This window comes from Hypanus sabinus, chromosome 7, assembly GCF_030144855.1.
Source record: "Hypanus sabinus isolate sHypSab1 chromosome 7, sHypSab1.hap1, whole genome shotgun sequence".
Taxonomy (NCBI): Eukaryota; Metazoa; Chordata; class Chondrichthyes; order Myliobatiformes; family Dasyatidae; genus Hypanus; species Hypanus sabinus.
The window spans coordinates 123,953,528-124,530,243 of NC_082712.1; the positions used below are offsets into that span (position 1 = coordinate 123,953,528).

The window sequence follows — 576,716 nt, forward strand, 5'->3', positions numbered from 1 at the left end:
GGGCTGGAGACTACCCAGACAGTATATGAGATGTTGTTCCCTCAACCAAAGTTTGGCCTCATCATGGCAGTAGAGGAGGCCATGTATGGAATATCTGAATGGGAATGAGAGGGAGAGTTGAAGTGAGTGGCAAACCTTCTTTAGTCCTGACAAAGGATCTTGACCCAAAATGTTGACTGCTTCTTTCAACAGATGCTGCCTGACCTGCTGAGTTCATCCAGCTTTTTTGTCTGTCTTGATGTGTTGGCAGTTTCTTCAGGGATGAATAAACCACGGGGAATAGAGGAGCACAGGTGCAAAACCTGCACATTACCCTTTAGTTCTTCTGTCACTTCTCCTGAAGTTATTTAAATCCATGACCTGCAGTGGGATTTTGATTTTAAACTGATTTACATTTTTTTGTCTGATTAGGGATATTCGTGGAGACAAATTGGAACTATGGGGGAAAGGGAGGGGACAGAACTAAGGGCGATCCCCATAGTTCCAATTTCCCATCATCCCTGCCTTATCTGGTTCCAATATCTACTAACTTTCTGTCCCTTCTCCCCACTGGGTCCATCTGTCCATCGGCCCTCCCCATCATCTGGGTCTATAGTATTTAGTAAGTTAAGCAAACTGGCTGGTCTCTACCAAAGTGAAGCTGAACATCAGTTGGAAATACCCCTATTCTAGAGGATCCATATGGGCCTGATGCCCTGCCACAGTCAGAAGCTGAGATGATATGCACTGTAAACAATGTCTTGCTGGAGTCCGAATTCTGAAAATTCATCTCCACTGGTGGAACAGTTGGTGCTTGTGAGCTCCTGAGTTCAAGATTGATTAGATCTTCAAATATAGGGCAGTTGTCCAGGGAGTTGAACAGTATCCCAAGTCAGAACAGGGCAAAGCTGTAAACCTGATCCCGCAATGTCACCTGAGGTTATCGAGCTCCAAGCACTAGACTGAAGGGTAGGTGAGAAAAAATGTTTTTATTCAGCAAGTTTTTGGAATCTAGTCGGTAACTGAAAAGGAAATGAATGACATGAAAATAGAGGAGAAGGCACAGTTGTAGTCTATAGACTATATATGCCTTGGCATCGATTTGGCACAGACATTACATAAACCTCCTACATTGCCTCCACTTGTCTCCCAGTTTGTGGTGGTCCACTTTTAACTGGTACATTCTTAAAATTCTATTGAGTGCAGTACCCATTTAGCCCTCACCTGGTTTCAATTCTCACCTGCCAGCTTGTACCCGCCCCCCTCCCAACTTCGTATTCTGGCTTCTTTGACCTTCTTTTCCAGTCCTGATGAAATGTTCGCAGCCCAAAATGTTGACGGTTTATTCCTCTCCATAGATGCTACCTGACCTGCAGAGTTCCTCCAGCATCTTGAGTGTGTTGCTCTGAATCTACAGAATGTATTATGTTTCTGTATGGTACTATTCCTTGCAGTGCACAACAGTGTACTAATAATGCTATTCCTCTTTTCACTAAGTACAAGTTATTCTTCTCCCCGTCTCTTCCTGTTCACCAGCAACCTAACAACACAGACTGTTGGTACACTTCATTCATTCTCCTGTGTACGAGCTCACAGTTGCCACTACTTCCCCACCATTTGGTGCTCTAATTGCCGTCTGCCCCGTTATCAGTGACTCGTTCAGCTTTGCTGTCCCTCAGAATGCACTTTGCATGTGATGGATTCCATACAGGATATGTGTAATTGTAAGATGCAAATATTTGATGACTTAAAAATCACAGTTCAATGACAGGGAAGCAATTGTTCAGCAAATTTACACACAATGGTAAAAGTAGTTATGGCAAGTTTTGCATTTGGATTGCATCCTGGAATACAGGGTGACCTTGAGAGCTGAGTAATTTAATAAACTGGAATTGTAATGATAACAGATTATGTTTGGAAAATTATATTTGTGTTATGCTTGGCAACTCCAAAACATAAAACTAATAGAAAGGAAAACAAAGGTGCTGGGAATGTGAGTCTAACTTTGTTTTTCACCTTAGCAAGCCATGCACGTATGACATGGTGGCATGATATCGCATGCCATTTATATGCCATTACATATAACCAAAATTAATTATTTAAACAAAGAATGCTAAATCAAACTATATAGTTACAATATTAGTCAAATACACAGCACTCCTTCCTCCCTGCTTAGTTGTGAATTCCAACTTAATTTTGAATGCATCTCAACTTATATACGTATATACAGTATACTATAGAATACAAATACTGTATAGACCTGTACAGTATTAATAATGGCTTGGGTCAACTGTCTTGTAAAGAAACTGCCCAGAAAAAGGCAATGGCAATGGTAGAAAAATTTGCCAAGAAAAATCATGGACAGACCATGATTACCTGTGTCATGTGACACAGCACATAATGAACGAACAGACTGTTTCGATCTTAGCAGCATAGAACATTTTTTAATGCCCCATTCGGGCCTAAAGATTTAATTGCTGTGGGGGCTTTCTTACCCTTGTGGGATAATGTCTTCTCTAGAGGAGCCTTCAACTTGTCTCAACTGTTTGTCCTGCAAACCTTCTGAGATTGGGTTTGAGGAGATCCAAGCATGGGTATGAGGAATAACCCAGGAACAGCTTAGCTGGTGAGTTGTTGGCTGTGGAGTGTACAGTATTGCGATACACAAGGAGGAAAATGGCGAGCTTCTGATTCAGTGTCAGCGTACTGTGTTCTGATGACGTTGCTTGCAGTGTGTTCTTTAGACTCTGGACAAACCTTTCTGCCAAGCCATTTGTAGCTGGGTGGTACAGAGCAGATGTAATATATCATGTTCCATTCATTTTCAGGAATGACGGAAACTGTTCCACAACAAACTGCGGTCCATTGTCACTGACTAAATGTTCTTAAACACCAGTGCCTGAGAAGAGGCATCAACACTGTGCAGGACTGTAGTGGAGGCTATTGGGAACACTCCTGTCCACTTCGCAGCTGCATCCACTACTACCACAAAGTACGTGCCCATATTGGCAAATTCCACATGAATCCTCTGGAGAGGGATGGGCTCCGCCGGGTTTCAGGTGCCCGAAACACACCATACGATGAGCAATCACCAAAAGGATCAGAGGAGAGAGCTTGTCATGATGGCGCCCCGACAACTCCAGGAGTGCGCGCGCACACACACACACACACACACACGCGCACACACACACACACACACACACACACATGCACACACACACACACACACGCACACGCACACACACTCACACACTGACACAATAAGGACTGCAACAGTGACACATCCTCTGGCCTTGGGGCATCCACCTTTGCCTGAATTTTCTCAGCACACTTGTGTAATCTTTGTGCTTTGTGAGCACAGTAAGTGATGTTTGGTTTAAAGGATTTATACTTCTATCTCCATTTGTAGGTAAGCTCAGCTAAGGTCACTTTGCTGAAGCGTTTTCCTCCATAAAGGTTTGCAAAGATAACCTCTGTCTTGTACAGAGGGTATTGACCTACTTTCAGTACTGGGTTGATGGTGACCTTAAAGCCACCACGGACCCTGACTATTCTTCTTGGCCTCTGGGACCACTGGCTTTGCCCATGGGCTCCACTCAACATTGGAAAGAATTCCTTCAGCCTCCATGTGGTCTAGCTCACTGGCTACTTTATCATGGATGGTATGAGGAACTGGACAGGTGTGAATTTTCCATTGCCATCCCTGAACACTGTTGTGGCACCATCCTGTATCGTTCTCAATTTGCTTTCAGCTGACTCTTTTGTAGGGGGTGTGGCATGAAAATGGAGGGTGGGTCTCCAATCAAGTTGCAGTTGTCTCAACCAATGTGGCTGGTTCACTGTTTCAAATGTCATTCCCAAATTAGTTATCTTTTCCCCAGTCTAAGTTCTTAGATGGAAATCTCCAGGCTTCAATTCGTTATCTTTGAAATGCCATTTAAACTCATTTTGTGGAATGACTGAAGCAGTCGAGCCACTGTCCAATTCTATTTTAATTAATGTGCCATTCACTTCTGGTGTAAGCTATATTGCTGGTCTATTGTTAATTTTCACATTTTAAATCTCAAGGCTGCGCAGTCCTGCGTCACTCATCATTATTGGCTTTTTTTATCAACAGCACGGAGATTAATGCTCCTTTTGAAACTGCAAATTAATGTTCTATCTTTATCTCTTTCCTGAACAGTCAATTTATTTTTGACTGCATGACATGCTCTTTGTATGTGTCCTCCTTGGTTGCATTTTCTGCAAGTTTCGCCTTTAAATCTGCTTTGGTCTGGTGCATGCAAGCCTCTGCCACAACAGAAACACAATTTGCTCAGCCATTCTGGTTTCTGTTTAGATGTTGCAATTTTATTCATGTTTACTTTCATTCTTGACTGCAACTCAATTGCGTGTTTGTGTGCTATTTCATTTGCTCTTTTAAATGCGAGTTGTGCTTCAGTTAAAATCTGTTTCTGAATGGTTTCCTGTAAGATTCCACAAACTAAACAATGTCTCAGTGCATCATTAAGCTCATTGCTCAGACAATGCTCAATCTCTTCAAATCAGCTGAAATGGACTCACCTCCTTTTTGATTCTGCTTATGAAACATAAAGCATTCGACAGTCAACAATGGTTCCAGTTCTAAATGTTCCTGCATTACTCTCACGATATCAGCTAAACTCATTTAATCTGGTTTGAAGTTTATTCATTTTCTACCTTTCTTAACACAACCATGATCTTTTCTGAAGAAACCATGTGCTTTGTTTTTTTTTAACTCAAGTGTCTCACTGTGCTTGAACAAGTAAGAAGTTGACTCAGGTTCATTTAAAACTTCCTCATTGCCACTCTTAAGTTTTGTAACTCCAAAGAGTAAAACTAATTGCAAGAAAAAGACAGGAGCCCAGGAGAATAGATTTTAGTTGCATTTTATCTTTAAGTGAGGTACGGTGTGTGATGACTGAGAGAAATGATTCTTAAGGAGTCCATTTAGAATGTGCTGACACAGAAAGAACGTGCAAAGCAACTTGCAGGGCAACGTATAAACCAATTTGCAAAATCAGGATGAAACAATAGCTTGCTGATTAAAGAAGCGATACAGGTAACGGGAAGACATGCTTAACGGTTGAACAATAACGGTGTTAATGCGCTGAGGCTGATAAGTGGGCCAAAGGGTAGTCACATTTGTAATTTTGTAATGAGATTAAGGAAGAATGTCTGCACCTCACATGGGTGCAACTCACAAAGTCGTAAACAACTAGGGTATAAAAAAACTGTGCAAAGTGTAATTCGGCACTCAATCTAGCAGGAGCTGGTTGGGTCCGACTCTGCAGACTCGAAAAATAAAGTTTACCGTTCTGCAAATTGCTGAGACTCAGTGTGTTTCTGACAACGTGGGGGCTCGTCCGGGATCCACACTCCGGCCGCGGTGGACACGAGGAAGGACATCGGAGACGGTGCACCCCGCCGAGTTTGGCGGTCCCTGACTCCTTGCTCGTCGCTCCAGCGCGGCTTGAGCGAGTGATATCCGGACAGCGCAGAGCGGTAAACGGGGAGAAGGGGACAGTACCTGGTACTGGAAGTCCCCAGGACGCACCGGGTAAGTGCCTACTATTATAGTAGAAAGGTGCGGGAATAAGTAAGGACGGAGAAGACCGGGATCGCTACCCGGGTGTCCTCCTGATTAAGTAAGAGCGGAATAAGATGGGAGGGGGTGGCTCTAAAAAGAAAGAGGAAATGGAGAGACCGGGACCATACCCGGGGGTTCCTCCTGATAGCCCCCTCGGTAGAATGTTTGAGAATTGGGGATGTGGAAGACTAAAAGGGAAACAAAAGAAAAAAATGATACAGTACTGTTTAATTTGGTCGAAACAGCCGATAGAAAAACCTGCGGTCTGGTGGCCGCGGCTTGGGTCTGAGGAGGATTGGGTACGACAAGCCTTAAACATTTACGTTAATTCAAAACCAAATGTAAAACCGGAAGAAATTGCTTATGCTTTTTGTTGGGCTCCCTGGCCAGGAGTAACAACAAAGAGTTTTAAATTGGGCATTAAAGGGGAGCGGAAGTGAGACCCACTCGATCATTTACCCCCTCCCTATGTCCAGCCTTCTGCGCCCCTTGCGGGAGCAGAGGGAGGACGTGAAGAAAGTGAAAAGAGAGGGATGTTAGGGAAAAAGCAAAGGCAAGGATCGAAACAAGGAGTGTGACAGGAGCAGATAAGAAAAAGAAAGACGAATTAAAAAAGGAAGAGGTACAGCTGTGTCCCCTTCGAGAGGTTCCAATGGGAGGAGCACGAGGAGGAACAGGATTTGTAAACGTCCCTCTGACAAGTACCGAAGTACGAGGATTTAAGAAAGATATGAAAACTTTATTAGAAGATCCAATGGGACTGGCAGAACAGTTGGATCAATTCTTAGGACCTAATGTTTACACTTGGGAAGAAATGCATGCGATTATGGGAACGCTATTTTCTGCACAAGAGAGGCAAATGATACGACAAGCTGCAATATCAATTTGGGGAAGGGAACAGCCGAATGAGTTACCGGGGGACCGGAAATTTCCAGTAAACGACCCACAGTGGGACAAACAAGCAGAAGAGAGAAGACGGCAATATCCCATTGCCATGGAAGGGAGGAGGGGATTACAACCTGTAATTGAGACATTAGTATCAGATGGACTCTTGGAAGAATGTATGTCACCCTTTAACACCCCCATCCTACCGGTCCGAAAGCCCGACGGCACGTATCGAATGGTTCAAGATCTGAGAGGCTTAAATGCGGTAGTCCAAACACGATACCCGGTAGTGCCTAACCCTATACATTAATGAGCAAAATACCTCCTGAACATGAATGGTTCAGTGTGATAGATCTAAAAGATGCCTTTTGGAGTTGCCCGTTGGAGGAAGGTAGCCGAGATATGTTCGCATTTGAATGGGAAAATCCCTTCACTGGGCGGAAGAAGCAACTCCGGTGGACCGTCTTGCCCCAAGGGTTCACGGAGTCCCCAAACCTATTCGAACAGGTACTGGAGCAAGTATTGGCTGGATTCCATTGTACCGAAAAGAACCAACTATTACAGTATGTCGATGACCTACTACTATCGGGACCAGCAGAGAAGGTAGTGCGAGACGATACTATAAGACTCCTGAATTACCTAGGAGAAAAAGGATTGCGGGTGTCCAAGAAGAAACTGCAATTTGTCGAGAAGGAAATAACATATCTCGGACACAGAGTCAGTAAAGGGCACCGCCAAATAACCCCAGAAAGAATAGCGGGAATAACTAAAAATACCGCTTCCCAGGACAAAGAAGGAAATAAGACAATTTCTGGGCTTAGTGGGCTATTGCCGGATTTGGATAGAGAATTATACCCCCCTGGTGAAGTTTATGTACGACAAATTGGCAAAGGAAGACCGGGGAATAATCAGCTGGACCGAAGAAGAAGAACAGAAGTTCAGGAAAATAAAAGGGCAACTAATTCGGGCCCCGGTATTAACACTGCCAGCACTGGAAAAGCCCTTTCAGCTGTATGCAACAAACAATGAAGGAACTGCGTTAGGAGTACTAACCCAAGAAAAAGGAAAGCGGCAACCTGTGGCCTTTTTATCAAAAATGTTAGACCCGGTATCCCGGGGATGGCCGACGTGCATACAAGCCGTAGCGGCAGCAGCCGTACTAGTAGAAGAAGCACGGAAATTAACCTTTGGGGGAAGAATGACGGTGTATACCCAGCACTCCGTTAGCACCCTCTTAGCCCAAAAAGCTCAGCGGTGGTTGACGGACTCTCGCATACTGAAATACGAAACCATTCTGATGGTCGGGGATGATGTAAGCTTTGAAAGGAACAATAGTTGTAACCCGGCACAGTTCTTATACGGGGAATCAACAGGGGAGCCCGACAAACATCAGAAGGCGAGTGGAAGACCCCCGACGGACGGCAAGTACTGAATAAGGAAGTAACTCGTCATATACTGCAACAACTACACCAACAAAGCCATTGGGGAGTGCAAGCTATGTGCGACACTATCCTAAGGGACTATGTTTGTAAAGGGATATTCACACTAGCTCAACAGGAGGTGTGGGGCTGTTACCTGCCAAAAGGTAAACAAGAAAATGATGCGTGCCACCCATAAGGGGGGACAAACACTAGCCGTCCGACCGTCCCATCGGATCCAAATAGACTTTACGGAACTACCACAAGTTCAGAGATGGAAGTACCTGTTAGTAATTGTGGATCACTTCACTCGGTGGGTGAAAGCATTCCCAACCACTAAAGCGGACGCCCCTACAGTGGCACGGATCCTATTAGAAAATATAGTCCCGAGATATGGAATAATGGGGTCTATTGATTCAGATAGGGGAACACACTTTGCCTCAAAAACACACCAGCTAATCTGTGACGCCTTAGGAATCCAGTGGAAGCTGCACACCCCCTGGCACCCTCAGAGCTCAGGAAGAGTTGAGAGGATGAACAGTACTTTGAAGACGCAATTGACAAAACTAATGATGGAAACCAAGCTACCCTGGACCAAGTGTCTACCCCTGGCCCTACTAAGAATCCGCACGGCTCCTCGAAAAGATACAGGAGTATCCCCTTATGAAATGTTGTTTGGCCTTCCATATTGGAACAAGGTGGAGGGCTATCCTTCCCTGCAAGGGGGAGATGTCTTTGTAAGGGACTATTTACAGGCACTATCTCGTTCTTTTGCAGAATTGCGCAGGAAGGGGTTACTCGCACAAACCCCACCTCTGGACTTCGCACTCCACCGAACTCAGCCCGGTGACTGGGTCCTGATTAAGACTTGGAAGCCAGAGAAGTTACAGCCGCAGTGGGAAGGCCCATTCCAGGTGTTACTGACCACCGAAGCCGCAGTAAGGACAAAAGAAAAAGGGTGGACCCACGCCGCGAGAATCAAGGGACCCGTAAAGCCCGAAGAAGGTGCAGAATGGACTTGTGTCCAGGGAGAAGACCCGATGGTGCTAAAGCTCAAAAGACGGACAGAATGAACTTTGGGACTGTAATGTATATACTGCTATTGTTGAGAAGCGCTGAAGGGGGATGTGATAAGTGCAGGACGACGGTAAGGGTGGGCATGACGGTTTTTCCAGGGTCCTTTGTATCACACTCGCATGTAAACGAGAAATGTTATGACTACAACAAAAAGGAGGAGTATGTGGAAAGTTTAATCTAACCAACTGCTGCTTAAAGATAGATGACAACGGAAAGGTGGTTCAAAAAATATCAGATAAAATAAGGAAACTGGCCCACGTGCCGGTACAGACCTGGAAGCCGCTGGGGTATTGGGACTGGCTGGACGGATGGTTGAAAGGAGGCTGGTGGCGAACCGCTTTAGGGGTTATAGGAGGGGGATTGATGGTCCTCCTTCTGCTACCATGTCTGATCCCCTGCTTGCGGGAGCTAGTAGCTCGGGTGGCAAGACAAGTCATGCAACCAGGGGCCCCAGCTGATCCTGTTCAGGTACTCCTACAAAGGGAAATAGAGCTAGAGGAAGAAGCCTATGTAAACCCGTGGCAAAAGCCCAACTGATAGCACATTCTAAAAAGAAAAAGGGTGGATTGAGAGAAATGATTCTTAAGGAGTCCATTTAGAATGTGCTGACACAGAAAGAACGTGCAAAGCAACTTGCAGGGCAACGTATAAACCAATTTGCAAAATCAGGATGAAACAATAGCTTGCTGATTAAAGAAGCGATACAGGTAACGGGAAGACATGCTTAACGGTTGAACAATAACGGTGTTAATGCGCTGAGGCTGATAAGTGGGCCAAAGGGTAGTCACATTTGTAATTTTGTAATGAGATTAAGGAAGAATGTCTGCACCTCACATGGGTGCAACTCACAAAGTCGTAAACAACTAGGGTATAAAAAAACTGTGCAAAGTGTAATTCGGCACTCAATCTAGCAGGAGCTGGTTGGGTCCGACTCTGCAGACTCGAAAAATAAAGTTTACCGTTCTGCAAATTGCTGAGACTCAGTGTGTTTCTGACAATGACGTATGTCAGTCACATACTATTACACGTAATGCATCATTTATATACCTATATTTATTGAGACTCAGCTTGGGATAGGCTCTTCTGGCCTTTTGAACCATGCCTCCCAGCAATCCCCTGATTTAATCCCAGCCTAATCATAGGACAACTTACAATGACCAATTAATCTTACCAACTGGTACATCTTTGGAGTGTGGGAGGAAAACAGAGCACCTGGAGGAAACACACATGTCATGGAGAGACATGACATGTCTCTTACAGGCAGTAAGAGACTGCCTTACAGTCTCCTTACAGGCAGTGGTGAGAATTGAACCTGGGTCACCCATAAGACTAATCGAAAGGAAAACAAAAGAACTGGGAATACAAGTCTAACATAATTTTTTTTTACTTTAGTAAAGCATGCACATATCACATGGAGGCGTGATGACATATGCCATTGACTATTATATAATCCATAATGTATTATTTAAACAAAAATGCTTAATCAAACAATATATTTACAATAATACTCAAATACTTAAACAGTTTGCAGAGTACTATTTCATCTAGAGCTCTCTGTTCCAAGTTCACTGAAGTTATATGGTCCCTTTAATTAACCTCAGACCAGACAAATTGAAACTCTCATTTTTGATCAAATGATCCCAGTTAGTACACAGTTTTGAGTCTTTCTTAAGTCATTGCCTGGTCTGCTCACAATCTCCAATGTTTTACTCAACATTTGATACCCAAATTCCTCTCCTTCCACTGATAATGGTCGACCCATTGAGTTTCTTCAGCAGATTGTTTGTTGCTCCCGAGGAGGGATGGTACTTGGCAGAGATAAATGTGATGGTTGTGTCTCAGCACACACCAGGAAGTTAAAGAGAAAGTTAATGGGACAAAGTGTAGTTTCCAAGCAAAAGGGCTAACAAAAACACCAAATGCTGTAGTATAGCATTGCCCATGTGAACTGTAGCTGACCAATGTTAAGGCAGATTATGCCATTGCCATCCACTGTATTAAAACTGATCAGTTATTCTGTTTCCAGCTAACGTCCCATCAATCAGAACTACAATACAAAAACTCTTTACTTTTCTGTCTTCACATCTTCCCAGTCTTTAATTTTCTCTTCCTAATGGAAGGATTTACAGGGCCAATGGGAATTGGGCAGTTAAGTGGGACTGGGATTACATGGAGAATGCACAAAGCACTAGCCAAAAGTCTCCTTCCTTGCTATGACTAGACCAGGGGTCGGCAACCTGCGGCTCCAGAGCCGCATGCGCCTCTTTCATCTCTGTGCTGCGGCTCCCCGTGGTTTGTTAGTTTTTGAAATGTAATTCAAAATTTGAAGATTATGGTGATCTTGTACAATCTAAATAAAATGTTGTGGAGACCCCATTTCCTGGCACATCCGAACCGGCTCACAATTAGCCACCGTTCCGGCTAAGGGAGATAGCCTATGGGGGTTTGTGAGTACGTGTCTTTTGGAGCATCCGCGTCCACGGGGACGGGTTGAGGGAGGCTTTAAAGCAAGGCTGTTTAGTTCGAATGAAGTTATATTTGACTGCAGTGTCGTTATTTTAGTGCTGCGTGTAGCACACTGCTACAACGTGTTTTTTTATCGCTATTAATATACATCACCACTGCCAATGCCTGACACCCACCAGTGCGCGCTTTCTTTTAATTCTTCGATCCAAGGTAGGCTAACTATGGAGTAACCTTCAACCCAACGTCTTTTTTTTGGAGTTCAAAATGTTTCTGTTGCATGCAGAAATGTAATCTCGTTTTCTCTGCAGGAGTTCATCGATTTCATAAATGCAACACATTATAGTTTGTTTATACATAGCATAAAGGCAAAAAAAACCCGTTGTATGCAGTGTTATTTCATTTTAAATATCAAACGGGTTTTGTGGCTCCCAGTGTTTTCTTTTCTGTGGGAAATGGGTCCATATTGGCTCTTTCAGTAGTAAACGTTGCCGACCCCTGAACTAGACTGTGACAACTTCCCCATTTAAGGCAGAACCATGTCATAGTGGCTATTCTGCATTCTGGGCTCCACCCTCCCTGTATGGTGCCAGCTTTTAATCTACTCCAAGGTCAATGTAACATCTTCAGGAGCAGTGCTCCAAGAAAGCCCTCACCATCTGGGACAAACCCTCTTTGAATTCGGAGCCTAAAAATCTACACTCAACTTCTTAAGAGCAGTTTCTATCCCTCTACCATCAGATTTTTTGATGGCCTGTGAATCCATGAACCTTGTTATTTATCATTTGCACTATTTATTTGTTTTGTGACTTACAGTAATATTTATGTGTTGCTCTGCCCTGCTGCTGCAAATTTCACAACATACTGTATGTCAGTGATTGTGATTCTGAAGTGGATCAATACACTCGAACCAACATGGAGAGCACCCTCATGTTCCTCATCCTCCTCACCCTCACTATAACAATGGGTAATCTGGACATGCCCTCAACTCTTCTAATCAGGATATCCCTCCTCATCTGATATAATTAATAAACAGTGTTGGATTTAGGTATTCCCAATTGGATAGGTGTGAAGGCTTTTTCTTGAACTACTGTATTCTTAAGTCATTAGCTTCTAATGGACTGCAATGACAAGGAAAAGGGTGGTGGTTGTACCACCAAAGGTCATGGAGGTATTGCTCACTTTTCTCCGTTGTACGATTACTACCAAGCTCACTGGGTTCCCTGTATGTAAATTCAGGAAGAGTAACACAGAGCGTTGCCACAGATACGGCACAAGCTCATTAATAGCAGTAGATCGCTTGCATAATGGTGATGCACATGACCCTATTAATATCATCTTCTAGTCACTGCAATTATCACATATGCATTATGAAAGAACAAAAAACATTCTAGTTTAAACAACATGCACAGACAGTCAAAAAGTGCCTCCAGAATCAAAATTATCTGAGATAACATAAGGTTGGGCCGAGATTGTTGTGAGTGCACAAGTAAAGGCATCTGATTCTTGTTTCTAACAACAGAGAATACTCAAACTATTTTACAGGAAATGGTTATAGTACTATATAGAGCTATATTATATATATAATATAAAGAGTTTAAGCTATATATATAGAGCTATATTACTCTATGGTTCTCTGATCTAAAGCATAATTCTGGTTGCAGTTCAGGTCATAGAATCATAGAGCACTGAACTAGGCCCCTCAGCCCAATATAATGTCTCAACTCATGTACACAGTGCTCGGAGTGATGAAGGCCAGCATGCCAAATGCCTTCTTTACCACCCTGTCTGCCCATGATGCCATTTTCAGGAAATGATGTATTTGTATTCACAGGTCCCTCTGTCCCTAGGGCTCTAGTAAGTATGATCACCAGGGTCAAGTATGATGTTTTCCTAAGGGGTTGTCCATTGGTGGGTCCTCAGGCAGTTGTAGAGGTTAATCCGGGATCCAAAATATTCTGGTTCTAGTGGCTGTGCTAGATTTTTCAGTCTCTCCTTTCAAAGCTGCCGTTTGTTCTCTCTGGTACAGCGGAGGTCACAAGAAATCGGAGCAGGAGTAGGCCATCTGGCCCGTCGTGCCTGCTCCGCTATTCAATAAGATCATGGCTGATCTGGTCATGGGCTCATCTCCATTTACCTGCCTTTTCCCCATAATTCCCCTGCTATGCAAAAATCTATCAACCTTGTCTTAAACATATCTACTGAGGTAGCCTCCACTGCTTCATTGGGCAGAGAATTCCATAGATTCACCACTCTCTGGGAAAAACAGTTCCTCCTCATCTCCGTCCTAAATCTACTCCCCTGAATTTTGAGGCTATGTCCCCTAGTTCTAGACTCACCTATCAGTGGAAACAACTTTCCTGCCTCTATCTTATCTATCCCTTTCATAATTTTATACTTTTCTATAAGATCTCATCTCATTCTTCTGAATTCCAGCAAGTACAGTCCCAGGTGACTCAATCGCTCCTCATAGTCTAACTGCCTCATGTCTGGAATCAACGTGACCAACCTCCTCTGCACTGCCTCCAAAGCCAGTCGTTCTCATGTAGTGCAGTCCCATCTTGAACAGAATTCCTCCAAGTGTATCTATTGAGTGCAAAGTCTTCCCAGCTTTAAGATGTAATGTTCAATTTCTTCACGCTGATTTTGAGGTTACCTTTGAAGGGTTTCTTTAGCTCACCAGGGGCTCACTGACCTTCCTTCAGCTGGGAGTAAACAATCTGTTTAGTGAGACATGAGTTAGGCATTGTTGTGGTTTTTCGTGCCTCACAAATGACTAGGAGACGCAGAAGATTCTTCAAGAAGGGTTAAACTTTAATTTGCAAATCAAAGCTGAGACAGTCATTGAGCTAGTCGCTGATTGCCCACCGATCCTCGGACACAGCATTTTTTATAGCAAAATCCTGGTCCAGTATCACACGTACGTCCCATTGACTTAATCATGTTCCAATCCACATCTCCCAGCTGTCTCTCACTAACACACCATCTTCTACATTCTTAAGATTTCATTCTCCTACTAAATTGGGTGCATGCATAGCAAATAGCAAGTTCAAACTACATAATCTACATCAAGGCTGACTACATAGTTTTGGTTACACAGCAAACAAGTTCAAAGCAAAACATCTCTTTGCTACCTCTCATTCTCTCATTACCACACCATTGTCTTCTACATTCAATTGGATACATGCATAGCAAATAGCAAACTTCAAAACTGACTACATCTCTTAGCTACCTCTCATTAACATATATTAACACACCATTGTCTTCTACATTCCTAGCATTTCATCTTGGGTACATGCATAGCAGATAATAAACTCAAAACTGAGCAATGTTCTAATCTACATTTCTTTAGCTACCTCTCATTAACATACTATTGTCTTCTACATTCCTAAGACTTCATTCTACTAAATTGGGTACATGCATAGCAGACAGACTAGTTACACAGCAAACGATACAAGTTTTATACTCCATAATATTTTTATACTCCAATAGCATCCAAATGATGTGACCTATCCATCAGAGTTGGTGTTGCTTTATCATGGTGGAGATGTTGTTCATGTTGGCTTCTTCCAATCCGCTGGTGTTAGTGTGTCTGTCCTTTCAGCTGATCCTCAAAATCTTTCTTAAGGATCTTTTGTGTTATTATTGTGGAGCTTTCAAGTGCCTACTGTGGGTGGTCCTTAATTCAACTCCACGCAGTAATGTACAAAGAATCATGAAGATGAGAAAGTCTGCAGATGCTGGGACATTCCCCCATGTCTTCTCTCACAGGTCTCTGGAGAATTTGGTTAGTAACTTCGGGTTCAGCAGCCATGTTACAGTTAAGATGTTCTTAAACGTGCTCTAACCATCGAACATTGATATTCTTCTGATCCTTTACCAAGTTCTTCCCATCCTTTGAATAGGTTGGGTTTAATCCAAAGTAACTTGGATCATAGACTGCTTTGGCTGCGCTGAAGAAGACTCGTATGTCGCCAGAGTCTTCCAGTCTCTGAATTCTTCAATATCCCAGTGTTCTTCAATATCCTCTGGATATTTCCATTGAAGGTTTTCTCCAAATGCGACCTGAGGTGCTGTTGAGGGGCAGTGTCAAGCAGGCTCTCAAGTTTTAGTCTTGGCCTGGTCTGCTTCTTATGAATTCTCCTCATTCTCATGAGTCTGATGGAGAAGGATGAGCAGCTTATGCAATGACCTGTCCAGCATCTGTCCATCTTATGCAATGACCTGTCCATCTGTGACGATCATGGCCCTTGTGATAGTTACATCATGGTGGTCCCGAGCTCAGACAATGACATAGCCATTGAGAGGCCACTCTTTAGATCTGGGTTGGAATTGTTTTTCTAGTGAAAGAGTGTTCGTGATGATAAGATTGTGCTCAGCCTATAGGGTGAGACATAGTACTCCATTTGAGTTGATGTTGCCAGTGCCTTCCTTTCCAATGGTGTCCTTTCAAAGGTTGAAGTCCTGACCAGCCCTGGCATTGAAGTTCCTTAAGAGAATTATCTTATCCTCGTAGGGGATGCTCGACAGTGTCATGTCTCGGCAAATGTAGAAGGCCTCTTTCTCATATTCGTGAGAGACCAGAGTTGGTGCAAAAGCACTCAGGACTGTTGTTAGATGATTACTGTAAGCAACATATTGATTGTCATGAGTCGTTCACGAATCCCCATGGGAAGTTCAGAGAGTTGACGGACAAGCTGATTTGTTATTGCAGACCTGGCAGCATGAATCTCATCAGCTGCCTTATCTTTCCAGAAGAACACGTAAACATCATTCTCCTCCTTCAGCTGCCCTTTGTCTACAAGATGGATTTCAGAAAGAACACCTAGGCCAAACCAGAATCTCCTCAGTTCCCTGGCGGTGGTCATCGTTCTATCACTATCACTATAGTGGTCAATCACTAGCTGGACTATTTATCAGAGTGCACACATTCCAGGCTCCAAAGGTTGTGTTTCTTTGTTTCTGCCACATATTACTGGATGAAGTACTCCAGTCAGGAGGTTTTGAGGCAGCTATTTTTAGGGCACGTTTTCCAGCCATTTCCTGAGTATTGCTGGTGTTGCATGGGGAGGGGGGGAGCTTTAAACTAGATCTGTAGAGGGGTGGAAGCCAGAATGTCAGTGCAAATAATGGAGTGACTGTAGAGAAAGATGTTTGTAGGGAAAGACAGGAATTGAAAGGTTGATCATGGTGAGAATACTGTTCTGAGTTGCATCTATTTCAATGCAAGGAGTATTGCAGGTAAGACGGCTGATCTTAAAGCATGGCTCACAGCAGGATAATAAAGTGTAGAAATACATCAAATACCAATTCTATTAATACAACAAATCTAAAATTTTTTTTAAAAAATTAAGAAGTATGGGGAGAAGGCAGTGGAGTGGGGGTGACTGGAAGAATTAGACCAGTCCATGATTGAATGGCGAGTTAGACTCGATGGGCTGAATGGCCTACTTCTGCTCCTATATCTTTATGGTCTTGTAGATGAACATGTGGATATGACACTGTAGCCATTAGGGACACAGTTGCAGGAGGGGCAAGACTTGCAACTCAGTATTCCAGGGTTCCATTGTTTTAGTCATGATAGAGTGGGAGGGATGGCATTGCTAATCAACGAAATTGTCACTGCCACACTCAGACAGGACAGACTCAAGGGTTTGACAGCTGAGGCTATATGGGTGGAACTGGGGAATAAGTAAGGGATGACTACATCAATGGAATTATATTATAGGCCCCACATTTGGATTTAGAGAAGCATATTTGTAAAGAGAAGGCAGGCATTTGCAAGAAAAATGAGGTTGTGAAAGCAGGTTTTTCCACATATTGACTGGAACTCCCGTACACTAAAAGGGCTGTATGGGATAGAGGTTGTCAAATGTGTTCAGGAAAGTTTCCATAACAAATATATAGAGGTCCCGGTTAGAGAGAGAGGATACTGGATTGCCTGTTAAGGAACGTGACAGGGCAGGTGACAGAAGTGCGTGTAAGGGAACACTTCAGATCTAGTGATCATAATTCAATTAGTTTTAAGGTAATTATGGAGAAGAGTAGATCTGGCCCTCAGATTGAGAGTCTAAATTGGAGATAGGCCAATCTTGATGGCATCAGAAAGGATCTGGCAAATGTGGATTGGAGCAGGTTGTTTTTTAACAAAGATGCGCTTGGAAGTGGGAGGCCATTAAAAGTGAAATTTTGAGAGTACGGAGTTTGAATGTTCCTCTCAGAATAAAAGGCAAGGCTAACAGGTATATGAGGCCCTGGTTAAGAAGAAGAGGTGTATAGTAGGTATAGGCAAGTAGGAACAAATGAGGTACCTGAAGAGTATAACAAATGCAAGACAACACTTAAGAGGGAAATCAACAGGGCTAAAGGAAGGCAAGAAGTTACCTGGACAAACAAGGTGACGGAAAATCCCAAGGGCTTCTACTGAATATATTAAAAAGTTTAGCAAGGGACAGTATTGGTCCTCTTGAAAATCAGTGTGGTTATCTATGCACAGAAAGGAAAGGTGGTGGATGCTGTCTTTGACAAGGTCCTGCATAGGAGACTAGTTGAGAAGATTCAGGTGCTTGGCATTCAGGATGAGGTAGTAAATTAGATTTCACATTAACTTCACAAGCAAGAGAAAATCTGCAGATGCTGGAAATCAAAGTAATAAACAAAAGACTCAGCAGGCCAGGCAGCATCTATGGAAAAAGAGTAAACAGTCGGCGTTTCAGGCCGAGAGCCTTCATCTGGACTGATGAAGGGTTTTGTCCCGAAACATCGACCGTTCATCCTTTTCCATAGATGCTGCTTGGCCTGTAGGGTTCCTCGACATTAGTTTTGTGGGAGAAGCCAGAGAGTGGTGGTAGATAGTTGCCCTCCTGACTGGAAGCCTGTGACTCGTGGTGAGCTGCATTGATCAGTGCTGGGTCCAACCTTGTTTGTCATTTATATTAACAATTTGTATGATAATGTGGTAACTAGCTAAGCAAATTTGCAGATGACACCATAATTAGGGGCTCAGTGGTAGCAAGGAAGCTATCAAAGATTGTAGCAGGATTTAGACCAGATGAAAAAATGTGTTCAAAAATGGCAGATGGAACTTAATGTAGAAGAATTTGTCACAAAGGAGAGTTGTCCTTTCTCATTGCCTGGTATGGGAACTCAATTGCAGGACTCTGGTGCAGGTAGCCCAGCACATCTGTGGATGTGAACTTGCCAATATTCAGGATATTTACAGTGACAGGTGCGTAAAAAGGGCTCAAAGGATCATTGGGGGCCCAAGTCACCCCAACCACAAACTGTTCCAGCTCCTACCATCTGAGAAACGTAAAAGCCTGGACCAACAGACTCCAGAACAGCTTCTTCCACCAGGCCATCAGACTGATTAATTCATGCTGACACAGTTGTATTTCTGTTTTAATGACTGTCCTGTTGTACATACTATTTATTATAAATTACTATAAACTGCATATAGCACATTCAGGTAGAGACGTAACATAAAGATTTTTACTCCTCATGTATGTGAAGGATGTAAGGAATCAAGTCAATTCAATTCTGACAGGGGAGGGGGACTGAAAGGTGAATCTGGTGGTGAAATCCTGTTGGAAAGGGAGGGAACTGTGAGGGGTCACTGTATGAACGTAGAGATAGGTGCAGTGGAAGGTCAGGATAGGGGGCACTATCCTTGCTCTGGGTGAGGAGGCACTGGTAAGAACAGAAGGGCAGGAAATGGAACAGACTGAATACACAGAATCATGGTGGCGCCAAAGGCAAGTTTTATCCAGCACAGGACTGCCCTCTGCTGGTTATTTCAAGATTTTCCAGACACTGACACTAATTAGCATTGAAATGTAAACTAATGTTAGTTCTTCTCTGTGCTGCATTACTTTAATTTTAAAGTAAAAAACAAAATTTGGGACATTTACTGAGAGTACCTGGTCCACAATTCTCCTTTCAAATCCTCTTTACCAATGTATTGAACACACAACTTTGATCAAATATCTGTCAAAGACGGGCACCATTCTGGCTATCCCATGTTCTCATAGCTACCATCAGTGAAGCCTGAAGTCCTACACCACAAGATACAAGAACTGCTACTGTCCTTTGATCATTTGGTTCTTGGCATCCCTAATCACCACTTCAGTATAGCCACGCATGCAAAAGTTTGGGCACCCCACTCAAAATTTCTGTTACTGTGAATAGTTAAGGGAGTAGAAGATGAACTGATCTCCAGAAGTCATAAAGTTAAAGATGAAACATTCTTTTCAGCATTTAAAGCAAGATTAGTGTATTATTTTTGTTGTGTACAATTTTATAGAGTGGAAAAAAAGGAAAGGAGCACCACGCAAAAGTTTGGGCAAACCCAAGAGAGTTGAGCTCTCGGGTAACTTTTACCAAGGTCTCAGACCTTAATTAGCTTGTTAGGGCTGTGGCTTGTTCACAGTCATCGTTAGGAAAGGCCAGGTGATGCAAATTTCAAAGCTTTATGAATACCCTGACTCCTCAAACCTTGTCCCAACAATCAGCAGCCATGGGCTCCTCTAAGCAGCTGCCTAGCACTCTGAAAATTAAAATAAATGATGTCCACAAAGCAGAAGGCTATAAGAAGATAACAAAGTGTTTTCAGGTAGCCCTTTCCTCAGTTTGTAATGTCATTATGAAATGGCAGTTAACAGGAACAGTGAAGGTCAAGTCGAGGTCTGGAAGACCAAGAAAACTTTCCAAGAGAACTGCTCGTAGGATTGCTAGAAAGACAAATCAAAACCCCCGTTTGACTGCAAAAGACCTTCAGGAAGATTTAGCAGACTCTAGAGTGGTGATGCACTGTTCTACTGTGCAGTGACACCTGCACAAATATGACCTTCATGGAAGAGTTTTCAGAAGAAAACCTTTCCTGCATCCTCATTACAAAATTAGGTGACAGAAATTTGCAAAGGAACATCTAAACAAGCCTGATGCATTTTGGAAACAAGTCCTGTGGACTGATGAAGATAAAGTAGAACTTTTTAGCCACAAAGAGCAAAGGTTTATTTGGAGAAAAGAAGGGTGCAGAATTTCATGAAAAGAACACCTCTCCAACTGTTAAGCATGGGGGTGGATCGATCATGCTTTGAGCATGTGTAGCAGCCAGTGGCAACATTTCACTGGTAGAGGGAAGAATGGAATCAATTAAGTACCAGCAAATTCTGGAAGCAAACATCACACCGTCTGTAAAAAAGCTGAAGATGGAAAGAGGATGGGTTCTACAACAGGATCCTAAACACACCTCAAAATCCCCAATGGACTACCTCAAGAGGCGCATGCTGAAGGTTTTGCCATGGCCCTCACAGTCACCTGACCTAAACATCATCGAAAATCTGTGGATAGACCTCAAAAGAGCAGTGCATGCAAGACGGCCCAAGAATCTCACAGAACTAGAAGGCTTTTGTAAGGAAGAATGGGCAAAAATCCCCCAGCAAAAATTGAAAGACTCTTAGCTGGCTACAGAAAGCATTTACAAGCTGTGGTACTTGCCAAAGGGGATGTTACTAAGTACTGACTTTTGCTTCGGGCCCTTTTCCTTTTTTGTTATTTTGAAATGGTAAAAGATGGAAATTAAAAAGTAATCTTGCTTAAAATATTAAAGAAATGTGTCATCTTTAAATTCATGCCTTTTGGAAATCAGGTCATCTTTTATTCGCTTAGCTATTCACAGTAACAGAAATTTTGACCGGGGTGTCCAAACTTTTGCATGCACTGTAAATATACATTTTTGTATTAATTGTGTTCTTTCTAGAAAAAAATTGTGTATGATTTATGTATAATTTATGTTTTCTTGTGCATGTTCTGTATCTGCTGTTATGTGGCTGTGATGCAGCTGCAGGTAAGATTTTCATGGCACCTGTATTTATGATAATAAACTTGTCTTAGACTTTGATCTTGGAAAACACATGAGACACCACTTCTGGGATTCCAGTGCAAATGGCCTGTGCTATCCAGGACCATGGTACTGAAGCATATTTTTGTAACACTTGCAAAGCTTGTTTTGCTGAGCTTTCACACTGTGGTACATCGAAGTGCAAAGTTACCTTATTATCAAGGTACATATATGTCACCACTTACAACCCTGCTACTCATTTTCCTGTAGGAAAATGAAACAAAGAAACAAAATAGAATCGATGAAAAACTGCAGAACATGACTGACAAACAACCAATGTGCAAATACAAAAGGGAAAAAACAAATTAATAATAATAAGTAAATAAATAATAAATATGAAGGATATGAATTGCCGAGTCCTTGAAAGAGAGTCCATAGAGTGTGGAATCAATTCAGTATTGGGGTGAGTGAAATTATCCCATCTGGTTCAAAAGCCTAATGTTTGAGGGGTAATAACTGTTCCTGAATCTCATGGTGTGGGACCTGAGGCTCCTATACCTCCTTCCTGATGGCAGCAGTAAGAACAGAGCCCGGGCTGGTTGGTGGGGTCCTTGACGATAGATGCTGCTTTCCTGTAATAGCGCTCCTTGTAAATGTGCTCAGTTGTGGGGAGGGCTTTATCTGTGATGGACTGGGCTGTATCCTCTACTTCTTGCAGGCTTTTTTCTTTCATTGGTGTTTCCTTACCAGGCCATGATACAACCAGTAAGGATATTCTCTACCGCGCATCTCTAGAAGTTTGTTAAAGTTTTAGACGACATGCCAAATCTTTGCAAACTTTTGAGGAAGTAGAGGAACTGCCATGCCTTCTTTGTAATGGCACTTGTCTATGTTGGATATGGCACGAGAACTCCAACCGCCAAAATCACCTATAGCTTTTTAATTAATGTACTTACCAAGCTCTCATTTGGGCCCCCACCATATTCCAGCATCCAAGTAACAAATCCCAGCCCAGTTTGCAAACCAAGACTAACTCCCTCCCCGCTTCCCTCACCACTCAACTGCATATGCTTCTTTCACAACTATCATTGTTCCCTTTGCAAACAAACCTCAGTCACCTTCTCAACCTGGCCTGGCCTAATCACATCTCAGTGTTTCTGCACTGGATTCTGGCCCTCTTTCCCATTACTTCACTGTCATCATCCATCCCCATTTCTGTTTTTGGAACCAGGGCTGACCTTACAAGATGACGCAGTGTGTGAATAAAGGGTTTTTCATCAGGCAAACTGTGTTATCATGGTGCCCTGTGCCAGCAGAAGGCCCTTCAGTATATTTTGGGCAAGTCTCACAGCCCTGCTAATAGCAACACACAGCACGAAGAAAGAATCATCATGCACTCCTAGCTACCACATTAACCCATTTGGTTTCTCCCAATCAGATATTTATTTTGTTCTAGCTATCCTATCCACAAAATGTCGGAGGAGCTCAGCAGGCCTGGCAGCATCTTTGAAAAAGAGTAAACAGTTGACATTTCAGGCTGCAGATGCTGCCTGGCCTGCTGAGTTCCTCCAGCATTTTGTGTGTGTTGCTTGGATTTCCAGAGTCTGCAGATTTTCCCTTGTCAAACTTGCTTTCTCTCCCCCTGTTCTGGCAAACAGTCTCTGGGCAAATGTTAACCCCATTTCTCTCTCCACAGATGCCACCTGACCTGCTGTATTTTTCTGGTGTTTTCTGTTCTCGTTCCAGATTTCCAGCATCTGCAGTTTCTAGTTTACTCCAACGGGTTAAAACATAAAAAACAGGTGCAATTGCTGGACAAGTATATTTTCTTTTTCACATAACCTCTAGGGATAATCTTATTCACCAACTGAACCAGATGAAGATTTCTTTGTCACAAACATTATCTTAAAATGTAGTTGAAGCTGCTGTGAAAACAAATGTAGTTACATTTACGATAATTAGCAAAAAAAACATGCTCAGATCTTACCTGATGAGAAAGTATTTTCAAGGGTTATTTTATTGACTGTCTTCAAAAGAGTGATTTTAAGGAGGTGAATGGAAGTTATGATTTGGTATGTTCCCAATAATCACAATTCCCATGTGGCAGGGGGACGTCAATGTCACATGCATGTCTGTGATTTCTAGGTACTGAGTTCAACGTAGTGTGATCAGCAAATGGGAGGCCAAGGCCCTCAGAATAAACTTATCGAAGACAAAAATAAATTCATTATTGACTATCTGTTAGTCCATTCAACTATTTTATTTTACGTCCGTGTTTACTAATTAATATTTTATAGTGATGAATCTCTGGAAAGGAAAACACCTGTGGCCTCTCTAGCTGCAGTAACCTACAAGCCCCTCAGAATAAAGTAATTCAAAACTTCAATGCCAAAAGGAGTCTTTCAAGGCAGTCTTGACAGGCTTTTTTCTGCGGGAACCTCCTGAAAAAGAAATCACTTTCTTCAGCAGGCAAAATAAAACATAAGATAGGTATAAACGAGGAGAGGCAAACAAAAGTTGAAACCGTGATGACATAGGGAAGTTTGTTAGATCACCGAGCAACTCATGAAGTTCTGCTTTGCATATTTCAATCAGCATTAAAGTGCATTCAAAATTCAAGATGAAAGCTTTGATTACAAGACAGCCATAGGTGCATATATAAAACAAGCTGCATCCAGAGCTGTGGATCAGCACCGTGCAGATCTCCCTATCTCAGCTGCCGTACACAGAAACCCACGGGACCAAGATGGAAAAGAGGAACCAGATCTCATAGTTTTTGCCTCCTGCTCATCCACTTGCCTTCTCTGTGATTATTGACACGTTACCTCAGCAGAGAAAGGTACAAGAATCATGAAGTGACAAAAAGCAGGAGACCTCTAAATAAGTAAATGAAAAATAAGTAAAAATTGAGACTATTGGAAACATCTTCACAGAAACTTTCCTTTCCAAAACACCATCATTATTGTCAAGTTCAAGCTTATTGTTACAGGCATACGTATCCAGGGTATAAACACCATAGAAAGCAACCTATTGGAACTGCAGCAGCATAGTACATTACAAACACGACTAACATACTGTAAATGTCTGCTTAAGCCTTTGAGGAGGGTTTAAACTAACGTGGTAGGGGGATGGGAGTGATAGAGCAGAGAATGGGGCAGCTGGTCGACAAGTAGATGCAGCACATAGTGAGACTGGGAGGAAGGGCAATGCAAAACTGCAGGCAATGGGATGGGTTGAAATAAGTCCTTAAACTAAAGATTCAGGGGTGGTGGATTCAACAGTTTGGAAAAGTGACGCTAAAGTAAAAGGGTAGGAGAGTGCAGAGGAGTTTATGACCATTGCTAGAATAAATAAAAAGGCAAAAAGTTTAGACATAATACCCTAAGATATAGGAGCATTATTAGGCCTTTTGGTCCACCAAGTCTGCTTGGCCATTCCACCATGGCTGATTTATTATCCCTGTCAACCCCATTCTCCTGCTTTATTCCCATAACATTAGATGCCCTGAATAATAAAATAACTACCAACCACTGGCTAAAGAAATTCCTCCTCATCTCAGTTCTAGAAGGACACCCCTCTATCCTGAAACTGCATCTTCTGGTCTTAGGCACTTCTATCATAGGAAACATCCTCTCCACATCCACTTTATCAAGGCTGATCCCCTTTCGATAGGCTTCAATGAGGTCACCCCTCATTCCTCTTAGTGCTAGTGAATTCAGGCCCAGAGCCATTGAGTTTACAGTACTGGGTATTGTAGCAGTACTGGGTATTGCACCGTTATTGTATGAGTGCTGGGTATTGTACCGGTATTGGAGCAGTACTGGGTATTGTACCAGTATTGCACCAGTACTGGGTATCGTACCGTTATTGCACCAGTACTGGGTATCGTACCATTATTGTACCAGTACTGGGTATCGTACCAGTATTGTACCAGTACTGGGTATTGTACCGGTATTGTAGCAGTGCTGGGTATTGTACCAGTACTGGGTATCGTACCATTACTGGGTATTTTACCAGTACTGGGTATTGTACCAGTACTGGGTATCGTACCATTACTGGGTATTTTACCAGTACTGGGTATTGTACCAGTATTGTAGCAGTGCTGGGTATTGTACCAGTACTGGGTATCGTACCATTACTGGGTATTTTACCAGTACTGGGTATTGTACCAGTACTGGGTATCGTACCATTACTGGGTATTTTACCAGTACTGGGTATCGTACCAGTACTGGGTATCGTACCGTTATTGCACCAGTACTGGGTATCGTACCATTATTGTACCAGTACTGGGTATCGTACCGGTATTGTACCAGTACTGGGTATCGTACCGGTATTGTACCAGTACTGGGTATCGTACCGGTATTGTACCATTACTGGGTATTGTACCAGTACTGGGTATTGTACCAGTACTGGGTATTGTACCGGTATTGTACCATTACTGGGTATTGTACCAGTACTGCATATCATACCATTACTGGGTAATGTACCGGTATTGTAGCAGTGCTGGGTATTGTACCAGTACTGGGTATCGTACCATTACTGGGTATTTTACTAGTACTGGGTATTGTACCAGTACTAGTAAAATACTAGTAAAATACCCAGTAATGGGTATTGTACCAGTACTGGGTATCGTACCATTACTGGGTATTTTACCAGTACTGGGTATTGTACCAGTACTGGGTATCGTACCGGTATTGTACCAGTACTGGGTATCGTACCGGTATTGTACCAGTACTGGGTATCGTACCGGTATTGTACCATTACTGGGTATTGTACCAGTACTGGGTATCATACCATTACTGGATATTTTACCAGTACTGGGTATTGTACCAGTACTGGATATTGTACCGGTATTGTAGCAGTGCTGGGTATTGTACCGGTATTTTACCAGTACTGGGTATTGTACCAGTACTGGGTATCGTACCATTACTGGGTATTTTACCAGAACTGGGTATTGTACCAGTACTGGGTATCGTACCATTACTGGGTATCGTACCATTACTGGGTATTGTAGCAGTACTGGGCATTGCATTTTATATGTAGCTTAGTTGGGAGTTCTCAAGAGACATACTGGTCTGAAGGTTGGATCATCACGTTTGCAACTTTCGAGGGGTGGGATATCCTGTGGGGTGTGTGGCTTATTCCGATTGTTGAAAGTCAGTTTATCATAACTGGTTAATTTCGAAACTGCAGCTGCTTTTCCCGTTGATTAGCTGCCTTGTGTCCAATTTCAAATATCCTGGGTACGTAGAGAGAACGTGTGGGAGGTTCTTTCTCTGTTCCTTTGTTTAGGACAAGCGGTGCATATAACCATTGGGAATGTTTGCTCTCCGTGCTCTTTTAACTCAGTATGTTTATTGAACGTACATATGTCTGTTCAGTATTCAGCATTATCGTTTCTGTAAATTGTTGAACGTGTATGTGTGGTTGAATTTTTACTGTTTGTAAATGAATGATTAATATACTTATTTGCAGTCAGTGTTTTCTGTCCTGTTTGCCCAACCCATGACCCTGATTCATCATTATAACTCCTCACTGTAAGAAACTTCCTCTCCAGATCCACTCCATCTGTGCCTTTCACTATTTGGGCTTTACTGAGATCCCCTCTCATTCTTCTAAACCAGCGAGTACAGGCCCTAAGCCGGCAAACACTCCTCATATGTTCACTCTTTCAGTCCCGGAATCATTCTTCCGAACCTTTGGATCCTCTCCAAGGCCAATCTCTTAGATAAGGGGCTCAGAACTGCTCACGAAACTCCATTGTGTTCGGACCAAAAGCTTATAAAACCTCAGCATTACATCTTTGTTTTTACATTCTAGTCCTCCGGAAAGGGATAGGAATTTAACTTCCAGTAACAAGTAAACAAAATTGTAAGGGTGATGAATAGAGAACTGATAGTGTTACATTTGAATGCATGGAGTAGACAGAATAAGGTGGATGATCTTGTAGCACAGTTAGAAATTGGCAGGTATGACATTGTGGGCATCACTGAATCGTGGCTGAAAGAAGATCACAGTTGGGAGCTTAACACCCAAGGATACACTTTGTATTGAAAGAATGAGTTTATAGGCAGAAGTGGTGGGGTGACTCTGCTGGTAAAAAACAAAATCAAATCCTCAACATAAACATGACAAAGTCTGCAGATGCTGGAAATCCAAAGCAGCATACACAAATGCTGGAGGAACTCAGCAGGTCAGGCTGCACCTATGAAAATGAGTAAACAGTTGACATTTTGGGCCAAGACCCTTCTTCAGGACTGAGAAGGGAGAAGGAAGATGCCAGATTAAAAAGGTGAAAGGAAGAGAAAGAGGATAGCTGGAAGGAGATAGGTGAAGCTAGCTTCAAAGGTGAAGCTTGAAAGGTCAAGGGCTGGAGAAGAAAGAATCAGATAGGAGAGGAGAGTGGACTGTCAAGTTGTTTTTCAGAGGTGACATAGATTCAGAAGATGGAGAATCCTTGTGGGTAAAGTTAAGAAACTTCAAGAGTCCAAAGACCTGGATGGGAGTTAAATATAAACTTCTGAACAGTAGCCAAAATTTGGGATACAAATGACAGTGGGAGAAGGAAAAAGATGTAAAAACAGCAATGTTGTAATAGTCATGGGAGATTTCAATATGCAGGTAGGTTGGGAAAGGAGTTTGGTGCTGGACATCAATAGAAGGAACTTGTAGCAAGTTTAGGCCTTTGGTTTGGCTCTTTAGAGTAGCTTGTGGTTGAACCTACTTGGGAAAAGGCAATTCTGCATTGGATGTTGACTAATGAAACCGATTTGATTGCATAGCTTAATGTAATAGGCCCTATAGGAGGCAGTGATCAGAGTATGATAGAATTCGCTCTGCAGTAAGAGAGAAGGAGAAGCTGAAGACAGCTATATCAGTATTACAGTGGAAGAAAGGAAACTATGGAGGCATGAGAGAGGAGCTGACCAAAGTTAATTGGAAGAAGACACTAAGAGGGATGACAAGAGAACAACAACGGCTGGATTGTCTGAGAGCCATTCGGAAAGCCCAAGATAGCTTTATCCCTAAGAAGAAGTATCTAAAAGGGAGGATGAGGTAACTGTGCCTGACAAGGAAAATCAAAGACTGAAGGCTAAAGAGAGTGCACACAATATAGCAAAGACCAGTGGGGAGTTAGAGGACTGGGAAGCTTTGTATTGTACTGCTGCTGCAAGTTAACAAATTTCATGATACCTACCGGTGATAATAAACCTGATACTGATTCTGAACTTCTTAAAAACAACAGAAAACAACCGGAAAAAGCAATAAGGAAAGAAAAGATGAAATGTGAAAGTAAATTAGCCAATAAAATAAAAAAAATACCATTTTTATTCCTTAGGTATACTGTATAACGGATAAGAGAAGAGAGAGTGGATATTGGACCACTGGAAAATAATGCTGCAGTGGGGACAAAGTAATGGTGGATGAACTCTGTATGTATTGTGCATTAGTCTTTACTGTGAAAGGCGCCAGCAGCAGGCAAGAAATTCAAGTGTCAGGGAGAAAAAGTGAGTGTAGTTGTTATTACAAAGAAGCTTGGGAAGCTGAAAAGTCTGAAGGTAGACAAGTTACCCGGAATCACTAGATTCTAGGATGTTTCCAGAAGAATGGAACATTGCAAATGTCACTCTCCTCTTTCAGAAAGGAAAGAGACAAAAGAAAGGATATTATAGGCCAGTTAACGTGACTTCAGTGGTTGGGAAGTCATTGGAGTCCATTAAGATGAGGTTTCAGGGTATTTGGAGGTACTGATAAGATAGGCCAAAGTCAACATGGTTTCCTTTGGGGAAGTTTTTCCTGACTAATCTGTTGGAATTCTTTGAAGAAATTACAGGCAAGATAGACAAAGGAGAGTCAGTGGATGCTGTTTACTTGGACTTTCAGAAGGACTTTGACAAGGTGCTGCACATGAGGCTGCTAAACAAGATAAGAGCCCATGGTATTACAGGAGAGATAGTAGAATGGATAAAAGATTGGCTGATGGCAGGAGAGCAAGAGTGGAATAAAGGGGGTCTTTGCTGGTTGGTTGCTTGTGACTAGTGGTGTTCTACTGTGGTCAGTGTAGGGACCACTTCTTCTCACATAATGTGACAATGACGGATGATGGAATTGATGGCTTTGTGGCCAATTTTGCAGATGATACAAAGATAGTGGAGGGGCAGGCAGTGTTGAGGAAGCAGGGAGTCTGCATAAGGACTTGGACAGATTAGACAAATGGATGAAGAAGTGAAAGACAGAACATACTGTAAGTGTATGGTTGTGTAACTTGGTAGAAGGAATAAAGGCATAGTCTGTTTTTTAAACAAGGAGAACATTCAAAAATCAGAGGTACAAAGAGATTTGTGAGCCCTTGTGTAGGATTCCCTAAAGGTTAAATTGCAGGTTGAGTCAGTGTTACGGAAGGCAAATGCAAATGTTCACATTCATTTTGAGAGGACTAGAATATAAAAGCAAGGATCTAACTCCGATATTTTATAAAGCATTGGTCAAACAGTACTTGGAGTATCATGAGCACTTTTGGGCCCCTTTCCTAAGGAAGCATGGTCCCGAGAATGAAAGGATTAACACATGGAGGAGTGTCTGATGACTCTGGGACTGTATTTGCCAGAGCTTAGAAGAATGGGGGGGGGGGAGGGGGGGTTCTCTTTGAAACTTATTGAATGTTTGAATGTTGTAAGGCTTAGTGGAGAGGATATTTCCTGTAGTGGGGAGTCTAGGACCAGAGGATATAGCCTCAGAATACAAGGACATCCCTTTGAAGCAGAGATGAGAAGAATTTTTTTAAAATCAGATGGTGGTGTATCTGTGGAATTCTTTGATGCAGACAGTTGTGGCAGCCAAATCATTGGGTATGTTTAAAACTGAGATTGATAGGTTTCATGCCAGTGTGTGATGCTCTCCACTTTACATCTGTAGAAGTTTAACAAGGTCTTCAATGACATGCCAAGGTTCCTTATATTTCTAAGGAAGTAGAGACGTTGGTGCACGTAATGATTGCATCTACATGCTGGGCCAAGAATAGATCCTCTGAGATGTTGACACCCAGCAATTTGAAACTGCTCACCATCTCCACTGCAGACCTCTGCTAGTTTGACTGACTTTTCACCATCCTAATGTCCACAATCATTCCTTGGTTTGGCTGACAATGAGCTCAAGATTGCTGTAACAACACTCATCTAGCTGACCTACCTCACTCCTATATGCCTTTTCATCATTTTCCAGCATTCTGCCGATAATTTGTGAAACATTAATTAGCAAATTACCTGCAGCTTATCCTGGTGTTAAGTGATTTATGATATTGAAAGTTAGTGGCTCCCACAGATACTGCCCCCAAGAGCAAACTCACGTAATACCAAATCTTAACTCAAACTAGAAATACATGACTCCTTTGTCCAATCATCCTCTATGTGACACCCAGGTCAAATCATTATTCCCCACGAATCTTCCTCCCGGGCTTGTCCCTCCACCTCCTCCCTCAACGCCATTCAGAACTCCAAGCAGTCCTTCCAGGTGAGGCAACACTTCACCTGCAAATCTGTTCATGTCATCCACTGTATCTAGTGTAGCCTCCTCCAAACTGATGAGCTCCAATGTAAGTTGAGAGTTCACTTAATCAAACACCTCCACTCTGTCCACCACAAAAGGCAGAATTTCCCAGTGGCCACTCACTTTAATTTGATTTCCCATTCCCTTGTCAGTCTATGGCCTCCTCTAGGGTCACAAAGTGGCCACTCTCAGGCTGTAGAAGCAACGTCTCATATTCTGTCTGTGTCTATCCTGATAGCATGAACAACAAATTCTAAAACTTCCACCAATTTCTCCCCCTCCCCTTCTCTCTTTTGCCATTAACCATTTTAGCTTCACTCTTACCCCTCCTCCTCCTCACCTACCCATCACTTCTCTCTGGTGCCCCTCCTCCTTACCTTTCTCCCATGACACACTATTCTCTCCTATCAGATTCCTTCTTCTTTAGCCCTTTATCTCTTCCACCTATTACATCCCAGCTTATTACCTCATTCCCCTCCCCACTCATCCAACTTCCTCCTCACCTACCTCTTGGCAGCTTCTGGTCCTCCCACACCTACTTATTCTGGCTTTATCCCTCTTCCTTTGCAGTCCTGATGAAGGGTATTGGCTCAAAATGTCAACTGTTTATTACTCTTCATAAAGGCTGCCTGACCTGCTGAGTTCTTCCAGCATTTTGTGTGTTGATCATGAAATTTTATTAATGTGTTGTGGCCGAGACTGAATCAGACGCATCTGTATTACATATGGAACAGGCTTGAGAAGCTAATTGGCCTGTGCATATTTTGGTTTAACATAATTTGATGTAACACTCTGAACCAGGCTGTTTGAAACCCTGATATCCTAATCCCAAGCATAGCTAATCATTTCGCATCTTCTTACTTACCTATTTGGAGGCTGTCAGCATCATCTTCACCTCTTGGCCTGTCTGCAGCTGAAACCTTCATCTGGGTCTTTGTCACCTCAAAGCTCTATGAACCTCAGGTAATCTTACCTCTGTCCTTCACATATTTACTAATTCAATGCCTATCCTAGTCCTGCTCAAATTTAAGATGCACATTTTACTTTTTTTAAGCACTTAATCTTTCATTATCTGTACTCACCCCCAGTCCTACCCTAAATTAACAACGCTCTCCCTTCTTCCCGCAGTAGCTTGTGTAACACCCTGGGAAAGGTTTCACTGCTAACGTAATGGTCTTTCTGTAGAAGCAGTGTTTGGGTTATGGTTAGAGATAACGGGGGCTTTGGAATGTGAGCCGTCCAATCAGTGGAACGGGTTTTTGTGTTGTATACCTGACACCAGTGTGAGCTGGGGTCTTTTGTATGGAGGGGGGAGAAGAGAGAAGGCACCGGTGAGAACCAGTCGTAGGATTTGACCCGGTGGGGGACCGTGATTCGATGGCACAAGGTGCTGGGTCTACTGAGGTTCGGTGAATATGACTTCTAGAAGAGTTGAACTGTTAAACATTTGACTGTTTAATTATAATGGGGACTGTTTGCTTTTTAAATTTTTTTTCTTTACTAAACCTTTAGTTAAGAATCATAAGTAGAAATCTTTCAATTGTATGCAGTGTGCTGCCTGTTATTTCTTGGCACCAATTTATAACAGGTTAGCAAATTACTCCACATCCACAGAAACCGGAGTTTGGTGTGTGAGAGCCGTCTCAATCTCACGGGGTTTGGTAGGGCCAGAGTGTGTCTTCCCTAGGCTTACAGGGCCCAAGCAAACTGGGGTAGGGGGAAGAGGGGGGGAGATCACTTGTTATGTTGTTAGTCATCAAGGTCCAATGCTATAGGATTCACTTCTTATGGCCAGTTGCTGGAAGATCTCATCCTTCCCACTTCTGTATTAAAATCTTAGATTTGTTGAAATGTCAGCTCATGTGGCGATCGTGGTCCCTCCATTACCATGATCACTCCCAGCAAGTTTTTCAACTAAGTGGTCTGCCATTGCCTTCTTCCGGGCAGAGTCTTTACAAGATGGGGGAGCCCAGCCATTATCAACACCCTTCAGAGATTGCCTGGCTGGCTTCAGTGGTTGCATGACCACGATAAGCACCATCTGCTCCCAAGGCTTCTCATGACCCTTATTGGGGGGGGGGGTAGAAAACTTAGGTCCCTATTTCTGAACATCATTCTTCGGTACACCGCCATCCTTTATTTTAACTACAAGGCTTTTGTGAAGTACACTGGAATACAAGGATAAAGGATTAGCTTTATTTGTCACATGTACATTGAAACATATAGTGAAATGTGTCATTTGTGTCCACGACCAACAGAGTCTGATGTGCTGGGGGCAGCCCGCAAGTGTCACCATGGTTCTGGTGCCAATATACCATGCCCACAACCCATACATCTTTGGAATCGATGAGGAAACTGGAGCTCATTGAGGAAACCCACAAAGAGAGAACTAAAAATCTCCTTGCAGACAGTGGCACAATTAAACTTGGGTTGCTGGCTTTTCCAAAATATCCATTAATCAGTTATTCCTACTATTTGTTGTTCTTTTTGCCTATTTTACTGATCGCAGTTTGCCTCTCTTTGAAGTATTTAGTATTCAGGCATGAGTTTTTCTAACAGCCTCTTCAAACACCATGTCCCAGGTTTTGAGCTAGAACTGTCGCATTTTGACTGTGATTCTCCCATAAAGATAAAGACTAAACCATGAGACAAACAGGCAAGGTTGTAAACTGATATGGGAGGCTTTAGACAGCCCTGAAAAGTGACAAAGAAAATTCATCCTCCCCTAGATTAAAATATGCAAAATTCAGGTGCACCTGTTAACATTCTGACGCATCAATTTAAAAAAAACTAACAGATCACAGAGGATGTTGGAATAAGTTCACAGAAGCCAATAAATGCAATATTTTTATTAATTAACTCATAAGTTAAAAGACTGAGTATTACAATACAGCAGTGCAAGAACAATGAGAAGTGTTAGTTTAGATTCAGAGCTATGCCATGTTCAAAAATCAATGCATATACAAGAGAAGTTAAACTCCCCCTGACGGCCTTGTAGATAAGTGCAGCTGCCAAGTGATAGAATGGCCTACAGGCCATCACTCTGCTTTTAAATCCTATTCTCTCAACCAGAGAGAAATTTTCAAACTCAGGGCTGATATTCGAGGGGAGAGTTTAAAATAAAGTCACCTGGAATTCTTGCTTTCAATTACTACCTTGGTTTATTTGATAGTGATAAGACATGAGTGTTTGGAAGTGTATGGGCGGGTGGGCGGGATCAGAAATGGATTTTACTTGGGCCCATGGCTTCAGAGGACCAAAGCCGTTTATGACAATACATATTGTAGAAACGCAACCTTATCCACCATAAGCCAAGTACCTTTATAAAAAGGAAGGAACAAGTTGGTAAGTGATGTCCATTAGGATTATTTTCTGCTTCCTAACATGGTGGTAATCTGCAAGATAAGTCTCACAATGGCTGACAGGTTCTAACATGCTTGAAACCCTACATATGTGATACCTTACACAATTGGCTACAAAAGCAGTGCTGTTAATTACTTACATGTAATCCGTAAACAAAGAGCAAACTAACCATAAGAAATTGTGGCTTAAAACGAGATAAAACCAGAAGGGAAAAGGTCTGCTTCTCTTTGGGACTGCAGACCCAAACATAGTAAGTTCTAAAATGCATTACTTTTACCTACCTCAGTCAAGACATTACAAAGGAATTTTCTCAAAGCAAGTCATCCCCATCAATTATTATATTATGACACCATCGTTTGCTTCTTAAGCAGTTTCTGGCAACTGACAAACAAGCTTTCATTTTATATAGCAATTCCCAGTTTCAGGAATCCCAATTAAAATGTGCATTGCACATCAAAGAACTTTGAAGCACCGTCAGTAATTTCTGGTGTTGAGCGCCGTGACGAACAATTTGCGCTTGTCAAGGTCCCAAACACAGCAATGAGATAACGACCACATGGCCTCTAGTGTTGTTGTTCATGGGACAAATTTTTGCTAGAATACAATCCTTCTCCATAAAAATTACTATAACCAACCACAAAGAGTTCAGCTTTCTTCCACAATCTTCTCACTGCAGCTTTTTGTTTCATGGTCAATGAATGTTTCATCATTTGTTTCATAACCTCTCACTTGGCTACTGTTATTTCTGCCAAAGAATGAATGGTCTAGCACTCTTAAACAGCTTCTTTTTACATTGCGAACTTTACCAATACTTTCAATAACTGAATGCAGAAGACAGAAGTGAAAATCCGGTGCATATCGACTGCACTGCATGCCTCACACCAATAACTGGTTAAAAAATTTCTACTTCATAAATCATCAGAAAACCTGTTCAACATGCATTATCAAATGAGCAGGAGCTTTCTCCCATTAAACTTTGGACTGGCCAGCCATCTTCATCTGGCTCTATCACTAGCCTTAAATCTTCACCACTGACAACCTTCTCCCTAGCCAAACCAAATACAGTCTTGTCATCCAACTTCATCCAATGCTCTTCCCAAACCCTTTGCAGTTCACCTACACTCCACGTGCTGCCTGCTTACAGAATTCCTCATTCGTAACCTTGTTTCCCTGGACTTCACTGTTCCAATGCTCTCCTGGTTTACACCCTGCATAAATTTGAACACATCCAAAACATTATCCCTATTCTAACATGCACAGTCCATTCACCTATCATTTTTCTGTTCACCCACTTACATGCTCTCGTTATCCTGCAATAGCTGAGTTTTAAAATTCTCATCTTCATTCAAATCTCGCTCTTGCTTTGGCTATCTTATCTCTCCTAGTGCTATAGCCCTTTGAAGTCAATATTCCTCCTATTTTGGCATCGTGCACATCTCCATTTCAGTGCAAGCCTCTGACACTGCAACTAAAATGTACACATTTGACCAAGATCTGTTCACATCTCTTTGTGATTCAATATTAAATAATGGTTGATAATTGCTCCTGGCAAGTGGTTTGGAATGTTCTATGATTTTAAAGTCACTATATAAGTGCAAGTTGTTACAGATGTCATAACTAGAAAAGGGTGTATTACCCTTAATATAGGATCATCTTTTGATCCTAACCATGTGGCTTAAACTAAGTGGTGTTGTCAGATAGTCTTGTTGATTGAGGTTAACAATTCCCTTGCAAACCAATTCAGTTTTTCCATTCAGATGGAACCAGGTTCCAGAGTCATTTGCAAATGCAATGGGCCTTGAACTTGCAAAGAGAGATTGGAGGTGGTGGGGATGGGTGGCAGAGAAAGGGTCTGGCAAACTGCATGGAGTCCAAGAAAGGAGGCCAATCTTGTTGGGAACATGGGCAAATCACCTCTCTGATCCTGCATAAGGCAGACCTGGTGTGGGATTGGAGTTACTAGGCTTGCGTTAGGGGAAGAGACAAAAGGGGAAGGTAGTTTTCCCACCTTCCTCTCCCACCCCATTTACTTGGCTTTATATTTTAGATCATTTCAATTATTTTCATTTTTCTTTACTTACTGCTTTACTATTGAATCAATGACACCTTTCACAAATCACACTTTTCTCCCCAAAACATGCTGCGACTTTCCAGGCCTGGGATTTCAGTGCTATCCCATCCAAGGCCCAAACACGGTATGAGCCTTGCCATCTAAGCAAGCATCCGGGGGCCATTGAAATCAGTTTCTCACACCCAACCCAAATCAGAGTGGATTATGAAAATCTGGCTGATTAATCTAGGTAATATTGAGTTATTTAAATGGTGTATTAGAACTGGGGGCAGAGGACAGAAAAAAACATGACTTTAGCTCTCTGAACTACAAGGACTTGTCATTACCAATTTCTTTCACTTTAAAGAGATGGCAAGTCCTCAAGAAACTATGCAACAGTTTTGTCTCCACTGACGCAAGTGTAAGTTAGTAGTGCAGAAAACATACCCTTAACGAATCTTCCCCTAACTTTCATTCCATGGAAAAATCAAATGAGTATAAAAGTATAAATGGGATCTACACAGCCACAGGGTGAAGGACAATCTAATCCCACATACAGAGTGTGTAAAGCAAATCATCATAATGTAGATAAGTTCTTGAACGTATTATAGAAACAGGCCTAGTAGACTCATCTATTTTTCACAGACCAGTGCTTCCACCCCACCAAAGCCTCGCCAATCTATTATCTCATTCCCGTCTTTCCTTTTGCCTTTTCAAATGCCTATTCATTTCAATACATTAACATAAATATTATTTCCATCACTGTCCTGGCATTTCTGCATAGAACAATTTCTTTTACTAACTGCTAACTTGTGTGTTGTTGCCCATTCCCTGGATAAAAGTACTTCCCCTGTTTATTTGACTAAGTCCTACCATTATTTTGATCATTTCTCTATAGATATAAACTCAGTTAACCTAATCACCCAGCTTTTCCCAGTATTTCTGTGGAATTTCCAGGATGAGTTTGTGTGAGAATATGGAGATGTTCAAAATAAAATCATACTAAATGCTACACTCTTCATGCATTATGGAGCTAAACTCAGCATTACAAATTTAAAAACAGTGTCTCTTCATGGAGAAACACTCTTAGCAAGTGCACTTGGTATTATATATTTATTATCCAGAGTTATTCCTTACACAAAGATACAGAACCACTTACAATTGTATAGCAAATTAAGCTTTGGAAAACAGTAAATAACTTTGTTTAAGCAGTCTGATCTCAGTGAAAATCTTTGTCACTGCATGGTGATTTTGTATCAGTCTATAGATGACAAAATTGAATGCAATTATGAATCAAAATTTACAGTACAAATTATTGTTTGCCATAACAGCAAAATGAAAATGAAAATTTTTGAGGTTTATATTTTTTTCAGTCAGGTAATTGGCAGAACAAGAATGTATCTTCAGATAATCTTACAAACCAATATGACACAGATGGCTAGGATTCATAATGTTCTCTGACTCCTGCCTGAAGTTTTAACTTTTAATCAGCCTACTACGAACACATTTGAATGTCAGAAAATCACCCACCACAGACTCCTTCGGTAGGCTTACACTAACTATGGTCACATGTTATTTTCTACCAGGGTTTTGCAATCAAGCAAGTTGAAATGTTAAACTTTAAAGAGGTGGTAAAAGGAATTAGACTGTTTGGTGATAATTAATTCTGACATAGAGATATTATACACATGGATAAAACAGAGCCGAGGACCAAAGGGACCAATTTGTGGCAACCATCAATTTAACTAGACAGGAAATACATTTGCAGTACTGTACTTCAAATAACCTCAGGAAGGCAAAAGAAGTCAAGCTTTCGACATGCAATTCCTATCCAGTGAAGCTCCTCTGAAATTCACCTGTGGGAATTTCAATTATATTGTCTTCCATTTGATTTCATTCATTCACATGTAGTTTCCCATGAAGTGCCAATGAATTGTAGAGTCCTAGTGAACCCTTTGCTTCCAACATAACTCTGCTTAATCTTTCCCAAATTACAATCCCTCTTATTCGCTCTGCACCTCAATATATAATCTATAATTGGAACTTTAAATACTAACTTCAAAAATAATACAATCTTAGTTAAATAAGTACAATTTGTTTAAATAACAAATCAACCCTCTTTTCAGAAAAATAAAATTGTCCATAACTTTGTGGAATCTTTATCTTTTAGAATGAAGGCTATGTACATCCTATACAATATTCTCAAAATTAATTTCAGCATCACATAATTAACCTCTTGAAATTCTAATAATAATGAGTACACAGGTACAGTATTTTACTTCATAATATTTACAAGGTATTATATCTATTTTCCACCATGGCAGGTATGTCTTCGTTGCTTGAATTGCTAAGTGTTCTACTCTTCAGTATAATGTTTTTCAGGAGACATCAAAGTCCATGCTAGTAATATTGCAAGTTCATTGCCATTCAGACACAATCCAAAATGGGACTCCCAGATTCACCTTGATTACGTCACCGAGCTTGTACAATCAGATTTGGCTGTACTTTTATCTTCTGACACAATTAGTTTAAAGGTTCAAAGAACAATTGAAAATGGTAGCGGGGAGAAACTTAAGGCTACTCTGTCACAGCTCCACAGAGGAAAGGGCTCGACAACAAGCCACTTGTCAACTCCCTCAGTAATGTATTGAAAAAGACCTAAAGCAGAAAGGAAAACAATGAAGGGTAGCTACATTACATATTATGTAACTGTCCATCACTTTCTTGTTCAACTTATCCAATAAACCTAAAAGGAATGTTAATAACTGTATTAGGATATTAATTGACACTGGATTCTCTATAGCTCTAGATGGAAAACAACTGTAAACTATCTAGCAATTCATCCCTTGTCAATATGTTATTTTGGTCCTGAAACTCCACTAACTTCAAAGGTGTTAAATTTCAGAGGCTACAACTGACCGCTACTGGCCAGGGATGAATTTGTAGTCAATAGTGCCTCAAATAAGAATTAACAATAACAAATTTTATAGTATGCTTAAAAGACACCTCTAGGCTCTCTGCACTTTGTACACAAAGATGAGTAGAAAATGGTAGAATAGCTTATCAGAAGGGAGCTGACTGGAATGCTGTCTCCCTAAAACTGCCCATGGAGTTACAATGGTCAATGGTAATAGATGTGTTAAAGTTCTAAAGAAACAACATCACAAGACAGAAATTAATCTCAGGTGGCAACACAAAATCCACACTGGCTATTGCACCCATTAATCAAGGCCAACAAATGTCCAAGCTCTGAATAACAGTCAGTTCTAACTATATTGCCATTTTACTCATGACTGCCCAACTGACAACACACTCAATTCTCAAGTAAACTTCCAAGAAATGCCATTTTTTTAAAACCTTGCACCTACCTCAATACCCTAAACTATCTGTTAATCAAACAATGAGTAGGTAGCCTCTAGTTTGTCTTGGCTGTCTGGAAGCAGAAGGGAAATTCTTATATTGATTTCGACTGTTAATGTAGCTTTTATATTACAAGTAATGAGTTATATGATTCCTCAAGCATGGAAATTCAAAGGTTATGTCCCAAAAAGCTAAAGGACATAGATAATATTGGGGAGTCTTAAAATGTCAAAATTGCAGATTCAAAACAAAATAACCTTAAAAATAAACTGTAATTTGATATATTAATTGAGTGATCAAAGTATATTACAACAAATCTTATCGAAACAACTTTTAAATATAAACAGCTAAACTTTTTTTGAAACAACAAAATTTTTAACACCAAATACATTCAGCAGGTTAAAAAATAGCAAGACTTTAAACAAAAGAATAGCATTTTAAATACTCTGCAGGAGTAATTCCAAATAAAACGTACAAAAAGAAGTAGCGTAAAATTGCATTGATCTGGCACAGAAGGGTTGCACTGATCCTGTGTGTTCAATGATGAGGTATGAAAATGATTACGTAATTTCCAGTAGCAACTTCAGTAGAAAGTAAGAATTTTGTAAATATAGCACCTCCATCTAGAGATTTTTTAAAAATGAGACTAAGTTTTCTTTGGGGTTTCACTGTTGATTTCTGCAGTTTGCGAACTATCTATTCCATTTGGAGATTCAATTCATCAGCTCCATTACTTCGACTGAGTCCACATCAAAATTTAGTTTTACCAAACTAAGTTCTTAGCTAAATACTTAAAAGTGAAGCTTGGTAAAATTTCAATTCATATTTCAAAAGAATTACATTAAATGAAAAGTATCACAGTGCAGATATTGCACTACTGAACTGGATATCCCAGTTGCATCGCAGCAAACAGATTAACATTCTGCAGAAAGAGTTTACTGAAAATAACTTGTTCAACTCGAAGTTGCTTGATTAGTGGCTTGGCTTCATGAGTGGTTCGTGCAATTCCACAGATTTTCAAACGGACTATTTCCATTGACACAGAAGAAGAATGTACGAGATGTGTGTGTAAAGCTTGCTGATAACATGACACTTAAAGGAAGACGTGCTCTATGTGGAAGTGTGCCCTTTCTAATAGTCAAATTTGGTTCATGAGGTTGGTTTCATTAGTAAACCATGATCAAGATCCTGCTGGGAGAAGGACCCCAGAGGTTTCCAATTCATAAGGGGCATGCTGGGCCACAGGTGGCGTTGGTACTGTTCACATTTCACAATGAGATCCATCACTGAAGTATTGCTTCGGATCCACTGCCGGACAGAGTTGGTGGAAGGCGACGGCAGGACGAAAAGACTCTGGGTCCTTTGTAGCCTCATATTATACTGCAGCCTGAAATGAAGGGAAGTGAAGTGGGCAAGATGAGAAGTCAGGCACTTAAAAAGTAAAAAAAAAATCATTAAAACATATGTTAGTACAGGAGCATGAGAAGCTGACCTTATCCCAGTCCCATTGTTGACCTGATGTACAGCTCCCCACACAACTCTCTTGTGAAACACACCATTCATCTCAAATGATGATATAGCCAATAACAACTTGGGGAAAAGAAGGGTTGTTCCTTCTGATGTCATATAATTGACTTAACAATAACCTTGAATTTGAACGTGGATGATCAGCTGCCAAGTTCATGTTCCATCACTGACAACGTCACAGTCAGCAGTGGCAGAGAGAATATTTACTTAACCCTCATACATATTAGGTAAGCAAAATGGACCTGAAAAGTGCCCAGTGTCCGAACTGATGCAAACCAGGGTAGCAGCTCGGTGAACTACAACTGACCTCAGCTCCCTGCAAGCAGCAGAGAATGAAAAGGGGTGACACACATCACCCCTTCTTAATTAAAGGTCTGCAGAGTACAGGAGCAGTCTCCATCACTGTACACACAAGCATGATGCAAAAGCACAGACGAAGTTGGTCATCATGGTGGAGGCCACAGCTCAAAAACATCTTTCACCTGAAAATATTTTTGGGCTGCAGAAGAATGAGGGGAAGATTTGAAGCCAGGAATTGTCTTTACATAACAGAAGGACAGTGAAGCAGCGATTGATTTTGATGGGGGGCTTCAAAATCTAGACCTCAACCATGTAAATGGCCAACCTGTCAGCTGCTTAAAAAAACAGAATCTGTTCCCTCGATGTATGAGTGACTGAGATGCAGTCTGTATGGGGAATGAAGTGGACAAGAGAGAATAATGGGAGTTTGCATGAGGATTTACTGTCAGAAATGGAAAGTGCCGTTGAATAAAGTGGTAAATGCCGAAAAAGTGAATAGTCCCCCCCCCCCACACATGTTCATAGTGCATATCAAAGTGAGGTACATGGGGGTCTGTTTCAGGACATCCTTAGAGACTGGGTGAGCAACTGGGACTGGTATAGTGAAATAAAAGGAAGTGAGATAATTGAAAGGCAGAAAGTGGCAGCTTTAAAACAAGGATTATCACTGCTAGAATGCAAGGTTGTCTATCCCAGTCTCAAACAAGAAGCCCACCTCAGTACTGCAAATGAAAATGTACAGCTTTACAGGGAGAGTTTTGAATATTTACTGCTGCAGCAAACATTACAAATTTATGTTCTGGTCAGTCATCAGTACCTTGTGGAAAGCTGTTGTCCTAGTTTCACCTTGGCATTTGTGATGAAGTACCACAACACACTAGCAATCTGATCTTTCATCCAGTCAATGTCTTCTGGGAGATCGGGCAACCACTCCAGGATTCTATCAAAGGTAGAGACTAGATAAATGAAATTCCTCCAGACACATCTTCAGTACTATAAATAATGACACAGTGGGTCAAAAATAAATGAGCAAACTGACTGAATTATTCTTTGACTTCACATCATGTGATAAACTTATTGATTCAAGCACTTCTTTGTAAAGTACACATCCCTGGAATGCTATGGACAGCTGACACTGCCCCCATCCAGTTTATTTATTAATTCAAACCCAGAAAAATAATTAAGGCTGTTACAATAATCAATCACTTTCATCAGGAAAAGATGCAGAATACAGGAGCAAAACAAGAGCAAGCTTGGGGTCTAAGTCCAAATTTCAAAATAAGATGATTACAACTTCTGTTACTCACACAAAATGCTGGAGGAACTCAGCAGATCAGGCAGCATCTATGGAAGAAGAGTAAACAGTCCACGTTTCAGGCTGCGTCCTGATGAAGGGTCTCAGCCCAAAACATCAACTATTTACTTTTTTCCTTAGATGCTGCCTGGCCTGCTAAATTCTTCCAGCATTTTTTGTGTGTGTGTTGCTTGGATTTCCAGCATCTGCAGATTGTCTTGTGTTTGTGGTACAGCTTCTGATAAGAGGTTTAGAGTGTTTTAAAGCTGCCAACCTTTGCCTTTCAACCTTAGGGTCACCTCAACTCATTTCCTTTTATCTCTCACTATTCCAGCCCCACTTGCACACCCACTCTCTATGCATGCCCCAGAAAAGACCCCCATCCATTTCAATTTGATTTGCATCATCAACAGCTCCCCACCACCTTTTCTGCATTTACCAACTTATTCAACTGCACCTTCACTTCCATTTCTGATGCTAAATTCTCACGAAAACTCCCAAATTCATGCTTCAACCTTTGGTATCGACCCCAGGATTTGCCAATCATTGAACTTTGAACTCCAGGCCTCAAACTCCAGTCTTATACGGGCTTTCAACCCCGAGACTCACTGATCTGGACCTGGCCTGGACTCAGATTTACAGACATGGGGCCTTAAACTTCCAGACACATCAACATCATGTCTTGACTTCTGGGCTTGCTGACTTTGGTCTTCGACCCTTGATACTGACCCCCAGGTTTGCATGGACGTTCGACTCCAGCACTCACCAACCTGGGGGATGGTCACAGGCCTTCCTGCCTCTTGCCTGCATGAATTTCTGATCCTGGGGCTTGCCAAACTGGGCGGTGGGTGGGGGAAGAGACCCAGACCTGGGGGGCTGGGGGAGGGAGTCACGTGCCATCGTCCACGGGGCTCACTGACCTTCGTCTGTGCAACCGACACAATATCCGTCCACCAGCATCTTTGGCCTCCTCCAACCTGGACACTGGCTTCAGCCCCAACTCTTCACTTACTGCCCCAAACCTCTAACTCCCCACGTCCACGTTCCTATCCCTCACCCATAACTGTCCCCTAGCTCCCCACGCCATCCCAAAACCGTCCCTACAAACCTAAAAAACTGAGTGTGAGCCACAACCCAAAGACTATGGCCAAACACCATCTTGACTTGTACTTAGTAAAATAATAGTACTGAAAATAACTTAAACAACATCAATAAAATTATTGATGTATTCAGACACCACCTCTCTGACAGTGGTGTCTGAAAAGAGGATGCTGTCCAAGTTGCATGCCATCTTCGACAATGTTTCCCATCCACTCCATAATGTACTGGTTAGGCACAGGAGTACATTCAGCCAGAGACTCATTCCACTGAGATGCAACACTGAGCGTCATAGGAAGTCATTCCTGCCTGTGGCCATCAAACTTTACAACTCCTCCCTCGGAGTGTCAGACACCCTGAGCCAATAGGCTGGTCCTGGACTTATTTCCACTTGGAATAATTCACTTATTTTTATTTATTTATGGGTTAATGTTGCTATATTTCTACACTATTCTTGGTTTGTGTGACTGTAACGAAACCCAATTTCCCTCGGGATCAATAAAGTATGTCTGTCTGTCTGTCTTATCTTAGTGACAATATTAACTTTTAGCATCAACTCTGCTATTAATAATTATGCATTTTCACTGCCATCTCTCTTCTTTAAGTTAGATAGGGACTCTTGCTGTGCACAAGACAAGATTTGTTGGGACTATTTTCTCAGTAAACTCAGTATCAATTATTCAGATGTTGCTCCACCTAGCGGATTAGTTCAGAACAGCTAAAAAAAATCCATGATTAATTTCAAAGCAACAACTCAAAAGTGCAGGAGGAACTCAGCAGGTCAGGCAGCACCTATGGAAATGAATAGGCAGTTAACGTTTCATGCTGAGACCCTTCTTCAGGTAAAAATAAATCTTCCTCCCCTTCTTCTGTTCTGTTCCCCACTCTGCCCTCTTTCCTCTTCTCACCTGCCTATCACTTCCCCCTGGGTCCACTCCTCCTTCCCTTTCACCTATGGTCCACTCTCCTCTCTGGTCAGATTCCTTCTTCTCCAGCCCTGGATCATTCCCACCTACCTGGCTTCATCTATCACCATCTAGCTAGTCTCTCTCCTCTCCCCACCGTTTCATTCTAGCATCTTTCCCTTCCCAGTCCCAAAGGAGGGTCTCGGCCTTCCTTAGATGCTGCCTGAACTGCTGAGTTCCTCCAGCATTTTGTATGTATGTGTGTGTGTGTTGCTTTAGGTGTCCAGCAGATAATTATCTGCAACCTGACCAGAGATACAGCCTTCATGGGCATGCCGAACAGAAATTCAAACATACCTTACGGTGAATGAAACTGCGGATTCCAGGGGCAAAGTATACGGCACCATCATGGCAGAAACCAAACGGACTGGCAGCATGTTTGAAAAGACGGTGTGCAAACCTCGTTTCTCAGCACAGGCTTCAATTAGTGCTGTGCAAAACAGAGTTAGAGGAAAATCAGTCAGCTTGCAATCTGAACAGATCTTCAACAATGCTCGCAAACACAGATCAAATCAACTTTGGGTGGAGAGGAGAGTTAGTGATGTACTGACAAGAGAAGACACTGGGATATGGAAGGATTTCCATGGATGTTGCTCTGTAAAATCTGAAACTAGCTTCAAGTCCCTACTTGTGGTGGGAATGCACATTTAGAACATGGAACAAGATCATTCCGGTTTCAGAATTTGTGAGTGAACTAAATTTGATTGTTTTCTATTTATCACCCTGGAAATACATAGAACAATTCCACCACATTTCCAGAATCCTGGGTTAGATGGAGATCCTAGTGACCTTTAAGGCTGGAAAAGGGAAATGAGTTCTTCTGAAGCTAATGGTGACACTGTGGTTCAGAAGTCAGTGCTGTTGCCTCACAACCACAGTGACCGGTTGTTGGCCCTTACCCTTGGCTTTTATGTGCGTGGAGTTTCCCCCTTGTGGGCTCCCCCCGCTGCCTAGGGGCTCTAGTTTCCACCCTATCCCAAAGATGTACAAGTAGGTTCATAGACTGCTGTAAATTAGCCGTTTGTGTAGGTACCCATCAAGGGGACAACCTTCCTCACCATCGAGGCCATCTTCAAGGAGGCCGACCCTCAAGAGGGTGGAATCAATCATTAAGGTCACTGACCACCCAGGACTTGCCTTCCTCCCATTAATATCATTCAGGAGCTTGAAGACCCACACACAATGTCTTAAGAATGGCTTCCGCCTTTCTGCTTTCAGATTTTTGAACTGTTTATGAACCGATGAATGCTACCTCATTATTCGTACTTGTTTTTTTAAGTTACAGTAATTTTTATGCCTTGCATTTTACTGCTGCCACAAAACAACATATTTCACAACAGAAGTTAGTGATAATAAACCTGATTCTGACGTGGCAAAATAATCAGAAATAGCAGAAGGCCAAGGTATATCATTTAGAAGAACAAATCTTCCATTGTGCAGGTGGCATTTCTTACCCTAAGCTTTCTCTGTAAAGCGAGACAGTGCCCGGGAAGTCTCAGCTCTGAAATATTTGTGTCAACATGCCATAACTTAAAGAAGCACGCACTCAACAATCGTACATCACTTCTATACGATCACAATCTGGCCCAGACTGGTGCACTGGGAAGGTTAGAGCCTTCAAAATATAAAACTGAGTTGCACTGACAATTGTGATGTCATCATCTTATGGTGGAACTTGATTTGATAAATTTGATCCATTTATGTTGAGTTCAAAGAATCAGCAGTTTTGGAAAGTATTAAGAGATTTATAATTATCTTTAAGAAATATTTAAATATACAGTACAGCATTCCCTGACAACCAGTGAAAAGAACCTTCCCATAGGGTATGTCACCAGAGTCTGGAGAAAGTTTCCATAGATGTACGACAGACAGCAGTCTGACTGGTTGAATCACCACCGGGTGTGGAAGTGCACCATCAAGTGCACCAACCTCCCCACCAGCACGGTGATCCTCAAAAGGCAGTGCCTCAGAAAGGCAGAATCCATCACTAAGGACCTTCACCACCCAGGACATTCCCTCTTCTTATTACTACCATCAGAGAGGAGGTACAGGAGCCTGAAGAAACACACTTAATATTTTAGGGGCAGCTTCTTCCCCTCCACAATTAGGTTTCTGAACAATGAACCCATGGACACTACTCCACTAATTTTGCTCTCCTTTTGCAGTACTTATCTATTCATTATTATAATTTACTCAACAAAGGCATTTACTCCACGAACATTCTGACCACATCTAACCTCAGCTGGATACTCAAGGAGCACTCCCCCCAACCTGCTTTGCTATTCAATCCAGCCACACTGACTCGTACTAACCTTGGTGAAGCCGTGGTGACAAGTGCTCCAGAATCTGGTCATTGTTCTTACTGCAACAACCTCGTACTACCATTTGATTTCCCTCTGCTGTTTCCATTGCTGCTTCTTCATCGAAGTCTTCATCATCAGCGAATGTGTCGCACTGATTCGGAGCAGACAGAGAAGGACTGCACAAAGGCTGCGGCCTGTTTAACAAACCTGTAAAACAAAGGCAAGTAATGAATACTTTTAGAAAAGAAATCTCCCCATACCAATGATTTGAGAACAACAAACATAATATATCCAAGCCTTGTAATGATACAAAGTTTAATGGCAGTGTATGCTGTAACAAGAATGCCAAGGAGCTGCAGTGGGGGATATAGCCAGCATAAACAAATGGGCAGCATCACCACATATCGGATAGATGGTCAAACAGAAAAATGCAAGGTAGAGAAAGTAAAAAAGTTGAGCATTCCTTGCATATCAATAGGTTGACTGGTGTTTGTGCTTAAAGAAAACTTATGAATGTTTTAAAGCAAAAAAGACCGTTAAATAAATAATTGGAAAGGAAAATTGTACTTCAGCCTTCACGACAAGCACAATGATATTTTGCATCATTTACAGAGAGTCCTGGCGTGACCATATCAAGAGTACTGATACGAATCACTCACTAAGTAAGGCCAAAACTTGCAATATGGAGAGTACAGCAAGGGTTAACCAAATTGATACTTGGGATAGAGGGTCAGATTATGGAGGGGAGATGATTACTCCCTGATAAATAACTAAGCAGAATAGAATTATACTTTGTAGTCGGCAGGAGGCATGAGCGACAGTGAGCCCTTAGGTACAGTTAATCGATGACACCAGAGATCAAGGCATAGAACTTGGGGTCTCAGTCATCAGACATTCTGACATTCAAGGCCTAGTGTTCAAGGTCCCAGTCATCAGACAGTCCAGCACCCAAGGCCTACTTTTCGAGGTCCCAATCATCAGACAGTCCGGCATTCAAGGGCTAGTGTTCGAGGTCCCAGTCATCAGACAGTCCGGCATTCAAGGGCTAGTGTTCAAGGTCCCAGTCATCAGACAGTCCAGCACCCAAGGCCTACTTTTCGAGGTCCCAGTCATCAGACAGTCCGGCATTCAAGGGCTAGTGTTCGAGGTCCCAGTCATCTGATAGCTCAGAGTTGAGGACGGGAGTTCAGGGTCCTTACTTGTCATCAGTGCTGAGTCCTGGGCTTGATACCGATGATTAAAGCCTAAAGGTCAATCAGGAGTCTGGAAGTCAAGGCTGGATGGCCAAAGCCCCGAGCCCACTGGGAACATCTATTTGTTTTGTAACTCCAAAACATAAAAAACTAATTAAAAGTAAAATAAGAGGGCTGGGAATGAGAGAATAACTGTTTTTACTTTAACTGAGACAGGGGCATATTACATGGTGGTGTGATGACATGTGAAATCCCCATACTTCATACATATAATAATAACAAATTATTTAAACACAAAGAATGCTTAATCAAACAATTTATTTACAGTATTATTCAAATATTACTATAATATTAAATGCACAATATTCCTCCAACTTAATATAGAACGCATCTCAATTTATATATACTATATATACAGTATATTATATAATTCAGCTACTATATAGACATCAACAACTTAACAAAGTTTAAACTGTCCCATTCAGGCCTAAATCGCAGTGGAGGATTTTCCTCTTGTGGAATAATGTCTTTCCTGACAAGGGCGATATCACTGCTTGGCAGGTGAGACGGCTGAGAAACACCTCACGTTTGGGGGCCTCCTCCATGGTGATTGTAGAACTGCAGGAAATGGTTCCAACAGCTCTGGTTACCTTTCTTCCCTAACAATTGACTCTGTTCTCCTCAACTGATTGATGTGTTGTCTATATTTGATATTAGATGTGCTCTCCACTCTGCAGGAGAGTGGTCCAATTCTGTCCCTAATCTTTCCAAGTGCCCACTTTTGATCACGCCTGTGGTCCCTCGCCAGGACTGCTTGTCCAGGAGTGAAACATCAAGCCTCCAGTTCATCCTGCATACTCCTACTGAGAAGGTTCGAGGAGATTCAAGTCTGAACGCTAGGGACAACTGAGGAACTGCACAGCTGGTGAGTTGTTGGTTGTGGAGCGTGCTGCATTGCGAGAGGCACAGAGGAAATTGGTGAGCTTTTGATTCAGCTTCAGTGTAGCGTTCTGCTGACAATGCTTGAAGAGGATTCTTTAGACTCTGGACAAATTTTTCCATCAAGCCATTTGTTGCAGGGTGGTATGGTTATGGATGTAATATGTCTTATTCCATTCATTTTCAGGAGTGATGGAAACTATTCCACAACAAACTACGGTCCATTGTTACTGACTAAATGTTCTTGAACACCAGTCACTGAGAAGTGGCATCTCAGCACATCGACAATGCACAAGACTGTAGTGGAGACCTGTGGCAACACTTCTGTAGCTGCATCACTACTACCAAGAAATCTGTGCCCATTAATGGTTTGGCAAAACCCACATGAATCCTGTGCCAGGACATTCCCAGGGATAAAGAACTGCTTTCCTTGTCATCTTCTGGACATGTTGGCATCCTGAATGGAGCATGGCAAGCTGCTCCATCTGCTGATCTACCCCAGGCCACCAGACAAAGCTTCGAGCCAACGCTTTTATTTTGACCGGCAAGCAGCTTCTCCAACAATTTAGTTCTCAGCAAGGATGATACAACAACTCTCAATCCCCACATGAGGTCACCCCCGTCAAGGGCAAGTTCACCCCGGCGCTGGTAAAAATGGGGAACTGAGATTTCTGCTGCACGTTCTCTTGTGTATTTAATATTTCAGTAATCTTATAAATATGTCGTTGATGAAGCAATCTTATTCGTTTAAATAATTCACTGCAGGTTATATGTAAATGTACATGAATTGCATATTCATGATGCTACCACATGATATGTACGTGCCTTACAAAGTAAAACACATTATAAAGACTTCCCTTCTTTTGCTTCCATTTTTGGAACCTAGAGCATTCTGTAATCAACAATGATGTTGGTTCTAAGTATTCCTCAATCATTTTCACAATATCAGCAAAGATATTTCGCCTGGTTTGGTTGGAGAAGTTAAACTTCAAAGTTAACTGTACACCTTTAAATCCAATGTACTCAGCAAAACTGGTGCTTGTTTCTCAATAGCTATTTCATTTGCTTTAAGATATGCTCAACCTGCCCCATTTATAATCTTCATGTTATAGTGTCTTTAAATACTATTCACACTCCTTGGAAGTTTCCCTGTTTCATTGTTTTACAGCATTGAATCACAGTGGATTTTATTTGGCTTTTTTGACACTGATCAACAGAGAAAGACTCGTGTCAAAGTGAAAACACATCTCTACAAAGTTATCTAAATTAATTACAAATATAAAACACAAAAATAGATTGCAAAAGTATTCACCCCTTCAAGTCAGTATTTAATAGATGCACCTTTGGCAGCAATTACAGGTGCAATCTGTGTGGATAGGTCTCTATCAGCTTTGCACATCCAGACACTGCAATTTTTCCCCATTCTTCTTTACAAACTACTCAAGCTCTGTCAGGTTGCATGGGGATCGTGAACGAACAGCCCTTTTCAAGTCCAGCCACAAATTTTCAATTGGATTGAGGTCTGGACTCTGACTTGGCCACTCCAGGACATTAACTCTGTTGTTTTTAAGCCATTCCTGTGTAGCTTTGCTTTATGCTTGAGGCCACTGTCTTGCTGGAAAACAAATCTTCTCCCAAGTCGCAGTTCTCTTGCAGACTGCATCAGGTTTCCTCCAGGATTTCTCTGTATTTTGCTGCTTTCATTTTTCCCTCTACCTTCACAAGCCTTCCAGGGCCTGCTGCAGTGAAGCATCCCCAAAGCATAATGCACAGTAGGGATAGTGTATTTTCCTTGATGTGCGATGTTTGGCTTATGCCAAACATTGCGTTTAGTTAGATGGCCAAAAAACTCAATTTTGCTATCATCACACCACAGAGCCTTCTTCCAGCTGACTTCAGAGTTTCCCACATGCCTTCTGGCAAACACTAGCTGAGATCTCATGTGAGTTCTTTTTCCAACAGATGCTTTCTCTTTGCCACTCTCTCATAAAGCTGTGACTGCTGAAGCACCCGGGCAACAGTTGTTGTATGCAGAGTCTCTCCCAACTCAGCCACTGAAGCTTGTAACTCCTCCAGAGTCGCCATTGGTCTCTTGGTGGCCTCCCTCACTAGTCCCTTTCTTGCACAGTCACTCAGTTTTTGCGGACTGCCTGCTCTAGGCAGATCCACAGTTGTGCCTTATTCTTTCCATTTCGTGATGAATGACTTAACTGTACTCCAAGGGATAATCAGTGACTTGGAAATTTTCTTGTATCCATCTCCTGAACTGTGCTTTTCAATAACCTTTTTACTGAGTTGCTTGGAGTGTTCTTTTGTCTTCATGATGAAGTTAGAACTCGCAGTTAGAACTTCGAGATATAGGTGTATTTTTATTACACTCAATTGAAACACTTTTGACTGCACACGATGTCAATTTAAATAATTATGTGACTTCTAAAACTAATTGGCTGCACCAGTGATAATTTGGTGTGTCCTGTTAAAGGGGGTAAGTACTTAGGCAATCAATTATTTTGTGTTTTATATCTGTAATTAATTTAGATCACTTTGTAGGGATCTGACTTCACTTTGACATGAAGAATCTTTTTTCTGATCAGTGTCAAAAAAGCTTTAATAGGCACTGTATTTATTGTGTAATCAAATGTGTCAATCATTTTAATGTGGCCAGCTATTTCTACTCTCTTTTTTATGATTTATTGGCACCCAGTATTCACTCTATATGAACCCATGAATTTGGTCTTTTTCTGCCTTTTTCTAAAAAAAACCTTAGATGTCTTATCCTGAAAAAGCACATGCAGTATGTTTTTTTTTAAAACTTGACCATCTCTCCCTGTGTTTTTTTAGTTCAAACATCTTACAGTGCTTCAACAGGTAGGTAGTCATCTCTGGTTCATTTTAAACTTCCTCATGGTTACTGTTATGTTTTGTAATTCTAAAACAAAGCGTATTGATAGGGAAGCCAGCTGGTGGTATTGAGGCATCCGCACCAGACTTCAGGGCCAATGGTCCCGGGTTCTAATTTGACCGGCTCCCTGCACGCTTTCCGCCTGTGTTGGGTTGAGCATCGAGCTAGCAACTCTGCCTCATAAAAAAACAGACAAAAATGCTAAAGTAACCGCAAGGTTGTGCCACAGAATGCAGAAAGGAACAACCTATTGAAAAAGGAAAGAACCAGGATGCCATTCGCTTACTTCGTACATAATAAATTATATAAACAACAAATAATGTTTAATCAAACAATATACTTATAATATTACTCAAATATTTCTGGTATATTAAATACACAAAGTCTGTGAATCCACAAATCCCACTTGAGACCTGAGACAGCCTGTCCTGAGGTTAGAACCATAGAACATTACAGCACTGAAACAGGCCTTTTGGCCCTTCTTGGCTGTGCTGAATGAGGCCATTTAATTTGTGCTGTTGTGGGACTGTGAACCATTGAAAGGAAAAAATCTAATGGGAGATTTAGTGTTGGATAGGATACAGGAAACATCAAAATACAAAATTCTTCAATGGATACAGGATGGAAGAGCATTGTCATAACTAGAAGCAAAGATGTGCAACATTATGGAAGTCAGTGTAGGTGATTTAGACCAATTATTTAACACATGTTCAAATTGAAAACTAATCACTTTGTAACTCATTTAGAGAGACAAGGGCATTATCTTAATTGTTTAGAAATAAACAAGGATGGTATTTTTATCTTGATCCAGAGAGATTTGAATTGAATCAATAGTAGTTTGCAGAATTAATCTAATTAAGATTGGCTTCATGGCAAAACAACGAATTGCACAACTAATGTCAGTGATAGTAAACCTGATTCTGATTCTAATAGTCAACATAATGGAGTGATGTTGCTAAGCGCTTCCACAAGGTAGTAAAATAATACACCTAGAAGCAAGCACTTGGACAAGAAGAGTGAAAATACACAAACAATAAATATTAACATGCAAGATCTGCTTATTTCAGTGAAGAAGCATAAACCATCACCCTTCTTCCATTCCTGAAAAAAATCCACAGCTTAAATATGTGCAGTTGACCAGGTACAAGAGTTCGTACAGACATCATCAATGCCACAAAGATGTTGATCCAATAAGAAGCAGGTTAAGAAAGCAGAAGTTCTTGCCAACACCCATCCCTTCCCTTCCAACACAAGGTGAATTTTTCTATATTCAGTGATAAGCCAAACAAGAAACAATTCCAAATATCTTTCAAGAACAAGATGAAATTGGATCACTGCACAGTAAAGGTGCAGCACAGGAACATGGTACACTTTATAGTACCAGCAACCTGGGTCCAGTTCCCACTGTTGCCTGTAAGGAGTTTGTACGTTCTTCCCATAACCAGGTGGGTTTCCTCTGGGTGCTCTGGTTTCTTCCCATTACAAAGATACACTGGTTGGAAGGTTAATTGGTCATTGTAAATAGTCCCATGATTAGGCTAGGGTTAAATCAGGGGATTGCTGGGCAGCATGGCTCAAAGAGCCTATTCCATGATGTATCTCAATAATTAAAATTAAATAATTAAGTAATATGGGGAGAACTTTCAGGCAAATTTAGGATAATGATCTATTGCCATTCTGGCCATCAGGTAATTTGTAGGAGCACGTTTTATTCACTCTGTACTTCACATTATGATGTGTTTTTGGTCACTCCTAGTTTTTGGTTACTACCCTGTGCGATTTTGATTGGGGTGATATGCAGGTAACGAATGACACAGCAATAGATTGAACTGAGATGATGTGAATATGCCTGGACTCCTGCTGTTTTATATTCTGCATTTTTCTTGTTTCTTGCGCAATGTATTGTGTTTTTTTTACACGTGGGAGGGTTGATGTTTTTCTCTGAACCGGTTCCATAGTTTTCTTTGCTTTGTGGCTGTCTGTGGGAAGACAAATCTCATGGGTGTACACTGCACACATACTTCGATAATGAATGTACTCTGAATCTTTGATTTTCAAAGTTCATCAGTTAATAACTGCATGTCATCAGAAAGGGAAAAAAAAGCAAAGACTGATAGCGCCTGTACTTGAAGATGACAAATCCTTTTATCAAATAACAAGAGTTTGTGACCAAACACATGTTAAATTACCCATATTTTATAGCCATCCCAATGAATTATGCATGGAGTGAAAAAGATGTTGAAAAGTTCTTTCTGGACAAAGCTCTCTGTTTCTTTCTGGACACCACACCCATCCAGTTCCCCGCCACCACGCTCCTCTGGCAGAACTTGTCCTCACTGTCAATAACTTCTCCTTCAGCTCCTCCTACTTCCTTCAAACAAAAGGTTTTCCCATGAGTACTCACATGGGTCCCAGCTACGCCTGCCTTTATGTTGGCTACATGGAGCAGTCTATGTTCCAAGGCTACACTGGTGTCACACCCCAACTTTTCCTAGCTACATTGACAACCACACCCACGCAGAGCTCATCGACTTCATCAACTTTGCCTCCAACTTCAACCCTGCCCTCAAATTTACCTGGTACATTTCCGACACCTCCCTCCCCTTTCTCCATCTCTGTCTGTCTCTGGAGACTGCTTATCGACTGATATCTTTTATAAACCCACAGACTCACAGCTAACCAGACTATACCTCTTCCCACTCTGTTACTTGTAAAAAGTGCCATACCCTTCTCTCAATTCCTCCATCTTCATTGCATCTGCTCTCAGGATGAGGCTTTTCATTCTAGAACAAAGGAGATGCCCTCCTTCGAAGAAAGGGCTTCCCTTCCTCCACCATCAATGCTGCCCTTACCCACATCTCTTCCATTTCGCATACGTCTGTGCTCATCCCATCCTCCCACCACCCTACCAGGGACAGGGTTCCTCTTGTCTTCATCTACCACCCCACTAGCCTCCATGTCCAGCACATAGTACTCCATAACTTCCACCATCTCCAACGGGATCCCACTACATCTTCCCCCCCAACCCCCACACTTTCTGCAGGGATCATTCCCTATGCGACTCTCTTGTCCACTCATCCCTCCCTACTTATCTCCCTCCTACACTTACCTTTGCAAGCGGAACAAGTGCTACACCTGTCCCTACACCTCTTCCCTCACTACCATTCAGAGTCCCAAACAGTCCTTCTAGGTGAAGTGACACTTCACCTGTGAGTGTGTTGGGGTCATTTACTGTTCCTGGTGTGGCCTCCTGTCTGTTGGGGAGATCCCTTCATTGAGCACCTAACCACTGTCAGCCAGAAAAAAGACGGGATCTCCCAGCAACCAAACATTTTATTTCTACTTCTCATTCCCATTCCAACATGCCAGTCCATGGCCTCCTTACCACCTTTTTGAGGCCACACTCAGGTTTGGGGAACAACACATTATATTCCATCTAGGTAGCCTCCAACCTGATGGCAGAACATTGATTCCTCAAACTTCCTGTAGTGCTCCCCACACCCCACCCCCTTCACCATTCCTAATTTCCATTTCCCTCTCACCTTAACTTCTTACCTGCCCACTGCCTCCCTCTTCCATGGTCTTCTGTCCTCTCCCATCAGATTCTCTCTTCTCGAGTCCTTCATTTCTTTCACCAATCTACTTCATCCCTCCCCCTCCCAGTTTCACCTATCACCTTGTGTCTTCCTCCCCAACCCTCACCTTCTTATTCTGACTCCATCTCTTTTTCCTCCCTCCTGATGAAGGGTTGACTGCTTACTCTTTTCCATAGATGCTGCCTGGCCTGCTGAGTTCCTCCAGCATTCTGTGTGTGTTGCTGTTCTATGGTCTCTTTAAAAGGGAGTTCATGTCTTCAATTGGTTCATTTTCATTAAAGATTTGCTCCTGTTCTGTTGAGCCATATGATTCATAACATTTACACCTACTTCTAAAAATTAAATGCAGTTTTACAGTATACTACTGTAATGGATTTTTAAAAAAACACAGGAAACATAATTGGACACATTATAATTAGAAATCAATGGTTCATGCTCACCATTCCTCTTGAGGAAGTCAAGGGCATCACTGTATCCTTGCTTGCACATATCCCACATCACCTGTCATATTAAAATATTTAATCATTTATAGCCAGACTAGGCAACTTAATTACCACTTTTTACATTGATCTCTACACAATTGTATGAATATTCAAAAAGCATATTATGAAATGTACATCAGACATACCAGCCAAAAACTAGTCAATTTACCTTACAATTTTATATTGTAAATCCTAAATATACAGAAAGTAGAGGAAGCAATGTCACAAAGAAACTCTGTCCATCTTAGTCCAAGTTTACTATCATGGTTAGATTTTGTTCAGAAACTAAATGAACTGCCTTTGGGAATCAAGGCTCTTTGATGACAGATAAGTGAGCCGTGTCTCCAGGCAACAGGCAACCCATCAGTTTTATGGCTGCAGAAACTACCTATGGAACCATATCACTCCAATAATCCTTTTACAATTAGCCAAACTTTACAGACTTTACTTTGGCTTTCTAAAAGAAAATTATGAGGACTGGGTGTCCTGGCAAGGATACCATTTATTACCCATTTTCAACAGCCTTCAAGTTCCTTTTTGTACCTTGTGTTACATTGGGCGGTTTGTCTTTGGCCAATTCTATAGCATTTGACTATTTTTACAAGGCCGAGTTGCTAGCTCAAGGTTCAACCCAGCACAGATGGAAAGCACACGAGGATACAACTGATTTAGAACACAAGATCACTGCACCGCCAGCCAGCATAACAAAAAAGTAGTAGTGGGCAATTTTCTTGCATCGCTGTGAAGGTAAGCACTAAAGTTATAGAGATTCTGTGCCAAAAGCGATAACTGCAAGAAAGCTAGTGCACAAGTTGATGGGGAACCTGTAGTTGCCATGTTTCCAAGACCCTGATAACATGATTTCTGTTCTCTTTATATTCTGTTTCAATTGGGGAGACTGCTCTTGTAACATTTCAAATGGCCAACATCTCAGATTCTTTACAATTTTTCTATTATTGCCCTTTTATACTTAAGTGCGAGGTTCCTGTTGGTCTGTGTTGTTTGCCTAGGTCATAGGTGTCAAACTCAAGACCCACAGGCCATATCCAGCCCGGCGTACAATTATATCCGGCCCATGAGATCATTTTAGATAGATCTATTATTTTAATTATTAATGGCCCGGCGATATGAAGCCTATGATTGTAAGTTAATACAAATCATAAAAATAATGCTTGCTCAGCAGTCTTCTTCATAAGAAACAGAATTTGTGAAGTGAAACACTTTGTAGTTATAGCAGAGACTGAGACACATGAGAACAGGCTGAAAAAACGGAGGCAATGAAAGCTGCGTTCGCACACGCCCGACTGATCCGGCCCGCACGAAGCTGCATTTTGCCCAATCCGGCCCGTGACCTAAAATGAGTTTGACACCCCTGGCCTAGGTCATGTAGCTTTAATGAGACATAATCCTATATATCTACACTGATCTCCTGTTCATCCCGGACTTTCTTTATGAAGAGATACCGCGAATCTACAGCAGCATTTTTAATTAAGTCACGGTATCGGTTTGAAGCACACTGCACTGCGCAAAAGCACTGCCAGTGATCTCCATCTTCCATCATTCTTACCTCTGGGTCAGGAGGAAATAAAGCCTTGGAAAGACGGTACATGTTCTGCAGGTTGAACTGGATGCTAGTATTTGTTATTCTCAACTCGTGCATATTGCTGGAGCAATCCCGAGGACAGATGTCACTCTCACCGGCAAAGGGAGACACTGTAATTGTGTTTTTGAGTTCATACTGAGGTAAGTTATCTGTAATTCCTCCATCAACATATCTCTGAGAATAAAAACACAATTAAAATTGCAATGAAACAGTAAACATCAGTAAAATAATTATTGGTAATTGGTTTATTATTGTCACATGTACCTAGATACCATGTGTAAAGCTTTGCCTGCATTCCATTCCAACAGAACGTGCATCCAAACACCAAGTTACCAGGAAATCTTCCACGCCCTTGATACAATAAGCCAAACTATAGTGATCAATACAGACACCTTCTTTGTTCGAAACTAACTAAAGTCCAAATGAAGTTTAGGAATTAGTGTTCAGAGCAACTGCAAGGAATTATAGCTCAATCTTTACTTCTGGCCACTGCTCTTGAATGCCAACTTTAAGATTATTCACTTCTGTTCACACATGGAGAAGGGTTGGAGAACGAGACTGAGAGATAGGGCCAACCCTAATCTCACTGAATGGAGCAGCACACTTGTCCTTTATGTGCTAATGTTGTTTTAATTACCACTACATCAATGCTATTAATGAAAACTGTGGATTCCTGATTACACTGATTTGTTCAATAATTTAAGCAGGTTTAACAGTAAGTGAGCAAAGGAAACAAATTCTCGTAACTTTACTGCTCATCCCTGGAGAAAATAAGTCATTGTGTGTTAGATACCTGAAGTAAACTTCACATATTTCTTTATAACATCTAAGGACAGTAAAGAGAGAATAGACTGCCCTGCTGTTCAACACAATAAGCAGACCCAGACTAGAAGATTCATTCGGGATGTTGCCTGTATTGGGGGAATTCAGTTACGGAGTGAGATTAGATAGGCTGACCTTGTTTTCCCTGGAGTGAAGGTGGCTGAGAGGTGACCAGGTAGTAGTTAGTTATGAAGGGCATAGACAGAGTAGATTATCCAAATCATTTTCCCCCATGGTATGGGTATCAAAAACCAGCAGCATGGGTTTAAAGTGAAAGAAAGGAGTACTTAAGTGTATCAAAGGGTTTAATTTTTTTTGCGGCACAGAGAATAGAGCTTTACAGAATGGAATCAGCCCTAATGGTGCATGCTGACCAAGATCCTCATCTAAGATAGTCCACATTTAGCCCACACCCCTCTGAACATTTCATATCCATGCGCCTGTCCAATCATCTTCTAAATATTGTTAAAGTACCTGGACGATTGATATATGAAATTTCTCTCAAGAGGTAGTGGAATCAGATAGAATTACTACCTTTAAAAGAGATTTAGACAGATTTTAAACAGTCAACGCACAGAAGGATACAATCCTAATGCAAAAGGGATTCATATAGATGGGCAAGCATTTTATCATGGATACGGGGAGCCAAAGGGGCCACTTCTGTGTTGCGCCATTCAATGTCTCTCCTGCACCTGTGCCATATAGCATTCACTTCCTCAATCTTTCCAAAACTGATACAGCTCTCATTTTTCAGGTGAAGGGGCTCTCTTTTAAAAAAAGACTGCACACATCTTGTACCTAAATTACATGAAAAAGCCTGTAAATAGCAATGGTTAATTTTTACCATTTTCTGTTAAAATGTTCACTCACAGTGCAAGACAGGAGCACAGCAGCCAAGCTAACTGGTAACACAATGTCATCATGAGCTCTTGTGTATACAAATTGATACAATGCTGATGATTTGCAAAAATGACAGTTATTCATGAACTCTTAAAACAGCAAAATCCTAAAATATCACTGTGATACTCATATTTTGTGCTCAATTGGAGCAACTTGAGGCAAGCGATGAGAATTCTATCCATAAACAGCAGAACATTTGAAAGGCAGAGCAAAAAACGTCATGTTTATTTGATTTTGGCCTCAAAAGGCTTGAGGCAGAGCAAAAAACGTCATGTTTATTTGATTTTGATCTTTTCAGGTATGTACGATTCCCTGAACTGAAGCTACATGCCCAGCTGTGACTCAGGAGTCATAAGCTGTGTGCCTTTTTTTCAACTTTATAACAGCAAAGTCTATGGTTAATGATTGAAGGGCTTGTGTTTTATTGTGGCTGAAGTTCAGTTTCGTGCCAAACCAAGCAATAAACCCCATCACTTCCTTGCAAATTTTCAAATAACATCCAAAAGTCCACAGAGGACCTAAAATTCCAGTTAACTGTCATCATTGTAGTACATGACTAGCAGGGTAGTAGATATTTAGCTTGGTCCTGTGAAATGCTGAAATCTTGCAATGTTATTTCAGTTTAGTGAATGGATCAATAAAGAACAAACAGGTTCTTAGCAAGTTAGACTGGATTAAACATTTTTCCTCTTTCATAGAACACTACTGCACCGTACAGGCCCTTTGGCCTACAGTACTTTGCTGACTTTTAACCTACTCTGAGATCAATCTAATGCTTCCCTCCGCGTAGTACCCCATTTTTCTTAATCCATGCACCTATCTAAGAGTCCCTAATGTCCCTAATGTACCTGCCTCTACCACCATCCCTTGTAGTTCCACACTATGTTCATCAGTATCTATGCAAAAAAACTAGCTCTGACATCACTGCTTCCTCCATAACTTTCTTCAATCATCTCTTGTATTAGCCATTTCCACCCCTGGAGGAAGGCACCTGGCGCCCACGGTCGGTGTACACTTCTATCAAGAAACCTCTCATCCTCCTTCAGTCCAAAGAAAAATGTTCTAGCTCGCTCAACCTATCCCCATCCAGTAAGGCATGTTCTCTAATCCAGACAGAATTCTGTACCCTCTATAAAGCTTCCACATCCTTCCGATAATGAGGCAACCAGAACGGAACACAATACTTCAAGAGTAGTCTGACCAGAGCTTTATAGAGCTGTAACATTAATTTGCCACTCTTGAATTCAATCCCCTAACTGATACATCTTATTAACCACCCTATACACCACCTATGGACATGGACCCCCAAGATCCCACTGTTCTTCCACACTGCTGGGAATTTTGCCCTTAACCTTGTATTTTGCCTTCAAGTTCAACCTTCCAAAGTGTATCAGGTCACACTTTTCCAGATCAAACTCCACCTGCCACTTCTCAGCCCAGCTTTGCAGCCCATTAATGTCCCATTGTAACTTACAACACCCTTTGCAACACAAGAACAGAGAAAGGCAGGAGCAGGTTTAGCCCACAGAGTCAATCTCACACTTTACAAGGATCATCTTCAATTAACTGGAAGAGTATCCTACAACCTGTGATGTCATCCTTTCATAATGCCACAAATAAGGAGGACAGGACTATAATGTATCCATTTTTGCCAATGGTAAGAAGCTGGTCATGAAAGTGAACTGTAGACAGGGAATGCAAAAAGAATTGGCAAGGAGATGGAGTAAAATGTGAAGTTATTCATTTTGGTCAGGAATCCAGTCAGAATGCTGAGGGAAATGAAGAGCTGATAACTGAAGCATTGTACATTAATATGCAGGTTCAGCTTAGACAATTAGGAAGCCATGTATCCTTTTGGTCAATGATGACAACTGAAGAAAAATTAAATCCTTTTGCAACTGTACAAGGCTTTGGTGAAGTTATACTGAAAACAACTTGTATAGCTTTGATATCCATCTACACTTGCTTGGAGCTGGTCCAATGCTTACCAGATTGACTCCTGGAGGAAAGGAGTTATCCAGTGAGAATGAACAGATTCTTCTTCATTTACTGAAATGCCAACATCATTTCCCATCCCAGTGTCTATTAGACTCTGGTGAAGAACTACCTGGTTAAACTGCAGCAGGATTTCTACAATACTCCCACAATGCTCTTATGCAGGGAACTACAGATAGATATAAACAATATCAGAATGAGATATGGTACATTTCCAAGTCAATATGTTGAGTGACTTGGGAGTGAAACCACAAGACAATTAAGCTCCTGTGTGTGTGTGCTGCCCTTCTTGACGGTACCTGTCAAAAGATGAGGGATTGGTATCAACTGCAATGTATCTTGTAGAATGTACTAACTGTAGCTAAAAATGCCAACACAGAAGGAAGGAAAAATGTGTAGAATAGTGGATATGATGCTAATCAAGTGGGTTGCTTTAACCTGAATGCTGTTGGAGTTGTACTCACGCAAGCAGAGCAAATTCCATTCCACTTCAGACTTTTGTTCCTAGGTGGTGCAATGGTTTAGGAGTGTCTGGGGTGAGCTACACACCACAGGGTACCAGCCTCTGACCTGCAATCTTAATTTCTGACCTTATGATGGACGCAAGGACAGCTAAACATACAAGCGCCTACAACATTGTCCTGAGAAACCCCTGTTGTCCATGGCCTGAGAGGATTCATCTCCAGCTAGCATAACCATTCTCTTAGTGTGAGGTACGCTTGTACAATTTCACTCCCCATGATGCATTCAGCCTACATACTAAACTTAGTCATTGCTCCCCATGGCAACTCTGACCTCACATTATTGCAGATATTCCCTTTATCCATCCCTTCCTCATCTTCTCTGCAGCAATTTTCTCTTTTCCAATTCTGATGAAGAGTCTTTGACCTGAGACATTATTCCTGTTTCCCTTTCCAAAGATGCTGTCTGACCTGCTGAAAATTTCTAACATTTTCTGTTGTTATTTCAGACTTTCAGCATCTGCAGTTTTCCCTATTGTAATTTACTGTGTAATCATGTACAAATTGTCAATAACAGTATGTCCACACCTTCCATCACAGTGCTGTTCACTAACAGCAACAGATGGAACCGTTAACAATCAGACGGGACTTGCCCTACATTTTCAAACTACACATATCTAGATAATTGAACATTGTCAAGACAGATTCCACTGTTGTGAGGACATTCATAAAGGATGGGCCCCAACACTCACTGCAGATTAAAGGATGAAATTGGAACTAAGTTAAATATTCAGCACTCCAAGAGAGACAGACAGAGCATCTAAGTAACTGTTTCCTGTAGCTGGGGTCTGGAATGTAGAATTGGTGAGATTAACAGATGTTGGGACAGCAGGGGAATTGAAATGCAGCAGGAAACTGCATGGTATAGAGGAAATGTAATGAGCTTTTCTATTTTTGCTGCTGCGAAGACCTTGCTGATTGCCACTGCAGGCTTGAGGTGAGTTGCATCATCTGAAGAAGCACTAAAGTTATGCCAGCCATGTCAGAAAAATGAAGATGTCTGGGTAAATATAAACATTTGCTTGGCTCTGCACTGAACTGAGACCGAGGCTGTGGCCTGCTCCAGGATTCATGTCAATGGACTGAGTTTTGTTCTGAATACCATTTGCATACTCTTATTGTTTGCACGATTTGTTTTTTCCCTCTCTGTGTATTGGGTGTTTGACCGTCTTTTTTTCTTAAATGAGCCCTTTTGGGTTTCTCTGTTTTCTGGCTGCCTGTAAGGAGACGAATCTCAAGGTTGTATATGTATATATAGTTTGATAATAAATGAACTTTGAACTCTGAAATATGAGGAATAGTCTCATGGACATTAGAGACATTATCAAAGGAAACCTCCAGTTAGTATGTATGGTGCAAATATAAATATTCCTAAAGTAGAGCTGGCTAAAAGGCAACTCGTCCTTCAAATATTTCACAATTATGAGTACCTCAGCACTGAGCTTGCAAACTTCCCTTTTCTACACTACACAATTAACTGACAGACCTACAGTATTTCAGTAAATGGAAAACAAAGGACTGCAGAATATCATCTCACAGTCAGGAAATGGTGGCAGCAAATTGGGCATTATGCTGGAAATTCAGTGTATTTATTTCAAACTTAAGAAATTCAACACATTTACTTTAAACTTAAAAAGCTGGTGCTGGTAAACTTGGCCATGAAGCTGTTGGACTAAAATAGTTTGGAACTTTAGCTGTTAATCTAGAAACATTACAATATTTCTTTTCCTGTTACCAATATATCCTTCTTTACCCACCCACATCCAGATGTCTGATTTGCTCTGAATTTTCATTGGTTGATTATGTGCACCATGCGCCGATCTTAGTTTGACTGTTCTTGTAGAACAAGTATTCAAATGAGGATATAACATCCATGTTAAGAAGCAAGTTATTTCTACGTGTTGGCGTGTGGCCAAGTTGTTAAGGTGTTGGTCTAGTGATCTGAAGGTCGCTATTTCGAGCCTCAGCTGAGGAGCATGTTGTATCCTTGAGCAAGGCATTAACCACACATTGCTCTGCGATGACTCCGGTGCCAAGCTGTATCAGCCTAGTGCCCTTCCCATTGGTGGCGTGGAGTGGGGAGATTTGCAGCATGGGCAACTGCCACACAACCTTGCCTAGGCCTCAGTCAACTTCAAAATCAATGGACAGCCAAAGAAGATGAAGAAGATTTCTATGTAATTATGTAAACAAATATTTTGAATTTTGGATGTTATTTTGTACAATACCGTCCTATTAATCAGAGATTATGTACATTACAGCTATTTGTACAGACATACCCACAAGTCAGTCATTTTACATCATATATGATATTTGATATAATTACGGAGAATAAACTGGTATTGCAACTCCACCTATGCCTCTCTTTAGAAAATGCCTGTATGTATCTCTGCAACACTATCCAGTTACTGACAATTCTTTGACTTGCAGGACAGCATAGTTGTATTGCTAGTAGAGCTGCTGCCCCAAAATACAGGCACTCGGGCACAATCCTGACCTTAAGCAGAGTTTGCATGTTCTCCTGTGATCATACGATCAAATCCCAACCATGTGTAGGTTGGTAGTTAATGAGTAGGTGAATGGTAAAACATAGGGGGTGGGAGTCGATGAGAATGTGGAAAGAACAAAGAAAAATGTGGAACTAGTGTAAATGGATAGTTGATGGTTAACCGTGAATCAAATGGGCCAAGGGGCTTTTTCCCCATGTGGAATGACCTTCTGCCTCAACAGTGATTGTTAACAAGTTACTCCATTGTCGGCAGAGTAACAGCATAGTAATGTTACAAGACGAGTGTAAAGGGATCCCAGTGGAGCCCAGTCCAGTCTTGAGGCATCCAATTCCACTTGGTAACTAGATAAAGTTAGGATGTCAAAACTCCAGCCTCTGAACATCCCCAACAGTCATGGAGGCACTTGGGGCACAGTCCCCAAGGGCCAAAGTTGGGGCCACATGGCTGTTAGATGCTGGGTAACATCATGCATGAAGCAGGGAGTTGTGGTGTCAGATCCCACTCCAGAGATTTGAACACATCGATTGGAAGGAGAATTCAGTGCTGTACTTCCTCAGTCAGAAGTGACAGTCTTTGCTCAAGGTTCTAATTCAAGGCCCTGATTTTGTTGCTGGGATGAACTCAGCAGGTCAGAGAGCATCTAGGGAGGGAAATAAACAGTCAACGCTTCAGGCCAACACATTTCATCAGGACCAGAATGGAAGGGGGCAGAAGTAGTAATAATAAGGTAGGGGATGGGGGAGGAGTACAAGCTGGTAGGTGATAGGTCAAACCAGGTGATGGGGATGATGGGTGGGTGGGGGAGTTATATTCCAAAGATAAGTGAGCAGGTCATTAGTTTTCTCTCAATGAGCGTCACAAAAAAACAAGATATCTGCTCATTACTTCACTGCCTGTTTCTGACAGATACTGTGCAGAGTTGCTGCCACTGTTTCTATACTGGAAAGCATTTCAAAGGCCATGAACTGCTGAAATTGTGAAAAGCCTGACACAAATGCAGGCTTCTCTAAACTAGTTAATACCTTGACATAAGACAGCTTCAGTTTCTACATTTAATTTTCCACGTAGCTTCAACTACCTTGATAGCATATTAATCAGGAGAGGATAACCCACTGCTCATTGTCACAAGGCAAGGATGAAAATTTACCATTATGTAGATGAAGTAAAGCAACCTTTTACTGTATATACAACAAATCATTTGCACAGTAGGGGTAATTTATCCTGATGCTTTGATTAATACAGGCTGGGTTATTGGAGCTGGCAATAGTTCTGACAGCAAGAATTCACCACTAGAGTGGCTAAAATTACATGTCATTTTGTTTCCAAACTTTTGGTTTACTTGCAATTCATTTGTCACCAGGTACAATTCCTTCCGCGATAAATGAATCCGTAAACAGGTATTTCATTTTCTCTTTATTTGAAATTAAAATACTCGGTTAAATTTCTGCACTGCAGCAACCTGCTGATCCTCTTATTAAGAGTTCAGATCAATTTTGTGCAGCATTATTTGCTGATCTCAGTTAATCTTTTTGGGGAGAATTGTTAACCAGAGACAAGAGGGAAAATAAAACAATGGGATCTAATTTACTGTACAATATTCTCTCGTGCTTTCTGATCAACAGTCCAAAGATTAATGGAAGCCAGACAGATGGAGAAGCCAGCCAGACACATACATGTGTTGGGGGGGGGGTGGGGGGGGGGAAGAAAATATTAAGATAGACCTGAAATTTTGAGAAGAGCCTCCCTTGCTAATAAGTTTCAGAAATCACAATGCACAAAAATATCACTGTGTATTGAGTGGAAAAACACATTTCATGATCTCTGCACCCTCCAAAGTCCAAAGTGCTTAACAGCCAATTTTCTCCCCATTGCTTTTGTAATCAAATCTGATAACAAGAATGTAAAGACCCAAAATGATAATGAGATAAAGAAATGAATAATTGAAATTCAAGGAAGCAAAGTCCACTTGCAGTCACTGCTAAAATGTGTACTTAATACTACTGATCAAAGGCAGAGTTTTATATAATAGTTACACAATTGATATTATTGCTCACACCAATGGATACTTTCCTTTGTTTCACAGTGTTTTCTATTCTTTTGCATGGTGATCTTTCTTCTTTGAACTGCTGATCCCCTAGGACGTTGGTCAACATTAAAATCTTAGAATAAACACATGTTGCTGCTATAAAGGTTCATGTACCCGAAGCACATTGACAAGTGCTAGCAAGTGACCTGTACCTAATGAGTCTTATTCTGACTAGCGGTTTCAAATGAAAAATAGAACTAATGCTACTAACATGTTCACCCATACTGAAGAGTATTTATCAGGGAGATTTCCAATGTGATATAATGAAGATGTAGGGGACAAACTGGAGAAATAGACATTAGGACAGAAGGAGACATGGTACCCTATGAAAAAAATATTGCTTTCTGCAAGCAAGGCTGACCATGATAAAAAAAAGACAACAAATAGCACCATAATACAAGTCTGTTGTTCACTTAAGAACATAGCCAGGCAAATACCCTCTTTCTCAATGTCAACAACACAACGGGGATGGTTACTGACTTGGAGAGAACTTGCACTACTTGCAGCCTCTTTATGTTGATGCACAGAAATGTCAAACTCCTGGGAGTGCACATCTTCTCCTGAGCCCAGAACACATCCTACACATCCAGGAAAGCTCACCAACCCCTCTATGTTGAGGCAGCTGAAGAGAATTGAGACTCCGCATATCTATACTCATATACAGTCCTACAGCTGCAGAGCAGAGCACATCCTAACATGCTGCATCGCCACACTGCAATGGGCAGGAAGGCTCTACAACAGGTTGCCAAAACTACACATCACCAACCTATCCAGCATCAGGGACATGCATACAGAAAGGTGCCAGAAAAGGACCAGTAACACAATGAAGGATCCTATCCGCGCTGCTCGTGAACTGTTTGTCTCATTCCCATTGGAGAGGGGGGTACGTAGCATCCACTGCGGAACCACCAGACTCAGTTACTTCCCCCAGGCAGCAAGGCTGATTACCACCTTCCCCCACCCTTCCATGCCCCTCATCGCCACTACCTTTATCATTTCCTGTCAGAGTGATTTAATGTACAGACACTCCTGTGCCTAGCGTTGCTTTGTAGGCATATAATCAACCAATGTATATGAGCTATCTTATGATTTTATATTTATTTTGTGCTTTATTGTTTTCTCTTTGTGCTACGTCGAATCCAGAGTAACAATTATTTTGATCTCCTTTACACTTGTGTACTGCAAGTGACATTGAACGAGATTGAATGTGGAATGGAGAAGTCTGAGCTTTGAGTAGCAAGTAGTTTTGTTCAGTAACATTCCTGTGCAGTACTCTGTGGCAATTTGTTTCACTGAAAGAAACAAGTTGTTGACCATGTTGAAATGGTTTACCCAATTTGACCACAAGACATACGAGCAGAATTAGGCCATTTGGCCTATCGAATCTGCTCTGCCATTTCATCACGGCTGATCCATTTCCCTCTCAGCCCCAATCTCCTGCCTTCTCCCTGTATCCCTTCATGCCCTGACCAATCAAGAATCGATCAAACTCTGCCTTAAATATACCCAATGACTTGGCTTCCACAAGTTATTCATATGCACTCTCTTAGATTAGTGTATTTAAATACACATTTTAAGCAACATGTATTTTACGCATACACTGGATTTCAATTTCATTGCAGCAAGTACAGCTTTGATTGCTTTGCAAAGATCGCACACAGAGTACAGGCACAGGGGAAAACTTGGCAAATACTGCCAGGTTTCAAAGTTGGAACGAGATGCAAAGTTGGTCATCGGTGGATTTACTGAGAAAGTACTTTCGAAGAATCAATGCACAGTTATATAGCATTTTGCTTTTAGCTTGTTGTTTGTTTGGTAATGAAAAATAAAGCAATCTTCCACTCCAGTTCAAATCAAGGGTCAACAAGGTTCATTTCATGCCTGTTGAATGCCTGATTACTCCCAAAATACTGCAACCATGGGCAAGTAAATGGAGTGAAGGGGACTTGGCAAGAGAATCTCAACAAGATGGGCGATTGAAGATGTCATTTCTAAGATCAGTGGTCCCCAATCACCGGGGCGCAGACCGGTACCAGGCCACAAAGCATGTGCTACCAGGTCGCGAGGAAACGATATGAGTCAACTGCACCTTTCCTCATTCCCTGTAATGCCCACTGTTGAACTTGAACACACGTGAGGTCATCAGTCGGTCATTAACCTACAACTACACAATGAGTGAAAAAACAAACGTCGCTTGAAAGTTTCTTTGGAAGAGGTGGTAGGGATATAAAAGGCCTAACGATGATGATAACGCACAGACAGCTGAGCTGGAGACTGCAAAAAAAAAAGAATGCTTCCTTCAACAGAAAATACGATGAGTCATACATAAAATATGGCTTTAATGCGACCGGTGACTCACACGCTCCAAGCCCCCTGTGTGTGATATGTGGAGACAAGCTGTAATGAGGCAGTGAAGCCCTCAAAACTGCTTTGGCACCTTGAGTCCAAGCACCCTGAACTTAAAGACAAACCCGCTGATTTTTGTGAGCGAATAAAACGTGAGCAAGCAGAACAGAAGCAAGTGCTGAGAGCCACCACCTCAACAAATGTTGCTGCTCCGAGAGCATCGTACTTAGTGGCTAGCCGTATTGCTAAGGCTAAGAAGCCTTTCACTGTTGGTGAAGAATTGATTCTGCCTGCTGCCAAGGACATGTGTCATGAACTGTTGGGAGAAGCTGCAGCTAAGAAGATGGCCCAGGTTTCTCTTTCAGCTACCACAGTTTCAAGGAGAATCAATGACATAGAGGAGGACATCGAAGCACAGCTGTTGGAACGCAGTAACGAGTCACCATGTGACAAGGAGTGGATAGCAAAACTCACTTATCTCTGTGACATCTTCAATTTGCTCAATCATCTCAATTTGTCACTTCAGGGGAGAATGACAACTGTCTTCAAGTTGGCAGATAAAGTGTCTGCTTTCAAGGCCAAACTGGAACTGTGGGGATGGGGAGTCAACAGGGGCATATTTGACATGTTCCCAACATTAGCTGGGATTTTGGGAGAGCCTGAGGCTGCACCATCCTTCTCACAGCTGGTGCGCAATCACCTATCTTTGTTGTCGACAGAATTTGAGCGTTACTTCCCAACCGCAAATGACCCAAGACGTGCAAAGGAATGGGCCCATGACCCATTTGTGAATGTTCCTGGTGAATCATCCATGTCAGCGCAGGAAGAATATCAACTCCTTGAGTTTGCAAATGACAGTGGGCTGAAAAGTATGTTTGACATAACATCTCTGCCGGCATTCTGGATCAAAGTCAAGGCTGAATATCCTCAGATAGCCATGAAAGCACTTAAAATGGTGCTTCCATTTCCAACATCATATCTCTGCGAAGTGGAGTTTTCTGCAATGAATGCAATGAAAACTAAATTGCGGAATAGACTGGACATAAGGAACCCCCTTTGAGTATTGCTTTCTCCCATCACCCCTCGATGGGACCGTCTTGTTGCAAGGAGACAAGCCAAGGGCTTCCACTGATTCAGTGATACTGGTGTATTGCAATGACTTTATATGTTCATACCAGGAAAATATGCGCTTTGTGTTTAATATCCAAATGTTACTTAAAATGTTATGATGCTATTGACTTATAAGTGACGTATAATTGAGTGATCACCATATTCATGTGAGAAAAATACACGATGTGTGTTTAATATTAAATTTGTTGGATAAACCCTTTAGAAATGAAATTGAGTGTATTAGCCACTTATAAGTGACTTACAGTTGACTTATCACCTATATTCCTGTTGCGATTAACAACGCCCCTCTGCCCCCCGCCCCCATCACCCGGTCCACATGAATATTGTCAATATTAAACCGGTCCGCGGTGCAAAAAAGGTTGGGCACCCCTGTCCAAAAACCATGAACTTGAACTGGGGGTGTCAGTAATGGGAACCAAAAGGAACACTATGCAACTGGTGGTTCTTCACATTTTTCTGTTAGGGCATATAGCAAATATTAATTTCACCAGCAACCAATCTTCAGATTTGAATGTGAATTGCAGATTGAATTTAAAACACAGCTAAGAACAATTAGACCTCAGATGCCTGCACGTATATGAATGTGGCCTACTCAGAGGAGAGTAACATTTACTTTGAGTGCGAAGGAAGAAGTGTTTGAAAACTATAGTTAATTCAAAGGAAGCTTTGTAGATACATTGTAACTATAGAATTGCCCTCATATTACCTTTGATCTTTAGCATATAAAATGTCATGTAATATCGGGTCAGGCAGGCACCTTCTTCGAAGAGTGTCTCAAAATCGTGTCTGTTGCTCATTTTTGCTGAGTAAAACATTTCTATATCCACTAGCCTCAGTACCTCTCAGTTCACTTTTTTTTTCAGATTACAACAATTGCAGCAGCTGGAACAAAATTATCATTTATAAAATGAAAATATGAAGCTACCCTAAAAAGTCCAGGCAGCTTTAAACTTTAGTCCCACAATCACTCTGGTAACGAAAGACTTTTCTTTTTGGGTAGTAGGGGAATGGGCATGGCTCCCTAAATTCCAGTCAACCACCTGCTGATCCAGCAGGCAAATCCTGTACAACACTGAACCCGCTTTAGAGGGGATGTCTGGTCTGGTAGGAGCTTCCATACTGAAAATGTAAACCAAAACTACAATTTTTGCACCATATTTTTCAGTGGTTTCTCTTGACTAATGTATCATCTTGGGCATTAAGGGAAAAGTTACTGGAGAGGAGCAGTAAGTGTACCAGTGTATCTGAGCCATAGCTCCTAGTCTTTCCTGAGAGACAGGGTCTCCAAGAATGAGACTATGAACAGGGCAGGAAGCAGAGGCATAGCTAGGCCCAAGCTTCCCACAAACCTCTTTGTATGATGGCTGATGTCCTCTGCAACAAGCTAATGCTAAGGACAGCCAGTGTCCATAGGGTCGCAGTGGCCATATAGAGTGTTGAGCAAAAGCCCTGAAAAGGGAGAAGCCTACCTAGAAACTAAAATAAAACAAGTGGTATTCAAATATAAAGTTTTAGTTACTTGTTGATGACAGGTCACAACATTACTGATATATTGTGGGATCTTAAGGTCTGGATGATAAAGGCAGCCCATAGTAAGTCTGCTTTTATTAGATGAGGCAGTGAATTCAACGGTTGGGAAGTTAAGTTGAAGCTTTATAAAACAGGTAAGGCTGTATCTGAAGTATTGAATTCATTACAAGTTGCCCCATCAGAGGAAGGGCATTGAAGCTTTGGAGAGGATGCAGAACAGGTTTTGCAGGATGCTGCCTGGATTAGAGAGCATGTGCTATAAAGAGAGATCAGACATCTTGGGCTGCATGCTTTGGAACAACAGAGGATAAGGATTAACCTGACAGGAGTTTACAGATTTTGAGACGCATAGATAGGTAGCCAGCATCTTTGTCCCAGGGTCAAAATGTTCAAAAGTAAAGGATACAACTTTAAGCTGAGAGAAGGCAAGGTCAAAGAGGAAGTGGTGGGACTGGTTCCACCAACCCTGATACAGAGCAGGGGGTGTGTATAATGTGTTGCTAGAGGTGGTGGGAGAAGCATTGAAGCGGCTCCTGGATAGAGATATGAATGTTCAGAGAATGGATGGATATAGACATTGTGTAGGCAGAAGGGGTTAGTTTAGTTAGGCATTTGATTACTAGTTTAAATAGTTAGACACAACACTGCAGTTCATGGAAGTATTGGGTGACACTCTACTTTAGGATGTCCCACTGCGAAGCAATTGCAGGGTGTGAGAAGGACGATGTGTGGGGGCTAATGGAGAGGTGAATGACCCATGTCTAACAGCTGGCAAGCCAAGGATGTTCTACAGCTGAACCAGATACAAAGGGCCAATTGACTACATGTTATCCTCTCAGAATAATCAAAGGAATGTGGAAGAAACAGTGTGCTCCCAATGGCTTGATAGCAGTGAAGCCTATGCTGGTGCATTCATCGTTGGAAGATCTGTCCTAGAAGATCAAATAAAGCACGCTCAGACTAGTCATTAATGACAATAGCCTTCTTCTTCCCGAAAAGGATAAATGACTATTTTAATCATATGAATGACAGATACATGTTAAAGGTGATCTTCAGAAGACTTGGTTCCACTTTGGATGCATCCAAATTTGTATGAATTTTGAGAAGAGATTTCCTCAGTTTCTGTTAAAACTATGCATAATGTCATAGCTGCATAATGTCAGCTATAAACATTTTTTAAAGTCTAAAGTTTACTTTAAAAATATGAACAGCAAGCTGATGTAGTTAATGCAGCTGAAAATGGGTTAATCACTGGTCTCTAAGCCATCATCTACAAGAACCTAATGACCAGATGGAACTATTAGAGAATATAGTCATAATTTTAAACTAAAACTTATTCATAATCATTTATGACATACCCATTAGTATCTTTGAACCCAATTAAAGATTAAGCTTAAGAAGCTGTATTATGAAGTGTAAATAAGTGCATTTATCAGTCTCACCATGGTGATTAATACACTCTAGGAAAACAGCCAACTTTGTGGGCAGGACCCGCTGACAGCACAGAAGGTCATGGAAACTCAACTTGCACTGAATCTATTTTCAGCCAAAAATGACATTATCTTTCATAATGATCTAGTTGATTTATTTGGTAAATCACATAGAAACAAAAATGTTAGCATTTCCTTTTTAAAAAAACTACCAGATCCCATTAATGCAGTGCATGGAATCAGGAGCCTAAACACGAGGAAACCTGCAGATGCTGGAAATTCAAGCAACACACACAAAATGCTGGTGGAACGCAGCAGGCTAGGCAGCGTCTATCGGGAGAAGTACAGTCGGCATCTCGGTCCAAAACGTCGACTGTACTTCTTCCTATAGATGCTGCCTGGCCTGCTGCATTCCACCAGCATTTTGTGTGTGAATCAGGAGCCTAGACAACTTTGAGTACTTTGACAAGGATTTTGTTGAAGACACCAAGTAACTGATCTATACGAAGCTAGGATCAATCGCCAGTCTGCTGCAAGCTGACTGACCTCAAGCAGAATATCAGAGTTAGTCACAGGATGTCTAAATTAGGAAAGGATTGCATTTGAAGGAACGTATGCTCATTAGTTAACAACAGGATTGGGATGCTTTCTGTGACTTGAAGAATCACTCTAGGTTTTCATAAAGATGAACATTTGAAAGATCCCTTGTATGTACACTAAAGAATAATGGAAAGAGCAAATTGCTTGCAGAGCAAGATGGGGGAAAAAGAAGACAGACGGAAAAGAGGGAATTTTTAAAGAAATGAAACTTCGTATAACGGTGATCATTCAAAATGTCCATTATCTGGAAAATGGAGGCAAACAAACCCCAACAAGGTTTGGATTTTCTGTAACTTGACAGTTGCCTCTCAAAGTCCAACCCTACATCCCCCATCGTGAGAGATGGAAACAGGTAAGTCTGGCCATCAGGGCTCTGGTGAAGTTGTATAGGCCAATGCCTATCCAGTGGGTACAATAGATTACAGAAACATTGATGAACTCCAACTATACTCTCAACTTTGTACAATGGAAATGGGAGGTCATCAATGGCCTATGCTCCACAGGGAGCTAAGGACCCAAGAAGATAGTTTTGACATTTGGAAATATTACTCATGCTCTCAATCATAGTACAGATAAAATTCTTTTCAAATCTCCGGACACAGTTCAACTTACCACGCCTTGCAATGTTGGTGGTATTAGTCCACAGTACACAGGAATAAATGTACTGCATATGCAGGCCTGCAAATAAAAAAGATATTTCTCATGAGCCATCAACAATATAACTTATGACTAAAATGTAACAATAACGAGCTCTTACTGGAAATCACCCCGATTGGAAATTGAGGGAAAATGATAACATGGGTGTATCTTCAGCAGTACAGAGTCCAGGCCATAAATTGTTCCTTTTCATTAAGGGAACCAGGTTTTTGAGAGAAAAATTACAAGTGTTGGGGTCTGATTGTTTGGACTGGAATTGATTTGTCTTGGCCACTATTTGCAATTATACAATTGATTTTTGAGGAAATCATATTGAAGAATATGCAATAGACTTTGCTCTGTTATTTTCCCCCAATTATCACCCATTTATTACTATGACAGTATTTTTACAAACAGATAGTGCTACAACCCATGAAAAACTCTATTCATACACATTCTCCATCTACAGGGTGTTCCCCAGATTACAAGCCCCTCACTCATGTGCAGCCTGATGACTGGCAATATGGATTTGCCCACTGTTGCAGGGGTGTAGGCACCTTCCACTGTGTGAGAGTTCAGTTCTCTGCCATCTTTCTGACTTTTTTTTTCCAACTGATCGGATAAAAAATAGTTCACAAGAACAGAACCCTGCTATACCTCACATCTTAAGCACATTAAACTTGAAGTAACCCAGAAATATTGAAAACACTCAATAGTTCAGGCAATGTTTGTGGAAAAAAAAGTAGAGTAAATATGTCAGGCCAAAAATCCTTCATTGCTTCTTTCTCCTTCCACAGATGATGCCTTGCCCAAGTATTTCCCACACTTACTGATTTAATTTAAGATTTCCAGTGTCTGCAGGATTTTTAGATTGTTTTCTTAAGAAAGGTACAAAGTTGCACCACAATATTACATATTCTAATACCAAGCACATCAGGATAGCTGATCAGTTTTTCTTTTTCAAATAACTGAAACTCTGACATACTTTACATTAAACTTAAATTATTAATTGATTTCCAAGAGCATCATTAGAGTACAGAAATCTTCGATACATATGATTTTATGTAATGTACTTATTAATAGATCGTTTAAGATTTTTTTTGAAAGAACAGAAAGTTTTAGGGGTATCTTTAGTAAAATGTCTCCCTCAAATAATATATATTTTTTCTTTATTTACTAACATTTGTGGTGTTTCATAGAATGCAAAATGCTTGCTGTAATGTCTGTTCTGTGTTTTACAATGGATTCCAGCATGCCTTATGGTTATGGCTTGCTACAATCATCCACGGTAACAATTAGAAAACCCCATGACTGCATGACATAATACAAAACATTCTTAGCACATAAACAGATTAAGAAACCACAATTATTACATTGCAAAAGAAAATGTTATTTAGCGATTGGGTGGAAATCTGGTACGGTAATTGCAATGCATTTGACCACAAGACCCAACTAGAGATTGCAAGGACTGCTGAGAACGTCATCTTGGGTCTCACTTCCACCCATCGGAGATATATATCAGGAGTGCTGCATATGCAGAACCCTTAGCATTGTCAAAGATCCCTCTCATCCATACCACAATCTCTTTGACCCCCTACCATCAGGTAGGAGGTACTGTAGCATTAAGGCCAGAGCTCTTAGAATGGAAAACAGCTTCTTCCCCAAGTTTGAGTCTACTGAACTCCCTGTCACCAGCCAGGTCTCATCACGTATGAAGAACAAGTGTTATACTGTTTACTTTTTAACCTTGTATCATAAATGCACCTTGTGGTAAATGTCAATCTTCTGGACTATATTTTATTATTTGTTAACTTATTTGTGGTGATACCACTTTCTGTTTTGTGTGCGAGTTCCATGTATTCTGTTGTGAACCTTGGTTCAGAAGAACGTTGTTCCATTTGGCTTTGTACATGTACACAGCTAAAAGACAATGAACTTGAGCTGGAAATCAGCCAAGTTTGTCTTGTGAGTTGTAAAAGCACAATTCCACAATTCCAAGTAGTGGCCAAAACAACAGATCAATTTCAGGCCAGACTTAAAATGACTTCAACCCATTGAAGATGCTGCCCTTGTTTGTATCTGTTTTTCATTTTTAAAAAATTCCCCATCCCCAATAAAGAATCATGATTATCAATACAAATCACAAATAGCAAAAATAATTTGCCATTCATATGAATCAATGGGATTTCCAAAGGTGAGGTTCCCAGTGATTTGAAACTTTCACATTCAACTCGACACTGCAGAAGAAAAACAACCAAATAATTTTAATTTACCTGCACAAGCTCCTCTTTATTGTTGAACTCGGTCACCAATACATTCTCTCCATCAGACACACGGGTCAAAGAAATGCCCAGTCGGCCTGTTGCTAGCTGATGCGCATTGTCTGGAAGCCCCCGGTAAAGTCGGCTACGGATAATCTTCACCATGTTAAAGGAAGGATGCAGTGGGCCCAGAAATCTCTTGCGTGCTTCCTTAGCAACATCAATAATATTTGCACCAGCTTCTCCTGTGGAACAAAACATTAAATGTTTAAGAAGTATAAATGTTACCAAATACCATTTAAGTACTCTTATACCTCTTGTCTATTTTTACAACCAATCTGAATAGGTCAGTGGTCACCAAAAGAGACATCAGCGTCTTTGCAAGGGAAACAATTCAGCAGCACAGAAACCTTGCTGCTGTGCAGATATTGAACAAGTCACAAGCCAAGCCGGAAAGGCCTTCATGCAAAACCCATCAGTAAACATGCATCATCGGTCCTCAAAGGCTGTGGCCTGCTCCATACTCCAAGTCTGAGGGCTCCACAGTTTACTCGACTCTGTACCAAACTGAGGCTGAGGCCTGATCTGCCTGCTCCAGGCTTTGTGTCTGTGGACTCACTTTTGTTCTGCCTACTTGTTACAGTTATTGTTTGCACAACTTGCTTTTTCCTTTCTGTACATTGCGCGTTTGACCTTCTTTTAAATGGGTTCTTTTGGGTTTCTTTGATTTGTGGCTGCCTGCAAGGAGATGAATCTCAAGGCTGTATCGTGTATACATGTGGAATATCCCAGTTCACATCTTCATTGCTATGCTATGGGTTTTGCTCTGTAAGAGCAGCCTGTTCTGCTTTCAGCCTGTTCGGGTTATTGTTGAAGTTAAGGGATGCTGCAGAATGTGTGTCACTAATTAGGGTAGTGGAACTTGGAGGTTTTGTGAGGGACACCAAGATCGGTTTCAGTTTTTTTTGGTTCAGCAGGAGATGGAGAAAGACACTGGAGAGAACCAGTTGTAGGATTCGACCCGGTGGGGGACCGTGATTCGATGGAGCCAGGTGCCGGGGTCTACTGAGGGTCGTCCAATATGTGTGACTTTTGGAAGAGTTGAGCTCCAACTTGTACACATTTGACTGTTTAATTATAATGGGCCCTTCTTGTCTTTTTTCTTTCTTTTCTTTACCAACCAACTAACCTTTTAGTTAAGATTCATAAATATAATTATTTTAATTGTACGCAGTGTACTGCCTGTTATTTCTTGGCACTGAGTTGTAACAGGGTTGCAAATTACACAGTATCCACACGAACTGGGGATTGGGGTGGGAGAGCCGTCTCGTTCTCACGGGTTTGGTGGGACTGGAGTGTGTATTCCCTAGAATTACACAGCCAAGGAAACCAGTGGGACTTCACATGCTTTGATAATAAATGTACTTTGAACTCTGAAAATACAAGGATTTCTCTGAAAGGTAGCTTTTCTTCAGTGTCTTCATAAAACTATATATAAAACCACATACATTTTACTCAAATTCAAAGTTTTGCCCCCAAATCAGTTTGTCTGGAGAATGCAACAATACCTTTGTGATCAATCCCAAGGCAAGACTGAGAAGAAACCAGGATACCAACTGCATGGAGAAGGGGCACATGAGTTGAAGCTAGATAAATAGTTCAACCTATACAAATCTACACTTCAGTTAGAATTATGGAGAGGTACAGAATTCATACAAACTCTTTACCTCATCAAGTCTGCACTGACCAATGATTATTAATTCTACCTTACCCTAACCCTATTTTATTGCCCCACATTAACATCAACTAACCCCAGATTCTACCACTCACCAGCACTTGCAGCAGACAACTAACCTACACCCTGGACATTTTGGATATGAGAGAAAACCAGAACACCTGGACAAGACTCAGGTGGTTAAAGGGAGAACTGCAAACAGCCCCTGATGTCAGATTGAACCCCATGCATTACAGTTCGGCTAGCTGTGCCACTGTGCTGCTCTAGGGATTCGTTCTTGAGACAGTTGCTAGTTGGTAACCAAATGAAGTCTGACAAGCTTCAGCATGAATAAGGAAAATGTTGCTAGAAACAAACAAGATAACTTAAACAGGAAAATTGCAAGTTTGATAATGAGCCAATTCTTTTTTGTTAATCATTCTTTGCTCTCCAGTTTCAAACTAGATGCACATTTCATTTCTTCCCCAATTGGGTTGGATTGGATTCATCTAATAACAAAAACAAAATCATCAGTGGAACATTTTGCTATATACCTATAATTGAACTAATTAGTTTCTCACCACAGGCTCTTTTAAAGTACATTTGTCTCCAGAATTGTCAGTTACCTATTGCAGAATGATGAATATTTCAATATTGATGCTGACTAGGCAAATTAACTGCATAGGAAACACACCTCTAAAAGAACCACAACTGCATCATAGGGTTTGGAGGCTTGTGTGCCTCAATGACCCAGAGAGCTGTGTTGGCTGCAGTCAAGGCTTTATGCTTTAGCTCTTGGTAGGGTCACTCATGCCAAACAGGTCAAAGGGTAGAGGCCAGACTAAAAGTGGTCCACCAGTCCTACAGGTTCAGACGGTTCAGCTCAGGGCTAACAACTCTGACTGGTGAGAAAAATTGTTATGGAAACAGCAATGAAGGATCCTTCCAAATCTGAGTGCAACGATATTCCCGAATCTCCACCCAGAACTTGCAAGATTGGCAGCAGTGAAAACCGAGCTACTGACACAACGAAGGAAGCCCTGAACACTGTCAGAGACGTAGGACCTCTATTGCTGCCCTAAACACCAGCAGTGTAACAAGCAGCAAGTACAGAAGACAGAAGAGGCAGTCAGGCGCAACAAACATACTGCTGGAGGTATTCAATGGGTCGAGCAGCATTTGTTAGGAAAAAGGAACTGTGGTTGTTTTGGGTTGAAACCCTGCACAGCCCATTGCTTTTTGGGCATAAGATATACAAAGAAAAAAGTAAAATGAAGAGGTATTTACCCATCAAATTTTCTATTCCTTCCAAAGTTTTTTTTTGTCTCTGGTCTACCATACATCCTTCTAGGACTATGAAGTAGCAGAAGTTACTTTTCCCCTGTATCTTTGACTCTTGGAAGGTAGGAACTCAACTATTAATCTTAACAATCTCTCATCTACTTTGGACAAGAGTCAAAACTCCCATTCCCTCTTCTGGCAAGTCTGATAGAAACTATCCAGGTGCCTAATTAAAGGCAAATGTATTCTATCCCTTTGCAGTGCCGTTTATTTGCATTTTAATACAAAACAGGAGTCACGGCAGAAAAATGTAGCCAATGTATTCGGACTTGATAGCTATCAGGAACAAGACAGGGCAAGTGGCAGAAGTGTGTGTGTAGAGGAACATTTTGGATCTAGTCTTCCTAATTCAATTAGTTTCAAGATAATTATGGTGAAGGATATAACTGGTTCTCAGGTTAAATTCCAAATCGGATCAAAGGAGCAGGCAGGTGTGGATTGGGATAGATTGTCAAAGGGATGTGCAAGTGGGAGGCCTTCAAAAGTGAAATTTTGAGAGCAGCACTTGTATGTTCCTATTAGGGTTAAAGGCCAGGCCAATAGCTTTAAGGGGGCTTTGTTTTCTAGGGGTACTGAGCCCTGGTTAAGTAGAAGGTGGTGCTTAGAAAGGAACAAATGGGGCATGAGGAAAAGAAATGCAAAAGAACAGTTAAAGGGGACATCAGGAGGGCTAAAATAAGGCATGAGGTTGCTCTGGCAGAGAAGGGGAAGCAGAATCCCATGGTTTTCTACTGATACTTTAAGATCAAAAGGATGGCAAGAGGCAGAATTGGTCCACTTGATGAGCAGCTTGGTCATCTATGCATGAAGATGAAAGAGACGGAGGAGATCATAAACAGAATTTTTTAATCTTTATTTACACAGGAGACAGACACAGAGTCTATAAAACTGAAGCAAAACAGTAGTGAGTTCATGAGCAGTATACCAATTACAGAAGAGGAGATTCCATGCTGGCTGTAGGCAAATTAGAATGGATAAATCTGCAGCAGGGAGCTGACAGCACGTCCCCTTGGACCTTGTGGGAGGTTAGTACAGGAGTTGCATTGTCCCTGGAAGAGATATTTAAAACATCCTTAGCCATGGGTGAGTTGCAAGAGGACTGGATGAAAGCTAATGTTTCATCATTCAAGAAAGGCTCTAAGACAGGGCTTCCCAAACTGTTTTATGCTGTGGAGCCTGACTATTAACCAAGGAGTCTGCAGACACCAGGCTGGGAACCACTGGTGTAAGATTTTTTAAACTGACAGAATTATAAGCAGGTGTACCAGATATCAGCAGAGGGCAAGTTATTGGAAGGTATTCTAAGGGATGGATATACAGTACAGGTAATTGGATAGACAGGGACTATTTAGGGATAGTCAGCATGGCTTTGTGTGTGGTAGGCTGTATCTAGCCAATCTTACAGAGTCTTTCAAGGAGGTTACCAGGAAAGTTGATGAAGGAAAGGCAGTGGACTTTACAAGGCCTTTGACAAAGTCCCACGTGGGAGGCTTGTCTAGAAGTTGCTTGGCATTCAGGGTGAGACAGTATATTGGATTCAACATTAGCTTTGTGGGAGAAGCAGAAGTGTGGTTCTGTGAGAAGCAGAAGATGGACGCCCTCTGACTGAAGTCCTGTGACTAGTGGTGTACTGCAGGGGCCGATGCTGGGTCTGTTGTTGATCATCCATAATAATGAATTAGATGATAATCTGGTGAACTGGATCAGCAAATATGCAGATAAAACTAAGACTGGGCACAAAGTAGACAGCAAAGAAGGTTATCAAAGACTGCAGTGGAATCAGGACCAAGCAGAAAAAGGGGTTGAAAAATAACAGGTGGAATTTAATGCAGGCAGTGTGAGGTTTTGTGCTTTGCGAGGACAACCGGTATAAGACATAGAGTAAACGGTAGGACACTGAAGAGTGCACTGGAACAAAGGGATCTAGAAATACAGTTACATAATTCCTTGAAAATGGCATCACTGGTAGACCAGGTTGTAAAGAGAACTTTTGGCACATTGACCTTCATAAATTAGAATACTGAGCACAGAAGCTGCAAGATTATGTTGAAGTTGTACTGTATAACATGCTGGTGAGACCGAATTTAAAGTATTGTGTCCAGTTCTGGTTATCTACCTACAGGAGAGAGACCAATAAGATTTAAAGAGTACAGCGACAGTTTACAAGGTTGTTCTTGGGATTTGAACATTTGAATGATAGGAAAAGATTCATTAAGTTAGGACTTTATTCCCCAGAGTGTAGGAAGATAAGTGGAGATTTGATAGAGGTATACAAAATTATGTGAGGTATACATAGGGTAAATGTAAGTTGGTTTTTTGCACTGAGGTTGGATGAGACTAGAACTAGAGGTCATAGGTTAGGGGAGAGAGATGAAATATTTTAAAGGAACCCGCAGGGAAACTTCACTCAGATTGAAGTATGAGAGTGCGACAAGCTTCCAGCAGAAGTAGTGTATGTAGGGTTTGTTTGTAAAATTTAAGTAAAGGTCGGTTGAGTACATGGTTGGGAGGGGTATGGAGGGCTAGGGTGCAGATGCATGTCAATGGGGCAAGGCGGAAATACAGTTCAGCATGAACTAGATGGGCCAAAGGGGCAGCTTCTGTACTGCAATAGTCCAAGACTCTTAGTACAATTTTAAAAATAATCAACAGAAATGGTCACCTAGTGATAAATAAAATCATCTTTATCATTCAAGAAGTGAACTAGCTCGATTTTATGGAGTTGCTCATGCTCAATGACTTTTCACGCAGTTGACTCTTGCTGGTGTTTGTCTCGACTACCAATTCCTGCTTGTGCACAGAATTCCACAGCTACCCGACACAATGCCTCACTCAGTCCTGGTTTAGAGTCAGACTCCATATTAAATTACAGAAACAGTAGACGTCCACAATTAACACTGCCTTTATTTACGCTTTTAAATGAAACCCTGGCCAAGATTTGCTGGCACATTTCGAGCACTGTGCTTCAATTTCCAGGCTTCTGCTGCCAAATTTTATTTGATAGATGGCCAGCATGCAGCACATACAGTTACATCAGATTACAGTGAACAACAATTGCATACTAACAAACAAATCCAGTGGGAACCCACGGCCCTCAGCCTTGGCAAGGTTAGAAGTACTGAACTCAAGCATCTTCCCACTCACATTAGCTCTCCAACAGATGACCATTTCTGCAATATTACCAGCACTCCTCTCTCTTTCTCACTGTTTATCATGATAAGTATCATGAATCCGGAAGTGACAAAAGAAGGAAAAGCAAGATTGTACATAGCAAAAACATGCAGTGTCAATGAGCTTAATATGACTGCATTCTTTTGCCTGATGCAGTCACTATGGCAAAACAGAAATGAATGGGATTGTAGACAGTCAGTAAATGTGTTTAAGAAATGCTGGTACTTTATTCCTGTGCGGTCTTTCCCTAAGCAGCAGACTCGAATACAGAAGCTCACTGAGGCATAGTCAGCAAATGCAGCACAAAGCACCTTCATTCAAAGGAATCTTTAGCCGTGCATCTGAAAAAACTCAGAAAACATTTTTAAAGCAAACATGAGGAAATCTGCAGATGCTGGAAATTCAAGCAACAGACACAAAATGCTGGTGGAATGCAGTGGGCCAGGCAGCATCTATAGCGAGAAGCACTGCATTTTCGCCAGCATTTTGTGTGTTACAAATATTTTTAAACACCAAATTATGAACCATGGGTGTGCCAATAAGCTGACACCATCATGTAAAATATATGCGATTGATTTAATTTTATTTTATTGAGATACAACGTGGAGTAGGCCTTTCCAGACCTTTGAGCCGTTCCACCCAACAATCTCCCGATTTAACACTAGCCTAATCACAATTATGACCAATAAAGTTATCAATCCGTATGTCTTTGGACTGGAGGAGGAAACAGGAACACCATGTTGTCATGGGGAGAATGTACAAACTCCTTACAGGCAGTGACAGGGACTGAACCTGGATCACTGGTACTGTAAAGTATTGTGCTAACCACTGCATCACCCATGAAGTAATTATTAGAAGGTTTGGGTTTCCGGCTGGTTACAGCTTCATAAACTTGTCAGAACAGGCATGACCCTGGGAACTTTATGTGAGAATCAAATGTCTACTGACCAAATCTTAAGGCCATAAGATAAAGGAGTAGATTTAGGCCATTTGGCCTATTTGGTCTGCTCCACCATTTCATCATGGCTGATCCAATTTTTGTCTCAGCCCCAGTCTCCTGCCTTCAATCTTCAGGAACTTAAAACTTGCATAAGAAATAAAATTGAAGTTATTTCATTACCAGTGACTTTTGGCTTACTACACCAAAGTTTCTATGACAACAAGGCTTAGGCTACTAAAATGTTACATCTGGTCAATCTTGCTGTATGCTTCTGAAACATGGACTACAACACCAAAACTCCAAAGAAACGCAGAAGCAACAGAAATGTGGTTTCTTAGAAGAATGCTGAAAATATCATAGAGATAGTGTAACTAATGAGACAGTACTCCAACGTGCCCATACAAAACGATCTTCAATAAGAACATTAAATGAGAGGAAAGTTAATTTCTTGGACCATGTCATCAAAAAGGGAGAAATAGAATGTCTTACATTACAAAGCCGTATGCCTGGGAGACACAGAAGAGGAAGGCAAAAAAGAAAATATATGGACATGAAAGAACTAACAAATTTAAGTGTGCGAGATAACATTGGCGCTGCGAGGGATCGTTCGATGTGGAGAGCTGTGATCGCCCAAGTGTGTAATGCGCAAGGCACATGAAGAAGAAGAACAAGAAGACACCAAGGAATTAGGTTAAAAAGCAACAAGGCAGTTTAAATAAAAATCCTGAGTTTATAGGGTGGCACAATAACATAAGAGTTAGTGCCACTTTCCATGTCTCCAAGGACTTGACTTTGTGCAAAGTTTGCGTGATCTCTCTGTGACAGGCTGTTTTCTATTAGGTGCACTTCTCTCCCACATCCCAAAGACACGCTGGTAGGGCAACTGTCAAATACAAAGTACTCCTCAGTTTAGATTTATCGCAAAAAAACAGTGAAAAGGGGAGTTGATGGACATTTTAGAGAGTAAGTTGCAGGGAGACAGGGGAATAAGAACAGAGGAAATGCTATCAGTGGGAACCAAAAAGAACTCGATGAGCTGAATGCCATTTTCTGTCTCACTATAAGATGAGCAATTTTATTGCATTGCTGAGCTGATATTTATACCAACATTGCACTTTTTAAAAATAAACTTTGCTTTACAGTTTTCTTTTTAAATCGGAACAGACTGCAATACATTTCAGTCCAGGGATGGGAAATCTGGAAAAACTTTCCACACATTATTTTTCTTCCTTAATTGTTGCAGCTCCTTTTGCACGTTTATACAACATCAGCACATGCTTCAATAAGACATTTTGCACTTTAATCTAGAGGATTTCATAAAAATTAAGTCTATAACCTTTAAAATTGTTAAAAGCTAAATTCTGAATACATCTTAATGAACGTCATGAAACTGCTGTTATTCTGATCCCAAGGTCCCTTTCATATACCCTACTAAGTAAATAGTTTTCTATAATAGTAGGAATTAAGTTATAGCCAACCTCAGACGTTTTAGTTACATACTTTTTAGCCATCAACTAATTTGGTTTGATGCAGCAAAATCTGTGAATATTCTTCATAATATTACTTTCAGAAATTAGAGTTCCATTTTTAAAGAAGCAGACACCACAACAGCGTGGTTCCCTCTAAGCCACACAGTAACTGAAATGCTCCTCTGCACACAGCCTTCGTTGCCACGCAGGTGGAAAAAAGACAGACCAGAAAAAAGTTTTTACGAAACGTGAAAGTTTTTTGTTGTACTGTATTTCATCATACCTTTCAATTAGCAAATAAAATCAAAAGTATGTGTTTTTGTTTCAATTTTCAGTCTAAATATTCAGTGTTTGCATATTACAAACAAAACCATTTAAAGTGCTACACAGTTTTCAGGCGGTGTAAAAATTCCCGGCTCAGGGAATGGTTGGTCTGCTCAGCTGTGAAATGAAATTAGAGGGAACACTATAACAGGTTGCTTCACAGCTTTTCTGTACTTGCCCATGGGAAACGCTGTCTCACTCTGCCCTGCAGAGCTGATGTTTGGTTGGAATGACAATAAAGTTTTTGAATCTTGAAAAACACAAAACTATACCACAGTTGAGACTTCTTCTTCAATTTAATTTCAACGAACAATCCGCATTTAAAATAGAATCAGAACTGCAATGGTCAAAAAGTAGCTCATACGGCTTATGCCACATTTCCCATACTAATTTCTTTTTAGTCAAAATCAAAGCAGAATTAATTGTTACTGTAAACATCCATTGAGAGGTGAGCATTTCAGATTTAGATCCTTCAAATCTGAAGTAACAGTTTCAGACCATTAGTAATTTAGTTTGCAATGGAATGTGTTTTAAAAATGCATTGTGATATTGATCAAAGATGGAATTTAACTTAATAGGTAAACTCTTAGGAGTACAATATTTTTTAACTTACCACTTAAGACTATGGGAGGAAACCAGAGCACCCGGAGGAAACCCATGAGCTCACGGGGAGAATGTACAAACTCCTTACAGGCAGTGGCAGGAACTGAACACGGGTCACTAGCACTGTAAAGTGCTGCGCTAACCACTACAATATGCTGAATGCAACAGAGGCTAATATCCATGGAGCTTCTTTCAAAATTGTGCAGTAGTCCCTCACACCCCCCCTCCATATAACCAGATGATGATACAGCCAATTAGAAAGCTCACAACGGTACATCTGTAGAAACTTGCGAGTGCCTTTGGAAACATACAAAATCTCCTTAAACACCTAATGAAATATCGCTGCTGTCGTGCCTTCTTTGTAGCTGCATCAATATATTGGGTCCAAGATAGATCCTCAGAGATGTTGACACCCAGGAACTTGACATTGCTCACTCTCTCCGCTCCTGAGGACTGGTGTGTGTTCCCTCGCCTTATCCTTAAGGGGAGCTTTATTAAAATTATGAAGAATTTGATAGAGTAAATAGGGAAAATTAGTGCCCCACTAGCAGGGAGACCATTACCAGTGTTACGAATGATGAACAACTCTGATGGGCAGAAGGGTGCAGAGTCGCCAATGCCCCCCCCCCCCCCACCTTTTGGAGAATCGCAAATCGCTACTATTTCAATGCTGTTATCAAGGAAGTAAGAGTGACAAAAGGGACTCTGCCAGTGAAGTTGTTATTGATAACAGCTCATGAAAGTTAATGAGAGAGAGGCACAGCTAAGGTGGAATGTCTCCTCCTAACAAAAAAGGAACGGAACCATTGATTACTGCTATTGTCTTTTGGAGAAGGATTGTGTACTTGGTACTGTTCTATTCATTGAAACCCCTCAGGGGGCAACCAGAGTGGGCTGGTTTGATGGGTTACATCACCCTAACCTGATTGACACCTGAGACCCCGTGAGTGGAGATAAAAGTAAGGTCTGGGGTAACACCCCTCAGACGCACCAGGAGAAACTCTAGTGAGCATCAGAACCCCCACGAGACAGGGTGGGAGACCGGAGACCGAATGAAGGGTCAGCAAATTTTAACTCACAGTGTTTTGTAGCAAGACCGGTGGGGGCTTGTGTGTGTGTCCACCCTTGCCTGGGTGACGAGTCCACCACGGAAGAACGGTCTAGCTAAAGGATGGAGGGGTCATAAGTGAATGGACACAACAACAACGCATCAACGGATCAAGATCGTAAAGGAAGGTTGGCAAGATAATAGCTGTTATTGTTCGCACGTTCTCTCTCTCTCTCTCTCTCTCTCTCTCTCTCTCTTCAACAATTGCAACACATTGACAAACAACTACCGCAGCCTGCATGAACTGAACTGAACTTTATATTTCCATCTGACAATTCATTATCCCCTAGACAACGATAGAGCTTGTTTCATTAGTGATTATTATTATACCCGCACTTTTAGGTTTAGTATTGCTAACGTATATTCTCTGTATATTCACATTGATATTATTTTGTATATTTTTGCTTATAAATATTGTTGAAAATAGTATCACCAGACTCCAACGGACACTTCTATCTTTGCTGGTAAGACACCCAGTTACGGGGTTCGTAACACCAGAGATGATAAAGGAGAAGAAATAGGACAAAAGGAAAAATTTTACTTTCAAACAGGGTTACCTAGAACTAATTGTCTGGTGGAAAAAATTCAAAAGCAACATTTAAATGGAAATTGGATAAATTAGGGAGTGAGACAGGTGTTTTTGTAGGGGAACACTTCGCATCTACTGATCATAAAGCCATTAGTTTCATGGTAATTATGGAAAAGGATGGGTCGCAAGTGGTGGATGTGATTTTGATTTCAATGTTCAAAAAGACTTTGGATAGGTACATGGATGGGAGGCATATGGACTGCAATGGTCCAACAGCAGGTCGATGGGACCAGGCTGTTAAATGGTTTGGCATGGACTGGATGGGCCAAAGGGCCTGTTTCTGTGTTGTAGTTTTCTATGACTCTAAATCACTGGGAGAATGATATTTGGAAATAGACAAAGGAAACCAATTGGGCAGAATGTTCAAAGCACTAAAATCCACAAGTCAAATACTGTTGTCCTTTGCTATCTAACTATTTCAAGTGGATCTTGCAGGAGTAAGATTACAACCAGAGTCTGGCGAGTCAAACATTATTTGAAGAAATGGAGTTAATGAGGAAAAATATACAGCTTCAAGAACAGAACCAAGCTGATGCAAATGTTTTTGATGTTTTTGCCTGCAAGGTACAATGACCTATCTTTAAAGGATTATATTCTTAAGTCTCCAGTAATAATGTACAGGGCAAAGGCAACAGACTAACAAACAATGTATGTCTTCACTTCCTTTAACATGTGATCGTAAAACTATTTCTTCATTTCCTACAAATTCTGCTCAGCTATTATTAACTTTATATTGTTTTCCTTACACGTCTGCTTTTTTTTCCATATTACTGTCAGGATGCTCCCTCAGTTCTCTTAAAAGCCAAAGAGGAAGGCTGAAAGATTGTTGAAACAATTTTAAAATAAGACGTTACAAAAATTGAAAAATTAAACTAGATACTGTCTTCCACAAAATCTTTAACTTTAGTGATTGTTCAGAGCGTGTGTTTTCAAGGAAGTTACTTAAACTTCCCAAAGCAAATGTACGAGGATGGAGTGCACTCATTCTAACGTTGCTAGTTTTGAACTTATGCTGGTGTTATAAACTTTACTGATGTTAAGCACAATTTCTAATAGGAAGTAACAGTGCTGTTCTCAAAGCATTGCATTTTCTATCAAAATATCCTGTTTTGAGAGGTTCTATTGCAGTTAGGATTGAGCAATTAATAGGGACTTGGCTGTAGAAAATCTATGTTCTTGCAGATAAAGAGGTTCAGCTACCTTCTAGGTACTGGGATTGGAGACTTCAAGGTTGAATGAGAATAAAGTGAGAGATAGCATACAGTATTTTGGTGTGGAATGTCCCAGCCTGAAAGAGATCAAAAATCACTGTAACAGTTTATAAAGATAGCTTAGATAGAAAACTGAAAAGATGTGGCCAGATGTTTCACTTGCTATAAGGTAGGAGGAGGGAACATAGAACAGAATGCCTGCATATGACTGTAAATACGTGAGCTCATGCAAGCAGGTTTGCAGTTTTGATGGATCCTGGCAAAAAATATGCATGAAGTTATTAAAAAAAAACAATTTAAAATGGGCAGTGAATGGTTTTGGACAGCATTCATTCACACTGCAATAAGGTATAATTGATCGCAAGGCCATAAGACATAGACCATTCAGCCCATCAAGCCTGCTCTGCCATTCCATCACGCCTGATTTATTATTCCTATAAACCCTATTTGCCTGCCGTATCCCATTGCCTTTGATGGCCTTACTAATCAAGAATCTATCAACTTCCGCTTTAAATATACATAAAGACTTGGCCTCCACAGCTGCCTGTGGCAAAGAATTCCACAGATTCACCACTCTCTGGCTAAATAAATTCTTTAAGGAGGGAGATGTCCTTCTACTGAGGCTGTGCCCTACGATCCTAGACTCCCCCACTACTGGAAACATACTCTTCTCCACATCCACTCTATCCTGGTGATTCAATAAACAACAGGTTTCAATGAGATTTCCCCCCCCCCCCACCGACCCCCCCCCCCACTCTTCAAAATTCCAGTGAGTACAGCCCGGGCCACCAAATGCTCCTCATACGTTAATACTTTCATTCCCGGAATCATTCTCATGAACCTCCTCTGTACTCTACTTCCTCAAAACTACCTGCCCCTCCATCTATCTTCACATATCCACAAATATTGGGCACAAAGCCATTAATTCTGTCATCCAAATCATTGACATATAACATGAAAAGAAGCAGGCTCAATGCCGACCCCTGCAGAACACCACCTGTCACCAGCAGCCCACCAGAACAGGCCCCCTTTATTCCCACTGTTTGCCTCCTGCCATCAATCAACCATCTATTCATACTAGTAACTTTTCTGTGATGCCATGGGCTCTTATCTAGTCTAGCAGCCTCATGTGTGGTACCGTGTCTATGGCCTTCTGAAAATCCAAGTGTGGTGAACTACATACTACGTCTGGACATGCCTCCTGCTGACTGCTCCTGTGGCTCCTCCCACAGACCCCGGTATAAAGGCGATCAAGGCCTAAGCCCGGCCTCTCAGTCTCCAGGATGTAGTATGGTGGTCACTCACTGCTTGTTCCTTCTTCCAGTCAATAAAAGCCGATATCTCGCCTTTACATCTCAGAGTGAGTTATTGATGGTGCATCACCAAGTAAACAACATCTACCAACTCTGCTTTGTCTGCATGCTATATCCTCAAAAAATTGCAACAGATTTGTCAGGCAAGATTTCTCATGCTGGCATTGGCCTACTTTAATCATGTGCCTCCAAGTACCCCGAAACTTTGTCCTTAAGAATGGACTAACATCTTTCCAACCACTGAAGTCAGGCTAACTGGCCTATAATATACTTTTTTGTCGCCCACCTTTCTTAACGAGGAGAGTAACATTTGCAATTTTCCAGTCCTTTGAAACAACTCCAGGATCTTGTGGTTCTTGAAAGATCACCACAATCTCTTCAGTTACCTCTTTCAGAACCCTGGACTGTAGTCCATCTGATCCAGGTGACTTGTCTACCTTCAGACTTTACAGCTTCTCAAACACTTTCTCCTTAGCAATAGCAACTACACTCACTTCTGCCCCCAATTCTCTTGAATTTCTGGCATACTGCTGGTGTCCTCCACAATGAAGACTGATGCAAAATAGTTTGTCCACTATTTCTCCCCTGCTCCCATTTCTACTACTCCAGCATCACTTTCTGGTGTTCCGATATCCACTCTCACCTCTTAATATTTTATAAAAACTTTGGTATCCTCTTTTATAGTGCTGGCTAACTTACCTTCATATTTCATCTTCTCCCCTCACTGCTTTTTGGACGTCTTTTGGTTTTTAAAAGTTTCCCAGTCCTCTAACTTTCCAATAATTTATGCTGTATTATATATCCTTTCTTTTGTTTTTGTGCCGTCTTTGCCTTCCTTTCTCACAATTGCCTTATTCTTCATCTTTTGGATGTATCTATCCTGTGCCTTCTGAATCTCTCTCAGAAACTCCAGCCATGCTGTTCTGCCATCATCCATACTAGAGAGCCCTTCCAATCAATTTTGGCGAGCTCCTCTCCCATGCCTCTGTAATTCCCTTTACTCAACTCTAATACTCATACATCTCTCTCTCTCCCCCCTTCTCCCTCCCTCTCATGAAACTTTCACAGTTAAATAGATCACATTTCATCCATGGTATTCTATGATCATTTGAATCTTGCCCAGAAACTTGGGAGATGGTGAGGGTGAAGGGACAGGACAGAGAAAAAGATGATAGGCAAGATAGAAATGAATGGAAAGAATGTTTTGTTTCTTTTCTCCCCCTCCAGAAAGATGTTGTCATGTAGGACAGAAACCAAAGTGCTAACAGAGAACTGAAACTGGTAAGCACAATTCTAACATCAGAACTTCTGTTCATCAGTCTACAAAATATCCTGTGGATTTTTAGGAAGTAGCATACTGTCTGTGGTCTACCTTAGGCCTTCTCCCAAAGAGTCTGTGCTTTTGTAAAGCTTGCTGTTCTGTGAGTCACTAGGGCCCTCCCTTGTCAGATTTCATCTGCCTTTCCCATGTTCATGCTGCGAATTCAGTGTTACTCCTTGCTCTCCGAGTGTTTCCCGGAGTATAACTAATGTTAAACACAAGAGATTCTGCAGATGCTGGAGATGCTGAGTAATACCACAAAATGCAGTATTGTGTTTACTCCAGGGAATTAACAGTCGACATTTCAGGGCAAGACTCTTCACCAGCTCTGTCTAACAAATAACTGCTCTGCCTGAAGGAGGAAGACTTCAAGTGAGGAAGTTAGTTGCAAGACCTGTGGAAAAATACCACTTTTTTTTCCCTGCCCAGCTGCCTACGTTGGTAAAATTAAAATAAACCCCTATCAGAGGAAATTAAGGTACAGATCCACCAATCCAGAAACAGCTCCACACTTTTAAATGCATCAGATCTGATCCATGCTTCAGTATGATCAGCTGAATTTCACCTAGTAAATTGGTGAATGGCACTGAGGCTTGAGAAGCCGGCTGACAACAGCCGAGGACAGCATGTTAAATGCTTTTTACTAAAAGTCCATAGTTAGAGTTCAAAGTAAATTTATTATCAAAGTACACATCTGTCACCATATACAACCCTGAGATTCATTTTCTTGCAGGCATCCACCTTCATTGAGACTATACCAAGCCACTGGAAAGATGCTGTAAAGCATTCCCTAACTTTGAAGTACAATCTTATTTTTAACTCTTTATGAAAGAAATATATAGGCATGGATGAAGAATGAACTTGCATAATTTTCTTTAGTTTGTACTGTGGGATTCCTTACATTCACCCAAAAAGCAGCTTTTTTTACTTTATCTGTAAAATAATCTCAAGCATTTCCATACTGCCATGATGGAGGATCAACATAGGTTGTATGTTCAATTACTGCAGCGAAAGTTTCAAATCTGGGAGAATGCCACCACTGTTCCAAGTTGACATATGGGCTACAGGCGGAACGCAAGGTGTTTGCTCTTTGACGTTCTGTTGGTACAAAATGAGTGGGCAGAGACACCAAAGTTAAACTTAATTTGCACTTTATGTATCACACTGCTGACTCTGGGAAACGAGCAAACAATGATAAAAGAATCTGCAACCCTCTGCAACATTGCACAAATGGCTCCAGCATGCTCGCTGATTTCTCATTACTTTCGTGCCTGGTGTTTAACAACATTTTCAGTAGGCAGTTTGGAGCTCCTGCAAACAGCAGCTTCAGAAGTGCTAAAATGGCTCGCATCAACCAGTCACATCTCAACAAGCGTAAATCCTGGCACGCAATTGCATGTGAATATATTGTTCATGTACTTTATTAAAAATCCTCCCACATTGTGAGCATTATTTTCTTTACCCGTCACTCATCTCAAACATGCAAAGAGCACGTTGCAAAACTGAACAATGACATCATAAGATACAGCAAGCCAGCAGCACATTCTGTTCTGCACTGTCCTTGGCTGTACCTACTGAGTGGCAAAAAAGTCAATAGGTGTCAATGTTGGGGTAGTGTTTAGTAATGGGCAGAGGTTGTATAAACTTCAGTTTGTGCTCATGTAAACACACTACCGTTCATTAACTTCATCCCAGCTCCTGAACTTAGTGGGGCAACCTTCAATGTAGTGCACATGTGAGCAAGTTTCTACGCTGCCCATCTCAGTCAAGTGGCTGACATATATCATCTCTAAGATCATCTATTCCCAATGGCCAATTGAATATCAGACCTTTGGAACCACTCAGCTCTTTCAGTGCCTATAACACATCCTTACCCAGTCTGGCTCTGCAATAAGGTTGACTCTTACTAAAAATGACTGGCAGACTACTTTCTTCAGAGCAATTAAAGATTGATTGATCTTCTACACATGGGTCTGTCAATAATCATTTGTTCCCAAGATACAAGTCAAAGCTTTAAATTATTTGTGTAACTCCCTTCCTCTCAGTCCCTTGGATTCAAAGGATAGATTAGTTTCAGACTATTCATTCCATGCAGGAGATAAAGATGGAACTGGGAAGTGGTTTGGAAATACTGAACATGTGATAATACAAATTGTCAACTCATTCCAGAAATGTGCATGGGTCATGCTCAACTCAAAGACCTATCCTGAAAAACACAAAAGCTGATGTGAGCTTGTTCTATCATGTGTTCAGTCCTTTTCAATCACAAAGCTCATTCCCAGTGTTCCTGCTGTTGAAAATACATTTGTTTTTGCAGAACAGTCATACCCACTTGACCCAATTTTTTTGCATTATCTAAAATAGATTTGACAGCATAATTTTTAATGTGGTAACCCACAAGTGCGAAGCTCCAACAACCTGACTTAAAGGGATACAAATATATTTTACAAGCCCTGAACTTACTACAAAGCAGGGAATGTCCTCAGCAATTTTCAACAAGAGGGGATACCCACACTCACTTGCCCATCATTGAGATGTTCCAAGAACCAAGGATCTCACTTTAAGGATCCTATCTCATTAGATCATGTTTTCATTGTTTATTACTATTTATTTATATTTGCATTTGCACATATTTGCACAATTGTCTTCTGCACTCTGGTTGATCTTTCGTTGATCCTGCTATAGTTTCTATTCTACAGACTTGCTGAGTGTGCTCACAGAAAAAAGAAACTCAGGGTCGTATATGGTGACATACATGTGCTTTGACAATAAACTTACTTTGAACTTTGAAATGTTAGATGCACTAAGTGCAAAACAATGAGATGGAGGTGGGTCAAAATTACAAAATACATTTTAAATTTTGAGTACTTTCCAGCATCGCTGGGATTTACTGCCCATGCACGAATGCCCCCAAACTGAGGAGGGAGATAAGGGACAGCACTGTTGCTGCATCTGCTGTCGTGCCTAAGCTAGCAGATTCCCTTCCCCAAGTGAACCAGATGGGATTTTCTGCCAAACATTTCTTTTTCAACTTTCAGATTTATTTAATTACTTGAACTTAATTCTTGTAGTGCTTTAGTGGATTTCAGTCCATTTGTTTTGGATTAGTAGCCCTGAACTCTGGTTGCTGAAGCACCACTTTGGTCTACTTTGCACTACTCAATCTCACCTCAGAAAGCAACTAATCAAGCCACTGAATACTTCCTGCTTGCAGATTTATGGCATTCCCCCACTCAGGTCTGCCTTTTATTTATAGCCCAATGTTACAATACAATTCAGTGTTCACATTTCCTTTAGACAATGTAATAGATCACAACCTCAGAAGGATGGATTCTTCCTTGCAGACATCCCCAATGTAACCATCACCAGGAATCCCCCTTAATAAAGCTGGACTTTGGCACTTGAAATCTAAATTCATATGGTCTTGACCAAGGACCCTCCCATCAATATCAGCCTATTACAAGTTCAATAATCTGGGCTGGGGCTTCAGTGAATTTCCAATGGTTTTTGATAAAAAGCTCAGCAGAAAAGAGAAGATAACTCTGTTATTATAAACACAAAAAAGTCCGTAGATGCTGGAAATCCAAAGCAACAATGCTGGAGGAACTCTGCAGGTCAGGAAGCATCTACGAAAATGAATAGACAGTCGATGTTTTGGGCCAAGACCCTTCTTCAGGACTGTGAAGGAAGGAGGAAGATGCCACAATAAAAAGGTGTGGGGAAGTGAAGGAGGTTGTCTGGAAGGTGATAGGTGAAGCCATGTAAAGGGCTGCAGAAGAAGGAATTTGATAGGAGAGGAGAGTGGACCACAGGAGAAAGGGAAGGAGGAGGGGCTCTGGGGGAAGTAATCTGCAGGCTAGAAGAGGTAAAAGGCTCTTTCCATAGTATTCCCAACAATTTTGAATTTTAACACTGAGGGAGTGCGGGACTTTTACTGATGCAGCTTCTCAGCATGGGCAAGGTTTCTTCATCTCCGCATACAAGGTAGGACATCCCACAACACCACTCAATCAAGAGAAAAAGAGTTCTCCAGATGTCACATTTCTCTGAATATAACAGTGACTGCTCTTCATAAAGTATTCCTTTAGTGGCTAAGCATTTTGTGACATCATTAGGATACAGATGGCTTTATGAAGCATCTCTTTCTATTGTGGAGAATGGCTAAAATACTGCACAAGGCAGCTTCTTTATTAAACTCTTCGCAAACTGATGAAAATGCGAGGTGAATTCAGTGGCCACTTTATTAGGTACAAGTGCTTGTTTATGCAAATATATAATCAGCCAAACGTGTGCAGCACTCAATACAAAAAAGCACGCAGTCAAGTTGCTGCTCAGACCAAACATCAGACTGTGGAAGAAATGCAATCTAAGTGACTTGGACTGTGGAATGGCTTTTGGTTTGAGTTTCTCAGAAACTGCTGGATCTCCTGGAGTTTTTCACACACAACACTCTAGAGGTTACAGAAAACAGTGCAAAAACCAAAACAAAATGCATCCAGTGAGAGGCAGTTCTGTGGGTGAAAACGTGTTGTTGATGAGAGAGGTCAAAGGAAAAGGGCCAGACAGGTTTAAACTGACAGGAAGGAGATGGTAATTCAAATAACCACGCATTGCAAAAGTCGTGTGTGTTACATGTCGAACCTTGAAGTGGACGGGCTACAGCAGAAGACCACAAGCATACACTCAGTGGCCATTTTAATAGGTATAGGTATAGGTATAGGTATAATAGGTATATAGGTATAATAGGTATAGGTATAGGTATAGGTATAATAGGTATATAGGTATAATAGGTATAGGTATAGGTATAGGTATAATAGGTATATAGGTATAATAGGTATAGGTATAGGTATAATAGGTATATAGGTATAATAGGTATAGGTATAGGTATAGGTATAGGTATAATAGGTATATAGGTATAATAGGTATAGGTATAGGTATAGGTATAATAGGTATATAGGTATAATAGGTATAGGTATAGGTATAATAGGTATATAGGTATATAGGTATAATAGGTATAGGTATAGGTATAGGTATAATAGGTATATAGGTATAATAGGTATAGGTATAGGTATAGGTATAATAGGTATATAGGTATAATAGGTATAGGTATAGGTATAATAGGTATAGGTATAGGTATAGGTATAATAGGTATATAGGTATAATAGGTATAGGTATAGGTATAGGTATAATAGGTATATAGGTATAATAGGTATAGGTATAGGTATAATAGGTATATAGGTATAATAGGTATAGGTATAGGTATAGGTATAGGTATAATAGGTATATAGGTATAATAGGTATAGGTATAGGTATAGGTATAATAGGTATATAGGTATAATAGGTATAGGTATAGGTATAGGTATAATAGGTATATAGGTATAATAGGTATAGGTATAGGTATAATAGGTATATAGGTATAATAGGTATAGGTATAGGTATAGGTATAATAGGTATATAGGTATAATAGGTATAGGTATAGGTTTAGCTCATAAAGTGGCTGCTGAGTGCAATGTTTACTCATCCACCAGTTCAAATAATCTTAAGGCTGTCAACCCTCCTCTTCAAAGAGAAACAAAACATATTTATTTACTAAGTCCAGACCCCTACGTCTGCCATAGTTCTGTGGTCCAACAACAATATTAAATTGTGCAACAAAAAGAGGAAGGCTCTGGAAAGATTCTGCAGTTGAGGGAGCATGTGTGGAGAGAGAAAACGGAGTCAAAGGTTCAGGGTGACGCCAGATTATTTCTGCATTTCTCTTCACAGATGTCGCCTAACACATTGGGTGCTCCAAGCTCACTCTGTTTCTATTTCAAATTTTTGGTATCTGCAGATACCAGAAATCTGAAATAAAACCAGAGTAAGCTGTTAGCAGACTGAAAATTTCCTCATGCACGTCGCGGTTGTGATCAAATAAAATTTAGCACAAAGCCACAGAAAGAGGCATTGAGATACAGCCAAGGAGAGCAAGGGAAGGGAAGGACAGCAGGAGCATAGACTGTGTGCTCCCAGTCCCTAAAATAAACATGTAAATACATACAACCCCAGATCAGGCAGTCTTCAGCCTCCAGATTCTCACGGACTCGTACTTGCAGACACTGGGCTTCCACCTCCCCACTGGATGTCCCAAAGATCGGTAGGCTCAGGTTGCCTGAGGATTTATGGGGCAATATTGGACCAAGTCATTAACCAGCCTTGAGCAAACCAGACTTTGCTCGTCTTGCCCCAAATATGAAGCACTATTTACATTTTACCACATTAAAAAAAATCTAAATAAATACACAGTATTGCCACAGAACAGAAAGTTGCCTTCTTGTGATTGAATTACATGATGGTTTTTCAAATTCCCATTAAAACAGGACTTTTATTCAGCTGAGATTATATCCACATAAGGCCGTGGCACAAAGTTTAAGCCTGCAAAACAAATCTGTAGGATGTATACATTCCCTAGATTATAAAGACAAAATTAAACAGTTTGTTGTTGAATCTCTGATAGTGTACTTTAGAAGTGACAATAGTCATAGAGCAAAAAATACTGCAGATGCAGGTAATTATTTTTGATTAAAGTATACAATGCTGGGGATATTAAGTACAGTATATAGGACAGCATTGATGAACAGAGCTAATGTTGTAGGTTAATGGCGTTTCACCTACAGCTGGGTCTAAAGTTGCAGAGAAGGGCAGGAATGAAACAAAGGGAACATCTTTGATAGCATGCAATTCTCTTACTCTGTCTTCTGCACTGTTCCAACGTAACTCACTGCAAGCTTGAAAGAAGAACAGCCCCTCAAGTCACAGTGCAGCCAATACAATTCAACAACAGTTTCAGTAAACCAGTCTTTCTTGTCAATCCTGGCCAGCTCTGACGCAAGATCATCCACATGCAACTTTAATTCAGTTCATTTTCTTCCCTCCCCCCTCCCCCCAGAAACTGCATCATCTGCCGAGTAGTTCCAGCATCCTCTTTCATTTCAGATTTCCAACATTCTCACAATTGCAGTATTGCTCATTTCCCTGGACCATCCTCACTCTCCTCTCCAGGGCAAATCAGCTTTGATTATCCGACATGCACCAGTTAACCAGCTCTCTTGAGTGACACCAACAGTATTTATGTCACCTGGATATCCCATATTCCCTTCTCACTAGCTCTTCTCATTACCTGCAACAGGAGCACATTTCCACTGTATGCTCTAATTGAAGATCACAACCTGAAGTACTCACTCTTTATTTCTCTCCCAGACTTGCTTCACCTTCAGCATTTTCTCTTTGATTTTACACTTCAATAGCATCGCATTGAGTATGGAACAACACAGAACATTCTGGAGAACACTATATACATGAAATTCTCCTTTAAAACTACACAGGAGAATGCTACATCATCATCATCAACCTCAATCTCCAGCTAGTGAAGGATTTTTAAGGAGCGGTGTGTGTCATTGAGGACAGCCCATCTTCAAACCGCACAGGACTTGCCCTCTTCTCACTGCTAACATCAGGATGGAGGTACAGGAGCCTGACGGCTCACATTCAGCCATTCAGAAACAGCTTCTATCTCTCTGCCATCCAATTTCTAAATGGCCATTGAACCCATGAACACTACCTCACTACTTATATAATATTTTTTTGGCACTACTTACTTTACCTTAACTATTTAATATACACAAATATTTACCGTAATTCAGGCCTTTTTATATTTATCATGCATTGTATTGTATTGCTGCCACAAAGATAACAAATTTCATGACATATGCCAGTGATATTAAACCTGAGAATACGTACACAACGCTGGAAGAACTCAGCAGGCCAGGCAGCATCCGTGAGAAAAGAGTAGCCAACGTTTCAAGCCAAGACCCTTCATCAGGAAAGGGGGGGGGGGGAAAGAGAGGACCCAGTAATAGAGATAGGAGAGGGGGTAGGGCCTAGAGGCGCCAGGTGGAAAACCAATCAGAGGAAAGATAAAGGGGGGGGGGAGGGAATAAGCATGAAAGAACTGTAGATAAAGAAGCAGAAAGTTGAAAGGGGCGAGAGGCAGAGAGGGACCTGGGATAGGGGAAGGGGGAGGGGAGGGAATTACCGGAAATTGGAGAATTCAATGTTCATACCACCAGGCTGGAGGCTACCCAGATAGTAGATGAGGTGTTGCTCCTCCAACCTGAGTTTGGCCTCAACATGGCAGTAAAGGAGGGCATGTATGGACATATCTAGATGGGAATGAGAGGCAGAGTTGAAGTGGGTGGCAACCAGGAGGTCCTGTCTATTGTGATGGTATTGTATGGTATGGTATCCTGTCTATTGCGTAGGTGCTCAACTAAGCTGTCCCCCAATCTGTATCGGGTCTCACCGATGTAGAGGAGGCTGTACCGGGAGCACTGGATGCAATAGACACTGAAATATTAAACCTGATTCTGACTGATGACTAAAGATTTGTTAATAAAGATCCATACTCCTGAACTCTCCTCCCTCCCTCATCTTACTTTCCCAACAGCTGCCCTTCTACCTCCACTACACTATCCTTGACCAGCCCGACGGCCTCCACTCACCCCAACATGGCACAGGAAGTGAAGTGAGGCCTTTGTACACACTAGTGCACTGAATCCAACATTATGGGACTTGAGTGCAACAGAGTGTAGCTGTGAAATGCCCTCTCACAAAATGCAATGTTTTTTTTTGAAATCTATTTTTTTCAAGAGAGCAATAGAATCATGTGAATAGAAGTCACCTCACATGGTTTATTAATGGATTGTCAAAGTTTGCTACCTCTATAAAAGGAACCAATGAAATATATTTTAATTGGGTGATAAGACCAAGGATAATAAAGGAACTCCACTAATTTGTTTAGGCAGGAAGCTATATAGTTATTCTTTCCCCCAATCTTAAAACTTAAGTTTATTTTACTGGATTTGACTCATTTCAGTATTTTTGCAACAGATTCTATTCCTCAGAATATTCAATTGCCAAATGTCCAACGAACGTGATTATCAACCATTCTGGTAGCTGGCAAAGCAATACAATTTGTACCGAGAACATTGTTGATACTTTCAGAGAATTAGGGTCAGTTCCTGAAAAGAATGGCTTTGAAAATTGTTTTGGCAATGAACTAAAGCAGTTTTTTTGGATAGCAATGTTATCTGCGTATGCACACCAATTTCTAGTTACCTCACACAAAACAAAATGATTCAGATCCGCAACTATTTAATCAGTAAACAGACCACTCAGAGCGGTCAACCTTTACTAACTGAGCAGGAATTATATTTCATCTTTCTTTACTCAATTAGATAATAACTAATGAATCAAAATGTTCAGTGCCCCTTGGATAGGTTGAGTAGGGGGTGAACAAAAACAAACTTGTAACAAACACAGTTCCATGCTGCTTTCTAATGAACAATTTGATGAATATTGTCAAGTTTTAAATGGTCAATAAAGTGCTTCTGTTCAGAAGCTCCTATGGGTCAGTCCTGTACTACAAACATCTGACTTAAGGACACCCCTACTTATGAATGAATTCCGAGAGTTTAAAAAAATTCATAAGTACAAAGTACATATCTACATTCATTCCTCACTCTCCCCCTCTTACCGAAACCACCCCCCAACTGTCCATTCTACTGATTGGTCTTTCTTATCTGTTTTATGTGCCTTTGATGCCATCCATTGCAATACCAGTTACCACATGGAATGATTTTTATCTACCCCACTGACAGATAAAACCAACTTGTGAACGTCTGTAAAAATGGAATGTGCTCATTACCCGTCTAGACCTGTATGATTCTATAAAAGTGCTGTGAATGTAAAAATCAGCTTAGATGTTGAGCTGCAATATTGTACCCATTTGCAAGAATCTTAGCATCCATTTGGAAATTTGATTCCCAATTTTCCCCACAGGATTTTCACCCTTCCTATGACCTTTGTCATGGCTTAAAAAGTCTCCTAATGACATCAACTGTAGAATTTGTCTCCAATGTGATTATGAATGTCACTTATCTGGCAAAACAACTGTTGTTATTTACTTTTAGAAAAACTAGTTTTTATACTATTTTTTTCTTTGTAGGGCCAACACACAAGACGCATCCTTTGCACTGAGATCTGTAACATTCAAACAACGTGGAGCACTACATGCCATATCGGGACTGCTTTGTACAGGGAGATAGGGTTATGGTCTTTTGCAGGTTTTCACAAGAGTGTGCATGAGAGAGACAGCGAGACAGACTGCAAGGGGAGGGGGAGAGCGAGACACAAAGAGAAAGAACAAGACAGACACAGCAAAAGAAGGGTAGCTAGACAGACAGCGAAAGAGAGAAACAGCAAGGGAGAAGGGATGGGACAGAGGAAGGTAAAAGTGTGGGGAGAGGGAAGTAGAGGGAGAGAAGCTATGCAGGTAAGAGAAAGAGCAACTGAAAGATAAAAGAAAGCATGTGATTGAATAAGTAGCAATACATAATGTGAATACAGGCCGATAGAACATTAAACAAATTAAGAAGAGGAGATTAACCCAGCCAAATGGTCAATACCTGACAACACCCTAAGTCAGGGGTCGGCAACGTTTACCACTGAAAGAGCCAATATGGACCCATTTCCCACAGAAAAGAAAACACTGGGAGCCACAAAATGAAATAACACTGCATACAACGGGTTTTTTTTTGCCTTTATGCTATGTATAAACAAACTATAATGTGTTGCATTTATGAAATTGATGAACTCCTGCAGAGAAAATGAAATTACATTTCTGCATGCAACAAAAACATTTTGAACTCCGAAAAAAAAGACGTTGGGTTGAAGGTTACTCCATAGTTAGCCTACCTTGGATCGAAGAATTAAAAGAAAGCGCGCACTGGCGGGTGTCAGGCATTGGCAGTGGTGATGTATATTAATAGCGATAAAAAAACACATTGTAGCGGTGTGCTACATGCAGCGCTAAAATAACGACACTGCAGTCAAAGGTAACTTTATTCGAACTAAACAGCCTTGCTTTAAAGCCTCCCTCAACCCGTCCCCGTGGGCGCGGATGCTCCAAAAGACACGTACTCACAAACCCCCGTAGGCTATCTCCCTTAGCTGGAACGGTGGCTAATTGTGAGCTGGTTCGGATGTGCCAGGAAACGGTGTCTCCGCAAAGTTTTCAGATTGTACAAGATCACCATAATCTTCAAATTTCGAATTACATTTCAAAAGCTAACAAACCACGGGGAGCCGCATCACAGAGATCAAAGAGCCGCATGTGGCTCTGGAGCCGCAGGTTGCCGACCTCTGCCCTAAGTCAAACTTCCCATTATAGTGCCAGTCATACCAAAACTCATTAAAGAAAGGACAGCCTCAGGACAGAGGTGCAAAGAGGCGATAGGAAATAACGATGTATTATTATAGGAAAAAAATCATTTTAGAGAAACTACATTATCTAAAGTAAATAAAAGTGAAATGAATTATTGATCTGGCCAACAATATATTTGTACAACAGATACTGCTGCTGAGCAGGATTTCAATGCAATGTATGCAAAATGCTGGAGGAACTCAGCACGTCAGGCAGCTTCTATGGAAGTGAATAAACCATCAATGTTTTGGGCTGAGACCATTCATCAGGATTGGAAAGGAAGGGGGAAGAGGGCATAATAAAAAGTTTGGGGTGGGGTAAGAGGGTAAGCTGGAAGGTGATAGGTGAAGCCAGATAGGATAGGTAAAGGGCTGGAGAAGGAATATGATAGGAGGGGAGAATGGACTGGGGAAGAAAGAGGGGCACCAGGAGGAGTTGATAAGCAGGTGAGAAGATGAAGAATGAGGCCAGAGTGTGGAGTAGGAGTAAGGAGGAGAGGAAAAGAAAAAAATATTACTGGAAGGAGAAGTCAATGTTCGTGCCATCAGGTTGGAAACTACCTAGATGGAATACCAAAATGGCCTCATCTTGACAAAAGATGAGGCCATAGCCTGATATGTTGGAATGGGAATGGGGATAGGAAGCAAAATGGTTGGTCACTGGGAAATTCCACTTTTGGCAGATGGAGTGGAGGTACTCAATGGAGTGGTCTCACAATTTATGTCGGGTTTCACCAATGTAGAGGAGGCCGCATCAGAAGCACCAGATACAATAGACAAGCCCAACAAAGTCATAAGTGAAGTGTTGCCTCATCTGGAAAGACCATCTGGGGCTCTTAATGGAAGTGAGGGAGGAGGTGAAAGGGCAGGTGTATTCATTTCTGTCGCTTGCATGGACATATGTCAGGAAGGAGATAACTGGGGAAGGACAAATGGGCATGGGAATTATAGAGGGAATGATCCCTGGAGAAAGCAGAGAGTGGGGGCTGGGAAGGTAAAGATACCTTTGGTGGTAGGATTCTACTGAAGATGATGGAAGGTGTGCAGACTGATATGTTGGATATGGAAGCTTATGGGGTGGTAGGTGAGGACAAAAAGAACTCCACCTACGTTAAGACTGTGGCTAGATGGGTGAAGCATGAATGTCCGGTAAATGGAGGCAATGTGGGTGAGGACAGCATCAATGGTAAAGGAATGGAAATCCTGTTCTTTGAAGACAGTGGACATCTTTGATGTCCTGCAAAGGAATGCCTTATTGTGGGAACAGACATGGTGGAGATAAAGGAACCGAGAAGAGGGTGTAGCATTCTTACAGGGGACAGGGTGGAAAAAGGTATAGCCAGGAGAAACTGAGGAAGGAGACCAAATGAATTTAAGGCAGAGTGGAAGTTGGAGGCAAAGTTGATGAAATTGATGAGCTTAACATGGGTGCATGAAGTAGTATTAATGCAATTGTCAATGTAACAAAGGAAGAGTTGGAGATCATTACCAGGGAAGGCTTTGAACTTGGATTATTCTACATAGCTGGGATCCATGGCTACTACTTGAGCTTGGAAAAAGTGTGAGGAGCTGAAGGAGAAATTGTTGAGGTTGAAGACCATTTCCGCCAGACAAAGGAGGGTGGTAGTGGAGCAGAACTGGTTGGGTCTTTCATTGAGAAAAACGGGGAGGGCCTTTGGGTCTTTTCGATAGGGGATAGAAAACTGTATTGGGACTGAACATCCATGGTGAAAACGAGGCAGTCAGTACCGGGGAATTGAAAATTGATGAGGACATCGAGAGCATATGAAGTGCCTTGGATGCAAGTGGGAAGGGAATCAACCAAGGGGGATAGAATGGGGTTGAGGTGTAGGAACACTAGTTCAGTGGGGCAGGAGCAAGCTGAGACTACGGGCCTACCTGGACAGTCAGGTTTGTGGATCGGGTAGGAGGTAGAAACAAGCAGTGCAAGACAAGGGGAATATGAGGTTGATGGCAGTGGATAGAAGATCTCTGTTGATGAAGTTGGGAAAGTGCAGTAGACAAGACCTGATGGCTCAGAATGGGGTCCTTTTCGAGGGGCAAGTAAGAGGTGTTTGAGATTTGCCACTTGGAGTCAGCAAAGTAGAGGTCAGCCTACCAGATGACAAGAGCACTGCCATTGTCTGCATGTTTGATGCCAAGGTTGGGATTGGTACAGAGAGAGTAGAGGGAAATCTGTTCAGAGAAGGTAAGGTTTGAGGAGGAGTGCTGAAGTCAAGCCAGTTGGTGTATCATTGCCAATTTTAAAAAAGATAAAAGATCAGGAGCAGGCATAGAACAAGAGCAGGGTGGTCCAAGAAGAGGAGGCAGCTTAGAGATAGGAGAAGTGGTCACCAGTACAGGTTGCTGATTTCTTGCTGAAGAGGTGGGCTTGGAGACAGAAGTGACTGAAGAAGGATGGGGTGGGGGGGTGCAGAGATCACTGAAATGCAGACAAATGGGGATAAAGGCAAGGCTCTTGCATCAGAGAGAGGAGTGTCAGAGGAAATGGTGAAAGCACAGCAGGGATTAAAGCTAGGATCAGATGGGGGAGGAGAGTTGGTGGAGTCAGAGGAGGTGGGGTCTCGGTTGAGGTGTTCAGGGAAGGGAGGGTGGGATAAAGATAGAGGCTTGGAGGACTCAATAGGTTATGGGGGTGGCTGAGAAACCTGGGGTTGGAGAGTGGTAGTGGGGGCAGGGGAGCCCAGGCACCCAACGGCAGTGAGGAAGGCCTCAGCCTGGAGCTGGTAGCAGCCGGGGTCAGGCTGGAGCCAGGGCTAGAGGCTACTTAATTCCTGGTCTGAAGTCATCTGGGGTTGCTGGAACCAGAATTGGCGATGGTGGGACCCATGGTCTGAAGCTGCCCAGAGTTGGAACTTAAGTTGGCAATGGCAATATCCATGGTCTGGAGGCATCCATTTGACAGGATCTGGCAAATGGCTGTCTATAACCGATGTATGCTGGGGTTACAATCCAATTTGTGAATCATGATAGGATAGGCAGTGTTTTAAGTGGTGTTGGTGGAAACATTAAAAAATGAACTAATATTCCAGTAAAACTAATAATCCCATCTACAATTGTTCAGAAATCTCAATAGTTCAGCATCTGACTTATCATGTACTAATTCCTGTGCTCCCTTTAACACAATGGGGCCCCATTTCCTGCACTGGAGTCCCATTTTGGTGCTTTCTGTGCACAGTGGCACCGCAGTTCTCATATTCACCCTAACACAACCGAGTGCCTAGCTCTGGACTCCTTTGGAAACTCACCTGGTGCTGTTCACTGCATTCCCTAGCAATGCACTTCATTCACTGGACATTTATGATCTACTTTGTAACATCTTAAAACAGTGAATTAATTGAAGAAACATTTAACAGACCAGAGAAGTCCTGACTGTTCCACATTAACAAAGTTCTACAGATTGGCAAAACAATGTCAAATATTTTTGAATGCAGGCAAAATGGAATGGATTAGGACAAAAAGAACCATAAAAGTCAAGAAGATTTCTAGTGGAGAACCTTAGGACAGTAGTTCCACTGCACCGTACACCTGGTTAGACTACACCTACAGCACAGGCCTGGAAAGAGTGCAATTATAAGCAAAGATCACTCAAACTTGTATGATACTCCAAGTTATAAGAAAGGCAACACAGTGACTATACATCATTAGGAGTTTGAAGAGATTTGGTATGTCAACAAATACACTCAAAACCTTCTATAGATGTACTGTGGAGAGCATTCTGACAGGCTGCATCACTGTCTGGTATGGGGGGGGGGGAGAGGGGAGGCTACTGCACAGGACCGAAAGAAGCTGCAGAGGTCATAAATTTAGTTGGGTCCATCTTGGGTACCAGCCTACAAAGTACCCAGCACACCTTCAAGGAGTGGTGTCTCAGAAAGGCAGCATCAATTAATTATTAAGGCCCTCCAGCATCCAGGGCACACCATTTTCTTACTGTTACCATAAGCTAGGAGGTACAGAAGCCTGACGGCTCACATTCAGCCACTCAGGAACAGTTTCTTCCCCTCTGCCATCTGACTCCTAAGTGGACATTGAACTCATGAACACTACCTCACTTTTTAAAAAATATATATTGCTTCTGTTTTTGCACGATTTTTAATCTATTCAATATTCATATACTGTAATTGATATACTCATTCAATTTTTTTAAACTTGTTTCTATTATTTTGTATTGCATCGCACTCCTTCTGCTAAGTTAACAAATTTCTGGACACATGCCAGTGATAATAAACCTGATTCTGATACTGCCTGGACTTTAGAAAATTAAGGATCACTTTATTCAGACTTCCAAGATATTAAATGAGGCTGATAGGGTGGGTACAGAGAGCCTAAATTGATTAGGATTAGAAATCTTAAATGAAGGTTCAAATTTAAAAATCAGAACCTGATGCACCATCAATAACTCACACTGAGACGTAAGGCGAGATATCGGCTTTTATTGACTGGAAGAAGGAACCAGGAGTGAGTGTCCATCATACTATGTCCTGGAGACTGAGGCCGAGCGTCAGGCCTCAGATCGCCTTTATACAGGGGCCTGTGGGAGGAGCCACAGGAGCAGTCAGCAGGGGGCGTGTCCAGACAGGCACATAGTTCACCACAGAACCAGATCTTTCAGATCTGAAGAGAACAAAGTAACAGAATTCTGAAACTCTTCTACAATTGAAAACTAACTTTGAATTTGAGGAAAGTGGTTAGTATGTGGATTTAAATCAAAAATGAGCTGAAATCTCAATAAAGTGTGAAACCTGCTGTAGGGGCTCCAGAGCTATTAAAATATTCTCAAATCAGTTCACAATTTTCAGATTGAGAGGTTTTAATGAGAGCACAATTTTTAATTGTATCTTGCCAATTTAGGTTAAACCTGTAAAGACAAACATTCATGGCATATCTTAATTTAGTCTAAGACAAAACGGTAGTGCATCAGGTTACTTTCTAATGAAGTGCTCTTGAAAGAAAGCAGCACTTTGGTTCTAGAAATATCGGAATTGGAACAGGCTCCAGAAGCTGGTACAGACTTGGCTGCCCAGTGTCTCAATATCATCCCTCCCCTCTTTGATCCATTACCCTGGTTCCCTTCCTTATTTTTTATTATTAACAACATCCAAAGCTTAAGATGGAAAGTCAGTAATTTCCACTGCACAAAAATATATTTCCTGATTTTACTTCTGAAAGTGCCCATTCTAGATTTTTTCACCAATAAAGACAGTTTTACTTTAATCTTAACCATGAAAGGGTGTGGTTCAAAGATCTAAATGAGATCACCTTCCAACTCAATTCAGGATAGTGTTTGAGCAAATTATTCTTCTAATTAAATCCATTTAATTTTGTATGATTATGAATCTGCATCCGGCCTCTTTTTTTAAGTTTGATATCATTCCTTGTGATGTGGTGCCAAACATGAGGGTGACCAAGGCTTAAAGCAACAGTAACGTCCTTGATTTTGTTATTCCAGCTCCCAAGGTCGGTTACGGCTGATGACGTTATGACAAAATATTTGTATATTCACATAAGACAAGATATCTAAAACGATGAAGGAGTACAGACACTGCTATCACTTTATTTTCACAATGAGGTAACTATCCATTATTCCTGGCTTACGTGAACTTGAACAAGTCCATAGCAAGTTATCAACTTAAATATTTTCTTTCCCTCAGCTGACGCAATATTGTAACATCCCACATTTTTCACAACAGCTTTATTCTGTATCATGAAAACACAACTTCTCAGTTTTCCATTGGCATGCTCCACCTGACACTCTAACACTAGGAGATTTATGGCGTCTGAAAAGGTATATAAATTTCATGGTGCACAGGGGAATAACATACATCTTAATCATGGGCTCATTCCTGCAAAATACCAAAGTGCAGGAGGGTTGGGGTGCAATGTGATAGAAAGCTGGACTCCAAGTACCTAAAGTCCATTCCTTCGCCTGATTTGTTGAAATATGGGCCTGCGACTTGGTGGCCAGAAGATACGATGAAGGAAAGTCTCTGAAAAAGAACCTTTGGTGAGATCACTGAGATGTGGTTTCCTGGGGGGGGGGGGGGGGGGTTGGCAAAAATTAGAGGGATGGGGAATATAGCAGAGGACCAGGAAGAGAAAATTAATAATTCATAACTGGGGGAACTTCGGGGAATGAAGGCAGAACAGTTGTGAGGGTTGAAAATTTCTCTTGATCTGTCTGAGAAGGGTTCACAGTGTGAGATTTCATGGAATGGGACCTACTGAAGCAGTTCTATTTCAAGTAATGATAAAGCAGTCACATATTTGCAAATGTAAAGCAAAATCATCCGAATCTGTGTTGTATGACAATGAACAGCACTGGGAACTTTCAGGTTTCTCTCTGTTAGCTTGTAGAACAAAAAGGCAGGAAGGAAATTCAACTTCCTTATACAGTTCTTTTAAAATTAAAATTGAATAAAGGAATAAAAAACATTGCAAAATCACTGCATGATCCATTTTCCAGGCCCCTATACTTTAATTAGACTATCATTTTATATCATGCAGGTATAAAGTATAAAATGTAGACAGAGGACAAGGCCACTTCATCCCTCTAGCTTGTTCCACCATTCAATTGAATCATGGCTGGTTCAACATTCCTTGTCCATTGTCTTACGCTTTTCTCATAATGTTTGATTCCCTTACTGAGTAGAAATCTAGCTCAATTTTACATGTACCCAAACCCTTCTCCAACAACTCTGTGGCAAGGAATTCAAAGCATGTACAATGACCTGAGGGAAGAAATGCTCCCTATCTTAAAAGGGCACTCCTTATTTCCGGAGTAAACATCCCTTCAACATTAATTTTGTCTGGTCACCCAAGGTATTGTTCTTCTGAACTCTAGTGAGTCCCAATCTAGTTAACTTTTCCTCATAGGGAAAACTGATTAATACATGGGATCATCTCGGTGAACCTTCTCTGAACTTCCTCCAATGAAATAATAATTTTCTTTAATTAGGTTGACTGAAATTGTCCACAGTACTCTCAATGTGATTTTGCTGATGTCTTCTACCATTGTTATAAGTTTATTATACTCTATTCCCCCTTGAAATAATAAGCAATATTTATTATTTCAAATAACAAGTAATATTTACCGTAAATCTAGCTAGTGTAAATTTCCTTCATTCCTCTAAATCAACAGTTAGTATTGTAAACCCAGCCCTAGTTCGACTGATATCCCACCATTCACAGATTGCAAACCTGAAAGAGATAGGCCCATCCCCCACCCTCTGCTTCCTACTTGCTAGTCAATCATTTATTGATATCAATATGGTCTCTTCAACATGGTGGGCTCTTGTGATTTTAGCAATTTATTTACAACGTATGAAGAGTGAGCAGAGGCAAGACACAAATCAGCCACTGAAAAACAGAATAACCAAACGAGCTGCACGTTCACCAACACAAATGCGCAATTCAACCAGTCTAAGGAAGCATGTGATGATCCTGAAACTTAGCTAGAGGAGATCATTCACTGGACTATAGCCTGCTTATATGTTACTAGTTGTGTAAATAGATGATCTAATGCTCAGGGTAAGCTAACAGACACGGGAAGTAGTAGTTCAGTCTGGCCCCTTGGATGAGGAAACAACCCAAGACACTACCTGGGGCTAAGATTTTATATATATATATATATATATATATATATATAGACACAGGGTAAACCAAACTGTTTTTCTAAGTATAAATAGAAAATGTTGGAAACTCATCAGCCGGTTAGACAGTACTTTTGCTGAGAGAAACAGTTAATGCTTTAAGGCAACAGCTAAAAAGGGATTGAACAAGTACAACGGCAGGAAAGGTGGAGGAGACATGAGAACATAAAGGTAAAATCTGCAATAGGGCGGAGGACAAGAAATGTTAAATGATTCACAGCCCCGGATAGCTTCATGTAGAAATTTCCAGCATGTTCATTAATTTGTTTAGGCATTACTTTTAAGTCATTTGAATAAAATGCATTATCAAGAAAGAATGTATGAAATTTAACTATTTTTGCCTTCTCATGGGATATGTGGAATATTTTAAATTTCCCTCACACAGGTCTGTTTCCATGAACATACAATGGTCCTGAAGTACTGCTTCCTGTCCTTACTCAAAAATATATCACCCCTGCTTCTGCATGTCATGTGACCTTGTTTTGGCTTCCTTTCCTTAACTTCCCCACCTCCATTTCAAGCAAGGATAGCTATGAATATTTAAGCCCATTGATCTGCAAGACTATATTTCTTCCTGTAAAGTTTTCTTTGGTGTCACTGTCTCAACTACATTGATTCTGATGGCACATTCCACTTCCCTGCAAAGATTATCCCTCACTGTGATAGGCAAGGCTCTGACTCCAGATTCTAATAATTTCTTCCAGGCACTCAAATTACTTTGTAATTAAATGTTTCTTCCAATTTAGTATTTCCATTATTTACAATCAGACTTTTTATACTAGGGATTTGGAATTTCAAATATAGATTGAGTCACTACTGCATGAATTACTTGCATTGAAAAAACCTATAGATAAGCAAACATTTCTCAAAGCCTATCACTTTAATTCTCATTTCTTCCCCAGTTCTGACCTCATGTTCTATGAAATCCCCTTGAGTTCCAAGAAAGTTGAACACTATCTCCAGAAACAAGTGATCACTGATTCAGCGATCTGCAGTCTTCCAGATCCTCTAGTGAGTAAAAATAACTAGATTACAACACCCACCCATTTTATCAGATAGTTATTCTTGGCATTAATACTGTTTGTTTATTGAGAAACAGCTCAGAGGAGGCTTTTCAGACCCTTTGAGCCATGCCGCCCAGCAATTCCGATTTAATCCTAGCCTCATCACGGGACAGTTTACAATGACCAATTAACCTACCAACTGGCATGCCTTTGGACTCTGGGAGGAAACCCGAGCACCCAGAGGAAACCCACATGATCACAGGGACAAGCTCATTGCAGGCAGTAGCAAGTATTGAACCTGGGTCGCTGGTACCGTAAAAGTGGTGTGCTAATCACTACACCACCATGCTGCTCCTTTATTGTTGTAATTTTTTATTGTAATTTGTTATTCCATTAGGCACAGTGAAGCAACATTTCATTCTGACAACACACAGTTGCAGCAACCTGGCTTCAATATCAAACCCCAGGGCTATCTGGCTAGAACTTGCATATCCTGTCTCACTCTGTGGGGCTTCCATCATGTCATAAATGATTGCTCATGGCCATTGTTGAAGTGGGCAGAGTAAAGTGGTGAACTGAGTGTGGTGAACTACATATACCTGTCTGGACATGCCACCCCCCCCCCCCACCCCGCTGACTGCTCCTGTGGCCCCTCCCACTGACTATGGCTCCTCCCACAGACCCCCGTATAAAGGTGATTGGAGCCTGAGCCCAGCCTCAGTCTCCAGGATGTAGTCTGGTGGTCAACTACTGCTTGTTCTTTCTTCCAGTCAATAAAAGCCATTATCTCACCTTCATGTCTCAGAGAGAGTTATTGATGGTGCATCAATGAGGTGTGCTTCTGAGAGAAGAGGTGGAGGCCAAGGTCCCAGAGACCATTGTGGATCAGCCACTGTGCGAGTGGGCCAGAGAAGGAATCTAAGATCTGAGCAACGTTCCCTCTAAGATGCGCACAAGTGCATTCACACACGTTTTGCTACTGGCATACTAAAGAAACAGCGCGAAAAAGGTTGGCATGTTAACTATATTTCATGATCACACACAATCACATTTCTTTTTCCAGTTTCTGACATGGACTGTGTTGACAATGTGGAATTTGTGATAATTTGTCTGCAGATTTTAGAACTGGCTAATTTATACCGTCTGCATTGAAAAACTTCTTGATGCACCATGTTGAATTCCAAAGAAACAAAGGGTGTGAATTGCAAAAGAACTGCTCGTTCATTTAAAGCAGAATAGCTTAATGAAACAGTAGAGATTGCTACACCAAAACCTCACAAGGTCAGGAACATGCAGCTACAAGAAATATTATGTACAATACAGAAACTGGTGTAACCTGCATTTATTGCTGAAGAACTTGCAACAGGGAAGAAAGTGGAGTGATATTTTGAAACTTGACTTTTTAAAGCATCATTTAGCAAGCAAATCACATATGGGCAAAGGCTCCAGGGAGAAAATTCTTCAATATCTGCTAAAGGTCTGCTACACATTTTGTGCAGATGAATGGGAGCAAAAATGATCAAACTGAGAGAAGATCAAAGATCTTATTGACAGTGTTTTGCCAGCTGTTAAAATGAATACGTTTATATATAAAATTCAGATCGCACATGTTGTCACTGGGCAAAAAACTGCCCAGCACAAGATTTTTGTGCACATTGGTCACTATAAACTGGAGAGAACTTTGGTTCTGGGACTTTGGCTCGGGAGGCTTCAGTAAGGCGGCACAGGTGAGAAGCAGGTAAGAATAGGCAAGGTTTTTTGTATGTAGTAGTATTAACTAAAAAGGTACCTATTTAAACAAATTAAATGAAATAGGGGTGCAGGATCGATAGCTGCATGATATGGGAGTTGGACTCCACTGTGGTTCCTGGTGACCACAACTACAGCAAGACCTGGTTGCTGGAGGAATTCAGGCTCAAGGTTAATGACCTGGAATCTGAGGTTGAAATAAGCGATGCATTAGGAAAGAGCCTCCTGTGTTTCAGCAGGCTGTCACTTCCATCAGACTGACTACTTCAAATTTGATCTGAGGCCAGGTATGACTCCAAGTGAGGCAGGTAGGGGGATCCAATAGGTGGTGTAAGACGAGCATCAGCCCCTGAACTTGCCCAATATTCCCGAGATTGTTGCTCCGTGTAAGGATGAGAGTGGGTGCTGTAGGAAGGATGCGCAACCGAACTGCGGCACATTGTGGGGGGGTGGGAGAGAGAAGATTTGTAGTGGTAATTTGGGATAGTAGAGTCAGGGGAATCTACAATTCTCTTCCACAATGGATCAAGAATCCCAAAGGCTGTGTTGTCTGTCTGATGCCTTCTGAGGAATTTGGAGTGAGAAGACCTAGTCATTGTGGATATTTAAAGCTGAGGTTGAAAGGTTCTTGATTAGTAAGGGTATCAAGGGTTATGGGGAGAATTCAGGAGAATGGGCTTGAGAGGGGGAAAAATCAGACATGATTGAATGGTGGAGCAAACGATGGGCTGAATGCCTAATTCTGCTCCTATGTTTTATGATCTTGTACAGCATGGAAACCTAAAATACATCCCCAGTTCTACCATAGGAACAGAACACTACAGTCCACCCCTTGCTCCACTATTATTGTTTTTGAGCAAATGTACTATTCTGCAGTTTTCCCTCTCCTCTCTGTTACATAAATTATGTACAATTCATATGTTGTGTTTCCTGAACTTGTCAATCTGCACAAGGATTTTTTTGTACATTCAGCTCACGGTATTGTGCACACAGCAATAGACACAACTTGACTTGAACCAGTCATTGGCCCACAATATCTGTGACCCATCTCCATTGATCCCGTCTCCCAGCACTTGCCCATAGTCTTCTATCTCTGGGCAATTTCCACCCACATCTGCTAGCAGACTTACTGTAAATTGCCTGGAGTCTTGGTGGGAGGCGAGGGAATGTTGCGGGCAGGTGATCATGTCACAGAGAATAGGTTAGCTAGGGGCCACTAGGTGGGGGATTGTGACTAAAGGGAATGTTTTTACTAACCAATGGGATGCAGTTCCAAAATCTGATATTATGATTTGTTTCCTTTTGCACCAGCATTACATTCAATTTGTACTGACAACACACTCAAAATGCGGGAGGAACTCGCCAGGCCAGGTAGCACCGTTGGAAAGGAGTGAACAGTCGACGTTTCGGGCCAAGACCCTTCATCAGGACTGGTGTACTGTACCTCTCCCAGTCACTTCCATGACTGGGATTCTCTCTCCGCCGCCTGCAGACTCCTGATGAAGGATCTCGTCCCAAAACGTCGACCCTTTTCCGTAGCCTGCTGCGTTCCTGCAGCATTTTGTGTGTTGCTCGGGTTTCCAGCATCTGCAGATTTTCCCGTGTTTGCAATCTATCCTGACTTCTCTTGGCCAGCATTTGCATCCCTGCCCTCAAGACAACGTCACTGGCATCACCCCTCGCCTCTCCATCTGGTCAAAACCTTCAGGTGCTGCACCTGCTTGTAAAATATCTTTCCGCCAGATGAAATATTTTCTTTCCTCTCTCCTACAATCCCCAGACACTTCCCGTGCGTAAAATGTGCACCTCCAACAGACGACTGCGCCCAAGGTACCTCGCTGATAGTTGGGGAGTTCTGGGACGGGTGAAAGGATGAGATTAGAGGCGAGAGAGACTCCTGTCCCGGGAACAGGGCGTCTCTGATTTCGTTTCTTACCCAGGCAGGCTCTGCTGACCAAGGCAGTGGCTGTCAGCGCGCCGGCCGATGCCCCGTAGATGTTGCTGGCGTTGTGCACCAGCTGCGGGGCGTGCTCGCACAGGCAGCTGGCCACTCCGATATGGTAGATGCCCAGAAACCCGCAGCCGGCGAACGAAATGCTCCAGGACGAGTCCTCGGGCCGCAGCATCTCCTCCGCGGGATCAACTTCAAACGACGTCCTCCAGCAAACGTACTCGGAGCCGGCTTCTGACTGCCTCCGGCTGCCGCGCTCACATCTTCCGCAAAGCTGCCGCACCGACGCCTCCGAGCACCCTACTCCTGCCCGGCTCCGGGGCGCTCCAGGATTTCTCGCTTCCTCCCTCCACCCCAGCCAATTAGCTTCGCGACCCACCATGAATGACCCTTAAGTTAGCCAATCACCGAGCTCCCAGCCCAGCACGTCACACAGCTGTCAATCGCTGCCCGTGAAACGTCAGCCTTGTTTTTATATGTAGATTATGATCATACACGGAAGGTGCTGCCACTAATTACAGTATACAGTACAATGTGCAAGGATATAGGGAATGATGGCAATATCCCTGACACGTATTTATACATTTTCTTTATTTTCAGATTTCCAGCATGTGCAATATTATATTGTTGTCATTCTGATTCTCAAAGTTTAAAACAGCAGAATACGCCCATGGGGAAGATATTTTAAACTCAACGCAGAAACAAACCGATTTATTTAGCCTTTTAACATAGAAAAGCTTCTCAAAATATCTCAGCAGGACCTATCATGCTCCTGGAACTCGGCAGGTCGAAAGCATTGTCCGAGTGTGAGAAGTTAGGGAGGGGAATTATACGTTTCCCCCCACAGATGCTGCTCGGTTCGCTGTGTTCCTGTTTGTTGCTCCAGGTTCCAGCGTCCTGCAGTCTCTGCCTCCAGCTATTATAACGAAACTGGATACCAAACATACACAAGGTCGCCTTTGTAGAAGAGGTAGGCAGCGGGCTCATGTGTAGACAACGGCAGGGATTGCATGGTGAACGGAAAAGACAATATTCGCTACCAGAGTTTCAGCGGCAATGCTAACTGCCCAGTGCGGGGTTAAGGGCTCTTCTCGGAGTGGGACAGAAGGGCGCCACGGTAACTTAGCAGTTAGCGCAACGCTATTACAGCCCGCAGTGTCGGAGTTCAGAGTTCAATTCCGGCATTCTCTTTTTAGCAAACTTGAGCATTCCTTCCTGTGTGTCCTCCCAGAGTCCAAAGATGTGCCGGTTATTGGTTAGTTAGCCACTGTAAGTTGTCCTGTCGGTGGGTTGCTGGGCGAGAATAACTGTGTTGCTGAGAGAATCCTGGGTGTTATCGGCACATAGGTAGAATCGGGTACTGTGTTTTTGGGCTGATCGTACACAAAAGACAAAAGTCCGGGGGGGGGGGGGGTGGAACAAAACATTAAGATGTTGTCACAGAAAAAAAGATGTTGGCTACATCATTTTAGATAAAGAAACAGACGCAAGAGATTACTCAGACACTGGAAATCTTGATAATTACATACAAAGTGCTAGAGGAACTCAGAAAGTCAGGCAACATCTATGAAGAGGAATAATATGAAGACCGAAAGAACGGGGCAAAAGCTAGGATAAGCATGTGCGGGGGGCGGGGGGGGAGAGCGCAAAGGGTACAAGCTAGTTAGTGATAGGTGACTGCAGGTGCGGGGAAGCTGGGTGGCAATTGATATGAAAAGTTGGGAGGTGATATGTGGAAGAGTTAAAGGGCTGAAGAAGAAAAAGGAATCTGATAGGAGAGGTCAGTGGAATAAAAGGAGGGAGGTCATGGAGGCAGGTAAGAAGTGAGCCCAGTCTCACCTGCAAGAGGATGTTCAATGATATTCACGGCTGGAGAGAGGCTGCGAGGAAGAGGAATGAATATGTCATAATCACCTGGATATCATTTTTGATTTTGCTGTGATGCAAGCTGGTTAGAATTGAATTGACTTTATTATTTACATCCTTCATATACATGACGAGCAAAAATCTTTACATCTTTGTCTAAATGTGCAATTTATAGTAATTTATAATAAATAGTATGTACAACAGGACAGTCAATATAACATAGAAAAACAGTTGTATCAGCATGAATTAATCAATCTGATGGCCTGGCAGAAGAAGCTGTCCTGGGGCCTGTTGGCCCTGGCTTTTATGCTGCGGTACCGTTTCCGGGATGGCAGCAGCTGGAACAGTTTGTGGTTGCAGTGACTCAGGTTCCCAATGATCCTTCGGGGCCCTTTTTACACACCTGTGTTTGTAAATGTCCTGAACAGTAGGAAGTTCACATCTACAGACGTGCTAGGCTGTCCGCACCCCTCTCTGTAGAGTTGTGTGATTGAAGGAGGTACAGTTCCCATACCAGGCAGTGATGCAGCCAGTCAGGATGCTCTCAATTGTGCCCCCATAGAAAGTTCTTAGGATTTGGGGGCCCAGACCAATCTTCTTCAGTGAAAGAGGTGCCTTTTTCACCACACAGCCGGTATGTACAGACCACGTGAGATCCTCGGTGATGCTTATGCCGAGGAACTTAAAGCTGTTCCCCCTCTCAACCCTAGATCCATTGATGTCAATAGTGGCTAGCCTGTCTCCATTCTTCCCTAGTCCACAACCAGCTCCTTTGTTTTTGTGACATTGAGGGAGAGGTTGTTATCTTGACAACCGCTGAGTCAGGGTGATGACTTCTTCTCTGTAGGCTGCCTCATTATTATTTGAGATTAGGCCAATCAGTGTAGTATCGTCAGCAAATTTAATTAGGAGATTGGAGCTGTGGGTTGCGACACAGTCATGGGTGTACAGAGAGTAAAGGAGGGGGCTTAGTACACAGCCCTGAGAGAATGATTCTTTCCAGAAATTAATGCTAAAACTATGGATTTTAACCTTACAGAGTCTGACAATATTCCTGCTCTTTACCTGCCCCAGCAATTAGCTCACCAGCTAGGCAAACTATTGAGACCCAATGGAATACTTGACAGCAATCTGATATTGGTTTATTCTGCGATGTACCAGCCAGGCTAAAAGTGTTCAGTCATTCATAGGCACACTTCGTCATCTCATAATTTAAGTATCCATTAAGGATTAACTCAGAGTGAGCCTTCTATGACCAGGAATGTGCTATTGCACAATTTTCACTTTGTAGTTTAGTTATCTTTGGGATTAATGCTACTGGGTAATCTGAATTATTTTCCAGGGATGGCATGTGACCGCATTTTTTCATGTTTTATGCCAATAATTTGTATGATGGAATAAGTGGGTTCCTGACCAAGTTTGCAGACAATATGAAGATAAGTGGAGAGGCCAACAGTACTGAGGAAGCAGTGAGTCTGCAGAAGGACTTGAACAGAGAGGGAGATGGGAAAAATAAATAGCAGATGGGTAAAAGTGTACGGTCATGCACTTTGATAGAAGGCATGAAGCTGTAGACTTTTGTCTGAACAGAATTGAATTTGGGTGATGGAATTGATGGCCTTGTGGCCAAGATCAGTACAGATAGTGTTGAGGAAGCAGGGAGTGGGCAGAAGAACTTTGACAGATTGGGAGAATAGGTAAATTAGTGGCAGATGGAATATAATGTAGGGAAATGTATGGTCATGCACTTTTTAGTAGACGGAATAAAGGCATAGACTGTTTTCTAAATGGAGAGAAGAGCCAGAAATTAAAGTGCAAAAGGACTAGGATTCCCTAAAAATTAACTTGTAGGTTGATTCGGTGGTAAGGAAGGCAAATGCAATGTTAGCATTCATTTTGAGAGAACTAGTATATAAAAGCCAGATGTAATGCTGAAGTTATAAATAGTTTATAGAGCTGCAATATTGCCTTGTAGCTCTTGAACCTAATCTTCTGACTAAACAAAAGCCATCACACCATATCAACTTACACAGTTATTATAAGGGACCTCTGGTGTGGACCACGAGATCCCTCTGTTCCTCCATAATAAAAACCATTAACCCTGTATTTTGACTTCAAATATGACCTTCCAAAGTGAATCACTTCACACCTTTCTGGGTTGAACTCCATCTGCCACTTCTCAGCCCATCTCTGCATCCTGTCAATGTCCCATTGTAACCTACAACAGCCCTCCACTCTATCCACAACTTGGTAGGTATTTGGAATGTGACTCCTTACCCATAAATGTGTTAGATACTTAACTGTTCTGAAAAGCCATTCAGTTCAGAAGGTAATTGAGAATAGATGGTAAATATGAGCCTTACTACTGATATTAACACGCAAAAAATAAATATTTAAAAAATATTAAAAATGTGGAAGTTGAGACAAATAAAAGCAGGGTTTAAAGATTTTTTTAAAAAGATTAGCTTTATTTAGCATTTACATTGAAACATCGACATACACAGTGAAATTTGATTACATCAAATACAATCAGCGAGGATTGTGCTGGGGGCTGCCCACAAGTGTCACCACATTTCAGGTGCCAACATAGCATGCCCACAACTTACTAACCCTCACCCTAACAGTTTCTGGAAAGTGAGAGAAACCTACGCAGCCATAGGGAGAATGACCAAACTCATTACAGATAGTGGCAGGAATTCAGCCCCAATCGGTGATCACTGGTGCTGTAATCTCTGTAAGTGTTTTGAGAGGCTGGTGATGAAACATATCAGCTCCTGCATGAGAGTCAACTTGGATCTGCTCCAATTGGCCTACTGGAGCAATATGTCCATGACAGATGGTGTTCACTCAATCCTGGAACATCCGGACAGCAAACATGCGCGTACATCAGGGTGCTCTTTACCATTTACAACTTAGCATTCAACACCATCATCCCCCTCAAACCTAATGAATAAGCTCCAAGTCTTTGGCCTCAACAACTCTTTGTGCAATTGGATCCTGAATTTCATCACTTATAAACCCCAGTCAGTTCAGATTGGCAAAATCTCCTCCATGATCTCCATCAGCACAGATGCACCACAAGGATGTCTGCTTAGCCCCTGGTTCCACTTGCTTCACACTTATGACTACGTGGCTAAGCACAGCTCCAACACCATATGCGAGTTTGCTGATGGCACCACTATTGTGGGCTGAAACAAAGGCGAGGATGAATCAGCATACAGGAGGGAGACTGAAAATTTGGCTGAGTAGCGTCATAACAAAAACCTCTCACTCAATGTCAGCAAGACCAAGGAGAGGTCTATTGACTTCAGGAGAGGGAAACCAGAGGTTCATAAGCCAGATCTCAACTGAGGATCAGAGATAGAGAGAGTTAGCAACTTTAATTTCCTGGGTGTTACAATTTCAGAGGATCTGTCCTGGACCCAATGTTGGCGTGTGGCCAAGTGGTTAAGGTATTCGTCTAGTGATCTGAAGGTCGCTAGTTCGAGCCTTGGCTGAGGTTGCGTGTGTGTCCTTGAGCAAGCCACTTAACCACACATTGCTCTGTAATGACACTGGCGGTGCCAAGCTGTATGGGTCCTAACGCCCTTCCCTTGGACAACATCGTTGGCGTGGAGAGGGGAGGTGGGCAACTGCCGGTTTTCCATACAACCTTGCCCAGGCTTGCGCCCTGGAAACTTTCCAAGGCGCAAATCCATGGTCTATCAGAGGCCTACACACACACACCTGGACCCAGCACATAAGTGCAAGTGTGAAGAAAACACGGCAGCAGCTCTACTTCCTTATGAGTCTGCAGAGATCTGGCATGACATCTGAAACTTTGACAAATCTCTATACAAAAGGGGATAACTACACTCACAAAGGCCACCCAATGAGGTGTTCCCACAACCAATGATCTCACTTTAAGGACTCTATCTTGTTATTTATTGCTATTTATTTATATTTGCATTTGCAATTTGCACAGTTTGTTCTGCACTCTGATTGATCTTTGATTCTTTTACAGTTACTATTCTATATTGAGTATGCCCACAGGAAGATGAATCTCAGGATTGTACATGCTGACATATATGTACTTTAATAATAAAATTTACTTTGAACTTTTATTGAATTTTGTAAAGCAACTGCGCTAACCACTACAATAAGGTGTACTTTATCAGAATGGTGAGCAAGTTCAGCCTTTATAATAACCTGATAGTTATTAACAATATGGGAAGACCCTATCCGTTAATGTATGACAAATCATCTATCTTTGGAATGGTGAAGAATCTAAGCATGATAGCCTGCAATCTGTATCGATCACCTTGATGTGGAGGCCTTCCAACTACAGCTATTTTTCATTATCAGGAATCAATAACCAATTTTTCAATTAGATCTGATATGATGTACTTTGTAGACTCACCCAGGCTGCACAAGGAATTGTCGCTGCAGCTTGGAGTCCTTTTTCTGCATTTTATAGAAGTTTGTGTGCAAGATGAAGTGGTGCAATCATGTCCCAAGCACATAATATTCCTAATTGACATGTTAGTGGAGAGCTGCATAATCAATGTTTCCATCTTTAGATCACAGGAGCATGAAGACCCACACCCAACACTTCAGGAACAGCTGCTTCTCTTCCACATTCAGACTTCAGACCAGTCAAGGAACCAATAAACCCAATCTCAATATTCCTCTATTTATTTATTTTTTATTGTAACTTAATTTTTTTATGTCTTACATTGCGCTGTTGCAGCTAAACAGCAAATTTTACAACATACACTCAGTGGCCACTTTATTAGGTATACCTGCTTGTTAAAGCAAATATCTGATCAGTTGAGCAAGTGGCAGCAACTCAATGCACAAAAGCATGCTGACATGGTCAAAGGGTTCAGTTGTTATTCAGACGAAACATGACAACGTGGAAGAAATGTGATCTGAGTGACTTTGACCATGGACTGATTGTGGGTACCAGACAGAGCAGTTTAGTAGCTCAAAAACTGCGGATTTCCTGGGATTTGCACACACAAGTCTCTAGAATATACAGAGAATGGGGCAAAAAACACACACAAAAAAAAACAGATGACCGGCAGTTCTGTGGGCGAAAATGCTTTGTCAATGAGAGAGTTTGAGGAGAATGGTCTGATTGGTTCAGGCAACAGTAACTCAGATAACTACATTTTATGACAGTGGTGTGCAGATGAGCATCTCTGCACACACAATATGCGTCTCAGCAGCAGTGGCCAGTTTATTAGGTATGTCAGTGATAATAAACCAGATTCTGATGTAAAACTGATAGCATTTGCAGCATTTTTTAAAAAGCATTTTTCTGGTGAAGTATGAACTTGATCATTCAACTAATATATTTTAATGAATCATCTCATCAGTATTTGACTTAAGAGATATAAAGTACAAAACTATTAGATGCTTTTTTGTCACTCTATGTTTCAAAGAACACCATTCAGTGCATCAAAATGCAGGACCACATAGATCTCTCTTCATTATTTCTGGTGATCGAATGCTATGCACAGCATAAATTTACCTTGACATAAACTCTTCATCTTTTCCAACAAAGTTCAACTGTCACTTTATGAGGGCTCATCTTTCACTTGATACTTTCCCTCGAAGACTCTGCTTAGTCCACACACTTCTGCTGTCAGTTTGTCTGCTGCATCTTGTGCATGTAATCACTTGCCAACTGTCGAGCACTAATTCTGGCAGCAACTCAGATCTGACACACCCCGGTGACTAGCGGGGTGCCTCAGGGTTTCTGTTTTGGGCCCAATGTTGTTTGTAATATACATAAATGATCTGGATGATGGGGTGGTAAATTGGATCAGTAAGTATGCCGATGATACTAAGGTAGGAGGTGTTGTGGATAATGAGGTGGGTTTTCAAAGCTTGCAGGGAGATTTATGCCGGTTAGAAGAATGGGCTGAACGTTAGCAGATGGAGTTTAATGCTGAGAAGTGTGAGGTTCTACATTTTGGCAGGAATAATCCAAATAGAACATACAGGGTAAATGGTAGGGCATCGAGAAATGCAGAGGAACAGAGAGATCGAGGAATAACAGTGCATAGTTCCCTGAAGGTGGAGTCTCATGTAGATAGGGTGGTGAAGAAGGCTTTTGGAACGCTGGCCTTTATAAATCAAAGCATTGAGTACAGAAGTTGGGATGTAATGTTAAAATTGTACAAGACATTGGTAAGGCCAAATTTGGAATATTGCGTGCAGTTCTGGTCACCAAATTATAGGAAAGATATCAATAAATTAGAAAGAGTGCAGAGACGATTTACTAGGATGTTACCTGGGTTTCAGCACTTAAGTTACAGAGAAAGGTTGAACAAGTTAGGTCTCTATTCATTGGAGCGTAGAAGGTTGAGGGGGGATTTGATCGAGGTATTTAAAATTTTGAGAGGGATAGACAGAGTTGACGTGAATAGGCTGTTTCCATTGAGAGTAGGGGAGATTCAAACGAGAGGACATGATTTGAGAGTTAGGGGGCAGAAGTTTAAGGGAAACACAAGGTGGTATTTCTTTATTCAGAGAGTGATAGCTGTGTGGGATGAGCTTCCTGTAGAAGTAGTAGAGGCCAGTTCAGTTGTGTCATTTAAGGTAAAATTGGATAGGTATACGGACAGGAAAGGAGTGGAGGATTATGGGCTGAGTGCGGGTCAGTGGGACTAGGTGAGATTAAGAGTCGGCATGGACTAGGAGGGCCGAGATGTCCTGTTTCCGTGCTGTGATTGTTATATGGTTATAATACCTGAGATTCTCAGCCCTTTATGGCAGAGAAACTTGAATTAATCACATGGAATATTGGAACAAAATTAAGTCATTCTTCTCCTCTGGCCTGCTCTGTTGTAATTTGAGATCTTTGCTGACAACACAATTCCTCTGCCAATTCCATATTCATGCTGTTCAACTTGCTTACAATAATTTAGTGGGTGAGAGTTTCATAGTAGGCCATCCCTCACATGAGGAAGTGTTTCCAAACTCCTCTCCTGAGTGACCTTTCTCTAATTTTAATGAAGCATCCTCTTACCTTAGATTTCCTAAGAGCAGAAAATGATACCTACTTCTTTAGAAATGCCTTATGAACACTAATATATGTGATTTCTTGAGACCCCTGGGAACACATTAGTGTATACACACCGTGCTACTTTAATAGCTGTGGTACGCAAAGAAGTACAAAATATTCCACATGTGGCTTTGTATTGTGGTAGCAACAATTGCATCCCATTAATATTAATAAAGTTATGAAGACTAATATTTCATTATTTTGCAGCATTTTTGTACAACATTTTAGTGATTTAAGTATAAAGATCCTTAATTTTCTTTGAACTTCCACAGTACCTAGTTTCCCCCAATTTATGGAATGGTAGGTCAGAAGAGAACTCAGCTGGAATTCAAACAAACTACAAAACTATTAACATCTTCGTAATTGCAGTGTACTGGAAACAAAACAAATATTGCAATAGAGTGATTTGTACCATACTTAAGTCTACCTACCTGCTGACTGTTATGAACAATTTTTAATGAGAAATTGATTGAAGAATAAGCAATTATCAATGAGAACTCCCATTTGATTAGAAATGCATCATAGTGTGGCGACTCATTTCCTAGCGTATCCGAACCGACTCACAATTAGATAGCCTACGGGGGTTTGCGAGCACAGAGCTTTGGAGCCTCTTCGCCATGGGGGGTCGGTTGACAGAGGCTTAAAAGTGAGGCTGAAGTTTTCGAATAAAGTTTTTTCCTTCGACTGCAGTTACCGACTCCGTGTCGTAATTTTAGCGCTGCGTGTAGCACACCGCTACAATAGAATCTTTTACATCATTTGATCTGAAATATGGCACCTCGGTAATGAAACACTTCGTTTCTGAAGCAGAAAGGCAGAAGTCATTTTGAATTCAAATCTTATGATATAAAGTCGATCATGCACCAGGAGCTGTGCAGGCAAGCAGTGGGGATTGATCCCCAAAGCTTAGGTCTGAATTTTGAGGAAAGCTGCAAGTGTCATGACTTTTGGGGAAGGACACACATCTGAGATGAATTTATTAAGGAATATGAAATTGTAAATTTGTGGCAAATTCAGTATACTTCAGTTTAAACAGTGAGGTGGAAGAGCACAAATCCACACTAGCAAATGTTAAGATTCAGACTGCTATCAGAAAGTTGTTTCTCCACTCAAAGAGTAATCAACTTTTAGACTGCTGTTGGAGACACAAATCCTGCACGTTCAAAATGACATCTGCAATTTCACAGATTTCAGTTTGTTTTTTGACTCGGGGGTAAAAAAAATATTTATTATTATTAAGATTATAGCAATATTTGATCTGTTAAAACCAGGAAATTAATCTACTAACATGGCATAAGAAGTGTGACAGATGAAGGCAAAACAAATCTGGACAAGACAGGTAAGTTCCTGGGCTAGTAAAAGGAAGAATAGGAGCTATTTTTATTAAATATAAGTACTAATGCAGAGAAAGAGGCCCTTTGGCCTCCCAAAGTGCAACACATCACTCTTGTCTGCAACATACTCTGTTATTTTTCCAGCTAGTTCCAATCTCGGTACAAACTTTCATAGCTTCTTCATTGACCACTATAATCTGAGTGTCACCTGTAAATTTGCTGATACAGTTTGCCACATTATCATCTAAATCCTTAACATAGACGAAAAACAGCAATGGACCCAGCACCAATCCCTGCACTACACCACTAGTCACAGGCCTCCAGTCAGAGACAACCACCTACTACCTCTAAGCCAATACTAATTCCAGTTTTCTACTTTATTCTGAATGCTGAGCAGCTGAACCTTCTGGAACAGCCTCAAATGTGGGACTTAGTCAAAGGCTTTGCTAAAGTCACACAGGCAAAATCTACTATGTTTTCCTTCATCAATCTAGCAACCTCCTTTAAAAACTACAAGATTGGTGAGATGTGATCTACCATGCATAGATCCCTAATCAGGTCCTGTCTATCCAAATACTTATGTCCTATCCCTTAGAATACTTTCCAATAATGTATCTACTGCTTATGTTCATCTCATCGACCTGTAATTTCCTGGCTTATTTTTACAACCTTTCTTGAAACAGGGAGTATTAGCTATCCTCCAGTCCTGCAACTTCTACACGATTCCCCCCAAGGTCCAATGGGACACCTTGTCAAACCCTAGGGATTATCCATCCTAATTTGTCCCAAGCTAGCACTTTATATTCCATTACACAGATATAGTCCGTGACCTCATTACTCTTACTATAGTACTGTAGACTGTGTTTATTTTCAAGAAAATATAGATACAAAAATAAAAATCATTTTAAGATGCCCTCCCATCTTTCAGTTCCATGAAGACCATCCTAATTGTGTCCTTTGCTCTCATTATGCTCTTAAATATAGCTATAGAAACCCTTGAGATTCTTTCACATTGTCTGCCACAGCAATCTCACATCCACATTTAGCCCTCCGATTGCTCTTTTAAATGTCCCCTTGCATTTCTTGTATGCAGAGTTCAAAGTAAATTTATTATCAAAGCACATACATGTCACCATATACAACTCTGAAATTCGTTTTCTTGTGGGTATATTCAGTAAATCCAAGAATCACAATAGAATGAAAGACAACATCCAACAGGGCAGACAAACAGCCCACGTGCAAGACAACAAATGCAAATACAAAACAAGAGCAATAAATAGAGAGCATGAGATGAAGCATCCTTGGGAACTGTTCAGTGATAGGGCAAGTGAAGTTATCAACACCGGTTCAAGAGCCTGACGGTTGAGGCGGTAATAATTGCTCTTGGTGAGAGTTCTCAGGCTCCTGTACCTTCTTCCTCATGGCAGCAGCAAGACAGCATGACCTTGATGGTGGGGGTTTCTTATGATGGATGCTGCTTTCTCGCAACAGCACTCCACACAGATGTGCTCGGTGGTGGGGAGGGTTGTATCAACTTCTTTTTGTAGGCATTTCCATTCAAGGGCATTGGTGTTTTCATACCAGTCCATGATGCAACCAGTCAGTACTCCACCACACATCTATTGAGGTTTTTCCAAGTTTTATATCTCATGCTTAATCTTCACAAACTATTAAGTAGGCACACTGCTGTGCTTTCTTCGATACAAGTATGTGCAATTTCATAGGACAGATCCTCTGAAATTAACATTGAGGAATTTGAAGTCACTGACCTTCTCCACACCTGATCCCTGATGGAGAATGGATCATGGAGCTCTTTCCTCCTCCAGAGGTCAATAATCAGCTCCTTGATCTTGCTAACATTAAGTAAGAGGTTGTTGTTATGGCACCACTCAGCCAGATTTTCAATCTCCCTCCTTTAGCTAATTCCTCACCACTTTTGATTCCACCAGTGGTGTCAGCAAGCTTGCCTATATCTGAATGCACCTCCTACTTTATGAGGCCCTCAACATCCCTTGATAACCAAACTTTCCTAAACCAGTTCGCCTTGCCCTTTCACTTGAACAAATAGATTCTGCATTCTCAATATTTTCACTTTCAAAATCCTCCCATTTATCAAACACCTCTGCCAGAATGATACCATCAAAACTGGCCTTTCCTCGATTTAGATTCTCATCTAAAGGATCAGTCCCATCCTCCGTAACACATAGAATCCAAATTTCCTTATACAATTTGTGTTGTTTGCAATTTTTTTTTTGGAAAGGGAAGCTGGTACAATAGTTTCGTTGAGGGACTGAAGATGACAAACAGCCAAATGGAAAATATTCAATGACAAATGGCTATTCATCTCCAAGTATATTAAAAGAGATCTTATGGTTATCACTAAAAGATTTGGAATAGAAATTAAAGGGTCATTACAATTATTAGCATTTCATTTGAAAGTTAATAGTGTAAAATCATATCCAGTTTCAAATCTTTTATGGGTACAGTGGTAAGTCCTATTGCCACTTCTCAATTTAATATATCTCAAATTCATTCGTGCCTCCTCTCCCATTTGCACAAGGATTGCCTCTCTTGCACCCCCTTTTTAAGGTGAGGATTTCCATCAGTAAGTTCCTAGAATATTCTGAACCATTTCCTGATCCAATTGCCATTCATGAATTTTAAGTTAAGTCTTTCAAAACAGTAGATAAACAATCCTGGCAACCAATATGGTTAGACTTACCTTTTGTATCTCATTCGATAAAAAAAACACTGCTTGATCTTCTGAAAATATTAATATATTAAGTTATACAAAAATGCTGCAAATCATCAGCTAATCAGGCAGCATCTGGAGGACTACGTTAACATTACAGGTAATAGAGCCAGTTGTTTACCTTTCCTACATTCTATTCTAGCCCAAGTTGCACATTTACTGCTGATGACACCAGCAGTAGTAGTTTAGCATTCAGGAGTAAACAATATCAGAATTGCAGCCATAAGCAAATTATGAATAACTTAGACCTGCATATCAATCACTGCTGGACTCAACCCGACAGTTGAAAGCCAACCGATATGCATTTTTTCTGCAGATTTTGTTCCATAAAATGAATATTACACAAGATTGTGAGTTGATTCTTACTGGATTACTGCTTAGTCAGCCCCAAGCTGGTGTTCATGGCAAAACATATGTTGCCCTCTACATATTCAGCTGGCAATATTAGTCAGTATTTCAAGTTTAAAGAACTTGAGCTGCAGTACAAATCATCTAATGAGAGATAAGCACTAAAGGCTGTGAACAAACATTATAATTCAAAACTGTTGCTTAATTACAAACCAGTTTGTTAAGTCTAAATCACAAGCACTGGCTTAATCAGAATGTTTCCTGAATAGCTATAACACCATCTTGTGACAAGCATGTGTGTGACTGTTTTAACTATTGCACAAATAGGCCCACACACGTTGAAGCATTGTTTTACTGTTGGTCAGATAGCTAACTCACATCCATTCTGCAGATAAGTTGCTCAAATGTTCAACCCCCCCCCCCTTCTCCAGCTCTGTATCACTTTCGCCAATCACCTTTCCAGCTCTTAGCTGTATTTCACCAGCTTTTTGTGTGTTTTAATTTCCAGCATCTGCAGATTTCCTCGTCTTTGCGCTTTACAGAGGTGACCAGCTTTAGAGATACTGCTAACATTGATAAAAGTCCCAGTGTCTGCCCTTTTAACACCTGGTGGCCTGTTCTATCTTTCATATTTAGTTGATGAAATATTAATTTCAGCTGTAACCTTAGATTTAATCTTACCACTAAAGTATGTGAAGTTACCATTACTAAGATAAGGTTATTGGGAAACTGGAAGGTCTGATGTCACCTGGACTAGATGTTGTTCACATCAGGGTTCTGAAAGGAGACCTGAAGAGAATGTGTTGGCATTAGTAATAATCTTTAATGCATCACTAGATACTGGAATGGTTCCGGAAGACTGGAAAATTGCAAATGTCACTCCGCCCTTCAAGGAGGGAGAGGCAAAAGAAACTGTAGGTCAGTTAATCTGGGAAAATGTCAGGTCGTTAAAGTCAATTATTAAAGATGAGGTCTCAGGCACTGTTCCAAGGTAAAATCTTGCCTGAAAAATCTGTTGGAATTCTTTGAAATAACAAGCAGGATAGGCAAAGGAGAATCAGTTTATGCTGTGTACTTGGATTTTCACACCTTTAGACAAAGTGCCACACATAAGGCTGCTTAACAAGCTAATGTTATTACAATAAAGATTTTAGCATGGACAAAGTAATGGCTAATTGGTAGTAGACAAAGTGGGAACAAAGGGAGCTTTTTCTGGTTGGCTGCCAGTAGCTAGTGGTGTTCCACAGGGGTCTGAATTGGGACTGCTTCTTTTTATGTTGTGTCATTGAAGGGGAAACTGGCAGAGCAAACGCGATAGGCCAAAGGCCTAATTCTGCTCCCATATATCATGGTGCAGTTTTCGCAAAATGCATGGAAGTTGCGGACCGGCTTTAAATACAAAAACTGTTATTCTTATGTTTGACATTCACACATCACAAACACAAAATATTATAACTGTTTATTTTAAGCCAGCTTTCAATTTAATCAAAGAGACCAAAGCCCATGTCATCATCTGATTCTTCAGACTCTTCCTTCTTCTCCTCTTTCTTCTCTTCAACTGAAAATAAAAAAAAAGTCACAACCAAAACCCTCAATTCTCAAGACTAAATTCTCTAAAATAACAAAAAATATTTGGGAACTAATCACAAGAACACCAACATTGAGTTGAGAGCATCATGTATGTACTAGTTTACAGTTTCCAGTTTACAATTTTTAGATTTCTAGCCAAACATCGATTTCTTAGCAGTAACACTGAACAGATAGGTCAGGAACAGATTTGTTTTATGAATTTGAAGGAATGATGCAGTTCTTTTGTCTACACTATAAGAATGTACATTCTCACAATAAATTGCACATCCTTTGACACTGGCAATCTGGGGGGAAAAAAATCAACTGATGTGGCTGCACATCCCAGCACCAAAAACCAGCTACATAAAATGTTATAGGATTTAACAGTAAGATGTACCCTAATGTCTCATTTTAGAACAAAAACTGTCAATAGTTCTCTGACCATACCCACAAGTTTATAAACCAGATCAATCAATGCCCTTTTATAAGCTTTTTTCCCCAGTGCAACTATGTATATAGTTGGTCAGATTTGCCTCCATTGCTGTAAATTACAATTTTATACTAATTTACATTTTCCACTCATCCCCTCAAGGCAAACAAATCACTTACCAGCAGCAGCTGCAGCTGGTGCAGCAGCACTTGTGGCACTAACAGCAACGGCACCTCCACTTGGGACACTTGCAAGCTTGGCATTGCCTAAACAAGACAAGTTGTCAACTCAGTTCTCATTTACTTTACTTTATTGTCACCAAGAAATTGATACTAGAGTGTACAATCATCGCAGTGATTTACTCACCACCAACCCAAGGGAAGGTCAATTTGGCCTCATTTAGCCAGTTCAACAATTCAAAAGTAAAGCCCGCATAAACCTGCACCCAAAATCCACCAGGTAAAACTGTTTCTCCACATGCAGCAGATTGCTTGGGGTTCCAGTCTTCTGCACAAATTAATTACATGGCCACCTGACAATCAAGAACCTACAAACTTCGAGTAACTTCTATCCCCATACAATTCCAGAATGAGCCTCAGCATCTCATACTAATAAAAATTTATACACAACTGAATATTCAGGGAATGAGGCACAGAAGTCAGATAAAGAAATTTTTACCAGCAATCTCAATCACACTAATCTGTGAACACTTGCCTCAGGGCAGGGTGATGGCTTTTTCTGGCAAGTATGAAACAAGGCCTTATTTCAATACCATCTACAGCAAGTGATACAACACTGCAGTAATGGAGGCAAAAATCAGCAGGAATCTCTTCTCCCTTCTTGGGTAAATAGAAGAGATCCTATGAGACAGACACCTCAGTGATCTAGCCAACATTCTTTCCCCACCTCCAATTACCAAAAGAAAACTCAGCCATCCTTCTTTAAGATTCTAGTCATCTGAGCAACTTCTTGCATTAGAATAGTATATTTATAAGAATCACTTCAGCTAAATGAGCTTTGGAAGTGAAAGGCACCCTAGATGGTTCCTTACAAATTGACAGTGGCAAAATGGCCAACCATAGCCACAGGTTAAATTTAAAATAAACATTAACCGCCTAAACTTCTAGACATAACCACTAACATACACGGAACCCACCCACCCAAGCAGAAAAACAAATTTAAAGCTCAAGTAGTTTTCAATAAACCACTGCCTTTATTGCACCATTGAAAACTTAGTTAAGATCTAATCCAATACAAGACACATTGCTAGACAATGATGCTCCTGGAATACTTTCATGGGATATTTGCTGCACACACTAGAAAACAGACGGGGTCTTGGTTTAACATCTTTTCAAAACATGTGTCCTCAACAATTTGGTACTACACTAGAATTCCTAACTAGATTGTGGCCTAGTCAAGGGTTTAAGTCCATCCTGTAGCTTGGAACCAATGGTTGCTAAATAAACCACTAGTTTTCCCACCTAAATTCTCAATTGAACTACCCATCACCACTGCAGCACAAACTAATCCAAAATTAATTTTCCACATAAAATAACCAGATTTACCAGCATCTTAACCAAGACCCCTGATGCTATACAAGTACAGTTTAAAGCCTGAACAACATTCCAACCTTTTATTGACAGTAACAAAGCAGCCTGAGATACACACACACAGAAAACGCTAGAGGAACTCATGGAAGAAATAGGGGGAGCATCAGTGGGAGGGAATGGGTGGACAAGGAGTTACGGCTGATTTATACTTGTGCATACGGACTACGCCAAAATGCTAGTTGGCGGTGGGGTTTCTATGCCACTGTGTTGAGTTTCTTCATGAGAGACGTGGTGGAGGAAATGCATTTCAAACATTTTCGCATGTTGGCCGGTAGATTTGATTATTTACTTTATATCAGTGTACACACAGCCTACAGACATGGAGGAGAAGCAACTGGAAATGCGATGCTACCAAGCAGACCAATCACATTTGTTGCAGCCTGCGTCGTCTTGACGCGAGTAACTTTTCTGGAGGTGCACGTCACCCTACGGGGTAGATACAACGCTCAAGTATAAATCTACCTTTATAGTGAGGGGAAGGGGTAAAGAGGATGGGGAATGGTGAAAGTGGGGGGGCACTGCCAGAAGTTGGGTTGGAGGCTACCCAGACAGAACACAAAGTGCTGTTGCTCCAACCAGAATGTGGTGTCATCATGACAGTAGAGGCAGCCATGAATTGACATGTCAGAATGGGAAGTGAAATTAAAATTGGTGGCCACTGGGAGATCCCACTTCTTCTGGAGCACAGAGCATAAGATACTCTGCACTTGTTCTGCCACACTTGCCCCTACACCTCCTCCCCCACTACCAGAGTCCCAGTCCTTCCAGATGAGTTGACACTTCACCACGAGTCTGTTGGAGTCATATACTGCATCCAGTGTGGCCTCCTGTATATTGGTGAGACCCAATCTAGGTTGGTAGACCACACTGCAAAGCACCTACACTCCGACCACCAGAAGAAGCAGGATCACCCAGTAGCCACGCATTTTAATACCACTTCCCATTCAGTAATCGTGGCCTCCTCTGTTGTGGTGAGGCCACACTCAGATTGGAGGAACTTTGTAATCCACCTGGGCAACCTCCAACCTGAAGAATATCTATTTCTCAAATTTCGTGTAATGCACCACCCCATTCTCTCACTTTATCCCCTTGCCTACCAATCTCCTCCCTCTGGTGCTCCCCCTTTTGCTTTCTTTAATGGCGTTCTGCTCTCTCCCAGTCTCCCTTCTCCAGCCCCGTATCTCTTTCATCAATCAACTTCCCAGCTCAGCACTTCATCACCCTCATTCACATATCACCTCACATTTCTCTCACCCCTACCCTGCTCAGTCCTGCCCAAAAATGCTCACTGTGCTTTTCTTCCCCCCCCCCCCCCAATAGATGCTAAATGGCCTGCTAAGATTCTCCATCATTTTGTGTGTTGCCTGGATGTCCAGTATCTGCATCTTTTCTCCTGTTTCAGTGATCTTGACAAGGCGATTCAGAATTGGTTTGCCCACAGAAGGCAGAGGGTGGCAGTAGATGGAGCACATGCCTGCAGTGACTAGTTGCATTCCTAATGATCTGTTCTGGAACCTCTACTCTTGGAATGACTTGCAAGAGGGCAGTAGTCTGTTGATGGCACTCTGTTGGTGCTGTGGGTAAGATCCCGTTGTATGTTACAACACGACATTAATAGGATGTAGAGCTGCCATGAGTCACAGATGGAGAAGTGTAAAGTGATTCACTTCACATGGTTGAAACTGAAGGCAAAAATACAGGATTAATAGCAGCATTAACAGTATGGAGGAACAGAAATCTCAGTTTCAATGTCCATAGATCCCCCGGTTGCAGTGTAGATTGACAGGGTTGGCCTTCATTAGTTAGGCGAGATTGAGTTCAAAAGCCACAGAGCAATGCTGCTCTATAAAGCTCTGGTCAGACCTCAATAGGATTATTGTTTTCAGTTTTGGACACCTCATACAAAGGATGTGAAAGTTTGAGGGTGTAGAGGAGATTTTCCAAGATGCTATCTGCATTGGAGAGTAGGTCTTACAAGGAAAGGCTGAGCAAGCTAGACCTTTTCTCTTCAGAAAAGAGATAATTTTATAGGGTAGTACAAGATCATTCTGTTCCAAATCTTTGGAACTCTTCCATGATGGTGGAAGCAGAAACTTTGAATAAGTAGATATTGTATATTCAAAGAACAAAGCGAAAAGTTGCTGCTGGAATAAAAAGCAATGGCTACAATACCAGGCCTATGACTTTAGAAAAAAAATAATAAACAAGGTGACTCACCAGCACTGATGACATCATCTACATTCTTGCCTTTCAGTTCATTGATCACCTGAAATTAATTTTAAAGTGTTAATTCAGTTAACGGAAATTCAGTAATACCAATGCTCTTCTATGCACAAACAATACCTTGTCCAATCGCTCATCATCAGCTTCAATTCCAACACTATCAAGAATCTTCTTGATATCCTTTGAAGATGGGGCTTCATTTCCACCCAATACAGCGAGGAGGTAAGCTGCAATGTAACGCATCCTAAAAGACAAGCACAAAATAAATTATCAGAAGTGCACCCATGTCAACATATACAAGCTTGAGTTATTTTCTTGTTGTCAATCACAGTAAATACAAGCAACACCAAAAAAATCAATGATAAACCTCAACCAATTGGACAAACAACCAATGTTTGTCAACAATAAACCATGCAAACAAAGAGGAAACAATAGATAATATACATCCAGTACACAACCCATATGTAGTGGGAACAGTTCAGTGATGAGGTGAAGTTATCCCTTCTGGTTCAAGATCCTGATGATTGAGGGCTAATAACTATTCCTGAGGTTCTTGGACCTTCTTCCTGATAGGAGCCACGAGAAGAGCATGGCCTGGACAGTGGGGGGAAAGGGCCCATTGATGGACGTTGCTTTCCTGCGACAGGACCCCCTGTAGATCCACTCAATGGTGGGGAGGGCTACACCCATGGACTGGGCCATAGCCACTATTTTCTATAGGCTTTTCCATTCAAGGTCATTGCTGTTTCCATACCAGGCTGTGATGCAACCAGTCATTATACTCTCCACTGCACATAAATATAAGCTTGTCGAAGTATTAGGTAACATGTTGAACCTTTGCAAACTAAGCAGAGATGCTGCATGTGTTCTTTGTAATTGCACTTAACCAGACCCAGGAAAAGCTGTCTGAAATGCTAACACCGAGGAATTAAAAGTCATTGACCTTCTCCACCTCTGATGTGCACCTCCTGAAGTCAATAACCATCTCTGTGGTCTAGCTGACATTGAGAAGCTGTTGTGGCATCACTCAGCCAGATTTTCAATCTCTGCTGATTTGTCACCACCTTTGATTCAGCCAACAACAGTGGTGTTAGTAAAGTTAAATATGGCTTGGAACTGTGCTTAGCTTCAGTCATAAGTATAGACAGAGTCTAGGAGGGGGCTAAACACGCTAGGCTTGTGGTGCATGGAGACTGTAGAAGGAGCAAGGTGTTAGAATGAAGTTGTGCTACGAAAGCCAAAAATACACAAAATCTTCAGATGACATAACCCAGATTAGATAGCGTGAAAAACCTTGAACTTTTGCCTAGTAGATACCTGCACCTAGACAATATCCCTCCCATTCATGTACCCATCCAAGGTTCCAAAAGAAAAATGAACATCCCATTAACCATTTCTTGTATGAAGCTTTGTATCTGGACTACTCAGGCTGATTGGTAATTACAAACTCCCTGCCTTACACTGGTAGTGCAAGATCTCATTTACACTGGGTTTTCATTGCTACACTCTCAATATTGACAGTATTTGACATTTCCCCAGTCAAGCAGCCCAGAACCAGGATTCACTGATTCAAGGGGTCCGCTGTTTAGTGACATTTCTTCACCCCAGGTTAGCAAATCTTTGAGATTCACTAAGCAGAAAGATTGGAGACTATCACAATGTTTGTTAAAGGAATAATGGATATGGTTACTGTGGTGAAGAGGTATATAAAGATCAATAATGTTAATCAGTGCTAGCAAAATGGCCTAATGTGCTTCTATTATCCAAGCACATTACTTAAACTCACTATCCTCCAGAGTATAACATTAATTGTAACTTGGGTCGAATGCCATCCAATGGCAAATATTATACAAAATGGTTACAATCCATCCAGTAAAAGAAGTTTCTCTCCCATTTTAAAGCTTGAATGGCGGTGGAAACAATGTGTTTTGAAGTTTTGTATGTTTACAAAGTATTTCAGCAGACATGGTGAGCTTCCACCCAAGCCTTTCAAAAATCAAGTCAAAGCAAAAAAAAATCTGTCAAAATCTCAGTCAGGCACCTATACAACAGAAACGCAAATCATCCTCTGTGCTCCGCTGCTACCCAAAACAGCAAATTTGTTTAGAGAAATGCAGCGATTACACATTTTGCAAAACTAATAGAATGAAATTTTTGTATATATTATATATATATCTGATTTAGTGAGCTACCTGGAGAAAAGTACAATTTTCCCAAGTATGAGATAAAGCTCTTTAGAGTTGCCTGTCACCTCAAATATAAGGATTTTGAAGCCACAATCATATGAAAAGGTCCTGTGTAAAGAGACAAAGCTTTGCTTTGGGAACATTTGGAATTATCTGTCACAAGGAACCACAGTGGGTCAGATATCCACAAGACTAGCAGTCTTAAAAGCTTAATAGCAAAAAAATTAAAAACAATATTAACCGAGGAAAAAACTACCTAGTCATCCGTTAACATTTTGTTATAATCTTCAGATCCACCATTTAAAAAAAGGGTAGTAGAAGGGACAACGGATAGTGTTGGGGACAAAAAACCACGACAAGGGAAAAGCCCACCACCGGCTCAGGTCAGGCCGACGCCGGGAGGACTAGCGAGGTGAGGTTGAAGGAGCCGCGACCGAGAACGCTGGTGTAGGGGGTGGCCGGAGCTCTGCCTGCCGGCCCGGAGTTACCGTCCCATCACCGAATGTCAACGCACATCCTCGGGCCTGAGTAACAGTCAGGCCCCGAGCCAGCCGCACGTGGGAGCGGTGAAGGCAGGTAGAGGCTGCGCCCCGTCCCCCACTCAATGCCGCCCGTCAATTCAGTGACTAGCAGCGGGAAGAAGGGCGCTCCTTCCTGCCAAGAGCCGAATCCCGACTCGGCCGGCATCGTCCTTACCCCCCCCCCCCCCTCCCCACACCAATGTGTCCGGGGCCCGCCGCTCCTTCAGCAGCCAAGCCCCAGTTAGGCCTCAGCTTTGCCCCCTCTTCAAAACCTCGACCTCCCCTGCGACACGGAGCGTGTGCAGCCTTCGGGTGTACGTCGGCGTCCGGGAGAAGCGGCATCGCAGCCGAGAGCAAGCGCGGCTGCCGGCGGGGACAACTTACTTGGAAGGATAGGGGAAGCGCTCGCCTTTCCTCCGGCACACGCAGGGCGCTAAAAGAAAGAGCCTCGTCCTGGTTCACCCACATAAGGAGCATGCGTCGGCAGCTCGCCATGCTATTGGGCAGTCGGAGCCGGCCTTTGGCCAACCCCACCGCCGCCTGAGTAATCCTCTACGTGATTGGTTAGAAGTTTTTGAACGGCGTTTGGGGTCGTTTGATGTCTAAGAGTTGGTGCTGTTGTCGGACAGAAGGTATGTAACAGAATGTTCCACTGCATAATGAAGCCACCACCAGGTAAGACTCTGAACATCTTTCACGGCGTTGTATGTCTTTGAATCATATTAATTGCTAAGAACGTTACCTGTTGAATCCTACAGCTTCAGTGCTCAGCCGCAGCTGATAAAGTCAAAGTCGAGTTTATTGTCACACACACAAGTTATATGTATTCACAGTTGCAATGAAACACGTATTTGCAGCAGCATCACGGCAACATAGCATTGGATTTGGCTTTCACAAGAAAAACCTAAACATTAAATTATATTCGTTTTTTATATGAAAGGGCGCGATTACATCAATGTGATTGCTATATTGAGGTAGTGATGAGGGTTCTGCAGGTTGGTTCAAGAAACAAGAGGTAAGTAGTTGTTCTTAAACCTGACACAAAGAAATAATGTAATGCCAATGAATTAATTAAATAATAAACCACAATTCCCCCTCCCCATACCCAACCCAAGAATCCACATTCTTTTACAACTTTGTAGTGACAAGTTTATTTTACAAATTAAAAATCCTGATGGCCTTATAGAGTTCATTCTTTAGGAGACAAATATTGAGAATTAATTAATAATTAATCCAGTGGTCTACTAAGTGAAAAGCACAAGGAGCTGTAGATGATGGAAGTAAAATTGAATAGATGACGCACACCAGGTCGGACAGGAACTGTGGAAAGTGAGTCTTTCATTGTGAATATTTTAATTTAACACATTGAGGATTTCACAGATCATACAACTAGACACCGCATAAAATGAGAAAAATCTTCAGAGGCTGTCCCTCAGTGTCAAGGGTACATCACTAGCGTTCTGAGGGTTCTAAGGTGACCAATCAGTCCATCTGCAGATCTTGCACAGGTGGAGCTTGGTGGGTGGATTGGACCTGTGCTCAGCCTCCATGTGTTGCTGATGAACGTACTCAAATTGCTTTTAGCTAATTTTATGCTTCTCAGCCAATATAGGCATTCGTAAGCCTGGAACTCCCACCGACTAGAGTGAATCTGATGTCTGTTCTCAAAAATCACTTCTATGACAAAGTTTCTAGAAAGGTTTACTGTATATTCTCATACATTGCTTGCTGTGTTAAAGTTTAATTTGGGCCACTAATGTTAACTGTGCAGGTAACATGGATTGACATTAAAACTACTTGAACATGGACAAAAATAAAAACACAAAATGCTGGCAGAACTCAGCAGGCCAGACAGCATCTATAGGAGGAGGTAGTGATGATGTTTCGGGCTGAAACCCTTCATCAGGGGTGAAGTAACATGGGATGGTCAAGGGGGGAATAAGAAGTGGGGGGAGGGATAAAGTAGAAAGCTAGGAAGTGATAGGTTGGAGGGAAGTGGGCTGGGGGAAGGTGGAGAATTATGGGAAATAAAAGAGAAAGAAAGGTAGGGTTGGGGGGAAGCCTACACCGGTATCTGTCCTCCTCTTTTCTTGTGTTATATCGACGACTGCATTGGCACTGCTTCCTGCACGCATGCTGAGCTCGTTGACTTCATTAACTTTGCCTCCAACTTTCACCCCGCCCTCAAATTTACCTGGTCCATTTCCGACACCTCCCTCCCCTTTCTAGATCTTTCTGTTTCTATCTCTGGAGACTCCCGATTTGAACATGGACAAATTCTTGATGTTAGGGATATTGGTTTATCTATCCTTGCTCGGGAAGGATTTTACAGAGGCTACATTTCTGAGTTGTGAGATGTTGACTGCAGGTTTCCATATGTCTGATGTGTATATGAGTGTGGTGGATCACTATGGAGTTCTAGACCATGAATCTAAGTTTGACGTTTTGTCCTTCAGACACACCTAAGGGTTTGTTGGCACGTTGAAGGCAGTGGTGGATTTCATCACCAGTGTCTGGCCTTTCTGAAATATGGGAAGTCATCTACTTCGTTCAAGATCCCTTCACAGATGTTAACTATCAGGGTGAGAACATGTCAGCGAAAGAGGTTTTTTAGCATCAGAATCAGGCTTGTGTGAAATTTGTTGTTTTGCCACAGTACTACAGTGCAATATGTTAAGAAATTACTATCAATTACAGAATAAATATTGAAAAGGTATAATGCAAGAAGAGAGCAAAATGATGTAATGTATATGGTTCCAGAAATGTGATGGTGGAAGGGAAGAGGCTGGTCTTCAGACACTGAGTGTACGTTGTGCTCCTCCTCAGACTCGTGTACCTACCTCCTCCTTGGTAATGAGAAAAGGGCATGTCTGGGATAGAGAGGGTCTGTAATGTTGGATGCCTGGGAATTTCTAACACTGATGAATTTGTGCATGTATGTTCCAATAACATTTGCAGAGCGAATGTTTATTGTAAGTACAGTGAAATAAAAATGTCTATGTGTGTGTCAGTTTACGTGTCCAATACGTTCTGAAATTACTTTATAAGCCCGGACGGAAATTCCTCTGCCCAAAAAAAAAATTATCACAGTCTTTGTTTAAATGATAGTTTTCTATTCGAAGAATGCTAGAAGTTATTTGCAAAGCCGGTGGAGCGGAAAGTTAAGCTTGATCTATAGCGTTACCATCTATCTGTCAGCTTGGACTGGGAAGACCCCGGAAGGTGTAGGACAGGTTAGGCGGTTCACGACTGAAGCATTTTTGTAAGTTGGGAGCTAAATTTAGTCATAAAATATATACACAAAAAGTTAAAACAGTGCAGAACTTTCTTTACGTTCATAATTTTGTCCGTCTATAGTGTTATCAGGTCCATACATTAGTAGTATGAGCACATCCCGTGTCGAAGGCACCTTTGTGTTCTCTTTGAAAGATACACTCTTAACAGAGAGAGAGGCGTCTGTCAGTGTTTGTGTATGTGACTTGAACAGGAAATGCAGAAGTGGTCGGGTCAACAGTGAGAACCAATTAGCTGTTTGCAATGGCGAGGGAGAGAGACTTCAATAGCAAAGGTTTTGAAGTAAGAAATCCTTAGCACCCTAACATCACAATTCCGGAAAGTTATAACATCCTGTCCTCGGAACATAGCAACTCGGATCGCGTCGTGAGGCGGGGAGAATCTTCCCCACGGCGTTTTTTAGTAAAACTGGGCAAGAGAACGCTTGAAATCCAACGTCTCTTTAAACTCGTGGAAAACTTTTTGTTCAATTCGCGCTGTGTCGCCCGTTCTTCCGGCGCGTTTCGATATGTCAGTTTCATTTTGGTGCTGTGCCGGTATGTGTGATCGGGAACAGTTCTTTAGCTACTCTGTTTTTCTTTCCACGGGCCATAGTTTTTGTGAGGATATCGATCACAGATGCTGAACGGCGACTGTTTTATGTTTTAATTTTGTATCAATCCATTATCAGGGCAGGTCGATAGAATATGAACCTCACAGTCTCGTGACACTTCCTGGACAAGAGCTTTGTCTGGAGTTAATTTGAAGGAATTTTATCCACAGTTTATTTGCTTTGTAAAATGAATGTTTTAGCTTCGTAGAATGTGATGACGTGTCGCAGTAATTTGTATTGAAATAACTCCTTTACTAAACCGGAAAAAATCTGCAGATGCTGGAAATCCCAAGAGACACACACACACACACACACACACACACACAAAATGCTGGAGGAACTCAGCAGGTCAGGCAGCGTCTGTGGAAAAGAGTAAACTGTTGACATTTCAGGCCGAGACCCCACTTCTGGGCTGGAAGGGGGAAGATGCTGGAATGAAAGGCTGGGAGGAAAAGGAAGGGGAATAGCTCGAAGGTGACAGGTGAACCCAGGTGGGTGGGAAAGGGCTGAGGAATCTGTTCAGAGAGGAGGGTGGACCAATGGAGAAAAGAAAGGAAGAGGGAACCCGGAGGGAAGTATGAGGCAGGTGAGAAGAAGTGTGGGTAATAGAGGAAGGATGGGATTTGTTTACCAAAAAGAAAAATCGATATTCCATCAGGTTGGAGGCTACTGAGACTGAATATAAGGTGTTGCTCTTTATATTCATTGTGACACAAGAGGAGACCATGGACTGACATGTTAGAATGGGAATGGGAATCAGAATTGAAACTTTAAGCCTCCAGGAAGCCCCGCTTGTGACAGTTGAAGTGGAGGTGCTCGACAAAGTGGCCCCCCTCCCCCAGTTTAATTCAGGGAGTTTCTCGAAAATAAAACAATGCATCGTCAGTGAAATAACAACATCAGCATCTGAGGAGCGTCATTGAAAGAAGATTGAGGATGCGAAGGGCAGGTGGTGAATGGAGGAAGTGCAGGAGGTTTAGTGGCAACTTTGAGCTGTGCACGTTCTTCGCCCTGTCAATACCATCAGCTCCCAACACCTTATCCCAGAGTTAAGAACAGAATGTGGGGAGGGGTTATTAGAGACAGAGTGCCAGTGAAGATCTGCTCATTTGGGATTCCGTCCTTGTTGGGAGTGCCCACTGCAAGCCATGGATCCAAACTGGCCACCTCCCCTGACCAGCAAGAGGATGAAGTGGCCACATCCCTGCTGAGATGACGTTCACGTGTAAGTAGGTCGTATCCATACTGAAGTTTTAAAACTTAGTAGTTCAGTCCTTCAGTCACAAATCCACTTGTTGGAAGAGGAGACGTCAACAGTGCTCTAATTGTGATCAGCCTCACGAAAGGAGACAAGTTTGATTGTCATAACTACATAGCATTCAACCTGCTGCCTAACGTAAAGACGAGCATCACCAGTATAAACACCTCCTCTAGTGGTCAAAGAATTGCTCCGCGATCCAAAAAGTGAATTCCATCTGTAGAGAAGATTGTGCCCATGATCTTCACCACACAACAAAATGCAGGGAATTGCTCCAATCACCGCACATGGAATGTTTTGCCCTCACTCAAGTCTCTGATGGCAACAATTGAGAGGCACTGCGAGCGATCATACTAAACGCAGGTGCCCACACAAGGTATTTACTTCATGATAGTATGTAAGGCATAATTCAAACTTGTGTATCTACAATAGAGTCGATCGTGGTGAAGACCAATGCCAAGCAAGAGTGCAACACTTTTTTTTTGCCAAGATTTTATGCTTCACCTCCACTAATGGAACTAATAAGAAACTCTTCAGCCTAAGAGACTACACTCCAGAATCAAAGTCACAAAATTTCAACAGCTGAGTAAAATTATGCAGGTGATGTAGGTTGTGGACTACAGGAGGGGTGGAGACAGGCTAACCCCTATGACATCAATGGATCTATAAGTTCCTCAGCATAAACATCACCGAGAATCTTACGTGGTCTGTACATACTGGCTGTGTGGTGAAAAAGCGGAGCAGCACCTCTTTCACCTCAGATGGTTGAGGAAGTTTGGAATGACTCCCCAAATCCTAAGGACTTCCTGTAGGGGCACAATTGAGAGCATCCTGACTAGCTGCATCACTGCCTGGTATGGGAACTGTACTTCCCTTAATTGCAGGACTCTGCAGAGAGTGTTGAGGACAGCCCAGCGCATCTATAGATGTGAACTTCTCACTATCTGGGACATTTTCAAAGACAGGTGTGTAAAAAGGGCCCGAAGGATCATTGGGGACCTTTATCACCCCAACCTCAAACTGTTCCAGCTGGCACCATCCGGGAAGCGGTACCGCAGCATAAAAGCCAGGACTAACAGGCTCCAGGACAGCTTCTTCCACCAGGCCATCAGGCTGATTAAATCATGCTGATACAATTATATCTCTTATGCTATATTGACTGTCGTGTTGTACATACTATTTTTTACAAAGTACCATAAATTGCACATTTAGACGGAGCCATAACGTAAAGATTTTTACTCCTCATGTTTGTGAAAGATGTAAGAAATAAAGTCAATTCAATACATTTGTGCATGGCTGAGTGCTGAGACCTAAGCCTTTACGGATTAACCTGATCCGTAAAGCATACTAGAAGATGGCCTTGCACTCAACATCTGCAAGACAAGGTCCTTTGCCACCCTGCCCTCCCTGCACAGCACTTGCCCTCTGTCAATAAACGCTTGTGCCGAGACTGCAAGAAAGAAGACTACTTCCCATATTTTGTGAGGCACTCCCTAACAAAGGCAGATACCAATGATGAAATTGAACACCACCTTGCTTTTAGCATTAGAGGAGGAAGATATTTGAAAATCAAGACCTTGGGCCTGATAAAAAAAACCCACAAGCAGTAGTGAGCCCTGCTTTCTTAATGCTTTGGAAGCCTCCACTGCCTGAAGCAGATATCTGAAGGCAATTGAAAGATACTACCATTGTTGTCACTGCAAAATTTGCCATATTCACTCGAAAGATCAGCAAATCAGTGCCAGTATCTTCCACCAGGTCACTATCCTAATCTTGCACAATCAGATTCTTTAGGTAGGCCGTGCCAGAATCCCAAAACAGACAACCTATTCGGAGATCTTTCATGGAAGATTACCAGGCAGAGTGAGGAAATTATTCAAGGATGCGCCATCCTCAATGACTCCTGGAAATCTCTTGCTTTTGGCTGCGAAAAGTGGAGAAGGAAGCAGTTGAGATAGTATTGAGAACCTTGAGTTTGTGCAGATGACCAACATAAATGCACCACTCTTCACATTCACCAGGAGACCCCTTCTGCCCATCTTTGTAAGAGTGCTGTTCCCACGTTAGCCTGAGCAGTTACCTCACAGCACCCATGAAGTGAACCAGAGGGGCTGCCTAAGAATAAAAGGATTAAAAACTCATTTGCTCCTGTCATCAATGTAAGGTTGGGAAAGTAATGCGGCATTTTGCCATTAACCCATATATCCTCGTGACCTCAATAACCAGTACAAAAAATTTAAGATCATAACCAAGATTTATTTCAGTCAATATAAACTGATACTGATTCCACTCTTAGTCACATCTCCTGCTCTGCACCAACCTGTTGTTTCCTCAAGGCGCCATTCTTCTGCTCTGTAGGCCGAGGCAAAGGCATCGGCATATAGGAGGGAGATTGAAAATCTGGCTGAGCAGTGCTGTGAGAACTGAATGTCAGCAACACCAAGGAGCTGATTATTAACTTCAGGAGGAGAAAACCAGAAGTCCATTAACCAGTCCTCATCAGGTGACTGGAGGTGGAGAGGGTCAAATTCCTCAATGTTATCACTTTAAGGGACCTGTCCTGGGCCCAGCAATTACAAAGAAGGCAGGGCAGCGCCTCTACTTCCTCAGGAATTTGCAAAGATTCAGCATGACATCTAAAACTTTGACAAACTTCTATAGGTGTGTGGCGAAGAGTATATTGACTGGCTGCAACAATTCCCTTTGACGGGGAATCCGACAAAAGGTTGTGGATATGGCCCAGTCCATCAAGGGGAAAGCCCTCCCCACCATTGAGCACATCTACACAAAGCGTTGTCTCAGGAAAGCAGCATCCGTCATTATGGACCCCCACCACCCACGTCATGCTCTCTGCTGCCTTCAGGAAGATCAAAATTAGGTTTAATATCACCTAATATGGTGTGAAATGTGTTGTCTTTGCAGCAGCAGTAAAACGTAATTCATAATAATAGAAAAAAAACTTACAAAAAAGGTACAAGAGCCTCAGGACCCACACCACCAGGTTCAGGTACCATTTTAGTCCTCAAACATCACACTGTTTAACAAAGGGAGCTAACTTCACCTAACTTCATTTGCCCAATCATTAAAATGTACCTACAACCTATGGACTCACTTTCAAGGACTCTTCAACTCATGTTCGATATTTTTTGCTTATCTATTCATTATTATTATTTTTTTCCTTCTGTATTTGCAGTTTGTTGTCCTTTACACACTGATCGACACACAAGTTGGTCTGGTCTTTAGTTGAATCTATTATGGTTATTGGATTTATTGAGAATGTCCACAAGAAAATGCAATATTACGCTGTGGGTCAATGCCTTTAGTTTTTAGTGGAGGTTCATACTCACCATAATTCTGTTGGAGCAGACAGACATAAAATGAACTATTTAGCGAACATGTTTATTAACTTATGACTTTTCTTTCTTTATCAATTATCTGTAGTGCAGCCTATTCTTAAGGGAGGATCACTGTGCAAAGCACCGAATGTCTGAAGGCGTGTTGAAACATGCTCCTTGCACAGCTGAGCAATGGTAGAAGATGGCGAAATTATTGCTTGGGGAGGCAGACAAAGACAGCACTGCAGAAGTGTACTTGGCACACAACAGACTGAACTTAGATGTATTTCCAAATGGCACCAGAAAATTTTTGGTGCTATGCAATACTCACAGGAAGGAGTTACAACAGGTTGAGTTTCTACGGCTAAACTGCAATGAAGAGGAGATCGGTCCATCACTCGCATTCATCCCTGAACTAAGGAGGCTGAAATCACTTGTGCTTAAAGGTATTGCAACTGGGTTTACTTGTGAGGTCAATTAATACTTTGATTTCCCTTTTCATCATTATTATTTTGTATTTGCATTTCATTTTCTGAATATAAATGAGTTTGGCTATAGAGTATTTCTCTAATACTTACATTTCTAAATTATTATAATTTGGGTATTTTTATTTTTTATGTGATTCTGAACAATCAGTGGTGTGTATACTACATGTTTTCAATTATTGCAAAGTAATACGTTATTTATATTATATAGAGCATTATGCAAGTCTGCACGTATGGGTGAGTGACTTTTGCTGTTAGGATGTATGTGTACTGCTATAAGTCTGTTTATCTCTATGGATATAATTATATTTTGGTAATTCCTGGACAATAAAATAGTGCGATCCACCTGGATATTTACATCCGTTGAAATATTGATATTTGTTAAATGTAATCACCAGGTGGTCACCTTAGGGATGAATATGGCGTGTGTCAGCATGGTCTGTTGTCGACTTTGCCTGTGAACTTTGGACATTTCCAGCACTTGAACCATTTGGATCTGAGTTTCAACCGCTTCATCTCTTTGCCTGAATGCCTGACGGAACTGAAGGAACTCACTGTGCTTCTGCTAAGCCACAACCAGCTGGCTGCACTGCCCAACAGCATTGGGAAGCTGGTGAAACTCTCTTTTCTCTCCCTGATGAAAAATCAGCTGAGGATGTTGCCTGGAAGCATCGGTGAACTTGTAGCACTTAAGAGAGCAGACCTATCTGAGAATAAACTGGAACAGCTTCCTGACGAGGTCGGAAAATTGAGCAGCTGTACTTGGATAGACTTTTCAGGGAATCGATTAAAAACTCTGCCATCCACACTCGGTGAGTCTCGTTACCTGCGTATAGATTTAACTTGAGTTTAGGATTGTCTCATTGCTGTAAGATCATTAAGAACATTATGGGTTAAGGATCTGTGAAAATGTTGAGTTAAAAATGAGCTAAAATGTTTGAATTAAATTTTTATTACAGACTACTATATTTGTAATGCCAATACTAATACACATTTGGTATATGTAACATTTTCATAGACAAGTTAGTGTTAGACAAATCAATGCTTTGAGCAGATCATTTATGGTTAGAAGGAGCACCTAAACAACAGGTTAGAAGCTTCGTTAATACTTTTCGTGTTCTGCATTTTGAGTTATTTTTGGTTTGCTTTAATTTTTTAAGAATTTGGTACAAGATCAGATAAGTTTAGATGTTGATGTATTGTGATAACAATAAATTTTTTAAAAAGCATTTATATGTGATGCAAGTCTTGATTTGCCTGCTTGCAGCAAACATGGCGTCCCTTGGGGAATTACATCTACACAGCAATCAACTCGTAACGGTTCCAGCTGAGCTTGCTAACCTCCCCAACTTGTCAAGACTTGATCTGCAAAACAATTGCCTACGCTCTGTGCCCCCTGAGATCCTGAACTTCCCCTTTGTGCATTTGAAGGGCAATCCGATAGGGGAGGCAGAAGACCCTGAAGAACAAGGTATTGCATCGATAGACTGTAGTTTATTTCACTGGCTGCAACAAAAGCATGCTCTAGAAACGTTGTTGCATGTCCATAAACTGAGAAAAGCTTGGCAATGTCCCTTTTGGGCTAAGAGACATTCTGTAATGTGAAATTTGCAGCCCTTGTTCCTGTCAACATTAAGTTGCTTCCCCTCAGAAATTTATTGGAATTAATGTTTGCAGACGTTGCCCTGAAACCACTTGGTGTTTCTCCCTTATAGCCCATCTTCACCCCTTGGTTTGTGGTTTAGTTCTGAGAGGGGGGAAGTGCCACATGCTCATCTAAGACAGTGGGCTCCCTGTCCTTTTGCCCTTTGCTCTGAACATCAAGACCAATGGTCATGTTCGTAAGATGTGTTAGCACAACAGAAACCAGGGTTCAGAGCAGCAACTCTTCCACTCACCATGTTTACAAGTCACTGCTTTAAAATTCAAATTATTGAAAGGAATTCTGATTCTTTGTAAGCATGCACTCATTTCTCCACCTCACCAGTGTCTGATTTTTTTTCTCCTTGACACTGCTAAGTTCTGGGTAAATGTTTTGGGAGCACATTCACTGTATTAAGAATACAACCATTCGCTCTCCCCCGGTCAATGTACAGTACATGGGAATAGATCACATCTTATATTTCTTTTCCACCTACACCCCTTCATGCACCCCTTCATAACTATCTGCTTCTGCTCCACACATCCTCAATCAAGCTGACTGTGATTGGGAACCAAATAAGTAGTAGGCCATTGATCTGCAAGTCCTATTATTGATCCGATAATTAGTAGTGTCTGGTATTTTAAGGTTCAAAGTTCAAACTTAATATCAGAGAAATGTATACAATATACATCCTGAAATGCTTTTTCTTCGCAAACATCCACGAAAACAGAGAAGTGTCTCAAAGAGTGAAGGACAGTTAAACGTGAGAACCCGAAGTTCCCTCCCCGGCTTCCCCCTCCTGCACATAAGCGGCGGCGAGCAACAATCCCCCCTCCCCCCACTGGCAAAACAAAAGCGCACAGACTACCGAGCACAAGCGTGTGCTATGTGATAACAAAAACAGAGACCAAAGTTACCCCGAGGGCTTCGCATTTCATCCAAAATTTGACAACCCACAGGTTCTCTCTCTCCCTGGCAAGGGAGAGGGAGGTGTCCCCCATTTTTACAGCGAGCGGGAGACATAACAAAAACCAGCTGGTTTACGATGTTAAAAGTCTGTTTGTCGCTTTTATCAAGCTCTGTGTCTGAAGGTTGCAAAGACCTTGGGTCTTCGGGCCCACAGTGAAAGATTTTCCAGCCTTCCCGGTGACACATGAGTCTCCTCCCGTGACGTCAACCCTCGATCCGCCCGTTTCCAGAGCCCTGAGATCTTAGGCTTCCGAACACAATCAAGACTCTCAGGCCAAACCCTTGGCATGTCGAATAGCAGCCAGTCATGGAACCCCGAGAACTGGTCCCATTCCCGCAAAGAACCGAAGCCTGCATGTAACTCCAGGGTCTTCAAAAGATCCCGGAAAGGGAAAAATAGAGATATTAAAGGTAGAAATAGAGCTGCTTCTGAAGATGCAAGCAAAGGAGTCGTCGTAAGGTGCCATCATCCCTCCTAAGCTTTTCATTTTCATCTCAATAGGGAATTCTAAAGCTAACATCTATCGTTAATGCCTCAAGCAAGCAGCTAGAATTAGATTTGCAAGTGAAACGTACAAACGTTAGTACAGTAGCCCCTATCCACTTCACCACCTTTTAAGAATACAATTTTATCATCAGATCTTAATCCAGGACTGTTAATGACCCCTTGTTTATCACGTATCAATCTTTCTCTGCCTTAAAAATTTTTTCATTAATTCTAATTCCACTGCCCTTTGAAGAAGAGCTCCAAAAACTCATGACTCTCAGAGAAATAAATCATAATATCGCTCTTAAATTTGGAATCCCTTTTAGAACGCCCTAGTTCTAGATTATCCCACTAGAAGAAACATACCCTTCATGCTTTCAAAATTCTTCAAGGTCTAATATGATTCAGTAAAGTTCCCCTGGATTTTCTAATCTTCAACAAATGTGAGCTGAACCTACCCAGTTATTGCTCATAAGACAGTCTGACCATTCTAGATATCAGTTTGGCAAACTTTCTCTGAACTGCTTGCAATGCATTTCTGATATAAGGAAACAGTATTGTATTACAGAAGTGGTTTCACTGTTGTGCTATAAAAAGTATTCACCCCTTTTGGAAGTTTTCATGTTTTATTGTTTTACACCATTGAGTCACAGTGGATTAAATTTGGCATTTTTTAACACTAATCAACAGAAAAGTCTCTTTGTGTCAAAGTGAAAACAAATTTCTACAAATTGATCTAAATTTATTGCAGTTGTTAAACACAGAATAATTGAAAGCATAATTACTTACCCCCTTCAAGTAGGTATTTAGTAGATGCACTTCTGTCGGCAGTTACAGCCCTGAGTCTGTGTAGATGGGTTTCTATCAGCTTTGCATATCTGGACTGCAATATTTCCCCATTCTTCTTTACAAAACTGCTTATGCTCTGTCAGATTGCATAGAGATCGTGAGTGAACAGCCCTTTTCAAGGCCAGCCACAAATTCTCAATTGGATTTAGGTCTGGACTCTGATTTGGCCACTCCAGGATGTTAACTTTGTTGTTTTTAACCATTCCTGCGTAGCTTTGGCTTTATGCTTGGGGTCATTGTCTTGCTGGAAAACAAATCTTCTCCCAAGTTGCAGTTCTCTTGCAGACCGCATCAGTTTTCCTCCAGGGTTTCCGTGTATCTTGCTGCATTCATTTTACCCTGTACCTTCACAAGCCTTCCAGGGCCTGCTGCAGTGAAGCATCCCACATAACGTAATGCAACCGTCACCGTACGTCACAGTAGGGATGGTGTGTTTTTGATGAGGTACAGTGTTTGGTTTGTGCCAAACAGTATTTAGTTTGATGGCTAAAAGCTCAATTTTAGTTTCATCATGCCGTAGAACCTTCTTCCAGCTGACCTCAGAGTCTCCCACATTTCTTCTGGCAAACTAGCCGAGATTTCATGTGAGCTTTTTTCAACAGTGACTTTCTCTTTGCCACTCTTCCACAAAACTGTGACAGGTGAAGCACTCGGGCAATAGTTGTATGCACAGTCTCTCCCACCTCAGCACTGAAGCTGGTAATTTCACCAGAGATGTCATAGTGGTGGCCTTCTCCACTCGTCCCTTCCTACACGGTCACTCAGTTTTTGAGTATTGCCTCTATGCAGATTTACAGCTGTGCCATATTCTTTCCATTTCTTGATGATTGACTTAACTGTTCTCCAAGGGATATTCAATGATTTGGAAATTTCCTAGTATCCATCTCCTGACTGGTGCTTTTCAAAAACCTTCTCATGGAGTTGCTTGGAGTGTTCTTTTGTCTTCATGGTGTAGTTTTTGCCAGGATACTGACTCGCCCGCAGTTGGACTTTCCAGATACAGGTGTATTTTTACTACAATCAATTGAAACACCTTGACTGCACACGACAATCTCAATTTAATTAATTATGTGACTTCTAAAACCAATTGGCAGCACCAGTGATGATTTGGTGTGTCATATTATAGGGGCTGAATACTTATGCAATCAATTAGTTTGTGTTTTGTATCTGTTATTAATTTAGATCACCTTGTAGAGATCTGTTTTCAATTTGACAAGAAAGGATTTTTTTCTGTTGATCAGTGCCAAAAAAAGCCAAATTAAATCCACTGTGATTCAATATTGTAAAACAATAAAGCATGAAAACTTCCGGGGGGGGGGGGGAATACTTTTTGTAGGCATGGTATCTGAAGCATACTTTCATATTTAATTCCCATTACAATAAAATGAGTATTCAACTTGAGCAGGGTGCTGGAAGCCAACCCATCCTGTCCTTGCTTTCAGCAGAATCGAAGAGATTTGTTGCATTTATCTATTCAGGGAACAGCTAACGTTAATGCATAAAGCATTGATCCTGGGGTCTTGTGTTCAGACTGGTTTAATTCCACACTGGGGATTTTTCTCCAACCAAGTCAATGAGGTACCCCCTGCTACTCCAAATATTGTTGCAGTTGTCTCCTTGTTAGTTACAGCCCGGTATGCCACTGGTGTAGGTCCTCCATCTCTGTCATCGGCCATCTTTGGCAGCTTTGGGCCTGTACTCATGGAATTTAGAAGAATGTGAGAGATCTCATTGAAACCTATCAAATGTTGAAAGCACTAGATAGGGTGGATGTGGAGAGGTTGTTTCCTATGATAGGGTATCCAGAACTAAAGGGCGCAGCCTCAGAATTAAGTGCGACCTTTTAGAACAGAGGTAAGGAGGAATTTTTTTAGCCAGAGAGCAGTGAATCTCTGGAATGCTCTGCCACAGACTGCGGTGAAGGCCAACTCTGTTGGTATATTTAAGGTGGAAGTTGATAGTTTCCTGATCAGTCAGGGCATCAAAGGATATGGTGAGAACACAGGTGAGTGGGGTTGAGTTGGACCTGGGATCAGCCATGATGGAATGGTGGAGTAGACCCGATGGCCTAAATATACTCTACTGTGCCCCATATATGGTTCATATTTAATGTACACATTGTGTCAATCTATTTGAGATCTTAAATTTTGCACCAGTTCTTGGCAGGGAGACCTTTTTGATTAAGACTAGCACAGTAATTCCATAGGAAAAATGAGCAACCAGCCATTTGTGGAAAAAGTTTAAAAACATAGAAAACCTACAGCACAATACAGGCCCTTTGGCCCACAATGCTGTCGAACATGTCCTTACCTTAGAAGTTACCATAGTTCTCTATTTTTCTAAGCTCCATGTATCTATCTAAAAGTCTCTTAAAAGACCCTATCATATCCGCCTCCACCACTGTTGCCGGCAGCCCATTCCACGCACTCACCACTCTCTCCATAAAAAGACTTACCCCAGACATCCCCTCTGTACCTACTTCCAAGTACAAACGTACTTTAAAACTTTGCCCTCTCATATTAGCCATTTCAGCCCTGGGAAAAAGCCTCTGACTATCCACATAATCAATGCCTCTCATCATCTTATACACCTCTATCAGGTCACATCTCATCCTCCATCGCTCTAAGAAGAAAAGGCCAAGTTCACTGAACCTATTCTCATAAGGCATGCTCTCCAATCTAGACAACATCCTTGTAAATCTCCTCTGCACCCTTTCTATAGTTTTCACATCTTTCCTTTAGTGAGGTGACCAGAACTGAGCACAGTACTCCAAGTGGGGTCTGGCCAGGGTCCTATATAGCTGCAACATTACCTCTCGGCTCTTGAACTCAATCCCACGATTGATGAAGGCCAATGCACTGTATGCCTTCTTAACCACAGAGTCAACCTGCACAGCAGCTTTGAGTATCCTATGGACTCGGACCCAAAGATCCCTCTGATCCTTTATACTGCCAAGAGTCTTAACATTAGTACTATATTCTACCATCATATTTGACCTACCAAAATGAACCACCTCACTCTTATCTGGGTTGAACTCCATCTCCCACTTCTCAGCCCAGTTTTGCATCCTATCAATGTCCCACTGTAACCTCTGTCAGCCCTCCACACTAACCACAACACCCCCAACCTTTGTGTCATGAAATTTACTAACCCATCACTCCACTTCCTCATCCAGGTCATTTATAAAAATCACAAAGGGAAGGGGCCCCAGAACAGATCCCTGAAGCACATCACTGGTCACCGACCTCCATATGGAATATGACCCGTCTACAACCACTCTTTGCCTTCTGTGGGCATGCCAATTTTGCATCCACAAAGCAAGGTCCCCTTGGATCCCATGCCTCCTCACTTTCTCAATAAGCCTTGCAGGGGATACCTTATCAAATGCCTTGCTGAAATCCATATACACTACATCTACTGCTCTAACATCATCAATGTGTTTAGTCACATCCTCAAAAAATTCAATCAGGCTAGTAAGGCACGGCCTGCCTTTTACAAAGCCATGCTGATTATTCCTAATCATATTATGTCTGTCCAAACATTCATTAATCCTACCTCTCAGGATCTTCTCCATCAACTTACCAACCATTGAAGTAAGACTCGCTGGTCTATAATTTCCTTGGTTATCTCTACTCCCTTTCTTGAATAATGGAACAACATCCACAACCCTCCGATCCTACAGAACCTCCCCTGTCTCCATTGATGATTCAAAGGTCATTGCCAGAGGCTCAGCAATCTCCTCCCTCACCTCCCGCAGTAGCCTGGGGTATATTTTGACCGTTCTCGGTAACTTATCCAACTTGATGCTTTCCAAAAGCTCCAACACATATTCTTTCTTAGGCTACATCCACACTAGACTGGATAATTTTGAAAACGCCGGTTTTGCATAAAAACGATAGACATCCACACCAAGCGTTTTTGAAAATACCTCCGTCCACATTAAAGCGGGTATTTGGGCGAATCACCTCCTAATGGGCATGTGCAGGACACATCTACAGTAAACAAACAACATGTTTACTGTTGAATCTCGCTGTGAAAGTGCGGGTTTGTGCAGTTACAGACTAGACATACTTAAAAGGAAATTGCCAAACGATGGACAGCTGTTGGCTCTCGCGCAGGAGGACTTAAAACTAAAAAAAAATACTGGAGCTTATGGAGGCAACCGACAGGGAGTTCACGGACTATATGACCCGGCTGACAACGAACATTGAAAAACTGACTAACTCTGTTGCATTAATAAAGCTCCTTGTTACATGTGTAAAACATGTCTGCATCAATATTATCTTGTATTTCCATAATGTTACATTAGGCTGTCATACATCTATTGTCAGAGAAGTACTTGCATAAATAGGTAAACCACCTTCATACGAGCAAGGACAAAAAAACAGGGCAAAGTGAATATACTTATTTATTCAGTAAGTTATGGGTGAAAGTATTTGGTGAGTACATTTCTAACTCTTCTGGCTTCAGTTTCGTTACCATCTGTTCTGAACTTGTTAGGTTACATTCAAGAAAACAATGAAATGCCACGCTGTTGCCACAATCTGTTCCAGCACGTCATGACAGCGTTTCTAGAAATCTCTGGTTACCGTATCTACACTACTCTGCCCAATCGGCGATTTCAAATTTACACACTCTAGACGGCGTTTTAGAAAAGCTCCGTTTTTGGGGAGGAAAACGCCGTTTCAGTGTGGACGGAGGGTCAAATCGAAGAGAAAAAGCTTCGGTTATGGATTTATCCGGTCTAGTGTGGATGTAGCCTCAGTCTGCAGTTTCTTCTCAGCTAATACCATAACCAGAGATCTTTGTCACATTTTACACAAATTACATATTTGTGTACAGTTATTACATATTAACACCTCAATTCTTTAACAGTTAACCAAATTTCTCATCGCACCTTATGATTGCAGGCTTAGAATTATTCACAGATAAAATATTGAAAAATGTGTTTGATTCTGTACTACCCTAAAGGAGGACTGATGCTAAAGTAGCTTTGATATGACTTGCTCTTTATTTTATTCTTGTGCAAAGGCAGTTTGTTTGTGAGATGTTGGAAAATGCAGTTCAAAGGGTGCTCAAGACACTAAATTATTATGAGTGCTCCGTAGAATTATTCAAATAAATTGTTAGTGTAAATGGAGTGATATCAGCGTCCTCTCCCAGAGTTGACATTCCCAGCAGTGAAGCCCTAATTACAGTCAATCAATGGGAATATTGTTCAGATATCTCACACTTTATTCTCAAAATGTGCATTGTACTCCAAGCTCTGTCATAGGAAAAAATTATTATCAGGTGAAAGTATTTCAAGGATGTTCTCAAAGCCTCCTTGAAACAAATTAACATCTTCAACATGTTGGAATCTCTGGTCTGTGGCTACTCAAAATGGAGAACAACACACACAAAATGCTGGTGGAACACAGCAGGCCAGGCAGCATCTATAGGGAGAAGCGCTGACGACGTTTCGGGCCGAGACCCTTCGTCAGGACTAACCGAAAGGAAAGATAGTAAGAGATTTGAAAGTAGTTGGGGGAGGGGGAAATGCGAAATGATACAAGAAGACCGGAGGGGGTGGGATGAAGTTAGGAGCTGAAAAGGTGATTCTCCAATCATTTCGCACTTCCCCCTCCCCCCACTACTGTCAAATATTTTACTATCTTTCTTTTCAGTTAGTCCTGACGAAGGGTCTTGGCCTGAAACGTCCACAGTGCTTCTCCTTATAGATGCTGCCTGGCCTGCTGTGTTCCACCAGCATTTTGTGTGTGTTGTTTGAATTTCCAGCATCTGCAGATTTCCTCGTGTTTGCTGAAAATGGAGAAGGAGCCTTCAGGATGGCACTGAGAACCCAGTGTTCCTTTGGAGTATTATGCTCAATAATGCACTGTGTAATGATTTGATTTATATGAACTACATGCAAGACAAGCTTTCACTGAACCTTAGTACATGTGACAATAATAAAGCAATTCCCATTCCAAACAGAGCAACCCCCCCATACTCCCGTCCATTTCCCCAGTCAAGTCCCCCCTGGCCTCTCTGTGGCAGAGTCTGACATTTCCAGGTTGACCTTTGAACTCAGAGAAGTGGAGCGGAAGCAAGTCATACTTGACTCTATGGGATTCCTGAAGAAGTTCTCAGCGCTCTGCTTTGTTTGTTTTATGGTACTGAATTAAATGTGCCACGAGAGGGCAATACATTCTGCTTTTCTCTTTCCAGCTACTCTTGAGGGTTGCAGAGTGAATGAGGAATTGTGGTTTCTTCACAGTTCTCCAAAACGTACTGCAATACTTGTGTGGGTCCGAGGGAGTCACACCAGTGCAATGAAGAAATGATTAAAGAATACTACAGCTAGGAAAATTCCCAAAAGAAATTATAGTTATAATTCCAAGGCAACAGGACACAGTATTCCATCTTCCATAAATGATTTAGGTTTGCTTTTCTCTGTGGGCAATGGCACAGGAGCTTAACTTTTAAAAATGTTGGACATTTGCTTAGTACAACTGGGGTAACAAGAAAAAATCAATTTTAGTATTTACCTCACTAAAGTGTTAAAAATTCGATTTTTGTGTTTGTGTGTTAATTTACTACTTCCATCAGTTGATGTTTTCCCTCCATTAGCCAGCATGAAGCTGAGTACCATAACAGGTGAAGTTGTAATTTTTAGGGTCAAGTGGTTCACATATTTCTCCGCAAGCCCTTCATCATTTTGTTTCATTTGTGTAATGGGACAGTTCTAGTACTGAAGTGGGAAATTATTTTCCGGGACTGTTCTTATGCAGCGTCCATTATTTGCTGGCAGTTTTTGAAGAGGTCTTGAAATCATTCAGTGATAATTAATATGAATAAGTTGGTAATATTTCATTTAATATTCCATTTGTTTTCTCATTTTACACAGACCAGGACAAACCAAAAGAAATCGCTATCCGATACCTTCCATCTAATGCAGAGAGGTACTGTTCAGTTATTGGCTGATTAAATTAGCCATTTCATTTAGATGCACTGTGGAAGCTAAATGTACTATTCTGATATGTTCCAGCTTCACTGTTACTGCTGAGGGTTGCAATGTTGCTTTGCCCTGTGGGATTGAAATCAATTTCCCACCTGATGCTGTTTCTTTGGTGACCGTGATCTCTTGCAATGTCATAGCCCCGGACCCTCAGCAGGTGAAACTCGAGCATCATGACTTCTTACTGAGCCCTGTTCTGGAGCTACTTCCTCATGGTATACAATTTAAAAAGGTACAAACTCTTCATCTAAATACGTATGTTGGAATTTTTCCTGGAATTGCTTGTAGTAGGGTGGTCAGTGCTTTTTAATATGCATGAATTATTCTGAAGTGAATCATTTTGAAACTACTAGGTCTAATTTGTATTAGCACAGTAGGTTCCAGTTAATTAGGCCATCGGTTAATCGAGGCAGCCACTTATTTAGGACAACTCTTAAAAACAAAAACTACTCGAGAAAATAGTTGGGATTCCCTTGGTTTATTTGGGACACTATGCTGTTTAATTAGGGCAGGAGGCAGTTGCCAAATAGTTTCCAACGAGCATCAGTCACATGTACTTATGTGGCCATTAGACACTACATCGTACTTAGAGTAAACTGTTTTACTTGCGTGTGTTCCTGTTCAAAAAGTGATTTTTGTCACTGATATTTGGCAAGAAATAAGTAGTAAGGCAATTTGGAATTGTTTTGCTTACTGTGGTTCTAAGCATTCAGGATTGGAGATTCCAGAAATGGCTAGGAGTGAAAATGAAAGAAAGTTCCCTACTTCAACTAGTTAAGAATTACGAAGAATTTAAAGGTATCGATAATCTTCTTGAATGTTTCAATAAACATGAAGATTTGGAAGATGCAATTGTCTAAAGCATTGAATGACACCAGTTCATTATCTGCACTAGGAGTCTACATTGATTTTGTTCATTTACAGTAAATCAAAGTAACATGGTAACATACAGCAGATGAATTCCTCCCATCTATAACATTAGGAACTAGTATGCAGTTTTATGGTACTGTAGAGATATAGGTAGTGCTCCAATATTTTCTGTATTTCATTTAAATACACAAATTTTACTCAATTAAACAGTTTGGCTTTTTTATAGTTTTTTAACAATTCCATGAACCTTCTGCTAATTAGGACAGCTGCATAATTGGGCCAAAATGTACTGGTCCCAAAGTGCCCCAATTAACTGGAATCTACTGTATAGCCTCAGATAATTGTTGTAGTGAGGGATGTTAGTAGATAGCAAAATGTTTGTAAATTTGTTTTAGAGGTTTAGCAATGGTGAATTGCATACAGCTAGGCACTACAGATTGAGAGAGGAATTTCCCTTTTTTCCTAATCAGATATTATGAACCGAATGTCTGATTTGTGTCGAGTCTGTAATGTGGGAGCAGTTGGTTGACTTTTGGGTTTTAATGGTAAACTGTAATCCAGACCACATCAATTGTACATACACATAACTTTATAAGGCAAGTTATTGTTCAGTGCCTGATGTAAGGCATAGAAGAATTATAACGTTAATGCACACAAATAAGATTAGTATGGATGAGCAAAAGGTTGACGTGGATTTGTTGGGTACAAGGGCCCATTTCTTTGTCATAGGACTCTATTACTGTGACAAATTTCCCTTTGTACAGGAAGTGGTTATTTGGATGCCATATATTTCTTCTCGTTCTGGCCACAAAAGAGAAGTTGTGATGCGAACATTCAATGGAAGCTGGAATAATTTGGAGACCAAGGTTTCTAAGGTACCGGGTAATTAGTCATGCTCATAATTATAAAAGTGTATTTAACGTTGGAAGATCTTTCGATTGATCAATTCTTCAAATAGTAAATGTTAGAGGTGTACTTTTTAGTATTACTCACTTTATATGTTGCTGTTAATTATGTGTATAACATCTTTGTTAGACTTGGGAGCAAATCAAATTATGCCAGCCAAGGCATTTGTGTTGAAAAATTTTGGTTAAAATAGAAATGTGGAGGTGATTGGCTTATCTTTCATTTATTTTCATCAACGGGTATGACCAGCATTTCTTGGCCATTTCTAATACCGCATGAGGAGGACTGGTGGCGCGCCTTTTTGAACTAATGCAAAACTTTTAGTGGAACAAGTGCCACAGAGCTCGAGGGGAGGGAGTTCCTGGAATGTTTATAACATCAGAGGAAGGATGATTTAATCCAAAATCATGACGGTGTGTAATTAAGAGGGGAACTTGAAGCTGGTGGTTTTTCTATGCACCTACTGCCTTTATCTGTCCCGGTGATAGAGATTGTGGGTTTGGGAGGTGCTTTTGGAGTAGCCTGGGCAAGTAACTTTACCTCGTTTTGTAGGTGGTGCACCCTGCAGCGGCTGTGTGCCAGTGTTAAAGAATATTTCAGATGGTGGATGGGTGCCAATCAAGTAGGCTGCTGTGTCCTGATGTGCAAGCTTCTCGAGAGTTGTTAGCACTGTGCTCGTCTGCTGTGGCCATGTTGTGAAAGTACACCCTCCACAAGGGGGCAGCATTGTCCCCAAGCCACTCTTGATATGAAGTTGCTGTCTGAAACAGCGAATGAACCGTTCTTTCCTCCACCAGGAGTCGTGGAGCAGGTCAGAGTTTGTCCAAGAGCCGATTGATTGATTGACCAACTCCCCTGTAAAATCACAAGCCTTGCAGATGTCTTTGCTTGAGTTGCTTCGTAACTTCTGCATTAGTGTAAGCTGACAAGGTAGAAGTGCTGTGAATCCCCTCTCCTCGGTTAACACAACGCTACTAAGATGTATTAGTGTGTACGCTTAAGATTGGGGTGAGATTTTGTGCATGTTTTGTGGAGAGCCTGGTGTGTCCATGTTCTGTGCATGAAATCCTTTCTCATTGTGCAGGTCAAGTGCATGGCTTATAGACAGCAGACAGAAGCTGAGTCAACAAAATAGCAAAAAAGTGTGGTGGCCCTGTCCTGTTTTGGCTAGGTTTTACTGTTACATACATGCATGACGAAATTAGTGCTGTAGGTTTTATAAATACTATATGATCATTGGAGCTTTAATGGGAAATAACCTTTAAAGGACAAAAGCTATCACGCAACATGAGAATTGCTTAAGAATTACTGTACATCACATACTAGTGTTCTAGGTTTAAGGCATTAAATATGTTATTAAACTATATATTACCTCTTACCAGTTTAAATATTGATTTACTCCACTAGGTTTTTAAGACTAATTAGCATTAATGAACAAACACACACTGCTGGAAGAACTCACGTCAAGCTCTGTGCTGTATACATCAAAAAGTAAATTGAATGAATGTCTATACTCACAATCATGCAAAGGACCAAATGATCAGGAGTGTTGCTGCTGTTTAGCCAACATCTGCACCGCCCTCCAATGTCTTCTCACTGTTACTCTGTTTAATACTTGGAAAAAAAAGTCACCTTTTCAGCTTATTCTCATGAAGATGAAATAAAATGTAGGCTCTGAATTGCCTTTTACTCATATCTTACCTGACTAGACTACTCGTTAAAACAAGATCACAGAATTCGATATATATAATGGGCAGTATGGTCCTTTTCAGTCGTGCAGTGTTCAAATTTACATTTTGAAACCAGTTATGAAGTTGTTCAATATTCTTAAAACCTTTGCTAGTTACAAAATTTCAGATGCAGCAGCGTGAATACAGATGCATAAATTCCAGATGAGTGAATTTACTGTAGTAGAGTGGAGGGCCATCAAGTGCTTCCAGCATCATTATTGATAGAAAAATATAAAGGAATCATATAAAGTATATTATATTCTTTCCAATGGCTGATTATATTGATCAGACATACAGATGACATTAGATCAATTAGCTGAATACATTAATGATTTCCTTAATGAAGCAGGTCTCCTCCACGATTACAGTTGCAAGTGACTTGGACAGATCTCTTTTGCAAGTAGATTAATCGTCGTAATGTGTGGCATTTAATTTGAAAGAAGTTTGTGTGCTGCATGCTATTTTGGGTCCTTGTGGTATTAGCTTAATTCATGTTTTGCTCTACAGTATGTTTTACGAGCTCTGTCATCTGCACAGTACAATTGGCCGTCATTCTCAGGGACTGCACACATTCTTCCACTGTTTGAACATGATCTTACTTGAAGTTTGCTCTGGTTTATTCTGGTAATTGTACATTAGGGTTGTATAGTGTGTTGTTTGCGGACTCTACTGAGCTACTTACATTTGTCTCTATCATTTGGATGATGTCACAGAATTCTTTAATAGTAGTCATGGTGATGGAGTTCCTATGGTTACAACAGAGTTCCCTAGTGCCAGGAGAAAGCACATGAGGAATATTTTCCTACTGGATGTAGAATTAACTCTACTTTCCAACACAAGATTAAGATCCATTATCTTCCATTGTGCTCTGATGTTTTTTTTCAAAACCATTGGCAGCAGTACTTAGAGAAAACATCATCATTCCTGCCACTAGTAAAATCAAATTAAACATTTTCTTTTCCAATTTCCATAGCTAATTGCAACAGAGACAGCAGCAACACCAACGCATTTAAGTAGCATTTCATTTGCAACAGCGCAGCAGTTAAGGAGCAATGGAATTGGTATAAGTAGGGAGTGGATTATCAGTATAGATATGGTAGCCTGAAGGCACCCTTTTCTAAATGGTATGCCTCTGGGACTGAAGTAGGGAAGAAGTCTTTGTACAGCTACTATATTTAATTTTGAGGATTTTTTTTGTTGAATATATCGCAAAGGCCAGAATTTTTCAGTATAGAAACAGTTTATGGATTAAAATTTGTTAATTTGCATTGACCAGAACTGTACCAGGCCAAATTTGGAGTATCGTGTACAGTTCTGGTCACCGAATTATAGGAAAGATGTCAACAAAATAGAGAGAGTACAGAGGAGATATACTAGAATGTTACCTGGGTTTCAGCACCTAAGTTACAGGGAAAGGTTGAACAAGTTAGGTCTTTATTCTTTGGAGCGTAGAAGATTGAGGGGGGACTTGATAGAGGTATTTAAAATTATGAGGGGGACAGATAGAGTTGATGTGGATAGGCTTTTTCCATTGAGAGTAGGGGAGATTCAAACAAGAGGACATGAGTTGAGAGTTGGGGGGCAACCGTTTAAGGGTAACACGAGGGGGAATTTCTTTACTCAGAGAGTGGTAGCTGTATGGAACGAGCTTCCGTTAGAAGTGGCAGAGGCAGGTTCGGTATTGTCATTTAAAGTAAAATTGGATAGGTATATGGACAGGAAAGGAATGGAGGGTTATGGGCTGAGTGCAGGCCAGTGGGACTAGGTGAGAGTAAGCGTTCGGCATGGACTTGAAGGGCCAAGATGGCTTGTTTCCGTGCTGTAATTGTTATATGGTTAAAATTAGCATACTTCCAGCTACGATTTAACAATGTATTCTTTTTTAAAACTACCTTTTTCTATGCAGTCACGACGTATGGCCAGTTGCAGTGTGCTCCATTTCTCCTGGTTCATCGTTATTTCACGACTGAAGGAGAATAAGTGCGCTGTCCCAACTGAAGGAACCCGACTGTTCTCGTCTGTGGATCCTAATATCAAGGTGATCTTTCCACCCGGGGCAGTGAATGAGACTCGCACTGTGAAAATGCAGGTTTGTGCTATGTGTTTCATCTGGAGCACTAAGAATGTGACTGTGTCTGACTCAGCTCCATCCTCCAGTAAAGGGAATGGCTTCCTCTAAAATTGTACTTTTCCCCCAATTTGTTTTCTTTTTGTTTGCCTTGATGCTTCTAACATTGCCTTGAATTCAAACGTAGGTGTTCCCTGTTACTGTAGAGGAGTTACATGAGCTCACAGATGGTCAGCACTCTCTTGCAAGCCCTCTGCTCTGCTTGTCACAAAACTCAACGGATGACTTTCTGAAACCAGTTACGATTCAGCTTCCATTGCCCTCTGGGATCTCAGGTCAGTGTTCTGAAACGCTGGTGAATGTTAGTTGGTAGTTTCAAATCTTAGTGATGAAATTTTAAAGTGAATGCTGGAACGGAGACAGTTGGGATGTTTCTATCAAAACTTTGGTGGCAGAAATACACAATGAAAAGGCTGTTGATAAATTACTTAGCAATTTTCATTTATGAAGTCAAGGGATCCATAAAACCATGGCACAAAACCGAAGAATAAATCCACTTGAATAATTCTGGACACCTTGATTTAAGATGGAAATCAGTGCTTTGGAGAGAGTGCAAAGAGCATTCACCAGGACTGTTGTTAAATGGAGAAGCCATAGCTGCTCACTTTGGAGCAGAGGAATGCCAGATTTGTAAGATGTAGTCACACTCGTACTACTTTGTTAGAATCGTGCTATTTGCTCGGTTTGGATTGTATCCATTTTGAGTTGTCGTAACTTTAAGGATGATCAGTGTGTCAAAGATCTGTCGATTTATAGTATTTCTGATACCTGATTATGTTGCAGGTTCTGCGATTGCTGTTCCACTGAGGCATGACAAGTTTAACAATCTTGCCATTACTACATCAGACACCAAGTCATTTGGACATTAAATATGTATATTTCACTGAAGTTCACCATTAACATAACATTTCCAATTGCCTAATTATGGACTAATCAGTCTCCTGTTTTATGCATGCCTTCTTTGTCAAGTCGGAAAAAAATTTAGGCTTGGGTGCATAAAACATTTTCAGTATGGTCACTAGGATGGCTGCTGCAGTTATCAAAAATGTTACTCCCAGTACAGACAGTTCACCACTAAGTCAGAGTATTCGAGAACTATGCTATACATCTCACTGTTCTCTCCTAGCAGGACTGTTTGTAGACCCTGATAATTAAAATGAATGAGAGGTCATTTATGTTTGCTGGTCCTTCATTTAAGAAACATTTTCACAAGTACAGTGCTTTAGATGCTACCTAAAATGATACTTAGTATTTATTTCCTCATTTATTCTTCCAATTATGATTTCTTCTCTCTCTCCCCCCCCCCCCAACTCATCATCCTCTAGCTAAGAGGACGTGCCCACGGCTGAGAATAGAGTGTGAGGACTTTTGCACATCTGTCCTACCTGAGTAATAAGGAATTCAAAACTAGTGTCATTTTTAACTACATTTTTTGAATCCTTCACTGTTTATGTTCTGTAGCCTATTTAGAATCAGTAATGATAGTCACTTTTTAAAAGAAAAAGTATTAAAACTAATCTTGTAATTCTTCAACAAAATCATTGACCAAGGTTTTACTCTGGACCGTTCCAAAGTTCATTTACTTCACGGAGATCCGGAGGTTCAGGACTGGGTGGACATTACAAATCAGGTGGTGCTGGAATTCACTCACCTTTACGCCATTTTTGAAGTTCACCATTTTTCGTGGTAAGACGTGTAAAGAACGCCATTTGCAGTATCTGTTATTAACCATGCATCGCTTGGAAAGCCGGATAAAGTGTTCCCATAAATGAACCACGTAGAGCTGCAGAGCAGTGGAATACAGAAACAGGCCTCTTACCCTACTATACCCATACAATGCTTCTTGAGTTATTGCACTGGTAGTTGTACAAGTGTTTTTTGTTAGGGAGCTTGCAGTTTTGTCCCAGCAGTAATAGGGAAAGCCTTATATTTCTGAGTCTGGTTGGAATGTAACATGCAGGAATTGTAGATGGTGGAATTCCCAAAATGAGGTTTTGCTTGTCCTTCCAACACCCAGCTAAATCCATCAATAGAAACTGCTGGAGTGTAATGTGTTAAAATAGCCCTCTGGCTTCTGGAGGCTTTGAAACATGCAAGCGTAGAAATGTTGATAGAGGCTTTAGCTAAACATCCTGATGCATTTTCTGTGCATTTGCATTCAAAATGAGTAATTGCTGAGGAGCCTAGGCTGGAAGTAGTTTGGGCATAAAACCCATTCTTTTTACATGCAAGCATGGTAATTTGTTTAAACCAAGATTTCAGTTATGTAATTACATTAAAATACCATTGCTGCTCGAATTGTAATTGAGATGAATGACTGATTCTGAAATAACAGTTTAGTGCATAAACTAGATCTTGACTTAAATGAGGGACTTTAGCATTCTCTAGTGAAAACATTTCAAATAGCAACCTTGGGCGGGGCTGTAAAAATAAACCATTATTTCTTCCAGGAGGTTCAATGATCGTAAAACGGGTGCTTGACTTTTGGGATTTTCCTGCTTTTCACTGGAGAGATGATATTCTATATTTTCTTATATTTCTGTGGTTGCCTCATAATATTGTATTTCAAAAGTAATTAATTTTGTCCTAGAGTCAAAGAGCCTTACAGCATCAGAGGCATCTTTGGCCCAACTCTGCATGATCTTGTGTTATCACATTTCTGCTTAAATTGATTATTTACTTCTTATACTTCATGCCCTAACCTTCTGAATCTCCACTTCGTTCAGGAAAGTTTACAACCTTCCCTTTATTCTGCATCTTAATAATTGCAGTAGATGATCCTCTTCCTTTTGAAAAATGATTTATCCCATACACATTGTATCCTGAGCTCCTGTTTCAGGGTACACCCACTGTCATGGACTACCAGCATAAACACCAGCTAATGTTGTACACATATATTCATATGTACAACGTGCTACAAATGTTTTCATTTTCACAGGTACTGTCCATTCAAATGTTTTCTCATATAATATTCTTCTGCATTAAATTGATACATGTGGTATATTTACATCACATACATAAAATATGTTTTAATGTTATCATTTCAAATATATAAATCCACATTATTCCTGCTACTCCCTGTCATTCATGGGCCTCCAAAGAAGAAAAAGCTGAGTTTAGGAACTTCTAGACTTAAGTATTTAAATAAGATTGACACTTTAACCCAGCCCACTGGAAACCAGAATGGCAATGGAAAAAGAGAGGGGGGGAAGTCATAGAGTTGATGAAAAGTACAGATACTGACCATTCGGCCCACCTAGTCCATGCCAAGCTATTTAAACTCCCATCAACCTGCACTGGAAACGTAGCCCTCCATGGCCCCTACCATCCATGTACTATACCTATCCAAACTTCTCTTAAACTTTAAAACAGAGCTTGCATGCACCACTTGTGTTGGCAGCTCATTATTCATTCTCACAACCCTCTGAGTAAAGAAGTTTCACCTCATGTTCCCCTTAACTTTTTCACTTTTCACCCTTAACCCATGACCTCTAGTTGTGTTCCCAGCCAACCTCAGTGGAAAAAAGCCTGTTTGCATTTACCATATCTATACCCCTCATAATTTTGTATATCTCTATCAAATCTCCTTTCAATCTTCTATGTTCCAAGGACTAAAGTTCTAATCTTTCCTTATAACTCAGCTCCTCCAGACCTGGCAACGTTTTTGTATATTTTCTCTGCATTCTTTCAACCTTATTTACATCTTTCCTGTAGGTAGGTGACCAAAATTGCAGCAAATTAGGCCTCACCAATGTCTTGTACAACTTCAACATACATCCCATCTCCTGCATTCAAAAATTATGAAGGCCAATATACCAAAAACTTTTTTTATAACCCTGTCTACCTGTGACACCACTTTCAATGAGTTATGTTCCTGTATTCCCAGGTCCCTCTGTTCTACTGCATTCCTCGGTGCCCTACCATTCACTTGAAGACCAACCCATATGGAAGTGGGCCTATGGAAGTGCAGCACCTTGCACTTTTCTACATTAAGTTGTATCTGCCCTTTTTCAGACCATTTTTCCAGCTGGTCCAGGTTCTGCTGCAAGCCATGATGGTCTTCCTCGCTGTCCACTATACCTCCAATCTTGGTGTCATCTGCAAATTTGCTGATCCAGCTAAGCACATTATCATCCAGATCATTGAAATAAATGACGAACAACAATGGACCCCACTCCAGTAGGCACCAATGTCTACTACCTCATCTTGAATGCCAAGTGCTTGAACTTTCTTGACCAACCTCCCATGCAGGACCTCAACAAATGCCTTGCTGAAGACAACGTACACTGCCTTGCCTTCATCAACCTTCCTGGTAACTTCCTCGAAATACTCTATAAGATTGGTTGGGCACAACCTACCGTGCACAAAGCCATGCTGACTAACCCTAGTCAATCCTTGTCCATCCAAATACTATTATATCCGGTCCCTTAGAATACCTTCCGATAACTTTCGCACTACTGATGTCAGGCTCACCGGCCTATAATTTCCTGGTTTATTTTTAGAGCCTTTCTCAAACATTAGCTATCCTCCAGCACTCCGGCACCTCACCTGTCAGGATGATTTAAATATCTCTGCTAGGGATCTCAAAGGAAACTGAAATCACCCTTTCTGAGAAATTACTGGAAGTTAGAGAAATCAGTGCTCACACCAGCAGGTTAGAGTCTATGCAGAAGGAGTAGCTCACACCTGAGTTTGTCCTCGTTATGGCAGTAGAGGAGGCCATGCACAGATATGTCAGAATGGGAAGTCAAAGTGAAAGGGGTAGCAACTAAGAGATCCTGACTTTTACTGTGTACAGAGACAAATCAGTCGCCCCTCCCCCTTTTATTTCTTTTTCCATTCCCCATTCTGGTTACCTTCTTATTCCTTCTCCTCACCTGCCCGACGTCACCCCCTGGTTACCATCTTCCTTCCCTTTCTTCCATGGTCCACTGTTGTCCCCTATTAGATTCCTTCCACATCAGCCACCTCTTTCACCTTTCTCCTACCAGCTTCTTGCTTCATTTCCCCTCACCCACACACCCACCTTCCCTTCACCTGGACTCATCTATCACCAGCCAGTCTGTCCACCTGCTCCTCCCCTTACCTTGTTATTCTGGTTTCTGCCCCCTTCCTTTCCAGTTCTGATGGAGGTTCTTGGCCCAAAATGTCATCTGTCTGTTCCCCTCCAAGTGACCCTTCCACCATGCAATAATTATAGGGTCTAAATGATTGTTACTGGCACCTTATGCTTTTCTGCACAATGAGAATTTTCTACTGGGACGGCTTATAGAAGACTGGCTCGTACTTCTGCACAGCACCTCCAATGTGACCTTTCCAGGGCAGAAAATTCTCACGTGCATTTATTCGCAGGGTATCAATCCACAGCATGTCAGACATTGCACCATACCTGAAGACAACACTTGACTGGAGCAGCATAGTTGAAAATGTGGAAGATATTCTAAACTTATGGCATTTATGTACAAGTGGCAGGTAGGATGGTCCATCAAACTTCACGCACCCTCATGGTAGTTAGAGTATTGTGACAAATCTTTCCACCATTGAGAACATAAGTGTAGATAGGAGGCCGTCCAGTCATTTGAGCCTGTCAAAGTCACAACTAATCTTTTTCCAATAGTATCCCATGATTCATTAATGTTCAGAAAGCTATCTGTTTTGAATAATCTTAATGACTGAACATCTACAGCCCTTGGGGGAGAAAATTCAAATTAATTAATCTCTTCCTTCCCATCAGCCATCCATCCTCCACCCCCTGCAGCCCAAAACACTGTCATGGGAGGAGAAATCCACGGTTCAGGTGGCAGAAACCCCAGCCAATAAGTAAGATAATTCCTTGGGAAATTACTCTCTGGAACTGTCAGGCAAACAAGATCAGCCTAGCAGATCAGATCAAACAAAATTGCCATGTGGCTCTCCTCTGTCTAGATGAATAGTTTCCACTTAATACTTCACATTAAATATTCAGACACCCACTACCAGTATGTATCTTCCTTGTTCAAACTTTTAATAACAGGATGTTCAGCGTACTTGGCAATCTATTTTCAGCCTGCTTCGATGTTCAATAAATTTGTGGCTACATTTTCCCTCAGTGCTACATTCCTCTACTGTTCCGAGTCTCTATGTTCCCACAATGTCTAAAAATCCCTTGGATTTCTTCCTTGAATATCCTCAAAGATCAAAGTAAATTTATTGTCAATGCCATCATATACTACCTTAAGATTTGTTGCCTTGCAGGCATTTATACAGGGAAAAAAATACAATAGAATTTTCCAAGAAATATACATAGATAAAGATTGACAAAGATCAAGGTACAGAAAGAAGACAAACTGTGAATAAAAATACTACTGAGAACATGAATGAAAAGAGTTGCTGTAGATCATAGTTTAGAGTAGTGGTGAGTGAAGTTATCCACTATGGTTCAGGAGTCTAAAAGTTGTAGGGTAAAAACTGTTCCTGAACCTGCTGGTGTGGAACCCAAGGCTTCTTCAGTAGAGAATTCCAAAGAATCTCAACTTTTTGGGTGAATAAAAAATACCTTCTCATTTCTGGCCTGAATGGCTGACCCCTTATTTTGAGACTGTGGCTCCTGATTGTTGATTCCCCAACCAGGAAAAATATTATCCCTGTGTCTGTCTAGTTGACCCCCATAAGGAGTTTGTTCATTTCAAATGACATCAACTTATATTCTTCTAAGTTTATGAGAATACAGTCCATGGCCACTTGATCTCCTCTTGTATGACAAATCTGCAGTCCAATGAGCAGGAAGGAGTATATTCTATAGGGTGGGAGATTAAAATTACACAGATGCACAAATATGCAAATGAAAAAATATGTGGTCGTGGGCTTGGTGAAGTGAGCGTTTGGTTATTTTTGCCACTTGGGTTTGTAACAGTCTCCATTTCACACATCCTCTTTCCAAATATCTTCTCCCTTTTCTATCCCCTAAGCTATTGAAAGTTGCAAATGTGGCTCTGGAGATTCACACCAATATGATGAACTGGCTGTTTTCTGTTTGCATTAATCAGGTACTGGCTGTGGTACACAACTAAAACGTATGTTGGTGGAATCGCTAAAAATGTGTATGAACGCCTGAGAAGGTGGCAGGTCAGTTTTCTGGCACTGCAAAGAAAGAGGGATCCAGAGCAAGTTCTGCTCCAGTGCCTTCCCAAACACAAGGTAGTTCTTACTAAATGAGAAAAGGCTTGCATGTATCAGTTCCTTCATGTCCTTAAGATAGTTCCAAATAACTTGCAGTCTCTAGTATCACTAACTTAATGTGGAAAATGCACCACTTTAAGGTTCCACTGACATCAGTGTGAGAATGACTTGATAGAATGTTTTTAATGAAGTTGAACTTAGAATAAATTATTGTCACATGTATTAAGATACATGTCAGTCTCTCTCTTTCTGCCGATGCTGTCAGAGGATGGTGCCAGAGTAAAGTTTAATCAACATGGTTTGTAGATTGGACTCTGATTCACATTCTGTTTTCTGGTCTCTTTTTTTGTTACTACCTTTTGGGCGATTTTTGAATCGAGGCAGCCTGCAGATAATGAACACTGAGCTGAACTGAAATCTGCCTTTTGATTTTGTGTTTTATATTCCGTGCTTTAGGTAATTTTTTTTTTGCTGCCGTTTGCACGATTTGTTTTTTCTTGCTCGTGGGGGAGGGGGTTTTGATGTTTTTCTTTGAAATGGTTCCATGGTTATTCTTTGCTTCGTGGCTGTCTGTGGGAAGACGAATCTCAGGATTGTATACTGCACACATACTTTGATAATGAATGTACTTTGAATACAGTGTTGCTTCTCTGCCATCCAGATCATTCCGTACATGAGAGAGTACGAAAGGAAAGCATCAGAATCAGAATCCGGTTTATTATCACCGGCATGTGACATGAAATTTGTTAACTTAGCAGCAGCAGCTCAATGCAATACATAATATAGAAGAAATTAAAATAAATAAAGATAAAATAATAAATAATCGATTACAGTGTATGTATATGGAATAAATTAAACATTGTGCAAAAATTGGAGATAATATATATTAAAAAGTGAGGTAGTATGCAGACTGTAGTGATAGATTTACTGAGAAAATCCAAATCAGGTTTAATATCACTGGCATACGTCATAAAATCTGTTAAATATATGGCAGGAGGTCAATGAAATACATGATAGATAAATATAGAGGAAAACATTGAGTTACAATGTCTGTTAAATAGTTGAATTAAAATAAATAGTGGGAATAAAACAGAAATAAAGAAGTAGTGAGGAAGTACCATCGGCCCTCCTTAACCGCGAGGAATTGGTTCCAGGACCCCTCATGGATACCAGAATTCGCGGATGCTCAAGTCCCTTATGCAACCTCTCTATCTGGTGGACCTTAGGACCCAGCAGAATCCCAGACCTTATTTAACATGTCTCAATGCGCTGGACATTAGGACCCGGCGCCAGAGCTCTGAATGCACAGTGTTTCTGTTCACGAAAATAATCACGATCATGATTGAAAATAAAATGGAAATAATAAAGAGATTGGAAAGAGGTGAAACGCCATCAGTCATTGGAAAAGCATTAGGCTACAGTCAGTAAACGATCGGAACAATTTTAAAGGATAAAGTGAGAAAGGCTCTGTCCCGATGAAAGCTACAATTATTACTAAGCAACGCAGTGGTTTAATTATTGGGTTTTGGGGTTTTGCATTTTTGATTGTCACATCAACCCGGAACGGTGGAGAGTGCACTCGGGAGCGGTGTGTCCGGAGTCCGAGAATTTCTGTTCCTGAGCCCGGCGCTGAAACATATGTTCTTAAGTGTTTTATATGCATAGAAAGGTAAAATATATACTATATACTAAGACAAACGTTTGACTAACTGACGCTAATGTACCTGTTCCGACTTACTTAGTAAGAGAACTTCCAATTTTTTTCAATCCCGATCTACAATAACCCACACACATCCTCCCGTATACTTTAAATCATCTCTAGATTACTTATAATACCTAATACAATGTAACTGCTATGTAAAATAGTTGTTATACTGCATTGCTTAGGGAATAATGACAAGAAAAAAAAGTCTCTATATGCTCGAACAACAAGTGCTGGAAGAGCACTTCCGGGTTGAATTCGCGCATCCGGAATCCAAGGATGAGGGCCGACTGTATTCATGCCTGTTTAGAAATCATAAGGCAGAGGGGAAGAAGCTGTTCCTAAATCACTGCATGCATGCCTTCAGGCTTCTGTACCTCCTTCTTGATGGTGCCAGTGTGAAGTGGGCATGTTCTGGATGGTGGGGATCCTCAATAATGGACATCGCCTTCCTCGGGCACCACTTCTTAAAGATGTCTTGAATACCCATGATGGAGCTGACCAACTTTGCATGTTTCTGCAACTTACTTCAATCTTTTGCAGTCTCCCCTCCGTACCAGAGCACGAAACAACCAGTCAGAATGCTCTCCACAGCACATTTCTGTAAGAACTACCTCCTGGGACACCAGTGACTATCAGGAAGAGTCTGGTTGACAGCCTGGAAAGACAGCAAACCGGGGCAGGTGGATTAGCAGCCCTAACCGCAGCTCCTGTAAAGGAGTACCCAAGCAGGCTATGGATCAAAGAATGGAAAGACACCCCCAGGGAAGCCCGAGAGGAGGGGGCAGAAGAGCTTCCCAGCTGGACAGATACAAGGCTACCAACACAGTGCAATGGACAAACAAAAACTGGTGTGCAGTTCATCTGTGGCATAATTTCTAAGAACCAGAGAGGCCTGAGAATCCACTAGTCAAGGATGAGGTGTGAAGAGCAACAGAGAGCACCACAATGCCCAGGTTCCCAACCTGGGGAGACAGAGGAGGAGCAGGGTCAGGACGCACCCTGCAGTACCCAGAGCCTCCGCCTGGTGCAAGCTGTGCATCCCAACATCACATCTCATACCTTGCAGATCAGATGGCCCAAAGCCTGCCAGACAGCAGTGGCAAAGATTTGATGAGGACATAGATCTAGTGTTGGAAACAGTGGCCAAAGGTGGTGTGGAGAGGAGATTGCAGATAATAACAACAGTGATCATAACTGGCAGCAGAAAGATTTGGTACCAAGGAAGACAAGCAGGCCAAACAGCCATATGTTAAAAACAACAGAGCCACCAAAATCCACAAACATCTGGAAAGAACTCGGGACTCAAGCAACCACATAAATTGGCAAATCATCTTCGAAGCACCTTCAGTAACCTGGACAGAGAAGTTGAAATGGGGGACTGTGATGCCCTCATCGCCCCCACAGAACCAACAGAGGCTTTCGGCCTTCGAGAGCCTCTCTTCAAGGAGGTTCAGCAAGGAGTCAAGAAAGCCGGAGCTGGCTCAGCACCTGGTCCGAGTGGCACCACCTACAACATCTACAAACGCTGCCCCCGGCTTCTCTGGCGGCTGTGGAGAATCCTCAGGGTCATCTGGAAGAGAGGCAAAGTGCCCAAGCAATGGAAGTATGCAGATGGAGTGTGGATTCCAAAAGAAGAGAACTCCGAGAACATCAGCCAGTCTAGGATAATATCCTTGCCGAGTGTTGAAGGGAAGACCTTCTTCAGCGTAGTGGCAAAACGCATAACAGAATACTTCCTGAGGGACAATTACATCAACACCTCCATGCAGAAGGGTGGTGTTCCAAGGGTACCAGGCTGCTTGGAGCACACTGGAGACATCACACAGCTCCTGAGAGAGGCCAGAGAGAGTAAGGGTGACCTAGTGGTTTTGTAGTTGGATTTGTTCAATGTCTGTGGATCAATCCCCCACAAGGTTATTGAAAATGTTCTGAAGAGGCACCATGTTCCTGACGGAATCAGAGGCCTCCTTATGGACTACAACGAGTTCCACCTGAGAGTCTCAACAGGGCCAATAACATCAGACTGGTGCAGCCTGAAGATTGATATCATCATGGGTTGCACCATCTCAGTCATCCTTTTCGCCCTGGCAATGGACATGCTGGTAAAATCTGCAGAGGCAGAGTGTCGAGGCCTGAAATCAAGATCTGGGATCCGCCAAACACCAATACGAGTCTTCATGGATGATCTGACTATCACTACGGAGTCAGTGCCTGGTGCTAGGTGGAATTTTAAGGGACTGGAAAGGTTGGTGAAGTGGGCAAGGATGTCCTTTAAGCCTGCAAAATCAAGATCTGTTGTGCTGAAGAAGGGGAGAGTACAGGAGAAGTTTTGCTTCTCTACTGAGTACATTTCAATTCCTACCATCACAGAGAACCCTGTTAAAAGTCTTGGGAAGATGCAGCACTCAGAGATAAGGTGGCAATGAGAAACACCTGTGGGGAGTTTGAACAATGGTTGCAAGAGGTTGACAGGACTGGCCTTCCAGGGCGGTTTAAGGCATGGATTTACCAGCACAGTATACTACCAAGAATCCTCTAGCCACTGCTTCTCTGTGAGTTTCCAATTTCCACTGTTGCTGAAGTAGAGAGGGTAGTCAGCCGCTTCCTGCGGAGATGGCTGGGTTTACCAAGGAACAGCAGCAGCATCGCTCTATACGGGAATAACTACAAACTGAGGCTCCCCCTGAAATCCATCGAGGAGGAGTTCAAGGTTTCTTGAGCAAGAAAGCTGCTACAGTCCGGGAGTCGTCAGATCCAGAGGTTCCCGGAGCAAGAGTGGCAGTGAGAATTGGAAGAAAGTGGAGAGTAGAGGCTGCAGTGAAAGAAGGTGAGGCGCGACTGCGCCACGAAGTGCTGGTGGGGGCAGTCGCCAAGGAAAGAGTTGGACTTGGAAGCCTTGAAGTCCCCCATTTTGACAAAGTACAAGGGAAAGAGTGACGAGGACTGGTCCAGAATGAACTAAGGGCAGTTGTGGAGGAGGAGAGGACCAGGAGAGCAGTGGCAATGAAACAGCAAGGACCAAATGGGAGCAGGTGATCGAGCAAAAGATCACGTGGAACAATCTCTGGAAGGTGGATCCACACCGCATCAAGTTCGTTATCCAGGCTGTTTATGACGTCCCTCCTAGACCATCAAACCTGCACTGCTGGAGCCTTGCGGAATGACCAGCTTGCCCCCTCTGTGAGAAAACCGGTACATTAGAGCATATTCTGAGCTGCTGCCCTCGGGCTCTTGCCGATGGCTGTTATCAGTGGCGGCATGACCAGGTCCTCTGGACAACTACTGAGACAATCTGCAGCACCCTCAGCATCTGCCAGAAAACAAGTCGGTCAAGAATACCATCTTCTTTGTCAAAGAGGGGGAAAGACTGACAGAATACCAGAAAGCAACCGGGTTGCTCTTCACTGCACAGGACTGGAAGCTAAAAGCAGATCTGGGAAAACAGCTGCAGTTTCCTCCCCACATCACAGAGACTACGTCGTGGCCCAACATTGTGTTGTGGTCCAACTCATCGAAGCACGTTCTTATGCTTCAGCTTACTGTGCCATGAGGAGAACACATGGAGGAGGCCTCTGAGCAGAAAAGAGCCAAGTATGAAGATCTGAAGAATAACTGCCAAAGAAGAGTCTGGAGAACAAAGTGTTGGCCTGTGGAGGTTGGGTGTCATGGCTCTGCAGGCCATTCGCTCTGCAAAGTATACACTGCACTTGGAATCACGGGAGAGTGAAGGAGGAGAGCCATTTCCACCACCACAGATGCAGCAGAGAAAGCGTCAAGATGGCTCTGGACAAAGGGCAGATCTTTGGGTTGCTGCCAGGGCACAGCCGGGGTCTGATCAACCCCAGTCAGGTTGCCTGGGCGAGGGTGTACGATGTTGAAAGACCCAAAACACCTGACAATCCCAGGTAACATCACTGATGATGTGCCCCAGCTTAGCATCATGCAGGTGTTTCTGTAAGAACTATTAAATAGTTAAATTAAAATAAGTAGTGGGAATAAAACAGAAATAAAGAAGTAGTGAGGTAGTATTCATGTCTATTTAGAAATCAGAAGGCAGAGGGGAAGAAGCTGTTCCTAAATCACTGCATGCATGCCTTCAGGCTTCTGTACCTCCTTCTCGATGGTAACAGTGTGAAGCGGGCATGTTCTGGGTGGTGGGGATCCTCAATGATAGACACCGCCTTCCTCAGGCACCACTTCTTAAAGATGTCTTGAATACCCAAGATGGAGCTGACTAATTTTACATATTTCTGCAACTTACTTCAATCTTGTGCAGTCTCCCTTCCATACCAGACCATGATGCAACCTGTCAGAATGCCCTCCACAGCACATTTGTAGAAGTTTTCTTGTGTTTTAGTTGACAAACCAAATCTCCTCAAACTCCCAATGAAATTTGGCCTCTGTCTTGCCTTCTTTATAGCTGCATCAAGATGTTGCGTTGAGGTAAGATCCTCAGAGATCGGCAGCGATGGTGGACAAATAAAGTCCACAGGCTACGACAGGATAGATTGAGAGATCAAGACTCCGTCTTTATAGTCTGTGTCATAATAGGTGAGTCCTCTTGAAACTTTCATTGTCTTCCCTAAACATGAATTTTTATTACACAGGTTGAGTCTGTCTGCAAGAATTTAGAGAAGAGGTATTGGGGGCCTGAGCCATCTGAGATTGTGGAAATGTTTGAAGGAGAACAGTTTTTTGCTGGATTTGAAAAAGGGATTGAAATTGTTTCAGGTAAGGCCAAATCATGGAATACTGGTTAATCTATGGATGTTTAAACATGATGTTTCTTTGCTAATGGGAGTTTCCTTTAGAATTGGCAGTTGTTTTCCATTAGCAGGGACAGATTTTAGAAACATAGAAAATAGGTGCAGGAGTAGGCCATTTGGCCCTTCAAGCCTGCACCGCCATTCAGTATGATCATGGCTGATCATCCAACTCAGAACCCTGTACCTGCTTTCTCTCCATACCCCCTGATCCCTTTAGTCACAAGGGCCATATCTAACTTCCTCTTAAATATAGCCAATGAACCGGCCTCAACTGTTTCCTGTGGCAGAGAATTCCACAGATTCACCACTCTCTGTGTGAAGAAGTTTTTCCTCATCTCGGTCCTAAAAGGCTTCCCCTTTATCCTTAAACTGTGACCCCCTCGTTCTGGATTTCCCCAACATCAGAAACAATTTTCCTGCATCTAGCTTGTCCAATCCCTTTAGAATTTTATATGTTTCAATAAGATCTCCCCCCTCAATCTTCTAAATTCCAGTTTTTCCAGTTCCAATTTTCATTTTGAACTCCTATTTATTGAAATTATTCATTGTCAAATGCAAAGTAATCTTCAAGCAGAGGAAATATTTCATCATTCATTATTCATTATATTCATTCCCCTTCTAAATCAGAGGAACAGGTGGAATAATTATTGAAAACAATACATCTTCTGTTGTTTTACACCACATGCTGATCACACAGATTACATAATCACAAATAGGAGATCCCGAACTTAAAATATTTATTCCATATCTAATGCATCTTAGGACAAATCATAATTTTTAAATGTTGACAGATTTTTAAAATATAACATAAGTTACAATAGGTCAAAGTTCCTGAAATGATTTAACATTTTTCAGGTTGTGTTTACAGCACATTTCTTATTTGTTAGAGAAGAATCTTGTGCTTTAGGTCACTATAATATTGCGCAATTTTTATTTTTTTAAAAATCAAAATACTCAAGTTTGAGTTCTTAATATCGTTATATGGATTATATCAGAGTTCATAAAACCACAATAGATCTTTTTTTCTCCTTTTATAATCTGCATCATTGTAAGTTCTAATTTTGGGTTCCTTGATAATCCGCTTTATGTCTCCTACTGTGGTTTGCAGTCATCTATTACAGGACCAGAAAGGGTAATTTTGAAATCATTGTCCTGGATTTTGTATTGATTGCCAAAGGGATAATCTCATCACTGACCTTGACTCCAGTCACAAAGATTAACTGGGTTCTGTGACATGGATTTCTCCTTTTCCACTGTGACATGAAATTGCGGAGCATCTGTCACACAGAAAATATACAGTACTATTTGATCTATTTGATCCGTTGTGTTTGCATCAGATGGAATATTGTGAACTGTTTTGGGGATCAGAGAGGGTCCAGAGGAGGTTCATGAGAATGATTCTAGGAATGAAAGGGTTAACATCTGATGACTGTGGGCATTTACTCACAGGAGTTTAGAAGAATGAGGGGGGATCTCATTGAAACCTATTGAATACTGAAAGGCCTAAATGGAATGGATGTGGAGAGGATGTTTCCTGTAGCGGGGGAGTCTAGGACCAGAGGGCATTGAGGGACATTGAGAATTGAGGGACATCCATTTAGAAGAGCAATGAGGAATTTCCAGAGCCAAAGGGTGTTGAATGGCAAAGCAGACTTGATGGGCCAAAAGGCCTAATTCTGCTCCTGCATTTTATGGTCTTAGCCAGCAACACTGATGTCATGAAATTGAGTTGTCAATAGGCCTGAAAGCAAGAAGTGAAGAACATTGATTTTTATACGGTAATTACCAGAAACTTTTTATGAAAAGCTAAATTAAGATTGAGTAACACATGCATGTTTAAGGTAAAAATTGAAACTTCATAAAGAAATTTTATAAAGTACAACCCTAGAAAATGTACCGCACTGTAGGAGGCCATGTGGTCCTTCATTCTTGCATCAGATGGAAATGAACTCCCCAATCCATTTCCAGTAGGTTCCACCTGCTGGTCATGGCTCTACAAATATCAAAGTACTTTGTAAGTATGGTTGATATTTCTGTCTCTACCACCCTTTCAGACAGTACATTTCAAATGATTACCAAATTCTGTCTTTCTTATCTCCATCTAATCCCTCCACTAGTTACTTGAAATTTCTTCCCCATGGTTTTTCACCCTTACTCGAAAGGCAATTGGGCTTTTCTCTTTACCTGGGTTCCTCACAATTTTATACAAATGTATTAAGTTTTGACAATTCCAGAGAAAGAGATCCTGGCTGTCCAATCTTTCATCATTGTTTAAATTCTCCATTCCTGCCAACGTATTTGTAAATCTCCTCCACACCCCATCGGGTGCAATCAAATGGAGTTTTCAAATGCCAAATTACATCTACCCACCCCTGAAAATATTTTTTTCAGGGTTACAGCGGCTATTCTACAATTATGCAGTTGTGCATTTCAATGAAACCTCAGTCAGCAATTCATAACATTTTCAATGGTTTTATATTGAAAATGGTACAGGAAAAAAAATCAAAGTTCACACTACACTACTGATTCTGCATTGACTGCATTCGCCCAATTCGAAATAGCATGCCCTGTGGAGGAGGGTTTATCCCAACAGCAACTTCTAAAGTTCCACATTTAACTGGCTTGTGCAGATGCCTGAAATTGCTTGGTGTCAACCATTGTCAGATTCATTGTAGTTCATTTGCAAGTTTGGGCTCTGAGAATCTGACATGTGACTCTTTGTAACTTATATCGGTAGCAGAATGATTGAGGTTTCTAGACCAGCAGCAGGAGGTCTGAATCCTGTTCCACACTTGTAAGTTTGAATCCCACCATGGTAGCTGGGAAATTTAAGTTCAAGTAATTATTTAAAGCTGGTCTTGGTAGTAGCATCCACAAACCCACTGAATGATCTTGAAAGCAGTTAGGTCCTCAGGGAAGGAAGTCCCCTCTCTTTATATTCTCAGGCCTTTACATGACTCCAGATCCACCAATATGACTGACTCACAACTCACTCCTTGGTTCAGGAGCAATGATGATTGGATGTGATTGTTGGTGGTATCCAGGTCCCACAAATTAAGAAAAGAGGAAATGGGAGAATATTGAGAGGCGTGCAACAGATAGAACTGTCCACACATCCTTAAATTCAGTTACCAAAGTGGTCAAGAAAGCATATGGAATGGATTCTTGTGCTAGCCAAAGTAGTACATGGATGAGCAAATTTTTTCTACAAGAACTGTATAAGCACTGTCGTTTGGGTACAACGTACTGTTGTGGTCATCACATTACTGGAAAGGATGCAGAGGCAGATGTCAGGGTTGAACAATTTTAGCAGGGAGTAAAGATTGGATAATGTGGGTTTTGTTTATGAATAAAGGAGACTGAGAAGAGACCTAAATATGATGGAAAACAAAGTAAGTAGAAAGGACATATTCCTCTTGGGAGAGGGGTTGCTAACAAGATGGCCTTGATTTAAAGTAATTGGTAGCAGGATTAACCCAGAGGATAGTAGAAGTTGGGAGCTCACGGTCTGAAAGAGTCGTGGGGGCAGAAACTACCAGCACATTTAAGCGTCACTTGAAGACCTGCAGGGCTATAGATCGAACACTGCAAGGTAGTATTCTGCATTATTTCTTTTCATCTGCGGTGCCTGGGTGAAGAGATCTTCTGTTCTGGTGTGTGAACCAGCATCCAACATTGGTCAGGTTGCTCACAACATTTCTGGGTTTGTACTTCAGCAGGTCCTGTTAGGAAGAAAGAGTTGTGGGTACAGTGGTTCCAAGGGGTGGAAGTATATTTAAACATTGTAAAATAGTCTTGTTGGTTGTTCTATGACTGACAATTTAGCCAATTGTTTATTGCCCTCAATTAAAATTAACTGAGTACCATGACATACAAAATACTTGATGTCTGGCACATAAACCGTGAGGGTCAACTTCAGGAATTAATTTCTCAGAATATACACTTTAGCTTTGAGGCTCCTCTTATGACCATCTGACGACCCATATCATAATTATTCATGATCATGGTGTTCTTTTCTATAGTGTGACATTAAACCTTATATTGCCTAATTCAAATAACTACATAAATAATTCAGTGCTGACCATATTGTGTTACACCATTTCCATGCTGGTGTTTTTGCTGTACAGAGAATAGGATGACTAAGATACTTTAATTAGTCTGTTGATCAAAAGGAATTTTGTAGTCACGCAATCATGACTGAGGCTAGTAGTCAGGTGTGATGTAAAGGAAAATGTGTTATAACAATCATCAGTAATTGCTTGTATTAATCTTTTTGATCATTAAGTCATACTTCTCATGGGCCCTTTAAGCCAATCGGGGTTCCCAAACTTTTTTACACCATGGAGTCTTACCATTAACCAGGGTGTCTGTGGACCCCAGCTTGGGAACCCCTGAATACTAATCCTATTTACCAACACTCTGTGGTTAAGAAGGCATACGGTACATTGGCCTTCATCATTCGCAGGATTGAGTTTAGGAGCCGAGAGGTAATGTTGCAGCTTTATAGGACCCTGGTCAGACCCCACTTGGAGTACTGTGCTCAGTTCTGGTCGCCTCATTACAGGAAGGATGTGGAAGCCATAGAAAGGGTGCAGAGGAGATTTACAAGGATGCTGTCTGGATTGGGGAGCATGCCTTATGAGAATAGGTTGGGTGAACTCGGCCTTTTCTCCTTGGAGCGACGGAGGATGAGAGGTGACCTGATAAGGTGATGAGAGGCATTGATCATGTAGATAGAGGCTTTTTCCCAGGGCTGAAATGGCTAGCACGAGAGGGCATAGTTTTAAGGTGCTTGGAAGTAGGTACAGAGGAGATGTCAGCGGTAAGTTTTTTTACACAGAGAGTGATGAGTGCGTGGAATGGGCTGCCGGTGATGGTGGTGGAGGCGGAAATGATAGGGTCCTTTAAGAGACTCCTGGATAGGTAGGTGGACCTTAGAAAAATAGAGGGCTATGGATAACCCTAGGTAATGTCTAAGGTAAGTACGTGTTCAGCACAGCTTTGTGGGCTGAAGGGCCTGTATTGTGCTGTAGGCTTTCTGTGTTTCTAACACATAGTCTGAAACATTGGTGATTCAAGTGCTTGTCTAGCTCCATCATGGGCATTGGCCTCCGTAGTAAACAGGACATCTTTAAGGAGCGATGCCTCAGAAAGGTGGCGTCCGTCATTAAGGAATCCCCATCACACTGGTCGTGTCTTACCCTCTTTGCTGCCATCAGGAAGAGGTACAGAAGCCTGAAGACACTCACTCAACAATTCAGGTACAACTTCTTCCCCTCTGCCATCAGATTTCTGAATGGACATTGAACCCATTGAACCTCAGTACTTTTTTATTTATATTTTTTGCCTAATTATTTAATTTATCTATTTTATATACACATATATATTTACTATGATTCATGTTTTTTCCTATTATTATATATTGCATTGTACTGTTGCAGCAAAGCCAACAAATTTTACGACATATGCTGGTAATATTAAACTGATACTGATTCTGAAGTACTTATTAAAGGTTCTGGGAGTACTCAACTCCCTTACCCACTGAGGCCCAACATTCCAGGTTCCAGGTGAAAAAAAATTCCCCTCTAAAGGTTATTGTACTCACCTTAAGTCTATGCATGCTAGTTTTAGATGCCATTGCCAAGGAGTAAGTTTCCTACTATCTGTGGTTTCCATGCCCACATTAATCTTGTATAACTCTATCAGGCCCTCTGCTCTATGAAAAGCCAATCCAGCTTTATCAGCCTACTGATAATTCAAATGCTCTATCCAAGGCAACCTCTTGATGAATCTGCTCTGTACCTTCTGCAGTGTAATCATGGCCTTCCTATAATGTTCTAGAATTAGACACAAAGTTCTAGCTGTGGCCTAAGCAACATTTTATAATGTCACCACTCTTATTATCATGAGCATCAAATATAAATATCCTGATTGCCTTTGTCACCTCCTTATTGAGCTGTCACATTCAGTGAAGCTTGAACTCTTTTCCTCAATACTTCCTAAGGTGCTGCTATGTGTTGTGTGTGCACTGCTTTTATTAGTTCTTCTAAGGTTTTTCATTTCACACTTACCAGAATGAAGTTTCATCTGCCTTTGATTTTGCTGACTTTTACCAGCTGATACGTATCATCCTGTAATCTATGATCATCCTTGCTATGAATAACAAACCTTTCATCAGCTCATTAAGTTTCACTTTGTTTTCAGACCGGCCAGATTGTGTAGGTGGGAGAATCAGTTTCACCTTTTATTCGCATCTGAAGAACATTAAAGAGGTTTATATCTCAACTCTAGCAGACAGGAAAACACAAGATGTGAAAGGACAGGTGAGTGATGCTCCTTCCATTTTAGTGATTGCAAATGTACATTGTTAAGTATTATAACTTCAAAATATTAAATTAATTCAAAGGAAACACGGCCGTTCAAGAAATACTGGTGTAGTATACTATATAATACAACTACTGTATACAGACATCCACAGCATAGTAAATTTTAGATTCTCCCATTTAGGTGGAAAGATTTAATATCTGTGAAGGCTTTCTTACTCTTGTGGGATAATGTCTTTATTGACAAGGGTGATCACTCTTGGCAGCTGAGACCTGCGGCTGTGAAAGCAATCTTGGGTTCTGGGGCCTCCTCCCTGCTGGTTGTAGGACTGGACTCTTGAGACAGGAGGAAGTTACACTGACAGCTCTGGATACCTTTCTCTCCCTGGATCTACTTCAATCACTTCCTTTTTCTTTCTCACATTCCTTCGTCCTTTTTCTTCTTCTCATTTGTGGATCTTGATCTTGGGATGGTGCATTTAATTCACTGGACTATTATTTTATTTTCCCTTTGTGATCTGATCTTTCCTCTTGATTTCCACATACACAACATCATCTGATGTTTTTGTATCTCCATTGACTCCTCTCTTTTTGGCTTCTGGTAGATTCTGGTTCTTAATACTCACAAAAGCCGATTGCTTTCAACTTCCCTGAAGTTCCTTGAGCTTCTTTCCAGCCTAAAACTATGCCACATTTTGCAAATAACTGCCTGATAAGATATCAGAGGCTTTCTCAGATATGTTACCGACAGAAACTGGTGTATTTGGACCACTGCTTTCATCACTTCCACACTTCCTTTGTGCGGCCTGGTCCTTCCTTGGTCCAATAGGATTTCCAATCAGAGGCACAGAGGTTCGTACTAACACTTGTTTGTCACCTGTTGAACGGCAATTCGTGGTTTACGGAATGGAGACAGTTGTGGCATCATTAGTTCCTGTGCTTAACTCGCTTTCAGTTGACTTTATTTTAGGGGATATTGAATGCAATTGGTGGATGGATCTCCACTCAAGTCTCAGCCAATCACAGCCCCACAATGCTGTTCCTTCTGATTTTACCGTATACAAGCTCGATGTGGCTTGTTGGTTGTTGTATTTCACAGTTACGAATGCCATTCCCACTGTAGTTACCTTTTCTTCAGTGTAAGTCCTTAGTTGGATATCTGCAGGCTTCAGTTTGATATCTTTTGAAATGCCATTCAAACTCATTTTACAGAATGACTGAAGCAGCTGAACCAGTGTCCAATTCCATATCAATTAATTTGCCATTCACTTCCAGCATAAGTCATATTGCTTGTCTATTGCTAATTTTCACAGGTAAATCACAAGATTGCACAATCCTGTGTCATTCTCACCATTATCAGATTTTTCATCAACAGTGCGCAGATCAGTTCTCTTTTTGAAACATCATATTTTAAAAACCATTATTTTTGGGAGAGTTTCACACCAGAAAAAAAGTGCTGGGGAGAAAGACCCTCAATGAAATGAGTGAATTCCCTAGGGATCTTAAAAAATCTTGCTTTGATCTGTATAGCCCGTTAGTTTGGAGCTGTCTAAATGAATGTCTAGCCCAAAATCTTTAGAGCTACCAATTCCCTTCCTAGTCCCATCAGGATCCTGGGATGCCCTCCCATTTGTGGATACCCATCAAATGATGCTTCAAGCACTTCTTTCTGAACTATTTTTTCTTACCTCAGCTAAACACAGCTATTTTATTTGAACACAATTTCTTTCATCTTGTTTTAATCAGTATAACATTACTTCTTCTCAAAGCCCATTTTTGTGAAGCCTCAAGCTAAATAAAACATCTATTAAGTTTTTGTCTGCTTTTTTCCCTCATGAGTCACCTCTCATTTCAAAGAATTTTTATTCCTCTCATATTTTCTCATACTGCTCATATTTTAACTGATTTAGGAAAAAAATGTACTTTTTAACTCTTTGTAGGGGAGAGGAGATCATCATATTCCTTACATATATAATATCTGGAAATTGGTTTCATAACATCCAACTGTCTTTTTTTATGTGAACATAAAAGCACTTTAATTTGGGTTAAATCACATTAGCTATTAAGTTGTTTAACAATAGTGCTTACAGGAGAATGTGCAGGGTGCAATGGAGAGCCTGCAGCGGTATAACCATTCATATCTGGCAGGAGGTCGTCGGGGATTCCACTGTGTCCAATTCATTCAGAATCTCTGGTGTTTATGTGGCATGTGTCGTATACCTAGTGATGTCTCAAGTCATGTACTGCCAGTTTCTTTCTGACCAAAGTTGGAGCTTTAGGGTCTGCAGACTGCCGAAGCACATGCCAAAACACAAAGAGAATGTGTTTTTGCAAAATTAGCTACTGACATTTTCATGGGTGCCTCACATTGAAGTTACCAATGAACTCCATGATGTTTAAGGCAAGGCAGAGTCTGCAGCAAAGCCAGCGGCTGGAGGACCTTCTGCTCTTCCTCAAAGACCTTGAATCTTCATCGGTTGTTTCTCTTAAAGGTTTAGACAGACAGATGAAAACTTCCTCTGCTGGTGGTGTTCACAGTTTAGGGGACACTTTATATAGGTGACAAGCTATCACCGTGGTTAGTACAACACTTCACAGTACCGGTGGCCCGGGTTCAATTCCTGCTGCTGCCTGTAATCAGTTTGTCCAGGTTTCCTCCGGGTGCTCTGGTTTCCTCCCACAGTTACCGAAGACGTACTGGTTGGTAGGTTAATTGGTCATTGTAAATTGTCTCATGGTGAGCTTAGGATTGAATCGGAGGGGTTGCTGGACCAGCAGGGCCTATTCCATGCTGGATGTCAATAAAAAAAAACAGACATTTAACAAAAAAACAGATATTTAAAAAAAGATTTAACAGTATTTTCCATGATGAGAAGGTGCTTCTGTTGTTGGTTCCTATTGAAGCAGAGGGAATTCAGACCTGTTCACTCTCTGGCTCCAACTCCAGTCTCACGGTTATAATGAGACTGACATGTAGCAGTACATAAAATTTTAGATGGCTACTTCTTTATAAGTCTCAGGCAGTTTAGCCATTCCTAATAGTGCACACCACCAGTAGATACTGTGAAAATATTTTTATCTTCAGAGTTGTGAAAAAGATGAGGAAAGAGATCAAACTTATTTTTGGCTTTGGCTTGCACTATTCTGGTGTGTGTGTGTGTGTAGGTGTAGGTGTGAGAGATGTATGATGTGTGTGCATGGGTGGGAGAGACACTTGTTTATACGATAGGAATATGGATTGGTAAGTCAATTTCAGTCCTATAGAAATGTTTTTCGTAGTGGTTCCTGATTATTCCAGATTTTGATTATTATGCATTTCTGCCCTGCAAACTAACACTTAACTGCTCACTGCCACAGAGAGGTTTTTATTTTGCCACTTTCTTCATGATTGTTCTTAACATTTTAAAACTGTTAAACCATCCATGGGCAATGAGACATGAATGTAAAATGGTTTGGCTTCATTTGAAGTCTCAGTCTCATTTTGTTCATTTTTTTCTCTACTATCAGAAACAGTTTAAAAATGAAAGAGCGTTAATTGACCTCATGACAGTTATCAATCATTGAGTAAAATAGTAAGTGATTGGCAAAGTCCCTTGTCATTAAATAGTTCACATTTCCCCTTTGGTTTACTGATCTTCAATTGAAATAGCAGATAGGTCATTAACTCTTGGCCTTTGCTCAGGGCAGAGTTGTTAGGGCATAAACTAGGAGGATGAGCCTTCATTGCTGAGAACTATCTTACTCACACCTGTAGACACAGGCAGATTGCCCGTTGATAATGCTTAACACCAAGTTCAGCATAGCTTCATTGCAACAAGAACTGCAGATCACGGGTGCATACTACATTACTGATCTTTATTCTAGGTTTCCTTTTACAGAGGGTCCTTGCCAGAAAATGTACCTGAGGAGGCTGCTAAGAAAAGAAAAGGCCCGGATTCGATGTGGCTGGCCACTTTGCCAATCAAATTGCCAGTAAGCCACTCCTATTTTGTTGAATGTGTTCTTTTCCTCTTCAAACAATTGAAGCAAAATTAGATATTGCCTCATTCGTACATGCATTTTAATTACATAATGTGTTTGAGGAAGGCAGCTGATTGTCTAACCGCTCTGGAATTACTGTGAAGTTCAGTTGGTCATTCTTGTTCAGGCTGACAATGTAAGGTTTGCCAAATGTGGTGTGATCAGTGTTGCTGATTTGTGAGGTGGCTGAGAGTATAATTAGCATAACCTGGACTGTACACAATTTTGTTCAAGCAGTTATATACATGTCTAGAATTCTAATTACATAGCACTTTACTTTTGGTCAATTTCACATACTGTATATCCAAATGATATTTTTCCAGAGTGAAATGCAGATATGATGGTCATTGACCCAATTCATAGAATGCCAGAAATTCCACTGGCCACTTCTTGGAATGAACTGTTTTCTGTGTTGGACTAGCATATGATGATGTCATTTCCTGTGCAGCAATCAGAGTGTGCCTAAAGGAAGTCAGTCCATGAGATCCTGAAATAATCATGTCTTTGGGTCAATCCAATTTAGTTTTGGTAGCTCTGCTTTCTTGAAGCTCTGCAATTTAAAGAGAGCAGTCATGAGTAGGTTCCATCGTGCACTGGGAACCTGTCACAAGGAGATAACTAACTTACAAACCCAAATTAGTTCCTCCCAACAGAGTTCCCAAGGTCCCAACAACCCTCCATCACTGCTGTTCACAGTCCTCTTAATGATCTACCCCAATACCACACAACCAGTTAATATAGGTCGCAGCACCGCCAATCATTGACAGCCAAACCCTACTCCACTGCCCCTCCCAGCCCAATTCATTTTCAGTTTCCAAAGCCTTACTCTTTGTCATTGCTCTCTGGAACCACAGAATTTTCAAATGAGTGTTGCATGACTAAAAGCCCTTCTCAGTGATGGATGAATATGCTACTTTAAGTTAATTTCTCTGCCATGGTAATGGTAAAACGGCTCTTTCTGTTAATGTTGCATGTTGAGGATGGCATGTGATGGTGAAGCACCTCCTCATCGCTGCACCAAAGTGCTAACCAATCTACATCTTGGATTCTGCCATGGAGAGTGGCATGGTATTATCCTAATTCTGTCAACTGTTCACAGCAATCTTTTTGCCCAGGGTCCTTTTCCTTGAAATTAACACTTTCTTGTTAATGGCTGGTTTACTTTTTTTTAGAGACAAAGATCGAAGCATCAAAATGAGTTGAGAACTTATCCACCATTAAACCTAGGTGATGAAGGTGAGACTATATTCCTTCCAAGTTTTTTTTTTTCAATTTTGTGCTTTGTATTTCGTAATGGAACCATGTTCTGGACTTCTGTTTCCAATGTTAGTCAGCACCAGGAATTACCAGAACAAGGAATTTTGCTTAAAACTTTAAAAAAAGGCTTTAATATGGCTAAAAGTTGGGTTCTGATATTTCTCATTCTCTTCCACGCTAACATCCTAATCTCGATGGTGATGATAAGTGTCGCCTGTGGATGTTTCCCCTTCAGTGGGCATATAGGTATTTTCTTTTGAACAGAATCCGGCATTGAAATTCTATTGGGTTATGCACTAATTTATAAGTAATTCAATTGGGAGGTGAAATTAAGGATGAATTACATGCAGTGCATTGCAAAGTCCATGATTATCCCCCCTAGCCTTTGTGTCTGTGTCATCCAATTTGCAAAAAAAAAGGAAATTCACAGTCTGCTGGGATGCTATAGCATGGCTTTATTCAGGGCTTCAATGTCCATTTCATTTCGATCGATTTGAAGTGAAAATTTGTCCATTGGGGCACTCTCCATTTAAACCCCAAGCAATCGTCCAGAAAGGGCAACTCCAAAACCTCCACATTCCAACCTGTTCCCCCTTACTCCCCACTTATCTTCATTGCCCGAACCCACGAGTTTTTTGAAAGCCCTGATCCAGATCCACAATCCAACCGCATTTCTTTGTCATTGTACGACAGATTGGGGATAACCACAGGACTATAAAACATAGGAGCACTATTAGGCCATTCATCCATCAAGTCTGCTCTGCCATTCCATCACAACTGATTTATTTTCCATCTCAACCCCGTTCTCTTGCCTTCTCCCCGTAACCTTTGATTCCCTGACTAATCAAGAACCTGTCAACCTCCATTTTAAATATACCCTATGGCTTGGCTTCCACAATCGCCTGTGGCAATCAATTCCACAGGCTCACTGCCCTCTGGCTAAAGGAACTCCTTCACATCACTCTTTTAATTAGATGACCCTTTCTTTTTTAAACCATCAATTTTGGATAAGGCTTTTTTAACATGGAAAATTAAGGGAATAAAAACTTTTTTAGATTTGTTTTTACAAGACTGTTTAATGTCTTTTTCACAGTTAATGGATAAATATGATTTCTTTTATACATATTTTTTCAGGTATTTACAGGTTAGGAATTTTTTACGTGATTTTTTTATCGAATTACCCCTTGGCCTGCTCTTTAAATTTGGCTTATGTTATTTTTCAGTTTAAACCTTTTCAAAAACGATTAATAGCTATCATTTATAAACAGTTAATGAATGCTCGCATGTCGCCTAATGATAGGGTTCAACGTACCTGGGAAGTAGAACTTCAACATTTACTTTCAGATAATCAGTGGAGTAAAATTTATTATTTAGTCAATAATTCATCTATCTGCGCACACCATACCTTAATTCAGTTTAAGATAGTACACAGGGCCCATATGTCCAAAGATAAATTGGGGCATATTTTTCCTAATATATGCCCTATTTGTGACAGATGTAACGCAGAAGTGGCTACTCTAACTCATGTTTTGGTCATGTGTAAGTTTAAATAATTTTTGGAGGGATGTGTTTGGAGTATTATCTGAAGTTATAGATATGGATGTTCAACCTAATCCACTTACAGCAATTTTTGGGATTATTCCAGAGGAAGCAAGCAAAGTGTCTGCTTCCACCCAATTTTTTCAACTTTACTGGCTCGAAGAGCTATTTTGCTGCACTGGAAAGAATCTAACCTGCCCACAGTTTTCTATTGGCTCTCCTCCATTATGTCATGTCTGAGCTTGGAGAAAACTAGAAGCCGGACATTTGATACATCTTTTAATTTTGAACAAGTCTGGTGACCCTTTATTCAATATTTTCACATTATTTAATTTATTTTTACTTATTTATTTTTTTATTCTCTTTGGGGAAAATCGTTGTCCTTGAAGGTTCGGAGTTGACTGGAAGGATGTGGGGTTTTTTTTCTCTCTTTTTTTCTAATTTTATCCTCAATTGGACTGCCCAATCTTTCTTTTTCTTTCCTTTTTTTTCTCTTTCTCTTTTTTTGTTTCAGTTTAGTTAGTGGGTTTTTTTTTCCTTATCAATAAAATTTCCAATTTTTTTTATGATTGCTATGAGGAGTTGTTTTTTTTTACCATTGTATATATAACAGCATAATATTTTACCTATTTGAATTTGACATTATATACTTTCTGTTTTTACTATTGCTGTTTGTATGTCTTTTATATTATCTACTTGTTAAACTCCTCTTCCAATTTGTGTATTCTTTATTTGGAAATCAATAAACAAGATTGAAAAATGGAATGAAAAATGACCCTCTATTTGCAGGCTGTGCACGCTGGTTGTAGATTTTCCCACTATAGAAAATATCCTCTCCTCATCACTCTGACTAGGCCTTTTGATATTTGATAGGTTTCAATGAGATTCCCTTTCATTCTAATAAACTGCAGTGGGTACAGGCCCAGAGCCATCAAACGCTCCTCATACGTTAACCCTTTCATTCCTGGAATCATTCTCATGAACCTCCTTCAGACCCTCTCCAAATCCAGCATACCTTTTCATAGATACGATTTCCAAACTCCAAGTGTGGTCTGACCAAAGCTTTACAGAGCCTCGGCTTTATATTCTAGCCCTCTCAAAATGAATAATAGCATTGCATTTGCCTTCCTTACCAGCGACTCATCCTGCAAGCTAACCTTAAGGGAATCCTGCACATGGACTCCCAAGTCACTCTGCACCTTTGAATTTCCTCCCCATTTAGAAAATAGTCTAGGTCTTTATTGCTTCTATTAAAATGCATGTTCATACAATTCCCTGCACTATATTCCATTTGGCACTTCTTTACCCATTCTCCTAATCTGACTAAGACTCCCTGATTCCCCAAAAGTACCTGCTCCTTCACCTATCTTCATATCATCTGCAAGACAACACATAAGAAAACCATCAATACTGTCATACAAATCATTGACATATAACATGAAAAGAAGCAGTCCCAATACCGACCCCTGCGGAATACAACTATTCACCAGCAGCCAACAAGAACAGGCCCCCTTTATTCCCACTCTTTGCCTCCTGCCAGCAGCCAATCTTCTATCAATGCTAGTACCTTTCCTGTAATACCATGAGTTGTAGAATCATAGAAATCTACAATACAGAAGCAGCTTGTCTTGTCCATGCCAAACCATTTAAAGCTGCATGGACAAAATTGACCTGCACCCAACCCAAAGCTCTCAATACCCCTCCCAACCATGCACCTATCCAAACATCATAAATGTTGAAATTGCATCCATCACTTGCACTGGCAGCTCATTCCACACAGACATGACCCTCTGAGTGAAGATGGCTCCCCTCATGTACCCCTTAAACATTTCATCTTTCACCCTTAACCCATGGCCTCTAGTTGTAGTCTCACCCAACCTCAGGGTAAATGCAAGCAAGTTTTTTCCACTATCTATATCCCTCATAATTTTGTATACCTCTATCAAATGTCCCCTCAATCTTCTACGTTCTAGAGAATAAAATTCGATCCTATTCAGTCTTGCCTTATAACTCGGGCCCTGCAGTCCTAATAACATCCTTGTAAATTTTTTCTGTACTCTTTCAACCTTATTTACATCCTTCCTGTAAGTAGCTGACCAAATCTGCACATAATACTTCAATTAGGCCTCACCAATGTCTTATACAACTTCAATATAACATCCCATCTCCTGTGCTTTGATCTGTGAAAGGGACTTGTCAAATGCCTTGCTAAAGTCCATGTAGACAATAGCCACTGCCTTGCATTCATCAACTTTCCTGGTAATGTCCTCAAAAAACTCTATACGATTGTTTAGACACGACCTACCACACACAAAGCGATGTTGACTGTCCCTAATCAATCACTGTCCATCCAAGTACTCATTTATCCAGTCCCTTAGAATACCTTCCATAACTTTCCCACTACTGATGTCAGGCTTACCGCCTTATAATTTCCTGGCTTATTCTTAGAGCCTACCTTAAACGGCAGAACAACATTAGCTATGCTCCAATCCTCTGGTATCTCACCACTCACTAAGGATGATATAAGTATCTCTGCCAGGGCCAATGCAATTTCTACACTCAACCACAGGGTATAGTGTAGTGATCCCCCACCTCAGCCATAGTCAAAGGCAAGATCGACCCCCAGATCGATTAGTTACACGCATGCGCACCAGGGCAGAAGAGACCGGAAGTAAAACCCCACAACCCGAAAGTAGAAATAATGTATAAACACCAGGGGTACCCACCCATTTTTGCACCACGGACCGGTTTAATATTGACAATATTCTTGCCGACGGGGGGTGGGGGGGTAGGGGTGTTAAACACGACAGGAGTACAGCGATATTCGAAGCAGGTACCTTATGTCCAGTCTATTCCACAATTTAGTTTACATGGCTCTCAGCACTTAGCTTCTGTCCCGCTTGCTTACGTTTATTCTGCTCAAAAAATTCAGCGGGTTTGTCTTTAAGTGCGGGATGCTTGGACTCAGGGTACCGAAGCAGTTTTGAGGGCTTCATTGCCTCATTAGACAGCCAGTGCAGCTGGCAGTGGGTGGGGTGAGAGGACAAGGTCAGGGCCGGAGGTCCCTGCTGGAGCCGCGGCGGTCGCAGTCCAGAGAGAGCTACCGAGCGAGGAGAGCGACAGGGTGCCCGCCCGCCCCCCTTGTAGGGTCTATCGGCCGACAAAAGTTTGTTTTAGTAGATCGCGGCATGGCAGCTGCTCTGATACTTACGGAACCCTGAGCCCGAATTAGGTCGTCTGCGAGTATTTTAGCACCGGGTTCCCCACGAACACTCGGTGTGGTGAACAGGTTTAGAGGCTGCGCCCATCTGTCCGCACTTTGGGCCGATAGCAATGGCACTTCCCACTGGCTGCACTCCGGGCCAGTAGCATTGGTGGTTCCCGCCAGCCGCCAGAGGCAAACCAGTGATCCCCGGCGCAAGGGTGACACTGCGTTTAGGCGACCGATGGCCTCGCGTGCGTTCAATTTCGACAGTGGTCGTGACAGGGAATGGGGAAAGGTGCAGCTGACTCATATTGTTTCCTTGCGGCCCGGTGGTTGGGGACCACTGAATTACACTGTGTAAACACAAAGTACACTGCAGATGCTGTGGTCAAATCAACACGTACAGACAAGCTGGATGAACTCAGCAGTCAAACAGGTTGACTGCTCCTTTCAGCGGATGCTGCCTGACCTGCTGAGTTCATCCAGCTTTTGTACGTGTTGAATTACACTGTGTAGTGCGGGGAGCTACACGCATGCGCACTGGGCAGAAAGAACGGAACTAAAACCCCGCAACCCGGAAACAGTCTCTCAACAGTATTTGTGTATTTTTTCTTCTTTTTTTTTTCGGGATCTACTGGGGAAGTCTCAACGATCGATGGGTTGGCGACCACTAGTATAAGGGAACACCTTGTCAAGCCCTGAGGATTTGTTCACCCTAATTTGCCTCAAGACCGCAAACACCTTCTCCTCTGTAATCTGTATAGGGTCTGAGACCTCACTGCTGCTTTGCCTCACTTCTATAAACCCTGTGCAAAAAATACATTTAAGGTCTCCCCAATCTCTTTTGGCTCCCTGCCTAGACTACCAAGGACAAAGAACAGCCTGTCCCAATCCACACATGCAGATCCTTCCTGATACCATCAAAATTGGCCTTTGTCCAATTCAGAGGCTCAATCCGAGGACCAGATGTATCCTTTAACATAGTGCGGCACCTTGTCAGAGGCCTTCTGAATATCTGAAAATCCAAGTAAACAACATTTCCTTTGTTTATCCTGCTTGTTATTTCCTCAAAGAATTCTAAAAGATTTGTCAGGAAGATTTCCCCTTGTATGTCTCCAAGAATCCCGAAACCTCATCCTTTATGATAGACTCCAACATCTTCCCATCTATAGACTAACTGGCATATAATTTCCTTTCTTCTGCCTTCCCTCTTTCTTAAAGAGTGGAGTAACACTTGTCATTTTTCAGTGCTCTGGAACAATTCCAGAAAGTAGTGATTCTTGAAAGATTATTACTAATGCCTCAAATCTCCTCATCTCCCTCTTTCAGAACCCTGAAATGGAGTCCATCTCATCCAGGTGACTTATCTAAATGAAGCACATTAATGTGGCAGACATGCTGCAGAAAGCCTGTTCTGCTGTGCACGGTATACTTTGCATTGGTATACCCTCAGAAAAGAAATGCTTTCTCATTTTCTCTTTCTCCCTCTCCCTCTCTTCCACACACTCTCACTCTCCCTCTCTTCCACTCTCACTCTTCCACACTCACTCTCCCTCTCCCCACACCCTCTCCCTCTCTTCCACACACTCTCACTCTCCCTCTCCCAAACAATCTCTCTATCCCTCTCTCCCACACACTCACTCTCCCTCTCCCAAACAATCTCTCTATCCCTCTCTCCCACACACTCTCCCTCTCCCTCTCCCACACACTCTCCCTCTCCCTCTCCCCCACACACTCTCTAACCCTCTCTCCCACACACTCTCCCTCTCCCACACTTTCTCTCATCCCCCTCCTTATTTTCTCCTCCTTCTCTTTCTCCCTCACTCTCCCCCTCCACCCCCCCCCCCTTATGTGGAAGGAACAAAGTGAGTATAAACAATGATCCAAATCCATTTTAATCAACAGTAAATACAAGCATTGGCAAATAGCCCTGAAGAATCTAAATGTGTGGGACTATTTAAATAACCGGCAGTTCATAGATTTTTAACACTGATGGTAAAAGCCAAAGATAGACCAGTCATGTCAAGAATGCAGTTGTCATGTATTGCTTTGGTGGATTATACGTCAGTGTCAGGTCATGATCTCGTGAGACATGATTTAAACAAATATAATTTCTCCTTACTGCTTGGGTCTCACTGTTTATTAATAACCACAATATGCTTATTCTGGAGTTGAATATTTTCTAACTAAAACTGAATTTGCAGATCATCATCAATTTCCATATTAATTTAGACATGGGGATTGATGACTGTATATTGCCCTAGTGTTTGTTAAGTGTAGGAATCTTGGGGTCTGGGTGGTTAATGAGGATCTAGGGAGAATAAATTGAGCTCACTGTGGAATCATATTAGAAGTGTGTTTGATGGTTAGTCTGGACTCAATGGTTCAAACGGTCTCATTTTGTTCTGTGGGACTCGAGCTCCCTGTCTGTATACTGGTGTTCTTCATGATTTTGGAGATTATAATTCCATTGAGTAAATGCACAAAGGGAAAATTGCAAAAGCTTCACCCCAAATAATCTTAATCATGCATGATTAATGGGATCAATGGCTGGACGATCAACAATTGAATGGACAGGTTGAAGAGTGTTTATTTTAATGTTTAGTGAGGAACTTAGAGCATGGATCTGTACGTGCTATGGCCATATCAGAGGCTTGGGTTGAGAAAAAGGACAGGGATATTTCCTTAATTTTCCAAAATGTCTTTGTTTTAAGAGAAGGAGTTAAAAAGGAGGAGGGAAGCTGCATGTTGGGCAACTAATCAGGGACAATATCACAGTTGTACTCAGAAGGAACATAATGGAGGACTCATCCATTGAGTCTATACAGGTAGAACTCTAAACTCAAATCACTCTGATTGGATTCTACTACAGACTCACCCCCAAAAGCCACCAGAATCTTGAGGGACAGATAGGCAGGAAAATAAAGGAAGGTGCAAAGACAACAGAGTTGTTGCAGTGAGAGATTTTAACTTTTGTAATATAGTCACGGATCTCCTTAGTGCAAGAGAACAGAATTTGTGAGGTGCATTAGAAAGGGTTCTTAAATCAATTTGTGGATAATCCAAAAAAAAGGAGGGTCCACACTTGACCTAGTGTTGGTTGATGTGACTGATCCTTCAGTGGGAGAACAGCTAAAATCAAACAGGTCTCTTGAGGATTATAACAGATCAAGAAAAGAGCCCAAGAAAGGAATTAAGAGAGCCGGAAGAGGTTATGAAAAGTCCTTGGCAAATAGGATTAAAGAGAATGCCAAGGCATTACATACATACATTAAGAGCAGGGCCTCCCAAAAGTTCAAAGTTCAAGTAAATTTAATATCGAAGTACATGTACGTCATATGATTTATTTTCTTGTGGGCCTACACAATAAATACAATTAGTTCAATAAATCCTGCCCCCAACAGGATGGACGAACAACCAATGTACAAAAGCCAACAGACTGCAAACAGAGAAAGAAATAATAATAAGCCACCATATCGAGAATATGAGATGAAGAGTCCTTGAAAGTGAGTCCACTCATTGTGGGAACAGCTTAGTGATGGGATGAGTGAGGTGGTCCAGGCGCCTGATGGTTGAGAGGTAATAACTGTTTCTGAACCTGGTGGAATGGGCCCTGAGATAATGTTACAAATCAATATCATGAAATAACAGACAATGCACCATATGCAATTAAACAATTTAGCTTTATTATTCTTAATTTGACTAAGGGGTTAGTAACATAAAACAAAAAGAAAAGGGCCCATTTTAATGAAACAGTCTAGTGTGCACAAGTTGGAGCTCACGGTTTCTCTTCTGCTGGTCCTTCATCGATTTCCCCGGGCTTCGTCGACTCCCGGCCCCAGTCCAAATCCAGCCTTTCGGGTGTCCACGACCTCACTGTTCTGTCATCTTCTCTCCCCATCTTCCGTCGAACAAAAGACCCAGATCACCTCAGTCGCAGGCACACAACACGAAAACACACTCCCTTCAATGGACATCTCACATTCCAAACCCCCCGTTATCTCTAGTCATAACCCAAACACTGCTTCTACAGAAAGACCATTACGTTAGCAGTGAAACCTTTCCCAGGGTCTTACACAGCTTTATAAAATTCTGGTTCAGCCACGTCAACGGTATTGCATTTAATTCTGTGACCCCATTATAGGAAGGATGCCAAGGCTTTAGAGAGAGTGCAGTTACCAGGATGTTGCCTGAATTAGAAGGCATGTGGTCTAAGGAAGGGTTGGGCAAACCTGGGTTGTTTTCTCTTAAGTAACAGACTGAGGGTAGATCTGATCGAGGTTTATAAGATTATAAAAGGCTTAGATAGTGTCAACAGCCAGCATCTTTCTCCCTGTGTTGAAATGTCTCATACCATAATGTCTCATTAAAGCCAGGACCAATAAGCTCTGGGACAGCTTCTTCCACCAGGTCATCAAACTGATTAATTCACATTGACACAATTGTATTTCTAAGCTATGTTGACTTCTGTTATATATCTTACTGTATACACTATTCAGAAGGAGGCGCAATGTAAAGATTTTTACTCCTCACAAATGTGAAGGATATAAAAAATAAAGTCAGCTCAATTCAATACCAGACAGCATGTATTTCAAGTGAGGAAGTAAGTTCAAAAAAAATGTGCAGGGCAAGTTTTTTAACATAGGATATGGTAGGTGCATGGAATGCAGTGCCATGGGTAGCAGTAGAGGGAAATATGATAGAGGCATTCTTGAAGCTCTTGAATGTGCAGGAATGCAAGGGACAGAAGGGATTAGTTTAGTTGGGCATTTGGTTACCGATTTAATTTGGCATAGCATTGTGGGCCAAAGTGTCTGTACTTGCGCTGTACTCTTCTACTTTCTAGTCTCTGGAGAGAATTATAAAGCTACGTCATGCAGTTGGAAAAAGGAATTATTCACTCCTGGGACTAGATCTTGATCTGGAAAGTAACCTTGAAGGCTGATTAGAGGTTCACATTGATAGGTCTCCTGGCTGTACCATATTTTTGTGCGTTTTAAGAAAGCAGAAGGTCTTGTCTATTAGGAGCAGTTGATGGTAGTTTGAGATGCGTGGTCGATTGCTCTGTGAAAGCCGTCACTGTTGTTTTTGAACTACCAGCACAATGCTCTATTACTGATGTTGCTGTCTATCCACAGAGACAGATGCTGAAGTAACTATGCTGTATCAATGCCTGTATTTGACCTGGTGCATTGAAAAATGTCGATTTACTGTTTGATGGCATAGAGTCAACCTGTTCAGTCTAGAAAATTACACAAATGTGTTTGAACTGTACTTTCTGTTATTGGCTCTGAGTTAGAATGGTGAGGAAAAATACTGCAGATTTGAAAGATCAGATAGATTTTGTAATACAAATTTATGAGTGGTAATAAGATTTTTGTTTTCTCATGGCAAGGTGTCTGAAACTAGCAGTGTAACATAAAAGGGTCAGAGGGGATTTAAGAAGGATTTTGTTTTTATCGGGAGGATGGTTGGAATCTGGAAAGTGCTCCCTGAAGGGATGGTGGAAGCAAGTACACTCAGAACGTTTAGATATCTGGACAGATAGTTGTACAGGCTACTGAGTAAGTGCTGGTAAATGGGTAATTGATGATTAGCATAGATATGGTGGTTCAAACCACCCTGGGCTGTTTAAAGATGATTCTGTGAGTTCATATGTACACACAAACACAACCTTCTTCTTGATTTGTTGCAATTCTAAATAATTTCTTATTTTATTGGATAGAAACGGGCTACCTGACTGAAGCTAATCTTCTGAGTATTGCTAGAAGAATTGGGCCAGAATGGCAGAATATTGGAATAAATCTTGGTTTACCTTACAAAGAATTGGAAAGAATAGCATACAACAACAGGTGAGGGAGATGTTTACCGTAGATATTTAATCTACCAGTACATCTTTGGAGTGAAACTGAAGTACTCAGTGGAAATCCACAGAGTCTTGGAATGAACATGTAAATTCAATGCAGATGTGATGCGGTCAGGATCAAACTCAAGTCCCTTGAGCACATTCAACTCTACCAAGACATCAGCTTGCCCGCCATACATTCAAGGATGACCTTAATCCAGAAATTTTGTGGAAACTACAGTCATTGTTTTTGCCATGGTATTTTGAAACTATTGATGGTACTTTGACCAAGTCAATGAATATATTTTTATCATGAAGATATTTTTGTAATTAAGATGATCTTTTGAAAGGTGATTTATTTCAAATGTCCAAAGTTTCATTTTATTATCAATGTGGTATGCAGAATACAACTCTGAGATTTGTCTTCTCCAGATAGCCATAAGATACAGAAAACCATAGAAGTAGTTGAAAGAATGACATCAATACCCCCCTGCACAAAAAGAAAAGAAACAAAAACTCAGTAACTCTAAACCCCACCAAGCTCTCTCACACAGAAACTAACTGATCGCCCACATGGTGAAACAACAACAAGAGGGCAGTGACTCGAATCAGTGGCCCCTCTGAGGGAGGCGACTCAAACCCAGCAGCCTCTCTGAGAACCCCTCACCCTGCTCCGCATTTGCCTCGATGTTTCAATCTTCCTCAATGCTTTAGTCGGCGAGAAGTGTAGTCGATCATGGCCCCTCGCCTCGTCTGTGAGCTTCTCTTCATGGTAGCTCTTGCTCACATTTCTCTCCTGGAGTTTTCTCATGGACAGCAGAGTGCTAGCTCACTCGTTCAAACTACGGACTGTAAGTCCCAGGCTCCAGCAGTTTCAAAAACAAAATTCAGATAAAGAGAATAAGTAGGAGTTATTTCCTCCATTTGCTACATTTAGCTTTTTTTTTTGTTCAAGTTAGTAGGAGGCAAAATAAGTTGGCATATTTATTAAGTCACAAGTCTTCTAGAAAGGGTTACACTTCCCCTTCTGCTGTTAATCGTCAGTCCATCTAAATTACTTGGGGCAGTGCCCTTGCTATCTGAACCAACAGCAAAGGGAGCATAAAAGTGGCTAAAAAGTCATCTGTTCCTTAGTTAACTTGAGTTACTGTCCTCCGCCCTCCAGCATCCCTCTCCCCACATGCACAGCACTCAGTGGGAGAAGCTGGGTCTGAAAAATTATGGGGAAGCAAGCCAATGTGCTTTGCTTATATAGTCCAGACAAAGTTAATACATCATCTTTCTTAGACATTGCTTGTAAAGGAAATGTTATTTAAACCATTTCTATGTTCTAAACCAGTGCTTGTCTTGACTTTCCAAAACATGACCTAATTTCCTGTAGGGACAACCTGGATAAGCAAATCCTGGAAATGCTCTTCACTTGGGCACGTTGCAATGCAAATGTCTCAGGCTGCATCCGTCATCTCGTTCAAGCAATGAAGGAGAGCGATCGTGAAGATATTGCTGAGGAAATAGATAGTATTATTGAACTTGGCAAGAAGAAATACCGTGAGTCTATTCATCGAGTTGGACTGAGTCAAGAAGGCAGCAACAAAGATTCAACCATAGCAACGGTGTAAGTCTGAAGGCACAGAACCCGCAGAGAAAATGCACTTGAATCTTCCGTGATATTACTTGAGGATAGATGGGAAGTTTTCCATTCCTATTAGAACTTTATTAGACTTTTAATTCTGCTGACTGTTGGCGTCAAGGGGCACAGTGAATTCTGAGCAGTACTGCTGAAGAATTGATGGTCTTGTGCGCTTCTGGGCAAGAATCACAGATTCCCTGTGTTTGTGTTTTATACAAATATAGAGAAGACTGAATACAAATTTTGAAGCAATGTGCAATTTTCAATACTATTGCAGTTAATGTTCAATGCCTTTTTATTTGACTGTGTTACAAAGAGAAGCAAACTTTCAATACTTCTCAACTTCTGCAGTTATTGGTGGAATGTTCTGTTCCATCACAAACTGTTCACTTCTCTCTGCACCAGTATTTTACTGCTCTTTGGCCTGCTAATCAACTCCTTTCTTGATCCCCATGCAGATTTATTCAGAAAAATTGATTGTTGTCCCACATCAACATGTAAATCTTTTCCTTATGAGTTTCCAATCTTTTCCAATGTTGCTGAGCTCCAGTAGATAGGCAAATGGTCTGGAATTCTGGCAGATTGGGTTGCTATATGCCATTGCTTATGGCAGTAGGAAACTAGGAAGAAAACTTAGCAACACTAGACCGTGTTCGTCTGTCTGTTGGACAAGATGTGTTCATTCTTCCATACTAACATATATACTGTTTGGATCAGCTTTGCACCCCAGTACTTAGCAGGGCCATGTCACATAACTAAATAAGTAGTTTAATGAGCTGATTTTGCTTTGTTAGATTTTTTTAAACAGTTAGTTTGCATTTCCAATGCAGTGTTAGCCTCCACATCTGCTTGCACATGGGAATTTTTTTTCAACCTTTGTGCCCTTGCTAAGGAGGATTGACAACTGGCCTTTCTCATTGTACATAAGCTTACCCACCAATATAAAAGCTTACTACAAACAACCAAATGATTCTGTGAAAGCTATAACTGTCTGCATCCGGTGGAAAAAATTAAATCAGGAACAAATCTTCTTCAAGACAAGTATGTATTCACTTAAAAGTTACACTAATAGATGCTAATGTGGAGTTTTTCTTTCCAGTAGATGGTAGTATGCAGTCATCGTCATTCTGAATAGATGCAGCATGGTCAGAAACATTCGTAAATTCTAATTTTCTGTGGTATAATTTACAGTGTTGCAAAAGCAAAATACCATTAAGGCCAAAAATCTGAAATAGCAACAGAAAATGCTTTAATATTCACCTAAATCAGGCAGCATCTGTGGTGAGAGAATTAAGGTTCATGACCAAAGCCACAAAAAGTAAGGGAAAAAATCAATTCTAAGTAAAGGGGGAAGAGGACGAATGAACAATAGGAGAGGTTTATGATGAAATGTAAAGCAGAGGCGCTTAAATGATAGAATGGATGCCGGTGCAAGGCATAAACCAAGAATTGAGTCTAGTGGAGGTGTAACTGTTTGGAGCAGAACTCAGGATTGTAGCTGTTGAGCCAGTATTCCTTCCTTCATAGTTAACAGAGCCTTTGTTTCTGTCAGTTCAGCCTTTCACAGAAGTGCCTTCATCCTTTCCTCCCTTCCTGCATTTCAGAGGTTTACCTTGACCAACTTCACTAACCCCCACATTCAACAAATTGTTTTCTGCCTTTCCTGATTCCTTCAGCATAATGCCAGTTCCTAAGATGGCTTCCCATGGTTTCTAATTACTACAGGTCCATTCCATTTTTGATACCTGGTTCCGTTCGCAATCATCAGCAACTCACCTCCCCTTCCCACGGCATCTTCTCATGCTAGCATAAAATGCAATACTTGTGCTTTATTCTCACCCCTGCCCTCCAGGTCTTCAAACACTTGCCAGGTGAAATGTCAACATACTTGTGCGATTTATAATTGAATACCTGCTGATCAGAATGCCTTATCTAGACAAGTTAGATTAAGGTGGAAAACTTCTATTTAGTCCACTGACATGACTTCTGTCTTACAATGGCCAATCCACTCTTGTTCCAACTGGCAATTACTGTTACTGATCATTTTTAAAAATGTAGGTGCTGTAAACTTGAAATGCAGAAAACGTAAGCAAATTAGCTTGCATTTATGAAAAAAAGTTAAAATTACATCAGTAATATCAGAGTTGAAGTAGTTTTCAACTGAAATATTCTTTATCCCCAGTTGTATTTCTGATATTGATGTATTTGATCTGCTACATGGTTCCATTCAATTGCAGCATGATTTCAAGGAGAGAATTTCATAAACTGCCACCTCTTTTACTGCGGAGATTAACAATTTCAGAGAAGGATCCTACTGTTCCCTCCGCTGCTTTCTGTACCACAGTCTTCTGCCTTGCTCCATTATTTCTTTTGTTCTTAACCCATTCTGTCTTTTCACTTTATCAGTGACATTTTTTTGCCTCTCTATCTTTCTTTCCTCGCTGTGACTTAAGGCTAGCTCATCTCTATGTTCTTTTCAGTGGTTAGCAGTGGAAAGGGTGAGCAGCTTCAAGTTCCTGAGTGTCAACATCTCAGAGAATCTGCCCTGAGTCCAACACATCAACACAATCACAAACAAGGCATGCCATGGGTCTACTTTGTTAGGAGTTTGAAGAGATTTAGTACATCATCAAAGACTTTCTATAGATGTACGTGAACTAGTTGCATCACAGCCTGGTACGAAACCTCCAGTGCACAAGTGGCTGCAGAGAGTTGTAAACAGACACACTTCCCCCCCACCACTGAGATCATGTTCACGAGGTGCTGCCTCAAGAAGGTATCGTCCATCATTAAGCACCTTCACCATCTGGGACAGTGCCTCTTCTGGTTACTACCTTCAGGGGTCTGATTTAAGAACAGTTTCTTCCCTTCCACTATCAGAGAGCCTGTGAACACTACCTCATTATTCCTCTTTTATTGCACTTTTTTTTTGGTAATCATGTCTCAGCATCTCAGCTGCCAAAAAAATAACAAATTCCATGTCATACGTCAGTGATAATAAACCTGACTCTGAATCAATTTTGATGTGAAAAATTAAGATTGTTTTCTCTCTACGGACACTTCCTGATGATTACATTTTACCAGTCTGTGGTATTTACAGTAATTCAAAAAGCAAACTACCTTAATTCTGCTGGGTTGAAACAATGTAAGCTTGGTTTTTAAATGAATCTCCTCTTTTATTTTTGTGTATAAAACTGGGTGCTTGAGTATAGCATCTTAAAATAACTTTTGCACATATCCTTTAAAGACTGCACTAAGCATAAGCATAATTTGTGAATGTATTTCCTTTTAAATCTAGCAACAATTTTATGTTTATTTATTTTAAATTGTACAATGAACGACTTAGTGTATAGACATGAATTAATGTATCCTAAAATGAATTGCAATTAGAATATTGTGTTTTGTTTTAAAATAATGAATATTGATGCTTTATCCTTTCAAGAAATATTGTGTCATTCCCACTCCCCCAAGTTCACAGTTAAATATTGAACTTGCCCCATAACACATTCCTCCCACCTTTACTAGTTTAAAAAGTATCTAGCGTCTTGTATGCACTCACATTATTAAACCAAATTCAATTCCCCAGTGAAAGAGCACCAAGAGTTAACTCTAAATGACAGTGTGAAATACAGATAATTGAGTATGGAAGGACTTGCTGGGATCAGCTCAAGATGTCCCCTGCAACTGTATTCTCTGGGGATTATTATTCTGCCTCCATGTCAAGTCCTAATGCTTGAATGTCTGGTGTGTTCAGTTAACGTTTGTCTAGATGGCGTAAATAATGGAATTTACTACAGCAGGCATACCTGATTTGTACAATCCAATAGCAATCTGTTAAAGAAATTTGGATATAGAAATTAATCTACATCTTAAAGATTGCTCTTCAATTTAAATATTTATTGGAAGTTGCATTATTAATATGTTCTGAGCATGAGTTTGAGATGTAAAATCTTGAGATAAAATTGTTTCACAATTAAAGGGTGAAATTGTACAGAATGTGTTCATGACTTCTGTTGTTTTGGTGTGTTTCGTTGTCATAATTGTAGAGCACTATAGCACAGGACAGGCCCTATGGCACATCTGGTCCATGTTGGTCAGGTTCTCTGCCTGGTCCCATCTACCTGCAACAGAACCATAGCCCTCCATACTTCTCATCCATGTACCTATCCAATCTTCTTTTAAAGGTTACCATTCAACCGGTATCTACCATTTCTGCTGGCAGCTCATTCCACACTCCTGTCACATTCTGAGTGAAGCAGATCCCCCTTAAAATGTTTCACTTTTCCCCCAAAACCTCTGAGCTCTCATTCTGAGGGGAACATGCCTGCACCTGACATCAACAGTTGATTGCTGATTTTGGTACTAGTATATCACCAATAGACACAGCACAACAAAGACCTCCTGCAATCAAAAGTCCACAGGATGGAAACATTGCCTCAGATTATGGATAAAAAAATGATTGAGTGCACAGCAATGCTCCTGAGGTCACTGGCGTACATGAACAGCCTCTCAAGCCTCCATTTTTTTTATTAGCACAGCTTGCACTAAACCACAGTACCCAAATAAAATCCATTACTAACGTACTTCTTCACCCAAACACAGTGAAGCGTAAACAACATTGGCCCATCAATCATGCATTTTCCTGTTGCATGTCTTCCACCTGGTTTTGCCAGTCTGCTGCTTCTCCAAAGATGAAGTCCCTATGTCCATAAGAGAGCTGCTAGAAAACCATTAACCACCTTGACGAGTTTCGAACAGCAACAAAGATCAGGGACATCATATTGGCAGCAATTACCCTTGCATGGCAGACAGCTCGGTTTCCATCGTCGCGCTTGGACATGGGCTGTTTTCCAAAGGTATTGTAATGAAAAGCGAAAGACCTAACATGAGATGCTGTGTTCAAAACAAAGAATGCTGAGACATTGGACAATGCCTGAGGAGAAGAGAACAGAACTAATCTTTCAAGTGGATAACCTCACATTTTCCATGATAAATTCCGTTTCCCTTGTTCTTGTCCACTGCCTTAGCTTGTCCATTACCTCACCCACCCCCAAAACCTCTTTAGTTCTTGTCTGTACTTGAATTCCTACTTAATTTTGGTTGGTACAAGGTGAAACGATTGAGATTATTCACTCATGGTTACCCATTTGCATGTTTTTCAATATTTCAATTAATATATTTCAACATAATCATAGTCTAGTTTCTTAATCTCCACTCTCTAGTAATTATTAACCATTCCTTTCATTCTTTCTTCTCTGGGAACTTGGTTAAAGCCTGTAATATTACTGTTTTTTTCCACTTTGAATGTCTCTATAAACAAACCTGGTCAGATCAGCTATCTGCTAAAAAAAACTGTTCTGTTTTTATTCAAACTTCACAAACTGCGTAAAATTATACCTCTTGACTGGTAAACAACAGAGAGAAAATATTAACTTTTATCACATTTCTTCATTACCTGCAAACCACGTCATTGCCCTTAATTCTTAACATTGTGAAATAGCATTTGTTTTCCCATACACTACAAGCTGTTCAGGGACACACAATATCGCATGAAAAGCACAGAGGTATTTAGAGCCAGTAGTTCAGTGGCCAAATTTCACGTTCTGCGGAGAAGAATGTCTTACCTCTCTGTAATTTGAGGACATACTCAACTCAAGGCAAACTACTCACTTTATTCCCATGACTGTGGCTAGGTACAGCTCCAATGACACATTTAAGTGTGCTGAAAACACCACGGTTTGTTGAATCAAAGGTGGTGATGAATCAGCAAATGGGAGAGTGGCTGAAAATCTGGCTGAATGGTGCCACAACAACCACCTCCCACGCAGTGTCAGCAAAACCAAAGAGTTGATTATTGACTGGAGGAGGAAGGCACCTGATGTCCTCATTAGGGAACTGGAGGTGGAGAGGGTCTTTAAATTCCTTGGTCTTATCATATCAGAGGATCTGTCCGGGGCCCAATATGTAAATGCCAGGACAACTTACATTGAAGGCATGACTGTGACACTACTTTCTAAGAAGCTTGCACAGACCCAACATTTCATATAAAACTTTGGCAAACTTCTGTTGATGCACAGTGGAGAGTGTCCTGACTGGTTGCATCACAGCCTGCTTTGGAAACTCCAATGCCCTGGAATGTAAAAGTCTATAAAAAAGTGGCGATAAAACCCAGTCCACCACAGGAAATGCCCTCCTCACTATTGAGTGCATTTATAAGGAGTGCTGCCACAAGAAAGCAGTATCCATCATCAAGCATCCAGGTTTTGTTCTCTTTTTGCTGCTACAATCGGGAAAGAGATGCAGGACCATCAGCTCCCTCACCACTAGGTTATTATCCCTCAATCATTAGGTTCCTGAACCAGCAGCGATAACTTCACTCACCTCAAGGATGTGTTTCACTTCAATCCAAGGGGGACCAATATCCTGGCAGGGAGGTTTGCTAGGGCTATTGGCGGGGATTGAACTAGAAATGCTGGGGGTGGGAACCAAACTGAAGAGAGGGAGGAAGGGGTGGTTGGCTGCCAAATCAAGAAAGTTTGTCGACAGTGTGAGACAGTGTGATAGGCAAGTGATAGAGAAAGGATACGCTCAGACTTACTTAATTAAGACTTAATCAGACTTACCTATTTTAATGCAAAGAGTATTATGAACACAGTGGATGAGCTTAGAGTGTGGATCAGCACTTGGAGCTATGATGCTGTGGCCATTACAGAGACTTGGATGGCTCAGGGACTGGAATGGTTACTTAGAGTGCCAGGCTTTAGATGTTTCAGAGAGGCAAAAGAGGTGGGGCGTGTGGCACTATTGATCAGAGATAGATTCACAGCTGCAGAAAAGGAGGAAGTCATGGAGGAATTGTCTACAAAGTCTCTCTGGGTGGATGTTAGGAACAGGAAGGGGGTCAGTAACTCTTCTAGGTGCTTTTTATAGACCACCGAATAGTAACGGGGACATCGAGGAACAGATAGGGAGACTGATTCTGGAAAGGGTTATCATGGTGGGAGATTTAAATTTCCCAAATATTGATTGGCATTTACCTGGAGTGAGGGGTTTAGATGGGGTGGAGTTTGTTATGTGTTCAGGAAGGTTTCTTGACACAATATGTAGATAAGCCTACAAGAGGAGAGGCTGTACTTGATCTGGTATTGGGAAACGAACCCGGACAGGAATCACAATTCTATCTCTTTTACCATAGCAATGGAGAGGGGTAGGAACAGATAAGTTAGGAAAGTGTTTAATTGGAGTAAGGGGAAATAAGAATCTATCAGGCAGGAACTTGGAAGCATAAATTGGGAGCAGATGTTCTCAGGGAAATGTACAGCAGAAATGTGGATATTTGCATGGAGTTCTACATAGGAATGTTCCAATGAGACAGGGAAAGGATGGTAAGGTACAGAAACCATGATATACAAAGGCTGTTGAAAATCTAGTCAAGAAAAAAAGTTTACGGAAGATTCAAATAAAGGTAATGATAGAGATCTAGAAAATTATAGAGCTAGCAGGAAGGAGCTTAAGAATGAAATTGGGAGAGCCTGAATGGGCCATGAGAAGGCCCTGGTGAGCAGAATTAAGGAAAACCCCAAGGCATTTTATCAGTATGTTAAGAGCAAGAGGGTAAGACGTGAGATAATAGGACCAATCAAGTATGACAGTGGAAGTGTGTATGGAACTGGAGAAGATAGCGGAAGTACTTAATGAATACTTTGCTTCAGTATTCACTATGGAAAAGGACCTTGGTGATTGTAGGGATGACTTACAGCGTTCTGAAAAGCTTGAACGTATAGATATTAAGAAAGAGGATGTGATGAAGCTTTTGGAAAGCATCAAGTTGGATAAGTCACCGGGACTGGATGAGATATACCTCAGACTACAGTGGGAGGTGAGGGAGGAGATTACTGAGCCTCTGGCAATGATCTTTGCATCATCAATGGGGCAGGAGAGGTTAAAGAGGATTGGAGGGTTGCAGATGTTGTTTCTTTATTCCAGAAAGAGGGTAGTGATAGCCTAGGAAATCATAGACCAGGGTGTTTTACTTCAGTGTTTGGTAAGTTGATGGAGAAGATCCTGAGAGGTATGATTTATGAACATTTGGAGAAGCATAATATGATTAGGAATAGTCAGCATGGCTTTGTGAAAGGCAGGTCGTGCCTTACGAGCCTGATTGAAGTTTTTGAGGATGTGACTAAACACATTGATGAAGGAAGAGCAGTAGATGTAATGTATATAGATTTCAGCAAGGCATTTGATAAGGTACTCCCATGCAAGGCTTATTGAGAAAGTAAGGAGGCATGGGATCCAAGGGGACATTGCTTTGTGGATCCACAACTGGCTTGCCCACAGAAGGCAAAGAGTGGTTGTAGATGGGTCATGTTCTGCATGGAGTTCAAGCACCAGTGGGGTGCCTCAGGGATCTGTTCTGGGACCCCCTTTTCTTCATGATTTTTATAAATGATCTGGATGAGGAAGTGGAGGGGTAGGTTAGTAAATTTGCTGATGACATAAATGTTGGGAGTGTTGTGGATAGTGTGGTGGGCTGTCAGAGATTACAGAGGGATGTCAATAGGAAGCAAAACTGGGCTGAGAAGTGGTAGATGGAGTTCAACCCAGGTAAGTGTGCGGTGGTTCAAATTTTGGTGGGTCAAATATGGTGGCAGAGTATAGTATTAATAGTAAGGGTCTTGGCAATGTGGAGGATTGGAGGGATCTTGAGGTCAAGTCCATAGGAAACTCAAAGCTGCTGCACAGGTTGACTCTGCAGTTAAGAAGGCGTACGGTGCATTGGCCTTCATCAATCATAGGATTGAGTTTAAGAGCTGAGAGGTAATGTTACCGCTATATAGGACCTTGGTCAGACCCTACTTGGAGTACTGTGCTCAATTCTGGTCGCTTCACTACAGGAAGGATGTGGAAACCATAAAAAGGGTGCAGAGAAGATTTACAAGGATGTTGTCTGGACTGGGGAGCATGCCTTATGAGAACAGGTTGAGTGAACTTGACCTTTTCTCCTTGGAGTGATGGAGGATGAAAGGTGACCTGATAGAGGTGCTTAAGATGATGAGAGGCATTGATCATGTGGATAGTCAGAGGCTTTTTTCCCCAGGGCTGAAGTGGCTAACAGGAGAGGGCAATTTTAAGGTGCTTAGAAGAAGGGGTGCAGAGGGGATGTCAGGGGTAAGTTTTTTTACGCATAGAGTGGTGAGTGCATGGAATGGGCTGTCAGCAACAGTGGTGGAGGTGGATATGATAGGGTCTTTTAAAAGACTCCTGGATAGGTATATGGAACTTAGAAAAATGGCTATGGGTAACCCTAGGAGTTTCTAAAGTAAGTACATGTTCGGCACAGTATTATGGGCCGAAGGGCCTGTATTGTGCTGTAGGTATTCTATGTTCTATATTTCAACTCTAAACAGATTCCACAACCTACAGACTCACTTTCAGACTGACTCTGCAACACAATATTATTTACCTACTTATTTATATTATTATTTTTACTTGCACAGTTTGCCTTCTTTTGCCCGTTGTTTGTTGGCCTTTGTGTGTATAGTTTGATTTTATTGTATTTCTATGTTCTACTGTGAATGCCTGCAAGAAACTGAAACTCAAAGTAGTATTTGGTGACATATAGAGAATGTTTTGACAATAAATTTACTTCAAACTTAAAACCTCACTAAACAAGGTAGCACAGCTTGAAATTCAGACCGGCTTCAGAGCTATACTGAAGTGGTACTGCGTGAGCTGATGAAACAGAGAACACTTAGTGACTTTTAGCTGTAGGTCAAATAGATTACCAGCTTTGAAACCCATTTTAAATCCTTCCTGCTACAGTATCTAAAAGGTGATCAATACACTGTGGCCTTCAGCTCTTTTTAAACATATGGTTATTCCCCAATTATATCTCTTTATGTAAACATAATTTCAAATGTCATGATATAATTTCAAAATTGGCTGCCCAGTCTTAAATATAATAACTGCCATCTTAAATGTTTTTCATTGTTTTTATATTGTGGTTTTAAATGCTCCAGGCAACTAACTGCAGAAAAAAAAGATGTGTTTATCATTGGCACCGGTGATATTTGTAAGTCAGGAGGGTACGGGACTTGGAAGGGCATCTGCAGTTGGTAGTGCTCCCCTGCACCTGCTGCCCTTGTCTTTTTTTGATGGTAGAGGTCACGCGTTTAACCTTAGGAAGGAAGGTTGTTGTTGAAACTACTTATCCGTGGCTTAACAGCCTAATGCCCAAAGGAATTCCTGCAACGATGCCCTTGCTCTTGGATGGAGCACCAGTCTTCAGTGCTGCAGCTGGGATGCTAAGCCCCGTATCCAGTGTTCCCATTGGAATTTGGTGGTAGGGTTATAGAAATACATAAACCCCTCAGCCCCTCATGCCTACTTAGAATACAATGTGATCAAGACTGATTATCCATTTCAATACCACATTCCAACACTCATCATATTCCTCCGTGCCTTTGCATCGAGAAAGGTCTCTGTTTCCTTCTTAAATATTTTACATAATTTGGACTGTGGAGACTTCCATAAATTCGCCTGATCTCCAGTTGTCTTAGACCTTCTTGCCACTGGGCCCAAACCTCACTCTCTCAGTTCCATATGCTAGTTGGTGTGAATGTGAAAGGAATTCAAAGAATTCACATTTGTGCAGACTTCACTCCACTCAAAAGTGGGGTTGAAGCAAGAAGCAGCAGCAGTCCTAAAGACCGACAAAAATGAAAGTACATGCATAATACAAAGTTATTTTAAATTTTCAGAATTTTGCTTAGAAGAACACCATTTGGATATCTATCAGACCTACCCAGTTTTCACCCAACTAACAGGGTGTCTAGGGAGGGGTAGCACCTCTGGTGGGTGGCCTGCGTGTCCTTTTTCAGGACAGCTTGTCCACCTTTGGTCCCCACCTGGCACTCAGCTCTCACCTGTGGCTCCAAGTAGCTGTAGCACACGCAGCAGCCACACCCCAGTAAACCATCTCGGCAGACGGACCAAACCAGGTGAGGGTAGCCGATGGGTCTTTGACCCTCGGTGAGGTAGCGGATCTGCCTATCCCAGCGTGTGAAGTCTGGCTGTAGTAGATTGAGCGGAGGAGACCGATTAATGGTCCAACGGTCAAGAAGGCAGACCCAACAGGCATTCTAAGATCATGATAAGAGACTCAGACGTCCTGGCATCCACTGCAAGAGGGGGTGATCTCTTTAAGCTCACCCGGCAGAAGGCAAAGGCAAACCACTGCTGTAACCTGCCGAGTTCATGATTTCCCAAAATGTCAGAGCGGCGTGGAGGGAAATTGTCCACCAACTGGAATTTCCAGATGTGACCTAAAGTGAGGGAGCAAACAGGAATCACCTGTCACTTGTTTACAACTCCTTACCTGCCGCCTATTTATTAGTTTTTTTTTTATACATTTTACAAATTAAAAAAACCCAAATCAAAATGAGGAACATTAGTACAGTACAAAATTAAGCACACAATAACAATATGATACAAAGAAAGAGAATTTTTTAAAAAAGCACCTAAATTGAAGACAAGTAAACTTAGTATCCTCCCCAAGCCCCACAACACAAAAAAAACTCCAGACTAACCACAACACAATATAGAGAATATAAATCAGGACAATCAAACTCCCAGACTGTGAATACACTTAGCAACAGAGGATAATAATGCCTACTACCAGAAAAAAAAGGGAGCTGAAAGCAAGGGACCGAAAGGGAAAAACCCTAGTCAAGAGGAAGGTTATGAAAGTACTCGATAAAAGGTCCCCAGACCTTATGGAACTTTAGATCCGAATTAAGAACTGAATAATGAATTTTTTCGAGGTCCAAGCAGGCCATAATGTCGTTAAGCCGTTGAGCATGAGTGGGCGGGGCAACATCTCTCCATCTAAGGAGGATCAAGCATCTAGCCAGGAGAGAGGCAAAGGATAATATTTGGCATTTGGTCGGACTCAGACGTAAATCTGTCTCGCCCCAGAAACCGAACAAAGCAATTAAGGGATTTGGTTCTAGATGCTAATTCAGAATATACGATAACGTAGTGAAGACATCTTTCCAAAATTTCTCCAAGCTAGGACAGAACCAGTACATATGAATGAGACAGGCCTCGCCCCTCTTGCATTTATCACAAAGCGGACTAATGTTAGGGTAGAATCGAGATAGTTCAGATTTAGACATATGGGCTCTATGAACAATCTTAAACTGTAAAAGGCAATGGCGAGCACAAAGAGAGGTTGAGTTAACCAATTTGAGAATCGAGTCCCAGCTCTCATCAGATAAGGAGGTATTTAAATCCTGCTCCCATGCCATTTTAATTTTATCCACAGGGGCCCGTCGTAAGGCTGCTAATTTATCTCGAATAATTGATATTAAACCTTTACCTAGTGGATTAATGGAAAGAAATAAGTCCATAGCATTTTTTGCAGGCATTTCAGGAAAGTTAGGAGTTAGAGGAGCAATAAAGTGTCTAATTTGGAGATACCTAAAAAAATGAGCATTGGGCAGATTGAACTGAGCTGCTGAAAAGAAGCGAAGCGATTATCAATGAAAAGATCTTCAAAATGTCTAATGCCCTTCCTATACCAAACATGGAATGTTGAATTGTACGTAGTAGGTAAAAAAAGGTGATTATGTACGACAGGGCTGGGAACGGAAAAACCATGGAAACCATAGCATTTCCTAAACTGAGCCCATATACGCAAAGTGAGTCTAACAAGAGGATTAACTATTAATCTGAACAGACTACTAGGGAGTGCAGAGCCAAGAAGTGCAGAGATAGATAATTCTTTAGTGGAGCTCAACTCCATTGCCATCCAATTAGGGCACTCGGGTTGGCCATGGAAGAAAGACCAAAAGGTAGCACAACGTATATTAGCTGCCCAATAATATAAACGAAAGTTAGGTAAAGCCATGCCACCCTCTTTTTTAGATTTTTGGAGATGGATTTTATTAATTCTAGAGTGCTTATTCTTCCACAGATATGACAAAATAATATAATCTAAGGAATCAAAAAAAGATTTAGGAATAAAAATTGGGATAGATTGAAATAAGTATAAAAATTTGGGGAGAACAAACATTTTAACAACATTAATACGACCTACCAAAGACATAGATAGAGGTGACCATTGTACCAGACTCTGTTTTATAATATATGAAAGATTGGCAAAGTTTTCACGAAAGAGATCTTTAAACCTCCTTGTGACTGTAATTCCAAGATAAGTAAATTGATTATGGACTACTTTAAAAGGGAGATCACGAAATGTTAATTCTTGTGCTTCTTTATTAATTGGGAAAAGTTCACTCTTATGTAAATTAAGTTTATAGCCAGAGATCTGGCTAAACTGGTCAAGAAGTGAAAACACTGGAGGTAAGGATGTAGACGGATTTGAGAGAAAGAGAAACTTTATGCTCAACACCCCCTCTCCAAATCCCGGTAAATTCAGGACAATTTCGAAATGCTATCGCCAAAGGTTCTGTAGCCAAATCAAAGAGAAAGGGACTTAAGGGGCATCCCTGATGGGTGCAACGTTAGAGATTAAATACCTGGGATTTCTGAAAATTAGTTAAAACAGAAGCAGTAGGACACAGGTACAGCAATTTGATCCAAGAGATGGAACTTTGACCTGCAGCCTATTTAAATCCAGCTCAAATCCACAGCCCTTTGTTTACTCATCGAACCAGCTGGACTCAACCAGTTGCTCTTAGCCTTTAGTTTTCCTGTTGCCTGTCTCTTGTTTTGTGTCTGCTTGTTGATTGTTGTTGTTGGGCAAACACTAACCTGGGCTGCAGCTAACTAAAACAATAAGACCCCATTTGCCAAGTTATTAAAGTTACCACTCACCATTGAATCGTCTCTGCTGCTTTGCTTTCCAGTCAAACCGCATCTACATTTTCTGACAGGATGAGTGAACCAGTGATTCACCCAGTAGAATGTGCTTGCCTAAGGCAACTCATCCGATGGCATGAACACAAATCCAGAAGCAGCAGGAAACCACTGACCATATGCTTGCCACCCTCAGCCTCAGTTCAGCAAGCCTGCCTCCTTCCTTGGACCCCTGGAGGGCCTGAGGGCTTCGATGGAACCCCAAACCGATGCTGCAACATCCTGCCCCAGTGTGCCTTGCATTTTGAGCCCCAGCCTTCTCCACAATTATGGTCCAAGATTGCTTCCATCACCTATTTTCACTGGGCAAGCTCTGACCTGGGACAACAAGATCCCATTTGCAACAAATGAGATTTCACTGCTGAGATTCAACAGTTTGGGAGGTGGAAGAGGGACAGCAGATCCGATACTTTACCTGCATCAAGGCTTACACTCAGTGCTGTATTACACCATGAAATTCAGGACCCTTGCAGTGGAGCCCATTACCAACATGGCCTTTCAGAATGCTTGGAAGACAAGGTACCTACCCAGGAAATGCCCACCGTCCTTGAAAGCATCATCACTCTACCCTCCATACTTAAGGAATAACTCTCCAGATCACCAGCTAGACTCCCAGTTCCATTCCCAGAACCTTTTCAGGCTGCAGGACCATCTTTGGCAATGGCTGCAGAATCTAGGGAGTTAGGGAGAACTCCCTAATGCCTCAAGAGTGAGTGTTGGTGGAGAAACAACCTGTGCACTATTACAGAGCAGCTGACTGCCAACTCATCTAATGCCCTGTGTCTGGGAAATGGCACCATCAGGCTTTCTATTTGATAACTTCTCCCCCAGCCCCTCATTCAAGCACCATGGTCTGACTCACTCTCTCTGTCCTCCTCCAAACCTTGAATGCTCTACATGCACAGGAGGTGCTGGTGGATTCTGACGCAGCAGGCAACCTTCCCTGTAGTGACAACTGTAAACTCAACAAAATCACTATCAGGAACTGTTACCCTCTCCCCTTGAGTTTAGCTTATTCAAAACACTCTGTAGTTCCCAGGACCCAGTTCTTCACCTAACTGGATCTATGGAGCATATACCATGGAACACATTCCCCCACCCCTCCCACATCTGCTGGGGGACGAGTGGAAGGCATTATTTATAACATCCACTGGGTACTACGAATACCTGGTGACGTCATTCAGACATTCCAACCGTCCAGTTGTTTTCCAAACATTCATTAATGAATTCCTCCAAGACATGCTACAGAGATACATACTCATCTACCTCGATGACATCCTGATCTTCTCCAAGGATCCCCAAGACCACATCTGTCACGACCCTTCAGTCCTTCAGCATCTCCTTGAAAACCAACTGTACCGCAAGTTAGAAAAATGCCAGTTCCATGCTCAAGTCATTTTCTTCCTGGGTTACGTCCTTTCCGTAAGACATAGGAGCAGAATTAGGTCATCTGGCCCATCGAGTCTGCTCTGCCATTCAATCATGGCTGATTTTTTTTATCTCCTCCTCAAAGGCAGCTCTCGGCCTTCTCCCCGTAACCTTTGATGCCATGTCCAAACAAGAACCTATTAATCTGTGCTTTAAATACACCCGATGATCTGGCCTCCACAACTGCATGTGGCAATAATTTCCACAAATTCAGCATCCATTGACTAAAGAAATTTCTCCACATCTCTGTTTTGAAAAGGTGTCCCTCTATCCTGAGGCTGTGCCCTCTTGTCCCAGACACTCCCGCCATGAGAAACATCCTTTCCACATCTACTCTGTTGAGGCCCTTCAACATTCGAAAGGTTTCAATGAGACCGCCCCTCATCTTCTGAATTCCAGCGCGTACAGGCCCTGTGCCATCAAATGTTCCTTGTATGATAACCCTTTCATTCCTAGAATCATCCTTGTGAACCTCCTCTGGACCCTCTCCAATGCCAGCACATCTTTTCAAGGATGAGGGGCCCAAAACCATGCCTAATATAGCCCCAGCATCACATCCTTGCTCTTATATTCTATACCTCTTGAAATGAATGCTAACATGGCATTTGCCTTGCTCACCACTGATTCAACCTGCAAGTTAACCTTCAGGGTGTTCTGCACAAGGACTCCCAAGTCCCTCCGCATCTCAGATTCCTGGATTTTCTCGCCATTTAGAAAATAGTCCACACATTTATTTCTACTACCGAAGTTCATGATCATGCATTTTCCAACATTTGCCACTTTCTTGCCCATTCTCCTAACCTGTCTAATTCCTTCTGCATCCTATCTGTTTCCTCAATACTACCTGCCCCTCCACCAATCTTTGTATCATCTGCAAACTTGACCACAAAGCCATCTATTCCATCATCTAAATCATTTATATACAGCATAAAAAGAAGTGGTCCCAATACTGACCCCTGCATCACACTACTAGTCACTGGCAGCCAACCAGAAAAGGATCCTTTTATTCCCACTTGCTGCCTCCTACCAATCAGTCAATGCTCTAACCATGTTAGTAACTTTCCTCTAATCCCATGAGCTTTTAACTTGGTAAGCAGCCTCATGTGTGGCACCTTGTCAAAGGCCTTCTGAAAGTCCAAATATACAACATCCACTGCATCCCCTTTATCTATCCTACTTGTAATCTCCTCAAAGAATTCCAACAGGTTTGTCATGCAAGATATTCCCTTAAGAAAACCATGCTTACTTTATCCTATCTTGTCCTGTGTCACCAAGTACTCCATAACCTCATCTTTAACAATTGACTCCAATATCTTCCCAACAACTGAAGTCAGGCTAACTAGTCTATAATTTCCTTTCTGCTGCCTTCCTCTTTTCTTAAAGTGGAGTGACATTTGTAATTTTCCAGTCCTCTGGCACCATGTGAGAGTCCAATGATTTTTGAAAGATCATTACTTCCAATGCCTCCACAACCTCTACTGCCACCTCTTTCAGAACCCTCGGGTGCATTTCCTCGGGTCCAGGTGGCTTATAGAACCATAGAACATTACAGCACAGAAAAAGGCCTTTTGGCCCTTCTTGGCTGTGCTGAACCATTTTTCTGCCTAGTCCCACTGACCTGCACATGGACTATATCCCTCCATACACCTCTCATCCATGCATCTGTCCAAGTTTTTCTTAAATGTTGAAAGTGAGCCCGCATTTACCACTTCATCTGGCAGTTCATTCCACACTCCCACCACTCTCTGTGTGAAGAAGCACCCCCCCCCCATGTTCCCTTTAAACTTTTCCCTCTTCACCCATGTCCTCTTCCATAGCCTCAGTGGAAAAAGCCTGCTTGCATTCACTCTATCTATACCCATCATAATTTTATATACCTCTATCAAATTTCCCCTCATTCTTCTACGCTCCAGGGAGTAAAGTCCTAACCTATTCAACCTTTCTCTGTAACTCTGTTTCTCAAGTCCCAACAACATCTTTGTAAACCTCCTCTGCACTCTTTCAACCTTATTAATATCCTTCCTGTAATTTGGTGACTGTACCTTTATGCCTTTCAGCCTTTTGAGCACCTTCTCTCTTATAACAGTAACTACATCCACTTCTCTTGCTTCACACACTACAACATCAGGCATACTGCTGGTGTCTTCCACAGTGAAGACTAATGCAAAATACTCATTTAGTTCATCAGCTATCTCCTTGTCCTCGTTATTATTTCTCCTGCCTCGTTTTCTAGCGGTCCTACATCCACTCTTATTTCTCTTTTATTTTTAACATACTTGAAAAAACTTATACTATCCACTTTTATATTATTTGCTAGTTTGCTTTCATATTTCATCTTTTCCCTTCTAATGATTTTTAGTTGCTCTCTGTAGGTTTTTAAAAGCTTCCCAATCCTCTATCTTCCCACTAATTTTTGCTTTGTTGTATGTCCTTTCTTTTGCTTTTACAATTGCTTTGACTTACCTTGTCAGCCATGGTTTTGCTATTTTACCATTTGAGTATTTCTTCATTATTGGAATACACACATCCTGTACCTTCCTCATTCTTCCCAGAAACACACACCATTGCTGCTCTGCTGTCATCCCTGCCAGCAGCTCCTTCCAATTTACTTTGGCCAACTCCTCTCTCATACCACTGTAATTTCCCTCACTCACTGAAAACACTGCTACATCAGACTTTACTTTTTTCCTATCAAATTTCAATTTAAACACAATCATATTGTAATCACTGGTTCGTAAGGGTTCTTTTACTTTAAGCTCCCTAATCACCTCCGGTTAATTACATAACACCCAATCCAGTATAGTTGATCCGCTAGAAGGCTCAATGACAAACTGCTCCAAAAAGCCGTTTCTTGGGCATTCAACAAACCAACTCTCTTGAGATCCATTACCAATCTGATTTTCCTAATCAACCTGCATATTAAAATCTCCCATGACTACCATAGCATTGACCTTTTGACTCACCTTTTCTATTTCCTGGTGTATTATGTGGTCCACCTCCCTGCCACCGTTAGGAGGCCTGTATGTAACTGCCATCAATGTCCTTTTACCCTTGCAGTTTCTTAATTCAACCCACAAGGATTCAGATCTTCCCATCCTATGTCACATCTTTCTACTGATTTGATGCCATTCTTTACCAGTAGAGCCACACCACCCCTTCCTTCCTATCTCTCCAATATAACGTGTAACACTGGACATGCAGCTCCCAACTAGAACCATCCTTCAGCCACAATTCAGTGATGGCCACAACATCATACCTGGCAATCTGTAGTATTGCAACAAGATCATCCACCTTATTTCTTATACTATGCGTACTTAGATACAAAATCTTGAGCACCGTATTTGCTATCCTTTCTGATTCTGTATCCCTAATGATTTGATACACAGCCTGTTGGCTGCAACAATGTCCCATCATCTGCCTGCCCTTCCTGACAATCTGACTGCACGTTATCTACTTTTTTACCATCCGTCCTTTCCTGAGTTCCTTCACTCCAGTTCACACCCCCCCTGCCAAGTTAGTTTAAACCCTCCCCAACATCTCGAACAAACCTGCGCACGAGAATATTGGTCCCCCTCGGGTTCAGGTGCAACCCGTCACTTTTGAACAGGTCATACCTCCCCTAGAAGAGATCCCAATTATCCAAGAACCAGCTTCTCAGCCGCACATTTATCTGTAAAATCATCATGTTTCTACCCTCACTGGCGCATGGCACAGGCAGAAATTACTACCTGGGAGGTCCTGCTTTTCAACTTTCTGCCTAGCTCTCGAAATTCTCCTTTCAGGACCTTGTTGCTTTTCCTTCCTATGTCATTGGTACCAATATGTACCAAGACATTCAGCTGCTCCCCGCCCCCCCCCCTCCAAAATATTGTGGACATGATCTGAGATATCCCTGACTCTGGCACCTGGGAGGCAATATACTATTCAGGTATCCCGTTCACGTCCACAGAATCTCCTGTCAAGTTACTATCTCCTTACTATCAAGTCCCCAGTCACTACCACTCCCTTCTCTCTCTTTCCCATCTGCACCACGGACCCATGCTCAGTGCCTGTACCCCGGTTGCCGTGGCATTCACCCAGGAGGTCATCCCCCACAAAAGTATTCAAAGCAGTATACTTGTTTATTCAGCCCAAAGCATAACCACAGACCCAGAGAAAATGCCCGCTGTCACTGAACGGTCCCAACCACACTCTTTCAAACAGCTACCATCAATCTGTCTGAAACTACAGCTAAATCACTTACTCCTCTCACCTCCCTCATCAAGTCACCTATGTTGTATATTTAATATTTGGGTAATATTGTAAATATATTGTTTGAGTAAGCATTCTTTGTTATTTGAATAAATAATAATGGACTATACTGTATATAAAGTATGTGAATGTCATATGTCATGAAGCTGCCATGTTGTACGTGAACATGCATCTCCCGGTTCCATGTTTCTCCTTCAATTAGTTTTTATGTTCTGGAGTTACAAAACATAACAGTGGTGACGAGGAAGTTCTAAATGAACCTGAGATGCCTATGTACCTGTTAAAGCACAGCTAGACAGTCCAGTTAATAACACGGCAGATAAGGGACGAATTCACGGGTTCATAAACAGGGAGTACCAGGAGATAATAATAAATTTTTAAAAAGCAGAAATGGCTGGCGACATTTTAAAAATCGAATGGCTGACGATAAACAAGTGCTAGTTTTGCTGAGTGCAGTAGGTGGAAGAGCATGCAGTTCGCTTAAAGTTTGACAGCTCCAACCAAACTAACCGAAATGTGGTTTGCTGATAACCTGGAGTAATTCAAGAATGTTTAGAACTGAAACTACTGTTGATTGCAGAATGCTTTATTTTTCATAAACAGAATCAAAAGGAAGAAGAGTCGGTTTCAGCATGTGGCTGAATAAGCAAGTACTTCGTCAGTTCATTGATAGGCTACTGATGCTCTGTGAGATTGTTTAGTTTGTGGAATCTTACAAGAAAATATTCAAAAATAGCTCCAAACTGAGCACAACTTCCATTTAAAAGACCAGTTGAAATCACTGCATCGATGGAAACAGCAGATAGAGATGCAATTGAATTGCAGTTAGGAATTAAAGTGAGCATAAACAAAGTTGTAGTGTCTTCCTGGACCAATAAATTGTGTTACCATTGTGGCAGGGGCTCACATAGAAAAATAGAAAACCTAAAGCACTATCAGGCCCTTTGGCCCACAATGCTGTGCGGAACATGCACTTACTTTAGAAATTACCTGAAGTTACCCATAGCCCTCTGATTTTCTAAGCTCCATGTACCAGAACAACGCAGATTTAGATGAGAAACTTGCAGAACATGCAACAAGGTAGTACACATACAAAGATCAAACAGCTTGCCATTCACTGTTCGGGATGACAATATGTCCAGAACTGTCAAAACCACTTCCTGCAGTCCCTGAGTCAATTCCTACAACTACCATGGAGAAGGCCCCAGAACCTGACATTGTTTCACAGGGACAAATCTCACCTGCCAAGTAGAGTGATCCCTACCCTCCATCAGTGAAAGGCATTATCCCACAGGAGTAGGAAATCTTCTACAGCGATTAATTCTTTAGGCCTGAATGGGACCATGTTTTGGATGCCTATATAGTAGTTGTATACTGTGTATACGTGTGTGTTTTATTGTTACCAAACATAAGAACCTACCTCACATATAACCAGGTCTATTGCCAAGGACCATGCTTTCGAGGAGATCAAGAGACACTTCACCACCGCTCCCATTCTCCACCATCTGAACCCTTCCGGACCTTTCGTGGTAGAGGTGGACACATCTGACATAGACACTGGGGCCATTCCCTCCCAGAGTGGATCGAATGGGATGACACACTCTTCTGCTGCCTCCTCCTGTGAGTTTGACTCCACTCGCCCTGAAATGGTCCTTGGAGAAATGGAGACAATGGCTGCTGGGAAACACTGAACACTTCCTGATCTGGATTGACTTCCAAAACTTTATTCCATTCAGCAGACTTGCCAACTCAGGCTTGCTGGGTCCTCTTCTTTATGAAATTCAACTTCATCTCCTACCAACCGGCTCCAAGAACATTATGGCTAGAAGTCCTGTCACAACACTTTGACCCAGCTGAAACAGACCATCATTCTATCCTCCCAGGTCCTTGCCCTGATCATCTGGGACATTGTGAACCAGATCTACCAGGCCCTACAGCATGAGCCTGCTCTGGCTGAGACATGTTGGCAGCTGTACACTCTGAGGTACTCTAGGGGCCATTGCTTGTCCCTCTCCAGCCATCCAGGCACATGTCGGACGCTGGATATTCTGCGACGCTGTTTCTGGTGGCCCACCAGGATTGCAGTTGTATGTCAATTCACCGTAGCCTGTCCTCAATGTGCCTATCCTTCAACCAATGGCCCTCTGGTCTCCTGCAGCCTCCACCAGTCTCTCGATGCCCCTGGTCCCTCATCACCATGTATTTCATCACAGGTTTGCCACCTCCTAATGAGGTCACGGCAATCATAACAATTGTGGGCCGATTCTCCAAGGCAGCCCACTTCATTGCTCTCCCCAAACTTCTGCAGCCACTGAGTCTGCAGACCTGGTTCTCCAACATGTAGTTGGCCTCCACGGCATCCCTCAGGACACTGTGTCAACAATTCATCTCCTACTTCTGGCAAACCTTTTGTTCCCACCTCTGCACTTCAGTGAGTTTGTTGTCTGGCTATCATCCACAGAACAACGGGCAGTCAGAAAGAGCCAATCAGCAAGTGAAGTTTCTGCGATGCCTCGCTGCCTCTAACCCATCCACGTGGGAGAAGTATCTGCTTTGGGCTGAACTGTCCTCCAATTTACACACCTCCTCTACAATGAGTATATCACCCTTTTAACTGCTTCCAGACTATCAACCCTCATTGTTCCCCATGGAGGAACCAATGGTGGAGGACCACCCTGGTTTGCCACCACCAGAAAGCTTGGAAGATGGCACACCTACTGCCACTAGGTCAAACACTAGCGGTGCCTAGCCAAACTACTCCGGCCGGGGGAATGTGTCTGGCTGTCCACCCAAGATCTGCCCCTGTGCACTTTCTCCCGCAAGCTCTCACCCCGGTTTATTGGTCCCTTCAAGATTACCCATGGCATCAGCCCAGTCACACCATCTCCCATTGCCACCTACCTTTCCACGTGTCCTGTCTCAAGCCCATGGACCACGTCCATGGACCACGTGGACTCTGCACGTCCAGAACCTAGGATTGTGAAAAGTGATCCAATGTACACCTTGGTGGCCAGTTAATGGATTCACATCATCATAGGCTGGGTGTGCAGTATCTAGTTGACTGGGAAAGGTACTGCCTGGAGGATTGGTTTTGGGTGCCGTCGAGTTCAATGGACCCATCCAGATTTCTCTGGGCCATCAGATGCTGGCCATAGGTGGGGGGTGGGGTTCTGTCAGGTGTGCACAGGGAGGTACCGCTCGGTTTCCACCCAGACAACAGGTATCACCTGCCACGCATTTCCAACTCATCACCTGCGACCTATAAAAACTCAGCTCGCATCCACAGACATTGTTCATTCATCGAACCAGCTGGATTCAACTAGATGCTTTCCCAGTCTTTACTTACTTTGTTGTCTTTAGCTTTTTCTGTTCTCTCTTGTTTTGTGGTCCCTCGAGGATTGTTATTTTGCAGTTTATTATTAAAGTTATCAATCATTATTAAATAGTCTCTGCTGCTCTGCTTTTGGGTCAAGCCTCTTCTACGTTTCCTGATGATATCAGTCAACACTCAAACAATTGAGATAATATTTAATAAAATTTTAGACAACTGCATCCTCAGGAAGTTAATAGACATCAGGGACTTGTTCATCTTTGTTTGAAAGATTATCTTGACAATTACAGTTATTTTGCATATTTGTCTCAAGTAATGGACAACTTTTCATTTTTGTAAATAAAAATATTTCACCAAAACCAAAGACATATTTTTTGTACGAAATGAGTACAGTTTACCTGGCTGTATTAATATTCCTTTACATATGCTTACTCTGTATAATTCTTCAAAGTTCAGAGTAAATTTAATGTCGATGTCCAAGAGCCTGATGGTTGAAGAGTAGTACCTGTTCCTGAACCTGATGGTGTGGGGCTTGAGGCTCCTGTACCTCCTGCCTGGTGGCAGCAGTGAGAAGAAGACATGGTCTGGATGGTAGGGTTCCTTGACGATGGATGGTGCTTTCCCGCGACAATGGTCCTTGTAGATAAGCTCAGTGATAGGGAAGGTTTTTCCCATGAAGACCTGGGTTGTATCAACTACTTTTTTGGAGGCTTTTCCATTTAACTGCTTTGGTGTTTCCATACCAGGCTGTGAAGCAACCAGGCAGTATACACTCCACTGAACATCTGTTGAAGTTTGTCAAAGTTCTAAATGACATGCTGAATCTTCACAAAGTGGAGGTGCTGCCGTGCTCTCTTTGTAATGGCATATAAGTACTGAACTGAGAACAAATACTCTGAAATGATAATGCTGAGGAATTTAAAGTGTCTGATCCTCTTCACCTCTGATCTCTGACAATGACTGTCACTTGGGCCTCAGTTTTCTTCCTCCTGAAGTCAATAATCAGCTCTTTCGTTTTACTGACATTGAGTGAGAGGTTGTTGTTGTGGCACCATTCAGCCAGGTTTTCAATCCCCCTTCTATCTGCTGACTTGTCACCACACTTGATTCAGCCAACAACACTGGTATCATCAGCAAACTTAAATATGGCATTGGAGCTGTGCTTAGCCACACAATTGTAGGCATAAAGTGAGTACAGTAGGGGGCTATGCACACAGCCTTGTGGTGTACCTGTGCTGATGGAGTTTGTGCAGGAGATGATGTTGCCTATCTGAACTGACTGCAGTCTGCAAGAGAGGAAATCAAATATCCATTTGCACAAGGACATATTGAGGTCTAGGTCTTGCAGCTTATTGATTAGTTTTGTGGGGATGACAGGATTGAATGCTGAGCTGTGGTCAATGAAGAGCACCCTGATGTTCGCACCTTCACTATCCAGATGCTCCAGGGTTGAGTGAAGAGCCAAAGAAATGACATCTGCTATTGACCTGTTGTGATGGTAGGCAAATCAGAGAAGATCCAAATGGCTCATCGAGCAGGAGTTGACGTGTTTCATCACCAACCTCTCAAAGCAATTCATCACAGTTAATGTAATGTTACTGGGCAACAGTCATTGAGGGAGGTTATCACTTTCTTCTTGGGCACCCGTATAATTGAAGCCTGCTTGAAGCAAATGTGTACCTCAGACTGCCGAAGCGAGCAGTGAAAGATAGCAATGCACATTCCAGCCAGATGATTAATACAGGTCTTCATTGTTCAGCTAGGTACCCCATCTTGGCCAGAAGCTTTCGGTGGATTCACCTTCCTGTAGGATGTGGTCACATCGGTCTCAGAGACTGAAATCACAGGGTCGTTGGGTGACTGTGGGAGTACCTGAAGTTATCTGCCAAAGCCAGCATAAAAGGCATTGAGCTCATCTGAGAGCAAAACCTTGTTGTCATATATGTAGGAAGCAATAGCATTCAAGCCCTGACAGAGCTATTGAGAAAATTCTGTGATTCCAGTTTGTTTGGAATTGCCACTACGCACATGAGATGGCTTTCTGAAGGTCATACTTGAACCTCTTGTATTTTACATGGTTGCCAGACCTGAACTCCAGTGACCTTGCCCTTAGCATATTGCAGACATCTTGGTTCATTCAAGGCTTCTGACTGGGGAAGACTCCAAATGATTTTGTTGGGGACACACTCATCCACAACTGATTTTATAATGTCCATGACAACTGAGGTGTATTTGTTCAGATCCTTTGATGAGTCCATGAACATGGCCCAGTCCACTGACACAAAGCAGACCCGAATCTGTTCTTCTTCATCTAGTGACCACCATTCATTGTCCTTATTTCTGGAGCCTCGCTCGTTGGCCTCTCCATCCATGCAGGTAGGAAGGAGGACAGGCTGATGATCAGATTTTCCTAAATGCTGTGCAGGGATAGAATGGTAGGCATTCCTGATTGTAGTGTAGTAGTGGTCAAGTGTGTTTTGATTTTTGATAATTGACCTGGCAAACAAGAATTTTTGAGGGAAAATTATTTCACATTACCTGCACCTAAAGAAGGGAAAGACAATCTTGAATTGGCTGGCTTAATTTTCAGATTATGCCCTCTTGTTCTCAGTTCTCAAGTTTTGAAAAAAGTGGATGCACTTGCCTCTTGAGAGTACAGTAAAAAAAGTACATGGGTGTTTTATAATAAAAAGAACTAGTTTTAATCTGGGTTTTATAATTAGAGTGGAGAATGTTGGTTGTGGGTCAGTTAACAAGCAAATATTTCTGAAGTGGGTTGTGGCAAAAAATACATGGAAACTATGCAGGATTCTGCCACCAAGGAACCAGTTTCTCAGTACTAACTCCAATAATTCTCTTAATCATTTTAAGCAACTCTATAAGATCATCTACAAAACCTTTAAAACTGGCAATGCAAAGCACTTAATATGCTACCCATTGAGCTCTACTCATTACTGCCAGGAGGGAGGAGCTCAAGAGCCTGAAGACCCACACACAGAGCTTCTTTCCGTCATCAGGTTTCTGAATGATCTTTGAACCCACAGACACTACTTTGCTATTGCCTCGCTTGCACTTTGTTTATTCATTTACTTGTAACATTTAGTAATTTTTCTATCTTACATTGTATTGCAACTACAAAACAGCAAGTTTCATGACATGTCAGTAATAATAAACCTGACCAGGATTCATAAGCTCTGGTGTCACTTCTGGTGACGCAGTGCTATAAAATTTCCATTTTTAATATACCCACACTGAGGCGAATTATCCCCAACTGAAACAATACTGCAAAATGCACTTATAAAAATATAATTCTCTATTTATTCTAAGATAAAGTAATTACAAAATATAAATAATACATAAACATTGGCAGCAAATAAGGAAAATTATTTGTCTAACAATTGTAATGTAGTGAGCAATGTAGAAATAAAAAGTGAAACCTCACATAAATAATGAGTATTTAATGGGAGATTTTAACTTTCATATAGACTGAGTGAAAAAGAACAGCTCACATAATAACATAAATAAGTTTATACACAAAGTTTTGGAAGACAGCAAGGAACAGGTTATACAAAATGTTGTGACTAGTAATGAATCAGGTTAGCTAGCTGATTATAAGAATACAAATCTTGAACTGTGACCATGACTTTACAGAAGTATGTGCTGAGATACTTAGGCAATTTTACAGAGACAGAAAGAGGTTTAACGTTTCAGGTTAATTACTCTTTATTGGACATTTTGAGATGTGACAGGCAGATGTGGAGAGAACGAACAGACTATGAATGAATACATGGAGGCCAAAGTTGTCCAGGTGTCACAACTGATTTTGATGCTGTCTGAGAGAGGAATTTGTCTGAAGGAGTGTTATTAAATCCCAGACCTGAAGACCTCATTGTTGGAGGATATCCTCAGGGCAATTCCTTCAGCTGCTTCATCATTAACTGCCCTTCCTTCTGTCATAGTTTTAGGAATGGTGATGTTCACAGATGATTCCATCCACAACCACTTCACCAAATTAAGCAGTCCATACCTGCGTGCTGTTAGACAAAGAAAACATTCAGGCATCTGCTGACAAGTAATATTCATGTGGCTAAGCAAGAGTAACTGGAACCACTTTCAATAGCACTGCCATTGCAGAATGTGCTGCCATCAATTTCTAGGAGATACAAAGAGACTGGTAGTTCCCGCCTCTCTTGTTCCAAATGCCTGAATTTGGAACAAAAAATAAAATTGAGGAACTCAGTAGATCAGGCAGCATCAATGGAGGGAAAGGAATAGAGTCATAGAGAACTACAGCACAGAAACAAGCCCTTTGGCCCATCTAGTCCATACTGAAACCATTTAAACTGGCGACTCCCATCATCCTGCACCAGGACCATAGCCCTCCATATCCGTGCTATCCATGTACCTATCCAAGCTTCTCTTAAACATTGAAATCAACCTTGCATGCACCAATTGTGCTGGCAGCTCATTCCAAACTCTTACGGCCCTCTGTGTGAATAAGTTTCCCCTCATGTTCCCCTTAAACTCCCATCTACTGTACTCAATACTTTGGATTTATAAAGCTGATTGATTTCTTTACAACCCTATCTATCTGTGACACCACCCTCAATGAAGTATGGACTTGTATTCCCAGATCCCTTTCTTCTACCACACTGATCAATGCCCTACCTACCCTGGTTGGTCCTACTGAAGTGCAAAACCTTACACTTGTCGGCATTAAATTCCATTTGCCATTTTTCCAGCTGATGCAGATCCCTCTGCAGGCCATGGTAGCCTTTCTCACTGTCCACTACACCCCCAATCTTGGTGTCAGCTACGAATTTGCTGATCAGGTTAACCACATTATCATCCAGATCATTGATATAGACGGCAAACAACAAAGGACCCAGCGCTGATCCCTGCAGCACACCACCAGTCACAGGCCTCCAGTCAGAGAGGCAAATCTCTAATACAACTCTCTGGCTTCTCCCATAAAGTCAACGTCTAATCCAATTTACTTCATCTTGAACGCCAAACGACTGAACCTTCTTGACTAGCCTCCCATACGGGACCTTGTCCATCACCTTACTAAAGTCCATGTAGCCAACATCCCCTGACTTGCCTTCATCCACTTTCCTGGTAACTTCCTGGAATGATTGACATTTTGGTTTGAAATCCTGCTTCACTTTCCTGTGGTGACCATTCACTAGATACTGAATCAGTCATGCCACAGAACTACTAGGGCTACCATTAGTAAATCAGAGGATGGGTATCCTGTGTGAGTGACTCACCTCTTAATAGCTTAAGCCTTTCCAACCTACACATCAGAAGTCAGAAATGTAACTTAATTTGCCTGAATGAATGCAGTACCAATAAATCATGAAGGTCAACACTATGCAGGACAAGCGCTGGATTGGTACCCCACCCACCACTCTAATTATTAATTCCCTCTACCGCTAGCACGCAGTGGCTGAAATCCATACCATTTACAAAAGGTGTTGCAGTTCCTCAAGCAGGCAACGCCTATATCATCTCCCAAACCCACAAATTTTGCTTCCAGGAAGGAGGAAGTTAGCAGATGCATGAGACCATTGTTGCCTGTATGCTGCCCTCTAAGTCGTCCACCACCCTGACCTAGAAATATATCAACAGTTTGATGGATCTAAGTCCTGAAGCTCCCTCCCCAGCAGCACTGCGGGAATACCTTAACCGGAAAGACTGCAGCGGCTCGAGTTCAGTTAAGGACAGGCAGTCCATGCTTAAATTAATGACTTAATTCATTCAAAATTTCATTCATTCTGAAAATCCTGAAAATAGGTTTTAAAGAAGTGGTAAATGATTGAGGCAAACAAGAATCAGTAATACTGGAACAGTGAAGTGCAAAACACAAGAGATGTTAGAAATCTGAAACAAATGAGAACGTTGAAAACATCCTTTTGATCAGGTAGCCACTATTGAGAGAGCAAATGTTGCGTATGGATGATGGCTCATCAGTAATGACCAGTTCTGTCAACAAACAGGAAAGACTGATTATCTGAAATTATGGAATGCACTATTAAGCCTCAATGTAGGAAATATAAGTATAAAGACAGAAGGTGAAGTGCTGTTGTTCATATGACTTCATTAGATCAATGTGGAATGCCAAAGAGATAGAAGCCAGAGTGGGAGTTGCATAGGGGATAAGGCAACAGGTGACAGGAAGCTCAGGGTTACCTTTAAGGTGTCAATGGAGGTGTTCGACAAAGCAGCTCCTCAGTTTGTCCATGAGAGGTCCAATGGTGGGACATAGGGTCTGGTCTGTGTCAAGACTTCGGCTTCAGTCAGGAGTTATGAACTCCCACCTAATTTTATAACTCAAACAGTAGATTCAAGCCTCTCTCTCATAGTGCAAATAGTATCATCCCCCAAGAATTACATTTGTCAAATAACTTCAAAGCATCTTACAGACAACAAATTACTTCTGAAGAGAGGTTCCTGTTCCACTTGACACTTTTTAGACCATAAGACCATTAGATAAGAGCAGAATTAGGCCCTTTGGCCCATTGAGTCTGCTCCACCATTTCATCATGGCTGATCCAATTTTCCTTTCAGCCCAAACTCCTGCCTTCTCCCCGTATCCCTGCATGCCCTGACCAATCAAGAATCTATCATCCTCTGCCTTAAACATACATAAAGACTTGGGCCCACATAGCTGCCTGCAGCAAATAATTCTACAGATTCCTTACTCTCTGGCTGAAGGAATTCATCCTCACCGCCATTCTAAAAGGATGTCTCTCTATTCTGAGGCTGTGTCCTCTGGTCTTAAACTCTCCACCCACAAGAAACATCCTCTCACACCTACTCTATCAATACCTTTCACCACTTGACAGGTTTCAATGAGTTCACCCCTCATTCTTCTGAATTCCTGAAATACAGACCCAGAACCAACGAACACTCTTTATATGACAAGCCACTCTATCTTGCAATCAGTTTTGTGAACTCTCCCCAGTTTCAGTATATCCTTTCTAAGTCAAAGGGCCCAAAACTGCTCACAATAGTCCATGTGAGTCCTCAGGAGAGCTTTATAAAGTCTCAACATTACATCCTTGCTTTTAATAGTCTGGTCCTCTTGAAATTGCCTTTCTCACCACAGACCCAACCTGCAAATTTAGGGAATCATGCACAAGGACTCCCAGGTCCTCTTGCACCTCAGTTTCTTGTATTTTCCTTCCATTTAGAAACTAGTCAACTCTTTCACCAAAGTGCAAAATCATACACTTCCTGACACTATTCCATCTGCCATTTCTTTGCCCATTCTCCTAATATGTCCAAGTCCTTCTGCAGCCTATATGCTTCCTTGAAACTACTTTACCCTCCCCCTATCTTCATATCATCTGCATACTTTGCAACAAAGCCATCAATTCCATCACCCAAATCATTGACATATAAAGTAACACAAATTGGTCCCAACGCCTGTGGAACACTACTAGTCACTGGCAGCCAACTAGAAAAGGCTCCCTTTAATCTCACTCATTGCCTCCTGCCAATCAACTACTGCTTTATCCATCCTAGAATCTTTCCCGTAATGCCACGGGATTATAGCTTGTTAAGCAGCCTCATGTCAAAGGCGTGAAAATCCAAGTACACAACATCATTTGTCTAATCTGCTTGTTATTATTTCAAAGAATTCCAACAGATCTGTAAGGCAAGATTTTCCCTGGAGGAAACCATGTTGACAATGGCCGACTTTATCACGTGCCTGAGACCTCATCTTTAATAATTGACTCTTAACATTTTCCCAATCACTGAGGTCAGACTAACTAGACTATAGTTTCCTTTCTTCTGTTTCTCTCCCTTCTTGAAGAATGGAATGACGTTTGCAATTTTCCAGTCTTCCAGAACCACTCCAGAACCTAGTGATTCTTGAAAGGTCATTACTAATGACTCCACAATCTCTTCAGCCACTTCTCCCAGAACCCTGGGGTGTACACCATCTAGTCCAGGTGACTTATCTATCTTCGGACCTTTCAGTTTCCCAAAACCTTCTGTCCAGTTATGGTAACCTCACCCACTTCATGAGCCCTGACACTCAGAACTTCCACCATACTGCTGAGGCCTTCCACAATGGGATTGTAGGTATCAATGCAACAAGAAAATAAATGCTGCAACAAAATTAAACTACGTCAATACGACGAGCCAAACCAATGGGTGGCTAATTTAAGAGAATTAGCAAGACTTTAATTTAGAATGATAATAAAGGGCATGCACTTCAGAATAGATTCATGGAAAACTTGAACTCCATTTGGATGGAGGAACTGAGTTAACCTCACCAGTTTCTGCACTTTAAAAAAAGGTATCCACACATAACTTTGTGTTCAGCTGGGATTCACACGCCTTTGTTAGATAAAAATGTATCCACTTTTTACTAATTTCAGTAACTATTCACAAAATGTTACATTATGCCCAGAAGGCATACTGGCTTTCTTTGTCATTTATCGCCGTTATAATAGGGATGCAATCAGTAACAGGACTTATGATACAATAACTTTTCGAACTTCTACAATTGTTTTGTCCAAGGTGAATTGATGCAGAGATAGCCAATGGTGCAAGGCGCAGCAGGAGTATCTTAATAAGGAATATTTTCAACCTGTTCTGGGGTTGGATGATAACGAATAAAACTGGCTCTTGGACATGAAGCAGATAAACATGATCTGAAATTTCCAAGCACGATTTAATACATTGCCCAAATTATCCCTGATCCAGTACAAGGAACATTTTCCTGACCATTTCGCTCCCATCCGGCGTCGGAACGGCGGGGCACGTCGCTCGCTTTAGTCTTACAGTGCAAGGATGAGCCTTGAAAATCTGATTTAAAGAGGAGCGAATTCCTGCCCCCTACCTGGTATCGTCTCGTTTGCTCGCCCGTGAGGCGCGCGTTCCTCTTGCACCCCCCCCCCCCTCCGCGCACTCGCACGCCTTCCGCCGTGGGGTGGGGGGAGAGGGAGCGCGCTCCGACCGGACTCAGCAACCCGGCCACGGCCACCTCATCCCTACCAACCTCCGAGCGCGCACACGGCGCACCAGAACCCGCCACCCACTTCCCCACCGGCAGCAGCGCCTTACGCGCGCGCTCCCGCCTACTCGTGCGTGTGCGCGGACGCGGACGTCGCAAACAGCCATAGTAGTCGTGTGTGTGTGTGTGTGTGTGTGTACGAGAGAGAGGGAGGGAGGGAGGGATATACAGTACTGTATATGATTCTTGCCGGAGAGGTGGGGTGAGACTCGGCGAGGGAGCGAGGTGAGGTAAGGAGGCAACTAGCGCGCCGCAGTGGTTCATAACATCATCGTGTCCGAATGAAATTAGGGTAATAGGAACGGGCTTTTTCGTTGTCGTTCTTGCACCTTGCATTCACCTAGCGGTTTTATTAATCCAGTTACATTTGCAAAGGAAGTGAAGAGCGGCACAATTGGAACGGCGAGGCTTTATGGATTTAAGTAATCAGTAACTTAACTCTTCGTGTTAGACCTGGTGTTGCAATGCGGAGTGTATCTACTGTAAACGTGCACTTTCTTCGCATGATTTCAGTGTAACGTTTAATCCAACAGAATACACATCGCCACTTCCCATCGGCTCATTCCTGAAAAGGGATTTTTTTTTGCTAATTTGCAAAACTGAAGGGAGAGTGAGTGAGTGTGTCGGTGTGTATTATTACACAGCAAACGTGTCAATCTGTTGAAGCTCCGTTTTCCCCCTTGTAGTCTGCAGCCGTTGAATTTTTCAAGTAATACAAACCGAGTTGGTAATGAATGACTGGAGCATTGCAATGGCTGCCCTAAACTGTACTGAAGGGGGAAAACACGGGGGGAAAAGTGCGCCTGGTTTATGTTAGGAGCACGGCTGTATAAGAGATTACGCCGCGTAAAGCATTACGGCTCTTAATTTCGATTTAGATTTCAGTTTGGCAGGCATCTTTTTAGAGCCGCCTTCCTCTCTCCTCCTCATCCCCAAATGAATGTCTAATGATATTAGGAGCCACGTTTATACAGTCCCGTGGCTTTGGTGGATAAAGGGAATGTGGGTATGGAATTGAAGGGGAGCAGGGGGCGTTTGTGAAAGTTCCTGTTGTAGGTTGAAAATGTCCTATTTTGATGGTTGAAAATGTCCTATTTTTGCGATAATAGGAATCCGACGATGATGAAATAAAATAGGATGGCGAAAAATCACTTTTTCTTGCAGATCTTTAAATTTTGTTCAACTCGGTATATGGAACGGTAAGTTCAGCGAAGGCTTTCAAATGAAAGTTGATAAACTGGATTTCTCCTTTGTGCTTGGAACTTGTATGTTGGGGTGCTAGACGCGTTGAATAGCATAGCTTTAGTGAAGGTAATCTTGTGGGAGAGGTTTGTAACTTAAAGGTCTTAAAAATAAATGGTTAAGGTGATATCTGGGCTGTATGATTAAGACATGTTTCTGATTCATGACAGATGGGAAATTTCAAATAATTAAATTAGGAGATTATATTAAAAGTAAGTGTTAGTAAAATCAATTACGAAACTTCTTGAATGATGCAGAAACACTTTTGTGGTTTGGCCTGTGCCATATTCTAACTTCTCCAATGTGATTGACTCTTAATTGCATACTCAGTTAACATCTGTACTAATTTAATTTTTACTCCACAGATTTACATGTTGTAAGCATTATGAGCAAGAGCATCATTTAATGATCATTGCTAATTGCCCCTGAGAATGTGGTGGTGCTTCTCTTTCATCCTTATGAATGTCCTCCAATTGCTGTACAGTAGAGTTCCATTGTTCCAAACGGTGGTTCCCAAAGTGGACGATATCACCTTCTTCAGGGATGGTGGGAATTTGTAAGGAGAGGGCGATAAAGATAAAGGGGGCGGCTGAGGGATTGCAGACTTAGTTTGAGAAATGAATTACAGATTCTAAGCATTTGGTCCTCAGAGTCTTGTAATTGATTACAATGATTGCATAATCACCTCATCACTGTCCTGTTAGACTTTGCTTTTCAACATGCTTTGAGCAATGTGACACTTCTGTGTAAGGCATATCATGAGAAGTCTGGACTGAAGAAATAATGTTATTTCTGGGCACAGTACACATATTACTGCTGTTCACTACTATATTAGCTAGTGCAATTTCCACACTCTAATCACACAGTGATGCAATTCCTGTGAATTAGAGTACAGTATGGCATTCAATAGGGTAAAGTTCAGAATCTGCCCTTTTGAATGGTCTAAACTGCATTTGAATGCTCCTTGAACATTTGAAGAGAATACACTCTGGTAAAGCAAACAAGAACTTGGTTTATTTTCGGTCACTTCATGAAAACTTTCAAAACCGGGAAACACTTCAAAGCATGTTTCTCAGCACTTCACAACAAAACAGTGGTGTTTTTCGTGCTTCATACATTTCACTGTCAAATCTGGAAAACCCCATTAAATCGGAGAGGAATTGATTTTGCTGGGAGTCTGGAAGTTCTGGAAGACAGTGCTGTAGGAAGACAAATAGATGACAGGTTTGAGAATGTGGATGACACATCGAACAACAGAATTTGCTCCGCAGTTGGATGAGTCATTTTTACTGGGCAAAAATGACTCCTTGCTTCTTAGTTATGTTCACTTCATAAAACATGAAAGCACAGTTCATGAGTTGTTATTTGCAAGGAGACTAGAAACATATATGGGTAGAGCGGGTCAGTATTTTGTGCTGTTGAGCAATTATTTTAAAGAGAAGTAGATTCGCCTCACCAACATTCTTGCTTGTTTAACAGATGGGGGCAACATCAATGACAGGACATCACTGTGGGGTTATTACTTTCTTGAAAAAAGCTGTACCTAACATACTTACCATTCACAGACAGCATCTTGTCACAAAAAAAACAAGTGACTGGCTGCACAAATCATTTAATGCCATTATCACAATGGTGAATAAAATAAGGCCCATGCTCTCAGTTTTTGACTGTTTCAAGAGCTTTGTATTGAGAATGATGTACAGTTTGAATACATGCTATTGCACACACAAGTCAGATGGCTCGCAAAAGAAACTACCTGAGATGCTTCCATTCACTTTTTGAAACTGTGATAAAATTCTTTGGAGACTTGAATGCTTCATTCAGTAATCAACTCAAGAATATTAGGTATGATAATAATTATTTATCATTATCATTCACAAAGTTTAATGAAATGAATCTTCAATTGCAAAGAAATTATGTGAATCTTATCAAAGTCAAATCAGTCATCTCCACATTTCTGTCCAAGTTAGCCCTGTTTAAGAGCAATGTTGCCATCATGATCTTTTCCAATTTCCGAGTCTCCCTGAGATGGAAGAGAAAGAAAGAACACCAAAGTTCAAAGTAAATTTATTATCAAACTACATGTATATCACCATATACAACTGAGGTTCAGTTTCTTGCAGGCAGACTCAATAAGTCATATAACCATAATAGGATCAATGAAAAAGTGCACTGAGTGGACAACCAGTGTGCAAAAGACAACAAACTGCAAACACGAAAAGAAGGAAATAATAATAATAATAATAAATAAATAAGCAATATGTATCAAAACCATGAGATGAAGAGTCCTTGAAAGTGAGACCATAGGTTGTGGGAACATTTCAGTGATGGGGAAAGTGAGGTTGAGTATACCGTCCCCTCTGGTTAAAGAACTTGGTGGTTGAGGAGTAATAACATTCCTGAACCTGATGGTGTGAGTCCTCTGGCTCTTGTACCACCATCCTCATGTCAGCAGCATGACTTGGCTGGTGGGGTGAGAGGGCCACTGCTGATGATGGATACTGCTTTCCCATGACAACGCTGCATGTAGAAGTGCTCAATGATGTGGAGGGCTTTACCCGTGATGGACTGGGCTGTATGCAGGATTTTCTATTTAAGGGCATTGGCGTTTCCATACCAGGCTGTGATGCAGCCTATCAATATACTCTTCACCACACTTGTATAGAAGTTTGTTACACCATGCTGAATAGTTGGACGAATGTATGTTCTGTAATTGTTGAAGAAAATTGTTTTTACTGTAATTAAATAAAGAACTAATTTTATTTTTAAGTTTAAATAAATTTGAATATTTTTGCAATTATTTGTCGCTGCTTTAAATTTGCAGTTACTATTTTATTTCACTGTGCATCACAAATCAATTTTTTATAGTTTTTATGTAATGGCCAGCAAGGTACTGGGGATGTGGTCTGAGAGCCAAGAGGGCAGTAATTTCTTGTTCTGTTGTGAGGTTGGCAGTGCTGTCAAATCTTGCTGGATTGTTATGGTGCATCTTGTAGATGGTTTAAACTGGTAGTATGTCAATGGTAGATGGGGTGAATGTTTACCGCAGTGGATAGAGTGAAATATACCAGCTGCACTCAATGCTCAACTATTCAGGAACAGTTTCTTCCCCTCTGCCAACTGATTTTTGAATGGACGTTGAAGCCATGAACATTACCTCACTACTTTTTAAATTGTTTTTGCACTACTTATTTAACTATTTAATAGGTAAATACTTACTGTAATTCACTTTTTTTTTTCTATTATTGCATTCTACTTCTGACAACAAATTTCACGACATATGCCAGTGATATTCAGCCTAATTCCGATTTGTCCTGGGTGGTGTTGAGCAGTCTGACTATTGCTGGGGCTGTACTCTTCAAGATAAGTGGAGATTGGTCAAATACTGTTGGTTAAATAGGTGGTGAAATACTGTTAGGAAACATGGAGTTGTGTCACTTGCTGTAGGACATCTAGGGTAGTGCTGCTTGTGTAGTCACAGGGGCAGAAACTCAGTTGCATAATGTTTTATTTCTGAATTATGCAACTGAAAATCAATTTCACTCTTCCATTGTGAAGCCGGAAAATAACCATTTTCAGAGTTGCTTTGCGTCCCTTTGAAAATCCAGTGGGCCATTTTCCAACCTGAGTCATGATTTCCACGTCAGAGATGTACCAGATGATGTCAATGCCTGTGAAATGCCAGGACAACTTGGTGTTAACCAGTGCTGGTCTGCGAACTCAGCCAGCTAGATATATTGCATACTTCATTCTGTGGGTCTTGGGGGAGAAAAGAACAATGAACTGACCCCAAATCCCACAGTCTGCTGCCCCCTCACCACTTTGAAAACGCCAGTTCTGATTTTAGTTTATTTTTTCCCCCTCAGCCCTTGTGGTGCTGTCATTTCTAATTGATTTCCATTTGAATGTGGACTGTTCCCCAGTTCTGAGATTTGTAAATAAAGTTCTATAACGTCAACATTTAAATGGCATTTAGACTGGCACACAAACAGGCAGAGAACTGAGGTATATTGACCAAATACAGGCAGATGAGATGAGTTTAAATTGACATCATGGTTGGCACTGAGATTGTAAGCTGAAGGGCTGTTTCTGTGCTAAACTGTTCTGCTCTATGTTCAGTCATGTACAGTACATTGATTACACAGCTTTAAATAGATGTTGAAAAATGCTGCAAGTGCAATTCTGCCATTATATGGAGCTGATGTTTATAATTTAAAAAGAAAGTAAAACAAGAAACCACGTAAAAATGTCATTCTCTTATCCAAGAAAGTGTAAAATAAAGGATAAGGCCAATATTAGCGAATATCAGGAATCTTTCCAGTTTTTCTCAGCTGCTTGATAGTAGTTTTATACATCATAATGTAACCAGTCCAAGTGCCATAATTAAATAAAGAAAGCTCGCATTTTACTTTTTGAAACTATTTGATTTTGAGTGTGACATTGAATTCACTCTTCATCATGGTATTATATCCTTTATTGCTTCTGACAACGACAAAAAAGCGTTAACTGCCTAAGAGGAATTTTTACATATTCATAATCTAATCTAAGGGTTCAAAATCCATATTAACCCATGAGGGCAAAGTTTCAAGTATTTTACAACTGCTAGGGAGCCCATCTAAAGTTCGAGCTCAAGTTACTGATTTTGTGGTAGTTATTACTACTTGGTTTTCTCTCCTCCTTTCTGAAGGTAATCATCTTATGGGATCTACACAACCAAACTGGTTTCATGTTCTGCATTCTCTCCGTTCCCACTAACGCCCCTCAGCGGAATTCATGTCACTTCTCCACCTTAACTGAGGCAGCTCATGATCTACTTCATCTGAAATCAACACCAATGAGGAATTTTGGTCATTATAGCTTGGTCCTCAGATTACTTACCATGTGTGCTAGTGCATTTGACCATTTAGACTTCAGAGCTTATTTCTGATTGCTGAGAAATTATTGATACATTTCAGTACTTTGAGGTGCCTGCAGCAGGTAATGCAAGTCTCAGAATTATATAAAAGTGCAGGGATCAGCACTACTTGGAATACCATGAGTCCTGATTTTCTAGTGGCCTTTTCCTGAGTTGACCAAGACTGTGCATTGAAGGTTATGACGCAATTCACCAATGTCTACTTTCTTCAAGACGTGACTCCTGAGGAATGGGACTAGGTCTCTGCTTTCTAAAGACTCGCTTTGAATCTTTAATACCTTTTAATATAGGTCGATCAGGTGGTGCTGATTGCTAGAAGATCTTTGCTTGACTGATGTCATGTGCATACACCAACCTCATGCATGCTTCTGGTGAACAAGCAGGTGATGCTTGAGAGGTGGGCCGCTGAGCATGTGACAATGCAGGTATTGCCTACAGACTGCTAATGTTTCAGTGTTCTGGAGGGGTTTCTCCTTAGTCCTGGTTCCGTTCTTGCAGAAGTGTGGTGCTGAGGTGCAGGACTGGGGTGGGAAAGGTCCAGAGAAGTGAATAATCAATGATGCAGTGTTCAACATGTCATCACTGAGTTTAGCACTGAAGTAGACCCATCATTTTGAATCAGGGCTTTCGTGCCGTTATGGAACAAGCATAAAATGAAAATGAATTCCTATGGGTAGTGGAATTTGAGAAGGCTGTTCCACAATTCCTCCTGCTTGATGGGATTGAAAGTTTTGCTGAGATTTAAATTGAAAGTCCGTCTATAATGGGTGAAATATTTTTCTTGCTGTTTCACATGTTGAAGATCCTATCTTCTATACAGGTGTGCCCCCCCCCCCCCTTTACAAAGGTAGAGTGTTCCTATGAAACCTTTCTTTAGCCAAAATGGCATAAAGCAAAGAACCATTAACTTATATGGGAAAAATTTTTGTAAAAGCGAAAATCCTCTTTGTTATGCGAAAACAGGTTACTAATGTAGGTCTTTTGTACAAATGAAGTGGTGTAAAGCAAACATTCGTAAAGTGGGGTCTCCTGTACCTCCTAAATGGGCAGAATCTACACCATGTTTCAGGAAGCAATTCTTCAGCCACTAGGAGTAAGCTGTTGAGAAGAGCCCAGGTGATGATTTTCTCTTGTGGTAGGTAGAGCAGGGAAGGCATTCACACCTGCTTCCTTTCTTAGGTGGTCCTACTATTGTGTTCTGAGGTCCCTCTTCTTCCTGAGCATGGACAGTGAGTCTGTGCATTTGTGACTGATGCTCTTCACCCATGCTAACATTCCCTCATTGAGACTCCAATGCAATTGATAAGCCTTGCTGAGCAGGCTATGCCATTCACATACTTGTACACCCTTTGCTAGACTTTGACACTGGAAGGGATGGAGGAATGATGTGTGGGGAAGTGCTAAAAGCTTCCTTGAAGAGGTGCAATGGCTTAACTGACTCACAAAGATGTTTGGGCCTTAACCACACAAAGTGAAGGCAGAGCCTTCAGGATAGTGCTGAGAACCTGGAGTCCTTGTTTCGAGAGTACACAGAAATCCCACGTAAGCAACAGAAGAATAGACCATCTCTCCATCCACTTTCACCATCAGCTGTATCCTGTGCCATCCCTGGAGGAGCTTTTTGTTCCCATTTTACCTTCATTTTCATTCATTTATTATGTGCTGTGGGCAATCGTGTTCTTGACCATAATTGTTCTGGGCAAATTTTTTCTACAGAAGTGCTGGACAGTGTCTTTTGAGGATAGATGACTCCAGCCATTATTGATACTCTACAGAGATTACCTGCCTGGCGACTGGTCGCATAACCAGCACTTGTGATATGCTCCTCTGACCATCCACCACCTGTTTCCATGGCTTAACGAGATCCTGATCAGGAGGCTGAGCAGGTGCTACACCTTGCCCAAGTGTGACCTCCAGCCAAGGAGGAAGGAGTGCCCTGCATCTCCTTTGGCAGACATGTATCTCTACTCTGCCACCCATTGCCTAAATTTAGCTACCTCAAGATCCAAAACCACAGAGTGGAAGTTCCTATCCCAGGGACAGATTAGGAAATGAAGATGATTTATTATATTGCATTGTATGTTGCTGAAATGGACTTTATTCTCGTGTGCTGCTTTTAGATTTCAGTATGTTCTATGGCAACCAGCATTGGAAGATGAAGGGCATTGGCCTGAAATGCTGACTGTTCATTTCCATGAATGCCACCTGACCTGCTGAGTTCCCCCGGTTTTTATTTCTATTTTTGCACTACTTACTTAAGTTAACTATATAGCTATACTTTTTTCCTATTATTATGTATTGCATTGAACTGGTGCTGCAAAGACAACAAATTTCATGACATCTGCTGGTGATGTTAAACCTGATTCACTCTGTGTGTGTGTGTGTGTGTGTGTGTGTGTGTGTGTGTGTGTGTGTGTGTGTGTGTGTGTTGGTGTGTGTGTGTGTGTGTGTGTTGGTGTGTTGCTCGGCAATGGAAAATGCAAGCTTTGTCAAATGTGACAATCCGTTCCATGTTATCACTTGATAATCTACCTTTAATTGCCGTATAATATGGATTTTATGAATGAGGCAATGTAATTGACTTCAGTGTGAGTTCAATGTGTTGTTATCACTGCAATGATATCAGATTTAAATGTGCTTTGAATCAGAATCTTCATATTGCTGGGTAATCATTTTATAAACTGGCCTTTGATTCATCACAGTACACTTTGTACTGATAAAATTTCCCTTTGTTCAGCTACTCAAAACATTCATTCAATTTTCACCCAAATTTTTAAAATCCATGGAAATTCTCTGCAGTGAATCACTGATATCATTAAATATTCCTGCATTGTGTGGGTTCAGTGAGAGGTGACTGTAGAAGAAGCGGAAATTTGTTTAGCTGTTTTGCATAGAATAAATGGAGCAGTCAAATTTGATCTCAGCCTTAAAGTATTAAGGTCAGAGATGTAACGTTTAGATGCTTGTTAATGTTGTTAGCATGGAGAAACATCTTGGAGAACACATGAACAAGATTTGCACAAGTCACAACTGTGCATTTGTTGTAGATGTTTTGGTGGCTTTAAGCTTCTCTTCATAGTTAAAGATGATAAATGTAGAATTGAATAAACATTGATCAGAAGAGACTGTTGCTTTCCCCATTTTGCATTAGTTTTTGCTAGAGGAAGATGTTCCACAGCTGAGCAAAATTGCAATCAGAAAAGGATTTGAATGGGGGAAAGGATCACAGAGTATTGTCTACATTTAGTACTTTGAGCTCTGTTTACGATTATATAGATCCATTCCTCAGATCTATTTGGTGTGCTTGCAGTGACCAGGGTCTCTGGCACTGAGTCTGGTGCTGTGGCTCAGAGAAGAGAGGTGCAGAGTGGTGACAGGAAATTCCACGTCTATCCTGTAGTCCCAATAGGGGCACTCGAAAGACATGTTGCCTCCCACCTACCAAGATCAGAGATGTCTCTAATCAATTCCACAGCATTCTAGAGGGTGAGCAGACAGAGGTCTTGGTACATATTGGGCACCAATGACATAGATAGGAAAGGGGAGGAGGTCCTGAAGAGAGATTTTAGGGAGCTAGGTAGAAAAAGGAAAAACATAACCACCAGGATAGTAATCTCTGGATTGCTGCCCTTGCCATGCACAGTGAGGGTAAGAATAGGGTAATTTGGCAGGTGAATGTGTGGCTGAGGAATTAGTGTAGTAAACAAGAGTTAAGATTTATGGATCATTGTGGATCTCTTCTGGGGAAGTTGTGACCAGTACATGAAGGACAGATTTCACCTGAACCCGTGGGGGATTAATATCCTTGTGGGAAGGTTTACTGGAGTTGTTCGGGAGGGTTTAAACTAATTTGGTAGGGGTTGGGAGTGATAGTGCTGAGGATGAGGTAGTTGGTTTATAAATAGAGGCAATGTGTTGGGAGACTGTTAGCCAGGAGAGGCTGATGATAGGGTGAAATTGCAGTCAACAAGATGAGCTGCAGTGTAAAAGGTGGACAAAATTGAAAAGGGTGAATACAGGACACAAGATGTTATATTTGAATGCATGCAGTATATGGAATGAAGTGAATTAACTTGTAGCACAGCTACATATTAGTAATGTATGATATTGTAGGCATCACTGAATCATGGCTTAATGAAGATTATAGCTGGAAGCTTATCGTTCAATAATATATTTTGTATTGAAAGGACAGGCAGAGAGGGTGCCATGACTCTTGGTATAAAATGAAATCAAGTCATTCGAATGGGGTGATGTTGGATCGTAAGGTGCTAAATTGTTGTGGGTAGAGCTAAGGAACTGCAAGGATAAAATCTCCCTGATGGGAGTTATATATAGATCCCCAAATAGTAGTAAAAATATAGCCTACAAATTACTACAGGAAATAGAAAATATTTGTCAAAAGGGTAATAATGTTATGATAGTTGTGGGGGACTTCAATATGCAGATAGATCAGGAAAATCATGTTGCTGGATCCCAAGAGAGTTGAATTTCTAAAATACCTATTAGGATGGCTTTTTAGACCAGTTAATGGTTGAGCCTACTAGGGAATCTGCTATACCGGATTGGGTGTTTTGCAAGGAATTGGAATTCACTAAAGAGCTTAGGGTAAAGGAACCCTTTTGGGAAAGTGATTGTAATATGATTGAATTCACCCTGCAATTTGTGGAGAAGAAGCTAAAGTTAAATGTATCAGTATTACATTGGAGTAAAGGGAACTACAGAGGCATGAGAGAGGAGCTGGTCAAAATTGATTGGAAAGGAACACTAGCCAGAATGACAGCAGGGCAGAAATGGCTGGAACTTTCGGGAGCAATTCAGAAGACGAAGTATATATACATACCAAAGAGGAAGAAGTATTCTAAAGGCAGTATAACATAAACGTGGCTGACAAGAAAAGCCAAAGGGATGGCATATAATGTTGCAAAAAATCAGTGGGAAGTTAGAGGATTGGGAAGCTTTTTTTTAAAAAAAACACAACGGGCAACTAAAAAAGTCATAAAGAGGGGGGTAAAGATGGGATACAAAGGTAAGCTAGCCAGTAATATCGAAGAGGATACCAAAGGTTTCTTCAGAAATATAATGTTTAAAAGAGAGGCAAGAGTAGATATTAGACTGCTGGACAATTATACTGGAGGGGTAGTAATAGGGAATAAGGAAATGGCAAACAAACTGAATAAGTATTTGAAATTGCTCTTCACCATGCAAGACACTTTTAGTATGCCAGAAACTTGAGTGTTGGGAGACAGAAGTTGTGTGAAGTTGGCAAGACTAGGGAGAAGCTTCTTGGGAAACTGAAAGGTCTGAAGGTAGATAGGTCACCTGGACCAGATGGTGTACACACCAGGGTTCTGAAGGAACTGGCTGAGGAGATTGTAGAGGCATTAGTAGTGATCTTTCAAGAATCATTTGATTTTGGAATGGTACCGGAAAGTTGCAAATGTCATTCTACTCTTCAAGGAGGGAGAGAGGCAGAAGAAAGGAAATTCGAGGCTAGTTAGGCTGACCTCAGTGGTTGGGAAGATGTTGGAGTCGATTATTAAGGTCGAGGTCTCAGTGTACTTGGAGGCACATGAGAAGAAGGCTGTAGTCAGCATGGATTCCCCAAGAGAAAATGTTGCCTGACACATGGAATACTGTGTTCATTTCTGGTCACCTCAGTATAGGAAGGATGTGGATACTATAGAAAGAGTGCAAAGGAGATTTACAAGGGTGTTGCCTGGAATGTAGAGTGTGCCTTAGGGGAATAGCTTGAGAGAATGGCCTTTTCTTGGAGTGACGGAGGATGTGAGGTGACCTGGGAGAGGTTTATAAAATGATGAGAGACATTGAAAGTGTGGTTAGCCTGAGGCTTTTTCCCAGTGCTGAAATGGCTAACACGAGGGGCATAGTTTCAAGGTGCTTGGAAGTAGGTACAGGGGGAATGTCAGAGGTAGGTTTTTCACACAGGGAATGATGGGTGTGTGGAATATACAGTGATAGAAGTGGATACAATAGGGTCTTTTATGAGACTCTTAGATAGGTACATGGAGCTTAGCAAGATAGAGGGCTACGCAGTAGGGAAATTCTCAGCAGTTTCTAGGGTAGGTTACATGGTTGGCACAACATTGTGGGCTGAAGGGCCTGTAATGTGCTGTAGATTTCTACGTTCAAAATCTGTTGGAATTCTTTGAAGAAATAACAAGCAGGATAGACAAATGTGAATTGGTGGATATGTACTTGTACTTTCAGAAGGCCTTTGACAAGGTGCAATACATGAGGCTGCTTAACAAGTTAAGAGCCCATGGAATTGCAGGAAAGATACTAGCATGGATAAAGCAGTGACTGGCAGGAGGCAATTAGTGGCAATAAAAGGAGCCTTTTCTGGTTGGCTGCCAGTGACTAGTGGTGGGGGTCTGTGTTGGGGCCAATTCTTTTTACGTTATATGTCGATGATTTTGATGATGGAATTGATGGCTTTGTTGCAAAGTTTGCAGATGATGAGAAGATAGGTGGAGGGCCAGGTAGTTTCAAGGAAGTAGAGAAGCTACAGAAGGGTTTGGCAGATAAGAGAATGTGCAAAGAAGTAGTTGACGGAATACAGTGTTGGGAAGTGTATGGTCGTGCACTTTGGTAGTGAAAAATAAAAGCAAGGACTATTTGCAAAATATTTACGGTAAAGTTCAGAAAGAGAAAGCAATGGAATAAAAAGATGGAGGCAATTTTGGGTTCTGTGAAGCAATGGGAACACACCTGCTCAGTGCATTACCAAAGTACCAATTTTTGAGTTTAACCAAGGTCTTCCTGAAGGCAGTACAGTATAATTTTCTTTCCGAAGGAAAGCAGGTGCATCTCTTGCTTTGTCATCACAGCAAACTAACAGATAGAACTGGGGTAAGACCAGAGGTGTCATGAAAGAGTGTTTCTTCTGAAGTACTCTGTACTGCTTTGTTACCAGAATAAATTAGTAGTTTGGGATTGAGTGAGCACACCAATTTGGCAACGCGAGAACATCTGAAAACGCTGGAAATCCAAGGCAACGCGCACAAAATGCTGGAGGAGCTCAGCAGGGGGTCTTGGCCTTTTATTCACTTGGCATTTTATTCACTTCCATAGATACTTCCTGACATGCTGAGTTCCTCCAGCATTTTGTGTGTGACACCAATTTGGAAGCAGTTTACGATTCATTTATTGGTGGCAAATGAAAAGCTAGGTTCAAATTGAAGCTTTGTTTACATTTTTGTGCCTGGTGTTTACTCTCGAACAGATCTTCTAGTAATTAGTAGTGAAAAATAAACCAGGAAAGATGGGCTATCATCAAAGGAGTAAATTAAGAATTATAACCCTTTCAGTGTAAGGTTAGAATCTGAGCTAAATCTGAATAATAATTTCTTTCTTATCTGACTGACCTTGGGTGCAAATAGAATATCATGCCCTCTGTTCATCAATTCCGTAATAAATGCTAACTGTGCGTTTCATACTGATGGAGAGGATATGGTACTGGGTCGGCTTGACACGCCTGTACCCAGCCCAGGCAATAAAACATACTTAAACAGAGGAGATTCCGCAGATGCTGGAAATCTTGAGCAGTGCACAAAAAATGCTGGTGGATTTCAGCAAGCCGGGTAGAATCTGTGGAAGTGAATAAATAGTTGACAATTTGGGACAAGGCGATAGGTTCCTCATTAGTAAGTGTATCAAAGGTTGGAAGAACGGGGGTGAGTGGGGAAAATGAATCATCTGTAATCGAATGGTAAAGCAGACTTGAAGGGCTTAATGGCCGAATTCTGTTCTTATGTCTTATGGGTAGACAATCTCCTTTGAGTCCGGGTGCACATCTTGTCCTCTTTCCCCACCCCCCAGCTTTCTGTAGGTATCATTCTCTCTGTGGCTGCCTTGACCATTCATTCCTCCCCACTGATCTCCCTCCAGGCCCTTATTTCTGCCAGTGGGACAAGCGCTCATCCTGCTCCTTCACTTCCTCCCTCACTACCAATCAAGACCTGCTCCTGCCACATCCATTGATGCAATATTTTCCTCTTTTGAAGGCATTGCCCTTTGAAGTGATTTTGCAGAGAGTCAGGTGCCCTCTGCTGACTCAGCAAACTGGGATTAATAACTCCCAGTGGCATGCATTAATGTGTTGGTGATTTACATGAATGGTGTCTGTGGAAACAGAGCCCTGCCCTTTAGTAAACCATTTTTAGAATGGGTTGCAGTAAATCAGTATAATAGTTCAGAAATTTCAGATCCTTGAGAATCTTGCCACACTTCTCTCCAGTGTTTATCAGACTAAGATTCAGATAAAACTTGTGCTATAATAAGACATAATATGTCATTAAATATAGATTTCTAGTAAAACCAGTGTTGCTCTCTGTTCATGATAGAGATTTCCAAATGTTGCTGTGTTCCACTTAGAGAGTCTGTTTCATTATTTGGTCATTCTCCTGTCACCTATCCTGAATCAATTATTCTAATAAACATTGATTTTAAAACTCTGATTTTATGATTGCACCAACTGTCCAACTTTATCATTCTCTTTTCCTTCACTGCCACCCAATTTGAACAGTTCAGTTCAATCATACGTGATTACAGCCAAACCAGACAACGTGACTCCGGGGCCAAGGTGCAAGACACAGTACCAACAGTCACATAGCACAAAGCACATTGAACTGAATTGACTTTACTTCTTGCATCCTTCATATACATGAGGAGTAAAAGTCTTTATGTTACGTCTCCGTCTAAATGTGCAATCATAGTAACTTATAATAAATAGAACAGTCAGTGTAACATAGAAGTACACTCAAATCAGCGTGAGTTCATCAGCCTGATGGCCTGGTGGAAGAAGCTGTCCCGGAGCCTGTTGGTTCTGGCTTTTATGCTGCAGTGTCGTTTTCCAGATGGTAGCAGCTGAAATAGTTTGTGGTTGGGGTGACTCAGGTCCCCAATGATCCTACTGGCCCTTTTTACACACCTGTCTTTGTGAATGTCCAGAATCTTGGGAAGTTCACAACTACAGATGTGCTGGACAGTCTGCACCACTCTCTGCAGAGTTCTGTGATTGAGGGAAGTACAGTTCCCATACTAGCCAGTCAGGATGCTCTCTATTGTGCCCCTGTAGAAAGTTCTTAGGATTTGGGGGCCCATACCAAACTTCCTCAACTGTCTGAGGTGAAAGAGGCACTGTTGTGCCTTTTTCACCACACAGCTGGTGTGTACAGACCACGTGAGGTCCTTGGTGATGTGTATGCTGAGGAACTTAAAGAAGTTCACCCTCTCAACCCAAAATCCATTGATGTCAATAAGGGTTAGCCCCTCTCCATTCCTCCTGTAATCCACAACCAACTCCTTTATTTTTATGACAATGAGGGAGAGGTTGTTTTCTTGACACCACTGTGCCAGAGAGATGACTTCTTCCCTGTAGGCCACTTCATTGTTTGAGATTAGGCCAATCAGTGTAGTGTTGTCAGCAAATTTATTTAGCAGATTGGAGCTGTGGGTGGCGATACAGTCATGATATACAGGGAGTAAAGGAGGGGACTCAGTACACAGCCCTGAGGGGCTCCTGTATTGAGAGTCAGAGAGTTGGAGGTGAGGGAGCCCACTCTTACAACCTGCTGGCGAACTGACAGGAAGTCCAAGATCCAGTGGCACAAGGCAGGGTGAAGGCCGAGGTCTCTGAGCTTCCTGTCGAGCCTGGAGGGAATTATGGTGTTGAATGCTGAGCTGTCGTCCAAGAACAGCATTCTCATAAGCATCCTTCTTCTCCAGATGTGTGAGGACAGTGTGTAGAGCAGTGGCTGTTGCGTCGTCTGTCGATCGGTTGTGTCGGTAACTGAATTGTAGGGGATTCAGTGTGGGTGGTAGCAAGCTGCAGATGTAGTACTTGACCAGCTCTTCAAAGCATTTGCTTATTATTGAGGTGAGTGCGACAGGACCCCAGCCGTTCAGACATGTTACCTTGGTCTTTTTTGGTACAGGGACAATGGTGGATAATTTGAAGCAGGAGGGCACTCTACACTGGGAGAGGGAGAGGTTAAAAATTAGCACGTACAAGACAGCAAGCGCATAAAGCTATCAGTAAGATACAGCCATGCAAAAGAAAATAGTCCAGTCCAGAACCATGAATGCAGCAGAAATCTGTAGTTGATCACAATACAGTTTGTCTTCTGCCAAGCGAACACTGGGGGCCAGCTCCGACTCCAGCCTGAATGCTGGCCACACTGCTCCCAGTGGTGTGCAGCCTCTCTCCTGGTGGTTGTAAACAGTCGACACCACTGCTTGTGGCCTGATCCTTGCACATACAAGGCTTGGGAACAAGTTAGAAGCAAGCCTGTCAGGGATGGCTAAAACCATTTCTATTTCTGGGGCTAATCAGTCTTGAGTTCTTCACATGCACATTGTCCAGCAGGATTCACTGACCGAGAAGGTTGTCTGACTTGCTCCTCCACCCTGTCTCTCCATTCACTTACTTCAGGTTTCCTGGTGTGGATAATTTGTACATAAGAAGTGAGCTGAGGCATGAAGGGGTTTAAGAGCTGTTATTACATTCTGCAGAAATTTCTTCTGTAAGTACATAAGCACCTTGTTAATTAGCTACATTCTATATCTGCACTACAAGATAAACTGCATAGTAAGGTGTTTTTCTTAATAATATCAACAATCAGATATTCTCTGATCACCATTGCAAGTCAATAAATTTCCTGGGCTTATTATTAGAGTTGCAGATGCAGAGTATTTTATAATTTGCATTCATCTTCCTAACAATGTGCAGTGCTGTAATCTTTCATTTTGATACAGAGCTATTTCTGTAGTCTGCAGGCGGATAAAGGTTTTAATCCTTGCTGTTCGACTGCTTAAAATGCTTGATGTCCCATACAAAAGGAAAGTTAACAAAAAGTGATATTTATTTTGAGTATAAAAGGTAAGATTACTTGAGTTATTGCAAATGGATTTTTCTTCATCATTACTGAGTGAGCTGATATTTGTGCAATGGGAAAATTCTGAGAAGAGCGTTCCTTCACTTGGCTAGCGATGCTCTAATATGGTAGTGGTCGTGTTACTCTGTGAGTGCTGATTTTCCAGTGAGCTGTTAAACCAAGGCTCTTTCTGTCAGGTGGGTGCAGAAGATCCCACACCACTGTTTTGCGGAAGAGCAGGGAAGATATCCTTGTGCCCAAGCCAGTCCTTATCATTTGATCAGTATCACAACAGAAATGGTAACTTGGCTGTAAGTAAATCATCGTGAGTGGGAGATTGCTGTGTGCGACTTGGCTGTAGCGTTTCTTCCATTACAATTGTAAAATTTTCATTGACGTGGAGAATGTTGGGATGTTGTAAAAGGAGGATGCAACCTGCTGTATAAATGCAGTGCGGACACAAGTCTCCTTTACTCTTGCTCCCATTAAACTGAATGATCTTGTAGTTTATCTGATAAAGGAAGGAACAGTGAGGTATAGCCCTCAGAGGAGGAAATTAATTTTCTACTTAACACCCTTTTGGTCCTGGGCTGTACAAGTGTAGAGGGCAGATACTCTCCCGTGTTTTTTTCCACTATCTTCTCCCCGGTGAGGACTTGAAACATTTCCCTCTTTCATAACTTTAATACTGGCTTTACCCAGAAGAGGCTTCCACTTCTGTGACATGTTAGTGTAAATTTAAATGATGCTGTTTTTTTTTCCTTCTATTGTAGTAATGGTTCCTGTTTGAATCATCCTGTCCCACTAAGGGAATTTATTTTTTGCAGGTTCAAATTATGCAGGAACAATGATGGTCCTGACCAGAATGGAAGCTGAAACAGGATATCCTTGGTTGTTCATTAAGCACCTGAGTCCTCATGACCTAATGACTGCTTAGTAGCACTGTGGGATTTTCAACAACAAGACAGGATATTTTTGAGAACATCTGTGACATTGAGGATACATGTGAAGCTGGCTTCCAGTATCATTCTTAAGATAGGGTAAAGTTAAAACTCTGTCCTGAATAAATTGAGATCTATGCAGAACATAGTATTTTTGATTCCTACTTGCTGATTTTATCTAAACAATATTGAAAGAAGAGCTACTTCCCATGGGCAGCTGTTCACAGTGACTTGCCTTATCCTGTTCTGAGGTGGCTGCAGAATCTTTTTGTGGTGTAGGGTAATGTACTGGTTGACAGGTGGCACATACTGTTCATAACAGAAGTTGCTCGATATGATTTACACTTACTGAGTTGTATTCACTTTAGGAGATGGTGTCTGACATAATGACGTTAGTGTAAGGCGACTGTTTTTGGTTTGTTCAGGATGGAAGTAAAGGGCTGTGGTTTTTGTCAAGCACATAAAATGACTCTAGCCTGTTTTCTTCACAAAATCCTGCGGTGGTGACCTCAAAGCTCTCGGACAATTCCCGAGTTACTCAATGGCATGTTGACCAACAGAGTTGCATCAAAGCTTGCATGCAGAGTTTTGGGAGCAGCATGTTACTGCGTGGTTTGCACTGTGAGAAATCATGGTGTTCAATATCAAATTTTACTACGTTGTACCATCGTGAAGTAGTTCAAGGCAGCCAGAGTGGTGAGTCTATTGGAAGACCAGCCTGAACATAAGAAATATGTCACTCTGCATGCTCACCAATTACAGACTTCTGGACTCTGAGTCTGAGTGCACCAAACAGTTGCTGTCTTTGCCCGACCTGTGTGATGCTAGGCCTTCAGAGCTAATTGACCAAGTGCCATCTCTCCTAGGAAATCACCCTTCTTGTTTTATTTTGAAAGAACTCTTTATGCAACATATGCCTGATCAAATTCACACAGCCCTCGCTAATACACTCATGAAGCACTTGCTAAAATGGCTGATATTCTACACACAGCCAGGTAGATTACTCTACACTATCCCTAACGCATCATTTCCTTCCCTTGGCATCAGAGGCTCCAGCAGACTCCTGCCCACAGCTTCAAACCAGACAATAGCTGATTCCGTTTTTATAATGTATGCTTCAGCATGAACACTGAGAGGGGTCAACTGCCATGCAGCTTTAATAGTACCAGGACATTGGGGCATCACAGTGGGCTCCTGCTGCTGGGGTTGTCTGTTGTTCACTACGGACACCCTCTCAGGGTGACGCTTCCTGTGTGACATGGGCGCTCAGGTGAGTGTGCTGCCAGCATCGCCTAACGACTATGAGGCAGAGAGTGATGGACCCTTACTGGAGGCCACCAACAGCAGCAGAATCCAGACTTACGGGAAACAATGCATGATGCTCTGCTAGAGTGAATGACACTACACGTGGGACTTTATCTTAACTGAAGTTGCTCGACCACTGCTTGGCATGGATTTCCTGTGTGCCAAAGGACTATTGGTAGATCTTAAAAACTGCCGACTTGTGGACACAAAGGACTTGGGCCATTACCCTGTACCCCCATTAACTTCCATACAATGACTCTGTCTGATCACCATAGGTAATCTACTCACTTAATGGGTGAATTCCCACACCTTACCAAGCTCACATTTTTCACACAAGATGCTGGGAGGAACACAGCAGGTCAGGCAGCGTTTATGGAAAAGGGTAACCAGTCAACGTTTCAGGCCAAGACCCTCCAGCGTTTTGTGTGTGTTGCTTGGATTATGCAGCGCCTGTGGATTTTTGCGTGTTTGCATCGCCTTTTCCACTACAGTCACAAAGCATGGGGTTGAGCAGCACGTCACCACAGCTGGCTCGCTGGTCCATGCCCGTGCATGTAGGATTTGCTGACGTGGAAATGCCTGGCATTGCACACAGGTGAACTAGCCCCTGGGCTTCAGCCCTCCACGTGGTCCCTATGCCTGATGGTAGTTGCCGTCCAAGAGGCAGTTACCACTGCCATAACGAGGCCACCACCCCGATCATTGCCCAGTCGCATTTATTCAAGACTTTTCGGCACTTTTAGCCTGAAGGATAACTTTTACTGAAGTTGCAAACATGAGGAAATCTGCAGATGCTGGAAAGTCAAGCAACACACACAAAATGCTGGTGGAACACAGCAGGCCAGGCAGCATCTATAGGGAGAAGTATAGTCGATGTTTTGGGCCAAGACCAAAACCTGAAGGGTCTCGGCCTGAAACGTCGACTGTACCTCTTCCTCAGATGCTGCCTGGCCTGCTGTGTTCCACCAGCATTTTGTGTCTGTTCCTTTTACTGAAGTTGACTTAGGGGCTATCATCAGGTGCTTGTGGTGAGGACATTCCCAAAACTGCTGTTAAACCCTGTTTTGCCTATCTTGAGTTTTTGTGAAGCCTGAAAAAGGCAGCATGGATATTCCAGTGCCTAATGGACTCTGTGTTAAAAAAACATAGATTTTCTTTTCACTTAGCTGTGCGACGCGTCGCAGGAGCACCCAAAACCAAACAGTTATCACATCTCTACACAATTTTCAAGTGATTAAGCCAACAATGGTTGATTAGTAAGCCCGCTAAATGCCAGTTTGTGTTGTCTACCATTGACTTTCACGGCCACAGCATTTCCATAGAAAGTGCGACCCCTCTGCCGTCAAAAGTTTCACTGTCGTGGACTTTCCACTGCCGTGTGCAACTGAAGCACTGCAGAAGTTTTTAGGTATAGTGAATTTCTATCATATTCATTCTGCAAGCTTCTGAACTTGTTGCCCTTCTACTGTGCACTTAAAGGCCGTGCCCCGATCACATATGTGAGTGGTCTGCGGACGAGACCAGAGCACTTGACAATGTATGAGCTCTTTCGAACGTGACCCTATTGGCACACCTGCTACTCATAGCATCTGTAGCCATCATTACTGATGCCTTAGACTACGCTGTGGGTGCATTGCACGAATAATTGGTTGGTAGCGTATGGCAGCTGCTCTTTGCTTTCAGCTAGCAGCTACTTCCACCAACCCCCTCACCCCGATAGGATGTACAGCACACTTAACCGTGAGCTTCTCGATTTCTGTCTAGCTGTCCACTATTTTTCATCTTCTACTGGTCGGCATTAAACAGCATTTAAACAAATCACTTGAGCACACGATAGCCAAGGGGTCATACAGTTGGTCTGCATGGTAGCAATGCCGCCTGGCCTACATTTTGGAATTTACGACTGACATCAAAGTGAAAACTAATGCTGTGGCTGACTGCCTCTCGTGGCCTGCCATCGATGCCATACACATTGGAGTTGACTATTCCGGCATGGTGGTCAGCCAAGCTAATGACCCAGAGGTCCAGGCTTACTGGACAGCAGTCACGGGCCTGTGGCTGGTTGACGTCAAGTTTGGGGACACAGGAGTTTCTCTCCCGTATCAATCGGTTGCCCTCACCCCATAGTGCCTGGGTGTTTTTAACTCCATTCATAGTCTCTTGCATCTGGATGGGAATGCTTCATAGAAACTGGTTCCTTTAAAGTTTGTTTTGCATAGTCTTAGGATAGATATGCAAGACCGGACTGCAGTCTGTGTTGCGTGTCACTGGACAAAAATTAACCCACATGCTTGGGCACCTTTTTAGGTCTCTAAGCGACTCCTTGACCACGTCAGTGTGTACCTGGTAGTTCCTCTTCCCTGCTCCCACAGTTTCCAATAGCCTGTGTGAGTAGTTTCACCATTCTTTAAAGGTTGCTCTGAGGGCCTCCCTGACAGATGGATGTTAGCAGGATCATCTCCCGTGAGGCTCGGAACAGCTCCAAAAGAGGACCTGCAGTCCTCGGCAGCTGAGTTGGTAATATGGGCAGCTGCTATGGATGCTGAGTGATTTTATTCCTGATGCCATGACCGCCTGGTTGGTGCCTCAGCAGCGTTTCGCCCTCTTTTGCACCCACTCCAAATTCCTGTCATAACATAAAACACTCTATATGTTATCTTTTATATAAAGGCATTGATAGTAGTGGTTCTTGAGGCCTTTTATTTATGCATAGTTCATCTGTATATTTTATCCTTACTTTCCTAAGTTATTGTGTATTATGTGTACTACTGTGCTTTGCACCTTGGGTTGGATAAACATTGTCTTGTTTGACAGTATACATATATGTAGTTAAATGACAATAAACTTGACTTAAGGAACTACTTTTATAGAAGACGAGCATTTTGAAGAAATCACCTGAAACAAAAGGTAAACATAAATGACAATGTATTGTAAAATGAGATACTGTTGGATATTACTCAGGTTTCTAGTCATTTTAAAGAATTTCCAGGAAGTAAAAAATTCTCAAGCTGCAATTAAGTGTTATACATTAGAAACAACTTTACTGCTGGCTTTGTCCAACAAGCGCACAGATGGTTTTATAGCATTAACAGGTTTGTCAGCTGCAAAAATGGTTCTGTTGACTTAATGGTCGATGCTTTATTCATTTTTATTTGCTCAATGCAGCTGCATAATGCTAAAATTTCTCTGGAAAAACAGATCTACGTTCAGAGCAGGATCAATATCCTTACATTCTGTGCCACTGAGATTTTACTACTAAATTTGGAAATGCAGTTCATAATCTTTAATATGCATTGCTGCTCAGTCAAGACCAGTTCCAAGTGATGTCTTTGGATTGCAAAGTGCAAAGCTTTAGCTGACTGAAGAATGACGCTGTTTGGCACTCATCAGGTTATAATCACTTAATTTGTTTCTGTATACAATATTTTTGGTTGGATATTTGTAAGTTTTTATGAGTTTTGTTTAATAGTCTTATGATCTATTATACTTTTTTTTATTTTCACAACAATTAAAATGAGTGCAATGCTCCAAATGTTTGGAAGCGTGAGGTGTCTGACCTTCATGATAACTTGTTAGCTCAGATGAACTGATCTAAAAAGACATGACGCTATAGGATGTCACTAAATCATCTTCTCAGCACTAAATGGTATAATTTGTAGACAACATGCCTTATAGTTTTCTTCATAATTGCAGTTGTAACACCATTGCTTATGCTGGTGTAAAGTGTTTTCTTTCCACAATTGTAATTTTCATCCCATTACCTTTCAGTTCATGTTATCAGTGCTTGCCTTTCAGTCAGATATTTGAATGAGCACAATGGGAACTGATACAGTGCAGCTGTTAGAAATGAAATACTGATTAACGCAGCTGTTTATTAGCAGCCGACTGGATGTTAAGTTACATTGAAGAGCTGAGGAAGTGGAAGGACCATTAACTAGACTTTGATGTTTTGATAGCACTGATGGGAGTAACATAATACTCAGCAATATTGCTTCGGGCAGTTGTCATGCTTGCCGCAGCGTACTGCTCTGTGCCTTGGTATACTGGAACATTAGTATACTTTGTGTCATACAGGTTTTGTTCCTTCACTTTCAAAGACAAGTACAATTTGTGCATAGTTCCTGTGAGTTCAGATATTGGTTCCAGTCTTGGAAAGGCAAAGAGCATGTTCTAACTGGGAAATAATGCAGAGCACAGCTTCATGATTCGATTGCTAATCCTTGATCTAACTTCCTGCGATGTAACTATACCATACGGTGTGGTTATTTTCTGCATAGTGGTCACTTCCCTGTACCACTGGGGAATTGTCATCATTATGTGCATTGTGTCATATGACGTAGGCAATCATGAGCTCATCATGCTTGTTGTTGGTAAATTTTTCCACAGAAGCGGTTTTCCATCGCCTCCTCTGGCCAGGTGTCTTTACAAGATGGGCAACCCCAACCATCATCAATGCTCTTCAGAGGCTGTCTGCCTGGTTACATGTGATGTGCATCAGTTGTTCATATGACTATCTACCACCTGCTTCCAAGGCCTCGTGATCCTGATTGGGGGGCTAAGCAGGTACTAAACACCTTGACTAAAGGTGACCTGCAGGCTGGCGGAGGAAAGGAGCTCCTTACACCTCCTTTTGCCGGCAACCTATTTCCACCGTGCTGAACAACTGGAAAATAATCATTCTGATATTAACCTCCTTATTTTTTGCTGCCTTCCATTAATTATAGCATTTAAAAAAAGTAGAGTCCTTTCACACCTGTCACTGGTGTTATGTTAGTGTGTTGTGATGTTTTGGATTTTGATAAGGAACCCTGATCACTTCCAAAGATGCTTTGTCACATAATGAGAGGAAGTCAGTTTAGAAGGGTTAATATTCCCTGAGGTGAGCAGAATGTGATTGAAATTGCAGGAACACATAGCTGTAATTTTGTCAGGAAAGGTGATGAAAAGTGGCTACTAAGTTGAACTATGAAGCATTGCATTTTATAGATTAATTCCAGGACCCTAACAAATACAGTAATGTAAGAATTTCACAACTCTCAATAGGTCTTAACAGGTACATTTAACGTCAGAGAAATATACACAATATACATCCTGTAATTCTTTTTCTTCGCAAACATCCATGAAAACAGAGGATTGCCTCAAAGAATGAATGACAGTTAAAAGTTAGAACCCCAAACCCCCTCCCCAGCTCCCCCGCCACCAGCAAAAAAAGCGTCAGCGCCCTCCACCGAGCACTCAAGCGTGCAGCAAAGCATCAATAAAGACACAGACTTGCAGTACCCCGAAGACTACTCGTTCACCGGGTAATTCAGCGTACCGCAGGCTCTCTCTCTCCCTAATAAGAGGAAAAAGAGGTGTCCCTGTTTCACAGCGAGAGGGGAGACATAACAAAACAACTTGCCAGTTTATGGCCCAAAGATCTCGGGTGTCTGGGCACACAGCCAGCTCGCTGCTTTTGATCTTTTTGAGCTGCTTTTGAGCTCGCACGACGCACCAGTTTTCTGCGGTGGCAGTGGCCTCGAATCCACCCGCCTCCAGAGCAATGAAAATCCGGCACCCTTAAGGCGCACTGGTCTTCCAGGCCGCGCCATTGGCATATCGAAAAGCAGACAGTTGTGAGGCCCTCAGAGCAGGTCCCATTCCTGCCAAGAACCGAAGTCAACATGTAACTCCAGGTCAAGGTCTTCAAAAGAACCTTGAAAAGGAAAAAAAGAGATGTTAAAGATAGAAATAGAGCTGTTTCCAAAGATGCAAGCAAAGGAGTCGCCGTTAGTCGCTTTCATCCTAAGCTCCGCACTCCAGTGATTTCTTACCATCAAAATGTAGACACTTGTGTAACATGGGAAATAAGGCAAAACCCAAATGGAACAGCCTGATGGTGAACAGATTTTTTTGCAAATTTTTGAAAAATTGAGGATAAATATTGACAGGGCACTGAGTTTTTTTGCAGTGGTGCCACTGGGATCTTTTACATCCTCTGTAGTGGGCTTTGGTATTACAGCTCGTCTGTGTGATGGCACTAACAGCAACACAGTACTCCCTCGTATTAGCCCTGGAGAACAAGAATTCACAATCTTTTTGCTTTTATTATTAATGGAACCATGAAAAGTGCTAAGATCTTGATTTCTTCGTGCCCTATGGAACATTAACCTTTTGTACAGTCCAGATTCATGAAATATTTTTCATGAATTAAGATCAGCACCCTGTGGAGATGATGCTGGAATGACTTTGAAATGCATGCGTGTTGCTTTCATTACCATGTGGTTCAAAGTCCCAGAACAGTTTGCATAACACCCTTGGGAGGGAGGGAGAAAATACGGCCACCACAGGAATCACCATTATGGTGGTACCAGAGCTCCCTTGTGGATAATGAGGGAGGATAACAGACACTGTCTTTACCACTGATGCCCAGTTCACAAAATAAAATTACTGCAGTCAAACAGTATTTGAGCATCTCTTTAAGTGCTTAGCAAAAAGTAAATGACCTTATTGGATCATTGGCTTTGTAAACAAATCTAGTTTTGAATGGTAGACCTTAAAGCTTTCTCTAATGAGACAATCTTACTGACTCAGATAGAAGTACTTCTGGATGGTGCTCTTCTCCAGCCTTCAGGACGACTGCTGCATTTTGGATAATGGTTTTTTATCAGTAGGCTTAGAGCCGATGAAGGCGCTAAATATTTTACCTGTATTAGCACTGCCACCTTCTGTTTGGTTCCTGAGTAGTTGTTCTCATAAGCAACATGTCATCCATCCATGATCTCGAAAAAGTTTTTTAATCTTATGCATGTATTTTTTTGTCCAAAGGGAGACCTGTTATCCTGGATGAAACTTAGTATGGAGTCATTGAGTTCAAGCATGATGTTGCAAGTGTAATGGTCAAGGTATAGAACGTAGAACAGAACATCAAGGTACAGTTCTTTGGCCCATGGTGTTGCCCCAACCTATTAATGTAGTTTAAGATCAATTAAATCCTCCCTCCCAACTAGTCCTCCTATTATCTTTCATCCATGATCCCATCTAAGAGTCCCTTAAATGTCCCTAATGTATCTACCTCTACCACCACTCCTGGGAGCACATTCCATGCACCTACTGCACTGTGCATTTAAAAACAACCCTACCACAGACATCCCCATCCCTGTACATTCCTCCAGTTACCTTGGAATTAAGCCCCCTTGTATTAGTCATTTTGGCCGGTGAAAAACAATGTCGCTGGCTGTCCACTGCATTAATGCCACTTATGATCTCAAGTTACAAGATGGTGGTGCATTTGATCGTAGTGACAACAACAGCCAATGGTGAAGTTTATTGTTCTGTTCATCTTTTCTCTGATCGAAATAGAAACCCATTGCTGATTATAAAGAACGTTAAAATCTGCAAGTTTATCTCGTTAGCGAGTGGGATTATGAAGTGGCTGCTCAGTTGTGGTGTGATGTGTGGAGCGGACCTCAGGGAAGCAGTGTGCAAGAACACAGAGTTGCAGTGAGTGCGTTGGTATTTCAGTGCGACAGTGGATCCCTGAAGGCCCACGCTGCCGTGATTCTTCTCGCTAGCGTCCAATCACTCGAACATGACCAGGGTTACCTACGTCTGTGCCTGAAACAGCAGGATTTGGGGGACTGCTGCACTTTGGTCATGACAGAAATGTGGCTCCAGGACACCATTACAGACTTGGCCATCCAGACAGAAGGCCTAATCTCCTTTCAAGCAGACAGAAATGCTGCAATTTTCAGCAAGACCTGTGTGTCTATGTTAATGAGAATTTGTGTGTGAACACCTCTGCATTGGACGACAAGTCCCTACAGAGGATAGTAAAAACTACCGAGAAGATCGCTAAGATCACCCTCCTCCTTATTTGTGACCGTTACTGGAAACATTGTGAATGAAGGGCTCAGAAGTATTGTTGAGTATCCCAACCACCCATCCCACACGCCCTTTGACCCACTACCATCAGGAAGGAGGTACAAGACTGGGTAATACTTTCTTCCCTCAGGCTGTGAGTCTAATGAATACTCTGTCACCACCAAGGTCTTGTGGCTAGGACAGTGCACAGTTTATTATTTTACCTATACTGTCCACAAATGCATTTTTGAATTAGACTTTTATTAACTTATCTCTGGTAATATTTTCTTTCATGTTTTGTAGTCTGGAGGAACATTGTTTCATTTGGTTGGATATCTGTAGAGTCAGATGACAAGAAATTTGAAGTCACTGCTCATCCTTCTTCACTCCAGAGAGAAAAGCCCTAGCCCCCTCATAAGACATGCTCTCTAATCCGGGCAGTATCCTGGTAAATCCCCTCTGCACCCTCTCCAAAGCTTCTACATCCTTCCTTTAATGAGTCGACTGGAATTGAATACAATTTTCCAAGTGTGATCTAACTGGAATTTTGAGGTGCTGCAATATTACTTCAGGCCTCTTGAATTCAATCCCCTCAACTGATGAAGAGCAACACACCACAATTCTTTGTAACCACTGCATCAACTTGTGCATCCATCTTTGCACGTGGACCCCATGATCCCTCTGTCCCTCCATGCTACTGAGAATCCTGCCATTATCCCTGTACTCTGCCTTCAAGTTCGAACTTCCAAAGTGTTTTCTGGATCGAACTCACCTGCCACTTCTCAGCCTGGCTGTGCACCCTATCAATGGCCCATTGTAACCCACGGCGATCTTCTACACCATCCACGATACCAACAGTGTTTGTGTTATTTGCAAACTTAACTGGCGTTCAGCTCACTACTCTGTCTCAGCCAGGATCCCCCAACTGCATCTGCCTGTGTCTGGCCGCTCCCTCTCTTATCACTGCCATCAGGTGTGAGTAGTGTGATGGTTCAGCACTGAACCGGCTCTCTGGCTGTGTACTCACTTTTGGGGACTCTGAGGTTCATATGCTGTGTGCTACTTGTTTACTTTTTTATTTGGTTTGCACTATTTATTCTTTCATTCACACATTGGATGTTTAATGTTCTTTGTTGCTGAATGGTGCTATAACAACCACCTCTCACTCAGTGTTAGCAAGGGCAAAGAGCTGATTATTGAATTCAGGAGAAAGATATCGGAGAACCATGAGCCGGTTCTTATTGGGGGAATAGGAGGTGGAGAGGGTCAGTAACTTTTTCACATTCCTCAGTCCTACAATTTCAGAGGATCTGCCCTTAGTACAGAAATTTAAGTGCCATTAAGAAGAAAGTATGGCAGTGCCTCTTCTTTCTTAGAAGTTAGCAAAGATTCAGCAAGTCATCTAAAACTTTGAAAACTTCTGTGGATATGTGCTGGAGATATTGGCTGGTTGCATCATACCTAGTATGGAAACACCAGTGCCCTTGAATGGAATGCAGAAAGGTAGTGCAAGGGAACCAGTCCATCATGGGTAAAGCCCTCCCCACCATGGAGCACATCTGCCCACTGTGCTGTTGCAGGAAACCGCATCCATTATCAAAAACGTCCACCATCCAGACCGTGTTCCCTTCTCACTGTTGCCATCAAGAAGAAGATGCAGAAACCTTAGAACCCACACCACCAGGTTCAGGAACATTTATTACCCCTCAACCATCAGGCTCTTGAACCAGAAGGGATAACTTCACTCAACCATCACTAAACTGTTCCGACAACCAATGGACTTAAATTCAAGGACTCTTCATTTCATGTTCTCGAGATTTATTGTTTATTTATTATTATTACTATTATTCCTTTTTTTGGTATATAGTTCGTTGTCTTTTGCATATAGTTTGACCATTCGGTTGGAGTGGGAGTGGTCTTTAATTTATTCTATTGTGTTTCTTCTTATTTACTGTGAATCCCACAAGAAAATGAAAGTCATATATGGTTTGATAATGAATCTACTTTGAACTTTGAACTCTAAAAACCTATCTTTGCACTTTCTCATCCAAGTCATTCAATAAAATCACAACCATAGGAGTCCCAAAACAGATCCCTGTGGAAAGGCACTGGTCACTGTCCTTCAGGCAGGGTGCATTTCATCTGCATATACTTTTCCTTTTCATTACATTGTCTTGTTTCAGTTCAGTTCTTCTGAAATCTATTCAGCAGCCCAACATACATCCTTTCTCTTTGTATGTTCCTGTCCATGCTTGACTGATGGCCTACTTTTGAGTTCAGAAGTATTGCAGAAAATTTGTATTGCTGGTTAAGATCTTTTTGTCTTGAATTGATGAACTTATAGGTTCTGGTGTCACAAACAGGCAGCCCTAGAAGACACCAAATGCGTTTCCTTAGTTGTCTGAAGGATAAAAGTGAAACAGATGCATTTTTTACAACCACCCTGTAGTTTCATGGTTGCCATTATTGATACAAGTATTCTATTCCAGATGTGCTTAGCTAGTTTTTAAAATCCACAGCTGTCTTAGAATTTTGGCTTTTGATTTCAAGATAATTTTTCCAAGTCTCTGACTAAAGCGATAACTCTATTTCTGCATCTTTAACTGCCTAGTTTTACTGTATTTGGTAGAATAATTGCCATGACAAAAATTCCCCTTTACTGAACAATCTGGGTCAAAGTGTGTGTATGTACGTGCACGTGCATGTGCAAGCAGGAGAGGGGTGAGAGATTTTTCTGAATGTCCATCATGTTAACAGTTGACTAATTATTTTCCATCACTGGAAAAATAACCTGGTAAAGCAGCATCTTTTTAGCACTGAAATCTGAAAACGGGTCTCAGAATACCAACAGATACTCAATAGATTGCAAAATAAGCTTAACATTTCAGAATGGGTCTCAAAATCAGTCGGTATAGGATTTCAGGATTCTATTTCATGGCCACTGACTTGAGATTTTTTTTTCTGGGTATTAGCTCAGTCTTTGCTTTACAGTTTGCCTGTCACAATACTGTGTAAATCTGTTAGTCTTCAAATATGTTGTAGACTTGAGACTGGAATCTGGAGCAGCAATCTGCTAGTCAAGGTCCTGAAATAGGATATCTAGTGACAATCCAGCAGATCGTTAGATGCGCGTAATATTTTAGGACACGATTTGTTAATGCCATCAGCGTTTAAATAGCTTTTGTGATTAAATGTGTAAGGATTTTGCTTATACAGAGGAAGGGTTGTTTAAAGCAGGACATGGCTTTGTTTCACTAGTGTCCATTTTGATTTTTACTCTCATCATAACCACAGAATTTGTTCAGTTTCTTCATCAGGTTAAAACAAATGGGGTTCTTAAATATTTCTACTGTTCATTCATTGGGGCACTTCTCTGTTTTCATGGATGTTTGTGAAGAAAAAGAATTTCAGGATGTATATTGTATACATTTCTCTGACTTTAAATTGGACCTTTGAACCTTTGAAATGGGGCAGGAACATAGTTTTTGATGCTTCAGTGTAGCATCTCTCAAACTTCCATCTAAGAAAAATACATCTCTACACCTTGGTATAACTGTTACTGTCATGGTTGTAATTTTTTTATTTCTGCAATATTCCTTCCCTTCCCCCCTCCCCCCCAAATGTTCCAACTTCCAGTTGCTGCCCGTCTCTTCTTTCCATTCCCTTCTCCTTCTTTGTCAATTATACGTTCTTTCTTGACAACGTTTTGGATGCTGAATTCATCGGTTGCAAGGTTCGTCATTTCCTTGGCCTTGTTGGACCTTTTATTATCTCCGTTCCAGTGCAGGGTATTTTATAGAGGTTTGGAAAATAATGAAATACATATTCTTCTTTTCCTCTTTGGAGTGAGTTTTGGGAGACATCCTACAATGTGAAGTAACTTGTATGTTTATCAGTAGAAATTTGTGTGTGTTGCAGTAGAAATTCTAAAGCGGTTTGGTAGTCTCTAGAACTGTCTTTGTTGTGGGTTGGGAACTTGGTTCTCCTTGTTACTTATTCTGGGGTGTCCTGTTTTTGGTTGTACCTCTGCATCCTATGGAGCTGAAAAGACAAAAGTGTATTCTAATATACACTGAGTGGCCACTTTATTCGGTACAACTGTACACCGGCTCGTTAATGCAAATTTCTAATCAGCCAATCACATGGTAGCAACTCAATGCATGCAAACCTGCAGCCATGACCGAGAGGTTCAGACCAAATACCAGAATGTGAAGAAATCTGATCTGAGTGACAGTGTCTATGGAGTGATTGCTGGTGCCAGATGGTGTAGCTTGACTATCTCAGAAACTGTTGATCCCCTGGGATTTTTACACACCGCGGTCTCTAGACTTTACAGAGAGTGCTGTGAAAAACAAAAAAAAAACATCCAGGGAGCAGCATTTCTAGAAATGAAAATGCCTTGTTAATGATGTCAGCGGAGATTTGGCCAGACTGGTTCAAGCTGACAGGAAGGAGACAGTAGCTCAAATAACCACGTGTTACAACAGTGTTGTGCAAAAGAACTTCCTTGGATGCACAACACATCAGACCTTGAAGTGGATAGGCTACAGCAACAGACCACACCGGCTCTATTACTGTGGCCGCTTTATTACTGTGAAGTTGGTACTTAATTATGAGTCACATAATCGCCCAACAGTTTTCACTGACTTAATGTTGCATTAAGTCCCATAGGCATTGGCAGCATTCCAGTATACTGTGCTATTTTTGCTTGTTTTATTTCTCATTTATAAATTGCTGCATCCCAAATCTATAACTTCCTCCCAGCTACATCCTGTCCTCATTACCTATGTGTTCTCTTTTATCATTATATCTTTTTTCTCTACATTTTTAGAATTCTTGCTGGAGTTCTCATCCATCAAATTCCTGCAATTAGGAGAATGCAGAAAGTCACCTTATGCTTTGTTTTTTTTTACAGCTAACTAGTTTATTTCTCCTTGGTTTCAGTACCCAAAGCCTAATGCTGTACTTTGAGCTAGATGGTGACATAAGTTCCAAATAACTGAAGCTACTAACAGCTCTACCACTCTCCGAATCACAATGTTCACTTACTGCAAGGCTACTTCATGTTGTCTTTCCTCCACCTCTCCTGGCCCGAACGCCTGGGGCACTGGTGACCTAATGTTGAATCTCCAATACTAACCCCCACCCACTCCCTGATCCCTTCCAAGTAACCTTACATCTTCTCCAAGACGTACTTGACCTGCCACCTTGCCCACTTCCTGAATCCCTTTGGTAGTCATTCTATGTCCTTCCTAAAGACCTTTTTTCCCCTATTGGGCTTTGCAACCAAAATAGTTTTGAATGTCTCACACTTGTTGAAAGTTAAGAGTTAACACTGATCTCTCTGGCAATTAACCAGTAACAGGTTGCCAACCTGAGGGCTATATATTTATTTTTTACTCTGTTATCCTTTTAACCAACTCTTTACTAATATGTTTTCCTTAACCCCTTGGTAACAACTTTTTGGTAACAACTAGATAACTTGGTAACAACTAGGACCCACTTCCTAGTGCACTCGAACCGGCTCACAAATAACCAGCATGCGGGCACAAAGGCCAGGTCCGCAACAAAGGGAAAAGGCCTGCGCGGGTTTGTGAGTACGTGTCCCTTTCAGCATCCATGCCCGGGGAGGGCGGGATGAGGGAGGCTTTAAAGCAAGGCTGTGAAGTTCGAATAAAATCATCTTTAATTGCAGTTTACCGACTCCGTGTCGTTATTTTAGCACTGTGTGTAGCACACCACTACAATTGGTGACCCTGACAGTCCAAATGATTTTGGACGGGAGGTGACCGACGCCACATCTGTTCATGCGGTTTCGTTGAAACTGCCAAGCTTCTGGACACTACAACCTCACCTATGGTTCCAGCAAGCAGAAGCCCAATTCCATGTTCGGCAGATAACCTCAGAGGACACACGTTACTGCTACGTGGTGAGCTCCCTCGACCAGGACACAGCGGCCCAGGTCGCGGAGTTTGTACAGTCTCCCCCAGTGGACGGCAAGTAGACGGAATTCAAAGCCCTGCTCCTCAGGACTTTCGGACTCTCACGGCGTGAGCGGGCTGCCCGTTTATTGCACCTGGATGGCTTGGGCGACAGACCTCCATCGGCTTTAATGAATGAGATGTTGTCTCTGGCCGGCAGACACAAGCCCTGCCTCATGTTTGAGCAGGCATTCCTGGAGCAGCTGCCCGAGGACATACGCCTGCTGCTGTCCGACGCGGATTTCAGCGACCCCCGGAAGGTGGCAGCCCGGGCGGACTTGCTGTGGAACGCCAAGAAGGTGAGCGGGGTGTCCATCGCACAGATCACCAGGCCACGCTCCCAGCAGCAAACCAGTCCAAGCCCGGCTGCAGAACCCGCTAACCCTAGAGGCAGGGGTGGGGAGCCCAACAAACAATGGTGATTCTACCACCAGCGGTGGGGCGCAGAAGCCCGCCGTTGTCGCCCGCCCTGCTAGTTCCCGGAAAACGCCAGGGCCAGCTGCCGCTGATGTCTACGGTAGCTGGCCATTGGGATAGCCTCCTGAATGTGTGGGACCAGCGGTCAGGACGCCGTTTTTTGGTTGACACCGGTGCCGAGATCAGCGTTTTACCTCCGATGAGTTACAACACCCGCAACAGGGCACCGGGTCCCCCCCGAGGGCCGTGAACGGCAGCGCAGTAAGGACCTATGGCACCCGTACGGTGCAGCTACAGTTCGGCTCCAGCCAGTTCACGTGGGACTTCACACTGGCCGCCGTAGCCCAACTGCTTCTGGGTGCGGATTTTTTGCGGGCTCACAGCCTACTGGTCGACCTGCCCAGGAAGAGACTGGTCCACGCCGAGACCTTTCAGACGTTCTCCCTGGGTGCAGCCCAGTTGCCAGCCCCTCACCTCGACTCTATCACGCTGTCTGACAACGACTTCACCAGGGTCCTGGCGAATTTCCCATCGGTTCTGGCACCGCGGTTCACAGTGGCCATGCCCCGACACGGCGTACAGCACCACATCCCGACTCAGGGACCACCCCTCCACGCCCGCGCTCGGCGGCTTCCCCCGGACAAGCTCCGACTGGCGAAGGAGGAGTTCCAGAGGATGGAGGAATTGGGGATCATCCGGCGGTCCGACAGCCCATGGGCCTCCCCCCTGCACATGGTGCCCAAAGCGACGGGAGGCTGGAGACCGTGCGGCGACTACCGCAGGCTGAACGAGGCTACCACACCGGACCGCTACCCTGTGCCGCTCATTCAGGATTTCGCAGCAAACCTGCACGGTGCACGGATCTTCTTCAAGGTAGACCTCGTCCGAGGGTACCATCAAATCCCGATGCATCCTGACGACGTCCCCAAAACGGCTCTCATCACCCCGTTTGGCCTTTTCGAGTTCCTCCGCATGCCGTTCGGCCTGAAGAATGCCGCACAGATGTTCCAGCGTTTAATGGATGCGGTGGGACGCGACCTGGACTTCGCATTCATCTATTTGGACGACATCCTCATAGCCAGCATCAGAAGCACCTGTCCCACCTCCGTCAACTCTACGCCTGACTGAGTGAATACGGCCTAACAATCAACCCGGCCAAATGCCAGTTCGGGCTCGACACCATTGACTTCCTGGGCCACAGGATTACTAAAGATGGGGCAACCCCTCTGCCCGCTAAGGTATATGCGATCCACCATTTCCCCCGACCCACCATGATCAAAGGCCTTCAGGAATTCGTAGGTATGGTCAATTTCTACCACTGCTTCCTCTCTTCAGCTGCCCAAATCTGCTGTCGGGTCTGGGCAAGGATATTACCTAGGACGAGGAGTCCGCCGTCGCTTTCATTCAAATGAAGGAAGCCTTGGCGAACGCCGCGATGCTAGTGCGCCCCAGAATGGAAGTCCCTCCCACCCTCACAGTGGACGCATCTAACACGGCAGTCGGTGGGGTGCTGGAGCAGCTCATCGCGGGTCGCTGGCAACCTGTGGAGTTTTTCAGCAAACACCTGCAGCCACCCGAGCTCAAATACAGTGCTTTCGACCGGGAACTGTTGGCGCTATACCTGGCAATTCGGCATTTCAGGTACTTCTTAGAAGGTAGGCCCTTCACCGCGTTCACAGACCACAAACTGCATACCTTTATGTTCACGAAGCTGTCCGACCCCTGGTCATCCCACCAGCAATGCCACCTGTCCTACATCTCTGAATACAGGACGGATGTCCGGCACGTCTCGGGTAAGGACAATGTCGTGGCGGATGTGCTCTCTCACCCTACCGTTCATGCCCTTTCTCAAGGGGTAGACTTTGAGGCACTGGCAGAGGCGCAGCAGGCGGATGAGGAGATTCCGAGTTACAGAACCGCAGTCTCCGGTTTGCAGCTCCAGGACCTTCCCGTAGGTCCGGGTGAGAGGACCCTACTCTGTGACATCGCCACCAGCCAGCCCCGTCCCGTCGTTCCAGCACCTTGGCGGCGACACGTTTTCGACTCCATTCATAACTTGGCACACCCCTCCATCCGGACAACCGTCCGGATGGTCTCCAGCAGGTTTGCTTGGCACAGACTCCGCAAGCAGGTCAGTGAATGGGCCAGAGCATGCATGCACTGCCAGACGGCCAAGGTGCAGCGGCACACCAAAGCTCTACCGCAGCAGTTCCACCCTACCCACCGGCGTTTCGACCACATTCATGTGGATATCGTGGGACCCTGCCAGTGTCGCGAGGAGCGCTGCACCTCCTCACAATCATGAACTGGTTCTCCAGATGGCCAGAGGCGATCCCGCTCACCGACACCACCTCCGAATCTTGCGCCCGGGCACTGATTGCCACCTGGGTCTCGCTTTGGTGTACCGGCCCACATTACCTCCGACAGAGGCGCCCAGTTCACCTCCAGCCTGTGGTCAGCTATGGCCAGCCTTTTGGGGACTCAGCTGCACCACACCACTGCCTACCACCCACAGTCGAACGGACTAGTGGAGCGTTTCCACCGTCTCCTAAAGTCGGCTCTCATGGCCCGCCTGCGAGGAGCTAACTGGGCGGACGAGCTTCCCTGGGTCCTATTCGGCATCCGCACGGCGCCCAAAGACGATCTGCACGCCTCGTCAGCTGAGTTGGTGTACGGCGCACCCCTGGTCGTCCCCGGGCAGTTCATACCAGCCACAAGGGGGCAAGAGGAAGAACCCACAGTAGTCCTGGGCAGACTACGCGAGAGGCTCGGTGACCTGGCCCTCATACCCACTTTGCAGCATGGGCAGAGCCCGACCTGCGTACCCAAAGACTTGCAAAACTGTAAGTTTGTGTTTGTATGAAGGGGCGGGCATCAGCCACCGCTGCAACGGCCCTACGAGGGGCCGTTTACGGTGCTCCGGAACAACGGGTCCACGTTCGTGCTGGACGTTGGGGGGAAAGAGGAGGTTTTCACGGTGGACCGACTCAAACCAGCCCATGTGGACCTGGTGCAACCAGTCGAGTTTCCGGCACCGCGGCCCAGAGGCCGACCTCCCAAACCGGGTCCGGCCCAGACTGTGGACATTGGGGGGTGTATCGCCGGTTCTGGGGGGGGGGGGTGGTTATGTAGCAACCCACTTCCTAGTGCACTCGAACCGGCTCACAAATAACCAGCGTGCGGGCACAAAGACCAGGTCCTCAACAAAGGGAAAAGGCCTGCGCGGGCTTGTCCCTTACAGCATCCGCGCCCGGGGAAGGCGGGATGAGGGAGGCTTTAAAGCAAGGCTGTGAAGTTCGAATAAAGTCATCTTTGACTGCAGTTTACCGACTCCCTGTCGTTATTTTAGCGCTGCGTGTAGCACACCGCTACAATATGGCCATTCAAGACTGAGATGCAAAGAAATTTCACGTAGAGGTCACTGAATCACAAGACATTCTTTTGGGAGTATAAAGGGAATCCTGGAATATGGATCTATTACAGCAGTGTTGAGGTATGAGATCAGCTGTTATTTTTTGAAGGGTAAATGAGCTGCTGCTTCTGATATACATTGTCAATATCTGTAGGCTTACAGCCTACGAGAAAGTGAAGTTTAAGTGTCAGACGTGACTGGCAAACGAAAAGGCCATTGTGTTAATAGGAAGACAAGCTGACAATGTGATAGAAAAGCAACAAAAATAAACTACCTTTAGGTAAAGAGTATTTTTCCTGTGATGTTCTCCCTGTACTAAGTTTCTTTTTGGGTTGAGTGGGGAATTGGGACTTGACCTTGTCATTCAGCTGCGTGGTTGCTGCTGTGATTCCTGATGTATGGGGAATCAAGACCTAAATAACAATATGAAGAGATTGATAATCCAATTTTCACACTAGATGTATTTTTGAAGATTTGACTTTCATTTTTTAAAAATATCTTTTAAAAAAATAAAAATATAAGATTTAAAAATGTAGGGTTATTTTCACATTTGGTCTGATTGAATTCTCTTGAGAATTTTAATAATCTGGAGTGATGCAATTGATTTATTTGTAAAAACACAAAGTGCTGGCAGAACTCAGCAGGCCAGACAGCATCTATGGGAGGAGGTGGTGATGCCGTTTCGGGCCGAAACCCTTCATCAGGAGACTTGTTTTAGTGCAGGTTGCCCTTCGGTGTCCTCTATACTGGGTATGTATGAGACCAAGTTAGTACTGAGCAAGTTTAGTGAGCAAGTTACAATGACAATAGTAAACAGCTGAATTGTGCATTATCAGTCAAAAGCTTATTTATAGACTCCACCTATTACTGAGTGCAAACCAAGTGATTGTGACTACATTTTCACTCTGTCTGCCTTTAGACTGTTGAATTGTTATCTGTGATCACATTCTCGCTCTGTTTTGTTCAGATTGGTCTGCACTAAACTCCCACTTCTCTCCAGTGCTTGAACATAGCAGTTGTTGCAGTCACAAAGGCTGCCTTAGAATTAAATGCAAAGAGGCCCTGCTGTGGTAGTCTAGCATTGCAGATTGATATCTTTGGGACTTGTGGGCTATTTAGGAATTTCATTTTAACTGTCCAACCAAATTCCTCATTTAATGATTATTCTGTAGGCTCATTGAATTAAAAAGGTCAATCTTGATGCTGTCCTTAGGAATGCAGAGAGTTAGTGATTATTCTGTACGTTCATTGACTAAAAGGTCAGTCTTGATACTGTCCTTAGGAATGTGGATTGTTTAAGTCACATACGATGCTCAAATGTTTGGATTGTGATATGTAATCTCAGTAATCAATGAAATGCAATCCCTTGTTTTACTCTCTCCATTTCCAATCACCCATGTTCCTCATTTTCTACTTACTAAATTAAAAATAATTCCCCTTTTCTTTCTTTGTTCATAAGTTGAAATATGTGCACGTGTATGAAGGTTTAACATACAATCAATTACTACTTAACTCCTTGTGAGCCAGTTCCTTTTTCCTAAACCAGTTAGGTATAATGATGGAGCCTATTGGCAGGGTTTTACAGCACACAAATTTGCACGTCTGTTGTTGTTCACAGTGTGACCAAACTGTAAAAATAGTTTTTCAAATCCTTCTGTCGTTTCTGTTTGACCATCTGTGTACTCCTATCTGTCAAGTTGTAGGAAGTATTATTCACTTTAATATATGATGGCTTTTAATTGTGTAGTTGTACTTGTATTTTGAGAATAACCAATTTGTATCTTATTTTTGAAAGGACATTGCAAAGTTGTTAACTAGAAGTATATAGTCATCTACTTGAAAGAAAACCTTGTCTTCCTGTCCTCTTATTTGTACATTGTAGGTGTTGGGTAAAGGTTAATGATCTGGTGTTTGAGCTGTGCTTGATTTACAGCTATACATCTGGTGTTTCTGCGCCTTACTATCATGACTGCAATATAACAGGCATTTTTTGTGCAATTAACCATTCCTAGAGATGCAGAATAAGTCCCGCCAGCATTTTTACATGTTAATTTGTTCTCAGAGGATGCATCATGTGATTTTAAAAGATCTTAAATCATAAGTAACTTGTAATTTGACTTCCTCTCAATTACTTTGCATTTGCAGTAGTTAAATAATACTCCAGGAGCTTCCAGCATCTCACCATGTACCTCTGTGCTCTTTGTATACACAATATTACGCCATAAAGGATAGAACAGTTATTTACATTATAGCGTGTAGGCAACTGGAATATTCGTAATACCATGTTGCTTTCTTCATAATAGCACATTGATGCTCTTGCGGAGTTATTTGGCAAGGAAGCTGACAATAGACTCTGCCTACGTATCTCACTGCCTCAGTAAAGTAGCCATCATAGTCAGAGCCCCCATTTACCGAGGACATTCTCTCTTCTCCCTTATCCCATTGGGGAGAAGATACAGAAGCTAGAAAGCACGTACCATCAGGCTCAAGAACTGCTTCTATCCTACAGTTAGCAGACTCTCAAACAGTCCTCTTGTAAGGTAAGATGGATTCTTGGATTCGCAACCTAAGTTGTGATAATCTTCTACTTTATCATTTACCCACACAGCACTTTTTTTGGTGGCTTTTACACTTTATTTTGCGTTGTTATTACTGTAGCTCAGTAGACTGTGTAATTCTTTGATCTGTATGAACAGTAGGCAAGTCAAGTTTTTTCACTGTATCTTGGTACATGTGACAATAATTATGTTTTGTAGCTTCAAAACATTAAATTAATTTAAAGAAACACACAAAGAACTGTGATATAATTCGTGTACGTTTGTTTTTACTTTAAGCAAGGTCTGCACATATCATGCGGCAGCATCATGACTTTATGCAATTCGCGTATTTTTATATATAACCATAATGAATTATATAAACAACAAAGAATGCATAGTCAAACAATGTATTTACTAGATTACTCAGTAAAGAATACATCTCAACTATATACACAGTATACCATATAATAAAGCTGACATGTACAGCATAGTAAATTCTAAATTGTCCCATTCAACCCTAAAGATTTAATTGCTGTGGAGCATTTCTTAGTCTTGGCGGATAATGTCTTTTCTTGACAAGGGAGGTCACTCTGCTTGGCTGGTGGGAATTGTGGCTATGAAAACAATCTCACGTTATGGGGCGTCTTCGGTGGTGGTCGTAGGAGTTAACTCTGAGATGTCAGGAAGTGGTTCTGACATCTCCAGACACCTTTCTTCTCCTTTTCTCTCTCTGGAGTTACTCTGATCCCTTTCTTTCTCTTTCTCCTGTTCATTCTCTCTTTCATACCCTTCTCTTTCTTGCTCACATTCTTCCTATCTTATTCTTCTAGTTTGTGCATCTCGATCCTGGGAAGGTGCATTTATTTCACTGGTGTGTTCTCTTATTAATCCTTCTATTGTTCCCGTTATGATCTGGTCTCTCTTCTTCTCTTGGTTTCATCACCCATAACATCATCTGGCAAATCCTCTGTTTTCATATCTCCATTGACTCCTTTCATCTTGCCCTTCCATTCATCCTGCTGAGCTTTGGCCTTTTTATCTACTTTTACAAGCAGCGTTTAGTCTCCCACTTGACATTCATGCAATTACCTCAATGCACGCAGGTAGATTCTGGTTTTTTTTATACTCGCAAAAGCAGATTGCTTATAACTTTCCCGAAGCTGTTTGAACTCTCTCCCAGTTTAAGACCAAGCCATGTTTCACAAGTAACTGCCTGATTAACATACCAAAGACCATAACAAAAACTGTTGTCCTGGGACCAGTGCTTTCATCACTTTCATGCCTCCTGTGAGCAACATGGTCCTTCCTTGGTCTGATATGCTTTCTACCCAGAGGCACAGAGGTTGGCACCAGCACCTGTTTGTCTTCTGTTGAGCAGCAGTTCATGGTGTTCAGCACGGAGACAGTTGTGACCTCATCCAGTACCTTTATTAATTTGCTTTCAGTTGGCTCTGTTGCTGGGTATATTGTATGCAATTTGCTGTTGGAATTCTTTGAGGAGATTTCAAGTAGGATAGATAAAGGGAATGCAGTGGATGTTGTATATTTGACTTTCAGAAGGCCTTTGACAAGGTGCCACACATGAGGCTGCTTACCAAGTTAAAAGCTCATGGGATTAGAGGAAAGTTACTAACATGGTTACAGCATTGGCTGATTGGTAGGTGGCAGCAAGTGGGAATAAAGGGATTCTTTTCTGGTTGGCTGCCAGTGACTAGTGGAGTTCCGCAGGGGTCGGTGTTGGGACCACTTCTTTTTATGTGAATATAGATGATTTAGATGATGGAATAGATGGCTTTGTGGCCAAGTTTGCAGATTGGTGGAGGGGCTGGTAGTGTTGAGGAAACAGGTAGGATGCAGAAGGACTTAGACAGATTAGGAGAATGGGCAAGAAAGTGGCAAATGAAATACAATGTTGGAAAATACATCGTCATGCAGTTTGGTAGTGTCGTGGTTTCTCGTGCCCCACAAACGACCAGGAGACGCAGAAGATTCTTCAAAAAGCATTAAACTTTAATTTGCAAATCAAAGCTGAGACAGTCATTGAGCTAGTCGCTGATTGCCCACCGATCCTTGTACATAGCATTTTTTATAGCAATCTCCTGGTTTAGTTGCATTAGCATATCCAATTGGTCTACAGTTGCGTATCACAAGTACATCTGCCACTATTGTTTCTACCCATTGACTTAATCATGTTCTAATCTACATCTCTTACCTCTCATTAACACACCATTCTACATTCTTAAGATTTCATTCTCCTACTAAATTGGATACATGCATAGCAAATAGCAAACTCAAAGCTGACTACATAGTTTTGGTTACACAGCAAACAATGCAACTTTTATACTCCAATAGTAGAAATAAATGTGCGGACTATTTTCTGAATGGAGAAAATCCAGGAATCTGAGATGCAAAGGGACTTGGGAGTCCTTGTGCAGAACACCTTAAAGGTTAATTTGCAGGTTGAGTGAGTGGTGAGGAAGGCAAATGCCATGCTAGCATTCAGTTCAAGAGGTCTACAACACAAGAACGTGGATGTGATACTGAGGCTTTATAAGGGACGGGTGAGGCCTCACCTTGAGTATTGTGAACAGTTTTGCGCTTCTCATATTAGAAAAGATGTGCTGGCATTGGGGAGGGTTTATCAGATTTTTCATCAACAACATTCAGATTAGTGTTCTATTTGAAACTGCAACTTGAAATTTATCTTTTTCTCTTCCTTGTGCAGTCTATTTGTTTTTGCCTGCCTGACATGCTCTTTGTATGTGTTTTACTATTTTGCATTTTCTGCAATTTTCACCTTTAAATCTGTTTGGTCTGGAGTATGTGAGCCCCTGCCACATGGATAACAAAATTTATTGGGACAGTAGACCTCCTAGATACTGCAGTTTGTTCACACTCACTTTCATTTCAGATTGCAGCTCAAGTTTCCATTGATGCAACTATCTCAATCACTCTTTTAAATGCAAGCTGTGCTCCAGTTAGGGGCTATTTTTGAATGATTTCTTGTAAGGGTCAGCAGCCTAAACAATCTCTGGGTGCATCATTACGCCCATTACTAAACTAACGGTGCTCTGACAATCTCTTCAATTCAACCATGCACACTGAAGTAGACTCCCCTTCTCGTTGATTCTGTTTACGAAACGGAAAGCATTATGCAGTTAACAGTGGCTCTGGTTGTAAATGTGCCTGCATTACTTTCACAGTTGCAGCAAAGCTCACTTCAGCTGGTTTGGTTGAAGCAGTCAAACCTTGAAACAAAGTGTATGGCTTTAAATCCAATGCACTCAGCAAAATGGGTACTTGTTTCCCTTTGGCTATGTTATTTGATTATGTTACGACTTCAGGCAACAATAAATATATGAGTTCGGCAAGGGTCTTTGTAACAAACAACACGTTTATTAAACACAGAAAACAAACCCCCCAAAAGTAAACAAAGACTAACATAACCGGAAACCAACTGCAGTGCGGCAGCTCAAACAGTTCTTAAAGCAATATTGCAAAAACAGTTCTTTAAAGTGGTATTGCCAAAAGTTCGATATGCTCACAGTCCATTTAAAAGGAGAGACTTTATAAGATGATTTAAATTCTCTTTCACGTCGCTTGGATTCGATCCCCGAAGAAGATTCCCACGAAGAATTTACGAAACGAAACAGCTTAAAGGCACTGACCTTTCCTTCCTCACTACCTTCAATCCTTTCTGGTTAAACCCAGGGATTAACACGAAGATATTCAAGGAAATCCTTCCGAATAAGGATCAAACAAAGGTTGAAACCCGTTTCACCGTAGAAAACGATTCTCCTCGATCTTTAACACCCGAACTTCAATCTTCACTCTCCACTAATTTCCTTGAACTAGTAGAATCGTAAAGAACCTGCTGGCAATGACCTTTTCAACTTTAGGCATTAGATAAAAACTTCATCCTTCAACTAAACTTATCATCACTTAAAACACGCAGTGGCATGAAGTCAACTTGGCAAATCCAGCCACGAACTGCCCCTCCTCACAGGGTGGGGTCTACCTTTTATAACCTGTTTAAAAAAAAACCTGTCATATGATCTCTACTGGCGGGAAAATGACGTCATTCCACCATCACAAGACCATCACCTCAAGACCAGTATAGCTTCAACCCCAGTCACGTGACAAGGGCACCACTGTCATGTGTCACGAGTACGTAACAATTAGTATTACTGTTCAATTAGTTCGGTGTGCATGAGCCAGTTACTTGTAGAGCAATTGAATGTGTCTACCCTTCCAATGTAGCCAGCCATTTATTTATTATTATTATTAATCAGTACTCACTGTTTATCAACCTGTGAATTTTTCCCTTTTCTGCCTTTTTTTCACTCGATTGCCTCTGCATATGCTGTGCTTTTTTTTTAAACTCACAGTTCCTCGCTGAGCATTTTTTTAGTTGAGCATCTTGCTGCGCTTCAGCAGGTGTATGGTTCATTTTAAAAGTGCCTTGTCACTACTGTTATACTGTAACTCCAAAACATTAACCAACTTTAAAAAAAAAACAAGGAGCCTGGGAGATGACTCATGTACGTTCATTTTTTCTTTAAGTGAGGTCCGTGTACAGTTGGCCCTACTTATCCGCGGATTCCGCATGTGCAGATTCAACCAACCACAGATCGGGAAAACCCGGAATTTCTCTCTCCAGCACTCATTGCTTGAGCATGTATAGACATTTTTTTGTCATTATTCCCTAAACAATACTGTATAACAACCATTTACATAATATTTACATTGTATTAGGTATTAAAGTAATCTAGAAATGAGTTAAAAGTACAGGCAGTCCCCAGGTTATGAATGAGTTCCATTCCTGAGTCCGTCTTTAAGTAGGATTTGAAGTCGGAACAGGTACATCTGGTACTATTTAGCATCAGTTAGTCAAAAGTTTTTCTTAGTATATAGTACATATTTTACCTTTCTATGCATATAAAATACTTAAGAACCATACGTATTTCAATAATTTAACCACTGCATTGCTTAGTAATAATTGTAGCTTTCATCGGGGCAGGGCATTTCACATTCTCCATTAAAATTGTTCTGATCGTTGACCGACTGTAGTCTAAGGCTTTTCCAATGACCAATGGCGTTTCACCTCTTTCTGATCGCTTTATTACTTCCACCTTATTTTCAATCACAATCGTGATTATTTTCGTGAACAGAAACACCGCGAATTTAGAGCTCGCCGCCAGGTCCTAATGTCCACCGCACAGAAACATGTTAAATGAAGTCCGGGGTTCCACTGGGTCCTAAAGACCACTGCATTGATACATGTTGAATAAGGGACTTGAGTATCTGCAGGGGGTCCCGGAACCAATCCCCCGCGGATAAGGAGGGCTGACTGTATATCACGTGGTAGCATCATGACGTGCAATTCGTGTATTTTTACATGTAACTATAGTGAATTATATAAGCTGCAAAGAATACTTAATCCAACAATATATTTACAAGGTTACTCAAATATTATTGAAATATTAAATGCACAACAATAATAAGCCAATATCAATACCAAAACCAATTGTCCATGCCATCCAGGATGTTTATGAGCTAGTCACATTTGCCTGTGTTCAGCCCATATCCTTTAAGTCCTTATCTATCTGTGTATCTGTTGGCTTGGTCTACCAGTGAAGTGGGATTAATGCAAGTCAGTGAGAAACATGTAAATTGTTAAGGGCAACAGCTTGTATATCCAGGATGCTGAGCAGCAACTGAAGATGTTTTTCAAACAAAATTGTAATAACAGTTGACACCAATTTCAGAAGAACAGATTAGGGGAGATGCCCAAAGGTTTAATTAAAGAAGCAAATTTTAATGGGCATCTGAAGGGATGAGAGCATGACAGAGAATTGCAGTGATTGGAGCCAGCTGAAAATGGTGGTGGTCAGTCAGAGTCAGGCCACAGAGGGGAAGGAATTGTTCCTAAAATACATAAGTCTGTGACCTTGGGGCTCCTATATATCCCCCCCCCCCCACGATGCGAAGAAGGAACGCCCTAGATGTTGATGGTCCTTAATGAATAATGCTGCCTTCCTGTTGCTTGTCTAGTCATGCTGAGGTACAATATGATATTTTACCTCTGGATTATTTTCACAAGCAACAATCAACTTGGGCCATCATTAAAATTCTTACACTGTTACTCATCTGATTGAAGTTGAACCTCTTTGAAGATTTTTAAAATCTTTCCTTGTAACTATTTATCTCCCCAGAACTCTCAAATATCTGTCCCTGCTCCATTCTTCTTTCTGTTCAATGTGATGTTGATGCCAAGCCTGGAAAAGAGGTTAGCTTTGCAGCTTGTCATATCTTGTCACCCATAAAGTGAAAGACTTTTTATTTTGTGACTTCATGTACAAAATCTGATCAGCTTCCTGAAACAGCTTTTAGCATTGAGTAACTAATTTTTGTTTTAAAAATATTTATTTTTAAGTTTTAAGGCTACCTGTGAGGGCTGTTGTTGAGTAGGCTGGGGCGGGCAGTTTGTCTACTCAGCAATGGGATATGATTTGTATTGCAGAGACTACCTGGCTTATACGGTCTCCTCCTTTGGAAGCTGCTTTGGCTACATAGATCACTACACTCAGAAATTTCTCTAGTAACAGTATCAATGATGGTCAATGTATTTTCTAAGTTTAGAGAAGAGCTTTTGGACATAAATGTTATTCCATAACATTCTGTTATGTCCTGACTTGTGTCACAACACCGAACATATGTGAAAACAAAAGGGCTAATATTCCAAGTAGGGCCTGAGAGATTAAAGAATCTAGAATCTAACCATTCTCTTTCAAATTTGGGTCAACAATGTTTCTAGCTTTTTTTTTGTTTCCCTGAATTTTCAACATGCATCATTTTTTAAAAATTTGTCATTACAGTATTGTTTAAACTCTGCAGCAGCATTAGCCATATTTATGAAACTTAACGTGTAAGTGAGTGAAGCTATCTGTGTCAGATTTTTTACGTCCTGTATAACTTGACCACTGAATTTGGAGCCAGTCCAATAATGAGCAATATAAGCTAATGAAGAACACGCAATCTTACCTTTTGCATTTATAGATGTAGATGTTATTGAAAAATTTACACTATATCATGTAGGAGCATTATCAGAGCCAAATTTGCTATTAAGGATTTAAGATTTTATTTACCCAAAAATCTGCTCATTGACTCATATGAGAATTGCTTAACAATACAACTTAATGCACACTGTAACTTTAAAAAATATATACTCAGCTGTGTAAATGCATCAGCAATAAAATAAAGGAGATTTTCCTTGCTGTCTTTCCAGATAATAGTGCAAAATTAATATGCTTGGGGTATATATTTCTTCCATCATATGCAATGATAAAGTCTGTGTTCTTTGCCGCATAAGTTATTTGCATGTTGTACAAAATCCAACTGGTTTCCCTCTGAAAGTTAGTGTGAATGCTCGGAAGAGCATTGCAGATTTGTGCTTTCTTATTCAGTTTGACCTCCAACTGTGTGCTTGCATTTGATGATATTTCTTTCCTGTTGGCTCAACTCAACACTATTCTTTATTTCTTCAATATCAGGAATAGATTAAAATAATTTAAGTTATAATCTTATAGTGATGATCTGATTGGCATGAACTATCACAGCTTTATTTACTAAGTATCTCTTTTGGAACAAAGAATTTTGACTATTTTACCAGGTACTATTGTTGGCTCTTAGCATTCAGTTCAATGATGTGTGAAGGCAATCATGCATTAAGAGCTGTCCTGGAGTAGAGTGTGGAAGGACATGCTGTAGGGGAAAAAAACATTTGTGAAGCAGTGGGTCAACTTGAAGCTGAAATAACTTTGGAATCTGTGCTTCTTTAAGAGTACTTTCAGGACATCAGCACAGATGTATTGCAAACAGGACAATGTGGGAATTCAGTTGAGATTTGATACTGCTGTCTATTATGAAACACGCAAATATTTGTAAAGTCCATTTAGAAACTAATTCTGCCAAGTATCTGAATGGAATGAAGATTAATTTTTCTCCAATGGTGTATACCACTGTAGCACAAGTAGATACTTGTCTGACTTCAGTCTATTTTGCTGTGACTGCAAATGCTAGGTAACGTTTAACTTCCCTTTCAGCTAAAGTGGGCATGGACTTGTTGGAGCAGTCGAGTTGGCAGTTTTCATTGTCAAAGTGTATTGCTCTTGCACTGTAGGCAAACTACACATTAACACAACTTCCTCTAAAACTTTATCGGTGTGTGGTCGATACATTAAACTACTGACAATGATGATTCCAGAGTGTTCAACATGAAGTTCGTCTACAACAAGATGTCCCAACCTGGGGTCCGTAGACCTCTCAGTTAATGGTAGAGGTCCGTGGCATAAAAAAGACTGGGAACCCTCTGAAATAATATTATTTCCTTAGGAGCACAATTGGAATAACTAATTGACAGCTCCATCTTTAAATATGTTTTATCACAACTGGTCCATCAGTGGCTGTGGCAGAAGAATCTTTGTCTTTTAGTTGCAGTGTAGATGTCAAAACTTTACTGCCTACATCAGATGATTCTTACAGCACACTGGACACTGCATCAATAGTCGACAATTGAAATTTGTTTGTTCCTACCAAACAAGCATAAACTGATTAAGCTGCTTATCTTACTTTGCACGGTTGATGACAGCCCCGTACTGTCATTAACTTTTGTGGTTCTCATCATGTTACAGTGACTTACTTGAGTGTCACTATTCAAGTTGTGCTCAGATCAATCAAAAAGTTTATTTTGAATACTTATCTAGTTCTTAACATTCTTATGAACTTTGGTAGAATGGTATTCGATCCATTGCTAGGTCAGATAGAATCTGGACTATCAGCAAATTAGTTGCAGATGAGAGTGAAGCTTTGTGATGTTTCTGGGTGTTCGTCCCTCAAGAAATATTGACCTTTATAAATTTCAGTCCTTCATATATGAGTACAGCATCACGGGCTGTATGAAGTCACAATGACAGCATTTAAATTTCATGCTCTAATGGTCCAGTCACTTCAGTCCTTCCTCTAAAACTAGACTGCAATAATTGTCACCCTCATAACATTGTCCTGGGTGCAGAGGAGAATTAGCAATACCTGATTTTTAAATTGTTTGAAGACTTAAAATTTTTGGTTAGCAGTTTAGTGTAGTGGTACAGCTTACTGGGTGGATTGATTGTGAGGTATTTCTCTGTGCCCAGCTGTGCATGGCCATCAACAAAATGAATTCTGTTAAATCTGTGCACAGATTTATGGAAACATGTTGTTCAGCATCAAGGATGTGAATTAGAAATTGTCTTGTCACTATATAATGATCCACATTGTAAATGATTAATTTCAGCATTGTCCAATAACAATCAGTTACTTTCCAGTTTTTTTTATTAAACCCACTTGATTTTCTACCCACTATGTTCCATTATGTTACAAATTAACATGGTATTACTTTGATTTACTGTAAAATTTGTCCCCTTGCACTGCTCCATCTTTTGCTCCAGACCTACATAAATGTATTTGCTAGCTGATACTGATGAGTTTTGAGATTGTTCTTCCATTTCTGCTTACTTTGCAACACAGTCGCTGTATTTTATTCAAGTCCCAGATGAGCCTTGACTGGCAGCAATTCCTTTTGAACAGTTGACTAGAAAGAACTCCAGTCTATAAATAAGTAAATGGGAATGAGGCAAGGGTGGGGAAGGCAGATGAAGCAAAAGTCTTTGTTCTTGCTGTGTATTATGTGTTGAGACTCGAAAACATAAAACTAACTTAAAGGATAAGATGGAGAGTCCAAAGTATGAGTCTAACTTAGTTTTTACTTTAAGCGAGGTGCATGCATATCATGTGTTGCTGTGATGACGTATGCCATTTACATGCTTTTATATATGACCTGTAATGTATTATGTAAACAACACAATGCTTAATCAAACATTATATTTACAATATTACTCTACAATATTACAACTTCAGCTCTCAGCTTGGATGGTACAACTCTCAATCCTCAGTCCCGCTGCTGGTAAAAATGGGAAAGTGGAATTTTATGTGCACATTCCAGCCAATTTGGGTGGCCAGGTAGATCTGAGACAGTGTGGGGTCTTGTCTCATTTCCCTTTAGATTGTCTCTGTCGTAATAGGGAAAAAGTTGGATTTGCATTAGGGATGTTACTGTTTTGAGATTTTGGAGATGTTCTTTCTTATCCTTACCATTAACAATGATGTTATCCAGGTAACACTGAGTACCTGGGCAGCCTGGCAGCACCTGGTCCATAGCTTTCTGCTAGAGTTCGGGTGCAGATGCTACTCCAAAAAATAAGCCTAATATAGAGAAATACAGCCTTTGTGAATGTTTATTGTGAGAAACACTTTGTACTTTTTTTCCATCCCCATCTGTAGGGAGGCCTTAGCTAAGAACACTTTGCTGAAGGGCTTCCCTCTAGGAAGGTCTACAAAGAGGTCCTCTATCCTAAGCAGACGGTATTGATCTATTTTCAGTTCTGGGTTGATGGTGACCTTAAGATCACCACAGATCCTGACAAACTCATTCTTCTTGGCCTCTGGGACCACTGGCTTTGCCCATGGGCTCAGCTCAACCTTGGAAAGAATTCCTTCAGCCTCCATGTGGTCTAGCTCACTGGCTACTTTATCAGGGACAGTATAAGGAACTGGACAGGCTTTGCAAAACTTGAGTTTGGCATTTTAATTTAACTCTGTTTTATGTCATCCTTGAATACCGCTGTGGCATCATCCAGTTCCTTTCTTGATTCACTTTCAGTTGACTTTTACAGGGGATGTGGCATACACATGGTGGATGGATCTCCAATCGGCTTGTAATTATCTCAGCCACTTACATCCCCTCAATACTGACCCTTCTGATTTTGACCACGTAATTGTAAAGGGGGTTTCTTTTTTCGTTGTTACTGTGTATGTAATCAAAATGGCTTCTTTGTTTTGTTAAAAGCAGGAATCCTTCTTTGTTGCGAGAGAGTGCTGGAAGCTTGTTTCAGTTAAAATTTACTGATAACGAGAATTGTATTCCTTTGTAAACCAGTTGGGATTAATGTTGTTCTTTCTTCTGAGTCTGTAAGCTATTGTTGGCGGGCTTTTGGGCAGATCGGCGTGAGGGGTTGAGAGAGAGGACGCAATGCTGTAAGCTGGGCGAGGAACAGACCCCAAGCGGGGGTCAGAGGCCAGGAGGTACTCCAAGGAGAGGAGATGAAGCTAGATGTGCTTGGTTGGCCACTTCGGATGGTCCTAAGCTGCAAGTCGAGGAGTTCGGAGGGGATCGAATGGTGGCCAGAAGACTTAGTAATTGAGCTCCAACGGTTGTGCATGAAGTGGTTTGGACTTTGATAAGTTTGGCGCCTTTTCTTTATTGTTTTTCCTTCATATATACTGTATCGTTATTAATCACTTAGTTATAGTAGCGGTTATAAATTGTACTCATTTAATCGCATATGGTGTACTGTCTGTTCTTGGGTGAGGCGGAGACATCACACAGCATCCACACCAGCTGATTACCCAGTTTGGCGGGGTCGAAGGCTGCTCCTCCTAGACGGGAACGAGCTGAGCGAGCCTGAGGCGACCCAGGGGGTTACATTGTGGGGTGCTCGTCCGGGATTGATTTCTGTGGAAGCTGTGTGATCACCCTCTTTAAATTATGTCTGCAGCGAAGAGCTGGTGTGCCTTTGTGGGTGTGCGATTGCTGGTTATCTCTGCGTGTGTGTTGGGTGGGGTGGTTGCTGTTGGTAGCAATTGTCGTTGTTTGAGTTCCGACTAGTGCTGACGAAATGGTGGTGGGACCATGGGTTGTCCGTACTGTTTGGAGAGTGAGGAGTGACAGGTTGGGATGTTTCAGCAGTGGTGGGCTCCGCCCGGTTGTTGGAATAATGTCCAGCCCTAAAGGGGCAGAGGCGTGGGCGGAGCAGGCCTCTCAGTTGCTGGGTGAGTGGCAGTGCTTGGCTGAGGAAAAGCGACAGGGACGGGTTGAAACTTTGAGTAGGCGGGCTAGTGACATTGTTAGAACTGTCAGGCGCAATTACCTCGAAGTGACAGCTGCCAGTTCTGGGAAAATGTGAGAAAATGCGTATGGTTCGACTGGAAGTCAAATACCACAGCTGGGGGGCTTATCATATCCGTGGCAGGAGATTGGTGGAAAGTTTTTAGGGTATCCTTTTTGCCTAGGAGGGCAGATAAATTGCTTGCGGTGCCAAGGGGATCTGTCAAGGGGATCAGTTGTTCCATTGATTCGAGAGGTGTCGGGAAATTTAGAGGAGGCCCAGTAGGGGAACGGCTTGGGGTCTCTGGGGGAGCACATTCCCAGCAATGTACCAAGGAACTCCCGAAAGGAGCAGACCCTATTCCGGAAGGTTTAGAGGGACCACGCGCACAGGTGTTGTTACGGATGGATGGAAGTCAAGTTAAAGCCATCCTCGGCACCGGGCCACCGGTTAAGTTGCTGTACAGTTTGTTTTATAACAGTTATTGGAAGCATTTACCCTTGACGACATTGAGGGCGCTGGAGATTTGGGGTACCAGTGCCAGTGATTATCCAGACGACGGTTGTTGGTCTGTGAAAATGGAGTTCTTAGAGGCAAATGTGGAGGTGACTGAGGTTCATGAATCTTTAATGCTGATGTGCCTGGACACTGTTGAGACGGGCAGCGTTTCTGTTCTAGAGAGAACCAATATCTTGCTAGTGCACTTGGGGGCCTGCCTGGAGGAGGCAGGTGAGCGCTGTTTGGAGGCATTGTCGATGCACCCAGAGTTTTGAGCTGCTTGTGTGTAGCAGCATTGGGCCGATACCGAATTCAAACAAGAGCCGGTGGTGGTACGGCCTGGGGGAAGTATCTGAGGGTGAGACCCTCTTAGTGGACGCTGCGAAATACCACGAGGGAGGGGAGTTGACCGCTGAAGACAGCTCGGAGAGAGAGAGGTTGCGGCAACTGGCCCCTGAAGCCATGGAAGACGTAGGCAGCGTGTGTGTGGATTATAGTGCGCTGAAGAGGCGCACTGTCAGTGACCAAAATATGGCCCTGAGGGCCGAAGAGGTGACGGCCTGTCTGAGTGGTGCGACGTGGTTTAAGGTGCTGGATCTGAGGAGTGGATGTTGCCAGATCCTGATGAATGGGACCGACAAGGAGAAGACAGCCGTTATAAATTCCTTAGGAGTCTTCCAGTCCAAAAAGATGCCACAGGGCATATCTGGAGCCCTTGCAATCATCCTGCGCAGCATGTGGAAGACCATAGGGGATGTGGAGGCGTTTGGAGTTTTGTTGTATGTGGATGATCTCTTGGTATTTGGATTTGCCTCAGGAGAAATGAAGTGAGGTCGTTGCAGGAGCGGCTGAGAACTACAGAGTTAAAGTGTTTTCTGGACATGTGCCAGGGCTGGCGAAGGTCGCAGCTCGTGAGTGACTATCTCTTCAGAATCAAGTTTTAAATGAAGACGGAGAGACTGGAGAAAGTTGAATTGGAAGAAGTCATGAGGAAGAAAAAGCTGGAGAGAAGTGCAGTGAATACTGAACAGGAGGCTGAAGAGACTGCAGGAGCAGTGCAGGCCACGTGTTTCCGTTTGGAGAAGATCAAACAGCAGCTACCGATCGCAGAAATGAGGAAGAATACAGATTCAAATGGATAATGTGCTGGATGTGTGGTACATGCTGCCTTTTGCTGACTTTCCCTTGATCGAGGAAGAGACCTTTGGCCCTTCTCCCACTGAGTCAGGTGTAGCAGGGAGGGTTAGCAGTGTGCAGTAGGGGGCATGAGTGAGAGGTTGAAAGAGGAGTTGGTAATGGGCCCAAGGTATCCCCAGTTGTGTCCAAGCCTGAAGGGTTTAGGTGAGGGGGTACGGAGGTCTCAGAAGGATTAGGAAATTCCCAGATAGTTGGCCTATGTAGCACCTAAGGAACAGGGTGTGAGGTTAACTGTGTGGGGAGGAGATGTCACTGTTTGTGCTTGGGTTACGGTGTGTTGGCAGGAAAGGTGGCGAGTTATTTAATAGTCATGAGGACATGACTTTTATTTGGTGGGGGGAGAGTATAAAGGGGGTTTCTTCTTTTTTCTTTGTTACTGTGTATGTATTCAAAATGGCTTTTTTGTATTGTTAAAAGCAGGAATGCTTCTTTGTTTCGAGAGAGTGCTGGAAGCTTGTTGGGAATGGGCTTCTTTGTTTTTTTAAAAGCAGGAATGCTTCTTTGTTTCGAGAGAATGCTGGAAGCTTGCTTGGGTTAAAATTTACTGATAACAAGAATTGTATTCCTTTGTAAACCAATTGGGATTAATGTTGTTCTTTCTTCTGAGTCTGTAAGCTATTGTTGACTGGCTTTTGGGCGAGGGGGTGAGAGAGAGAGGACGCGATGCTGTAAACTGGGCGAGGAACAGGCCCTAAGCGGTGGTCCGAGGCCAGGAGGTATTCCAAGGAGAGGAGATGAAGATAGATGTACTTGGTTGACCACTTCGGATGCTCCTGAGCTGCAAGTCAAGGAGTTCGGAGGGGATCGAATGGTGGCCAGAAGACTTCAGTAATTGAGCTCCAATGGTTGTGCATGAAGTGGTTTGGACTTTGATAAGTTTGGCGCCTTTTCTTTATCGTTATTAATCACTTAGTTATAGTAACCTTTATAAATTCTACTCATTTAATCGCATATGGTGTACTGTCTGTTTTTTGGGTGAGGCGGGGACATCACACAGCATCCACACCAGCTGATTACCCAGTTTGGCGGGGCTGAAGGCTGCTTCCCCTAGACGAGAATGAGCTGAGCGAGCCTGAGGCGACCCAGGGGGTTACACTGTTACAAATGTTATTTCCATAGGAGTTATTTTTCTCCAGTATAAGTTCTTAGTTGTGTATCTGCAGGTTCAGTATCTTTGAAATGCTGTTTATACTCATTTTGTGGAATGACTGAGCTTGTGTCCAATTACATTTTAGTTAGTTTGCCCTTTTGGTGCAAGCTGTATTGCTTGTCTCTGGTTAATTTTCATATTATAAATCTCAAAGCAACTCAGTCCTGTGTCACTTTTATCATTATCAGAATTTTCATCAAGAGTATGCAGATTAATGTTCTTTTTGAAGCTTCAATTTGACTCTTTAGCCTTTTCACTTCCCTGTGCTGTCCATCTGTTTTTGTCTGCCCAACATGCTCTGTGTATGTGTCCTATTACGTTGCATTTTCTGTGAGTTTTGCCCTTAAACCTGTATTGGTCTCCTGCCGCACTGGTAATACAATTTGTTTGGCCAGGCAGATTTCTGGTTGAATGTTGCAATTTTGTCCATGTTCACTTTCATTCTTGACTGCAGCTCATCTGAATCTCAGTCTGCTGTTTACCTTGAAACGGCTGCTCGACTGCTCTTTTAAACATAAGTTGTGCTTCAGTTAGTAGCAATTTTTGAATGCTTTCTTGTAAGGTTCCACAAATGAAGCAATCTCTCAGTGCATCACTAAGCCCAGCACTGAATTGACAATGTTCATACAATCTCTGTAATTCAGTCATGTATGCTAAAATGGATTCCCCCTTTTTTTAACCCACTTATGAAATATAATGCGTTCTGCATTCAATAATGTTTTGGTTTCTAAATGTTCCTGCATTACTTTCATGATATCAACCAAGTTCATTTTAGTTTGGTTGGAGCAGTCAAAATTTCTAAGCAAACGGTGCGCCTTTAAACCAGCACCCAGCAACACTGGTAATTCTCATTGGCTGTCTCATTTGCCTCAAAAAAAATTACTCAATTAGTTCAGTATACATGAGCCAGTTATATGTGTCAATCTTTCTAATGCAGCCAGTCTTTTCTGCCTTGTTAAAAATGATTGCAATCACCCAGTATTCACTGTTTATGAACCCGTGAATTCTTCTGTTTTTTTATCCAACTTGGTTGCCTTTGCTTTTGCGAAGGAAACATACAGCTCTGAAGGGGATAAAAATGTACTGCCCCTTTTTAAAAAAGAAATCAACCATTTCTTGCTGTGCTTCAATAGGTAGGTAGTTGTCTTGAGTTTGTTTAAAACTTGCTTGTTGCCATGGCTACATTTTTGTACTTTCAAAACATAAAACTAATTTGAAAGAAAAGGTTCAGGAGTCTGAAATGAGAGACTGAGATAGCTGTACATTAAATGAGTAACACATGTGGTGGCGTGATGACATATACCATTTACATACTTTTACATATAACTGTCAATGCTTTATGCAAGTAAAAAGTGTTTAATCAAACATGGTGTGCAATATGACTGAAGTATTAACGACACAACAGCATGTGATCGTAGGAAAGGGGGCAACTATTTTCTGAGACTGTCTTTGTAGTTGTCATTTTGTAAACTGCTTGATGAATTGATTCTTGCTCTGGGATAACTTAATCAGAACAGTTGAATTTAGACATGAGGAGTTTCTCGTAGTGATCTGCTAAACCTGACAACATTCTCGGATAAGAAGCTGTTTATTTGTTAAAATGGCAGTTTTGCAGAAGGGACAGCCTCTGATCTGGCCGGCTGTGCCCAGCATTTGGGCGGCCTGCTGAGACTGGTTAGAACCAGTCTGAGTGGACGGAGCAAAATAAATCGCCTCAGGCACAATGCTGAAGGGAGAATCATAAAGCAAAGCTGCTTGTAGTCCTGGGACACATACAATGAAAATTTGACACAGATCAGTCAGATAACCTTAAGCCATAGAAATTGTAACAATTGATTTGATAAAGAAAAGGATAAGAATGAGGATTTAGGGAGCACAGGCAGCGACAACTCTCTCACATTGGGACTACTCGGAATGCCTGGGTAGCGTGGACTCTTCCTTCTCCCAGTTATTGCCTTTTCTCATCTTTTGACTGTTCACGGAGAGTCAAGGAAAGTTAGTACACATGTATTCAGTTATGTAAAATCATCTTGCTTGTGACCCAAGCCAATAAAGCTACTTGCCAGTAAATATAGATTCTCTGTGTATTATGATCATTATTATTGAAGGTTAATCTTTCTAGCAGAAAGTGTAATGACCATTTTTCTTCCCAACAACTCTTCCCATTGTGGTGACATGTAATAATATAACAAACCGGTGTTGCTGCCAGTTGTGAGACCTGGGTGTATCTTTTACTGTGTCAACCTGCTGATAAGCTGTAGTGCAATAAACGTAAACTTAAAAAGCTGGATAGTGTTCTTCATTCCAGTGTAAAGGCAGCACATCCAGCAAAATCTATTGTTCTATGTTGTCAGACACACTTACGTGGGCATAGAATTTATTTTTTCCCTGTGATCAAACTGAATGCTTGTGCAATTACTAAGGTAGATATAGATGCAGTAGGTTCTTGCCCTTAATGAGTTTCTGATCTCTGATGCCCATTCTGACCATAAGGTTGGTTAGTGGACTGTGAGCAGGAGGTGGCATTGAAAGCAAGCTGTACCTTCCCAGGAAAGAACAGAATGAGCACAGTCCATCTCAGATTCCATACATCAGCAAACAAGCAGATGGTCGCACCGCAAAGCTGGCAGAGAGCTGGCAGTCTGCCACCGCAGCCCACACTGAGTTTTTGATGCAGTGAGCTTTAAAATAGCGCTTTTTGTTTCTTTCCCCTACAAGGTGCCCAATGTCTGATGATCGTTTACAGAAAGTGTATGATGAGTCTACCTTGTGCTTGGAAAGTTGACAGAATGTGTCCAGTTTGTAAAGTAAGATATGATCAGTGAAATTCTGCAAGCAACATCCAAGTGGGCATTGGAAATTATTCACTTTCAGTCTAAACATCCTCATATTGCTTCCCCAATAGAACTGATGTGCCATATTATTATAGGATGTCTAACTTCTGGGGCAAGTTGGCTCTTCCAAACCTGCAGTATAAATGTTTGAATAGATGGGATTTAAATCTGCTAGTTAGAGTGATTTTTTTTTGCTTTGTTGCCTCTGGCTTATTGCCAATCACTCTTTGTAGATCTCCATAAATTAAATGTAATAGCTTTTTACTTCAGTTGCATGAAGCTGCAAAGTTTTATTTAATCGTGAGGCTTCCTGATTCATGAAGAAACTTTTTTTTAAAGACTGCTCCAAATTGCAATTGAAATAAGAAACTAAATTCAGCATGAAGTGATGTATAGCATACAACTCACAGTTCTTGTACAGAATGAATGATCCATTTCCCCATGTTTGATAGTACAGCATTGTAAGCAACAGCCTTATAATGCATTGTCCTGGAGTGCTGGTTGTCTTTTTTCTGTTAGATGTGTAACACTTACCCAACAGGCTGGTATATGTCTAGGGCAGGGGTCAGCAACCTTTACCACTGAAAGAGCCACTTGGACCCGTTTCCCACAGAAAAGAAAACACTGGGAGCCCCAAAACCCATTTGACATTTAAAATGAAATAACACTGCATACAACGTTTTTTTTTGCCTTTATGCTATGTATAAACAAACTATAATGTGTTGCATTTATGAAATTGATGAACTCCTGCAGAGAAAACGAAATTACATTTCTGCATGCAACAAAAACATTTTGAACTCCGAAAAAAAGACGTTGGGTTGAAGGTTACTTTTAAGTAAAATACTCAATGTCTATTTGAGTCCTTCTTGTATTTATGAAAAACGCCGAACTTAAATTTTCCGCCAGCAGCAAACCAAAAATAACATCAGCCAGCTGTCAGCCTGAAAAATAAAAGGACTATTTCACTGAACAATGAAAAAATATGAATATACGTAAAATAATAGGCAATTAAAATATTTATCATACTTGGTTAATGGGATTTCTGCTCCTGGACCTCAGCGCACAGCGTCTGCACATCAGGGCTGTATGACGTCACCTTCATCTTTACACAGGATCGCAAGCTGTCATCTGTGAGGCGTGCACGATGTTTTTTTAATAAAGTTCATGTTGGAGAACACCTGCTCACATACATATGTGGATCCAAAGATCGACAGGACTCCAAGCGCATACTTTTTCATGTTTACATAAATGTCGGGCATAGCATTCCATGTTTCGAACACAAGTTTGTCCGGTTTTGGGAGGTTTTCAATATCACTCCATTTGTGATTCTGAGCAAGAACGGCCTTCTGACGGGCAACATCTTCAAGGTCTGCTGTCAAGCGTCTAAACTTGGACACCCATATGTCTTTGTCGGCTATGTCGGCCAGTTCCATCTCAAGATCAGGTTTACTCACACCTGCCAATGCAGTCGTATTCAGTAGGGAAGGATCGATGCTTAAGGGAGTGACCGGGAAGGATAATGTGTTTTTTTTCCTCTCTGAACTCACAGAAGCGTTTCCCAAACGATGTTTGCATTGCGATGATTGCAGAATGTAAATACTCCGAAATTATCATGTCGTGACCTTGTTTGAACTCTCTCAAATTGGGGAAGTGAGACAAAGTGCCTTTCTGTAAATCTCTGGCAAGCACTGTCAACTTGCGCTCGAATGCCAAAACATCCTCCAACATGTGCAGGGCTGTGCGTCCTTTCCCCTGAAGAGCTGTGTTCAGCGTGTTCAGGTGCGCTGTCATGTCTACCATGAAGTGTAGCTTTTCCAGCCACTCTGGCTGTTCCAGCTCAGGAAAGGTGAGCCCTTTGCTGCCCAGGAAAGTTTTCACTTCTTCCAGACACGCGACAAAGCGTTTCAGCACCTCCCCTTTGGACAGCCACCGGACTTTGTTGTGCAGCAGGAGATCAGAATATGTGCTTTCCAGCTCGTCCAGTAACAAACGGAATTGACGGTGATTTAAACTTTTTGCCATTATCTTATTGACAATCTGAATGACAACATCCATTACTTCTGTGCATTCCGGAGGAAATGTTTGAGCGCACAGTGCCTCTTGGTGCAAGATGCAGTGAAAAGTCAGCAGCTTTCTGTCCAGCGACTTCTGCAGTAAAGCCACAAATCCCTTGTGCGTTCCCGTCATATTCGGTGCCCCATCAGTAGCTACTGACACCAGATGGGTGGTCTTTATTCCTTTGGCTCTTAAACAACTCAAGACAGCCTCACAGATGTCCTCCCCCCGTGTTTGGTCTTTTAGAGGTATCAACTCAATCAGTTCTTCCTGTGGCCCGGCAGAGTTTACATACCGGCAGAACAGCGCTATTTGTTCAATATCACCTTTGTCTTTAGACTCGTCACAGGCAATCGAGTAGGCCACAGCTGAATTGATGTCTTTAATTTGCTGTCTTGTGATGTCTTCTGCCATTTTTATGGTTCTGTCTTTGACAGTCTTTGCAGAGAGGGGCATATCCCTGATTTTCTGCACAATTTCACTCTTGTTTTTAAAGTCCGTGAATAGATGTTCTGAAATCTTAATGAAAGATTCTTTTATATATTCACCATCTGTAAACTGCTTCCCGTGCCTGACTATTTCCTGAGCGGCAATATAACTGGCGTATGTCGTTGATTTTCCAGACTTCATCCATTTCTGGAAATGATTTTTGCTCAGATCAACCTTCCGCATCAGTTCCGAAACGGCTTTTTTTCTCTCATCTCCATCCGGATATTTTTGAGCAAAGGCTGCGTGTTTATTCTGGAAATGCCTTGCGACATTTGACTTTTTGTTGTTTGCTAGTTTCTCATTGCATATTAAGCATACCGGTAAACCAGTCTCGTCAACAGTGAAAGCAAATGAATCTGTCCACGTATCATTAAACGTTCTGTTTTCTTCAGTCACTTTTCTTTTTTTAGAATTCTCCATAGTTGGCTTACCTTGGATCGAAAAATTAAAGAAATCGCGCACTGACGGGTGTCAGGTATTGGCAGTGGTGACGTATATTAATAGCGATAAAAACACGTTGTAGCGGTGTGCTCACGCAGTCAGTAAACTGCAGTCGAATAACTTTATTCGAACTAAACAGCCTTGCTTTTAAGCCTCCCTCAACCCAGCCCCCATGGGCGCGGATGCTGCAAAAGACACGTACTCACAAACCCCCGTAGGCTATCTCCCTTAGCCTGAATGCTGGCTAATTGTGAGCCGTTTTGGATGTGCCAGGAAATGTGTCGCCACAAAGTCTTATTTAGATTGTACAAGATCACCATAATCTTCAAATTTAGAATTACATTTCAAAAGCTAACAAACTAACATAAAATACATTTTAATTAAATACTTAAATACTGACCAATTATTTCCCAAAGCCACAGGGAGCCGCAGCACAGAGGTGAAAGAGCCACAAGTGGCTCCGGAGCCGCGGGTTGCTGACCCCCGGTCTAGGGGAAAAGGAGATCCAGCCACTCACCAACCCCACCTCCCGTACACGCAGGTGCTGTGAGAATCAAGCTTATGCCTCGTGCCCGCACACAGTATCAAATTCACACCAGATACTGTTATGAAATACACTTTAAAGAGTTGACTAAAACTAAAAGAGTACTAGGCAATACAACATATATGAAAGAAAAGAAAAAGCAAAAGGCGCCAACTTATCAAAGTTCAGTCAGTTTAGTGCACATCGTTGGAGCTCAACCATCGAACCATTTGACCCCTCGTCGCTTGCCTCTGACCTCCACGTCTTTGCACCCGTGACCACCCCTGGTGGTCAACCAAGCAGTGCAGCGCACGTCCACCTTCCTCGGCGTCTTCCTCCCGACTCTCTCGAAAACCCCCCCCTAAGTTCCCAGCCTCACAAGACAAAATAACATTCCCCATTGGTTAACAAATGAATACAATCCCCATATCAGCAAGTTTAAAGCTAAACAACTGCGAGAGAAACACTTATCAGACAAAGAAGCATTCCTACTCTTAACAAACCAAAGAAGCCATTTTGAGTCACATACACAAGACATTGTACAGATGATTTTGAATGACCACAGTTGTATTACTAGCATCAATAACAGCTGAGTTTCAGTGCTATGAAGGTAAGAGTAAGATGATTTAACAGATGTTTGCGTGACTGACTAATTGTAGGGCGTAGAGTTTCAGGTTTCTGCATCATTGGGATCCCTTCTGGGGAAAATATGACGTGTACAAAAAGAACGGGTTACGTTTGAACCTGAAGAGGATCAATATCCTTCTGGGCATATTTGCTAAAAGCTGTTGGTGAGAGTTTAAACTAATTTAGCAGGGAGATGGGAACTGGACTGATAGGGGTGAGGATGGGGCAGTTGGTATACAAGTAGAGACTGCACCCGAACTCTAGCAGAAAGCTATGGACCAGGTGCTGCCAGGCTGCCCAGGTACTCAGTGTTACCTGGATAACATCATTGTTAATGGTAAGGATAAGAAAGAACATCTCCAAAATCTCAAAACAGTAACATCCCTAATGCAAATCCAACTTTTTCCCTATTATGACAGAGATAATCTAAAGGGAAATGAGACAAGACCCCACACTGTCTCAGATCTATGAGAAAGGTCTAGCAGATAATAGTACAAAATTACAGTCAATGAGCTAAATGGAAGTGTAACCATGGGGGAAAAATCAAAAAAACATGATGAATATAAAATAGAAGATGTTATATGTGAATGCACTATGTCTATGAAATAAGGTAGGTGGTCTTGCAACACGATTAGAGATTGGCATGTATGACGTTGTGGCTGAAAGAAGATCATAGTTGGGAATGTAACATCCAATGATTCACCTTGCATCAAACAGACCAGCAGGTAGACAGAGTGGTCGGCGTGGCTCAGTTGGTAAAAAATGAAATCAAATCCTGAGAGGTGACGTAAGATCGGACCATGTCGAATCCTTGGGAGTAGATTTAAGAAACTGCAAGGGTGAAAAAGTTCCTGTTAGGTGTTGTATATGGGCCTCCAAATATTAGCCAGGATATGGGGTAGAAATTACAATAGGGAGATAGAGAAAGCATCTAAGAAGGACAATGTTGTGATAATCATGGGGGACTTCAATATGCAGGTAGATTGGGAAAATCAGGTTGATGCTGGTTTCCAAGAAATGGAATTTGTAGAATGCCTGCGAGATGGTTTTTTTTAGAGTAATTTGTGTTAGAGCCCATTAGGTGAAAGGCAATTCTGGGGTTGGGTGTTGTGTAATGCAGCAGATTTGTTCAGGGACTTTAAGGTAAAGGAATCCTTAGGAGACAGTGATCATTATACGATAGAATTCACCATGTAGTTTGAGAGGGAGAAGGTAAAGTCTAAGTCAGTGTTACAGTGGAGTAAAGAGAATTATAGAGACCTATGAAAGGAGCCAGCAAAGTTGATTGTAAGGAGATACCAGGAGGGATGTCAGTAGAACAATAACTGAAGTTTCTGGGGAGCAAGTTGGAAGGTGGAGGATAGATACATCCCAAAGATGAAGTATTCTAAAGGGAGGATGAGCCAACTGTGGCAAATAAGGGATATAAGAGGCAGCATCAAATCAAAAGAGATGGCATATAATAGAGCAAAAATTAGTGGGAAGTTAGAGGATTGGGAAGCTTATAAAAATCAAAAGAAGGCAAATGAGAAAGCAATAACTGAAAAGATGAAAATGAAGGTAAGCTAGCCAATAATATAAAAGAACATAGCAAATGTTTTTTTCAAATATAAGAGCTAAAAGAGAGGCAAGAGTGGATATTGGACCACTGGAAAATGACACAGGAGAGGTAGTAATGGGGGACAAAGAAATGGTAGATGAACATACGAAGTATTTTGCATCAGTCTTCACTATAGAAGCTATCAGCAATATGCTAGAAATCCAAAAGTGTCAGAGGGCAGAAGCAAGTGTTGTTGCTATTACTAAGTAGAAGGTGCTTGGGAAGCTGTAACGCCTGAAGGTAGATGATGATCTGGACAAGATGACCTACAGACCAGGTAGCTGAAGAAATTGTGGAGACATTAGTAATGATCTTTCAAGCATCATTAGATTCTGGAATGGTACACGAGGACTTGGAAAATTGCAAATGTCACTGCACTCTTTAAGAAGGGAGGGAGGCAGAAGAAAGGAAATTATAGGCCTGTTGGCCTGACTGCAGTGGTTGAGAAGATGTTAAGAGTCCATTATTAAGGATGATGTTTTGGAGGACTTGGAGGAACAGGATAAGAAAAGCCCAAGTCAACATGGCTTCCTTAAAGCGAATAATTTCCTGTCAAATCTGTTGGAATTCATTGAGGAAATAACAGGTCAGATAAACAAAGGAGAATCAGTGGATGTTGTTTACTTTGATTAGCAGGAGGCATATAACAAGGTGCCACATGTGAGGCTGCTTAACAAGATACGAGTCAATGCTATTACAGGAAAGATAATAGCATGAATAGAAGACTGACTGACTGGCAATAAGCAGAGAGTGGGAATAAAAGGGGCCTTTTCTGGTTGGTTATTGAGTATTCCACAGGGGTCTGTGTTGGGACCACTTTTTTCATGTTATACGTCAATGATTTGGATGACAGAACTGATGGCTCTGTGGCCAGTTTTGCCGACGATGTAAAGATAGGTGGAGGGGCAAGTAGTGTTGAGGAAGCAGGAAGTCTGCAGAAGGGCTGAAGATTGAGGGAATGGGCAAAGAAGTAGCAGATGGTATATAGTGTCAGGAAGTGTTTGGCTATGCACTTTGGTAGAAGGAATAAAAGCATAGGCGATTTTCTAAATGGAAAGCAAATTCAAAAATCAGAGGTGCAAAGGGACTTGGGAGTCCTCATGTAGGCTTTCCTGAAGGCTAACTTGCAGGTTGAGTCAGTGACAAGGAAGGCAAATGCAATGTTCGCATTCATTTTGAGAGGACTAGAATATTACAGCAAGGATGTAATGTTGAGGCCTTATAAGGCATTGGTCAGATGGCACTTTGAGTAATGTGAGCAGGGCTTGGCCCCTTACTGAAGAAAAGATGTGCTGGCATTGAGGAGGGTCCGGAGAAGGTCACAAGAATTGTTCCAGGAATGAAGGGGTTAATATTTGAAGAACATTTGGTGGCCCTCGGCCTGTATTTGTTGAAGTTTAGGAGAATGAGGAGGGATCTCATTTAAACCCATCAAATATTGAAAGGCCTAGATAGAGCAGAAGTGGAGAGGATGTTTCGTACAGTGGGTGAATCTAGGACCAGAGAGCACAGCCTCAGAATAGAGGGACGTCCATTTTGAACAGAGCTGAGGAATTTCTCTCGCAGACAATAGTGAATCAGTGGACTTCATTGTCCCAGGCGGCTGTGAATGCCAAGTCATTGAGTATGTTTATAGCAGAGGCTTGTGGGTCCTTAATTAGTCAGGGCGTCAAAAATTACAGAGACAAGGCAGGAGAGTGGGGTGAAAGTGATAACAAAACAGCCATCACACACAAAATGCTGATGGAACACAGCAGGCCAGGCAGCATCTATAAGGAGAAGCACTGTCGATGTTTCGGGCTGAGACGTCGACAGTGCTTCTCCCTATAGATGCTGCCTGACCTGCTGTGTTCCACCAGCATTTTGTGTGTGTTGTTTGAATTTCCAGCGTCTGCAGATTTCCTGGTGTTTGCTCACAAAATAGCCATGGTGGAATAGTGGAGCAGACTCGATGGGTCGAATGCCCTGATTCTGCTTCCATGTCTTATCGGTCTTGTGTATTTCATGACTTAATATGGTGAATTTGCATAACATTAACAGAGAAGATGCTAGGAATCAACATTAGCATAATGGCAAATTACTGAGGATAGATTTGATTTAAACCTGCCAGCTTTTCCCTTTCCAGTTGTTTCTGTGTAGTCCTATATTTTACGGTTTGTTCTTTGAGCCTTATTAGATATAAAATGGTATATTCCAAACTCTTCGAATGCAGTGTAAAAGTGGTGTTAAGAATTTTGCCATTTTTTTCATTCTGTTGGAAACTTCAATATTTTTTCCATTATTTCTTTCAAGTTCTCTTGTGCCCATTAATTTCCTTTGGCTCAATTACTTTACAATCAGCTACTTTGTTGGGTTTCACCTGATAGCTAATTATTCTTCAGCTCAGGATGAATTTCTATTTAGATCATAAATGAAAAGTCATTGACTCAAACAAGCTTGCACAGAAGAGTGATTCTTTCTTTCAGATATTCAGTTTTGTAATTGCATATCTTTTGTCGTTGTTGAGCAGTTTTTAAGTGGATAATCTCCCCAATTGTCTTTGTCCTTGTTACGATGAGGTTGTGAAAAATAGTTCTAAGTAATGTCGGCATGAAATTCTTCTAGATGGGATTCTTTTTCTTTCACTTTTGCAAAGTTCTGTGAGTGTGTGGTCAGCTGCTGCTTTGATCTGCTGTAATTCCTATGAAAGTGCATTCAAAGCCAGGAGTTCCAAGGTTTAGGCCTAGCAATATTGAGGGACTGGCAGTGCATTGTCAAGATGGTGCTTTAGAGGGGAACCTGCAGGTAGTGGTGTTTGCATGCTTCTACTATCCTTGTTGTCCTTGGGGTACCAAATTTGGGATGTTTCTTTGGAGGAATCAAAGTAGCTGTTGTGCATTTTGTACGTGGCAATCTGCGGCTATGGTACGCCGTGGTGAAGGGAAGGATTTGCAGAGACAGAGCTCATTGGCACATTTAGAAGGTACCTGGATGAGCATATTAAGTTCCATGACCAATGGGGCAATGGACCAACAGTTGAGAATTGAGATGGTCCTACACAGAATATTCTAAGTAGGTGTTGGACTAGTTTCTTGACTGGTTTGACGATAACTCAGATACCATCCACAACTTGCTTAAGGACATGTACAAAGCACACCGGGTAACTTTAGATAACCCTTCATCCATCAGCATCTGACAGCATTGGCAGGCAGCTCGAAGGAAAGTTCAAAATGAGTGGTGGACTGAAAATGCACATGAAATCCAGTCCTTTGCCGCTAATAATGACATGCATAATTTTTACAAATGCTGTCAAAACCATCTACGGCCCAATAAATCGATGCATTACTACCTTGAAAACAGTAGTTAGTCAAACACTTCTGAAGAATCAGAATACCATTCTGCTGAGATGGGCTGAGCATTTTAACACCCTGCTTAACCAGGATTCTGACGCAGACCCCACCATCCTGGATGAACTGCCTGAACTTCCTCCTATCCACGACCTCAGTCTACCACCAACCTTCCAGGAGGTTTTATCAGCTGTGCATTCCCTTAGGAACAATAAGTCCCCTGGTACTGACAATATCCCTGCTGAGTTACTGAAGAACAGAGGGTACATGAGTATGCGCACCCTCTATCAGTACATCACCAAGGCCTGGACTGATGAGAACATCCCACAGCAATGGAGAAATGCAAACATCATTGTCATTTATAAGAACAAGGGTGAGAAGGCCATCTGCGGCAATAGTAGGGGCATTTCACTCCTTTCTGTTGCTGGAAAGGTCCTGGCTAAGGTGCTGCTTCAGAGGCTCATCAGCAACATCATCGAGTCAATGCTGCCTGAATCGCAGTGTGGATTGAGGAAGAACAGGAGCACGATCGACATGATCTTCACGGCCTGACAGCCTCAGGAAAAGTGCCGGGAGCAACATCAGGACCTGTTTATGGCCTTTGTCGACCTCTCCAAAGCATTCGACACTGTGCAAAGAGAGCTCTTATGGGATGTTCTCCTCAGGTTTGGCTGTCCCAATGAATTTGTTGACATTCTCCACTAGTTCCATGATGGGATGACCTCTCGGGTGACCATAGGAGGACAAGTCCAAGCCCTCCCTTGTATGCACAGGGGTGAGGCAGGGGTGTGTGCTAGTGCCAGTGCTCTTTAACATCTTCTTCCTGTGTGTTACCAAGCTTCTCCACCACGAGATTGAGGATAGCAGCAGTGTGGCAGTGGACGACAGATTAGATGGCAACCTCTTTAACATCAGGAGGCTCCACGCAACCACCGAACTCGATAGAGAGCGGGTCCTGGAGCTGCAGTATGCAGATGATTGTGCTCTTGTGGCCCACACTCCGGAGGATCTTCAGACTGTCCTTGCTGTGGCGGTGAGAGCGTACAGCAGGATGGGACTGACCGTCAATACCACCAAGACAGAAGTGGTTTGCAAATGGAGTGCTAATGTCCCACCCACCCTACCTGCCTTCACTGTTGGTGATGAAAAGCTGTCAGTTGTGCCATCGTTCTCATATCTGGGGAGCATTCTCTCTGAGGATAGCAACATTGACAACGACATCTAGAGCCGCATTAAACAGGCATCAGCTGCCTTTGGGAGACTTTGGCGTAGAGTCTTTTGGAACAGGAGCCTTCGTCCCTCCACAAAGGTCGCTGTATAAAGCCCTCCTTTATGGCTATGAAGCTTGGGTAACCTACAGCCGATGCTTCAAATCTTTAGAGTACTTCCACATAAGCTGCCTTCAGCACATCCTGGGAATTATTTGGTGTGAGTGGGTGCCTCACACTGAAGTACTTGTAAAGACCATCTGCAGAAGTATTGAGGCCATGATCACCCAGTTGCAGTGGCTGGGGCACGTGATAAGGATGCCCCCATGTTGGCTACCCCGCTGAGTGTAATATGGCCAGCTACATCATGGTTGACGCTCAGCTGGAGGGCCGAAGAAGCGCTATAAGGATCAGATGAAGAATGCTTTAAGGAAGTGCAAGATCAGACCTGAGGACCTGGAGGATGTTGCTGCTGACCGTAACACTTGGCGACAGCTGTGTAGGGATGGGGTTCGTATTCTGGAGATGGAAGGAACAACCAGAAGACAGCAGAAGAGGGCCAGGAGAAATGCAGCCATGGTTGCCATCACTACCAGCACTACCACATATACATGTCCCACCTGCAATAGAACTTGTGGGTCGAGGGTAGGACTGTATAGTCATCAAAGATCTCACCGTTAAAGGAATGGACGTCGTCAATGGATTCCAATGGACAACTGAAGAAGAAGAGGATGCAATAGCTGACTCCAATGTTATAAATGTCCATGATTCCTTGTATTAAAGTCACTTGAGAGCCAGACTGGAAAAGTTAAGAGATTACTGTATGTATCCAGAGATACCGGCCACGTGATAGATGCACTACCACCTGGCTGGTCGGAGGACACACCACATGCCAATCAACATTTGGTCCCGCCCAACTAATCAATGCACACCTAAATTATTGGTCACCTTAATTGGATTATCTCACCCAGCCCCATGCTTTAAAGGGTGAGACTTGTCCCTGGCTCACTCTCTCTTACAGACTACCTCATTGAAGGTAAGTGCATTGATTTATGTTTGGGAAGGTCTATCATTTGTCCTGGTAAGGGAGCCGCAGCTATCCAAGATCAAGGGGGATAGCTTTCGTAGTGCTTTTCCCTTGTTCTTTGTATGTGTAACCGTACCCTGTCCCCACACCGCTTTCTGTGTATTGTAGTTGCTTGTGTTGACCTGACTTCCCTTTGTAAATAAATTCCTTATTATTAAAACTGTGTGTGTCCAGGCCTCTACTATTGAGATTCAAAGAACCAGTTATTTTCCATCACAACACTGTATTTGCCAAAAATACAAGGAAGCAAGTTTTTTTTTGCTGACCGCCTCATCACACTTCACGTACCCCAACTTCTGTGGACACCGTATTCAAATTCTGCACATCCTGCAGTGGGTTTTGTACTTCAGTTCTAATTGTTGACAGTCTTGAATGAGACAGTATTGGTGGATAATTCCTTTTGCTTCTGATTCCTTGAATCAGTATTCAAGTACTTTTATTTAAACAGTATCATCCTGTATTAATGACAGGTTTGTATTAATGGAGGTTGTGCATAAACAAATTATATTATGCTGAGTTGGATCAATTTGAAACTCTTAACCTGGGTAGATAGTATTTGCAGTAGTATTCAGGCCAGATCATGTCAGTTGTGGAATATGCTTGGGCATTTCCCATTGCAAGTTGTGCTTCCAATCCTGATACACTTCCATCGAGTAAGTTCACAGAGAAACTTCATCCTGTGTGAAATGTTGCTTTTTAAGAGCACTACATGTAGAACATAACAATGTTGTCCTACGACTGTGGATCGTTGGGCACTTCCTGGACAAAGTGGTCTTAATCTTGCAATAGCATTTGGTAGATTGGTAAAATATTTGCACACTCCCATCCCTTATTTCACTGACTCCTTCCTGATGCACAATCAGCCTCCCAAACAGTAATGGATATGATACCCTCAGCACCACCTATACCACCAACATCTTGCTTTGCAAGAAGTGCCGTCCAGATTTCCATGCCTGTCCTAGTAAGTGCCAGACATCCTTTCCTGAGTTTTCTGCCCCTGGCTGCGTCATGTATAAGTCCCTGTGTGATGGTAAGCCCCACTGTTTCTCCCGGTGCTAATTGGGTCTGTTGCTGACCACTTACTGAGCCCAGCATTGGGAAAGGAGTATTGGACAGCATATTTATTTTTTGAACTCAGAAATACAAATACCTAAAGATTGGTCAACAGTGACCAACTGTTGATTGTTCAACTCTAATAATAACAATCCAGCATCTTTTAGTGAGCTGCACTGCAATTTCCAGCCAGTACTGATTCCTAATTTCTTTGGTCAGTGAACATTCAGATTCCATTACTAAATGTGTTTTTTAGAATCTTGGTAGTAGTTTGGGATTAAAATCTAAACTCAGTTCCTTGTATTTGGGAATTGTAATTGTTACCTCCAGCCCGTGCATTCTCCATCCTATCTAATTTTTTCTTTTCCCCAATCTATTTATTTATCTGTCTATATACATATTCATTCATTTATTTAGATACACAATGCAGTAACAGGCCCATCCATCCCAACAAGCCCGCAACAGTGGGAATTGAACCCAGGTTGCTGGTGCTGTAATGCAGTGTGATAACCACTATGCTATCTATCTCCCCCTCTTCTCCCTCCTCTCCCCCCCCCCCCATATATATAGATAGTTGGGCAATAACAAGTTTGAAGTTTCATTTAATTGTACATAGCATTTAGGAAGGAGTCCTCTTTCTATTAGTTCTGTATGTTGTGTTTTCCCAGTTTCGAAAGGAAAAATGCTGTTTGTTTCTTCCCATTGCACGTATACAGTATATATACTAACCGTAATTCATGTTTTTATCTATTGGCATGCATTGCACTGTACTGCTGCCGCAAAGACGACAAATTTCTCAACATATGCCGGTGATGTTAAGCAACGCACACCAAATTTTTGTGTGAGTTTAGCTTGGATTTCCAGCGTCTGCAAATTTACTCTGCCGGTGATATTAAACCTGATTCAGATTCTGAGCTTGTTTAATTGGCAAACCTTGTAAAACATGTGATGGACAAAGAATAACAATACATTCCCCCTTTGTTTTCAGTCTTTACAAAGCAGTGTACCGCACCATGGGCCAGCTGGCAATCAGATTACTGTCCAATAAAGCGGCATGTGATCAGAAGTTGATTTGGAGTGCAGTTCTATCATGTAGTGAGAGTTTCTGTTGACAAGCAATATATACTATAACTTGGTACACACTCCACAGAGAATGTGCAAGGTGCAACATTTTACATTCAGAAGGTTGTGTACAATTGGTGTTTACATAAAGTTCTGATTTAGCTCCATTCTGTTTGCAGGTGACTGAGTTTAGATAACATCCACTCTCCGTGTGACTGCACAAATCTCCAGAACTTTGAGAATTTAACGTCAAGTTGAAGAATATTTTTATTTCACAGAAGACCAGGGTATTGAATTAAATGGCTGAAAAACAAATCAGGTATTTGCACTAATGTTATTTCACCACTTGCTGACATTTTGCTATAGAATTGCCATCAAATAGTGTGAGTTTCTGTTTACAAGCAGTACTGTTGCTAAACTCCATCTGAATTCATAATTAAGCAATACACACAATGTCCTGGAGGAGCTAAGCAGGTCAGGCCACATCTATAATGGGAATAAACAGTTGCTGTTTTTGTTATGTTTCAGTAATATTGTAAATATATTGTTTGGTTAAATACTCTTGTGCATTTTAATAATTCATTACAGGTTACACATAAAAGTGCAAGAATGGCATACACCATCATGGCTCCACTTCATACGTGTGTGCTCATGTAAAGTAAAAATGGAACTAAGCATGCATTCAGGTTCCATGTTTCCTTTCATTTTATCTTTTGGAGTTAAAATGCAACACTATCCTGTCTGTGGAATATGATTTAATTCTCTGTGGTAATGCCTTTTTCATATTTCTGTTTTCCCCTCTTCCAAAACAACTTTCCTCAGTATGGGGTAATTTTGGTATAATATTCATGCCAATTCTCATATGCAAACTGAGCTGATAAGTATTCGTGTTTACTCATGGATATTTAGAGTGTAGAGTCATACAGCACAGAAACAGGCCTATTGGTCCTGAATTTGTCCTGTTCATCCTTCTAAACCTTTCCTAACCACATACCTGTCCAAGTGCCTTTTAAATATTGTAATTGTTGCTTCCTCTACTCCCTCTTCTGGCAGCTCATTCCACAGCACTAGCACACTGTGTGGAAAAGTTGCCCCTCAAGTCCCTTTTACAATTCTGCCCCTCAACTTTAATCTGTGCCCTCTACTTTGGACTCCCCTACCCTAGGAAAAAGATGGTGACCATTCGCTTCATCTCCATCCCTCATGATTTAATATACCTCTATAAGGTCATTCTTGCATTCCTCTTTTGGGTGATGGGATGGAGATACGTTGCTACCAAAACAGGGGCAAGGCACTCCTTCCCTCCGCTAGCCTGCTTGGGCAAGGTGGAGCACCTGCTTAACCCCCTGATCAGGGTCATGTGAAGCCACGGGTGCAGGCGGTGGATGGTTGCTTGAGTAGCTGGCTTATATCACAAGTCCTGGTTATGTGACCACTGGCTCCAGGCATTGATAATGGCTGCAGTCACCCATCTTGTAAAGGTACTGCCCTGAAGAAGTCAAGGTCAAACCACTTCTGTAGAAAATTTTGCCAAGAGCAGTCATGGTTAATCATATGAAAGGGCACGTAATGATGATGATTGTGTTCCATGCCTCCTGCACTCTTAAGGAAAAGCCCTAGCTTTCCAGTCTTTCTTTATAACTTAACTTATCCTGACTTATAAATCTTCTCTGCACCCTTTTTAGCTTAATGTCATCCTTCCTGTTGGGAGCTGGCTAGAACTGCACACAATACTCCAAGTGTGATCTTACCACATCTTAGAAGGTTGAAATACAACATCCCTACTCAGTGTTTTGATCAATGAAGGCAGACATATCAGGTGCTGCTTCTACTGCCCTGTTTACCTGTGTTGTGTCTTCTAGGGAAAAGTAGAACAGAGGGACCTAGGTGTAAAACACTCTGGAACATGAGTTCCCAACCTGGGGTCCATGAACACCTTGCTTAATGGTATTGATCCATGACATAAAAAAGGTTGAGAAGCTCTGCTCTCGAGCCTTGCCATTAACTGTGAAAGCCCTCCTCAGGTTTAACTTGCTATAGTGTAACACTTTGCACTTGTCCAAGTTAAATTCCATCTGCTCTTCCTTGGACCTCTTTCCGTGTTGATCCAGAACCTGCTTTACTCTTATAGCTTTCTTCACTGTTTTTGTTTTTTTTTTGCGTCATTTGCATCCTTAGTAATCACATCTTTTATATACTCATCCAAATTGATAGTTGAGATGACACAGAACATTAAACCCAGCACTGATCCCTGCAGCATACCAGTTCTCACAGGCTTTTACTCTGAACTGCTGCCTTCCACTTCCATCATCTGACTCCTTCCACCATGCCAGTATTGATTACTCACCACTGGATAATGATAATGCAAGTATCTCTTTGTTGGCTTCTTCCAATGTGCTGGCATAGAGTTGGTCAGACCCAGGGGCGTTGCCCCCTCTTGTGTGCTTCAAAAGCTTCAGTGCCCCCTTTTTGCAATGTGGGTACGTATCACAACATCATTATTCTCTTCCCTGAAATCCTTGGCTTCCATGATGTTTTCTACGTACAGTGCATGAGAAATCAGTTAATATTGCGTTAGAACCTTTAGCCATTGCTATTAGTGAATCTCCTAATATTTTTGGTATTACCCGTAATGAGAAATTATATAAATTATCACTTTATGCTGATGATTTGCTGTTATATATTTCTGATCTTGATAGATCTATTCCCACTATTTTATCCTTGTTGGCTCAATTTGGTAGTTTTTCTGGTTATAAATTAAACTTAGATAAGAGTGAATTATTCCCTTTAAACGCGCAAACTTTATTGAATGACAGGATTCTATTTAAAGTTGTTACTGATAATTTTACCTATTTAGGTATAAAAATTACCAAGAAATATAAAGATTTATTTAGACTGAATTTTTTACCTATGCTTCTTCAAATACAACATCTTACTACAAGATGGTCTCCCTTATTCTTATCATTAGTTGGTCGGATTAATGCTATTAAAATGATGATTTTACCGAAATTTTTATATTTATTTCAAGCCTTACCAATTTTTATTCCTAAATCCTTTTTTGACAACATTGATTCAAAAATTTCCTCATTTGTGTGGCAAAACAAAAACCCCAGGTTAAGTAAAAGGCAATTAAAAAATTTAAAAAAGATGGTGGTTTAGCTTTGCCTAACTTTAGATTTTATTATTGGGCGAATAATATTCGTAACCTAACGTATTGGAAATTAGATTTGGACTCATTATTGTGTCCGCAGTGGGTAAATTTGGAATGCAATGAAGTAAAGGGATATTCTTTATTCTCTGTTCTTGGTTCTTCTCTTCCTGCTGATTTAGTTAAATTCAATAAACAGATATCTAATCCTGTTATTAAACACACATTACGAATTTGGTTTCAATTTCGGAAATTTTTTACTTTGAAAAACTGTGCTTGATAGCCCTATTTTATTTAATTTTTTCTTTAAACCTTCCTTGACAGATCAAGCCTTTAGCATATGGAAAAGGAAAGGTATAAAATGTTTTCGTGACCTTTTTTTTGAAGGTACTTTGATGTCTTTTGACCAACTTTCCAATAAATTTAAATTACCTAAATCTAATTTCTTCAGATATTTACAAATCAGAAATTTTTTACATAAAGTTTTACCATCTTTTCCCAACTCAACATCAACGGATTTCTCAGATTTGATTTTTACCTTAAATCCTTGTCAGAAGGGATTAGTTGCTTTTATTTACAACATGATTATGAAGATACAACCAGAGATGTCTGATAGAATTAAACAACAATGGGAAAAAGAACTTCGATACAATATACCAACAGATAAATGGGAAAAAATTTTACAAATGGTTAATTCTTCTTCTATATGTGCTAAACATGCTTTAATACAATTTAAAATTGTACATAGAGCTTATATGTCTAAAGATAAACTTGCTCGATTTTATTCTCATATTAACCCTCAATGTGATAGATGTCATTCAGAAGTGGCTTCACTGACCCATATGTTTTGGTCATGTCCCACTTTACATAACTATTGGAAGGACATATTCGTTACCATTTCCTCAATTTGGAACATCGATTTACAACCTAACTTTATTACTGCAATCTTTGGTATACCAAATGAGGATGGTAATCAGTTTTCTCCTTCAATCAGACGAATGATTGCTTTTGTAACATTAATGGCCAGAAGGTCTATATTACAAAATTGGAAAGAAGTAAACCCTCCTACCACGTCTCAGTGGCTTTTTCAAACTATTTCTTATCTGAGTTTGGAAAAAATTAGAAGCACTATTTTTGACTCATCAATTAAATTTGAAGAAACTTGGGGACCGTTCATCCGACATTTTCATATGAATTAATTTGGCCTTTCCCAGACCTTCTCTCTGTTTATTCTTGTTCAGGTATGGAGTTCCGGAGTTCTTTGACACTATTATATACTTATAAACTGTTATTATTGCCCATGTTAGTTTTAGTTTAGTGTTTGTTTCATATATATATTTTCTTTCACACATCTCTAATTTTTTTTTCTTTTTCTTTTGATGATTAGTTTTGTTTTTTTTTCATATATAATTATATAGACTTGATTGATTAATGTACTTTTTTGTTGTTGATGTTTAATAGGATATCATTATCCTATTATTAATGTAATCTTAAGTCTATTGTATTCATAACCTATTCATTATTATGTTATTTTTTTATATTTATATGAAACTCAATAAAAAGATTGAAAAAGAAAGAAAGAAAGAGAAATCAGTATTGAACACCTCACCCATCTCCTATGGCTTCATAGATAGATAAACCTATTAACCCATCAGGGATCTTTTTTGCTCTTACTGTACTTATCATGGTGGCGTAGTAACGGAAAAAGAAAAGTAATTTGTAAATTCACAAGGTTCTTCATTACTGGAGGAATATTTTGTTCATTTGTGGATTGTTAATATTTGATCATTATTGAAAGTCTACATTTCAATTACAGTGGATTCCTGTTAATAGGGACAGATCGGGACCAGTACTTTTTGGCCCAATTAAGCTGCAGTCCCAATTATGTGAAGTTTCATAGAAATAATTGAAAAGGTTTTTTTTAAAAAAAGTCAAAAAACTACCTTTTAAAGGAGTAGCAAATAATGTAATTAAATGAAATATAGAACATATTGGAACACTACCGATATTACTACAGTAATATAAAATTGTGTAATAGTTACCGACAGAGGAATTCATTGAGTGTATGCTGGCATAGTATGCAATTGGTAAACTATACATTCTTAGCTCCTTAAAGCATCAAGGTTTAAAACTGTTCCCAATAAGCAGCAATTTTTTAATCAGTTCATGACAACACAAAACAGTTATACAATCCATTGCTTTCTTTGTGTTAGTGGCAATTTGGAACCATCCAGCATGGGCATGATTTTTAAAAAACCTGTTTCATTGGCATTGTAGATATCATCTGCACAAAATTTTTGAAGCAAGTTGGGGAGTTTTGTAGATTTCCATGTTTCTGCGGGCATCAGTACTACCTTTCTCACTGTGTGCTTTCTTGGCTTTAATGTGGTTCCAACATTTCCATCGACCATCTGCTGCTTTAAAATCTTCATGACTCAGCTTCTTACCTAGCTCTTCTGACTTTTTTGAAGCATTAGCACATCTTGTCCCATTACAATGGGAAATCATTGAGAGTCTCTTCAACACCTGGAGCCTTCCCTTCACGCTTTTGTTTTTGGGATGTTCTTTGTTATCCCTCGTGTTATCCATCCTTCCTGCAGTTTATCTTGCTGATGTATCAAGCAGGCAGTTGTAGATTTCGGCACTCCAGTTATCTCTGCAGCTGACGATGAGTGGTGCTAGATGGATAGCATTTAATTGGGTCCAGCATGGTAATTGTTTTTTGGCTAGTGTCAAATCTTTTTGTCGCAAGGGTTAAAAATATTTGCATTGGCATCTGTCAGTCCAAATGGATAACATAGCGCAAACACATGCGATTGTTCGCACGAGACTGACCATCTCTTGCCGCAATTAAGTGGCATAGTGTTCCAAAGAAACTAAGGGAATCCTGGCTATTTTCTTAATCTGTTTTTGTTCTTTCAGAGTTGTCCCAATTACTGTAAGCTGCTACCCTGATTGACCAATGACCCAATTTATTGGAATCCACCATATTATTAATATCTTAACAAAATTATGTATATTAACAGAAAAAAATAGTTGTTTGATTTTACAGTTCCATTTTAGTGTTATGCCTAATTGTAAGCCAACCAAACCTCTTTCCTGCAAGTTCTACATCTTGCTATCCTGGGTAAAGTTTAAAGTAAAATCTTTTTCAGCGTATATACGTTGCCACATACAACCCTAATATTTTTTTTCAGTGGGCATAAGTATACTTCCTGATTTGCCTTTTTGATACTTTAGTAACCATCTTGTAATATGCCTTTAATCTTGCCTCTGGGAAGTGATTACCAAAATTATGTAAGGTCAATTTGTTAGATGAGATCTTTTTTTACCTAAAACTTCCTTTATTCCTATGGGACAAAGAAATATTGAAATCCTGAAAAAGAATGTGCTGGGAAGTTAATTTGACACCACCACTTAATAATGTAAAACCAACACCCTTTCTCTTGAAGCATATCAGTGGCAGTTTGAAGAGTGCTGAACTGCTCTTAATGTATCTAGGGTGTAAATCATCAGAAACTCTCCATATTCACCATTGTTCTGCTGGTCAGTCTGTGTCTCACAAAACTAGTTCCTTTACTTTGTCTCCACACCTTTTCAGACACTGTCTTTTATTTATATACTTTCTTCAATGAAGTTGTTTTTTCAGGTTCATTTGGCATTCCCACTGTTTTCAACCACTCTTGCTGTGTGGCCAGATCGCCGTGCAGAATAGTAATGAGGAATAATTGTTAGCTTGCCAAGTCCCTGAAGTCATCAGTTATCTGGAACTGTCAGAAGATAATTTTCAACTGGTTTGTCTGCTATCCAAAAATGAGTCAAGTCTATTGTAAGCAGTTGAGTTTGCTTTTATTGAAAACATGATATAAAGTGTAACACAAGCAACAGCAGAAAGTGCATCAGAATTAAATGGCAAAATCAAATCACAATGCTGCAAACACGCATCAATTGCTTGGGTCAGACTATGTAACACACCTCACAATAATAGTGGTGATCTTGGCATCCATACACATTTACATGACCTATGATTTACATTTACATTACTATGATGTGTCTGCTGTCCCATGAAATGAGTGAAAAATTAATCTTCCTTCAATGCACTATGACTGTGAACAAAGTCACTGGAGAGACACTGAAGCTGGTGATGCGGAGATCTTTATTCAGCAATACAAGAAGCAGGCATCAAACTGGAAACACTTTTGGAGGAAGAGGCCTCCTAAGCTCAAAGTACATTACTTTTTTATACCCTCCAGATCAATGGTAACTCAACACAGTTTCAATGGCTACAATGACATTGTTTACTCATAGTTTGGGTTGACAGTGTTTCATTTAGGTTGTAAATAATTTTAAAAAACTTAAATCTTCACACCAACACGCCGAACACCTTAGATTGAATGTTGATCGCCATTGTCTCTCTAGCTGCACTCATGCATATGCAGACATCTCAGGTTTCCTGGCATGCAATCAACCCCAGTCTCAGCTCCAAGAAGACCATTGTTCAGAGCTGCATTTTAAATCCAATCTACAGTTTACGTTCAGATCTGAAGACTGGCTGCTGTTGAGTTAATCTCCAGAATGTACCCTAACACTCTTTCACTATACTCCACAAAATTTTTACCTTCCAGTGCTTACTGAGTTCCCTTCTCAAAAGTAGGATCCATCCTGGCTCCTTACAGGCAGCCATGACTCAGAGAACCCATTAAGAAACAAAAGAAGACTGTCAAACACCCAACGTTCAGAGAGAAAGGAAAACCAAATCCTGTGTAAACAATAAAGTTAGCAAGCAAACAGCATTTAAAGCTGAAGTTCACAACACCAGGCGTCACTGCAGATGATTCAGAAGGCCTTAGTCCAGCAGTGAGTTGAGCAATGCCAGTGGAGCAGCGATCCAAACTGGCCCATCTCTCACCTCCGAATCTGATCATTTCAATCTGTCCGGCACTTAAGTTGTCCAAACTTGGGTTGTTCCTTGTCCCCTGTCTTGGTCACCTCAATAAAGCCAGTACCTGACCACTCCAATTTGGTTCAGCTCTTAAATCGATTAAATCTCAGATCTTTCCTCTGTTCTTGCCCTTCCTCCACTGCATCAAATTGCCTGACCTTTCTGATTTGATCTTTCTAAAAGGGATGGAAAATGCACATATTTTTAACATTAAAAAAATCATGACTAGTAGATATTCTATTTCTAATGGAGTTCTCAGAAACTGGGGAAAGCAGTCACTGAATCATTTTGGTTATGTGGGAGTATGGAATAATGTCTACACCACTATTGACTGAAGGTGTGTCCCCTGAATTGCTGATCCATTTCTGTTTGTGAACTTCGGGATATCACACAATGAGTACTCCCCCATGCATTGTATTAACTTTTTACACCAACTTTGTGTGTGCTTTCAATCACAGACCTCATTGCTCTTGTTAAGCTGAATCACTTGATACAGATAAAAAAAAATTTAGCCATTTTTTAATTAGGACAGTGGAAATGTATTTTTACATTCCTTCAATGCATTTCTACAATGTGAATCAAGTGTTGCAGGAACTTCCTTGTCCTAATTCAGACAGACATGGGGTGGGCATATCTGTGGCTGCTGAATCATGGTGAACGGGATGCAGTCAGCAAAAAGTTCAGTCGTCTTGCAAGGCTATGCCTTCAAATGCAATGTACCACCACTATGACCGGGATCCTTTGATACTTTACAGTGAACTACCCATCTCATCACTTATCCCACAGCTGTCTCAATTGGGATTCTTCTCCTAGACAGCATGCGTGCTGCCATTATGTACCCTTATACAATGAGCAAGACATCTCACTGTGTGTACACTAACAAACCATTCAGCCGTGGAGGGCACAACATCGAAACACCTTCATTAATACCCATCTCCTTGCAGGAGAAGGTGCCATACAGCTGAAGTTGACGTGCAGGGGCAGGTGTGGCTGCATCCTTCTGGAGGAATGATGCAGACAATCAGTGTGGTGCCATTGCAGAATCTATGACCCACGATAGAGCTGAAACCGAGAAACGGTGACAGTATCCTCACACTTACTTCATCTTGAGTCCCTCTACCCATTAATTCCACACTTTCCTGATTTAAAAGCTGCTGATGGTGATGGTTCTTAACTTTCCTTCACCCCTTTACCACATCACTAATCTTGTGTGGCTTTCAGACAATCAGAAATTACTTGTGGTCAGATGATGGTAAAGTGCAATTTGACATTCATTTATCGCCTTTTGTTATCAGCTCAGTCACTTGCACAGTACAGTGTAGTGGTTAACTTTTGAGATCTACTCGTAGTATGTCGATCATATCCAAGAAGTGCCCAGGATGTGGCGGGGGAAAGAGTGGCCAGGTGCTAGATCCTGGAAAGTGATGTAGCAAACACTTTTTGCAGAATGTACAAATGAAGAGGTCATTGTGGCAGACCACAGGAGGAGGCCAATAGATCTAGCTCAAAGAAATTTTCAGTCCATGGCAAGTGTCTTAGAAAGTCTGTTATTTCTCAGTCCACGGCAGGGAGGTCCAGCACCAATCATACAAAGTCTCAGAATCAACTCACACCAACGTACGAATGGCGTAGAAATCTATCAGCATGCTTGTGCGCACAACAATGTTGCAGCACCCGACGGCAGCTGTTCTGTTTCCACCGAAGCAAACACGAGCAGAAACCATTTGATACCTGAATCCTTGGATATTAGCCTGTATAGATGGGTTACATTGTATAGAATGACTGTGTGGGCTGATAGTGGTTCACTACTATCTTCTCAGTCGGGCTGCTGAAGCCCTACTTGAAATAAGAGGTAGAGTTGGCCAACTTGCAAACTTGCACTGTTTTACACTAACGGTCATCAGGGCACCCACTCTCTCCTCAGTGCCAGTAACCTTGCAGCTGCTGTTATCCATAAGAAGTGATTACAACCTGAAGTTGGTGTCACCAAGCCCAAGTCTACCAACAGTTTCCTTCACCGTGAGTTGGCGGCTTCCCAGCAGTTATGCTACAGTTCATGAGATATCACTGACAATATGGAGAGGGCGATGGTATGTGGGTGGCAGATATTACAGACAGGCTTCTTCTAAGTTATTTATCGTGTATTGGATATAACTTTGGTTTGGAATTTTTATTGCAATTGTATTGGTAAGAGGAAGACAGCTGACTAATGTGGACTTGGATGTGTTCGAGCAGGAAATGAGAACCAATTTGGTAAGCACCAGAAAGGATCTACAGACTTCAGAATTTTTACAAAAAGGAATACTTTAAAACATTTTTTAATGTAAATTAAACTTGAAATTATTTAGAAAAAAAACACGAAATGCTGGCAGAACTCAGCAGGCCAGACAGCATCTATGGGAGGAGGTAGTGACGATGTTTTGGGCTGAAACCCTTCAACAGGAGTGAAGTAACATGGGATGGTCGAGGGGGGGATAGGAAGTGGGGGGAGGGATAAAGTAGAGAGTTGGGAAGTGATAGGCTGGAGGGAAATGGGCTAGGGGGAAGTTGGAGAATTATGGGAAATAAAAGAAAAAGAAAGGTGGGGCTGGAGGATTATAGTGAGGGGGGGGGGGGAAGAGACCGAAAGAGAACCAGATTAAAATAATAGATAGGGATGGGGGTAAGGGTGGGGGGCAGGGGTATCAACTGTGGTCAGTGAGTTGGATGTTCATGCCGGCAGGAAGGAGGCTACCTAGGTGGGAGATAAGGTATTGCTCCATCGACCTGCGTGTGGCCTCATCTTGACGGTAGAGGAGGCCATGGACAGACATGTTGGAGTGGGAGTGGGAGTGGTCTGTGGAATTGAAGTGTGTGGCCACAGGGAGATCCTGCCACTGCTGGAGGACCGAGAGCCGGTGTTCGTCAAAACGGTCTCCCAGTCTGCGGCGGGTCTCCCCAATGTATAAACGGCCACATCGGGAGCACCGGATACAGTATATCACCCCAGTTGACTCGCAGGTGAAGTGGTGCCTCACCTGAAAGGACTGTCTGGGGCCTGGGATAGTGGATCCAGCTGGCTCCCTTGCACGCTTTCCATCCGTGCTGGGTTGGGCATCGAGCTAGCAACTCGGCCTCGTTTAAAAAAAAAACTGGAAAATGCTACAGAAATGCTACATGATGAGCAATCACCAAAAAGTTCGGTGCAAAAAGCTTGTCATGACAGTGCCCTGATGTCATCACTAATTTTTGTTGCTTTTGAAATTACTTAGATTTGTTTGTAGAGTTACAAAGACAGATTTTTAAACACTGTTTTAGCCTGGTTCCCAGGTTCGAATCCAGTCGGGCCGTTCCTGAGTACGCTTTCCATCCGTGCCAGGTTGAGTGTTGAGCTCGCAACGTGACCTTGTAAAGTAAAGAAAAATACTGCGGAATGTCTGTGTGAGAAGTGGCGCACCACGCAGTCTTTCGTTCCGCGCCTTGTAAGATATGAAAATGCCTGAAGCTGGCCTCTCAGGCCTAAATTGATGTCATCATCATTAGCCAATTTTTTTTTATCCCCCATTATTTATTTGTGTTCTACAGGAATGGCATTTGGTCTGCTTGGGAACTGTGGCATTCAGTTATTCCGAGCTGCCTTGCTGTTAGGTCAGATCAGGGCTGATCTATATTTCAGTTTTGTATACTTACAGGAGAGTCATACCCTTATTGACATTGTCTTACCTAAATAATTCTGTTATTTTTATGTGGCATGTTTAATCTTCCTGCATGACCACTTTCTTTCTGAATGCATTTGATGGGATTGTTTATTGGATACCTGTTTGAAAATGGAAATGGCAGAATATTTCTTACAGAGATATAATGGTGGTTATCATTCCTCTTTTTTTTACAGATACGTCATGGTAAAAGACCCTTCAAGCCCAATGAGCTTGTACTAACTAATTACACCCATGTGACCAATTGACTTTAACTTAATGCTCTACATCTTTGTGACGTGGGCAGGATCGGGAGGAAGCCCGCATGGTCATGGGGAGAACATTAAAACTCCTTACAGGCAGTGGTGGGAATTGAGCCCAGGTCACTGGCATTGTAATAACATTTGGCTTACCACTATGCTACTGAGCTGCCTCTCATGGTATTTAAATTATCCTGACATCACGTCTGATTTTCTACTTTGCTCAACAACCCTTAAGTCATGGGAGCAGAAGTTTTAACCTGGAAGAGGTTGTGGAAGTTTATTCTTTTTCCAGAGACATGGATGGGTTTGCTTAATTCAGTTCATTCATCCTTGTAGCTTGCACAGTCCCCTGGAACTATCCTGAACATTACGGCAAAGATCACATCATACCATGGATGGTGTTTCCAGATGGAAACCGAAATGCTTGTTTCTAGACCAAGAGCACTTAGATTATTTGCTCTACAAAACACTGACTTAAACCCGCATTGGTAAGATGAGAAGTAGGATAGGTCATTTGCTCCTTGAGCCTGCTTCCCTGTGCTTGATCATCTACATCAAACGTACTCCTACAATAATACCTTATCACAGAATGGCCACAGCACTGAGGGAGAGTGTTTCGCTCGTGAAGTTGGTGCTGATGCATTTGTTTGAGCCAACTGAATTAGTTTCATTCCCTGGCTCTTCTCAAATACTCTTGGAGTTTTGTTTCTATTAAAGTACTTCTTAAGGCCTTGCATCAATGAGAAGTTAGTTCATAATTTTGAACACTTCGGTAAATATTTTCTAATAAGAACCGTCCTAGCTTCTGCAGACCATCTATGAAATTGATGATTTTTTTCTCTGTTCTTCTTTCCAGTAAATCTGTATTGCACACTTTCTATCTTTTTCATCCGTTTTGAAGTATAGGGCTCAGAAAATGATCCACAAGACCAGTTTGGCCAAACAAAATTTAAGCATAATTTCTTTGTTGTAGTTCATGTTTATTGTTACTTTCATAAACAGGTTATAAATGCCCTGAAAATTAACTTTTGCTGATGATAACACTTTGTAACACTTTTGTGCTGTTGTTTATAAACCCTAGGGTCATATCTGTCTCTTAACCATAATGAACTTGTCTTGCTGTCATTATATATGCTGGGATGCCTGTAGGAATGCATGTCTTAAATTTTGCTGGGTTTTGCCAGCAGATCTGCATTTACACACACGAGTACAAAACTTGCTAGGTGAGTTCTCCTGACCATTTCGCAACAGAACCTTGCTATTGAGTTGCTATTAATAGTTTAATTCAGTTTCCTTCAATCTAAATGAGTTTTTAACTGTTTCTGAAATGCTTCTGTTGTTGCAGTAACAATGATAATATTTTACACCTGGCTTGTATTTGACTGTTTTGAGAACTATGCATGCAGCACTAGTTACGTCAGTAAGTCTTCTCTTATAATTAGACTTGACCAAGTTCGTCACTGCAAACAATAACTCACTTGAGTATTTGTGGAGTTGCTGAACTAGGTACAGGGTTTACGATTAAAATCACGGAATATCCAGTGTTTACTCACAAATAGCAGAAGAAAAAAATAAAAGCACAGTGACTCCAACACCAACTAGCCCAACCATGTACTATCGAAATACTAATGTGTACACCGGGTCTGTGAGGATTTCAAAATGTATCATCCAAATTCACATGTTCTGCCAACTGTCTAGCTGGTAACAAGCTGGTTTGAGACATTTCCTGTGAAAACCTTGCATTGTTTTTGGGTTGTTAAAAAAAATAATTCTTCACTTCATTTGGCAGTAAAGATAATCATTTAGTTTCTTTTTATGATGGGTGGGGTTTAAGGAATCAAGGGTCAGCATTGCAAGCCACATGCCTACAAACTTTTTACACATATGTACCATCTCAGGCACATGTAGGTTTGCCATCCCTGCAGCCTTACTCCATGCTCCTTGGTTCTCTCAACATGCAAACATTTTTTATACTGTGTTTTGAGCATATTCAGTGACTGAACATACAGCCTTCCAGGTGAGGAATCCCTAAGATTCAGAACCCTTTGTGTAACGATAGTTCTCCTTATCCCAATCCAGATGGTGCCAGTCCTGATGAAGGGCCTCAGCCTGAAACATCGACTTTTTATTCATTTCCATAGATACTGCCTGACCTGCTGAGTTCCTTCAGCAAGAGGCCTATTTCTTATTCTGAGAAAGTGATCCTCTTCTAGATATGCAGACTGGGACGAGCTCCTAGCATCTATTCCATCATGTCTTAAAAGAGCAACTCTTATTCCTGTTAAGTGTAGGGTGATCTAGAGCTGGTTTGCTCCATCTTATCGTTAATAGAAAACTTATCCATTCCAATAATTGGTTTAATAAGCCAATGTTGCAGTCTAACACTAGTAAATCCTTTCAAGAGTATGAAGATCAAAGCTGTAGGTAGTTTGATGCCTCGTTATTTTAATTTATTTGAAGTAGAGATTTTTTAAAATTTGCTTGCTGTACTTGTACATTAGCTTTCTCTGATTTGCTTTGAAGGACACAAAGACATTTTCATTATTAAAATTTCTCAGTTCATCAGGATATCAGATAAAATGATTCTTTATTAAAATATTTCTTACCAAAGAGAATGACTTTGTTCACATTGTATTATATTTTTCATAATATTGGCATACAGGCATCCCCAGGTTATGATCATCCAACGTAATTCAAAAATCCATTGTGTTTTTCCCATCAAGCAGCAAAACCAGTTTCCTTACACACTCCACATTTTTATTATCAGTCCTGTATGCCTTTGATGCTACTATTTGCTTTTATGTGTATTTTCTAATTTCTGAATGCCTGTAAAACAGAATCTGTTAGCCGGGACAAACTATAATTTTTCAGGATCAAGTTGAAGCTCCATTGTTCTCCTCTGTTTGTATTGTAAGTAAATTTGGATGCACTGCAGCAATCTGTGCATCAATTCATTGCTATTCTTAATGATGATTCAATAATTATAGCCAGCCAGGCCAAAAATAACCCAATTATTCTGAGCCTTATTATTGAGCAATCCCTGTAAATGCATTGCCCCAAGCCTTGCAAATCCATAGCTGATTTAAATAGTTACAGCTTCAAAAAAAACTAATAAATTTATGAAAAATAAATCATGTTTCATAAATCAAAGTTCAACGTAAGTTACATATATGTCATCACACGCTACCCTGAGTTTCATTTTCTTGTGGGCATTTGCAGTAGATACAAATAAGCACAATAGAATCAATGGGAAAACTACACAGAAGGATGGGCAAACAACCAACGTGTATAACACAACCAATTGTACAAATGCAAAAAGAAAAACAAAATAATAAAATAAATGAATAAGTAATAAATAATATTGAGAACATGAGTTGTAGAATCCTTGAAAATGAGTTCATAGGTTGTGAAAAGAGTTCTGTGTTGGGGGTGAGTGAAGTTATCCCCTCTGCTTCAGGAACCTGATGGTTGAGGGGTAGTAACTGTTCCTGAACATGGTGGCGAGGGACCTAATGCTCCTGTACCTCCTTCCTGGGGGCAGCAGCAAGAAGAGAGCTTGGATGGTGGGGGTCCTTGATGATAGATGCTGCTTTCCTGTGACAGTGTTCTTGTAAATGTGTTCAGTAGTGGGGAGGGCTTTACCTGTAATGGACTGGACTGTATCCATTAGTTTTTGTAGGCTTTTCCTTTCAAGGACATGGTGTTTTCATACCAGGCCGTGATGCAACCAGTCAGGAAACTCTCCACCGTGCATTTATACAAGTTCGTCTTAAGTTTTAGATTACATGCCAGGTCTTGGTAAACTTCAAAGAAAATAGAGCTGCTGTTACGTCTTCATTGCAATGGCACTTGCATGGTCGACCCAGGACAGATTCTCTGAAATTTAAATTTACTGACTCTCTCTACCTCTAATCTCCTGGATTACTGGTTTCCTGCTCATCATTGTTCAGTTCCCCTATCCTTAATGACTTCCTCTTCCATTATTGATAACTTTGTATACTACAGATTTTAGGCTATCTCTTCTGCATTTATTTTCTCTCCTTCCTTTCTTGAATACTATACCTGGGCCATGGTTGTTAATATGGAACTATGTTTTATACTTAAGAAAATTTGAAGATCATAACGAAATATACAGGCCATCAAATCTGAGGAGTTATTTGGTAATTAGTGCCAATACTTTCAAACATACTTCAAGAATTTATTTGACTTCCTCATTCTCACTGGTAGTTCATTTCTTTATTATGTCCAGAATTTTTTTTTCTGTGTTTTCTACCATCGAGACAATCACAAAAGAAATGTTAAATATTTCTGTGTTTCTTTATTCACCATTGTAATCTTTCAAGTCTGCAATAAGATAGTGTTTACTTTTTCCCACAAAAACTTTAATGGAATCTTATATTCTGTTTCCTTCATCAACTTCTTACTCACTCTTTGTTGATTTGTAAAGTCAAATTGAGCTTCTGGAGTAAACTATTTTTTGTTACAATTGGTATAATGCATTAGGAGTGAATTGATGTTTCTCCCGTCTTGTCTTACAGTTTACCTGCTAAGCTGATCAACGGGGGCATTGCAGGGTTAATTGGTGTCACCTGTGTCTTTCCCATCGACTTAGCGAAAACACGGCTTCAGAACCAGCAGAATGGCCAACGGATGTACAACAGCATGTAAGTACAGCAAAAGTTCTTCCTCCTTTTATTCACACCCATGCTCATAAAGTTGATGTTTTCTAAGAATATTCTCATTCTTAGAAATAAAAAAAGCTCAGGAATATAAAATAAAAGCAGAGAATGCTGGAGATTGCCAGCAGTCAGGCAGCATCTGCGGAGAGGGAAACGATTAACGTTTCCAATTATCTTTTCACTGGCATTTTATTACAGCTTTGAAAGATCATGGTTCTGAAGCATTTAATTCTATTTTTTTTCTCTTCACAAATACTGACTAGTGCTGAATGTCAAGTAATTTGTGTTTTTGTCAGGTTATTTGAGGAGTCTCTGAAAAACCACTATGATATTGCACAGGGCTTAATTCTATAACTATAATATCCTTTACTGCTGTTAATGATCTCTTACATGTGTTGTATATTAGCTCGGCCACCTATCGCACATTTCACCTGATTTTAATTTGTCAGTTTCATTGCGAATATAAAAAAAAGGGCCTTTTAAAAACTGAAATAATGCTCAAATTTTAAACTATCATCCTAAGTCAAATTGAGCTTCTTATAGTTTTGAGTTACAGATTATACTTATCTTCATGTTAGTTGTGTTTGGTTACATTGCATCAAGATTTTATGTTCCTCATAGTCCCTGCTTCAGTTGGATTCCAGCTCAACACAAGTTCTCCACAATTTGAGCAATACCAGATGATGACGAGATGCTCAAAAATGTACCAGTTTTCTCATTCCCATTGACATCACCGTATTGAAGAAGTGCAAGTGGGAAAACTCAGGCATGCTGAATTGATGAACCCTTGAAATGCTGTCATTGTAAAGTGTTGTAGGTTGCAACCCTTGTTTTGCAGGGAAAGTGCTAGTCATCATAGCTGTATAAAAGTACCAGTGACACCCATCCCTCCTGGCAAAGCATGCTGTACCTTGCTGTTCCTGAACTTGTCTGTAAATTTGCTGTTGCATAGTAACATGCACACGGATCGGTGAAATTACCTTTGCTACTTTCTTCCTTCTGCAGTGAAGGGACATTGAAATTATTAGCATTTTATGTAGGCGTGCAGGAGACTAAATCAGATTTCTGATCATGGACATATGATGTGAAACAGTACAATGCAAAAAGAAACAAAAATTCTAAATTACAAAGTAACTAGTGTAAACTAACAATTGATGAAGTTGTGTACGTGGGTCCATGCACCATTCGGAAATCTAATAGTAGAGAGGAAGAAGCTGGAAATAATTCGGAAGATGTGTACCTCGGGCAGTTGATGGTCGGATTGAGGTGTTCTCTGAACTTGGCAATGTACTTGCAAACATTTCGTCACCCTGAGAGGAGTCATCGTCAGTGCTCTGTTGATTATAGTGATGCTGTCTCAGTGCATCTGTAATTGGAATGCTAACAGTAGTAATGTCGTATTGACCCAAATGGAAAATGGCTGAAGATCTTTAATGAAGCAGGGAATTGAAACTAAGCTCATATCATGCGTCAACATTTACAGTGACTTTTTTTTAATAACTGAGCTATTAGTTGTCATATTACCAATAGCATAGAGGGAACTTGTTATTACAGTTCCCTATCTTATTCTTAGCTTTGACAGTGCCCTCTAACCAGTCCTTTTAACTTTCTACTATAGAGCTAGGGTATTTTACATATGTAAATTGTACCTGCAAATTTCAACTCTTAAGCCTGCTCTGTGTAAATCCTCATCAAGTGCCTTTCAGAAATTTGAATTGATAACATTGTAGGGTCCACCAGTTGGTTCAGCTTGTCACTCGTCTCAGTTGAAGGAGTTTGGTGAGCCGAATACCTGGTGTCATTTGATATTAATTGCAGTTACTAGGTTGGTATTACTGATGATGCAGTAAGTACCATATGCTTTTAATGAAGTAGCCGACTGGCCTGTTAGGTTGATACTGATTCTCCATTTGTTTCTCCCTCTTCTCTTCCCTGTATCAATGCATTTTTTATTCTCTCACTGATGCCCAACAACAGCCCTTTGATTTTTTTTTGCCAGTCCTATAAGAAGGGGGTAACTTGCAAGAGCTAGGTATCTTTGTGAAAGCAGAACACCCGATGACAATCCACAGTGTCACAGAGCAAGTGTCCAAACTCTGCACATGTAGCACCTGTGATGGAGTTTGACCCTGGGCTGCTGGGGCTAAAAGACAGCAGCCTGTCAGCTGCACCACCATTGACCTTTTCTGCTCTGTGCAGAACCAACAATTTTGGCTCATTTGATTTCAATTTTCAGTAAAATAATTGGAAAAGCAGGATCACAACAAGTTCACAACACTAATAGTAGAAGTAAGAAATATTGCTTTTGATAGTTATCTTTCAACGCAAATCACTTTGTGATTAGTTGTTTCATATCATTCTCCTCCTTGCATTCTTTCTATTTCAAACCTTCCTTTTGAGGGGAAAGAAAAGTTTCAAGCAGACTAATTAACTATGACCTGGTTGGCTAGTGGCGCAGTGAGATCAATGCCGGGCTCGAGAACGGAGGTTCTCGAGTTCGATCCAGTGACAGGCCGCTCCCAAACGCGCTCTCCATCCGTGCCGGGTTGATGTCGAGCTCGCATCTCCAGTTTAAATTCCCACGCCGGATATTGTGGAGGATCAAATACCTAAAACCATGATTCTGCATTATGGAATAGTACTAAAATGAGGCATTGCTGCTAGTTTGTGTAAGGAAACAAATAGTTCCCAGAAGGAAATAAAAATATAATTTTGTCATTCAGGGTAGCCTAACAATTATTTGGAGCAACTGTCAGAATATGATCCCTGCCCCAGGCAGGGAAAGGAACTGATTTGTTGTACGAGGTGGTAAATGATGTTACGAGTGCTTTCAGGCTTCCTCCAGGCCAATGCTAGCAAATGCCTGTGGTTGATGCAAGTTACCTGGAAATCTCGATCATCATCGGTCACGGTGTGAGAATGCGGAGCTTTGATACAGAAGGATTTTGTTTTCCAGCAGTATGTTTCACAAGAGGCCAGTGTGCAAGTGGAGAAAGTAGTTAGGCAAGATAACAGCATTTGAGCTGAGACCCTTCTTCATGTATTAGGTGTTAGATCTTGTTACTGTAGTAATTGTAGGTATTCTCCTGGATTTAGAATTAATTACTCCTGAAAAAAAATCATGATCTTTTTAACACTGAGGAAGCTAGCTTTATGTTACCTATCACTCACTTATCCAAATTCTTTCATTCGAAATGGAAAATTGTAGGAATTATGGAAATGCAATAAATGAAATCTCAAATACTCATCATAAGGTGCTTATTAATTTGTGTATGTTAACAATCTCACCAAATTAACCTTCATTTTCATGTTTCCTGAATAAAATAGGATGTTGTTCTAAGTAGTTTGGGGACTCGCACTCTCTGTAGTCATAATTGGTACAGGATTATTCTTCCCCAAGCTAAGGTGCACCTATTACAAAAATGAGTCTGAACAAATAAGTTTGTGGAATGCGAACACATGTGGAATCATGAAAAAGAAGATAATATGCAAAGCAATACACACAAAATGCTGGAGAAACTCAACAGGTCAGGCAGCATCCGGGGAAAGGAGCAGTCGGCATTTTGGGCAGTGCCATTTCCTCAGCGTTGGAAAGGAAGAGGGAAGATGCCAGAATAAAAAGGTAGAGGGAGGGGAAGGAGGACTAGCTTGAAAGTGATAGGTGAAGCCAAGTGAGTGGGAAAGTTAAAAGGTTGGAGAGGAAGGAATCTGATAGGAGAGGAGAGTGGACCATAGGAGAAAGGGAAGGAAGAGGGGCACCAGTGGGAGGTGATAGGCAGGTGAGAAAAGGGAATAGAAGAGGGGAGGGGGATGGAATTTTTCAACGGGAAGGAGAAATTGATACTCATGTCATCAAGTTGGAGGCTACCCAGACAGAGTATAAGGTGTTGCTCCTCCACCCTGAGAGTGACCTCATTGTTCACAATAGGAGACGATGGACTAACATGTTGGAATGGGAATGGGAATTAATTTGTTTGGTCACCAGGAAGTTTGGCTGATGGAGCGGAGGTGCTTAACCAAAGTTGGTAGATAGGTTGAATTTTCCGAAAGGAGCAGTTGAGATTATTGGGTTAGGAAGCTATGTAAATATATCAAACAATTAATGCACGTTCTGATAAGATCTGATCAAGTGTGGTAATAGCTGTCCACATGAAGTGTAAATGTACAGTTGGTCTCCTTATCCACGAGGGATTGGTTCCGAGACAGATGGTCCCGGATGCTCAAGACCCTTACTTAAAATGAATCAGTGCGGTGGTCTTTAGGACCCAGTGGAACCCCGGACTTTATTTAACATGTTCAGAGTGGTGGACGATAGGAACCGGCTTAGCTCTGAATCCGCAGTGTTTCTGTTCAAGAAAATAATCACGATCGCGATTGAAAATAAGGTGGAAGTAATAAAGTGATCGGAAAGAGGTGAAACGCCATCGGTCATTGGAAGAGCATTAGACGACAGTCGGTCAACGATTGGAACAATTTTAATGGAGCATGTGAAAGGCCCTGCCCCGATGAAAGCTACAATTATTACTAAGCAACGCAGTGGTGAAATTATTGAAATACGTATGTTTCTTAAGTGTTTTATATGCATAGAAAGGTAAAATATGTACTATATACTAAGAAAAACGTTTGACTAACTGACGCTAAATAGTACCAGATGTACCTGTTTGGACTTCAAATCCGCCTTAAAGACGGACTCAGGAATGGAACTCATTCATAACCTGGGGACTGCCTGTACCTTTAAGTCATTTCTAGATTACTTATAATACCTAATACAATGTAAATGCTATGTAAATAGTTGTTATACTGTATTGTTTAGGGAATAATGACAAGAAAACATAGTCTCAAGCAATGAGTGCTGGAGAGAACTTCTGGGTTCTCTCAATCCACGGTTGGTTGAATCCGCGCATGCGGAATCCGCAGATATGGAGGGCCGACTGTATACAGATCTGTTGGGCAAAATGGCCTGTGTCTGTAGTATGTACACCTTGTTATTGTATGTGGTAACAATGAAAGGAAAGCTTCATCGTGATTAAAAAGGAATACACTAATCTGCAATGTGCCCTCCAATTCAGTAACTTGTATCTTATTTTTCAATGGGATTTCTATTTCCAGAAATGCATGGCATGCATCTTTCTTCAAGACTGGCTGATTTTTGCTTTCTTTGGACCCGAGAACATGTCATTGAAACACTTCCTTGGTCTTGGTCCTGCCGAAGGGTCTCAGCCCAAAACATTGACTGCACTTTTTTCCATAGATGCTGCCTGGCCTGTTGAGTTCCTCCAGCATTTTGCATGTGTGTTGCTTGGATTTCCAGCATCTGCAGATTTTCTCTTGCTTGTTCTTGGTCTTGTGCTGGTTCTTTGCTGAAAGGACAACTGCTGTTTTAGCAGTGCTTAATCCATCACACCTTCTCAAAATGCAAGTTAGCCCAGCACATCGCTGCCAGCTGCCATCAGTTGTGTTAGTCACATTGATTCTGTTTGAAGTCAAAAATAAAGGCAGGGTGGCACAGTGTAAAGATAACATTCTAGCTAAATTGGGTGAAAAGGACGGAGGGATCATGAGGAACCTAATCATTGTAGCTGTACAATGTAAAGCATGAAAAAGAGTTGCATTGAAGAAGAATGAATCCAAGTTGTAGTTGCAAGGGAAGTCTCGCCACCCAAGTTGAGAGGGGAAATGCTAATCAGCTTTCTTGCCACATGTTTGTCAGTCGACTACTTCTGCTGGAATGTACAGGGGCATGAAGTTTGGTTATCGATACACATGATAAGCTCTGTGCCGTTCACCTTTTAGGTGGGTTCTCACACAGCCTTGGCACTTGAATGAGGAGCTGCCAGTTAGCACCCCTGCACGGCGAGGTATAAAGGCAGTCGAGGGATATAGCCTGCTCCTACTTCAAGGTGGGGCTGAGCTCCAATGCCCATTGGAGGTCATGGCACAGTCTTGGGGTCCTAGGGCTGGTTTTGAGGACAGCACGGAGAACTAGGGTTCACGCTAGGTGTAACAACAGGGGTGAGGTAGAGTATAGAGGTCAGGCTGCAGGCAGTACGGTAGCGTGGAGATTAGCACAGTGCTTTATATTATCAGTGACCCAAGTTCAACTCCCACCGCTCCCTGTAAGGATGTATGTTCTCCCTGTGACCACGTGCATTTCCTCTGGGCGCTCCAGTTTCCTCCCACTGTCTAAAGACAAACCATGAGGTAGGTTAATTGGTCATTGGAAATTGTCCTATGATTAGATTTGGCTGGGGTTAAATTGGGGTTGCTGGGCGGTATCTATTCCAGCTTATTCCACACTGTATCTCAATAGATGGACAATCAGTCAGTCTAGAACAGAACATAGAGAACATAGAAAACCTACAACACAATACGGGCCGTTCAGCCACGAAGTTGTGCCGAACATATCCTACCTTAGAAATTACTAGGCTTACCCATAGCCCTCTATTTTTCTAAGCTCCATGTACCTATCCTAAAAGACCCTATTGTATCCGCCTCCACCACCATTGCCAGCAGCCCATTCCATGCACTCACCACTCTCTGCGTGAATAAAAAAAACATCTTGCCCCTAACATCCCCTCTGTACCTACTCCCCAGCACCTGTGTCTTCTTGTGTCAGCCATTTCAGCCCTGGGAAAAAGCCTCTGACAATCCACACAATCATCTTATAGAACCTCTATCAGGCCACCTCTCATCCTCTGTTGCTCCAAGGAGGAAAGGCCGAGTTCACCCAACCTGTTTTCATAAGGCATGCTCCCCAAACTCCAGGCAATATCCTTGTAAATTTCCTATGCACCCTTTCTATGGCTTCCACATGCTTGCTGTAGTGAGGTGACCAGGACTGAGCATAGGACTCCCAAGTGGGGTCTGACCAGGGTCCTATACAGCTGCAACATTACCTCTCGGCTCCTAAACGCAATCCCATGATCAATGAGGGCCAATGCACCGTATGCTTTCTTAGCCACAGAATCAACCTACGCAGCTGCTTTGAGCGTCCTATGGACTTGGACCCCAAGATCCCTCTGATCCTCCACACTGCCAAGAGTCTTACCATTCATACTATATTCTGCCATCATATTTGACCTACCAAAATGAACCACTTCACACTTATCTGGGTTGAACTCCCATATGCCACTTCTCAGCCCATTTTTGCATCCTTTCAATGTCCCTCTGTAACCTCTGACACTATCCACAACACCCCCAACTTTTGTGTCATTAGTCTGTGGCAAGTGCTACAGGTCAGAGTCTAGGTTGGAGTGGTCTGTGGTTGAAGGGCAGTGATCTCTGAGGACAGAGGTCGAGCTGCCAGGAGCGGAGGCCGATGACTACCAATCCCCAGAGTTAAAGACTGAGGCCCCGAGGATCAGGGCAGGTGCCCCCGTCTGTGGGTGGTCGAGATTGGAGATCCATGTGGGCAGGAGGCACAAACACTGGTGACACCCTGGTCAACATCCTAGAATTAGAGGTCCATGTGAGTCTGAAGGTCAAAGTTCTGTAATCATTGAGTCCACTGGTTGAAGCCCAGAAGTCAGTGAGTTCAGAGGTTGTAGCTCAATGTTTGAAACCACAGGGTCAGTTTGCCTTTAAGTTGAAGGCCTGATGTCCCTGTGTCCAGTCCAGGTTATCCTTTCTTTACTTTACTTTTCTTTACTTTTCCTTTTTTTAAAAAAAAATCCTTCACCTTCCCATTTCCTTGCAATTGCCCTGTTCGACTGGTGATGCTGGCCTGAGAGGGAAGAATTGTGAAGTAAGTGTAGTTTTAGATTGCAGCATGTGATCTATAATTGTGCACTGAAGGTCACCTGCAATTTCGTAACTTGTCCTTGAAGGTGTTGGATAGGAGCGAGGCTGAAAATAGGACTAATGTGACAAAATTATGTAATCAGTTAGTGAGCATCAGTATTGGTTAATGATCTTAGAATATTAGATAAGAGTTCAGTAATACTACAGTGATACTTTAAAACTACTTTAAAAGGTACTTCACCTTTTAGCAAGAAGCTGTTCTGCATGTCATTCATCTAATGAAATGAGTTGTGGGTTGAGTTATACGTATGCAGACCACAATCTTAGAATTTTAAAATGGAAATCACTTCAGCCACAACTTAATTCTATGTATAGCTGTGGTCTCAAAACTGGAAAGAGGGGTTGAAAGGGAGAACGCAGGAAAGATTGAGAAGAATATTTCCAGAACTGCAATTTTATAGTTGTGAGGGAAGATTGGGTTGTTTCATTTGGGCTAGGTGGCGGGCTGGTGGCGTAGTGGCATCAACGCCAGACTCCGGAGCGGAGGCTTCCGAGTTCGAACCCAGTCGGCCCCCCTACCCCGGGCACGCTTTCCATCCATGCCAGGTTGAGCATTGAGCTAGCCACTCGGCCTCGTAAAAAAGGGTCCCGGTTAATCGGAAAGGAGACAAATACTGATACCACACGCCGGACAAGAATGGCTGACTGTCTGGTGCAACATGCTTAAAAAAATTTTTGGCTAGAGGAGACAAAAGTTAAACTTATTTGATGTGGATAAAATTGAGAAACCTTTTACCTTTTGCAGGGATGTGAATACTTTGGTGTTCAAGTACATAGTATTCAAGTAACTAGGAGAAGGATCTTCATAAGAGCAGGGGAAGAGAAGCTTTTTCATTAGGAGGGTGGTAGGGATCTGGAATTCTCTGACTAGATGGGTGAGAGGCAGAAACCTTCATCAATTGAAGCAATATGTACCTATGTACTTGACAAGCCATGACCGACAAAAATGGGATTGGTTTGGGGTAGCTCTTTTGATTAACACAGACATGATGGAGCAAATGGACTCCTTCTGCATCATAAATGCTCTATAAGTATCAATGTATATCACAGTTCCTGGTGTAAGGGAAAGGTAAGTATTGTATTATAGAATGCATTTGGTCTTTACACATTATGCTTATGCAAGTGAGACACCTGATATATTTTAAGGATCTGCTTGCAGAGAGGAGCAGAAGAAAATCAGGACCCAAATGTCTAGATGGCATTTTGCAGATAGCCTTAATGTCAATAATCTTTTCTAACCAGAAAACTATTTTGGGGGAGGCCCTGAAGTAGATACTTCCAAAGGTCCGAAAAACAAAGAGCTATTGTCTATCAGGCTTGCTTGTGCAGCGGGAGTAGCAAATAGGAGAAAATGTCTTGTTAATTACAAAGTGATGGGAACCTTGCAATGACCACTTAACCATCATGTGAAACTTCTGGCATGCTTGCAGTTCTCCTTACGAGGTCATTTATATGCTGTATTTGTGGTTAAACTTTGCTTGACAAAATGGCACCAATGTGAAACCTTTCTTGGTGAAATGATTAAATTGAGAATGGGAAGTGTGTTTAAAGTGTCACTGTGATAGCAGTTATCGGAAATCTCCAGTATCTGTCTTTTAATTGCTGCGTAACTGCATTGAGTCTTTTTCTGAATGTATAATTTCTGACAAGGTAATTGTAATTCTCATTTTACTTCAGGTCTGACTGCCTCATTAAGACAATCCGATCAGATGGCTATTTTGGGATGTATCGAGGTAAGTATTTTGAAGTTTTCTGTTTTCTCTTTAATTCCATAAATCTGCAAAGGAGTTCACAAATAGTAAAAGAATTTTTAAATTTGTTCTTTTGTGTTTAGCTATCAGTAGGTGATTACTTGGTGCATCTGAATTCCATTTGTGTCCTAGAGTTTTGAGCTTGTTGAAGGTTTGAAGGATCTTGCATGTATTGGTGCAACGAGTTGGATCTGGGAGCAGCAGAACCCGTGTTAACATCTGCATATCCATGTAGTGGACAGGTGAACCTTCATGAAGGTTTTTTTTCAGATGAACTTCTTATAGCATTTGTTAAAATCCCTGATGAGAGACTGTAAGTTAAATTTGAAGTGCTTGAGGGGCAATTACATGACTTAGTTGAATGGTAGGAAATGAAGAGGAGGAACTAGAACTGCAGAATGTTCTATGTGTTAAGTAAGGTCCATATAGGATGTGCAGCTATTTACTTTTTTGTATATAAATATTTTAGAATAATTACAAGAGAGAGGGAGGTCAGTTGTTTACCACAGCAAATTGCAGTTCTACCAACTCTTGCAAATTGTTTTTATCATATATTTAATTAATTTCCTCTTGGAGGCCATAAAGAAACCTGCTTCCATCTTAAATACGGAGAAATTCAGCTACAAATACGATGATCCATATATGCACAGCATTTTAAGAAGGGGGATGCAAGCATTAGATTATAAAGATATATTTCTTAAGTGAATGGGCATTACTATAGCAGATAGATTTCAAGGTAGCTAAGTGTGATGTCAAGCAATTTGGATGTTAAAAGGATATCGTAGAGTATTTTCTTAATTCTTCAGTGAAATGTCATATCAATCAAGAGATCAAAAGAGATTTAGAGGTCATTTAGGTGCAAAATATTCACAGATTAATCTTAGTTTTCCCACTGAATGGCAAAACGAGCTCTTGCAGTTGAATGGACGTTTGTTCTTGCTTTTCTCAAAGCTGTTGGGATAAGCTCTCATTGGGAACGGAACAATAAGCTGATATACAAGTTGCTTTGCACTGGTTATTAAGTAACCATTCAAGGAGCATCAGATGAATCTGTATTACTGAGCTAGGGCAAAAGAGTTTTTTTTCCTTTAAGAATATATATAGTAAAAAAAGATTTTACTTCTGAGTTGATTTAGTTGAATATTATTAAAGTAGAACGCCCATGTCAACATATTGCTTGAGTGCATAAAGTAACATACTTGCCCACAGCACTGTGCAAGCTTATTTGAGTGTGAAAATCATAATTTTGGGTTCTGTATATTCAAAACTAATATTTAGTAAAGTGAATTTAAAGCTGAGTTACTGATTGATTACAGAGATCAGTCCTAAAAGCTTCAAGTGGTAGCCTATCAGTGAGTGTTTAATAAGCTTTCAAAGATGATGGGATAATCATAGAAGCAAAGCAAACTAGGTGGGACACATTCCACAGATTTCACTTTACAGAGATGATTTTGACCAACATCTCTGAACACATCTCTTTCAACTGAGCTCAAGAAACATTTTAAATTTCACTACCATCGTAAGAGTGCATACTCTTCAACTTCCAGTGCACTTCCTCTCCACTGAAATGGGTTGTTTTTCTCCAGGGGTTAAAGTTATTTTACTTTGTAGCTCAAATATTTTTTTTATTTTTGAGTCACAGACAAGGGAAGCGCCAGAGTAGAACCTTAGCCAAGTTTGCACTTAGCTGGCCTCAGATGGGTTAGCGTTGGGGTTTGGAACCATATTTACATTATCCCTGGAAAAAACAGTGGAGAAATAGCAGGAACCAAGGAGCATTCAATGCTGAGAAGTAGTGGGTGACAAACCACTAGTGCTGGTATTAAACTTGCTTTTTTGTCATGTACATTCTGTACTTTGAAGCTGTAACCCAGCACTAGTCACTTTCAGGAAGGAGAGGTTGCTGTAGTTAAAAAGAATCTTTTGTTCATGCATCAGGAATTGGGTGGTTTCAGCATAGCAAAATCACTGCTTTTGGGCAGCAGTCCATGAATTGACTGCTTAGAAGCTGAAATTACATTTAATACAGGTTTTGGAGCAAGTTGAGACCTTTACTTTCATGGTGGTGTCAGAATCTTTTTTTTAAGTGATCTGATACAGTTGTGCTTTTAACTGGAAAATTAGCAAGTGAAGAAGCAAACAGGAAATACTGCGGATTAACTTCTGGGTAGAGTGGAGCACTTTTGTTTTTCTTGCTAAAGTTGAGTCTCTAGCTTGTTTTAGCATTAGTTTCAAAAGCTACAATACCCCAGTGACTGGGCACCTTTCCAGTTCTTCATCTAAAACCATATTAATATAACATCCTTGAGAAGGATTCAATGGTTCATAGAGTGAGGGGGAGAATGGAATTGAAACTGCAACATTCTAGTAACTGGCTGCCCATGTACAACTGTATTAATGGACTCTATAATGGAGTGCATCATGGGTGAAATGAGGTTGGAGGCTGTATGTGAAGGTACAGTTCCCAAAATCATCTGGGAAGAATTCACCAACAGAATCAATAATATCACAACAGAACAGAACTCTTGGAACAGACTTTGAATGAACATGGCTATTGTCGCAGAAATTACCACAACATGACCTGTGCACAACTTGCACTATGTGACTTCCCGAGTAGATGGGTGACAAAAGAGTTTTAAAAGCACCTTTTGCAGTGTTACTTACCTCTGTCGTTGCAACCATGGCACTTTATTACCATCCTGATCCTGCTGGTGGATTCTATATCGCTCTTGTCTGTTTGTGTCTGTCAGAAGCAGTCTTGCTCTGGTCCTCACAGTGTTGAGGCTGCCATGATAGGAGAATCAGCGACAGTAACTTCTCTCGGGTTTCTTAAGCCAGTGCTTCTGGTGTTCTTTATGGTACAATTCTTGCTTCAGGTGTTCTTAAAATTAGCAGTTTCATAGAACTGTTGTGTTGAATCAGGTTTATTATCATTGACACATGACACTTGTTGTTTTGTGGCAGCAGTACAGTGCAAGACAAAAAACAAAATTATAAGCTGCAATAACAAATAAATTGTGCAAAAGTGGAATCGTGAGATGGTGCTCATGAGTTCATGGACCACTCTGAAATCTGATAGCAGAGGGGAAGAAGCTATTCCTATAGAATTGAATGTGAGTTCTCAAGCTCAAGTTCATTGTTCAAATTTAATTGTTATTCATTCATACATGGATGCTCATGAATACACCCAAATGAAACAGTGTTACTCTGGGGCCAAGGTACCAACTGTCTTACACAAGCTACATATAGCACATATAAAATATCAGTAAAATACATTCACATAAAAAATACAGTCCAAGACTGTGTTTGCATATTGTGTCAGCAATCTGCAATCGAACACAATGGAGTTTGTCTTCTGCTGAATGAACACTGGGGCAGCACTGACTCTGGTGTGTATGCAATGCCACAACTCCAGTGAAACACGCCGACTTCGTCACCTCACTCCGGTGCTGCTCTAAACAGGCGGCACCGTGGCTTGAGACCTAATCCTCACTGCGACCGAGGCCATGCAGCTCCCCTGCTGTCCACCAATATAACAGTGAATCGAGATTGCAGCATTCTATGTTAATGAGGTCCTAAATGGGTCTTGCAATCGCAAGAAAAGCATCTGAGAGAATCATTCGCAATTAGAAAGCCCACTGCTTTCATGCACGGCCTCTGCCTACGCCTCTCTGACAGAGCCAGCAGCACAATCCACACCAAGTCCAGCTCCTTCAGTTTCTCTGCCAGCGAGCAACTCACTGATGGGGTACATCTGCAGTACTCTTAAGTTTCTAAAGTCCAGCAGATTCTTGCAATTATAACAGTAACATTTTTTTAAAAAGACACCAACACCTTTGGTTGACCCCGTAGAAGCAACTGTGATCAAAAGCTCTGCTACCCTACTGGATGAAACACTGTTATCCCATACCTCCTCCCTGATGGTAGCAATGAGGGCATGTCCCAGGTGGTTCCAAATTCCAGATTTCAAACTCCATTAGCTGGCGGTGTTGGACAACATAGCTTATGTTAATAGGTAGTAGTGGGAATGAGGAAAGGTGAAGTTATTTTTCTCCATCCTCTGGGTTCATCATTGGAAAACCAAAACAGCACAGATACTAGAGATCTGAAGAAAAACCAAAAAATGTTGGAAATACGCAGAAGCTCAAGATGCGTGTAGGAAGTGAAACTGAGTTACATTACAGGTTGAAGAACACGAAGAGGCGGGAAGTGAGACTGGCCCTACAATCAACACAATGTGCCACCTTTGAGAGAACCTGTTTACTCCTAATCTGATTTCTGCTGGCCTATGCTAGCATACTTCCCCAATTCCATGAGCTCTGGCCTTTTTCAATGTAGGACCTTTTTACTAGTGAGTTAGTAAGAAATTATTTTTCTTTCATAGATGCAAGTTGATTGTGTCATGATTTTCTGTCTTAATATCTATTATAGAGATAAGCATTTTCCCAAATTCTGAGTTCGGCTAACAGGGTAGTAGTTCTTATCAATCATTTATTTTCTCAAATGATGGAGCCATTCTAAAATCTATGGACTTCTTTTGGAAAATGACAACCTGAATACTTATTCTCTCTATGCCCAACACTTCCAATTGTTTGTGGGTCAGCAGATTCAAAGGATTAATCAGTTTTTTGGATCACTGGCTTCCTGCAAAGGATATTTTCTTGATGCAAATTTCATTGATCTCCATATTTTCATAGACCCTTGGTTTTCAGTATTTCCAGGAAATTTTGTTGTGTATTTTCCTGTGAAGACAGAGAAAGTACTTATTTAAATCTTCTATTTTCTTAGACCCCACTATGAAATCTCCATGAAGAATTCTCATTTGCCTTCAATGGGCTTTTCCTTTTCCAGAACTTATTGATGCTCTTGCAATTTGTGTTAACTAATTGCTCATTTATTGTCTTCGTTCCCCTTCCTAATAAATTTCTAGGTCTTCCTTCAAATTCTAAACCACTCCCTATACTGAAGCTTAAATGATTTTTCTTGCAATTTCACAAGCCTTTTCCTTCAATTTAATGCCATTTTTACTGTCATGGTTGGGCAATTGGCAGTTCATTGCTGTAGGTACTCAGAAATCCTGTGAGAGGAAAGAACCCAAAGAAAATGTGCAGTTGGATGTAGGAATAAGTAGGAATGAACAGTCCGACTTTAAAAATATATCAGCAAGAAAGTAGGCATAATAATGAACTATTTGTAATTAAATTTCCTTGGGAAATGAAACTCTTCAAAAGAGTAGGCTACAGGCAGAGCACTTGGACAATAGCATTGTTGTATTTGATTTGAGCTCTATGGAATTTTTTTTGGCTTCCTGCACACTCAGTTGCCATTGACACTCCGGGAGGAATTCAATGCCCTTTTCAACAATGGTGCAAGCTAAGCAGCAAATCTATGTTTGCTTTCTATTGAATAAACTGTGATTTATCCAATACTTTTCAACAAAGCGGCTCCAAATTAATATTTATCCTGAATATTTGAGGCATCTCAGGTAAAATTTATGGAAAATGCAGTTTTTGTCTTTGTGTCGATGATATTTGTAGAACTAAAATCATGTAATATGAATGTTAGGTTCGCAACCTGAATGGCACATGTGTAATAGACTTCAATTTGGTACTAGCTCACAAATTTCCATTCTGATTTTATTCGTACTGTAGGCATCAGCTGGTTATTTTTTAATTGGAAGTAGTCTGGAGCTTATTGCTTCTCTATAAATTGGAATATGGAAAAGTAATAGAGCGCTCAGAATTAAAGCAAAATACTGAAGTTCTTGCAGTGACTATGTAATCAGATGTAATTTAATAGTGAACTAAATATTCACATTTATGAGTAAGTGTGTGTAGTTGGTCTTGAAGCCACTGGCTTATGCTGGGTTCAGTTTCAAAGAAGCTGATAATTAAAGTGAGCTTCCTTATCCCCACATTGGTAGATACTTTGGCTAAGACCACATCACTCTTGGGCTCATTCCTCTTGAGAAAATGAATTCTTGGACATCACTTTCTAATGGTGATCACTCAATTACATTTAAGGTGACTGATTTTTCCCCTCCCCACTACTATAACCATTCTGGCACTATTTGTCTTAGAACTTCTGTCCCTTCCCTTTGCCTGGACTAAAATCAGCTAATTCAGAAAGAATTGTTAAGTCTGAGCCATCTTGATTTCTGTTTCTTGATGCCTCATAGGTATTGACATGTCCTATCAAGGTATCTTTACCAAAAAGAACATGTCGAAATTTAATTATCAAAATCCCCTTCAGGTTGAAATGAACTCTGAAGCCAGTTACTGTTTAAGCATTGGTTAAAAGAGTTTAGTTTTTAGTCAAGATATTGGAAGGTGTTTGTGTGTTTCTGTGTAAAATATGAGTATGCAGTTGCAAAGAAAGCCTTCAATTGTAGATGTGAAAACACTTTATTTGTTTTTTTTCAGAGTACGAGAAAATGTGGGCACTCAAAAGACCAGTGCCACTTTTAATGGTATGGTAAATGCATAAGCTGAAAGAACATGTTGCCATTGGGAAGAAATGTATTGCTGAATAAATGCCTTTTGTATAAATTGGTGAAGGGACATTTGAAGCAAAGCTCCTTTTCTTACTAACTGGTGTTTTGCATGAAACTTCATTTTTTTTCCTTTTAAGTTGATGGTCTAAATGCTTCGACTTGTTTAAAATCTTTGAATTAAGTTTTTGCATTTAAAATAAGTTGTTCTACTCCTGAACATTTGGACCATAACATTGGCATAGGTTTTTACTGTTTTTTTTATTCAACGCATATGGGTAATGAAAACAGATTGTATTTATTACCGACTCCTTGTCCTGTCAAGGTGATGGGCTTCTCCTTGTACCGCTGCAGTCCTTGTGGTGAGGGTACACTCATGGTTAAGTTAGATGGCCAATTGGTAGATATTCAACCAATAGCATTCAAGGAACTTCAGCACAGGTTGAGTGCCCCTTATCCAAAATACTTGTGGTTGGAGTGATTTTGAATTTTTTTGTGTTTTGGAATATATCGTAAGATAGCTTGAGATTGCCATTATTTTCAACTCTGAATTTACTTGCCACAGGTAAGCAGTCTTAGTCTTACACTTGTTCATCACACATGTACTTAACAATAAACATTATTCTGTACCATTAATGTAATGAACATATAATGTGTGCAGGCTAACAAAAACAGCACAGCGGTATTGGGAAAATACCTGAATCAGCTGTTGAACAACTACAAACGACAGGCTTTCACTCTTCACCCACGAAGCTATGTTTTGATTAAAAGGTTACAGTACACCGTTTTTGTATATTACTTCTGTAGGTTTTGTGTAAGATATAAAAACAATCAGTGTTGTAGACTTGCTCTGGTGTTAGATTTACAGCAGCGACCATCTTTGCAAACTCATCAATTAATTTCTCTGCCGCTTTGTGATCAGCTTTAAAAATTTAATGTCATGCCTTTTTCGTAAATTGGCTGAGCATTCACAATTAGCTTCAGTTTTCAGTTTGATGGATGATTGTTTCATGATCATCATACCATTAAGCAGCATTTGTACATACTGACTCACAAATCCGTATTTTCAATATACCATTGAGAACTTCGTTTTCACTTTATGCGGTGTTTTTCTATTTTTCATTAACTTCTGTTCATTATTTATGAGGTAACTTCTCAGAACTATCAGTGGTGCACAGAGACCTACACATTGCATGGGAACCTTCCCTACATCATGTGGAATTTTCCATTTCTGACTTCATTTCAGCACTCAAAATACATTTCTGTGGTTTTTTGATTTTGGATTAGGGACACTCAACCTATCTGTGTCCCTGTCAGGATGGTTGGATCTCGCTTAGAGTTCCACTCCAAGAGCTAACAACAATTGGAATTAATGAACTATTGAAACATTGACACATTTAGTTTAAAGACAGCCCTTGCAGAACATTTCCATTTTCTTCGGAAACTGCAGAACTGCTAATTTACCATTTTTGTTTCCTTCCGTTTAACAAAACAAAATAGAAAAATATGTTAGATATTTAAGTGTTTTGAAGAAAACAGTGTGGTTTAAGAACTTTTGGAAAGCTTGGTCTTGAATAGCATGCACTAATACAGTGTAACTGATCATATGACATAGGTTAATTTATGTCAGTATGCAAACTCTTTCAGTGTCTTTCTACTTTACCCTGTCTCATGTGGCCAGTTTAAAACCTGGCTTTGAAGATTGCCTTGTAGTTGGATTAGTTGCTTGAATATCTGTTTCTCCCTAACCCCCTCCCTCTTCACTCTTGGAACTGAGAGAAAAGTGTGCACAAGAGTCTGCAGCCTCAATCACGTGAAGGTGGTTTAGCCTTTATTTCTTTGCTGCAGAGCCAGTGGAAGAACTCAGTAACCCTGGAAGTTAATCCTGTGTTTCATAACTCCATTCAGGCCACAGGAGGATCAACATAATTTACAACATCTACATTATCCATCAAAAAAACAGCTGCTTGTCAAATACAACTGAAGTCAATAGGAGCCAATGTGAATTTACAGTTGTAAAATCTGGCTAGAGGAGTGAAATTGATTGCGGAAACTGTGACCTCCACTTGCAGGTATCCGCTCCTGTCCAGCAGTACTGTGTGAGACTGCAGATTTTGCTCCCATGTGTACAATGCTGAGAAAAGTCCAGCAGCCAGTGCACATTTGTGAGTAACTTCCTTGGTATAGAGGATTCCTCCTGTGGAGGATTACGTGCCCTCCAATCCTTCTATTGTGTTATTGTACAGTGAGAATAAACTGCAGAGTAAAACTCTGGTAATCCTTTGTTTGGAAATAATTTGGCTCACTGGGTATTGATTCTCGTAATCCCTTTAAAAACATTGAGGGCCCTTGTTTCTGCGTTCCCTTTAAACTTGCCAGTTTTACTGAAAAATGTACGATACTACAATGTAACGTTTTACCAAAAAAAAAGAGTTGAAAGTGTGTTGGAAGAACATCCAATGGTTCTGAAAATCTACTTGTCTGGAACCTCCACAGCTGCGAGTGTGCCTAATGAATGAAGTTTTGCTATACTTTTGAAAATTAAATGCTTTCTGTAATGACATTGACCCTAAAAAGTGCTGACTATATTTTTAAAATTGATTCCACAAGAGGCACTTGTTTTCAGGCTTGCAATGTAGATCTCAGTTCCCAGGTGGTATGACTGAGTGGACTGCTGGCCACTTAACAGGCAGGTATGAGTCAATTAGTACTTTGGACAGGAGTTTTCCTTCCCAAAAAGAAACCTGTGAAACATTTGAGTTTTTCTATCAAGCCTGACAGCTCCATGGTAACCTGTACTCATTCCATTTAATTTTGTATTTATTTTTCAGATCTATTTTTTAAAAATTCTGCCACAGTAAGATTTAAACTTGTGCTCTTTGGATTATAACTCAATTTAATATTAGTAGTTCCTGCACTGACCTGCTGGAGGCTTTCAATGTATTAAGAAAAAAATCAAAGTTGTGCATTTTATATTCTGTGCATTTTTGTCTCTGTGTATGATTTTCTTTGAGAAAATTCAAATTACATTCACCTTCCGTGAGTAATTCTTAATGCTTTTGAGCCAGATTTTCAAGGCACTGGCTGTGCAGTGTGCATCAGAGATTGCTTCATCCTCCAAGCTTGATGAAATGTCTGGGTTCACAATGGGCAGGAGCCCTAACCTGCACTTGGCATGTAACCAATTGAATGCTTCACAGTGTGGGGTCTGGTGTGTAGTATTACAGCAACAACACTCTTTCCCTTGTGGTGCTGGGGATATACATCACTCTGTTTGAGTCTCTTTGAACTTTGGTTAAACAGCAGATAACAACCAAACGCTGAGTCTGGCCTTTTTTCATCCTGGACTATCTCCCTTAATAGGAGCCATTGCATCCCATGCAGATGGTGAGTGGGAGTTGGGTGCCTAATGCACTGATGATATGAAATGCATGGGGATACACTGCCAGCACACCATTGTACCTGTCTTTTTATCCCTACCTTTAGATTTACAATGATGACCTCTGCAAGCTACCTGTCTTACTCCCATGGCTATGAACTCTGTAAATCTTGAGAAGTTAAAGATGCGCAGTCTGAAACATCGTTACTTAAGTGGAAAATCAAATGTTATCTCCAAAATAATGTTGTGTGTATTTTAGAAGCTGATCAAAGTAGCAATTTAAGTTTGCTTTTTTCTTTTTTGCTTATTTTGATCCCCATGTGTTCTAATTCTTCACAATTTGCACAATGTGTCTTCTGCCTTCTAAGGCCGTGGTCATCCGGCCGGTGCTCATTGTTGGAGCTTCTTCAGAATGAAGTGCCAGGGAGAAAGTGTCCTTGGAGTGATAATTGCAGGGTTGCCTCTCATCTCAAATGACGCTGCCTGTCACTTCTTGAAGCAGCGGTGCTGTGGGGGCACCTTTGCTGGTCATTTTTGATGAATTTTATTTTCCTGATTTTTTTTTTTTGCAGACTTTCTGGTCATAAAGTCATAGTGGATCAGTTCCTGTCACTGCAACGTTATCTCTTAGCCAAAGTCAACAGCACCAGCAAGGGAAGGAGTAGGCTAACCCAAGTAATAAGTGCATTACAAAGCTCTACAAAGTATGAACAGAAAGCTGACTAGTAAGCAACTGTTATGATATCACAAACGATGCAAGGAGATGGGGCAGAATTGATTAGATTTTACTGGTGCTTTTCTCCCTGTTAGATTGAGACCCCACTGTAGTTGAAGTGATTTGCTTTTGTACTTGAAAAGCAGCCAGTTACAGGTTTGCTGTTTCTCCATTGGTTCATTTCTCCATTGGCTACATTTGACAATTCTTGGAGAAGGATTTCAAAGGGGAATTTTACCTTTGCTTGCTGTTCCTCTATGTGCATGTCTAACTGCATATTAGCAAAGGGGCCAGCTGAAGCCAATGTACTAGTTTATTATGGGGGTCAGTAGTGATACATGCACACGCAGTGTCCCTGATCTGATTGGAGCTTCTGAGTTTAAAAAAAAATTCTTTATTGTATACATCAGAGTCATCAGAAAGAACGGCACAGAAATAGGCCATTTGGCCCATCTCGTCCATGCCGGACCAATTTAAACTGCCTACTCCCATAGACCTGCACCGAGACGATAGCCTTCCATACTCCTAACATCCAAGTACCTACCCAAACTTCTCTTAAATGTTGAAATTGAGCTCGCATGTTACCACTTGTGCTGGCAGCTCATTTCACACTCTCACAGCTCTCTGAGTGAAGAAGTTTGAACATGTGAAGCACTTAGAATTTTAACAATTAAATATACATTGGCATTCTAACATTGTTCTAATTGCAGTCTTTTAACATTAATATCCCATCTAAGTGGGTGCTCCAAAATATGTTTGCTGGTTAGTGTTGTGCTGGCTTGCAGTCCTCTGAGCAGAAAGAAGCAGGGTATACAGTAACGTATTGAAATAATGAGGCATAATTGGCTGCATGTCCTCAGCAATACGTTTAGCCCACATAAGAACTGCAGTCTCTTTCAAAGCTTTCCATTACTAACCATACATGGTGCTCATGCTATCTCTAATCTCACTGTGTGCTGCCTTCAGTTGTTTTAATGTAAGATTTGAAAGCTGTCATTGTGAAGACATATCTGAATTAATTTTGCTTCATAATAATAGTGCACATGCAACTCTTGTATTTGCTTTCTAGCTTTGAACTGTTAAAAGTTGAAGATTTGGAAATAGATGACAACTTTTCATAACTGGAAATGATTTCCCTATGTTTTTTTTCCTCTCTTCCCACCCACCCCACCTGTATTCATCCCCACTCTACATCATTCAAGGTGCTGCTGTGAATCTTACCCTAGTTACACCTGAAAAGGCCATCAAGCTCGCTGCAAATGACTTCTTCCGTCATACGCTGTCTAACGATGGGTGAGTGGAAGTCACTTTTGACAATTTGGGCTGAATATGAAGGTATAAGGGGAGAAAAAGATATCTTTTACGTGAAGTTTAACCAAGTATAGGAGAAAAAACTTGATACTGTTGCCTGCTTCAGAACTTGTAGAATATTTTGGTTGTGTAACACAATTGCAAATGTGGCTATAAAGATGCCGATTGTAGAACCATTGCAGATTGTAGAACTTGCTTGAGATCTGTGAAAGTATAATGTAACCATTTGTTTTAAAGTTGAAAAAAAACTTGACATGCGTCTTCTCATCGATATAAAATTTCCCCAGAACATCATGCTAACTTGACTGAGCCACTCTAATTCACTTAAAGACTTCCTACCTTAGTACACATTTCAGCATTTTAAGCCTCCTCCTTGTATGAAGCCATATTTGACTGATGTATCCTTCTGGGTGCAATATTCACCCAAGATTTAATCCTTTGATACTGTGTTTAGAAAGTTGCATTTGCCTTCCTTAAATATGTTCAAAGATACAATTCAGATTGGATAGCAACACACACAAAATGCTGGAGGAACTCAGCAGGCCAGGCAGCATCAATGGAAAAGAATATAGTTGATTGTACTCTTTCCCATAGATGCTGCCTGGCCTGCTGACTTCCTCCAGCATCTTGTGCGCCCTGCCGAAGGGTCTCCACCTGAAACGTCGACTGCACTCTTTTTCCATTGATGCTGCCTGGCCTGCTGAATTCCTCCAGCATTTTGTGTGTGTTGCTTGGATTTCTAGCATCTGCAGATTTGCTCTTGTCTGGAATTCAGATGGTATATTTTAGTTCCTAAACATTTCAGCTTGTGTTGGCTTTGATGTAGAAACTAAACAAAAAGAACAAAAAACAAGATTAAAAATAAAATCGCAACCCTTCAAATATATCAAAAGTCTCTTAGTCTCTTTAAATGATTTTAGTTTGAGGCAAGGATTTTCCTTTCTAGTGCTGGCATCTCGGTCTGGTTAGAACTCCAAAAGCAAAAGCATTGCCCGTTGCAACAATGCTGCAAGTTATTGTTTTTTTAAACTTAAAAATTTTTGCATTCAGTGCAAAAATAGTGCACTATTAGATTTTCCTATCAAAAATTGCGTGTTAATTAAAATATAATAAAAATGCTGAATATTTATTGTTTACAATTTACCATTCATTTGCCAGGTCAATCTTTGATGATAATTTTCATTTTAACCTTGCAGACAGTCAGTCATTTGCAGCTCTACCTGTCTCAGATCCCTGCAGAGAAGCCAGCAGATGCTCCCACACATAATTACTGTATATAGATGATGGCTAATTCCAATATGTGACCAGGGGATTAGAGATCCAGAATAACACCACAAAGCAGTCTCTCTCAGAATCTGTTTTATCTGGTTTTGTTCCCCTCGCCTTCTCTTTCCCTCTTGGCCTCATTTCCCTTGCCCTCTATGTCACTTTTAAAAATTTAACACAAAAGAAATTGTGATACTTAAATTTCACTCACTCCGAAAGCAACCTTTGCTGAAAGTTATTGCAACCAAATATTACTGATTATCAGCTTTTGAAGCAGAGGGAAGAAGTACCTGTGATCTTGTTTGAGCTCACATATTCAGCACATTGTAGACATCACATTTGCTGTTTCCATATGACGGAAAAGACTGGAATAATGATGGTGATTTTGGCAAAATAGATATCATTGGACCATGCCTGCTTAATTTGTTTTTAATTACTTGTATCATTTTAGAAGTAGGACTATCAATTTCAGAACATTTAGATGAAATAGTTCATATTTCCTGAATTAATTTTCCTTTGCCATTTAAAAGAAGTAGGAGATGCATAAGGCAGGTTGGGCTCACATAAATAGAAGCTGCCAGTCCGTCATAATGCGACTGGTGTCTGAAGAAACAAACCTCACCTTGTGCTGTGCAAGCATTAACAGCAGGCTGATGTCTCAGTTCAATTTAGTGAAATACATTAATTATTTATACATTTATATTTATGCAGCTTAATTTTAAGGCAGAAGAATTCCACTGATAATGTATATTTATAAACCTCAAGTAATGTCCCTCTGTCCTCTGTCAAAAGCAGGACCCTCCATTGGTTTTAAACAGTACCTGGATGAGTCCTTGAACATGAGTTACAGAACTGTTGACCTGGTGCTTTAAATTGAGATTGGGTTTGTAGTTCTGTTTCAGTCAATGCACAAGCAATGAGCTGATTAGCCTCATTCTGTATCATAAATTATCTGTGATTATGTTCTGTAACTGTAGCAGTTCAAGAGCAAATTCTTGAGTAGGTTCTCAAAGGCCCTTAGGAATGGGCAAAAGATCTGGCCTTTCTGTTGATGCTCTCATCACTGAAAATAAATGGGAGGAAAATTAAAAATCTGATTACATTGCATTTTGGCAGCTCTTCTCCCCCCCGCAGTATTTTGGCAACCCTCCCTAGCAGTCTGAAGGTGCGGAAGTGGTGGTATGTATAAAGTAATTAGAAATGCCCTTGGATTGTTGGCCTTTGAATCAAAGGGATTAGAATCTAAAAGGGAGAATTTAAACAGAGGTTTGCTCAAATGGTTTATATGAGATCTATAGTATATTTAAAATTCAATAGAGTAAATGTCAAGAAATTACTTTGAAGGGCAACAAGAACTGAAAAGCAAAATTTAAAATTTAAATCAAGTCTTTTAATCTTAAAGTTGGTGGAAATACATTTTCATGCAAACAAAAGTGGAGATCTGGAGCCAAAAAAAACAAAATAGTTCAAAGAACTCAGTGAGATAAGCAGTGTCTGTGGAGGCAAAGGGACAGCCGAAGGCTTGGGTCAAGACCTTTTTGCTCCAGGTTACAGCATTTACAGTCCCTCGTCAGAAAATCTGGAAAGCCCTTCTGTTGAAATTTTGAAATGTTGAGATTTTTTTGTGACATTGTGGTGAACTACATATACCTGTCTGGACACGCCCCCCCCCCCTCCTGCCGCTGACTGCTCCTGTGGCCCCTCCCACTGACTGTGACTCCTCCCACAGGCCCCAGTATAAAGGCGATTGAGGCCTGAGCCCGGCCTCTCAGTCTCCAGGATGTAGCATGGTGGTCAATAGCTGCTTGTTCTTTCTTCCAGTCAATAAAAGCCGATATCTCACCTCACGTCTCGGAGAGTTATTGATCATGCATCAGACATTGATGCAGTTGATCAATGCAGGTTTATGGAATAGTGATTAGTGAGCTTATTTAATGGTCTCTCGGTTTTGAAGAGATCAGTGGCTGATTCTTATGTTAACATCTTGCTCCTTATTAGTAGGCTTTCTTTTAGTCAAGTCTGCTTTGAAACAGAACTGTCTGTATCATTGCAGTGACGTTCTCACAAGCATATTCGGTGAGCAATAGCTGTCTATCCAAACTGCTTTCCCACCTTTTGCTCCATATTTGATTGAACTGAGCTATTTGAAGCACCCTCTTTTTCCAAGGCAAACTTCAAATTTCAGGAAGAATACTGGAGTAACACATTACCCAGGAAGTCATCCCAACAGTCCAGTACAGGGTTCCCAATATTTTATGCCATGGAGCAATGTCATGAAGCAGGGTTTCCATGGACCCTAGTACCTTACAGTTGATCCTACACATAGGCTATTTTATTTTGCATCTGTTTCTGGACTGTTTGGGCTTGAAAGATGCCAAGTCCATAGAAACAGATGTGCTTCAGTCTCAGATCTTGATTTGTATTTTTATCAAATCTTTCTGGTGACAGCAAAGTCCATCTGATGGGATGTCACTATAAAGTACGATTGTTATTGAATTGAAAATACAAAGCATTTAGTGTTATGGTGTTGTGCATCAAAAGAATTTGAGATTGCATAATTGTGTTGTAAACCCATGCATATGTCAGGAGTGATGAATGTTAAAATGGGGGGGGGGGGCGGGGAATGGAAAAATGTGATTAGTTTTATGACATCAATAGATATATAAAACTGAAGGGAGATGGAAAGTATCTCTGAAACCACCATCAATGATTTTACACTATAATAATAAAGTCAAGATCTAAATTTCCCTACATTGGAAGAACCTGCAGTGACTAGATAATAATCCTTAAATTCAGGAAAAAAAACTATTCATATTACTATCTAACAAATGGGTACTTTTCTTTGTAGCAGGAGAAAGGCACAGTAAGTGGCTACATGCCAACATCATAGCAACGAATGCAAGTGATCTTACATGGATTGGCTTTAGTGTTAGAAGAGCAACAAGCAAGCTGAACCAATCTGCTTTACTAGTTTGGCTGATGTTAGCTGACAAGCCATTAGCACCTCCACATGCTTCTGCAAGATTCAAGTTTATTTATCACGTGTACATGAGAGCGTACAGCGAACTGCGTCATTGACCTTAACAACCAACACACCAAAGGGTGTGCTTGATGGCAGGCTGCAAAGTGTTGGCACACATTTCACTCTCAACATAGCATGCCCACAAAGCTCAGCAGAACAACACAGGACGCAACAAGCAACAACAACAAAACGAGCCCCTCTTCCTCCCTCCCACCCACGTACACGCACAATTCTCTAACCACAAAACAGTCTGCATTTTTCGGCCCCCAGCCTCCGTAATGAAATCGGTCTGTGGATGTCCCATGTCCACATTACTGCCCTTCAAATGCAGTGTGGAAGCAAGAATTAAGCTGCCATCCTGTCTTCTAATTCCTTAAATTTCCCCAGATCCTGTCCTTCAAGCCCTTTTTTGACCTCTACCTCTCCTCTCTGTCCCCAAAACCATCCACACAAACCCCAAAGGTCACTGCTCAAGGTTTGAACTACGGTAGTTCAGTCAAGATCTGTGCCTGTCTTTTTCTCAGTACCCAATAACTCTTTCCAGACAGTGTGGGTTTAGTTGATACTAGTGTGACAGAAAGTAGCTATAAGGATCGTTCTCAACCATGAGTGCTTATTGATACAATAGCTTTCCTACATGTACAATAGCAGCTGAAGGAAGTCCACCTTTCATGTTGACAGATTCGGGTTTTCTTTTGCAAGAGAGAGGATGTTGCATTAATTATTTTCCAATGATACAAATAGCCATGCAGTGTCAGATTCTGGATGTCATCAGAGAACAAGCTAGGCATTAATTAACGTTAGCTGAATGCCTCCTGCCGCTTATTTAGAAATACACCAGCTTTTTGCTCGAAGCTGCAGTGATGTGTAAATCCTCTTCTGAAATTGTATCCAGATTAGCGTATAAAAGGAGAAACTGAGTCAGCTTTTAATGTCCCTGGTGATTCTTAGTAAGCTGCATATTGCATGTAATGATCTTGTTATTCACTACGTGATTTTGGGAAGCATTTAACAGAAATAAGTAGATGGTGATGGAATAAAGTCACAAAGCCTGCCAGCCTTTCCATGATGTGAATTAAAAATAAATTGTGTGGTTTCCTTTCTCTTGGTTCCTTTTTGAAAGAGGTCAGACAGGCACACACAAAGTTTAGAAGATTTGAAACTCTAAATCATCAACTTCACTTGCTGAGCTTGGCCAACACTCCCCAAAAATAAGATAGTGGGAAAAAAAACACCCCTTCCATGGAAAAACACATTATTATATTTGCTGTAGTTAGTAGTACTGGAAAAAAGGATAACTTGCTTGTGGGAAATTCTGAAGGCTTCCTATCCACTGTTTGAGTTGATTAGTGTATTTATAAACTATATTGTTATAGTTTGGTGTTGTCCTCTGTGGAACTACACTGTTATTTCAAGCATCAGGAGCAATGATAAATTATTTTTTTCTTGTTCAGCCACTGCTGTTAATCCACTGGGACCAAACCCAGTTTCCTGTTTCTAATCGCTATTTCTCATTTGCTGATGACGCCACTATTGTTGGCAGGATTTCAGATGGTGACAAGGTGGTATATAGAAGTGAGCTAGATCATCTGGTTGTGTGGTGTCACAACAATATTGCACTCAATGTCAGAAAGAACAAGGAATTGATTCTGATCTTTGGGAAGGGGAAGTCGAGGGATGATGAGTCCTCATCAAGGGGTCAGCAGTGGAAAGAGTGAGCAGTTTCAGGTTTCTGGGTGTTAACATCTCTGAAGATCCATCCTGGACCCAATATATTGATGCAATTACAAAGAAAACATAACAGCAGCTACTTTTCATTAGTAGTTTGAATGCACTTGATATGTCACCAAAGACTCTCGTGGATTTCTGCAGATGTACCATGGAGAGCATTCTAACTAGTTGCATCACCAACTGGTATGGAGGGTCCATTGCACAGAATTGGAGAAAGCTGCAGAATAGTGTAAACTCAGCCAGCTCCATCATGGGCACTAGCCTCCCCAGCATTGAGGGCATCTTTGGAAGGCAATGCCTCAAAAAGGACCCCCATCACCCAGGACGTGCCCTCTTCTCATTGCTACCATCCAGGAAGAGATGCAGGATCCTGAAGACATACTCAACATCTTATGAACAGCTTCTTGCCCTCTGTCAGATTTCAGAAATGACAATGAACCCTTGTACCTTCTCACTTTTCCATTTTTTGCTCTCTTTTTGCATTACTTATTTATTTGTTTTGTACGTATCTCCTATTGCAATGTATAATTTTTATTGTTATGTATTGCAATGTGCTGCTGCCACAAAATATACTGGTGATATTAAACCTGATCCTGAGTTTATTGAGGAATACTGAAGAACATCCCAGGATCAAGGCACCTTGCCTAAAAATGAAGATGAGGAGAGAATCTAGTGGATCTGAAACAAGGAACATGCAGTGGAGCTAAGTGATCACATAACAAATAGGCTGAGTCAAAGCCCAGCAGTTGTACAACATGCTTGAATAATAATGAACAATGAAATATTTAAGGGGGAGAGGAAATACCAAGAGCATTCCTGTTCTCTCTGTTTCTGGAGTCTGTCACTTGAGGGCCAAAGCAAGTATGGTACATTTTCAGCCAATTTCAGTTAGACTGATAGCAAAGTTGTCAAAACATGCAATATTCAAAATTTTAGAATTAAACAATCAGAAAACACAATGAAAATCAAACTATTTAAGTGTAATGATTTAATTAGTAATATAATATTATTGATATTTACAATTTTATAAACAAGTGAAAGCATCTAAAATGTTCAATTAAGACATTTCAACATAACAAATTATGCAATAATACAAAATAAAAGACAATACAATAAAACAAATGAGAACACAAATTAAAACTTGTTTCCTCAGAGCCATTCTCTTCTGTTCAAGTGAATGAGATATGTTTCCAAGTTCCCACAGGATGTGGTAGGGAATTATTCGAGGTTTGTACTCTTGCTATCAAGCCACATGTGAAGTCACCTCTTAGGCAGTGCCCTGCGATCAAGATAACTTGCCTACATTTTGTTGCTTTAGAAGTATCTGACAAGGCCAAAGTGGGATCTGCAAACTCTTCCACATCCACTCTGATTAAATGAAATCTTGTTTCACATGTGCCCATTAAGCGTTCCTCATCTCACCGTAAACCTTTGCTCTTTAATATTTGACATTTCCACCTTAGGAAAATGGCTGTCTGCCATGTATGTCTAGGCCTCTCATAATTTTATATACTTCTGTCCTGTCACCTTCAGCTTCTGATGCTTCAGAGAAAACAATCAAGGTTTGGCCATCCCCTCCTTATAGTCAATACACATCAATCTAGGCAACATCCTAGTTTGTGATAGGCCTGATGTGATTATCAATCCTTTCAAAATTTAAAGTTGGACTTGGGGTCAAAAGAGACTTCCGACTGTGGTTTTATCTAACAATCCTCTTCTCAGCTCAGTTTTGCAACCAAACTTTTAGCCTTCCTGTCTTATTGCCTCCACTTCTTCCTCTAATCTGCATCTGGAATCCATTGTGAAATTACTGTTTTAGGTCATCGTGGATTTAGGGTTTCATTCCTCGTGATTTCCAATATACTTGTAAGCTAAACCTTGCATCAAGTGCTATACTTGGGGTTTTGTCATTGCTCTTGCTTCTTCAAATAAGAAGTAGTCTGTTTTCTAAGCTAAATGAGAAGGGTACAGATTTTACATACTGGATCTGCTAAAGCTTCCCACTTGAATGGTTAATTCTTCTGCATGTGCGTACAGGTTGCAAATGCACCTTTGAGCAAGTACGTTTTCCCCACAACCTCATCATTCTGTCAGAAACCTTGAAGCAGCTGATCATGGTAGAGCTGTAAGTTCTTTGGGAAGCCCGGATTGAGGAGGCATTAGAGTGTAAGAAAGCCAAATACCAGGAGCTGGTAGAGCAGTCCCAGAGGCAAGGGTGGAGGACATTATGAGGACCTATAGAGGTAGGGTGTAGGAGTTTTGCTGACCGTTCATTTTGCAGAACCGACTCCCTCCTTGGCATTACAGGGACTGCAAAGAAAAGAACACAATTTGTCACAGAGGCTGCTAAGAAAGCCTGTAAATAGCTATGGATCAAGAGCTGTGACCCATAGACCAGTGTTGCTGGGGCACAAGTCAGGGCCTGATCAACCCTAGCTACGGTACCTGGGTGAGAGTGCCTGATATTGAAAGAGCCGAAACACCTGATGACCTCAGATTACAGGATGTCCTAGTTGATGACGTGTCCCAGTGCACCCTAGGATATACCTCAGGCATCTTGCTCCTTAAGATCTCTCATAAACTATCTCACAAGGCACAGCACAGGATATTGAGGATTGGTTTCAATTTGTGGTGTTATTTTGGGTAATCAAGATTTCTTTCTGATTTGTAACTTCAAATTTTAATCATTGTTTTGAGCACTGTATTTTCCTCTTGGGAATTGACCTTCAGTTGAATGGTTAGGAGAAACATATGGAAGATTGTTTTTTTTTTGTAGCTGTGCCTTTTTGCTGTGTTTCTTTTTTTAAAAAAAAGCACTAGAGATTTAAACCCAGGACCTGATTGGCTCTGCACCTTCTGTGGGTTGTTGCTTGAATAGCTTTCCATATTTCCCAGTGATATAGAAGAGGCCATTTGGCATATTGAATCTACACTGGCTCGCAGCAGTCTCATTCCCCTCTAGTTGAGTCCGTGATCTATTCTTCCCAAAATCCCATCAACCCTTCCAAGATTCTCCCACTCAGTTGCACTGAGTAGTTTCTTACAGTGGCCATTTTACGATTTTGGGATGTGGGAGGAGACTGAAGCACCAGCAGAAAAGCTGCACGGACAGTGTGTAAACTCCACGTAGAGATCAAGCAATCACTGAAGGTCAAGGCTACCAAAACTGCTGGTGCTGTAAGCCAGCAGCTCGATTCGCTGTGCCCACTTTTGTTTTGGTTTCTGATCATTAAGTAACTTCGTTTACTTAAATGTTGTCATAAGCAAATCATTTTCTGTCATAAACCAATCAAAGATTGCTTAGTACGAGACATCCTCATACTGGTGTGATAAAGGTGCATTTTTTTGTTTACAAAGTATGTTTCAAAACATAGATTATGAAGGCAACTTTCAGACTTCCGAAAGTTGCGTGATTGACTGGATGCATTATTTGTCATTATCTCTAATTGGTTCAGCATAAATTCTGCGTGATGCAGGATGCCTCTCTCTACAAACACCAACCATCTAGCATTGAAGAAGAAATTCTTAATGGGTGGAAATACACTGATATTGCACCAAGCGATGACGCAGGAAAGCTTTAAACCCCATTGAATCTATTTTTTGAAGGGAACAACGGACAACTTAGAAATTGACATTTTTCTGCCTTTTAAAACAAAGATAGAATTACAAGAAATTACTTGGTTGTAGCGGTGTGCTACACGCAGCGCTAAAATTACGACACGGAGTCGGTAACTGCAGTTGAAGGAAAAAACTTTATTCGAAATCCTCAGCCTCACTTTTAAGCCTCCCTCAACCTGCCCCCCGTGGCACAAAGGCTCCAAAGCTCTTTGCTCGCAAACCCCCATAGGCTATCTAATTGTGAGCCGATTCGGATGTGCCAGGAAATGGGTCGCCACATGGTCCTGTTTTTCAAAATTCTTTGTCAAATTTTTCAAGTGTTTGCATCTCGCATGCTCCTGATGTTTTGTGCCTGTCACAATTGTCAGTGTCACTTATCAAATCCACTGTTACCTTTTTGCTTCCTTTTGTAGGAAGAAGCTGACTTTGTTGAGGGAGATGCTGGCAGGCTGTGGTGCCGGGACCTGCCAGGTTATCGTAACCACACCCATGGAGATGTTGAAGATTCAGCTGCAAGATGCAGGTCGTCTTGGTAGGTGGAACAAAAGAGTTCTGTATTCCAGAATTCAATATGTAAGTCAGAAAGTGCTGGAATTGCTCATAAGTTTGGGCAGAGAAACAGTTAATATTTCAGAAACATGAGAACATCGGCAGATGCTGGAGATCCAAAGATACACACACAAAATGCTGGAGGAACTCAGTAGGCCAGATAGCATTATGGAAAAGGCCCAGAATGTCAGCTATTTACTCCTTTTGATAGATATAGCCTGGCCTGCTGAGTTCTTCTAGCATTTTGTGTATAATATGTTGATATTCCAGGTTGAATGTGGTTTGTCAGACCTTCATTTCTTCAATCTGAAGTCTTTGCTGTTTCTCTTTTCATTTCTGCTGCAAGACCAGCACTTTGATTTCATTCCTGATTTCCAGTCATTTTTTAATTTTTAATTTGTTGTGTTGATTTTGAATTTCTGGCTTACATTTTCTATCTTTTAATTGTATTTGAACTGCTGTGAGATTTCTTTCAGAATTTTTGGCAATCTTAAAACAAGCTGGCCACGTGGGGCAGTTGTAGGTGATGAAACCTCAGGAATATTTCTGTTCAGATATGGCCACTTTGACATAGGGTAGTGTGTGCATACAAATTTTCTACCTGTGGGTGGTAAGGTCTCAATAGAAAACGTGGAAACTGCGAATCATTTAAATCCAGAGGGGGCACCTAAGATGTGTGATGGAAAGGCCATTGGAACAAGTGGCTGGGCAGAGGGCAGCCTGGATTTCAGCTGAAGAGTTAGATTTCAGTGATAAAAAAAATGTTTGCTGACCTTGTGAAGATCATAGCTATTCTCCTGTTAGATACAGAATTAGCTTCGGCCACTGCGCAAATCAGAGAATCACATATGTGTTACACCTACAGTGGGCTAGGCCTGTGGGTATTTAGGCTTTAGCTGAAGAAAGTGTGCATATCATAGTTATCAACAGCTGCTGGAGCTCTTAAGCTGTTTCCATCTACTGTCAACTCTACAGGCCGGGGGGTTTTCTGACTTTCATGTAGCTGCAGAACTATATTTTTTTATTTTGTTTTTGAGGAACACATTGTGTTCGTATTTAATTAACTCCCAGGTTTGGTGACTCATCAAGCCAGCTCTGATGTCTTGTGATGGAAAGCTAAGAGTAAGTAGTTGTGATGTATACTAAGGCAACCCAGAAACACCGAACCTTCCAAGGTTCCTTTTGGTTGGAGATTGCTTGGTTGTTTGTGAGGCACTGCCTACGAAGTGTCCTTAGGAATTCTGCGTCTTCCTATGGCAGCTCTCCTGTTCCCGCTCTGTACTGGGGGCCAGGCTGATGGAGATGAATGAATTGGATGGTGATCGATCTTAATCACGATTGGTACCTGTGATAGTACGGGTGGGTCAGATAGACATGCTTGTATTTTTTCACTGTACCAACGTGTTTGTAATCTAACATTTCCCACTGCCCAAATTGTGGACTTTCCCACGAGGCCCTGTTCTTATCCCTCTGCAATGACCAGAGCACGTTCCAAGCATGGCATCAGAATAAGGCTTTTGCATGTGACCAGCACCCAAGAGCCAATTGCACTGAACGCCAAAAAGAGAGGAGTGTGTACTGAACTCAGTGAAGCAGTCAGCTTCCTCTGTAAGGAGTACTTTGATGAGAGACTGTCCTTGACATGACTTTCTTCTGTCCAGCCCAGATTGAACAGTTGAAACTGTGATATGTCAATTAAAAACAACAAAGCCTAGTGGGCACTGTTGAATGCAACTCATCAGTAAGGTCCTCCTCAACATACCCTTCCAGTGCCTGAAGAACTGCTTTGTAAGTATGGACTCTGTCCAGGTGATATCCCCATTGAACTCTGATGGAGAGGAATGGATGGCTCAGGTTTTCAGTTTCATCTCCCACATCTGGCAAGAGGGTGTGCTGCAAGTTCTCAGTAATGGCATAATTGTGACCGTCTTAAAGAAAGAAGTCAAATCCAACTGCAGTTACAGAAGGATTCTCCCTGCTGAATACCACTCTATTCATCCAGTAGCATAGTGGACAGGATCTTCACTGTGCATCAACACCAATGGAAACGCAAGATCTGGCACCAACCATTGTACTCAGACTTGTTTTTATCATAAAAGACCATAAGACCCAAATGAGGATTTTTGGCCCTTCAAGTGCACTCCACCATTTGATCATGACTGATTTATTATCCCTCTCAATCCTATTCTCCTGCCTTCTTCCAGATGCTCTTACTAATCAAGAATGTATCAACCTCCACTTTAAATATGCCTAAAGACTTGGCCACCACAGACGGCTAAGGTAATGAATTCCACAGATTTACCACCCTCGGGCTAAAGAAATTCGTCCTCACCTCTTTTCTAAAGGGGTGACCTTCTATTCCAAGAGTGTTCCCTCTGGTCTTAGACTCTCCCACTACTGGAAACATCCTCTCCATGTCCACCCTACCTAAGCCTTTCAGTATTCAATAGGTTTCAGTGAGATCACCCCTTAGTTTTCTAAACTCCAGTGAATGCGGCCCAAGAGCCATCAAACACTCCTCATACATTAACTCTTTCATTCCTAGGATCGTGAGAGTGATCTCATGAACCTCCTCTGGATCCTTTTCAATGCCAGCACATCCTTTCGTAGACAAAGGGCTCATTTCTGTACAGGTAGTCTGAGCAATGCCTCATCATTACGTCCTTGTTTTTATATTTTAATCTGTTTGAAACAAATGCTAGCTTTGTGTTTGCCTTCTTTACCACTGACTAGGACTCCTATTTACCTACTCTGTATTCCATCTGCCAATTTTTGCCCATTGTTCTAATTTGTAGAAGTCCTCTGCAGGCTCCCTGATTCCTCAGTACTGTTTGCCCCTTCACCTGTCTTTGTATCTTCCACAAAACTGGGCATAAAACCATCAATTCTCTCATCCAGATCTTAATGTGAAAAGAAGCAGTCCTAACACTGACCCTTGTGGAACACCACTAGTCTCCAGCAGCCAACCAGAAAAGGCTCCCTTTATTGTCACTCTGTCTCCTGCCAGTGACCAATGCCCAAGAATGGAAAAACCAACAAAAAAAAAGTGGATACTACCCAGTCCAGGGGAAAACCCTCTTTACCACAGGAGCACATCTGCAAGGATTGCTGCCACAATAATGCATTAAAGACCATCAGCATCCAGGCCAGGCTCCATTGGGAAGGAGGTACAGAACCAGTGTGCATAACTTCACTCACCTCAACACTGAACTGATTCCACAATCTGTGGACTCACTTTCAGAGGACCTAGGGTAACGGAGGAACTGAAGGAAATTCACATTAGGCAGAAAATGGTGTTGGGTAGACTGATTGGACTGAAGGCTGATAAATCCCCAGGGCCTGATGGTCTGCATCCCAGGGTACTTAAGGAGGTGGCTCTAGAAATCGTGGATGCATTGAGAATCATTTTCCAATGTTCTATAGATTTAGGATCAGTTCCTGAGGATTGGAGGGTAACTAATGTTATCCCACTTTTTAAGAAAGGAAGGAGAGTGAAAACAAGGAATTATAGACCAGTTAGCCTGACATCAGTGGTGGGGAAGATGCTGGACTCGATTATAAAAGATGAAATAGCGACACATTTGGATAGCAGTAACAGGATCGGTCCGAGTCAGCATGGATTTACGAAGGGGAAATCATGCTTGACTAATCTTCTGGAATTTTTTCAGGATGTAACTATGATAATGGACAAGGGAGAGCCAGTGGATGTAGTGTACCTGGACTTTCAGTAAGCTTTTGATATGGTCCCACATAGGAGATTAGTGGGCAAAATTAGAGCACATAGTATTGGGGATATGGTACTTACATGCATAGAAAATTGGTTGGGAGACAGGAAACATAGAGTAGGGATTAACGGGTCCTTTTCAGAATGGCAGGCAGTGACTAGTGGGGTACTGCAAGGTTCGGTGCTGGGACCGCAGCTATTTACAATATACATTAATGATTTAGATGAAGGGATTAAAAGTAACATTAGCAAATTTGCAGATGACACGAAGCTGTGTGGCAGTGTGAAATATGAGGAGGTGACTTAGGTTGGGTGAGTTTAATGTGGATGTATGTGAGGTTTTCCACTTAGGCGGCAAGAACAGGAAGACCTATTACTACCTGAATGGTGTCAAGTTAGGAAAAGGGGAAGTACAACGAGATCTAGGTGTCCTTGTTCATCAGTCACTGAAAGTAAGCATGCAGGTACAGCAGGCAGTGAAGAAAGCTAATGGCATGTTGGCCATTACAAGGGGAGTTGAGTATAGGAGCAAAGAGGTCCTTCTGCAGTTGTACAAGGCCCTGGTGAGACCACACCTGGAGTATTGTGTTCAGTTTTGGTCTCCAAATTTGAGGAAGGACATTCTTGCTATTGAGGGAGTGCAGTGTAGTTCACAAGGTTAATTCCCGGGATGGCAGGACTGTCATATGTTGAAAGATCGTAGCGACTGGGTTTGTATACACTGGAATTTAGAAGGATGAGGGGGATCTGGTTGAAACATATAAGATTATTAAGGGACTGGACACGCTAGAGGCAGGAAACATGTTCCCGATATTGGAGGAGCCCAGAACCAGAGGCCACAGTTTAAGAATAAGGGGTAGGCCATTTAGAATGGAGTTGAGGAAAAACTTTTTCACCCAGAGAGTTGTGGATCTATGGAATGCTCTGCCTCAGAAGGCAGTGGAGGTCAATTCTCTGGATGCTTTCAAAAAAGAGTTAGATAGAGCTCTTAAAGATAGCAGAGTCAAGGGATACGGAGAAAAGGCAGGAACGGGGTACAGATTGTGGATGATCAGACATGATCACATTGAATGGCGGTGCTGGCTCGAAGGGCCGAATGGCCTACCCCTGCTCCTATTGTCTATTATCTCGGTATTATTTATTTAACTATTTATCAACAATACTGTGAATAGGTCTTGGGCACATGTAAAAAGTAACCCCCACTGGAAGTTTTCATGTTTTATTGTTTAACAACATTGAATCACAGTGGATTTAATTTGGCTTTCTGACACTGATCAACAGGAAAAAGACTCCAGCATTGTGTGTGTGTTGCTTGGATTTCCAGCAACTGCAGATTTTCTTGTCTTAGTGATTGTGTTGATTTGCTTTTCAAAAGTCAAGTCTTTTGACCCATTGAATTTGTCTTGACCTGCTGATTTAGTGCCAGGTTTTAGCTTCCTTTTGTTACCAAAGGGATAGAGACATACAGCATGGAAGTAGGCCTAGCAGCCCACGGTTAATGGTGAGCACAGTGTCAGTGGGCTGAGGAGCATGTTACCGTGCTTTTTCCCTATTATAACAAAGTGAAAATAGAAACAGGATAATTCACCTCAGTCTCATTAATTTCCCTCAGATGTATGCCCCAGGGGCAATATATAGTGCCCAATTAACCTCCCAACCTGTACACCTTTGAGATCTAGGAGGAAACCAGAGAACTGTGAGGAGATGCACGCAGACATGGGAAGAATGTGCAAATTCCATACAATTGGGTGTGAAGAACCTAATAGGTAATGATTGAGTTGTGTGAAAATGGGGATCTGAGGTTGTGGCTTCTCCTATTTCATTTGTCTGGATCGCTGCATGCCACCCAGTTACCCCAGCTCTGTGCTTGAGAGGCCAGGGCAGCACACTCAGACTGCTGCTGGTTGACGATCTTTGGCGGCCAGTTGGGTGGGGAGGGTCACTAACGGTGTAACGTGTGCATAGTAGGCAGGCACCCGGAAAACTGGCGCAAGGTCAGACTACAGGACAGTTTCACTGCAAGATGCCTGTGAATTAAGGATCTAGCTGAAAACCACATGCCCCCTCACACACACTCTTTAGAAGAGAAAGCTATGCACCATCTTGACTCGACACTTTAAACAGAAAAGGAAAATGCACATTTGGAGAGTCAATATTCTTGACACTTCTATCATTAATGCTGAAATATCCTGTTGTGCAGATGGAAGCTCCACACGCTCTGTGATATATCTGGCTTAATCTGCTTGCTCCTCCTGACCTATTTTCTCTGTAATTACATGCAGCCGCCCAACAGAAGCTGATGGCAGCGCAGGCAGTGTCAAGCTCCCCCTCGGGAAGCCCTATTTCCAGTGCAAGTCATGCTACCTCTGCTATCAAGTCCCCAGAGACTGCCACGCAGATCACCAAAGAGCTGCTCAGAAGCAAGGGAATTACTGGCCTTTACAAAGGCTTAGGGGCAACGTTGCTAAGGTATGTGACAACTTGTAACTTGTGTAGACTGATCACAACCAAATGCAATCAAACAAGGTTCAATATCACAGCAGTTCTGAACGTAACAGCGCTGGCTTTTTTTCCCACTTACATGATTTTTAACTCAATCTGACAGAGCTGAAAGATAAGATATTTAGGTTGCATCTCAGCTTAAAAAATCTATTTCAAGCACATGCAGTGACTTAGTCAAAGAAAAAGTGTGGTTGCAGAAGGAATAATCGGGAAGGAGTTCCGACAAGTGGGTTTTAAGGAGGATCTTAAAATGAGAGAGGATATGAAGTAGCTAAAGTCCTAGATTCCAGAGGTTATGGCTTAGGTTACTGAAGATTTGCCCTCATAGGTGAAATTTGTACAGAGTCAAAGGGTTGGAGGAGTACTGAAGGAATGAGGTCTGGAGATGATTATAGGGAAAGAGAGGGGAAAGGATGAGAATTTTAAAATGCAAGAGGCTAAGTGGCCAAAGGTCATTGAGTCAGTACGTGCCAGTGGAAAATAGCATCCCAAACAGAGAACTTAAAATACGTCTCAGCCATTTAGATGTCTGACTCATAAATAAACTCTTTCAGCATAGTCTTGAAAGCTGTCATGCACAGTAGCATTTATATTGTATCAAATAGATAAAAAGAAGCAGAATTGATTTTGATCCATTAAAATATTTTACTGCAATCCTTCATTGCCAATGGACCAACTTGGATGGTAGGGAGTGGTGGGAATTATGCTCCTAATTCGACTTTTTGTTAAATTCTCAGCTCAGCCCCTTTGCATTTACACAAATTATAATCTTCTGCAAGGCATTCATGTTTTATTCAGCAAGGTCAATCACTGTCATTGCTTACAATGACATTGACTGAAAGAAATAGAATTAGGATGGGTGGAAGTTGTTTCATGTTTAAATGGCCCACGAATAAGAATCTGTCATTTCGTTTCCATGTTTCTGTTCAGTTTTTCAATCAACACTAGCTGTTTGCTCAGAAAGAAACCATAGGTGCCAGCTTCCATTCTCTTAATTATCCTTGAAACATAGGCCATCCCTGGGTAAGAAACCTGTCCTGTTTTAACAGATAAGTCAGAAAATACATTTTAAAAAATTGTGATGCAATAACTGTATCTTCACGGTGTTGTAATAACTGATGTCAAAAATGCATAAGTTTGATAGGAGAGAACAACTGCTAGGATAGGAAACAGCTTCTTCCCCCAGACCACAAGACTACTGAACTCCCTGCCACCACCCAGATCGCATCACCTATGAAGCGCCAGTATCATTATACTGTTTTACTTTTTAACTTGTATCATAAATACTCCTTGGTATTTGTTACTTTATTTTATGGTAATGTTACTTCAAGTGTTATGTGTGTGAGTTATATGTACTGTGTTGTGCACCTTGGTCTGGGGGAATGTGGTTTTGTTTGCTTGAATGACAATAAACTGAACTGGAACCAGTGAAGAGAAAAAGGAAATGAGTTCTGCTTTTTGTAAGAAAATGTATTTGTTAGACTTTTGAATTTAATAATAATAGAGGAGCTCGGTTCATATGTCGGGGTGTCCTCTGTCAGGTATCTGTAACCCAAGGATGGCCTGTATCAATCTTGTCAAATACCTGACATTTTGAGATCACATGTAAACAGTAACTATAATTTATGTTTAGAGACTAGTATAAAACAGTGACTAGATTCTCAGACTAATTAACATGAATACACTATCTGTGGCTATAATCTCACCACTAAGGTGAATAATCTTTCGTAGTGGGAGCATTTTCTGGTATAGGTAAAACGTGGAAGCCTTCACCATCTCTGATTCAACAGAGTGTTGGATGGTGCTACACCTGGCCCATGCCTTGCATAAACCTCTCACAAGATGCCCCCTTTGCATTTGCCTTTCACAGCTGTGGGGCTGCCAACTACTTGACAGTTTTGCTGCTGTGGTCCCTCTGCAAAATGAAGCAGTCCGTAATAACCCGTTACAAGGCTGTATTTAGTAGAATTACTTAATTATCAGTGATGGCCTTCCCATAGTTTGTACTGTCTAAAGCCCATTTTCATGATCTTCCAATGTCCCTCAACCGAAGGGTTTTGAAATATGAAGAACTAATCCTCGGACCTTTTGTTGTTTGTGATGTGTGTTAATGACTTCGATGTGAATGTAATTCTGCAGATGGCACAAAAACTGTGGTGTTGTGCATAGCAAGGAAGGTTGCCTCAGACTTAAGGTATGGATCAGCTGGAAGTGGGGCAGAGCATTGGCAGATGGAATTTCATCTTCACAAGTGCCAATTGGTGTATTTTAGGAAGTCAAATGAGGGTAAGACGTATACAGATCAAGATAGGGGGTGCCGAAGGAATATTGATGAACAGAGAGACATTTCATACACAAATCAATAAGCTGGTGAAGAAGGCATATGGCATGCGTGCCTAGTTGGACTGCAACATAGAGTATCAGGAGGAGTTGGGGCATCTTGTTGCAACTTGTAAGAACACTGAACAGAACTCAATTGGAATATTGTATACAGTTCTACATCACCCCATAGGAAGGATGCATTTGCACTGGAGGTGTTGCAGAGGAGATCACCAAGATGCTGCCTGCGTTTGAGGACTTTAGTTATGGGGAGAGATTGGATAGGTTAGGTTTCTCTTCCCTGGAATGAAGGAGGCTGAGGGTGACCTGATAAAGATAAATGAAAGAATGAGAGGCTTAAATAGGATAAATGATCTGAATTTTTTTCCCATGCTAGTACTATTAGTAAACGCGAGTGCATATGTTTGAAGTGAGATATATGAATTTTAAAGGGAATATGAGGAGTTTTATTTCTACATTGAGTGTGGTTGATATTGAGCTACAGAAGATGTGATGAAATCAGATACTAATACTACTATTTAAGAGGCACTTAAAACAGGCACCCGAAATAGGAAATGGGGCTGATGTGGGCAAGTAGGATTAGGGAAGATGAGTGCAACGTTCAGTATAGGCATGATAGGCCAAAGGGCCTGCTTCTGTGCTGTTTCAGTCTGACATTTAAATAATTAAAAAGTAATACAGTTGAACTATTTGCCTATGTAAATTTATTAAAAATGTTAGTTAACGTAAAATTACAAAAAGATAAGCATGAAGACTGTATGAAACAGAGTGCTGAAGCGATGTAACCACGCAACAATTCAGTGTATCACAGAGCTGCCATTGAACTTGTATCATTAGACCAGCAGCGGAACTAGATGTATAGCTCTTTGATTCCTAATATATTCCTGCACTACAGTGGGCAGGCATGGATAAGCAGAACAAAATGATGATTACATTGCATTGCAGCTAGCCAGTACATCCCTGTGCAGCCATCAGCCAGCTGCCAATGCAGTGCAACCCATCATAAATTGCAGTTTGTACACTTTTTATACTGCTTAAAATCAACACAATTTCAGTTTATAAGATGAGCATGTTTCTATATACTAACACCTTGCTATTTTCCTGTGTAACCAATCAGATGGACCAAGTGCACAACCATCCATTTCTGGTCTCTACCTAGCAAGGGGTGGTATAACAAACGAGTGGTCAACTTTCAACAGACTGAGTTCCCATGCCTGACTTCTCAGTAGTGTACATTAGAATTTAAATTTGACCACGTTTTAAAAAGGCTCATTAGGCACACATTATTCATGCCCTTAATGATGATTGAGGGCAGAGAGCAGAGGAGGTACAACACAGAAACTGAGATAGTTTTCCTGTGAAATGCTCAAAGTTAATAGAAACCAACACACTTGTATTGCTTAAATATCCAAGTTATATGAGATGCCACTAGTATGGCATATTCGTCAACTGTGTCCTTTCCTTATAATTGAGTGCTTTAGCAGCCACTGTTTACTGCTGAGGGAATGCTCAAAAGGTTATTTATCTTGGTCGGACATAAATAAATACTCTAGTTGAATTATAGAGTATGGGGAGGAAGGCATATTATAGAAAGATTGGTCAATCACCTCCCATCTAATTCGAAAATGATAATGATTCCAAACTGTCAAATGATTTATGATACTGATCAGCATTTTCTCCGAATGTGGTGGTAAAATTGTGTCAAAAGGAAAAGAAAAGTGCTGTGATTTGTGTGGTTCTTTGTAAAATTCTGTTGCAGTCATTTGTTCTGTGTTCAGGATTCTCACGTTAATTTTGATTTAACTCGCAGTAGGATATTTACAACTCTCAGTAATCGCTTTTGAATAATTACTCCTTTGTATCTTTTTTCATGACTGACGATGCTATCTGTCTCCCATCTCCGTAGTCAGGATGATGGTTTTGCTTTGATGGAAGGTTTAACTGCAGCAAAGTGCTTTCATATATACTGTAGTGGTCAATTTTAATTAGTTGTTGGCACTCGTAATGTGTTGTAATAAAACAAAGTGTTACACGGTATGTAATATTTTCTGGATAACAAATCTTTCTCTTTAAAGGGATGTTCCTTTCTCCATCATCTACTTCCCACTGTTTGCTAATCTTAACCAGCTGGGGCAGAAGAGTGTAGACGAGAAAGCTCCATTTTATGTTTCCTTCATCAGTGGCTGTATTGCAGGCAGCACAGCAGCAGTGGCAGTAAATCCCTGTGATGGTAAGGAACTCTTTTCATTTAATACAGAAAATCTGTCTTCGCCTCTGCCTGCTTGTAACTACCCTGCATCTTATAACAGTCTACAGAAACAGGTCACCGGGTCTGTATCAGCTCAACAGGACAGAAAGCCCCTTGAGTTCGTTACCCTTGCCTTATTTCCCAGTTGTGTTGGCGCGTGGCCTATTGGATAAGGCATCGGTCTAGTGATCTGAAGGTCACTGGTTCAAGCCTTAGCTGAGGCAGCGTGTTGTGTCCTTGAGCAACACATTGCTCTGCAACGACACCGGTGCCAAGCTGCTTGGGACCTAGTGCCCTTCCCTTGGACAACATCAGTGGCGTGGAGAGGGGAAGGCCTGCAGCTTGGGTAACTGCCGGTCTCCCATACAACCCTGCCCAGACCTGTGGCCTGGAAACATTCCAAGGCACAAATCCATGGTCTCACGAGACTAACGGATGCCTATTTCCCACTGACCATCCCTCTGCCTGCACAATGTATAAATAGGATTAGAGCATTTGGCCATTGGAGCTAGCTTCACCGGTTCATTGTATTCTTTTAATCTGTACCTGAAACCACGACCTCAGATTGATGTACGTTCAAAATCAGGCCTGAAATCTGCAACATCTTTGTGGGTGTTTGATTTTGTTGGCTTGTGCATCCATATTTTCTCCCAGTATTATAAAATTGGATTGAACTTGCATTCCAGATCATTGCTAACTCATTCTATTTCTCAGCTCTTTCCAAGCCATGCTGTAGGACATTCTTTCAAACGCATTCAAATCAGTTCAGAAGTACAGCTGCACTTCAGGGCAATGATATCTCTTTTTCAAGATGCTACATAGTGCTAGATCAAAGTTGAAACAATAGTACAGATAAGGCATTACAGGTAATACTTTTAATTGGAGATGGAACTGAATGTGAAAAGCTGTAGATCAAAGGGAAAGAAGTGAACTAGAAAATAGGTCATCAGTAACTTTATCTTCTGGGGAAAAACAAATAGATGAGGAGACAGCGATGCATGAGCGTTTTATCCAGCTATGTCTGCTCTGGTTAGTGTTAAGTCTGAGAAATGTATTGATTATCCTTGTGGTTAATTATTAGCATTTGAGCAGATACTGAGGATTGCCCAATGGACTTTATAGAGACAGCATATAATTGAGACACCATAAATAGCAAGGTCCAATCATTGAAATGATTGGAGATCAGTAAAAGATACTAGTTAAGAGCAAATTAAATGGGGCAGTGTGCAAATGAGGAATATTTTCTGTTTCTTTCTCGAATAGCTCTGATTTAGTTATGTCAGTTAATAAAGTAACACCCACCACATCGAGGTCCTTGGAGTTGCTATCCAGCTGTCAGACAGGACCTTGCTTTTCTTTATGGCTGTACACAGACTATATTTATTCCATGATGCCTTTGACCTTCAAAACTTGCATTTAAGCAGTCTTATTTCAGGAATTAGAAGGTTCTGAGCTACATCTCATCTACTCTGGAGGCCAAGTGCTGCCACTAAGTTCCTGAACTCGCTTGCTCCATTACCAGAATTCCTAGGCTTTACTTTGAGGACAAATTTAATGTCTTCCCTCCAAAAGGTCTACATGCTAGCTTACAAATGTTACTGTTGATACTGTTTCTGCTGATACCATTAGTGCTCAAGAAGTTTACATGCTTATTTCATAATTAGAGAAGCCAAAGAGTGGTGAATCAGTTGGATTTGTTGGGTACATTTAAGGCAGAGGTTGACCAAGACAGGATTGGTCAGGGCATGAGGGGATACGGGGAGAAGGTAGGAGATTGGGGCTGAGAGGGAATGTGAATCAGCCACAATGAAATGGTGGGGCAGACTGAATGGGCCAAATGGTCTAATTCGGCTCCTATATCTTATGGTCTTATGGTTATCCTACTGCATTAAAACCTATTGTGCAAGCAGGACACTATTGGGTCCCACTGCATCTGAGTTTTCAAAATGTGGGTTCCTTGAAGCTTCCAGTCAATTTTTGTATCCTTTCATAGCTTCCTATTCTTCACGCAGTTGTGAACATTTTTCTGACTTACTGAGAAAATAGAAGCAAAAATCAGCCATTTACTCCTTGAAGCATGCTCCATGATTCACTGTGGACATAGATAATCCTCTGTCTCAATTAAGGTCTTTTGTGTGTAGAAAACTACCCCTCTCCTTAAGTACAGTATTACCTGTGACCTGACCTCTACTGCCCATTTGTGGGAGGGAGTACATACACTGACCACCCTTTAATGAAATTTATCATCTCAGTCGGAAATGTCCTACCCTGTATCCTGTAACTGTCACCCCTACCTCATGATCTCCCACCCGGGGTGTGGGGGGGTGGAAGTATTCTCCTTGCAAACAGCCTTTTGAGCCCTAACAGATTTTTATACATTTCACTGTGATCTCCCATCATGCTGCTCAACACAAGTGGATACAGGCATAATTATCTTAATGGCCCCCCCATACAATAGAATCTCTCCTCAATACCAGGAAACAATCCAGTGAATCTTCTTCCATGAAAACAGTATCTGTATATCGGCAAGGAATCTGCACACACAATTCTGGGGATGGTCTCACTATTCTCTATCAATGGCAGTAGGACGTCCTTACCCTTGTACAACCTGAGACAACTAAGTTTAGGGTCTAATAGCATGGAGAAACATGTAGCATTTTTATGTACACAGCAGCAGCCAGGGCCTTGTCTCTATTCTGAGCTGCTTCAGTTTAATATTTGGCAGAAGGCAGCAACACAACTCCAGTAGGTTCATGTGGTGGGAAATTCCCAGCCTGCTGCACTTGTGTCCAGGATTAGGCAGTTTTATTCAATGATTCAATTTAATATCAGAGAATGTACACAGTATACAACCTGAAATTCTTAATCTTCGCAGACATCTGCAAAACAAGAAGGGAAAAAAAAACCCTGGAGAATGAATGACAGGAAAACATTAGAACCCCCTTCCACCCCCCCCCCCCCACCCGCTCCTCCTCCCCCTTGCTTTGGCAAAAGCTTCAGGCCCCCCCTCCCACCACCCACGCAATAGCAAAGCCCCCCCCGGAGACCATGATCTAGAGTCCTTCAAAAACTATTGTCCATCGCAACCTTGACATCTCAGCAAGCTCACTCTCTCCCACTAATGACAGAGGGAGAGAAATCACTCCTGCCACAGTGAGAGGGGAGGCCGACAGCTCGCTGCTTTGATGTTACAGCCCGCAGCGTTGCTTATTTGAGTTTCCCCCGACTCAGAGCCAGCAGACTCTCACTCACCATTGAAAGAGAGAGAGATCACTCTAGCGCAGAGGCTTCCAGCAGCTTCACCCTCTGTCTTGATCTCAGCGATCTACATCATGGTCTTGGGGGCGGGGGCGGGAGGGCCTGATACTTTTGCTGAAGCAAGGGGGAGGAGTGGGGGGGAGAGGATTGATGCCTTTGCTGCAGTTTGTGGGTGGGAGGGGGTTCTAATATTTTCTCGTCATTCATTCTTTAGGTTTTTCTCCTCTTGTTTTGCGGATGTCTGTGAAGAGTAAGAGTATATACTGCATACATTCTCTGATGTTAAATTGAACCGTTGAATTTCTCTTTAAACACATGGTTCAATACAACTGCCTAATCCTGGACACAAGTGTAGCGGACTGGGATTTACGCGAGGAATCAGATCATCCACAGGGGCTGCACCCCAAAGCCACACGTCTCCCATGCCACTCCTGGAGATACAAAAGCGCGGGCTGCTTGCCAAGTTTCTAAGAGCGAGAACCCAGTGCCCGTGAAGAACATAGTTTAAGCACAGCTGTAGATAATGACTCTGACAGGACCCTAGTCACCTTGAAAAGGGAAAAAATAGAAATGAAAGCAGGAGATTTAAGCTGTGTCATGGATGAACTGGAAGAGATTGCTCAGGTCCGCCAAAACCCCTGGTGCTCCTCTGACTAGGAATGTGGAAACTCTATCAGTGTCATCCAGTGAATGGCAGTTCATACAGAGGCTAAACTTCCACATTTCCTGTTCACTTGGGGTTTGAGAGTTTAGGTATTAAATATAGCAGCACCTTGTTAGAAGAAGCAGAATAAAGAGGAAAGAAAAAGCATCCACTCAAAATAGAAAACGAACTGTGAAGAAATTGTTGGAGAACAGATGAAAACATGACGGTGGTGTTAATTATCCCTTACTATAAAAGTATAAATAGATAAGTGTGGTGTGCAAGTAAATCATGTGTCATCATTACCTTATGTAAAGAAGGGAGAATAAACACCTGTTAATTCATAGAAATAAATAAAACCGCACCAGCAGGAAATACTCAGCAGGTCCAGCAGCATCTGCGAAAAGGGAGTGTATATTTCTGGTATGTGACCTGCCTTCAAAACTGTTCAGTTCTGATGGAGGATCTCAAACTAAAATAGTAAATTTGTTTCTCAGTTCTCAGACACTGTTTAACCTGTTGTGTTTTCAGCATTTTCTGTTTTTTATTGAAAACTTCCAGCAGCTGTAGCTGCTAAATTTTCTTTTGAATAACAGAATGACTTGTGTCAGTCAGAGCACTGAATGTAGGAAAAAGGCAGATCTGCACCCCAGACAAAATGCTTGAGGAGCTCAGCAAGTTAGGCAGCATCTATGGAGGGGAATAGACAGCTGACATTTTTGGCCGAGACCCTTTTGGAGCTCTGGAGAGGAATGGGGCAGAGGGTGGGGGAAGGAGAAGGACTACAAGCTGGCAGTGATATGTGAAACAGGTAAGTGGGGGCAAAGGGGGGACGAAGTAAGAAGCTGGGAGGGGATACATCAAGTGGTAAAGGGCTGAAGAAGAAGGGATCTAATATGAGAGAAGAGTGGACTATGGAAGAAAGGGAAGGAAGAGGAGGAACAGAGGGAAGTGATGGCTGTGAGAAGTGAGAAAAGGTGAGGAATGAAAAAAGAGAAAAGGTAGGAGGGAGAGATATTACTGAAAGTTGGAGAAATCAATGTTCGTTTCATCAGATTGGAAGAGAGGGAGAGAGAGAGACCCCTTTGAGATCTTACTGTATGTCTTGAACTGCAGGAGAAAGGAGCGATTTTTAATGAAAATCTCTCCTTGGTGTTTACGGAGGAGAAAATCATAGTTGCTCAAGAGAAAAGGGGAAACAAGTGGAGATGTTTTGCGGGGCAGTTGTTTTACCAGGAAGGAGATAAGTGCAGCCGTAGAGTGCATTAAGGTGGATAAATCTCCAGGAACTGACAGAGAGCATGCTTGACTTTGTGGGAGGCTACGGGGAAATTGTGGAAGTTCTTGCAGATAGATTTGCTTCATAAATGGCCACTGGTGAAGTTCCCGAAGGCTGAAAGGTAAATAATAATATTCCATTGTTTATGACTGGTAGGAAGACAAGCCAGGGAACTACAGGCCAGTTAGCCTGATAGCAGAAGTACTGGAGACAATTGAGAGGGGCAGGATCTACCACTATTTGGAGAGACAGAGACAGATTAGGAGTCATCATGCCTTTGTGAGTAGGAAGTCATACTTGACAAAATTTTTAGAATGGGATTGGGGGGGGGGGGTTGAAATTTGATCTCCACATACTCCATACAAAATAGAGCCTTCATCTGCTGATATGTTACCAATGTGATCTGAAATGCGAGAGATTTTGCAGATGCTGGGAATTGGGATGTATGCTCAGCCCACCACTCTACTCTATCTACACAGCTAGACACATTTCAACTGCCATCTATAAATTTGCCGATGACACAGCTATCACTGGCAGAATTTCAGATGTTGATGAAGAGGCGTACAGGAGCGAGATAGATCAGCTGGTTGAGTGGTGACTTGCTCTCAACATCAGTAATACCAAGAAATTTACTGTGAGCTTCAGGAAGGGGAATTCAAGGGAACTGCCCTCGTCAAGGGATCAGCTGTGGAAAGGGTGAGCAGTGTTGACCAATCATCAGCTGATCTAGGTTAGGCAATTCACTACGCAACTGTTAATCAAAGCTTGTGCTTTGTTGTCTATGCACAAACATCAACCTAACTATGTTGACCCCAGGCCAACAACTTAAAACATGAATTCTACTGTTCCCTCGAAATCAATTCCCACTCAGACAACCTCTCCGATTTATTACACTACTATAGGGAATCTCTTGTTGGTCAAATGATTGTTCCTTTTTCTCAGAGCCACTGGCACAGAGGTCTTTCTTGCGATATTTAGTCTCCAGAGTAGTCGTCCCTTTGCATTCAAAGCCCCGCATTCTTAAACTCTTTCCTTAGCAGTTCAAATGTTGCGTTTCAATCTCATTGGCTCAAGGTCATCTGGCTGAACTCTGCCAGATTCCCACTGGATGTAGCCAAGGGCTACACACTTTCATTCCTTGGGTGAGTTCTTTTGTTCTGTTTGGCTCTTGGTTCAAACCAGTCAGACTGGGTTATCCAGACACCGAGCCAAAATAATGGGATTACTTCTGTAAACCTGACATTGAACACAATAAACAGTTCTCTTTCTGTGCTATTTATTTAATTACAACATACATATATATTTCTTGTAGTTTACAGTTTTATTATTGAATTGCATTGTAGTCCTGCCACAAAACAACAAATTTTACAGCATATACCAGTGATATTAAAGCTGATTCTTCAGCAACACGCACAGACTGCTGTTACTCTTAACAGAACTACAGAACCTGTTGGGATTTCCCTTAACCTTAGCTGCCTGATCCATCGCATACCCTCTCTTTGGCCTCTTGGGAGTATTCTTAATTTTTGTAGTCATCAAGGGATTTGTTCAATCCTGACGGCCTAAATCCAATACATGTTTCCTTCCTTTTCTTTGCCAGAGCCTCATATCTCTTATCAGCCATGGTTCCTTAATGTTAGCAAGTTTACACTACGCTCCATCAAGAGTATGCTGCTCCTGTATGCTTGCTTTCTCATTTTTAAAAGCCTTCCACTTGCCATTTGTTCCTTTGCTTTCAAACAGACTCACTCCAATGACCTTTTGTAAGCCCTGTATAGTTCCCCCAGAATTAACCTGCTCTGTTTTAGGACCCTGGTCTCTGGGCTTGTCCATCACTATTTTAAAGCTAACAGAATTATGATCACTGAAGCCGAAGTGCTTCCTGACTACCCTACATTACATGTCTTTCCTTGTTGCCTAAGATAAGGTCCAGCATTGCTCCTTTCTGAATTGCCTTGGAAAAGCTTTCCAGGACACATTGCACAAATTCCATTCTATCTAAGTTCTTAACAATACTGGGGAAATTAAAATCTCCCAACAATACAATACTCCTTATTATTCTTACAACTATGAGCAATTTCTGTACACACCTACTCCTCAAATTCCCACTGAATATTGAGATGTCAATAATATAGCCTCTCTAGAGTGGCCCACCCCTTCTTGCTTCTCAGTTCTATCCAGATAACCTCACTTGATGATCCCCAAGAATGCTGTATTGCTGTAACATGCTCCCTTCTCAAAAAGATTATAGTCCTTCTTTGTTACCTGTACTTCTGCCATGCCTGTAGCCTGTTTGAAGAGCAGCTGTTTATCCTGCCGTCCTCACAGCCATGTTTTTGTAACATCCCAGTCCTCAGAGCCAATCCGTGCTCTCAGTGCGTCCTTCTTGCCTATTAAACCTCGAGCTTCTTCCCTTCTGCCGTCAGATTTCTAAACTGTCCATGAATTCACCAACACTACCTTTTTTTTGCACTATTTATTAATTTTGTAGTTCATTGTAACTTTGTCTTGCTCTGTACTGCTGCTGTAAACCAACAAGTTTCATGTCAAATGTCAGTAATAATAAACCTAATTTTAATTCTTTATTCCAAGCATCAACATAATCCCTTCTAGAAGAACAGTTGCAGCTTTTGTATTGTTGCCCATAAAAGATTTCCAGGAGAAACTCATTGTTTTGATCATATCTGTTGGTCAGCATTAAGGCCATCTGATGGCCATGTGCTTGGCAGAAGCAGTGTTTCCAATGTGATTGTGCTCCTTCAGACTTCAGACTCTATTAGTTTCAGTTATACTGAGCAAAGCAGTGATAGTGATATTATACTTTAGCTTAGTGTCCTGGGGCTAGAGGAGAGAGAGTCATCCATGTTCTCTGTACAGATCACTGTACTTCAGTTCTTTTGGATAAACAGTAAATCCCAAAATTAATCAGGGTTATAACTGGACTCTTAACATTTTAATTGACCTGCTGTCCTTCAACATTTGGGTGAAGTGCTGAAAGGTAATCTTCATCACCAGAACTATATACTAAAATGAAAAGCTAATTCAAAAAAAAATTACTCTTGTTATTTACAGTGAAAACTTTTTTTTGTCTTTTATTCTAATTTAGTAATAAAGACCAGGCTTCAATCCCTTCAAAGGGGTTTGAACGAAGACACATACTCAGGAATAATTGACTGCGCCAGGTAATAAATAATGATTTAAATATTTCAAGTCATCAAGCATCTGCAATTCTTAGCATGCCCTTAATGTAGAACAGCAATCATAGCACGTAATGGGTATCAGAAGATTGCTATGCGATGTGGAAATTTATTGGGTTAGTTTGGGTTTCAGGAGAAAGCCAGTGGAGAACCAAAGGATACGTGATGGGGAATTGCACAGATGTGAGATATTGATAAGCTTTTCTAATCATAACCAAGGAAGTGAAAACATGCTGTAGTGAGTCAGACGTCAGCGTGGGTGAGGCTGTGCAAGGATTTACTTAGAAGTCTAAATTTGATGTAATTTAGAATTAGAGTATTGGCTAGAACGGAAAAGCATGTTGAATGATCCGGACATGGCGTTGCATTGCATGTGATGCACCAAAGATCTGACTAAAGTGAAATTTATTTATTAAAGGTTGGAGTCTGGCCAGCAAAGCAATGAAGTCGACAGAGGCCAAATGCTTGAAAGAATTAGAGGAGCAAGACAAAAGCAGTAGATTTTCACATGAAGTTGTGATTAATATTTAGAAAACTGTAATGCCATTTTGTGCAAAAATATTGAGGATATTACTGGCATTGTAAAGGTACTTTTGTAATCCAGACTTACTACATAAGAAGAAATTTACTCTTAGGCTAAGTTACATTAATATTTTTAGGAAGACAATGGTTGCTGATGGCCACAAATGCAAATCAGTATTTTATAACATTTCTGCCTTCAGCCTATTAATGGTTCACTGTTTAGGCTCACAAGCCACAGATTTATGTACATCTTTTATTATATTATTTTAGTTACTACATGTCAATGCTTTGCAGGAACACCAAGATCAGGATTACTAAATAATAGCTTTACTGAACTGGTGGTGTTTGTGAAGCTTGAAAGTTCTGACTTCACAATTGTTAACTGAGGAAGCTTTTTCATATTGGGGCTGCTGCCCTTTATATGAACCCTGTCCAAAAATTCTTGCTTATCCATTACTAGCCAAGAAGTTTTGCTGATCGTGCACCTTAACTTGTTACTGATTATTGAATTAACTGCAATTTCTGAACATTTCAAATAGCCACTGATTGTATGTCTCAATCATTGTGGCAGATTAATGACCCCTGCTAGAAATGTAACAGAGATTGAGAACTTACTGGGGTTCAGTTGTGTAGTTGCACTTCAGCAGAGCAGACTTCTGTTTTAATTTTGTGTTAGGTTCTTCTCGATCCATATTCAAAGTGTTAGATCACAAAATGTGCTGTTTTTGAAAATCTTGGAACAGTACTAATTTCTTGTTGTATTTGCTTATTATAGGAAAATCTGGAGAAATGAAGGACCTGGAGCTTTCCTGAAAGGTGCATACTGCAGAGCACTGGTTATCGCCCCCTTATTTGGTATTGCACAAGTTGTTTACTTCCTGGGAATAGCAGAGACCTTAATAGAGATGCTACCAAGCAGACAATATTAATGAACGTGGAGCACCTCAGCGAGACATCCAGCCTGGTTCCACAGGATTATGTATGTCACTTGAACAGCACAGTTTTTGGAAACTACAACTTGGATCACCGTCCTCTTCCCTATTCTACCCACCCTGCCTCCACCACCTTCATCACAAAATAGTTCCCACTTTTCCCAATCATTCCAAAAGACTGTCAGTATTTTTTTGTTTGTTTTGTTTTTAAATTGTTAACACTTTGAAGAAAATGTGTCTGGGGCTAGATAGCACCAGATATCACTGCAATTGTTATAGTCTGTTCCCTTAAGTTGGCCAGTACTGATACAACAGAAATCTTTTTGAAGGGATCATCTTCGGAGAAAGCAGAAGGCCTTTGCAACTAATAATTTCCATGTGGGAAACAACAATAAATGAGCCAGATTGAATTTCCAATAGCAGAACACAGGGTTTGTGATACTTTTACTTTGGGCTTCTGTGCCTAGGTGCTGAGTGGCATTATTTTTAAACAATGAAATGGAATGGTCCATCTTGAGTCCACTGAACTTTCAACATGTTGGTTATTGGAACAACAGGTAATTTAGTCTTCTAATCTAGATAATTAAGTTTGACTGTACAAAATGAACAGTAAGGCATTGGCTGCCCATTAGATGACTTTTCTGATTGTATTTGCATGAGATGTTTTGAAATTCAATGTAAGATGGGCATTTAATGACTAGCTGATGTGGTGTCGTACGTTCCATTTCCTACTGTTGTTAAATTTCATCACCCTCATTCCTTACCAGATGTCTGGATATGTTTTTTTTTGTTGTTGTGAAAAATGTGACTTAAGACAACATAAATAGAAAATGCAGAGAGTTTGGGACCCTGTGACACTTGATGGTTGTGGCTGGCATCAGTTTGTGTGAACATTGTGGACATTGAAGCTGAGACAGCAGATGACATAGTAGAGACCGAATAGGTGAGTGATGAATTTGATCTGAATCTGTTTCAGGCCGTGAAGATACAGCAATTTAAATTCAAGTGATTCCTGAACTGCAATGCATATATAGGCCTTCAGTGCTGAAACTCCATGGTCTGAATGGGGTTAATGTGCTTGCAACTATGCGGCGACATTCCTGTCTTATCACCAGCTCCCAGGTGTCAGCCTTGGAAGGCAGGCAGGCTTCTCCTTTGTTGTTTAGCATCCAAACTATGGCACTATCGTACAGACTGCTGCATTTATGATTTAAGAGGACCTATTTCATCTGGCCCCTTTTTAAATTGCTCACGTGATTAGAACAAACTAGTATCATACACTAAACTTCAGTAAATTCAATATAGGAAACATGGGATATCTGTCACTGTTGGATTTTTTTTATTGTAAGAGAAGCCAATGTACTTCAATCCTGAATAATTCTCATAGTATGCATTCCTATACAACCTCCCATTACTAGCTACCAATAGATCGCCCTTGGCTGACATAATTTACAATATTTTCTCAAATGTCAGAATAATTTAGAAAGATAAGATTTTATTTTCATAACAAAGTGAACAAAGAACAAATGTTCCCAGATGCCCAACTTTTGCACTGTTGGTATTTTAATGATGTGTATTTCAACAGTAGCAAATTGGGATGCTTTGTTTTGAAGGATTGGTATTTTACTGCCCAGATATCTGGTATCTACACCACATTCTGTACATTTAAGTAACTTGTTGAGGTCTGATATAATTAATACAATGCTGCTGTAGAGTGAATTGAGAGAGAATAAATGTGCTTCTGATATACAGTTGAAAGAAAAAATCACGGGTATAATACATGTACAGGTTTAATGTAAGAGACATTTGCTTTTAAAGAATAGAATAATATTTTTGTAAGGAAGTGATTTTTTTTTTCACAACCCCCCACAAACCAGTAATTCACTACCATGTTTCTATAATCGTGGTATGATCCCTGTGAAATATTGGATTGTAAAGATCTGCATTTTTACAGTACAGTACTTCTTGTATCTAAGGTATCAGTACTGAAACCAAAGTATTATTTCACATGATTGAAAAGGGTTATTGTTCTAGTCCCTTTTGGAGGTGCTGCAATTGTGCTTTAATTACCAATGTAATAGTATGCTGTATAAGGAATTGTGCTAGATGCTGGTTGTCAGGAACTACTAACAATACAAGGGAAGGAACATTTATTCAATGATTTATCTCCACCAAAATTTCATTTAGAAGTTGAGATGTTGGTGTTCTCATTATTGTGCAATATAGTTAAAAAGTAAGTCTGCAGGAGACTTGGTGATGTAGTATGTTAGATTGTTGCCTTATACCTCGGGGAGTTGTTCAAATCCAGTCTATAATTATGTGATACAACTGCTGCTTTTCTTCTGGTCCTAAATGAAAAGAGTTTGCTGTCTAACCAAAGTGCTGCTAATCAGCACTGAATTGCCAATCTCACTGGTGTGAAAAATCGGGCAGAGCCATATCGGTTGCATTAGAGAGTCCTCAGGTTTTGCCACAGAGCCATGTTTCTGGAGCAGGGTACTGGGTGTGCTTAGTTCTGCCACTTTGTGACCGGCCAAATTCCTTATGACACAAAAACGCCGAATGCTTGAAATGAGTTAAAATACAGAAGTTAAATCCATTCTAGCTTTTACTGCTGTTTGTACACTACACTGAAGCTCCTTTTATAATGAACTGATCTGTAGGGTTACAGGACCCAGAGTGTGCAAGAGATTGCTGAATGAGTTTTGCTTTGTTGTTTCTTCCTAAGCAAGTAGTGCTGTTGTAATTCTGAATTACTTTTTGCCTTAATTAGTATTTTGGGGCACTGGAATATAATGGACCTGTAAGTGCTCTCAGAAATCTACCAGGGAGCTTGTCATTGTGGAATGTTAGCAAGGAAGTAAGGTAGTTGAATAAATGATTTGTTGTACAGTGGAACTATGCACACTGAATTAATACTAAAAGTAATTTTTTGGAAATCTATTTATATACTAGCCACCCTCTTGTACAAACTTGCACAGTCTAACCATATTTAGTTTCACTCATAATTAGAATCATATCGCAAATTTGCCTTTCTGAGCTCTGCCTCAACATTAACTTAGAAATTAGATGAGTAATTCATGACTTTTTGCAAAAGATCTTCAGAGAATCAGGAGTTGGAATGAAGGTACTATGCACATGTAAAAAGTTGCAGTTTTTTCCAGCTCCTACTACCCGGTCTCCTCTTCTCGCCTCACTCAAGGTTGTCATTTCCATAATGACACCTGCCTCTCACTCCAAGTCCACTTGCAATGCAACCCCTAATAGAGCTGAATTGAGATTTTCTTTGTTCCACCTCCTCTGCATCGAGACTAATTTGTTTCTTCTGCTCCTCAATTCTGATGAAGGGATCTTTAACCTGAAATATTAACTCTTTCCCTTTCTACAGGTGTTGCCTGAGTTGTTGTGTTTCCCAACAGAACAGAATCTTTTCTGCACCAATATGCATTCATTAATTACACAAGCAATGTTTTCACCCACCTGAAAAGCCAATTTACCTAAAAATCCTTTGTTAATATTTCTTTTACTGCCTAGACACCAAATTTAGCTAGCATATCTTCATCTGGCTCTCCTACCTTTGCCCTTCTGTTTGTTTTCAATCTGTATGGTCAAGGTAGTCCATTGTATTCTGATGGTAGTGTAGTTATTTTACCATGTTCTCCGGGGCTTGTGTTGTAAGTCAGTTCATCCAGATCTGTTGGTTCTGTGTACATTTTAGCCTATAATTCCACCCAGAGAGTCACATCAGGAATGCCTTGCTTTCCTTCTGGATCTTCTTTCCTTCACTGGGAATGCTGAACTCTTCACACCACCTGAACACCTTCACACCTCCCCTGGTGTGCTCTCTTAAGAATCAGGTTTATTATCCCCTGTCTTATACGATATGAAATGTGTAGTTTTGCAGCAGCAGTTTTAGGCAGAAACTTGAAATTGCAATGAATTACAAAATAAATAGATCGTATAAAAATGGAACCATGAGGTAGTAATAATGGAGCATTTAGCTGTTGCTAAATCATCGAGTATATGTCTTCAGGCTCCTGTGCCACCTACCTAATGGTAATAACAAGGGTAGCGTATCCCAGTAATGATGATCCTTAATTATTGATGCCACTTTCTTGAGGCACTGCCTCTTAATGACCTCAATGGTAGGGAATTGCTCAAGCTCATACAACTGATTTCCATACTTTCAGCTTTGGAGGATAGTTGTCTATGAAAATCCCAGCCTGCTTATATTTATTGTACAAATCAGTAGTGTCTTTCTCACGCCCCGTTCAGATGTCTTGAAAGAGGTGATCGTTGGCCAGTGTAGTGCAGTAGGATGGAGATGTCTGATGTCATCAGCATAAGTGGGTTGAACTGTCAAGACTTGACACCTAATGAAGAGCCATCTGATATCATTCCTCATTTTATTCCCTCTGGTGACCCCACAGATCTATCCTTGGAAATACTGAAAACACAATGTCATTTTCCATTTGTCCCTGCAAACTCTCACCTCCAAATTCTCCGCATTTCCAGACTGTGTGCTCAGCATGTAGTATCAGATGAACTAAAATTCACTGTAAAATGTTGAGAAGATGATTGTCTTTGTTCAGAAACCAGCCCACCAATCTTCTAGAAAAATGACTGAGCCACATCATCCTCAAGCTGTCCTAATTGACTTCCAGATAAGCTTCTGATATCTGTACTCGCAGTCCAACCTTTGCCTTGCTGTCTCTGTAGCTCTACAAGATCAGACTTGCTCAGATAATTTATTGCTGAATTTCTTTTGCTTTTATTACCACCAGACTATTATCCTGGCACATTTCAGGCCAGCCACACTTGTTAGAGCTTCCATAATCTTGTTATCAACACTACTTTGCAGCCTAACCGTGACTCCTGTATTCACTTCACTCCCACTTAAGCTTTACCATGACTTTAAAATTCTCAACTTTGCTTTCAAATACTTCCTCTCATCTTCATATAATCATGCCCCGTGAGGACCAACAGCAATGTGGCTGCTCGATCACATGTGCCTGTTGCAGCTCAATCCTGCGTGGCCAAATAGCAATCATTTCAAGTTGTGAAATGCTCTTTTGAAATGACACTGCCTCTTACCCATTTTTTGAAATACCACTTAAAATCTAACTCTGCCCAAGCTTTTGATTATCAATCTTAGTATTTGACTTGGTGCAGAATAAAGACAAAGTTATACAGCATGATAACAAACCCATTGGCCCTGGCACACGCCAACCAAACTCAGCTCATTTACCAGCCTTTGGCCAAACTCTTCCGATCCATATACCTGTCTAACTACCATTGTACCTTCCTCAATCGCTTCCTTTGGCAGCTCATTGCACATACGTATGTATCACCATTTTGTGTAAATATAAATTTGCCCCACTTATATTCCTATTACATGTGTATCCTCTCACCTTAAACTTGTACCCTTGAGATCTTAACTATCTAAACCTGAAAGTAGATAGATGCATTTACTTTATGCTCCTCATGATTTTATTTGCCTCGATTATAAATAACCTGAGATATATAGCTGTAGTAGGCATGATGCAAATATAGTTGTCTTGTGTTTCTCTGAATAATGCATTGAACTGCTGTGCCATAAATTGATTGGTGATATTCAAGCCAACTGAGTCACAGCAGCAAAACTGTGTCCAGTTGTTTCTGAAAATTCAAAATGTGGGCAAACCAGTGCTTTCTCCAGCTTGGTATAGAATATCCATTCTCTTCCTACTTGGCTTCTTTTGACAATATAATCTCAAATTCCATTGAATTTAGCTCAGCCAGGCTCTATTGTAGCATGTTCTATCTGAGCTGTGCCTTCAGTCCTATGACCTATGCATCAACAAAGCTTCAGCTGATTTCCTGTAATAATACTCTTTGTTCCCTTTAGCCTTTTGTCAGAGCTCCTTCCCGTACACACTCAATCACTCCCAAATAGGCTACAAACACATTACTGTAAAACACACCCTTACCCTTTTTCACATCACCGGAGCCAATCCATCAGCCTTGCCCTAATCAATCTCCATTCACTGCCTGACTCATCTGGACTTTATCTTTTCAGTGTTCTTAATCTGCTGTGTCTGCAGCTTTGTATTTCGTACTATGCCCTTACGCCTGCTGACTGGCGTCCATCCTGTGCTTCCATACCTCCAATACCTTCAGCTGAAAGCCCCATCTCTTGGAGTTGTTTCTCTAAATCAGCTTGTCTAGGCACTCTAAATGTTAAATGTCAGCTCAAAATATTCCTTCAGTGACCAGTTTGTGTGCTCCATCTTGTGATGTTTGCTACATGAAAATGCCGGATAAAAACAAGCAGAATACAGATAGCTGAGCACCGACCAAGGATTTTTCCTAACATAAGTAATAGCAGTGTACAGTCTGTACCACAGACAGGGCAGTTATTGTTAACAACCACTGCAGACCACTCACTCTTAACTTTTGACACTCTCTATCCCCAGAAATCCCTTTTAAGCACAACGTGAGGTGGTTCTTTAGGATTTAAAGAGGCAGTAGTGCAGAGCTAATTAAAATAGCGCTGGGCTTCAGAAGTGTAGCTTGTGGGAATCTCACAACGCTTTAGCCACCAGCTGCTCACTGTGGGTTTAAAATCCCTGGCTTAGCATTTGCTCCAAACCATGTTTTCTTGGCGTTAAAACAACGTTACAGGCTATCCTCACATTGTTTGTGAAGGTTGTATGAAGCATGAGAGCTTAAAATGCATGCTTCATGGAACATTACCTTGTGTTAAAACTGATGTAAGATCATTGTTAGTTTCCCCACAACATTCTCTTTCAACTTGTTGCAAGTTCTGACATTGTTACATTGTAACACAGCAGATATGTTTGTAGGCAGCTCTTAAAGGGGCTCATTACCGCAGAAACATTAAAGGGATGTATCACCATAGAAGCATTCCTGCTGTAGGGCAGTGTTGCCAGTGAATGGAGGGTGGAGAGGAGAGGAGTAGGTGGTTAGTGGAATTGGAGATGTTGGTGGAGAACAAGAGGCAGGCCCAGAGTTACCACGTATCTGCAGGATCGTTTGGGGAAAGAGGTAATGCAGGAATGGTTGTCCACCTGATCTACCTGTGCCTTTGGTCTGATTAGGAGTATGGGTGATCTCACTAAAGCATCAGTGAATAGCAAGCAGTGAGATATGGTGGAGACCTGCAGCAGCCTGGAATGATTCTTAGGCAGGGTGGCTAAGACTGAGTCTGCACCCGACAATCAAGTCCAAAGTGGCTGCGACACATGTAAAGTTGATTTCCAGTTGTAGTGGATCACATACTTCAGTGAAGACAAAAATGGAGTTTGACTGTTGCCTAGTTAAAAGTCATTACTCTGGGTCAATTAAAGTTGGATTTTTTTCCCTGTAGGTGAATAAGAAATGACACTTTTCAGAGTAGGAGACTGAAAAATCTCTGCAGACTTACTTTGGATAGTTCATTGTTTTGGCAACTTGTGGCTGAGTTCTATGACAGAAAAAAGTGATAAGGATCATAGGAATCTTGCTGAATAAATGAAAAGATGTTTACCCTAGAGGGTGGTAAGGTATGCAGAAAGGACTTCAAAAATTGCTTACTCCTGGTTAACTCAAGTTTTCAACTGAACAGCGCTCTTTGGAACTGTCTAAACAAATTTCTAGCCCCCTGACTTTCATTGTTATGACAATGCCAAAAGATTCACCACCAAGTGCCAAAGAGTTAAGTTGTTACAAATGGCTGTTTGTTATTAGGTTTGCCATCTAATGCATGAATAATTTTTCTTTTCAGATCAGTGCTTTAATTGTTTACAATTGCTGTATTAGTCTCATTAGAAACATATTAGAATATTCATTGCTGTTTAATAATTATTTGGGAGGTTCAGTATTTGCTTAGCAAAGTATTATTTTGAATAATTCCATTAATAGAGGTACTCTCATGAGTGACTTTTATCAGAAAGGGAACCAATACATTTCCAGCAATTAATTGAACAACTAACTGGAGTGGTTGTCCTTTGAAGACTGTTTAATAATGTTTCACTGCATTGTTTTGTCATTTTTGCTTTGTGTTCAGTGAGTTAGGGGTCAGTGCAGCATTGCAAATCTACAATAGTGACTGCTGTCAACAGAAGGTTTGCAACTGCAAATTACATCTGCAGTGTGTACTTGGAGTTTGGCTTCTTGGAATTGTTAGCATTAGACAGGTGTGAAACACACTTGAAGGTACAAATATGCAGCCCGGCTCTTGGGCCTTAACGTGCCCCTCATCAGCTGCTTACCCAGATAAGGGAGCAGGCAGTTGTTGATTGATAGTCACAAATTGGGGGAGCGAGACACTGTTCCACCAGTATGTAATGGTGTCAGGTTTTGGCAGGATTCTGATGGAGTGGAGGAACATATGGTTTTTAATGGTCTCCAACTCTACATCATCCAGACCAGGTGAGATGAAATTCTTCTCAATAAATCATTCTACCAAAGACATCTACAGCTGAGCACTTTACATGAGCAATTATTAATCTATTTTAATGCTAGTGCTTTATGTGTACCTGTTAATGTTAATCATACACTGACTGTCCTTTGACAGATCCATAATTAATCAAACTCCATGTACTTAATTTAATAAAGAAAGTGGGTTGCTTAAGTTCTTCCCAAAGTAACTTCAATAAAATGTATGCAACAATGCTCACCCCTGGCAATGTTAAACATGCAGTGTGGATTTCTGATGCCTGCCTCAGTCACTGGGTTGCCAGTTCACCTGTGTTCAGTCAAGACATTGGCCAGTCTTTATGCATGGCACAAACATTAATTTTCTGCACCCAATTTACAATAAAACTTTAAGTTGCAGCAATATAGGAACTCTAAAACACATTTTTGATTTTTACAGCTCCTGGACTCAGTTCAGAGCAATAATTGAAGAAGTCTGCCTGGGTGGCTATTTAACTGTGTGGCAGAGAGAGAAATGGCAATAGCTTATTGCTGCTATGGAAACTTTCAACCACAAATGTCAATAGGTTTAGGTTCACTAACTTACTGGTCCTGCAATCAAGAAGGGTGGATGCAAACTGCCACATATGTCTTTGTCCTCCAGATCCTGGCTTTGGCAAATTGCTGAGCTGTTGGAACACGCACACATCTGTAAAGATCTGTAGCAACGTGAGACTGCTAAGGACTACTTGCGATAGGCAGATAGATTGTAAATAACCTCTGCACTATGTTGTGACTCTAATATGCTAAGTTCTGTTCAGAGGGTCCATCTTTGTTCTTCTACATGCTGCTGGTCTAAAATCCAGTCGAAATGTATTTGTGTTTTAAAACTGGTTGTTCCTCTAATAGATAATTGAATATTCTTTTTGCACATTGTCAGTTATCTCAAGCACATAGCCAGGCAATCTGAACACCAGGTCTGGATTCAGAATTAAATTTCTATTTCTATTCCTGATTGCATTCTGTTGTGCATCTCTGTCAGCTGCTTGTGTAGGGGAGAGGCAGAGTAGGTGTGAAGCTGGGCAAGTTCCACTTCCTGATTGGCCATGATTTGGGAAACATTGCCTCATGGATTTTTATTAAGCAAGAGCAAAAAATTAAGTTTTCTGGACAATTATGCGAAGTTACCCTCAGAGAACTCAAGATGGTTGGAGTAAGCACATGGAAATAATGACCAAATTCTAGTACAGTATTTTAACAGTGTCTGTGAAACTAATGGAAAACTGGGAATTATGTAGGCATTTGGCACTGCTCTCAGGACTGGTGCTGTAAAGCCATCATTAATGCAAGTGGTGAAGAGAAAGAGTGGAGAGAAATTTAACTGTAGTGTCTGAGAAGTGAATGTATTGTAATGTGAAGCTGTCGAGTGCTGATGCTTGTGATGTTGGTTAGATTTTGTTTTTCTGTTGCATCTGTCCGAAAATAAATCTTCCTGGGCATTGTTCAATAAGTAATGTCAATACATATGCAAAATAATCTGCACAGTTGGCACTGGTACTTTTCAGTGTCAAGACTAATTAGCGTTGTCAGAACCAAATTAGCAGCAGCTTAGATACTGAGTGTAGTGACATTTGTAATTGCATAATGCTTTTTTCTTGTGTGGGGAACCAATTTGTTGGGAGGTAAATATTGCATATTGATTGTGATCTCCTTCATTGATTGCACCCTCTTCCTGTTGTGCACATCCAGTCAGTTACTATAAATGCCCTTTTGGGTTGTTTACGTGCATGTGTTCTACATGTGACCTTTGCCAGCATAACAGAGCTGCCAGCATAATCCGAGAAGTGCTTCTATGCACTTCATGTAGCTTTGTATTCTGTGGTTCTGAGGAATTCAACATTGTCTGAGGTGCTGCCTGAGAATGAGCCAGCACCACCAGTCCCCTTTGTTTGTCGCAGTGCTTTAGTGAAAATGTTTCAATTCAGCTGCTTGATGACCACCACAGGTTCAATGTCCTTCCGTATACTGCAAACACCAAAAAGAAACTGATAATGGAAACTCTGCCCATTTCTCTGCTGAGATTATTTAAAATGTTTTAATGGCTTCTAAGGTACTGTACAAATTCTTTTGTTTGGTAAATTTCCTGTTAAATTATTATAAACCAATACAAAAGAAGGAAAACCCAGATTAGTTCTTTATCGTGTCTTGCTGCTGGGAAAGGGCAGAAGCGGGATTTGTGCTAGTGAGAATTGGAATGATCAGCAAACTTTGAGCATAGAGGTAATTCTTGCTTTTCTTTTACACAAATTGACAAGAAAGGACTTGATTACTTTATATGTTATCATAAAGCAGTAGATGTACTTTTGAAAATGTTTTGAGGTAGCATTGTTGTTGGGGTTTCATTGGTGTGTGCCCTTCCTTCAGCCTTCTGCACAGTGTAGTCCAGAGGAGTAAGGAGCTGTAGTGCTGACAGCAGCAACACTACCAGCTATGTGGGCTGAAGTAAATTGTTCCACAACTTTTAGAGATCATCTTCTGTACTTACTCTCTACAGAAGAACACTTTTCATATATTTATTGCTGACTGCAAATTAAATGAATAGAGAATTTAATATTTTCAATTATTGGCAACAAATTTCAAAGCCTAGAGGTTTGTGGGTCACATGCCCAAATTGGCACCTCTTTGAAATCTGCAGCCAACAAGTATTCTTTAAGACGATAACAGACTAGACAGTGCACAGAGGGTAGGAGACATTTAGAGGAAAGATGAGGTTGATTATTGGGGCATGGATTGCATCTGACAATCTTGGGATCTAAATCCTTCGACTATTGTAACTTGAAGCATTCCTAGTCCATTATATGAAGTATGACTGGCTGTTTTGATTGAAGTTTTATTCCAGAGATGCTGAAGTGATAACATTTGAACAAAAGTTTAATTGGAAGTGTTTAACAGCTCTGAATTACTAAACACTAATTGCTTAAGAATATACAATAGAGTGCAATTTATAAATGTCAGTTTATTTAAATAAATGGAAACATGTTCTTTGTGCAAGAATACAGTTAAATGATCTTTTTTGAGTTTTTTCATCATTGCAGAATGCCATGTTTTGATTTCACTGCAGTAGGAACAACTCTCCTATTGGATTAGCTGAAGTTCCAAAACAAACTGGAGCTGACTTATTTTTGCACATTGCCCTGAGAATTATGTACTTCCTCCCACAACTTCATTCCCCCATTTAAAAAATAATAATAATAATAATAATTTTTTAATAGTGGCTTTTTTTTTTGAGAAATAGTATTGTCTGAACTCTGAAAATGTGAAATGTTTTCCTCAGCAGTGGGTTGTTTAAATGCAGTTGTAATTAAGCTCCAAAGTTAACCTGCTGTGATGAGTGTAATTTTGTGAATTAATGTAATTTGACGTGAAGCCTGCACACTGCTTTTAGTAGCTGCTGCATACTGGCACTATTTAACTCTGTAAATGGATCTGTATTAAAATAAAATTGAATTCCGTGTAATTGATGTAATGTGGGAAAATAATAAAGGTTATTGAGACCAGAATATTGAGGAGCATCAATTTCTGCCTTGTCTACTTTTCCATTCGCCATTTCTGTTGGATGTGTCAGCTAGATGCAATGCATGTACTTCAGCTGTGTCAGTGGGCTAGAGGTTGGTAGCACAGGGTATTGTTCACCTGTCCCCCTGGCGAGATGGGAGTTTAATTATGTCAGGGCAGCATTCAAAAAGGTGATGGTCACTAGACTATGCGTGTGCAGTTTTGATCTCCAAATTTGAGGAAGGACATTCTTGCTATTGAGGGAGTGCAGCGTAGGTTCACAAGGTTAATTCCCAGAATGGCGGGACTGTCATATGTTGAAAGATTGGAGCGACTGGGCTTGTATACACTGAAATTTAGAAGGATGAGAGGGGATCTGATTGAAACATATAAGATTATTAAGGGATTGGACACGCTGGAGGCAGGAAGCATGTTCCCGCTGATGGGTGAGTCCTGAACTAGAGGCCACAGTTTAAGAATAAGGGGTAGGCCATTTAGAACAGAGATGCAGAGTATCTTTTTCACCCAGAGAGTGGTGGATATGTGGAATGCTCTGCCCCAGAAGGCAGTGGAGGCCAAGTCTCTGAATGCATTCAAGAGAGAGTTAGATAGAGCTCTTATAGATAGCGGGATCAAGGGATATGGGGAGAGGGCAGGAACGGGGTACTGATTGTGTATGATCAGCCACGATCACAGTGAATGGCCTACTCCTGCACCTACTGTCTATTGTCTATAGACACAATAGGCGTTACATATTACAGAACAGCTGAGACTTAAAGATGCTGTTGAACAACTTATTGCAGGGAAATTTGTAAGAGATCATAGAGAAAAGGCTTCTGCAGACTTTCTCTTGTTCGTGGTAGTAAGAAGGCAAGTTAGGCAGATAGTGGACTGTAGAACAACTTAGTAAGAGAGCTGGAGTCAATAGAGTTAACATGTATAGGACAGAGGGCTGTGGAGACTGCATCAGGAATACAGGGTAATTTTGTAATGAGTACTTTGTAGGGACTGCATGGTATTTAGAAAAATGGAAAAGAGGGTGCAGAAAAATTGTAAGAACATGAGGGAATGGTTGTGACAAGGACTTAGTAAGATATTATAGGAAATGCAGGAAATTTGTTTTGGGAGCCACAGGGGAGTTCAGTAGTACGCTAAAGGAGTAGCAGAAAGATTTAATCAATGTTGAACTGACTGCTGTATTAGACTATTTACAGGAATTCAGGAAATTCAGTAAGTTATATTACAGCAAGGATACTTGTTAAAAATGATAGAGAAATTACTGAGGAATTCAGTTAGAAGCAGAAGTGCAGAGAAGTCCAGATCAGGCCCTCTTCTTATTGCTACCATCAGGTAAGTGGTATAGAAGCCTGAAGTCCCTCACCATCATATTCAGGAACAGTTTCTTTCCTACGAAACCACATTCTTGAGCCAAACTGCACAACACTAATCCTTCCTCAGCAAAGGAACAGTACAGACCACCTTTTGCACCACCATAAACTTGTGTCTGATTGTGTCATTTTTGGCCTGCTGTCTTGTTTTAAACAGTCTTTTTCTTCTTCACTGTCTTGTGTAATTTATGTATAACGTTCTGTGTTTTGTCTTAATCTACATATCTGTTTCGCCTTCTGAGTTTTCGGCAAGGTTTAATCAACATGGTTTGTGCGTTAGACTTTGTAGTTCAGATTGCGCTGTGTTTCTGATTCCTGGTTGCTCCTTTTGTTTAATGTTGCTATTCTTGGGTGATTTTGATGGGGGGTCCTGCCAGTACTGAACTGAATATGGACTCGTAGTTTTGTGTTTTATATTCTGTGTTTTTAGCTAGTTTTTTTGTTGCCATTTGTGCAATTCTTTTTGCATGTGGTGGGGGGGGGGGGTTGATGTTTTTCTTTGAATGAGTCCCATAGTTTTCTTTGTTTCATGGCTGTCTGTGGGAAGACGAATCTCGGGGTTGTATACTGTACACATACTTTGATAATAAATATACTTTGAATTGTTGTGCCCCTCTGTTTTTATTTAGCATTATTGAAGTTGCAGGGAAATTTAGTAAGTGTTGGTAGTTATATAAATTTTAAAAATACACAATAGAAAGGACATTTACAAAGAACAAGGGGAACTATAAGAGAGTTTACTTAGAATGTAATCAGGACTCAAGTGGGAGTGTTTGGATACAACAAGAAAAGTAGAGGGATTCCAATAGGAATTTATAGGAAGTTTAACAAGGAATTAAGTAAACCTAATTAAGGGATTGCAAGGGAATTTAATGGGAAGGATTATAAGGACTCCATGGGAATTTAGTAAGAGAGTTAGAGAAAAGGCAGCAGAAATTAGAAACCACAGAAAAATTTATTAATATTGTTGGAGCGACTATGAGGAAATTCAGCAAGGCGTACTGAAGCAGAAGAGAGGATGGGCACTTACTTAACACTTGAAACTCAAAGGTCTTAAATCAACCTCTTCCCACCATACAAAACAACACACAAAAGTGCTGGGGGAATTCTGCAGGTCGGGCAGCGTCTATGGAGAGTTAGCTGAAATCTTGGGTTGAGTTGGGGAAGTTGGCCAGTATAAAAGGCATGGAGCAAAAGGTGGCAGGTGAGTGAGTGACAGCTGGAAGCAGCAAAGAGCTGAAGAGGCTGGAATTTGGTAGGAGAAGACGATGGAGAATGGGATAAAGGGAGGGAGGCTGAAGAGCCAATAGGAGGAGTGACGAGCAGATAGGGAGGGAATAGAAAGGCTGAAGGGGAGGGGTCAGTTAGATCAGCAGGAAAGGGTAATGGGGGGAAAAAGGGGAGAAGGGACAGAGGTGGAGCAACTAACAAGTTAGAATTCAAAGTCTGTACTGCCTGGTTGGACACTTCCCAGGCAGAATGAGATACTGGTCCTCTTTTACACGTAGCTTTCACGCAGTAGTGGAGTAGGCTGTGGACGGACATTTTGGTGTGGCAATACAAAATATAATTAAAATAGCTGGCCAGCAGAAGATCCCGCCTGGCACAGCATCTGGAGCTGAGCTCGAACTGTAACTTGCACAGAATGCTGAAGAAACTCAGCAAATCAGACAGCATCTATGAATAAACAGTCAAAGTTTCGGGCTAAGACCTGTCACCCGACCTAAAATGTCAACTGTTTATTCCTCCCATAGGTGCTGCCTGACATGCTGAGTTCCTCCAGCATTTTGGACCACATGACATAGGAGCAGTATTTGGCTCATCAAGTCTGCTCCACCTTTCCATCATGGCCGATTTACTATCCTTCTCAACCCCATTTTCCTGCCTTTTTCTCATTACCCCTTACTAATCAAGAATGCATGAAGCTCCGCTTTAAATATACCCAATGACTTGGACTTCACTGTCACCTGTGTTAAAAAAATTCCACTAATTCACCACTCTCCAGCTAAAGAAATTCCTCCTCATCTCTGTTCCAAAAGGACATCCCTCTATTTTGAGACCGTGTCCTCTGGACTTAGACTCAAGAAAACAAAGGAAACATCCTCTCCACATCCACTCTATCAAGGCCTTTTGCCATTCCATAGGTTTCAATGAGGTCACACCTCAGTCTACTGTTCCAGTGAATACAGGCCCAGAGCCTTCAAACGCTTTTCACATGACAAGCATTCAATCCTGAAATCATTTTTTGTGAATCTCCTTCGAATCTTCTCTAGTTTCAGCACAACCTTTCTAACATACCCAACACTGCTCACAATACTCGGGCTTCACCAGTGCTTTATAAAGTTTCAACACTACATCCTTGCTTTTATATTCTAGTCCTCTTGAAATGTATACTAACTTTGCATTTGCCTTCCTCACCACAGACTCAACCAACAAATTAACCTTTAAGGAATCTGCAGGACTCCCAAGTCCCTCTGTCTGTCAGTTTTTGTATTTTGTCTCATCTAGAAAATAGTCAACCTTTTGAGTTCTTATACCGAAGTGCATGACCATACATTTCCTGACACTGTATTCCATCTGACATTTCTTTGCCCATTCTCCCAATCTGTCTAAGTCCTTCTGTAGCCTTTTTATTTCCTCAAAACTATTTGCACCTCCACCAATCTTCATATCATCTGCAAACTTAGTAATAAGTTTGTACTAAAGCCATGAATCCCATCATCCAGATCACTGACATGTAAAAATAATTGGTTCCAGCACAGACCCTGGTGGAACGCCACTAGTCACTGGCAGCTAACCAGAAAAGGCTCCCTTTATTCCCATGTAACTCTCAGGCTTGTGTTCATCTAGGGCAGGGGTCAGCAACCTTTACCACTGAAAGAGCCACTTGGACCCGTTTCCCACAGAAAAGAAAACACTGGGAGCCGCAAAACCCGTTTGACATTTAAAATGAAATAACACTGCATACAACGTTTTTTTTGCCTTTATGCTATGTATAAACAAACTATAATGTGTTGCATTTATGAAATTGATGAACTCCTGCAGAGAAAACGAAATTACATTTCTGCATGCAACAAAAACATTTTGAACTCCGAAAAAAAGACGTTGGGTTGAAAGTTACTTTTAAGTAAAATACTCAACGTCTATTTGAGTCCTTCTTGTATTTATGAAAAACGCCGAACTTAAATTTTTCGCCAGCAGCAAACCAAAAATAACATCAGCCAGCTGTCAGCCTGAAAAATAAAAGGACTATTTCACTGAACAATGAAAAAATATGAATATACATAAAATAATAGGCAATTAAAATATTTATCATACTTGGTTAATGGGATTTCTGCTCCTGGACCTCAGCACACAGCGTCTGCACATCAGGGCTGTATGATGTCACCTTCATCTTTACACAGGATCGCAAGCTGTCATCTATGAGGCGTGCGCGATGTTTGTTTTTAATAAAGTTCATGTTGGAGAACACCTACTCACATACATATGTGGATCCAAAGATCGACAGGACTCCAAGCGCATACTTTTTCATGTTTACATAAATGTCGGGCATAGCATTCCATGTTTCGAACACAAGTTTGTCCGGTTTTGGAAGGTTTTCAATATCACTCCATTTGTGATTCTGAGCAAGAACGGCCTTCTGACGGGCAACATCTTCAAGGTCTGCTGTCAAGCATCTAAACTTGGACACCCATATGTCTTTGTCGGCTATGTCGGCCAGTTCCATCTCAAGATCAGGTTGACTCACACCTGCCAATGCAGTCGTATTCGGTAGGGAAGGATCGATGCTTAAGGGAGTGACCGGGAAGGATAATGTGTTTTTTTCCTCTCTGAACTCACAGAAGCGTTTCCCAAATGATGTTTGCATTGCGATGATTGCAGAATGTAAATACTCCGAAATTATCATGTCGTGACCTTGTTTGAACTCTCTCAAATTGGGGAAGTGAGACAAAGTGCCTTTCTGTAAATCTCTGGCAAGCACTGTCAACTTGCGCTCGAATGCCAAAACATCCTCCAACATGTGCAGGGCTGTACGTCCTTACCCCTGAAGAGCTGTGTTCAGCGTGTTCAGATGCGCTGTCATGTCTACCATGAAGTGTAGCTTTTCCAACCACTCTGGCTGTTCCAGCTCAGGAAAGGTGAGCCCTTTGCTGCCCAGGAAAGTTTTCACTTCTTCCAGACACGCGACAAAGCGTTTCAGCACCTCCACTCTGGACAGCCAACGATAAAAACACGTTGTAGCGGTGTGCTCACGCAGTCAGTAAACTGCAGTCGAATAACTTTATTCGAACTAAACAGCCTTGCTTTTAAGCCTCCCTCAACCCAGCCCCCATGGACGCAGATGCTGCAAAAGACGCGTACTCACAAACCCCCATAGGCTATCTCCCTTAGCCGGAATGCTGGCTAATTGTGAGCCGTTTCGGATGTGCCAGGAAATGTGTCGCCACACTTAGATTGTACAAGATCACCATAATCTTCAAATTTAGAATTACATTTCAAAAGCTAACCAACTAACATAAAATACATTTTAATTAAATACTGACCAATTATTTCCCAAAGCCACAGGGAGCCGCAGCACAGAGGTGAAAGAGCCACAAATGGCTCGGGAGCCGCAGGTTGCCGACCCCCGATCTAGGGGAATTAGCTTTTGGCTTTGCCAAACTGGGTAATCACGTTTGTGTGGATGTTGTGTAATGTACCCCGTTACAAACCCGCAACGCAAAATATCAGACAGTACACCATGTGCAATTAAAGGATAGATTTTATCGATCTTAACCTGAATATAGGGTTAGTAATGAAAATAAAACAAAAAAAGGGCCCAAGTCAAATTCAAAATTATGTTGGAGCTCATGTTGTCATTCTTCCACCATTGGTCTCCTCCGAATGTCACTGACCTTCTGACCCTGAGATCCCAGTACACTCCGTCTGGTGGTCTACCAGCTCTCTCCACACACCTCTTTCCTCTTCTCTCCTCGACAAAAGACCACGAAAAAACACCGCTCCCAGACACACAAAAAAGAACAACTTCTCTCCCATTGGATTGCTCCTGAATTCCAAAGTCCTGTTATCTCCAATCATAACCCTAACATTGCTGCTACAGAGAAACCATTACCTTAACCATGGAGCATTACATAGAAGCCATTACATTAGCCTTAGCAGTGAAACCTTACAGCATGTTACACACACTTATTGGCTCCTGCCAATCAGCCACTGATTTATCCATGCTGGAATCTTCTCTGTAATACCCTGGGATCATAGCTTGTTAAGCAGCCTCACGTGTGGCACCTTGTAAAAGGCCACCTGAAAAACCAAGTACACATCAACCTTTGTCTATCCTGCTTATTATTTCAAAGAATTCCAACAGATTTGTCAGGCAAGATTTTCCTGTGAGGAAACCACGCTAACTATGGCCTGCTTCCGAGTTCGCTGAGACCTCATCATTAATAGTTGACCGCGACATCTTCCCAGCCACTAAAGTCAGACTAACTGGCCTATAGTTTCCTTCATTCTGCCTCTCTGCCCTCTTGAAGAGTGGAATGACATTAACAATTTTCCAATCTTCTGGAACCACTCCAGAATCATTACTAATACCTCCACAATCTCTTCAACCACCTCTTTCAGAATGCTGGGGTGTAGGGTTTCCCCTCCGATTTTTTTTTTATCTTCAGGCCTTTCAGTTTCCCAAGAACCTTCTGTCTAGTAATGGTAATTTCACACACTTCATGACTCCTGACACCTGGAACTTCCGCCATACTGCTAGTTTCTTCCACAATGATGCAAAATACTTGCTCAGTTCTTCTGCCATTTTATTGTCCCCCATTACTATGTCTCCAACATTGTTTTCTCATATTCACTCTCGCCTGTCTTTTACACATCATGTATCTGAAGAAACATTTTGTATCCTCATTAATATTACTGGCCAACTTACATTCATATTCCCTCTTTACCTTCTTAATGACCTTTTTCATTGCCTTCTGTTGGTTTTTAAAAGCTTCTCAATCCTCGACCTTCCCACTAATTTTTGCTCTATGATGTGCCTCTCTTTGGAGCATGGGTAAAGCCTTTGTTTGAAGATTCGGACATCAAAACTATACAATTCTTACTGGCCTACCCAGCCGCAGTGATTGTTAACCTCCTTTATAGTTCTGAGATCTGGGCAACCTCCCACAACCTCTTCAATGCGCCATAGAGATAATCCAAAGAAGTCCCACTTCCTCCAGATACAGTGGAAAGATGTGGACTATCAGTTGCCTTCTTCCCACAGGGTGAAAACTAGAGTCAGTTCAATATTCAGAGGATTAAAAGCAGATGAAATTGGAATTCAGCAAATACAGCTTCATTGTCACTCCTGCTCCTTCAAAAGTTACAGAGATATTGTATAGAAAGCATACAGCAGGTCCAACAAAAAGCTTCCCACATTCTTTGGAACATGAAGGAAGGGTCTGGAACTAACCTGTGTGTCGTGTCCACACAGTTCAGCTTCCCATTGTCTGACATTCTGCTAACTCTCAGCATAGACAGGACTGCAAGAGGTGGGAAACTGAGTTGGTGGTCCCACAATGACTCTGTCAGGATGCGCCAACACCAATGTCTGGAAGCTAAACCAATAGTTCAGTAGTCTGCCCCTTCTGACCAATCGCGCTAGTTGAATGATGTTAGATTGCTATCATCAGACTGTTTGGACCCTGCAAGCTCTTCCAGGAAGTGCTTTATCTTTCTCAAATACTGCAGCACAAAGCTAGAGGAGGACAGAAGTACAAACTGTTCAATCCTGTCCCACCACTGGTCTAGACTGATCCATTCACAATACCTTTTCTCCTCTGTATGACAACATCTAACAAGAATAAAAACTGAGAACCTTGACTGGTCAGGCATTTGTACATTTTTACAAACAAGAGAGAATCTGCAGATGCTGGAAATCCAAACAACACACACAAAATGCTGGAGGAACTCAACAGGTCAGGCAGCATCTATGGAAAAAAAGTACAGTCGACATTTCAGGCCACAACCCTTCGGCGGAACTTTTTTTGCAGACTTTTCTCGGAAAGAGAATTCAAATTGTGCACCATCTTCCATTTGAAGGTATTTCTGGATTTCAAGTTCAAGTTTAAGTTTATTGTCATTCAGTCGTACACATGTATACAGGTAAACATAACAACATTCCTCAGGGACCAAGAAGCAAGACACAGTACTTATATCACATACTAATTATCAATATTAAATATCATATAAAATAATATAACACTGTAGTGGTGTGCTACATGCAACGCTAAAATTACGACACAGAGTCGGTAACTGCAGTCGAAGAAAAAACTTTATTCGAAATACCCAGCCTTGCTTTTAAGCCTCCCTCAACCTGCCCCCCGTGGCGCAGAGGCTCCAAAGCTCTGTGCTCGCAAACCCCCGCAGGCTATCTCCCTTAGCTGGAATGCTGGCTAATTGTGAGCCGGTTCGGATGTGCCAGGAAATGGGTCGCCACATAACCCCCCACCCCCAGAACCGGCGATACACCCCTCAATGTCCACAGTCTGGGCCGGTTTGAGTCGGTCCACCGTGAAAACCTCCTCACTCCCCCCAACGTCCAGTACGAAAGTGGACCCATTGTTCCTGAGCACCGTAAATGGCCCCTCGTAGGGCCGCTGTAGCAGTGGCCGATGCCCACCCCTTCGTACAAACACAAACTTACAGTTCTGCAGGTCTTTGGGTACACAGGTCGGGTTCTGCCCATGCTGCGAAGTGGGTATGGGGGCCAGGTCACCGAGCCTCTCGCGTAGTCTGCCCAGGATTGTTGCGGGTTCTTTCTCTTGCCCCCTTGTGGCTGGTATGAACTCCCCGGGGACGACCAGGGGTGCGCCGTACACCAACTCGGCCGACGAGACGTGCAGATCGTCTTTGGGCACCGTGCGGATGCCAAGTAGGACCCAGGGAAGCTCGTCCGCCCAGTTGGCTCCTCGCAGGTGGGCCATGAGAGCCGACTTCAGGTGACGGTGGAAACGCTCCACTAGTCCGTTCGACTGTGGGTGGTAGGCAGTTGTGTGGTGCAGCTGAGTCCCCAAAAGGCTGGCCATAGCTGACCACAGGCTGGAGGTGAACTGGGCGCCTCTGTCGGAGGTAATGTGGGCCGGTACACCAAAGCGAGATATCCAGGTGGCGATCAGTGCCCGGGCGCAAGATTAGGAGGTGGTGTCGGTGAGCGGGACCGCCTCTGGTCATCTTGTGAACCGATCCACGATAGTGAGGAGGTGCCGTGCTCCGCGCGACACTGGCAGGGGGCCCACGACATCCACATGAATGTGGTCAAAACGCCGGTGGGTGGGATGGAACTGCTGCGGTGGGGCTTTGGTGTGCCACTGCACCTTGGCCGTCTGGCAGTGCATACACATTTTGGCCCATTCATTCACTGACCTGCTTGCGGAGTCCGTGCCAAACGAACCTGCTGGAAACCATCCGGACAGTCATCTGGATGGAGGGATGCGCCAAGTTATGAATGGACTCGAAAACACGGCGCCGCCAGGCAGTTGGGACGACGGGACGGGGCTGGCCGGTGGCGACGTCACAGAGTAGGGTCCTCTCACCCGGGCCCACAGGGAGGTCCTGGAGCTGCAGACCGGAGACTGCGGTTCTGTAACTCGGAATCTCCTCATCTGTCTGCTGTGCCTCTGCCAGTGCCTCAAAGTCTACCCCTTGGGAAAGGGCATGAACGGTAGGGCGAGAGAACGCATCTGCCACGACATTGTCCTTACCCGAGACATGCTGGACATCCGTCGTGTATTCAGAGATGTAGGACAGGTGGCGTTGCAGGCGGGACGACCAGGGGTTTTCGTAAACGCAAAGGTAAGCGGTTTGTGGTCCGTGAACGCGGTGAAGGGCCGACCTTCTAGGAAGTACCTGAAATGCCGGATTGCCAGGTAGAGCGCCAACGGTTCCCGGTCGAAAGCACTGTACTTGAGCTCGGGTGGCCGCAGGTGTTTGCTGAAAAACGCCAGGGGTTGCCAGCGACCCGCGGTGAGTTGCTCCAGCACCCCACCGACTGCCGTGTTAGATGCGTCCACTGTGAGGGCGGTAGGGGTGTCCATTCTGGGATGTACTAGCATCACGGCATTCGCCAAAGCTTCCTTCGTTTGAACGAAAGTGGCGGCGGACTCCTCGTCCCAGGTAATGTCCTTACCCGGACCAGACAGCAGGGCGAACAGGGGGCGCATGATCCGGGCAGCTGAAGGGAGGAAACGGTGGTAGAAATTGACCATACCTACGAATTCCTGAAGGCCTTTGATCGTGGTGGGTCGGGGGAAATGGCGGACCGCATCTACCTTAGCGGGCAGAGGGGATGCCCCATCTTTAGTAATCCTGTGGCCCAGGAAGTCAATGGTGTCGCCCCCGAACTGGCATTTGGCCGGGTTAATCGTTAGACCGTAGTCACTCAGCCGGCCATAGAGTTGACGGAGGTGGGACAGATGCTCCTGACGACTGCTGCTGGCTATGAGGATGTCGTCCAAATAGATGAACGCGAATTCCAGGTCCCGTCCTACCGCGTCCATTAACCGCTGGAATGTCTGTGCGGCATTCTTCAGGCCGAATGGCATGTGGAGGAACTCGAAAAGGCCAAACAGGGTGATGAGAGCCGTCTTGGGGATGTCGTCAGGATGCACCGGGATTTGATGGTACCCTCGGACGAGGTCTACCTTGGAGAAGATCCGTGCGCTGTGCAGGTTTGCTGCAAAGTCCTGAATGTGCGGCACAGGGTAGCGGACCGTTGTGGTAGCCTCGTTCAGCCTGCGGTAGTCACCGCACGGTCTCCAGCCCTGTTGCTTTGGGCACCATGTGCAGGGGGAGGCCCATGGGCTGTCCGACCGCCGGATGATCCCCAATTCCTCCATCCTCTGGAACTCCTCCTTCGCCAGTCGGAGCTTGTCCGGAGGAAGCCGCCGAGCGTGGGCGTGGAGGGGTGGTCCCTGAGTCGGGATGTGGTGCTGTACGCCGTGTCGGGGCATGGCCACTGTGAACTGCGGCGCCAGAACCGATGGGAAATCCGCCAGGACCCTGGTGAAGTCGTTGTCGGACAGTATGATGGCATTGAGGTGTGGGGCTGGTAACTGGGCTGCACCCAGGGAGAACGTCTGAAAGGTCTTGGCGTGGACCAGTCTCTTCCTGGGCAGGTCGACCAGTAGGCTGTGAGCCCGCAAAAAATCCGCACCCAGAAGCAGTTGGGCTACGGCGGCCAGTGTGAAGTCCCACGTGAACTGGCTGGGGCCGAACTGTAGCTGCACCTGATGGGTGCCATAGGTCCTTACTGTGCTGCCATTCACGGCCCTCAGGGGGGACCCGGTGCCCTGCTGCGGGTGTCGTAACTCGTCGGCGGTAAAACGCTGATCTCGGCACCGGTGTCAACCAAAAAACCTGCGTCCCGACCTTCTATCCCACACATACAGGAGGCTATCCTGATGGCCAGCCGCCGTAGCCATCAGCGGCAGCTGGCCCTGGCATTTCCCGGGAACTTGCAGGGCGGGCGACAACGGCGGGCTTCTGCACCCCACCGCTGGTGGTAGAAGCACCAGTGTTCGTTGGGCTCCCCACCCCTGCCTCTACGGCCGGGCCTGGACTGGTTTGCTGCCGGGAGCGTGGCTGGGAGATCTGTGCGATGGACGCCCCGCTCACCTTTTTGGCGTTCCACAGCAAGTCCGCCCAGGCTGCCACCTTCCGGGGGTCACTGAAATCCGCGTCGGACAGCAGCAGGTGTATGTCCTCGGGCAGCTGCTCCAGGAATGCCTGCTCAAACATGAGGCAGGGTGTGTGTCCGCCGGCCAGAGACAACATCTCATTCATTAAAGCCGATGGAGGTCTGTCGCCCAAGCCATCCAGGTGCAGTAAACTGGCAGCCCGCCCGCGAGAGTCCAAAAGTCCTGAGGAGCAGGGCTTTGAATTCCGTGTACTTGCCGTCTGCTGGGGAAGACTGTACGAACTCCGTGACCTGGCCCGCTGTGTCCTGGTCGAGGGAGCTCACCACATAGTAGTAACGTGTGTATTCTGAGGTGATCTGGCGAACGTGGAATTGGGCTTCAGCTTGCTGGAACCATAGGTTCAGTCGCTGTGTCCAGAAACCCGGCAGTTTCAATGAAACCGCATGAACAGAGGCGGCGTCGGTCATTTCTGGTCCAAAAATCGTTTGGACCATCGGGGTCACCAATTGTAGCGGTGTGCCACATGCAGAGCTAAAATTACGACACGGAGTCGGTAACTGCAGTCGAAGAAAAAACTTTATTCGAAATACCCAGCCTTGCTTTTAAGCCTCCCTCAACCTGCCCACCGTGGCGCAGAGGCTCCAAAGCTCTGTGCTTGCAAACCCCTGTAGGCTATCTCCCTTAGCCGGAATGCTGGCTAATTGTGAGCCGGTTCGGATGTGCCAGGAAATGGGTCGCCACAACACAATATTATTAAAAGATAAAAACAAGTATTCTGTAACACACACAAAATCCTGGAGGAACCCAGCAGGGCAGGCGGCATCGAAGGAAAAGAGTATAGTTGATACTTCAGTCTGAGATGTTTGGAGAATAAAAGATGAGGAGTCAGAAGGTGGGAGTTGGGAGGAAGAAGCACAAGGTGATAGGTGAAGCCAGGAAAGGGGGAGGGGGAAGTAAGGAGCTGGGAAGTCAATTGGTGAAGGAGCTACAGGGCTGAAGAAGGGGGAATCTGACAGGTGAGGACAGAAAGCCATGGAAGAAAAGGGGGCGGTGAGCCTGATGTGATGGGCAGGTACAGAGATAAGGCGAGTGAGAGAAAAGGAATGAGAAATGTGAAGGAGGGGCAATAACTTCAATAGTAATGAAGTGCTTCGCACAGCTGGTTACAAAGCGTATTAAACCTTGCCTTCCTGCTTCATTGGACCCCTCTCAATTCCATGACTGCCATTAATTTGATGTTCCTTTGTACTGGATTTCACAATGAGATGAAATTAATTCTCCCATTGTCTTTATAAACCTTAACTCAATTACCTTAATTATGTCATGCTATCAGTTGCAACTGAGCTGGTGATAAACTGGCAAAATAAGCCAATGGATTGTGGGTTCAAAAAATGGCAAACAGAGCCTTAAACTCAGGAACATCTGGGTCCACAGCAGTGTAGAACTGTGGGTATGTTTGTCTAGGTATTGATTAGCACCCCATCAGTCATCCAAGATTTTCATTCCCTCCACCACCAATGCTGGGCGGCATCAGATGATGCCTTCTACACAAGGCTTAACCAGACCAGTCCAACAGCAGACCCAAACCAGAGCCTGTATCATCACAAAGGGAGAAGGGCAAATGAGTGCAGGGCATGTTGTATAAATAACAGGGTGCATGTTGATGGATCAGAATCAAAACCAGGTTTATTATCACTGACATATGCTGTGAAATTTGTTGCTCTGTAACAGCAGTACGATGAAATAAATAAAATATATTATAAATTACAATGAGAAATGTGTATGTAAGAAGTTAAGTAAGTAGTGCAAAAATAGTGAGGTAGTGTTTATGGGTTCATTGTCCATTAAGAAGTGTGATGAAAGAGGAGATGTTGTTCCTAAGTGTTGATGTGTGTCTTCAGACATCTATACCCCCTCTCCAGTGGTAGAATTGAGAAAAGGGCATGTCCTGAGTGGGAGTCCTTTGTGAGGGGTCAGCCCTGACATTGGAGAAGCCAGTGTCCACAATGGAGCTGGCTGAGTTTACAGCCCTCTGCAGCTTTTTCTGATCCTGTGCAGTGGCTGCTCCATACCAGACCAGAGGGAGTTAAGGTTTCAAGTCAATAACATGGGTAGATAGGGTGGTGAATAAAGCAAATGGCATATTTGGCCTCATAGGTCAGGACATGGAATACTAAAGTTAGGACTTTAAGCTGCATCTTTACCAAACACTGGTGATTCCACTCTTGGAGTCTTGGGCACAGTACTGGTCATCCCACTATTGGAACGATGTGATCATGCTGGAGAAAATAGAAGAGATTATAGACGATAGACAATAGGTGCAGGAGTAGGCCATTCAGCCCTTTGAGCCAGCACCGCCATTCAATGTGATCAAGGCTAATCATCCACAATCAGTACCCAGTTCCTGCCTTCTCCCCATATCCCTTGACTCCGCTGTCTTTAAGAACTCTATCTAAATCTTTCTTGAAAACATCCAGAGAATTGGCCTCCACTGCCTTCTGAGGCAGAGCATTCCATAGATCCACAACTCTCTGGGTGAAAAAATTCTTCCTCAACTCTGTTCTAAATGACCTACCCATTATTCTTAAACTGTGGCCTTTGGTTCTGGACTCCCCCAACATCAGGAATATGTTTCCTGCCTCTAGCGTGTCCAATCCCTTAATAATCTTATATGTTTCAATCAGATCCCATCATCCTTCTAAATTCCAGTGTGTACAAGCCCAGTTGCTCCAATCTTTCAACATATGACAGTCCTGCCATCCCGGGAATTAACCTCGTGAACCTACGCTGCACTCCCTCAATAGCAAGAATGTCCTTCCTCAAATTTGGAGACCAAAACTGAACACAATACTCCAGGTGTGGTTTCACCAGGGCCCTGTACAACTGCAGAAGGACCTTTTTGCTCCTATACTCAGTCCCCTTGTTATGAAGGGGAACATGCCATTAGCTTTCTTCACTGCTTGCTGTACCTGCATGCTTACTTTAAGTGACTGTTGAACAAGGACACCTAGATCTCGTTGTACTTCCCCTTTTCCTAACTTGACACCATTCAGATAGTAATCTGCCTTCCTGTTCTTGCCACCAAAGTGGATAACCTCACATTTATCCACATTAAACTGCATCTGCCCACTCACCCAACCTATCCAAGTCAACCTGCATTCTCCTAACATCCTCCTTATATTTCACACTATCACCCAACTTTGTGTCATCTGCAAGTTTGCTAATGTTACTTTTAATCCCTTCATCTAAATCATTAATGTATATTGTGAATAGCTGCCCTCCCAGCACCGAGCCTTGTGGTACCCCACTAGTCATTGTCTGCCATTCTGAAAAGGACTGGTTAATCCCTACTCTTTGTTTCCTGTCTGCCAACCAATTTTCTATCAAATGTTAGTACCCCACCTCCAATACCATGTGCTTTAATTTTGCCTACTAATCTATGTGGGACCTTATCAAAGGCTTTCTGACAGTCCAGGGACACTACATCCACTGGCTCTCCCTTTCACCAGAATGTTACCTGGATTGGAACACTTTAGTTTGGAGAGAGATTGAACAGACTGGGTTTCTTTTCATTGGAGTGAAGGATGCTGAGGAGCGACCAGAAAACTATACATAAAACTCTTAGAGCATACACAGGATAGTTAGAATATTTTCCCCTGGCGGGGGTAGCAAAAACAAGTAGATTTAAGTTGAGAGGAAGGATTTTTAAGAGGGATCTGTGGGGATCATTTTCTACACTGTGAGAAGTTGGTATTTGGAATGAGCTGCCAAAAGAGGTGGTGGAGTTAGATACAATTACTACAAACGTGTATATTGAAAAGGCATTTTGACAGGATTTGTATTGGTGAGGTATAGGAGGATATGGACCTAATGCAGGCAAATGGGATTAGTGTAGATGGACTAAAAGGTGAGCATTGATGTGGTAGGCCTGAGGTCCTGTTTCTATGCTGGTCAGCTCTATGACTATGGCAGCAGGCTCTTGGGAACTCCATCACCTCCTCACAGCTTTCCAAGTTGTACACCATCCTCACTTGTTAATATATCACCTGGCCTTCCTTCATCTGCACTGAGTGTAAATCCTGGAATTCTCCACTGAGTGGGGTGTGGCAGTAATTTACCCAGGAGATGGGCATTGATTTGAGGCATTATCTACTCAAGGGCAGTTAGGGATGGATGATAAATGCTGACTGTGCCCAGACCCTGGGAAATGAGTCGGTTAAAAGAATTCCAACCTGGACTATGCCTCATCGTTCAGTAACCCAATCCAAAAACACCAGCTGGGATATTTTCATCAAACCTGCTTTGTGCATTGATAAGTTTGACAGGTCATCTGCTGTTCAGGCAATCTCTGGTGGATGATTCAACTGGTGATAAAACAAGATCTGATCTGCTTGATGATTCACAGGCCATGTAGATGGAGGAGATGCCAAAGCCTCCTGCAGCAAGAGAAACAGATTTAATGCTTGTACTTGCTGCCCTTTCATTTGAAGAGCAGGATGTCAAAGGTGAATGTATTTAATCAAGTTCAGAGCTCGGGCTGTGAGGAAAGAAAAGCACGATCTGTGTTAGTAACTGTTGATTCACAAAAGGCAGAAAAGTACTGAAGTAAAATCAGATCTTTCTTTTCCTTCCCAACTTCTTGTCCTTCAGAAAGCATATTGGCCTGAAATGTTAACCCTGCTCCTCTAAAACTGCTGCCTAATTCATTTGTGTATCTCTGGAATTCGCTGCCATGACTTCATAATATTGCATTGGATTATTCTCTTGCTGGCCTGCACAATGGACAATTGGCATTGCAGTATGCAACATTCCAGGAAGAAACCAGCTTAAGCAATCAGTACAAACGAGTAAAGTCAGCCAAGCTTACTGGTACACCATACTGAAAGAAATTTAAGCTGCATTCACCCAAAAAAGGAATGGACTTCACTGCTTTTTCAAAGTACTCATTCATTGGAATCTGGTTTTCTGATCAATATCAGAACCTTTAGACTACCTGTTAAGGTTACCTCTTTTAAAATCCATTTAGAGGAATTACTTCCTGTTGGGAATCACAACTAATTTAAACATCTAGGAGCAAAGGCTGGAAATATGAAATAGACTAGTAAATGGTGGGAAGTTGTGGATGCCGTTCAGTCCATTACAGAAACCAGCCTCCCCTCCATCGAGTTTGTCTAAGCTTCACACTGCCTCAGTGATGCAGTCAAGAAAATAAAAAACTCCACACCTTGGCCAATCTCTCTTCTCAAAACCACAAGAAATTCTGCAGACGCTGGGGATCCAGAATAACACACACAAAAGACTGGAGGTCAGACAGCATCTATGGAGAGGAATAAAGAGTCAACATTCCCAGTCAAGTCCTAATAAAGGGTCTTGGCCCGAAATGTCAACTCTTCATTCCTCTCCATAGATACTGCTTGACCTGCTGAGTTCTGTGTGTGACATTCCCTCTTTGCCCCTCTCCCATTGGACAGTAGATACAAATGTCCAAAAGCACATGCCACCAGGCTCAAGCACAACTTCAAAACTGTTGTTATAAGACTATCGAATAGTTTCCTGGCATGATAAGAAAGACTGCAATATACTTCATTATGATCTTGCATTTTGTCGTTTACCTGCACCATTTCTGTAGCTGTAACACTTTATTCTGCATCTGTCATTGATTTACCTTGTACTGCCTCAGTGCACTCTGTAATGATCTGATCTGTATGTACAGTATGCAACCATACTGTACTTTGGTACACGTGACAACAATAAACCAGTTCCAATCCAATCCACATTCTCACTTGATCAAGCTGTGTCTGAGAAACTGTTAAGTTTCGTTTTAGGATTTTCATCAGAATCAAGTGGCATTGAAGCTTTTTATCAATGAAGGTACAGGAACAAACTTCCACCAGAGTCAGGATTCCTGGCTGATTTTCATCTATCCCTCCCTACCCTGGGGTTACAACACTACCAGGGTGTTGACAGAGGTAAATTTCCTTGAGTCTCACCTAAGTATAATATTAGTTTTTCTTTTCAAATCTTTTTATTGTTATTATTATTCAAAAATAGTACAAGTACATTGAAGTAACAACACTTACAATGCCTCAAAAAAGAAGTAATTATCTTAAGGATTGAAAATTTTTGTGAATAAATAAAAAAACCCTACTAAGCAAGAAAAATGAGGGAAAAAAAAGAAACCCATTGGAGATACAACCCCAGAGCCGTGCGGCATACAAAAAGCTTCTAAAAATAAGCATCAACCCGCCAACAAGAAAAAAAATTTCTCCTTTTTTTCAGCTATCGCGGGCGACAAGACAAGGTTGTCCATTAAGTCCTTTGTTGTTCAACTTAATATTAGAACCCCTTGCTTTTGCTCTTCACGAAGCCGAAAATATTCATGGGATTTTTGTGAATGAGACCATGCACAAGATCTCTCTTTATGCTGATGATTTATTGGTATATTCTTCTAAGCCTGAAGAGTCTATTCCTGCTTTGCTAAAATTATTTGACAAATTTGGAGACTTTTCAGGATATAAAATAAATTTTAGTAAAAGTGAATTACTTCATTTAAATGAATCTGTCTCTATATATGATAATATTCCTTTTAAAGTTACGAATTCTTTTAGATATTTAGGTGTTATAATTACTAAAAAACATAAGGATCTTTATAAAGTCAGTTTTCCTCCTTTAGTGGACTCTATGAAGTATTCCTTTAGTAGATGGAGCCCACTTACATTTTCACTTGTTGGTCATACTCATGTAGTTAAAATGATGATTTTACCAAAATTTTTATATTTATTTCAGAATATTCCTGTTTTTTTGACTAATATTAATTTTTCACTCAGGACCAGACTGAGTGGTACATCCATATAACCATCACAAATTAATTTTCATGAAAATAATTTTGACACATCAAGACTGTATTGTTCTCCAGTGGTCCCAGTCCGTCTCCTTATTTCCCTTTACCCCATTCTCAGTCACATCTCTTGTCAACACCCTTCTGGTTCTTGCTGCCTGCCACATGTCTGCACTAAGGGGAAATGTACCATAATCCATTAGCCTGTTTGTTCCTCATTGAAATGTGGGTGGGAACAAGCCACACAATCACATATAGAATGGGCAATCTTCAAACAGCTTGAACCAGTCTCCAGAACTGCAGCACCACGCAGCCCGAATGAGGAATCCAAGAGGTTCTCTGTTTCCAAACAGGTTCATGATTATAAGAGTACTTTAGCACCCTCTTCTGTCCGTGTCTGTTACACTCAGGAGCCGTGAATTCTCCAGAATTAATTCCCTGCATGATCAGAGTGAACACAATTATACAAGGTGCTTCTCTGTTAGAAAGTGCTTTTGTGCTCTCCTGCAGACAATCAAAAATATTTTAATATTTGAGAAGAATTTTGGCCTATCGAGTCAATGCTGTCTTCCAGCGCTGGATTTCCAGCAGTCAGTGAACTTCACGTCAGCGGTATGGAAATTATTGAAGAACATTCTAAGGGATTGGATTCATGTACATTTGGAAATGCAGGGGCTGATCAGGAATAGTTAGCAGGGCTCTTTCTGTGGGACATCCTGCCCCACTAATTTGATTAAGATTTTTGATGACGTAACTAAAAAGACTGATGATAATAATAATAATAATAATAATAATAAGAAGAAGAAGAAGAAGAAGAAGTACTTCTTTGATCCTGAGTGGGAAATTCTTTTATTACAGCAGCAACATTTAAAAACACACTTAGTGGTGTACAGGTGTCCCCCGCTTTACGAATGTTCACTTTACACCACTTCGCTTTTACAAAAGACCTGCACTAGTCACCTGTTTTTGCATTACAAAGAGGATTTTCTCTTTTATGAACATTTTTCCCATATAAATTAATGGTTCTTCACTTCACTACTAGACTACTAGACAGGTATATGGAGGAATTTAAGGTGGGGGGTTATATGGGAGGCAGGGTTTGAGGGTCGGCACAACATTGTGGGCCGAAGGGACTGCAATATGCTGTACTATTCTATGTTCTATGTTCATGCCATTTCGGCTTAAGAAAGGTTTCATAGGAATGCTCTACCTTTGTAAAGGGGGGACACTTGTACAGACTTAGCTAATAATAAAGTACAGAATAATATACACAATAATAATGTAATAATGTGCAATAATAGTGGACAAAATAATAAAGCAGAGACTATTGTACTATGATGTGTGTTCTCCTGTCGCACAGAAATGAACTGTTGTATATGATCATTGCATTTGGTAGGAAAGATTTTCTGCAATGATCCTTGTGACAGCGGAGCTAAATGAGTCTGTTCAAAAAGGTGATCCGCAGCTTATTCAATCGGTCATGGAGAGGATATACCAGATTGTCCATTATGGATAATAATCTGTCTAGTGGCCTCCTCACCTCCACTAACTCTCAAGAGTCTGGGATGAAGGCAAGGTACTAGATGGAGTCTATGTGGACTTTAGTCAGACATTCAACAAGGTCCTGCATGATAGACAGATCCAAAAGGTTAAGGCACAATGGGTTCAAGTCGAGCTGGCTATCTGGAGACAGAGGGTGGTGGAGAGATGCCTTTTTGTTGAAGGTCAGTGACCAGCGGGGTATTACAAGGATTGGTACTGGGACCCTTGTTGTTTCAGAAATGTGTTAACAACTTGACTGTGAATATCGGAAATATGATTAGTAATTTGGAGGTATGATTAAGAGATTTGATTATGAAGGACCCTCACCATCTGGGACATGTCCTCTTCTCATGACTACCAACAGCGAGGAGGTACAGCAGCATAAAAACCCAAACTCTATGTTTTAGGAACAGCTTCTTCCCCTCTGCCATCAGATTTCTGACAGACTACGAACACCACCTCTTTCACACTATCTATCTATTATCTACCTATTTATATATTTATTATTGTAAACTTTAGTAATCTTTTTAATGTCTTGCACTATACTGTTGCCACAAAACAACAAATTTCATGACATACTCTCCATATATCAGTAATAACAAGCCCAATTCTGATTCTAAAACCGCTGTTGGGAAAATCTCAGATGGTGGCGAGGAAGTGTTTAAGAGCAAGATAGTTTGGCTGATTGAGAGGTGTCACAACAACAGGCTCGTCAGCAACACCAAGGGATTGATAGTGGACTTAAGGAAAGGGACTTCGTGAGAACACACATCAGTCCTCACCGAGGGCCAGCAATGGAAGTGGTGAACAGCTTGAAGTTTCTGAGTATCAACATCTCAGAGGATCTATTATGAGTCCAACACATTGATGCAAGCATAAAGAAGGAATGCCAGCATTAGGAGTTTGAAGAGGCTTTGTGCCACCGAAGGCTCTTGGACATTTCTATAAATGTACAGTGGAGAGCATTCTGACTGTTAAGAAGCCTCCAGTGCACAGCATCACAGGAGCCTGCAAATGGTTGTAGACTCAGCCGCTCCATCATGGGCTAGAACATCCCCAATATTGAGGACAACTTCAAGAGTTGCCTTAAGAAAATTGCCTTCATCTCTAAAGGTCCTCACCATCTGAGACATGCCCTCTTCTGGTTAATAGCATAAGAGAGGAGCTGTAGGAGCTGATGTGTTTGCATTGGAGTGAAGACGAGTTTCACCAGGATGTATCCTGGACTGGAGGACTTCAGCTATGGACAGAGATTAGACAGGCTGGGTTTGTTTTCCTTGGAAGAAGGAGGCTTAGGGTGACCTAATAGTTATAAGAGGCATAAATAAGATAGTCAGAATCTTTTTTTTCCAATGGTAGGGGTGTCAAAACCAAGAGATCATTGATTTAAGGAGAGGGGAAGGAGTTTTAAAAATGATTTGAGGGGATTTTTTCTTTTTTATACAGACTGTGATCAGAATCAGGTATAATCACATTGTTCACGAGGTATTTAGATAAGCACCAGAACAGACAAGGCACAGAAGGTTATAGATCTGATGCAGGCACATGGGATTAGTCTGGGCAAAAAGGTTGGCATGGAGTAGTGGGCCGAAGGGCCTTTTCCAGCTCTGGATAACTCCTTGACTCGAGCAACTAAATGAACAATGGACTGAATGGCTTTTCTCCATGCTGTTGTTTCTATTGGCCCCAGAATTCAAATTCCACCTAATGCAGCTGTTATTTGTACTTGTATTTCTGATGTAAAATTAGTAAATGATTATTAAACAGGTTTTATAGCAGTAGTGGAATATACATGTTTCAAAGGACACAGAAGATGCTGTGACAACATTCATTTGGAACATAGAGGAGATTTCTGGTGGAAAACCAAAGAGTTTGCCCTGGTCCCTTGGTACTCCTGAGATGCCAACTTCTCACTGTAACTCAGCATATTTCGCCATTTCCAACAGGAAACTTGCTTGTCGTGCAAGGCACAAGGCAGGCACATATGATTGTGCAAATGCAGACCTTCATAATGGATCATAGAACCGGTAACAGTACAAAAGATCTAAGCAGGTCCAAACCATCAGTCCAAAGCTAGGAGATGCTGCTATTTAAATTGACAAGTTAGGCGGCTCTAGGTATCCCTGAGCACGGAACAGTCTGAAATAGATAAAAGGCTTTTAAAAGCAACAAGTTTTACGATGGAGGTTGTTGATTGGAGTACAGCGCAGATGCAACAGCAGCGTTCCTGCACGGGTCTGGCAAAGAGCTTTTAAAAACCCAGACTCTATAAAAGAGAGGTACCGTCTAGTGGAGTAATCAGCATGGGAGCGGTCATCGTCAGAGTAGTCTTGAGTCAGAGTAGTTAGGGTATAGACATTAAGAAAGAGGATGTGCTGGAGATTTTGAAAGATACTAAGTTAGATAAGTCACTGGGACCAGATGCGATATACCCCAGGCTACTATGGGAAGCGAGGGAGCAGATTGCTGAGCTTCTGGTAATGATCTTTGCATCATCAAAAGGGACAGCAAAAGTACCAGAGGATTGGAAGGTTGCAAATGTTGTTCCCTTGTTCAAGAAGGGGAGTAGAGATAACCCAGAAAATTATAGACTGGTGAGTCTTACTTCAGTGGTGGGCAAGTTGTTGGAGAAGATGCTGAAAGGTAGGATTTATGAGCATTTGGAGAGACAAAATCTGATTAGGGATAATCAGTATGGCTTTGTCAAGGGTGCGTTATGCCTTATGAAATGAATCAACAATTTCCATGAATGAATTCTTTGAAGAAGTAAGAAAACACATTGATGAAGGTAGAGCAGTGGATGTAGTATATATGGATTTCAGTAAGGCACTTGATAAGGTTCCCCATGAAAGGCTCCTTCAGAAAGTAAGGAGGCATGTGATCCAAGGAGACCATGCTTTGTGGATTCGGATTTCCCACAGAAGGCAAAGGGTCATTGTATATGGTTGATATTCTGCGTGGAGAATGGTGACCAGTGGTGTTCCACAGGGTTCTGTTCTGGGACCCCTCCTCTTTATGAATTTTATAAATGACCTGGATGAGGAAGTAGAAGGGTGGGTTGTGCTGATGACACAAAAGTTGGTGGTATTGTGAATAGTGTGGAGGGCTGTCACAGGTTACTACGGGACATCAATAAGATGCAGAACTGGGCTTTGAAGTGGCAGATGGAGTTCAACACAAATAAATGTGAAGTGGTTCATTTCAATAGGTCAAATTTGAAGGCAGAGTATAATATTAATGGTAAGACTCTTGTCAGTGTGGAGGATAAGCAAGATCTTGGGGTCTGTGTCCATAGGACACTCAAAACTGCTGCATAGGTTGACAGTGTTGTTAAGAAAGTGTTATATGTGATAGCTTTCATCAACCTTGGGATTGAGATTAAGAGCCATAAAGTAATATTACAGCTAAGTAAGACTTTAGTTAGACCTTACTTGGAATACTTTGATCACTTCTGGTCACCTTACTACAGGAAGGATGTAGATAGTATAGAGAGAGTAGTGGGTGAATGGAATGCACCTCTGGTTGTTCACTCTCCCACTTAAGAATGCTGAGGACCTGATCTGAGATATCCCAGACCCGGGAGGCAACATACCATCCAGAAATCTAATTCTCACCTAGAGATCCTCCTGTCCATTCCTCTAACTGAGTAATCCCCTATCATCACAAGGTGCCTTTTCTCCCCCCCCCCCCCCCCCCCATCCCTTCTGGGTCACCAAGTCATTGATTGGAGTACTGCACAGATGCAACAGGAGCGTTCCCATGCAGGTCCGGCAAAGATCTTTTAAAAGGTGGTAGAGGCGGATACAATAGGGTCTTTTAGATAGGTACCTGGAGCTTAGAAAAATAGAGGGGTATGTGTTGAGGAAATTCTAGGCAGTTTTTAGAGTGGGTTACATGGTCAGCACAATATTGTGGGCCAAAGAGCCTGTAATGTGTTGTAGATTTGTATGCTCTATGATGCTGACTCCTTTTCACTCAACCAACTCATCCTGACTCTCCCACTACCTTGGTCTTCACTCCATCTTGCCCAAACTAGCTACTCTAGACCACACTCCCTCCATAACCTACAACCTATCTGACCTCCATCGCTTATTCTGCAGAAGAAATGTCTATATACTTATTAAAGTGCACCGAGCCTCATTCACACAAGGGTAGGCTATTATACTAGAATATATTAACCTTACACAGCTTCAGTTTGACTTCTAGGCCATCATCTCTTGGCCAGCTATCAATGGATAAGGATCTTAGAGACACAGCAGTCATTGGCAATGCATTTGTGAACATGGAAAATAGTACTGGGTGTGGCAAGATCGTGAGGCACCTCAAAGGTACAATTAGACTCTGATAATCTGGCAACACAAGACTTTGGTACAACTGGATCTACCAATTTTCCTGACTATTGTGGGTTACTCTTATTACTACCCAGTGCACCTTTATTTCATTTTTTTGAATATATATTACCGAGTAGCACAATAAAATTTCCAGTGAACTAGATTAGTTTAAAGACAACAGGAAATACACAAATGCTCCCAACACCATCTCTGATCACAACCCTGACCACTTGTCTGCACACCTTCCTCTGGCCACAAACCCAGCCATGTTCCTGACTCTGGGCCGGGCACTGGCTGCACATCCCAATTGCCAATGAACTCTTCAGGCCATGTTCTGGACTGATGGCTGAACCATATTCCAGGTATCAGTATTCCAAAGTGTCCGAATGCTGAATTGTTAGGGTTTTACCGCACTTGGGAACAAGAGACGTGGACCTCATTGGAATAAACAATTTTTAATTTGATTTTTCATTTTAGGGACACATCATGGAATAGGCTCTTTTGACCCTTTGAGCCACAGTGTCCAGCAACCCCCAATTTAAACTCAGCCTAATCATGGGACAAGTTACAATGACCAATTGGCATAGAACATAGAAATTTACAGCACATTACAGGCCCTTTGGCCCACAAGATGGTGCCGATCAGGTAACCTACTGTAGAAATTGCCTGGAATTTCCAAACCCCATAGCCCTCGATCAATGCCTCTCATCACCTTAAACACCTCTATCAGGTCACCTCTCATCCTCCATTGCTCCAAGGAGAAAAGGCCAAGTACAGTTAACCTATTCTCATAAGGCACGCTCTCCAATCCAGGCAACATCCTTGAAAATCTCCTCTGCACTCTCTCTATAATATCCACATCCTTCCTGTACTGAGGTGACCAAAACTGAACACAATACTCCAAGTGGGGTCTAACTAAGTTCTTATATAGTCTTAACATTACCTCATCACTCTTAAACCCAGTCTCACATTTGAGGAGCCTACTAATCTGTACATTTTTGGACTGTGAGGGATCCGGAGCACTTGAAGAAAACTTACTCCACAGGGAGGATGTACAATCTCCTTACAGAAGTTGCTAGGATTGAACTCTGAGCTCTGATGCCCTGAGCTGTAATAGTGTTGTGCTAGCTGTTATGCCACAGTAGCACCCTCTCTTTTGGGGTTGGCAGGCTATGATAGCGGATCAGAACTTGGACCTTGGCTTTTATGGGTAGTATAGGTGAGTGAGATACTGGGCTTGAGGGCATGACATTCCACAGCACTGATGATGAAAAGCAGAAAGAGGAAGTAAGTTGTAATAAGGACTTAAAGAGTTTGCCCACAGAGACAAGAGATACTGTAGGTGTCAGAAATCTTGAGCAACACACATAAAACACTAGAGTTGATGATTTGGGCCGTCACCCTTCAACAGACTGGAAAGGGAGGGGGTGGAGGCCAGTATTAAAGGTGGAGGAGGGGAAGGAGTGAAAGCTGGCAAGTGATAGATGAGACCAGGTGAGGGGAAAGAGAGGAGTCAGGGGTAACCCTAGTTTGGGACGGGGTCCAGAGTAGACCCTATGAACTGTGCTGCTATTAAGAGAGAGAGAGGGAGGTTTCCAGCGCAATGAGAGAGAGATAGAAACTGCTCGAAAGATTGATGTTATGGTTCCTCTGAAAGTTGTTTACTTTTCCGCAAGGACACTTGACTGCTTGTTAAAGTTCCTGCAAAGAGAGGAGGGCGGAGCAGGTTGATGGACAGTTGGTGTTCAACATGTGGAAATAAAAAGCCAGGTCTGCTGAGACACACAGTTTGGACTCTGAACAAGCTTTGTTGCACCCACAAGAAGGTGGGGTTTTGGATGATCGATTTGGGGAATTAATCAGTGGCTCACAGAGTGAAAAGGTGTGACTGGTGGGGAACTATTCGTGTGTCCATCCTTGCCTGGGTGGTAATTCCACCACTGAAGAACGGTCGTACGTATGAGGGCTGAGACGGCCTGTTTCTGTGCTGTGATTGTTATATGGTTATATGATCATAGTCGGTGACCACAACAGGACTTCGGAAGACAACGGGAAGATCGACGGCATCACCTCTCACCTCTCCCTCTCCAACGTTACTCAACTAACTGTCTCGAACTGAACTGAACTGAACTCTCTTCATCATTGTAAGACTGTACCCATTTATCCCTAGGTTTGTAAGAGCCTAGTTTTGTTCCTATTTCAACACACACACACACACACACACACACACATCATTGCTAACCTGTTTAATGTATTTGCATTTATATTACTGTACTGCTTAGTTACTAATAAACACTACTAGTTTATAGCAATACCAGACTCCAGTGTGTTTTCCATTTCTGCTGGTTTTTTAACCCGTCACAGGGTATGTGACAGCGGGAAAAGATGGGTGGGTGGGAAGTTTGGAGAGGGTTGTTAGAAAATGATATAAGAAGCTAGGAGCAGATAGGTGGAATTGGGAAAGGGCTGAAGAATAAGGAATCTGATAGGAGACAGCAGTAGACCATGGAAGAAAGGGAAGGTGGGGAGCCAGAGGGAGGTGATGAGAACAGGGAAGAGGAAGAGAAGTGGTGCGAGCATCACTGGAATGGGGGATATCAAAGGTGGGGGGGAGGAGGTGAACAGAGGGTAGTCATACCACAAGTTAGAGATATAGATGTTCATGTCATCAGTTTGGAGACTACCCAGATGGAATATGAGGTGATGCTCCTCCAACCTGTGTCTGGTCTAACTGTGGCAATAAAGGAGGCCCTGGAGAGACATGTTGATGTGAGAATGGGAAGTGGAATTGAAATAGATGGCCACCAGGACATCTTGGCTGTTGTGACAGACAAAGTGAAGAAGTTCAACAAAACAGCCCTCAGTTTGCATTGGGTCTCACCAATGCAGAGGAGGCCACACTGTGAGCCCCGGATACAATGAATGACCTTGACAGACTCCCAGGTGAAGCACATTCCTTGTTCTAGTTTTGGCCTTCCAGCACCTACAGTACTTTGCTCCCATTGACAACCCTCATGTTGTCTCCGTGGATTAAGCATCACCAGATTCAAGATTTCTATGTTTTCTCTTTTAGTTTTAGATCCTGTTAAATAATTTTCCGCTGTGGGAGTGATCACAGAGACATCATCTTTACATCCTGGCGCTGTGACACAATCTTGGCTTGGATTAGTGTACAAATGATATATTCTTGGAGAAACAATGACAAGGTTTGGTGTGAAGAGAACAAGGGGATATTAGTCCCAAAGGTTTCTTCATTGTTGCTGGTGACTTCAATCATGGCAACTTATAAAACAGCTCTGCAGAAGTTCGACCAGTATGTCAACTTTGTAACCAGATGGATGAATGTAGTGACCTGGTCTATAACAATACTCACGGAGGCTACATTGCTGCCTTCCACCCACCCTCATCTCAGACACTCAGACCACATATCCATTTTGTTAACCCTGCATACAGACCACTGGTTAAATGAGTCAAACCAGTAAACCAGTGTCTCAGTGAGTTTATAGAGAGGTCATGACCTGTCTAGGCTGTGTCAGCTCAGCACTGCAGGACTGTTTCGAAAGCACAGAACGCAGCACATTCCATCATCACGTCAAAATTTATGAATACACAGGATTGGTGACTGGCTACCTAGGAGAATGCATTAAAAATGTTACTGTGATTAAATACTGCACTGCCAGGGTAAACCAGAAACCATGGTTGACTGCAGAGGTCTGTGCACTGTTCAGAAATCAGGACGCTGCCTTCAAATCGGGGATAGGATGACTTTAAGAGCCACGCTGTCGAGTGCCATTGGGAGGGCAAAGTGAGAGTACTCACTGTGGTGAACTACATATACCTGTCTGGACACGCCCCCTGCTGACTGCTCCTGTGGCTCCTCCCACAGACCCCTGTATAAAGGAGATTGAGGTCTGAGCCCAGCCTCTCAGTCTCCAGGATGTGGTATGGTGGTCCACCACTGCTTGTTCCTTCTTCCAGTCAATAAGAGCCGATATCTTGCCTTTGCGTCTCAGAGAGAGTCATTGATGGTGCATCACTCACAGAAAATTCAGGGCCACCTTTTTGACACCAGGCACATGCGGTGCATGTGACAAGCTATACAGACCATAATAGACTCCAAGTCCACCCTGTGTATCAATGACAGAGATGTCTTCCTTTCCAAATAGGCTGAATACCTTCTACGCAAATGTAATGCAATGAATGATGTGACGTCGAGGAAAGACCCTCAGACCCCCTGAGGAACGGACACTCTGTCTGAGCACAGCCAGGCTGAGGAGGATCCTAGCTAGTGTAACCTCACGCAAATTTGTGGGGCTGGATAACATGCCTGGCTGGGTGCTGAGGGATTGTGCAGCCCAGCTAACACAGGTCAGAACGGACAGCATTAGCAACTCTTTTAAACAGTCCACTGTCCCTGCAGGCCTCAAAGTAGTCACCATCATTCTGGTGTTCAAGAGTGACGGTAACTGGCCATAATGAATACTGCCCAGTGGCAGTGACTTCAATAATCATTAAGTACTTTGAGCATCTGATAGTGAATCATTTAAAATCCCACTTTCCAGCTACAGTGGACTCTTTCCAGTTTACCTATCACTCAATCTGGCCGACTGATGGTGGCATAGCCTTGGCCCTCCACTCCATCCTGTCCCACCCAGAAAATAATGGATCATAACCCAGGATAATCTTTTTCAACTTCAGCTTGCTTTTTAACATGATTGGCCACCAGAGGCTGGTGGGTAAACTGTCCTCCTCGGGAATCAACACCACCCCCGTAAATGGATTTTCGACTTATTGATTGAAAGTCTCCAGTCAGTCCGAGTTGGCAGCAACATCTCAAACTCCGTCACGCCGAGCACTGGTGCCCCCCAGGGCTGTGAGCTCAGCCCGCTGCTGTTCACATTGCTGACTCATGACTACACAGCCAGATCCAGATCAAACTGCAGCATCAAGTTCGCTGATGATACAACAGTAGTTGCCCTCATTAGCAACAATGATGAGCCGGCCCACAGAGAGGAAGTAGAGAACAAATGGTATGAGAACAACAACCTGAGTCTCACCATGGAAAAGACAAAAGAGATAACTATGGACGCAGGAAGACGCAGATCAATCACTCGCCATTGCACATCAATGGCTCCGCCACGGAGAGAGTGAAGAATGCAAAGATCTTTGGTGTGCACATAACGGACAATCTAACCTGGACCCACAACACCTCCCATTCGTCAAGAAGGCAATACAGCATCTACACTTTCTGAGGAGACTGAAGTGTGCAAAACTCCCCAACCCCCGTTCTAGCAACTTTCTACAGGAGCATCATCTAGAGCCCTGTCTGGCTGTAACATTGTGTGCTTCAGCAGATGTAAGGTATTGGACCACAAGACCCTACAGAGGATAGTAAAAACCACCAAGAGAATCACCAGTGTCTCCTTCCCCCTTGTAAATGACATTTACTAGCGGTATTGCATACAAAGAGCCCGAAGCATTGTTGAGGATCCCTGCCACCCATCCCACAGTCTCTTTGACCCGCTACTGTCAAGAAGAAGGTACAGGAGCATCAGGACTAGCATTGTCATTCTTGGTAACAGCTTCTTCTCTCAGGCTGTGAGACTGATGAATACCCTGCCAACTCTGAGGTCTCGTCACTAGGACAGTGAGCTGTTTACCGTTTACCTGTGAGGCACACTACATGCACTCTAAATTATATTTTATTAATATATTTGTGGTAATACTTTGCTTTATGTGCTCTGTGTGATATATGTTTTGTGGGCGCACCATGGTCCAGAGGTTGAAGGATGCTTCATCCGCTATTTTCACTCTTTTTCTTGCAACCTCTTGGTTATATATACATACAGCCAGCTGACAATAAACTTGAGTTTGAGCCTAAGTGGATGCTTTGAGTACCCAATCATTTAATAACTTTGGAGTCAGCTATTTAAAAATTTCATAGTACATCAGCCTCAAGTAGACCAGAATAAACAGAGGAAAACATTGTGCTTTATTTGTACAGTTTTGTTCAGACCCCAGTTGCATTCAACCTGGACACCAAAATCCTGACCTTGAAAGAGTCGTGGAAAAGGTTTACAGGATGATACTCAGGCCTTAAGAATTTCCACACAATCCAATATTATTTTTACTAGGCAATATTGAAGGGATAAAATCAAAATCCAAATTGAATAAATATCAGAAAGAATTCATAAAAATTGCATTGGCAGTAGCCAAAAAGGCTATTGCAGTTACTTGGAAATCGGATTCATACTTAAGTATAGATCATTGGAAGAATGAAGTTTAGCTGCATTCCACTTGAAAAAATTACTTGTAATTTAAGAGATAAATATGAAATATTTCTGAAAATTTGGTGCCTTTATTTACAAAAAATAGGATTAAATATATAGGTGCTCTGAAGATATAATTATTGGTTATCTGGGGAAAGAAATAAATATACATATTAAAGCTATTATGAACTCCATGGAGCATGTGGGGATCTTCCGATATCCAGGCACTCTTTCTTTCTTTTTCTTTCTTTCTTTCTTTTTTCTTCTTTTTTTTCTATAGGGATATGTTAGGGGGGAGGAGTTAAGGGGAGGGGGAAGGGTCGATAATTTTCTTTTTTTTTCTGTAACCTATTTGAAAATTCAATTAAAAAATTAAAAAAAGAGAATTATATCATGTTAAATTCACATACTGTAATCACCTGAGTTTACAAGGCCCAGTGGTGATCTAATTTGGGTAGTTAAAATGACAAAACAATTAGACAGAGAGGTGTAGACCGGCTATTTTCTCTGTAACATAAAGCAAGATCATAGGGGCAGAGACCTTGATGTTGGGAGCAGTGCCATCTCATTAGGCAGGACCGGCAGTCTTCCATTTAAGTTGAAGCTGGATGAAGGACAAATGAAGATCTGCAGCCAGCACTAAATTCCAACATATTCATCATAATGTCTATGAATATACGATCGTAAACATCTGTGACTTAATTGTGCTGTGCATTGCATCGCTCTCAACTGAACTGCATTTTGAATGAATTTTAATGACAAGCCTTTCACTAGGACTGCTGAGTTAGCTCTGCCTCTATGGTATTGTAGCGGTGTGCTACAAACAGCGCTAAAATTACGACACGGAGTCGGTAACTGCAGTCGAAGGAAAAACTTTATTCGAAAACTTCAGCCTCACTTTTAAGCCTCTGTCAACCGGCCCCCCATGGCGAAGAGGCTCCAAAGCTCTGTGCTCGCAAACCCCCGTAGGCTATCTAATTGTGAGTCGGTTCGCATACGCTAGGAAAAGAGCCGCCACATAACCCCCCCCCAGAACCGGCGATACACCCCCCAATGTCCACAGCCTGGGCCAGAACCTGCTTGGGAGGTCGGCCTCTGCGCCGAGGCGCCGGAAACTCGGCCGGTTGCGCCAGGTCCACATGGGCCGGCTTGAGGCGGTCCACCGTGAAAACCTCCTCCTTCCCCCCAACGTCCAGCACGAACGTGGACCCGTTGTTCCGGAGCACCGTAAACGGCCCCTCGTATGGCCGCTGCAGCGGTGGCCGATGCCCGCCCCTTCGTACAAACACAAACTTACAGTTCCGTAGGTCTTTGGGTACGCAGGTCGGGTGCCGCCCATGCTGTGAAGTGGGTATGGGGGCCAGGTTACCGAGCTTCTCGCGAAGTCTGCCCAGGACTGCAGCGGGTTCTTCCTCTTGCCCCCTCGGGGCTGGTAGGAACTCCCCGGGGACGGCCAGGGGCGCGCCGTATACCAACTCGGCCGACGAGGCGTGCAGGTCGTCCTTGGGCGCTGTGCGGATGCCGAGAAGGACCCAGGGAAGCTCGTCCGCCCAGTTGGCTCCTCGCAGGCGGGCCATGAGGGCCGACTTCAGGTGACGGTGGAAACGCTCCACTAGCCCGTTCGACTGTGGGTGGTAGGCAGTGGTGTGGTGCAGCTGAGTCCCCAAAAGGCTGGCCATAGCTGACCACAGGCTGGAGGTGAACTGGGCGCCTCTGTCGGAGGTAATGTGGGCTGGTACACCAAAGCGGGATATCCAGGTGGCGATCAGGGCTCGGGCGCAAGATTCGGAGGTGGTGTCGGTGAGCGGGACCGCCTCTGGCCATCTTGTGAACCGGTCCACGATAGTCAGGAGGTAACGCGCTCCGCGCGACACTGGCAGGGGGCCCACGATATCCACATGAATGTGGTCGAAACGCCGGTGGGCGGGATGGAACTGCTGCGGTGGGGCTTTGGTGTGCCGCTGAACCTTGGCCGTCTGGCAGTGCATGCACGTCCTGGCCCATTCACTGACCTGTTTGCGGAGTCCGTGCCAAACGAACCTGCTGGAAACCATCCGGACAGTTGTCCGGATGGAGGGATGCGCCAAGTTATGAATGGAGTCGAAAACACGTCGCCGCCAGGCTGCGGGGACGACCGGACGGGGCTGGTTGGTGGCGACATCACAGAGTAGGGTCCTCTCACCTGGGCCCACGGGGAAGTCCTGGAGCTGCAAACCAGAGACTGCAGTCCTGTAACTCGGAATCTCCTCATCCACCTGCTGTGCCTCTGCCAGTGCCTCAAAGTCTACCCCTTGGGAAAGGGCATGAACGGTAGGGCGAGAGAGCGCATCCGCCACGACATTGTCCTTACCCGAGACGTGCCGGACATCCGTTGTGTATTCAGAGATGTAGGACAGGTGGCGTTGCTGGCGGGATGACCAGGGGTCGGATGCTTTCGTAAACGCAAAGGTAAGCGGTTTGTGGTCCGTGAACGCGGTGAAGGGCCGACCTTCTAGGAAGTACCTGAAATGCCGGATTGCCAGGTAGAGCGCCAACAGTTCCCGGTCAAAAGCACTGTACTTGAGCTCGGGTGGCCGCAGGTGTTTGCTGAAAAACGCCAGGGGTTGCCAGCGACCTGCGATGAGCTGCTCCAGCACCCCACCGACTGCCGTGTTTGATGCGTCCACTGTGAGGGCGGTAGGGGTGTCCATTCTGGGATGTACTAGCATTGCGGCGTCAGCCAAAGCTTCCTTCGTTTGAACGAAAGCGGCGGCGGACTCCTCGTCCCAGGTAATGTTCTTGCTCGGACCCGACATCAGGGCGAACAGGGGGCGCATGATCCGGGCAGCTGAAGGGAGGAAGCGGCGGTAGAAATTGACCATACCTACGAATTCCTGAAGGCCTTTGACCGTGGTGGGTCGGGGGAAGTGGCGGACCGCATCTACCTTAGCGGGCAGAGGGGTTGCCCCGTCTTTAGTAATCCTGTGGCCCAGGAAGTCAATGGTATCAAGTCCGAACTGGCATTTGGCAGGGTTAATTGTAAGACCGTACTCACTCAGTCGGGCGCAGAGTTGACGGAGGTGGGACAGATGCTCCTGACGACTGCCGCTGGCTATGAGGATGTCATCCAAATAGATGAACGCGAAGTCCAGGTCCCGTCCCACCGCGTCCATTAACCGCTGGAACGTCTGTGCGGCATTCTTCAGGCCGAACGGCATGCGGAGGAACTCGAAGAGGCCAAACGGGGTGATGAGAGCCGTCTTGGGGACGTCGTCAGGATGCATCGGGATTTGATGGTACCCTCGGACAAGGTCGACCTTGGAGAAGATCCGGGCGCCGTGCAGGTTTGCCGCAAAGTCCTGAATGTGCGGCACAGGGTAGCGGTCCGGTGTGGTAGCCTCGTTCAGCCTGCGGTAGTCGCCGCACGGTCTCCAGCCCCCCGTCGCTTTGGGCACCATGTGCAGGGGGGAAGCCCAGGGGCTGTCGGACCGCCGGATGATCCCCAATTCCTCCATTCTCTGGAACTCCTCCTTCGCCAGTCGGAGCTTGTCCGGGGGAAGCCGCCGAGCACGGGCATGGAGGGGTGGTCCCTGTGTCGGGATGTGGTGCTGTACGCCGTGCCTGGGCATGGCTGCTGTGAACTGCGGTGCCAGAACCGATGGGAACTCCGCCAGGACCCTGGTGAAGTCGTTGTCGGACAGCGTGATGGAGCCGAGGTGAGGGGCTGGCAACTGGGCCGCGCCCAGGGAGAACGTCTGAAAGGTCTCGGCGTGTACCAGTCTCTTCCTGGGCAGGTCAACCAGCAGGCTGTGAGCTCGCAAAAAATCCGCACCCAGAAGCGGTTGGGCTACGGCGGCCAGTGTGAAGTCCCACGTGAACTGGCTGGGGCCGAACTGTAGCTGCACCTGACGGGTGCCATAGGTCCTTACTGTGCTGCCATTCACGGCCCTCAGGGGGGGACCCGGTGCCCTGCTGCGAGTGTCGTAACTTGTCGGAGGTAAAACGCTGACCTCAGCCCCAGTATCGACCAGAAAGCGGCGTCCCGACCTGCTATCCCACACATACAGGAGGCTATCCCGATGGCCAGCCGCCGTAGCCATCAGCGGCGGCTGGCCCTGGCGTTTCCCGGGAACTTGCAGGGCGGGCGGCAACGGCGGGCTTCTGCGCCCCACCGCTGGTGGTAGAAGCACCAGTGGTCATTGGGCCGGGGGTTAGTGGGCTCTGCGGCCGGGCCTGGACTGGTTTGCTGCCGGGAGCGTGGCTGGGAGATCTGTGCGATGGACGCCCCGCTCACCTTTTTGGCGTTCCACAGCAAGTCCGCCCGGGCTGCCACCTTCCGGGGGTCACTGAAATCCGCAGGCGTATGTCCTCGGGCAGCTGCTCCAGGAATGCCTGCTCAAACATGAGGCCTGTGTGTCCCTCGGCCAGAGACAACATCTCGTTCATTAAAGCCGATGGAGGTCTGTCTCCCAAGCCATCCAGGTGCAGTAAACGGGCAGCCCGCTCACGCCGTGAGAGTCCGAAAGTCCTGAGGAGCAGGGCTTTGAATTCCGTGTACTTGCCGTCTGCCGGGGGCGACTGTACGAACTCCGCGACCTGGGCAGCTGTGTCCTGGTCGAGGGAGCCCACCACGTAGTAGTAGCGGGTGTCTTCTGAGGTGATCCGGCGAACGTGGAATTGGGCTTCGGCTTGCTGGAACCATAGGTCCGGGCGCTGTGTCCAGAAACCCGGCAGTTTCAACGAAACCGCATGAACAGAGGCGGCGTCGGTCATTTCTGGTCCAAAAATCGTTTGGACCGTCGGGGTCACCAATTGTAGCGGTGTGCTACAAACAGCGCTAAAATTACGACACGGAGTCGGTAACTGCAGTCGAAGGAAAAACTTTATTCGAAAACTTCAGCCTCACTTTTAAGCCTCTGTCAACCGGCCCCCCATGGCGAAGAGGCTCCAAAGCTCTGTGCTCGCAAACCCCCGTAGGCTATCTAATTGTGAGTCGGTTCGCATACGCTAGGAAAAGAGCCGCCACAGTATTTTCTTTCACTGTCAAGTGAGAGAAAGCCATTAACAAGTTCCTATAGCTGGGATCAAAGACTTTCAGAGAAAAAAAATGTAAACGGAGAAAACATTAATTTAATGTCGCTTGGTTAATAGGTCAGCATAACATTGTGGGCCAAAGGGTTGATATTGTGCTGTAACTTTCTATATTTTATGTTCTAAGCCTTGTGCCAATATGAATTCTTGTTCATGAATGAATTCTTAAACCCAAAGTTCTTACTAATGCAGTCAGCACTAAAATGCGTTTAATCAGGGTATTTTCTGAGGAACTATATCAATTGGCTCCAGACAAAGTGATGCATTTTTGCAATTTTAAAATTGAATCCAAGTCTCAGTCTGGCTGAATGCCAAGCCAAAATGGATTGAAGATCAGACATTTAGCTCTTAGCTAATGCTTAGGCCCAGTCCCACTCTGTGAACCGAAGATTTAAAATACTGAAGACAAATGCATTTAATTGTAGGCATTTTGGGGCATTAACAAAGCTTCACTCTATCAAAAGAAAACAAAGATCTACTTGGTTTAATAAATTAGAAGAGATGTATTATTCTCGATGTATGGTGAGTGGGTGCCCCGCAGGTCAGTAAGCTCTGTTGGGAGTATTGTCTTTGATTGACAACTCTTCTAAGATCCAGGATAATCAGTGAAGTCTTAATTAGCTGCAGCCCTCACTGACTGACCATGTTATAGACAGAAATATCATCTCTCAGATATGTATTGATATTCTGAGGATTAACGAAAGGAGCCAGTCTATGAGTGGTTCACAGTCAATTTCTGCAAGGTTGCTTGGTTTCAAAGTTAAAGCTCCTCTGGTTACAAAAATGGTGTTATTTCAAAGTGAGTTTTTGCTTAGAAAGCTAAGCATTCTCCCATGCTTAGAGAGAATGGGAGGCACAATATTAGCTGTTTGCTATCTGAAGGGCTGCAAGAAGTACAAAATTCACTGTGTACCACACATTCACCTCTCTGGTGTAATTATAGAAAGTGTATGTTAGATGTGCACATCAATGACAAAGGGATTATTCATTCTTTTATTGGAGAAGGCAATCTAACACATTCCAACTAATATTGTGCCAATATCCTTTATTATTGTCTTTGCACCTTGGTTGAGAACATCAGGTCACTTATCAAGGAGAATTACGAACTTGTATGATTTCCAACGAAAGACGTAGTACCAGTTTTTTTGTCATGTGATATTGGTTACTCCCAAGGATTGTTTAATTTTATGTATTTTTAAAAATTTATTTGAATCAGGTTTATTATTATTGGTATGTGCGGTGAACTACACATACCTGTCTGGACACGCCTCCTGCTGACTGCTCCTATGGCTCCTTCCACAGACCCCTGTATAAAGGCGATCAAGGCCTGAGCCCGGCCTCTCAGTCTCCAGGATGTAGTATGGTGGTCACTCACTGCTTGTTCCTTCTTCCAGTCAATAAAAGCCGATATCTCGCCTTACGTCTCAGAGTGAGTTATTGATGGTGCATCAGTATGTGTCGTGAAATTTGTTAACAGCAAAAGCAGTACAATGCAATACATGATAATAAAGGAAAAAATAAATAAATCAATTAATTACAGTAATTATATCTATGAATATTGAATTGATTTAAAATTGTGCAAAAACAGAAATAATATATATTTTAAAAAGTGAGGTAGTGTTTATGGGTTCAATGTCCATTTAGGACGAAGCTGTTCCTGAATCACTGAGTGTGTGCCTTCAGGCTTCTGTATCTCCTACCTGACAGTAACAATGAGAAGAGGGCATGTCCTGGGTGATGGGGGTCCTTAATAACGGATATTGCCTTTCTGAGGCACCACTCCTTGAAGGTATCTTAGGTGACAGGGAGGCTATTTCCCATGATGGAGCTGACTAATTTTCCAACTTTCTGTAGCTTCTTTCGATCCTGTGCAGTAGCAACCATGCCCCCCCCCCCCCCCATCAGACGGTGATGCAGTTTGTCAAAATGCTCTCCATAGTACACCTTTATAAGTTTTTGAGTGTTTTAGGTGACAAACCGAATCTCCTCAAACTCCTAATGAAATATAGCTGCATCTTGTCTTCTTTGCAGCTGTATCCATATGTTGGGACCAGGTTAGATCCTCAGAGATCTTGACAGCCAGGAATTTGAAATTGCTCACTCTCTTTACGTCTGATCCTTCTATGAGGATTGGTTCATGTTTCCTCGTCTTCCTGTTTCTAAAGTCTACAATCAGCTTTTTCATCTCACTGACATTGAGTGCCAGGTTGTTGCTGCGACACCGCTCATTTGGCTGCTATATCTCGCTCCTATGAGCCCATGTATCTCCACCTGAGATTCTACCAACAGTAAACTGAAGGATGGTATTTGAGCTATACCTTGCCATAGTCATTGGTTCAGAGAGAGTAGAGCACACACCCGAAGTGCACCAGTGTTGATCGTCAGCGAGAAGGAGATATTAGCACCACTCCACACAGATAGTGGTCTTCATTAGGAAGTTGAGGATCCAATTACAGAGGGAGGTACAGAGCCCTGGGTTTTGTAGCTTACTGCTCAGGGCTGTGGGAATGATGGTGTTAAATACTGAGCTATAGTCAATGAACAGCATCCTAACATAGGTGTTTGTATTGTCCAGGAGATCTAAGGCAGTGTGAAGAGCCATAGAGATTGTGTCTACCATAGACCTATTCTGCAAATTGCAGTGAGTCCAGGCCCCTGCTGAGGCAGGAGTTCATTCCAGCCCTGACCAACCTCTCAAAGCATTTCATCACCATATATGTGAGTGCCACTGGGCCATAGTCATTAAGGTGGCTTGCGCTACTCTTCTTGGGCACTGGTATAACTGTTGTCTTTTAGAAGCAGGTGGGAACTTCTGACTGTAGCGATAAAAGGTTGAAAATTTAGTTGCCTCATTGAGCCAACATTTCTTGTATGTCGTTTGAGGCCCTTGACAAGGTGCTGGCGATAGGCGTAGACACAATGGTAATGAAAGAACAGCAGTGTTTGGTCCACACACAGCCGGAACTTGCACCTCTCATTATTTACTGATGTATTTATTTTCTGGACTCTGGCAGCCAAACTGTGCTGCAAAGCTTGAACAGTGTATGGTGGGTGACCATGCCGCAGGTAGTGATCCTTAAATCCCTCCCCTTGTCCCTCACACTGCCATCAAAGGTCATAAGACCATAACACAATGGGGCCTAATGTTGACTCCTTGCATCTTCAGAAGCAGCTCTATTTCTATCTTTAATATCTCTATTTTTCCCTTTCAGGGTTCTTTTGAAGACCCTGACCTGGAGTTACGTGCTGACTTCGGTTCTTTGCGAAAATGGGACCCGCTCTCCAGGTCTCACGACTGGCTGCTATTCGATACACCAAGGGCGCGGCCCAGAAGATTAGCTCGCCTTTGGAGTTTCGGGATTTCGTGTCTCTGGAGGCAGACCTGAGGTCGGTGCCTCCGCAGGAAATTGTTGTGTTGTGAGAGATGGAAGATCTCTGGCTATGTGCACAGAGACCTGAGTCCTTTGGGCACAGAGCTTGGAAAAAGTGATGCAACGGATGTTTAATATCGTAAATCAGTGAGTTGTTTGTTATGTCTCCCCTCTTGTTGTGAAATAGAGACACCTCTTTTTCCCTTATTAGGGAGAGAGAGAGCCTGTGGTATGTCGGATAACGGGTTAATGGGTAGTTTTTGGGGTACTGCAAGTCCGTGTCTTTACTGATGCTTTGCTGCATGCTTGAGTGCTCGGTGGGGGGGGGGGTGCCAATGCTTTTTTTTGCTGGTGGGGGGGGTTATCATTGCTATGCTGCAGCTTATGCGTGGGTGGAGGAGGAGCTGGGGGGGTACTTTGGGGTTCTAACATTTAACTGACATTCATTCTTTGTGGCACTCCTCTGTTTTCACGGATGGTTGTGAAGAGAAAGTATTTCAGGATGTATATTGTATACATTTCTCTGATATAAAATGTACCTTTGAAACCTAGACATAGGTGCAGAATAAGCCATTTACCCCATCAGGTCTGCTCTACCATCTTGGCTGATCTATTATCTCTTTCAACCCCATTCTCCTGCCTTCTCCCCATAACCAGTGACACCCTTATTAATCAGAAACTATCAACCTCTGCTTTAGTATACCCAATGACTTGGCCTTCAGAGCCTTCTGTGGCAATAAATTTCACAGAATCACCACTCTCTGGCTCAAGAAATTCCTCCTCACCTCTGTTCTAAATGGACATTCTCTGTTCTGAGGCTGTGCCTACTTGTCCTAGACTCCCCCTACTATAGGAAATACCCTCTCTACATCTACTCTGTCTTGGCCTTTCAATATTTGATAGGTTTCAATGGGATCCCTCCTCATTCTTCCAAACTCCAGTGAGTACAGGCATGATACTCAAATGCTCCTCATAAATTAACTCTTTCACTCCCAGGATCATTCTCGTGAACCTCCTCTGGACCCTCTCCAATGCCAGCACATCCCTTTTTAGACAAGGAGCCAAAGACTGCTCACAGTACTCCAAGTGCAACCTGATCAATTCCTTATCGTGTCTCAGCAATACATTCTTGTTGTTATATTCAAGTCCTCTTGAAATGAATGCTAACTTTGCATTTGCCTTCTTTACCAAAGGTGTCAAAGGTACTTTTAATGTCAGAGGATACAATATACATCCTGAAATTCTTTTTCTTCGCAATCATCCATGAAAACAGAGGAGTGCCCCCAAAGAAGGAATGACAGTTAAATGTTACATCACCACAGCCACCCCCCCAGCTCTCCCCTCCCACGCAGCAGCAAAGCAACAATCCCCCCTCCTCCACCAGCAAAAAAGACATCAGCACCCACTGCCGAACACACAAGCATACCGCAAAGCATCAGCAAAGACACAGTCTTGTAGTACCCCAAACACCTCTCGTTCACCCAATATTCGACATACGACAGGCTCTAACAAGGGAGAAAGAGGTGTTCCTGTTTCACAGCGAGAGGGGAGACCTGCAACTTAACATTTACAGAATCTTGCATGAGGTCTCCTAAGTCCCTTTGCACCTCTGATTTTTGAATTTTCTCTCCATTTAGAAAATAGTCTATCCTTTTATTCCTTTCACTGAAGTGCATGATCATACACTTATTATATTCCATCTGCCACTTCTTTGTCCATTCTCCTAATCTATCTAAGTACTTCTGCAGATTCCCTTCTTCCTTAACAGTACCCCATCTACCTTTGTATTATCTGCAAACTTGACCACAAAGCCAACAACTCCCTCATCCAAATCATTGATATATAATGTGAAAAGAAGTGGGCATAACATTGCCCCCTGTGGAGTACCACTAATCACCGCCAGACAACCAGAAAAGGTTCCCTTTATTCCAACTCTTTACCCCCTATCTGTCAGCCAGTAATTTTCCTGTAATACCATGCGCTCTCAACTTGTTTAACAGCGTCATGTGTGACATCTTGTCAAGGCCTTCTGAAAATCAAAGCAAGCTACATTCACTGGCTCTCCTTTGTCTATCCTGTCTGTTATTTCCTCAATGAATTCAAACAGATTTGTCAGACATGATTTTCCCTTAAGGAAGCCTGATTTCAGCCTATTTTATTGTATGATTCTAGTTATGCTGAAACCTTCTCCTTAATAATGGATTCCAACACCTTCCCAACCACTGACTAACTGATCTATAATTTCCCATTTTTTGCCTCCCTCCCATCTTAAAGAGTGGAGTGAAATTTGCAATTTTATATTCCTTCGGAACTATTCAGAATCTCCTGATTCTTGAAAGATCACTACCAATGCCTCTGCAATCCCTTCAGCTACCTTGTTCAGAACCCTGGGGTATAGTCCATTTGGTCCAGTTGTCTTATTCAGAACTTTGAGTTTCCCGAGCATTTTCTCCTTAGTAATAGCAACTACACTCACTCCTGCCCCCGACACTCTTGACTTCTGGAAAACTACTATTATCTTCCACAGTGAAAACTGATGTAAAATACTTATTCAGTTCATCTGCCATTTCTTTGTCCTTCATTATTACTTCCCTAGCATAATATTCCAGTGGTCCAATATCCACTCCTGCCTCTTCTGTTCCTTACATATCTGGAAAAATCTTTTTGTATCTTTTTTTTACATTATTAGCTAGCTTACATTGATACTTCATCTTTTTCTCTTTACTGCTTTTTTAGTTGCCTTCTGTTGGCTTTTAAAAATTACCCAATCCTCTAACTTTCCCTCTAAGTTTTGCTAAATAGCATGCACTCTCTCTTTTGTCTTTATGCTGTGTCTGACTTCCCTTGTCAGTAACAGTTGTCTCATCCTCCCTTTAAAATACTTCTTCATCGTTGGTACGTATCTATCCTGTGCCTTCCGAATTGCTCACAGAAACTCCAGCCATTGCTGTTCTGGTGTTGTTCCTGCCAGTGTCCCTTCCAATCAACTTCGTCCAGCTCCCCTTTCATGCCTCTGTAATTCCTTTCACGCTACTATTACACTGATATATCTGATTTTAGCTTCTCCTGCTCAAACTGCAGGGTGAATTCTATCATACTACCACCCAACATCCTAACATTATTGTTTTGCCTTATTCTACCGCAATGCACTGTGTAATGAATTGAAGCGTATGACCAGTATGCAAGACAAACTTTTCACTGTGCCTCAGTACATGTGACAATATTAATCCAATACAAATACCAACACCAATATCCTGACTTGGAAATCAATCCAGCCTTCAAACAACAGTTCCCAAGGGAATTACTGATGAACTGTATGGTGACACAGCAGACGGGAATGAATCTGAGCTCATACCTTCCACATTGGCTTACTGAAGTACCTTGTGCTGAAGGTCTGGATGCACTTTGCATCTGGTCCCTCAAGCTTACCCCAGGAATAGCTGGTGTATGTATTGTGAACCCATTTGTTCCAATGTGGTCACTGATTGTAACTGAAAACGTGCAGGAAGTAGATTGCTTATCTTTCTTTGTTTTATTTAATTTCTAGCACTTAAATATGTTGTGAAGTATGCTTAAACAAAATTAGAATGATTTAATTATCTAAACCCACTTAAGCAATTTTCAGATAATCAGAGACAGTTAAAATGCTCAAAGGCCTTTCAGAGGGCACAGAGGAGGTTCATGAGAATGATTCCAGGAATGAAAGGGTTAACACATGAGCAGCATTTCATGGCTCTGGAGTCACTGCAGTTTAGAATAATGAGGGAGGATCTCATTGAAACCTATAAAAAATTGAAAGGTCTAGATAGAGTGGATGTGGAGAGGATGATTGCTATAGTTGGGGAGTCTGCGACCAGAGGGCACAGCCTCAGAATAGAGAAACATGCATTTATAACAGGTATGAAGGAGGAATTTCTTTAGCCAGGGGTTGGTGTGTCTGTGGAATCCAAGTCATTGGGTATATTATATCTGAGGCTGATAGTTTCTTGATTAGTAAGGGTGTCAACGGTTATGGGACAAGGCAGGAGAATGGTGTTGAGAAAGAGAACAGCCATAATGGAATGGTGGAGCAGACTTGATGGGGCAAATGGCTTAATTCTGCTCCTAAGTCTTAGGGCCTTTGACGGCAGTGCATTATCCAAGGGGAGGGTCTTAAGGATCACTATCTGCGGCATGGTCGCCCACCATGCACTGCTCAAGCTTTGCAGCATGGCTGGACTGCCAGAATCCAAAAAATAAATAAATCTGTCTGAATAACAAGAGGAGCAAGTTCAGGCTGTGTCTGGACTTGGTGCTATCTGGCTCACTGTCGTTCTTTCATCACCACTGAGTCAACGTCCATCACCAGAGGATCTGCAAAAGCTCAAGAAGGCTACTCTCCACCACCTTGTCAAGGACAGCCACAAAAAAGAGGAAAAAGAAATGCTGGTTAAATCTGGCAAATAAATTTAAAAAAATACATACAACTAAACAATCCTTGGGAAGAACCAATATCACTGCAATAATAAAATACCTAAGGAAATACCAACATTTGTTGTGCTTTTCCCCTAAAAGTATGAATATGCAAATAATAGAAAAATTTAAAAACCTGCAGTTTCGAGAAATCTAATATAGAAACAGAAAATGCTAGAGATTCACAGCAGGTCTAACGCCATCTGTGAAAACAGAAATGGAGTTAATGTTTCAGGTTCGGGTCTCCGTTCTGAATTATAGTCCTCTTCCTGAAACATTATGTCTGTTCCTTTTTGCAGAGGTTTCCTTCCCTACTGAGTATGTCCAGCATTTTCTGTTTTTAAGGGATATTTAAAACACTTATTGGCAGAAATTTATGGTTGTATTCAAACTAGATTTTCTGACAATTTTTCTCTTCAGAATAAATCATTCCACTTACACAATATCTGTGATGTTTTTAATTGGCCTTATCCTTGCCTTTGAATGTGACAACTAAAGACAATGGTGTATGATCCTGTGCAAGACATTTGTAAAAACCTGTTGAAGGTACTGCACTAATACTGCCTGCAAATCATTGCTTGTGGGATGACTCATCCTCTATCCCAGAAATCAACTGGGATATAACTGCACTTCTGCAGCATACATAGTGACCTTGAAAAATTGCAAACAGAGGCCTAAACTAAAGATCAATGCAGTATTTGACAGTAGTAGTCAAATTGATTCATTTCAAAAGTTTTTATCATTATACACTTAATATTCACAATGACATAATTAGAAATGTTATTAATAAATTTGGTGGCGTTGCAATCACCCACACTAGTCTGAGATGGTAGATCCCAGTTTTCCAGCACATAGCTAGCTCTCCAATATCCTGCCTCCTTCCTATCTTGACGATATTGGTGCTGCAGCATCTTCTGATGTTAGGCCAGCTTTTTTTTTGCAGGGAGATAGAACAACTGTGGACGTCACAGGGTTGCTGCAGAGAACAAGTCGTATGGTTTGATTCCAGTCAGCCTTAAGGAAAGGCTAAGCACAAACTAGCAGGTAGGATGACTTAATTAGAAATAATCCTCAAAAGTCTTGATCTGCTGATGCCTGACAATGCTGGGAAACTGCACTACATTGTCTTCAAATTTAAATCGAAGTGATTTAGCTGGTAGAGGTCAGGCTGCTTTATTTTCACACAGAAGCAGCTGGACTGTTGGGGGAAGCATGTAGTGGATTAAGCTTCAAATAAAAGGTAAAATCACTCTGAATAAAGACTGAAGCAAAGTACTCCGGGACAATTGTTGCAATGCAATTCATTCTGCAGAAGATTTACTCGTTTAGGATGGGTTTGTGGCAATCTTATATTTTTCCACTGTGCAGATTTTAGGCAGTTTTATTTAATCAATGTGAGTGGTTTTGGGAGGATACTCAGCTGATTTCATTTGAAGTAAAAAATAAATCATTTCCCTTTGTTACACGCAGAGAGGAAGCTTTTCAGAATAATTTGAAAAGAAAGTATTTAAAATCTGCTGAGGTGTTTGTTCTTACTGTTTCTGATCTTGACCTTGAATGTCTGGGCTGCATCTTTAAGGGCAATTTCAGATCAATATCTCTGCCCATTCTATTTGCCTTAATGGAGATTTGGGAATTGCTGGAAGCGAGGGTAAGAAATAAAAGATAATGATGGAGATCCCTTCTTTTTCACTCAATTAATAATGCATGTTGATGGACACAGGAGGGACTCTGACTTTGAGTCTGTCGCAGATGTTTGAAGGTTGTGGTTCATGGGGAGAATTGCTTAATGGACCACACCAGGAATCTTAAATCTGCAGTTTCTCAGAGTTACGCAAACATTAACACATCAGCTGATCGTGTAATGTGAATGAGATTTTAGAATTATGGCTTTTATGTGGCCCTGATTCCAGGGTTGGGCTTATATATTTGGTAATGCAGATAATAGTCCAAATGGTTGACTCATTTCAAAACATTCTTTTGAGTACCTTTCCTGTCCCCGAGGTGCCAGCCTTGAATCACATTTAGTTTTTAAATGCTCATCCTGCAAAACTAAAATGTTGTCTCCTACAAATTGTTGCGTTGGCCGACAGGCTGACTCCAGCCTTACCTGCTGGTTTATTGGATTCCTCCGGCAGCTGTACCCTTTGTTAAGAAACACTGTTAGCAACCAGTAAATATCCAAAGTGGGAATAATTGCTAGGGAACCAGTCTCTAATTACTTCCCAATTCCCTGTGCTCTGAGGGTTGACACTTCATGTACATGAGTCCATGGTAGAAGCATATTTAATTACAAGGAACACATTTATTAGTTTTCATGGATTTCGTTCATCTTTCAGTTTAGATGGAGTGGCACATCTCTTACTATGGTCCCATTTGAAGACCTGGGTTCTTCTCTGAGCTGGGGTGAAGGTTATGGTTAGAGGTGGAGCAGAAACACCCAAAGGGAAGGAGGTTCCAATTCCAATGATCAGACCAGAGGTCAGAAGATGATCTGGTTCTGGATATGGAGGGTAATTCTGATTCAGTCTAGTGGTGAACATCCTAGACTACCTGCAAATGCTGCTGGTTGCATTGCCGTTGTGTGCTATGCCACAAAGGAGACTGCTCCTGTGGGAGGAGGTAACTAAGAAATCTTTGAGGACATGTATGACAAGAGGAGACAGGAACTGAGTTGATTCATCAGTAGGCATGGAACCTAAATCAACAGCTCCGCAATACCCCTAATTGTTATTGACAGTCATCACTGGGATCAGTTCTCCTCCATGTTTACTGGGCTGTGCCGTATAAGCTCCCTTTTGTGCGTTCCAAGAACTTCACGAAGCATTTTAGCTGACTGCACATCACGTGATCCTTGAGTACTTGTGGGATGTGAATAATTCGCATTAGTCACTCTTATTAGAAGCCTGGTTAGAAGGCAGGAGCCTGGGTGCATAATGTGAACTACGCCCACGGTGAATGTTGACAAGCTCTCATTTCATTTCACCGATTGAAGAGCTGTGATTCCAGTCAGAAGGAGATCATTTTCCAAGGACATTTGGCAGATCCGTAGTCAGGTAATATTTACTATTCAGCAGGAGGTGCCAAATAAAAGTCACATTGCTCATTCCTTGTTCTTCCAATATATTTTTTCATAAATTATACTTGTCATTTTTAATAGTCTAAGGCCTGCAAATTGTTCCAAGCAATTTCCTTGGGATTAAAACTACATTGTGGGCCACTACAAGGCATTTAAGGAGCAGTATTGTGGTGACCCACAATGATTAAGAATTTATATCATTGATCTTCCCTGTGAAATGCTACACTTAAACTGATATTGTTGGTTTTGGTACAGTGATTCCACGTTGATTCTTCTCCTAGACGCAATAATGTAACAGCTCATACAGGGACATGCTACGACACAAGCAGCACTCCTCCAGCCACAAGCAAGTGCTGCAACAAAATCATGAATGCTGCAATACCAGAAGGGTTGGGAGCATTTTAGGGACCTTGTGAAGCTAGTGAGGAATGGCTCATGCATGTCAAATATTCTTTGTGGAGAGAGAAACACGCAGTCAGGGATTCATTGTAAGTAGTTGCCAGGGAGTCACTGTAAGGATAAAAGTGAAGCCCTTAACTATTTGTACATTGGTGAAGCCATGCTGAAAATCACTGTGCTCACTCTGCTCACTGCGGCAGGCCAAAGGGAAAGCTGAGAAAGCTTTCCTTCCTTGAGTATAGTGATTTGACAGCACAAGGGAGACAATTGATGCCGGGAATTTTAAGTAACTGACAGGAAATGCAGCAGAAACTCAGCAGGTCAGACAGGATCTATGGAGGGAAATGAACAGCCACCATTTCAAGCTGAGAGCCTTCCTCAGGGCTGGAAGACCCTTCTGTAGTAGTATGCAGCAGTCTCTGAACAAGCAACAGCTGGAATGAACATATTGAGAGGAAGCTGACTCTGATTCTAGTGTCCGTGAGCAAGACATGCGTGTGAGGTAGTATTTAGTTTTGGAGGAGGTTACACATCTCTTGGGGACAAAAAATGCAGTTTAAATATTGGCCCTTTAAATAAAATATTTCTAGGGATAATATTCTGTGCTGTGTAAATAAGAATTGTCACATTTTAGACCAGTGGGGTTGGCAGTCTCTGTCGAAATGAATTACTGTTGTCAACAAATAAGGGAGGTTATGCTGCAAACAAACTGTGAGGGAAAATGGAATTAATGTTGAATAATAAAGTGAAATTCCTGGTGGATTCTAGGTAATCCACGAACGAATGCAGATTTATTGTATTCCAGATTAACCCAATTTGTTTGAACTATGTGAATATATGTTTAGATCTGCATTCTTTGTCAGTCTGAGGAACTTACTTGACTTTTTCCTAGACTATGGTTGGGAGATCAATCATAAGGTAAGATCAGGTGGGTAAACGTGAAACAGAGCTGTAAAGATCAAGAAAGGCAGAGATTTGACCTTTGTTCTCTTTGGGTGTTTGAAATATATTTATGATCACAAAGTGACTTTTAAAATTGCAATAATCCAGCGCGGTCACCCTTCACATCATGAAGTAGTGACGTGCTGTCATCTTGTACAAGGGTCAAGGCATTGCAAACCGAAGAGTGACAATTGATCAGAATTCTGGTTCTTATTGATCTAGGAGAGTCAGCATTGATTGATTAGTTGGCCATCGCATCAGTCTCAAGAATGAACACGATGGACAGCCATTGATAGTGCTGAGGGGTGCCTGCCAGCAGAAGTCAGCACTTCTTAAGGGAGGAAGAGCAACCAGTTCAATGAGTAATGGGAACTTCTAATATGGTAGCTAAAGGAGAGATCAGAGCCTTCAGATCAAAGTGGTTTTCATAAAGTAAGGATCTGTCAGTGACTTACTTCAGAGGTAATTTTCAAGTTAGTCACTTACAAATCAATTGAGTTTTGCAATATCATTTTTTCCTGCCTCTCTTTGTTGATCGACGTGAATGGTTTTATGTAGATAGTTAAATGATAACCTTGCATGCAAAAATAGAGAAAACACAGCAATGCTGAAAATACTCAAAATGCCGGGCAGCATCTGTGGAAAGAGAAACAGAGGTAATATTTCAGGTCAGTGGCCCTTTGTTAGAACTGCACACAAAAGTGGATCCCTTAAGGTATGTATTGGATGGTTAAATTTTATACAAGTAAGTAATTTTATTGTTAATGCTGCTGTTAAGTATGTAGAAAAATCAAGTAGCTAAACTAATACTTAATTAACTAATTAGTAAACACATACAATCTGGTCGACATCAGTATTAATAAAATTCAGCCCACAGTCCCTGTACTAATCCTTTCAAGGCTCTTTCTCAATAGTCTAGCAAAACTTTCCTTTTTAAGTTTGTATCTGATTACCATGGAAATAAATTGGACTCCAACTTAATTTGCTTTTGTAAACAACTTTTTAAAAACTATATCCTCCAGTTACTGAGCATCTTGCAATTAATAAATAAAGTAATAAATTAATAAATAAATATCAATGAGGTATGTCTGTCTGTATTAGAAATAACCTCCTTCAAGTTCTCTGAACTCCCCACTCCAGCTTCTCCCCCCATCCCATAACTTTGAACACTTCCATTATTATATTTTATATCAAAGAATTTTTATACCACTCAGCACGCTCTCTAAAAGAATTATCCAATTCACCTTTTCTGTACTCTCATTATTTTCTATTTTACACGTCATTTATTTCCCTTTGAAAGCTTTTTAGGATTCTGCTTCCAATATTATAAGTGGTGATATAGTCCATGACTTTAGAACCATTTTTAGTAAAGTAAGATTTTTTTCTAAATTCATACGTTAATCTTTTGAAACTCATCTTAAAATTAAGCTCTCTAGTCAGACTATTTATATGCATTTTAAAAGCTTTGTTTTGAAAACAAAGTCAAATTTAAAAGCTGGGTGAAGCTGTTTATACATAATGTGGGCTGAGGTGATTCACCTTTTGACAAAGCCTCTTTGTCTGGCTTGCACATTGTGCTCTGTAGATAAATGCAGCGCGTGGTGTGATACACAGATCAGATGAGATCTTAGTTTGTTTCCTGGTCTGTGCTCATTATCCATGTTTCATAAACTTCAACATCCCTGGAAGTAAAATCATTTACAGGACCTGCTGTTGATTTCTCACTGATAATCTCAGTCAGATTGTGTGTACAAGGGCAGCAGCAGGGAAGGCAGAATTATATGGGTTAATTGGTCAGCTGCTATTATGTAAGCTTGGATATAGTCAGGAAGCGTCTGCAGAGAAAGAAACAGAGCCATTGTTTCAGTGAGATAGTCTTGGAACTGCACACAAATCTTGGTTCCTTAACACATGCATTGGATTGGTACTGGTGTCCATAGAGTGCAGGACTTGAGACAGAATTAGAGAATATTTAAAAACCATTATGAAATCATCAGTAAAAATTACATTTGATTACCAAAAATGTTTAATCATGGTATCAAAGAAACACACTACAGAAAGTGATCATTCAGGCTATAATCCTGGTGCTGATCTTTTCAGAAACTTTCCAATTAATCCTGCTCTTTCCCAATTGCCCTGAAAAGTCACTATTAAGTGTGCTTTCACCATCCTCTCAGGTGCAATATTTAAGAACTTAATGAAAAGCTGTTCCAAAGCTATAACATGTTTTTTTTTGCCAATGTTTTAAATATATTCTCTGATTACTGACCTGCCCAAGGTTGCATTTGCTTCTCTATAAATTCCGCCCCCCCATTGTGATTTTGAACCTCTCTATTAAATATTCCCTTATCTTCCTCTTCCTAGAAAACACGCATGCTGATTGATTGTTCTGTCTTCTCTCAAGGTTGTTCCATCAAGACAATGGAATACGAGAAGTGAAGAGATAACAGAAAAGGAGACCTGTTCATTTACAATGAATACATTTTAAAAAGACCATCTGATAATTTTGCCTTTGTAGATTGGAAAGAACTGGGAAGCACGCTAGGAAGCTTGAAGGCAAGGCAACCATGGAACAAAGAATCAGGTCGAAAGCAGAAGCTAAAGAATCCCCCAAGTCTGCCACGACAAAGGCAAATGCTGGTGCTGGGGACAAGAAGGAATTTCCTAGCAAGCAACCTGAGGCCACCAATGTTCCCAAGAAGCCAGCTGCTGAGGCTACAGCAGTGAGTGAACCGAAGCCCGCAGGGGATAGTTCAGTGACACTACCCACTGCAGGCTCGGAAAGCAGCAAGGCAGCAGAACCCCAGCTAGAAACCCAGGGTAACAAGGAGGATGAATCTGAAGGGCAGTCCAGCAACCTGTTTGAGAATATGAAGCCGTATATACTAGGAGGGGCTGCCATCACAACTCTTGCAGTCCTAATTGGTGTGATCTTCATCCTACACAAGAAATAAAGAAAATGTATAAAACTGTATATTGATATTGGTTATTTTATGCATGTGTGTACTTTGGAGGAATATCTTCTAGTTCCTGAACTAGTACTGGTTCAGCTGTGCTCACCACTATAATCTTGGTTTAACGTAATTGTATTTAACTCACAGTGTCCATGTGCATCGCAAAAATTTGGATTAGCTTGTATATTGTAAAAGTTGACTCTCAACCCCCAGCCCTCCATGCCCCACCTCTCGGCAGAACGTATGCCAATGTTAATTGGGCCACACTTGCTTCCTCACTAGCTTCCCACTTAAAATTTTCACACTGTAGATCTCCTCCCCTCTAAGCGTTGAGTGTTTATCCAGTAGGAGGCCTTGTAAAGCTATTCCATTCTCGTGTAGCGAATAAATAAGATGCATTTCAGCAGCATGTAGGACAAGTTTTTACCCCCCCTGGGCCCATCTTGCGTATGCACTTCCCTCTTTCACTCGACTTTGCTACTATCATCAGTCTCAGCAACCATTCCAAACAAAATACGTTTAATTGGATCGAGGTGATGAACAGAAGCTTCAAACCTGTCAGTGAAAAGAAAACATGGCGAAAGCAATAAAAACCACGAAAAACCCCCAACTCTCATTCCCTCTAGAACTTAATAGTAGATTCTCTGTGTGATTTGTTCTTGGGCCCGCAGTAGTATTTAATTCAAATAATGGTATCACATTTACTTTGACTTAATACAAGCGTATACATGCAATAAAAGTTATGTTTAAAAAGAAACAAATTACTAGTTGAAAGTTGATAATAGGTAGAGTAGCTGTGACCCAGGTTGCTGCTAATGTACCCATCCCTCCTTTATTCATATACTCTGGACACTGTTAATTTTAAGTATTGTATCAGCTTTTATGTGGACAGTAAGGTTGCCTAACAGATGTGCTGTATGTGTATGAAGTATTCTTTATTCTGTACATAATAAACTATTGGTCAGATTTTAATGTCTGGTTACCCAATTACTCTAAGGAATGTGATTAAATAAAATAACATTTCCGAAAGTTAAATGCAATGTGCTGCCTCCAGGTTTTGGGCTGATGTGTGACAGAAACCAAAGATGCTGGGTAAGCTCAGCAGCTCAGGTAGTGGCTGTGAAAAAGCAATGTTTCAGGTCTGATATCCTTCATCTCATTTTTGTTTCGGAGCTCTAGCATCTTTGCATTTTATAATTCTTGACTTTCATTTCTCAAGCTGCTAACCTTAGTGTCATAAAATGCCAGGTAGTTACTGTTACTCAGTAATCACCTTCTCTTTATAGTCATTGACACTGCCATTATGAACTCATTACCATTATCTTTCTAAATGATCAGCAATTTAACAGGAACATCCCCATAACTAACTATAGGGTGAGTATCCTGCATTGGTTGACTCACTGAAACTTTGTGAAAATTTACAAGGCAATAATAAGGAATATGATTATTAGATGAAGTCAGCTTCAGTAACACACATGACGTAGCTGCTTCACGGTCCCATGAACCTGGGATTGATCCTGACCACGGGGATCCTACCTTTGCGGAGATGGCATGATCTTTCTGTGCATGTGAGGATTTTCCATCAGTTGCTCCACCTTCTCCCCACACCTCAAGGGTGTGCTGGTAGGTTATTTGGTTGCTATAAGTTACCACTTGGTGGAGGTAAGTGGCAAAAAATTCAAAAGAGAGGATGCCACAGGGGGACTGGGAAAAAAAATAACAGGGTAAAGGAGATTGATGGGGTTTCTCTGGGAGCTGGCATGGACAAGATGGGTCAAATGGGTTCCTCTGTGAGGTAGACACCATGCAGAACAGCTAAATTGCTGTCCTTTCCACTGTTAAACAGCTACCCAATTACCACATTGTACATTCAGTGCATAAACAGTACAAACTATCTGCAAGATGCACAGAAGAAACTCACTAAATCTCCTTTGCTAGTAACTCCCAACCCCACAACATTTAAAGCTGGGAATGCCAGAGGCAGCAGATACATGCAAATATCAGCAGCTCCCCATCAAAGTCCACGCTCCACTCCAACTCACAAATATATTGCTGTTCTTTCATCTTCGTTGGCTCTTCCCTTACTACTGTGGGAAGATCTTTACAACTTGGACTGCAGTGGTTCAAATAGATGACTCAAATTACCCCTCAAAAGCATAAAACATAGAATGGTACTGCACAGGAACAGCCCTCTGGCCCACAAATGTTAACTGTTAAGTTGCTTCCAACAGCATCTCTGTGAGTGTCTCTAGAGCTCCAGCAACTGCAGTTTCTTGTATCTCCATGCAGGCACAACGAACAGTTAAGAAGGCAAGTGATATAGTTGCCTTCATTTCAAGAGGGTTTCAGGACAGGAGCAATGACATCTTGCTATGTTATGCTGGGCCTTGGTTAGATCAGTTTAAAGTTGTGCTCTTCTCACTTAAGAAATTGTATTAATAAATAAACACTAACTGGGCCCTGGATGACAGGAATACTTGTATGAGGAGGGATTTGGTTGAGTATGTCTGTAGAGATGAAAAGAATGGGAGAAAATGCAATTGAAATTTGTAGATTGACAGGCTGGACACAGGGAAGATATTTCTCCTCACTGGGATCTCAAACCAATGGTGAAGTCTGAACGTGGAGTAAAATAATTTGGACTTAGAAGAAAGTTATTTCTTCACTTAGTGGGTGGTGATTGTACAGGTGGTTGTGGAGGCTGTTGTGAATACGTTTAAGAGGATGTTGGTAAACTGCCTTAATGACTCCAGTTCAAATGGAATCATCAAATTTGCTGATGACACAACAGTGGTTGCCCTGATCAACAACAACGACGAGATGGCTTACAGGGAGGAGGTAGAGTGACTTGTAGGATGGTGCGAACACAACAGCTTGAGTCTCGAAGTGGAATAGACTAAAGAGAGGATTGTGGATATTAGGAAGGTCCTCACTGCATATAAACTGCTCCTCTGTGGATAAAGTTATGGAGCACCAAGTTTCTGGGAGTGCACTTAATGGATAATCTCACCTGGTCACCTGGTCCCTCAACACCACCTCTTAGTCAAAAAAGTACAGCAGTGTTTTCACTTCCTGAGGCGATTGATGTAAGCGAGGCTCCCACAGACCCCTCCCCAGGAGCACCACTGACAGTCCTAACCAGCTGCATCATCATCATCATCTGGTACAGGAGTTGTATGGCATCTGACCATATGAACTGTGGGATTCATGGATTTGTGGCTCAATTTGCTGATGATACTAAGATAGCCGGAGGAGTGGGTAGTATTGAGGAAGCAGAGAGCCTGTGGAGAGACTTAGATAGTTTAGGGAAATGGGCAAAGTGGCAAATGAAATACAATGTTGGAAAGGTCAAGCATTTTGGTGGAAGAAATAAACAGGCAGGCAGAATATTATTTAGATGGGGAGAGAATTCAAAATGCAGAGATGCAAAGGGACTTGGGAATCCTTGTGCAGGATACCCTAAAGGTTAACCTCCAGGTTGAGTCGGAGAAGAAGTCATTTGGTGAAGAAGGCAAACGCAATGTTGGCATTCATTTCTGAGGGTATAGAATATGAGAGCAGGGATGTGATGTTGAGGCTCTATAAGGCACTTGTGAGACCACACTTGGAGTATTGTGTGCAGTTTTGGGCTTCTTATTTTAGAAAGGATATACTGACACTGGAGAGGGTTCAGAGAGATTCATGAGAATGACTGCAGGAATGAAAGGATTATGGTATGAGGACTATCTGGCAGCTCTTGAGCTGTATTCCCTGGAGTTCAGGAGAATGAGGGGGGATCTCATTGAAACATTCCAAATATTAAAAGGCCTGAACAGCTTAGATATGGGCAAGTTATTTCCCATTGATATGGGAGTCTAGAACATGAGGGCATGACTTCAGGATTGAAGGCAGAGATAGATAGGTTCTTGATTAGCCAGGGCACCAAATGGTATGGGGGGAAGGCATGCGAGTGGGGATGACTGGAAGAATTGGATCTGCCCATGATTGAATGGTGGAAAAGACTTGATGGGCCGAATGGCCTACTTCTGCTCTTATATCTTATGGTCTTATGGACCACAGGATGCTAGTACGAATTGCAAGGACTGCTGTAAGTGTCATTGGGGTCACTCTTCCACCCATTCAAGATAATTATCAGGAATGCCATGTTTGCGGGGCCCTTATCATTGTTAAGGATCCCCCCCGATCCATTCCATTATCAGGCAGGCAGTACTGTAGCATTAGGATAAGGACTGTTTGGATGGTAAACAGCTTCTTTCCCCAGGTTGGGAGACTACTAAATTCTCTGCCTCCACCCAGGTCTCATCACTTTGGAAGCACCCATAGCATTATACTGTTCACTTCTAACTCGTGTTGTAAATGCACCTTATGTAAATGTTGACCTTCTGGAATATATTTTATTATTTGTGAATATATTTGATGTAATATTACTTTATCTGATGTGTTTTAGTTATATATACAATGTTGTGCATCTTGGTCTAGAGGAACGTGGTTTCGTTTGGCAGTATGTGTATGGTTGATTGTCAATAAACTTCAACATGAACTCTTACTTGCTGGCGAAGGTTCCATTCTAACCTAATCCATTTTGACTGTGATTGGTCCATATCACTCTGCCTCGCAGGCTGTGAAGTAACAAACAGACTTGCGCTTCGGAAAAGTTTTTTGTTAATAAAGTTCCCACATCTGTTTTCTCCTGGGAGACTGTCTATGGTGCATTCCAAACAAAAACAATGCGGCCATTTTGCTCTGAGGCTTTATTACAAAGAGACTGAAGGGAGAAGGAGGAGACATTCTGCTTGTATATTGGCCAAGCACCTGTCTCTCCTCAGCACTTTCTCCCTTGAGTTTTGTTTGCTTTCTCAGATATGGATGAGGGACTCTTGTTAATTAGGAACACTCTCTTTCGGGACTGCTCCTGTTAAGTGAAGCATCCTTTTGTCTTGTACATGTTATTATTGATATTATCAAATACTAGGGAGCAATGAGAAAAGTGGGAATTATCAAAAAGATCCATTGACATACTGTATGTTTACATTGAAGAGCGAGTCCCTGCAATCCTGAAAAACACAACAGATTTTGCAGATGCTGGAAATCTTGAGAAACCACACAATATGCTGGAGAATTTCAGCAAGACAGACAGATTCTGTAGAGGGAAATAAACACTCGGCCCTGTGTGCCAAGATCCTTCATCAGGACTCAAAATTCAATTCTGCAATCTTCAGATTTGCTAAAACCTTAGTTTGGATTTGTACCTGTGCAATGATGTCTGATTACGCTTGCCACATTTGGACCACTTTTCACTTGTTTGAGAATTGTCTTTGTCTCGAAGGTTTAGAAAGGACTGCAGTGGTCTTCATTGAAGTTCATGTCAAGGAGCTGTGTAACACAAGAATCTGTGATCTACAAATTGTTTCCGGGGAGGCATGTTGATATGAAGTTGGGGGCAGCTGTGCGGATTATGAGGAGGATGTATAGAGGCAGGTTAATTGAATACGTGAGAAGATGGCAGATTAAATATACCGTGGAGCAATGTGAGGTCATCCATTTTGGTAGAAAAAAAGTAATATTTTATGAAAGGTTGGAGATTAAAATGTGCTGGTGTTAGGTGGACCTAGGCATTCTTCCATGTGAATCATTGAAGCTCTTAAACTAATTAGGTAGGCAAATGGTTAGTTAGTCTTTATTGCAAGAGAATTTGAAGACTACAGTTACAATATTTTACTGAAATTATTCAAGGCTCTGTTGAAACTGTATCTGGAATATAGGGTATAAGTCTATTCTCCCTCCCAAATCCTTCTGCATTTCTGATTTCTGAATCTACTTCCTGTTTACAAAATAGTCTATACCTTTATTTCTTCCACCAAAGTCCATGGCCATATACTTTGTTGCATTCTATTCCATCTGCCACCTCTTTTCTCGTTCTCCTAATCTGTCCAAGTCCTTCTGTAGACTCCCTCTCTGCCTGCTCCTCCACCTATCTTTCTATCATCCACAAACCTGGCCACAAAACCATCAATTCCGACACCCAGATCACTGACATATAATATGAAAAGGAACGGTTCCAAGGCTGACTGCTTGCCCTTGAGAAATGGTGAGGGCCTTCTAGTGATGATACACCCATTGTTTTGTCAGGGAGGGAATTACAGAAGGGTGCAACAATGGTCATGCATTTCCAAAACCTGATGATAAATGACCTGGGGACGAACCTCAAAGAACCTGTTGTCTACTGTATATCCTTCTATGGGGTAGAGTTGCTATTTCACTAACCCATGTGAATAACCGTACTATTGTTTATGGAAGCAACACACTACAGCCAACGCTACACAGATAGTGTGGCAAGTGAGTGTGGGGATGGAAGAGAAACCAATTATTAGCATACCATCTGCTAGTGGAGGAAATCACCAGGTGTACAAATTAGTTTAATAACTTTGAAACACCATAAACAATGTCGAGCTGAAACAAACTTTAAACCCCCACCTATGAAAACTGGGCAAGATACTGTATTCTGTGACACATTTATAACTCAAAGGGATTCCTTTTATTTGTACATTTAAACACCCATCAAAATTACCTTGTATAATATGAAATATACATACATTTCATTTGGTCTGAATTAACTGTCAGTTAAAGTTGACTATCATCATATTAGAATGAGTAAAATTTGAGGATTTCCTCCTCTTGTATACACTCGGTGGCCACTGTTTCAGGTAGGTGCACCTCTACACCTGTTTGTTAATACAAATATCTAATCAGCCAATCATCTGGCAGCAACTTAACACATAAAAGCGTGCAAACGCAGTCAAGAGGTTCAATTGTTGTTCAGTTCAAACATTAGAATGTGGAAATATGTGAACTAAGTGACTTTGACCATGGAATGATTGTTGGTGCCAGACGGGGTAGTTTGAGTATCTCGGAAACTGCCGATCTCCCGGGATTTTCACACATAATAGTGTCTAGAGTTTACAGAGATGGTGAAAAAAAAATCAGAACACATCCAGTGAACAGCTGTTCTGTGGGTGAAAATGCCTTTTTAATAAGAGAAGGCAGAGGAGAATGGGCAACTGATAGGAATCAAATAGCCATGCATTACAACTGTGGTGTGCAGACGAACATCTCTGAATGTACAACATATTGATCCTTGAAGTAGATGGGCTACAGCTGCTGAAGACCACAAACATAGACTCAGCGGCCACTTTGTTAGGTACAGGAGGTACCTGCTCTGCAGTTTCTTTAGTGTGAAAGTTGTCATTGAGATTTTGGAGTCTGTTCCCTCTAAATTCCAGATGATTTGACATCACAGACAGGATGATGTGCGTATTTGACCCAAGCAAGCAAAGCAGCGAAAACTTCTCCTGAGTAGCCAGGATTACCCTCCAGAGGTCCTGTGGCATCTTCCAACTCCAGAGGATGACTGAGTAAATTACTGCTGAAACGCTATAAGCACCTGCCAACATTGGTTTCCAAAGCTGTTGCTAAGCATCTACAGCAGCGTTTCTTAACCGGGGGTTCCACGGAACCTCAGGGTTCCATGAGAGGTCGCTAGGGGTTCTTCGAGAGATTGCTATTTAAAAAAATAAACATTTTTTTTAACTTCACGCAATGCGTGATGCTAGCAGTCCCAGTGATGGGCAGTGACTGAGCAGCCCTGTTTGCAATCTCATTAGAGTTCTCAAAGCACAGGATGGCAGTGCGCAGTAGGACCATGTTGATTTGGTTGAGTCCATTCTCAGTTTTTGATGCAAGATAGGGGAGGCCATTGATAATTGGTGAGCGCTGTAATGCACAGAGGGGAGGACAGTTGTCTGGCCATTGGTAATTGGTGAGTGCTGTATTGCCCAGAGGGAGCATGGTGTGTTTTCCAAACATTGAGTGGACTCGCCCGAATTGGGCTGTGACAACATCGAAAGCCCAGCGCATTCAGCAGCCATTCTTGCCCCGGAGACATCCAAGTTTTGTGTAATGGCCACAATGTCATAGGTCCATGTATTGATCCACACTCTAAGTTCATCTGCCTTGTTTATGTTACTCCTTGCATTAAAATAGACACGTCTCAAACCATCTGGCGGAGTGCAGCATTGCTCTATCATCCGCTTATCCTTCCTTACAAACTCCCTACAAGCTGACTCTACTTGTGCAACAACTGCCCCGTGCTCTGCCTCTTCACTACAGTTCCCACCTCCCTTTAAATCTAGTTTAAACCCTCCCCAATAGGATTAGCAAATCACCCTCCCAAGATATTGGTTCCCCTCCAGTTCAGATGCAACCCGTCTCACTTGTACAGGTCACTCCTTCCCCAGAAAAGGTTCTAATGATCCAAGAACTTAAAACCCTGCCCCCTGCACCATTTCCTCAGGGGAGGAAGAAGCTGTGAGAGAGAAATTAGGAGTTAAAGGAATTAGGAAGGGGAAACAGTAAGGTGGTAAGTAAAGTGGGTACTGTAGGAGACATCCACAACATGCTGGAGGAACTCAGCAGATCAGGCAAAATCTATAGAAATGAATAAACAATTGATGTTTTGGGCCAAGACCCTTCATCAGAACTGGAAAAGAAGGTGGAAGAGGCCAGGATAAAAAGGTTTGGGATGGGGTGGGGTGTCAGGGAAGAGGACAAGGTAGGTGGTGATAGCAGAAACCAGGAAGGTGGGAAAGGTAAAGGACTAGATAAGAAGGAATCTGACAGGAGAGTGGACCATGGGAAAAAAAGAACAAGGGGCAGCATGGGGTGTTGGTAAGCAGGTGAGGAAAGGAGGTAAGAGGCCAGAATGGGGAACAGAAGAAGAAGAAAGGAGGAGCAGAATAGAAAGAAAATTATTCTTATTATTAATCAATGTTCATGCTATCAGGTTTGAGGCTACCTAGTTGTTGCTCCTCCACCCTGGAAGTGGCCTCATCATGACAGAAGAGGAGGCTATGAACCAACTTGTTGGAACAGGAGTGGGGATGAGATTTGAAAATTGATGGGCCACCAGAAAAGTCCGCTTTTGGCAGAAGGAGCTTGGCAAAGCGGTCCCCTATTTTATATCAGGTCTCACCAATGTAGGTATCCCACTTGGTGGCACAGCGCTGGACTCCGGAATTCGAATCCAAGTCGGGCTGAGCATCGCGCTAGCAACTCGACCTCGTAAAAACAAGAATAGCTTGCTACGGAAACACTGTCAAAAGACGGTGCCCCAATAACTCCACTGCCGAGTTAAGGGCTATTCTTCTTCTTCTTCACCACCAGTGTAGAGTAGGCCGCATTGGGAGCACCAGTTACAATAGACAAACCCAACAGCTTCGCAGTTGAAGCGTAGCATTTTGATCACCTGCAGGGCTATGTGCCAGGATGGCGATTAGTGGGGAGGGACAAATGCACAAGCTAAACATGAAGGGAGTGACCACTGCAGAGAGTGGAGAGTTCGGGGATAGGTGAAATAGTGTTTGATGGTAGGATCCCATTGAAGATGGCAGAAGTTATAGAGAATGATGTTTTGGATGTGGAGGCACATGGGGTGGTAGGTGAGTACAAGACGAACTCTATCCCTGTTAAGGCAGTGGGAAGATGGGGTGAGCGTGGATGTCTAGGAAGTGGAGGAGATGTGGATGAGGTCAGCATCAATGGTGGAGGAAGAGAAACCCCCTCCCCCATTCTTTAAAGAAGGAGGACAACTCTGATGTCCTGGAAAGGAAAACCTCATTCGAGGAATAGATGCAGAAAAAACTGCAGAAGAAACAGAAGAAAATTTCTCAGTTGAAGAAACTGAGAATAGCATTTTTACAGGAAAGAGGATGGGAAGAGGTACAGTCAAGATAGCCAAGTGAATTGGTAGCTTTCTAAAAGATATCAGTGTACAGTTTCCCTCCAGATATGGAGACAGAGAGAGATCGAGAAATGGGCAGGAGGCGCCAGAAACGGCCAAGTGAATGCAAAAGCTGGGTGGAAAGGCAAAGTTTATGAAATTGAGGAGGCCAGCATGGGTGCATAAAGCAGCACCAATGCAGTCGTCAATGTAATGCAGAAAGAGTTTGGGAGCATTACCTGGGAGGGCTTGGAACGTGGACAGTGCAAGGTAGCTAATAGAAATACAGGCTTAGCCTGGGTCCATGCAGGTGCCCTTGGCTACCCTTTGAGGGTGGAGAAATTGGGAGGAGCTGAAGGAAAAGATTGTTGAGGGTGAGGACCAATCCTGCCAAATGGAGGAGGGCGACGGTGGAAGGAAACTGGTTGCTTTTGTCCAGAAAGAAGCTGAGAGATTTAAAGTCTTTATCGATGGGGGATAGAAGTGCATAAGGACTGGATTTCCATGGTCAAAATGAGGTGATCAGGGCCAGGAATTGAAAGTTGATGAAGAGATTGAGAGCATGTAAGGTGTTGCAGAAGCAGGTGCGAAGGAACTAAACCAAGGGAGATCGAAAGAGGTTGAGCCACGGGGACGTGAGTTCAGGGGGAAAGAGCAGGCAGAGACAGCATGTCTACCCGGACTGTCAGGTTTGTGGATCTTGGGTAGGGGGTTGAAACAAGCAGTACAGCAGTGGATGGGATAGTAGATCTCCAGAGGTGATGAGCGGGGGACAGTGGCCTGATGATGCATAGTAGAATCCTTTTCAGGGGGTTACCGCCTGGCGTCAGCAAGACAGATATCAGTCTGCCACACTACAACAGCTCCCTTTTGTTGCACATTTGATGGTAATTTGGGATTGGAGTGAAGAGAGTGTACAGTAGTGTGTTCAGAAGGGGTAAGGCAAGCTTGTGAAAGTCAGCCTCTGAGATCAGCGGGAGAATTTATAAAGCGAGCAGAGGCTGAGGATGAACTTCACTCCAAGTGAGGTAAGGCTGGGTAAGCTCCTTTAATTAATCTAATTAGCTTAGGAGTAGGTAATGGAGGCAGCAGTTAGGGCAGTTGAGTGCTCCGTTTGCAGTATGTGGGAAGTCAGGGTGAGCACTGTTGTCCCTGATGACTACACCTGCAAAAGGTGCATCCAGCTGCAGCTCCTGACAAAACCGTGTCAGGGAACTGGAGCTGGAGCTGGATGAACTTCAGATCATTCGGGGAGGCAGAGGCAGAAATAGACAGGAGTTTCAGGGAGATAGTCACCCCTAGGAGTCAGGAGACAGGTAGCTGGGTGACTGTCAGGAGAGGGAAGGGGAATAGACAGGAAGAGCAGAGCACCCCTGTAGCCATTCCCATCAACAACAAGTATACCGTTTTGGATACTGTTCGTAGGGACAAGTTGCAGTGGTTGCATCTCTGGCACCGAGACTGGACCCTCAGCTCAGAAGGGAAGGAGGGAAAAGAGGAGAGCAGTAGTGATAGGGGATTTGATAGTTAGGGGGACAGATAGGAAGTTCTGTGGAAGAGATTGAGAATCCTGGATGGATTGTTGCCTCCCTGGGGCCAGGGTCCACGATATCTTGGATCGAGTTCTCAGTATTCTCAAGAGGGAGGGTGAGCAGCCGGATGTCATGGTCCATGTAGGGACCAATGACGTGGGTAGGAAGAGTGAGGAGGTCCTGAAAGGTGAGTTTAGGGAGTTAGGCACCAAGTTAAAGGACAGGACCTCCAGGATATCAATCCTGGATTGCTACCAGTGTCACGTGCAGGTGGGTTTAGAAATAGTAAGATAGTGCAGATCAACACATGACTGAAGACATGGTGCAGGAGGGAGGGCTTCAGATTTATAGATAATTGGGTAGTTTTCCAGAGAAGGTGGGACCTGTTCCGGCAGGACAGTTTACATCTGAACTGGAGGGGGACAAATTTTCTTGCAGGCAGGTTTGCTCTAGTGGATTTAAACTAGATACAAGGGGGGAGGGGAACCAGAGTGTAGGAACAGATGAATGGGAGATGGATGAAAAAGAAGATAGGAAAGTTGTTTGCACCGTTAGAGATGAACAGAGAGGAAGAGGTGGAGAATTTCTTAAGTGCATTTATTTTAATGCTAAGAGCATTGTAAGTAAGGTGGATGAGCTTAGAGCAAGGATTGATACCTGGAAATATGATGTTGTAGCTATTAGTGAAAAATGGTTACAGGAGGGGTGTGATTGGCAACTAACTATTCCTGGATTTTGTTGCTTCAGGTATGATAGAATCAGAGGGACAAGAGTGGGAGGTGTTGCTTTGCTCATCAAAGAAAATATTACAGCGGTGCTCTGGCAGGATAGATTAGAGGGATTATCAAGGGAGGCTATTTGGATGGAATTGAGGAATGGGAAAAGTGTAGTAACACTTATAGGGGTGTATTATAGACCACCTAATGGGGAGCGAGAACTGGAAGAGCAAATATGTAAGGAGATAGTAGATATTTGTAGTAAGCACAAGATTGTGATTGTGAGAGATTTTAATTTTCCACACATAGACTGGGAAGCCCATTCTGTAAAAGGGCTGCATGGTTTGGAGTTTGTAAAATGTGTGCAGGGTAGTTTTTTGCAGCAATACATTGAGGTATCAACTAGAGAAGGGGCAGTGTTGGATCACCTGTTAGGGAATGAAATAGGTCAGGTGATGGAGGTATGTGTTGGGGAGCACTTCGGGTCCAGTGATCACAATACCATTACTTTCAATAGAATTATGGAGAAGGATAGGACTGGACCCAGGGTTGAGATTTTTGATTGGAGAAAGGCTAACTTTGAAGAGATGTGAAAGGACTTAGGAGTGGATTGGGACCATTTGCTTTATGGGAAGGATTTAATAGAGAAATGGAGGTCATTTAAAGGTGAAATTTTGAGAGTACAGTATCTTTATGTTCTTGTTAGGTTGAAAGGAAAGGTTAAAAGTTTGAGAGAGCCATGGTTTTCAAGGAATATTGGAAACTTGGTTCAGAAAAAGAGAGATATCTATAATAAATATAGGCAGCATGGAGTAAATGAGGTGCTCAGGGAATATAAAGAATGTAAAAAGAATCTTATGAAAGAAATTAGAAAAGCTAAAAGAAGATATGAGGTTGCTTTGGCAAGTGAGGTGAAAATAAATCCAAAGGGTTTCTACAGTTATATTAATAGCAAAAGGATAGTAAGGGATAAAATTGGTCCCTTAGAGAATCAGAGTGGACAACTATGTGTGGAGCCAAAAGAGATGGGGGAGATTTTGAATAATTTCTTTTCTTCAGTATTCACTAAGGAGAAGGATATTGAATTGTGTAAGGTCAGGGAAACAAGTAGGGATGTTATGGAAACTATGATGATTAAAGAGGAAGAAGTACTGGCGCTTTTAAGGAATATAAAAGTGGATAAATCTACAGGTCCTGACAGAATATTCCCTAGGACCTTGAGGGAAGTTAGTGTGGAAATAGCAGGGGCTCTGACAGAAATATTTCAAATGTCATTAGAAACGGGGATGATGCCGGAGAATTGGCGTATTGCTCATGTTGTTCCATTGTTTAAAAAGGGTTCTAAGAGTAAACCTAGCAATTATAGGCCTGTCAGTTTGACGTCAGTGGAGGGTAAATTAATGGAAAGTATTCTTAGAGATAGTACATATAATTATCTGGATAGACAGGATCTGATTAGGAACAGTCAACATGGATTTGTTCGTGGAGGGTCATGTTTGACAAATCTTATTGAATTTTTTGAAGAGGTTACTAGGAAAATTGATGAGGGTAAAGCAGTGGATGTTGTCTATATGGACTTCAGTAAGGCCTTTGACAAGGTTTTGCACAGAAGGTTATTTAGGAAAGTTCAATCGTTAGGTACTAAAATTGAAGTAGTAAAATGGATTCAACAGTGGCTGGATGGGAGATGCCAAAGAGTAGTGGTGGATAACTGTTTGTCAGGTTGGAGGCTGATGACTAGTGGTGTGCCTCAGGGATCTGTACTGGGTCCAATGTTGTTTGTCATATACATTAATGATCTGGATGAGTAAGTATGAGTAATTGGATTAGTAAGTATGCAGATGATACTAAGATAGGTGGTGTTGTGGATAATGAAGTAGGTTTTCAAAGCTTGCAGAGAGATTTAGGCCAATTAGAAGAGTGGGCTGAAAGATGGCAGATGGAGTTTAATGCTGATAAGTGTGAGGTGCTACATTTTGGTAAGAATAATCAAAATAGTACATACATGGTAAATGGTAGGGCATTGAAGAATGCAGTAGAACAGAGTGATCTAGGAATAATGGTGCATAGTTCCCTGAAGGTGGAATCTCATGTGGATAGGGTGGTGAAGGAAACTTTTGGTTTGCTGGCCTTTATAAATCAGAGCATTGAGTATAGGAGTTGGGGTGTAATGTTAAAATTGTACAAGGCATTGGTAAGGCTGAATTACAGGAAAGATGTCAACAAAATGGAGAGAGTACAGAAAAGATTTACTAGAATGTTACCTGGGTTTCAGCACCTAAGTTACAGAGAAAGGCTGAACAAGTTAGGTCTTTTTTCTTTGGAGTGTAGAAGGTTGAGGGGGGACTCGATAGAGGTATTTAAAATTATGAGGCGATAGATAGATTTGACGTGGATTGGCTTTTTCCATTGAGAGTAGGGGAGATTCAAACAAAAGACATGAGTTGAGAGTTGGGGGCAAATGTTCAGGGGCAAAATGAGGGGGAATTTCTTTACTCAGAGAGTGGTAGCTGTGTGGAACGAGCTTCTAGTAGAAGTGGTAGAGGCAGGTTCGATTTTGTCATTTAAAGTAAAATTGGATAGGTATATGGACAGGAAAGGAATGGAGGGTTATGGGCTGAGTGCGGGTCAGTGGGACTAGGTGAGAGTAGGAGTTCAGCACGGACTAGAAGGGCCGAGATGGCCTGTTTCCGTGCTGTAATTGTTATCTGGTTATATATGGCTCAAGGAAGGGACAGGGTTGCTGAAGTTGAGCCATTTGATGTTTCATTGGCAAGATCCCGAGCAGACAGAAAATCAGAGCAGGCTTTCCAAGAAGAGGTGGGAGGGGGCAAGGATTGGGTATGGGAGAAGCGGTTGTCGGTGTGGCCAAAGAAGTAGGCTTGGAAACAGAGGCAATGGAAGAAGAGCTTGGCATTATGGCAAGTGTGGTAGTCTCTGATGTGAGGGCCGAGGGAGACAAAGGTAAGGTCCTTGCTGAGGACAGAACGCTCCACCTCAGAGAGGGTAAGGTCTGAGGGAATGGTAAGGACATGGCAGGAATTCGAACAAATTCGAACAAAGGAGAATTAACAATAGGTCATTGTCTCCCACACCATCACCAACCTTACTGACTCAGGGAGTCTTCCATCCACCACCACCAACCTTATAGTTCCCACACTCCGCACCTCCTGTTTCTACCTCCTACCCAAAATTCACAAACCCATTTATCCAGGTAGACCCATTGTTTCAGCTTGTTTCTGCCCCACTGAACTCACATCTGCATACCTTGACTCTATTTTATCCCCCTGGTTTAGTCCCTTCCTACCTACATCCGTGACACCTCACACGGTCTTGATCTTTTTAAGGGTATCAGGTTCCCTGGCCCCTATCATCTTATTTTTACTATGGATGACCAGTCCCTGTACACCTCCATCACCCACTAGGAAGGCTTCAAAACTCTACGTATCTTTCTGGTCAAATTCACCTAGTCCATTTCCGACACTTCCCTTCCCTTTCTCAATATTGTCTCTATCTCTGGAGACAGATTATCCACCGATGTCTATTATAACCCAATGGACTCTCACAACTACCTGGACAAACCTCCTCCCCCCCGCTACTTGTAAAATTAGCATTCCCTTCTCTCAATTCCTCCGTCTCCACTGCATCTGCTCTCAGGATGAGGCTTTTCACTCCAGAAACAAAGGAGATATCCTCTTTTTTCAAAGAAAGGGACTGCCCTTCCTCCACCATCAACGCTACCCTCCATCACATCTCTTCCATTCCAAGAAACTCTGCTCTTACCCCGTCCTCCCACCACCCTACCAGGGACAGGGTTCCTTGTCCTCATCTACCACCCCCACCAGCCTCCACATCCAGCACATAATTCTCTGAAACTTTCGCCACCTCCAACTGGATCCCACCACCAAACACATCTTTCCCTCCCCCCGCCTTTCTGCTTTCCGCAGGGATCGCTCCCTATGCGACTCCCTTGTCCATTCGTCCCTCCCTACTGATCTCCCTCCTGGCACTTATCCTTGAAAGCGGAACAAGTGCTACACCTGCCCCTACACCTCCTCCCTCACTGCCATTCAGGGCCACAAACAGTTCTTCCAGGTGAGGTGACTCTTCACCTGTGAGTCTGCTGGGGTAATCTACTGTGTCTGGTGCTCCCGGTGTGGCCTCCTGTATATCAGTGAGAACCAATGTAGATTGGGAGACCACTTTGCCCAGCATCTTCCGCCAGAACAGGCGGGATCTTAATTCCACCCATTTTAATTCCACTTCCCATTCCCATTCCGATATGTCCACCCATGGCCTCCTATATTGTTGTGATAAGACCACGCTTAGGTTGGAGGAAAAACACCTTATATTCGGACTGAGTAACCTTCAACCTGATAGCATGAACATCAATTTCTCAAACTTCCACTAATGCCTCCCCCACTTCACCATTTCCCATCCCTTTTCCCTCTCTCATGTTATCTCCTTGCCCACCTATTGCCTCTTTCTGGTGCTCCTACCTCCCCCCCATAACCTTTTATCTTTCTTCCATGTCCTTCTGTCTCTTTCACCAATCAATCTCCTAGCTCTTTGCTCCATCCCTCCCCCTCCAACTTTCACCTATCGCCTGGCATTTCTCTCTCCCCTCCACCCACCTTTCAAATCTTCTCCCCAGCTATTTTTCTCCAGTCCTGCCGAAGGGTTTCGGCCCGAAATGTTGACTGTACTTTATTCCATAGATGCTGCCTGGCCTGCTGAGTTCCTCCAGCATTTTGTTGAGTTGTTTGGATTTCCAGCACCTGCAGATTTTCTCTTGCTTGGGCAGGAATTAGAACTTGGATCAGAGTGGGTGGTGTCAGGGGAGGGGTTTGGGGTATTCAAGGAAGGCAGAATGGGAGGAAGGTGGATGCTCTGAGAACCCAAAAGGAGATGGGGGAGCCTGAGGGACTTAGGGTTGGAGAGTGGTGGCGTGGGAAGGGGAGCCCGGATGTAGACAATAAGGAGGCTCTTTGCTCATGTTAATGCTGGGTACTCTGAAGGTTAGTTCCTTTCATGTGCCAGGCTCCTTCATCTCAGTCTCTGAGCTCTCTCAGTGGCAGGCCAGATCAACCAAAGGTGCTGACACAACAGTGCGCATAGCACCATAAATCAGAGGAGCAGAATTGGGTCATTTGGCCCATTGAGTTGATTAATTATAGCCGATCTTTTTTATTTCAGTCCCATTCTCCACTAACCCTCAATGCCCTTACCAAGATATTGCCAATCTCTGCCTTAAATATACCCAGCTAGGCCTCCCTAGCCCTCTGTGGCAACCAGTTACACCAATTCATTACCTTCTGGCTGAAGAAATTCCTCCTCATCTCAGTTTTAAAGATTCATTCTTTTAGTCTGAGGCTGTGCCCTCAGATCCTAGACTCCCCTAGTAACGGAAACATCCTCTCCATGTTTAATCTATTCAGGCCTTTCAGTGTCTCGTAGGCTTCAATGAGATCTCCCCTCATCCTTTGAGCTCCATCAAGTATAGAACCATCAATGCTCCTTATAGTCCTGGGATCAGTTTTGTCAAGTTCCTCTGGATCCTCTCCAGGATCAACACCTTTTGGAGCCCAAAATTGCTCACAATATTCCAAGGGCAGAATACATAGGGGAGAGGGAGTGCCCCTTGGAGTCCTCAACATTAACTTCAGACTCCATACACTCTTGTGGTATTAGGTCACACATGAGCAAGGAAGCTTCCTCCTGATAATCAGCTGCCAAGTTGCTGCAGCAGACTAATCAGTGTTTTCCTGCGTGAACAATGCATTGGGATTTCCCTTGGTTGTCCTGGATTCCCTCCACATCCCAAAGAGGTGCTAGTTGCTGGGTTACCTGGCCACTGTAAATTACCCAGTGGCGAATGGGAGAACCAGCAATGGAGGGTGTTAACAGGAAACTGTGAGAGAACAAACAATGTGGAAATCGGTAAGGAGATGGAATTCATGGGATTACATCAGGAGTCATCATAGACACAATGGGCCAAATGGTCTCCTTCTGCGTTGCAGGGAAATATGATGGGCACTCTACACTACATCCACAAGCCCACTGCCAACCTCTCCATACTGTGCCATAGTCCACAAGTGTCCACAGTGAAACTCTGGAAAACATAGACCACCTTCCAAATCTCAGCAGCCGTCCCTTTGTGAAGTCCAACGTTGCAATTGAAATTCAACATCACCTGCAATGGCGCAGTCCTTAGCTGACTGAGGAAAAGAAGGCTTGGAGATTGATATTCAGATTTGGCATTTTAAACACATGATCAATTGGCTATCAGCAATCTGTGCTCTCCTCTGTAATGTTGAGACCTGGATCACTTAGGTCAGGCATCTCAAGACCATAGATGAATACCAATACTACCTCCGCAAAATCCTGCAAATTCACTTGTTGAATAAGTGAATCATCACTAAAGTCCACTAACAAACAATAGATTCTAACAGTAATCCAATTTCAATCCCAAGACTTTTCTTAAAAATCTGAGTATTAAAGCCATTATTTGACTCAGTTAGCTTGTTGGCAAACCATATTGCACACATGCCTGACAGCAAAACTTCAAAACCTACTTTTTTTCTGATGCAGGAAGAGATTACTTGCCCTGATAGAGGAAAAGATTCAAGGATGTTCTCAGAGCTTCTTTGAAGAATTCCAATATGCCCACCACCTCCTGGGAGTCGCTGATCCATAAAAGCTCAAAGGAACGCTTAGTATGTTATTGGGAACATTGAGCCATTGCATGCACACAGAAAATCTGTGTAGTACAGGAAAGAAACAAACCACCTCAGAAAATTTTCTCCTGTCCTCCTCACCAATCTGATCTTGGCCCCTGTTTGGAGGAAACTGTAGCCCCAGATCACTTCAGAACTGGGGTACTAGTGACCGACAGCACCAGAGACTGGGGTTCAGTTCTGAACTCGGATTTTTCAAGTTTTCCTTATGTCCACGTGGATTTCCTTCCTGTGTTCTGAAAGACCAATGGGTTGGTCAGCTAATTGGCCATTGTGAATTGCCTCTTGTGTGCAGTTGAATGAAAGATCTTGTGGGGAATTGGTAAGAATTGATGGGAATGGGAAGAGTGGATCTAATGTAAAGAGGTCGTCGATGATCCGCATGGTTTTGGTAAATTGGTTTATTATTGTTAATTACACCAAGATACAGTGAAAATCTTGTCCTGCACACTGCCCATACAGATCAATTCATTATACAGAGTATTGTTGTAGAACAAGAAAAACTATAACATTGCAGAATAAAATGTGACAGTTATGGAGAAAGTACAGTGCAGGTAGACAATCAGGTGCACGATCATAACAAGATAGATAGTGAGGCCAGGAGACCATCTAATTGCATTAGGAGTCTGTTCAATAATTTTATGACAGGATGATAGAAGCTGTTCTTGAGCCTGTTGGTACATACTTAACAGGCTTTTCCATCTTCTCCCTGATGGAAGGGGAAAGAAGAGAGAATGTTTGGATTGTGTGGGGTCTTCAGTTATGCTGGTTACTCTACTGAGGTAGCAAGAAATGTAGACAGTCCTCAGAGGGCAGGAGAGTGTTGTACTGAGCTGCGTCCGCAGCTCTCTGTGGTTTTTCCCGCAAAGCCAATGTCTAATTCAATTTGCTGTCTCATCTCGAATTCTAAGCGACTGAAGCTTCTTGGTCAGTTTCCCATGTGGACGTTGTCAAAGGACTTGCACTGCCTTTCCTTCATCAACTTTCTTGGTAAGCGCCTTGAAAAATTACATGACATCATGTTACTAAGCTCTTTCCTGTATTGTAACTCATTGAAATTGCAAATATGTAGATGGAGTTAGAACATAGTTTGTCCACACGATCTTCACTCTCAACTTGGTGTGCCAAAAGGCCCGTTTCTCTGCTGTATCTCTCTTGACGATTTTACAAGAACTCACAAAACTACAGAAGTACCAAGGGACTGCCAAAGAGAAAAGCAGAGTACCTTTAGGACTGTCGCAGTTTAAGAAGATTGTAACCTCCACTTTCTCAAGAAAAATAAGTGCTGACCTTGCCAGTCCAGAAAAAGGGAGAATGAAGAAAAAGAGAGCTGAAAGGTCAGAGGGAGAAAGGGGGAAGGTTAACAAAAGGAATGTGCAGAATAATTAAATTAGGGTCAGCAAGAGGAGAGTTGCTCACGTCGAGTAAAAGAGGAAGGTACTGCTTGGCTATGACGCCAGGGTTCGCTGTGGGGCCGCGGTCCGTTTGTTCGGCCTTGCCGCCAGCTGGTGCCGCCAGGGTTCGCTGTGGGGCCGCGGTCCGTTTGTTCGGCCTTGCCGCCAGCTGGTGCCGCCAGGGTTCGCTGTGGGGCCGCGGTGCGGAGCGTTGCGCGGCGAGGTCGGTGCTGCCTGCGATGGCGCGGAGAGTGATGTGAGTGAACGGGGCGGGGGTTGGCGGACGTCTCCTGGATTCAGTGACTGCCGTGGATCCCGGGTTAAGTGGCGATTGGCGTTAGCTTCCCGGGCCGTCGTGGCCGATTCGGGTGGGGAGGGTTAAATTAGAGGAAGGCAACTCTCCGGTCTCCCGGTGGGGAGCGGGCGGCCTTCCCCAACCCATCGTTCTCCCTCTCCCGCCCCCCCTAACTGCAACACTATAATCTGCATTTTATATTTTTACTACCTCAGTCTCCATTCCCGTTACCCGTGTAACTCCATTCTCCCCCCCCCCCCCCCCAACACCGTACAAACCTCTCCCTCCTCCATGGAACTCCCTTCCCTCACCCATACAAACTCCTCTTTCCCCCTTCTAGCCCTCTCCATCCTCCTAATCATCTACCCTCTTGTTCAACGTGCTGCTCCATGCAAAACCCCTCCCTCCGGCTTCAGGTTAGTTATCCTAATTGAGTTTTTCGTGTTTCTCAAAAACTCAGTTTGAATAACCTATTATAAATATTGTGATTGCACACTACGCCCTCAAGACCTGTATAGGTCGGGCAACATCTATGGGAGGAAAGCTCTTGCTGATGCTTTGGGTCACGACACAGTTTTGACCCAAGACGTCTTTTTCTCTCACGGATGCTGTCTGACCTGCAGCTGAATTCAGATGCTGCAATGTGGAGCTGCGTTCTATTGCTCTGCCGCTGAGTCCACTCGCCTTTGAGCCCAAACAACACGGCACCCATGTGTTGAGGAGTTACTGGCAATTCTAGAATCACTTCATTTGAAAAGCAAGAAATGGCAGATGCTGAAAGTAAGAAGTAAAAGCAGAAAACATTGGAGATTCCCGACAGGTCAGACAGCATCTCTGAAGGGGGAACACACAAAATGCTGGAAGGACTCAGCAGGTCAGGGAGCCTCTGTGGGATCTGGAGATTTTTTCTTGTTGGTGAAGGGAGAAACAGTTAATGTTTCAGACCAATGACCATCAGAAATGGAAAACTGAATTACAGTACTTTAATGTTTTACCATTCAGTTACTGGATAAAGTTGTGTGTAAATATTTGAATTATTTTAAAGGCAACACGAGTGAATCTGCAGATGCTGGAAATAAATATAAAAACACAAAATGCTGGCAGAACTCTGCAGGCCAGGCAGCATCTATGGGAGAAGGTAATAACGACATTATTCGTCAGGACTAGGACTGACGAAGGGTCTCAGCCCGAAACGTCGACAGCGCTTCTCCCTATAGATGCTGCCTGGCCTGCTGTGTTCCACCAGCATTTTGTGTGTGTTGTTGTTAGGATTTCAGAGGTAATTTTCCATCTCAAAAGTCTACTTGTAGAATGAACTAACAGCAGACTTGAGTCTTGGTCTCTAGAGAAGCTAATCCAGGGGCTTCAACCTTCAGGCTTCTATCTCAACTTACTTTGATTTTTGACCTTTGGGCTTCTGCCTCTGGACTCTCCGACCTCTGAACTTCAACCTTTGCCTTCATCTTCCGGACTGCGCCAACCTCAGGATATCACCGACTGTGGGACACTGATCTCCAAGCTTGCATGAATCTCCAACCCCAGTGACCTCGAGGTCACTGAACCTTGTGCCTCCCAGCCGTACAGACCCTCAGCTCGGGACTCATTGACCCAAGGGTAACTGGTCTCCATCCTCAGTGCCTGCTGACCTGACCTCCCCCCAGGATCACTGTGGAGTGCACCGACCTGGACTGATTACTGCCTCCTGCCCTGCCTCTTCATTTACTGCCTCTGACCTCCAACTCCCCCTCATCCTTGTCCTTAAATCCTCACCTGATGCCTAATTCCCCTCGCTGTCCCCAAAATCATTCCTACAAACCTTAAAAAACAAAGCAGCTTGGTCTGAGCCTTGATGGACGTTACAGCTTGGTGCTATTTTGACCAAAAGATGTTCATATTTCCCTTCCTTTTGTGACATAAGTGTATGGCAAAGATATAACTGTAGTGGTCATAGTTCAGGAGCTTTCAAATGAACCAAAAATTGACTTGTTGCCATGGCAAATGAAAACGCTTTCAAATGTAGGAAAGTACCAGTGGACTTGCTAGGCACTAAGAAGAGTGTGAGATCAAAATCTGAAGTTTTAGAAATGTATTTCCAAGTGCAAATAATGCCAGGGAATGCATGTAGCACTAAAGGACCTTGGGGTGCATATTCACAGAACCCTAAAAGAAGTACAGCAGAAAGCAAGATTAATGTGTGGTTCAGATGCCATAAAGGACACCTTCCTTTTGTTAATCAAGACTTGAAAGAGTGGGAGGGTGGCTGTTGAGGGTGAATGGAGCAATGTCAGAGGTAGGGTGGCTGCCTGGAATGCACCGCCGGGAGTAATGTTCAAGGCAGACACATGTTTACAGCCCATTACGCCACTGGCGTTTAGGGTTGTAATGAAGGTTTGCCATCTCTCTCTGTCAATGCAGTCGCACATTGACATAGAAAGATTCTTCATTGCTGTTTCCGTAACGATTTTTTCTAACCAGTCAGGGTTGTTAGCCCTGAGCTGGACACCTGAACCTGGAGGACTGGTGGATCACTCTTAGTCTGGCCTCTACCCTTTGACCTGTTTGGCATGTGAGGTCCGACCAAGGCCCTGACTCCAGCTAACAGCTCTCCAGGTCTTTGAGCTTCCAAGCTGTATGAAAAGTTTGTGATCCTCTTGGAGGCCAGATACATTAGGGCAGGGGTCGGCAACCTTTACCACTGAAAGAGCCATATGGACCCGTTTCCCACAGAAAAGAAAACACTGGGAGCCACAAAACCCGTTTGACATTTAAAATGAAATAACACTGCATACATTTTTTTTGCCTTTATGCTATGTATAAACAAACTATAATGTGTTGCATTGATGAAATCGATGAACTCCTGCAGAGAAAACTAAACTACATTTCTGCATGCAACATAAACATTTTGAACTCCGAAAAAAAGACGTTGGGTTGAAGGTTACTCCATAGTTAGTCTACCTTGGATCGAAAAATTAAAAGAAATCGCGCAATGGCGGGTGTCAGGCATTGGCAGTGGTGACGTATATTAATAGTGATAAAAAACACGTTGTAGTGGTATGCTACATGCAGCGCTAAAATAACGACACTGAGTCGGTAAACTGCAGTCAAAAATAACTTTATTTGAACTAAACAGCCTTGCTTTTAAGCCTCCCTCAACCCGCCCCCCCCCCCCAGTGGGTGCGGATGCTCCAAAAGACACGTACTCACAAACCCCCGTAGGTTATCTCCCTTAGCTGGAACGCTGGCTAATTGTGAGCCGGTTCGGATGTGCCAGGAAATGGGTCGCCACAACGTTTTATTTAGATTGTACAAGATCACCATAATCTTCAAATTTAGAATTACATTTCAAAAACTAATAAACTAACATAAAATGCATTTTAATTAAATACTCATCATTTATTTTCCAAAGCTACAGGGAGCCGCAGCACAGAGATGAAAGAGTCGCATGCGGCTCCAGAGCCGCGGGTTGCCGACCCCTGCATTAGGGACTTCTAAAATATTCTTTGGTAGGGGTGGATGTAAGAAAAATGGAAGGCTAAGGGCCTGTGTAGAAGGGAAGAGTTAGATAGATGATGGAGTAGATTTGTATAGGTCAGCACAACATTGTGGGTCAAAAGGCCAGTACTGAATCAGAATCAGGTTTATTATCAATGGCGTGTGTTGTGAAATTTGTTAACTTAGCAGCAGCAGTTCAATGCAGTACATAATATAGAAGAAAAAGAAAAGCAATTAAAAAGTAAGTAAATGAATTACAGTATATGTATATTGAATAGATTAAAATTGTGCAAAAACAGAAATAATTTATATTAAAAAAGTGAGGTAGTGTTCAGTGCAATTAGGAATCGGATGGCAGAGGGGAAGAAGCTGTTCCTGAATCATTGAGTGTGTGCCTTCAGGCTTCTGTACGTCTTACCTGATAGTAACAGTGAGAAAAGGGCATACCCTGGGTGCTGGAGGTCCTTAATAATGGACACTGCTGCTCCTTAAAGATATCCTGAGTACTTTGTAGGCTAGTATCTAAGATGGAGCCAACTAAATTTTAAACCCTCTGCAGCTTCTTCCGGTCCTGTGTAGTAGCTCCCCCCCCACCCCCCACATATCAGACAGTGATGCAACCTGTCAGAATGCTCTCCACGGTACATATAAAGAAGTTTTTGAGTGTATCTGTTGATAGACCAAATCTCTTCAAACTCCTAATGAAGTCTTGCTTTCTTTATAATTGCATCGATATGTTGGGACCAGGTTTAAGTCCTCTGAGATTTTGACACACAGGAACTTGAAACTGCTCACTCTCTCCATTTCTGATCCCTCTAAGAGGATTGGTTCATGTTTCCTCGTCTTCCTGTTTCTAAAGTCTACAATCAGCTTTTTCATCTCACTGACATTGAGTGCCAGGTTCTGTGCTCTATTATTCTATATTCTATGTAAGTTGTTAACTTCTGTGCATGTGATATTTGCAAATTTCATTAAATTTTTATTGTGATTCTAAATCCACCCTTTCTGAAATCAAAGATTTTGAGATTTTAAATTCATCCTTTTTCCTGATACAACTTATCTAGGTTCTTACTGTTTTCTTAAAAATGTATTTCTTTGATTTTAGCCTATAAACTTTTGTTTGTAACTTTATTAAGTAGTTTATATGTGCATTTCCAACAGTGCTGACCTTGATCATTTCCTGCATGCTACCCGCCCAAAGACTTGGGGGTCAAATTCCATTTAGTGCTGATTGTGCCAAGGATATCTCTCCACTGCTGAGAACTCCTCCACTATCTTGATATTGTCAGACTGCTTGTCCGGTGGTCAGTCTTAGATGAGCCGCAATTTTCACTAGTTACATATCAAAACTTGAAACTTGAAATTCACTTCTGTCTGTTCCGTATGTTGCAATCAGTTTCATTTTAACCACCAGCATTTGTAAACCACCTTCCTTCCCCAGCCCACTATGACCCCTTTCTTTGGTGTACTATGATCCTAATGTGTTTGACAATCTTTATCACAAATGATTTCTATCTTCTGTCCTCCATGCTGCATATATTCAATTCAAACAAAACAAAATATCCGATATATGAGAAATCTGCAGATGCTGGAGATCCAAAGCAACACACACAAAATGTTGGATGAACTCAGCAAGCCAAGCAGCATCTGTGGAAAAGCATAAAAAGTCGACGTTTCGGGCCAACACCCTTTCCAGCCTATCTCAGAATGTATCCCAGCTATTTTGCTAGCTTATGTTTGGCTATTATCTTGAGTAATGGGAAATATAGAGTGATAAGTAGAGATTTGAGTTCTGAATTGAGATCCCTAACTTAAATCTGAGGCTAAAATTTTTCTTGCACAACCAAAATTATTGTGCTTGTGTTAGTCTCGAAAAGGTCAAAGTTAAATTATGTTCAAAGTCTTTCATACCCTTTCCTTTTGGAACCTCCTGCAGCCTAATAGTCTTCAGATCAGCATGACTCTCTCTTTAATCTTTCATTCCTCTTTCACTTCCGACTTCTCTCAGTTTTGCATTTCCTAATCCTCCCTGTCTCTCCACACTTTCTGACTTTCCTCTTTTTAAGGTTCTCCTTCCTCCATAAAAGCCTTTTCAACAAAGACTTTTAGTTTTCTTTCCTATTATATAGTGTTAGAATGTTTTTGGCATTAGCACTTATAGCAAATAACTTCAGCAACTGTCTTCAGTCATTAGTCTTCAGATTCAAATATGAGTTGTGAAATAAATCTAAAATGCAGCTCTAAACAATGAGTTTCTAAGAACTGTGAACCACAGTTAATTGGAAGACCAGATAATGCTGATTTAAATTTGTTATTTGGGTGTCTGTTGTGTGGGTGCAAAGCGGGAAGTGTGAAGTTTGTGTCTTGTTCAAAGGAAGCATTGTGGATGAAATGTAAAATGTAAAAAGTAATGTAAAAGTGTCATAAAATGTCTTGCAGTGTTGGGATGAGTAGACCTCTTGCTCTGAAATGGTTTTTCTCTTCGTTGCTGGCATTCCTGGCAGTTGCCCATGTACCATCCTGCATCTCCTGGGCCATACTGTCCCACATATTCCTCGGGCACTTTGCTTTTAGCAAAATGTATATATCTTTAGCATGCATATAGTGTATTTCAACCATTTCCCCAAGCTTTTGCCAGAATTCTGAATTCCCATGCGGATATGAGGTCAGCTCTGACAAAATGGGGGTGAAGGACTTATGAATGGTCATAATCAGGGTCAAGGGCTGGCTTAGGTCTTAAGTATTCTTTACCTGACATTGCCTGACCTCAATAGGTGCCAACCTGATATACATCTGGGTAAAACTTCTCCCTGAAATATCTCAACACTAATTCCTGCACCAGGCAAAACATAAATGACAGATATAAGTTAAACAGTACGCACTTGAAATCCAGAGTATGTACTCTGCAATCTGCCGTTTAAGTGTGACTGATCTCTTGATGCTTGCAGTATTCCTTTACATCTAACTATTATACTAAAATACACACACGCATTCTCACAGACAGACATACTTCATTGATCCCGAGGGAAATTGGGTTTCGTTACAGTCACACCAACCAAGAATGGTGTAGAAATATAGCAATATAAAACCATAAATAATTAACTAATAATAAGTAAGTAATGCCAAGTAGAAATTAGTCCAAGACCAGCCTATTGGCTCAGGGTGTCTGAGGCTACATCCACACTAGACTGGATAATTTTGAAAACGCCGGTTTCATGTAAAAACGATAGGAGTCCACACTATGCGTTTTTGAAAATACCTCTATCCACACTGAAATAGAGATTTTAGTGAATCTCCTCCTCCTGTGCATGTACAGGACACATCTACCAAAAACAAGTGACATGTTTGGTGTCGAATCTCGCCATAAAAGTGTGCGTTTGTGTAGTTACAGACTAGAAAAACTTAAAATGACGGACAGCTGTTGACTTTCGCGCAGGAGAACTTAAAAGTGAAAAAAAAAACAATACTAGAGTGTATGGTGGCAACCGACAGGGAGATCATGGACAGATTGACCCGGCTGACGACGAACATTGAAAAACTGACTAACTCTGTTGCATTAATAAAGCACTGTGGCGACCCATTTTCCTGGCACATCCGAACCGGCTCACAATTAGATAGCCTACGGGGGTTTGCGAGCACAGAGCTTTGGAGCCTCTGTGCCACGGGGGGCAGGTTGAGGGAGGCTTAAAAGTGAGGCTGAGGATTTCGAAAAAAGTTTTTTCCTTCGACTGCAGTTACCGACTCTGTGTCGTAATTTTAGCATTGCATGTAGCACACCGCTACAATTGGTGACCCTGACGGTCCAAACGCTTTTTGGACCAGAAATGACAGACGCCGCCTCTGTTCATGCGGTTTCGTTGAAACTGCCGGGTTTCTGGACACAGCGACCGAACCTATGGTTCCAGCAAGCCGAAGCCCAATTCCACGTTCGCCAGATCACCTCAGAAGACACCCGCTACTACTACATGGTGAGCTCCCTCGACCAGGACACAGCGGCCCAGGTCGTGGAGTTCGTACAGTCGCCCCCGGCAGACGGCAAGTACACGGAATTCAAAGCCCTGCTCCTCAGGACTTTCGGACTCTCATGGCGTGAGCGGGCTGCCTGTTTACTGCACCTGGATGGCTTGGGCGACAGACCTCCTTTGGCTTTAATGAATGAGATGTTGTCTCTGGCCGACGGACACACGCCCTGCCTCATGTTTGAGCAGGCATTCCTGGAGCAGCTGCCCGAGGACATACGCCTGCTGCTGTCCAACGCGGATTTCAGTGACCCCCGGAAGGTGGCAGCCCGGGCGGATTTGCTGTGGAACGCCAAAAAGGTGAGCGGGGCGTCCATCGCACAGATCTCCCAGCAGCAAACCAGTCCAGGCCCGGCCGCAGAGCCCGCCAACCCCCGGCCCAATGAACACTGGTGCTTCTACCACCAGCGGTGGGGAGCAGAAGCCCGCCGTTGTCGCCCGCCCTGCAAGTTCCCGGGAAACGCCAGGGCCAGCCGCCGCTGATGGCTACGGCGGCTGGCCATCGGGATAGCCTCCTGTATGTGTGGGACAGAAGGTCGGGACGCCGGTTTTTGGTCGACACTGGTGCCGAGATCAGCGTTTTACCTCCGACGAGTTACGACACTCGCAGCAGGGCACCGGGGCCCCCCCTGAGGGCCGTGAACGGCAACACAGTAAGGACCTATGGCACCCGTCAGGTGCAGCTACAGTTCGGCTCCAGCCAGTTCACGTGGGACTTTACACTGGCCGCCGTAGCCCAACCGCTTCTGGGTGCGGATTTTTTGCGGGCTCACAGCCTACTGGTTGACCTGCCCAGGAAGAGACTGGTACACGCCGAGACCTTTCAGACATTCTCCCTGGGTGCAGCCCAGTTGCTAGCCCCTCATCTCGGCTCCATCACGCTGTCCGACAATGACTTCACCAGGGTCCTGGCGGATTTCCCATCGGTTCTGGCACCGCAGTTCACAGCGGCCATGCCCCGACACGACGTACAGCACCACATCCCGACCCAGGGACCACCCCTCCATGCCCGCGCTCGGCGGCTTCCCCCGGACAAGCTCCGACTAGCGAAGGAGGAGTTCCAGAGGATGGAGGAATTGGGGATCATCCGGCGGTCCGACAGCCCATGGGCCTCCCCCCTGCCCATGGTGCCCAAAGCGACGGGAGGCTGGAGACCGTGCGGCGACTACCGCAGGCTGAACGAGGCTACCACACCGGACCGCTACCCTGTGCCGCACATTCAGGACTTTGCAGCAAACCTGCATGGCGCACGGATCGTCTCCAAGGTAGACCTCGTCCGAGGGTACCATCAAGTCCCGATGCATCCTGACGACGTCCCCAAAACGGCTCTCATCACCCCGTTTGGCCTTTTCGAGTTCCTCCGCATGCCGTTCGGCCTGAAGAATGCCGCACAGACGTTCCAGCAGTTAATGGACGCGGTGGGACGGGACCTGGACTTCGCGTTCATCTATTTGGACGACATCCTCATAGCCAGCAGCAGTCGTCAGGAGCATCTGTCCCATCTCCGTCAACTCTGCGCCCAACTGAGTGAGTACGGTCTTACAATCAACCCCGCCAAATGCCAGTTCGGACTCGATACCATTGACTTCCTGGGCCACAGGATTACTAAAGACGGGGCAACCCCTCTGCCCACTAAGGTAGATGCGGTCCGCCACTTCCCCCGACCCACCACGGTCAAAGACCTTCAGGAATTTGTAGGTATGGTCAATTTCTACCACCGCTTCCTCCCTTCAGTTGCCCGGATCATGCGCCCCCTGTTCGCCCTGATGTCGGGTCCGAGCAAGGACATTACCTGGTACGAGGAGTCCGCCGCCGCTTTCGTTCAAACGAAGGAAGCTTTGGCGAACGCCGCAATGCTAGTACATCCCAGAATGGACGCCCCTACCGCCCTCACAGTGGACGCATCTAACACGGCAGTCGGTGGGGTGCTGGAGCAACTCATCGCAGGTCGCTGGCAACCCCTGGCGTTTTTCAGCAAACACCTGCGGCCACCGGAGCTCAAGTACAGTGCTTTCGACCGGGAACTGTTGGCGCTCTACCTGGCAATCTGGCATTTCAGGTACTTCCTAGAAGGTCGGCCCTTCACTGCGTTCATGGACCACAAACCGCTTTCCTTTGTGTTTACGAAAGCGTCCGACCCCTTGTCGTCCCACCAGGAGCAACATCTGTCCTACATCTCTGAATACACGACGGATGTCCGGCACGTCTCGGATAAGGACAATGTCGTGGCGGATGCGCTCTCTCACCCTACCGTTCATGCCCTTTCCCAAGGGGTATACTTTGAGGCACTGGCAGAGGCACAGCAGGCAGATGAGGAGATTCCGAGTTACAGAACCGCAGTCTCTGGTTTGCAGCTCCAGGACCTCCCCGTAGGCCCGGGTGAGAGGACCCTACCCTGTGACGTTGCCACCGGCCAGCCCCATCCCGTCGTCCCGACAGCCTGGCGGCGCCGTGTTTTCGACTCCATTCATAACTTGGCGCATCAGTCGTCCGGATGGTTTCCAGCAGGTTCGTTTGGCACGGACTCCACAAACAGGTCAGTGAATGGGCCAAAACGTGCATGCACTGCCAGACGGCCAAGGTGCAGCGGCACACCAAAGCCCCACCGCAGCAATTCCATCCCGCCCACCGGCGCTTCAACCACATTCATGTGGATATCGTGGGCCCCCTGCCAGTCGGCCTCCTGACTATCGTGGACTGGTTCACAAGATGGCCAGAGGCGGTCCCGCTCACCGACACCACCTCCGAATCTTGCGCCCGAGCCCTGATCACCACCTGGATATCTCGCTTTGGTGTATCGGCCCACATTACCTCCGACAGAGGCGCCCAGTTCACCTCCAGCCTGTGGTCAGCTATGGCCAGCCTTCTGGGGACTCAGCTGCACCACACCACTGCCTACCACCCACAGTCGAACGGGCTAGTGGAGCGTTTCCACCGTCACCTGAAGTCGGCCCTCGTGGCCCGCCTGCGAGGAGCCAACTGGGCGGACGAGCTTCCCTGGGTCCTACTCGGCATCCGCACAGCGCCCAAGGACGACCTGCACGCCTCGTCGGCCGAGTCGGTATACGGCGCGCCCCTGGTCGTCCCCGGGGTCGTCCACGAGGGCAAGAGGAAGATCCAGCAGCAGTCCTGGGCAGACTACGTGAGAAGCTCGGTAACCTGGCCCCCATACCCACTTCACAGCACGGGCAGAACCCACCTGCGTACCCAAAGACCTGCAGAACTGTAAGTTTGTGTTTGTACGAAGGGGCGGGCATCGGCCACCGCTGCAGCGGCCATACGAGGGGCCGTTTATGGTGCTCCGGAACAACGGGTCCACGTTTGTGCTGGACATTGGGGGGAAAGAGGAGGTTTTCATGGTGGACCGCCTCAAACCGGCCCATGTGGACCTGGAGCAACCGGCTGAGTTTCCGGCACCTCGGCGCAGAGGCCGACCTCCCAAGCAGGTTCCGGCCCAGACTGTGGACATTGGGGGGTGTATCGCCGGTTCTGGGGGGGGGGGGGGGGGGGGGAGTTATGTGGCGACCCATTTCCTGGCGCATCCGAACCGGCTCACAATTAGATAGCCTACGGGGGTTTGCGAGCACAGAGCTTTGGAGCCTCTGTGCCACGGGGGGCAGGTTGAGGGAGGCTTAAAAGTGAGGCTGAGGATTTCGAAAAAAGTTTTTTCCTTCGACTGCAGTTACCGACTCCGTGTCGTAATTTTAGCGCTGCATGTAGCACACCGCTACAGCACGTTGTTAAATGTGTAAAACATGTCTGCATCAGTGTTATCTTGTATTTCCATACAATGTTACATTAGGCTGTTACACATCTATTGTCAGAGAAGTACTTGCATAAATAGGTAAACCACCTTCATACGAGCAAGGACAGAAAACAGCAAAGTGAGTATACTTACTTATTCAGTAAGTTATGGGTGAAAGTATTTGGTGAGTACATTTCTAACTCTTCTGGCTTCAGTCTTTTTGCTGTCTGTTCTGAAATTGTTTGGTTGCATTCAAGAAAACAACAAAATAGCGCGCTGCTGTCTGATAGCGTTTTCAAAAGTCTTTGGTTACCCCGTCCACACTGATCTGCCCAAGCAGTGTTTTCAAAAATACCCACCCTGGAAAGTATTTCTGAAAAGCTCCGGTTTTGGGGGACGAAAATGCCGTTTTAGTGTGGTCAGAGGGTAAAAACGAAGAGAAAAAGCGTCGGTTACGGATTTATCTGGCGTAGTGTGGATGTAGCCTGACACTCCGAGGGAGGAGTTGTAAAGTTTGATGGCCACAGGCAGGAATGACTTCCAGTGACGCTCGGTGTTGCATCTCAGTGGAATGAGCCTCTGGCTGAATGTACTCCTGTGCCTAACCAGTACATTATGGAGTGGATGGGAGACATTGTCCAAGATGGCATGCAACTTGGACAGCATCTTGTTTTCAGACACCACCGTCAGAGAGTCCAGTTTCATCCCCACAACATCAGTGGCCTTACAAATGAGTTTATTGATTCTGTTGGTGTCTGCTACCCTCAACCTGCTGCCCCAGCACACAACAGCAAACATCATAGCTCTGGCCACCACAGTCTCATAGACCATCTTCAGCATCGTCCGGCAGATGTTAAAGGACCTCAGTCTCCTCAGGAAATAGAGACAGCTCTGACCCTTCTTGTAGACAGCCTCAGTGTTCTTTGACCAGTCCAGTTTATTGTCAATTCGTATCCCCAGGTATTTGTAATCCTCCACCATGTCCACACTAACCCCTTGGATGTTTGTCTACAGTTCTTGGAACAAGTATACATTCTCCCACTTGGGGTCCCGAACTTTCAGTAACCACCCTTCACAGCTGGTGGCCCTGTCTTACCAAATTAACGCAGAAAGTTTAGTCTCTTACATAAACGCATGCACGTGCACATACAACTTTTATGTCTACCAGTTCAGCTGTCCACTGTGTTTTTGATACCTAGCGATCCCGTAGCCACTGACCTGTACAGGTCCAAGTATGAGTGCTAATTTAAAAAATACTCACCCACTTAAACTGCTCAGATTACTGGCCACTCAGTGGGTCATAAAGGCATCCCAGACCTAATCCTCCCTGTCTCTCCACATTTTCTGACCTTCCTTTTTTAATGTTCTCTTTCCCCTAAAAAAAACTTTTTTAGCAAAGACTTTTAGTTTTCTCTCCTATTAAATAACATTGATTATTGTTCAATGATGTTTATCATGAGACAATTTTCCATATGCTCACATTATACAAATTCAAGTTAGATGAAATGGTGGAGCAACTAAGTAAGTGTCGATTTACGAGGATGCTGATGATGTCTGAATCTGTTTAAGGTAGGGCCACTTAACTGTTGACAGATGGATTCAAAGATGATGAACGTGTGGGTAAGGAACTGTGTTCCAAAAATGAAAGTTAGTGAATCTGCAATTAATAGAAGATTTACTTGAAGTGCAGTTTGTGGTAAACAAAGGGTTAAATTTGTTTGCAATCTGCTTTAGCTTGAGTCAATGGTTAGTGTAGGGTGAGAACTGGTCATTGGTAGAGATTAATATGTTGGACAAGGAATGAACATTGTGGCTTTGCTGTTTTGATACTGAATTTGGATTTCTTGTTGATTCAAGCCTCGATTCCTAATATGTAGTTTGATAGGGGAATGAGTTGTTAGCTGTGGAAAGTGCGGAGAGATAAGAATGAATTAAATTTCTCAGAAAACAGATCACTAACACAGGTCTAATAATTGAACTTGTTGAGCGGACATTGCATATTTTTTACTTGTTCACATGATGTGAGCATCACTGGCACTTACTGTCTTCCTTGAACAGGGTTATGAGTCAACCATTTTCTTAAAGATCTAGAGCAGTGGTTGGGCAAAGTGGGTGAGGATAGCGGATTTCCTTTTTTGAAAGAAATTGGTGACTCAGATGGTTTTTACAGTATATTAATTTCAAGGTCATCATCATCATTGTCATTATGTGTCATGTTGTATGATGTGAGTGATCATATTCCTTTGTCTATCTTTAGTCTGAGAAGTTCTAATCAGCTCTTCAAAACTTTTGCTTGTCCATCCCTTGATGTAATTCGTGTCGTGCCCTGTTGACCACAACTTTTTCTTCCATCAATTTTTTTCCTATCACTGCAAGTTGTTCGAGCTTCTCTTTTTGCAGAACATGTCCCAGAAATTCCAGCTGTCATATCTTGGTTGATATCTGCTCTCTTCTTATTACGGCTTTTCGCAACTCTTCGTCATTTGTTACTCTGTCCTTCCTTGAAATTTTCATTATTCTTCTCAAAAACTACATTTCTGCAGTGTCGAGTCTTCCCTTATTTTGCTTTGATATTGGCCAACGTTAGCTTCCATATTTTAGTGTGTAATGAATGTACAAGCACAACACTCTTGAGTTTCATAGCCGTAGAAATTGTTATTCTTTAATACCTTGCTTGAGCATCCATTTAGCCATCGCAATCCTCCCAGTTTCAACATCAGCCCTATTGTCAGATTGTGCTCCCTAAGTAATTGAGTTATTTCATTGCCCACTTTCAATCCATGTTTCTGTATTTTTTTCTTTGTATTGGGAACAAAGAACAGGAATGAGAGTTCAAATGAACGAAGTGATTTAGTCTAGATTAAGAGGGGTGTCAGACTGGGTTGAGTTCTCTTGCCCATCCTACCGTTTATAGTGAGAAGTTTCTAAGAGAAATTAGCTGTATTCCGGGTATGATAATTGATGGATACAATTTGAACAACCTACGATGAGCAGACATATATAATGCAGACAGCTACTTCTAAAGAGAAGCTCCAAGAAGTACTAGCTAAAGTCATTGAAGAAAGTGCAAAGAAGACTACAAGAAGACCGAATATATGGTTGTCACAAAGAAGAAAGAAATTTCATGGTACTGGTACTGAATTCGACATAGTTTTAAGTTTCCAGATTTAATTAGTTAAGTTTAAATTCCCCAGCTGCCATTGTGAGATTCAAACACTTATTTAAAAGTTAGTCAAGAAAGTTTACCACGACATTCCTCATCTCTATGCTAGTTGATGGAACCATACAGATATGCTAGTTGACCCTGTGGTTAGTTATGTTGTTTAGCAAGGAGGATAGTTGCAGTAGGGGGATTCTGCTCATGTTAGAAGAATCCAAGACAACTTTTTTGTTGTTTGAAAGTTGGGTTTCTATTTATTATAAAATGTAATGTCCATGTACAGGATATGTATGAATGAGTCATAAGAAGTACAGGACAAAAACAGGCTCCTTGGCCCATCTAGTACATGCTGAAACAATTTAAACTGCCTACACCCATTGACTTGTACTGGAATTGTAGCCCTTCTCATCCCTACCGTCCATGTAGCCATCCAAACTTCTCTTAAGTGTTGAAATCAAGCTCAGGTGCACCACTTCTGCTGGTTGCTCATTCCACAGTCTTATGACCCTCTGAAGAAGTTTCCCCTCGTGTTCCCTTTAAACTTCTCACCTTTTACCCCCTGATCATGACCTCTGATTGAGGATGTATGTTCTCTAATTCTGGTGAGATGACATGGATTGCTGTGATTTTACAGGCTGATGAAATGAAGGAATTAATAAAGTAGGGACAATGTTTTTACTGTTCTAATATTTAGAAGTATTGTTGCTTCTAGAATTTTGAACTTTTAGGAGTTGTGCTTTTGTGCAATAGTAATGTATAAAAGGTTAACTTTTCTGCAGCAGTTATTGTCACAAGTATTGCATTAATTATCTAAGGCTGTGGTTTTATACAAAATGTTAAATACGTAGCCTGTAATTCAGAATTAATTGAATGAATATTAGTTTAGTGGGGTGCCCCTGAAGAGTTTGCGTACAAATTTCACTGGCTTTACATGATACCAAGGCAATTTTTACAAATGTTAATTGAAGTTAATTTTGTGCTGTCAGTTTTTCCAATCATGTTGCCTTCAACTCCAACCCACTCCTTCAACGCTTTAAGGTGAAAAATGGATATTGAAGTTAATAATTAAACAAAACTCTAACTTTTTAAAAGAATCCAGATGGTGAGAGGCCATTGCTGCAAGTGGAATCTTGCCAAAAAAAGCTTTCCATCTGCCAACTGTTCTGAATTAAACTGTGTATGAACTGAACATACTGGCCTCACTCTGTATAGTAAAGGGAATTGGTTTAGTGCTCCTTTTTAACTTACATAATGTTCATTTAGACTGTTAATAGATAGGTATTGATGGCAGTGATCTGAGGCAGAAGGAATAGTAGAAGCTAATTTATAGTAACTTTTGAAAAGGATTTGGGATACACTTGGAAAAGGTTAGAAAGAAAGAAAGCATGACACCCCTCAAGCCTGCTTTGCTATTCAGCAAGATCAGAGCTAAAATGGTTGTAACTATGTTTTCCACATTTCCATCTGTCAAGAGTAGTTTTCCACCCTCTTGCTTTCAAGAATTTTATTTGAACCTTTGACATTATTCCAAGACTCTGCTTATGCTGCCCATTGAGGGAGAGAATTCCAAAGATTCATAAATCACAGAGAGAAAATTTTAACACATCTTTCACATCTTTATCATAAATGTGTCACCTCTGTCTTCAAACTGTGTCTCCTAGATCTTAGATTAATCTTCAAGAGGAACCATCCTCTCCATATACACCTTGTTAAGAACCCTTGGAATCTTTCATATTTCACTGAATATAGAACAGTACAGCACAGGAACAAACTCCTCAGTCCACCGTATCGCCAGTCTTATAACCAGTCTAATCCTATTAGCCTGTAGGTGGTCCATGTCCCCCTATTCCTGACTTGTTCATGTGATTTCTAAATGCCTCTTAAATATTGCTCTGTATTCTGTTTGTACCATCTCCTTGGGTCAGCATGTTTCAAGGTCCTACCATTCTGTTTACATATCTTTAAATTTTTATCTTTGCACTTAAACCCCCTTGTATATAGCATTTATAGTTGCTTCTCTTCTAGATGCTAGCCAATACAAGCTCAACCTGTCCAATCTTCCTCTTACGCCAACCTACTGTTTTCAGGTATCAGTAGAATAAAACTCCTCAATTGTTTCCGATGCGTCCATCATCCTTCCCTAGATAAGGACAATAGATCAGTATTCCAAATGAGGGAATGGGGTAAATTATGTAGTTATTTGTTTGAAAAGGCCAATGCTGGTATGATGACCTGAATATTTATTTATTTATTGTGATGCAGTGTGGAATAGGCCATTCTGGCTCTTTGAGCCACAGCGTACAGCAATCCCCCAGTTTAATCCTGGCCTAATCATGGGGCAATTTATAATGACCAATTAACCAACCTGCCGGTTTGTCTTTGGACTTTGGGTGGAAACCAGGGCACTGGGAGGGAAACGGAGAGAATGTACAAACTCCTTACAGGCAGCGATGGGAATTGAACCCTGGTTGCCTATGCTACCGTGCCACCTTATCTTAACTGTGTCTAACTATATCTTAACCTAAAATCTGAAATTTTGGTGCTGTGTAAAAAAATTAATATCCAGCTTCTCAATGTATGGAAAGTGGAGAAAGAGATCATTGTTTTCTTTGTAAGAGATTACTATTGTTCTTATTGTTTTTATAAAATCTCTTTATCCGCAGCGTTAAATACTTTTGCTGCCTAAGCAAACCCCAAAGCTGTAATCAGCTTTAAAAACTTACTGTAAGCCATCTTCAATTAAACTAATTACCAGTTTACCTTCCCCTGTGGTTACTAAAGGAATAATGAGAAACAAAGTGTTGGATTTTGATGTTTGAATCTATGGTTCTTTCAGAAGCTGGGTAAGAGGATCAAAACTTGTTGCTTCATAATCATTTTATTAAGCATTGATAGAACACAGTAACATTGAAATGGACAGTAACAGCAGAATCTAGTAGCAGAAGGCAGAACAGACTTAAAATGACTAATAGACTAAGATAGCATTGTTTTGTGGTTCGTTAATTTTATATTTGATAGGTAAGCAAAATTCAATTCAGATTCATAGGTAAGAGTCAACCAATGAGATACCTCCTATTCAAGTAATGCAGCACCAAGAGGAGCATCCAGACTTTACAGAACCTAACCACTAGAGGACACATTGAACAATTGCATATACAGGTACATATCGTGCCACTAGGAAACATGTTAAATTGTTAAATGCATATACAAACTACATAAAATATAAGCAGACAATTAATTGTTAAACCGCAAAAAACAACTTAAACATTTGGATCCAACAATAGGTAAACTAATTGGTGGGAAACAGTGAAGAAATTGACAGCTAGGGGTTGGATTGAGAAATTCTAGTCAAGGAGAAGAAATTGAAGTTTTTCTCAGTGAGGGGGCAGTAAGTGGCACCTGATACACTTGCTTCATTGGCTGAGAAGTTGTGAAGGGTGGGCAAAGTAGGAAAAATGGGAGAGATAAGGCATCTATATATTTTATCAGGAGTAGGATGTGATGTGGAGGAAGACTTTAGTTGCATTTAGTTTTGATAACTGAAAGTACCCAGGTTCAGTTCTGTAAAAGTAACACTTCCCATTATGACAAATACATACTGTTTGAATACATCAGTTGGATTCACTCGGCTCCCATCATTCCTATCCTTTAATTATCACCAATTAATTATCTGGTGAATCTTCTGTGGTCTCAGTTCCAACAGGTAAAACAGAACGCACTGTTCGTTACTGCTTATCTTTGTATATTATATCTTTTTACTTTTTTAAATTGTGTTCTGTGTACCCAAGTTCTGTTCTGTTTAATTGTGTTCTCTTTTGTGCTCTTCAATTTAGCCAACAAATGTTGGGTCGTGTGGTACAGTCAGCAGGGGAATCTCATTGTTTCCCATAAGGAATACCTGATGCTGGGTTTCGGTCTTAAATACCAGTAGTTTCTTTCCTCCCACAGATGCTGCTTCAAGCACTTAGTTCTTCCAGCAGATGGTGTGTTGTTCCATATTCCAGCATCTGCAGTCTTTCATGACTCCTTGTTTCTATTCACATTGGTTAATCTTGTTCACCCTCTGTGTTGTTGCCTGTTACTTTAATCTGATGTTTACAGAATTATTTGAAGCATTGCATTCATCATTTTAGTGTTACTGTGCCCCTCTGATGCCACATCCTTATTTTGCTGAGTGTTCTTCACATGGTCTGTGATTGCTCCCTCTTTGTAAGTCCATAACTTGGCCTGTAGGTGAGTTGTATTCCACTGTGTTGAGATGACAGATGCACAGACACAGCCTTTTGTCATAGACCTCATTCATTATGGAAAAAAAATTCTCCATAATTCAATGGAAATTTATAGTACTGCAGAAAAATAATTCTGTAGTTTATGTTTTAAATAATTACGACTATCATAACAGGGCAATTGACAGCAATAGGAGAGAGAATGAAGATGAGGTGAGGGCTGGACTGAGGTTAAAAGCTGGAAGTAAACAGCAGAGAGGAAGAAGCAGCACTGAACTAGATCGTGTCAAAGGGACTGTCTGCATTACGAGAATTGTTTAGTATTGTAATTGTCATAGAAGCTACAAACTGGGAACCAAAGTCTAATGGATTGTGCACTGATGGATCTAGAGGCAAGACACCTGGGGGGGAAATAAGCCAGAGTTTGTTAAGTTTTTGATTAGTAAGGACATCAAAGGTTATGGGGAGAAGGTAGCTGAATGTGGTTGAGAGGGGTAATAAATGAGCCAGAATGGAATGGCAGAACAGACTTCATATGCTGAATGGCTTAAATTTGCTCCTATATCTTATGGTCTAAAGGAGCTGAATACCAAGGTAATGAACAATTAATAATGAGTGTGTGAGGCTTTGAGGGCTCTGCCAGCTACTGCAGTTTAAGCTAATGTTAAAAGGCATTCTGAAGATGACATATGGACTATTTTTAGGATTGACATGGTGTGATCCATGGAGGATCAATGGAGCATGTCAGGGTGGAGCTAAATTATATAATTATATATTATGTAATGTGTAATTTACATGTTTGTAGACTGCAAAAATATAATACATCCTGATACTGATACTTCATGATTCTTTGCTCATTGCATGTTTAGTTCTGTCACTACATACCTTGATGCGTTCCCTTTCACCTTCTTCTATCCCAGTGGAAGTATACCATTCATGCAAATTGCTCCCTGCAATAGTGAGTTCTACTTCCTCACCACTTTTTGCTTCTCAATTCTCTTGGTGGCTGTTGTATTGATGATTGTTAATCTTTGTTTTCTAACTCATATGGAAAATGACTGTCTACTCTTTCCTGATTAGTATGACCTTGTACTCTGAAGTCATTGTAAATCTTTTTTTTGCATCCTTCCTGTGCCTCTACATTCTTCTACTTAAATATTGTGATCTCAACTTGCACCTAATACTGTGTGGTCTAACTAAGGTTCAGTATAAGTTTAACATAACATCTACTTTATTCAATCCCTCTTGTTCTTGGTTTGTTTTTTTGGTGACCTAATTAACTGTGTCACTCCTTTTGGTGATTTGTGTATCTGAACTCTCAGATCCCTTTGCTCTTTTGTCCCATTTGTATCATTTCTAAACAATTTTGACCTTATTTTTCTCACCAAAAACATGAGTTATGTTGAAATTCATTTACTTGTCTTATGACCATTGTATAGCAATGTTCCTCTGTTTTGACCAGCTACTAAATGTATATCTCTAAGTTTGGAAATTGATTTTAATTCTGAAGTCTATCTATACCAGTAATAAAAGCTGTGGACTATCATGGACTTGACATTGACTTTGTAGGACTTCACCTTTACATCCTTTGCCAGCTGGAGTGGCTCCCTATTTTGCACTGCATCCAGCAAGCTAACCATTCTACTGCAGTTCCTAGTAGTTATGCAGGGGATACAGTAGAATAGTTAGCTTTTGGCTATAGTTGCTTGAGGTTCTGAATATAACTGCTGAGATGTACTTGATTTATAAGTGACGAGTACTAATAAGCATATCTAGTTAAAGATGATAGTCTCAAAGCTGCTTAGTGATGGTTGATTTTGTTTCACATGTATTCCGAAGTTTCATTGCCCTATGGAGTTCAGCTCCATTGTGCTGACATTACATTCATCATTTACACTGGAAAACCGGCTCTCAGGTCCTACACAAGTTAGCTGTGGTGCAACATCTACAAGCCAGTTGAATTCAGCAGGGGCACAGAGTTCCAAGGCAAGTTCCTCTATAACTAGTATTTAAGGTCTTGACCCGAAATGTCATCTAGCTATTCATTTCCGTAGATGTTGCCTGACCTGCTGAGTTCCACCAGCATTTTGTGTGCATTGCTTTGGATTTCCAGCATCTGCAGAATTTCTTGTATTTAATTCTCAATCTTTTGAGAATAAGTTTAAATAAGTTTAAATCTGTAAATAAGTTTACGGATGTAACCAGATAATGGTCCTGTGGTCAGGGTTTTTCCATTTGTCAAAGCTTTTCAAGTGAGTGTCAGTGCTTCTCCAGTGCTCTGTTGGAGGCATTGCCACTTTTCAGGTCTTGACACTGGTGTCAGGGATTTGTTTGTCTCAGGAAAGTAGGCCCTCTGCATCATGACCAGGTAAGTTTGAATGTGGGATTGCTGCATATATATTTACATTAATTAAAAACTGAATATGCTGAGAAAATTTAATGAGCCTGTCAACATTTGTGGATAAAGAAACATTTGATAATTTAGTTAGAAGACTTTATCTGAACAATGGCTTATTGTGTTATACACAGTCAGCGATTCAGGAACAGTTTCTTCCCCTGCCCATCCGATTTCTAAGTGGACATTGAATCCATGAACACGACCTCATTTTTTATATATATTTCTGTTTTTTTTGCATGGATTTAAATCTATTCAATGTATGTATATTGTAATTGATTTACTTATTTTTTCTTCTTCTATATTATGTATTGCATTGAACTGCTACTGCTAAGTTAACAAATTTCATGACACATGCCAGTGATAACAAACCTCATTCTGATTCATAATGATTTGCAAAATGCGTTCCAAGGAAAAGGGCATTTTCTACAGAGCACTTCAGTAGATCCTTGTGTCTCGTCTATCCACAATGTTAAAATAATAATTTTAGTTATCTACCAGTCTTTTGGCACTATATTTTTCCCAAACAGGTTATTGAATAAATTGCTATGCTTCTAAATCAAACGGGTTTGGCAGTAGTATCTATGAGGTGTAGGAGAAAACGATTAAATACATCAGAATAAAGAGAAGAGATTGTCTAGAAAAATATGCGGACTATTAAATTTAAAGCATGCTTGAAATGGGAAAAGAAATATGTCAAGGAAGTTTTCAGAATTTGTAACTTGTTCCATTCTGTCTGCTGAGGACTGCAGGCTGCAACCACATCATTATAGTTATACACATGGCAATGCATTATAAACCATATGTGGATATAAAGTATGCTTCAGATCCTGGGATGTCCCAAACCACTTCACAGTCAGAAAGGTATTTTGGAAATGCAGCTGCAGTTGTAGTCTACAGAAATACAACATTTAGCAAGTAAGTAAATCTCCACAAACACAGATGAGATATATGACTGGATTTCATTTGTTGGATAAGTATTGGACAAGAAAGGAGAAGAAACCCCCTAACTTTCTCTTTTTGGAAAACCAAGGAGATATTACAGAGATAACAAAAGATGGACCAGGAATGTAGACTTGCACATGATTTATTGATATAAGCCCAGTGGCAAAGTGTTTGTATATACTTAAAATATCTTTTATTTTCCTACAGCTATCCGCTATATCAATATGGAAACCCTCAACTCAGGATATTTCGAACCAACTTTTTTATGACCCTTGTGAGACCTGGGAAGGAGCAACCAGAGAATACAGTTCAGTTTAGGATTCCCATGGAGTAAGTAGGAGGGGATGGATCTACACAACAAAACTCCAGGCTTTTCTGTGAAATTAGTTGGATCTACTATTCTCTTTGGTTCCCTGGAGCTCTCAGTCTTTTATCGAGGATAAATTGATCCTCAGCTCCTACCTTTTTGGCCCTGTGGTGTCTTCAGACCTAGCCATAATGACGTAACCATTAAACTGATTTCTTGTAGTTGAAATTGTTCTTGCATTTGTGCATTGTAATAACACCTGAACTTTTTGGGGTGCTTTTAGGAGGCTAAATATTCAAAAATTTGCATCATATTGGAACAAAAAAAAGTTTGTGTCGTGTTAATGCTTCCTGATTGTTCCAACATGATGTAAACATGATGTAAACATGTTCCAGCATGACGGCCTTCTGTACTTACCTGGAAAAATATGGAGGGTCAGTTGTACTGACAAGTTATGTCCTAAGAGCGATCATGAAGCATCTGGCAAGTAGGCTTCGAGCCGCATAATCAAATAAATGGGTACTCTGACCATGTGGTAGGTTTGGCTAGTGTATGGTCAGAGGAATGTTTCCCAGGAAATTCCTGCAAAAGGGACTCCAGGCAATAGAGTGCCGGATGCACCAGCATTTTGTTATTTGGCATGTCCTGGGCTTAAAGTAATTTTGAAAGTCACCAACTTGGAGTGGAAACATGAGTTAGCTGTGACCAAATCAATTTGGCCGACTTACTGTTATTGCAGCCCCGATGAAGGGTCTTGGACCATAATTTCAAATGCTTACTTTCCTCTGATAATGCTGCAGGACCTGCTTGAGTTCCTCCAGTATTTTGTATGTGTTGTTCTAGATTTCCAGCATCTGCAGAATCTCTTGTGTACTGTTATTTTGTTTCCTGGTACTTTATTTTATCCAGTAGGGGGCTCAAGAGAGCTGTGCACGAATTGTAGTTTTATCTACACTCAGTAGCCTACTTCAAGGTTTAGTGTGTTGTGCATTCAGAGATGCTTTTCTGAACACACTATTGTAACGTGGTTATTTGAGTTACTGTCACTTTCTTGTCAGCTTGAACCAGTCTGGCCATTCTCCTTTGAGCTATCTCATCAACAAGGTATTTTTGGCCTCAAAATTGCCACTCACAGGATGTTTTTTGTTTTTCACACCACTCTTTGTAAATGCTACAAACCATTATGTATGAAAATCCCAGGAGATCAGCAGTTTCTGAGATATTTAAATCACCGTGTCTGGCATCAATAATCATTCAGCAGTTAAAGTCGCTTGGATCACATTTCTTCTTCATTCTGATCTTTGGACTGAACAACAACTGAAACTATGTCTGCATGTTTTTATGCACTGAGTTGCTGCCACATAACTGGCATTAGCAAGTGAGTGTACCTAATAAAGTGGCCACTGAATGTATATTGAAAATGGGGAATTTTAGGCTTCAGTTTCTGGAATCCGAAAGATAGAGCTAGTTTGGAAGTCTTTGGATATAAGCAGATCATCGCTTTTATGATATGCCAATAAATTTATCCACTAATTCAATGCAATAGTTTGGTAAACATAATATCCAGCTGGCTGTAGTTGGCTAACAATATTAAATATTTATTGCAAAATTAAAAACTGCTGGAGGAACTGCTTTTGGTTTTCATGAAATTGATAAAGTTAATGTAAGCTTGTTATGGTGGAGCATGGACTATATAGTTTGTGTGATATTGAAGTAGAAAAGTTCTTTCTTAGATTGTGATTTATAAAACAATTTTTATCTATTTACAAAATGAATGCATGTAAATGTCTGTAATATCGACTAACAATACGCTGGAGGAACTCAACGTGTCAGCGGTACAAAGTAGCAGTGGACATTTCAGGTTGAAACCCTTCATCAGGACTGAAAGAGCGACCCATTTCCACATAAGGAAGGCCTTAGGGCTGTGTGTTTTTTTCTATACGTGGATTCATCCAGTTCCCCTCTGCTAAATTTCTACTTCATCTGTCAAAAATTGTGCTTAACCAAACAGATTTTCATTTGATTCCTCCCACTTTCTACAAAAAAAGTCTTTCAGTTTAGATGAAGGCTCTTGACTTAAAATATGAACAGATGCTGCCTGACCCGCAAGATTCAAGTAGTTTACTTTTTACTCCAGACTCTAGTATCAGTAAGTTCTTGTGTCTCTTTGAAATTCTTATTGTCTGTTTTAAAGTTGAATAATGGTCTGATCTCTTGGGTGGGAAAAACCCATTGACATTCGTTTCTCTAAGCATTAACATTTTAATATTATAACCTGAATTTTACAGAATGACAAAACCTGATGTGAAAAATTATCTACAAGGCATCTACAATGTCCCAGTGGCTGCAGTAAGGACCAGAATACAATTTTGTAAGTAACTGTTAAGATTTGTTCATTAGCAAAGCCCCCACCCCCCTCTGGGCTGATGAAGCTTACTTCTAATATTGACCAGTTCTGGCCACTTTTGATTTTACCTGGTGTTCTAGATCTTTGTCTTTTTCCTACCCATTTCCATAATGCTTTGTGCTGTGATACAGGCCCATGAGAACCTGCTACCACAAGGTCACTACTCAGAAGATAGTGACTCAGCTTATTCAGCTGAATCCACTCAACATGATTTTTTTTTGTTGGGTGCTTAATTGAGTCAGTAAGTGTGAATATTTGCTGCTTTCATCCTCTTACCTGCTCATGGAATGGAGACCAGCTTTAGTTTTTCTGTTGCTGAGGCTAGCTGATTTAGTAAGGGTTTTAAACTGAGAATTTCTTGCTCCCTGTTTTTCATTCCTATATTGTTCAGTGATTTAGCTAAATAAGCTATTGAAGGATCAGTTTTTGCCCCCCCCCCCCCCCCCCCCACGATCAGCTTTAAGTTTGTCTCTTAATAGAATTCTACAGGAATGAAGACTAAGCAAAGAATAATGCTGTTCAAAAACTGAGAATACACTGCAGCTTACCCTTCTTTATACTGCTAAGTTGCTCTTACTTAGACTACCTTTAAATGGAAGACAGAAAGGAATATTGTGAATGTTGACTAAAATGAAGGAAGGAAGTCAGAGGCTGAGGAACCTGTCAGGACATCCAGAAGCTTGAAGCATAAAAGACGCTAACAAGTTGTAATAGTTGAGTGGCAATACTAGACAAGGAAGCCGGGAAAACTGCATATTTAGTTAGATACCAAAAAAAAGCAACACTTGGTGTCATGCATAAAGGTGTTTCTTATTCAATGCATCATATAATATGAGTAACTTCTCATCAGAAGCAAAATACAAGGACGTAACATTTGATTATTTGTTGCTCACAATCTCTCATAACTTTTTTTAGGTACTAGCAAGAAGCGAAATCATAAGAATCAGAGAGTGAAACGGCCTGATTATAAAGTTGCCTACGTTCAGTTAGTAAGTGCAACTCAATTTCTCTTCATCATATTTGTTAGAACTCTCAAGTACTACACATGATTGGCATCTCTTTAGCTTTTAATCTCCAATATCTTTTACTCTTGTTAATTATTTAAAGCATACAAGTTAACCTCACTTTTTTTTCCTTGATATTGAAGGAACCTTGTGTGCATTCTTCCCTGAGAAGTAAAAATTTTGCTTTTCTTTCTTGTCATGCTTTCCCATTCACCTCCATTTACCATCCATATAAATGATTAAACACTGCCCTTCAGTGTATCTATGACATATATTACATTTTATCTAAATATTCTGTTTAACTCTTGTCATGGGAACTAAATTTGTAGCTTTTTTGTCCATGGCTGACCTTGTTGTGAAGATGTTCTGTAGCTCACTGATGTTCGTTGATTGAGTACGTAAGGCATCGACTAGCCGCAGTTTTGTGTTTTGAGCAATGGCCAATCAGAAATCTGAAGTGTGAGAAGTCGTAGCTCACTCACGTTTGCACATTGAGTACACAAGGCATCAACTTGCGGGAGTTTGGTGTCTTGAGCAGAATCGTAATTGATTGACATGAATAAATTAAAATAAGCCAGGGGCAAGCGAGTGGCCATTATTGTAGTGAAGAGTGTTAGGATGGAGATTTTGATACCTTAGCTCTTGAAGGCTTCAGCAAGGTGAGGCTTCAGTCAGAGAAAGCAAAAAGCTGTAGGTAGACTTCTTTTCCCACAGTTTATTTATTGCTTTTCCTTCTTTAAATTTGCTCAGTTAGAGCAAATAGGGATGACAGACAGGATAGTTGTACACTCCTGTTGTGGGAAGGCAGGAAGACTGCTAGTGTCCCTGACACCTACACCTGTGAGAAGTATATCCAGCTGTGCTTCATTCGGGAGGCTGCGGGTGTGATAGACAGGTTATATAAAAGCACCAGGTCCAGATGGGTATACAGTGGAATTTTTTAAGTGTTTTTCGTCTACTCTTTCTCCTTGGTTATGCAGGGTTTTTGAAGAAGCAATTAGATTGGGTAAACTGCCACAGTCTTTTTATAGAGCTTCCATTTCTTTAATATTGAAAAAAGATAAAGACCCTACTGACCATGCATCCTATAGACCAATGTCCTTATTGAATGTAGATTCCAAGATCTTTTCCAAGTTACTGGCATCCAGGCTGGAGAAGGTATTACCTCAAATTATCTCGGAAGATAAAACTGGTTTTATTAAAAATCGCTATTCTTTTTTCAATATTAGGAGATTATTGAATATTGTTTATACTCCTTCACGTAGCACCTCAGAATATGTCATTTCATTAGATGCGGAGAAAGCATTTGATAGAGTTGAATGGCCATACTTATTTACTGGGCTTGAGAAGTTTAATTTTAGTCCGACACTTATTTCCTGGATTAAACTGATATATCATACTCCAGTAGCCTCGGTTTTTACTAACAATCAAAGATCTCCCTTTTTTTGTTTATTTCGGGGTACTAGACAAAGCTGTCCTCTTAGTCCATTATTATTTGATATTGCTTTAGAACCTTTGGCAATTGCTATTAGAGAATCATCGAACATTTTTGGCATTACTCGTGGGATAGATATACATAAGTTATCATTATACCAGATGATTTATTATTATTTATTTCTGATCCTGAGAAATCCATTCCTGCAGTTATATCGTTGTTGGCTCAATTTAGTAATTTTTCCGGGTATAAATTAAATCTTAATAAGAGTGAATTGTTTCCTTTAAATAGACAGGTTCCAATTTATGGAAATTTACCTTTTAAATTAGTTAATGACTTCTTTATATACTTAGGGATTAAAATTACAAAATATTATAAGGAGTTATTTAAGGTTTAATTTTTAATTTTTTAATTTTTTTACCCTTAATTGATCAGATTAAATGTTTGTTCACTAAATGGTCACCATTATCTTTATCTCTGATAGGTCGGATTAATGCTATTAAGATGATTATTTTACCCAAGTTTTTACATTTATTTCAAGCGGTACCAATTTTTATTCGGAAATCTTTTTTTGCTAATGTTGATTCAAAAATTTCCTCATATATATGGCAGAATAAAAATCCTAGATTAGGTAAAAAATATTTACAGAAGGCAAGGAAGGAAGGTGGATTGGCATTGCCTAATTTTAGATTTTATTATTGGGCAGTTAATATCCGATATTTGATATGTTGGTTAAAGGATTGGGATTTATCTTTTAGCCCTCATTGGGTAAACCTGGAAACTAAATCTGTACAAGGATTTTCATTGGGTTCTATTTTAGGGTCTTCTCTTCCCTTTGCTCTTTCTAAATTGCAGAAACGAATTGACAATCTGATAGTTAAACATACTTTACGTATATGGTTTCAATTTCAGAAATTTTTTGGGTTGAATCAGTTTGTTTTAACTATTCCTATTTTATCCAATTTCTTTTTTTATCCTTCTATTATAGACCAAGCTTATTCAGCTTGGAAGACTAAAGGATTATACAGTTTTCTGATTTATTTTTGGATAATTGTTTTATGTCTTTTGAACAATTATCTAATAAATATAATTCGTCTAGATTTCATTTCTTTAGATATTTACAGATCAGGAATTTCTTAAATACTGTACTTCCTACCTTTCCAAATCTTGAGTCTTCGGGTATTTTGGAGAATTTGTTAGAACTAAATCCTTCTCAGAAAGGGGTAATATCAAAACTCTACAATATAATTATGAAAATACATTCAGAGCCCTTCTATAAGATTAAAAATGATTGGGAAAGAGAACTTAACCTTACTATCCCTATTGAGAATTGGGATAAAATTCTTGAATTAGTCAATTTATCATCTATATGTGCTAAACATTCATTAATACAGTTTAAAGTTGTGCACAGGACTCGTATGTCCAAGGATAAATTGGCTCGTTTTTATTCCTATATAAATCCTATTTGTGACAGATGTCATTCTGAGATAGCGTCTTTAACTCATGTTTTGGTCATGTCTGCTTTTGAAAAAATATTGGAAAGACATTTTTGATATTATTTCCACAGTATTGAACATTGATTTACAACCTCATCCTATTACTGCAATTTTTGGTTTGCCAATGATGGACTCAATCCATTTAACTTCTTCTGCTTGTTGAATGATTGCATTTCTTACATTAATGGCTAGAAGATCTATTTTGTTGATTTGGAAAGAAATTAATCCCCCTACCATATTTCATTGGCTTTCTCAAACTATGTTATGTCTAAATTTGGAGAAAATTAGAAGTGTTGTATTTGACCCTTCTATTAAATTTGAAAAGACATGGAGACCATTTATTCAATATTTTCATATGATGTAATGTGACCCTGTTCCAAACCTATTTGTTTTTCCAGTTTTGATTATACCTATGTTGAGAGGATTGGAGTTGGCGACACTGATGATTTTGTATTTTTTTAATAGATGTTATAAACAGCCCATTTTTTATTTTTTTATTTTTTTATTTTTTTTCTCTTTTTTCTTTTTTTCTCTTTATTAGTTATTAGGTTGTTAGATTAGTTCTTCTAACATATTCTTTTTTCTTTTTCTCTTTTCTGTTTTTTTAAATATATATTATGATATAACCTAGTTTTGCTTTGTTTATATGCTAGTTGTATCATTCATGATTTGGGAAGACTTAATTATATTGTAACTATTGCTTGTGTATCCTTTCATGTTCAGTATAAATTTGTAAGTTTGTAATCCCACTGTCTATGTATTAATTTTATTATGTTGATATTAATAATAATGATAAAAAGATTGAAAAAGAAAAGGTTATATAGAGAGGTAGTTACGCCCAAGGTGCAGGACCCCGAAACTGGGTGCCTGTCAGGAAGAGGAAAGGAGTTAAGGAGCCAGTGCAGAGTACCCTGTGGCCATTCCCCTCAACAACAGGTAAACCACTTTGGATGCTTGTGGGGGGATGACCTAGTAGAGGAAAATCACATCAATCAGGTCTCCAGGGTTATGATCTCAGGATTGCTACCCATGCCATGTGTTAGCGAGGCCAGAAATAGGAAGATTATATAGTTTAACACGTGGCTAAGGGGTTGGTGTAGGAGGGAGAGTATCAGACATTTGGAACTTTGGGCGCTGTTCTATGGAAGGTGAGACCCATAAAGAAGAGATGGTTTGCACCTGAACTGGAAGGGGACTAATATCTGAGTGGGAAGGTTTGCTAGTGCTGCAAGGTGGGGTTTAAACAAGTAGCAGGAGAATGGGAAACAGAGTGCCAGAGCAGTTAGTGGAGAGGTTGTAGCAACAGCTATTGTTGCTACAATTGTATAACTCAGACAAAGTTAGAAATCAAAAGGTTGAGCATGGTGCAACTAATGTCCTGAGCTGTGTATATTTCAATGCAAGAAGTATCGTAGGAAAGGCGGATGAGCTCAGGGTATGGAATTATGGTACTATAGCCATTAGTGAAATTTGGTTACACGAGGAGCAGGACTGGCTGTTCAATATTCCATGGTTCTTTTGCTTTAGATGTGACAGAACAGGAAGAACTAAAGGAGGAGGGATGCCATTACTAGACGGGGAAAATGTCGCAGAAGTGCTCAATCAGGACAGTTTGATAAACTTGTCTAGTGAGGTTTTGTGGATGGAACTGAGGACTGAAAAAGGTATGACAATGTTAATGAGGCTGTATTACAGACCACCAACGGTCCACGGGATTTAGAGGAACAAATTTGTAGAGAGATCACAGACTATTGCAATAAATATAATGTTGTTATAGTAGGTGATTTTTAACTTTCCATATATCGACTGTGAGTCCCATACTGTAGAAGGACTAGATAGGATAGCGTTTGTCAAATGTGTTCAGGAAGGTTTCCTTAATCAGTACATAGAAATCTCAGCAAGAGCGTATGTGTTACTTGACCTGCTATTAGGGAATGAGTCAAAGCAGGTGACATCTTTTGTGTAGGGGAGCACTTTGCACCTAGTGATTATAATGCCATTAGTTTCAGAGTAAATATGGAAAAAGATAGGTCTGGTCTACGGGTTGAGGTCATAATTTGGAGATTATGATGGTATCAGGAAGGATCTGGAACAGACTGTTTCCTGGCAAAGGTGTACTTGGTAAGTTGGAGGCCTTCAAAAGTGAAATTCTGAGAGTACGAAACTTGTATGTGCTTGTCAGAATAAAAGGTAAAAATAACAGATGTAGGGAACCTTGGTTCTCAAGAGATATTGAGGCTGTGGTTGAATAAAGAGCTGCACAGCAGTATAAGCAGGTAGGAGCAAATGAGGTACTTATGGAGTATAAGAAATGCAAGAGAACACTTTGGAAAGAAACCAGGAGGGCTAAAAGAAGACGTGAAGTTGTTCTAGCAAACAAAATAAAGGAGAATCCTTGAAGGACTGAAGGATTCTACACATAATATAAGAGCAAAAGGATTGCAAGGCACACAATTGGTACTTTGGAAGGTCAGAAGGGTAATCCGTGTGTGGAGCCAAAATAGATGGGGGAGATCTTAAATAGATTTTTTTTTGTATCTGTATTTACTCGGGAGATGGACACAGAGACTATAGGAGTGAGGCAAAGCAGCACTGAGTTCATGGTCCCTATACAGATATAGAGGAGGAGGAGGTGTTTGCAGTCTTGTGGCAAATTAGGATGGATAAATCCCCAGGCTTGACAAGGTGTTCTCTCGGATCCTGTGGGAGGCAAGTGCAGAAACTGGAGGAACCAGAGCAGAGATATTTGAATCATCCTTTGGTGACGAGTGAGGTAGCAGAGGATTGGATGGTAGCTAATGTTTAAGAAAGGCTCTAAAATTAAACCATGAGATTATAGGCTGGTGAGAAAATTATTGGAAGGTATTCTAGGGACTGGATGTATGAGTATTTAGATAGGCATGGACTGATTAGGGATGGCTTTGTGTATGGTAGGTCATGTCTAATCTTACACATCTTATAAAGTTATGCCAGGAAAGTTGATGAAGGTAAGACTGTGGATGTTACTTAGCAAGGCATTTGACAAGTTTCTGCATGGGAGGTTGGTCAAGAAAGTTCAGTTGATTAGCATTCAAGATGAGATAGCAAATTGGATTTGACATTGACTTTGTGGGAGAAGCCAGAGAGTGGTAGCCTCTCTGACTGGAGGCATGTAACTAGAGGAGTGCCACAGGGATTGCTGCTGGGCCCGTTATTGTTTGTTAGCTATATCAATGATCTGGATGGTAATCTGATTAATTAACTGGATCTAATTTGCGGATGCCACCAATTTGAGGGTGTAGTGAACAGTGAGGAAGGCTATTAGAGTATGCAGTGGGATCTGGACCAACTGGGAAAAATGGCCGATGGAATTTAATGCAGACAAATGCGAGGTTCAGTAGAATCTACCATGGTTGGTTTTACACAGTGAATGGTGAGGCACAGAAGAGTGCTGAAAAATAAAGGGATCTATAGCACTCATAGGTAGATAGGGTTGTAAAGAAAGCTTTTGGCACATTGGCTTTCATAAATCAAATTATATAGTACAGGAGATGTGATGTTTTGTTGAAGTTGTATAAGATGTTGATATTGTGTGCTGTTTTGGTCACCTTCCTACACAAAAGATGTAAATACGTTTGAAAGAATACAGAGAAAATTTACAAGGATGTTGCCAGGACTGAAGGACCTGAGTTATAATGAAAGCTTGAATAGGTTAGTACTTTATTCCCTGGAATGTAGAAGATTGAGGGGGGGGTTTTGACAGAGGTAAATTATGGGGTATAGATAGGGTAAATGCACGCAGGCTTTTTCCATCGAGGTTAGGTGGGACTGCAACTAGAGATTATGGGTTAAGGGGGAAAGGTAAAAAGTTTAAGAGGAACATGAGGGGAATCTTCATTCAGAGGGTCATGAGAGTGGAATGAGTTGCCAGCACAAGTGGTTCATACAAGCTCAATTTCAATATTTTAGAGAAGTTTGGATATGTATGTGGATGGTGGGGATATGGGGTTATGGTCCTGGTGTAGGTCGATGGTAGGCAGGTCTGGATGGGCTGAAATGCCTGTTTCTGGGCTGTACTTTTCTGTTGCTCTATGATTCTACATTATATCCATTGAAATTATATCCATTAATCCATGTAATATTTATGATTTTTAAGTGTTTAACATCTGTGGATTTGTTTCTTCATTATCTGTTGGAAATAGAGTTTCAATTTGAATGTTCCTCTTAGCACTAAAGTGGTTAAATTACATCCATTATATGTAAGGGCACTTGTCAATCATAGCTGATGCCAAAGATTATCAAAAGTAGATCATAGCTGTCTAGCTTCGATAACATGCTTTGTCTAGAAATAATCACAATCAAGAGTGAACCAATGTGCTAGGCTTTGTACAGATGTTTAGCCTATGGAAGTTGGCATTGGCTCATATTTTTAAGTAATGGTTGATTGCGTTGTGGTATCTCTATGAAAAGCTGATCTTCAGACTATGTTCCAAAGTATGACACGGACAAATAAATAATATGTTGCAGGATATTTATACATTTAATTTGTCCTAAGCTTTTATCTGTAGGATAATGGAGATTTTTGCTTTGCTTCATGTGTTGAGTTGGATATGTACTTCAGAAAAAGAAAAATGTAATACCATAGGATAAAAGGGAGTGAGAGGATAATTTTAAAGAGATAATACAGGAATGATGTGATGACTCCCCTTTGCAGCTGTACAGTTACTTAATGATGGTCTTATTCCAAAAGAATGTAGCACTCTGTTCCTCTCCAATTTAACCAGTTCGAATATTTAAATGTTCTTTTTTTCTTTCTATGGTATTTAAAATAATTAAAATTAACACAGTTTTTAAAATAAGTAGTTTCTTAATGAAATGTTGTTGGTGCAACCATTTCTAAAAAGTGCTGAAGATGATAGAGAATGAAGGAAGCTTGGCAGATAATTGAGCGGAAGTTTGGAACTCCTGAATATCAAGTGGATAAGAGAGCACGTGAGCAAAGAACACGGTGACCTGTTTTGCTGGACAAAAGATAATGCTAAATATTTTTGGCAGATAAATCAGATGTAAATAGAGGCAAATGACATCACACAATCAGCTTTTTCTTGGTAAACAGGAAGTGTTACAAATTTTATATCAGCATTTTTGATAAAGATGCATTGAGCTAGCTGGAGCATAGTGTAATGTTATGCTTGTTCACTTGTTTACAAGCTAACAAACAGTGAGCAGGAAAGTTTCGGAGACCACAAAATAACAATAAGGTGAAAAGGAGAGGGAGAAGTTTTGAAGGATTAAGTTAGCATATTGAGTCAGTAGTCTTCATTGACTGCATTGAATACAAGGTTTCTCAATGCTCCAAACCGCCAACTTGCTGATTTGGTCAACAACGTTGTTTTAAGGAAAGAAAAGCTGATGGAGAAACAAAATGAGTCTTTTTCCTGAACTATTGACGGTTGAATTGTGCACTTTAATAGGGTAAACCCAAGGAATTGCATGGTCAGACATTTGCACAGCAGGAGAAAATGAAAACTTTTTTTATGTAGAGGTTTGTAATAGCTACTCTGAAGTTGCTGGAGTTTTCTACAAGCGGTAATCTGCTTTGAAGTTTAGGGAACTATTGTTATCAAGAGAATGACCATGAGAAAAAAGAAAGCATATTTTGTAATATCTTTCATGTTCTCAGAATATTGCTGTGTTTTATGGCTAATTAATAATTTTGAAATGTTGTCACTGTTATGTGAGGAAGCATTGCAGTAACTTCTTGCTTAGTGAGTTTCAAGAGAGCAATGAGGTAAAGAGATGATTAGTATAGTTAGATTCACAAATATTGAATAAAAAATTTCCATTATTCCTTGGATATCTCTCCAAATGGGGGGATGGGAAAGCAGAGCCTGGTTTAATGTTCCATCTGAAAGAAGTCGTGTCTAATAAATAGCCAGTCTTCTCAACAGCAGCCCTTGATGCGCATTCGACTCCATGCAGAACCCTTGCAAAAGCATTTCCACTGGGCTAAAGTTAGTCTTTTATTCTGTATTGCTCACTCAGTATAAATTTATCATCTGCATCATACTAATTGTTTACTGATGAGTTAAACCTGGAATATGTGTTAATAACTTGAATGGTGTATAGCCATATTACTTTTCATAGATTTTTATTTTAAACAACTAAATTCGTATCAGGACTTTTAGTAGTCACCAATCCACTGTATTTAATTGCTTTTGATTACTAAGTGCCATTTTGGCATAATGTACTTTACTGCAATCTTCTCCAACTTTTATCCTAATGAAAAATAATGTAACTATATCCACAAACATTGACCTTTTTGTGATGTCACATTGTTCCTCATAAGTCATGTAGTTCTGGTTTGGAAGACATATCTTTTAATTTGGCTATTTCTAAGAAGGTCTGTGCCTTATGTAGACCAATATTGTCAAGCCCTGCTGAAGTGGGTTGAAGGGAAGTATACCTGACACTGAGATGCATCCTATGGTGCACTGGGACACATCATCAGTGATGTAGTCTGGGGTCATCAGGTTTTTCGGGTCTTCCAACATAAGACACCTTTGCCCAGTTGACTCAGCCGGGGTCAGGCCCCAGCTTGTGTCCAAGCAGCATTGGTCCAGGTCCACAGGTCACACCTCTTGATCTCAGCAGGTCGGGCAGAATCCGTTGAAAGGAGCAGTCAATGTTTCTGCTCCTTTCAACGAATGCTGCCCGACCTATTGAGTTCATCCAGCATTTTTGTACTTCTTGATTTGACCACAGCATCTGCAGTGTACTTTGTGTTTACATCTCTTGATATACAGTCATCTGGAAGTGCACACAGCAGTGTCTGTAATGGTCCTGATCATTCTTTTCTTTGCAGCCCCCATAATGCCAAGGAGAGATTAGGTTCTGCAGAGTTAACAGGCAGCAAAGCCGCTATACCCCATCTCTGTAGGCTCCATCCCTGTGTCTGGCACTGCTCTAACAGCTCCTGGCATTTGGCCTTCTTGTGTTTGAATGCTTCCTCAATCTGGTCTTTCCCAAGGCATTGTTAGTTCTACAATGACCACCTGCTTTGAGGTTTCTGACAGAATGATGATGCAGAAGTCTGGGAACTTTAATTGCTTACCTAGATCTACTCTCAGTTACCAGTCAGATACAGTGGTGAGCAAGTATGCTGGTGATCTGGGCTGAGGCTGAGGTAGGTCTCCAGCTTTGACAAAGTTATGGGCATTCTGGGTTGGTAGAGGTGTTTACTGTTGTTAATGGCCAAAGACACATTTTCTGCCACTGCCTTCAGCTGTAGCAGCCTTTTCCCAGGGCTTTTGGGTAGCTTCTGAAGATGTGTTCCAGGGCAGAGAGGACATGATGGTGCCTCGCTTTTGCCCCAAGCAGAAAGGTTTGCTGGATTAAGCAGGATGTTGTACATGATCTGGATCATGAACTTGATGTACTGGGGTTCTGCCGACTGGATGTTGGACCAGGAGATTTTCTGCTTCAGCATACCCTTCCATCTTGTTCAGGTTCCCTGCTGCCCCATTCCTACCATCCTAGGCGTATGCACTTCCTCAACATCTGCTTACACCTTTTCCTGGACTACTTTGCTGTAAGCCCTGTTGAGGTTGGTTGATGGAAGCTGCTCAGTCCCACCGGACCAGTTGCCACTGTCCCTTCCAGCTCCCTGTGCCTCAGATGTGACTTGGCCATCTCCACTGCGTCTTGAGCCTTCCATTTCCTGCCTGCTGGGACCATAGTATTTACTGTCGAGACTTTGGGACACTTAGCAGCATTTCTATATCAGTTTTTTTGTTGCACTATATAATTTGTTTGGGTATGCAAAAGTTTAGGTGCAATATCTTCAGTGAATGTAATCTTTTTTATTGAGTATGCAAAATGCATTCTTTGCTAATAGCAGTATCATGATTTAAATGAGGAGCCTTGCTGTTGGCTTGTGTAGAAAAGTAAAAGAGTTTTATATAGCATCTTTCACAGATGTTGCTAGGGTGATTCTTGGTCAACATTATATTTCATTAGAGACACAAGAGACAATGCAGATGCTGGAAATCTTGAGCATCACACATAAACATTGGAGAAACTCAGTGCATCAGGAAAATAAACAATGTTTTGGGCGGAGATCCTTCATCATGAATCCTCTCCACATCCACCTTCCCACTCAGCTGGTCTCACCTATCACCTGCCAATTTTTTTTTACTACTACTCCTACTACCCCTCCCCTTCCCCCTACCCCCCTCTCTCTCCCCCCACCTTCCTTCCGTAGAAGCTGCCTGACTTGCTGAGTTACGCCCAGCATTTTGTGATTATTAATTATATTTGATTACATGATTCTCTTGCAATGTGTCTCAAATAAGAATCAAAGACTTCAAAGAATTTATTCAGCACAATCGGTACCCATTTTGACATTTGCTTGTACTGATTCCTTAAAGACTTTGCTTTCTCCATAAACTTATTTCTTTTTTCCATTCAATAGCTTTTCCAATTTTGTTTTGAAAGCTATAGGGCTTGTTTGTGCAGCTTACTAACCTGCTGTTCTGCGGAGCATACTGGCTGACTGCAGTGACCAGGTCAGCTTGTTCCTGACATTTACACTGTGCTCTTGGAATTAATTGGTAGTTAGCTGCTGAGGTATTTGACATTCTGCTCTGTTTCTGGTGTCATATCTTGATTTGTGGATCTGGTGGGGTTTTGGATTTGAATGGCATTGTCTAGTTTGAATCGAGATAAATTATTTTTTTTTCATTTCCTTGCTTAACCTCAATGTTACTTAACTTTCAGACTCCTGCAACTGAACTTTCCAAGCCATCAGACTCTCCACCTAACGTAGTTTGCACATTGTCACTGCCACTATAAGTTTTCTTCCAGGTCACTCGTCACCCTGACTTTTAAGTATTATCACTAATTTTAATAAATGTAAACTTGGCCCAAGCAGTAAAGCTAATCAACACTTCAACTCACTAACCCACCCCTCCACAGCACCCCCCCCCACCACTACTTGAGCGTTTTATGTCAGTCACCTTATATACAGATATTCCTATGCCTAGTGTCACTTTATAATCATACAATCAATCTTAGTATGTAAGCTATCTTATGTATTTATATTATGGAGTGTTCACCGATATCTTTAACCTCTTTCTTTGGCAATTTGAGGTATCTACCTGCTTCAAGTAGGCTTCAATTATACCAGTAGCATTTACGTCCACTGTGATGAAGTGCTTTGAGAGGTTAGTGATGAACTATATCAACTCCTGCCTGAGAAGTGACTTGGATCTGCTCCTATTTGCCTGCTGGCACAACAGGTCCATAGCAGATGCCATTTCATTAGATCAGACATTAGGATGCTCTTTATTGACTACAGCTTGGCTTTCAACACTATTATCCCTTCAAAACTAATCAATAATCTTCAAGATCTTGGCCTCAATACCTCTGTGCAATTGGATTCTCAATTTCCTCACTTGTAGACCCCAGTCAGTTTGGATGACAACATCTCATCCACAATCCCCATCAGCACAGGGGTGCCACAAGGCTGTGAGCTTAGACCCCTGCTCTTCTCGTTTTATATTTATGACTGTGAGGCTAAGCACAGCTTCAATGCCATATTTAAGCTTGTTGATGACACCACTGTAATTCTCAAATCAGGTGGCGATGAATCAGCATATAGGAGGAAGATTGAAAACCTGGCTGAGTGGTGCCAACAACAACCTCTCACTTCATGTCAGCAAGACCAAGGAGCTGATTATTGACTTCAGGAGTAGTAAATTGGTTCATGAGCCAGTCCTTTTCGGAGGATCAGATGTGGAGAGGGTCTGCAACTCTGAATTTCTTAGTGTAATAATTTCAGAGGCTCTGTCCTGGGCCCAGCATGTATGTGCAATTATGAAGAAAGCACGGTAGCACCTCTATTTCCTCAGAAGTTTGTGAAGGTTTGGTATGACATCTGAAACTTTGACAAACTTATGTAGATGTGTTATGGAGAGTATAATGACTGCATCACAGTTTGCTGTGGAAGTATGCCCTTGAACAGAAAAGCTGACAAAAAGTTGTAGATATGGCACAGTCCATCATGGGTAAAGCCCTTTTCATCATTGAGTGCAGCTACACAGAGCGCTATTGTAGGAAGCGGCTTCCATCATCGAATCCTCATCACCAAGGCCATGCTCTCTTTGCTGGTGCCATCAGAAAAATGGTACAGGAGCCTCAGGACCCACATTGCCAGATTCAGGAACAATCATTACCCCTCAACCATCAGACTCTTGAACCACTTTCAGTCACCTTTACTTGCCCCATCACTGAACTGTTCCCACAACCTATGGACTCACTTTCAAGGACTCTTCATCTCATGTTCTCGATATTTGTTGCTTATTTCTAGTTGAAGTTCAAAGTATATTTCTTATCAAAGTATGTATACTTTATAGAACCTTGAGATTTGTTTTCTTACAGGCAGCTACAAAACCAAGAAACTCAATAGAAACCATTTTAAAAAAAGTCAAACCTGAAATGTGCAGAAGAAAAAACAAAAAACATGTCAACAATAAAAGTAAGCAATAAAAGTTCACAAAAGCGAGTCCACAGTTTGATTATTGCAAGCCACAGCGGCTGTTCGGTGCAGAGATGAGTGAACATTGTGGAGAAGTGAACTGAAGTTCAGTATAGAGTCGAGTAAAACTCCCAGAGCAGTGGTTGAACTGGCCCATCCCTCACCTCTAGCCCTGACAGCCTGGCCTTTTCAATTTGGCCCGGAACTTAAATTGTTCAAACCTCAGGTTGTTCCTTGCTCTATTTGTTTATAATTGCTCTATTTATTATACTTATTTATTATCATTAATATCCTTTTCTCTTTCATGTTTGCACAGTTTTTGCTCTTTGCACATTGGTTGTTTGTCCTTCATTGGTTTTATAGTGTTTCTTGGATTCACTGTGTATGCCCACAAGAAAATGAATCTCAGGGTTGTATATGGTGACGTATATGTACTTTGATATTAAATTTACTTTGAACTTCATTGTTCTCCAAGAGCCTACCCCAGCCCTTTCCAGATTTGATAATTTATTTTCGAGACAACCACATTATAAAATGCATGGTCACCAGATTCGGAGCTCCATGGCTGGTATTCACTCTTTTTAAATTTTAATTTTGGCTTTTTTCTTTAACTAGGAATAAAATGGTAAATACAGTATAAATTTCTAATGATGAGTATTTGTTATTACAGAACATTTTATGATGTTTTGTATACTAGATCATTGTACTGAATAATCATTACTTGTTTTTCAGGCATTTTTTATTTACAAAATATAAATGTCTGTTAATATCAGCAAGAAAAGATTCTGGAGGAACTCAGTGGATTAGGCAGCATCTGTGAAGAAAAATGAAACCAAAATAGCAACTGTTCGTTTCCCACCGCAGATGCTGCTTGACCCATTGAATCTCTCCAGCATCTGCAGTCTCTTGTTTATCCTTCTCTCTGCTTAAATCAATGTTCTTTCAATCTAAATTGCAATAGTTTTACATATTTTTCAATAATTAAGTATTTTGTTGACTGTTACCTGGATTGTTTATGTGTCTGGTGACCTGAAATTGTTCAAAAACTGATGATCCTCTGGATGGCAGTGTTGCCCTAACAGCTGCTTCCCATTTTCCTTTCTCAAATTCTTTCCCTACAGGAGGTGGCAGCATACCACCTTGTCACAATTTCAGTGTAATCTTACCTTAAGTTACCTTACTGCTGCTGTTACCCACTGTTATTACTGAATCAAATAGCAGTTAAATATTTTTTACTGATACTTAAATTCACGTATGCTACATTTCTACTAGTTGCTTCTTGGGAGTGGTATAACTTGATACTTTTAGCTGTTGCTCACCCACAAATGCTAATGGACCATGAGGTTACTGGGCTTCGGTTATGGTGGATGGCTGTTGCTTTTCTGGATGAACCTGTGCGTTCTTCCTCTACTCTGCTTGCATTTGAGTCGGAGAATTGGCTGCTATTCTGACTCATTATTTGTTAGAGAGCTTGTGTGATTTTGTGAAATACTTCTGTTATTAATAAAGTACATGGAAACCTTTCTGATTTCATCAATAAGTGGTAAATTGGGAGACATGACAGGGTTCTGCTATTTGGGAGATGTAGAAACATCCTGTGGCTGGGAAGTTGAAGGGCCCTGACCTCTACAGAGAGAGTATCCTAGTATGAGTGTGGTTAAATTTTTTAACCCACTGAATGTAAAATATCTCAATTGACGAAGAATTGTGGAAAACCTGAACTTGCAAATTCATTACTCATTAGTGAATCCAAAGTAGAATATCATGTCTCTGCTTTCTTAAGAACTAGGCTTTTTGCCCTGATGACCCCAATCCACCCTGAATGAAGTGCTGCTAGTGGAGTTGTCACTAAAGTATACTTTGGACAAGCATCAAAGCAGCTAAGTGTTCAAAGGTGTAGCATAATTGTGATCTTTGGAAGGTGTTTGAGCTATGAAAACTTGCTATACACTACCAAACCAAAATCCATGGATGAACCAGGAGGTTTGTCATCTGCTGAGGGTGAGATCTGCAACGTTTAAAGTCTGGTGACCCAGGTCTGTATAAGAAACAATTCTGAGCAAAATTGGAGATGGATACATGTCAACTCTGGCAGGGTTTGGGGGCCATTACTTTCTACAAAGCAAAACCCAATAGCATGAATGGCAGCAGTGCTTCATTGCGAAACGAGAGCTCAATGCCTTCTCTGCCGTGCTTTGAAATGGAGAATATACTACTCCTGTGAAGATCCGTTCTACGCCCAGAGACCATTCTGTCACAGAGGCTGATGGCAGGCTGTCTTTCAGGAGGGTGAACCTCCCAAGGAGGTAGGCCTTGATGGAGTATCTGGTAAGGCTCTGAAAACTTGTGTCAAACAACTAGCAGGAGTATTCAAGGACATTTTCACCCTTTCACTGCTACAGTTAGAAGTTCCTACCTGCTTCAAAAGGGCAGCAATTATACCAGTGCCCAAAGAGAGCAGCATGAGCTGCCTTGATAATTATCGCCCTGCAGCATTCACATCAACAGTGATGAAATGCTTTGAGAGGTTGGTCATGGCTAGAATCAACTCCTGCCTCAGCAAGGATCTGGACTCACTGCAATTTGCCTATTGCCACAATAAGTCTATGGCAGACACAACCTCAATAGCTCTTCACACGGTCTTAGATCACCTGGACAATCCAAACACCTACGTCAGGATGCTGTTTGTAGACTCAGTGCTTAACACCATCATTCCCATATGCCTGATTGATAAACTAGAGAACCTGGGCCTCTGTACCCCCTTCTGCAATTGGATCCTTGACTTCCTAACCAGAAGACCACAATTTGTGCAGATTGGAAATAATATCTCCTTCTCGCTGACAATCAAGACTGGTGCACCTCAGAGATATGTGTTTAGCCCACTGCTGTACTCTCTCTATACCCATGACTGTGTGGCTAAATATAGCTCAAATGCCATCTATAAATTTGCTGATGATGCAACCATCGTTGGTAGAATCTCAGATGGAGATGAGATGGCATACATGAGTGAGATATACTAGGTAGTTAAGTAGTGTCACAGCAACAACCTTGCACTCAATGTCAGTAAGACCAAAGTGCTGATTGAGGACTTCAAGAAGGGTAAGATGATGGGACATGAACTGATCCTCATAGAAGGGATTGGAAGAACCTATAGAAAGTTGTAAAATTAGTCATCTCATCTTGGGCACTAGCCTCTGTAGTATCCAAGACATCTTCAAGGAGCGTTGCTTCAAGAAGGTAGCATCCATTATTAAGGACCCCATCACCGAGTACATGCCCTCTGCTCATTGTTACCATCAGGATGGAGATACGGAAGCTGAAGGCACACACTCAACGATTTAGGATCAGCTTCTTCCCCTTTACCATCAGATTCCTAAATGGACATTGAACTACATCACTTTAAAAAAAATATTATTAGTTTTTAATTAATATTAAATTTTTTAAAGTATTTTTAATTTATCTACTTATTTTGTGCCTATAAAAGCATTCACCTCTCTTGGAAATTTTCATGTTTTTATTATTTTACAACACTGAATCACAGTGGATTTAATTTGGCTTTTTTGACACTAATCAACAGAAAGTACTTTTTCATGTCAAAGTGAAAACAAATTTCTACAAGTTGGTCTAAATTTATTACAATTATTAAACACAAAATAATTGCATAATTACTCACCCCCTTCAAGTCAGTATATAGTAGATGCTCCTTTGGCAGCAATTACGACTTGAGTCTGTGTGGATTGGTCTCTATCAGCTTTGCACATCTAGACACTGCAATTTTTTTCCCCATTCTCCTTCAGAAAAGTGCTCATACTCTGTCAGATTACATGGGATCATGAGTGAACAGTCCTTTTCAAGTCCAGCCTCAGATTCTCAATTGGATTGAGGTTTGGACTCTGAGTTGGCCTCTCCAGGACATTAACTGTTATTTTTAAGCCATTCCCGTGTAGCTTTGGCTTTATGCTTTGATTTATTGTCTTGATGGAAAATAAATCTTCTCCAAAGCTGTAGTTCTCTTGCAGACTGCATCAGGTTTTCCTCCAGGATTTCCCTGTATTTTGCTTGGAAATGTTCTTATATCGATCTCCTGACGTGCTTTTCAAAACCTTTTTTCTGGAGTGTTCTTTTGTCTCATTATCTAGTTTTTGCCAGATACTGACACACTAGCAGTTGGATATTCCAGATACAGGTGTATTTTCACTACACTCAATTGAAACACCTTGACTGCACAAAGCTCTCCAAGAGCAAACCTCTATTTAGCTAATTATTTAACCTCTAAAATCAATTGACTGCACCAGTGATGATTTGGTGTGTCATATTAAGGGGGAGGGGAGGGTGAATACTTATGCAATCAATTATTTTGTGTTTTATATTTGTAATTAATTTAGATCACTTTTGGAGATATATTCTTACTTTGACATGAAAGAGTCTTTTCCTGTTGATCAGTGTCAAAAAAGCCATTGTGATTTAATAATGTAAAATAATAAAACATGAAAACTTTCAAGGTTGGGGGTGAATACCTGTATAGGCAAGGAACATACATAATTGATTTACTTATTTTTTTTTTCTTTATTATCATATATTGCATTTGTACTGTAACAAATTTCATGATATATGCTGGTGATGTTAAGTCTGATTCTCATTGTCACTAATAAAAGTGCCAGTTTGGTTTTGTGATTTGAGTAAGCTGTTCCTTTATCTTGTGAAAAATGCACCAGATTAGTGTGATGTTTTCCTGGTTTCACAGCGACATCTCCCTCGTTGTTGTTTGGTGCTGTTGTATTTGTTGTTGAGGGCTGACATTGGAGTTCCATTTCATTTGGATGTCATTTACCTGTCATGCACTGTAATATAAATAGTGCACAGAAGTGTTCAAATAAACATGTGGAGCTATTTAATCTGGACTCTTATCTCCGGTGTAACCAATTCTGTGTTACATCAATATTGGAAAGTGTAAGAGCCCAAAAACTGGTGCAAGATGATCCATTCTCTAATGTTGGACGTCAGCTTAGGGATTCTATAAGTGAGGTACTAGAGAAGAAGGTGAATAATATCCTATGCTTAAGGAACAACACACACAAAATTCTTTAGAACACAGCAGGCTAGGCAGCATCTATAGGGAGAAGCGATGTCGATGATTTGGGCCGAGACCCAAAATGCTGTGTTCTACCAGCATTTTGTGTGTGTTGTTGTTTGAATTTCCAGCATCTGCAGCTTTCCTCGTGTTTGCTATGTTTAAAGAAATGGATTTTCATTCACCCCACTCTTTCAACAATTAAAAAACTTCTAGTAATTACACTCTGTTTCGGCTTTGCCTTCTACCTTCCAATTCATAAAGATGTGGCACTGCATTGGTTTGGCAGCTTAAAATTAAAGGAAGATAAATGCACTTTATGAACAATGATGACCTTGCCAGTTCTTAGTTATTTTTTGTACTTTTTCTGGAAGCTGACTCCTGTGTGAATAATTAATATTAATCCAGTTATGTGCTCGGAACTTTCAGTGCAGCTCGCTAAACCGAATGTGTGAGATAGATTCTCATTGAAAACTGTGAGACAGATTTTAGCTGTTAACTGTTAGCATTAACTGTTAACTTTAACTGTTAGCATTTTTTCCTTCCAGCTCATTGTAGTAGATCAAAGAAGCAAATGATACAAGCTTCCTGTGAATATGTCCTAATCTACAATTTCATTTTTGATACTCTCTCTTAGCTTTTATTCTACCATGCTGTCTGACAAATCATGTTCTAATCACTGGAATTATTTTCCTATTGTGTAATCAGTCTGAACCCATAACAGAGTAGTTTCATTAGCAATTACAGCTGACCCTCCTTATCTGCGGGTATTGGTTCCGGGACCCCCTGTGGATACCAGAAAATGCGGATGCTCAAGTCCCTTATTTAATCTGTTTCAGTGTGGTGGACTTTAGGACCCAGCGGAGCTTGGGATCCGCTGCCCGCAGTGTTTCTGTTCTGTTGACGGAAAACAATCGCAATTGACAATAAAGTGGAAATAATAAAGTGATTGGAAAGAAGTGAAATGCCATCGGTCATTGGAAAAGCGTTAGGCTACAGTCGGTCAACGATCAGAACAATTTTAAAGGATAAAGTGAGAATAATGGAGCGTGCGAAACCCCCTGCCCCGATGAAAGCTACAATTATTACTAAGCAACACTAATTATTGAAATACAGTACATACGTTTCTAACAACAACACACACAAAATGGTGATGGAACACAGCAGGCCAGGCAGCATCTATAGGGAGAAGCGCTGTCGACGTTTCGGGCCGAGACCCTTCGTCAGGACAGACATACGTTTCTTAGTGTTTTATATGCATAGAAAGGTAAAATATATGCTATATACTAAGACAAATGTTTGACTGACTAACTAATGTTTGACTAACTAACTAACTGACTAACTAAATAATACTGGATGTACCTGTTCCGACTTAAGAACTTCCGGTTTTTTTTGTAGATACCGGTCCGCAGTAACCTATGCACATCCTCCCGTATACTTTAAATCATCTCTAGATTACTTATAATACCTAATACAATGTAAATGCTATGTAAATAGTTGTTATACTGTATTGTTTAGGGAATAATGACAAGAAACAAATCTGTACATGCACAAACAACAAGTACTGGAGAGAGAACTTCCAGGTTTTCCTGATCCGCGGTTGGTTGAATCCGCGCATGCGGAACCAGCGGATAAGGAGGGCCGACTGTACTTTGACTTCATTTGGGTTGGAATCAAAGTGCAATGGTAGGATAGTGTACTTTTAAAATGCAGCCTTAGCCAATGCTAGCAATGGTCATAAAAATTAGATATAAACAGAGCATATGTTAAGAACTGGAGCTGCAAGTTTTGATCTGAATTACAACTCTGTGTACATTATCAGGTCACCCTAACTCTCAGGCTTCTATTCTTCAGTGCTGTATATTTTCTTTTCAAGTGCTAAACTTTTGTATTAAATATCATTTTAATTTTGCAAATTTTGGTTTAATTTTCTTGCTACAGACAGTATTTGGCCAGATTGGTTTTCATTTATGTTCTGCATCAGCAAAGTATTTGATTCAGTTTTGTGATATTTAAGTGGAATACAGTATTGTTTAGTAGTTGAACTTCTATAGTAGAATTTTAATCATACAAAACTGTAGAAACTGTGTGTGAAAATTTGGGAGAGAAATACAGCTTTCCTTCCTAGAATGGCACCAGGACTCCTCAGGACCAGCGTATTGTTGATGTGACAATTCTTTGAATTGTAAAAGATCACATTATTTTGGTGTGCCTCATTGTAAATAACCAAGGTGGAAATAATTTATTATTTTTTTAAAAAGGCATCACTGTTTGCTGTGAAGATTTATTTAACTACTAGTATCATCCTTTATCTGCTTATAGAGAATTAGTTTTTATGACAAAATAGCCTACTGGCTTTTTGTAGTCTGTTTAGAGTTTGGCAGCTGTGATAAATTATAGTAAGTTCTCAATTGACTAAACTCACCAACAGGCCCCTTCCATTATATTGAATGTTAAACGCAACAGTGTAGGATTTCAGTCAGCATCAGTGGAACTATTGTCTTGTGATTTCTGTTTTATATCCTAGGAAGATAATGGGATATCCCTTTTTAGTTGCATAATGGTGTAGAGTGCATAAGAGATACTGTATGTAAGGTAGTGTAATATGGTTTTCATTGACATAATTTTAAAGTTAATTTCTGGAAAGTGGGCAGCACTGGCAAGGCCAGCATTTAGTGCCCATTTCTAATTGTACTTCCGGTGACGGTAGTGTGCTGCTTTTTTGAACTGTAGCAAGTTCTTCTGATGAAAGTACTCCCAGTAGAGTGGGTAGGAAACACTAGGATTAAAACTGAACAACTATGAAGAAATAGTGATACACTTCCAAGTCAGTTCCTATGAACCTGATATCTGTATCTCCCTTAGTGGTACAGATTGTGATGTGTGTTAGGTAGTCCAGTAGATTGTACGTATTTTAGTTAGTCCAGTAGACTGTAGGTGATATGGGAGTTCCACTATTGACGGGGAAGCTTGTTGGAGGTGGTCGCTGAATGATCTATGTGGTGCAGTTTTTTACTTACCACCCTTTACTTGGATGGTGTTTTAAGTTTTTGCTGTATGGATGCAGTGATTGCTTAGTTTTCTGAAGTGTGTTCTGGAAGCTCAATTAGAATCTTAGAATTGTGCTCTCTCCTTGGTTGTTCTCCATGTACATATAAAATATCTATGGGGATACTGGAGATCGTGGGGTGTGGATGTTGCAGTCTAGAAGACAAGCAATGTGCTGGAGGAGTCAGCAAGTTGAGCAACATCTGTGGGGTGGGGAAAGGAATTGTCAACGTTTTGGGTCGAAACCCTGCACTAGGATTGACACACAGTACTATGCTTAATTTGAATGGTCTGTAATTGTGGAGTTAATCCTGAATTCCTTTGTTTCAAAGAAAGATTGGTGTCCTCTGATGACACCTCTGCACGTAAAGGGCTTTGCAAGATTCTAGTCAGTGCTCTGCAATTTAAGATCATAAGGTGTAACCATTGACGCAATCGAGTGTGTTCCACCATTCAGTCATTGCTGATTTACTTTCCCTCTTAACTTCATTCTTCTGTCTTTTACCAGTAACCTTTGATGTCCTCAGTAATAAAAAAAACCTATCAATCTCCACCTAAATACACTCAAATGACTTGGCCTCCACAGCCATTTGTGGCAACGAATTCCACAGATTCACAGCCCTTTGGCTAAATAAATTCTTCTCATCTCTGTTTTAAGGAATATCCTTATATTCTGAGGCTGTACCATGTGGAAACATCCTCTCCTTGTCCTCTGTATCCAGTCCTTTCAGTACTTGATCATTTTCTCATTCTTCAAGACTCCAGTGAGAACAGGCTGTGAGCCACCATGTGTCAACCCTTTCATTCCTGGATCATTCTTGTAAACCTCCTCTGGATCCTCTCCAATTCCAGCACATCCTTCCATAGATATTGAGCCCAAAACTGCTTACAGTATTCCAGATGTGGTCTTCCCAATGCCTTATAAACTCTCGGTATTACATCTATACTTTTATATAAATGAAATAAATGCTAACATTGCAGTTGTCTTCCTTACTACTTATTCAACCTGCAAGTTAACATTTAGGATTAGGACTCATAATTCCCTTTGCACCTCTGATTTCAAAATCTGCTCCCTGTTTAGAAAATAGATGATGCCTTTATTCTTCCTACCCAAGTGCATGACCCTACACTGTATTTCATCTGCTGCTTCTTTGGCCATTCTCCTAATAAGTCTGCAGGCTTACATAGTTTGTTCAAAATTCAATGATGAAATCCATCTAATCATGGGGATTTATCTATCATAAGTTAACCAGCTTCTCTAATGCCTTTTATGCCATCAGTTTTTGCCTCGTATCTCAACTATCTTCGCTACTCCTTTGGAAGACCCTTTTGCAAGGACAGAGGCAAAGTAACAGTGCCCTCAGAATCCATGTGTAAATTTCCATTTTGGACTTTAGTGGGCCCTATCCTCCTCGTTCTACTGTTTTACTGTTTTATTTACTGTGAATCTTCTATTTTTCTTTTTCCTTTCTTTGTATATATCGGATTTAGCTTTGGGTCAGTTTTTTGCCTGATTTCAATTTTTCTAACTGAGAAAGGACAGTTAAACTCTGTTAATTGGCATTATTTATGGATTGGTAAATCCCATTTTAATTTTATACAATATTCAGTGAGATTATGCAAATTTTTATATCACAATCTTGGATTATAGAAAGTACATGCATTTATATAGCATCTTTCACAACTTTACATACTTCAGATCGCTTTATGCGAAATTATATTTTAGAAAAATGTATTTGCTTTAAAATGCAGCAAACTCCATTTGAGCACACCAGATCAGTTGCTTAAGTGATATTTGTTGAAGAATAAGTACTGGCCAAAGTTCAAAGTATTTTTATTATCAAAGTATGTATACAACCTTGAGATTCATCTCTTTACAGGCAGCCACAAAACAAAGAAACCCAAAGAACCCATAAACAAAGACTGTCCAACACTGAGTGTGCAGAGAAGAAAAAAAATAGTGCAAACAATATAAGTAAGCAAATAGCATTCAGAATAAAAGTGAACCCAGAGCAGGCCACAGCTTCAGCATCAGTTCAGTACAGAGTTGAGTAAACATTGTGGAGCAGCAAGTAGAACCAGCCTGACCCTTGCCTCTGGTCCTGATAGCCTGCCATTTAGCCCAGTGTTTAAATTTTCCAAACATTGGCTCATTCCTTGCTCTAGGACCTGGGTCCTGTCGCTTTAATACGCTTTGGGCTTGGACTCTGCTGCCATGTTTTGGCTAGTGTCTAACCTTTCCAAATCAGCCTGGCACTTAGATAAATTAAACCTCAGTTTAGGTGGACAGGCTTTGATTCTGCCTTACCTCCACTCGTCTTGAATCTGCCTCAATGTCGCCTCGCACTTGCTCGCTTCAACTCTCAACTTAGCTTTGCCTTTATGCACCTCTCCATTGGTTGCAGTGATTGTTTATTATGATCTTACCAGAAAAGAGTGTTATCAATAAAGTAGTTGTTTTCTTTCTTTTGTTTGCCACTGATACATAGTCGCTGGGCTTATAGGGTAATGTTGCTCCCCTTGTCTGGCCTCAGTGATGCTAAGCCATCAGAACTAACAGACTACTTGTGCACGTGATGACCCAAGTATCAGGCCCTTGGACTGCATGGCAACAAAGCCACATGCTCCACCAGCGCCATCTTAAACCGGAAGCCAGAACAGTACCTTTTGATTATTTGCATTTAGTGAACGAAGATGGGGCCTCAATTTAACATTTCATATCTAAGACTGCACCTTGAGCATTTCAGAATTCTCTACTTTCTACGTAATGGGGAATTGAGCTCTTACATCTAACTCAAGTTATTTAGTTTATTTTGGGTCTCATTGTTCTTCATTAACTTGTAAGCGAATGGCTATTTTATTGCCAAAATTTGGAGTATCTCAAAGTATGAATCCTTTTTCATGCTTTACCTGATATTAACTAATCAAAGCAGTGCACAAATGAGGAGAGTGTTTTTAAATGCACAAATTTTCATGTTCCAGAAGGATTTTGTTTTAAAAATTAAGAGATGTGCCAAAATACTATTGATGTGCTACTGATATCAGTAATGTGTGACTCGTATTATGAAATAATCCACTGTTTTCTGTTCAGAGTCATGTATGGAAACCTGCAGGATAATTGATAAAACCTGTAGTTAAGGAAAATAAAACTATGAGCCAAAAAGTTTTGTTTCTGTGAGCCATACAATTTTTCCGTCTTTAATTTTTAAAATTGTTTTCTGTTCCCAGAAGTTAAGTTTTGAATCTTATGAAAGCATATTACTTCAGCTGCTAAATTGAGTTCTGGTACTTTGCTTTAACTTACAATGATTAACTTGTGAACTGAATAGTGAAGGGACAGGTTATTGACCTGTAGAAAATGTCAGAGGCAAATGCAATCCTGCCTTTATTGGATGTCCACTAAAGTACACTTTTAGTAGCATCTATTTTAATGAAGTAGGCAGCAGGAGTAAGATCTGTGGCTATTATTCCCTACTTTCAAAGCATAGCACTGTTTGGTAATTTTACCTGTTTTTTGTCCCTGCACTAACAAACACAAAGTGGGTATTGATTCTGAAGATTGTTTTTTCTCTGGTTACGTGGAATGCATTTACTTAGCAAACCACAAATGTATTTTGGGTGACATTATGGAACTGATGAGCAATTTTTGTTTGCACTAAAATAATTTAGGTTCTACTTTGTGATTCTTAGACAACTAAATTAAGTAACTAACCATACACAGTTGCTTACCAGTTGTCTTGTGGAATGTCACGCATCTCTAACTAGTTTGTTTTGATGTGCTTCATTAGCTGTTATCTTTCCTCCTCTTCAAAACACCCCCAGTTTAATAACACCTGTCCACATACTGTGGCAGGCCTGGGCTTGATAATGATTATAAATGGCCTTTGGTTTCAGTCCATTTTTAGCAGATTATATTTTATATAATTTTGCTCAGGTTTATCATGCAGCATGTAGTGTGGATTGACTATTTTTAAATACTGAAGGTGCTGTGCAAGACTAGCATTACTTTGTAATTTAGATTTTACTGAATGTCAAGGAGACTGGCAGCAAAATATAATTTTAGTTTTATATTTAAGTGCTTTAGCAAATGTAGCAGACAGCCATTGATCTGCAGACATTAATCCTATTCCGAAGAATGTTAGGCAATTTCCATTATTCTTCACTGCCAAATATCTTTTTGGTGCAAGGCAGGATTTCTGTCATTAGAGCCAATTTTCTACATGGCTCTTTGGGCTCAAAATATTTATGATCAGATCACAGATATTCACATAAATGTAGCTGCTATGTATGTCGTTGAGGTGAGTTTTTTTTCAAGAGTTGCTTTTTGAAATTGTATGAAAGATAATTGTTATTGAAGGGACAAAGTAATGGAAAGAAGACCGGACTCTGTAATTGATTTGCAAGAAGGATGTAATTTCTCTTCTCTTACTACAGTGCAAGGCGCCTCACAGTTAAGACAGATGATCTCAGAGTGCGGGTTAGCTCATGAGATTGTGATAATTGTTGCAGTCATGGAAACGTAGTTCAGGGAAAGGCTCAGTTCTGGGTATAGAAATTTCAGGTGTGACGGGGTGCAAAAGAAAGGGGTGTTGCATTGCTGATCAAGGGGACCATTACAACAATACCTAAGGTTATATGGATATGTTATGAGGTTATGTGGATAGAATTAAAGAATAAGAAAAAGGTGGTCACTTTGATGAGCTCATTTCATAGTCCTAATAGTCAGCAGGAATTAGAACAGATATATAAGGGTAAATCACAGAAGGGTGTAAAAACAATAGGAGTGTAGTAGTACATTTTAACTTCCCCAATATTGACTGTGATTGCATTAGTGCAGGGGCTTAAAGGGGAAGGAATTTACACTGAGGAGGGTTTTCTGAAGCAGCTTGTTCAATTAGGTAAGGTGGCTGCACTTGGCCATAGGAAATAAAGCTAGACAAGTGATTAAAATGTCTGTAGAGCAACCCTTCAAGAACAGTGACCATAGTTCTTTGAAGTAGTAATGGAAGAAAAGGTCAGTCTTCAAGTTTGAGCCCTGAACGGGTCAAGTGGATCTTCACAGTGTTAGACAGAATCTTGGAGAGGTAGATTGGCATTAGTTGCTGATGGGTAGCAACGTCTGATAAGTGGAGGTATTTAAAAGTGAGGTAGTGCGATTTTGGAGTTAGCATGCTCCTATAAGGGTAAGGGGAAAAGATGGTAATCAAGTACCTGCTTGTATTTTTTTTACTATTTATATATGTACTTGTAACTACAGTATCTAATATGCTTTCTGGTGGCCAGAGTATGTATATGCAGTTGCTCAGTGTGTCCCCTGGTGGTTACATTTGTATGATTTTGGAAAGCTCTGGAAGCTTATCTGGTGCTGCATTATTTGAGCAGGGTCTATCCGGTTGGTTGATTCTTACCTGTGAATTTGAATAGTATGTTCCTTATCTATGGTGTATTAAAAGAGGTGACCACGAGACTTCACCATCTTTTTACTTCTCTCTCCTTTCACTTAGAATAGCATAGTAGTTAGTACAACGCTTTACAATGCCAGCAACCTGAGTTTGATTCCCACCGCTGTCTGTAAAGAGTTTGTACACTCTCCCTGTGACCATGTGGATTTCCTCCATCATTGTGAATTGTCATTTCGTTGGTCATTGTAAATGTCTAGTGATTAGGCTAGGATTAGATTGGGGGAATGTTGGGCAATATGGCTCAAAGGGCCTATTCCATGCTGTATCCCAATAAATAGATAAATAAATAGAGTCATGGAGAAGTACAGTGGAGGAGCAGGCTCTTTGGCCCATCGAATCCAGGACAAACCATTTAAACTGCCTACACTCATTGACCTAGACCATAGCTCTCCATATTCCTGCCATCCATGGACCTATCCAAACATCTCTTAAATGTTGAAATCAAGGTCACATGCACCACTTACACTGGCAGCTCATTCCACACTCTCACGACCTTCCCCCCAGCCGTATCCAAAGTGGTATACCTGTTGTTGAGGTGAATGGATACAGTGGTACTCTGCACAGTCTGTTTAACCCCTTACCCCTTCCTGACCTGGGTCCTGCACCTTGGGTGTAACTATGTCCTATCTATCACCCTCTCTGCCTCCTCAATGATCTGGAGTTCATCCAGTTCTAGCTCCAACTCTTTAATGCGGATTGTAGGAAGCTGCAGCTGGATGCACTTCTCGCAGGTGTAGTCATCAAGGATGCTGGAGGGCTCCCTGCCTTCCCACATCTCTACTGTTCTAACTGAGCACATATGATGAAGGAACCAATAAATAAACTGAGGAAATATCTACATGTAACTTTTCACCTTTTCTCACTCAAGCCTCTTCCTCACTGATGCCTAAATAACCTCCCTTCACTGTCAACTCCAGCACTGGCTGCTCAGTTTGCCCCACCATATTTTAATTTGTTCTTGTTAATCCTGGTTGCTGATGGGCTGCTGCTGCTGCGACATCAAACTGTCGCAAATTGGCTAACCTGAGTGAGCTACATTTTTTCATGCTTTCCATTGCTGAGTGAGTTAGGTTATGATATGGTGGGTGGGGGGGGGGGACTTACTAAACTTCTATCACTGTTTTTCAATTCTCTTTGTTCTGTTCTTCTCCCTACCTTTCCAGTCCTGATGAAGAGTCTCAGCCCAAAATGTTGACTGTTAATTCATTTCCATACATGCTGCCTGACCCACTGAGTTCCTCTTGCATTTTGTGTTGCATTGTATGTCAGCTGTAGGAGATTGTTTTAAAACTGTTTGAAAACTTGATGTTTCCTTGGGATATAGGAGAAAACTTGAATTAGGAAGACAAAATGATCTTAGTGAGAAAGGTTAGGGAAGTCGTAATCCTTTTATAAGGATGTCAGAAGCAAGATATTAACCAACAAAGGTCAATTAAGAGGCCAGAGGGATAAGTTAAGCATGGAGCTAGGGAGTATTGTTGAGATTCTAAATGGATACTTCTTATTGGTATTCATTAGGAAGAAAGATCCTGGAGAGGTAAAGGAAGGGTACACTGATATTCAGGAGTATATCTGCTTCATAAGGAGAAGGTGCTAGAAATAGTGGAGCAAATCAGGGTGGATGGCAGGGAGTAAAGGGATTTTGGATTAATGTGGACAAATAGGGTTCAGGTATAAAGGCGTCATGGTTGACATTGTTGAGGTTAGCCATAAGGACCTGTGCTGTACACATCTTTGATTTTTTTTGGCCCAACAACTCGACTGTGCTTTTTTTCCACAGATGCTGCCTGGCTTTCTGAGTTCCTCCAACATTTTGTGTGTGTTCTGATTCTGTTTACTGCTTCATTCCTCTCCGCCCTCCCCGACCATATTTTAACCTAAGAAATTGAAGTTCAAATACCTGTAATGGGAAGGACTTGGAAGATTGATGTTTTAAATTGCTCAGATTATCGTCCTATATCTTATATTACCTTTATGCCAGTTCACACCCCATCACTCACGTAGACTTGCTGAGTTTCCTGATACTGCTATCTCAAGATTCAAATAAATTTTTATATATCAGAGAATGTATAAGTTATACAATCTCGAGATTTACTTGCTCACAGGTGGACACAAAGCAAGAAACCAAAAAGAACCCAATTAAAGAAAAAATAGAGAGTAAGATAAAAATAAAAGAACAACACCCAATGCGCAAGAGAAAGAAAAAAAAATACAAATCATGCAAACAATTGAAGTGAACAATAGCACTTCTTAACTAATGGTTAAGATGGCACTACCAAATACATACGATGGGATCCTCTAGTGGTAAAAAGATCAGAAATACAACTTAAAAAAAACTAAAATACCTTTCCTGAGGCAATTTATGTTAAATTATTGCCGCAAACAGTGAAGGGGCAAGTGACGTTGAGGTGGGTGGCATGGTACAGGCTCAGATTTGTTCGCTGCAGCTGGGTCCTAGTGCGAGGTACAATTTGCTGTTTAGACTATTTAAACGCTGGCTCTGATCGGAGGTGAGAGGCATTTTCGCTCACCTTCCGTGATGTTCCCTCCCCTCTCCGGCATGCTGGAGACTTTCATTGTTCTGTTTGGCCAATTTAGATGTTGGCCCAGGTAGACTGAAAAGACAGGGTGTTGGAATCCGGAGTGTGAGCTGACTTTGCTTGATCTCCGCAATGGTCACTCCTTTTTCTGAGGCTGTGAAGACTGCTGTGGCTGCTATGCTCTGTGCCCGCTAATACGATGAACTGATAAGTGAGGCTTTGGGCCTACTCCATCTGGGCTACCCCAGAGTTCGGATCTGAGGACTTAGTTTTGGTTTAGAGTGTTCCTGTTTGCTATCTATCAAGCCTTTTGGGTTTAGATATGCCTCAGGCTTCCACTGCAGACTGCAAGCCCCAACTGTAGCCAGTGTCCATGACGTTGCAACCATTTGTAGTCGCTGATGTATGTCGATGCTTTAAGTTGATTAAACTACCTTCTGGCTTGTTGCATTTGTCCTCAAAACTGCCTCTAGCCCTACTGTCCACTGAGACCCCTTGAGCATCTCCTTCCACCTGCTATTCATGGTTTGCATTGAACTACTAAAAGCTCAGGTAGTGGAATTACTCTCCTTAAAGCACTCTACCAGTTGAACATTTGTTTTCTTTAACTTGTGTTTTAGACCTGTCTTAGCTAAATGTGATTGTTAGCAAGTACATCCAACCACCATTTGTACTTTGCTTTCTCAGAAAATGGTCTTTATCATGTTTTTCATAACACAAAGCAGTGTCATCTGTGCATGCGTCAAGAACAGAGAGGAAAAAATAAATACTGTATATTGTAAATTCTGTGAGAGTGCATTATATACCATATTTCAAAATTTTTGGATATTGACATGAATTCTGTGAGGCTGAATTTCCATAGCCCAAATACCTTTAATATGAGAGTCGCTTGTAATGTTCGATGAAGCATCATGGGACACTTTACAAAAAGGTGCTGCATTAATATGACGGGGCTATTTTGAGTTTTCCCTATGGTAAATCTAAACAAAGAATTATATCCTTTGAGAGTGATGTCACCTTAAAGAACATAACTTCTGTAGCTTTGCCAGCAGAATGCTTTCTAATCCTCTTCACTGTTGACTGAAACTCCCATGTCAGTTTGTCTTCAAGTTTTAATGCAGTCATTCCTTGACATATGAAAGGGATATTATACCTGGAAAGTGGGTCATTGAGCAAAACAATTTGCTTCCTGAAGTGCATTGCAGGTTTTGCAGTACATGCACAGAAATAGTGTGCTATGTGTTGTAGCGGAAAATAGTTTAGTAAGTTTAAGTCATCTGTTTAACTAAAATTTGCGTATGTCAAGAAATTATTATATGCAACATCCATGCACAAAGTCAAAACTTACTCAGTGTCTGCTTTATTAGATATTTCCTGTACCTAATAAAATGGCCACTGAGTGTATGTTCATTGTCTTCTGCTGCTGTCAGTTATCCACTTCAAGGTCTGAAATGTTGCACGTTCAAAAAAGCTCTTCTGCACACCACTGTTGTAAAACATAGTTTTTTGAGTTACCAACTCCTTCCTGTCATCTTGAACCAGTCTGGCTATTCTCCTCTTTGACTTCTCTCATCAACAAGGTGCTTACACCCAGGGTACCGCTGCACACTAGGTGACTTTTTCTTTTTGCACCATTCTCTGTAAACTCTAGAGACAGTTGTGTGTTGAAATTCCAGAAGATCAGCAGTTACTGAGATACTCAAACCATCCCATCTGAAACAATCATTCCATGGTCTAAATCACTTAAATTTCTTCCCATTCTGATGTTATTTTATAATTTTTTTATTGAATTTTCAAATAGGTTACAGAAAGAAAAAAATTATCAACCCTTTCCCCCTCCCCTGACCCCTCCTCCCTCTAAAAAAAAGAAGAAAAAAGAAAGAAAGAAAGAAAAAGAAAGAAAGAATGCCTGGATATCGGAAGATCCCCACATGCTCCATGGAGTTCATAATAGCTTTAATATGTACATTTAATTCTTTCCCCAGATAACCAATAATTTTATCTTCGGAGCACCTATATATTTAATCCTATCTACCATTCTGATGTTTGATCTGAACCACAACTGAACCTTTTGTTCATGTCTGCTTGCTGTAATGCATTGAGATGCTGACACATGATTAGCCATTTAGATAATTACATTAAAAAGCAGGTATACAGGTGTGTACCTAATGTAGTGGCTGCTGAATTTGTTTACAAGAATAGGCAATCAGTCTTTTCTCATCATTCAGTGACACCATTAATAAATTTCCACATCAGTTCCACTTTCCTCTAAAAGGCTAAAAGCCTTGACCCAACCTGTATTGCCCAAAAATCTATTGATTTTAGAATCAATATATTCAGAGATAGAGCATGTCCAACCATCTGGGTTAGAGAATCCCAAAGATTCAAAAACCATAATGCATTTTCTCTTCATTAATTCTAAGTGTTGAAATTCTGGTTTTCTTCTGAAACCAGAATGAGATTTGCTACTGGGGGAAATTAGCAATTCAGCAGCTACCTCTTCAAGCACCATAAGCATATTTTTCATTTCATCTTTCTAAACTGCATGATTACGGGGATTCTGTGCTCTAACATAACCTAATAGGAGCCAAGCCGGTGAATATTTAAATGGGTAAAGCACAGGCAATCTCTTAAGTTCAATACTCCAGGTCTGATTTCATCAAAGGCTTTGTACTTCAGCTCCCTTGCAATAAAGGCTCAAGTATTATTTGCTACCTTAATTAATTGATGAACCTGCTGAAGGGAAAGAGAGAGAGAGATCATGATTTTCTGACAGCTAATGCACTGTTTCAGCAGCGGCAGCAACAGCATCATCAAATCAGCTGGCCTACAGGGCCGCAAAGTCATGCCGGTGGGGGGAGGGGGGTTGTTGCTTGCCGCTTACGCATGGGAGGGGAAGCTGTGGGGCGGGGAACTTTGGGGTTCTAACATTTGACTATCATTCATTCTTTGGGGCACTACTCTGTTTTTGTGGATGGTTGCAAAGAAAAAGCATTTCCGGATGTATATTGTATACATTTCTCTGAGATTAAACGTACCTTTGAAACCTTTGAACCACATAGACAGGTTCACCTTCTAGGCCACTTTCTTGGGATTTAAAAAAGCGTCTAGTCCTGAGCCCCTGAGAATGAGTCCCACCACCGCAAGGAACTGAAGTGTGAGTGTAACTCCAGGTCAGGGTATCTGATACAACTCCATCCGTACTTAACAGGAAAAAGAGCTGCATTAAAGTTAGAAATTAACCTGTTTCTGCAGATGAGCTCAAAGGAGTCACTGTTAAGCACCACTGATGTTATTCTTTGAGCTTTGTTGGGATTGTGTAAGAGGCCAAAGATAAAGGTCAAAGTGGAAAATAGATTTAAAATAAATCGACAGGTGACAAGCTCAGAGTCACCAAATGACCCTGCCTGGTCATGTTCTATGGAATGGTCCCCCAGTCTGCATTTGGTTGCCCAGTATTGAGGAGACCACCCTAATTAGTATATGGTAGAAGAGGTGCAAAACTGCTTCATCTTCAGGAGTGTTTGGATCTCTGGATGATGGAAATAGAAGAGATAACATTTTCTATGGTTGCATGGGAAGGTGCTGTGGAGAGGGGAATGGGTATTAGAGGAAAATGGACCAGAACATCTTGGGAGTATATTCTGTTTGGAATTCTGAATGGTAAGGGGAAGTTCAATTGTGTCCACAGTGCCAATAGCACTTATACTACTGAAACTCCTGGTTCAACAAATCAGAGAACTTTCCTTTTGTTTTCTAAGCTCTCCCCCATTTCTCTGCAAGTTGTAATTGTTTTATTTCTAACTATTCTATAGTTCTATCATGGAGCGTCACAGTTGTGTATTGGTTAGTACCACACTATTACAGCTCAGGACGTCAGCGTTCAATCCCGCTGTCCTCTGTAAGGAGTCTCACTATATCCTCTCCTTGGGATTTGTGTGTTTTCTCCGGGTGCTTCAGTTTCCTTCCACAGTACAAAGACCTACCGGATTGGTTGTTTGGTCACCATGATTAGGTTAGGGTTAAATCATGGTTTTCGGTGACTTGCTGGGTAATTCGGTTGGAAGGGCCTGTTCCACACTGTATATTGAAATAAATATTCTCATTTCTGATGAAAAGCATTGTTCTAAAATTTTAAACTGGTTCTCTCCCCACAGATGTTGCCTGACCCAAGTATTTCCAACATTTTCTGTTTCTAAGTTAAATTACCTCAGTCTGTCAGGCTTACTATTTAAGGTGCATTTTCACAGCATTTGAAGTTTTGATAAAGCACTGGCTTCTATTTTCACCGAGCTCCAATAGTTAAGAGGATGAAGTGAACCTCTGCAAGTCCCTACCTCAAAGTAGTTGTTAGAACAGGTAATCATTATGGATCAGCTGGCTACTCCTTTTTTAAGAAATAACTGTGAAAGTGACTTTCACAAATTACTCAGGAGGACAAATAAATTCAGAGTTTATTCATTAGTCATTTCAAGAGGAGATGTTAATTGCTTTGGTGTTTGGGCTGGTTTTAGCTTTTCTGCTACAGGTCCACAATCCCTTATCCGAAATCCTTGGGGCCAGTTGCATTTTGGAATTAAGAATTTTTTGGATTTCAGAATCCCTCCTTATTGGTTCTGGGACTCCCCGCAGATACCAAAAAACAAGTCCCTTATTTAACCTGTCTCAGTGCGAGTGGACTTTAGGACCCAGCGGAGCTCCAGACCTACACACATCTTCCCGGAAACGTTAAATCATCTCTAGATTACTTATACCTAATACTATGTAAATAGTTGTTATACTGTATTGTTTATGGAATAATGACAAAAAAAATTATTTCCAACAAAAATATTCAATAAAACATAAAAGTATACAGCTTCAAATGAACAGAATCAAATACATGGTAAATGACTTATTGGAATAAATGTAGAACGTCACTGTCACTATAATACTTCAGTAACTTGTCTTTCTGTTTCTTTAAATCATATACAGTGGTAGTTCAGACACCATATTCTTCAGTAAGACGCCGCACAGACACACCACGATCAAGCTTCTGCAGTAACTCCACTTTCTGTGTTATGATAATGATAGATGCTTCCTTTTCTTTTTCTCATTGTTACCCATAGGGTATCTGCAGCTCTTTTTGACACTTTCACAGGGAAATTAAACAAAAAGTCAACAGTGAACACAAAATATCAGCAAACAGCAAATGCACATGTAACCAGTATGAGCGCTGAGCCACAACTGACATCTGGCGGCCTCTGCGAGTGCTGCCACGTCACACCTGAGTAACGTCAGCTGTTTTTGGACTTCGGTTTTTGGAGCCTTTTGGATTTCAGAATTTCAGATAAAGGATTATGGACCTATATCACTGGTTGTTTCTGATAAAATGTGGTAGGTAGTTCACAACTTGGGAACATAGGAGATGATAGTTATTAAAACCCAATGCTTCTAGTAACATCTGACTATGAAGTCACACTTTAGAGCTTAGAACTGTACAAGCCTTTCAGCCAACCATGTCTGTGCCAATCATGATCCATTTTTATAATTTATTATGTTTTTATGGGAACTGACCATTGAAATGACTGAAAAAGTTTAAATTTGCCATGGGCAAATTGTGTTATTTCAAGAACTGAGTAATAGGAAAGAAGTATTCATTATCTTGAATTTGTATTTTAAACTCTTGGAAAATTTAACCAAACTTTCTGTTTGCTTGTCCAGTAACAAAACTAGGACAACATTCCACTCTTGATCATGATTGGTGGTAAAGTTGATCTTTCTACAATGTTTATTTTAATTCACTCTCATCTTATCCTTTTGAGGGCTCAAGATTAAAACAAGCTCTAATGCAGAACACTTAAAGGATCAGACAATACCATATGCTTGCCAGGGATGAGTTTTTAAAAAAATAAATTGCAGTGCTGTAGCGATGTGCTAATTACAGAGCTCAAAAGAACGACATGCAGTCTGTAAGTTGCACTCCAGACTAGTTCATTCAAACTTCGCGGCACTGGCTTTGACACAGTTCCGTTCCTGCCCTCTCCAGGTGGAAATGACATCGGAGGTGCATTACAAAAGTCTCTTCTCGTGCTTGGGCTTTCTTTCCTTGCTGGTGAAGAATTAGGCCCAGCACCATTTTGGGGCTGGCCTCTCTGCCGACACACGCGCCACTTTGTGAGCTGGTTCGCCTGCGTAAAAAGTGGGTCGTCACATTCCCCCCCTCCCCCCCACAACTAGCGATACACCCCCCTCCAATGTCCACAGTTTGGATCAGTCTCTCTTTGGGCGGTCTGCCTCTGCACCATGGTGCCTGAACTTCGACCGGCTGCGCCAAGTCCACATGGGCCAGCTTGAGTTGGTCCATCGTGAAAACATTCTCTTTCCCCCCAATGTCCAGAGCATTCATGGACCCGTTGTTCCTAATCACCTTGAACAGTCCCTCGTACAGTCGCTGTAGCAGTGTCCGGTGTGTGCCCTTCGTACAAATACAAACTTGCAGTTCTGCAGGTCTTTGGGTATGCAGGTCAGGATTCGTCCGTGCTGTGAAGTCGGTATGAGGGCCAGGTTGCCGAGCTTTTCGCGTAGTCTGTCCAGGACTGCTGTGGGTTCTTCCTCTTGCCCCTTTGGGGCTGGTATGCAACCTTCTGGGATGACCAGGGGTGCGCCATATGACAGCTCGACCGACGAGGTGTGCAGATCCTCTTTGGGCACTGTGTGAATTCCAAGCAGGACCCAGGGAAGCTCGTCCACTCAGTTAGGTCCTCTCAGGCGGGCCATGAAAGCCGACTTCAAGTGACGGTGGAAGCGTTCCACTAGTCCGGGGGTCGGCAACCCGCGGCTCCGGAGCCACATGTGGCTCTTTTACGTCTGTGCTGCGGCTCCCTGTGCTTTGGGAAATAATTGGTTGTGGCGACCCTTTTCCTGGCACATCCGAACCGGCTCACAATTAGATAGCCTACGGGGGTTTGCGAGCATAGAGCTTTGGAGCCTCTGCGCCATGGGGGGGGGGGGGGGGGCAGGTTGAGGGAGGCTTAAAAGTGAGGCTGAAGATTTCGAATAAAGTTTTTTCCTTCGACTGCAGTTACCGACTCCGTGTCGTAATTTTAGCGCTGCGTGTAGCACACCGCTACATGGTCAGTATTTAATTAAAATGTATTTTATGTTAGTTTGTTAGTTTTTGAAATGTAAATCTAAATTTGAAGATTATGGTGATCTTGTACAATCTAAATAAGACGTTGTGGCGACCCATTTCCTGACACATCCGAACCGGCTCACAATTAGCCAGCGTTCAGGCTAAGGGAGATAGCCTACGGGGGTTTGTGAGTACGTGTCTTTTGCAGCATTCGCGCCCATGGGGGGCGGGTTGAGGGAGGCTTAAAAGCAAGGCTGTTTAGTTCGAATAAAGCTATCTTTGACTGCAGTTTACTGACTGCGTGTAGCACACCGCTACAACGTGTTTTTATTGCTGGCTGTCCAGAGGGGAGGTGCTGAAATGCTTTGTCGCGTGTCTGGAAGAAGTGAAAACTTTCCTGGGCAGCAAAGGGCTCAACTTTCCTGAGCTGGAACAGCCAGAGTGGCGGAAAAAACTATACTTCATGGTAGACATGACAGCGCACCTGAACACGCTGAACACAGCTCTTCAACGGGGTAAGGACGTACAGCCCTGCACATGTTGGAGGATGTTTTGGCATTCGAGTGCAAGTTGACGTTGCTTGCCAGAGATTTACAGAAAGGCACATTGTCTCACTTCCCCAATTTGAGAGAGTTCAAACAAGGTCACGACATGATAAATTCGGAGTATTTACATTCTGCAATCATCGTAATGCAAACATCGTTTGGGAAACGCTTCTGTGAGTTCAGAGAGGAAAAAAACACATTATCCTTCCCGGTCAGTCCCCTAAGCATCGATCCATCCCTACTGAATACGACTGCATTGTCAGGTGTGAGTCAACCTGAACAAGTATGATAAATATTTTAATTGCCTATTATTTTACGTATATTCATATGTTTTCATTGTTCAGTGAAATAGTCCTTTTATTTTTCAGGTTGACAGCTGGCTGACGTTATTTTTGGTTTGCTGCTGGCGGCAAATTTAAGTTTGGCGTTTTTCATAAATACAAGAAGGACTCAAATAGACGTTGAGTATTTTACTTAAAAGTAACCTTCAACCCAACGTCTTTTTTTCGGAGTTCAAAATGTTTTTGTTGCATGCAGAAATGTAATTTCGTTTTCTCTGCACGAGTTCATCAATTTCATAAATGCAACACTTTATAGTTTGTTTATACATAGCATAAAGGCAAAACAAAACGTTGTATGCAGTGTTATTTCATTTTAAATGTCAAACGGGTTTTGCGGCTCCCAGTGTTTTCTTTTCTGTGGGAAACGGGTCCAAGTGGCTCTTTCAGTGGTAAAGGTTGCTGACCCCTGCACTAGTCCGTTCGACTGTGGGTGGTAGGTAGATGTGTGGTGTAGCTATGTACCCAACAGGCTAGCCACAGCTGACCACAGGTGAACTGGGCGCCTCTGTTGAAGGTAATGTGGGCCTGTATCCTGAAGCATACTACCCAGGTGGCTATAGCACTCGGGCGCAGGAATCGGCGGTGGTGTCGGTGAGCGGGACAGCCTCTGGCCATCTTGTGAATTGGTCTACCACAGTTAGGAGATACCGCGCTCCTCACAACACTGGCAGGGGCCCCACGATATCCACATGAATGTGGTCGAACCTCCGGTGGGTGGGTTCGAACTGCTGCGGCGGGGTTTGGTGTGCGCTGCACTTTGGCTGTTTGGCACTGCGTGCACATTTTGGCCCATTTGCTGACCTGTTTGCGAAGTCTGTGCCAAACGAACTTGCTGGAGACCATCCGGACGGTTGTCCTGATAGATGGGTGCGCCAAGCCGTGTATGGAGTTGAAAACTCGCCGCTGCCAGGACGATGGGGTGAGGTTCGCCGGTAGCCACGTCACACAGGAGGGTCCTCTCACCTGGGCCTATGGCAGCTTCAGACCTGAGACTGCGGTCCTGTAGCTGGGCATCTCGTCATCTACCTGCTGCATCTCTGCCTGTGCTGCATAGTCCACCCCCAGGGAGGGGGCCTGGATAGCTGGTCTGGAGAGTGCGTCCGCTACGACGTCCTTTCCTGAGATATGCTGGATGTCTGCCGTGTACTCGGAGATGTAGGACAGATGTTGCTGCTGGCGGGCTGACCCGGGATCGGACACTTTCGTGAACGTGAAGGTCAACGGTTTGTGGTCCGTGAATGTGGTAAATGGTCTGCCTTCCAAGAAGTACCTGAAATGCCGGATTGCCAGATATAGTGCCAACAGCTCCCGGTGAAAGGCACTGCACTTGAGTTTGGGTGGCCGTAGGTGCCTGCTGAAGAATGCCAGGGGTTGCTAGCACCCCTCAATGAGCTGCTCCAGCACCCCACCAACTGTTGTGTTGGATGCATCCACTGTGAGGGCGGTTGGAACTTCCGTTCTGGGGTGCACCAGCATCGCAGCATCTGCCAAAGCTTCCTTGGCTTTAATGAAAGCGGCCACGGCCTCCTCGTCCCAAGTAATGTACATGCCTTTACCCGACATCAGGGTGTACAAAGGGTGCATGATACGGGCTGCTGAAAGGAGGAAACGGTGGTAGAAGTTCATCATACCAACGAACTCCTGCAGGCCTTTGACTGTGTTGGGCTGGGCGAAGTGGCAGATCGCGTCTACCCTGGCGGGCAGAGGTGTTGCCCCATCTTTGGTAATCCTGTAGCCCAGGAAGTCGGTGGCATTGAGTCCAAACTGGCATTTGGCCAGGTTGATCGTAAGGCTGAAATCACTCAGGCGGGAATAGAGCTGGCGGAGGTGGGACAGATGCTCCTGACAACTACTGCTGGCTATGAGGATGTCATCTAAATAGATGAACACATAGTCCAGGTCAAGTCCCACCGCATCCATTAGCCGCTGGAACGTCTGTGCGGCATTCTTCAGGCCGAGCGGCATTCGGAGGAATTCGAACAGGCTGAACGGGGTGATGAGTGCTGTTTTGGGGATCTCTTCAGGGTGTACCGGGATTTGATGGTATCCCCGGACGAGGTCTACTTTGGAAAAGATGCTTGCCCTGTGCAAGTTTGCTGCAAAGTCCTGTATGTGTGGCACAGGGTAGCGGTCTGGAGTTGTAGCCTCATTCAGTCTGCGCTAGTTGCCGCACAGTCTCCAGCCCCCGGCTGCTTTGGGCACCATGTGCAGAGGGGAAGCCCATGGGCTGTCGGACTGCTGTACGATCCCCAATTCCTCCTTCCTCTTGAACTCTTCCTTTGCCAAGCGGAGCTTGTCCAGGGGGAGCCTTCATGTGCGGGCATGGAGGGGTGGTCCCTGGATCGGAATGTGGTGCTGTACTCCGTGTCTGGGCATGGCTGCCGTGAACTGTGGTGCCAGAACCGATGGAAAGTTAGCCAGGATTTTGGTGAATTTGTTGTCAGACAGCATGTTGGAGTCCAGGTGTGGGGCCGGCAACTTGGCTTCACCTAGGGAGAAGGTCTGAAAAGTCTCGGCATGGACCAGTCTTTTCCCTTGCAAGTCGGCCAGCAGGCTGAGAGCTCGCAAGAAGTCCGCCCACAGGAATGGTTGGGCAATGGCGGCTAGTTTCCACGTGAACCAGCTGGCGCCGAACTGCAGCTGCACTGTACGGGTGCCGTAGGTCTGTGGCCCTCAGGGTGGGTCCTGGCTCCCTGTTGCAGGTGTTGTATCCTGTCGGGGGTAAGTCACTGGTGTCGACCATGAAGCGGCGTCCCGACTGTTTGTCCCAGATGTACAAGAGGCTGTCCTGGTGGCCAGCCACCATAGCTATTAGCGGCGGCTGGCCCTGGCGTTTCCTGGGAACTTGCAGGGTGGGCGACAACGGCAGGCTTCTGTGCCCCACCGCTGGTAGTAGAAACACCACTGTTCATTGGCCTCCTCACTGGGTTGTGTGCGCTCCGTTGCCGGGCCTGGTCTGGCCTGCTGTTGGGCATGTGGCTTGGTAATCTGTCTGATGGATGCCCCGCTCTCCCTCTTGGCTTTCCACAGCATGTCTGGCAGGCCACCACCTTCCGGGAGTCACTGAAATCTGCATCGGCCAGTAGCAGATGTATGTCCTCGGGCAGCTGCTCTAGGAACGCCTGCTCAAACATGAGGGAAGGCTTGTGTCCTTCAGCCAGTGCCAGCATCTAGTTCATTAATGCTGCCGGCGGCCTGTCTTCCAAACCGTCCAGGTGCAGCAAGCTGGTAGCTCGTTCACGCCGTGAGAGGCCGAAGGTCTCTATAAGCAGCGCTTTGAATGCTGCATATTTGCCTTCTTCTGGGGGTGACTGTATGAAATCCTCAACCTGGGTGGCTGTCTCCTAGTCAAGGGAGCTCACCACGTAATAGTAACGCGTGGAATCAGGATATCTGCCGAATCTGGAACTGGGCTTCTGCTTGGTCAAACCACATGCGTGGTCGCAGCGTCCAGAAAGTTGGCAGTTTTAGCGAAATTGCGTGAACAGATAAAGAGTCGATCACCTTTGGACCAAATCCCGTTTGGACCGTCGGGGTCACCAATGTAGCGATGTGCTACATGCAGAGCTAGAAATAACGACACATGTGTAAGTTGCACTCCAGACAAGTTTATTCAAACTTTGTGGCATGTTCTTTTACGCAGTTCCGTTCCCGCCCTTTCAGGGCAGAAATGATGTCAGAGGTGCATTACAAAAGTCTCTTCCCGTGCGCGGGCTTTCTCCCCTTGCTGGCGAAGAAGAAGAAGGCCCAGCGCCATTTTGGGGCTGGCCTCTCTGCCGAGAGCCATTTGGTGTGCTGGTTCGCTTGTGTAGGAAGTGGGTCGCCACAGTGCAATACTTAGTTAGTTTTGGTTGAGCATTTAGGACTCAGAATTTAAATTTCTAAGTCGAATTGTTGAAAATCTCTACTTTTTCCAATCAGCTAGCAGGTCACAAGTATCTTCTGTTTTCTGATTGTCAGAAAGGTTAGTTAAATACTTGGAAACAATGCAAAACAGTGAAATTATGGTAATTTTAAGTTGAGATAGGTCCGTTAATAAGGACATTCCTTAAATTCATTCATGGTAAATTTGACTATTTTGTTTTAAATGTTTTAAACTGCCAGTTAACATTTAAATATAACCTAATAAGGATATAATTCAACATATAAACTGTTAATTTGATATACTTGCCAGTTTTATGTTGCTGTTTTTTAAAAAATTCTTTACTCTTAATTGTCCCCACTTCCTGATATTTCATTGCCATTATCTTTGTTTTCCTGTAATTGGCTTTGACAAATTGTGCAGAAATTACTTGATTTTCTCTTATGCTTCTGTATGCTTCTGTGGATTCTCCCAAAGCACATTTATCACATGCTCAAGAGTTGAGTAGAGTTTGCATGACTGCAAAAATGAATATTTACTGGAATGAATTGGAAAGTGTTCCAGAATCAGGCTGTTGTGCAATAGCATTAATATTAAAACAGCTGTATAATTAACAGGGTAGTGACATAAATGTATCTGATGTATTATGTACTGTATTAAACCCATTTTAATATATGTACTTCAGCAGGATGAACTTTTATTGATTTATAGCTATTAATGAAAGATAGCTGTAGTTTACTTGAATCCGGAAATAAAAAGCATTTGCGAAATTTGGTGCTAAGTTCCGTTCTACTGAAACATTCCTTCCTCTTCAATGCACCTGACTGCAAATGTTACCCAAAACCCATTTGGAGCAGAGACATATCATGAATTACTAATGAATAGAAATTCTGTTGGCAAAATATACAAGTGCTATGGGACTTTGTGCTATGTAGCACATCCAGTAGTTTACACAATGGGCTACTATATCTAATTTTTAGTTCAACATGTTTTAGGTGCAGGCACATGACCACTTCTCAACCAACATGAGGCAGATTTAATTGGATAAGCAGGGAAAAATACATTGTGGGCACCAGGCACTTCTGGAAAGAGCATTGAACAGTACAGGCCCTTTTGCCTTCAGTGTTGTTCTGACCTAGATAAAATTACTCTGCGATCAATCTAAATCTTTCCTCCTATGCATGTCTCCAGGTGAACTGTCTCTAAGCAAACTGCTGTGAGGTGATGGATCTTACTGAACATAATCTACCTTTAATTTGTTGTACTTGCCAGAGTTATGTAACTGAATTCACTCATGTGTCCCCATTTTCTGAAACTTCCTTGCCATTATCTTTGCTTTGTAAATGGCCCCAAGAAATTGTCCAGAAATTACCTGGTTTACTTTTAACAATCTTCACACTGCCTCCTGCTCCTGAATATGTAAGTCAGTAGTTTTAATGACTTAATTTATATAACCTTATCAATGTCACTTCACAGGGATGTCATTGACCAAAATAAAAATTAGACCATAAGAATATTTGGTTGTATTGCCAAAAGCATTGATTTGAGTTTGTTTTATCTTAAAGGGGGAACTTTTGAAAAAAGTTACAAAGAAAATACCAGAGCCTATCTTGGCAGATGTAGGTGGGCAAGCTGAAGGTCAAAGGGTGCTGTCTAAACAGTGCAAGTTATGTCATGGAGAACTGAATTTATGAATGAAACTATTTTGACTAGCTGTCATTTTAAAAGATGTAGCTGCACTTGTGGCTTCTAAGATGGTGAGATTTCCATCTACACAGTTCTGTTGTTAGGTGGTAATAAATATAACCAGGGTCTCATCCCATTTCTGCCTCATTTGCTGTTTAAATACTGAACCATACCATGTTGGTGTTGTCTTTGTTCTATTCTCTTAAACTTGGAAGTCCTCCATATTAGGAATTGTAATTGTACTGTCTGTCCTGAATTGGTATTGTTTTATTATTGTCATATTTACCAAGATACAGTGAAAATCTTGTCTTGTACACTGTTCATACAGAACAAATTATTACACAGTTTATTGAGATAGAACAAAGTAAAACAATAATAATGCAGAATAAAGTCTACCAACTACAGTGAAAGTGCAGTGTGGGTAATCAATAAAGTGCAATATCATAATGAGGTAGGTTGTGAAGTCAAGTGTCCATCTTACTGTATTGGGGAACCATTTATTAGTTTTATAACAGTGGAGTAGAATTGTCTTTGAATCTGGTAGTACATGCTTTCAGGCTTTTTTATCTTCAACTCTGGGGGGCGGTGGTCATTGATTATGCTGGCTGCTTTACTGAGATGCAGATCAGTTGTCATACCAAGCTATTGTGCATCTAGAGCAGGCATGGGCAAACTACGGCCCGCGGGCCATATGCGGCCCGTTAAGCTTTTTAATCCGGCCCACAGAACTTGATGAAATTATATTAATAAACCTTGTTAACGTTTTTTCCCCGCAATTCTGCATTTTCCCAATAGATGACGCACTCTATATACATTGACCTTTGTTGCGGTGCAGCGTATTACTCCACATTTGCGCTTTACTTTGTGACCTTGTGGCGACCCATTTCCTGGCACATCCGAACCGGCTCACAATTAGCCAGCGTTCCAGCTAAGGGAGATAGCCTGCGGGGATTTGCGAGCACAGAGCTCCGCATATTGGCGCGCTCTCGCTGTTCTGTCATTGTGCGGGTCGTTGTTGAGTTTTGGCACAGGGGACAATTGAATAAGAAGGAGCAGGACAAGTAGACCTGCATCTTCTACCATTTTTGAAATAAAGACAGTCAGGAGGAAAGTGATGATGATAATATCTTGAAGGATAACAGAATTTTCAGTGCTTTAAAATAATAACTGTTACTATTAAAAAAAGCTGTATTTTATTCATTTAATTTTCAGTGTTTTAAAAGACATTTCAATAAATAGCTAAATACCATGGGACTTCAAAGACAGATATTTTGTTGTAATGCATTTGTTCATTTTCAATTGAAATTAAAGCACATGTTTTCTACATATCCCATGATATTTTATTTTCTCTTATGAGGTGTATTACCAAAACACTCCGTCCATCTGCTGTTGGTCCGGCCCCCCTGTCAAATTTTAGAACCCTTTGTGGCCCTCAAGTCAAAAAGTTTGCCCACCCCTGATCTAGAGAGAGTGCTTTCTGTGGTGCATCATTAAAAATGGTTCAGATGGGCAGGGGCATGCCTAATCCCTTTAGCCAGCTGAAGAAGTAGAGGTGTTGGTTAGGTTTCTTGGCTGTGACATCAACATGGTTGGACTACTTGAAGGAATGTGAATCCCTTTGTGCAGACGTCCAATTTGCTGCATATCTGTTATTTACTGGATTATTCGCCTTACGTAACCATTTAATATATCAATGCTTTTTTTTTATATAGGCTGGAGGTCAGACTTTCAATTTTCCAGACATTTTTCCTCGGAAGGATCAAACTCCCGAACCAGGATCTCTGGAAGAAATCCAAAATAAGTTTTTGGAAGATGAGAAACAGAAGCAGAAAGCAGATCCTCGACGAGGTGGAGTCACTGAATGGTTTGGACTTTAAGAGAAACAGCCCTTTGAAAATTCTACTTACATTTTTCTTAGAAGAGATATATTATTTTTCAGATGCTGTTCATCATGAAGGGTAACTCCCGTGGACATTAACCATTTCAGTTAATATTGCTTAACAAACTCTAAAGTAATTGGTCTTGATTCTTATACTGCTGTGGTGTTGAACTCTGTTGTGGGCTTTGAACGAGTGATTTCTGTTATTGAAAATTTGGCTCAAGATACATTCATTGAGCACAGTTTATCTGTGAATGGGAGTATGTAAGGAGGTATATGGGCACTAGCAGTCTGGGCTGATTTGTTAAGGGGAGAGTTTGATGTTTGGTGGGGTTGCGTGGAAGAGAAATGAGATTACTCTAAGATGAGCTGCATTATAAAAAAAATCGTGCTTGCCAAGGAAATTATTGGCTAACTTTGTACACTATATATTTTGAGGGAAAAGCAAGTTGTAAATTTTATCTGTACATTCTTGTTTTAGCAGCTGCCTTAAGTATTGAATAAAGATTGAAAGCAAAAATGCATGAACACGTTTATACTAAATCCCAGTATGAGTTGTCATAATAGGCACATTTGATGGTGTTCCAATTCCTTGGTAGTGCTGGATATGCACACCGTTGTGCTTTTTGATACGGCTTTTATTTCCACTTGAAAGGCAAATACCCTGTCCCGTGAACCTCACTGCTGAACAGTGTGACAAGGCAAGTGCTCCCTTCCTCAATGGTCCATGCTATTTCAGATGTTCTCACCAAAGCTGTGGTACTTGGGGAATGAAATACAATGAGCACTTTATCTTCCTATGGAATATTTGAAACATATTTATCTGATGAGTTAAAATTGCTTTTATGAACCTATTGCAAGATACTCCTGATGTCAAGGCCATTAATGGTGGAGTGATTTTATACAGGATAATCTGCAGGTCGGAACTGGCGAAGCATCAAAATCTGTCAGGGTTACAGAGCTGGAGCCATCACAGGGACAAATCAGGCACATTGGAGGATTGGAAAACAAGGATAAGAATTTTAAAGTCACACTTAACAACATCCTTTCTTTCAATAAATCTGCAGGTCTCATCACAATTGTGGAGGCAAAGGATAATCAGCATTTCAGGGTCTCGTGTATTTAATAGAATAGATGCTGTCTGACTCGCTAAGTTCCTCCAACAACTTGTTTCTGGTGCAGACTCTTGTGTCTCCTTTCTTCTTGTCTTTGTTCAATTTACTCTTGATCAGATACTAAAAAAAAATTGAGGAACCTCTGCTCTCAGGACTAATAAGTGGGTAACAGGAGCATCATTGCATTAACCCATTTGATTGCTAGCGTAAGCAAGCATACTTCTAAATAAGTAGAAGGCAACTGTGCAGGACAAAAGATTGTCTTTATTGGTCAAGGCAAAGATTGCAAGCACAGGGTAGTTATTTTAGATCAGTGATTCCCAATGGGGGCAGATACATGTTCTGAGGGGGCATTAGGGGCAGTAGAGGTCATCAGGGGACGGTAAGCAGCACCCTAACTAAAGGCACGAGACCTGACCGACCGTTAGTAGAGCAGACACTTCCAAATAAAAAAGTGTGAGGCACTGAAATGCAGGAAGAACCAAAGCTTTGCAAGTGATGAGCACTCATTGTCACAATATGTCTGAAACTCGGTAATCTCATCCGACCTTACCAACAGACATTATTGGGGATGCATAAGTTAGCCACCCAGGGTGCCCACCAGTTCCCCTTGACTTGTGGCACGGAACGAGTTCATGCAATTTAACATTTGGTAAGTCAAGAACACCTTAACTTTCCCTACAGATCTATGGAAAACAGGTCGTGCAACAAATCAGCACTGTCTGGAACCAAAGAGTGAAATAGAGCCAATCAGTGATCCTGCCGACCCTGAGGATTCCTCTTGAGATGTTCAAAGTGACCTTCATATGTGCGATCAAGAACTGTCTTTGGGGATGATGAGACCTTACGTGATTGGTCAATCGTTCTAAATGGAATAGTATAAAGGTAGCTTGCCGAACACCAATTCTATCCTGACTAACATTCAGATTCCGATCTGAATCCTTGTTGACGTAATTTTTGCTGTTGTGATCGTCTTCATCTTTGCCTCACCGTTCCTTTGCATGCAGCTGCCATAGTTCCATCCATGTAACTTGCTGCTGTTGTCAACATCTGATAGGCATTCCCTGTTTGTGCTAACTTTTTATTTTAACTTAGCCCTGTTAATGATGGATAAATACTTAATGGTACAGCCTCTATGAGTCTGAAGGTGGTGGAGCTTTGAATTCTAATCCTGCTAAGAAACAAACAACAAAATGTTGATAACCTGGAGTTTGGTTTTATTCCATTCCTATCAGAGCTGTAACGCCCCATGTGTCTTATTTGCAGTCCTGCACTGTCTAATGAAGATATGAAACTATTGAGATTGCAGGAATATTTTCGCAAAAGACACCCTGAAAAGGCTACATAGGGTATTACAGAGTTCCAGAAGATGAAAGAGTATCTGAAAAATGTTGCACACTCGAGTCATTTGCCAAAAAAGCTAAAAGTGACCTTGATAGTGGTCTCATTGCTTCTTATAACATTTCCAAGTTTATAACAAGGTATGGGAAATCTCATTCAGTTGGTGAAAGATTAATAATGCCTGCTGTATCAGATGTGTCCACTACTGTTTTCAAAATGGATGCCAGGTAAAGGTCCTGCCAAAGGGTTTCGGCCTGAAACGTCAACTGTACCTTTTTTGTAGATGCTGCCTGACCTGCTGAGTTCCATCGAGCTCAAGGATCATATTGATATTGAAGCTGCTGTACAGTGCACAGGTACAAAGTAAGGTAGGTTTAAAGATGAATAAAAATTTAAAACAATCATTTTTCTCATGTTAGCATATGGTAGACATGTTTTTGCACTCTTAGGAGCACTGGCAAGTATGAAGGTGCTTTGGGGGGAGTTGGGCTAAAAAAGGTTGGGAAGCACTGAGATTTATGTGAAATACTGTTTAGACTGCTATTAAAGTATTGTGCAAAATACTGGTTACCACATTACAAGGTAGATGTAGCAGAATTATAGGTGCAGAGGAGATACACAAGAGCTCAGGCTAGACATTTATAGTTGCAAGGGGAATGGAGCTAGGATTGTTTTCTATGGAACAAGTACTAGGGGAAAAATTATTGAGATGCTAAAAATATATGTGGCTTCGATGGGATAAACCGAAATGGCGGCTTAGCTAAGGGGGCAATGTGGGCTATACAGTGGCTGCCAGCAGAATTACTGCCTGTCAGCCAGTAACTCAGGTTCAGTCTATTTCTGTTGCTCTACGTGTGGAGTTTGCATGTTCTCCCCGGGATTATGAACTCTTCCCAAACTGTACCCATTCCCTGGGTGAATGGTACAGTTGATAAGAACTTGAAAATAAAAATTCAACATAACTTTATTATCAAAGTACATATATGTCACCATATACAACCCTGAGGTTCATTTTCTTGTGAGCATTCACAGTAAATACATGAAAGACCTCACCCAACAGGATGGACAACCAAAGTGCAAAAGTTGACAAACTCACCAAAGATAAAACAAAACAAAGAAATAATAATAATATTAAATAAGCAATAAATATTGAGATCATGAGATTAAGAGTCCTTGAAAATGAGTCCATGGCTTGTGAGAACAGTTCAGTGATGGGGTGAGTGAAGTTATCCCATCTGGTTCAAGAGTCTGATGGTTGAGGGGTAATACTGTAACTGGTCCTAAACCTGATGGTGTGAGTCCTGAGGCTCTTGGACCTCCTTTCTGCTGGCAGCAGCAAAAAGAGAGCATGGCCTGGAGAGTGGGGTCTTGATGATGGATGCTGCTTTACTGTGACAGCCTTCTACGTAGCTGTGCTCAGAGGTGAGGGCTTGAACTGTGATGGAACCGGCTATATCCATTACTTTTTGCAGACTTTTCCCTTCAAGGGTATTGCTATTTCCATACCACGTCGTGACGTAGCCAATTGATATAACCTCGACCACATGTTTTCAGAGGTTTATCAAAGTTTTTGATAACATGCTGGATCTTTGCAAACTTATTAGAAAGTAGAGGCGTTGCTGTGCTTTCTTTGTAGTGACACTGGTGTGCTGGACCCAGGATAGATCCTTTGAAATGATAATATTTAGGAATTTAAAGTTGCTGACTGATGTTTCCTCAAATTAGTAATGACCAGTGTGTGCAAAAATATTGTGTTGTGCAATTTTTTTGCCCAGTGATGACAACGTGCGCACTGTATTTTATATATGAGCTATTCATTTTAACAGCTAGCAAAATGCTGTCAATAAAGAACTTTGACCTCCTCTGAGTTTGATCATTTTCATTCTTATTCATCTGCAGTCTTACAAAACATACATAGCAGGCTTGTAGCAGATAATGAAGAATTTTCTCCCCTTTGCATACCGCCCATATGTGATTTGCTTGCTAAGTGAAGCTTTAAAAAATCAAGCTTCTAAATATCACTCCATTTCTTCCACTTGCAATTTCTTCAGCAACATTTGCATCATGACAATATATGTAGGTAACCCCAGTTTTTGTGTTGTATATAAATGTTTCTGACTGCTTCTGTTTCAAAGCTGCACGTTCTTGACCTCATGAACTTTGGTGTAATAGTTTCTACTGTTTCATTAAGCCATTCCTCTTGAAATGAACTAGCAGTTCTTTTGTGCTTCATTCCCTTTGCTTCTTTGGAATTCGACATAATGAATCAATAATCTCTTCAATAAAAACAGTATACAATGCCAATAAGAAGTATTCACCTCATTCGGAAGTTTTCATGTTTTATTGTTTTTCAAGATTGAATCACAGTGAATTTGAATTTTGCTTTTTTTTTGGGCACTGAACAACAGAAAAAGTCTCTTTCATGTCAAAGTTAAATGGAGATCTGTTTTGGAGACCTGTGAGCAGTCAAAGTGACTGCAAGAAACTCCATGAAAAGATTATAGAAAAGCACATTTCAGGAGAAGTATACAAAAAAATTTCCAAGTCACTGATTATCCCTTAAGTCAATCATCAAGAAATGGAAAGAACATTGCGCAGCTGTAAATCTGCCTAGAGGGCCTAGAGCAGGCTGTCCTCAAAGAATGAGTGAACATCCAAGAAGGGAACTAGTGAGGGAGGTCTCCAGGAGACCTATGTCAAATCTGGAAGAGTTACAAGCTTCAGAGCTGAGATGGGAGAGACTGCACATACAACAACTGTTGCAGCTTTATGGGAGAGTGACGAAGAGAAAGCCGCTGTTAAAAAACCTCAAATTAAATCTCAGCTGGAGTTTGCCAGAAGGCGCATGTGGGCGGCTCTGAATCAGTTGAAAAATGGTTCTATTCTCTGATGAAACCAAAATTGAGCATTTCGGCTATCAGACTGTATTCATTTTACCCTCTACCTTCACTGCAGCAGGCTCTGGAAGGCTTGTGAAGGTAGAGGGTAAAATGAATGCAGCAAAATACAGGGAAATCCTGGAGAAAAAACTGATGCAGTCTGCAAGAGAACTGCGACTTGGGAGAAGATTGTTTTCCAGCAAGACAATGACCCCGAGCATAAAGCCAAAGCTACACAGGAATGGCTTAAAAACAACAAAGTTAATTTCCTGGAGTGGCCAAATCAGAGTCCAGACCTCAATCCAATTGAGAGTATGTGGCTGGCCTTGAAAAGGGCTGTTCACTCACAATCCCCATGCAATCTGACAGAGCTTGAGCAGTTTTGTAAAGAAAAATGGGGAAGAATTGCAGTGTCCAGATGTGCAAAGCTGATAGAAACCTATCCACACAGACTCGAGGTTGGAATTGCTGCCAAAGGGGCATCTACTGAATACTGACTTGAAGGGGGTGAATATTGATGTAATCAATTATTTTGCGTTTTAATTTTGTAACTAATTTAGATCACTTTGTAGAGATGTGTTTTCACTTTGATATGAGTCTTTTTCTGTTGATCAGTGGCAAAAAAGCCAAATTCAATCCACTGTGATTCAATGTTATGAAACACTAAAACATGATAACTTCTGGGGGGTGGTGGTGAATACCTTTTGTAGGCACTGTACAATGGTAGATAGAAAAAGCATGTAAAAAGGGTGTTAATGATGAGCCGAACCAATCAACAGCTATTGGTTAGTTGACAATCCCAGGCTGACTTCCACTGATTGGTCATTGTTCCTATGAGCGTCTTGAATGGTCATTTAAATAGTTGAGCTTTGGGATGTACTGTTCGGACAATTCTAAAATCTTCAGGCAAATCATTGCAAACTCCCATGTTGTCAACACCATCAGCTTCAAAAACCAGAAAAGGAAATGTGATTGTGTATGATCATGAAATATACTTAACATGCCAACGAGGTAATGGGTGAAAACCTTTTATGCACAGTTTAAATATCTTTGTGCGTTAGTAGCAAAAGATGTGTGTGCAAACAAATACATGCACAGTTTGGTGGAAACATGGTTGCTGATCCTCTCTACCTTGATTCCCTTTTGAGGACTGGTTTTCAGACCTTCATTCTCCTCCTCCTGAGGTCCTGAGGTCAGCAAAACAAGGAGTTTGTGCTGTCTTTGAGTGAGAGGTTGCTGTTGGGGCACCACTCAGCCAGATTTTCAGTCTCCCTCATATGCTGATACATCAAGTTTGATTCGGGCAATGACAGTTGTGTTGTCAGCAAGCTTAAAAGTATGACATTGGAACTGTGCTTAGCCTCAAAGCTGTAAGTGTAAACTGAGTGGAGCAGGCAGCTTAGCACACAGCCTTGTGGTGCACCTATGCTGATGATGATTGTGGAGGAGAAGTTGCCAATCTGAATTGACTGGGCTGTGCAAGTGAGGAAATCGAAGATCCAGTTACACATGGAGGTATTGAGGCCTAGGTCTTGAAGCTTATTGATAGTATTGAGGATGATAGTGTTGAATGCTGAGCTGTAGTCAAAGAAGAGCATCCTAATGTATGCATCTTCATTGTCCAGCTGGATTGCGTGAAGGGCCAATGAAATTACATCTGCTGTTGACCTGTTGTGACGGTAGGCAAATCGGAACAGGTCCTAGTCACTTGTCAGGCATATATTTCATCACCAACCTCACAAAGCAATTCATCACAGTAAATGTAAGTGCTACTGGATGATAGTCATTGAGTCCTGAATACCATGTTCTTCTTAGGCACCGGTATAAATGAAGCTTGCTTGAAACAGCTGGGTATCTCAGACTGTGAAGTGAGAGTTTAAAGATCCTAGCTAACATCCCAGCCAGCTGATCAGCAGGAGCCGTTAGTACTTGGCCAGGTAACCTGTCTAAGCTGGATGCTTTCTGTGAGTTCACCTTCCTGAAGGATGCTATCAGGTTGGCCACAAAAACTGGCATCACAGGCTTACTGGGGGCTGTGTGAGTTTGTGAAGGTGCCTCCATATTTTGTTGGCCAAAGTGAGCATAAAAGGCATTGAGCTTATCTGGGAACAAAACCTTATTGTTACCTATGTCGCTTGGTTTCACTTCGCAGGAGTGATAGCATTCAAGTCCTGCCACAGCTCTTTTCCGAACATCCTAAAGTATTCCACAGCATTCTTCAGTAATTCAAATTTGGTCCAGAATTGCCACTTCACACATGACATGGCTTTCCCAAAATCATACCTGGACCTATATTTTATTTGGTCGTCAGATAAAATCTGGCCCTAAGTAGGTTGTAGATCATATGGTTCAGCCAGGGCTTCTGGTTAGGGAAGAGCTTGAATGGTTTTGTGGTGATGGATTTGTCTAGGCTGTTAGTACAAAGTCCGTGACAATTGTAATGTATTCATTTAGATCTTCTGATGGGTCCTTGAACATGGCCCAGTCCACCAACTTAAAGTGGTCCCATAGCTCCTCCTGCGGCCACTTCTTCTGGAGCTTTGATCTTTAGCCTCTGCCTGTATGCAGGTAGAAGGAGGACAACCAAATGATCGGGTTTCCCAAAATGCGGACTAGAGATCAAATGGTGGGCATTCCTTATGATAGCGTAGCAGCAGTTGAGAGTGTTGGAACCCCTGCAGGTGATGTTGATAACTGGGCAGAGATTCCTTTAAACAAACCGGATTGAAGTTCCAGACAATGATTTGAAAGGCATCAGCATAGGCTGTTTCTTGTTTGCTGATGACATCTTTCAGTACCTTGTGGCTTGCTTAACATCAGCCTTTGGCAATATGTAAACTGCAGTTAGGATCACAGAGGAGAACTCTCAGTAAATAAGATGGTCAGCACTTAATCATTAAATACTGAAAGTTGGGGGTTAATGTTACATGTCGAGGCACTTGCTTTTATTTTTGTTGGTTCAATGATGGTGAAGTTTAATTACTGTTATTGCTTAAGTCTGATTAAAATAATGCATATAATAATCAATTGTAATGTGGCTGGGCTGACTTTTTATATTCATTTTTTGTGGTATGGCCATGGCTGACAAATTCAGCATCTATTGCTGAATTTTCTATGCAACTGTTGGTGAGAACTTCGATGTCAATGTGACATTTCCAATTCAGGACATTTTGCAAGTTGAAGAACTTGTAAGTGGTGGTGTTATCATAACTCTTACTTCCTTTGTTACTTGAGATAGAGGTCGTGGGTTAGGAAAAGTTAAATAATATTAGTTGAATAGTTAAGTAACATTTGATCTGTGCACCATTTTTAGGGCTTTTCTTCTGAAGACTTCCTTGCGGCTTGCAAGGCTGAGTTACCTGTGGCATTTTATAGGTAGAGAGGTGCATAAAATTTGATCTGGGTGGAACCGCCAAGCAGTTTCTAAGTTGAGATGAGAAGGTGAAGATGCTGCTGTTTCAATGCTGAGCATGATCCCTGTTTTCAGGCCCTTTCAGGATTTCATTATTTTTCTGTAGGTGTACAGAGGCTCAGCAGATACTTATGTCTCTGGGAGCTAGTGCTTCTGTCAAAAAATTCTTCATTGCTGGAAAGACTTAACACTGAATACTCAACTTGAATTGCCCTTGAAGCTGGTGCTAAGCAATGTTTCCTCTAATTTGTAATGACCTGTATGCACAAAAATCTTGTGCTGTGCAATTTTTTTTTTGCCCAGTGACAACAACAAGTACACACTGAATCTTACATATAGATGTATTCATTTTTCCAGCTGGCAAAACGCTGTCAATAATGACTTTGATCTCTTCTGTGTTTGATTGTTTTCACTCTCGTTCATCTATCATCTCACAAAACATACATTGCAGACCTGTAGTGAGTAATGAAGGACTTTCTCACCAACGCTTTTGCACGCAGTCCATATGTGAATTGCTTGCTATATGATACTTCTAAAAAGTTAAGCTTCCAAATATCATTCCACTTCTTCCTACTTGCAAATTGTCCAGCAAGTTTTGCATCGTGACAGTATGTGCAGGTAACACCGGTTTCTGTATTGTACATCAATATTTCTCATAGCTGCATGTTCCTGACCTCTTGAGCTTTTGGTGTAGCAGTTTCTACCATTTCATTAAGCCATTCCGCTTTAAATGAACTAGCAGTTCTTTTGCACTTCACAGCTTTACATTTTTGGAATTCAACATAGTGAATCAATAATTTCTTGAGTATAAACAGTATAAATAAGGCAGTTCTAAAATCTGCAGACAAATAATTGCAAACTCCCCATTGTCAACACCGTCTGCATCAGAAACCGAAAAGGAAATGTGATTGTGTATGATTGCGAAGTATAATTAACATGCCAACCTATTGTGTACAGTTTAAATTTCTTTGTGTGCTAGTGGCAAAAGATGTGTGTGCACACACTTTAGAGGGAGTATTAAACTGAAGTAGTACTTAAGGTGAAGGTTCTCATGGACTGCAGTAAGGGATGAAATTTGAAGATTTTGAACCAGTGAATGAGCAAAAGAATCATATATTTATGAGTCAGAATGATGTGGCAAAGAGTTAGCAGGTGCAGTATGAGGGGCTTCCCTTGTTCTAACTATTGGGAATGCAGTTTTAGAAGACAGTTGCAGTGAATTCTGTAGATGGTGCTTGCTGCTGCCTGGGTGCAAGAAGTGACAGCTCACCTTGGTGGATGAGTTGCCAATTAGGTTGAATTAGTTTTAAACTGTTCATAACCCACCAAGCAAAAAAAAAAGCAATAGAATACTGTATATATAAAAAATATATGTAAGTGTGCAAAGACTAACAGATAAAGTGGCTAAAACAAAAGCGTTGAGGTGAAACAGAATATCCAGGCCGTAACGTGATCTGGTAATCATGCTCTTGACATCCTATTAGGCTTCTTGTTGGTGACTATTGGAAAGGAGGTACAGAACCCTTAGGTCCCACCCAACCAAGTTCAGGAGTTCATTAGGCTCCTGAGCTGGCATGGATAACTTCAATCACCACTACTCTGAACTGATTCTATGACATACAGACTCATATTCAAGGTTTCTTTACCACTCAAGTTCTCAGTATTTTTTATTTGCACAGTATGTCATTTGTACGTGGGTCAGTCTTTGTGTGTATCTTTTCATAAATTATATTGATTATACATTTCCTGTAAATGCCTGCATGCCTACAAGAAAATGAATCTTAAAGTAGTGTATGGCAACATACAGTATTCATACTTTGATAATAAATTTACTTTGAACTTTCATCACCACCTTCCTAGAATAGATATAAGTCTATCTCAATCAGAAGAATAGGGGAGCTGTGATGCCTGAATAATAATTTTAACACAGGGTAAATGGACTGTATAATCTGTTTAAATTGATGGTTGCTTTATTCAGCTAATACATTTGAGCATTAGAATTTGGCATTATCAAATATGTCATTTTTTCAACTGAGACCCTGAACCCATGGCCCCATCTATCCTATCAGATAGGTGTCAAAGTACCCACAGCATTATTCTGAAGGAGAACTGTGAATGTGAGGGGGTGGGGTGGGGAAAGGAATCCCCCTATATCTTGGCCAGTATGACTGAATCATCAAATGTAAAATGATTATCTTGTCATTGTCTCATCATGGTATGTGTCACTTGCCTCCTGTTGTTCTGTACAATACACTGTGGCAATCCTTTAGAATTACCTTATGAGCTGTACAGTGCTTTGGGCTATTCTAATACCATGATAGACTGTATGAAGATGGAATTTTCTTGCCTTCACTCTTACATGGGGTTTTGATCACTGCAATAGATGGATGGCTTTTTCCTATCAGTAGACCTTAAGGTAGCTCAGCAGTTTAAAATATAATTTTGCAATTATTTTCTTAGTAGTTTGTTATGTCAGACTCCCTTGAAATGGGTTTTAGGGATTATACTGCTTATCTTGCTTTGATGCGGCAGAAATACTGGTCGTCAAATGACCTTTTTAAAAAAACACTTTTAAATTGGGCAGAACTTCAGTCAGTGGAATATAATGCATAATTAAATATTGAATGTAGATTTACTCAAAACTGAATCACAAGATTTGAGAGTAATGATTAGTTTATAGTGCTGTGTTAAAATACATTATATAAAGAACCAGACATAACATACACAAAATTAAGCAGGAACATTGAGAGCCAGTATCTTCAATTATAATTTTTTGAAGTGGTTAAGTTTTAGTTTGAATATGGTTACTGTAATACCTTTAATGATTCGTGCAGTCTTCTAATGGCTTATCAGATATTCTGAAAGATTTTTTACATGGTTGACATGTTTGCTGGCTTCATCATCCACAACTGGTAGAATTCCCAAACACCCTTAATTAGGAATGAAAGGCCAGTGAGTAATTGTGAAGTGATTAATGTGGTGTGTTGCCATGGAGATACACAAACATGCACTATAATAGATCATGGTGACCGTCTTCTCTCATTACAAAGGATTCCCTCTTATCAGTTCTCTATGTTCCGACCACCGCAGCAGCTACCAAAGTTGACCATATGGATTATGTTATAGGGCTGAGTGTTGTGGAGATTTTGACATTCAGTCTAACATCAGACGGTCTCAGTTGATAACCCCTCAAGCTTTGAGAACAGCTTGACTTAACAATTTATGATCTCAGGGCCTGGCATGTGCCTATGATCTCAGTGAACAACAGATTGACTAATAATCTATAAATGGTGTCATTAGAAAACTAACTGAGTGCTGACTGGCTTTGATTGGCTAGTGAAGTCAAAGTCATAATTAACAGAGAGAAACTTGACATCAGGAAAACATTTATATAAAAGAAATTCTGTCAGCACCAGTTTGTCATGTAGTTTGCTGGGAAGTTTCCCAACGTTCCCTCCAATTGTTTTTTGTACTGCTGCATGCACTGCTCTGAGCGGGAAATTCTTCCATGGCCTGAAAACTGCATGGCACATTATATTAAAGAAAATTCCAGCTGCGCGGCAACAAAGGCTTTGTGCGTAGCAGCATTTCAGTTATTGTGCGGCTGCACACCCGTGCAGTTCAGAGGGAACATTGAAGTTGACTGCAAAACTTTTCTCTCTTAAGGTGAAAGGTCAGCTGGACTACTTTCGACTGAAGTACTTCTTGTGTGTGTAGCTCTTCAGAACACAACAAACCTGACAGAAAACAAATGAAAAGTTCAGGCATCTACATATAATCTAGGCAGCCACCAGGACTTGAGGGTGACTTTGGACGATGTACCTGTGATATAAGCCTTAACCTTTCCAAGTCTCTGGGAGAAAGCACTTGAAGCCAATTTGATAATTATGCAGTGGAATATTTGAAACACATTCGTGTCTTAGTTTCCTTACATTTAAATTGAGAAAATCATTGTTTGAAAGCATTTCTGTTCAAGTTTTGGTTATTTTGGTTAAAGCATTTTACTACTGATTACAAAATTGTCATTTTCTGCTCTGTCTAAATTGCCCCAAAAATGTCTTTACTATAGCAGTGTTAAGCCTGTGCTTTCATTCTATTTAAACATGTGTTTGTATACAGTAAACTGTTTTATATTAATGTTATGCTGGGCAATACAGAATTCTTGAGAGCACTCTATTACTGTGCACTTATCTGAAAGGACTTTGTTAGTTTTCTGGGATTTCTGATCAATTATTCAAAGGCAAAATATCAAGATGTTGCTAATTTTGAAGGAGTGGCATTGGTTTTGCATGTTCACTTGTTGACTTTTTTTGCCTATTTTTTGCCCATGCTAATTGATAGAGGAAATGGAAAGTAAATGGACATTAAGTAGTTTATAGGTGAAACATCTTCCAGTGATTTGATAAATTTGAAATGAAAATGTTAAGCTCTTGAACATAATGTATGGTGCATGTGCTTTGGCAGCACAGACTTGGAACATCCTGAAATAGTAAATATTACAGTAAGATTTGATGTTTGATAAAAAATAAATGAATCTTGGTAAAATTTGGGATGGGATTTTACAGAGGAGTTGCATTGGAAAATTGGAAGGGGTTAGATAGAAAGGGGATGGAGATCTGTATTTTAAATAGAAAGAATCTGTGAATGTTTTGGAATTTGGAAAATAGTCATGGAGTTGATAAAGCAGAGCAAAGAGGATGAGTATTCCTTAGATTTGAACTTCTTTTTATCAAAGTAGAATAGTAACAAAACAGATAAAATAGAAACAAATGGATTTATGACGCTAGAAGCAGCAACTATCATCACTGTTTTAAATTTTGACCCTCTAACCAGTCAGCTCCTTGACAGAAAACAAATGTAATTCCAAAGTGTCACTCAGAAGCTTGTATTTGGGACAGAATATTATGCTCCATTGTTTGAACAGGATTTTCATTCTTGCAGTTAAGCCAAGATATAGGAAGCCAGTTATTCATATTCCTTGCTAATGACCATTCCTTGCCTGTTTTTCTTGACCATGGCATAATGAAGCCCTGTTGTTGGGTTGAATGCAGGGTATTTGTTTGCCTTCTAGGAATGTTCATTTGCTGGGGATTGAAACTATATCTTTTTTCGGCAGGTCGTGTTTGGGGTGATCATGGTGGTCTCCATGAATTAGAATGTCTGCCCTGCTGTTTATATGAACTGCTGCTCCACTGGAAATGGGTGTTGGGCGTGGGGCAGGGACTGAAAGGATTGTTAATCACTGAACTGCAGTTAATTTTGAGATCTTAAAGGTTATGCTTGTTGCTGAAAGGAGATTGTGTGTCAATGTGTGACAAGTTGAGGCTCTGGCGAGAACACATTATTAAGCTGTGGTACAGCCTGGAGCTGTTGGAGCAGTGAAGAGGGTGGCAGCTTTTATGCCTCATCTTTATAGATAGTTCATAAATGTGACGTTGCTGCAATTAAAAGTACCCTTATTTGAAAATGGAGTACAACACTTATAATATTTGGCTGGCTCTATCAAAACAAATAGCAACCAGGGTCCTGTGGTATTATTAAGTCTGAACCTCATCCAGTGAAAAGCAAGCTTCCAGCTAGCATGATGCATTTTCTGTTGTGGAACCATTTTAAGGAGGTAAAGATCTTCAGAACTTCTCTATGCTGAAAGAAAAAAAAACACAGCCAAGAATAAGAAATGGGAAAGATTTTTTAGTTGGGGTAGGGTGGGAATGAAAAGGAAGACAGTTTATATCAGCAGGGGGAGCCATTTGGCAACAGGACGGTTTGAGTAGGTCTGTGACAGGTGGCACTGAAGAATTCATTTAAAAGCAAGAAAATGCTTGCATGTGTTTAAACTTGAATGAAGCTTAGTGAGAAAATCATTTTAATAGTTGGAGGAAGTGGGTGTTGTTTTACATCTACTATGAAAGATATGAGCGGATACAATTAAATTATATTTTATGTAGTCCATGTAAACAAAACTCTGAAACAGTTTCTCATGTTTCTTTGTTACTCCCTTGTCTGCTCATCACTCTACACCCTGCCCACCTCATTCCCTGCATCTGTAGGAGAGGTACCTTCACTTCACATCCAGGAATCCTTCCAGGTGAGGCTGAGGTTCACCCACACCTCTTCCAATCTAATCTCTTGCATTTGATGTTTGCAGTGTGGCCTCCTTTGCACTGGTGAAACCCAACTTGAACTATTGGCCGCAATCCCTCCCATTCCCATGTCAATTTGTCTGTCCTTGATCTACTTCCTTGCTGCAGAGATGGTCAAGTACAAATGGGAAGAACAAAATCTTATTCTGCTTCGGTAGCTGACAACACAATGGTATGAATATTGGATATTCCAATTTCAGGTTACCCACATCCCCAGTACGCTTCTCCCTCGCTCTCTCTCTCTCTCTCTCTCTCTCACACACACACACACACACACACACAAACTGTCCACCTCATTTTTTCCTCTTTTGTTCACCTCTTCCACCCTCCACCTCCCTCATTTGGTTCCATCTTTCCCTTCCTACCTGGTTCCACCTATCAGCCTCTATTCACTTAATGCTCACCCCCCCCCCCACCTTTCCTCTGCTCTCTCAGTCCTGATGTAGGGTCTTGACCCAAAATGTCGACTTAAACCTTTTGTTTCCACAGATGCTGCTTGACCTGCTGAGTGTTATTTTCCATTCCAGGTTTCAGCATCGCGCAAGCTTTTATCTATATCAGGCTGATTGGCTGAATGTGCTGTGGGGCAGAATGACTGCCTTCTGTTGTTCTTCTGTGTTCGTGTCATTTGAGGATATGACCAGAAGCAACTCTACTATTTTATGACAGTCATAAATGCAAGACACTAATTGGACCAAAACTGATTTATTGCTTCTGGTGCCAGAACTTTAGGAAGGAGCTGAAGGTTGCACTAGAATGTGTTCCTGATTGAGGCATTTCTAGTAGAAGTTTGGGTTATTCCCTTTGTAGCCATGAATTTAAAGAGGATTTTTGGTATTTTCATAATGTGTATAGAAAGGGTAAAGGGGGGGAAATGTCCCCATTTAAGAATGGTGCAGGGACCAGGGATGTACATTTGAAATGTAGACCAACGAATCCAGGAATGCAGAACAGTGGAATCTGTGAAATTCCTGCAGAGAATGATGATCTGTCATTCTCTGAGGATACTAAAAACAGAGTCAGTCAGGACTTTTGAGAGAAATTGGATAGATATTTGAGGAAAATAATTATGCAGAGAGAGTGAATACTGTATGTAGTTTGAAAGAGGGAGAGAGCAGCGGCAGACTCAGTTCCCTCCTGTGCTATGTGCAAGTTTCCTCTGTGCCAGCATGTGGACTGCTAGGTTATTTTATGAGGAGGAGGAGATGTTGGATGAGACTGTAATCGTGTTAGTTAAGGACATGTTTAGAAGCAACACTACATCATTTTATGAGAAGCCTTAATTGTGTGGAAGGGGCATTTGAGGTGAAAATCTGCAGGTGCTCTCAGAAAAGCAAGCTCTTTTGGCAGAATGGCCAAAAATGTGTTCTGCCAAAGATAAACCCCCATTGAGAGGTTCTCCACATTATTCAGACTTGCTGTTCTTTCTCCCACCTGTCTTATGTGGTGCTGGAAGACATTGTATAATTTGTGGCCTAAATTGCTTTGTGCATCAGGTGTGGACAGATTGGAAACTTGATTCCGATCTGCTTCTGGCCCTCATTGTGAATTTGTTAGACAAGTTGTATTAACAACCAAAGTCTGTAAAGGAATTTGGGGACCATCTTTGGATCAGAATTAGGATAAAAACAGATTCTATGCTGTTTTTGTATAGTGTGGTTATTTATCCAACTATATTCTAGAATGTTTGACAAAGAAAGCAAAGAAGTTCACCCAAAGTGTAAATGCAAAAGGATAGAAAAAGCAGTTCAAGAGAATTCAAAACTAAAGATCCAAGAGACAGATTTTGGTATTAAAAAAAAATCAATGTATGCAGGAAACTTCGATTGTTATAGCATTACTAGCATGTGGCATTAAGTGCTTGCAAGTAAGACATTTGGCTTTGTAAATAGTTTTGAGGCAACAATATTCCTTTGGAGTATTAAGGTAATTTGTTCTTTGCATGCGCAGAGCATTCAGATTCAAAGAGAAGAATGTAAAAAGAACAGATCGATTGTTTTATCAACATTATTTGTGCTTTTTTAAACACTGAACTATTTTGATGAAAAAATTACTTTTTTAGATTTGTGCTGCAAAATAAGGAGGTGCTTTACAGTCAAGGGGGAAAAACTGTATTGTGTTCGCAGGCATTGGAGCAATGTGACACCATTCTCATAGGACTATTTTTAATTACCAGAACATTTTGTAACCAACTAAAACGGGTCCAGACGCCTCTGAGGCCCCAAAGAGTGGAGCAGCACATGAAAAGAACCACACAGCAACTCCACGCACTATAAACTGTATGCCGCAGGATTTGTTAAACATATGTATCTTCCAGACAGTGCATTCTTTGATTTTTTTTTTGTGTGTGTGTTCCTAACTGAGCTGTGCGGTTCAGCAGCTAGTCAAGTTCACCTGCTGTGTGCTGCTTCAGACTTCTTGGCAATCACGTCTAAGTCAGTGATTTATTTCCCTTGTTTACGTCAGAGGTAGAGAGATTGGCATTAAAGCAATATATCTAAGCACCAACAATGACAGCCTGCATTTAAGTGGCAACTGGTATATGAAGGTGTGCTGAGATACACGAGGGCCACAGACTGAGACACATTGGGGGAATGTTAGAGTGGAATTTTAAAAAAAATATCTTAATGCAGCAAAGAGGGATGAAGAGGCTAGGGTAGAGAATTCCAGAATTTTACTTCTTGACAGCTACAGGTACACCTGCCAGTCACGTGGAGGTATGCATGCCAGCAGAGTCGGAGCAATGCAGAGTTGTTGGCAGATTGCAGAGCAGGGTGCTGTACCAGAAAAAGACAACAGAGGGATTTAAAAGTGATGTGAGTTTAGAATTTGAGGAACTGATGGCAGGTTTGATCACTGAACAGGACTTGATGTCTGTTCGACCTAAGGGTATTAGAGCCTTTGCTGAAAGTGCTCTGGATGGAAGAAGCTTGAAGGTCTGATTATCAGTGCATTGAAATGGTTCAGTCTGAAGGAACCAAGCCCATATGTTTTACGTTTACAATGGCAGGTGGGCTATGAGGAACAGAATAAGTAATGCTAGAGGTGAATGTGGGCTGCTGTTGCGATGAAAAGAAATATGGTCGAAAATTGTGTTTGATTCAAATGTGAGCAGACTGCTTTTTAGGGCGGACAAACTGAAGGCAAAACTATCAACTTTTCAGATGTTTACCTTGAAGAAAATGTAGCTCATCAGTTATAGATGTTGCACAGATAGTTTGACAAGCACATATTTATATCTATTTACATTATGTTCGTATCATTGCGGTTAGTAATTTGTTGGGTAGTTTCTAGAGATAACCTGATATAATCTGTGTATTGAAAACAATGGAACATAAAGTATGAAATTCAAGATCTGATGAAAATGTGAAAGATGCTGAAAACACAATAGGTCAATCTGAGGTTGTGAAGAGAGAATCTGCTGAAGACCCTTTATCAGAATTGGAAAATAAAGTATAGAAGTCCAGAATATCTTCCATTAGTAAGCTGCATATGTTTGCCACTTAGGTCTATTGGCACAGGCTTTTCTTGAGTGGGTTCTGATTAGTGGAGAAATTCATTGCAGAGTGCAGCTTCTCAGTAGCGCAGCCTCATAAGACACAAAGCCTGTTTAACTGTACATCCCGTCATGGGAAAGAGCAGAACAGCCCACACCCAGAGAATCGTAGGGTAGTGGTAGCACAATGCTTTACAGGACAGGTGACTTGGGTTCAATGCCTTTTGCTGCCTGTAAGGAGTTTGTACGTTCTCCCTGTGACTGTATGAGTTTCAGCTGGAAATAGAAAAAGCATGTCAGAAGGAAACTGTCAAGATAATTATGGGAGATTTTAATATGAAAGTGAATTGGGAATGTCAGGAAGATACTGGATCTCAGGAGAGGGAGTTTGTAGAATGCCTATGGGATGGCTTTCTGGAGCAGCTTGTCCAATAGCCCAGCAGGGGATCAGCTGTTTTGGATTGGGTCCTGTGTAATGAGCCTAAGGTGATTAGGGAGCTAGAGGTAATCGAACCCCTTGGAAGTTGTGATCATAATATGATCGAGTTCAGTTTCAAATTTGAAAAGGAGAAGCTGGTATCAGGTGTGTCAATATTTCAGTGGAGCAAAGAAAATTACAGTGGTATGAGAGAGGAACTGGCCCAAGTTGATTGGAAAAGTAAGCTAAATGGAGGGACAGTAGAGTAGAATTGGATGAAATTCCTACAAGAAATAAGGAAAGTGCAGGAAAAATATATTCCAAGAAAAAAAAAATCATAAAAGGAAAAATGACACAAATGTGGCTAACAAGAGAAGTTAAGGCTAAAATAAAAGTAAAAGAGGCAGTATACAAAGAAGCAAAAATTGGAAAACTGAGGACTTGATGAATTTTAAAAATTTACAGAAGGAAACTAAGAAAGTCATTAGGAAAGAAAAGATGAATTATGAAAGGAAATTGGCAATTAACATAAAAAAGGACACTAAGAGTTTTTTAAAAAATATATGACACGGGTAGATATAGGACCTATTGAAAAGGATGCTGGAGAAATTATAATGGGTAACTAAGAGATGGCAGAGGAACTAAATGAGTATTTTGAATCAGTCTTCACAGTGGAAGACTTTAGCAACATACCTGATAGCCAGAGGTCTCAGGGAATAGAATTAGATACAGTCAAGATTACTAGAGAGAAAGTTCTTGAGAAGCTAAACGGACTAAGGATAGATAAGTCTCCTGAACCGGATGTAGTGCATCCACGGGTTCTGAAGGAGGTGGCTTTGGAGATTGTGGAGGCATTGGAAATAATCTTCCAGGAATCAGTAGACTCTGGCACGGTTCCGGAAGACTGGAAGGTCGCAAATGTAGTTCCATTGTTTAAGAAAGGGGGGAGGCAGCAAAAAGAAAATTACAGACCTATTAGTCTGACATCGGTAGTTGGAAAATTATTGGAGTCGATCCTCAAGGATGAGGTTATGAATTACCTTGAGGTGCATGACAAAATAGGCCCAAGCCAGCATGGTTTCATGAAGGGAAGATCCTGCCTTACCAACCTATTGGAATTTTTTGAGGTAATCTCGAATAAGATTGACAAGGGAGAGGCTGTGGATGTTGTGTATTTGGATTTTCAAAAGGCCTCTGATAAGCTGCCGCATAAGAGGCTGCTTAATAAGATGAGGGCCAATCATTGAGGGTTTTTAAGGAGGAGATTGACAGGTATCGAATTAGGGTATCAAGGGATATGGGAAAAAAGCCGGAAATTGGAACTAGACGGGAGAATAGTTTAGCTCATGGTGGAGTGACAGAGCAGACTCAATGGGCCGAATGGCCTACTTCTGCTCCTTTGTCTTGTGATCTTGTGAGTTTCGTCTGAGTGCTCAGGTTTCCTCCCACAGTCCAAAGGCGTTCTGGATAGTAGATTACTTGGTCATTGTAAATTGTCACGGGATTTGGTTAGGGTTAAATTGGGGTTGCTGGGTGGCATGACTTGAAGGGCCGGAAAGGCCTATTCTGTGCTATATCTCAATAAATAAAAATAAATAAATGATGAAAAAAAAAGCAAAAAATAAACAGCTGGACGAGCTCAGCAGGTTAAACAGCATCTGTGGAAACAAATGGATGTTTTGGGCCCGGACCCTGCATCAAGGCTCAAAATAATTCCTTCAGAAGAAATGATGAATGCTTTAGACTAGGGCTCAGCATGAAGACTCAAAAATCCCTCCAGAAGAAATGCTGGATGTTTTGGCCAGGACCCTGCATGAAGCTTCAAAATTCCTCCAGAAGAAATGGTGGATGCTGTGAGCCGGGGCCCTGCATCAAAAATCAAAATTGCTGTAGAAGTTTGTTTTTATTTATTGTTCCAGATTCCAACATTTGCAGTCTTCTGTGCCTCCAAAGCAAAACTCAGCTGGATAATGGCAACAAACAGTCTGCTGGGGGAACTCGGTGAGATGAATGGCATCTGTGGGAGAAAAGGAATTAAAAACTATTAATTAAAATTAATTATTGTTGCAATTAACAACACTTAAGTTCAATTAAACAAGTACAGTTCACCTTTATAGCTGTTCCTTTCTATTGAAATGAATGGAGTTACTGTTCAAGCAACAGGCAGATTCTACAATGCACATGTGAATTCAGTGGAGGGCTAAACTGAAACCAGCAAGGGTGCTATACAGAAAGCAGCCATTGGGCTTATTATGTCTATGGCAGCTCTATGAAGGAGCAATCCAGTTGCTCCATACCCCAGAGAACTCTCCTTGGTCCCGCAATGCCAGCTTTCAGGCACTTATTCTGCTCCTTTTTGGAACCCCACACCTGAAACTGCCTTGAATACCAATTATGGCAGTGCATTCCAGATTCTTATCACCTTCATTTCTTAAAATGTTTTTCTCATGTCAATTTTGGATCACTGCACACACAAGGAATTGAGAGGCTTCTATGCAAGACTGATCTCTTGTTTTTGGGAGCTTATTTTTCAGTGTTCTTTAATGCCATTCACACAGTTGTACCACAAGGAAAATGAAGGGACCATATTTATGCAAAAATGTTCTGCCTTAGAGTTAATATGTGATTGTAAGTTCAAAGTAATTTTTATTATTGTTGTACATGTATGTCACCATATACAACCCTGAAATTTATTTTCTTGCAGACATACTCAGCAAATCTATAGAATAGTAACTATAACAGAATCAATGAACGGCCACTAACTAGGGCATTCAACCAGAGTGCTGAAGACAACAAACTGTGCAACTGCAAGAAGAAGAAACAATAATATAAATAAATAAGCAATAAATCTCAGGAACATGAGATGAAGAGCTCTTGAAAATGAATCCATGGTTATGGGAACATTTCAATGATGGGGCAAGTGAAATTATCCCTTTTGTTCAAGAGCCCGATGGTTGAGGGGTAATAACTGTTCCTAAACTTGGTGGTGCATGTCCTAAGGCTCCTGTACATTTTTCCTGATGGCAGCAGCGAGAAGAGTGCATGTCTTGGGTGGTTGGAGTCCCTGATGATGGATGTTGCTTTCCTGCAACATTGTTTCATGTAGATGTGCTCAGTGATTGGGAGGGTTTACCCATGATCAGCTGGGCCATATCCATTTTTTTTTTGTGGAGTTTTGCCATTCAAAGACATTGGTGTTCAAGCCAAAAGAGTATAGAAAAAAATTGTTCATTTAAACATATTATTAATATCTGCAAGATGTCCCAAAGCACATTTGTAAGTGAATTTTTATATCTAAGAAATGCACCAGCTAATTTACACTCTGCACTGTTGAGCAATCAGCAATGATAAATGATTATCTGCATTAGTGGTGTTTAAGGGATTACTTTTGGCTGGAGATCTTCTAATCATGGCGTATCTTCCACTCACCTGAACAGTTGGGTGTGGTTACAATTTAAGGTCCCATCTGATGATTCTCTACTGGTTGCAGCTCCTGTATCAATAATTGCTGAAATGGTTACTGCAAGTATTTACATCTCAGTTATTGTCTGTAGTATTTTTTTAATCTTGAGATATAAAGTCCTCTTCAGTTGTTGTTTTGGCTGCGAGATGTCTTCCTGATGCATTTCTATGGCTTGGCCAGGTCCCTATTACCTTGTGTAACACGTTTGTTGTTGAGATTGTGAGTGGGTGATCTACTCGCAGATGTATTCCAGGAGTACTTTAAAATCAGCTGCTGGGAGGATACAATAGAACTTTGTAGAGTTGCCTTTGATTTCTACCCTCTGCTTCCTGTGGGTGAGAATTTGGGCCCTGCTCAGCATCATTCTGTAGTGTCGCTATTTGAGACTAGCCACTATAGAGTGGGAAAAGTGATAGACATGACCCATGGGACAACATGTTATTTACTGGCCCATGCTGCCCTTGCCCTTTGAGTCATAAATCTCTAAAATAAAAGATATATTGGATATTAGTCACAGTCATGTTGACCTACAATGATCAGTTTGTTTTTTTTATGATCAAATTTATGGTTGGTTAAATGATCAAGCCAATGGTTTGCATTTGGGCTCAATCAGCAATCTGGGTGAAGACTGTAGAAGTTTTGAGGAACGTTTTTCTTTGCAGTCAAGTTTCTCAAGTTTCAAATGCATTTGGATCTGATCAAACATGAAATTTGCTGTGAACCAGCTTATTTGGATAGTGCTTTTGAATTTAATACGTAAAACAATTAAACTTCACGTTCAATCTATTCTTTAATATATAGTAAGTGCTAATAAAGCTAGTTTACAACCAATATCTGGTCTATCAACTGTGAACAATTCCATTTTACATAGCCGTAAATGATTTTGTTACAGAGTAATTAACTAATTACATCAATGCGATTAATCACCTTGAAGATCCAGAAAATCTAGTTATTTAGATTTCAAGGTGTCTTCTGGGAAAGATTTTGCTTACCCAGTATTTTTCCAAACAGCACAGAATACTTATGAAATTTGATTTGTGCCTGACATTCTGCAATGTTTTCTTGCACTTTGGCCTATTTTAGAACAATGGTGCTATGCCAGTTTCATTGTCTTCTTCTTGGGAAGTCCCTCTGGTTGGAGATGACTAGTTTCCACAGGTGGGAGCTGCTGGCACATGAATCCCTCTCCTGTGGGTTGCAGCTTGCACTCAGAATGCCACCTGGTCTTAACAGTGCGAGGTTTTGGACCCATGGCCGAGAGATTCAGGCTCTGCTGCATGAACTGCACTTACACGCACACAGGACAATAACACCCCCCCCCTTTTTATTATTACCCCTCCCAAAATGTCTCTAAGGGAGGTGGTTATGACAGTGTTAACTAGCAGAAAAAAGTTATTCTTCAGCGAGGACTTATAGGTTTCTACTTAGTTGTGAATCAATAAAACTGTCAGGTGACAGAAGATATTAATACCTAATGTTTAACATACCTTCAGAAGGAATGGTGATGCATGTTGTCTCCTGTTATAGAAGCTCTTTGATTACACTAGTTAATTAAATATAATAAAACAGAATAAGTGGAGGCCATTCAGTCTATCATATCCTTGTCACTTCTCAGGAGAGCAATCCCATAAATTCCACACCCTCTTTTCCTTTTTCCTCTGCAACTTATTCTCTCCAACGTATGCCCTTAACTTCACTTCTATTTCCCCCCATTAACCTGCACTAAAAGGGCGATCTATCAGCAAACACGAGGAAATCTGCAGATGCTGGAAATTCAAACAACACACACAAAATGCTGGTGGAACACAGCAGGCCGGCAGCATCTATAGGAAGAAGCACTGTTGACATTTCAGGCCGAGACCCTTCATCAGGACTAACTGAAAGGAAAAATAGTAAGAGATTTGAAAGTAGTGGGGGGTAGGGGGAAATGCGAAATGATAGCAGAAGACCGGAGGGGGTGGGATGAAGCTAAGAGCTGGAAAGGTGATTGGCGAAAGTGATACAGTTAGAGGAACAACACCTTATATACCAGCTGGGTAGCCTCCAACCTGATGGCAGGCACATTGACTTCTCTAACTTCCGTTAATGCCCCTCCTCCCCTTCTTACCCCATCCCTGACATATTCAGTTGTTTGTTTTTTTTCTCTCTCTGCCCATCACTCTGCCTGTTCTCCATCTTCCTCTGGTGCTCCCCTCCCCCTTCTTTCTCCCGAGGCCTCCCATCCCATGATCCTTTCCCTTTCCAGCTCTTAGCTTCACTCCACCACCACCACCCCCCCCCGTCTTCTCCTATAATTTCGCATTTCCCCTTCCCCCCCACTGCTTTCAAATCTCTTACTATCTTTCCTTTCAGTTAGTCCTGACGAATCGTCGACAGTGCTTCTCCTAATAGATTCTGCCTGGCCTGCTGTGTTCCACCAGCATTTTGTGTGTGATCTATCAGCAAGATTTTGCAGCGTGGACAGAGATTCATGAGATTGCACAGAAGAGAATGTAGAACTGTTCACAGTCATCGCTGGAGCTCAAGATTGAGAATGGGTCCCTGAGGCGGTGAGGACCAGCCACTGCGCTAGCAAGCCTTCATCGGCAGGAGCCTTACCTCCACTAAAAAGTATCTTCTTCAACAGGGAATTCATCTTTAAGCATCTGAAACAGAGGGTTAGTTACATTTGACATTTTGAAATATTAATCTCTTTCTCCTTCAGATGTTGATGGACTGGCAGTGTGATTCCGGATTTTTTTTTTGGTGTTTATTTTAGATTTCCAGCACTTGCAGTTTTTTTCTTATTCCCACAAGAATTTTGCAAGACAGTTTAGTTTTAACTTTTGCCAAGAAAGTAATGTAAACAAGGAAAATAATATGGCAAATTGCTCCAAACAGAGGTCCTGTGAGTTATGCCTTGGGCAACCCTTCAAGTCCGAAAGAGTGTGTCCAAGGCTATTGGGCCACCCTGCGTTTAAATCTCACAGCAGGTTTCATAACTAAGTGTCTAACTGCAAGCTGATTACTGTCCTCTACTAAAATTCCTGAGAAACAGAATCACCTCAAATTTCAACTCTTCTACTTCCTGGCTGCAAAACAGGAATTGACTGTTTTTCCTAAAACAAATCTTCACTGAATAACTTTTACCTCACAAATAGAAATCAAACTGTGGTAGAATTCTCCACTGCACTCTAAAATACTAAACTAGTCCAAGGTTACCAGTCATGGATTTCATCTGGACAAAATGTACTCACATGGCTTGTTGTGGTTCCACTTGTGTACTCTCTGATAGCTAGAGGCATTTGCAAGTATAGATTGAGGCACTTTGCTGCTGCTTCCACATCTATTTCAGACTAAAATGATTAGTTTCTTGACCATCCAGTTACAACAGCAATTAGTACACGTTAAACTGGAAAGTAAGATCAGTGTCTTTATTCAACTAATTTCAGACTCTTGTAGAGCACTTTCACAAACAATCCCATCGTAGATCGAGAAATAATTGCAAACATCCAGCCCATATCTTAGATATGCTGATGTGTTAATTTTTTAAGACTGTTTTCAGATTGCAACATAAACATGTCTCATAGACTGGATCGAACTGATCACAGCAGATGGAACTAATGTCCTCACATAACTGGATGGAGACAATTTTTTTTACAGCCATTGATTCAGAAATGTGGTGGACAATGCATTGCTTTGACAGTGATTGTATCTGAAGCAATTCATGATAGCGTTAAAAAGATCGTGTAATCATTACACAAGAATGCTGTCACATTATTTCTTTGCCTTTTTTGTCAAGAGAGGGACTCCAAATCTTGTCATAGTTCATATTTGTCTTTTTTATCATTTCAAATTAATGTGTCCTGTAGCTTTGTGAATGATATCAGTAATAGTGAGCTTCCCTGATTTCAGACACAAAGTTTGTTCATCTTCTACTATCTCTTTCTGTAAGCAAGTGAAGAGAAAAAGATATATAATCTGCTGCACAAATGAATGAGTCATGAAACTGCTAGTCTTACTGTCAAAGATTCAAAGTACTTTTATTTTCAAAGTGTGTATACAGTATACAACCCTGAAGGTTCCCACAGACAGCCATGAAACAAAGAAACTTCATAGAACCTGTTTAAAGAAAAACCCCACACAAGACCAACAAACACCCACGCTCGATGAAAAGAACAAATCACACAAACAGCAAGTAACACACAGAGCATTAAACATCCGTCTTCTGTTGCACTGAACTTTCTCTTTTCTGAACAACAGAAGATTCAGATGGCCTGCAGAAACACAAGTACGTTCAAGTGTTTCCTAACCCTCAACTCCATCACTCTGCCTGCTAATTGTCTGAAATTTCCATTCCTGGTGGTCTGATGAACTTCTATCTGTGTGTCTACTCTGTCATCACATTTACCTCTTTCCAGTTCATTAACAGGGCAGTTGTCAACAGAGCAAGAAAAAACAAACTGCTGGTGGGCCGGCACAAGTCAGGCAGTGTCTGTGGAGGCAAATAGTTCATGAAAGTTAGAGTTTGACTTATTGGGACTCTCACCTGAGTCAAGGTTGTGGGTTCAATTCCCAATGGAGTATTGAGCACATGGCCCGATCTGCCCTTACGTTGAGTTGAATGCTTGCCAAGAATCTCTTTCAGATAGAAATCCAGGTGAATTTAAAAATATCTGGCAGTATTTTTTTTTGAAGGAGCAGGGTTTTGCCCAGTATCTAGGTCAATATTTATCTCAACAGCACAAAAGAACACTTATCTAGACATTATCTCATTTTTGCGATAAAGAATTGACGACATTTCACAAGTACTTCATTGGCTGTAAAGTTGTTTAGGATGATTTGAGGTCACGAAAGCCACAACATAAATGGCATTTCTTTTTTTTCTTCAGTTCTTTGGAAATAGTATGAAAAATAAAGCAGACATTACTGTGCTGAAGTGTTGATTAATGTTTGCACAACTCAAACTGAATGATTCAGAAGCACCTAGTCTTTAGTTAAACTGCAGTGCTTTCCCACTGGGACATAGTACTAAGCCAAGCCGATGTTCTGTCTGATAGAAAGAGAGGAAGTGATTCAGAACAGTGCCAGGACTGTTTCAGTCAGCAGTGAGAAAGCTTCAAAACATTGAATTGTGAGAGCAGCACTTATACTCCTGTTGGACTTGTGTCTACTCAGTAATGGGATGACCTACACATTTCAGGGGAAAATGATAAATTCAAGATTAGTCAAATACCATGGAAGATCTGAAGAACTTTGTTTAGGTGTCAATCCTCTCTGAGTGTAGAATTTCATTTGTAGACTCTGAGCAAATGTTTAATCTCTTCACCGTTGCATTCCAGCTCAACATATCATCCTCGTTTAAAATGTGAGCTATTTTTTATATTTGGGAGTTTCATAAGGCATAACTGGATCTTATTTATTTGTTTGTTTATTGAGATCCAGTGCAGAATGAGCTCTTCCGGCCCTTTGAGCTGTGCTGCCCAGCAATCCCCCAATTTAATCCTTGCCTAATCACAGGACAATTTACAATGACCATTTAAGCTACCAACCGATACATCTTTGGACTGTGGGAGGAAACCGGAGCACTTGGAGGAAATCCATGCGTACAAACTCTGTACAAGCAGCAGCAGGAATTGAACCTGGGTTGCTTGTACTGTAAAATGTTTTGCTAACCACTACGCTACTGTGCCTCCCCACAATGAGGTAATTGATCTAACTGAGGTCATGCATAATAACAGGATTGTATATTGTGACAAAACAACATTAATAAAAAGCAGGAAATCAATATAAGCTTTTCATGAAGCTAATGGTATCAGAATCACTCCAATCTTTTCTTTACCCAACCACTTTACGTTAAGGACTATATGTTTACAATGATCCTGATCTCTTAATGGAATGAGTGATTAACAATTTTAACATGCCCATTGAGGACTTTAACCATTTTCAACCATTTCGAAGAAAATTGACTGCATAAATGGACCAAGCATTGTATAGTGAAGCAGGAATGACCAAGGAAAACCACAGATATTGTTCTGTTTTGTGATGTGTCAGCTGTTGTGGAAACACAATGTTTGATCTTCAAAGCCCTTGGCTCCGATGCAGATTGATAAAAAAAAAGACAAAAGAACTCCAGATGTTGCAAATCTGAAATAAGCACACAAAACACTGGAACACTTTTTTCAAATTGAGAAAGAGCTAGTGTTTCAGGAGACATGAGAAACTGGAATCTGAAGCAAAAGATCAACAGCTGGAGAAACTTAGCAGGTCAAACAGCATTTGTGGAGGGAAAGCATTGGTTGAGATCACATCAGAATCCGTAGAAGGATTAGCTTTCAGTAGGAGGGAACTTGAAGGAGGGATGAATAGAACAAAGAGAATATTTCATATAGGGAGTCCAAATAGAGTAAATGGGGGGGGGGGTGTGGATGTTGTACAAGAACATTAAGCTTCTTTGGAAACTGTAGATTTGGGGATCTGGAGCAACAAATGAACTGCTGTTGAGGAGCTTGGAGGGTTGAGTAGGATCTATGAGAGTTATAGAATAGTCAAAGCTTCGGGCCAAAACCCTGCATCCGGACTGAGAGAAAAGAAATGAGATGGCCATTATGAAGAGAAGAAAGGGAGTGGTGAGAAATGATATTGAAGTGATTGGTGGACTGAGGAGTGTCTACAGAGGAGAGGAATAGGATAAGAAAGCTGACCCAAAATGATGGCAAGCAGAAACGGCAAGCTCTGATGCAGACAGTAAGAAAAGGTGAATTGCTCAAAGTTGTAGAAATGAGCTGGAGTTGAACCAGTACTACGTCAGAAAATGTGGCAACACTGACATTGTTTTAAAGATATATTGATCCCTCAGCATCATTTCTGAGAAGGGTTGGAAGTTCTCATGTGCCTGAGCCAATATTTAGTATAGAGGCTGTATCTATATGCCTTTTGGTTATTTTTCATTGCTGCTTTTTGTGATCTTGTGCTGTGTGTATTTTAGCTGTTATGTGTTGTTTTATTCCAATAACAACCACACCACAAAAGTATTTAATTGGCTGTAATGTGCATTGAATCATCTTGAAGCTGGGAAAGGGAAAATTTCTCTCTTTAAATGACTTGTGTGAAAGTTTGAATTTAAGAGAATTATTGGCTAGAAATTTGATTTCATCCTCTTTTAGTGTATGAAGTTTGTACTGTGGATGGCACTGATAACCACTCTGCTATTCCAAAATGTTTGTGAAATTGACTAAAATAGCATTCTGGTGTTTAGCCTGTGCTGAAGTGGATTTCAGTGGCTCCTGTTGGGTCCACTCTACAGAGCTTGGAGCTGCTGTGGCATTGCTGTGTGCACACTGGGAAGTGAGGCAGAGTTGATGGAGCTTTCTCCATTGGGTCACATCTTAGGGGCAAGGAAGGGTTGCCAGAAGGGTGAAGAAAATGAGAGAAGTTAGGACCTTCTGCAGTGTGTATACCCTCATTCTCTGTTCCATTTGACTCCTGAGCTGTGAGTTGTCTCAAGCCTTTGCCAGCAGATCAGCAGGTCAGTAATGACTGTAAGTATATCACGTGATTGTAAGAACAACCATGATCAATGATCAGAGGAGGGGAAGGTGCGAGGAATTGAACGTTGATACATCAGGCTGTGTGTAACTCACTTCTAAATACAGTGATGCGGTTCTCTTTAATATCATGAATTAATGAAGAAGGTCACAGGTTTTCCCTGCAAGCTTCAATTTATACCTGTTTGGAAGAGGGTTAATTCGGGTGCTGTGTTGCGATGCTGTTAACTGCACAACTGATCTGCTGCCAGGCACCCCTTAGCCTTGAGTTATGTCCGGAAGTGCCTGGGCCAATTTCCTGATTATCTCTAAGCAATCTGGAAACGATCAGTAGCCTAGCCGAAAGTGTGCAAAAATGTTTTTTAGGCCCGTGAATTAAACAGTTGGACAGAGGGGTTTTAGGCATCTGTATTTTTAACCTATGGTCATAATTCAGGTGGCAGCTCATATTACTCTCCTAAATTCCACTCAAGGGCTAAGGGCACTATGAAAGGACAATAATTAATGAAACATGGTTGACAAAGCAATCTCACCTGCTGTAATCTACGAGTTCGCTTGATAAAGTACTTATCTCTGACATTGGACAATGTTGTTTACAAGCAGAATTCTGAGTTACTGACTTTGTCATTTTTATTACTTACAATTTTATATACATTTTTAATTATCACTAATATTCCAGTGTAATAGAATATAGAACAGGCCCTCATCCATTTCAGCATCTTTGCCTACAACTTCCACAGAACCATAGAACACTACGGCACAGTACAGGCCCTTCAGCCCTCCATGTTGTGCTGACCCATATAATCCTTACAAAAAGTACTAAACCCACACTACCCCATAACCCTCCATTTTTCTTTCATCATTGTGCCTGTCCAAGGGGCTCTTAAATACCCCTAATGTTTTAGCCTCCACCACCATCCTTGGCAAGTCATTCCAGGCACTCACAACCCTCTGTGTAAAAAAAACTTACCCCTGATGTCTCCCCTAAACTTCTCTCCCTTAATTTTGTGCATATGCCCTCTGGTGTTTGCTATTGGTGCCCTGGGAAACAGGTACTGACTATCCACCCTATCTATGCCTTTCATAATCTTGCAGACCTCTATCAAGTCCCCTCTCATTCTTCTACGCTCTAAAGAGAAAAGTCCCAGCTCTGCTAACCTTGCTTTGTTGACTTGTTCTCCAATCCAGGCAGCATCCTGGTAAATCTCCTCTGCACCCTCTCCATAGCTTCCACATCCTTCCTATAATGAGGTGACCAGAACTGAAAACAATACTCTAAGTGTGATCTCACCAGAGATTTGTAGAGTTGCAACATAACCTCTCTACTCTTGAACTCAATCCCCCTGTTAATGAAGCCTAGCATCCCATGGGCCTTCTTAACTACCCTATCAACCTGTGCAGCAACCTTGAGGGATGTATAGATTTGAACCCCAAAGTCCCTTTGTTCATCCACACTCTTAAGTAACTGGCCATTAATCCTGTACTCAGTCTTCTGGTTTGTCCTTCCAAAATGCATCACCTCACACTTGTCCGGATTGAACTCCATCTGCCATTTTTCTGCTCAACTCTGCAGCCTGTCTATATCCTCTTATAACTTTCAACCACCTATAGCTCCATCCACAACTCCTCCAATCTTTGTGTCATCCGCAAACTTACTTACCCATCCTTCCACCTCTACATCCAGGTCATTTATAAATATCACAAATAGCAGGGGTCCCAGGATAGATCCCTGCTGCACTCCGCTAGTCACCGACCTCCAGGCAGAATACTTTCCTTCCACAACTACCCTCTGCTTTCTTCCTTTAAGCCAATTTTTTATCCAAACAACCAAAGTTCCACTTATCCCATGTCTCATGACTTTCTGGATGAGTCTCTCATGAGGGACCTTGTCAAATGCTTTGCTAAAGTCCATGTAGACCACATCCACTGCCCTACCCTCATCAATTTATTTTGTTACCTCTTCAAAAAACTTTATCAGGCTCGTGAGGCACGATCTTCCTTTCACAAAGCCATGTTGACTATCCATGAGTAGACTGTACTTCTCAAGCCAACTCTGGCTTAAATTCACGGTCCATTTCTGACACTTCTCTCCCCTTTCTAAATCTCCCTGTCTCCATCTCTGGATGCAAACTGTCTATTGACAGCTTTAATAAAGCTTTCGATACCCACGGCTATCATGACTGTAACTCTTCCCACCCTGTCTCCTGTAAAAATGTCATTCCCTTTTCTCAGTTCCTTCATCTCCGCCACATCTGTTCCCAGGATGAGGCTTTCCTTTCCAGGACATCAGAGATGTACTCCTCCTTCAAAGAATGGGGTTTCCCTTTCTTCATCATTGATGCTGGTCTCACCTGCATCTTCTACATTTCCTGGTCATTTGCGCTCACCCCATCTTCACTCTGTCTTAACAGAGATAGAATTCTACTTTTCCTCACCTATCACCCCATGAGCTTCTGCATCTAGCACATCATTCTCCACAACTTCCACCATTTTCAACTCAATTCTTCCACCAAACACATCTTTACCTGCCCCACTGCTCCCTACTATTCTCCCTCCCGGCGCATGTCCCTGCAAGTGACAGAAATGCCTGTTCTCCTCCGACCTCATCTCCACTCAGGGCTTCAGTGTGTCTTTCCAGGTGTGGCAACACTTCACCTGGGAATTTGTCTATTGTGTCTTGTGCTCCCAATGCAGCCAGCTCTACATTGGAGAGACCCGAAATAAACTGAGGGATCGCTTTGTCGAGTGTCTCAAATCCATCTGAAAAATGTGGGATTTCCCACTGACCAACCATTTTTATTCCTATCCTGATTCCTGTTCCGACATGTCAGTCCATGGCCTCCTCATTTACGCCAATGAGGCCACCCTCAGGTTGAAGGAGCAACACATCATATTCCGTTTGGGTAGCTTCCAGCTGATGGCACGAACATTGATTTCTCCTACCAGTAATTTGTTTTCTTTTTCCCTCCCCCTTCCTTCTTCTTCTAATCCCCACACTGGCCTCTCACCCCTTCGTCTCACTTGCCTATCACCTCCCGCTGGTTCCCCCCTTGTTCCCTTTTTCCCATGGTTCACTCTCCTCTCCTATCACATTACTTCTTCCCTAGCCATTTACTTTCCCCACCCAGCTGGTTTCACCTGTCGCCTTCTAGATATTCTTCCTTCCCCTCCCCCTGCCTTTTTATTTAGGTGGCTTTCCCCCTTCCTTTCCAGTCTTGATTGGGTCAAAACATCGACAGTTTATTCATGTCCTTAGATGCTGCCTGACCTGCTGAGTTCCTTCAGCATTTTGTGTGTTTCGAACAGGCCCTTTGCTGACCACAATGCCATTTCAAACTAATTCTTTCTGATCTATATCTCCCTATACCCCATTTGTTCACGTTCCTGTCTAAACATTGCCGTTGTATCTGCTTCCACTCTCACACTGTGTTACTCTCTGGTTAAGATAACTCTTTTTAAATATTCCCTCTCTCACTTTAAATTATGCCTTTTAGAATTTATACACTGGGAAAGAGACCCTTACTACCTTCTCTATGCCTCTCCAGTCAGTTTTTAGCTTCTGACATTCCAGAGAAAACAATCTAATTTTGTCTAACCTCACCTTATTGTTAATGCTCTCTAACCTAGGCAGAATCCCAGTGAACCTATTTTGCACCCACTCCAAAGCCTCTGCATCCTTCCTGTAATGCGGTGATCATGGCATGCAGTTTTCCAACTATGGTTCAGCCAAAGTTTTGTAGAGCTGCAAGGTGACTTGTCAGCTCAGTGTAAAGTCAATGGGAAGAAAGAAGGATTTACGACATTATTATACCTGAATTTATGTCAGGAAGTCCCATCTACCACCATTCATTAACTTGAAAAATATATTAAAAAAAATAATTATTTGTGCACAGTAAGCTCCTTAAATTAGTGTTGCAAAAACAACTGGTAATGTAGGTATTTTCAGCGATTTTGTTTTAAGGGTCAACTAACTTCCTTACTTGTGAGTGATAACCAGCCTTCTCTTTGACTTAGTGCCTAAAGTCCAAAAGAACTTGGTTGGAGGGGTGGTGAGTGGAGGAAATACATGCGAGATTCCCTAAAGATTAATTTGAAGGGTGAGTTGGTAGTGAGGAAGGCAAATGAGAAGGTTAGCATTCATTTTGAGATGGCTTTTAAAAGCAAGGATGTAACGTTGAGGCCTCACTTGGAGTACTGTGGGCAGTTATTTAAGAACAGATGTGCTGACATTGGAGAGGGTTCAAAGGGTCACAAAAATGATTCCAAGATTGAAAGGCTTCTCATGTGAGGAGTGTTTGATAGTTCTGGGCCCGTACTCAAGTGGAATTCAGAAGAATAAGGGGGATCTCACTGAAACTTATTGAATGTTGAAAGGCTTCGATAGAGTTGATGTGGAGAGGGATGTTTCCAATGGTGGGAAATCTAAGACCAGAAGACACACCCTTATAATAGAGGGATGTCCATTTAGAACAGAGATGAGGTGGAATTTCTTTACCCAGAGAGTGGCGAATCTATGGAAATCATCGCACCAAGTGGCTGTGGAGGCCAAGTCATTGGGTTTAGTTAAGGCAGAGTTTGAGAGATTCTTGATTATTCAGAGCATGAAGGGATGTGGCGAGAAGGTAGGAGATTTGCTGTTGAGAGGGAAAATGGATCAGCCATGAGGAAATGGTGAAACAGACTCGATGGGCCAGGTTACCTCATTCTGCTGCTATATCTTATGATCATATTTTATCTGAGAGAAGACATACATAGTTTAACATTTCAGGCAAAAGGCAATTATTGAGATAATGGGCAGTTTTAACATAATGGATCTTCAGTAAACTAATGAGATTGGATGCAACACTAGTTTTATTATCTGCCAATTTCACTTTCCATTGAAGTCAGTAGAGACTAATGCTAAGCGTGGTGCAGAACAAAATTCTGTGGCTTTCCACTCAACAAGTTAAAGTAAAATTATCCTCTTTGTTAGTCCAAAAAGCAAATTACTACAAGTAGTGAACTGTTAACTGGGGTCATGAACAGGCTGCTGATTAAAATTACAGCTTTTAGTATTTCAGACCTTTATTGATTTATTTTTTTTTACTGCAAACTCTTCTCTACCTCAGGAACTCAATCTTTGGAGTCAGTTTTTTTCAACTTCCTTTAAGAATGTTTTTGCTTCCCTTCTAAAATTCCTTAATTGGTTCCATAAGCGAAAAGACCACTTCAGGTAGGTATTGTGAAGGAAAAGTCCAGCATGCCAAATGTTGTATAACTTGTTTTTGGAAAAGACATTTTTTTCACATTGGTTTGGATGAATGACGAATGTGTTTTGGCAAGAATTGTTTGTTATGCCAGAAAAGTAAATGGCTGGTTTTATTACCTAAACATATAATGAGATTTTATTTTCTTGCCCTTCTGTTTTATAAGAAGTACATTTTGTATTTAAAGATATAGTCTTCACTTTACACAAGCAAGTTGAATATCATAACGAGGGTTTTCTAAAATTGTGATTCAATCTGCCAGTTGAAAATTGAGCTTGAAAAGAATAATATGTAATTCTAAGGAACTAGCTAGCATGTTCCTTTTTAAGATGTGCTATCCCTGTGGCTAAAGTTCATGATCTGTGTGTATTGGCCTTAAGACCACATTCTAATGTCCTGATGTCTGATGCATTGGAACCAAATGTTTTAAAATGTAATGCTTTATTTGGTTCTGGCTAGTGAAGTAATTCATTATTCTTTTGGTTATTGTGAAGTGGCCATTAAGTAATGCGGTTGTGTTTACTGCTGCCTATTATTGCACAACATTTCCTGGGTGATTCGAGACTTACAGGACATACCCTAAATGGTGAATCTTTTTAACAATATTAATATCACTTAATGTTGCTGGTTAGCTTCTCCTACTGAAGGTTTTATATATCTAACTCTTCCTTTTCATTGTGTGTATTTGTGTGAGACCCAATCTTGATGGTGAATGGAAGAGATTGTGTGCATATAACTCGAGTTCACAGCGAGGAGAGCTGGTGTCTTTCCGTGTTGTACCTTCATCCCCACATTCTAGAGATGGCTGTAGGTTGATGGCCCTGTGTAAATTAGCTATAAATTGGGTAGGTGAATGCCTTTGGACTATGCCACGGTATAGTAATCTTATAGCCAGGCATAAGCATTGAATCTTAATTCTATATCTCATGTGAAAGATGATCCCCTTGGTAAGTTAGTAGTTTCACTGAGCTATTAGCCTTGGTTGTGAAGTTCAAGGCCTTAAGTGAAGTTTTAATCCAAAAACATTTGTATTGAAACAAGAATTCTGCCACCACTCTGACACTGCTACTTGAAAGTATATAACCTCCAGAGCACCATGCCCTCTCTGGTCATGGTAATTGTTTATATGGGCCTCAAAATTTAATGCATCTGTTCACTGCTGTGACAGTTAATGGGAACTTGGATCTGAGACATGGAATGGGGAATTTAATTGACTTTGTCAAAGAATATGAAGTTCTAAAGTCTCCTGAAATGCAACAGACACCCCACCATTCTGTTCCAACAATGAAATGATTGATAATTTAATTTTTAGACTTTGTTGACTGAGGGAACCAGGAGTGAATCTTGATCATCAAATGGCGCCAGTGTATCTTTGATGAGTTGCGTATGATGCTTGCATGTATTTAGAAAACCGAACCTTCAATAAATGCAGATAAGTTCTGGTATTTCAAGGAAAATGAACATAATATTAGATGCACCATTCTACCAACTTGGTGGTGAAAGTAAATATGATAGAATATTTCAAAGGATGTAAATAGTATGGTAAGAACATTTGATGCAAGGGGAGCCAGTGTTCCATGACTCTTCTTGCATTTCAGTTATATACTCTAAACTTATTTCACACGAGTCAGTTATAGACCTTTCAAAGGAGCTTGAACCTGTTCTGTGCAACTGTTAGACCAGAAGATGATTCAAATGTTAATCATCAGGAATTGAGACACTGTCTGGTTCTGAAAATCTGTCATTCAGAACATACTATATCCAGCTAGGCCAAATAAGGCAGGTGAAATGCTAATACAATTCAATAAGCAATTCTGGTTTGCAGATGCAAGATGTAAGAACTGCTACACCAACTACCATAATAGTCAAACAATCACAGAAAAATTCAGAAGTATTCTGTGAATCTGGATGTTGGATGTATTTCAATCAATTGAGTCTTTGCTTATTTTTCAACAAATAACTAATAAAGATATAACAGTAATAAGATATAATTTAATGTTTTTTAAAGCTCCAGGAATCGTGTGGAACTATGTATTATACAATCAGAGAAAAGAGCTTGATGACTTGAATATATGATGTTATTTTGTAAAGTTCAGCTTCCAAGAATGGTAATAAACCAGGACATTTACAAGAATCAAAGCTGACATTGAAAGTTTCGCACTGACATGTGCAATGCCAATGAATTGCCATGAAACCAGCTGAAAGAATTAAACTTCCAGGAAAGGAACTCAGTGTTTAGGAGAAAAACATAGGATCATAAGAACAGATGTAAAAGCTAAGAAATTTGGAAGGCTGCTGAATGATACTGTTCACAGCATGGGGAATGGCAGGTAGAATCAAAATGGCTGGGCTGGGTTCATGTCAGATTAAAATGCATAAGAACAGGACTCAAACACACCCTAAACAAACTTTCTGGTTCTGGCCAATCATCTACGAAGTGAATTGCTTACTTAAACTTTATAATGAGGTTATTTGCCCTTATTTTAAGATACTGCACGAGTTTTCACATGTAACCAATGCCATCTCCTCCACTTTGCTCAACCACTTCCATAGTATTGACATTATTTATTTTATTGCCTAATTAGGCAGGTAGGACCGTTCCAGCCCAAAGAGCCAGTGCCACGCCATTACATCCATCTGACAAATTATTGTTTGATATTTAGATTGTAGGAGGAAACCAGAGCACTGGGAGGAAATCCACACGGTCAAGGGAAGAATGAACAGTGGTGAAGTTGAAGCTGGGTCATTGGCGCTGCAATAGCCCATTCCTCGGACAGTGACTGGTGGATAATAGGAAGAGCATTTTCCCACACAAAATCAGCAACCTAGACATCAACTCCGTTTTGCTCTCAGGTAATAGTACAAGATGGATGTACAAAAAAGCTGGATGAACTCAGCAAGTCGGGAGACATCCGTTGAAAGAAGCCTTCTTTCAACAGATGCTGCATGACCTGCTGAGTTCATCTAGCATTTTTGCACGTCTTGATTTGACCACAGCATCTGCAGTGCACTTCGTGTTTACTATTTGGTACAAGATGGAGTTTCAACTTTCATATTTGCTTCAAGCACGTTTTCGTGTTATTTCCATGATTCTGGTTCTGGGTATCCATGCTCCCACACTGTGGTACTGGGTATCCCTGATCCCTCACTGTGTTACTGGGTATCCCTGATCCCTCACTGTGGTACTGGGTATCCCTGATCCCTCACTGTGTTACTGGGTATCCCTGATCCCTCACTGTGGTACTGGGTATCCCTGATCCCTCACTGTGGTACTGGGTATCCCTGATCCCTCACTGTGTTACTGGGTATCCCTGATCCCTCACTGTGGCACTGGGTATCCCTGATCCCTCACTGTGTTACTGGGTATCCCTGATCCCTCACTGTGGTACTGGGTATCCCTGATCCCTCACTGTGTTACTGGGTATCCCTGATCCCTCACTGTGGCACTGGGTATCCCTGATCCCTCACTGTGGTACTGGGTATCCCTGATCCCTCACTGTGTTACTGGGTATCCCTGATCCCTCACTGTGTTACTGGGAATCCCTGATCCATCACTGTGGTACTGGGTATCCCTGATCCCTCACTGTGGTACTGGGCATCCCTGATCCCTCACTGTGGTACTGGGTATCCCTGATCCCTCACTGTGGTACTGGGTATCCCTGATCCCCCACTGTGGTACTGGGTATCCCCATTCCCTCACTGTGGTACTGGGTATCCCTGCACATTCACTGTGGTACTGGGTATCCCTGCTCCCTTACTGTGGTACTGCGTATACCTGATCCGTCGCTGTGCTACTGGGTATCTTTGATCCTCAATGTGGTGCTGGCTATCCCTGATCACTCACTGTCGTACTGGGTTTCTCTGCTTGCTCACGGTGGTACTGGGTATCTCTGCTCCCTGACTGTGGTACTGGGTATCTCTGCTCCCTAACGGAGGTACTGGGTATCTCTGCTCCCTGACTGTGGTACTGGGTATCTCTGCTCCCTAACGGTGGTACTGGGTATCCCTGATCCCTCACTGTGCTACTGGGTATCCCTGATCCCTCACTGTGGTACTGGGTATCCCTGATCCCTCACTGTCGTGCTGGGCATCACTGATAACTCACCATGGTAATGGGTATCCCTGCTCCTTCAGTGTGGTACTGGGTATTCCTGATCCCTGACTGTGGTACTGGGTATTCCTGATCCCTGACTGTGGTACTGGGTATCTGTGATCCTCAATGTGGTACTGGGTATCTCTGCTTCATCACTGTGGAACTGGGTATCCCTGCTCCCTCACTGTGGAACTGGGTATCCCTGATCCCTCACTGTGGTACTGGGTATCCCTGATCCCTCACTGTGTTACTGGGTATCCCTGATCCCTCACTGTGGTACTGGGTATCCCTGATCCCTCACTGTGTTACTGGGTATCCCTGATCCCTCACTGTGGTACTGGGTATCCCTGATCCCTCACTGGGTACTGGGTATCCCTGATCCCTCACTGTGGTACTGGGTATCCATGCTCCCTCAGTGTGTTACTGGGTATCCCTGATCGCTCACTGTGGTACTGGGTATCCCTGATCCCTCACTGTGGTAGTGGGTATCCCTGATCCCTCACTGTGGTACTGGGTATCCCTTCTCCCTGACTGTGGTACTGGGTATCCCTGATCCCTCACTGTGGTACTGGGTATCCCTGATCCCTCACTGTGTTACTGGGTATCCCTGATCCCTCACTGTGGTACTGGGTATCCCTGATCCCTCACTGTGGTACTGGGTATCCATGCTCCCTCACTGTGGTACTGGGTATCCCTTCTCCCTGACTGTGGTACTGGGTATCCGTGCTCCCTCACTTTGGTACTGGGTATCCCTGCTCACTCACTGTGGTACTGGGTATCTCTGCTCCCTGACTGTGGTACTGGGTATCTCTGCTCCCTAACGATGGTACTGGGTATCCCTGATCCCTCACTGTGCTACTGGGTATCCCTGATCCCTCACTGTGGTACTGGGTATCCCTGATCCCTCACTGTCGTGCTGGGCATCACTGATAACTCACCATGGTAATGGGTATCCCTGCTCCTTCAGTGTGGTACTGGGTATTCCTGATCCCTGACTGTGGTACTGGGTATTCCTGATCCCTGACTGTGGTACTGGGTATCTGTGATCCTCAATGTGGTACTGGGTATCTCTGCTTCATCACTGTGGAACTGGGTATCCCTGCTCCCTCACTGTGGAACTGGGTATCCCTGATCCCTCACTGTGGTACTGGGTATCCCTGATCCCTCACTGTGTTACTGGGTATCCCTGATCCCTCACTGTGGTACTGGGTATCCCTGATCCCTCACTGTGTTACTGGGTATCCCTGATCCCTCACTGTGGTACTGGGTATCCCTGATCCCTCACTGTGGTACTGGGTATCCATGCTCCCTCAGTGTGTTACTGGGTATCCCTGATCCCTCACTGTGGTACTGGGTATCCCTGATCCCTCACTGTGGTAGTGGGTATCCGTGCTCCCTCACTTTGGTACTGGGTATCCCTGCTCACTCACTGTGGTACTGGGTATCCCTGATCCCTCACTGTGTTACTGGGAATCCCTGATCCATCACTGTGGTACTGGGTATCCCTGATCCATCACTGTGGTAGTGGGTATCCCTGATCCCTCACTGTGGTACTGGGTATCCATGCTCCCTCAGTGTGGTACTGGGTATCCCTGATCCTTCACTGTGTTACTGGGTATCGCTGATCCCTCACTGTGGTACTGGGTATCCCTGATCCTTCACTGTGTTACTGGGTATCCCTGATCCCTCACTGTGGTACTGGGTATCCCTTCTCCCTGACTGTGGTACTGGGTATCCGTGCTCCCTCACTTTGGTACTGGGTATCCCTGCTCACTCACTGTGGTACTGGGTATCCCTGCTCCCTCACTGTGGTACTGGGTATCCCTGATCCCTCACTGTGTTACTGGGTATCCCTGATCCCTCACTGTGGTACTGGGTATCCCTTCTCCCTTACTCTGGTACTTGGAATCCCTGATCCCTCATTGTGGTACAGGGTATCGCTGATCCCTCATTGTGGCAGTGGGTATTCCTGCTCCCTCACTGTAGTATTGGGAACCCCTGGTCCCTCACTGTTGTACTGGGCACCCCTGCTCCCTTAATGTTGTCCTGGGTATCCCTTCTCCCTGTATGTGGTACTGGGTATCCCTGAACCCTCACTGTGGTACCGGGTATCCCTGAACCCTCACTGTGGTACTGGGTATCCCTGTTCCCTCACTGTGGCACTGGGTATCCCTGATTACTCATGTGGTACTGAGTATCACTGAACCCTCATTGTGGTACTGGCAATCCCTGCACCCTCACTGTGGTACTGGGCACCCCTGATTGCTCATGTGGTACTGGGCACCCCTGCTCCCTCACTGTGGTACTGGGAATCCATGCTCCCTCAGTGTGGTAATGGGTATCCCTGAGCCCTCACTGTGTTACTGGGTATCCCTGAACCCTCACTGTGGTACTGGGTATCTTTGATCCTCACTTTGGTACTTTCTTTCCGTGCTCCCTCATTGTGGTACTGGGTATCCATGCTCCCTCACTGTGGTACTGTGTATCTCTGCTGCATCACTGTGGTATTGGCTATCCCTGCTCCCTCAGTGTGGAACTGGAAATCCCTGATCCCTCACTATGGTACTGGCTATCCCTGATCCCTCACTGAGGTACTGAATGTCCCTGATCCTTCATTGTGGCGCTGGGCACCCCAGCTCCCTCACTGTGGTACTGGACACCCCAGCTCCCTCACTGTGGTACTGGGCAACCCAGCTCCCTCACTGTGGTGCTGGCTATCCCTGATCACTCACTGTCGTACTGGGTTTCTCTGCTTGCTCACGGTGGTACTGGGTATCTCTGCTCCCTGACTGTGGTACTGGGTATCTCTGCTCCCTAACGGTGGTACTGGGTATCTCTGCTCCCTGACTGTGGTACTGGGTATCTCTGCTCCCTAACGGTGGTACTGGGTATCCCTGATCCCTCACTGTGCTACTGGGTATCCCTGATCCCTCACTGTGGTACTGGGTATCCCTGATCCCTCACTGTCATGCTGGGCATCACTGATAACTCACCATGGTAATGGGTATCCCTGCTCCTTCAGTGTGGTACTGGGTATTCCTGATCCCTGACTGTGGTACTGGGTATTCCTGATCCCTGACTGTGGTACTGGGTATCTGTGATCCTCAATGTGGTACTGGGTATCTCTGCTTCATCACTGTGGAACTGGGTATCCCTGCTCCCTCACTGTGGAACTGGGTATCCCTGATCCCTCACTGTGGTACTGGGTATCCCTGATCCCTCACTGTGTTACTGGGTATCCCTGATCCCTCACTGTGGTACTGGGTATCCCTGATCCCTCACTGTGGTACTGGGTATCCCTGCTCCCTCACTGTGGTACTGGGTATCCCAGCTCCCTCACTGTGGTACTGGGTATACCTGCTCCCTCTCTGTGGTAGGGGGTATCCCTGATCCCTCATTGTGGTACTGGGTATCCCTGACGCTCCCTGTGCTACTGAGCATCCCTGATCCCCACTGTTGTACTGGGTATCACTGAACCATCACTATGATACTCACTTTCCCTGCTCCTCCCTGTGGTACTGGGTATCCCTGCTCCCTCACTGTGTTACTGGGTATCCATGCTCCCTCACTGTGGTACTGGGTATCCCTGCTCCCTCACTGTGGTACTCGGTATCCCTCCTCCCTCATTGTGGTACTGGGTATCCATGCTCCCTCACTTTGGTACTGGGTATCCCTGATTGCTCATGTGGTACTGGGCACCCCAGCTCCCTCCCTGTGGTACTGGTTCTCCCTGATCCCTTACTGTGCTACTGGGTATCCCTGATCCATCACTTTGGTACTGGTTATCCCTGATCCCTCACAGTGGTATTGGGTATCCCTGATCCCTCACAGTGGTACTGGTTCTCCCTGATCCCTCACTGTGGTAATGGGTATCCCTGATCCCTCACTGTGCTACTGGGTATCCCTGATCCCTCACTGTGTTACTGGGTATCCCTGATCCCTCACTGTGGTTGTGGGTATCCCTGATCCCTCACTGTGGTACTGGGCACCCGAGCTGCAGCACTGTGGCACTGGGTATACCTGCTCCCTCACTGTGGTACTGGGTATCCCTGATCCCTCACTGTCGTACTGGGTTTCCCTGCTGCCGCACTGTGGTACTGGGCATCCCTGATAACTCACTATGGTAATGGGTATCCCTGATCCCTGACCGTGGTTCTGAGTATACCAGATCCCTGACTGTGGCACTGGGTACCTGTGATCCTCAATGTGGTACAGGGTATCTCTGCTCCCTCACTGTGGTACTGGGTATCCCTGCTCCCTCACTGTGGTACTGGGTATCCCTGCTCCCTCACTGTGGTACAGGGTATACCTGATCCCTCACTGTGGTAGGGGGTATCCCTGATCCCTCATTGTGGTACTGGGTATCCCTGATTCTCACTGTGCTACTGAGCATCCCTGATCCCTACTGTGGTACTGGGTATCACTGAACCATCACTATGATACTCACTTTCCCTGCTCCTACCTCTGGTACTGGGTATCCCTGTTCACTCACTGAAGCACAGGGCATCGCTGGTCCCTCCCTGTGGGACTGGGTATCGCTGCTCCCTCACTGTGGTACTGGGTATCCCTGCTCCCTCACTGTGGTACTGGGTATCCCTGCTCATTCACTGTGATACTGGGTATCCCTGATCCCTCACTGTCATACTGGGTTTCCCTGCTCCCTCACTGTGGTACTGGGTATCCCTGCTCTCTCACTGTGGTACTCGGTATCCCTCCTCCCTCATTGTGGTACTGGGTATCCATTTTCCCTCACTGTAGTACTGGGCACCCCTGCTCCCTCACTGTGGTACTGGGCATCACTGTTCACTCACTATGGTGCTGGGTATCCCTGATTCCACATGTGGTACTGGGTATCACTTCTCCCTGACTGTGGTACTGGGTATCCTTGATTGCTCATGTGGTTCTGGGCACCCCAGCTCCATCCCTGTGGTACTGGTTCTCCCTGATCCCTCACTGTGCTACTGGGTATCCCTGATCCATCACTTTGGTACTGGGTATCCCTGATCCCTCACTTTGATACTGGGTATCCCTGATCCCTCACAGAGGTATTGGGTATCCCTGATCCCTCACAGTGGTACTGGTTCTCCCTGATCCCTCACTGTGGTACTGGGTATCCCTGATCCCTCACTGTGTTACTGGGTATCCATTTTCCCTCACTGTGGATCTGGGCAACCCTGCTCCCTTAATGTTGTCCTGGGTATCCCTTCTCCCTTTATGTGATACTGGGTATCCCTGAACCCTCACTGTGGTACTGGTATCCCCAATCCCTCACTGTGTTACTGGGTATCTTTGATCCTCACTGTGGCACTGGGTTTCCCTGATTACTCATTGTGGTACTGGGCATCCCTGATCCCTCACGGTCATACTGGGTTTCCCTGCTGCCTCACTGTGGTACTGGGCATCCCTGATAACTCACTATGGTAATGGGTATCCCTGATCCCTCACTGTGGTACTGGGTATCCCTGATCCCTCATTGTGGTACTGGGTATACCTGATCCCTGACTGTGGCACTGGGTACCTGTGATCCTCAATGTGGTAGAGGGTATCTCTGCTCCATCACTGTGGTACTGGGTATCCCTGCTCCCTGACTGTGGTACTGGGTATCCCTGATCCCTCACTGTGGTACTGGGTATCCCTGATCCCTCATTGTGGTACTGGGTATACCCGATCCCTGACTGTGGCACTGGGTACCTGTGATCCTCAATGTGGTACAGGGTATCTCTGCTCCATCACTGTGGTACTGGGTATCCCTGCTCCCTGACTGTGGTACTGGGTATTCCTGATCCCTCACTGTGGCACTGGGTATCCCTGATCCCTCATTGTGGTACTGGGTATCCCTGATCCCTCACTGTCATACTGGGTTTCCCTGCTCCCTCACTGTGGTACTGGGTATCCCTGCTCTCTCACTGTGGTACTCGGTATCCCTCCTCCCTCATTGTGGTACTGGGTATCCATTTTCCCTCACTGTAGTACTGGGCACCCCTGCTCCCTCACTGTGGTACTGGGCATCACTGTTCACTCACTATGGTGCTGGGTATCCCTGATTCCACATGTGGTACTGGGTATCACTTCTCCCTGACTGTGGTACTGGGTATCCTTGATTGCTCATGTGGTTCTGGGCACCCCAGCTCCATCCCTGTGGTACTGGTTCTCCCTGATCCCTCACTGTGCTACTGGGTATCCCTGATCCATCACTTTGGTACTGGGTATCCCTGATCCCTCACTTTGATACTGGGTATCCCTGATCCCTCACAGAGGTATTGGGTATCCCTGATCCCTCACAGTGGTACTGGTTCTCCCTGATCCCTCACTGTGGTACTGGGTATCCCTGATCCCTCACTGTGTTACTGGGTATCCATTTTCCCTCACTGTGGATCTGGGCAACCCTGCTCCCTTAATGTTGTCCTGGGTATCCCTTCTCCCTTTATGTGATACTGGGTATCCCTGAACCCTCACTGTGGTACTGGTATCCCCAATCCCTCACTGTGGTACTGGGTATCACTGATCCCTCACTGTGGTACTGGTATCCCCAATCCCTCACTGTGGTACTGGGTATCACTGATCCCTCACTGTGGTACTGGTATCCCCAATCCCTCACTGTGGTACTGGTATCCCCAATCCCTCACTGTGGTACTGGGTATCCCTGAACCCTCACTGTGGTACTGGTATCCCCAATCCCTCACTGTGGTACTGGGTATCACTGATCCCTCACTGTGGTACTGGTATCCCCAATCCCTCACTGTGGTACTGGGTATCACTGATCCCTCACTGTGGTACTGGTATCCCCAATCCCTCTCTGTGGTACTGGGCACCCCCGATCCCTCACTGTGTTACTGGGTATCTTTGATCCTCACTGTGGCACTGGGTTTCCCTGATTACTCATTGTGGTACTGGGCATCCCTGATCCCTCACGGTCATACTGGGTTTCCCTGCTGCCTCACTGTGGTACTGGGCATCCCTGATAACTCACTATGGTAATGGGTATCCCTGATCCCTCACTGTGGTACTGGGTATCCCTGATCCCTCATTGTGGTACTGGGTATACCTGATCCCTGACTGTGGCACTGGGTACCTGTGATCCTCAATGTGGTACAGGGTATCTCTGCTCCATCACTGTGGTACTGGGTATCCCTGCTCCCTGACTGTAGTACTGGGTATCCCTGATCCCTCACTGTGGTAATGGGTCTCCCTGATCCCTCACTGTGTTACTGGGTATCCCTGATCCCACAATGTGGTTGTGGGTGTCCCTGATCCCTCACTGTGATACTGGGCCCCCGAGTTGCATCACTGTGGTACTGGGTATCCGTGCTCACTCACTGTGGTACTGGGTATCCCTGCTCCCTCACTGTGGTACTGGGTATCCCTGATCCCTCACAGTGGTACTGGGTATTGCTGATCCCTCACTGTGCTACTGTGCATCCCTGATCCCTCATTGTGGCAGTGGGTATCCCTGCTCCCTCAGTGTAGTACTGGGCACCCCTGGTCCCTCACTGTGGTTCTGGGCATCCCTGCTCCCTTAATGTTGTCCTGGGTATCCCTTCTCCCTTTATGTGGTACTGGGTATCCCTGAACCCTCACTGTGGTACTCGTATCCCCAATCCCTCACTGTGGTACTGGGTATCATTGATCCTCACTGTGGTACTGGGCACCCCCGATCCCTCACTGTGTTACTGGGTATCTTTCATCCTCACTGTGGCACTGGGTATCCCTGATATCTCATTGTGGTACTGGGCATCCCTGATCCCTCACTGTCATACTGGGTTTCCCTGCTGCCTCACTGTGGTACTGGGCATCCCTGATAACTCACTATGGTAATGGGTATCCCTGATCCCTCACTGTGGTACTGGGTATCCCTGATCCCTCATTGTGGTACTGGGTATACCTGATCCCTGACTGTGGCACTGGGTACCTGTGATCCTCAATGTGGTACAGGGTATCTCTGCTCCATCACTGTGGTACTGGGTATCCCTGCTCCCTGACTGTGGTACTGGGTATCCCTGATCCCTCACTGTGGTACTGGGTATCCCTGATCCCTCATTGTGGTACTGGGTATACCTGATCCCTGACTGTGGCACTGGGAACCTGTGATCCTCAATGTGGTACAGGGTATCTCTGCTCCATCACTGTGGTACTGGGTATCCCTGCTCCCTGACTGTGGTACTGGGTATTCCTGATCCCTCACTGTGGCACTGGGTATCCCTGATCCCTCATTGTGGTACTGGGTATCCCTGATCCCTCACTGTCATACTGGGTTTCCCTGCTGCCTCACTGTGGTACTGGGCATCCCTGATAACTCACTATGGTAATGGGTGTCCCTGATCCCTCACTGTGGTACTGGGTATCCCTGCTCCCTGACCGTGGTACTGAGTATACCTGATCCCTGACTGTGGCACTGGGTACCTGTGATCCTCAATGTGGTACAGGGTATCTCTGCTCCCTCACTGCGGTACTGGGTATCCCTGCTCCCTCACTGTGGTACTGGGTATCCCAGCTCCCTCACTGTGGTACTGGGTATACCTGATCCCTCACTGTGGTACTGGGTATCCCTGATTCTCACTGTGCTACAGAGCATCCCTGATCCCTACTGTTGTACTGGGTATCACTGAACCATCACTATGATACTCACTTTCCCTGCTCCTCCCTCTGGTACTGGGTATCCCTGTTCACTCACTGAAGTACAGGGCATCGCTGGTCCCTCCCTGTGGTACTGGGTATCCCTGCTCCCTCACTGTGGTACTGGGTATCCCTGCTCATTCTCTGTGATACTGGGTATCCCTGATCCCTCACTGTGGTACTGGGTATCACTGATCCCTCACTGTGGTACTGGGTATCCCTGATTGCTCATGTGGTACTGGGCACCCCAGCTCCCTCCCTGTGGTACTGGTTCTCCCTGATCCCTTACTGTGCTACTGGGTATCCCTGATCCATCACTTTGGTACTGGTTATCCCTGATCCCTCACAGTGGTATTGGGTATCCCTTATCCCTCACAGTGGTACTGGTTCTCCCTGATCCCTCACTGTGGTACTGGGTATCCCTGATCCCTCACTGTGCTACTGGGTATCCCTGATCCCTCACTGTGGTAGGGGGTATCCCTGATCCCTCATTGTGGTACTGGGTATCCCTGATTCTCACTGTGCTACTGAGCATCCCTGATCCCTACTGTTGTACTGGGTATCACTGAGCCATCACTATGATACTCACTTTCCCTGCTCCACCCTCTGGTACTGGGTATCCCTGTTCAATCACTGAAGTACAGGGCATCGCTGGTCCCTCCCTGTGGTACTGGGTATCCCTGCTCCCTCACTGTGGTACTGGGTATCCCTGCTCCCTCACTGTGGTACTCGGTATCCCTCCTCCCTCATTGTGGTACTGGGAATCCCTGCTCCCTCACTGTAGTACTGGGCACCCCTGCTCCCTCACTGTGGTACTGGGTATCCCAGCTCCCTCACTGTGGTACTGGGTATCCCTGCTCCCTCACTGTGGTTCTGGGTATCCCTGCTCCCTCACTGTGGTACTCGGTATCCCTCCTCCCTCATTGTGGTACTGGGTATCCATGCTCCCTCACTTTGGTACTGGGTATCCCTGCTCATTCACTGTGATACTGGGTATCCCTGATCCCTCACTGTGGTACTGGGTATCACTGATCCCTCACTGTGGTACTGGGTATCCCTGATTGCTCATGTGGTACTGGGCACCCCAGCTCCCTCCCTGTGGTACTGGTTCTCCCTGATCCCTTACTGTGCTACTGGGTATCCCTGATCCATCACTTTGGTACTGGTTATCCCTGATCCCTCACAGTGGTATTGGGTATCCCTTATCCCTCACAGTGGTACTGGTTCTCCCTGATCCCTCACTGTGGTACTGGGTATCCCTGATCCCTCACTGTGCTACTGGGTATCCCTGATCCCACACTGTGGTAGGGGGTATCCCTGATCCCTCATTGTGGTACTGGGTATCCCTGATTCTCACTGTGCTACTGAGCATCCCTGATCCCTACTGTTGTACTGGGTATCACTGAACCATCACTATGATACTCACTTTCCCTACTCCTCCCTCTGGTACTGGGTATCCCTGTTCACTCACTGAAGTACAGGGCATCGCTGGTGCCTCCCTGTGGTACTGGGTATCCCTGCTCCCTCACTGTGGTACTGGGTATCCCTGCTCCCTCACTGTGGTACTGGGTATCCCTGCTCCCTCACTGTGGTACTGGGTATCCCTGATCCCTCACTGTGGTACTGGTTCTCCCTGATCCCTCACTGTGGTACTGGGTATCCCAGATCCCTCACTGTGCTACTGGGTATCCCTGATCCCTCACTGTGTTACTGGGTATCCCTGATCCCTCACTGTGGTACTGGGTATCCGTGCTCACTCACTGTGGTACTGGGTATCCCTGCTCCCTCACTGTGGTACTGGGTATCCCTGATCCCTCACAGTGGTACAGGGTATTGCTGATCCCTCACTGTGGTAATGTGCATCCCTGATCCCTCATTGTGGCAGTGGGTATCCCTGCTCCCTCCGTGTAGTACTGGGCACCCCTGGTCCCTCACTGTGGTTCTGGGCAACCCTGCTCCCTTAATGTTGTCCTGGGTATCCCTTCTCCCTTTATGTGGTACTGGGTATCCCTGAACCCTCACTGTGTTACTGGTATCCCCAATCCCTCACTGTGGTACTGGGTATCATTGATCCTCACTGTGGTACTGGGCACCCCCGATCCTTCACTGTGTTACTGGGTATCTTTGATCCTCACTGTGGCACTGGGTATCCCTGATATCTCATTGTGGTACTGGGTATCCCTGATCCCTCACTGTCATACTGGGTTTCCCTGCTGCCGCACTGTGGTACTGGGCATCCCTGATAACTCACTATGGTAATGGGTATCCCTGATCCCTGACCATGGTACTGAGTATACCTGATCCCTGACTGTGGCACTGGGTACCTGTGATCCTCAATGTGGTACAGGGTATCTCTGCTCCCTCACTGTGGTACGGGGTATCCCTGCTCCCTCACTGTGGTACTGGGTATCCCTGCTCCCTCACTGTGGTACTGGGTATACCTGATCCCTCACTGTGGTAGGTTGTATCCCTGATCCCTCATTGTGGTACTGGGTATCCCTGATTCTCACTGTGCTACTGAGCATCCCTGATCCCTACTGTTGTACTGGTTATCACTGAACCATCACTATGATACTCACTTTCCCTGCTCCTCCCTCTGGTACTGGGTATCCCTGTTCACTCACTGAAGTACAGGGCATCGCTGGTCCCTCACTGTGGTACTGGGTATCCCTGCTCCCTCACTGTGGTACTGGGTATCCCTGATCCCTCGTTGTGGTACTGGGTATACCTGATCCCTGACTGTGGCACTGGGTACCTGTGATCCTCAATGTGGTACAGGGTATCTCTGCTCCCTCACTGTGGTACGG

At 42.0% G+C, this 576,716-nt stretch overlaps 5 protein-coding genes and 2 long non-coding RNA genes across 24 annotated transcripts; 3 read left to right on the forward strand and 4 right to left on the reverse strand.

Moving 5' to 3' along the window:
* Positions 1–33,651: 33,651 nt before the first annotated feature.
* Positions 33,652–115,672, reverse strand: pnpla2 (patatin-like phospholipase domain containing 2). The gene is made up of 9 exons (XM_059975515.1): positions 115,328–115,672; positions 76,573–76,805; positions 74,276–74,341; positions 57,757–57,966; positions 56,148–56,208; positions 47,087–47,284; positions 45,072–45,204; positions 42,235–42,357; positions 33,652–40,977 (listed from the first exon to the last, which is right to left on the reverse strand). The coding sequence occupies exons 1-9, from the start codon at positions 115,515–115,517 to the stop codon at positions 40,740–40,742; spliced, it is 1,452 nt and encodes a 483-aa protein (XP_059831498.1). The 5' UTR covers positions 115,518–115,672; the 3' UTR covers positions 33,652–40,739.
* A 14,468-nt stretch (positions 115,673–130,140) lies between these two features.
* On the reverse strand, positions 130,141–137,738 carry LOC132397150 (large ribosomal subunit protein P2-like). Its single transcript, XM_059975516.1, has 5 exons — positions 137,620–137,738; positions 134,649–134,772; positions 134,523–134,571; positions 130,875–130,961; positions 130,141–130,254 (listed from the first exon to the last, which is right to left on the reverse strand). Exons 2-5 carry the CDS (start codon positions 134,769–134,771, stop codon positions 130,178–130,180), a joined length of 336 nt encoding a protein of 111 aa, XP_059831499.1. The 5' UTR covers position 134,772; positions 137,620–137,738; the 3' UTR covers positions 130,141–130,177.
* Positions 137,739–137,825: 87 nt separating this feature from the next.
* On the forward strand, positions 137,826–204,640 carry pidd1 (p53-induced death domain protein 1). 7 transcript variants are annotated; one of them, XM_059975517.1, is made up of 19 exons: positions 137,836–137,910; positions 139,692–139,817; positions 145,821–146,160; positions 146,598–147,011; positions 147,467–147,670; positions 157,036–157,090; positions 157,177–157,378; positions 158,781–158,891; positions 162,559–162,741; positions 162,908–163,055; positions 164,331–164,466; positions 168,133–168,252; positions 169,806–169,956; positions 176,251–176,374; positions 182,614–182,732; positions 186,597–186,704; positions 187,925–187,988; positions 198,479–198,605; positions 199,980–204,640. In XM_059975517.1, the coding sequence occupies exons 3-19, from the start codon at positions 145,917–145,919 to the stop codon at positions 200,215–200,217; spliced, it is 2,748 nt and encodes a 915-aa protein (XP_059831500.1). In that variant the 5' UTR covers positions 137,836–137,910; positions 139,692–139,817; positions 145,821–145,916; the 3' UTR covers positions 200,218–204,640. The 7 variants fall into 7 exon arrangements, with proteins under 7 accessions (XP_059831501.1, XP_059831504.1, XP_059831505.1 ...); XM_059975518.1 differs by lacking the exon at positions 139,692–139,817 and having other exon boundaries at positions 137,826–137,910; XM_059975521.1 differs by lacking the exon at positions 139,692–139,817 and having other exon boundaries at positions 137,831–137,867.
* LOC132397153 (uncharacterized) lies at positions 148,708–164,909 on the reverse strand. The gene is made up of 3 exons (XR_009513279.1): positions 164,432–164,909; positions 160,441–160,536; positions 148,708–149,180 (listed from the first exon to the last, which is right to left on the reverse strand). It is a non-coding gene; the product is annotated as an uncharacterized LOC132397153 (long non-coding RNA).
* LOC132397152 (uncharacterized) lies at positions 176,681–232,183 on the reverse strand. 4 transcript variants are annotated; one of them, XR_009513275.1, is made up of 5 exons: positions 205,853–206,009; positions 187,050–187,302; positions 184,821–185,021; positions 182,481–182,663; positions 176,689–180,131 (listed from the first exon to the last, which is right to left on the reverse strand). It is a non-coding gene; the product is annotated as an uncharacterized LOC132397152 (long non-coding RNA). The 4 variants fall into 4 exon arrangements; XR_009513278.1 differs by lacking the exon at positions 205,853–206,009 and adding an exon at positions 231,980–232,183 and having other exon boundaries at positions 176,681–182,663; XR_009513277.1 differs by having other exon boundaries at positions 176,681–182,663; positions 205,899–206,015.
* A 142-nt stretch (positions 232,184–232,325) lies between these two features.
* Positions 232,326–372,612, forward strand: slc25a22a (solute carrier family 25 member 22a). 4 transcript variants are annotated; one of them, XM_059975526.1, is made up of 10 exons: positions 232,326–232,383; positions 302,954–303,093; positions 319,340–319,465; positions 328,958–329,013; positions 340,818–340,908; positions 350,977–351,095; positions 357,119–357,305; positions 361,754–361,908; positions 370,213–370,288; positions 371,601–372,612. In XM_059975526.1, exons 2-10 carry the CDS (start codon positions 303,074–303,076, stop codon positions 371,752–371,754), a joined length of 984 nt encoding a protein of 327 aa, XP_059831509.1. In that variant the 5' UTR covers positions 232,326–232,383; positions 302,954–303,073; the 3' UTR covers positions 371,755–372,612. The 4 variants fall into 4 exon arrangements, with proteins under 4 accessions (XP_059831509.1, XP_059831508.1, XP_059831510.1 ...); XM_059975525.1 differs by lacking the exon at positions 232,326–232,383 and adding an exon at positions 233,263–233,352; XM_059975527.1 differs by lacking the exon at positions 232,326–232,383 and adding an exon at positions 233,270–233,340.
* An 82,606-nt stretch (positions 372,613–455,218) lies between these two features.
* On the forward strand, positions 455,219–530,482 carry mrpl23 (mitochondrial ribosomal protein L23). Of its 6 annotated transcripts, none has more exons than XM_059975530.1 (5): positions 455,219–455,433; positions 477,662–477,784; positions 480,050–480,132; positions 481,084–481,157; positions 525,998–530,482. In XM_059975530.1, exons 1-5 carry the CDS (start codon positions 455,234–455,236, stop codon positions 526,160–526,162), a joined length of 645 nt encoding a protein of 214 aa, XP_059831513.1. In that variant the 5' UTR covers positions 455,219–455,233; the 3' UTR covers positions 526,163–530,482. The 6 variants fall into 6 exon arrangements, with proteins under 6 accessions (XP_059831513.1, XP_059831514.1, XP_059831516.1 ...); XM_059975533.1 differs by lacking the exon at positions 455,219–455,433 and adding an exon at positions 456,312–456,346; XM_059975534.1 differs by lacking the exon at positions 455,219–455,433 and adding an exon at positions 476,337–476,482.
* The last annotated feature ends 46,234 nt before the right edge of the window (positions 530,483–576,716 follow it).

Excerpts from the sequence above, each read along its gene's own strand:
- pidd1 (XM_059975518.1), top strand. The coding sequence starts at position 145,917 with ATGGCGAAATTATTGCTTGGGGAGGCAGACAAAGACAGCACTGCAGAA. Across the intron at positions 157,379-158,780 it reads ATGGTATACAATTTAAAAAG|GAAGTGGTTATTTGGATGCC; the intron begins GTACAAACTCTT and ends CCCTTTGTACAG. Across the intron at positions 198,606-199,979 it reads AGAATAGCATACAACAACAG|GGACAACCTGGATAAGCAAA; the intron begins GTGAGGGAGATG and ends AATTTCCTGTAG.
- pnpla2 (XM_059975515.1), bottom strand. The coding sequence starts at position 115,517 with ATGCTGCGGCCCGAGGACTCGTCCTGGAGCATTTCGTTCGCCGGCTGC. Across the intron at positions 47,285-56,147 it reads TGACTTCCTCAAGAGGAATG|GTTTGTTAAACAGGCCGCAG; the intron begins GTGAGCATGAAC and ends TTTGTTTTACAG. Across the intron at positions 42,358-45,071 it reads GCAGTTTCATTCACCGTAAG|AATCCTGGAGTGGTTGCCCG; the intron begins GTATGTTTGAAT and ends TACCTTTGATAG.
- LOC132397150 (XM_059975516.1), bottom strand. The coding sequence starts at position 134,771 with ATGCGTTACATTGCAGCTTACCTCCTCGCTGTATTGGGTGGAAATGAA. Across the intron at positions 134,572-134,648 it reads ATGATGAGCGATTGGACAAG|GTGATCAATGAACTGAAAGG; the intron begins GTATTGTTTGTG and ends AATTAATTTCAG. Across the intron at positions 130,962-134,522 it reads AGATGATGTCATCAGTGCTG|GCAATGCCAAGCTTGCAAGT; the intron begins GTGAGTCACCTT and ends TGTCTTGTTTAG.
- slc25a22a (XM_059975526.1), top strand. The coding sequence starts at position 303,074 with ATGGCTGAAAAACAAATCAG. Across the intron at positions 319,466-328,957 it reads CAACGGATGTACAACAGCAT|GTCTGACTGCCTCATTAAGA; the intron begins GTAAGTACAGCA and ends ATTTTACTTCAG. Across the intron at positions 340,909-350,976 it reads CATACGCTGTCTAACGATGG|GAAGAAGCTGACTTTGTTGA; the intron begins GTGAGTGGAAGT and ends TTCCTTTTGTAG.
- mrpl23 (XM_059975530.1), top strand. The coding sequence starts at position 455,234 with ATGACGCCAGGGTTCGCTGTGGGGCCGCGGTCCGTTTGTTCGGCCTTG. Across the intron at positions 477,785-480,049 it reads CAGTTTAGGATTCCCATGGA|AATGACAAAACCTGATGTGA; the intron begins GTAAGTAGGAGG and ends TGAATTTTACAG. Across the intron at positions 480,133-481,083 it reads AAGGACCAGAATACAATTTT|GTACTAGCAAGAAGCGAAAT; the intron begins GTAAGTAACTGT and ends AACTTTTTTTAG.